Consider the following 406,242-nt stretch of genomic DNA (forward strand, 5'->3'; position numbering starts at 1 on the left):
AACAGCTTCTGAAAGACAAGACGTGCATCTCCCCTGACATCACCTGGCAGGAAATGACCAGAAATTAAGGGCTCAGCCTTGCAAATATTTTGTCACGTGAGTGTCAGTGGGATATGCATGTGTGCATCCTAGTTTGATCACTATCTAAAGCTGGCAACGCAGGTGTATTCCGTAAATAACTCAACCTAAACTGCATTTCTGCATTGTACAACACATATATCAGCCAACTCTACTGAAGATGTTTCAACTCATACTAGGTTGAGTTATTTTATCATGCTGTTTTTAATCATTTTCTTGCCTCAACTACTCATCTTCGTGTAGCAGTATGTTATGAACACTGAATTGGGCATGACACAGGGATTCTGGTGTAATTCAACCATTACAGAAAAAATAACATTCACATATGTTCATGTTTAGCCTCAATAAGAAGACAGTCAGTCACTTTATACCAGGTTACATCAGATATGATTTTAATTATTCTGCTTGTGAAAAATACTTTTCACATAATATTACTAACAAAATCACTGCAAAAATGAAATTATTTTTACATTATTTCTAAGAATTTGTAATCCTATGAAGGTAAAAATCTATGCTGTGAATGAATATTTAATTTGGGAAGAAATTAAATATTTCTTTCAAAAATCAAATAAAAATTAATAAACCCCCTTAGGAATCTTTCAAACCTTCATACAAAAATCACAGATCTCTCGTATCATAAGTGAACTGATTGCAATTCAGCATGATTCATGGTTGATTCATTCCAAGGAACTTAGAAGATTATTCTAAAGTGCTGTTTCCATATTTAAGGTGATGTTAGATCTGCTCTTTCAGTGGTGTTTATCTTTCATTGAAGTGATCCGCTTCATAATTTGGATTCCCCAGAATGCAGCACAGAGGGAAAACAAGACCTACAACAGAGAATTTACAATAAGAAACATTATATGAGTTTTTTGCAGTTTTTTTTAGTTCTATTGATCTGTAAATATAATGAATGGTTGAAAACAGAGAACTTCAGGAAAAAAACCCAAGAGTTCTAGGTATACTGATAGATTCACTTTAGAAAAACACGCTTTCTTTTTTGTACGACTCTTTATTGTGGACATTCCTGTTGAATTTTGACAAATGATATGAAGAATGCTGACACTAAGTTGCACGATAGGGTATGAATAACCTTAAACAGGATCTATAGCAAAAGAAGTGTTCTAGCTGCAATACAACATAAAAGTACTTATTCCCCAACCTCCTGTTTAGGATGAGATATAAGGTAGATAAAAAATTACTTAAAAGTGCAATACTCTTTATCATGTCCTTAGCTCTTTGCAATTTTACTTTTTTTATTTAGTGAGAGGTCTAATATTTTTTGAGAGGTCTAATAAATTTTTATTTATTGAGAGGTCTAAGAAATTTTTTTCAAAAGTTTATGTGCTGAACACTGCATTAGAATGAATATGAAAGATTTCAGAGAAAAATCTAAATTAGGTAAAAGTTCTATTTAGAACCCACAATAGAGCAAGATAAAATGGGTATGCACATGTGCACGTGTGATATTTTGTATATAAAATTTTCCGAAAGGAACCTTTGTCTTTCGCATAGAAAAATTTCTCTAACTTGAAAAACTGCAAAATTAAGGCAGCTGTTATTGGTTACTGAAGTGTTTTTTTTTTTTTGTGTAAAACAACACAATTTGTTCATACTGAAAGATATTTTAATAATGTCATTTTTTTGCTTGTTAAAAGAAACAGAAAATTTTGACATGAAATTTTTGAGTCAGATTGTAATAATCATTTTTACAGGTCAATCTGTTATCTAAAAGTGCTGACTAGGAGAGCTCTAATTTTAATATTAACATAATTTAATATTCACCATTTAATAATGCATGGCCCAAAGGTCTTCTTCTGTCTTTACCTACACAGTCACTCACTGAAGTACATGGGATCAGAATGTCCAACATAAATAATAAATTACCATAATACCCAAAAGGTACTAATTTTTCACTTAGTGAAGGCAGTGCCTGCTCTTATCCCTCTCAGAATCTTTTCAGGACAGGTACAGGCCTCATGCAATGTGCACGTTAGGTGTACATGCTTATGCATGCTTAGTAACAGAAGATGAAAATAGCACAACATAGCAGTAAGCAAAACTCAAATAAAATTAAAATCCCTCAATTTTCATTCAATTTTCATGAACTTCAATTATTTTCATTGAAAGTTTTAATTCTATGTGAGCAGGGGTAGGCTGTCTACTGTGTTTAAAACCTCTGATGATGCTGTTGGCACTGTACTTGTGGTCCTATTTGTAGGAAAGACTCAAAGTGCTCACCAAAAGATTTTTTTGGTAAGAGTTTCAGCCTTTAGGTATAAAAGATTTAACTTCTTTTTAATTCTTGCATTATCAACAAACACCTTGTAAAGCTGTATAGCTCTATTTTTATAACTATGGAAAGTCTTTTTAAGCAGTACTGCTTAAAACTGCAGTGACACACTGTATGTTTTGTGAGATTTTTCTATCCTGAGATGTTCTGCAGAAAAAGATCTAACTACAAATAACTATCTGTATTTCTGATCTGAATGTCAGGCAACTGAGATGAGTGTAAATCGTGATGTACATAAAATAATGACCTACATACAACATGTTCTTATTGTGGAAAAATTCTTTGCCGTATTATCTCCAGAACTTATCCACTTGTCATAATTAGTACTTCTTTGACACATTAATAAACTTCTTTCATTCCTCACCCCAGAAAGATCTCTCCTATTCCTGGAAGATGCATTAAATATAGAACTATTTCATTTTCAGAAGAAGTACATTTAAGCACATTTAATGACTGAGGTGCAGGGCATTCGTAGGGGATTAATGACTGTTGGGAGATGATGATGATCACCTGAAGAAGCACAGCCATGGGCCATTAAGCCCCAGGAAATGTCCTCAGCTAAAGATGGTTATTGCTATTATAGTCTGAAAATGAACAAAAATATCTCAGGTGAATTTATCTTTTTAAATGAAGTGATGCAGTTTCTTCTTTCTTAATTAAATTCTTTACTGTGAATTTCCTAAAGCATGCAATCAATGCTTGTGGGGGAGTATTTTGAATTGCAGTTATTATATCCAGAATGGAAAATCACATACTGCACACTGTGGATCTGCAAAACTAGTTTGGCTTCACAATTCTATAAAAGTATTGATTCACTGCCTATCAATGTCAGGACTGCCAGTACTTGAAGGAAATAACGCATTCAGGAAACAATAATGCTGCAAGGTTCTGGAAGGTGGAGGGGCTAAGAAAAACCCAAACATCAGGATAAAAAATTAAGGGGCCACATCCTTGCTTGCATGACAGCAATTCTGGCTGTCTGCACTGCTGTAATGCTGAGCTGCCCTGAACAGAGCCAGCTGTATGGGGCTACCAAGCAGAAACTTGCTGTGTAGGTTGGAGCTCAGTTTCTTTTGATTGCTGCTACATATTTTGGAGTTACAAGGCTCGACCCACTTGAATGAATCCTGCAATCAGGTGATGTCAGGAATGGAAAGCTCAGAGACAATACGTGCCAGAACTCTGAGCAGACAATAGTGTGGGCAGCAGGAAGCAGCAAAAGAGCATTCCACCAGGCAAGCTAAACTATACTTGACCAGTATTTTTCTAATGCCCTTGGGAAAATCTATTTCCTGAATCCTATGTGCAGATATTTTGTCTTTTCTACTCAACACTCTCACATGCCAATGGATTAGGTTTTTTCTTGGTTGTTTGGTTTTGGGTTATTTCACTTTCTAAATTATTTTCACAGAAATTGTAATTCCTTCTCATATTGTCCAAACCCACTAATATTTGTCCTCTGACAAAAATATTCACATATTGGATTCATAGTTCAGCTGGTTCTGAAAGAATGGGAAAATCTAGTATTATATCTTTTTCTTTTTTACACTGAACTAAGTTCCCCCACCAACAATATGACATAAGAACAATAGTTTCACTTGTCTTAAAATGAAAAATTACTGTGGACAGTAGTTATATATGGAAGAAATCTAAAAGCAGGATTTCTCACAACCCTGTATTTAGCCAAGTTAAATGCAAGCTTTTTACCACCTTAATATAAACACTTGTTACATTTACCTGTTCAAGTAACTACAGATTAATTATAGACTGTCCTTTAGACTGCTGGAAGGGTACAAATATTTACATTACCTCCTTTCCTACAGTCTATATCCATACAGCCCATATTCTCTCCCTGAGTTGCAGAAATGCAAATAACATTATTGACAAGAACAAAGATGGTTTAACTAATGGATTGATTGAGTCTGCTCTTCACAGGAAATTCCCATTGGAGCAATCGAAGTTTATTAGGCTGTAAAGTACTTTAAAATCATTAGCTAAATTCAGGCACCCACTTCTGCATGATTAGCTTTGTTGCTGAACACTAATGTTGTTTTCTGCCATTTTCTCTTTTGTAATGTCTTTGTATATCTGAGATGCCTAGACATGATGTCTTTCTTTCCTTCTGCAGATTTCATCTGGATAGAATTAGAAGGCTTTAGACATTGGTCTAAAAATGTAGACAAATGTCCTAAGATAGTTTTTCTTTAATGAGAGGGAAGAGTTTCGAACCATACCACCTCAGATTCTTTCCAAAAATCATTCAATGATTCTCTGACATTTCTCAGATTTTGCCCAGACGTGGTCCCTCCAAATTTTGCTGCAGAGACAATCTGCAACTGTTATTCATAACTTCTGGGGTTATGACAACATCATATGAATGGGCATATATTTAATTCTCTGAAGACCTCTGTGCTGGATAATGTATTCTTAGCTCTGGAGACCGCTCAGGAAGATCAGCACATCCATATACTTCATTAAGTTTACTGTTCACATAACATAGTGGGCCTGGTACTGGCAAATATGATAAAAATTAGGGCTCTCAAAGTGAGGCTAAGCATTGGCAATGTGATGTTTGTTTGTGACTACAAAACAAACATGATTAAGGCTCTTTTTATGTCCTTTAGATACAAATTTGGACATGGCTTCTTCACAAGTACTAGACAACTTCTTACCATCAATAGTAATCATAGTGTAATTTGTAGACTTTGTCTGATAAGGCTGTGTCTGGCTAATGTCACTGTCCTTTCCAACTAACGATGGAGATCATAAACTGATACAGAGGCCGAAAAATTGTTAATATTAATAACAAAATGATTGAATAAGCTACTCCAGATTTCACAAGTACCCAAATAATGCATTTTTCACCAATAACAAATTTTTTTCCCCATTTTCCAACAGATGACTGCTACAGTCTGAAATACACAGAGGAGGATTTGGATAAAAAATGCATGGATCTTCATTTTCAGTACAATGTTTGGAGACGAGCAGTCTGAAGCTAGTAAAGAAATGTCACAACATCAGCAGCAAATCCAGAAATCACTAATCTTGTACAGTGCACAGACCAAGAAGATTGCACTTTAAAAAAAGTTGCAACAATAATAGATGGAAAAAGAAGCTAGGAAACAGGAAGATTCCGCCTTTGTGCGATGAGTCCCTTATACTTGGAAATATATGCAGAAGAAAGTGGGAAGCAGATTTTTTTTTTATTTTTTCTTTTTCTTTTTTTTTTTTTTTTGTGAAGGAAATGTGGCTACAGGGGAACAGAGACAGCTACAATAATAGTGGCTTCAAAGCTTTTGTTCAATATTTCTGTAGAAGTAGCAGATGTTTGGAGATTCTCCATAAGGGCTCATGGCACACCTTCAGACTCCTTGTGCAGCAGGTCTCACAGATCCAGCATGCCCCTGACCTAGACCAAGGTGTGCATCTGATGTCCCTGCTCATTGCAGGGAAGGTGGAACCAGACTATCTGTAGAGGTCCCTTCCAAGCCTAACTATTCTATGACTGTGAATGAGACTCAGTCGGCACATACAGGATTTAGCCAAGTATCTTCAACATCCTCAAAGCATATTGATAGTTCACTCACAGTGGTTTCTTCTTTTATGACATACTCATTGGTTTTATATTTCACTATTAACAAATAGTGAGAAAACAATGGGGAAGAGATACACACACCTCCTTTTTATTCTGTTAAATGTTTTAAACATTCCTTCTTTTATTAAAATATGGTCAGAGACTCTAAGGCTAGATAATGCATGAAAACATAGGCTGCAAAAGCCCAAATACCTTAAAAGGCTTATATTACCTACCAAGGAAAGACAAAGAAAGATTTGGAGAAAGAATATCTATTTCTCAGTGCTTTCACAGCTGGACACATCCTCAGTATGAAATCAAGTGCACTACAGAGATGGCTGAGCTAGCAAGCACATAAGCTGCTAAATCTCAGCACAGCAGCACCAGCTTGACTCTGTCTTTCCTGGCATTGCACACAAGCTAATAACTCACATTCCTCAGTTAAATACGTGGGGATTTTTGCACAGGCAGTGCTATTGCAGTTATATTTAGACCTAAAATGGCTTATGTGCAAGCAGCATGTTATCTGGCTGGCATCATGACCTTCACTCAGGAGAAGCCAGTACATTGCCTCTCAAATCACTTGTGTAGATAAATGTATCCTATTGAACTGTTACCTATGAGATACCTTCTCTCTTGAGTCACAGGATAATTCACAACCTAAGCAGTAGGATTAGGAAGATTTTACCTCATTCCCCAAAAGACAAAAATAGTTACTGAAGTGGGAAGCTTTCCTGTCAGTCATATGACTAGGAATCCCAAAATATGCTAATAATTATTATATCTTCACCTTGTGATGAGCTAATGAAAGCTGGAGACAGTATCAACATAATACTCATTAACATGTATATAAACTCTTTATCTCTTCAGTATAAAATGTCTTATAGTATTTTATTGAAACATCTGAGAATACTTTATACAGTGTTACCTAATTTCATCTATAAATTTCTAGATCATCCTAAAATGTTTATCTCAAACCTAAAAATAACTTCTCAATCAAGTCTGTTTCATAGTTTTGCAATTAATTTCCAAAAAAAAAAAAAAAAGAAAATTAGTGTTTAGAATGTATCTATCATCATCTGAGCTTAAAAATTTAATAAAACCTGTGACCAAAATTTAAAATTGACAATTTACAATTCTAGAGCACAACAGTTTCTTTCATGCTGCTTTAGTTTTATTTCTGACACAACAGTTCTGAAAAACAAGTTAAAAGATCAACAGTTTCAGAAGGCCTTAATTCTGAATGTCATCTTTTGTATTTGAAATGTTCAGAAAAGTTAACAAAACTGATGGCAAAATGAAATTAAAAACTTAGACAAACAGTAAACACACCAGTTAAATCTTTTGCAGGCTAACAGGCCAAATGATATTGAGAGAGTTAAGAGTTGTTCATTGAAGAAATGCAGTATTTGAGAAAGTTGTGTCTCAGTTTGGCTAAATTTGCTGAGTTTATTATCTTAAACATTTAAACAGGTGATGTATCCATTGAGATGAAACATCTCATTTACTTTTACACCTGTCAGCAGCTGTAGCATAACTGCATGTACCCCACTGCATCACTTCTAGCTCAAACACAACTTGGAGGGTTAAACAGACATCTGCAAAGAAGCATTTCACTTCACAAGATATTATTTAATTTACATGTAAAGAACAGTTTAATCTTCCTTATTTTTTTAAAAAATTAAGCTTATTTTACTTTAACTGATAGATTACCGTACTGATCTCATATTTTATCAAATTTATATTGTTCTTAAGGCTTAAAGAATTGAATCCTTTTAAATTCAGTATTCTAAGTGAGAAAGACTGTACATGTATATAAGAATAAGGGTACACTTCTTCTATGGTCATGGCTGTAAGAAATGTTTAGGTACTATACTGCTTAATCCTGCTTTGAAGAAAGTGTTGCTTAAAAGATGAGACACATTCATTTAAAGGAGCAATGCAGATGGGAGCTCTCCTTTATGCCTTCATCCTTGCTTGAAAATACAGAAAAATTACAGCTACAGATGGAAAAAAAATATAAAACTAGTTTGTATATAGAAGAAAAATTGCTAAACATAACATTTCAGAATTTGGACAAGATAGTACCTGGCTGTGCAATATTTTCCAAAGAGGCATCTACAGACATACTTCAATCTCTTCAATCCTTTCATTTTTATTTCAGTTTAATAGAATACTATACTGAAGCAATTCAGTGTCCAACCTCTCCAATATTAGCAGACATAAAATAGTCTTTGTTTCTATAAGAATGCCTTCATTTCAGAGTGTAGCTGTAGTGCATAACCACCCTGGCAGGTGGTGAAGAGAACCAACAGTGCTTTGTCAGCCTGAAGAGTTCTGACAAAGGTGCTGCAAAGTGATCTCCATTCACTGGTATACTAAATATCCTCTTGAGAGAAGGCTGACTAGCTATGAGCTCCAAAATGGAAATTTTTCCATTGTATGTGGGGAAAAAATATTAAAAAAGTAATCCCAGCCTTTAAGTATAACCCACAGACATTAGATCACTGATGGGAAAAACTTTGCTGCAGATGTTGAAAAGACGTGATGGGGAAAAGCTGGCCACTGTGACTAATTGCAAACGTGACAAAAAGGATTAAGAATGTGCAGAGAGGGATAAAACAATTGAGTGACAAGCAGAAGGGATTTCCAGTACAGTGAAGAAACACCAGAAAATATTCAAGACAGACAGGGGAAGATCAAGGCTAAAGGTCACTCTAGATGAAGATTGTTCTTAAAGCCAACATGTCATAAGGAGAAATTAATCCTTTAATTGAAAAATGGAGAACACAGAAGGCTGTTCTCAGCATTAAAAAAATCAAACCAAGTCAACCGATTTCTGAATGAAGGAAATGGGTCAATATTCATTGATACCATAAAGGAAAAAGCTTGCCATGGAAGACATATGTCCATGTTAAAGATGGAACACAGCCATCCTGCTGGCCAGCCCTCTTTTGAAGCCAAAGGCAGTAAACTGTGACTGTTTTTAAGTTTTTAATTTCAAGGAGAGGAAAAATATGCTGAGGTCGATTCAGCCCTCTGTCCATTGCTTTACATGGAAAAGTAGATGTTTTGTCTGTTGATTTCTCTCTTCCCTGCTCTCAGGACTCTTCCTGTGGTATGTTTTGTTGCTTCTATTCTTGCCTGGGGAAACTCCCATTTATTTCAAAAACTCAATATCTTTCAATTATATAAAATAAATGTTTATTGACATTAACCACAGATGTATTCAAAACAGCTAAATAATTCATATTTCTACTTATTATATAAATTCAATATAGTTATATTGTTTAATTAGGTTACAAAAAAAAAAACCAAACTACATGGAAGTAATCTATGTAACTTTTTACTAGGTAAGCTAGGGGACTATAGTCCAAATGAAACTTCTGTATGGAAGGTGCAGAGCTGAGTTGGAGAAGACACACCCAGAAAGGAAGAATCAAAGATTATATCAAAAAATGAAACAGAAACCAGAATTTTAATGAAAAAGCAGGCACTAACATTTCTAAAATATATACATATATTAAAAAAAAAAACCAAAACCAAACAACAACAGAACTTTAAATATGTCTCTTTTCCTGGAAAATGTGAGATTCATAATACTTTTTAAAAATCTGGATATGCTGAGGAAAACATGTGATTGAGTAGAGATGGGAGATACTAAAGAGAAACCAAATACACAAATATCCCGTGAGGAATAATCATTAAGGAGTAATACATCAGAAGAAACCTGGAGTTAGAGTAGTTCACAAACAAAACATGCCTCGAACTAACAGTGCTAATACAAAAAGATGGCTATATCAATGGCTATATCAATATTAACAGACACATTTATATATAACTAGTAATGACATACATATGTTATTATTTTATATTATATTTTCATATTAATTACAGTAATTTCAAGAATACAAGCTGCACCAATTTGACTAAGATTTTGCTCCTAAACCGGAAATGCGGCTAATAATCAGGAGCGGCTAATATGTGAATAATTTTCTGACATTTACAACCTCAGAAGTGCCTGCCAGAGCGCCGAGCGAAGCTGCTGCAAAGTCGGCATTTTGTGATTGTTACAAATCGCTACTCTGTTGCACCGTGGGTGGAGCCTGGCTGCCAGCAGGCAGCACGGGGGGTGGGGAGAGAGGAGGGAGAGCTCCCTCCTTCCCTCCTCTGCCACGGCCCGGGGGAGAGACGGGGGGGGCCCCGTGCCACCATTGCCGTGGCTCGGGGAGGAGGGGGGGAACCCGGGCCGCCCCTGCCACGGCTCTGGGAGGCGGCGGGGGGCTCCGTCCCTGCCTGCCACCACGGGGCAGCGGCAGGCCGTGGTGACCGAGCCCAGTGGCAGCGGCGGCTGGCCCCCAGTGGCCCCGCCGAGCAGCAGCGCCGGGCTGGGCTACCTGGCCCCATCAGCAGCCCCGAGCGGGCTGAGCCTGCACAGCCTTAGCTGAGCCAGTAAACCCCGCCCTGCCGCTGTTCTGTTACTATTTGGCAACTTTGTTGCACGTGGGTCCTCGCTGCGAACGACAGAGCGGCTTATACTCAGGTGCGGCTTATTTATGGACAAAAAACAAAATATTTGCCAACACCCAGAGATGCGGCTTATACTCAGTGCGGCTTGTATTCGTGAATTTACTGTATATAAAGGAAGTATTTAATGTATTGATCCAACCTACTGAATGTTGGTGAAGTCTTTAAGGAAAACACAGATAAGCTGGATATAGCAATGTAGTAAGACTACAAGAATTATAGAAAGGTTTAGGAAAATGGACCTGTAGGAAAGCTTGAAGCAATTCTGCTGTGTATTCTTGAGAAAACAAACAAAAATAGTCAGCAGGAGAATAAGCTTTTTTACATGCAAAAACTAATATAAAAAGAAAAGATGATAAACTAGTGCTTAGGGTAATGGAAACAAGAACCAAACCTAACTAAAATTTTTGTTAGATAATGGATGGTTAAAGGATGGTATAGCATTGGAATCCACTGTGTATGGAAGTTGGTCTGTAAAAGGTTTGAAAGGCATGTGTCTATCAGGTAGCTGTACTTGATCTTTCTCCAGTGCAGGATTTCTGCCAGTCAGGTATTTCTGTTTATTCACAATGAATACAAAAGCACTCTCCACTTCTAAATAACTTTTTCTCAGTTAACTACTTTGCCTACAGTAGTTAATAAAGATATTTCTGCTTAGCATAGTGAGCCAACCATGACTTGGCAACTATTTTTTTGCAATAACCAACCTTGTGAAAGATTTCACCAATTTCAGTCTCAAATGTGGTTGTCACTTTAGTAAAAGTATGAAAATCAGAATCTGATGCTTCTTTCCCATCCACACCTCCACATCCCCCCAGTTTCTGAACCTGTTTCCCATCAGAGAAGTCACAGGACTATTACGTTCAGAGATCAGTTTGCCTTGCCTCTTCAGACAGGAGTTGCAAAGGCTGATGGCAGAAGCATGAGCTAATTCACTCTTATTTTACACTCAGAATACTCTACACTAAAGCCACAGGACTGCACAGTAAAAATAATTTGCCTTTAAGACTGAAAGTAATCAAGTAGCTATGGTAAAAGTTTGGAATGCTGGGCTATTCAGTCTGCTTACTTTGTCATTGATTACACAGCATAGAGCAAGACATTTAGTCTGTGTAGTTTCTTAGCTGCAAAAAAAAAAATATGGCGACTGTTCCCCCAAAAAAAGAGTTAATTTCCAATCTCTGTTTTATTAAAATCCAAGATAGTTTCATTTACTACAATATTTTCTGAGAAGACAAAGACATTTCAAAAAGACATGGATTTGGCCTTTTTTCTGACAACCCTCATATCAATAATTATGAATTCTTTTTTGCTGTTTTAATCTCAACAACAATGTACTTGGATAAATACAACAGATCCTTAAAAATCAGATAATTGCATGCATTTCTTATGTTGCTCCAGCTATTGTGCAATCTTAGTTCCATAAATCATGGTACTGACCACATGAAGAGCTAAAAATGGTGTGAGAATTTGTTTCCGTCTCATGATTATATTGGTTTTAAAAAGTCACAAATCACCGTAATATGAACAACGGCAGAATGTTGGAAAAAATGCCAATTCAGGCTTCAGTTTTATAGCAACACATCCTTTCTTATTCTAAGTTTTTAGGCTGGGTTTTTGTTTTGGCATTTCTCCGCCCTACATTGAACTCTGCATTAAAAGGAATGCTGTGCCCTGAATATGTTCATCTTGGAAAGGCTATTTGGTATTGTTGTATTTGTATGTCAAAGGGAGGACTGAAGTCTCAACAATTGTTAACCTCTCCCATGGTGAGCTAATAAAAGGTCACAGACCCACATGTGGCTTGCAGCCTGGGGAATTTCTCTCAGTGTTCTGCCAGGGATGGGACTGCCTGAATGATTTCTCCCATAAGTTTTCAGCCATAAACTGTATCCTACTTGGCTTGCTGTGCCAAAACTGGACCCAAGGGTATCCAGAGTCTTTGCTGATGGGAAAAAATGAGTGCTTCCTATGGAAGCCACAGATGTTTTCCTGAGAGAGAGAGAGAGAGAGAGAGAGAGCACAGATGCTCTAATATTTCTCTACTTTCCATTTCTGACTACCTGTTCTGGCAGCAGTTCCAAGAAAGGGGGAGGACAGAGGCAGGCATCCAGCTGCTTTCAATAAACCTTGGCAGCACAGGTAGTGAATACCAAAACACTAAAAGTGTCCAAAACAAATTTTTTTTTCTGGATTTCAAACTATGAAAAGGTGAAAGCATGTACTAGTGCTCCTCATCTTCCCATTTTGAGCAGAAATTTAGTGATCAGGATAATTACCCTAGATTCCAAAGCAGAGAATTTTTAACTCTTGAAAAGATATCACTCACAGAAGTGGATGTCTGTATGAATATAAATATATAGATACATAGACATTCAGAGGATATACAAAATACATATATCCTACGCATTTTCTAGAAAGATTTGTTTCTTCCATCAGGCAGTAGGCTGATGGTGACAATACAGATTTGATTTCGCATTGTGAGGCCATAGTTATCCCCAGTGTAACTCTGAAGTCAAAGAAAACACTTATGCAAAGTCATATTATAAATTGATTTGACCCAGAATTGTATTTACATCAGCTACCTCAGAAATTTCATTGAAGTTTAATTACATTAGGATGAGGCTTATGATGCTGTTTAGTAACTGTTTAGTAATTATTCATACTTGCCCTTTTTTGTCTATACATATTCATGTCCAAAGATCCTTTCATAGAAACACTTGATCAAAAGTCTATGTTTCTATTCTGGACAGGTTACCTAGCTGGTTTGAAACCTTTATACTATCACTGTTCAACACTTTTCTCCAGTTCTACCTTTTGAAGTATTATGTAAGTATTTCTTAAATGGGATAAATTAGTCCAGTTAAAACACATTAAATGAATGTAAGTGGAAATTGAATAGCCGATAGGTATAGCTGATAAGTAAACAGCAGAACAATATACGTATAAGACTGTAACCCTCCTGGATTTAATGGTTTTTCATTGCTGAATTAATCAGCAGAAGCACTCTTGATTAAGCTTACAGCTCAGTAGTTTATTTGCTCATTTTAAGGACAGCTCTGTCCATCTTGTTCATAGTTGCATCTGTTTGTTACCTGCCGACAGTGTCTGCCCCTCCTGTTACAGCCTTTTTTCCTATGAAATGGAAAAACATCTGTCTATCAACAAGGGAAGTAAGTAGATGAACACTGATGTCTGCAAAATCTTTGGGAAAGTGCATCGGGAAAGAGTAGCTCTATAAAAGTTCTAATTTTCCCAACAGACAATCAAAAGGACATTATCTGCACATGCACCTGAATGATGTTCACTTCAAACCACACCAGGCTTCTTGAACAGCCACTGACCACTTTCCCTCAGAGCAATCCCTCTCCACCCAATCGCTCATCAAGACCTTTCACTTACATTCAATCCCCCATTTTTTTGAGGTTTTATGTCTTGATTGCCACCTAGACACCAGCCACCTTTTTCTACAGCTCAGGAATCAAAATATATTGCAATGTTCTTGCTCTAAAAGACAAGCTGCTCTCCTAGCCAGTACAGCACAATAGTTTTGGCTTGACAGTTTCCACAAAGGTACTGTTGAGTGTCTGAGTACTCCTTCAAACTAGAGAAGCTCCAAAGCTGGTTAAGCCAAGTCCAGCAGGGAAGATAAAATATTTCTAAAACATAAGAAGTTAGATCTTCTCTAGGTGTTGATGTTCTAGCTTAGCCATGTAGGCTTCTGCCCCCCTCTTAGAGATAGAAACCACCAGCAAGATGAACCATGTATGAATCCTTTTACGAAAGAACAAGAGGAAGAAAGTGGTTTCACTTGACCAAGGCATGAGAAGTCAGCAAGTCTGAGCTTTTAAGAATGTCCCGAATTCAGAAAAAGAACTACTGCATCTAAGCCACACTGCTACTTGCCTAAAACTCTTCAAACAGGGAAAGGTCTTATGGAAATTTTGCTGCCTGTATTATACACTAGAGTTTGATTCTACTGTGTCTCACTTCTTTGCAACTCATGTATTGCACTTCCAAAAGCATCAGGGCCTGACATTTTTGCTTTCTTGTCCCATTATTTTTCAAAAAGAAACTAACACTCTAGATGCTAAAAAGTGAGCAACCCTTCCTTTTTTCTCCAAACTAATTTACAGGTCTTTAAATATGTAAGGTGTCTGTTTAAGATTAAGCGTCCCTTTGCAACCATAAGAATAAATCCCTAACTACCTATTTCAATGTAAGAGTGAAACCATTTTAAATTGTTCATTTCTTGATGATTAATTAATCTAGGTAATTGTATGTTTATCTCCAGTTTTAGTTTAATTATTTGAAATACTTTGCTGTGCTAGGACTTTTAACTTTTTTCTACTCTTAAACTCATTCATAACGAATCCTTTTATATTTACGGAAATTATTCCCATTTTTACATCCTTCAAGCTCTCTTAGAATAGAAGCTTTTCGCAGTTACATATCAGCCATATAATTCTTTCATAAGTATTATAAAAACACTCTGCTTTTTTGTGTAAGCCTGCATACTTAAATACTGAATCATATATAAATATGAAAATAAGTGTGTTATCATTTTAATTATTAGAGCAAGAGAATGAAAGGAAAGAGGATTACAGAAGCGTGGACACGGCTCTGACAAATTCATGTATATATACTTATGTGTGATATAAGAACTAATATTACAGCCCTTACAAAATAATCTTACAGAAGTCTATAGAGGACACTTACTAAAAATACAGCATTATGCGTGAAAACCTGAAAGATATCCATTGGTTTTTTCAGCAATGAGAACAAATATTACATCATAAAAAAATGATACCTAAATGAGTTAAATAGCTCAGCAACAAGATAACCTTATGGAATAATCATAGGCACATCTGTAGTCAGATAACAGAATCTGAGGAGAGGCTATTACAGATAATTTGGAATATGGCATTGAGTCTTATGATTGTTAAAGAAAATACTGTCAGATACCACAAGATTAGTCTACCTAAGGAATTTACTACTTATATCATAATGACACCATGAGAGAACAGTTCCTTTATTTTTGAATAAAGGAGAAGCTAACTGGTTAAAAAAGTTACTTAAAAGCACCTCCACCTGCTGCTAACCAGAAAAAAGAAATGAATGAGTTACCTATAGATTAAACAAGGCTTATTGCAGTCATGTAAATGCATTTAGGAACAGAGACAAAAGTGAAGAAGAACCAAACAAGTCTGAACACAGACATTGTATTTTTGAATAGACAATCATGAGTTTTTCATTAAGTAAACCCAGACAATTATCTAATTTAGATGCATAGGTTTGCTCTATCTGTGACTAGCAGCTTTCTGTGGGAGTCTCTCACAGGGCTGACTCTAATCCACAGATGAGGAACTGAATCAATTTGCTTTACTGTGCTCATCAGGCTATGAGCCATGCTAAAACACTGAGCAACCGGAGCATGAGGAGTGACTCCTAGACCACAGGGTGAGTTGGACCTAGTCTCTTCCAAAAGGTTGCAATAATGGTAAAGACCACTTTCTGAACGTATTTGGTTTCCAAAACAGGCCTCAAATGGACTTCTTGTTAAGTTGTTCTCCCACACAGATTCATAACAAGAACATGTAACAATTGCAAATTGAAAAATTTATTCTTTGTAGTTTTTTTAATTTTTCCAAGTGCTTTGTGGTTTTATGAATTCCATGTCTGTTGACTCCTATGTGAATTTATATTCAATACTGAAATATAATTGTCTGGTAAAAGTGAGATAGAAAGAAGTAGTATTTATTTACATTTTATACTCAGTACTGAAATATAATTGTCTGGCAAATGTGAAATAGAAAAAAGTAGCATTTATTTACATATCTTTAATATAGCTGACCAATTTTAGAGTAAAAAACATATGCAAAACCAATTAGACCTATATTAATGATTTTATCTCCATAGCCCCATATTCTCTTTATGAAGCACTGTACTGGAACATAATTTAAAAACCAAATCAAATAAGAGTTCCAATCTGATGGTGTAAAGCCATCAGAATTAACCATGGAATTGTGCAGAATGTGTGGTTCATTAAAAATGAAATAAAATTTATAGTACAACACATATATCTGGAATTAGGAAATAATGGTAAAGACATATATCTATCATTATTCTGTCAAAATGCACTGAGACTCACGTGGGATTGATACAACTGAAGCCTACTACTGAGATGAGGAGAGGAAGAATTTAGCAACCTAAAAGATCTAACTCTGGATTTGAGTACACTTTCTTGGGTGTTTTAGCATTTAAGAAAAAAACAGCTGAAAATTATTTTTATCTCCCTAAAACACTTTGATATGTTTACATAAGTTATGTTTAGATTTACAAGAATAATTCAATTCAATACATTTTATCCCTTCTGCTATACAAAAACCTTAGGCAATAGATTTATTCATCAAAATATTTGGCTATTTCTGTATGGATTTTTCTTTTCCTGCAGATCGTGTCCTATTACAAAACCTTGATGTACCTGCATCATACTATTAACTCAATTTTATCTTTGTTAAACACATATCTAACCCTACAGAAAGACATCTTATTGTATTCCAGACATCTACCCTGTAAAAATCTGATGACTTTACAACTTTTGGGAAGGCACTACCTGAGAAGCCTCCAAAAACAGCCTCTTCTCTCTTGAGTCCAGTTGAGCTCATCTTGTCCATCAAGTCTAATAGAATGCTTTTTATATACTGGCAACTAGGCAAAACCACACTCAGGTTTAACACTACCCAACCATTCTGATTCTTCAGCTGATATAATCAGATGGAAATTTACAGCTTTGTTGAGTGGGAACATTCTTTGGCATAAAATATTGAATTCTCTTAGAAAAACAGGCTGCTCCTCATGGCTTAGATAGACATAGTCTTTTCTTGGTAAAAACTGAACGACGGATTACAAAAAAAATGGTGGAGTATGGGGTTGTATTCAGTTGACAGACAGTCATCACAAGTGGTGTTCCTCAGGGCTCAGTCTTAGGGTCAGCTTTGTTCCATATCTTTATCTGGGTGAGGGGACCAAGCGTACCCTCTGTCACTTTGCAGATGATACCAAGATCAAAGGCAATGTTTGATCCGTTTGAAGGCAGGAAGGCTCTGCAGAAGGATCTGGACATGCTTGATTGATGGGATGACACCAAATGTATGAGACCAAGAAAGCAAAGTGCCAGATCCTGCACCTGTATCACAACAATTCCAGGAAGCACTACAGGCTGAGGGCAGAGTGCCTGGAAACCTGCCCAGTGGAAAAGAACCTGAGAGTGCTGCTCAACAGCTGGCTGAACATGAGCTGTCAGTATGCCCAGGTGGCCAAGAAGGCCAATAGCATCCTGGCCTGTATCAGCAACAATGTGGCCAGCAGGACCAGGGCAGTGATTGTCTCTCTGTACTCAGCACTAATGAGGCCACACCTTGAATCCTGTGTCGAATTTTGGGCTCCTGTCTACATGAAAACACTGAGGTGCTGGAGTGAGTCCAGACAAGGGCAACAGAGCTGCTGAAGGGTTTGGAGCCAAGTCCTAAGTGGAGCAGCTGAGGGAGATGGTGGTGGTCTTCTAGAGGAAGAAGCGGCTTAGGGGGAATCTCATTGTTCTCTACAACTGAAAGGAGACTGTAGTAAGGCATGGGATCAGTCTCTTCTCCCAAGAACAAACAGTAAAACAAGAGGAAATGGCCTCAAGTTGTTCCAGAGGCGGTTTAGATTGGATATGAGGAAAAATGTCTTCACCAAAAGGATTGTCAACCCCTGGAACAGCCTACCCAGGAAAGCGGTGGAGTCGCCATCCATGAAGGCATTTAAAAGACATGTGGATGTGATGCTTACAGCTGAGGTTTAGTGTTGGACTCAGCAGTGCTGCATTAACATTGGCCTCCATGACCCTGGACAGCTTTTCCAACTTAACTGATTCTATTATTTTATGGACTGAGACTAAATCTCTATTTCTTAAGAAACAGCAAGTAGGAAAACCACTTTACCAGGGCCCCATTAAACACAGCTTTGAATTCAGGGACTGTCAGGCTGCCATACAGAGGAAAGAGAAGACCTGCAATGTGCCATAGCCAGAGTCTACATATCATGGAAGAAGCAGCATTCAGAAAGAATCAACTCTTGTCTGACAGATGAAGAACAGTTCAAGGAAGCTAATTTACTCATATTGAGTCAGTAATACCTTAATGTTAAAGAGATAACAAAAAGCTAATAGGTCAACAACATCTGCATGTTGGTATGCAAAACTCCTGTTAAGCTTACAGAAGTTATAAAGATAGGCTCTTGGGACACATAACAAATAAACAAATAAAGCCCACTTGCCTCTTCCCCAGAACAGTAGAACTCCCATAACTTAATTTTTGCTGCTCTCCAAAGGAAAATGCTCTTCAAATACCGATGGTTATGACTCCCTTCATAGTGCTCTCTTTTTATTTTTTTCTGTTCATTGTTACATTTGACATCTTGCTCTTGCACCAAAAATTGCACCATCAACAAACAGCTTTAAAACAAATAATAACTCCCTGTTGGTTTTAGTTCTTCCCTCTTCAATCACTTTATCTTGTCACTCAGCCTCTGCTGGTACTTGTGTTCTAATGCCTGGCCTGCATTCCACCTGCTGTAGGAACTACATGCATGTACATATCCTGTATGAGACTCTTACCCCTCAAATACCCAGTTCCAATCTTGGATAGCTCACATTAGACCAGATCTATGAATATATGGATAGTGATAATACACCAGAATGAATTATGGGGCAAAAAAGGTCAGACAGAATTTTAGCCAATGAAAACAGTATTAAGTATTTCTATATGCATATCATTAAACTGCTTTATAAGTGATATGTTGTGTTTAAATAGGGAAAAAATGATACCTTTATATTGGTATGTCATTGAAAGCCTGGCAGAAAACTGTGACTAAAAACTTAGGTTGAGTCAAAAGACCAAAAACCAAATCAAAATAAAATCTTGGACAGACAGAGAATGAATTGCAAATGAGGAGCTTAAAGGTAGGGTGCAATTTTCTCTAAGTAGGGCATTAAAGGACAAACATGAGTATTACAGGTCCCCTGTATGTGAAGAAAACATGATGGATCAGTTTGGAACTTGGATTGTTATCCTTCTCAGTTATTGCAGTGATGAGAACCTTATATACACACTCTCACTCTAGAAATCCATTACCTGTATCAATTCCACAATAAGAAACAGAAATGTAGATAAGCTTCATGAGACAAGGGTATTAGAAACATGCCTGGAAGAACTTTTTGAAACAAGTTTGGTTCCTACAGTGATAAGAAAACACACAAATATTTTGTCCATAAAAGCCCACAGAATACAACAGAAGCTAAAATATTTCCTCAGGAGCTGTGCTAAACTTTAGTCTGTAATAAAATCACAAAATCTACACCACCTATATACAACAGAAAGATCAAAGAAACCATGGTGACGCTCACAGAAGCACACATACAATGGGATTATGGTTCCTAAAATTCATGGCTGTATAAACCAGATTTTCTCTATGTTCTTGCTACAATCTAATAAAATGCTGCTAAATAGAAACATATTTTCCATATCAGAGTTTCTGAAGTGACTAATGTAGCCTAGAGTGTGCCTTGGAATTTTCTAGAAGGAACATATTCTGAATTACACAGCATTATAGTTGACTTTAGTCTTTTTTTATTTGCATAAATTAATTACCCCTTGGATCATTTGTGTGGTTTCTGAAAATAACTGTGTGGCCTGGTAATCTATCTCAAAAAATTTAATAAAAAAGAAAAAATATTTAATAAAGATTTAAAAAGATTTAATAAATCAAAAGATTTATTGTGTATATTTGATAATGGAATGCTTAGCTGAAGCAGCATTTATATTAATGAATGCAGTAAAAAAACAAACAAAAATTATATGTCAATAACATTTCCTTTAAAGGTTTTCTGCACAGATAGAATAACAGTGTGGCATGGAACTACAAATAGAAGTGAAATACAAACAAATGAATTGATACAAACAAGTACAATATATCCAGAAAAATGAAATGCATTGTAGGAAATCTCAGCTCTAAATCCTAAATTTGGTAACTTAGCAGAAAAAAAAAAAAACCAGCATATCTCTAAATCAGAAAAGTGGTGTGGAGATTTATCAGTATCAACCATCTGAGTGGCCAATTCAAACTGGACCCTCCAGTATTTGTTCCTTTCCTCAGTAGTGCAGTTCAAACAGATAGTCAGTCAGGTTGAACATATATTCTTTAAGAAATCAGATATGTGTTCATAAAACTCCTGAATATGCTTTCTGAAAAAAGTTTGCAAGTAGCTTCAAATCAGTGCACCTGGCAAATAAATCTCATTGAGATTATAGAGCCCTTTTAAAGTTCTTTTCCCTGGCAAAGCAATCTTACCAGGTTGGTATGCTAAGGAATGGGCATAGAGACATCCTGCAAAAGTTAATCCCTTTTGCACATAAACACAAAAAACCAGTAATTTAAGTAATAGAAACTCCTGTAGGTTGGCACCAGGAGCTTTTTTTCATTTTTGTTTGCTGTTGCAACATCTCTGTAACAAGTATAGAGAAAAGTCTTTTTCAAAGTTTTCATGTTACTTAGGGTTGAACTTTTGTTTTCTTACTGACACTTTGGTTTTGGTTTTCTTGCAAATTAAAGATCATGACTTTCGATATGAAACATCACCAGTTAGAACTTTTTGATAAATAAATTATTTGCAATATATAAACACACACTGAACTTTGTTGTCTGAAAATCTCAAGTTTTAAGCACATTAGCCTGTCTTATATTTCCTGATGATTAATACTTTAAAATCACCTAGAAGTTCTATGTCCATTTGTTATAACTATAAACATATTTTTAACTTTGCATAATTGGTATAAATAACATGGAATCGTAAAGAGCATTTTGTATTCATTCCTCAAGGAATAAGTGGCTACCAATATGCATGACTCCAGAGAATGAAGCAACAATAGTAAAAATCAAAGTGACTCATTTTAGTGTCTTTAAATATTGTGTGTTAATTTTTTTTAACATCTCTATTTGAATCTTCTAATCTTAGTAACTAACAATGTTAATGGAATTACATAGACCAAATTTATCCCTTTTGTTTTGTGCTCAGCTGTTATTTAAGTGAATTTATCAGTCCTGTCCAAATGATGAATAACTTATATTAAGTACAAATAAAATGACACTTTGGGAATCTAAATTTCAGATCTTCTCAGTTCAGTATTTCCAAGCTGTCCCTCTGACCTGTTTGTCTGCATTGCCACCTGGAGGGCCTCTCAGCAAAGTCATATTGAATTCCTCAGGAGAGATTCTGTGTTAAGACTCCAGGAGTGAAAGCAGCCTCTGGTGCTGCAGGAGGAGATTCCACCGTGGCTTCCCACTGCCCCTCACAAGACGCAGCCCTGAAAAGTGCCAAGATAGCCTGGAAAATGTCTAGAAGACTAATGAGGTGTTTGGTAATTAATGCACATAGGAGATAGACTTCCCTAACTTCCCCTTCTCCCCACACCATCTTTTACACTAGTGTACATACTAATGATTAAATTAGTTGTCTTATTCGTGAAGGTCTGACACTGGCTCAGTTAGAAACCACATACGAGAAGCTGAGGAAATGAGACTGCAGCTCCTAGAAAGACAGAAGCAAAATGAAGAGTCTAAATTCTCCAGTTCAGTTGCACTCCCTAAAATTGTAGATATAAATAAATAGTAGATTGCAAATAATTAGAAAAAAAGTCAGTCAAGAACTTGGACCATTAAAAAAAAAGAGAAATAAAAAAACCCCTCACTGATTAAATATAGAGCAAATGGTACCCACAAGACTTCATATTTGGAAGGAAAATAAGATTATTCTACTTTGAATGACTGCAAAGATAAGTCCTTTATAACAACCAGAGACAGAAAACTGGTTTTAAAGTAATGCAAACACCATAACTTTGTAGAAACTGAGATCAATATGTGATAGCAAGGAAAAAACTGTTTTCTCCAAAATGGCATATTTGCAAGAAGCAAAACTTTTCAGAAAAAAATTTAAACCTTTTCCATATGCCCCCTGAAGAAACATAACATTCCAGGCTAATTTTGGTTGCAAGTCGAGCTGGTCAAGCAGTTACATGCTAGTCAGAGTAGATTAGAGTCTTCCCACAGATCCAAGTCATGGGGCATTCATGAAAGCAGCAAATGCTACCTGACGCACAGAGATGACTCTGCTGCATCAGGAAAGAGGCTGCTTCTGCAGAAGTGGGATCAGCATGAGCACAGAAGATAACTACAGCTAGTGGTTGGATTATTACCTCAAATGCAAGGAATTGTTATAAATTAGAGAGATCCAAAACTTACCCTACACACAATGGGTGAGTGAGAACTATATAAAATAAGGAGGAAAATCTTGAAAAATCAGAACAGTAGGTTTTGGCAGAAAATACCATCTGTTATGTGTATGAAAATAATACCCTAGGTACAGCTGTGTGTCCCACAAGAATAGTTTAAGGAGATAGAAATGGAAGTGGAAACAGAAAGGGGGGGGGGAAGTAATTTCACGATTATAAGCCGCACCATTTTGACTAAAATTTTGCTCCTAACCTGGAAGTGCGGCTTACACTCAGGAGCAGCCAATATATGAACAGATTTCAGAAATTTCCCATCCCAGAAGTCCGAGCCCGCAGCAGACCCGAGTCGAGCCAGAGCCCACTCGGCCCCAGGGGGCGCGGAGCGGCGGCGGCACTGCCCGGCCCTGGGGGGCATGACAGCATTCCCTGGCCCTGGGAAGCACGACAGCGGCGGCGCTGCCTGACCCTGGGAAGCGCGGTGGTGCTGCCCAGCCCCGGGAAGGACGGCGGCGGCAGTGGCTGGGCGCGCTGCACCCCCGCTTCCTGGCGGCAGCGGCGAGTGGGGCCGGGGCCGCTTCCTGGCGGCCACCCCGAGTGGGGCCGAGCCTGTAAACCCCATGATAATGCGATTCTGTTACTAACTGGCAACTTTGTGAAAGTTGCACGTGGATCCTCGTTGCGAATGAAAGTGCAGCTTATAATCCAGAGTGGCTTATATATGGACAAAGACCCACAGTAATTTCACGACCATAAGGCGCACCGGACTATAAGGCGCACCCCCCGGGAGCCAGCACATTTCGCAACTTTGTAGATCAGATAAGGCGTACTGGACTATAAAGCGCACTTTTTTTTTGCAGTGAGGCTCTGCCCCCAGCTCCCCCCGCGCGCTTGCTGGCCGAGGCCCCGCCTCAACCCGGCAGCCATTGGCCCCCAGGCCTGCCTGTACCCGGCAGGGCCGGGCTATGCCCGCCGCCGCTCCGTGCAGCATCCCCAGGGCCCCGCTGTTCCAGGAGTTCCCTGGCGCTCCGGGTGTCACGTGCTCCCCAGAGCACCGGGAACCCTGCACTGCCGGCGCACTCCGGGAGTCCCCTGGTGCTCCGGGTGACCCAATGCTGGTAGGCTTGCCCCGTGCCGCCGCTGCCCCGATTCTGGCTGCTTGCCCCCTCCCCGCACGGCAGCCGCTCTGATTCCGGTGGCTTTCCCCCTCCCCACGCGGCAGCCGATCTGATTCCGGCGGCTTTCCCACTCTCTGTGCGGCAGCCGTTCCGATTCCGGTGGCTTTCCCCCTCTCCGCGCGGCAGCTGCTCCGATTCCGGTGGCTTTCGCCCCCCCCACGCGGCAGCCACTCCGATTCCGGCGGCTTTCCCCCTCCCCGTGTGGGGGGGGCGCCCCGATTCTGTCGGCTTTCCCCCTCCCGGCGCGGCAGCCACTCCAATTCCGGTGGCTTTCGCCCCCCTCGCGCGGCGGCCACTGTGATTCCGGTGGCTTTCCCCATCCCCATGCGGGGGGCCGTCCCGATGCCGGTGGGGCTGCCCTGATGCCGGTAGGCCCGCCCCATGCAGGGGATGCCCCGATGCCAGCAGGCCTGCCCTGCGCGGGGGACGCCCCGATGCCGGCGGGCTTGCACTTCCGGGGTGGCAAATGTCGCAACTTTGTACATCAGATAAGGCGCACCGGACTATAAGGTGCACTTCCAGTTTCAGGGGAAAATTTTAGTCAAAAGGGTGCACCTTATAGTCGTGAAATTACTGTAAATGTTGCCAACACCCGGAGCTGCGGCTTATAATCAGGTGCAGCTTGTAATCATGAAATTACTGTAATTTTAATAAAAATAAAGCTGAACTTTCAGGAACCAGAGAAATCACATGGAATTACTGACAGAGCATCATTACAGAAGCTACTTCTGCAAGAGGGCAATGTTTAGGCTGCCTTTCACAGCACCTGGGCACAAAGAACAACATCTTCTGCTGCTCTTATTCAGAGTGGAAGACCTCAGCTCCTGATCTTACCTCTTTTCTTAAGCTACCCAGAGATGGATGCTATTACTGAGTTGCATCTTAGTGCCCGGATTGGAGATCTCTTGCAGTAACTGAATGAAAGCACTAGTTGGAAGCAATTGCTGCTAAGCTCCTTGTGTTTCCATTTTGTTTAAGGAAGAGAGAATTAGTCTGGATGTAAATATTTGTATCAAATAGAAATGCTAATGTAAGCATACCATTTCAATATCCCAAAGCCTCACATTCACGGATGTCAATGAAATCCTTATAAAATATTCTGTAGACTTAAAGGTCTATGACTAGAATATAAAACACAGCAAAGGATGAAAAATAAGAAAATCTCCACGCTCTGAATGAAAAATAGAAGATTCTGACATGGAGGTGGGCAGAGTAGACACAGCACAGAATAAAGCATATAGTCTCCAAAATAGTAAGAGTTTATTTTAGCTTGCTTTAGCATGCCAAAACTACTAATCTGGTTTAGTATTATGCTGGATACTGCTTGTATTTATTTCTTCTACAGATTTCTACACAGGAAATTAAAGTCTGTACTTACTGTATGGCTGTTACTTAACTGTAACTGTTAGGCTTCAGTTAAAGTCTCTTTCTTTAGCAAAAGCGTGCTAAAAAAATAACAAATCAATAAGCTGCTTGAAACATGTCGTGAAGGATTGATTTGGAAGCCAAAGATTGCTTCCTACTGATGGGAACAGTCTTTCTGTAAATTAAGTGTTTCTTTTAAATAAATGCCAAATCTGTGGAAAAAGGAAATTCTTTAAAGAAAAAAACACAGTAAAGAATATGCAATGTATATAATGGGACAGAGAAGTAGTGAAGGGACAATCCCTCAGAGCAATTTATGTACTAGTCACAAAAAGAAAACAATATGGGGGAGTGCAGAAAAAAAAAAAGAGTAGAGCCAGGAAACAGGAAAAGCAGAGAGTTAAGAAGAGAGACTACATCAAGCTTCATCAAAGAAGCTTCAGCAGGAGTTTGATGAACAACATATACAAACAAAAGAAAAGGAAAAAAAATAAGGGAAGAAAATAATCATTAATAATAGAAAAGAAAAATCAAAGATGGAAGTCAACAACTATGAAAAAAAATATTTGCAATTACTCATTCTAAAGGTGTACAACAAAATGGAAAGAAAACCCCTCCAGGTACTCCCTTTATATAGTGCATATGCCTTTCCTTTGTTACCTTTGCAGGCAAAAAGGCTTGCTGGTATTTCATGAAGCCCAGGTGTATGGAGTGGCTACACTGTCACCCAGTGGCAGACTGCCATCGTTAGTGCTGTTCTGCTGGAGAGGATAAAGGTTATCACAACACCATCTAACGTGGGTATTTCTGCAACAGCACCGAACTGTTAGGCTGCTATTTCATAAAGCAAAATTCATTTGACAGAAAAAGGGTTAAATTTAATACAGCTGGACATCTAGGCAGCTGCTTTCATGACTTAAATAAAAATAAGCTGAAATCCTTGCTGTCAGCTCAATGATATATGACTTGTAATGGGATGTTTCCAACCTTTTCTTCCATATGGTCGCCTACGTTAGGTAATACATACAGCCTGCAGTGCAACCAGCTTCTCAGAAAACATCTGGGTCCCATTCCTGCTCTGTTAGCTTCAGTGTTGCCTCCCACAAACACAGATGATTCATAGGAAAACATCCCTTTGGTTAAGGATCAAATTAGGACATTTCATTGATAATTTTATCATGCATCCCAACTGGAGTTATGGGAAAATGGAACTAATTCAAACAAGAATTTCTCCACACATATTTCCACCCTCCTATCTGCAGTTGAAAAAGTTAAGATTTCAGAAACAGATTTTAATGACTGCTTCAGAAAAAAAGAAAAGAAGAAAAAACTAGCCTATCTCCTGGAAGGAATGCATTTCCGCTTGATTTCATCTTTTCTGTCGCCTAGTTTTGGAATATTTCCCCCTTTAAAAATGTGTTTGCTGACAGGAAAATCATAACATTGTACTTATTTCTAGAAGCTGAAATCAAAGCCAATTATTTCTTCTATTGATAAAGAGATTAGGATCTGCTTCAAGTAAATTTTTTCATGTTTAAAAAATATAATGGAATAAAGATGAAATGGACAATCTGCCCTGGAGCTCATGTGGTGAGTGACACAGGCTGGCTGCTTGGGGTTCTGCTAAGGAAAGATGAAGTTAGCAAATATCAGCCAGTCATTTCTTTACCATAGGTCCCCCAAATATTAATTCAGTAGGCCTCTGTTGTTCCATTACTTCAGTTTTTGTGGTCATGCTTTTGAACAAGAAGGACTGACAATGCCAGAATTTATGCAGCAATTCGCTGATTTGCACAGTTGGTTGCCCATAGCAATTTGTGGTTTTGTGTGAATGTCTTTCAATCATCTTTTCCAACACACTTTAAAATGACCATAAGTTGCTTTGGTGTGATGCACTATCCCATTAGTATTAAAACAACAAATGATCTATAGCTCATTCTATCTACTCAGTTTTTCAAAATTCTATTTTCCCCTCCCTCACAATTTTAGTGAATGACAGAAAGTGGATTACGGACAGAATTTAATCAGTTAACCATTATTAAATAATAAGACAGTAGCTTGCAAATGCATCTCTAGTGTAATTTGATATTAAAGCTTAACTCCATTAATTCAGATAAGTCGAAACAATATAAGGATACGAAATGAATATCATGTTAAGAATCTGTCAGAATGACTGTGCTTTTCTCTTTAGCACATGTATACTTTGCTATGTGCAAATATCAAATTTAAAATGCTAAAAAAAAGGATCAGATTCTTGTCCACTCTACATCCCGAGTATAAAATAAGATACAGCATAAACCAGCAATAGTCTCCCAGGGACAGATGCATACAAATGCACTCCTAAACTATTTTTTCAAGAATCATGCAGGGTGGTGCTGGGCCACCACCATGTACATCAAGACGATCTGCTCACATCACAGACACACTGGGTCATGACCCTGCCCATAAGAAGACAGAGATAGGCTGCTCCAGGGCAGAATGAATCTGGCTTCCAAAACTTTCTAAATCATGCCAGGCTTGTCAGTGCAGGTCCCAGAACAGACCAGAGTCAGTGCTATCATAGACTTACAGCTGCCCTATTTCCAGCTGCCAGTTCTGTGATGTGCTCACATCACATACAGCACACATTCTCACCCAGTGTGTTACCAGGATTTACTAAAAGAAAAAAAAAAACCATGGATCACCTTTGTTTCAGAAATTCTGCTTACAATTTTGTGCAAAGATCTGCTGTGCTTTTGTTTTACTGACACTTAGAAATTAATGAAAAGCTAAAATTGTAACTAGCTCTGCTATAAAATCTGTCTGACAAAATAGCATGTTCTGGAATGATTGAAAAAATACATAAAAGGACACACACAAGGTTAGCTAGAAATATGTTGGGCATACTACTAACTTACTTAAGTTATTTTTCCCCCATTGAGTCATGGTTTTCCTGTCAATTGAAACAGCATTCTGTTGACTTGCTGGGAAACAAACTCAAATTTAACAGTTTACACTCAGCAGCTCAACAAACTGATATCAAAAGTCATTGACAGGCTGAGCTGGGGAAGAGAAGGCTCTGGGAAGACTTCCAGTACGTAAAAGGGAGCCTACAAGAAAGTTGGAGAGGCTACAAAGCTTTTACAAGGCAACGTAGAGATTGGACAAGGGGTAATAGCTTTAAAGTGAAAGAGAGTAGGTTTGAGTTGGATGTAAGGAACAAATTCTTTACTATGAGAGTGGTAAGACATTGAAACAGGTTTTCAGTTTAGGGTTTCACTAAGAAATGGTGGATGTCCCATCCCTGGCAGTGTTCAAGACCAGACTGGATGGGGCTCTGAGTAATCCAATCTAGTGGAAGGTATCCCTGCCCATGGCAAGGGGGTTGGAACTAGAGGATCTCGCGAGTCCTTTCCAATCCAAACATTTCTACAATTCCCTGACACATATTAGACCATTTAAGTCAAACAGGAATGCTAGGAATGCTTTTCAGAATTAAGCTGAAATGCATTAGGATTTTCCACATGATATAGGCTGCAATAAATAGCAGAATTCATGGAAATCTTTAATTTTTCAGCTTTGCAGAAAAGTATTTCATGTTTTCTCTAACAGGTCATTCACCACTGGAGACAAAATGCAATTTAAATTACTATTTCTCTATGTGATATTAATTATTAGTCATTTGGATGTATTTCTCTTCTTGAAAAAATGAAACACAGACTTTTTTTTTTTTTAATTATAAAGCTTAATTTGAGTGTTCATTATCAAATTTTAGCACTGATATAACATCAAAACATGCATCATCTACAGCAGAAGTGATTTATGTGGAATGCTATAATGCACAGAGGAATTCTGCTCAGTGAATGTTTCCTTCTGTGCACTAAATGATTAAATGTCTGTGCACTTTATCTGGAGATTGAAAGTGGTGGAAATATAGAGCAGAGTGCTCATACCACTAGTAGTAGTAGGAAACACCAAAAAAAGAAAACAATCAGCTACTAGTGCACACGAGAATATCCTTGGATAAGGCACATATGCTCATTCCTTTGCAACTGATGAATTGCAAATATTATAAAATTCCACAGAAAGAAGGTGGCTGAACTGAAGCAAAGAGGTTTTGGTTGAGAAGAAAAGAAGATCACAGAAATAGTGTATCTTCCTTGTTTTGTTTGGTGTTTTTTCTTTCTTTCTTACTCATAATTAGATTTGAGAGACTTTGAAAAGGTGTAGAGGACAAAGACAATACATGAAGACAATGTATGCAAAACACCAGCTACCTGCTGAATACTGGAGAAGCTACAATAAACCAAAATATATTCGTATCCAAATTCTCAGCTTCCTAATACCTGCCTCAATGACTGAAGGTCTTAATGGTTAGCCTCTTTCAATTTCATCTCTCTTGTGCTTTATGAATCTGAGTAAAATAATACAAACCTAATGTTTTAATAAGTTCTGAATTCAGAGCTTGATACTTACAGATATTGGTATGGAATTTTTGCTGCCAAAACTAAAACCATGAAAAGATTAGAGACTGCATTCAACTCTAAATAGGAAAGAATAATGCTATCATCAAATTTCACATAAGTCTCTATAACATGTTAAAATGAGGTGATATACTTAGGTTTTAGTTTTCCTTTCTCATGACTACTTTATTCCCTCATTTCATTTTGTCCTTCCCCATGCATCTTTTTGATGTTGCTATTCTTATGAATCAGCCATGACAGAAGCTCAGAAAACAAAACAAAATGTAGAATGATACAAGCATAAACAACGATAGCAAAATTAAGAATTGTGAACTATCTAAGCATGCTTTCCACTAGAAAGTCAAGCCAGTAGAATTGTGTAGAGACCACAAGAGCATGCATTCAGGGAACAGAATGTGTATGAAACAAAAAGTATATCAAGATGAGCTATCTTCCACATAGCAGGGAATCCAACACATCATGTATATGGAACTTTTCTTAAAATTTATAAGACTATTTAACTAAGAATTATCAATGCTACAACTATGACCTAGCTTGACTGAAAAAATATTTTCATGCAGCAGAAAACCTTTCCATGAAGAAAAATATGAATTTGAAGGATATTTGAAAGATCATTTAACTCAGAGGAATGATAGGCGTGCCTTTCTCAAAAATACACATACATCTGCAATTCTTTAGGATTCAGCTAAATGCACATAAGCACTCAGAAAACTGTAAGCAGATGACAGACTCAGAGTGTAGAAGAGTAACCAGAAGGACCAGTAAACCAGAGAAAATTCCATTTCTCGTGAAAAATAGCATGTTCCAATGGGTGAAATCCTGAGCTGACTCATGTCCACACTCCTATCCTCTCCATAATGAAACAGCTCAATGAGGTAACACAGGAAGCTGCAGCTTCTGAACAATATTCTCAATATCTTGTTATTGTGTACTGAGGTAACCAATTAAAGTGAAAAAAATGTAAAGAAGTTCTTGTGAAATGAGTTCCAGCAATTTTTCTTCATCTGCTTAACAGACACTCTGGTGCAAGAGATTTCAGCAGGAAGAGTTACCTAATGTAAAACATTCAATTCCTGCCTGAATTAATTATTAGGATATTCCCAGGTCATATCCCCTCATTTTTATTTCTTGAGATAAAAATCAATTTTTGTGAATATTTTTTTTAGGACAAAGAGTTACTTAGGGTGATTTTCCTTGTCCCTAACAAAGTTCTCTGACTGAATATAGGTATTTTTCACCACTTAAGAATTTCAGAAAGAAACATAACTCACTATTAATCCTTGGACTTCCCACCCAGCCCTGAAAAGTGATTCCTGAAATGTCCAGGGCCACAGCAATATCATTCTGCTATACACTGCTCTCACAGTTATATGTGCACTCAGTTAAAAAAACTTATACTTCAAGACATGCTGGTCATATTCCATTCTCTAAGGGAAAAGCTTAATTAACAGCGTGAAGGTTTTGAATATGGCCTTGAATCGTTTATCATTAGCCTATGATTCAAGAAAATGTTCACTTATGTTTGCTTTTGTTGGTGAAACACAAATGATTTGAAAGTCCTCTGAAATCAGGCTAAAGTTCAGTAATCTGTTCCATTAATTCCATCATGAAAGCCCAATTATAGAATAGGATGTTGAATTTCATCACCTTCCTTTTCTCTCTACATAGATATTTTCTTTCAGGACTCATTCAGCACACATTATCAGAAGCATGATCCAGAATATATGAATGATATTTTTTTTTCCTTACCAGGCTTAATAATAATCACGATAGATTCTTACTTCAAAGAAAATAATAACAACAAAAACTATCACGGAATATTATTCAATCATAGGAGTAAGCTATGTACCCAGAATTGAAGTTAATGATACATGGAAAGAGAATGTGCCCTGAAGCCCAGGAGTTCATAACATTGCTGGGTGGGGGACCAGGATCATTACAGGACGGAATGAAGCCTGAAATGTGGGAGATAATGCACATCCAGGGACCTGCAAGCTTTTTCAAGGGTGGATAAAGGCTTCAACAGGAAGGTCAGAAAGAAACTGTTGGCAAATAGGTGTGGAATAACATTATTGAAGAAGACTTATGTCAGAGATCTGGGTTTGAACTAAGGCTAGCTTGGGGAATTCTGTTAATCAAGTCAGAAGCACAGTACTGCCAAGAATATGATGCTTCAGTGATAAAAAGTGAACTGTAAGAATACATAAAGTCATGAGACTAAACACTCTTCTGGTGTCTGAGAGAAATTAAAACATTGTAAGCTCTGAGCGTAAACAAGCAAAGAAACTTGTAAATCTTATTTTGACTTTTCAGATAGTCAAGGTCTAACCTTTGCAGGTAAACACCTGAAGAAAAATACATCTTCAGGTGTATACACTCTGCCTGAGATGTGCAAGCTCCATAAAGAACACACAGAGTTTTAAAATTATCAAAAACCCCAGTTCACAAGTACAGGCAAATGGAGGAGAGATCCACCTAAGATACTTAATAGCAGGCTTAGGCCTGTTTCTCAAAGAGTGAAGGAAATTCTTTCCTACCATTATCACCTCTTCACTCTTTTTGAGTGCCTGGAAATGTTATTCATTTTAAAGTAAAAACTGGAGGAGAGTCTTGCACCTTCTGTATGTTCAGTGTGACCATTGAACCAGAGAAACCAGGAGTACAGCTTTGTGGCTTGATCACTCAATTTAGCCCTCACAACAGAGTTCAATTTCTGCATAGAATGTTGAAAATGTTGGTACAAAATCGAGAGTGTCAACCAAAAGTGCTAGAATGCAATCCCTAAAAGGTACCCTGGCTCTCTCCTTACCACTGGAGGTCTCAATTCTAAAAGCATGGCAAAATCAAACAGCAGAAAAGCATGGTGAACTTGAATCTTCCTTTTAAGTCCCAGATTTGAGAAGGGGATTGCAGTTGCTGCCTTTTTGCTATGTTCCATGGGTTAAACCAGTGACACCAGCAGTAGCTAGGCTCACTTCACTGATACACCCAAGAAATTGGCAGAATTGATGCTGACCAGATTAGGAGAGCTGTAAATCAATTTACTTATGACAATCCTTGATGCAGTATTTATATAACTGTGCTCTGAACTTTGGCAAATTAGTATATCCCAACAGAATAAGTGAGAAATAACATATCTGAGACTCTGGGTACAGCCTGACCAGCAGAGCTCTATCTGAACTTGTCTAGCCTGTACTTTGATGTTGACATACCAGTGGCTTAGGCTGTCTCCAGAGCCAGCTACCTCAGAGCTATAGGGACAAATTTTTCTGTAGCATGAAGTGTAGTGAACGGCAGAGGGAAAAAGGGAAACTTTTGGTATGATGAAGAACTTGTATGTAGTTGCATGAAAGGTAGTCAAGTAGGTATCTATCTCCATTGAACTTTGAAATGATTACTAGTGACAGTTTGCACATGAATGAATTTGAATACCCTTAGACATCTGATCAATGTATCTTGTGGAAAGAGTACATTAAGTGATCTTCTTTTAAGTGAAAAACAGTCATTTAGAAAGTAGTACTGCTCATAAGGATTACACCACCATCCAAAATTTACCATATATGCATGCTCCTCTGCATACAAGTTACACTGATTTATTTCACATACACTTAAGTGGAAATTGTCCAGGAAACAAACTCAGCAAAATGCATGATTAAAGATAAGAACATACTTAAGATAAATTTCAAGAAAATAATGAGTGAACATATAATGGAAAGAAAATATTTAAATCAACTTTGATTTTGCATAGGAATCAAAAGCTGTATGTTTTAACAAGTCTGACTGGATGAAGAGTAACTATTAAATTTTAAATGCTATTAATTGCCCTTGGGTAATTATGAGGTAGGTAATGTATCTTATTTTTAAATACAAAATGTATTGTAGAATGGTATAGTTTGCATTCAATATACTAATATTAAAAATAATAGAAACTGTATGACTGCAGCATGGTGGAATTTGGCTCAGAATTTAAAAGAGAAACTCTTTCCATAAGACACAGTAAAGAATATCATATTTAAATAAGTTTAAGATGTTTTTAGTCTATTCTGCTTTACTCAAGATGACGTTTTTCTTCTCTAAAACAACATAAAAAGAGTTATATTTAAACAAGTTTAAGATGTTATCCAGTCCATTCTTTTTTTCCTTAAAAATATAATTCATCTGTCAATGAAGACAATTAAATTGTTTCTCAAAGTTCCCTTCCACAAGTATAATGAAAATACCATTCCTATATAACCTATCAAAAGAATGGAAAAAACCCCACATTCTAACATGACAGACAAAATTGCCTTTAAAAATAAAATTAAAAGGAGGAGCAATATGATAGCTTCACAGGTTTTGCTGACCATCAATAAATGTCAAATGAAATACAGTTTTTAAATCATCCATTTTGAGATATATAGCAGAATGACTCAGTAGAGTAACACCTTTACTATTTAAAATCTACAAAGAACACCTGCCATCAGCACCCTCCTCCATTCTCTTGCCCACACAATATTTTTCTATAGCTTCTTTTTTAATATATAACCATGATTTGAGACAGTAGTGTATTCTATTACTCTCCCTAGAGTGAAAATGTAATTATTATTCCCTGTTTCATATCTCCTTGCAAAATTAAAAAAAAAAAAAACACACACACACATACACACCCAAAAAAGGAAGAAAAAACAGACAAAAATGTTTTTAAAACAAAATCTCAGGAACAAACACAAAACTGATTAGGTTAAATAAGACCAAGATGAAAATTTCTGACATACAGGATGTTTTTTCTGTTCTGTCAGTCATCTTAAGTGTGATCACTACAGTTCACTCACATACCTTAAGATAATATAATGATACATTTAGACTATAGCAATAAAATAGTCTTTTAGAGCACAGGGGTGCTTCTAAGGAGAGACAAAAAAATCAAGAAAAGGAGAAGATTTCTAAAGTTACCTCATTATGTCTGGTTCCACTGAAGGCAGAATATTTGAACCTGCAGAGAACCCAGTCATCCATCATAGCTGCTAGCCCCAGCCACATGGACTCAACAGGACACCAGCATCACTTCCACCTCATTCACTACCATTTATTTTCTTAAACACGTTGTATATCCACAATCATTTGTAATCATCTAATATGCACAATGATTTTGTCCTTTATTCTCCATTGGCTTGCAAAGTACATTTGCTATATGCAGCACTTTCACCTTCTGAGACAACCCAAATCTGCAAAAGTTCCCAAGATTTTTTTACATTTAGCATAAAGAGAATTTGTAGTATTTCTTTCTCCTCTAATCTCTGAACTGGAATAGAAGTTGTTCCCATAGAAAAAGATACTTTGGTACATCTTCTCTTAAACTTCAGAAAAGGAAAACAAAAATATTTCTCAAGAAGCAGAAAAAGTAGGAAATCTTGATGGAAATGCTCTTTTAAGTCAATTAAATCTAAATCCTACAAAACTGTTTGACAATATGCAAGCCTTGTGTGTACATGCCTTTTACTCATTCACTTGGGGGACTAGTGGGGGGACACACAAACCAACTGATTACTTCTATTTTTCACCTGGGAAACAGAGTCAAATTTGAAGTCTATGACGGTTGCATGCTGCTCTCCAGTGTTTGCAAGGGTTGGAGTTTTTTGCAATTCTATGCTAATAAAGTGATTTAGGTGTTCTATCAATGCTGTTTGACTTGACAGCACTGTAAGTCAGTGACTATGGACAATCCTGTTGATTCTGAATAAGTATTGATGCAGAATGAGCACATACAGATGCTCTTGAGACTTATACAGGAGACTAGGTTTGAATGCATTAAAATGCAGAATATGCCCCTAGAGAAGACATGAAAGGGGTTTCTGAGGGGAGTTAGAGTGTCTGCATCTTGCAATCTGAGAGAGAGTATGCTTGCCCCACCTTCAGATTAAGGGATGATTTACAGGCATCTCTGTAAACCTGAATGAACAAGGAAATCCAGAGGATTACATTAAAAACTCACTGTCCCAACAGAGGCATGGAACCTTCTGCTGCACTGCTAGAACTCGGGTCATTTGGAAATAGTTTGATAGACTGAATGATATATTAGAAAGAAACATGGATTTATTTCATGCTCCTGCAGTGCTGAAACAGCGAATGGTTTTGTTAAGTAGGTGATTTTTCTACTTTAAAAGCCCAGTTTCATACCAAAAAGGACCCATTTATGAACTCAGTTATACAGTCACAGACTCATTTCCTGTCTTTATATTTCCAGTTTTCTTTCAAAGTTATTCCCTTCTTCAATTTGCCTTTTAAAGGAATAAACTGCTATTGAAATTGTGGGGGCAGAAAAAAAAAATCACATTTCCTCCAATGCACTTGTGAATTTCATTATATGTAAAAAGCAGTTTTTAGTTGCAGAAGCCAATATTGCTCAGAGGAAGTTGAGTGGAGGGGCAGCTGGAGGTGAATGGCTGATCTATACTTTCTGTGACCTGTCAAGCTGAAGCACACCCATGTGTAGGTCACTGACAACAGAATGAACCTAAAAAAGTGGAAAATTCTTCTGGTGTCAAGGGAAAAGCCTTGGAGGATTAGCTGAAAACATTTGCAACAAATTGCCAGAGTCATTTGAGGTTCAGTTTAAGTCTTGTTGCGTTGCAAAGTGTGACAAAAGTTTCCTACACCTCACATCTTTAATTTCCTTTCTCTTCACACAAAAATGAGCATCAATAGCGATGTGAGGGAAGAGGAACAAAGTGAAAGGGACTGTGTTTTTCCCAAAGGTAGAAAAGTGTATTTAAATACTAAGGGAAAAACCTCCTGCACTCCAAACAAAAAACATCCTATTAGCAGAATGCTAAACCTCAAAAATACTAATATTCCCAAACATTCCACTGGTAAAAAAATTACATCTAAAGCATCTGATGTTAAATTAACCTATCAGAAAGCAAAGTGACAGCCTTCCACTTTTCCTGTAATTCAGCCATGTTTTTTTTTTTTACTTAATGAACAATGTGATACTTTATAGTTAGCAATACTTCCTTTTATGCCATTTAATTTAAAAGAGGAGAATTAGACTAGCATACATTTATGGTTTTTAATTCACCATGTTTTCCAATTACTTCCACAAGACCATTTGCCAACTTTTCCATTCTCTTCCCCTATTTTGCTTTTTTTTCCTATGTCACAAAAGGACCCCTAAAATACCTTGATAACCTCCAATTTGCAAAGGTTACATATTACCTTGATGTCCATGTTTATCCCAATTTAACCACTTGTTTTTTAGGAGTAACAAACAAGAGATAAACCCAGAGTAGTAAAGCTAGGCTTAAGGAACTGCTTCATAATGCCTTTAGTGATGTGCAAAAGATGCTAGGTGAAAATAGGATCTGATTCCAGCTTCAGAGAAAAAGAAAATATGAGCCCTATATACACAAGAAAATAAAAAAGACTGTATAAAAATCTTGAAAATAGGGGCAGAAATGTCAGGTAATGGAGCAGCAATGTGCTTTTGCAGATCTCTGAGTACCCGAGTTTTGGCTCAGCTCCCAGCTTCAGAAGTTGGATCAAGCTAATCTTCATTTTGCCAAAGCTGATGGAAGCTCTAAAAATGTAAATCTGAGCTACAGCATAAAAATTGAAAGAATATTTCTTGCCTTATACAGTTTTTCAAAGCACATAAATTTTAAAATTAAATACCGGAACTCTGCAAGGATTGGACAATGCGATAGCCAAAGTAAGTTACCAAAATTAATGGAAATAAGGCAGTAAGCTTTTTCAGTATTATAATGTGATGCAAGTGTTGGGCAGAGTGATGACAAGTCTTCTGCTCATAGAGATATGTGTATTTCATAATTTGTGCTCAATGGTTGCACTAAGTTAATCTATTTAAAGAAATCAAGAAATTCTTAGATTTTCACCAAACAAAATGATTTGTCAATCTACCCCAATATTAATCATTTAACAAACCTCTACAATAAATATTTATATGAAAAAAGTATTAAACATATTATGAACCATGATCTGTTCAAAACCAGAGAAAAATGATATGCATATACACCTTAAACCTTGTGATTTAAAAAGAAATTAGAAGATTTGGAGTTGAAATACAATATGATGGCTGACACAGATGTGGCATTCAGGTGCAACACCTGAAGCAAAATGGCGCTATTGGGGAAGTTTGATCCCTTTATAACTTTTTGGTTCAAGTTAGAGAAATGCTAAGCAACAAAGGAAGTAATACATAGGTATTTGTCCAGGAAGCACATATGTGAAGTAAGTATGTTCTATAGCACTGGTGTGAACATCATAGTTAATTCATACAGGGTTTATCTGCACTGTCTTATGAAGTAAAGGTCATATAAGAACAGCTGATAGTTTGCTTAAATGGTAATCTCCATTAACTGTGTCTAAATTGATAATCCCAATTCCAACAAGACAGCTGCTCTGCTACGGAACACCCCTGAAACACATGAAATTACTTTGTTTGAACAAAAAGAGTAACTTTCAGAATGTATCCATGCAAATACTGCAAATACTGCTTGCCTGGCACTATTTATTTCAACTATTCTAACGCCTAACCTGTTCCAACACCTTGCCAATGCATTGTAACATAACTACTGTGTAGTTTCTAAAACAAATTGATTGAATTCGATCTTTTTTTTGACCGTTTTTCCTTTTGTCTTACCTAGAAGTTTTGTCCTGACCCTGGGCTATGGAAAACAGACTCTTTCTAGCATGATGGAATAGTGAAACTTAAAAGAAACCTAGGAATTACATCAAGACAAACAGTAATAACATAAGGTGGTGCTCTTAAGTCAGTGAACTGACTTTATCTACAGTAATTTCACAAATACAAGCCGCACCAATTTGACTAAGATTTTGCTCCTAAACCGGAAATGCGGCTAATAATCAGGAGCGGCTAATACAACCTCAGAAGTGCCTGCCAGAGTGCTGAGCCGAGCAGCTGCAAAGTCGGCATTTTGCGATTGTTACAAATCGCTACTCTGTTGCACCGCGGGTGGAGTCTGGCTCCCTGTAGGCAGCACGGGGGGCGGGGAGAGAGGCGGGAGAGCTCTCTTTCCTCCTCTGCCACAGCCCAGGGGAGAGACGGGGGGGGGGGGGGGCGCCGCCATTGCCGCAGCCCGGGGAGGAGAGGGGGGACCCGGGCCGCCCCTACCGCGGCCTGGGGAGGAGAGGGGGGACCCGGGCCGCCCCTACCGCGGCCCGGGGAGGGGGGGATAAGCCGGCGCCGCCATTGCTGCGGCCCAGGGAGTGGGGGGGAAGCGCGCGCCGCCATTGCTGCGGCCCGGGGAGGGGGGGGAAGCGCCCGCCGCCATTGCTGCGGCTTGGGGAGCCGACAGGAGCCCCGCGCAAGCCATTGCTGCGGCCCGGGGAGCCGACGGGAGCCCCACGCAGCCATTGCCGCGGCTCGGGGAGGGGGGGGAAGCACGCGCAGCCATTGCTGCGGCTCGGGGAGCTGACAGGAGCCCCGCGCAAGCCATTGCTGTGGCCCGGGGGGGGGCATGAAGCGCGCGCCGCCATTGCTGTGGCCCGGGGAGCCGACGGGAGCCCCGCGCAGCCATTGCCGCGGCTCGGGGAGCCGACGGGGTGCTTCGTCCCCGCCCGCCGCCGCCGCGGCAGGAGCGGGGAAACTCCGTCCCTGCCCGCCGCCGGCGCCACGGGCGCGGGAAAGCTCCGTCCCTGCCCGCCGCCGCTGCCGTAGGAGCAGGGGAAGCTCCGTCCCTGCCTGCCACCGCGGGGCAGCGCCGACCCGGGGTGACCGAGCCCAGGGGCAGCGCCGGCCGGCCCCGAGCTGCAGCACCGTGCTGGCCCACCTGGCCCCGTCAGCGGCCCCTAGCGGGCCGAGCCTGCACAGCCTTAGCTCAGCCAGTAAACCCCGCCCTGCCGCGGTTCTGTTACTAATTGCACGCGGGTCCTCGCTGCGAACGACAGAGCGGCTTATATTCGTGTGCGGCTTATCTATGGACAAAAACCAAAATATTTGCCAACACCCAGAGATGCGGCTTATAGTCAGTGCGGCTTGTATTCGTGAATTTACTGTAATTATTATTATATGAGTCAGTAATTGTGCTTGGTTGTACTGTTGTTCTCAGTTTTTCTCCACAACGAACATCAGCCTCGTGTGATCCTTATCTTTCTCCTTTTTCACTTGCTTTCTCCGAGAATACCCAGTTAAAGGATTAAATCCTGGCTAACCCAAACTGTAAACCAAACCTCTCAACTTGTTTGTCATAGCCTTTAAAAGAGCATAAGAAACTGAGTTCCTCATTGCCTGATCACAAGAAGGGACAAACCAACCTGGAGACAAAACACATGAGAATATGAGGTGGATGTTGACAAGGGAAAAATAAATGAACTCTGTTCTCAGTATACATTCCAAATTTTGACTAGGATGATTCTAAAGGTGCAAGGATGTTTACCGCAGTGATTTATTTGAGATCATAATACAAAACTAAAACTCCTGATTTAGTCATCCCCACTTCCTGAGCTTTGGTTCACATTGCAGCTCTGAAGTGTTAGAATTGGATTCCCTTGGGGTGAATCACAACTAGAAGATGCCTTCTGGCAGCTCTCCTGATGCTCTGCAGCTGCTGCTGGGCATTCAGTCTGAAGAACAGGCCCAAGTAAAACATGCTCAGTGTAGACTGAGGTCCTTGGCACCAACCGTTTCTCTCTAGAGATCAGCTTCTGTTGTGTAACTTTTTGGTGGAGCCAGAGCTGTATCCCACAGGCACTCAGGAGAGAACCAGAAAGGCCCAGTAGTTGTACTGATGCCTCAAAACAGGTTAGAAATACTGCTTTCTGAAGCAAGGGTACACAAGAGCTAGGAACACCTATTGGTTTTGAAATGCAACAAAAAAAAACACTTTTTACAAAGTGGAAGAAAACATCTGAAATGATGAAACTTCTCAGAAAAGATTTGTTGTGGATTTGCTTGGCAGATTGGGGTTGTTTTAGTTTCTTAATACAACCTTTTATGAAAAAAAAAAGAAACCTGCAAGCATAGAGTAAAAAGAATAAAGAATGACATATGTTCTAGGAAATTCTTATGATGTAAAACTACCTGGAAGTGGGATGTTGCTGACACGTACTGGCAAAAAATTCAGTCATGAATGGGAAGATTACCAAGAGAATTTTTCTGTTACCTCATTCTTCCATGAAAGATAAATACTTGGTGGTGAAAGCATAATTAATGCACCATTTTCTTTTAGAGTCAATAAAACACAAGAATAATAATAAATACTGATAACACTGCATTTCTAAAGCTGAAAAAATAACAAAATAACTTTGTTAACCTAAGGAAAAATCATCACAAAAAACTGCAAACGTTTTAACCAGAATAATTTAATTTAAATGCCATGATCTTGCTCAAGAATTGAAAAAGAAAAATAAAAAGAGCATTTATAATATTAAATCAATTTACATTAAGAAATACGAAAAAATATGCAATAAAAAATGTTCATCTCTCCATGAAAATCCAGATATAACCACTTTGAGCATTTTATAAATATTTCCTGTAAGTACCAGAGGTATCTTAAAATGTAGCTTAAAAAATATGGAATTAACTTTTACACACATCACAAGTGTATTTAAATACAGTGTGCAGTTACTTTGTTGTTTGAATAACGAATATAACAAGTAGGATAAGCCATGGGTGATTCATGTCTTGTTGTTTTGGAAGTTTACATGAAAAATGATGGCAGACCATGCAGCAGAAATCCTGAACAAGGAGTGGTGAACATCTGTGGTTTTTCCTCTCTGAGAAAAAGAAAAGTTCACATCCCACCCAGGGAGAAGAAATGATCCTGATAAAGAATGTAAGTGATCTTGTTTGACCTGTGACACAACACTAGTGCTGACCTCTGTGCCTAACCACAATGCATGTTTTTTGTTATGAGTGGGAAAGTATGCATTGCTAAAAAAGAATGCAAGGAGTATGAATGATGCTGAAAGTCAGAATGAATTATTGATTGTGGAAGTGAAAGTGTGTTTGTTCAGGTAGGTATGAAAGGCTAAATGGAGGAGGAAGTGGAAGAAATGCAAGAAGAAAATTAAATAAACTTACTCATAACCAAGCCATTTCTATTCTAGAAACAAATCAAAGAATTTGCCATTTCCTTGATTCTCCACAGACCAATATTGTGCTTAAAAACATACTAGAACTTCTAGTTATAAACTTTAAAGCAATAAATAACTCTAGTATTGTCCCATATGATTTTAAAAGTACCAGAATGTTAATCCAACTCTATTTGGGAATGTTATCCATCAGTATTCTATATCATTTATATAAATCTTCAAATTAGAAATTTAGGACTCTTAACTCATCACATGATCAATAATTCTCATCCAGAAACCACCCACCCCATAATCTTTTTCTTTAAAAAAGCAAACACTCTTATTTTCCAATAGCTGGATGTGTAAATATTTCTAATATCAGTATAAATATAACACACTGTTCCTGAAAAATGAGCACATGAGAGATTTTAACTGTCAGACTTCCCATGTGGCAACACTAAAGTAAAATAAAATACAATTGGCTGTTTACTGACAATGTCTGTTATCTACAGTTCAGGAAACAGCCCACTTAACATTCAGTCCTCATAAACATATTGTCTCTGTAGGTCTTTTGTTACAAATGATCAATGCAACAGATGAAAAGCTGAAGTCAAAGTTAATCCATGCAACCTCAAAGCACAAATCAATGCATATCTTTTCACATTCAAGAAAAAGGATAATTTATTAAGGAAACACTGGAAGGAAAGGAATTTATTAAAGGAATTTACTCCGGCTAAAAATTTGGCTTTCAATTATAAAAGTGAATAATAGAAAAATTAGAACATGCAACAATAAATCTAATTCTATTGCAGCCCCTTTCCTGTCAAAAGACAGGAACTATAACATGGAATTTTACATCCCTATGTCTCAAGTTCAAACGGCAGGACCCACAGTACAATGCCTAAACTTTAGGCACCTGCTATAAAATTGTAATCCAGAGTCCACTCACTCTACACAGATGCTTAGATGCCTTAAAATGTACATGGAAAATAAACATTTTTAAAAATTATGTCCAAGAGGCTTAGGACACCAAGCAGAGAACCTCAGTCATAATTCACAGAAAAATACCTTACTCCACAGAGATTATGCACTCCAATTTATTGTGCAATCGAAGACTACTGGAGCTAACTGGTCATTTATAGTACAAGTCTATCTTCAGGGTCAGGTTTTCAAGCCCAAATTGACTCATCCAAATTAAAGGGTGCCTCAAAGACCTGAGCAAGACTCCCTATTTTTAAATGTAGGCAGAGACACAGATGCTGATACTTGCTCCAGCCTTTTACAACATTGCACCCCCTCCCAAAATTAATTTATTATGAAGTAATTCAATACAGTTTACACCCACATCCATTGGTTTGCATGCTTCAACTGCCATACTAAAAATCTATACTGAAAAAGGGAAAACATGGTTCCACTTCTGTTGAAATTATACCCAAGAATATAATAAAAGACTGAGAGAAATGTCAACAAAAAAAGGCAAGCATGATTCTACAGACCACTGACTTGAGAACTCGAAATTCTACTTCATGTTTTTATTGCTTTTTACGCAACTTCAGCATGAAACTTTGCATAAAAAGGACAGTCAGTAGATAAAATAATAGAATCTGGAATGGTTTGGAAGGGACCTTAGAGATCATATAGTTTCAACCCCATTGCCAGGGGACAGGAACACCTTCCACTAGGTTACGTTGCTCAAAGTGCCATCCAACCTTCCCACTTCCAAGGGATGGGAAAGTCTGCTGACTTAGGTACTGCTCAGGAAGATATAAAGTGTCATGGCACTTGCAGGTTCAAGTTCCCCTCAAGATTCAGAAGCTGTTTAGTTAAAGCTGTGAAAGGAAAGTAGCTGAATTCTGGACACTTTTATTGTAAGGAAGAAGTTTTTAATGACAAGCTTAAGTGCTTCAAATAGTCTCTCCTGAGGTTGTAAGTCCTTCAGCTACCAGATCAGTCTAGCTATAAATCAGTGTGTTTGGAGTTGTCGCCAGTTGTGAAACACTGGCAATGCATGACAGGAACATACTTGTATTTGCAAAAGATCTTCATCAGCCGGCATCTCTTCTTCCAAAACAGGGTCTAAGCAGTGAACAGTGGAATAAAGGAATACTTTCATCTGGTCAAAAATGAGACACACCAGCCAACCTAACAATTTCAGTATCATCATCCAGTAGGTAGTCCCACCATAATTATGCACGCATTAAAGGGAATGTTTGCAAATACTTGTATTTGATTAATTTTCTTACAACTTTGTTGATTAAATGAATTCTTTAACTACTATGCATTTATGCTGTATTAAAACAAAGAATTATAATATATTAATACCACCTGTTAGACATCAGAAATTCTAGTCAGTAGACTGGTTTCAGAAAAAAAAAATCAATTTAAGGAATATGCTTTAAGACCTTAGATTTTTGTAGATACCCATAATCGAGGGATTAATATTTCATCAGCAATTACAAATGAGTATTATTAAATTTAAATGGACGGCTTATTTGTGAGCACATTTGAACTCTCAGATGTCCAAGTGACATCAGCTCTCCCCTCACAACACGCATCCCACTTTCTTTTTCTATCCACAAATCACTAAGCAAGCACAAGAATACAGGACTACATTTTCAGAAGTTAGCATTTGGCAGTATTTTCCCCTTTTTGAAGTCACAGACATCATAGGTAGATTACAGATGAGATTGTTTTTCATAATCCTAAAGCAGGTCCTAATAAAGCATAATATAATTTTAATTGAATCTAAAATAAAGAAGAGGCTTCATAAGACCATGATATGCTACCTTTTCCAACAAATACTTATTTTCAATCTCATAGTAATAGCAGTGGCCTACTTCTTACAATTAACCAGTGTTCATACTTTGCTAAGGAGTGTATTACTAATAGCAGTGCTAGAGACCTGAAGGATTTCTTCTGATTTTATGAATTCCATCATCATTCAAACTTCACTATAAAGCAACGTCTTTTTACATCATATTTTATAAAGCATTAATTTTTCTGCCTGGGGACTTGCACAGAAAACTCAGGCTCATCTCCAACAACTGCAGTCAAAACTCTTGACATGTCCTGAGGTTGAATCCATTAAAGTGTAAAGGCTTTGACATTTTTGAGCATTCTCTTTATGTTACATTGACAAATGCAGGGGTTTTGTGTTTCATTGGTTAAGAAGGAGTCAGGTTTTAGTTATTTGAACCTAGGGTAGCTTCATTCATGGATCAAAAAAGACCTCTTGGGGCTTCCAAAGTCTTAATTATTTTAGAGCTACAAGGCATGATTTGGTAGAGATTTGGGTAATGGGAAACATATTCTTCTGGGATCACTTCACTTTGGGGAGCTTTCCAGCTGTGAAACAGGCTCTCGAACTTAAAAGCTCTCCAAAGCTCTACCTGGCCCCAGGCCCAAATTTCCCTGTAACAAAAGTTGACTCACAGAACTAGTGTAATATATGCAACCAAAAAACTGCAACATTAAAGAACTGGTAAGATTTATGATAACACTAAAAGTTGTTAAAGTGTTTTTAAAAGGTCAGCTTTTCACATTTAGAAGCAGAAGAATATTCATTTTTCTATAATCACCACATATCTAATTCCACAAGCAGAAGTGACAGCTATTTCATTATCCAAGGTATCTAAGGAGGTTTGCACATGACAGTATTAATTTATTAAAATAAAGTGAATGCTCTATTTGTTGTCATTCAGAATGATAAATATCATGTCTCTTTTTCACTTTAGAACTGTTTTTTTGGAAAACTCTTATGTGATGATATTGTCTCATTTATTAGTTAATGTAGGCATTAATAAATAATAAATCTGTTGAAATGTATGTGCGCCTGACATTACCCTGCACCGTTTAAACAAAATTTACCACTTTCAAAGCATATTTATAAACAAAATACATAAGGCAGGCTACTATTAGGCCCATTAATAGTAATTTTAGGTTGTATGTATGAGTAATGGTAGATAAGAACTGTCCTATATGGTTTAGAATCTGAATAAAGTGTGATTTTCAGTCACAATTATATATATCACAACATTTTCTACTGACATCAATATGAAAAATAGTAACTTGAATACTACAAAAGGAACTTGAAAACTAGAAACTTTCAACACTAAATTGAAAAATCTAAACCCTGGAATTTTATACACTCAAATCTATACAAAAGTATACAGAAAACCTTAGGTTCCAGAACAGACCTTCAGCATAAAGTTCAGTTTCTACTCCAGTGTGATGGTTTCTTACACAGGTCAAACTGAAAAGTCTTCTTAACACAAGGACACTTATAAAAAAGTGAAGGAATTATGTATGCCATTAAAGAAAACCATTAAGCCTGAGGAAATGACACATGCACAGAAATCACACACAGCAACCACTGCAATTCCCTACCATATCAAAACATCAGAAAAGCATGCCATAAGAAAAACTCTTCCTTTGTTGAAGTGTAAGGAAAAACTCTTTCATGTTTATGGGCTCCATTTGAAGTCTGGAACCACAAATCTCCTGTATTTGAGAAAAAAAGACAGTAGATCAAGTGTCTTTTGGTGTCCCTATGGTCTCTCCTCTAGTCCTGACCCAGAAAATCTTGTGCATCCTGTGATGTACTCCGCAATAACGATACTTCTTTTTAAAAGTTCTGAAGGGAAATTATTATTACAGCTTTCATTTTATACTATAAGGGACTTTGAATAATATGCCTTAGCACATATTATTGCTTCATTCTGTCCTGATCCCTCTGTTTATGTATTTATGTGTCTTCTTTACATTACAAATTCTTCACATCTCTGAGAGAGCATTCCAATTGTCTAACTGAAGAGTAATACAAACACCATCACCTTTCTAGTATATATGATAATGCTGGCCATCTGGAGTACCATCTGGAACAGAAAAATGTACAGGAGTAGAAGACAGAGGCAAGCTCAGACCAGGTGAAACTTGGTCTGTCCTCAGCCAGAAAATAAAAGAAAAAGAAAAATTCTCGTTGTTTGATCTGCTCGCTGCAGAGAGCATGGTACTTTGAGATTGTGTTTCACCAAAAACAGCATTTCAGGAAGAGACAGGTTTGTCAGCATAGGTACAAATTGAGATGTGAGCCATCCCTTTGTGAAACAATAGGGTAACAGTCCAACTAACAAGTGTTCCTGGATTAAGCAGCTTTATGGAATCGTACAGGCAGCCATGGGAACCCCAGCTCCAGTGGCTGGGGACACAGGCAAGGTGATCTCAGATGGTCATGTGTGATTCACTGTGCAACCCATGTCTCACTGGCTTCACTAGTTTATGCTCTTTTCTGAGCAAAAACTGGTAGCCTGCTCTTGGAAAAAAATATCTGTAGAAAAAAATATAATCATGTTTGCCAAATGCCAAGACTGGGCTAATAATACACGCTGCAGTCATCAATCTCAGCATCTCTGTATTTATCTAGGATGTGCATCTATAGCTTAGAAAAGTTGCCATGGATAACTCAAAGCAGACTGTCATAATAATCGGCAATAAAACAAAAATCTCAAAACAGTGATATCTGGCTGTCTAATAATGTTTTAAGTGGATGACTCTATTTATTAATTTTTGTTTTATTCAAGCATACCTTTAGACACTAGGAACTAAGGATTTTGGAATCTCTTTTCAGAAGGGAGATAAATTCAGAATAAATTTGAGAGTCTTTAAAAAGTATATGGAGCTTGGGAAAAAAAAGAAGAAAAAGCACTTCAAAGTGATTTTCTTCGGGGGGTTATCCTTACGTAGTAACACTGCCTGATGCATTTGTGCAGACTGAATGAAAGACCACACTGCACATGCAATGTATGCAAAATTATATAAAAATATTTGCATCCTTGGAATGAATTTACCTGAAAAAAACCAAAAACAACCAAAAAACCTAAACCATCTAGGTTTCTTTTTGTTTTTTCCATTTTTAAAGATTATTATGAAGGAAATACTTAGTAAAATTATAAAGGCTGTTTATCTCAGTATCCGCTTCATGACAATGCTAAAAGCAAATACCTAAGAAAAAATACTAGTACAGGGCAAGCATGCAGTGATATCCTTCCAGAACACCCTCCCAGTCTCCACTGACTTCCAATTCACAAAATTAAGGGAAAGATTTATCTGAGACAATGTGCAATGCCTAGAGGCAGCAGCTCTTACTCAATACATCAGCTAAATTATATTCATTCAGTAAAAACGACTATGTTAATAAAACTGTTATTTCAGTGGTTGTACTGCTTGAAGCCTAAAATGTCTGTGGTGCATACCCCAACCCACAGGGCATGTTTTATGTCTTCACTTACAGCCTCCTGAACGGCTCACTGCCTGCAGGGTGGGTGGGTCTGACAAGGAGCCTCAGAGCTGCCCACAGACAGCAGAGATGCAGCTCCTGCCAGGGCTCACAGTGACAATCAAGAGTGACCCTGAAGCTGCTTTTCACACAGGATGGACTTGCCAGTAACATGGAAAAAGGGCCTGTTAAAATGCACTCAAGCCTCACCAAAACATCCATATCTAAGTGCTAGAAGTGAGATTGTGCACATACATAGGTTTCTCGCAGCCTGCCACCAAGACAGCAGCAGAACTGGAAGGTCTAGCAGAGAGCATCTGCCCCTCTTGCTCTTCACCGCCACAGACACTTCTGAGTCCTTATTCCCTCCAATCTGTGGAGTTATCCTAAACATGGAACTGTTGGTAATGAGATTAACAAGCTCTTCAGACTCTATTTCCCAATGCCTTGAAAAGCTGTGGTTTTAAGTATTTCCAAGGTATTAAGCTAGAAATGCAATTCCACAAACTAACAGCCCTTGCCCTGAATGAGACATGGCAGAGCTGCTGGAAAGGTACTTTTCACATTGACCTGTCACAGCTGGTGCAAGGGAAGAGTACAGCCTGTGCTGATGGTGCTTCTGATCCTTCAGCAATTAACAGATGATCACTAAAAGAAGATCTCCAGGAAAGAGAAAATGGACAGACTGCCTTTTTTGGTGGACATAGTTAAACCCATAAACTTGTTTAGGCAATCAGTGTATTGACTCAATTACTCCTTTCTACTGAAGGAGTGCCTATGACTTAGCACTCAAATGTTCTCAAGCTGAAGAGGGCTAGGCAGATTGTGTCAGCGAGCCCATGAATAAATAGGTCACTACAATGTAATACAGTAATTGAGAGAATGTAAATAAAAAACAAAAAACAACAAACCAACGAACCTACCCACTCTTACAATTAAAAAAAATAAAATCAGAGAGCCAAAGGCTGCTTCTCATCTCTGAATAAGCTGCATTTGCAAAAGCTATGATGCCTTGATATCATGCTGTAAAGATACATATTTCAAACTCTATAAAAATCATACTATGATTTGAACCAGGCTTTGATCAGTGGCTGCAACTTCTTCATGCAAAAAAATTCTAAACCCTGATCTAATACTCAGAGTTACCACTAGTACCCAGATGAGGTTTAACCTTTGGCCATGCACATCAGCATCAAACCAGGACAAGACTACTGGCTTTATGTTCGCAGTCTGGCAGATGTTATCAGACAACAGTACTCCCTCACCCTGAAGGAGTAAAATTTCTCTCAAGTTTTGTTTCAGTATTTATAAGTAGGAGACACAAGATCAGGTTCCACCCTCTGGACTTCCTCCCATCACAGGCATCCCCAGTAGGAATCTTACAGACCTCCTGCTTCCTGATGATCTGATATGCTCTATGACTGCCCCTACTTGAAGGAGTAGCAATTAAATTATTTAATCTTATCCACAACACCCATTGGAACGTAATTCTGGGTAAGAAGTCTTGAACACCATAATTTAGGCATTTGAAATCAGTTTTTTACCAAGAACATTTGGACAGCAAATTACACTATTCTGACAAAAATATTTTGCTGTGCTACTCATCATTTGGTAGAGCTCAAGCCCTCAAAGAACACATATACAGACTCATACACCCACCTCCTCCCACATGCAAGAAAAATTTCATTTAAATCATGTTTATTGGTAGTTATCTTGGCCATATGAACACTTCCAGTGTATCCTTTTTATACTGAAAACTGCAAATCATCTTCTACTTAAGTAAGTCATCACTCATCAGTTAGATGTCATAGAACTCTGCTCTTTCTCAGGGTAATTATTTCAGAAGTATCTGCAACACAGAGCAGCTATGTATCTGAACAACCTGGCTCATGTTTGGTGGATCAGATTTGGTTTTCATTTAAAGAATTTCTTTTTTAGTCTGTAATGTTACATAAATAAACATTAAAAGCTTAAAAAAAACCAGAACAGTTGCAGTAAGTGATCAAAGTAGTAGTTATCCAGGTTCCCTTTTCTTACAGGACAGTTATAACCACATTAGCAATGGTTTTCATTCTTTTGTTTTCCCCCATTACAGTTGGATAGTACTCTCCAAGTCATTAGGGTGTGAATGACCTCTGCCCCAGCAGTCATGGCAGAACAGGTTAATTTTTGCCCATTTATCATCTCAACAACTTTCAGCCATTGTGATCTACTTACTAAGGTGATGCTGTGTATAGACTTTCCATTTTCTTTTTTGTCTTGCTGTTCCCACATGATTTCACATTTGTCACCTAGACCTAGGAACTGTAATCACCTTATTCTGACGATTTATGAGATAACTTTAGGTCTGCTAGCTGAAAGAATGATTAAATTTTGGGTTAGGAACTATGCAAGATTTTCAGTGTAATGGTTAGAGCATACCAGTGACAAGCAAGTCTAAATCATGGCCTCAAATGTGTAAGTGTGCTGAGATGAGACTGTCAAATGAATGAAAACATTGTGGCATTATGAAAACAAACGACGACAAGAACATTATAATAAACAAACAGCAATATGGTTGTTACAGATCCTTGAAATTGATTGCATTTTCATTCCTTCTGATAAGCAAGCTGAGACTTGCAGTCATAAACATGTTCAAGTAATAGTGACTTGAGTGAGACTTACAGAATCTAATCCACCAGGAATTACTCACATACATAATGTTAATAACGTATGTAAACTTCTGCAGCACCAGAACCTCAGTTTGTACATTATGCACATCACATCATAAATTGTGCTATGCAAGCACCATTTCCAGTATTTTCACATCTTATTTTCTGTCAGTCTGTTAACATACATTTTTGTTGGTATCTGATACAGACACAATTAAATGAAAAAAAGACAGACATTCACTTGCAATGAAGTGTAGGCAAAGGATCCTAGGACTCTTCTGGTCTGCAATTTCCTTGGTTCAGTATGGAAAATCTGGCTGGGTTAAAAAAATTTGATTTGGACCTCAGCCTGAGAAGGTTTGGCAAAATTCCTGGTTTATAGAATTTCTGCAGCCTGCTGCTTGTCTTCCAGGCAGTGCAATGCAGCAGATTCTTACAGACTTATGCTTTAGTAATTATTTTTACAGACTTCTTGAAAATGCCAATTAATTGATTCTCATGTGAAATAGTTCTTACTGGTTATAGCATGTCATTCATAATTAAGTTCAAAATCACATGTTAATAGAGCTGCTTTGAATAATATTTGATTGAGTCTACTCTATATATTTAACTTACAGATAATAGTAAAAAAAAAAAAAAGCTGCCTGTGTTTGGAACATATGAAAATCTACTGCCTCTTCTCAAGGAGACTAGAAAAATATTCACTGTGATACCAAATCTTCATAAAAGTCTGCATTTCCATTTTGAGTCAATTTTACTTGACAAGATGTGACAAGCCCAAGCTAGTATTATTGAAGATCATATCCAAAATCTTGGCTGTTTAATAATTTATTTTATTGAGTATGAGGTTTTCTGAGAGCAACTGGCAAAATCCATAATATTAATTGTGGTAATAATGCAAAAATTTAAAGGACATTTTTTTCTTTAAACTTTTTAACTACCATATGATTTCTTGAGACAGAAAGTCTCAAAGTCTCAGTGAGAAGGAATGACCCCCTGTATTTGGTTCTTACTTTCTGGAGTAAAGCAACAAAAATATCATAACATAATCTGATGGTCAGTGATCATGAAGTATTACCTTTAGATATTGGAAGGGTTAGGATAGGAAGAAAGACTAAGAAAGAAATAAAATCAATAAATTTCACTTCAGCAATGAAATTTTCAATGAACTTACATAATTGGTTGTGTGCTTTTAAGAAAAACTTATCTGAGGTGAAAAGAAATTAAGGAATGCACACAACACCTTAAAAAGAACCCCAATATAAAAGCAGTCAATTATAGAAAGCGCCCCATCACACCAATACAGCAAAACAGCAAAACCATCATTATGAGGAAAGAGTAGTAAGTTGCCCCAAATTTTGATTTCTCCTGATTTCAAAGAAAGATAGAATGCACAGTAAATACTTGAAACATGCTGTAACAAAAGGTCAAATAAACTATTTATAAACAGATGTATGCATGAAAATATCCTCACAAATACATGTGTAAAGCATAAAAACTAGCATGAAAAACAAACTGAGTAAAAATATATCCGCAACAGATAGGACAAGATATAGCAAGCATGATTCAGGCTTAGTAATTTTTTTAATTGCGAGAACAATTAAATACTGAAATATATTGCCTGGGGAATGATCACTGTTCAAAGTGTCTGTAATAGATTAGAAATCCATCTGCCAGAAGGGTTGTTAGGAAGTGGTATTGACCCAGACTGGGGAAGGGAGAAGGATTAGAGGCTTTTTATGTGTGATTCTTTCAGCCGTACAGTTCAGTGTCCATTGTTTCTAGCTCTATCAACTTTTTGTGGTATTCTGTGCCCTTCAGAGAACAAACCATGATCTCACTTATCCTGTTTCTATGAACCTGTGGCTCTCCATCACATTTGTTTCAGTATTATTTACATCAAGGGTGAAACTGGACCATCTCCTCAGTATCTGATAGCATTGTTGGTATGCTAGAGAAGGAACTGGGCAGAGGATGAGAGAAGGACACTGTGTACTAGTCAGGGTCTGGAGAGAATTTCAAGTGGGAGGGATAACAAGGAGGGAGTTGAGTTTCTGTGTTTTGTATAAGGTAAAGAAGACACAAATGCTTGGGAAACGTATTCATTAGTGTAATATCACTGCTCACAAAAGGACTGTGTATCATGCTCACTGAGCAGCAACCTCCTTTTCAAATATCTAACGAAAGGCTTTATTAAAAGTTGTATTTCCGTTGGAATAACTACGAAACATGTGAAGGGCTTTAAAATTACTATTGTCCTGAAGTAAATGCTTCTTGCAGTTTTTAAAAAGTTGTCACTAAATAGAGAGTTTGCCCACAAGGGCAAAGGCCATGAGCAGCCTGAGAAAACTCAAGCATATTACCTTAGGCACCAAAGCAACATAGCACTAACTATGCCACATTATCATAACATTCCACCAAGACAACAAGCCTTGCAACTTGTTGTGCCTTATGCACCTGAAGGTTTTTCTTAGTTTCTAAAACTTTTCAGGAAAAAAAAAAAGAAAAAATAAAGTTGATGGCCAGGCAAAAGAATTTTAAACAACAGCAATATTTAGCTGACGGTTTTTGGTCTGTAGGGGCTCTTACTAAAGGCAAGTAAATAATGAAGAGAAAAAATATCCCACTTATTTTTGTTCTGTTTCTTATTTTCTTATTTTGCTTACTGTATGCAGTGAAGTTCAGCTATCCTTGAATCTTTAGGAGTGCAGCTGGCTAAAATAGCAACCCACTTTTTGATTAATGCAGATAACAGTGCAAGGCTAGAGGGTAATCCCAAAGTTCCTTGTATTTTCCTTATCTTACCTTTCATCTCCTGTGCACAGTGGTGGCTCTAGTGCATTTTAGCCAAGGAAGAGAGCCAAGGCTGAAACTGCCAAGTCCCCCTGTGATAAAACTACTAAACAGCCTAAACCGTCTAGCCCTGGAGCAGCAGGGCCCAGGAAACCAGTAGAATTTCTTGTCTTGCCTCACCTTCCCTTACTCCGAGCTCTCTGAGGGTTATGGAAAATATCTCAAGACAATCAGCCACATAAAGATTTTGGAACGCAATCACGGAATCCTTACTGTCACTATTTCCTAAACCATTTGCAGCTTGACAACACTCCTACAGTATCTATAACTACACTTAATTATGTGCAAACTCACAAAAGTTTATTTTACGTGGCTGTCATTGTTGAATTCAGGAAAAGACCTTCATCATCTAAAAGAACCTTCCAATAACAATGCCACAGCTTCTTACTCCATAATGAAAGCTTTTCATATGTTACATATGCATTTGAAAGATAAAGTACTTAATATATCTATATTCACCTGTGTAACTACCATAAAATTTACTGTAAACATGCTAGTATGTGAAAATTCACATTTCTGCCTGAAAAGTAGGTTGTTTGGATACAAAAGGAAACACAATAGTAAGTTTTTACGTTTCTCTCAGTTTTTTACTATTTCTTGCTATTCTTTCAAAAGTCTTTCCAGTACAAATCTCATACCCAAAATCAATGATGCATTTTGTGCTAATGTACAATAGTTAAATCTGTCCATGCATGCAAGTTGGGCTCTATTACTATGACAATTAGACAATAATTTCCTAAAAAAAAAAGGTTTGCTTTTTTTTCTGAATCACTAAGTAATTTCCAGTTTCTTTTTAAGTGCGATCCCTGATCACTGATTGAAAACCAGCACTTTTCATATAATCACTGTACTACCAGCAGATACTACTAGGAATTAACCATGCTGTTCTTGACCACAAACTAATAAAATCAAAACAGCCAAGTTTCAGGAAAAGATGATACTTAGAGTTCAAATAAAAAGAGCAGTGCAGTTGTATAAATCCAGGCTGACAGAACTTTCTTAGTTTTGTGCTAGTATAAAAATAATTATCAGATATTACGCAGGAGAATTCAAATGAAATTCAACATCATATCTTAAAGTGTCAGAGTCATGATTTCTATAGAAAAACCTGCTTAGACATTTGGCAACTTTTTGGTTTTACAACATGATGCTCGTGAGAAGTTTTGTCATATTATTTTGTTTTGTTGTGCATGCCATATTAGCTTCAATTGATGGAAAGCAGTCTAGCATGTTTTTCTTTGTGTTCCCATGAAAACAGTGCACTAAAGATTGCATGAATTAAGCAGAGGTCCATTGTGAAACCCAGTAATGAAAACATGCACAAACTGCATAACTAGGTATTTCTCATTACTACATTGAGCTAACACATATTCCTCAGCTGTGGATTCCCTATAACTCAACACATTTGTAAAGAGACTTTATAAAATAACCAGTTTGCAAATTTGACTTAGGAGCAGCAGAGAGTAATTACAGTAATTTCACAATTATAAGCAGCACCTGATTATAAACTGCACTTCCAGGTGTCGGCAACCGTCTCGGGTCACAATACAGGATGTGATAAAAGGTATCTGTTCTATCACCATCTGTTGAGGGTGGGGGCAGTGATCCTTATCTCAATGGCAGATATTCTGCTAATGGGGCATCCATTGAAACCAGGCAGGGCATTGTTCTTTATCTTTTCACAACCCATCCTTCCTCCAGCCAGTCATTTTCTGCTAATGGCCCATTGAGTCCCACTGTGTGACTGATAAAATTACTGCATCCCATTGGAAGTTGCTCCAGCCAGGGGGAAGAGCCCAACCTTTCTTACCAAGATAAAAACAGAGATTGGGACACTAAGGTAACCCCTTTCTCCACTGGACCTCCAGAGGGAAGCTGCACCTTCTACAGGAGCACTGCTTCAACTGAATCACATCTGTCACTGCGGGAGGATGCAGCCACCATTTAATGGGACTGCTACCAACACCCTGCCTGACAGGATGTCAGGTTGTACTCTGACTTTGTCAGGATTTGAAGTTCGTTTCTTTGTAGTACTGTATTTCTATTTTAATTTCCTAGTAAAGAACTGTTATTCCTAATTCCCATATCTTTGCCGGAAAGTCCCTCAAAATTATAATAATTGGGAGAGAGTGGATTTACATTCTCCATTTCAAAGAGAACCTCCCGCCCTTCTCAGCAGACACCTGTCCTCCAAACTAAAACAGTAACTTTTTGTTCTTTGTCGGTATATAAGCCGCACCTGATTATAATCCGCACTTTGGGTTTGGACCAAAATTTTAGTCAAAATGGTGCGGCTTATAATGGTGAAATTTTAAAATACTATCAATTACAATGCATCAAGTATCACTTCAGGGCTTCCTCTTTTTTTCATTTTTTATTGGAATACTATTCAGATTTTGCATCAGTGAAGTCTAAAGGGCATTCCCCAGTAGAAAAGCATACTATTATGTGTTACCATTCCTGGCTGAACTATTCTCAGTTCTGTTAGTTTTTATGTCCCATCACTAAACCCAAGCACATGGTTCAGTCTATGCACCTGTCACCAGATTGGTTCAAAACAACTTAGGGTGTATTCAGAGACTCTCAGTATTTCAATACTCTTTTTACTAGGGTGCTTTTAAGAAGCCAGACAAATATATAAAGGTTGAACTTAATTCCTGTCTAAATTTATTCATTATCCTGTGTTTGCTGAGCATACTGCAGATGATAGCTACAGCACAGAGAAGTGCTGCAGGACTAACAGGTGAGTTTAGAATCTAGAAGTATAAATCTAAAAGGCCAATGAAATTTTGCTATTTAAGAACATTCCCTTCTGAGCAGCTCAGTACAAGAACAATATATCTGTAACAATAAAAATAATGGTGTTGGATGGTAGCATAAGCACTTGGTGGGTATTCATTAAGAAAGCAGTGACGTCTAGCAAATTAAAGGGTAGACAGGAGCACTAACAAGAAACACCCTAAACATGAGACAAAATTGAACAGCCAAATTTGCACATAAATTATTCAATATTAGTTTACCTGGAGGACAAAAATAGGACAGAACAGCTGGTGATTTCAGGCTCACTTTGAGCATTTTTTTTTCATTTTTTAATAAAAGGGATTGAGATGTTTTTTACAAAACTGAACAAATATTAAAGTCAAGTGACTATTTTTAAAGGACTTTGCTTTCTCAATCATATCAGTGAAAGAAAACACTTTAGTGCCAAACAATATATCAAAAAATATCAATGCATCTCTAAATGCTGGCAAATTGTGACCTCACCTCTGTTACTGTATTTTTGATAAGAAAAACCAAACTCAAAATATTTCCGAAGAAAGTCTAGAGGCAAGAAAAACAATGAATGATGATCTGGCTTATCATTATGAAGATAAATATTAATTCATTTTTAATGTGTTTCCTACCATATATTGCATACTATATTGCATCCCCTATTAATATATAGAACACTTGTGCATATGTATTACTCTATGTGTTCAATAAATACATGCATATTTTATTTTTGTTTATATATACATGAACACATATATATTAATCCCATTTCTAAATTAATGTCTGGGTCCTCTTGTTTTCTCCATTTATCTCTTTTAACAAATGGACAAAAGTAGAATTTCATGACAAATAACGTTCTTTCATATTCTTTTCAGTGGGGAGTAAATAGCCATGAATGACCTTCTTGCCTATACCTTTGATTTTTAAATTTTTCTTGGCACCTTAACAAATGGCTCACCACACTTTCACTGAAAGGGAAGAAAATGTCAGTGACTTGATGGATGCTTTTTACTATAATTGTGAGTAGAAATAATACATTTAGCACCATGCAGTCTCCTTATTTTTTAATACTACTCCTGAATATTGAATAGGTAGAATATTTTGTTAAGAATACAGATTTCAAACAGAAATAGTTAACAGTAAGGTTAAAAAGGTTCTGAAAAGACATATAGCATTCTCCTGAAATGTTGATTATAAAGTAAATCTGACAAGTTTCTGTTCTTAAATCTGTATTGGAATCTGCTCTTAGGCTTGGATACAAAAATGTGTCAGTTTCCTGATAATTTTAGGGAATACATGTTATGCTGCAACATTCAAATAACTTCACAGTGATGACAACATGAAACAGTCATTGACAGAAAGGGCTATCTATAAAGAAGTGTCATTAAGTTTGTATGCACTAAATCATATTTTTAAAAAATAGGTTTATAATAATGGCATAAGCTAATGGTTAAAAGACATATTTTGGGAGTGGGAAAGAAGGGGACTGATTTTTTAGCAGAAGGACCCTCCGGTAGTAGGAAGCATTTCCTTTATTTTAGATCCAAGTTTCATTTAATATTTAATCGGTTGTTTTTTCCCACATCCTTTTGCAACTAGCACATGCTAATGGGACATGACAGACACACATACATAAGTCACTTGGGGAAAGCTCCAAAATAAACTTTGATGCCCTAAATTAGATGCCACTACAACAAACATACTCAACAATCCCTCAGAGATGTCTATGTAATTTTTACCCTTTTTGACCTCAAGCCACATCCGCCGTTATGTCTTTTGGCATTGATGCATTTGAAATTTCTCATCTTTCTATAAGGTAGCTAATTATTTTTCACAAATCAAATAAATACAGGACTTCTCTCAATGCAGTATTTTACTAGAACAAAAGACTAAGTCCTCCAGTATTACTATGCAAAGAACACGAGGCCTGATAGAGTGAGCAAATTTACAAGTGAAAGGTGACTCATATTTCTTTACTACAGAAGAAGTGTTACATTCTCTGCTCCCTTCCCTGCTTTTCTTACCAAAAAGCCTTTGCACAAGTTCATTCTCCCATTTTGTCCCTTGTTTAGTCAGTTCTACCTGTGCAAGTCAAGCACAGGCAGATATGAGTGCTAGCAAACCACTATGGTGACCATTAGTGACACGCAGTTGACAAGGAGAGTATGAGGTACTATTACATGTAAGAAGTTCTATGAAAGTAACTCCTATGGTGCACTTTCATGTTTGAATTCTGTTCTCAGTTCACAGGACCCAACACAAGGCTTCAACACATTCCAAATGCACTCTTAAGCCATTCCAGTATAGAGACTGGCATTTTCAAAGAAGGCCCTATAGAGATAAAATACCCCACTTATCCACTTCTCCTACTACATTGCCAAAGTTAGGCAGGCACACAGCTACACCCATCACAGGGGTACATTCAGAAATACACCTTCTTTACCACCCTTTGCATTCTACCGCTTATGGAAAGTGAAAGGAACCCTGCAGTTCTGTCCACTTTCTCCTTTCAACTCTGCTCACAAGCACTGTGACTTTATTGCTAATTTCCTGTTGAACTATAAATATTATATTTTGGAACTTTTTGTCACTTTTTTCTTTTCTTGTTTCCTTTGCTGCCCTGCTCCACAGCTCCCCACCCTTTCATATTTGTCTCCTAATTGTGGCTAGCCTTAAAAACATTTTTGGAAGTAGCTCCTTTTATCCAGAAGTATGTGAGTTTTTTATTGTGAATGTACACTTTTCACCGACGTTCCCCTCTTTTCTCTCTTTACAGTTAGGTTTAAAAAAGTTTGGCTAACTCTTCTGTTGCATTCAGTGGATAAATTCTTTTCAAATCAGCACACTGCAGGACTACTACCACAGTAATTCTCAGATAAGAACATGCAAATTCTTTATTCTATCATTCTACCTTTTTCAGATTGACAATCTGTTTTGATTTTTCCAACATGGACACAAACAGCGTGCTTTCAGATTAGAGAAATATTTTGCAAATTCTCCCACACTAACACAGAAATTTTTACATTCAGTATGTAGGATGTCCTAACTGTAACAATGTTAAAACCTTTATAATTAATTTTTATTTGGAAAATTAGTTTACTAACCCAAAGTTTTGAATTTCCAATCTATAAAACAAATGGTGGCATAGGGATTGAGAGATAAAATAAGTGGGGAAAAATATATTTTCCACTTTGATCAGGAGAGAAAAAGACACCAGACCTTTGTCTCCATGGCCTCACTGTAACTTTAGTTCAATGGGATTCCAAGGAATATGGGAAGACTTATTAATCCCCCAAGGCCTGTAAACTGGCTATTTTTCCCTTTTTCAGCCTCTCTTGTAGGCAGGGTTCTTAACTTTCTACAATTCTCTCAAGAGCTGAGGCAGTGGAATTTTAGGCTTCAGTCTTAATAAAGGAATTCTTTCCCTTGGGTATGCAGCAGTGGGAAGAGGTATAAGAAAGTTCAAATTCAAAATGAATAGAATAATTTCACATCTTTTTTGATTGTTATCTGGTGCAGGTGACTGGAGAACACTGACAGTTAATTCCATGACATGGCATCAATACAAGGATAAGTGCATTTCTGATATTGAGGTGTATATACTATCTTGTTAATGAGATTTTAATTTAAAATGACAATTTACTTCCATACTGCCAAAGTGTATTGAAAAGATTTATTTATACATCAAATGAACCATAACATAGAGAAATATAAAGTAGTATATTACTCTATGGAGCTCCTATGAGTTCCACATCTCTGTCTAATTTTTACTCTACTGAAAGGTAATTAATTCTGGCCATTTACTTTGACAGCTTTCTGTCAAACTGCCAGGTGTAATCAGCAAAATACACAGAAAAACTACAACACTGAGATTCATGCCACTTTACATGGAAAACATTAAAGTAAATAACTGAAAATCTATTTGATTTATGACTGAAAATGCAAAAATAGAGGGTGTTTTTTCCCCCATGGACTTATGCCTAGATTAAACTGATTTGGACACATAAATGGCAGTGGTTTTATTAGGCAGATCCAAGAAAATGCAGTGATTCAAGACTCTCAAGTTCAGTGGCTATTGTTCTGTGCTAGAAGTTAGCTGTACATATAAAATGGCAGGAACATTTCTTTAACAAAATTAGAAAAATTCTTATTTGGCTAACTGGTTAATGCTTAGTCATTGGCTATCAATTACACAATTTTCAATATACAAGTTGCCTTTCTTAGTTTCAGCAGCTATAAATTATACCTCAAAGGAACTTGCAGAGTGTCCATATACTTCATCATGACATTTCACTTAAAAAAACCAACTCAGTAAGTGTATATGGCTGCACTATTTCCTCTTCAGAAAATCTGGTCTAATTTATATAATCATAATCCTACTCCTTGCTCAAATCTTCCATCAGATGGCTCCATCAGGAAGCTTGAATTCGTCTCAGTGGCGATGTAAAAATTTTTAGTCTGGAAACACTGATTTAACACCTCTGCTTGAGGCCATGATTCTGAGTATGAAAGGTCTGCACCCCTGGGCTGTTATCTACTCTTTTCTGTCCTCCCAACATAAATTCAGCCACATGCTTCTCTCTGAGCTTCTAGTGTCCATTTCTAGTCTTGTACAGAGATTCACAGGTTTCATTATAACAAAGCTCTCTAATACTATTTAACAGATTCCCTGATGATTTCCAGGACAAACTGTACCCTGTAATTGCTTTCAGGGTTTCTTCCTGTCAGCCAACACAACACATCTACTGCATGGCCCAGGACAGGGCCCTCAGAGAGGTCACATTAATAATGTATCTTTGGCTGAAAATCGCCTACTAACAGCATTAACAGTGCCTATTATCCTGCAATTCAGCAATTCATTTAGGGTAGCCTTGCAATTTTACTATTTCAACGAAGCCAACTTCTGCAGCTGAAATCAGGATCACAGTTTCAGTAGGTGAAGGGTTACAAGCAAGTCTTAATCTGCCTTTTTTTTTTATGAGCTTATAACACATAATGACAAATGAGAGCTCACAGATAAGAGAGACAATTGTGAGGGATGCTTGTACCATGTGCCACCTTCAGCCAGCAACCATCTAAAGGGTTGTTTTGGCCAACACTAACACACTGGTTCCGGTCTTTCATAAGTCCTCAAATAAGCAGATCCTGAGAGAGAATTTGAGGGAGACATTAGTAAACAACTTAAGAAACTTAAGAAAACAGCTTAACAAATCAGAAGAACAAGATAGACATTTAAACCAACAGGCACAGGCTCATGACTGACCTTCCCAATGAAATGGGAGGTGATAGGAAACAACTCCATGCAGCCAGGAACATGGAGGAGAGTGGGAATTTGCATGGAAGATCTGAAGATTAAGACAAAAAGTTTGAACTCATGAGCATGAGAGTTGGTGAAAGTTCAAGAAAAATGTGGGATGATCACAAGTTATCTGTCAGGCATTAGCATGTTCTTCCCTTTGAGGAAAAACAAAAAAAAAAAACTTGGAATATTTTTTTTTGGTCTGGATTGGGGACTTGGATTTGTAGGACCACAAGTATGAAGGGCTCACCAAGCTAATGACGAGCATTTTTTTTTCCTTCTCACATTCTCTCTTTCATCTTCTGAAAAATAAGCCTATCAACACAGAAAAAAATTAATACTAAATTGTATACACTTTACAGCTGAAAACATCTGCGTAATATGTGGAATTACAACCGTTTGTTGTACAATACATTATTTTTGTAGGGGTTATTTGATTATTACACTTCTCAGTCCAGATCCACTAAAGTTGGTTATACACGGTATACAGAAACATGGAGCTGATAAATATGCTTCATGAGGCAGTGAGGTTTCCTGATATTTAAGAATAAATGAGAAATGACCATGCACATTTATGAAATTCCTAATATAAAAAATTATCTCCCTGGATATTATACTCCATTCATCAGAAACAAGTGGGAGTTATCCAGAACTAGTCAGGGTCAGAACCTAGCTTCTACTGTGTTTAAGCACTGTGCAACCTTAAGTTAATGTAAATTTAGTTTTTGTCTCAGCTTGGAAATAATGGAGGCTAGGGGAATTTTACTTTCAGAGTTCTTGTCTGACTTGGCCCACTTAATCCCTTAATTGGATATTGAATTTTCTAAGTATAAAACCAGAAATTGTCCATGCTTCTTAAAGAAACACATGGAAAAAACTCTGTGTGTGTGTGTGTGCAGAATTGATTAAAATCAGGGGACTTAATGCTAGAAAATAATTCTGAAGTACAGAAAAGCATTCACAAAGAGTTTTACCAATTTTTTTAGTAGAAAACAGTATCCAGAAATAGTTACATTACTTTATGCTAACACAGATGACACAGCTGACAACATTTAATGAGCTTCCCAATATTTATTTCAAAGTAGTATTTTACAGCTTGAAATGAATACCAGGGCTGGGAGGTGTCAAGACTCAATAGCAATTTACTTTCAGAGTAGCGATGCAAATTACACACTTGAATTTTACAAAGAAAAGAACAGTAGCAAAATATCTAGTGACATTAGTATGAAGTTTGTAGGAAGTGTAACAGCTCAGCTTCCTAATATATATGGTTTACCCAAGAAAACAAAACTTTTGTGACTAGCACTGACTGCACAGTATATTTCAATTTAGCTCCAGGATTCAAAATTGTATTTGTTTAAAAGCTCACTGTGTTCCAGAGCCTAAATATTTTGCTCTAGTTCAACATTTCTCTACATTCTTTTTAGTAAACTGAACACTATTAATCTTCCAATCCCTGCACAGGTTGGCTCACTCCCAAAATGATACAACAGAAATCATTAAAATAGATAATTCCCTTAGTTATTTTTATATTAGTGTTGAGAGAAATTAAAGCCCTCATTTAAGAGTATAAACTAGCAGAAAAGTTCAAAGCCTGTATCATTATTAATAGTACTTTTAATAAAAAAGAATAATTTTTGGGTGGGTTTATTTGAAATGCAATTATATGCATATTGGCTATGAAGAAGTAGCAAATCTATACAATATATTTGAAATGTGCAAAAATGTACTACTAACCCTAAAAGAAAAAAAGAAACCACAGACATAGCAAGATTAAAATCCTAAGGCAACTAGGGATGATATAAAACTTAATTCAGACATATAAAATCTTCTTCACAGGCAGAGAGAATTTTTGGCATTTCAGACCAGTAAGGTGACTACCCTGCATAAAGGCTCAGATTAGTGGAAAGGGAAATACAGACTACAATCCAGTTAAGATTTAAAACACATGCTCAACTTCATGCACCTAAATAGTCTCATTAACGTGAAGTTAAGCATGTGTGCATGTTTTTGTAGGATCATTCTCCAGTGATATCCCTTTGATGAATGTTTCTTCCTGTGTTAGCAGGGAATGGTGTTTGATCAGATCAGCATGGGGTTAAGCGCCCTTTATCTTTCTGTTCTCCACTTAGAGGACCCCTATGTTGGTGAGTGTGAGGATGAGGATGAGAGGCAACATCCAGCCCTGAAGGCATACAAATTCTGGTTATTTTAAGAGGAACCTCTAATACAGCTGAAATTGGAGGTCTGATTGTAGGATTTGTGTCGTGCGAGTTCCTGAGCTGCTCCAGGTTGCAGAAAAATTCCTGACAAAATGCTCTAGATTTTTAAAATCAATTACATCTAGTGATTAATATGGAAGTAGCTCTGCTGATCTCCTAATTAATCTTGTTGTGCTAAGAACACACCAATCATTTTCATTTCTCAGTCACTTTTACTACAATAGGAGGACCATTTGTTTATATTCTCATACAATTTTTTTTTTGCAGTTTGGATTTTAATTTCAACAACAGTGATTGTGAAATAGCTGTATAAATATCACACTGAACAACTGTGAGCCTAAGCTGAGGTCTAATTACACGTCTGACTTGAGGCTTCTTTCCAGTACAGCCATCTGCACGACAAGAGGAGTGTGTCACAATAGGCAACAGAGTTTTGCGCAGAAAAAAACAAAACCAGGATTCGAAGAACCGGTTTCCTTTTACAGTGTAATTTCCAATTGCTTAAGGCACTTTGATAGGGGAATTCTAGAGCCTCTTTGCTACCAGAGTAATCATAACTAATAGATGGATTAGAATGTGGGCATTCTTGGATTCATTTTCCGCTCAGTTAAACCAACACAAAGAAAGTTCTGTCATTTGCCCAAACAGTCAGTACAGTAATTTCACGATTATAAGCCGCACTGAATATAAGCCGCACTTCTGGGTTTCAGCAACTTTTCATTTTTTGTCCATACATAAGCCGCACCTGATTATAAGCCGCATGTTACAATACAGAGTGTGATAAAAGGTATCTATTCTATCACCATCTGTTGAGGGTGGGGACAGTGATCCTTATCTCAATGACAGATAATCTGCTAATGGGCCATCCATTGAAACCAGGCAGGGCATTGTTCTTTATCTTTTCACAACCCATCCTTCCTCCAGGGAGTCATTGTCTGCTAATGGCCCATTGAGTCCCACTGTGTGACTGATAAAATTACTGCATCCCATTGGAAGTTGCTCCAGCCAGAGGGAAGAGCCCAACATTTCTTACCAAGATAAAACAGAGGTTTTGGGACACTAAGGGAGCCCCTTTCTCCACTGGACTCCAGAGAAAAACCGGATTTTTCCACAACACGACTGGACCTCCAGAGGGAAACTGCACCTTGTACAGGAGCACTGCTCCAACTGAACCACATCTGTCACTGCAGGAGGATGCAACCACCATTTAATGGGACTGCTACCAACACCCTGCCTGACGGGGTGTCAGGTTGTACTCTGACTTTGTCAGGGTTTGGAGTTTGTTTCTTTGTAGTACTGTATTTCTATTTTGATTTCCCTAGAAAAGAACTGTTATTCCTAATTTCCATATTTTTGCCTGAAAGCCCCTTGATTTCCAAATTATAATAATTTGGAGAGAGGGGGTTTACATTCTTCATTTCAAAGAGAAGTTCCTGCCTTTCTCAGCAGACACCTGTCCTCCAAACTAAAACAGCAACTTTTTGTTCTTTGTCCATATATAAGCCGCACCTGATTATAAGCCGCACTTTGGGTTCGGACCAAAATTTTAGTCAAAATGGTGCGGCTTATAATCGTGAAATTACTGTAATTTAGCAACAGGCAGGAACAGACCCTCCAAGTTCCAATTCTCATTTTGGAAGCAGTTAAGGAGGTTGCATTTTTCTCCATCATTTACTGAAAGCATAGTTTGCTACACTTCTTCCAAGCAGAAGTTTATAACTGCATATAACTACTGCATTATGGACTGCTAGAATGACACATAGCTTGACTGTATATGCCACAGAGGTAACCACTAATGCTTCCTAAAATGAAGAAGAATTCAAAACATATGAAGTATATCAGGACAGAAAATAAAAGAAAACATAACAAAAAGACAAAAGGAATTCACCCTAGATCTCTTGGTCAAGAAAACAAACTGAGGATTATTAATAGCTGTAAACAGTCAGTGGCTGAGTAAAAACCTTGGTAAAAGCTAAACTGATCCAGAAAACAAAGCTGAGAATTTGTCTGGAAAAAAGAAAATCTTTTCCATAAATACTGTTTTAATGTTCTATATATTGTTGCAACAAAAACTAGATATGGATATATTTAAGTAAGGAACTGCATTTAAACTAGGAACTGAACCACTGAACAACTGATCAGCATCCCTGAATGATGGTTTGGGAATGCTTTGCAAATTCCTAATTTTAGAGCTAACAACCCTTCCAGTTTTATTTTCACCTTGTTATTTCCATTTTTTCTTCATGATGTTATGGTGACTAAAAAATATGTGACTAGAAAATAGTAGCCTTTCATATTTCAATCCCCTAACTTCCCCTGGGGAAGTGGATTACTGCATCATAATACTGGTATCTTTTAGTTAATGCTGTGGGCTTCATTCAACTTCAAAGCAAAGATATTAAAGTCTCATTTTCCACTACAAGGCAGGTGTATTTTTATTAGCTCTTTCTTAAAATTGCTATGACTTCACTTGTGGATATCCCGCCAACAGCCATTATTGAAAGCTGGACTATAATTGCTATGGAACATGCAACGTCTGAAGCACTAAACCAGTGTTAGTGCAATCCTCCAACGACTGACTGAAACCAAGTGTTATATCATTAAAGCTGAATTACAACACACCCATGGCGTGTTTTCCATGTGTGCTATTTTAAACAATAGTAGAGAAAAACCTGGCTATAAATTCACAGATCCCAAATTTGCTCAAAATCCATGAACAATGAGGGCTGTCTGACAGGATCTGTTGGCTCTATTTTAGTCAGAAATGTCACGCATCGTAATTAAATGTCTGTTTGGTTTTTATTGGAGATGGAAATGCTAGCTTTAGTTATAAATTTAAACAACCTGTCACAAGGGGAGACTCCACATTTATATAGTTTAGGAAAGTTTAGCAATTGTAATTGCTCCAGGAAAGACAAATAAACTAATGGAAACTATTCTATTTTTTAATTGGCTTTGCATCAAAAAAAAAAAAAAACTGAAAAAAAATAAAGCTAATGGAATTATGTTACAGCTTTCATCTGGTTTGAACAGCGTTCTTCACTTTGGTAGGTAGTTGGTGCAATAGTACTTTTCAATGATTAATTTTCATGCAGAAATTAACTGAAGAGTACAGTGATCACACCTTCTAGGTTAGAAGAAGATGCCACTGAGAAGCAGCAACAAAATACAATCAGTATTCCAGAAATGTTTAGTTCAATTCTGCACTGTTCATCCTGATGTTGTCCAAGTGGAAATATTTTGCCGTCACCTTGGTATGCAGAGACTATTATAGTTTGAGCAAATCCTTCCATTTTTCTACTCAGCTTCAGAAATTTTACAGTGCCCAGATTCCAGTGGAAAATATTTGATCACTCATATGCTTGGATAGAAATTTGTCACCTGGAACAGAAATCAGGATAAACCTGCCAGCATCCTTATGCAGACAGGCTCTGCAAATATATACTAGGCAAGATCTCTGCCAAATAACTTGTGTCTGGCCAATACCGCCATTCAAATAGTCTGTGAATGCCAGTTGCCAATAAAGATTCATTATACCATGTATAGTTAAATATTATTTTAGCTTTTGCATCTACAGTTTAAAACTTACACAGTAGCAATTCATTTGCTCTCCACATACTACCTGTCTGAAAGTTTCTGTGCAGTAGCCAATCACAATATTCACACTTCTTACTAGCACCTAAACAATATATGTCTTTTACTTAAAATAGATCAGTCAGATGTAAACATTTCCAAGTTATGTTTTTCACTCACAAAGTACGTACTATAGCTATTTTAAATAGCAATATCAAATGCAAAACTTCACAGTAGATGTTTTATTTATCTAAGACTTTCCCCACTGCACTGCTTTTCAAGAAGCTAATAATTTCTTCTGTGTTCTAGAATCTATGTAAATGTACATCAAAGTGTAATGCCTTCTACTCCTGAAAATGCATACATATATTAAATCAAAAAAATTAGAGCAAATTAAAAATAGTAGCAATCATAGTGAAAAGAATCATACTGAAACTTTAGAGCCATTCTCTCAGGTGCAGTAAATCATCTTAAATCATGCAGAGTGTTAAAATTGTTAAAAATGAAAATATTTTCAAAGGCAATGGTTAGAACTTTCACCATAAATACTTGACTATATATCATCATTCTCTCTCTTTTAGGAAAAAAAACAACAATTCAGATTATTTCACTTCAGGATGCTATTTACTTCTTCAACATGGCATCAAAGTTGGTGCTATGAGACTTCTCAAGTATTTGTGTTGATTTGATTTTAACTTTCATTTTACCTGTTTTCACCTATTAGAACTATATAAGGACATTTCAGTGAATACATATTAATTTTTGATTCTTAGAAACAAGTGATAGCAATACCATTTATTATTACAATAATAATAAAAATCTTTTTTCCATAAAATTTTTTATTTACCTGAGAAACCATGTTGCTTTCTCTTTTCCTTCCTTTCATTGTATTAATCCTTTTACACTACTTCATCACTCTATTTTTCTTCACCCCTTCCCATCCTAGAGTCTTCCAGTGTCTTTATGTCTCACTAGCATTTGAGTTACTTGAAGTTCTCTCCTGAAATCTTTCTAGTTCTCTCCTGAAATCTTTCTTTATTGTTGTTATATATTACATCAGATTTTCTATGGAATTAATTACTTCCTTCTTTCTGGAAATGTTTCTAAATACTAAGGTTTATTTCAGAGGGTCCTTTTCCGTATGAAAAGAGCTAATAACATTTTGCACAGATTGAAGGGAAAAATCTATGTGTTTTTGCATGCACCAGACAGGATAGTTAATGGCAAATATTTAAATCCTATTTAGCACCCTCATCTTGAATTCTTCTGGCTATTGATATGTCATAAACATTATTTACTGATTTCTCCAAACTCCAATCCATTTCTGCTCTTGCAGAAGACATTGGTGGCTGAACAATCACTACGTCACAGATGAATTATCTCTGGTAATAGTAGTTTGTGGTGACAGAGCACTCTATTGCCAGGGAACATGTTTGGTGCCAGTTTCCAGAAAATTTAACTTTCATGTATTCAAAATAAACAAACAAAGTTTCACTGCCATGAATAAAAGGATATATCTATTCTTCTGTTGTGTATCTGAACAATTTTCTTTAATTAAATACATTTCTATAATTTTTGCTTTTATTCAAAAAGACCTATTTGTAGATATGTTAAAAAGTTTATTTTAAGCCATTATGAAGGGCTCAGTAACATCAAGTTTTTATGCCATCTTTTATAGCTCAGATACACCATTCTCGTGCAAGCTTTTTCCCTGTTCTGTGCTTCTCTAGATATTACTAGTCCCAGCACAAATGATACCATCTCTATGCAGATCCCACTCTTTTCTTCAAGTCTCATCCCCCTTATCCCACTATAGAAATTCCATCTGTTCCAATATTGTTGAGTCTTTGAATGTTAGCTTAAGTTAAATATACTTTAAATTATTTATCTCCTCTATTTTCAAATAAATCTTATCTCCTTTTCCCATAATTCTAGGTATCATCACTGTTTACATGTCATCTTCAAATCCCATCTGTCTTGAGACTCCCTGTATCCACATCCACAGATTCTTTTCTTACACACCAGACACAATTAGTCTTATTAATTCATGGATCTAGAATTCCCATCTAGGCCCTTGTCTTTTCATACCTCCAACATAGAAATATTGTCTGCCAAAACCTTTACACCTCACTGATGACCACGACAATGCTACTGAAATAAATGTGTCTTAGACTGTCCATTTGGGTAATTGATTACTTTCTATGTATATTAGTTCCCTTTACAAAACTAAGATAGTTTTCAACATTTGAAGGATCTTTTCAGTACGTCTTTCTTCTCTGAGCTACTTTTGGTATCCTTCATTACAAACATCCTTAATTTTTAGACAAAACCCTTTCTGATTGGTCCATAATAGTTGCCTATTGGTCTAAAATTTGTCTATTTTCATCAGCTGCCTTTCATCTCATGTTTATATTGTACATGCCTGGAAACAGGACTGTTGCTTCATTGTGGGACTTGACAGTAACTTATTCATCTTTTAGAAAGCCTGAATGCCAACTAGCTTGACTTCAGAGTTAATAAAGGAAATATTTATTCTTGAGTAGCACATTGCCAGAAGAGAATGTAGTGATGAAGTACTTGTACTCTCATTAGTACATTAAAATCCTGATTTCCTACTGTAGAGTCAATGGACAGCATGCTTCAGGACCTCCTTAATACAGCAAAGTTCAAAACCACACAAATATTTTAAATGAGATTCGTAAAACACTAAAACAATTGAAAAATATTTTCCTCTCTAAATATCATGAATCAGAAGCAGTAAAAAAAAATCATATTGGGAAAGCATTTTTTAAACCACATTGGTCAGAAGAACATCTTGGAGGTATTTCTCTTTGCATGTAATAAATAACACATGTAAAGTAAATATAATTGCTTTCCCTACTGGAAAGATTTGTTTACACTGATGACTCCACATTTTTTTTTTCAATTATCTTATCAGGAAGAGTAAATAAAACTATGAAAGCAAGTCACTAAACTACCAAATTTCATCTATTAACAAGGCAATCTATTCTTTTAGTCAGCAACATACTTCAAAGTGCATATACAACCAGAATTTTTCAATTTTTAGCTCTCATTAAAATAAAACAATGAGGTGTTTCACATGTTTCATGTGATGCTAAGTGTGCTTTTTAAATTAAGCAGTAAGAAAATGCTGCAGCTCCAGAGAGCTGGCATTACTTAAAAATTACTGTACATGAATAGTTACACATGTATAATTATATAATTGCACTTGATGGCAGCAATAGCACATGGAGAAGACTATTAATAGTATGTGAAATCAGCAGCAATCTCATGAGGACAAATATCCTCCAGAAGTATGAAAAGGTGGCTCTTGGTATAGAATATATTTTACTTTTACCTTTCAGTATGACAATTACCATGAAAGAAAGGATCAAAGGCAAATGGCACAGCTGGCAGCTTGAGAATAATTTAAGAGGTGTACTGGCAATAGCTTTTTGGTTTCAGTGAGATGGACTGCATTAGCTGTAATAGGGAAATGATGCTGGAGTCATACAGCATTCTTGCCTGGTATTAATACAACATTAGCTGAAGCTGCAATTTTGACATCTTCATAAAAATTTCAAGGAAGAAAACTTATGCTAATGAATATTAACAATAGCAATGTCTCCTCTATAATTCAGGACAGAAAATCTAACACCACATTTAGGCTTAAATCATGAATACTGAGAAAATAAGGTTAGTATTTGCCTGTGTATGTGACCATGATTCCATGACCTTGCCACCAAACTGCAGAGCGATAATCTGCCTGCAAGGACTTGTCTAAAGACTTTCGAAATCAGGGCATCTGGACTGGAAAGACGTAAAATAAGCTAATTAATAACTGCAGATAATGTCATACAAGCCCAAGGTTCTTATCTCATTTCCCACTCTCCTTGCAAAATATGATTTCTACAGGATTGTAGGGGTGAGTTCACATAAGCAACTTCTAATCATTCAGATCCTTAACGAATGAAGTAACAGAGTTTGGGAAAATGTTCAGATCCTCCCTGCTTTTCATCTTTACCTTCTCTCCCAGACCATTACAGGTATCCTTTGGATCAGGTATGCCTTGGATTGTCTGGGAAGGGTCTATGCCTGCCATCCCTCATGCCATTTCCTTTCCATTACAATTTTAATCTGTCCATTTGATAATATACTTGATAGGCAAAAAATTTCACATCCTTCTCCCAAAGGATCACATTTTGGACTAGATTTTTCCTTCAAACAGGCCGACATTCAGCAGAATTTTGAAGGTTATCAACCCTAGCTTGTTTCCTAGCAATCAAGCTAACAACATGGCTCCCTTTCAACAACAGTTTTCCAAAGATGATTTACATTCCAAAAACTCTGTCTACGCCAAGAGATAAACATCTGTCCACATATGTACAGTTCTGAAAAGCAGAATCTCTGCTGCCAAATCTATTATGGGCTCTCTGAAACTACTGGTATATATGTCCAATTATGCTTCTGTGTAACATTGATTAGTATGGATCACTGCATAAAGCAAAATAAATAATGAAGATCATGCAATTCAGTCTCCAAAAAGATTAAAATAAAATAGTAGAGGATTCAAAGGAGGTAGGCAGATTTTATTTGGACTGTCTAGGAAAAATGGATTTTGCCTGCACACTGCTTTCACAGCTATTATTTTTGTTACTTTTACAATCTGATGCTTTTGATTTTTATTTGATGCTAAGAAGTTGTGAAATCCAGAGAGCTTGCAAAGCCAGAAAAATAAACCACTAAAGAACCTGATTCCTCCTTCTTAACTCTCCACTAGTCAGTTCACTGGAATGAACAGATTTGATTCATTTAGTGGATTGAGATATTTTATAAGAACTCGGAAGAAATTAGCGATTATTTAGAAGATGATAAATAATCCAATAAGAGACCTGAAAACATCAAACTATGATTACACCAATTGACATAAAAATTTAGGCTATATAACAATATTGGTTCTATCACTATTCTTAATCAGAGTACTCTAGAATTCTTTATCAGTTTTAAGTGAACTACCCTTGAGTAATGTAACAAAAAGAAGCAGAGTGTGAAAAAGCTGACCCAAATCCAAGGCACTAATGTTCACCAATACTCAAAACTGTGTTAAAACTAGACAGTGTTTGCTTTTTCCAATATCCAGTTTCCCACTGTTAATGAAAAGCTTACTACTTTCAACAGTGAGATGCTCAGATAGCCACCTAGACAAAACATCACTTATCTCTCTCTGCTCTTAGAAGTAGAGATGGGACAACTAAAACAAAGAATTTTTTTTTCTGGAAATGTGTTATTTCAAGATTAATGAACTCAGAGCAAGCTGAAGATTCTTGACTCTATTTTAAACCAAGAAGTTTAAGTGAGATGCTTTTGTTTCAGGCAATAATTTGTTCTGCTATTTGACTGTTATTATTTTATAACAGTGGGGTGAAAAAAAAACTCCCCAAAAAAGTGAAATAAAAGTGTATCAACCGAGGTAGGATGAAACATTCTAACTCCCCACCTCAAATTTCCCATCTGTTTGTGTTCATCTTAACATTTTGCAAAATTTCCAATTTTCGTGGACGTCAAAAATATTTTATTATATTTTGATTTGGTTAGAGAACTAGAAAAAGGTTTCCCTAATCCAATCCATTTTCCTTTACTATCTTTTCCATTCTCACACACAGAAAGAAAGAAAAAAAAAATAAGGAAAGGGAGAAGAAGAAGAGAAGGAGTAAGGAGTTCTCTATCCTTTTATTTAGAAAAGTCAACTTTTTTCAGTGCTTCTTAAAACATATCAAAGCATATGCCATTTTTTTTAAATTGAAGTGTACATTTTAGAGTGCTATCAAGAAGGCAAGGCAAATTCTAGCAAGTTGCTTCTAGCAATAAGCTCTTCTCAGTTGTTGGTATCTTGGTAACACATTTTTAGGTCCAATTCACAAGTCTGACAGATGAATTCCTGCTTTTTACATGTTTTATGGTTTGAAGCTGCAGTTTAATAGGACTCAGACAACCCCAGGAGCTAATTACCAGCGATGGACATAGCATGGAACGGTTAATTTGGAATAGATTCACTTTAGGTCAACACTTTCATTAGAAGCAAAGACAGTCCAAAAACTTATTAGAATTATACTCCCGAACACTTCTTATCCTGTGCTAGAATGTTCTTAGCTGAAAATTACAAAGAAAAAAAAATACATCTACATAACATCCCTCCCCCCCCCCCCATGCCATCTTTTTTACATAAGGCAACTGTTTCACTAATAGGTTTCACTTCTAAGCCTGGGTAAAAAAAATTGACCAGGAATTCAGCCATGATGATGGCAACTCTATTCGGTGCTTACACAGCAACCAGAAGTGGCACAGGCCCTTTTATGTATGCACAATGACACATATCTTCCCTAAAATGTTATAAACTAACTAGGTTGGTCTCAAAAGGATGTGGAAAGAGCTATAAACTAGGTATAAAACAATGCAGTTAACGACCAGACTCTGCCTCTTAGCATCCTGCTCCACTACCACTTTTAGTGGTTTCCTACTATCTGACCATGAAGACAAAAATAGGAGAAATTAATAGATCTAGAGAGTCATAGTCATATGTAGATGTGCAACGAATTTAGGTAATAGCTAAGGATAAAATACAGCATCCCTTTCTCCATAAAACAAAATCTAAAATGTTTAAACTGAAACCAGGCATCTTCAACTGTATTAGCTTCCAATCAGCAAAATAAACAACCTATTCAAACATTTCATGGTTTCCACATGAAGATAAACCAAACAAATGCTGTCAGGACAGATGTGATCACTCCCAGACTCTATAGGGGGTTGCTGTATTATTTTGCCTTAGTTTCAAGTGATAACTAGAGCTTTACATTGACTTTTTTCTCATAACACCTATTTCCAACTTTTAAACGTACAAAGTGTTTTGTGTGTTCTGCATTTGGTAATCAGTTGTTAAACACAGCATTTGCTAATCTTCTTTCATCAGGCCATTTTTATTTGGCATTGGAAAGCGAAGGAAATTTTAAAACATTCTCTTCGTGCTGCGTAATAACCAAATATAAAATCAAATATAGCTTTGGTGCTTTCGCTATATTCCCTTACTCCCTGACTCTAAACATCATACAAAACAGAACTTGTACAGGGGAATGATATAACAAGGCAGTAATAAAGAAATAAATCACAGCACAGATAAAGGCTTGATTTTATCTTACTGATCTATTGCCCACTTCAGACAAAAGGCCCTGGCTGGTTAGAATTTAGCATGCAATCGCCCAGATGTCATGAACTAGTTTTTGGTCTCTGTAGTTATTTCAGGTGCTGCTAGTAGGAAAACAGAGGCTCAACTTTTACTGTACTTTTCTTTGTTGTTCACAAGAAACTTCTCAAAAAAAGAGACTGAGCAAAAGATAGCATCTAAGATTTTTTAAAAATTAATACAACATATTCTCGAACATTTTGAATTAATTTCTGCTTTCCTACACAAATGTATTTATTTATATTTCCAATGGCCTAAATTACAGTCCAAACCTGTGTGTCCTAGACAGATATTCTCCTGCAGAAATGTTTTCATAGCTGCCATGCTCTGCACACTGTTACAGATGTGGGAAGGGACATTTATGGGAAGAAGAGTCTTATACCGTTTCCCTTGAAAGATGGAAATATTGAGTAACCCTGGACTGTATGTATTTTTAATATTTTGGGTATCTCTATTTAAATTGTACGAGATAGAAATATCCAAAATATTTTAAATACTAAGTTGGTTCTTTGTGACCACCCCATACATGCCAAATCCAGATCTTTTCCGCATCAGAAACAGCTGATGTTTCATTACAGTTTCATTACAGCTTTTATCTCTTAAAAGTTAATTCAATACCTCTGCCTATCATGTTTAAAGACAAAATTCAAACTAAGTCATTTGTATTTGTGGTCTTGGGAACACAGATACAACTCTTGCCTCTTTAGGATAATTCCCACCTGCCTGTCAAAACAGCATTGGAGGCAAGCTATCTAGTTTTGGAAAGCAGTCTACTAATTTTGCATATAAGGCTGTGCTGACAAGCATATACAGTAATTTCACAATTACAAGTCGCACTGATTATAAGCCGCACTTCCGGGGTGGTGGCAATGTTTCGTTTTTCCTCCATAAATAAGCTGCACCGGATTGTAAGCCGCACTTTCATTCACAGCAAGGATCCACGTGCAACTTTCACAAAGTTGCCATTTAGTAACAGAATTGCGGGATCGTGGAGTTACTGGCTTGGCTCGGGGCCGTGCAGGCTTGGATGGGCCCCGCTTTTCCCCTGAAGGGGCTGTGTGAGCTCAGATTGGTCCCGCCTCCCCTCTCTGCCGGGGCCGTGCAGGCTTGGATGGGCCCCGCTTTTCCCCTGCAGGGGCGGGGCCAGCTCGGATGGGCCCCGCTTTTTCCCTTCCGGGGCCGCGAGGGCTCGGATTGGCTCAGGGCCATGTGGGCTTGTACTTCCAGGTTAGTAAATTTCTGAACCTCATCAACATATTACCCACACCTGATTATAAGCCGCTCTTCGGGTTCGGACCAAAATTTTAGTCAAAATGGTGTGGCTTGTAATTGTGAAATTACTGTACATGTGGGTGAGCTCAATGGGCTAAAGACAGCCCAGAGAACACACACACACTGGCCATGCACAGTGATGCTGGAAGGTTCCCCAGTCGGGGGTGTTCTTCATGGCTGGGATCTAACTTCCGCATTCCTCAGACAGCATTCTGCTTCTCTCCACATGACCTGTGTGCAAGGGAAATCTCTGCAAGTAAGCCAATGTCTTTCATTCAGGACACACAAATTTCCCACCTTACCCTGCCTCCGACTCTCAGACATTGCAATGTACTTTACATTACACCTTTAAATCAACTTCAAATGTAAAATTTATTAGAGTGTAAAGAGATCAATAAGCAATGGCTCTGTCAAGAGCAGGAAACACGAGTCTGCCACATCTGTGGAAAAATTCATTCATTTGTGCATTAATGAAAAAAACCCCAACCAAACAAAAAAAACCCACCAAAAAACTCTAGTATGACAACTAGAGTTACACAAACATCTACCCATGCGGAATATGTCAGTTGTCACTAGAGACTAATATCAGTGAAGCGACTCACTAGTATGGTAATCTTTACCATTATCCATGTGTTATTATGATGCAGAAAAGAATGCAGTTTGACAGGCTTTGTAGCATTACTGGCTTATAGACAAATTGTGCTTTGACTTACAAACCAAATCAGATCAGTAATAAGATGTGTGAAATAGTAGAGCTTTATTTTTGCAGACACCCTCAGATATACAATTGAACATTCAAAATCTCATTGGCATGGCTGTTACCTTTAAAATGCAAACACTGTATACAGCTACATGCCAGTCACTAACTGCTTTGGGATAAAAAATGTTAGAAAATTATATCTACGAGTGAAAGTGTTCACAGAAGAAAACACAAGTATATGTGTCAGTCAGTATGTGTGAACATGCATTTTCTATGCTCAGAGTACTACCTTTTCTTTATCTTTGAATAGAAGCTTTGTCATGCTTCTGATTTCTATTAAGTATGACTACCTCTTTGTCTTGTCAAACAATTAAAGTGACAAAAGTAATAGCAGATGCTTCTTTCATAGGTAAAACTACAGCAAGCAGACTATAGCTTGCATTTTATTACAGCTGTTCTATACAACCTAGTAATTGCAAGGTAATTGAAAAGATCCTGATAATAAACTGTCAGTTTATTTTTTTTTTCAGATAAAATAAATATATAACCCAATTCAGGCTTCATTGTAACAACACATTAGATGGTTTCCAACTTGTCTTGATTTTTTTTTATTTTATGATTGTAAATAAACCCTGGAAAATTCCTTCCCCGATTTTACCACCTGAAACTGCAGCTGTTGGCTGACACTATCAAAGCCTCGCAATTCCAAACTCACGTGCAAATCTCATCAAGTGCAGACACTTCTAATTGATTCCAGAAGTTTTTCTTTTGCTAAGATCAGCGGGCAGAAGAAGAATAATGAGCAGCTTTTAAGCAGAGGGGGAAGGGTGTTGAGCTCAAGGAGTGGAGATTTTAAAAGCTCCAGCTCAACTGCTCTGCCAGAAACGCAGAGCAATTTTACGGTCAATTGGCCGGAGCATCTGGAACTATACATCATAGTCCTTAGTTGATGGTGGTGAAGCCGACTCTCAAACTGGCTAAGTCTAAAATCAGTAATGACTCTGCTGTCACACCTAAGTGGAAACTAACTTAATCTACTGCCAGATTTTACTGTGACTTTTTCTAAGGGACATTATTCCCCTTAGGGCAGTTGTCAAGAATATTAAAAGTCCAGTCCCTGGGATACACTACATGGCATAGCCAACTTTTCTGAATGAAACTAACATAGAAAAAACCGATTACAACGTGTGTTTGTTTAATTCCATGTGTGTTGACAAGGCTTTTTATCATAGGCAACAGAGTTTCCTTCCATCCACAGTTTCATTTCTAAAATATATTTGAAATACACCAGCCAATCTAGTTAAGGCACAGGGACTGCATAAATGCTGCGGTCATAAATCATAGCACAGGGCATGGGGCTTTCACCTTAATGGAAACCAAATATGGGATACGCGGCTCTTTGAAATGTCGCACAGATGATCTTAACGAGGGACCAAGAAAAAATGCTACAGAGCAGAAAACTATCGTTGATGTGGAAATAAGTTCTTATGAGTAAATGTTTGTTTTATGTCTGTACTCATAAGTCAGTATTCCAACACTGGTAAATTATACTAAGAAACAAGTGAGGTAACAGCAACTCTTTGTATGATGAAAGGAGAAATAAGTAGCGCGATAATATATCACATTAAGAGGGACTTCTGTGGAACACAGGATACAGTGTAAATCAGTTCTTTAATAAAGAGATATTTTATATTTTAGCCAGACCAATTAGAACCTATGCCATAAGAAATACCAGAATTGCATCAAAGATCAGAGAAGCAGTCCATTTGCTACACAATACTGTCTCCAAAAGTTTTTGGAACAGCTGCATCTACCAAGTTTAGATACACTAGAGGAGTAAATAAACAATTTGACCACAATAAAGCTCATTTATATCTTCATTAGTTAATGGCTGAATTACACTTTGCAGTACAAGATTCTATATATATTCCAAAGCTGGTTATATTTCTAACGTACCATATGCCCACATAAAACAGAAAAGAAAACAAGTTATTAATTTAAAACATCACACATGTATAAAACCTCCGTTTTTCCCTATTTTCCATCATGAAAGTTGCCCTAGATTTTTTGTCCTTCCTACCTGTAAATTAACACCAGCCAACGCGGCATAGCCAGGCAGCTCATTATGTTGCAATGCATAAGTCAGGATGAAAAGATTTATTCTCAGACACAATACCTTAGCTACAACAAAGGTAAAAGATAAACACATCAAGACAGACATCTATTTCCTCCTCCTCACTGTTAGCATCTTAGTTTAAGAGTCTGAGTTGCAGCTACTACAAGAGTTGGTGAAAATATTTAAAACAAGAGTTCCAACAATACGTCAATGGCTCTCATTTCTACTTGCTCCTCATTAGTACTACTGTCAAATAACAGCCAGTGCTTGACCAAATTCAGCTCATGGAATATGCTGGCTGATGCCAAACCAGAGCAGTTGGATGGAAACACTTTAAAGAACTGGACCATCATCACAGATTTATTTTTACATATCAAGCCCGCTGAACAGTCACATAACTGAACACACAAGCAATGTTTTCTGCTACCTCCAGGTGGTTAGGAGGCTTCAGGCCCAGTCTGACAGAAATGATTTGGCTTTAGTAATACACACAATCATCACATTATGCAGGTATGAAGTAATCGGCCGAAAGAAAGCTAAGTAGTATAGGATGTGGCAGCAGAGATTCTCAAGACACACCAGCTCTTCAAAACAGTCAAATATATTCCTATCATTGAAGTTTTCACTGACCTCTACCCAAGAAATAATTTTCTTAAGATATAAAAATTTCCTTATATATCTCATCACTTTTTCTTAAATAAATAAACAAAACATAAAACTTCAAACAAAGAAACAACAACAAAATATTTCACTCCCTCCCTCTTCCACATTTACCTAATTGTCCATATAAAATACATACAGGACAAGGAATAGAAAATGCATGCTAAGGAATGCACACTGTTCGACCTCCTATGGTCACTTTTCTAGTGATGATAGCTTCAAATTATTTTCTTGGAGAAGAAAAAGACACTGGGAGAGGTCCCATAGAATGAATTCAAATACAATAGCAGGGAGGAGGACAATGTATTCAAATGATCAGAAAAATGACATAATTTTCATAAGGAACAAAATCTGGTAACACACAACTTCAAAGTATCCATGGAGCCAACACTGTTTTTACATGACTGCAGACACAGAAAACAACATACTAAGATTGCAGCTTTAGTGAAAGCAGAAGTCTTCCTTTCTTCCTTACACACCTATAACGTGATTTAGCTTCCTCTTTCCCTGAGCCTTAGCACTAAGAAACTTTCTTGCTCCACAGCATATTGTATCACTTACCTGAAAAATGTCTTTGTCGGTCTAGTCAGCTCAGTAGCAAAGCCAGTTAGCAGGGCAGCAAGGAGGGTGCCAAACGGCAGAACTGCTCCTTCTGCTCAAATTGCCATCTTCAGCTGCTTTTTTCATACCCACCTGAGCTAATCTAATAGCAAAATGGGAAAGGCTTGCTCCTTGTTTCCTCTTTTCTCTCACTGACCCTCTAGTTTTACCTCCTTCCTTCATTTCCCATTTAGTTTCCCCTCAGAAGGCATTCTTCCAATTCAATAATTCTGATAATTGTCAAGCCTTCTTATGAGCCAAACATAACCATTTAAAAAGTCAACACAAACTCTCTTACGTGGTGTTGTGCTTTCATTCTTGAACACTATGTTACTAAAGAAATGTTAATTTGGTAACACATGACAATAAAGATGTAAAGAGAACATTTTTGAGGATATTACAGGTTATGATTATGAGAAATATTAGATTAAAAAGATCAAAGTCAGCTAAATCTAGGTGTATGTTAAAGAGGGCATATTTAGATGAGGAAACTAAAATGATTAATAAATGTTTTAATTTACGTCTCTTAAAATCTGTAAGAGAATGTGAAAGTGAAACAGCAAAGGATGTTTAAAAGAAAGTAGACTATCAATATTACTATATTATGTAGGACAAACAACTTGGAATGAAAGAATGAAGAAAAGCATTTTTTAGGATAAATTTTAAACCTAACTTCTGTGGAAACTATCTTTTTATGTACTTCTTACGCTTTCTGGTATTGCTTTTTCAAAATGATCATGTCAATTTCTATGTAAAACATTAATGTTTGAAGGCTTACCAACATGAACCGACAAATCTCCAGAAATCTCTCAGATTTTTCAATCTCTCAGATTTGTTTTTTACATAAATTTCATTAGACCCATAAGAACATGCCTGCCATGCATTTAATACATTGGCAGCAAAAGTAGGTAATTTATTTTAAAAGTTGGTCATTAGTTTTGAAATGGGGAACACTTTGAAATTCATTACAAATATTCCAAGTACAAAAAGGAAAACATTTTTTATTGTGAAGATGGTGAAACACTGGAACAAATTGTCCAGTGAGGTGATAGTTGCCTCATCCCTGAAAATTTTCAAGATCAGGTTGATCTGGGTTCCTTTTATGGGAGAAATCTGAAAATTCTTGGAGGCTGGAAGACTTAAATATAAAATATTTTGCTCTGTATTAATCCTGTGCTTCAGAAGCAGACTTTTAGCCATTGACAAGGAGTGGATACAGGACTAAATAGACCTATGGTCTGATTATGCATGGTTACTTTTGTGTTCTTAGCATTTACTTTTATCCCGTTCATGCCTTTTGCTTTTCATTGTTTTCCTTTTCAGTAGAGTCGGTATTTCATATATCTTTTAATATTATCACAATAAAATAACAATAGTCACTGTTAATATTCCTATGTGAACAACATTACCAAGCTACCTGCTGTTGGTTACCAGAAAATAATGGTTATTCATAACCAACAACTTTATGAATGGGTGGCATGATTAGTAGAACCTCATCAGAAAGTTACTCTTTGGCTTAAAATCAGAAAATACAGTAATTTCACAAATACAAGCCACACTGTTTTGACCAAAATTTTGCTCTCATACTGTGAAAGCGGCTAATATTCAGGTGCGGCCAATATGTGAATAATTTTCTGACATTTTCAACCCTGGGAGTGCAAACCAAGTCAGTGCAAACTGCAAAGTCGAGCTCCTGCCAGTAAAATCCTGCATTTACGCAGTTGTTACAAATTGATACTCTGTTGCACGGCAGGTGGAGCTGCTCTGTGCAGGCAGCACGGGGGGTGGGGAAGGCGGGGCAGCTCTCTCCTGCTTGGCCCCGCGGCTCGGAGGAGGCAGGGGCAGCTCTTTTCTGCTGGCCCCGCGGCTCGGAGGAGGCAGGGACAGCTCTTTTCTGCTGGCCCCGCGGTTCGGGGGGGGCAGGAACAGCTCTCTAGGCTTGGCCCCGCGGCTCGGAGGAGGCAGAGACAGCTCTCTCCGCTTGGCCCCAAGGCTCGGGGAAAGCAGGGGCAGCTCTCTCTGCTTGGCCCCGCGGCTCGGGGGAAGACAGGGCAGCTCTCTCCGCTTGGCCCCGCGGCTCGGGGGGCTCCTGTCCCCTCGTGCCACCACCGCAGGAGCAGGCAGGCTCCATCCCTGCCTTCCATCGCCGCCACAGGTGCCGGTGGGCTCTGTGCCCCGCCTGCCGCCGTGGGGCAGCGCCGGACTGGGGTGACCGAGCCCAGTGGTGGCGGTGGCCGGCCCCGAGCGGGCCCGCCGAGCGGCAGCACCGAGCTGGTCCACCCAGCCCTGTCAGAAGCCCCAGGCCCTCATGGCCTGAGCCGAGCCAGTAAACCCCGCCCTGTCGCGGTTCTGTTACTAATTGGCAACTTTGTTGCACGCGGGTCCTCACTGTGAACACAGAGAGGCTTATACTAGGGTGCGGCTTATTTATGGACAAAAAACTAAATGTTTGCCAACACCCAGCCATGCGGCTTATACTCAGTGCGGCTTGTATTCGTGAATTTACTGTAAATCAAATAAAGCAGTAGGAACTGAGACTCAAACAAGTTCAGAATGTTTCCTTTGACTTCATACATATGCAAAATTTATAGCATCTTTCCTGCTTTTCTCAGGAAAAAGGAATTGGAAAAATAAATTTAAAAAGAAATCTACCGCTACTGTGTGTCTGGGAGGTTTTTCTGTTTACAGTAGTTTCACGAATACAAGCCGCACGGATTATAAGCCACACTTCCGGTGCCTCGACAATGTTGCTGTCTTTGTCAATAGATAAGCCGCACCCCGAATATTAGCCGCACTTTCGTTCGTCACGAGAATCCGTGCGCAGCTTTCACAAATTGGCCATTTAGTAACAGGATCGCGGCATAGCGGGCTTTACTGGCTCGGGGCGGGGCCAGGAAGGCTCGGCCCGCTCATGGTTGCCGACGGGGCCGGGTGGCCCAGCTCAGCGCCACGGCTCGGCGGGGCTGGCCGGGTGGTGCTGCCGCCGCCGCCAGGCTCACTGGCCCCCCCTCTCCCGTCAGCACCGCCCCGCTGCCGCGTTCGCTCGCCCGGCCGGCGGGCTGCCGCCGCCGCCGGGCTCGCCGCCCGCCCCGCGCCGCGTTCGCTCGCCCGGCCGGCGGGCTGCCGCCGCCGCCACCGGGCTCGCCGCCCGCCCCGCGCCGCGTTCGCTCGCCCGGCCGGCGGGCTGCCGCTGCCGCCGCCGGGCTCGCCGCCCGCCCCGCGCCGCGTTCGCTCGCCCGGCCGGCGGGCCGCCGCTGCCGCCGGGCTCGCCGGCCGCCCCCTCCCGTCTGCACCGCCGCCGCGTTTCCTCGCCCTGGCCGGCACTGCAGGCCCCCGCACCGCCGGGCTCCCCCACACTGCTGGCCCCGATTCTGCTGGGCTTCCCCACGCTGCCAGGCAGCCCCACCCGCTGGCCTTCCTGCTTCTGCCATGCTCCCCTGCACTGCTAGCCCCAGTTCTCCCGGGCTCCCCCGCCCTGCTGGCCCGGGCTCTGCCCCCCCCTGCCCCGCCCTGCTGGCTCAGGCTCTGCCGCCCGCCCCCCACACTGCTGGCCCCGCCTCTGCCAGGCTTTCCCACCTCTGCCGGGGCCGGCCGGGCTCCAGCTTGGCTTGGGGCTGCTGCGGGCTCTCACTTCCGTGTTGGTAGCTTTTAGAATTTTGTTAATGTATTAGCCGCCCCGGAATATTGGCCGCACTTCCGGGTTTCCACCAAAATTTTGGTCAAATTGGTGCGGTTTGTATTCGTGAAATTACTGTAGTTTTTTTTTTTTTTTTTTCTGCCTGGGTTGGAAAACAATAGCTAGTAGACAATGTTTAAAGCTAGATAAATGCCACTAATGGAGAATTGTTTGATTTCCCCCTTGCCCCCTTGTTACATTTTCAAAGCTTTGGTGTATAGATCAAATGAATCTTGAATTCCTCTGATAAGAGTCTGCAAGAATTCAGAAGGTATTTTAAGGGGTATACTTAAACACAATTTGGAAAATGTTTGTAAAATTAGTAGCCTAATACTGTAGAAAGGCTTGAAATTACAAATACTAAAATTTTGGAACTATCTATCTTGCCCTTGAGACAGAGCTTTCAGACTTGAATTATTTGGGTGTTCTAACACAACTCTGGGAGAATTGTGTTATAATATACACCCTTAATGTCTGCCCTCCTGAGTTCTTTATTCATATAAAAAGTGTCTCTACGAAATGAGTAGAATAAAGATTAGATTCTTATTCCTATTGTTTGTAGGCAATCCTTTTCTTTCATGAAGAAGAAAATAAAATGAAGAGGTTCTTGTTCTGTTCTTCACATGTTTCTGTCATTAAAAGAAATACTTTATTGTCATCTTGAGTTCTTTATCATACTTTCCTAAACTTTCTTCCTTTGGTTTATTCTTTTATCCTTCATATAACAGTTCTTTGTTGTTCTTTTTTTAGTCCTTTGTTTGGCACTGACTATGTAGTTCATCTTTAACAAGAGAAAGGACTACGTTGCTCATAATTTTTCCAATTTTTCAGTATTTGAAAACACTGAAAAAACAGGTGTCTTTCAAATAATGTGCTCTTGAGTAGACCAGAATAGATAATGTTTCTGAGTGATGTCAGTATTTCCACACTTGACATTTTATCACAAATCAACTATGATCATAGAATAATAGAATAGTTTGTGTAGGAGGTATAAAGATTCTCTAGTCCAATCCCTTGCAATTAGCAGAGACATCTTCAACAACGTCAGGTTGCTCTGAACCCCGATCATAAAAGGAGAATTACATAATTCAAATTCAGCAATGCATTACTATTACTTCAAAGTATGCAGCCACAAGTGAATTATTTTTGCAAGAAGTGGTAAATGCACTCTTTCATGATCTTTTTTTCAAGTAAAATTGGCATCTCAGTAGCAAACCTGAATAAGATGCTCACAAAATAATAAAAAAAAAGTGAATAATGAGACAATAAAAAAATAATACTCTATTCAAATAGCATAACGAAAAATAAGACAGCAAACTGTGAATGTTTAGTGTTTCTTTTTTACAAAAAGATAAAAATCTAGAATAATCAGCATAGACATAGAAATGTCTTACCTCATATGCATAGTCCAAGAAGGAAAACTGACTCCTAAAATAGCCAAGTTTGTAAGCACCTATGAAGACTAAATTGCGGATGATTTCCAAAATTCCTGCTTTGGACCTAGAAAAGGGAATAAATTCAGATTTAGCACACAATCTTTTTTTCTTTGCTAAATATAAAATTATATAAATAGAAAATAAAATTAGTTTATGATGTCCTGCACTTACATCAAGTCATCTTTCTTACATTTATAGTTAAGTTTTTACGGTATATACCTTACGTGGACTTGTAACCATGAATTTGCTAGTGGTGAGACTACTCATACTTGAAAAATATATTTCAACTAACACAAATGGAGCTGTATATTAAGTTACTGTCCTTTGATCTCAAAAATTACCACAACAAAATTCTGAACACTGCTACATAAGTATTTCAGAATCTTTTCAGTGGTCTACTTCCATAAATTTTTACTAATTCCTCTTTATTAACTCCCTAGGTTATTCACATGTCTGGCATGTTGACCTACCCTGAATTAAACTGTTCAGTCCATAGAAGTAAAAGTTATTCCTTTCTGAAAATATAATGAACAGCAGGTGCAAAGCAGTACTGGCACTTCAGTCTCAAGAAAACTTCTATGCCACATCTCTTCTCTGTCAAGGCAAATAACTTTGTAAGAAACTGTGGATGCTACTTACAGTAGTTTCACGAATACAAGCCGCACGGATTATAAGCCGCACCCCCGGTGCCTCGACAATGTTGCTGTCTTTGTCAATAGATAAGCCGCACCCCGAATATTAGCCGCACTTTCGTTCGTCGCGAGAATCCGTGCGCAGCTTTCACAAATTGGCCAATTAGTAACAGGATCGCGGCATAGCGGGCTTTACTGGCTCGGGGCGGGGCCAGGAAGGCTCGGCCCGCTCATGGTTGCCGACGGGGCCGGGTGGCCCAGCTCAGCGCCACGGCTCGGCGGGGCTGGCCGGGTGGTGCTGCCGCCGCCGGGCTCGCTGGCCCCCCTCTCCCGTCAGCACCGCCCCGCTGCCGCGTTCGCTCGCCCCGCAGCCGCTTTCGCAAGCGGCGGCGCTTTCACGAGCGGCGGCGCTTTCGCGAGCGGCGGCGGCTCGCGGCGGCGCTTTCGCGAGCGGCGGCGGCTCGCGGCGGCGGCTCGCGGCGGCGCTTTCGCGAGCGGCGGCTCGCGGCGGCGCTTTCGCGAGCGACGCTTTCGCTCGCCGAGCGGTGCTTTCGCGAGCGCCGCTTTCGCTCGCCCCGCCGGCAGGGCTGCCGCCGCCGCCACCAGGCTCGCCGGCCGCCCCCTCCCGTCTGCACCGCCGCCGCGTTTCCTCGCCCTGGCCGGCACTGCAGGCCCCCGCACCGCCGGGCTCCCCCACGCTGCTGGCCCCGATTCTGCTGGGCTTCCCCCGCTGCCAGGCAGCCCCACCCGCCGGCCTTCCTGCTTCTGCCATGCTCCCCTGCACTGCTAGCCCCAGTTCTCCCGGGCTCCCCCGCCATGCTGGCTCAGGCTCTGCCGCCCTCCCTGCCCCGCCCTGCTGGCTCAGGCTCTGCCGCCCGCCCCCCACACTGCTGGCCCCGCCTCTGCCAGGCTTTCCCACCTCTGCCGGGGCCGGCCAGGCTCCAGCTTGGCTTGGGGCTGCCGCGGGCTCTCACTTCCATGTTGGCAGCTTTTAGAATTTTGTTAATAGATTAGCCGCCCCGGAATATTAGCCGCACTTCCGGGTTTCCACCAAAATTTTGGTCAAATTGATGCGGCTTGTATTCGTGAAATTACTGTACTCTTCCTTAGGGCCCATATGGACTACTTCATAATGTATCTCACTGGCCTGGTGTATTCAAGATCCAATTTCATTTGAAGCCATACTGATTAAGTTTAGTCGCAAGTCTATACCATCTTTCACATGATTTTGAGCCTACTCTGAGTTACACTGTGCACTCTTCATAGACCATCACTATGTCTGGCACGTATGGTGAGCTACACAGGGACCCTGACACAGTCGGACCTTGAGCAGCCTCAGACAGCTGGCAGGTCCCACTCACGTGCCATTGTCCAGAGGAGTGGACCCAATAAATGCAAGCACAGAGGAAGACGTGACAAACCCATCCCAAAACTTTTCTGCAAGGGACAATACAGATGTAGTCATCACTTGCTATGAGAACAATCCTGGATTTAGGTGTTATTTTCTAGTCAACAGACAGACACATGTGGGTCTGGGTAATTATATTTCTTTATCAATATAATTTGTGAGATTTACATATTGCTATAAATAATCCATAATGAAAGAATAAAAAACCCCACATATTTTGTATCTTACTTGTTCTCCATAAGTAGTCCAAAAGACACCAGGGACAGAATGATAAAGCCAATTCTCAGGAGAACTGCTCCCTGTGATAGTATCTGTTAAAAGGCAGACAAAAAATTCATTTAGAGTAATTTTATGGAAAGAAATTGAGTTTTTAAGGAACAGTAGCTTCAACCTTCTCACTGAATGAAGCTAGTGTCCCCTTTTCAAGTACAGTAATTTCACGAATACAAGCCACACTGAGTATAAGCTGCATCGCCGGGTGTTGGCAAACATTTCGTTCTTTGTCCATAAATAAGCCGCACCTGAGTATAAGCCGCTCTGTCGTTTGCAGGGAGGATCCGCGTGCAACAAAGTTGCCAAATAGTAACAGAATCGCGGCAGGGCGGGGTTTACTGGCTCGGCTCGGGCCGTGCGGGCTCGGGGCTGCCAACAGGGCTGGGTGGCCCAGTTCGGCGCTGCCGCTCGGTGGCAGGGGGGGCACAGAGCCCGTTGGCACCTGCGGTGGGGGTGGGAGGCGGGGATGGAGCCACCACGCACCTGCGGTGGTGGCACGCAGGGACGGGAGCCCCCGAGCCGTGGGGCTAGCAGCACGGAGCCCCCTGCCTCCCCCTGAGCCGCGGGGCCAGCAGCAAGGAGCTCTCCACCCTCCCCCCGGGCTGCGGGGCCAGCAGGAGAGAGCCCCTGCCTCACCCCGAGCCGCGGGGCCAGCAGGAGGGGGCTGCCCCACCTTCCCCACCCCCTGTGCTGCCTGCACGGAGCAGCTCCACCCACCGTGCAACAGAGTAAACAATTTGTAACAACCACATAAATGCCGGGTTTTACTGGCAGGTGCTCGACTTTGCAGTTTGCACTGACTCGGTTTGCACCCCTGGGGTTGAAAATGTCAGAAAATTATTCACATATTGGCCGCTCCTGAGTATAAGCCGCATTTCCGGTGTGGGAGCAAAATTTTGGTCAAAACGGTGTGGCTTGTATTCATGAAATTACTGTAATTTGCTATTTCAAATTCTAGAAAAAAAAATCTGCTATGGCTAGTAATCATATCTGCAGTAAGCACCTTCACAGTTGTTTCCTGAATGCTATATTTCCAAAATAATGTTTAACGTTGGCACCTTCTGTCCTATGTGGGTTTTTTTTGTCAAAATTATTTGATTTCCTTTTGACTCTACTCAAGAGGGAAGAAACTTATTTCTAGACAAAAATCCCAGAAGCCCTGTTCTTTAAGTTTCATATTGTTACCATATAACAGTCATCTTTGTATCCAAATGGATACAAAAGTCAATACACTGGTGAGACTAACAACTCACATGAAATGATCATGTTTAAGAAGAAACTAAATTACATTAATTTCACGATTATAAGCCGCACCATTTTGACTAAAATTCTGATCCCACCCCGGAAATGTGGCTTACACTCAGGAGCGGCTAATATATGAAAAAATCTCTGGAATTTCCAAACCTGGAAGTGCATGTTGAGATGTCGAGCCAAGCACCTGCCAGTAAAACCTGGGATTGCGCGATTGTTACAAATTGGTTACTCTGTTGCACGGCAGGTGGAGGCGGGGTCTGTGCCGACCCAGGGGAGAGGCGGGGGGTTCCCTCCTGCCGGCCCCGTGGCCTGGAGGGGAGGCGGGGGACTCCGTGCTGCCAGCCCTACAGGAGCGGGAGCGGGCAGGGGGCTCTGTGCCCACCTGCGCTGTGGGAGTGGGAGGGCGGCTCCATCCCTGCCTGCCGCTGCCGCCGCGGGTGCCAGTGGGCTCCGGCCCCGCCTGCCGCCACGGGGCAGCGCCGGGCCAGGGTGAGCGAGCCCGGTGGCAGCGGCGGCTGGCCCCGACCAGCCCTGCTGAGCGGCAGCACCGAGCTGGGCCACCTGGCCTAGTCAGCAGCCCCAAGCAGGCTGAGCCCGCCCGGCACCAAACTGAGCCAGTAAACCTCGCGATTCTGTTACTAATTGGCAACTTTGTTGCACGCAGGTCCTCGCTGTGAACGACAGTTCACAGGTGCGGCTTATATATGGACAAAGACCTAAAGGTTGCCGATACCCAGAGGTGCGGCTTATAATCAGGTGCGGCTTGTAATCGTGAAATTACTGTATTGTTTTCCCTTCAGGACAACTCAACACTTGGTTCTCAAGCTAGCAAAACTTTTCAGCTCATATCATTAACTTCAATCAGACTTTAAACATTTTAAACTTCTAAATATAAACAAGTGCATGAGTACTTGGATGAACCGCACCATGAGGACTTCTGTCCTTAAAATTTACATCAAAATGACATAAATACAAAATTCAGAAAAACAGAAATTATTTTGATGGTAAAGTTTGAATTTTTAAATTTTATTAAATATTTATTTTGTATTCTACACAGCTGCCTTTGAAAATCAAATATTTAATCAGTTTTCTTTTTCCCTCCCTGATTTTGTTTCAAATATTATTTTTGAAAATCTTTTGGTTTTTTTATTAAAACAAAACAAAACAAAACAAAAGTAGTGGATCTGACTGAGTTATAGAAATCCTTTCTAGCTTCAGCAGCAAAGAGTTTATGAAGAGCATCTTGCGCTTCATTTGTAGGCTTTGGAAAAACAAAACTCCACAAAAGACTGCCCTGATTTCAATAAATCCCATGCAGTGACATGCCCAGCTTCCTTCAGTCATGGCCCCAACCCCTCAACAAGATCCAAGGTAAGTATCTGTGAGCATGGGAGGCCACAGGAGGATATTCTCAAGTTTTACAGCTGTGTGAACTTAGAGTGCCCATGTTTGCAAAACACATCAAACCACACAGTCAGTCTGGGGCAGGTTTCTGTTGTTTTACTGAAGCATCACAAGCACCTACTTAGATATTCTCAACAGTTATTGAACAAAGAACACTCAATCCCAGCAATGAGCAAGCTGAACAGCAGCCTCACCAGTTTACAAGCCAGAACACAATTCTCACAAATGACACCTGTCAAACCACTCTGTTGCACAGATTCGTACCAGGTGAGAATCAAACTTACTACTGCATTTCCACATTACCAATCTGTTCCATTCCTTTTTATGATAAATTTTTCATCATTAGTAATAGGAAAAATTTGTTTTGAAGTGACAAAATATTTGGACAGAACTTTTTTGTAAAACATCAGGCATGGACTGTATTTGAATTTAATTAAATGAGAACTACTTTAACTGTTCATCTAGCCCTACTGAGTTCAACTTCCACTTTAGCGTCCTGTACAACTGGGTCATAGAAAAATTCAAAAAGTGAGCAAAGAAAAATATGATTTGGCACAGGCATAAGGGAACTCATCGATAAATTTCTTAGAAGTGCTTTGACAGGCTTTTCAATGATTGTTACTTGCCTAATAAAGGAGTTTTCCTGGGAAAAAAAAACAAAATTCAAGACTTTTCTCCTTAAAGACTGTCACCACTTTTAGGTTGAAAAATTATACCTTTTTTAAAATCTACTCATGCTTGCAAGGTGGGTCTGATTTTTCTTTGTCTCAACTGTGATGCATCAGATTCTGCAGACTGCCTTAAAAATGCTTCCACAGTGGTAGACCACTATTCTGAGCAAGGTTTTGTATCTTAGTCAGGTAAGAGACCTAAACAGCAAATCCAAATTTCCATCAAGTCATGGAATTGCTGCATTACAATGTACAGCTAAATCACATTTTGTGAAAAATGAATGAAATCGCAATGGTTTTAACGTAAGTGCTAATACTTGTCTTCAGGAAGGATTCAACAGTACATGCTATGCATGAGCAAGTTTGTCCCTAGTTTCTAGTTTTAAAGAGCTGCATGATTTCAAACTCTTCGCCTTTGCAGTGTTCCCAAGCTGGCTAGCTTGTCCCTGGCGTCTGGGTTTCCTTGTGACTCCAGCTGCAGAAAACTGGTACCATCAGATAAAATAATGCAGATTCATTCCACCTGCCTTTAAGTACACTGAAGTGCCTTAAAACCTACTAACCTAAGCTTTTGCTGAAACTTGTGGAGAGAGCACACTGGGAATGTGGGAATAACCTAAGCATTTTGGGAATTCCATGTCTTGACACTAAAGAATACATTTGGTACTGCATTAAGAGTTGGATTTGACTGGATGATGGAAACACTTCCCAAAAGCAGACAATTTCAGGTCATATTTTAGTGGTGGTTTTACCCATAACTTCTATCAAGGACTTTTTTCTTAGCTTCATGATATATTTTAATTTACATTATTAGAATAGGAAAAAGAATTAAAATTATCCCCCACATTTACCTAAAACAGAAGAATAATGCACAGACTAAGAACTTGAAAGGAAATTAATAAATTTCAGATCAATTTAAAACATGAAGTTCCCGAAAAAAAAGGGGAATAGAAATATATTTTAATGTTTGTTCATAAATCAGAAGAACTGAAGAAACCTTGATTTTTATTAAAAAAATCAAACTCAAATGTAAACAAGCTCTTATATTTAAATGGTTAAAATGTTATATGCAGTTCTTTGGCATAATGTCTACCTGAGCCAGGTGTGATCATACTGTACAGACTTGTTTCTTCAGGCCAATTTCCATTTATCTTCAGACACACTCCTACTTAAACTATACTATTTTGAACAATAGCCATTTGTAAAACTCATTATGATCAATATGCTCTGCAGCCCAGAATGTGAAGTACTGAGCACAACCTGCAGAACCTGGTTAATTGGCACTATCAGCACATAAATGCAAAAGCATTGCACTGTAATGCCTGAGCAAAGTGTGGCAGCTTTCCATTACCCAAAACATCAGCTTTCGGAGTAGTGAAGGATGAGACAGAAAATCTTACTGGGAATCATGAAGGTAGAAGGTGCAAGTACCCTTCACTATAGGTATGCACCACATTCACATACAACAAAAAAATTCCCTCATTTGTACTTCTAGTCAAGGATTACCAAGAAATACAGTGAAATACACAATTATGCCATTGGGAATAATAGCTTTTAGAAAACCAGCCATATAGCATAATTTTTACCACTGTTAGTTTGCTTCTCTAACTTTCTCTTAAAGTTCCAGTGGTAAAGTAATATGCTGCCTTGATTCTTTTATTTGCTTTCAAACATGTATCACCCTATGAAGGGGATGCTGGCAGCTAAGGCATCCATTCTCTACCAAAATCAACAAAATAGTCAGTGGGTTATATCACTAAACTAACATCATATATTAAATCTATGCACTGCAAGCAGCAGTGCAAAAAGAATGTGCCTTTTACACCTTCGTTAGTGTTAGCATCCTTGTTCCACTTAAACATAGTATGCATGGATACATATATAAAATAAAAGAGTATTTATATACCGGAGTATTTGTATAAACAGAGAAGCATGTGGCACCACAGCAGGTTCCCCAGTTACAAGTCAGCCACAACTTTGCAATGTGGTTATTGGCTGCAATCAAACAGAAAAAAATATTTCTGTTGGATTTTCATTACTTTTAAAGCTTTAAAAATATCTTTGAGTTTAAAAAAATAAGGGGAATGCGGATTATACAATTTAGTAAGATGTTTACATGGCTTTTAATCAACAGAATGCCATAGCATATTATTTTCTGGTTTTTTAGTAATCAAAAAATAATTCATTTAAACAAAGGAAATGTTGCTCCAAATCTGTATTTAGACGAGCATTCAAATATTCAAAATTGACCTTTATATTGCAAAGAACCATTTTCTTTATTCCCTTGGAAGAATACCATGGATGTATTTTCTCATTCTGATTCATCCAGCGATTCAGAACTTCTAGGAATGATGTCAGCACACTTCATAAGTTAACAGTTGCCCTGCTCTCATACATCAGATGATCAGATACATTCAAATTAGGAATACCAATACAATGCTATGAATTTTCTATTTTTAGGTGTCTTTGGCTGTATTACTTTATTTTAAATTAGAATTCCTAGAAAATAATTATTTCTTCTTAGCAATATTACATACTCTGTATTTGGTGATGCCCTACTTAATGGATACCTTTATGGTGTTCCTAACTTTCAAGAGATCTATCTTAGTAATTTTCATCTGATTGAATATGCTCACATATTCACATAATTACAACCACAGTAAATGTTATAGTATCTTTTAACAGTAAAAAAGACACTGTAAAATGTGTTTAAGGTGCACTTCACTTTGATTTATATGATACCTGAAGTTCTGGAGCTGTGAGACTTTTGCTTTGAATATACTGCAGTTTTGCACTCCTAGCACTCTCTCTGGGACTGATCCAAATCCCATTTCTTCAAGGAGCTTTGGATCAGATCTAGATGTGCAGAGCTCAGAAAGCAATTTTTATTCACTGGATGTAGTACAGATCACTATATAGAAAACAAACACTGTATGCTCTCTCCTGTGGAAAATATATATTTGTTCTTTCCTGTTTTGCTCTTTTCATAAGTTAAATGTAGGTCATTCAGACAGAAGGTATATGGTTGCTCTTTATGGATAGAGAAATTTAACACTTCTACAGGGCGTGAGACCAAACACTGAGCAACTGTAATCACTTGAGAAATGTAATAGCTGTGTGCTGTGTCTTACGGCTGTTATGAAATGGAACTTATACCTAAAGATGAGGAAAACAGTTAGTTTTCTCCATTTATGGAGCTATGCCACAGTTATGACATAATTCATAGCCAGACAGAACGTTCCAGTTGTATCCATAGACATTTCATAACTCAGTGTAGTGGAAAACTGATATTAAAGAAAGATTTTTGCCAAGTAAAGTTATTCATACACAAGCTTCCTTCTCATGACAGTTTCCCCACTGCACTGTAGAGCAATGCTGGAACTCTGCCTTGGGACCAGCACTTTCTACACCCACGCTGAAGGTTTATGTCCTGAGATGAGGTGCTTTCAGTCCCCTGTGCTCTCCTTATCCTTACTACCTTATTACCCTGCAGTTTCGTGCAGAGAATTTTCTAGCTGCTTTTCTACAATAAGTTCATATATGGTGGATCTTCAGGATGTTTCCTCCATGACTGAAAGGATTTAGTGATTATCTGGGGTTTGGATGCATTTTTCAACTTTCTTTATTACTTATTCTTAAACAGCTGCAGTTACCAGCAGAAAAAATAATGCGGAACATCCAATTTTCCTCCCAGGACCAGAAAAAGGCCAAAAGAAAAAAGAATAAAATAGAAAAAAGATCAGACTCCTAAATTCTGGCTGCTAAAAGCAACAGAAACAGTAAAAAAAAAATTAAAAAAAAGAGAAAAAAAAATCCCAACAGCAGAATGAAACAAATAAAAAACTCTAAACACAGTTTGATTCCTATGCAATCGTATGAATCTAGAAGTATATCTAGAAAATTTTGCAGAGGTTTTTCTCAATATAGGAACATTGGCAATTGTGTATACTGTTTGACTTGTATATTTTGGAGGTATTTATTCATACCTTTGGCTTAATTTCCTGTACTTATAATAGACTAAGCCTCAGATGATTTAGTAATCTCCTCGTTCCCTGCAACTGCAGTGTGACCCTTTGCAGCAGTAAACACAGTAGACAGAACAACTCCGTGCTAATCCAAACAGTATGCCTGAGGTAGCTTTTATATTATACCAGGAATGCTATATACTGCATGTCCAATGAGGTGGGGACAGTGACCACTGTTGGCCAAGGATTAGAGATCGCCAGGTGAGCCTGCCAGCACAACTCTGGCAGAAGGCTGAAGGACCTGCGGGGCCCTTTGCATGCTTACAGCCTGCCTACGGCAACGTGAGTGACACAAACACATTAAGAACACTGCTGTTTTACTAGTGGGGTCTTAGAAAGGGTTGAAGAAGAAGAAGAAAGGGCATTTTATCAAACTAATAGATTTTTGTTGTGCTTTTGTAGGTCTTGAGAGGACTTTGACTTATTTGTGGGAATATTATATGTATTAAATTCTGCTTCATAACTTTGAAATTTTAGCTTCAGTACACGAGGGAGAGTTATAAAGGCAGGAAGTAAAAAAAGGAGCTTGGAAGGATGTGAAACCTTGGAAGTAGTTAATGTATTATTTCTTTTAGGTGGACATGGCCTTGTAGTTCACCTTCAGAGACTGCCAGCTATCTATAAAGGAAACAGTCATCACGGAGATCCCATCAGGCAAAGCTGTGGTTATACATACACGCCACTCCTTGCTGTGTTTCTATCAACGCTGTTGGATGTTGGAGATTGGAAGAAAGATTTGCCCTGACTTTGTGCTCCTCCAACTCTGAACTCAGGCTGGCACCAACCAACCCATCTGCAAGCACTGCAGCACTATTGCAATCTTCCTTTTAAAGCCTGGGCATCTAATGGTATGACCAATCTTAACATCTTAAAACTCCCTAGTTTCAAACTCCATGAGGCTCTAAAAGCTGAAGCAGACACTTACGTCTTCTAGGCAAATTATTTCTGTTAAGAAAATAACTTTACAGTTATTAAAAACTGTTTACTAAACGATATCAAATGTATATTTAACAGCATGGAATCATATATTTAGCCATTTATGCTAATTCTCTTTACAGAATCTAGTTATTATTTCAATAGTTCCAATAAGATACGAGTTGGCCGTAGAGCCACTGCCCAATCCTTTAATATTTAAACATGTTCTGTGTCATTGTTATATTATTTCATAAAGGAAGGAGTTACTTACAGTCAAAGAAGCAAGAAGTTCGGTGTACAAGTGCACTATTACAGCAAAATGTACAAGTGCATAGCAATTAAGATAAGCTGGTACTTGTGGATTGAAGGGAACTTCTTTTCCAGTGATCTGTATAAAGCAAAACAGTTACTTGCCTTCAAGAGTGACTTGTTCTCACATGTTGCTCCTTAATATTCTTTACGCTTACAAACACAAAAGGAGAGACAGACAACTGAAGAAAGATAATGTACTGTCAAACTTATGTACTAACTAGTTCAAGACAGAGTTTAATTTCGTGTGTTTGTGCATGTTCACAGCTGAAAAAAAAAAGAGAAATTACTGTACTCCATAGAAAAAATTTGAAAATCTCTTCAGGAAATGAATAATGAAAAAAACCACACTTTTTCCTTCAAATAAAAAGAAAAAAAACCCCAGAGCTAAAACATTCATTTCCTTCAGTTTCTTTGCCCAATTCATCTTCCCCCATACTTTATGACTGCTAATTTGCTAATTTAAAATAGCATGTGTAGAGTTTTTAACATTGATCCAGTAGCATTAAGAGGTCCAAGTAAATTATACACAACTGAAAGTCTGTGCATGTTCTATTTACCACTGGGATTTCCTCAGGAAGGCCAAGTCTAGGTTTGCCGGGTCCCCAGCCTGGCCCTTTGAATATGACAGAAAGCTTATTGCAGAATCCAGGTGTGGCCCAAAACGTGTTCCAAATATGAGCCAAGGGACGTAACTGGAAAAAAAAAGAGTAAGTAATTTTTCATTGTTGGCAAAATAAAGATTGATAAAACATTGCATTTTATTAATTTTACAAATGAATGATTTTTCAAACTCTGTAAAGAGAATAAATTAGGAATAGATGAAGACTTCAGAAAAATTGGCTGTAATAGGCAAAAGCAATATGAAGGCCATGGTTAATTTGGTGAGGATTAAAATAACTTCTGCTCAGAGGAAAATCTGTTTTTCCATCTGTGTCTCCTGTAATCACTCCTGAGTATTTAGTATTTGAGTACTGTATAGCTTTATTTATGCTGTATGATTTGGTTACTGGGAACTTGGAATGACATACTCTCAATAACTAAATTACTTAGTATCTGACTGAAATGGATATAATTGCACATCCTCACACTTTCCAGTCCTGACAGTAAAATTTCTCTTTGAGATTCCTCCTTGGATGAACAGTCATGAAAAGCAAATATGGACTCCACTGCTTCTCATGCTTTTTTGCAGAGAATTTTTACGTAGCCTAAGTGAAACTTGGACCAATAAATCTAAGAAGCATCACACTGATCAGTTTTTTTAAAATTATATTCTTTTGTCTGTGCTTCACTATGTATTGCACTGAAAAACACATCACATTCAGTCCAACAGCTTATACATCACTGTTCTAATTATTTGTTAATTTTACTGTTATATATTTTCATGATTACTACAAGCTCTGGATAACCTCAGTGCAGTGAGTAAAAATGGTTGTCTCATAATGAAATATTGAAGAAATTGAAGATAATGTAATTGACTGCAATGCAAGGATGTCATCAACTGTGCCTAAGACAGGCATTTCTTTTGAATATGACTGAAGGTTGAAGATACCAGATTCAGTGATACAAACTATAGCACCTGGAGCATGATGGGATCAAATGAATTTACTGGATGTGTTAAGCCATAAACCACTTTTGCATCTTCGGCCTCAAATGTTCCTAATGGAAGAAGAAAAAATAAAAGAATGACAACAATCAAATTCAAAAGTATAGACTTTTTTGCCACACTGACTAAATATGACAGAGAACACCTTCTGTTACTTACCAAATATCCTGTCCCAGATAATGAGTGTGCCACCATAATTTTTGTCAATGCAGTAAGGATTTCTACCTATAATAAAAATCAATTAAGAGACAAGTAATAGGATAAAGAATACTAGAAACTGAATTATGAAGGAAAATCAGCATTTGCACCACTTTATAATCTAAAACTAACTTTAAAATATAGCTAACCCACCACTCCTCATACCTCTATATATATTTATTTTTTTCCTTAATAGCCTTACGGCTATTAACCTTATTATTCTCTTTCTATTCAGATTCAAACATAAAAATAAAATGTGTCATGCCCAAAATTTCTGTAAAATTCAGAGAGTAAAACCAGGTCAAAATGTATTTATAAAAGGCAAACTAAAAAGCAAACAAAAATTATTCCACCAGTTTATACCTAAGGAAATATATACAAAAAACCATATATGTGTAGTCATCTCATTAATATCTGTCAAGTGTCTCTATGTCATATGGCTGATCTGCACTATTAACCTCAGTGTGAGGAAAACTGATCCTTCTATGTTTTCTAGGGAATGTATTTGTATACAAGCAGTCCTCTCAAAGTTATGAGTGAAGAAACATTGCTTACATATCCCTAAGTTTGTGGAGATAGTCTGGAGCAACTGCACAGCCCCTGATCCATAATGATTCAGTTTAACTCGAATCAGGATGAGAGCATGATTTCAGATTTACACCTGAGCAAATAAGAGCAGAGTGTCTCCCTGAGGATTACCAGCAGTTGTGCAAATTTGAAGGACTAGACACTTACAGCACCACCACTGTGGATACAGTGATTGCGAGGATACAATAAACATTAGTAACATCCTCTGTTCATGTAACTCCATCTGAGTCTGTTTCAAATTGTTCTTCCATTCCCCTATTTTTTTTAACTTACTATCCCTGCACACTGAATGAGCTAAGGAAATCTGTGAAATCCACTTCCAATTCTCAGATAAGTTCATGACATTTTCAAGCATGCAAGTTATTAATACAATTTACATATGCAGTACAGTCTTGAAAGTCTCTGAATACTAATAAATAAATAAATCATGGACTTCTGTGAAGTGAGAGTTACCAATAATTCAAACAGGTGAAATAAAATTCCACTGAAATATTTAAAAGCTCTTCTAAAGCCTAGCCATGTATTTCACGTATACAGTGCTTGAATTTGAGTGCAAAAGTGTCTTTGTTGATGATTCAGTAGTCAGGGAAGGATGAGATATTTTTCTATCACTTATCATACTTAAAAAAATTGAATTTTTTTTCTCAAAGTCTTACAATTATTTCATGTTATCCAGACTTAATTTCTGCACAATAATTAAAAGTAAAAATGTTTAAATTAAGCATAAGTTCTGAGTATTTTTTTTTAATGTGAAATTTCTAACTGAACAAGGACCACATCTGAAGTAGAGGTGGAAATTAAAATCTTTCTGTAAAACTGATTTTACAGTACAATTTTACTATATTGCTATTACTATACAAATAGTGACCCTGAAAAAAAAAAAAAAAAAGAGTAAGAGGTTCCACTTTTATCTTACCATGATGAACTCTGTGATGACTGGGAGTATTAAGTATCCATTCCAGAGGCCCAAGCTTGGTGATAACCTTAAAAATGTAATGTTTCAATTAATTTGAAATACTGTATAAGACCAAGAAGTAGGGAAATGAAAAGAAGGAAAAGCTAAAGAGAGGATGCTTATCTTCTGGAGAGCTGCATAAAAAGATAGAAGTACAATATTTTTTCTGAAACATTTCACTGTATTAAACTTAAGAAAATTTTTCATTTTAAAAACATTAAAATGCAAGTTATAAATCAAATTTCTTTTTAATCCAGAAGCTAATTTCTTTTGATGTAGAAGTGATTTTTTTCCTTATTGTTCTTATTATTATTCTTTGAGAGAATTCGCAATCATGAACTGATAATGATGGAATTACAGGGAAGTGATTTTCCCAACGGACGAAGCACTGGTGAGGCTGCACCTTGAGTATTGTGTTCAGTTTTCTGCCTCTCCCTTCAAGAAAGGACATTGAGGTGCTGGAGTAGGTCCAGAGAAGGGTAGTGGAGCTGGTGAAGGGTCTAGAAGATATGTCATGTGAGGAGTGACGAAGGGAATCAGGATTGTTTACAAATCTGGTGAAAAGGAGGCTTGGAAGGACTTCACTGCTCAATACCTCCCTGAAAAGAGGTCGAAGTGAGGTATGGGTCAGTTCTTCTGCCATGTCGCAAATGAAAGGACAAAAGGAAACGGCTTTAAGTCGTGGCAGAGGAGGTTCACATTGGATATTAGGGAAAAAAAAATCACTGGAAGGGTGTTTAGGCATTGGAATAAGTTGCCCAGGGAGGTGGTAGAGTCATTGTCTCTGGAAAAGTTCCAGAGGCATCTGGATGTGGCACTTGGGGGTTATGGTTCAGGGGTGATACTGGTGATGCTGGGCTGATGGTTGGACTCGCTGGTCTTGAAGGTTACTTACAACCTTGATGATTCTGTGATTCCATACAAATTGTTTCACTCATTTTTCTTATCCATATCTAGTGACACTGCTTGGGATTCGGTGCAACTCTGTGATCCCAGTTATGGAAACATTTTATGTCAGCAAATAGCTGGCACTGACTCAGAACTCCTTCTCCCTTTGGTACATTTGACTGTTTTTTTCTTCTACTAGTAATCTTCTTTTACCCTGGCACAAATGCATTAACACAACAAAACTGATAGGGGAACTGATTCAAATCAAAACTGCTTTTGTTTTGTTTTTCTAAGTTAGTTTAACTGGATCTGTTCCTGATTTTGGTCCAACATGTGGTCACGAATATGTTGTTATGAGCCAGAGGCATGAAAAGACAGTAGATCAGCATAAATTCATCATGGAGCTACAATCTAAGACAATGACTCAACAGTGCAGAAAGGTAGCCTTGATCATTTTAGTACCAAACCAAAAATTATAGAAAATATCCATTGCCAAAAGCCCACTCTTGTCAGAAAATGCTGACAAATTAAGTTTGTGCCAGCAGGATTTCTGCTAAATTAGGTACTCTCAGCTACTATGGATTTAGAGGAAAACCAGCACTGACTTTAAATTTGGTGCTTTGGTTAGCTAAACAGAAATGTGTGGATACCTGAACACAGTAGTCATTTAATCCCAAACACAAATCCATCTGTCACAAATTGATGCAACCACTGGAGGACCAAAAAGGACACCTATTCACAATATATTCTGAAATTATACCTATTCATCATGTCTGATTATGGCCATAATGTCTTGTAAATAAAAGGGAGCAGGGAGCATTAAAGCAGCTAAATAAAAATGCTTAGACCTTAAGAAACAAATCTAAGAATCTACATTTTTTTTCCCTCTTAGAGAATTTAATTAATAAATTAATACTCATACTGCCAAAAGAGATGACCTGTAATATAATAATAGATATAAAATAATAATGGCAAAAAAAGAGAAAATATAGAGGGGCAGTCAGTACTCATAAGAGTGGGTCATCTAGAAAGGATTTTCATTCCTTAAAGGTTCACAGAACAAATACAGCAATTAAACTCTCATTAATTTACAGTTCTGCAAGTGCAAGCAGATTTAGATTTAAAAGGCAGACTTAGGATATTTGTCAGATGTATTCGAATTGTTATGAATCAGGTAAATTGAATTAAAAGGAAAAAGTAACTTTTTTCTCATTTTTTCTCTTCAATAACAGCAAAAAGAACATCTACTTAATTGTTTAAGTAGAAAATTTCTGTAATTAAAGGAGTATAGAAATAAGAAAATTCTTCATGTACAGAGAACTGTCATATTTGGACCATCTTTCTCAAAATCCTGCTCACACTTGACTAGAAAAACAGAATCTTGAGATAAGTTTGTTTTGTTTCATTTAACTCAGAAGCCAAGGACAACATAACTAAGATCAGCTCTCCCTCAAAATAAGTTCAAGTCTGAAAAGACCACCTAAAGGTAAGAAACGATCCATCATTTGTGCTAGTTCCATTTTTTGCCTTTCTCAAGCAGAACATCCCACTGTTTTAAGATATGTGAGATGTGACCATTAAATTAATTTAATCTGAGACAAATGTTTTGAATTGAACTGCAGCCCAGCACCTGAGAGAGCACTGATTTATCTAATAGACCACAACTAACTTTGATCCAGTTGGTTTTAATACATTTTTAGCTCAGTATTTTAACAATTTTTGTAAAAATAAACCAAGTGTGCACTAGGGGAGCAGGGAATCAGTAAGTATTAGCAGTCTTCACCTTTATCCTACAGGTGGATTATAACAAAATGTCCTCAGAACGAATGCCTTCAGGTCTCAATATCCAGCTATTGAATTCAAATTCTAACACTAAAATTCATCCTTTTGAAAGTCCACATAGTGCACCCTTATGCTAAAGTAGAACTTTTTGTCTTGGGACTCTCTAAGGACCTCAGGGTAAAACTTTATACAAATTTATATGTAAAACTTCAAATAAATTTTTCTGACTAATAGTAGTTAAAGCATTTTCTTTGGATAATGAAACTGCTCTCATCCTTTAAAACAGTCTTTTTTTGCGTTATGACATTTAAAAATCTAATGAAATATGTTCTCCATGGCATAACTAGTGACTGGACCCAAGCCTACTTTGATTCGTTACTCCCTCAAGGTCACCTCCACTGCAAAGACATTTTAGCCTTACTCTGATGAAAATATCATCTGAGACAATTACAACCACATGACTTTAAAACCCAGAGGGGGTGCACAGCTCTCTACCTGAAGAAGCAAGAATCTTGTATGTTGACATTAGCAATCCATAAATCAATGCTTTGTCTAAAACACATCAAAAATATTTTTCCACCAGATAGTCAAAATAGAAGAAGGAGCTATTTCTAGAAACTTTCTTTGCCATCAGTAAGTTTACTTGTAGCTATTTAGCTCATTCCTAAAAAAAATTAAAAACTGTTGCCAGAGAAAAATTTTGGTGCAAAAAAATTTATAAATGCATAAATGCTATAAATAAAACCATATATCTTTCCAAGAAACAGAAATAAATCACCACTGAAAAGCTGAATTTTGAAAGCTCATGTAGCATAGCTCTTTTGTTAAATATGCTGAATTTTTCTATATTCTGCTATCTCATCTGGGGCAAAACTCCTACAAGCAGATTTTTAACCTAAGTAAATTAAATAGGATAGTAATACAATTTTTGCCAGACAAGATTCTGACATGATCATACCAAGCTGACAGGAACTTAGTGCAGTCATATTGAAAGAAATTAATTTTGCAAGAACTGACTCATAACAAAATTTAATACAGTGTTGCAACAGCCCTGATTCAAAAGAAAATCCAGAGAGAAGAAAGGCAGTGGCAGGTACTCCACCTACCCATCTACCTTTAACCTGTCAGTCTATCCTCATTTCTGTCTCTTTATTATGTCCAGACATTTTCCTTGGAGAATGGGAATTTCAAAGGAGCTCATAAGCACTCTTTGTGGCAGTAATCTGGCTTACAGAGCAGCTGCAACCAGTCACCAAAGCACATAGACCACTAAGTTTCATCCATTCAGACAGAAAAACATTTTCAGCTTACAATAAAATGGTGTCCAAATTGGTTTCTTAGAGTAAGAGCTTTCACGATGTTCAAAAAATTGAACTTACTAAAAAACATCAAATAAATGTGATAAGAAAATCAACTTAGTTTTTGATACTTGTAATTGGGATTTTAATTTTTAAAAATCTACTGATCTAATTTTTGTATCTGACATTTTTATTGGAAAGTATTCTAAACAGGATAACAAAAGTTGTAATGTCACTTTTCAATAACCCTATAATCAGTACTTCATACCTTATTTCATATTACTCAAAAGAAAAAAGTCTGCTTATGAACATAAAGTATTCTTATTCTATATATCATCATCTTAAAGTGATTTGGGGAATACCGAAAAATAGCTACCGATCCCCTAAAAGTTGAAATACCACAACTGTTGTTCAAGGATAACCTTATCTGTATTTTGACCAATATGACTGGTTTGGGGTTTTTTTTTGTGTTTGTTTTCCTGATACAGACACCTACTGTTCTAAATCAGCTCCTGTCTCAAATTTTTCCTTTCTCAATTAACACATCATGTGCACCTAAACTTCCACGCCAGTGACCCATAGATGAACTGCAACATTCCAACAAAACTCTTTTCCTGTTTCCGTTATTTTTTAACATCCCATTGCCACAAAAATAATTTTTCACTTGTCAAAATCCTTACAAATGGACTCAATAAACTACCTGCATATCAAATATGCAGGCATCTCATAGATACAGTTTATAAAATTTTTTTTCACAAAACATGCATTCTTCTTTCTTTCTTTTCTTTAAAAACCAACATTTTTCCTCTGCTATACTTGGGTATCACTAAACATTAAAGCAGAATTACTGATGATAATTGCAGCTACTCCAAAAGCAGTGTAATAAATAAGGCATGCTTAGAAATACTTTTCATACATTACTGAATAAAATATCCTGGAATTGAAATCTTCAAATATAATGAGAGCTAAATGTTTTTCTTCTATAATAGTTGTTCTTATATAAAGATGTTTCCTTTGTGACAGCAATCTCTTGCCTAAAGGGAAAGAACATTATGCAATATCTCTTGTGGCATGTAAGCACCTCCATTTGTGGTCTCAGAGTTTGTCAGCACCAAGGGAAATCTTTATTGCCTGGTACCTGCGCCACTTCAATGTAGTTCTTGTTTAAGTAATGAGAAAAAATCGTGACATGAAATCCAAGGGAAACTTTACATCTTGTGTAACAACTCCTCCTGTCACCACTACCACATGAATCTTTACTTAGCTCTGTTTCAACGTCAGTGTTAGGAAGGAACATGAACTTAAAGCAGGCAACCTCACAGTAAAACCATTCGCATATAAAAAGTGCTGGGTTGATTTTTTTTTCCTTTGAGTATAAGGAAAGCTGTTTGTAGCACAGCATTATTTTCAATATCATAGTGCTACTGATCTTCAGGACAGAAGAGGGTAAATTCATCCCTGGAGCATCACTAAGGAGAACTCTGAACTTAACTTTGGGCTTTCTGTTAGACTAGTTGGTAGTAAAACACATATTACAAGTCATACCCTCATCAAAATCAAGGTAAGATTCTTATTTCTGGTATATAAATCTGTATTTCAGACAGTCTGGTGGGGAAATTCTAAAATATGACCGTAATTACATTCCCCAGTAGAGCTGCCGTGTTAATTCAGGACAACATACCCATGTATTTATACAGATGGCTCTGATGACCAGATTTGCCATGTAAAATCTCTACAGGGAAGCTGAGGAAAGGCAGAACTCCTAGGATATGTGCTCGTCTGCCAGTTTCACACTTTGAAATCCTTGGCAAACTCTCATTTATTCACTGCCAACTGTTTTCCTATCTGATTAGGTAGTTTTCTACTCCAGTAAGCATGTAAAATGGATATAGCTGAATTTCCACACTGAGGAGTGAAAAAACAATATTTATAGTTTAGAAATAAAACAAGTGAGAGGAATCAGGTCTGTTGGGATCATAGAGTTTCATATAGGGTGAATTTCTGATAAATCTGGACTGTAGGAATGGGAGGTGAAAGCCTAGTTTTAATGGACAGTCTGGTTTAGGGCGTATTTATATAATAAACATGCAGACTTAAGAAATGTGTCTATAATAAATTGTCTTGAAGACAGGCTGTTGTCACTTTTCATTGTTTTACACCTCAACCGGAGGTAAGGTTTGAATCAAGTAGGCATCTTACCTGAGTATTTAAGTTAACTGCTTCAGTAAGTGGATGCAACCTTTTTGTTTTCTTTATAGGTCAAATTAAGCCTTGTGGGAAAGGTGAGCACATATAGGAAATTTCAATCAATTTTTCCACAAAAAAAAGAAAAACTTACAGTAACTGATTGGTTTAATTGCAGCATTACAAATAGCAGAGCATGGAGAAAGTCACACTTTCAGTCATATATCAAGTTAAACATTTCAAACAAACTCCAGGAGAAAAATTGCTTTACAATTTTAGTATTTTTCAGCAGCCTGACAAATACATTCTGGCAATTGCAGAAAAAAAAGTCAAAAGTCATAAATCAGTATGCCAGTCCTGAAATAAACTAAAATGTAGCCAAGTGAGGCTCTTCATCTTCCTTTTTAAACTGATCAAAAAATAGTCAGCAGCCCATACTTAGTGATTTTAACAAAGAAGGTTCTTTCAAATTTTCTGTTTGCTTTCAAGTTACAACTAATTTAAATAGATTCTCAATGAGTACAAGCTAACTTAAGAGCATTATGTGTAATATATTAAGTTGGAAAAAGAGGGAGTTTTATTAACAAAGAACAGTAACATTAATAATGTGGTATTCTTTCATTGTTACATTAAATTTATTTGGTAAATGAGTTATTTAGATTCCTTTCCCGGTATGCAAAATGTACTGAACTGTGTTACATCTTTAAGTATCTCACTTCACTTTTATCTTGATAATTCTCCAGGGACAAAATATATAAAAACGACACAAAATTCTTTAAGTACAATCTTTAGTTTTAGGGTTTCTGCAGGTAGATTAGCAATAGTCAGGCCCACTGTTGCTGAAGCGAACATTTCAGAGCTGTCGCTTGCAAAAAGTCTTTTGTGCAAGGCAGTAACCAACACCAAAACCCAAGAACTTAACTGTTAGGATCCAAATTGAAGTTACTTATAATGTTCTTGTCCCATAAACTTTTTATTTCTGGCCTCACTAGTGAACCAGCTTCAACAGGGATATGGAAGGATCCTTCTGTCTGGATTATTGCCCATCAAATGCAAACTACCAACATAACCCTATTATTGTGGGGCAGCCACTTTTGAGTGAAAAAGATCATGGCTCCTGTGCTACATGAATTCAGAGCTATTGGGTGCACAGCATAGTTAAAATAGGAGTTCACACACAGTTAAATTAAGAGGCTCATCCTGACACTACTAAAGTGTAGCACTGGCATTCTGAATCATCACTGAACTTTTAGATGCCAGGAAAGGAACTCCAAACTTCATCCTGCTATGTTTTTCCTGATTATACTCCATTCAAGTGCAGTCTACACTTAGCAGGACAGGAACAGTATGCTCCCTTATGAATGTTTTATTTTCTCTCTCTTTTGTTATTCTTTTTATTTAAAACAAAAAGCAGAGTTATATGCCTTATATATCTAGAAAGACAATACTTTTCTCCCCTCATGGGGCAAATGAAACATGGAAAACTGGAACATATTTTACAGTTATTGCAAGTATTTGTGTTTAATGATAGCGTTGTCAGCTTTGCTCTTTTCTGCATTCTGGCAAGTGCAGCGATGACAAGACTTTGATCCTACAGGTTGGTCAGAAAATCTAATAAGCCATTTTGGCAGACAGACTGAATTGAAGCAGTGAGATCTCTGTTTCTTGGAATCATGCTAAAGTTTTAATGTCTGTATTGCATATATAGCCTATCTGGACCTACAAAGTCACTGTCTGCATGAAAGAAAGTATGTTTATCTTCCTGATGTTTTTTGAATTTGATCTCTTTGTCTCCAGAGTAAGCATGTGATTCGAGAGTTTGCAGCAGACAAATAATGAATTTATGAATTATAAAAGCATTCATATCAGGAATGGGGCAAGAACTTTGTTTTGTAAACCAATGTTTGGTTCTTCATGCATAATTCTTTCCCTATTGTTTTTAAAATAATGTCTTGGATCTTTGTTACAGTGAGAAAGTATGCAATAGGCTGTTGGATTATGTCACCTATTTCTACAAATTCCAGTTAAATCATCATGTCATTGAATGTTCACTGACACAATCTTGAACATCAGAGTGGGAGAATGGCTGTAATCACCTCTAATTACCTTCATCCCTTTGATTACTTTTAGAAAAAGTCTTCTGAGTGGTACATTTCTGATTCCTTGTAACCTGACAGGGACGGATGTGTTGTGTTTCTAATTTGAAAGGAACCATCAGACAGAGCTGTGTCTATTTTTGGCTAACATGGCCAAATGAAAGGAAATTAATTCATTATTTCATTAAATGAAGCAATGTACTAGAATGAAAAAAAAAAAAAAAAGTTTTCTTGGCATTTGGTATTTGAATTCAAAGTGACGTTATAGAAATTCAAGAGATACTGCAGTTTCACAATTCTACTCAATATACAGGATTATTACCGATTTCACCTTTTACTGATTATACTTTTCAGACTAAGGAAAAAAATCAACCAAAAAACCCTCAACAAACAAAAAAACCTACTACAAGTACTTGAAATAGATGAAATAGACTTTGTAACATTATTTTTTTACTCCTGAAATCCCTTCTTGATTATTTAAATGAGACTACAGCACATAATGCAGAGAAAACATGTCCAGAAAACTGAAAAATAAAATTTGCAAGGAAAAAGACCGGTCTTAATTGTTAGGACCTGGAAATTAATAACGGGATATTTTATCTATTGTCTCACGCTCTTACTTATTTATCACAGTGTCCTAATTATGATTCTTTCATCCAATTCTTTCACCATCCAATAGATTTTCTGCTTAAAAAGACAAATATGTCCTCTAGAGTTTCAAGAACAGCTTTTGCTATTGATATGATGGTAATCACAGGTGTACTGCTACTTAGAACTTATGTATACTTTTATGTACTTTCCTTCATTTTACCTGGTTTCTCAATTTGCTTGTTTAATTTCCTTAATGAAAAATAAAGTCAAAACAAAACAGGTTTCTTTTTGTGAATCTGGCTTCTTCCTAGGTATGATCTGATTGATGTAAGAATTTAAGGACTGGGACACAAGAACTCACTGAACTCAGATGAACTGTGCAGGGCATGAAAGCATGAAGAATTCCCAGTTTCTCTCTTTCAAAGCTTTTCATTAAAGAAAACTGAGCAGAAGCCAAAGGTAAAAAAAAGACTCAGACCAATAACCAGTAGACAAAAACTTGGACAGTATACACTGTGCATGCACACGCAAAAAATATCCTTTTGACAAATACCATACACTTCCTCAGTAAGTTTCAGTTTTACTAATGAGTTTTTTCTGATAAAAACAATTCTATTTCTCCCTCTATCTGTAGCAATTTTATGCCTCTCTTTCCAGTCTGCATGAGGTGTTGCTAAAATTATTCCCATTCCCCACCTGTTTTCACCCATGTTACTCCTGGTTAATAGTTGTGACTCACCTTTTTCTGTTCCCAGAGCTGGATGAGTTAGAAAGGCTTACACAAGATGAAAAGAGATGCCTTAAAAAAACTGACTTCTGTGAGTATGGTAAAGGGCATATCATATTCTTTCCTTAAATTAGAAAATTAAACAGAAACCAATACATGTCAAAGATCAAATAGGCAAGGAATAATCTGCTGCTGCAATTACTACCATCAGGGATTGAATCAGTTCATATTTTCTAAATACAGTTTGACATCTCATAAAAATTACAGCTAAACCAACAGAAACTAATTTCTGTTTTTCACAGGTGTCTATCAGGTTATAAACACACCTAACTTATTGGTTGTAATAAATGTATAATGGAAGGATATAGTTTAATACAAGCCCTAGACCTTCTGAATCACCTGCAAAAATAAACTGAAATGGAGTATTTCTGTCTGTCTGTAACCATCCTGAAACATTTTGTGGCTTTTGAAAAATTAGTCTTTTACTGCCCTTTGACTGAAATATTTTACTTCCCTTATGATCTAGATGAGAATGGTCTGTCTGGTCATAGAAGCATTTCTCCCAGACTATTTAGGAGCAGATCTGAGTCATTCAATTGACCTGAACTGGATAGAAGTACTGGATAGAAGAAAAAATCCTTTTTTTCTTGATTTATTGAGATCACAGAATCATAGAATCATTTATATTGGAAAAGAACTTTAAGATCATCAAGTCCAATAGTTAACCCATCACTGTCAAATGTTTTCCTCAGGGGTTTTCTTGGGCTGTTCTTTTTTTTCATTTTTCATTTAAATAAATTATTAGGAGTTTATTTCAATGCTTTAGTGCTACTCAGAGATTTATTTTAAATCCTTGAAAAAATCCTGATATAATTTTAGATTGTCATGTACATAGTGCAATATTCATAGAATCATTAAAGTGTAAAAAAGACCTACAAGACCATCAACTCCCACCTTTGACTAAACACCACCATACCACTAAACAATAACACCAAGTGTCATGTTCAGTCATTTCTTGAACACTTACAGGGATGGTGACTCCATCACTTCCCTGGGAAGTCCATTCCAATGTTTAACCACACTTTCAATTAATACATTTTTCATGATGTTCAACCTGAACCTCCTCTAGCACAGCTTGAGTCCATTTACTCTAGTTCTGCCACTGGTTGCCCTGGAGAAGCAAACAGCCCCTACATGGCTGCAGTTTCCTTCCAGGCAGCTCTAGAGAATGAAAAGCACCCCCCAAGCCTCCTCCTCTCCAGGTTTTCCACCCCCAGTTCCCTCAGTCACTCTTGTAAGACTTGTGCTCCAGAGCCTTCACCAGCTTAATTGCTCTTCTCTGGACACACTCCAGTACCTCAATGTTTTGTAGTGAAGGGCCCAGAACTGGACACAGGATTTGAGGTGTGGCCTCAGAAGTGCCAAGCACAGGCGAACAATCCCTGCTCTGGTCTTGCTGGCCACACTATTGCTGATACAGGACAGGATGCCATTGGCTTTCTTGGCCACCTTTGCGCACACTGGCTCATGTTCAGCTGCTGTCAACCAGTATCCCCACAATCTTCTCTGTGTGGCTGCTTTCCATCCACTCTTCCCCCAGCCTGTAGCCCTCCTTAGGGTTGTTGTGATCAAAATACAAGACCTGGCACTCAGCCTTGAATCTTATATCTCTGGTCTTGGCCCACTGATCCAGGATGCAGTGAAAAAAAATAATTAGTTGAACACAAACGCATGACATAAGTCACTAAGTTGTATTTTCACTCTAGCATACACAACTTTATTAATCTCAGGCATGTCTCTCCTGTATCAATAGCCCATTCTAATAATAAACAATAGTAAAAGAATCCGGCACCACAATAATAGTGTAATTTTTATGTAAGATTTATAGTGCTTAAAACGCTGCACTATTCTATATAAAATGACAAAAACTAATGCATACCAAGCATGTAGGAAATACAGAAGTCTAAATGAGGTAGAACAAATGTGTACTTTTGATCTTTATGATACTGTAGTTACAAGAATATATGAGTCACTTGAGTTAAAATAAAATAGACCATGTCTGATCTGCTGGTAGTAAAGCTGGACAAAAACTGACATAACAAATAATGAGACAGGTGAAAGTTATAACACAGGAAACATCCCTTAATATTGTTTGAAACAACACTGGACACATCTAAAATTTAAGTATAGGAAAATATCAGAGATTGTATTTGGCTATAAACTTTTGCTCTAGGCTGAAACATGGCATAGAAAGTTTCAGCACAGCATGATCATTCTTTTGTAATACTGAATTCAATTTAAATTACTCTCAAAACAAAACATCCTCCCTCAGAAACTTTCATGTACTTAAATTCTTTCCTATGACTCAAATACACCTTTTTTTCTTCTATAAAACAATAAATTCTGCACGTGCTTTCCTTTTCAGTCCTATGCTTAAAAAAACCCCAAAAAACTCCCACTATCTATTAAAGAAAAGAGATTTTTTTTCCCCTGTATGTTGTTTTTTTAAAGAGAAAGACGTGCACTCAAAAGTCATGAAGTGGCAATTTCCAAACATTTTTGACTAGCCAATGTGGGGTCAGACTGTATCTCAGGAAATTGATACTGATGAAAGGCAATAGAAATCTGGGGGGAAGAAAATTACCAATTGCTCTTTCATTTTAGAAGCAAACTACTTCATTGCTAGAACATTACACTGGTAGAATGGAAATAATGAAGAGTATCTCCCCTAGAACTCTAATGATATGTAACAGCACCCTCCACGGGCTCCCAGAAGACACCAGAGCTGCTGGGGGATGATAAATATCTGCTGTTAGAGCAAGGGCTAGCAGCACTTACTGAGACAGGATGCTGTTTGCTGTGGAACCCCAGGCTACAGCCCTGAACAAACTTTTTATGTTAGGAAACTGACAGAAGTAGAAACTTGAAGAAAGAATTTTCATATTAATATAATCTATGTAAGAAAATTAGGATCATTAAAATTCAGAAAAGGACCGTTAGGAAAAAAAAGAGCAGCAATAACTTTAAACAGTTAAACTGTAATAGTTGTTGCAAAGAAAACCCAATATAATGGTGAAGCATCACATTAATTTGACCAAAAGTATAGGGTAACATAAACCTGCATGGCTGATACCCTTTCCCTTCCTTTTCTTATTTTTTTCTGTCAGTGTGTTGCCCCTGAGAGCAGGAAATCTGCTAATACATGGTGTAACCCTATTTCTATTTCGACATAATTTTTGACCTTCGAGCATGACTTCAACATATTTCAACCGATTTCAGCTGTGCTATAAAATCAACAATATCAACATTAAGAATAACTTCCCTTGTAAGCAAAGTGCTGTGAGTGGATCAACTGGATTAATAAAAAAATACAAAAGATCCATTGTTTTTCTACTGGCACAATAATTTAATAGTAAGGAGTGCTTATCTTTTCATTGAGACTGAAATTCATTCTTGTTTAGACTAGTGTCTAAACTTGGCACATTGCACATATGCTATGGAAATTCCTTTTAAGCCCTATGAAGGATTTAGCACTTTAGAGGGATGTAAGCAATTCATAAGCCTCTGAAATTCACTTTAGAAAGTTTAGACGGGCACTGTGGCACCAGTGTTACAATTCATTGAGTTACTGCTACACAGTAGAATGTTAGAAACCTCTCAGCCAAGGAAGGCATGGCTTCAAACACCAGAGAAGACACAGATGAGGCATATCATAATTTTTTTAGTGGCAAAGCACATAAAAAATAATTTGTAGAACCTAAATCATGGTCAAAGAAACTTTGCTACCATGAGTTCTAGTGTTCATTTAGTATGGTTTCAAAGAGTGCTTGAATTTTTCCAAAGTGTTTTAAAAACTTAAACGTGTATTGATTCAGTTTTTGCCACTTCTGGTGATGTGTGTGACATTTCATCTAAGCCTTCCCTATTCACGTGGTGTTTTAGATCATTAGACATATGTTAATGATTTTAGAAATGTGTCCAACAGAAACAAAATGTCAACAATCAAAGTTTGCTATTGGTCCACTATAACTGTCTTCTTTTATTTTTAATTTTTTATTCTTTTTTTAATGAAACACACAGAGAAGATAAAAATCTGCAATTTAAACATGATCACCTAAAATAGCAGATCAAGAAAATAAAATTCCTTTCCAAAGAACTGTCTTATATATTGCATCATGAAATTAGAGAGGAAAAGGCATCTGTCTGGGCAGAATAAACAAAGGAATAAGTGTCATAGAAATAACTAGATTACAGCCCACCTGGAGATACTGAGAAATATGCTACTTACTTATAAAATAAAGTACCTTTAAATCCCTTTGTTGTAATGCAAGGAATAAGGCAAAGGTCATTGAACTACCTGAGAAGTGTGGGAAACATCTTGCTAATTACAGTGTGTTATTAACTATATATGTATGTAAACTAGGTATGGTCCATGCACTTACAAAAGAGAAGTGGTGTAGTCATAAGCAAATAACCATCAGATAATCATAAAGCATTTTTCTTTTGAGAATTACTTGCATTAAGAAAGAAACAATATCTGACTCCAGTTGTAACTCTGAATGATCTTTAAGAAGCACCAGCTTTTAGGTATTTTTCCCTAAAATATTTATCTTAGAAATTAAATCAGTTTCAGTATCTGCCAAAAATGTTTAATAATCTGCAAGATAGGAAAATACAGTATTAAAATAGCAAAAAGTTTAGATTCCTTACAGTTACTTTTTTCCTCAATCTAATTGGGACCAACTGGCCTCATTGTTTCTTATAAACTTAGCAATATATATTCAGAAAAAGGAATAAAAATGAACAGATGTTTCTCCTTAAAGAAGTCAGACAAAGATTTTTCTTACACAATAAATCAGCTGCTAGTGGATTTCCAAGACACTGCTCCAGGCTAACTGTTTAGGTATGGCTTAAAAACCTGGTTTACCTCTGTATGTATCCAAAACTGGTAAAGTAGATTAAACTGTAAATGAACAGCAAACACCGAAGGGGGAATGAAAAAAGCCATGGGCAAGTTGAACATCTGAAATAATGAGAAGGAAAACATACATTAGATATATAATTCTAAACTCATGATGATATAATGAAGTACTATCAGGAGCTCAAAGCACTGCACAATATACTTACTTCTTCTAATACATCCATAATGCAGACATAACATAGCATTCATAGATAGTGATTATTATGTTACTACTAGATGTGCTACAGCAAATGAGACATAAATTGATTAAAAGTGATTTCCCACAAGCCAAACTGAGCAAGTAGAAAATTCAACATAAGAATTCATAAATTCTGGTATTAGATGCTTTTGCTGCGTAGTATATGGAACAAACAGCAACACAGCATTGACATTAAGGGTTCGTTTATGGGGAAGAATTATCACAGATTAAGCAAGGTGTGAATTTGTAACACTATACCTTTTCCATCCAAACTCCCTGCATAAGCACCATGAGGCTAAGGCAGCTTACATGGTTTTCCAAGCTAATTATAATTCTCACCTTAACTTTCTCATGGTATCTCCCATAAATTCCCAGTAATAGAGTACTGTTTTAGAGTACTAAAAACATGCTAGCATGAAAAAAGTATCAGAACACTGCTTACTTGGGAAATCCTAGTATCTTAGATACAAATGAAGTCCTCGGAATTTCACAATTAACTGCTTAACTGGTTGAGCAATAGAGTAAAACTTCTAAGACCTTCATGTGTTAAAAAGTCAGTCTGCTTTCTTCAAAAAAAGGCTTATCTATTTCTTTTCTCTTCTACCTCACACTGTGTTATATCACCTGCATGGAAAAGCTAATACATCTATTAGTCCTAAACCAAACAGTAAGAGAGGTATCTTCAAAATGTTAAATATCTTTAGGACTCAGAGAATATCTGTTTGGGCAACAAGAGCTCTCTGTGAAGCACAGGAAAATTAGAATAATCCATTTCCAAATTCCTATTGTCCTTTTCACAAAAATAAAATCTTTTAACATCCAAGAAGGCAGTCCAATAGCCATGGCAAGCCTCCTGGACCAGGAATTTCTTCAATGTAGGTCTGGACATAGCATGCAAAACCAGTATTCTCTCAGTTTTATCAAAAGGGCAGACCAAGAGATTAGAAGGCACACTGAGGCTGTGAAACAACTACACTTCCACCCCAGTGATGGGACTGATGCTCTCAAGAAAGACACCACAGACATATCTCACTGTGACAAACCAATGGAGGACTAGGACTTTGCAATATCAGCTTAGTCTGCTGGCTTCAATACCAGACAATGTCTAAAACACTAGGACAAAATCCTGAAGCCATTGCAATATCACCTGGCAGGGCTGGGACACCTGGGATTTCAAAATCTACATTTAAAGGCTTCATGGATCACAGCTGCCCCACAAATTACCTGTGGGGTGTTTCTGTTTCTGTCTCAGAAGCTGCTTTTCAAGAAGTAAAGGAATTAAAAGGCAGTAGAGGGGGACTAAGTTTCTGTCTAATGGCATGATAACAGCAGGATTTTTTAAAGAAAAGAAATGGAGAGGAAATTGATTAAAAAAAAAAAACCCAGAAAACCAAACCAGATGGTTTTCAGATTATTCATGGAAGCGGTTACAGGATTGAAAGCAGGGTTAAAAAATTATATGCTTTTTCCCTAAAAGTATCAGAAGCAATTTGGTGGTATTTACAGATGACTTCAAAGGGGAAAGAAGGATCATCTTCGTATTTATTTCCTAACTTACTTTTCACAAGAGTACTAGGATTTCCCTGCTAAGTGGTGGGATGAAGGAAATTTTATATAAATCTACAGGTAAATTTGAAACTGTTAAAGGAGAATTCTTTACTAACACTTTCTTGCAATGTAATCTTTATTTTGCACAGGAAGGATTTTAAAGATCATTTACAGAAGTGGAACTCATAGGGAGAAATGAAAACTTCTCCCATACCAAGATCTGACTTTTCCTATTTGTGGTTCCACCGAAACAAGAAGAGCAATCTCTGGGGGAAAAAAATAAATTATTAAATAGTTCTTTACTGGAAATGCCAATTTACCAAATAAAAAGATTTCATGGCAATGTACCAGCTTTAACAAATTTGTAGAGGAAAAGCTTTCCTGGCTCCAGAAGGGAATTTCTGGTCAAAACTGTAGGAAAAATTTTATCACAATGACAGATCTTTTCTCGTTTTTGTATTCAGCAGCAGAGAGAGAATGGGAAAGTGCTACAGTAGCTGATGGGAAAAGCACCCAGAGAGGGGGTGCAGAGATATTTGCATCTGGGGCTGCTGCACTGCAGCTGTTTGCCCTCTTGCTGAAGGCACTGTCCCTTTGGAAGGTCCTTTGACCATTCTCCAATGTGGGCATCTCCACCTTTCTCCCTCCCATTTGTAAGTAAAAGCTTATAACCACTTCCACTACAGAAAGGGAGTGCATGGAAACTCCTGAGGTTTAGCAGGAGCGCTGAATTTCCCCACTGGGTCTCTGGGGCCACCTGCCGATGCAGCTGCAGAGGGGCTGTGGGGCATGGGGGGCTGCAGGACAGTTGCTGACAGCAAGTTCATGTGGGCAGAAACTCGTGTGAGGACTCTGCAGGAGTTAAAGGCAAGATAAAATAAAAAAAAATTTTAAAGCCAACACATTTTTTACAGATCCCAGACCTGGCAACTCCTCAGTAGACAAGAAGTGACTGACTGTACTGAAAATTGTTACCTATTCCCTTTCCAGACTTGTATGTAGATGTTTCCACTGCTTTTATACCAAGGTATAGTTCAAGACTTTATCTAAATGTACCATCTAAAGTGATCACATTATTATGGATTTAATATTTGCAATTAAATCTCACCCTTAGAGGAAAGTTGAGAATGGTACTTCAAAGCATTAAATCATAACTTTTCAAAGTGTATGTGCAAATCTCTCACAACTGCACTTTGACTGTTTCATCACTTCTACATTCATTTATATAGCATTATCTTGCTTTAGCTTGCTGTTTTCTTCTTAAAAATTAGTATTTTTTATCATCTTTTTCCCCTCTAAATGGGCCTCAACAGTATCTCTCAGTCTTCATAGTAGATTTCCTTCTCTATGGCCTCTCCAATAGAGAAATAGAAACGCTGTGTATGCAAACAACATGAAGAACTATACATTTGGATCCAAAATCAGAAGTGTATCTCACACCACTGATTGTCAAGCATATTTTTCTATTCTCTTTCATTTCATATCTTTTCAATCATAGATTAAAATGTTGATTTATTTATCTCACAATGTTTAACTTAAAACACAACAAAGCTAGCAGCAGAACAGTCACATAATCCCACTCCATCCACCCTAAGTTTCTCACAGTCTCCACAAAATTGGATATCAAAGACATTGAACAGTTCAGTACACATTCAACAAGATCAGATCACTCTCAGAGATTAACTAAGGATTTCACTGAGTTTCAGCTTCAAGGCACATCCATCCATGGTTCTGGACAAAATTGTCAGTCCAAAAAAATAGCAGCTCTGTAAGAATTAGCAAGAATTGTGATCATGCACGGTAAGGCGTTGCAGAAAGAAAACTGGCATAGGTCTGAAAAGTTCAAGGAGAAGGCAAAACAGTATTTACATTAACCATATGTTTTGGCTAATATCAAATATTTGGTGAAAAAAAAACTGGCACACAAAAGTACCAGGTATTCCTAGATTCGTTTCCCTTTGCACAAAGCATATAAATTTTAAACACACATATATTATTTGCCAATTGATACCAGTGTGGTCCTGAGGATGGCCTTTGGAGTCCAAGGTGGCCAGACATCTTGGTCTTCCGAGTATCTTATGCTCTCTGAGGTATCATCCTCAAAATCATGCCAGCAGACAAAGTTCTCATATGCACACCCATATGTACACACAGGCATATTGTCTTTTTTGAATTATTGTTTTTGTTAAGCATTTGCATATATGGTCCCAACAGGTAAATGGGCAAAGGTTAAATCTTTAACATAGTAGTATTTACAGAGGAAGCAAAGTTGTCACAGACAGACATCCCTTCCATTATTGTTCATTACAGTAATTTAAATTCTAGGTAATCTTGCTAACATCAAATTATTATTTTCTTAATAAATAAACAAGAATTTATATAGAAGACACTAAGAAAAAGATCTAAGAAATAGTACTGCTTCATGACTTTCAGAAGAAAATTTTACTGGAATGTAGCACTTTAACGTCATGCATTAAAACAGCTATGAATTAGAGACTAAGTCCACGTTCAGTTATGTAAGCACAAATCCACTTTACCAAACTGAATGGAGTTAGACTGGATTTCCATGGGTGAGCATAGTCTCCTGGCTTTGAGTCATTTGCTCACAGGCTGGATAGAGAAATTGCCAAAGGACTGTGGTTTTCCTTCACCACCCATATTATATATCATTGGAGAATACACATATAATTATATATAAGTATTTATATATGTAAATACATTTAATATCCCTTTTGAACTCTAATTTTAGAAATCAAATTTTGAAGTTATTAATTTTGAATAACACACAACCAGACAAACCACAATCTGATTTTAAAAAAAGCAAGTCAGAAGAGAAAAGGAGAGCCCAACTTAGGAAATCAGCAGTTACCCTGGGTGCAGAACTAAACCCTAAATATTACGTTACATTTATCAATGTATTAGAAAATATACTTTTTAAAATCTGTATATAAATAATAAATAGGTACACGGCTCACCACTTCAAATTAATTTTATCTGAAATAACACTAGGTAACATACTGCTTTTACCTACAAGGGTACTGATATGACATGAATGAGCAGAGACAAATAAATCCATTTGCATGTCCAAAGCAAATTTTAATGATGATTTCTCTCCCTGCTCCTTTTAGCCAGACAGACATATTCTGAAATAGTTGAATTATACTCTGCTCTTTTTCTGTACTCATGCATGAATAAGTGAATGAAAATTCTCCATTCTACTCAAAAAGTTATGAAAATATAAATGCAGGGTTATATAATTAGTCTTTAACTTTTGTAGCTATTTTCATGTTTGCTGTACAACAGTGAATATATTTTAAAACTCATGATTATCAGATTCTTCAGTTTAATCTTCTGCACCTTCAGTGTCAAACATCTTTAAGAAAATTATGTTATTCTTTGAAGGGAAATGAAAAGTGTTTTCACTTTTACTGAACCTTCTTGATATAAACTTGTTTGTCAAATCTTGTGCAACTTACCCAGGAGGTGTATTTCTGCACTACAGACTGTCTCAAGGCTGTGAATAAGTTGTAATCTTCTGAACTATGGTGTACTTGGTGCGCAGCCCACAGTATATTAACCTCTGCAAAACACAAAATTTATAATGAGGTTTGTGCTGGAGAAGCAATATTTGTTTCCCATTTGTTTTTTCTTACACTAGAAGCAACTACTCCTCCAGTTAAAACTTTGCTATTTTGCATTAACATAAAATAATAAAAAATCTAATGTTCAAAGCTGAGTTTATATAGGCACGGTTACATGTCTGTCAGTGCACACAAGTCAGTGTAAATTTCATGCTGAAGTAAGGCAAGGTCGTAGCAGGATCTAAAATCATTGTTGGAAGAGCAGAAGGATGTGTGAGAGGAGAATTAAACAGCCCAAAACCCTCATCTTAGTTCTGGTAACATGAGTCAGTAGGAGTTTTGTACAGGATTTAGAAGACAAAGACTGAGGATGCTCTCATGCTTGCATCTAAAGACTAGAAGGGGACACAAAATATTTCAAAAATGTTACACATCAAATTTAACTGGTGTCAGCCTTTATGCCTACATTTTTCTGGAATGTGTGAATCTTCAACCCACTTGTGCCACAGACCACAAAACACAGCCATTGCCCACCCACTAGTGACAAATGGAAAAACAGACCAATGCTTGCTGGGAAACCTTGACCCAGCCAAAGGAGCGCTGTGGTTCTATTCTTACAGTTAAAAAAAAATAATAATTGCTGGAATAAGAGCAAAACCAGTGTCAGTCTTGTCCTCCGAAGGCATGATATCTCTATTGCACTGAAATGAAGAATACCTCAAAATCCTGATTATATTTCTCATCCAAGTGCAGATCTGGGTACCCTGTCTGAACTGTACCTGGCTAGCGTGAAGCGGGGTGTTGAAACAGAAATATGCATGGCCATCAGATATATAGCTGTAAGGATTACCTTAATTACAGGAAAAAAGAAAAAAGTATGTTGTCAATTTACCCCAAATAATGTTTATTTATCATAATCCTTAATTTAAGGTGTCAAGTATTTCAAGGGATGAAGTATACACAAAGCCTCAGCTGATTACAGAAATTAGAAGTTGACTGTTTGTCCGCCACCTGCACACTCCCATTGAGAGTGACCTTGCTTCACCAGAGCCATTTGAGAAGTGCCTTTAGCAGATATTAGAATCACATTCATAAAATGATTTTAAAATGGCAGCCTAGATTATTTAATATTTGCACCCAAGTTTACACTAAACAGTTTAGGTCTGGTGATTAACATGTAATTCCAAAGTAAGGCAAAAAAATCCTCTTAACGAATCTGAAGGCATCTTTACTATCTAGGGGATAAGACAGTCTTGTAAGAGGAGGTTACGGTCTTGCATGCTAGCAACTGAGATTTTTAAATCTAATTAATTTTGACAATTTGGTAATTAACATCACAAAATCATTTTTAAATTACCTCTAAGGCCTTAAAAATTGCTTGAAATTGCTGAAATAAATCTGAAATTTCATCTATCAAAAATCACTTAACACTGAGTCTAAGAATTCTTTCTTCTTTAAATGCATTTGTTCCTGAAGGAACAAGTGTTCACTGTATCAATAATTAGTGATGTCTCTCAAAAAAAACCCCAAAAAAACCCAACCAGCCAACCTCATCTCAATGTGTCTCTGCCTAATACACACACTAGGAAATGAATTATTTAGGTGAGCTTCAGTATTCAATAATAATAATTGTATTTGAAATGTTTCTCAAGACCTCAACAGAAGCTAAATGAGTGAAAAAAGCATCTGAAAAGGCGGAGGTTAAAGACCTGTCTCCTTAGTTGTTTTTAAAGCATTTACTTCCTATCACAAACTGTGTGTAACACAAGCCTCCTCTCAATGAAGTACAGCTGTGCAAACAGGGTACAGTAACTGGATCTTTCTTCTTTCCCTCAGTCATTTTTCAGCATTATGAAAAGTTCAAGGAAGTGAATCTATGATGATTTTTACAGTCTACTTTCATTGTAGTTAAGGTCAAATGGTTTTCAAAATGAATTACTAAAAAGTAATTTTATTAGGATTCATTTTTCAGTTAAACTGCCTCTTACACTAACAATTATATATAGAATAAGGTAACCAAATATTGGTAAAATGTTAGTTATTCAGTTGTACGAGCCAGCTTAAGTGATCTATCATTCAAAAATCCACCGCAGGAATATTGGGGAGATAAACAATTATTCCACAAGCAATTTAACTGCTACAGCTATTTCTAACTTCTGTTATAGGTAAGTAAATTAAATTCTGCTTATTAATCCTATTGTTGATGACACCAATGGCACAGACTACATTAAATTCCTTTGAGAAATAGGCAGACTCAATTGGAAAAAATTTTTTTTTATTAAACATGAATCTAAAGAAACTGATAATCAAAAACTTTTAAATTGAAACAAAAGAATAACATGAATGGGTCACCTCAAAACTCAGTCTTTAAGCATTAGTACATTAAAAATATTACAACCATAATGCCAAAAAGACATCTCTCAAATCTAAAAAGCAGATATTTTTATGGAATAAAGCTGACTGCTCACCAGCTGCCCGCAAGAGAAATGAAATTGTATGTGTCTACACAAGACTTGTGGTTTCACTTTTTCATTTCTAATGATGATAACTTGAAAGAAAATGAGAAAAATTATTTGAATGAGGATAAAATTATAAAAGACTCTCTCACATGGACTTTCTCATATGTATTATTACATAATGACCAATAAAGAAAGCAAGACTGAGCCAATTCCGACATAGATTTAAAAAAAAAATACACGCAGAAAACAGGAAGTATTACTGCATTTTATAAAATTATCAAATCCTACTGTGAAACCACAGGAAAAAAGCAGGCGATGGAATTGGAGTAGCCACTGAGACAATGCTTTAATGGAATTTTTGACATTTCATAATTCAAACATGATTTTTAAATACAATTTTTAAAATAGATAATTTCAATATGGTTATACACAAACCCCCTATTTTTGATTGAGGAGAGTGAACCTCTTGGAATCACAGGATAGTTCAGGTGGGAGAGAACCACCAAAGGTCACTAGTCCAACCTCCTGCTCACAGCAGGACCAGCTTTAACTTCCTGAGACCCAGATGAGTCTCAGAAAACCTCTGCATCTTCTGCTATTATGAAGAACTACCTTTACGTGAAGATGTAGCATCTCCTTTTCAAGTAGATGTGAGGAAAGTTATACAAGTTATAACCCAGCACAGCAAGGGCCTACTTTCCTGTTGTGGCTTTCCCCAGTTAATGGATGAAGATGTGATAAGCTATTCTCATCTGGGGAACAACAGGGTAACTGCATCTTGGTACTGGCGTTAATATTTGTTGAATTTATTACTGTTGTTGCTACTATTGCTATTACTATTACTATTGCTATTACTATTACTACTACCATCTATTGAATCAATTAAAATTTTCATCCATCACCCAATTTAAAGAACAAGCATGTAATCCCAACAGAGAATAAATGAGGCCATGTAGCTAGGTGATGAAGGAAAATTGGTGCTACACAGAAATTGCTGAATGAAGGACAAATTATGATTTGGCCCGCAGTTTTCATTCTAGTGCTTAAAGTCTCTGTGATGTCATCTCAATCAGATCTGCACTTGCTAAACTCAGGGGGGTTGAGCAGCTGAGAAGTTTGTATCCTACAATTTATTCCAAAAGAAAATTAAGATTTGTCATTTTAGCATTAGATCAACGTATAAACTCTGTTATTAGAAGAAAGAAAATGAGAAGCTGAGGGAACTGGCCTGGAGGAGCACAGGCTTTGAGGGAACTTACTAGTAGCCTTGTAACAGCAAAGAAGCACTGGCTAACAAGAAGCTGGAGCCAAGCTTTTGTCAGCAGTCCCATATATCTTCTTTTTTGGATTTTGCAAAATGAAGAAATATTATTGATTTTATCCTTCTTTTTTACTTCTCCATTTCTTCCTCCTCTTAATTAATTAATAAAATGCAATGTTTCACACACATTCAAAATCATATTGATAAGGTGACCAATTATTTTTACTTAGGTTTAATTTTTTTTTATTTAAAAATAATTTTTCATGACAAATCAAGTTCCTTTGTATGACTCCCTAAGACAGATCCAATGACTGGGCCATACTTCACTACTTCTGAAGTATTTCTTCTTGAGTAGTAGGAAATGTGCATTGTGCACATAAGATTTCTCTTGAAGAATACATAATACAGAGGTGTCAAAATGAGATTTTTTTCCTTGTTATTTTGGTAATTTTAAGTGACTTCCACAGTCCAACACATTTTGATTAAAAACAGGAGAAAACATGTATGCCAAAAAAAACCCTACAGTCATTCTAAGGACTGATTTCAATGAAAACAATAATTTTCTGAAATCCTCAGAATCAGTGAAATTGAAAAGATTTAATGAATCTTGAGTAAATAAAAAAAGAGATTAACTTTTAATTAAAATACGTATACAAGCTTTATGAGACCTGGATCTTAAGTAAAATGGAAAAAAAATACAGATGATGAGTCATGGAAAGTTTCCATTCTCTCAAAGTCATCACTGACTGTGGCTAGGAGAACAGGTGAAAGTTTCCCTTCAGCATCTACTTAAACAGAGCCTTCAGTTTTGCTATGCTAGCCATCTTTTAGGAGATGGCATGGTCCCAAATGACCCCAGTGTGGAATATGTTGGTTCCTAAAGCAGGTGTAACCCACAGGGCTTCAGAGGCAGGTACTCTGTGCTGCATTCAACTACAAGCAATCAAAAAGCGATCATCTCCTGGGTCCACTTCTCTCTAGTCAGAATTAGTAGAAATTGCAGGATGACTGAGGAAAGAAAAATGGCCTGGAAGGGAGAAATGTCAGTCACTCCTTTTCTATGCATTTCAACCCTACTTACAAAGAAAAGAGAGGAAAATACATAGCATTTAAATAATTTATCTGCTAAATTATTACCTTTTCTGATTCACAAAAAAAAAAAACCCAACTGTTTGATTACTTACTACCTTTCTGCCTTCTTCTAACTGGTCTGTTCATAGAATCATAGAACCATAGAATACGCTGAGTTGGAAGGGATGCATGAGGATTACCAAGTCCAACTCCTGGCCCTGTGTACCAGACTTGGTACACAGTACCAGACTTGGTACTGTGACCACTTTCCTGGGGAGGCTGTTCCAGTGCCCAGCCATCCTCTGGATGAAGAACCTTTTCCTGATATCCAACCTAAACCTTCCCTGATGCAACTTCATGACTGGTCACCAAAAAGAAATCGGGGTGTCTGCTTCTCCCTCATGAGGAAGTTGTTACTGCAATGAGATCTCCCGTCAGCCTCCTCTTCTCCAGGTTGAACAGACCAAGTGACCTCAGCTGCTCCTAATATCATTACTCCTCAAGGCCCTTCACCATCTTTGCTGCCATCCTTTGGACCCTCTCTAACAATTTAGTATCTTTTTTACATTGTGGCACCCCAAACTGCCCCCATCACTCGAGGTGAGGCCACCCCAGCTCAGAGCAGATCAGGACAATCCCCTCCCTTGCCCAGCTGTCAGTGCTGTGCCTGATGCCCCCCAGGACAGGGTTGGCACTCCTGGCTGCCAGGGCCCTGCTGATTCATGTTCAACCTAACAATTATCAGGACCCCCAGGTGCCTTTCCTGCTCTCCAACATCTCATTCCCCAGTCTGTAGATCCAGAGTTGTTCTGGCCCAGGTATAGAATCCAGTACTTTTCTTTGTTAAACTTCCTGTAGCTGGCGATTGCCCAGGCCTTTAATTTGACGAGGTCTCTCGGCAGAGCCTCTGCCTTCAAGGGAGACAATAGCTTCTCCCAATTCAGTGTACTATTGATGCTTTTTTTAGAATTTGAATAAATTCCTTCTCATGCAGAGCTTTTTCACAAAATCTCATTCCCTGTTTGACTCTACACTTGCATTGAATAAACAACCCCTGAGATATAGTAACACTTCAATTTTGTTACTGGAAAGGATAATTACCAGATTTTTAAAAAATAAAAGTCGGCTAAAACCTGTATTTTGGCACTTATTTGGGATCCACCTCACATAAAAGCAGAAATCCAACAGATCAGCTACCATCTCCACAACAGAAGTAGATATGAACGGTGTGCAACTCTCCTATTCAGTCTGTTATGGCGTAGCCCCTATTTTGTGACTCTTCTGAGTCAATTTTGCTTTATGTTTTTTGTTTTAGTGTTGTACGGGCAGAGTTGCAGGATAGGTGATTTGCCAAAAGGCTCTGCTTCCTGCTAGTAGAAATATAATTCTTACAGGAAAAATTCTTTCCTCGGTTACGTTAGTGTTAGCACAGAGCTGTGCAGATTTAATGAGAACAGGACTAGATCCAAGGAATTTATCTGGAAGGCTCTGTTATATACCACACACTAAGAAGAATGTATACAGGGAAATGTACACTTTTTTTGTTTGTTATGTTTGGGGGGTTTTTTAATAAGACGCATTTTTCTTAAATTGTTGCCTTGGCTACAGTGAGTTTCAGCAGTTTGTATTCTTAAGATAATCACATTTGTAAATTAGAAGACTGGCTGTAAGGAGATCTGAATTCAAGTGGTGAACTAGACTTGATTTACTAGACACCTTCAAATAATTTTCTTACCCTTTCTCTCCTTCTCATTTTTTTGAGAAGCACATATCTGTGCATGTACCTGACCCAGATCAGTTCTTAGCCTTTAGGAAGTAGGAGTTCCACCACTGTTTAAAATATTAGCCATTGCTCGTCAAGTTGGTGTGTCAGGAGAAGGGGGACAACTCAGAAGCATCTTTCCAGCTTCAGTATCTAGTCCTCCTCAGCCATTTTGCAATGAAATAGATATTGTGCTACCCAGGTAATGCCAGGACAGGCAATCACACAGCATGTCACAAGCCAGTATCAAAAGAAAATTATACTACCAAGAGACACCCTATGGTCTATATAATCACAGTCCAGCAGTTTAATTAGTAAATTTCACTTGGTTCAGCATCTGATCCTTCTGTGATGTGAGATGTCCTTTTTCTGAGCTTTAGTCAGGATTATCTCTGTTTTTCAGGCTTCTTCTTATGTTACTCTATGTGGTCAGCAAACTATTGAGTGAGTGGGCTAACTTGTACTCAAGTAATACGTGGTATAAACTCCCATGGTTTGTAAGCCAAAAATTGGAGTGACTTTCTACAAAACCTGCCTCCAGAATGTGTGCACAAGCCAAAACCTCCTGCTTGATCTGCTGCCATACCAGTTGAAAACACAAATCTGCTCCCACACAAAAAAATCCACAATAAGATCTGTAAAACTTAAGATGCAGAATGGTCTGGGGAAACGTGGGAAGAATCAAGATAAGCCAAAGTATTACACATGCTACCCAGAATAAACAACAGGCCAGATCCTATCCCCTTCTAGCAAGAATCCAGGCAACTGTGAATTATACTCAGATAATTTCTGAATCTGTAAAATATTTAAGAGATCATGTGGTTAGGAAAGCAGAGGTTGGCCAGGTCAAAAGTAATGGTCCCCTCAACCCATACGTGCCTTATGTTATTTTCTGGCATCCTCATAAGCACAGGACATCAATGGAAAGGCTAGAAAAAGCTACAGCATATCCAAAGATTCAGTCTCTTTTTAGTAGGAGCAGATCTCTTGGAAACTAAGCTTCATGAGTCAAACTTCATGCAGCATTGTTATGTCCACGTAAACCAGAGTGAGAATCTCAGTTATTACATTAGGACAGTATTAACCCACGGCCTGTGAGCTTTTCATACAGTTTCCAGGAACTGAACACTCTGTTTCCACACACACCATGGAAAGCCACAAAGGAACAAAGGTTATTAGGTAAGATTCAGAAACAAATAACAGTGACTCAATCTCTGACTTCATTCATAGTTCTAATAGAAAATGAACATGCATTTCTTCGTTCAAAAAGATACTGAGAAGATAAATGATCCAATGCAATTTTAGCATGGAATTGTTGGATTTGGACTTCCACAAAGACAAATAGCAAAAATTCAAAAAATGAAGAACAGTACAGAAGAGATGAAGTTTTAGTACTGTGTATGTAAGTTAACTCTGAAAATAGTGGAACATTTGCCAAGTCTTTCAGTCCACAGTAGGTCTCTCACAAATATTCTGCTACAACTGGCCTGACCAGCCTGTTCCTCACACCTTCCTGAAGCCAATTTTCAAGTGCTCCAGTTGTCTGGAGAAGCTCTGCAGCTGGTCAAAGCTTTGTTTGCCTGAGCTCTGGACATTTTCTGTAACAAAGACATGAGTCCCTAGACCATCAGGAATCATGATGGCAGCAACTGTTGCACTTTCACTTGTCTCTTTCACATGTGTGTTATGCTTGATTCAGGTATTCTGCTTTCCAGTTGTTACAGATTTCATAACAGATTCTTTATGTGTAAAAGTGTTAAAATAGCTCTGATTTGTTTAAAAAAAAATAAATAAATAAAATGGTGTCATGGCACTTTCAAGGATAACCAGACCATAGCATAAAATCCTCTTTGTGAACCCAGTCCCAAGTCCTGTCAAGTCTTTCCCACAAATATTGGCCTCAAGTTTTTTCAAATACCCTTTGTTTAGTGAGTGTTCCTCCTGGTTATAGCAAGGTTTATCCACGTTACAACTCACAGCCTCCTGACTGAGTGATACACTATATTTTAACTTCTGAAATTCATTGAAGTAGAAATTTTTTGCAGCACTTTGCTCTTTCTGCACCTTTTTTTACTACAAAGAGGAGAATATGGCTCATTAATTTCACAACTCTGTATCATCGTGTTGGTGAAGTCACGTTTATATATTAAAATGAAACCTGTAACAAATTTCTGTGAAAAGAAGATCCCCAGCAGCTGGTTCAAAATGACCTCTATAAGTCTATGCCACTTTATACAAGCTGCAGACTTGACTTACGCTTCTCCCAGTATGGTCAATTATAGCACTGGCAGTCTTTAGTTCTGAGCATTTGCCAACCTGTATATTATGACAGTGTTCCTGAATACTGAGGTCTAACTGTGGCATAGACATGTGAAATGCATTAACTGTGACAAAATTAGCACTGTATTCATTAGCTTGATGATAAAAAGAGAACTGAGACTAAATTAAATAAAATCTTAAAAGGAAAAAAAGGTATTAAAAAAAAACCAACCTAAAAACCAATTTTTATTTCAGTTCTTTCCATTTATTTTTTTTTCTTTCCCCAAAACAGTCTCAGCCACTGAAATGTCAGCTTATGCAATTTGAGAACATATTCATCTTGGAGGATCTCAGAAGGAAATTGCTGAAATGAAATGGGGAAAAAAAAGAGCAGATAATTCTCCTTTTGTGTTTTTTTTGTGTGGGGGAGTGGGGGTGAGAGTTCTCCTTCTCCTGTATTCTGGGCTGTCTTTACAAAAGATTGATGTCTGGTGTCACTGTTAGGAAGTGCAAACTGTTCAGCTTCATTGCAATCTATGTCCTCATCCTCTTGCTCTGCAGGATACCACATACTTTGGCAGGCAATATTCAGAAGGGAAGCACTTAAATGGCAAGAATTGATACCAGTGAAACCTTTTCCCACAATGTTCAAAACTCTATATGTGCATGCGTTAAAGCAACATAAAGCTGGAGGATATTAGGAAGAAAACAATAACTGATAGTAACCCAGACACATTAATCTTTCTTTTTTGCCCCTCAGAACAATACATCCAAAAAATTCCAGGGAAATACACACACAAGGGTGAAAAAAAGGAAGAAAAAAAAAAAAGAGAAGCATGAACTGGAATTATTTCAAGTCATCTAACCTGAAAGCATAAACATAAACAGACTTTTTCACAGGAAATATCCATGGTTCCTTCATGTACCTTTCACCTTTTAGGCTGAATTCCTGCATTCATTTATTTGGTTCGTCGTTTTTTTCAAATTAGATATAGTAAGAATTAATACTGATAAGTAAATTTATTCTGTTAGTAAAGAGGAATTGGCTTTCCAGTTTTCTATCCCAAAGTGTTTTAAATGACTTATTAAGCCAAGTTCCTGAATGACAGATCTGTGGAAATGCAAACTATATTTGCAGAAAATCTATAGAAATTTCCAGAGATGTTGGGAAAGACTTGTGCTTATTAAACAATGGCAGTTCCATTGTATTTAGTAGCCATCCAGTTAATTTGTAGTATGTGTGATGTGTGCTAAAAGAGACCTGCGCTTCCACAAACTACATTTGGACCGGTGTTGTCAGCACTTATTTTATGCTACCACTCATAAGAGCATATAGTTGACCATAGATCCTCTGTGTCCATCAAGTAATTACCTATGGCACTGCATCTGTTTTGGATGCTCTGGACACTATTAAGCATGCTAAAACTTTAATAGCCTTTTTCACTTCTCATTCTAACAAGGAGGACAAGGAAGCCATTTAGACAGATAAGATAAAGAGAGTACAACACAGTCAATTGTCAAAGCAGGCAGTCTCAATTTGATTGTGAAGGAAAGTACAAGCTTGCCTCCATACTCCACCCGGCTGGGATCTACCTGTAGAGCGCACGCCTAAGTGTGTCAGCTGGGATTATCTAGGGAATTGCTCTAACACCAGAATGTTATCTTCAGGGTTTTGTCTCAAATCACTCCCTGTCCTGTCTCTTCAGCATGGAATAGACATGAGCCTAAGACAGGACTACACAAATAGGTCTTAACATTGGAGCAATCCACAGGGAACAGGTACTGGCAGCATGCTTGCATTTAGCCAAAAGGCATGAAACAGTCTTTAAGAAAACCTTTTACGTGGGTGCTCCTTGCTACTAGTGCTAATTCTTGAAACTCCAAATATCAGAGGAGAAGTATCAGTATCAGTATCCATATATCAGTCAGAGGAATAAGTCTATACTACATTTCCTCTTTCCCCTAAATATTGATAAATGATTACTAGCTGAAGACAGGTGAAGCCACATGAAGTAGAGTTTCAGGTACGGAGTTCATTTCAACATATGCTGTACGTTTTGGTAATAAGTTTGGAGAGCTGAAGGTACTCCTGCATTACCAGCAAGCACTGAAACAGATTGAAGGTCTGGGAGTGCAAAACAATGGCTGGCAACACCAGCAGCTAACAGATGAAGCCGGACGTGCAGGGGAGCAGGAATACCAACAGACTCCTATGATGCTAATTCAGACTGATTTGTCAAAGAGCAGCTATAGCACTTGACCTGTAAAGGCACTCCTCCTACATGCTCACTGGGTTTGGCAGCCACATGTCTCCTGAATGATGTTTCATTTTCTGCCTTTAAAGGCCAATAGCTAGTGGCTGGATAATTAGTACCAGAGCTAACAGAAGGGAAAGGATTTCAGAGACAGAAAATAGCAAATATGGAAAAAAAAGAATTTTAGCTGATTAATTATGATATTTTTACACATCCCCCTATAAATTATTTCATTTTTTATCCTTTATCTGTTTGCTCTAAGCTACAGAACAAGCTAAGACTGAAAGCTCAATGCAGGATGCAACTGTTGTATTTTGTACTTTCCAATCACACAAAAGTCAGCATTAAAGCTATGAAGTGCAGGATACTAGACTGCAGGCTTACCTCAACCACTAAAGTTGTATATAGGAAACAGATCTGCCAAAGAAAAATAGGCTACTCTACTCTATATAGTGTGATTATTATCTGGCAAATGTAGTGTATTTCATTTTCAATATAAAAATAGAAGGGTTTTTTGCTGTTTTGAGATCTCTGGTTAAAATCCATTGCTAGACAAAAGAATTGACTCAAAATGAGTGTGCTGTGGGCTTTTTTAGATAGACTGAGCCAAGCTCAACTCTAGCCGACCAAAAAAGTGCTATTACTCCACAGCCAATCTCCACCCACTGCTAGCAGAGGAGGAGGAGAGCAAAGCAGAGAATCTTTATCTGAAAAGTGTTGATTTTTTAATGGAAAACATACTTGTAAGTACAAAGTTTTACAGTGTGTTAAGACATATTGTTCAATAAGCATTTATGTGTAATTTCATAGGATATTTTATATGCACTCCAGTACCTATTATCTCTATACCCAGCATGGGAGCTTTCAAACCTTGTAAATTAAAGGACTATCCCATATTAATCTCACCACTAAATTAGTCTTTGATAGAAGACCTCAGCAATGGATAATTTTTTTATTTTTTTTAAAGTTCCCAGCCAAGAGACACTCAGTGGCAGCAAAACAGTGGCCAGAGGGAAGCAGAGCACAGCTGTGCCAGTCCAGGCTAAGAACATTCTTTAGCCAAAACTCCAGAGGAATTGCTAGGAGCTTACACTGGGAATCAGGACCTAGATTATCATATCAGTGTAACTGGCAGGTTCAAATATCATAACATCTTAAGACAGTGGCTATAGCACAGGAACCTTCTCTTTTTCACCTCAAGGCAGAGAAAAGCAGGACAAAAGAAGAATTTAAAAAAAAAAATTTAAAAAGGCAGGGAGGAACATTGTAGAAACACAAACAAACCTAACTTATATAGTTGCTGAAATACATCACAACAGCAAATTCACATATATTTATAAAGAACTTAAAGGATATAAAGATAGACGTCTTTCAGAAACAGATAAAAATTTAAGTAATTGTTTAAATAATTTTAATCCCACTTCAATAACATTCCCAACTATTTAACCACTGCTATAGAAAACAAGCATGTCTGATAAAGCAAGTGGAATTGAAAGACATGGTCAGAAGAATAAACTTCTTTTTTCTTCAGTTTATAGAAAGAAAATCTTACTTCACAGACCTGTTCCTTCCTTCCTTCTGCTACTAGCCAAAAAAAGAACTGTAGTTTAAGAGTACTAAATACTCTAATTTCCCCACCAACATTGCAAGAAAGACAGTATTGTCTTGATATAATGATAAAAAAATTTTTAGCAGAATTTCAGAACAGATTATAAATGGTACAGGTGTCTATTTCCAAATCTAAAAGCAACAAAAACCATCTGCATTTTGCAAGGGCAATCATATCACCACATAGATGTTCATCTAACTCTATTACAATGGGCTCCTCATCATCCACATATTTCCTCTGAAACTAGATTACAAACTCTTAGATTAGGAGCACTTCTTTCTGTGCATTTATTGAGCATACAGTACCTAACAGTTCTGATCTCTTTTGAGACTTTGTGGATCTTCTGTGCCATAAGACCACATAAGGTCTGAATATTCAAAGTTATAAGGAAAGATTTATAAAGGTGTATAAGAGACAGATACATTTGTTTCTGGAATTAGATAGGGCTGGTGAAGTAGAGCTCAGTGGAAAAGCAGGTGGTTGAGATTATGATCAACCAGGCAAACAAACTCAGGCAAGCAAACTCAAGCAAGCTGGACCAGATGGCCTTTTTTCTGTTACTAATATTACTTATGTTCCTATTCAGCTGTAAGAAGTTACAAATAGTTTACCTGTTCAGATTTTTCTGACTCAAATTACATAAGATCAATGCTCTCACTTCATTGTCACATTAAAACTTATCATGACACTGTCTGTAATTCTATTTAATAATTTACAGTGCTGCCAACCCAGAGGAGAAACTGGTAGGTGTAACAGAAGCTTTGCCTTTAACAATACCAATGACATAGCAAACCATATAAAAAAGGAAAGAAAAAAAACCCAAGCGAATCCCCAAAAAGTTAATCTAGAGGATTAAGTGCTAATAGATACAAACAAAATCTAAAGTCAAACCATATTTCCTGCATTAAAAAATGAAATTTTGAAGGAAAATTAATGGGCATGACTAACTTGCAGTCACACAGACTGCATGACACATTAATTTACAACTGCACCAACCATGTCTAAATCTCTCCTTCATCTAAGATGTGACACAATTCAGAAGCAATAAATTTAAAACCAGAATGGTATTTCACAGGTGGAAGAAAAAAAGTAACATCTCTTAAGATTCCAATTTGCCTTTAATTATTTCAAAACTATACAAGCAATTTTTACATGCAGCCTACAGCTTATTTTGAAGTTTGGGCTAACATGAATGTGGTTTTTCTGTGACAACAGATCTAGATTACTGTTAGCAAAGGAAACTTTACCAGTTGTGGGGTATAATCTGATGTTGATCCTAATAATCTATTGAAAAAGTTAACTGAGTGAAGATTTACAGACTTCAGAGCAATCCACTCAACATCTATCTATACCTATTTTCCACAATAGCACTCTCCACTCTAATTTGGTACCACACACAATAATATTGAGACAAAGCAAACTGTGCCTATCATACACGTTATAAAACTTCAGATTTCATTCTGCATTTATATGTATTTACATTTTAAATATCATCTTGGTCAATTAAAGTCTAAGCTCTTCAAGCACTCCAGGTGCAGGCACATTGAGGTTGCATGAAGAGCTTCAAAATTCCAGTTCACATCAATCAGGAATCTTAGAAGGAACCACAAAAATGTATAAACTATCTATATTTATTCTTCATATGTTTTTATTAAAGCATGCATAGAACATGGTACACCCCACAGCTACTGATATTCATTGTTATTGATCACTGCTTCATTTCCTTGTAATTATTTCAGAGAAATGCAGGAGGAAGAATTTGAAACTCAAAATATACTGTGGCTGCCAGCATAGATCATATTTCAGGACTAGCTTTAACAACATCACAAATTTTCTTGATCCTGGCTCTGCAGACATGCAAATATTTTCATTTACACGTGTGTGGTGTTTTGGCTGGTTTGTTTATCATTTATAGTGACAACACACAGCACATTTTCTTCTAGACATACTAGGCTGGCCTGTCAGTGGAATGACAGGTGAAGTGAGCACAGATAAAATCAGTGGAAAGAAGGAGATTTTCCCAGTAGTACAGGAAAAAAAACCCTTGAGTGGTATTATTCAAATCAGGATGTGACTATAAGTTTCTCAGAGTTGTACCTTCCTTGAAATGACACAATAGGCAGGCACTACATGGTTTTTGACACATTTCAAAGTTTTTGGGTATCTGAATTCAAATAATTTTCTTGTTCTAGTTTATACATGTATCCACTGTTGTGGTAAAGCAAACCTTCAGAGACTGGAAGCCTTCAATATATTCCAGCATTCTCTCATTTCAAGGGAAGTCAGATGAATCAAGACAATATAAGGGTGTCATTACCTGGGGACTTCTTCACATAGAAATGTGATTATTTGTGTGTTCAAGTGTTTTGTTCAATCAGTATCACAGAAATTTAAAAGTTCTGTCTTTGTTCTGCACCATGTACAGTATTGAATGCCTTTGTATAAGGCTGAACAACTGAAACAACTCAGTATTTATACTATCTATTCCAGTACTTTATGACAGCCCCTCATTCATTCTGGACAATAAAATAAGTATTATTGCCAAAAAATTGAGCTGAAAGAACTTACTATGCAGCAAAATAGAGAGGTAGATAGTTGAGAGTTTCTCCTGAAGGTCACAGCCATAATCCCTGTGTGATCATCTGGCTAAATATTGTGTTAATGTACTGTATATACAGATGTTTAGTTATATAGATTTTATTCTGCCTTTGCATAATTTAATGAACATGTTTATTGTAGACCACTTACTTCCCTCCTGTTTCACTGCAGCAGAGAAGAATGTACATCAGTCTGAATATCAGCAGGATGCTTAAAAATTGAATCATAAAAACAAAGATAACAACATCATACTCTATGCCAGCCACCACAGTCTCTTCTATAAGTCTTCTATCATATTTTCAAGTGTATTAATATCCTAATTGACTCTTAGATCAAGAGATGAACATGAACAAAATTGGAAGCATAGAAAGAACATTTCTCAAGAATTCTCAAAACCATTAAATAAATAGCATGGTTACAACCTCCTCTCTCCTCTTCCAGTAGGGAAATCAAATGAAAAGATGAAATCAGACCTCTCATTTTCAGAAGCCTAACTAGGGGCAAAGATATGTTAAAAAAAATAAAACTGTGAGCGACTTTGCTGTGAGCATTGGCATTGGTATTTTTTTAAAGTTTAAATTTTTTTGAACAGTCTCTTTTCATTAAAATTACTTAGAAACTTTCATTTTAATCCAGTTTAATAATAAAAAGCAATTACTGTTTCTGTAATTATTTTTAATTTAAAAATACAAAATCAGAAAGTGATCTGATTTACTACTATATTAAATATTTCTGTATTTTCTGTATTTCTTATATTCAGTAGTTTGGAGACAGTCTAAGTACAGTAAATTCACGAATACAAGCCACACTGAGTATAAGCTGCACCGCCGGGTGTTGGCAAACATTTCGGTTTTTGTCCATAAATAAGCCGCACCCGAGTATAAGCCACTCTGTGTTCGCAGTGAGGACCCGCGTGCAACAAAGTTGCCAATTAGTAACGGAATCGCGGCAGGGCGGGGTTTACTGGCTCGGCTCGGGCCATGAGGGCTCGGGGCTGCCGACAGGGCTGGCTGGCCCAGCTCGGCGCTGCCGCTCGGCGGGCCCGCTCGGGGCCGGCCGCCACCACCGCTGGGCTCGGTCACCCTGGCCCGGCACTGCCCCGCGGCAGCAGGCAGGGCACAGAGCCTGCTGGCACCTGCAGCGGCCATGGGAGCCGGGGATGGAGCCTGCCTGCTCCTGCGGCGGCGGCACACGGGGACGGGAGCCCCCCGAGCCACGGGGCCAAGCGGAGAGAGCTGCCCCGTCTTCCCCCGAGTCGCGGGGCCAAGCAGAGAGAGCTGCCCGCCTTCCCCCGAGCCGCGGGGCCAGCAGGAGAGAGCCTCTGCCTCCTCTGAGCCGTGGGGCCAGCAGGAGAGAGCTGCCCCTGCTTCCTCCGAGCCGCAGGGCCAGCAGGAGAGAGCTGCCCCGCCTTCCCCATCCCCTGTGCTGCCTGCACAGAGCAGCTCCACCCGCCGCGCAACAGAGTAACCAATTTGTAACAACTGCGTAAATGCAGGGTTTTACTGGCAGGAGCTCGACTTTGCAGTTTGCACTGACTCGGTTTGCACTCCCAGGGTTGAAAATGTCAGAAAATTATTCACATATTGGCCGCACCTGAATATTAGCCGCATTCCCGGTATGGGTGCAAAATTTTGGTCAAAACAGTGCGGCTTGTATTCGTGAAATTACTGTACTCTCACCATAATTTGTTCTATCAAAATAGAGCAGACAAACAGCTTTTCAGAGAGGGCTTAATCCAGCAAGGTGCTGAGGCCTCAGCAATGTGTACATGCTGTATATAGGCTGTCTTCTCTTGAGCTGCAGTCCTAGACTTGAGCAACAAGAGATAATAAAATCTGTAAAACACAGAAAGTTTGCCTGGACTAAAACTCTATAAAAAATTCACACCATTGGTGTCCTACGGATATTAGGAGCTTTTGTATAAATTGACAGTTTCATGACCTGAGAAGCATGCAGTTTATGACCTCATGCACCTCTGTGCAGGTGCAGGGATTTTCTGGCATCTTGAAGAGTGAACCACAAATGACAAACATTTGCACATTAGCAGATAAATCAATATTATCACCAACCATAAATACCCAGAATATTGTTCCTTGTCACTTTCAGAGACATACTACATTAATTTTGCATTTCTGGATAAAAAAAATTTTCTGATGGTAGAGTACTAAAAAGGTGGTTTTCCTTAGAACTTTTTGTAATATGTCAAAATGTTGAAGGAAGTCTCATCAAGAGAAATTAACCTACTGACTAATCTATGTTTGTACTTGCAAAGATTAAAAAGAGTATTATTGAGGAATAGATCTGCTCTGTCCTGAAATGTATGGCTTTTATTTCTTCTAAAACCTTTATCCAAAATCTGTATAAGTTAATCCTTTCAGTATAATGTCTAATATTTTGATCTCTGGGCATCAACCATGTTTTTGGACTGGCCGAATTACAGTTCCAGGGCCTGTGGGAGGGCTCCAGTTTATAAATTGCTGCTGATTTTCCCAGACGTGGCTTTGCCCAACCTCAACAACATCCTCATGGGAAACTCTGGCTTAGAACTGACCCCGAGTGATGCTTATGGCAGTCAAAGCATGGTCAAAAACACCACCTTGTATTCATGACCATCTCTTACTGACTAATAAAGACCCTAGCAAAGAAAAAGAATACTCTTCTGTGCCATAAGTATTCACTCCATCACTTTGGATGTCAAGATGGATTTGATGCTTCTTCAGCCCAGAAGATCAGTACGCAATCACTTAAAATACAGAAGAGACTGTTGGCTATATACAACATAGAAGGAGATTGCAATTTTGAGCTCTTAACACAATGGCTTATTTGAAGGTAAATTCATACAGATGTTAATATCAAGAAATCTGAGCAACATGCACTTAGGATTTTGCATCCATAATCATCCCATACTTCTGCATAAGTTTGTAGCTATATATTACCTAATGACATCCCCCTGCACTAGTCACACACTGCTTACAGGCAGAGGTGGGAAAACAAATCCTACTCATAGCAAATTTTACTAGGCTAGTTTTCATCACAACTGAACACTAAAACTTAAAGGGTGCATGTAGGGATTTGCTGTGGCCACTACTTCGGATTAATGAATAAGCCCCAGAATACACTGCACATATGATGAGAACTCCAGTTGCAACCCAGAATAACGATTTATCATAGACAAGATCTGCTGGGTTCTATTAGGAAATGTTTAGAAATAAGGGAGTGAAGATGTCATAGGTCACAGCCAAGGGACAGCTGAGGAAGCCTGTTGTGATTAAGGCAGCCTTACATAACTGCCATGAAAAATTTTCAGCTCAAAATGCAACATCTGTGCAACCAAATCTACCACAGCAGTTGTGAAGACAATGGCCAACAACCAAGGAAAATGATACTATATTCTCTCATAAAAAGTACTTCCTACAAAGAGAATTTTATAGGACTTGACTGAGTGAAATGTTGAGGTCATGAGAGAGAAGTTTCAAGGGGCAAGCAGCAGGGATAGGGCAAATTCTTTATAAGCATCAGCTATGTATTTGCTATGTCTGTCCTTAGTACTGCTGAAGGAGCCATGAAGGAGAGATGTTAGGGGATGTAACTTAAGAACAAAGAAATTATTAACAGTAGAGAGCACTTATAAACTGATTAACCATATATACAGTAGTTTCACGAATACAAGCCGCACGGATTATAAGCCGCACCCCCGGTGCCTCGACAATGTTGCTGTCTTTGTCAATAGATAAGCCGCACCCCGAATATTAGCCGCACTTTCGTTCGTCGCGAGAATCCGTGCGTAGCTTTCACAAATTGGCCAATTAGTAACAGGATCGCGGCATAGCGGGCTTTACTGGCTCGGGGCGGGGCCAGGAAGGCTCGGCCCGCTCATGGTTGCCGACGGGGCCGGGTGGCCCAGCTCAGCGCCACGGCTCGGCGGGGCTGGCCGGGTGGTGCTGCCGCCGCCGCCGCCGGGCTCGCTGGCCCCCCTCTCCCGTCAGCACCGCCCCGCTGCCGCGTTCGCTCGCCCGGCTGGCAGGGCTGCCGCCGCCGGGCTCGCCGCCCGCCCCGCTGCCGCTTTCGCTCGCCCCGCTGCCGCTTTCGCTCGCCCTGCGCCGCGCCTCGCGAGCGCCGCGCCCGCCCCGCCCTGCGGCGCTTTCGCGAGCGGCGGCGCTTTCGCGAGCGGCGGCGGCTCACGGCGGCGGCTCGCGGCGGCGCTTTCGCGAGCGGCGGCGGCTCGCGGCGGCGGCTCGCGGCGGCGGCTCGCGGCGGCGCTGTCGCGAGCGGCGCTTTCGCTCGCCAAGCGCCGCTTTCGCGAGCGCCGCTTTCGCTCGCCCCGCCGGCAGGGCTGCCTCCGCCGGCACCAGGTTCGCCGGCCGCCCCCTCCCGTCTGCACCGCCGCCGCGTTTCCTCGCCCTGGCCGGCACTGCAGGCCCCCGCACCGCCGGGCTCCCCCACGCTGCTGGCCCCGATTCTGCTGGGCTTCCCCCGCTGCCAGGCAGCCCCACCCGCCGGCCTTCCTGCTTCTGCCATGCTCCCCTGCACTGCTAGCCCCAGTTCTCCCGGGCTCCCCCGCCATGCTGGCTCAGGCTCTGCCGCCCGCCCCCACACTGCTGGCCCCGCCTCTGCCAGGCTTTCCCACCTCTGCCGGGGCCGGCCGGGCTCCAGCTTGGCTTGGGGCTGCCGCGGGCTCTCACTTCCGTGTTGGCAGCTTTTAGAATTTTGTTAATAGATTAGCCGCCCCGGAATATTAGCCGCACTTCCGGGTTTCCACCAAAATTTTGGTCAAATTGGTGCGGCTTGTATTCGTGAAATTACTGTATATATATATATATATATATATATATATATATATATATATGTATATATATATATATACACACTAATAAGCTATACTGGTGACAAGCTGATCAACCACGTTTGCCCATGAACAGCAGGATTAAGTATATATTATCTTGCTAACATGAATCACTCCAATAAACAGTATTCTGCAAGATTATCCAGATTTACTGCAAGTACTAAAGTATACTTAAGGGCACAAAATTTTTAATATTATAAAAATAAATTATTACAGATTAAATGGTCACTCATCACTTTCAAAATGTATTAATGTTTCTTCAACAGAAATGAAATTTCACCATAGACATGTTGTGACTTTGCTCTAGTTAATTTTTAATTGAAATCCTCCTCTCTGCTAATTTCATATGAAAGATAATATAATGCAATGTATATCAAAATTAAAGTAAAAAATCTTCATTTATTTCCTACTAAACTCTTGAAGGTTAGCTAGATGAGATGATTCCAAGATCTTCATAAAAGTAGCTGTAACACCACCTGTAGATCAAGATTTCCCATATCTCTAGATCTTAGAAAAATTAAATATATCTTCAGGAAAATCCTAGGAAATATCCCTAGGAAAAATTAAAAGTATTTCTTTCCTTGACAGGATAGTGGCTTAATAAATTGGATCAGATCAAGGAAAGGGCTGATGCACACTGGAGAAGCAAGGCAGTCAGGGTGAGATGGCAGTTGGACTTGAAAGGGAAGAAACTGTCAGGGGGGAGGATGTGAATGGAGGAGAGCAATGGTGTGGCAGAGAGCTGTGAGTGGGGCTTTAAGTGGTTAGAAAAGTGAAGCAAGAACAAGAGACTGTTCAGACTGTTACAGAAACTGAACGCTGTCATCTGACTTCACACCAGGTCAATATTGATGGCATAGAATCATAGAAACATTTAGGTTGCAAAAGACATTTAAGACTGAAATGTCTACTTAAGCCAAGGCAGCACCAAAGTTAGCACAGGCAAGAAAAGGATCACAGTGGGTTCAGGACTATCGTTTAATTAGGCTAATGACAAAGACCACAGCACACAGAGCATTCTAATGGAATCTGATTCACTTTGCAGGCAGGTGTTCCTCACACAGAGGAAGAAGAGTTTCAATATTTATCCTTACATAATTGAATCTCCTCTAATGTGAATACAACTTTCTGTTAAGTCACATTCTGGCCTGTTCTTCAATCAGCCTTAACCTGATTAGAGACATCACTTTGCTACACTTACACAGGAGAATCAACAGCTGCTTTTATTGCTGCTTTGAAAGTGCCATTTCACAGCACTCTACCGAGCCCAGTTAGGATTTTAGAGATCAAACTGATGTCCAAATTCTACTGATGCATTTAAAGATGGATGGAAAAAAGAAATTGAGACTTTGTTTTCTGTTTTCCCCTTAGATTTCTTTCTCAGGGACTACGACAATAAATGAATCCTTACAAAGGTGCAATCTTTCTCCTAGCAACTGACAGCCAACTTTCAGTTTCCAAAAAACTGGCTGATTGCACCAGTTTCATTTTCAAAATTAATTCTGATACTTAAATTTGAAAAAAATACACCCAACCCCACTTAAAACATTGAGGGTTTGTGTAAAAATTCTTTAGATTGGAATGCATAAGAGGAAAATCTCTAAGGTTTAAAAGTCTTAAATTAGTCACTATATTAAATTTCTCTGTTGCTAGGACTAGAATACAATTTTTTATGATAAGAAAAATTGGAAGGAAACATATTCTTCTAAAATCAACATCAAAATATTCTTATTGTTTACAGTTAAAATTCTGAATACCGTTTTCCACAAGGCACAGGCATTGACTAAATTCATAGACAAAGGAAATAATAAGTATATATTTCCCCATTTCAAATTTTGCCTACATCCAATAAATCTGATTCTTTGTTAACCACAGAAACAATCATTATGAATCAATAACAGATTTGCACATAAAAAAGCACAATCTTACTACTGAATTTCATACTACTCTCACAAATCAGAAAATAAAGCATAGGTATCTTTAATTTTAATAAATTTTTAATACTCCAAAAATTAAAACAACTCATGGCATCAAAGTTCTACTGGCTTAATTAAGTTCAGTATTTACTAGAAGTTTGTAGAAACAAAATTTGCTATTAAAAAAAAAAACTTATGTCAAACATTTCCAGTGTCTTCATCACCACAGAAATTACCCTCAAAAGACTGAAGTGCTATTGTATATCCTGAACTCAAAATCAATATCAATCAAATGTGAGGAAACAGGGTCATTGCTAGAATAATCATTTTTAATAACAGGAAAGGATGGTGAACATATGGATATATTTCCAAAAAAAATCCAGTAGCAGGTGTTGGGCTGTGGTTTATGGGTGTTTTTGTAATTTTAAAATACAGCAAAGCTGCTGCTGCTGCTGCAGAAAAGATAAACAATTTTTTTTCTATGCACAGGGCTTTTTCCCAAAACTTCTTCAAAGGGATTATTCCTAAGTGATGCAAAATTCTCCTTTCAAATTTTACACATCTTTAAATCATGAAAATTAGTTGGCATTACTGTATCAGTAGAAACTTGCAAACTTGCACCACAGCAACAATAAAAGACTAAAAATCCCACTGAAATTAAATTAAAAAACATAATTAAAAATAAATAGATCAAATTTTTCCAGCTTTTGATTTTTTCATCCAGCATCACAAGATAGTTCTTAAGACATTTTAATCCATCCTTGGAAACTAGTCCCTAATTTCCCAGCTGATTTCTGCCAGCCAGGAAAATGCTGTCAAATACATAGAGAGTACCAAATATTTTATGATTTACATTCCTTTGGATTTTTTATTTCCTGTTTATTGGGGCACACTGCAAAAGCATAATGAAGTGGTGAAGCTGATGTTTCAGCCCCCACACCACATGCTCATACTGACCTGAGAAAGCCAAGCCCCTGTAGAATTCAAAAGTTTGACCCCTTTTCTGCAGTACAGTGGGAAGGTAAGCACAACCCATAATATTAATGGCTTTCAAACTCTTTGTCAGCACAAACCAGTCTCAGATTTCTAAAAGATAACTACCTGACTGAAAGTAGTGAAGAGGAAAGCTGATGAAAAGGGCAATGCCTTTATTTTACCATCTTGCTCATAGCTACCAGAGATACATTTAGTGTCAGACTCAGGACCTGGAATGCAAATTACTTGAAATTGGTACCATTCCCAGATTCCTGTTCACATTCAATCATTTTAGACACCCATGGGTGCAATGGCATCTATTTTGGCCAAGTTTATTGTATAGCCAATATTTTCCTTGTTAAATTGTTTAGTTGCCTTTGTGTGTTTTAACTAGGAAAAAAAAACCCATCACCGAAACCGTATCAAGTGCAACAATCAGTGAATTTGTATTAAATGATAAAAATCTGGAAATTGAGCTATTGAAAGGATGTGTCAGACAGGTTAATATAATACATTGCATTTCTTTAGAAGTCAGCTAGGCAATTCTACTTATTCTGAAAAAGATACTGTGTCTTCCCCAAATGGAGTCATTGGCTGTGAACATCTTTATACTGAACAACCAACAGTTTGAACTTTAGATGATACACAAATTTCAGTGTGCATTAGATATATTAATCAAATGCACACCCATATTTTAGTGTTCTCTTACAGACTGGCAATGTGAACACATAGGCAGAATGGCCCAATCAGTCTTCATATTGATCTGATCACTTTGGGAGAGGGAGGAGTTAAGCTCTCAGGATAGCATATTCCTGCCTGAGGGTTATTCCATGAATGATGCTTTCCCTGCACACACCTGAAAGACCTGTGCTGAGCACATGTTAGACATCAAGCTGCAGTAGCCAGGAATTTTTCCATTTTTAAACAAAACAACTAATGTAAATTCATCAGTAGCTAATAGAAAGATTATTTTGGACCTGTGGAGACCTCACCTGTAAAAATTTACTTATCTGTAAAAATTTATTCATCTTCAGAACTAGTAAGGTCATAAAGCTTTACCTATGTACCCCTCCGTGCTCACGGTGGCTTGATATTGATCCATGTCTTCTTTTTCTTGATTATATTTCTTTCTTATAATCAACATTATTATACTTACATAAGCAAACCTTTCAATTAATGCTTCCTCAGTTCCTATTATTTCAAAATGCAGTAGGTCTTTGTGGGTTGATTGACTCAGCCCTTCCTGAGAAATTTTTCTTAGGAACTCACAGTGAAAATTTCCTACTGTTCTACAGTTCTTCAGCAAACATTTTACTTGATCTGTCAGCCTGCAGTTCTTCCATTTCTTTGCTCCTGCAGGATGGAGTTTACCTTTGGCAAGAATCAAATATCTACTTGGCAGTATCAGCCTTGAAAAAATGAAACTTGGTGGCTATTAACTCATGGAATTTTTGTGTAATTTTTCCATCCATAATTTTGACCATGGTAAATGCTAATTGGATCAATTTGATTTTTTTTCCCCCCAAAGACTGTAAGATTGTTAAATCAGGCTCAGGTCATCCTGTATTAGATGTTTATAAACCCATACAGTTATCTATTAAAATAAGTTAGAAAATATAAAAAGTGAATGTTCAACTCTAGATTTACCTTTTGATACACTCTCACATAGCTGATGAGAACATGAACTCGCATTTACACACTTGTAATAAACTATGTTTTGTCAATTCACATAAACTCTATCAACAAGATTTCAGACATATTGGTTTGCAAATGTTTCCATAAGTACAATAACTCTCCACTGTCCAACTAGAAATTATGAAAGGAAAAAATCACCTATGAAATAGATTTAATGAATTTAGTTATGTCAATGATAGATTAAACCATTTACTTTTTATGCTTCTGATTTCAGCATACTTTTAAACATATAATAATTTTAGGTGAGTTACATTGTTTTGATTTTGGTCTTATTTCACTACTTCCACGTCTTAGGACAGAAATTCATAATTATGTTTAATGGAAGATAAAATCAAAATCTTCAATCTAATACCCCTTCACAACAGTGTTCACTACATATGAGCTATGAACTATAAACTGAAAAAATAATCATATCCCAGTTGCAACATACAGATTATTTTTTAAAGGAAAAAAAACTGGATATATGTGCAAGACAATATAGAGTACAGTCAGTCCTGATTACAAGCCAGCTGTGTGAGCTTGACTCTCCTTAACAGGGTTTAACTTCATGGGTTAGGCTAAAACTTAGTATGTCTTTTCTTTCTCCTCTCCTTTAAGAAAAAAGATGTGGCTTCATGGAAAGGAAAAAAAAGTCCTTATCAGGGTCAACTTAATGCCTGTCTTCATCAAACACTAACTTTTTAACTTGCTCAACCATAATTCTTTTTATGGGTGAGTTTGCTAGTTACACATTCCAGATGTGAGGCAATAGGAAAATTGCAGTGCGGGGGTTGGCTTTGGGATCTGTGTATCCGAAGCATTCCTTTCCCACTAGGAACTTTTCCCACATTTATAATAATGAAATTGTGAATAATGAAAAAAAAGTTTCAAAAAAAAAGAAGTTCCTAAACACAAGGGCCAACATTTTCAAATCATAGACAAGAATAAAGTCTGTCTTCTTATGATTCATCCATTAATTTTGGAAGCTGGTAACGGCAGGTCACACCATCTGTTTCAAAATTCAGAGGGAAACACTGGCTGATGACTTCTTTTATTAGAAATAATTTTAATCTTTGGAACTGCAGCCAGTAGGAATTTAGGATGCAATGAAGTTCAAAGTTTGTGTGGGTGTATGTTGTTGGGAAGTAAAGAATAGCAATCCAGGCTACTTTAACTTGCCAGATACAATTTCCTTTCTCAGCATTCTATGGGCTTGCTTAAAAAACTGGAAAAATTTACTTTCTATTTGCAAAATTTTCTCTAGCTGGAATCAATCAAGCAGTATTATCAAAATTTAAAGTTTTGTGTAGGAGAAAAACAGTGATATTATCCTGGTGTTGTCTTTATTACCCTGAATCAGATGCTTGCAGCTCACAAGAACTGTACATGTTATATGTACACAAGTAACATGAATGTGTGTATATAAATATTTAGAGACAGTGTGGACACATATACAAATTACATCTATGTAACCCAAGGTTAAGACCAAGATTTTCCAATGCAATCGGTCTCTAAATCCACACATTGGCAAATTAATACATCCTGTTCCTGCAAAATACTGTGCTCCTGGGGCTTCTCTAGAAAGTACTTGGTGTGGCTGGAAACACCCTGGAAACAAGGGCTGGGCAGGCACTGTCCTCCCCAAAGTCACAGATAATCCTCTGCACATGGAACAAAGCCTGAATCTCTTTTTTTTTTTAATTTCCCACTACAGCCCTTCCCCTAATCAGGAAACAGATAAACAGTTCATACCCCAGGTCAGTGGGAAGACAATTTGGAAGATGGGCTTTTCCAAACAACTACCTTAGGCAGCTGGAAAAGCACACTGAGCCCAATGCTGCCATTCCCAGGAGACCTTCACTGTCTTCATAGACTGTTCTTCCAGAATCTTTCCACCGTGGTGGGATTTTTGGCCAAGTCCTCCAACCCTGCTGTGAGGACACATGCAATCCCAAAGCCCCCCAGGAAAATGAAGGGAGCTGTACTTTTTAGCTTCCTTGCTCATCAGATTGTGTAGTACAAACTTCCTCTGTCAAAACACTAAAGGTAAAACCTTTACTAGCAGAAATATCCAGGATCTCAGTTGTGAAAGATTAAAACCAGTCTGGATTAACAATTGAACACTTGGTCATTTTGCTGGAAGTACAAACAGGACAAACTGAAACTTTGTGTTGCTTTGAAGAGAGGACACTTCCTTTGTCTTTCATCAGAATGGACACCTGTAGCATCTGAGATGCGCAGGCCAGCTCTGCTGATTAAGGAAACAGTGACAGCTTTCTTCTCAAATCTGAATGTCTCAAACAGCTTTTTTGCAAGATTTTGTGTAGACTGACCCTCACTATGTCTTCTAGGGCATCACAACATTCTGTCTGTCTCCAAAATTCACCAGTCAGCACCAAACAACCTTCATTATTTTTAGACTTTATCAGAGGAGATATAAAAGCAAGCAGAGGCTTGGAACAGAAGACCTTTCCATTCTTACAAATGTCTATACCAGAGATCCTATCTTCCTAATGTCTGCTTTTGGACTACTCCAAATACCTGGTTGTAAAGGAAAGGTTTTTATTATGTTTCATGTAAATAATATTTTATGATGTATTGTGGTTTGGAGGAGTTATTGAGTACAAAATTGAAAGATAAGTGCAAAAGAATCCGTGTGTCTTTCTAGGAAATCTGAATTTATTACAGACAGAAAAAGCTTCACTTTGCTTTTCAACTTTAAATTAGAAACAAAGAGATAAAATAAAAAAAAATTATTTCCCTTCTGAGTGTCTTTATATTATGATTTTTTTCAAACAGCTAGTAGATACACTGCTAACAAAAAACAGATATATTTTTTCTATCCTTCTGAACCACTAAAGGTACATTTTTTAAGTTTATGAATAGGTTTTTCTCAAATGTTGCAGAAATGAACATAGTAACAGCATATTCTACAAATCTAAAGTTTAAATGTTTTTTGTGCTGAAATGAATGAGTTTTTTCAATTCCAATTATTATTTGAGAGTTCTTTAATATGTCACTGATACATTTTAAATGTAAGATAATTATGGCTACTTACACATCTTCTGAGCCTTGAGTTTATTTTCTGCATTCCACTAATCTTGCATCAAACATTTCAAATAAAAACATCCACAAAACAAACGAAGTACTTCTACTCCATTGAAAGGTAAAGAAGAAAATGGTTTTAGAAAATGAAATGGTAACAGTGCATGAGGATACCAGCATCTGCTGATGCTTTCTGGAGCATGCCAGAGGTTGTTCCTTACACTCTTAAAAAATTCAAAACAAGACAACATTCTGAGTCCTACAGAATTAGTTACTTGTATGTGAGTTCTGTTGACCCTGGCTGAATTCCAGGTGCCCTTCAAAGCCACTGTCACTCCCATCCTTTGCTGGATACTGAAAATAAAAGGCTTCTGGGTTGAGACAAGGACAGAAAGATCACTCACTGGTTAGTTGTGGGGAAACCAGACTCAGCTTGGGCAAATTAGTTTGATCTTACTACTAATCAAAATGAGAGTAGGATAATGTGAAATAAAACAACTTCTCCCACACCTATTTTTTCTTAAATCTGTTACCCCAAAGGCACTACTGCTGTCACTGGCTGGCATGGCCTTGGCCAGCAGTGGGCTCATCGTGGAGCCGGCTGTCATTGGCTCTGTCAGACACAGGAGAAGCTTCTGGCAGCTTCCCACAGACAACACCCTTCAGTCACACCCCACATCCCTTCCTCAAGCTGTCTTCCCGTGGTATCATGCTCTTACTTTATTTCAGATTCACACAGACTCCTAAAAAGTGTTGAACCAGTCTAGTAGAAAGTGGTTTTAAGCTAAAAGTGACTTTAAGCCAGCATAGAAAACTAACTTAAACTCATTTTACGTAGCTGATGTATTAGAAACTAGCTTGTCCAAAAGTTTTAATGAATGTAAAAAGTCAAAACATCACTAAAACTGTTGACTCTGCAGCAGCACACTAAGTATAAGAGAAAATGGAAACAAACTGCCAGAGTTGTCGCTTATCAGTGGACCTTTTATTCTGAACTCCTCCTTCTTCCCCTCTGGTAGAATACCACAGAATTAAAGCACCAGTGGCACATTTTTAATGGAGTAACACAACAGTCACTGAAATATTTTTTTTGACAGAAAACAAACAACAGGGAAAAAACATACAAACCACCCAACTCACCCCTTACTTTCTCATGTAAAAAGGCCAAATAAGATTGAAAAATCCAGATGAAATTCTGGAAAATACCTAGCAACCACGGAAACTGTATCTTGGAAGAAACAGGAAACAGTAGAAAAACAGAAAAACATTTGTGTATCTGGAAAACTCTCACCTCTCCCACAGCTATTGCCAGTCCTTACTTTCATTCCCTCTTCCTACCAGCACTATTAGCAGCTGCTTCTCTTTAATCAGCAGCTGCTGATACAAACTTGTCCTTCTCAAAAATCCTGAAGCAGATTTCCTGCCCAGTTTGCCTCCTCCAAAGCCTTCAAAGGCAGTGGTGATGCTTCATCTCTGCCAGTGCTACCTGGGGTTAGTACTTGCCTGTTGCAGCAATGGAAAGCTAGGAGCTGTCTGCCTACCTGGTGATTCCCCTGACAGTGCTCAGTAGCGTGCATCCATCAAAAATAATGGAAATATGAGGATCTACAGAGGAACAATACAAATCTACCAATTCCAGCTCCATAGGGATTTCCCTTGTGCCACCCCCGTCACACTGGATTCTCCCCAAGTGGGAAGTCCTTCAGTTTGCATCTGGAGGCACAGAAAGGAAATTTTTCTGTGGGATGGGGAGCAGAGCTCCAGGGAAAAGTCAGACCACACGGCAAAGCCCATCTGGTCATTTGCTCTAACCAAAGTGATGATCACAAGTCCCTCTTTGGCTGCTCTTCCCTTCTGTCCTCCTATACACCCACACACACGCGCTTGCTCCATCTGGCACTCACAAAAACTCTCAGCAGGGCAATTCAGCTCACTGGGTTAGTTTCTGGCTGGGATTGTAAAACAAAAGAAGCGGACTGTCATCCTTGGCTCTGTGATATGTTTAGTTTTCCTTTTAACTCCTGCTTTTCCCAGCATGGATAGCATTTGGACCCAGTTATAAAAACACAGTCCTAAAAGCAGTGAGTATAGAAACACCTAAAAGTCAGGCATGAAGCTCAGAGAGTGTTTTTATCCTTCAGCACATCTCTAGGGAAAAGTGTGGGTGCCTAGAAGGCAGACAGCGTTCTGAACTTAAGACAACTAAAAGTAAAAGTCAAACAAGCAGTTTTGAAACTCTATTTTAAGCTTTATCATTTCCCTGCAGTCCCAAGATTTCTACCTTAGATGGGAAAGCAGGATTCCTCACATGAAAGGCTGCTACTTAAAGGACTTAAGCTATGCTGTTGGATACATATGACTGACCTGCTGTTCCCTGGTGTGATGGCAGGAGGTGTTGGTCATAGTGCAAACAGTAACAGTAGGTGCAGAGATCTCTGGATTGTAAATCTTATCCAGTCCTAGATAAGACTGTGAATCCAGACTGCCTCCAAAATGCTACTCAAGATTTTAATATTTTTTGTAGAAGAGCTAGTAATTTCAACCATTTTGCATACTTGAAGACCAACCAAAACATAATAGAACCATCTTGTGAAACTCATCACAGAACTGCAGCCAAAGATCTTGTACAAAGCAAGACAGATTGTTTGAGAATCACCAAAAAACAGTTTCAGAGATATGTATATATATTCACATTAAAGGTATCTTACTCTCTGGCATGCTTTGAATTTTTTTTCTTTAATTTCTGGTTTGTGGTCTTCTTTGAGTAACCATTCTCAGCTTATTTATCATCTGTTCAAAGCTTCAGACTTAAAAATCAACCTAGGCACCTATACTTCTTCCTTTGGGTATTGGTATGGGTTTACTCATAACCAAGTGTTCCTTATAAAGAAATCAAATATGACTAATAGTAATACAGGTGTTCCTACAAAATATTCATTGTTGAGTCAGTAGAAGAGGGGATAAAAAATCATATAATCATAAAATGGTTTGCCTTGGAAAGGACCTTAAAGATACTGAAGTTCCAACCCCCTTGGACTCCTTCCACTAGACCAGGTCACTCACAGTCCCACCCAACCTGGCCTTGGACACTTCTAGGGATGGGACATCCATAGCCTCTCTGGACAACCTGCTCCAGTCCTTCACAACCCTCACATTAAAGAATTTCTTACTAATATCTAATCTAAAGTCTCTGTTTGAAGCCATTCCCCACATTGTCCTATCACTACATGTCCTTGAAAACAGCTCCCCTCCAGATTTCAGGTAGGCTCCTTTTAGATACCGAAAGGTTGCAACAAGTCACCCCAGAGCCTCCTCTTCTCCAGGCTGGACAAGCCCAGTTCTTTCAGCTTTTCCTTGTAGGAGAGGTACAATAGCCCTCTGATGAACTTTGTGCCCCTCCTGCAGACTCACTCCAACAGGTCCATGTCTTTCCTGTACGAGGGCCCCAGAGCTGGATGCATTGCCTCAGGAGGGGTCTTGCCAGAGGGAAGAGAATTACCTCCCTCAACCTGCTGGCCAATGGATGATTTTACATGGATGTGGGTTTTTCTTGGTGGGGAAAAGATGACTGGGTGGAGCAGAATAACTCCCAGCATTCATTTGCTGCTTTCCACCATGGACATTAAAGATATTAAGAGAAAAGGCATCTTCCTTTCACTACCGATACACACGTGGCACCAAAACATGCAACACAAAAACAATGCCTGGGCCTTCCACAGTAAGAAACCACTTGACATTCTTCATCATTGCAGAATTAAATCCCTCATTTTAAGTGGCACTCATTAATTACTTACCGAAAAAGTCACTTTGATCTAAAAATTATATATGTGCCCTCTCTTGACAGTAGATTTTAACACATAAATTAAAATAAGAATCAGTATAAGAGAAAAAATACTATCCATTAAATAATATTTCAAAATGCTTCTCAGCTTCCTATAAGCACATTATTTGCTAATAAAGCCAGGATATATAATGGAATTGGTTTTGTCTGTTAGAAGCGCATCGTCTTTCAACAAATAGTGAAATGAAAGATGCATTTAAATATACACAATTTTATTTTTACATTGATGTTTGCAAAAGTACTGTGAAAAGGAAATGTCCCCTTGGGAGGAAATATTTTATATAATATGTGAAATAAGAGATATTCTAGTTTTAAGTGCTATACAAAAACATTACAGATGAATCACTGTACAGATCAAAACAGAATTTCGGTCGCTAATGGCTGAAAAACCAACTCTAGTTCTCTGTCTCTTTTTCACAGGTGCAGACATAGAAAATCCACACAACTGGAAATTTTTTTTCAACAAACATGGGTATTTGGGCAATTTTTTTCAAATACTGAGGAACAAAGAGTAGGCCACCTTTTGCAAGTAAAGAAGAAAAAGGAAATCTCTCATTTTACAGTGTAATATGAACAACTCACTGAGATGCTTTAGGGAGGAGATTTCACACTAGAATTGCAATCAAAAAAAAAAATATCCAAGATGAGCCGTTGCAAACTCATTAAAATCAATGCAGGTCAATAAAGAGTCATGTGCTTCTGCTTTTAAACACAGTTAAAATCACACAAAGTAGCACAAAATCACCTTTTATAGTTGTTTAAACTTGTTCTGGATCAGAAAATGCAATGCTTACTACAAAAAATAATGAAAGCAGCTAATAAACCTTACAGAAAACAGTACAGTCAAGCACATGCAAGCAATATGCTGAATAGCTGTTGATTTTCTGTCTACTGAGTGACTTCAGATCTTGTCACCAGTACAGTCAATGGGGTACAAAATCCTATGGAATTTGCTGTGTGAAACCGGCCAAGCAAAACAACCACTGGATCCTAGAACACTGGACATGTCACGTGCTGTCATCATAGATCACGCTGCTGTTCTCACTCCCATGCCAGCAGAAAAGCCTGCTTTTTATATTAAATGCAGATCTCACAAATCAGTTTTAATAAAAAATTACTTGTGTGCAACAGTATTTAAATCTCTAGCAATTACATTGATTAACTCAAGATGGTCTCTTTCTTCATTCAACTCTTAAGACTGGCTACCTAAAAGTTGGATAGAAAACATATCAAAAGCCATTTTATTTTGCATTTATTTTGGTTCCTCCTTCTAACATCACTAGTTTAGTCATAAACAATGACAACTCCAAGAAAAGTGTTGCAAAACTTGAAATACCTGGTATTTTCTGAATACTTACTAAATGAACATATACCTGAAAGCTGCTAATGGGCCATGCCCATTTTTCACAGATTTTAAAAAGTCAATGTATTTTGCAGAATCACACACAGTATATGCACTCATATGTGGCATCTATAGCCTACAACATAAACTGGAAGTAACTGTAAATAAAAATTATGTTCTCCTAAATAAGTCTATATATTTCAAACACCAGTGTCAAAGCATCTAGACTGTTATTGTCAAAAGCATCACTGACTTTTTAAAAGGATGAAGACAATCATTTGAGTGGTTTAGTCCTGAAGATTTCTTAAAAAGATTGTAGTTTATTCTGCACAACTTGAAATTCCATAGTAGGGTCAGAGACATTGAGGAAGTAAGAACACTAGGTAAATGGATTTTTCTGTTCAATGCCTTGCTTTGTTCCCCTTTGGCAGAAGCAGAAGGAAGTGATTTTTTTTTTTTGTCATTGCAATTACTGTGAATTGGAACACAATTCCTCCTAACCTGGCTTTAGGAACTGAACAGGTACAGTTCAGTATAATAAAACATGAGGACCTCCTACCCTTGTTGGGAACTGAAATACAGAAATATGATGTGATACATAGAACAGTTGTTACCAGCACACAAATCGATTACTCTCCCCATAACAGAAGAGATCTGAAGCTGGATAAAATAAAGATCTCCCAGTAGCAGCAACATACATGTCAATGTGTAGAACCTTGATTTTTTCCTAATTACTATAAGCTATTGTCTGTGCAAAGTTCATTAAGATCATAACACTTCACATATTTTAATTACGATTTTGAAAAACCTGCCAAAAATACAAAATAGCTTCATATAAAGTAAAAGTTGAAACTCTTGAAAGGTAAATTATTAGCTATACCAGTATTAAAATTATCCTAGTGAAATTACTGGGGCTATTTCCCACCTAAATTTTCCATAATTGAGTTCAAACACTAGAAAATGTTTTTTTTTTTTATTTGATACAGACTTAAAGGCACAGGGGTGTCAAGGAATCTACACTGAGATGTATAGGTCCATATTATTTTCAGGTCTCTGTAAATTTTGCTGAAACATAGGAGGCTCATGCCACAATAATAAAATACTAACAATGAGTAGCATAAAAAATTCCATCTTTACTTGTGAAACAATTAAGTTATTTTCCTGAAATACTCTCACTTTAAAAATCACATTTGTCCTGCGGGTTAGGCTGTAAAAGATAGCATAAAAGAATATGACTGGCTTCTCTTTAATGCAAAGAATTTTCCTGACAATTTTTTCCTATTTTTCCCACTTTTTTCCTTCCAGTTTGAACTTATTAGACTATTCTTCAATTTGTTGTCTGGTATGTAATCTCAGTGCACTCAGCACTCTCAGCAATATAGAACTTCCATTCCTGATAATGACAACTCAGTCCTACAGAGAAAGATACAGTCTATTTTGGTTAGTCCAATATGTTGCTAAAAATTTTCAACATGTACAATAAGAATTTTCTGAACTAATGAACAAAAGAGCACAGGTTGTAACATAAGGAGATAAGTCTGGGCAGCTTTACAGTGGAGGAACATTAAGTCCACCCACCATCGATTGCTAGAGTTGTCCTCATCCAGTCCCAGCTCACCTGCCAGGGTGATAGCATCTTTCTGCCAAGCAGATCAGGTTGGGTCTTCCCCTGGCTAGCACTGCATTAAGTTCACAACATGTAGTACCTTTTCTGTTTTCTGTGAGTACATTATGAACATATATTAATTACACTTCAACTGCCCATTATGCTCTATTTTTCACTCCATTCTCCTGGTCTTGACACAAACACAGAACATTAGCTGTTGCTGACAATTCTGGTTTTTCTAAGGGAATCCTGAGCAGCCTCTTTATGGAATTTTAATTTGGTTTTGATTAAGCCTGTGTGAATTTAAACTCTTAATCAAAGCTCTTGCCAACATTTTAAGTAAATTGCAAAGCCAATCAAGACTTCCTCATTTGCTTTCATTATGTTTCACGTCATGTAAAGTTTCCACTTGGGGGAATGCTGAAATGTTAAAATAGCAAATAAAGAAAGGAGAACTTGCCCTAGAAATACCAAAGCATACCAATTCTAACAACATACATTTTGCTCCTCTCCCAGTTCCAAGAACAAAAATGTAAGAGTCTCCCTCTTCAATTCAAATGTTTTTCAAGTTGGCCCTAAATACTTGTCTAATTGCTATATTTTCACTCCTCTGTCCTTCCTTTTCCCTTGCACAAGAAATATGAATTTTCTGTTTAGGCACAATAGGACAAAGGGATAAAAGAAAAGATTCAGGTACAGCCTAAAATTAAGGATTATGTCATCTCTAATACCTGCTGCAATGCAAACCCACCTAAATGATACTCCTAGTTCAGCTAGCTTAAATGACTGAAGTCTTGCGATTTTTGGACCTATGAGTATCTATTCCATTTTCAGGGTCACCAGTACACAGCTGGCAAACAGCAAGGTCTATGGCTTCAGTACTGACTGAGTAAGAGAGGATATGTACATTCCATAGACATATATTGTTTGAACAGGTGCAAGAATACACCACAAAGAAAGTTTCTCAGTTTCATTCAAGACTGCGAGATTGGCATGTCATCAGTATGCTCCAAGGAGGCTTCTTCAGTCAGCTTTGAGAAGGTTCTGTACTGCAAAGCACCTAACTCAAATGATTAACAGATGATAACAAGATTAAAACATCTCCTGTAGGTTGACAGGTAATACATTATATAAAGATCTTTTCATCACAGCACGGCAAATGTGTGGAAAGTCAAAGTGAATCAAATATATTTATATTGTAGCCACTCTATCTTTTGCATTTTCTATTCTAATCACCATATTTAATTGTTACTATATTAATAAAAGAGAAAGGAGACAATAAGCTAATTATTTCAATGCTATTTCATTCTTTTTCTTCTTGCTAAAGAATCTTTATGGTTTTAAGATTTTATGCAGAAGGCCATGAGGAATCTAAAATTAAAACTGTTATTAGAAGCAGTTGAAAGCAGGCAGTGAACTGAAGCTGTGCCTTGCAAACTTGGCTATTGTTGTATTATTGCAGAGTCCCATAGGCAGTGCTCACATGTACAGTACAGAGACTTCACATCCTGGCTCTTTTGATTCTTTTGTCTGCCCTCCAACCTGCGCAGCCAGGAACTTTCACTTGAGAAAGATTTATGAAGCCTCTCCTAACAGGGTCAGTCCTGTTATATCACCAGAGGGCTTCTTCTTAAAAATAATAACATCTATCCACAGCTCGGCAGGGCGGGCTCTCTTGGCACTCACTTTCCCTGTTTGTCTTAACAACCGGCGCACACAAAGCTCTCGGCTCTAGCGAGGACGGCCAGCAATTCCCTTAGGCACGGTAGCCTCGTTTCCTGCTGCCTGCCAGGACTGTGTCAGCTGAGATAACCCACACCTCCAAAACCCACTTCAGGTTTATGAAGTCTTGACTCCTGTAGCTGGCGGAGTTATACCTTTACATATTAGAAAAGTTTGCAAATCTGAAAAAAAACATAAAAAGTTTGCAAGGTGGACTAACAAAAGGATTTTAGAGGGTTTGATTCTACTCAATTACAATGCAAGACCATTTACTCTTATGTGCCAGTCACTAATATTTCATTAAGTAGAGCAGTCACCCTAACTGAAAAACTGTCATATCTAACAATTATGAGAGCTTTTTGCTGCCATGTTAAAAGCTACTTCCAAGGCTTTTATGCACTTTACAGTGCAAGTGGTTTGGCTATTCATTGCATATATCATTTGAAAGAGAGAAAAATGGTTGGTTTTTTTTCCACTGCAGCTATCAAATATTAAAAATAGGTAGGGAAAAATTATTTTTACAGTCATTTTCTCCAAAGAAGTTCATGCTTAGAAGCTTGGACAAATCCTCAGATAATCTGTTCTTCTCTATATATTTCTTAATAAAATAAAAAGTTGAATTTTTTCCCAATTCTCCCATCCTGCTTAAGAAAATGCTCTTAAATTTATTTCATTTATTAAGGTTACATAAAGTGTTTCTTTCACAGTAAGCATTCCTAACAAGTTTAGTCCCCTGTGCTGGGAGGAGAAAGACTCTTTTCATGAATACTCAGCCAAGGGTTCCTGAGAGTTAATACTCCCACTCTTCTTCTTTGAGTGTCAAGGGATTTTTAACATCCGCAAAACAGACAGGAACTTGGGTTTCTGCCTTAGGAAAAGAATGGATTTTTTTTTTTTTTTTTACCACATAATAATCTGCTGTGCAATTACCAATAAGAGAGGAATATCCTCTACTATAAACTGAACAATGTGCAAGTATTTATTGGTCATTTACTGCAAAAGGCATAAGGAATTCAAATTAAGTTTCGAAGTGAATATAGAAAGCAACAACATAAAGAAACCCTGAACACGATACAGAGGAAATTATTTAAATGATAAATAGAAGTCTGTAATATGACAGAATATTGAGACATCACAGACTAAACTGTTCACTTTTATAAAATACTGATGGCTAGTATACTGTATTCACTGTATCAAGCACCATAAGATCTAAGTATAACATGCTCACATAAAAGAAGCATTAGTTTCAAATCAGCTCTGTGTGGGAGCATTTCCTTTCACAAATCCAGCTGAAGGACAGGGCCTTTATTAAACTAAAGACTACTGCTTCTCAAGTTTAATAAGACAGAAGGAATGAAGATTCTGTCTCTGCCATGTCCATTTACTTTGTATAGAAACGGGAGTTAGCCTGCCTTAAATTAGAATGTCCTGCTTTTTTTGTTTGTTTTGTGTTTTGGCTAGTTGGGAGAGTAGATCAGTGAAGTAAATCTTTCACATGATGGACAATTTTAACAGTGAGGAAAGAAGTCAAATTAACATTGACCCCACACAAAAGCTGTTATTTTGCTCAGAGGACATATTGGTACTTTAATATTTCATAATAAACTCATACTGAACACTGAGTAGTTGGAAAAGTCATTCAGAAATATACACACATATTGCTATCAAGTAAGAACCTGGCAGTTGTAAATGAACTTTCACATCATACAAAACCATATTTTTCTCTCTTTTGACCCATTTTACACACACAAAAATGCTTTTATAAAACCACAAATTTCTGAATACTAGCAATTATGTATCTGCATTCACTAATTGAAACCACTTCCAAAAACTTACTCATGATTCTGTGCAACATAAATTTTGGAGGTTGCTTTAAGGTACATTCTCCTAATCCATAATCAAACTCTTCCATAGGCAGTGAAACAGTAGCCAGCACAGGATGCTTTCAGAGGGGGCATACATTCTTGCTTAATGCAATATAAGTCACCAAGTGTGAAGACCTTCCTAGGTGACCACAGGCTGTGTAGAATTACCCAAGCTAATTCACAATTAGCTCTCTTGCATACTGCAAAACAAGACAGCAAAATTTAACACAAACTAATCCTGTTTTGTCAGAGGCTTAGAGCTTGCAATAAGGCGTTTTTCCATGGCTATCAGAAACAAACCAGATAAGTAAAGGATGTCTTCATGAACAGCAGTTAGTTCCACAAGAGCAATTACAACAGAACGCAGTCATTCTGTAAGAGAGAGCATTCTACAGACCCTCAGGGAAAGAAGTATTCTTTAGGTTCTTCCCTGAGGACATGAAAAAGTACTACTGTTCTCCCTGAAATGCAAACTTTTATTAAAAACAGCAGATATTGATGCTCAGGTTAAATATGGGTGTATAAATATACTTTTAATCCTCACACTGACTCAGGATCACAGTTTGGGGTCAATCCAGTGAATCAGAAAATTTCATCATATCGGGGTTTATTTCAGAGTACTAATTTATCTCACCTTACAAGTTATACCACCAAAAAGCAGAGTCTAGTGATTCACAAGTCCGTATTTTCCAAGATAGGACCTGAATATGTGACTGATAATTCACGTTGAGTTGACAAACGGAGAGTTCTGGTTCTGGTTTAAGAGATATTCCTACTAAGGTTATCACCAACATAATAAAAAAAATAAATTATTGTTTCAAAATTACAGTAAATTCACGAATACAAGCCGCACGGAATATAAGCCGCACTGCTGGTGTGTTGGCAACATTGTTGCCTTTGTTAATAGATAAGCCGCACCCGGAATATTAGCCGCACTTTAGTTTGCAGCGAACTTTCACAAAGTCGTCATTTAGTAACACAATTGCGGGATCGCCGGGGCTTACTGGCTTACTGCCGACCTCGGAAACATTGTTTCCAAGTGAAAAAAGACACACCCTTTATTTACAAGCCGAAAAAGACAGGAACAATAGTGTGGTCATTTTGCGAGCATTCCCAATGGATCCGTGTTGCCTTTAAACAGCCACTTAGCCACGCAGGCAGGCAGCTGAGCTCCGAGCGGAGCCACATCTCCGTGCTGGCACAGGAGCGGCCGTTGTAGCCCTCGCAGCCCGCGGGGGGAGCGGCCGTTTTAGCCCTTGCAGCCCGCGGGGGGAGCGGCCGTTGTAGCCCTCGCAGCCCGCGAGGGGAAGCGGCCGTTGTAGCCCTCGCAGCCCGCGGGGGGAAGCGGCCGTTGTAGCCCTCGCAGCCGGGCGGGGGGAGTGGCCGTTGTAGCCCTCTCCCTGCGAGCCGAGTGGTCGTTCTACCCCTCTCCCTGAGGGGAGAGAGGCTCCCCCAGCCCTCTCCCTGCGAGCCCAGCCAGCCCCGTAGCCGCACAAGACTGAAAACACTTTAAAAAGTACAGAGAAATATCACACACTTTTATCGAACTGCCGAGGTAACTCACCCCGATAACAACCCCCGCCCCTCAGTAACGCCGTCATCCACAGGCAGGCAATAAGCTGTTCTCTGATTGGTTCATCGTCGGAACAACGGGAAACCATGGATTTCAGACTGTTTTGGCTCGGGACTGGACAAGCATGATACTAGGTAAGGGCAGATATCACATTTTTGTCCATAGATTAGCCGCACCGGAATATTGGCCGCATTTCCGGGTTTCCACCAAAATTTTAGTCTTCTTGCTGCGGCTTGTATTCGTGAAATTACTGTAAACACAATTTAAAAATATACTGAAAGTGCCATTAAAAAACTTTAGCATGAATACTACCTACAATAATCTTTAGGCATTTTCTATGGCTATATTTTCACATGTGCAACTCAACAGTTGTAACATTGAGTAGCAGCAGAAGCCAATATACACACAGAAAATCACAGGGATGCTCTAAAAGTTTCAGGACATTGACTATCAGAAGTTGTTTGCCATTCAACAGTTGTATGACTCAACTTTAAAGACTTTTTTTACCCTAGTGGCCTCACCCTTCACAGTGTCTAAAGGTTTTCATTTGTCTCAAGTAAACATTTTATAATAGAAATTATTCCATATATTTACAATGTCACAAGCATATAAAAATAGTCATCTATTAAATGTGCACAGGTTCAAAAACACTTTTTTCCTGCAAAGATGACTTTTCCATACTTCCTCTACCATGGTTGGATGTAAAGTACATTACAAGTCACAGGGCAGTGAGGCAAAGGCCCTCCCTCCCAAGCCAGCAGGGAAGTGCTAGAGCCTCAGTACACCCTAATAACATTTCCGTTGACCTTTTCCACATGTAAAGGAGGCTCCAACTCAAATGACACCCTCATCTCTCAAGCAACAGCCGCAACCCTCCTCAGTCCTTATTTTGCAACAGTTCAAAGTCCCTTGTCCAAAGATTTTAGGCAAACTAGAAACACCTTCCTAAAAAATACAGCCTTTCTTTGCCATCCTTTTATTTTCTCCACCACAAGGTAAGCTCTGTTTGCACTATTTCCTCAAGTCACCTAATTTTCAAGCTTCCAGAGTTCTTGGAACTTTGAAAAATGGAAGGGTTTTTCACTTGACCCATAGAACTAGTGGAGAGTTACTCCAATGTGGCACTAATGTAACCAGCTCTCAGACATTAATTGCAACCTTGCCAACACACTCACACACATACATATTCAGCTAACACAGGTATGGTTAAATATCAGCTTTGTATAGCACCTCCTCTCAAAATTATGCTATTTCCATAGATTTATATACCTTGATAATTAATTTTGTTTTCTTAAATTTTAAAATCTAGGATTTGATACTTGTTGTAGAATGATTACTTACTATTTTAAAATTAATATAATGATTAAACATTAAATATATTCTGTTAAACCAGTTTTGAATTCTACACGTTCTTTTAAAATGTCAGTGCCATCATCACATCCAAGACAGTGAAAAACAACCATTCACTGCAGTAATTACTCCCTGTGCTATGCTAAGGAATTATACGTCCAGCAACCAAATGATGAGTTACTTCTGAGATAATATTTTTATGCTTCTTATGTTACCTATATTCAACAAGGAAGTGTAAAGTGAATTGCCCAGTCCTTCATTACTTCAGCTTCTTAAAGATGAAAAGTAATCCTATTTTCTGCACCCTGTATGGAACTTACACCATTAGTAATCATGCTCCTACAAAAACTATCGCTTCAGTCAACTAGAAAATTAAAGATTCACTTTTTAAATGAAAACAATGAAAACCCTCTCATCTAAAACCCCTATATTCCTAAAAACAATTAATCTTATTTCATTAAAAAATATGTTTTCTATTGCCAGGATTGTCTTATCTAATTGGAAATCTGAAATTGTAAGAAAACTTTGGTTCTTTAATCCATCATATTTCCATAATGTAAATGAGGAACATACTTCCTTTAGAAGTCAGCTTTGCATTTTTACCAGATGCTCTGGAAAAAAATTAAATCACAAGAGTAAAAGAGGTATGGAGTATCTTTTCTCAGAACCTTAAAGCAAATATATTAATATGTAATAAAATAATAGCATTAAATTTTGTTCCAGGTTTCTATTCAAATCTTCTCAGCAACATAAATCCTTTTAATATTATCTAGAAGCATAAACTAATGTTTAGTTCTCTTTAATATCTAGTAAAAATATAAGCATTTAAACATAGACACCTTCCCTGAAAACAACAGATTTCACTTTTTAAGATTTAAGAAAATTTTCCCCATTTCCCTGTTAAATCAAATTCTAATCACAGTATCAGTCTTGCAACTTACAGTAGCAGTGAAGTCATAAGTCTTCTCCTACACATTACACTGGGAGACTTCCTGTAGCAACTCAGTTATTAAATTAATTATATATGATGACATTCTATTTTGAAAAAGGTTCTCCTCACTGATATCTCACCTTCCATTTTTAAATATCCTTTCTTCTTATAGGGCATTACAGAAGCGTTTTGCTTTATTTTGATGGTCATGCATTTGAGTCACAACACAGCAGGTGATATACTAATCTGAAGAAAGGTTTTTAAAAGAAACATAAGACTTTCCTTATTTTTTATACAATCTTACAGCTATGACATAATGTTTTAAGTTCTTAATCCAGATATAATTTCTATAGTCTTCTCTTAATATACAGTGTCACCATGTTCAATTGTCAATGATTTTATAATATTATACCTCACATACACACAAAATCAAGCATGGCTAGGTCAGCTGTAGTACTATCAACACAATCTGCTTTGAAAACATAGCCCTCGCATTACTATTGTTATGAAATTTTACTATCCATGTCACACCACTAGATTTATTTGGCACTTGCAGTCATGACTTGTTCTTCCGGAGGAATTCCTCTATAATTGAGCATTAGTTATTGTGCCATTAAAATGCAGCGTTTCCGTAAATTTTAAACAGATAACAGCACTTTCTAGCAAGTGTTTTTTTAGATACAAGTTTATTACCTAGTTACTGGGAGGGAAAAAAAATTGGCTAAAAAAGTTTTTCCTTTTCTAGTTAAAATAAAATAAATGAGGTTAACAGAAAACATCCTGCCATTGCTCCCAAAGGAATATTCCCCAACTATGAAATGAGTAAGGGCCATTTCTTTAAGTGTAAATATTTTAAAACCTAATGTAATAATAAACAGTTATAAACATACATTTTCTAATGTGGTCTTTTGTATATTTATACTATAAGCATTGATACTTTATAAGTATTTTTATCTATTCTTTCATTTGTGGGTTTGGGTTCAACCTTATTAACAATGGCAATGGTCCAATGACCTGGTAGAAATATGCAGTGGGCACAGATTGCTTCAGCTCTGGGCTTACTCATATTTCAGATGAGGAGTGGGCCTGTGCAGTTGAACTATTATTTTTCCACAAAAATGCCAAGAGACTGGGATGAATAGGCTCCTTTCATTATGCTCTGAAGGAAGAGGAAGACTAAAAGGTTCATGGTGAATTGTGCCCTTGCATAAATGTCAGAACAAAGTAAGGCTCCATGTAAAAACATTTTCTTTACAGTCTTGGCAAGCATTTCCCTAAGAGATTCTGAAGAATTAAGCTCATGATGTCAGACATACTTTAGCGTGTACAAAGGATTAACATTTTTTATCTCTCTGTTAGTCTGCTCACCAATATGGGAAACTTTTGGGCACTTTCTGCCCAAAAAGGCTGAAGTAGCCTTTTGGTTACTTTAACCTTTCCTTAAAGCAAGGTGCAGAATTGTCATAACTTAGACCCTGAGTTCAGGATGCTGATTTATCAGAAAGACTGGCCTTTAGGCAGGTATTGTAAACAATACTGCTTGCTGAAATGTTATTTCCATTCAAATATACATGCCAAAAGTGGAACCAATCCCTCAAGACCATTAAGAGAGCAAAGGATTTACTGGGATTTTACTCTGTAGACTAACTTAAGTCAATATGGTAAAATTAGGTGCAGAATTAACAATTTTAACTTGCATTACAAATAATATTCTTGTTTATATGAATATACATGTATATATTAAGTATCAGATTGCAGTATCATAAGTATTTTATACTAGACTGTAATCAGCATTACATCATGCCCTCTTTAACAAAATAACTTTTAATGGGCATCATGTTGTCGATGTACTGCATCATCCTTGTGGATTATAAAGAATTCATGGAGTTAATCTCAGGTATGGATAGAACAGTAATTTAGAAGAAAAAAATTAATTTTTACTTTAAAATAAATACCAGTCTCAAAATAGCTTACAACTGTAAACTCTTTCAAAGTTTAACATTGTAGTCTATGATTTAAATTTCAAATCCTTAGAAGCATTGCAAACAAAATTGTATAAATAATACATAAACAATATAATCAAAGGTGAATTGCCTTGAGAATATCATCAGGCCTACAATTAAAATTGCTGTGGATCAGGTATGGGAATGAATAGCTACACTCTGGACTCTACTCATTTGACCATGATAGTATTTAGCATTCAAGGCTGCTGCCAGTACAGCATTTACCTGAGTCAAACTTAGGGTCCACAACACTTTGGTTTCAATTAGCACTCCAAAGCTCTCTTTGGCACAAATCACACATACAGTGAATTTCTTCTTGAACTATGCATCATTCCCTGCATTTGTATTTTAGTTTTCTCGATACTCAGTAGTTAATCCTGTTCTCTGCTTCTTCTGGCACAGTTGATTTCTCACTTTACGTCTGTTGCACTACTTCTGAACCACATGGCAAACATTTTCAGCAATGATACAGGTTATATAAACATTTTCTACCAAAGTTAGCAGGGGTCTAGTAACCCTTTGAAAGTTAGAGATAACTGTGCGTTTCATTATTCAACCAACACCTGCCACACTGAACTTTCCTCTGTCAGTGTCTGACATAACAGACACAACATGCACTTTTGGGGTTTTTTTCTAAAATAAACCAGTTTTACTCAGTCATTTTCAATTTGACTTTACTTTGGATATACTGCAATCAAATTAATTCTGACGAAGTAATAGAGATTGGGCTGATGTTTGGATGTGATGTTAAGGAAATCTGTGCTACAAGAAGGAAATTTAACAGCTGCTTCTAGAGGAAGCATCTTTATCACTGAGTCAGAGAGGAACCAACTGCTTAGCATAATTTTAAAGGCAGTTCCTCTGTCACAGGCTTCATCACTCAGTTGATGTGTAAAAACCATTTATAAATATTAGCAATCATTTGGCATTTTTCAAAAGAACAGGAAAGTTAATCCTGTTTCCTGGCTGAGTTCTGTATTGCATAATTACATTCTGACTACCTTAGTTCCCCTGCAATTTCAGTTAATTACAGTATTATTCTTACTTCCTGTCCTAAAATTATTTGTGTAGTAACCATATCCTAGTAGAATGGAAGATGAAGTAAGCTCTATGAATTATTTTTATTAATATGTAAAATGTTGTGCTATCACCTCATACAAAACCCCACTACATACTGGTTATTATTCCTCACTAAAAAAAAGTGTGAAACTTTTCAGCAATTACATTAATGCCCAGTAGCCCACCTCTCGAGGGATGCTTGTGTTACTTGATTAATAGATATAAATCTGTACGTAACTAAAAAATATTAATTCAGCCTTTTATTGAACATAAGCAAATGAAAAAATCTTAGATCTCTCCAAAGAGGTAAAAAGTATACAAGAATAATATACATATAAAGTATACATATACATAGTATACATAAAAGTATAGTCTTTTATTACTTGCCATTATATTTTCCTTTATAACAGTGTAGAGGTAACAGTGTAGAGAGCAATTTTACCCAATTGATCCGCTAGAAACTACTATTGCTAGTTCTGAACATTGGAAAATCCTTATATTTTCTTAGCAAACATGAACTTTAGAAGCACAACTATTTGGGAAGCAACTACAGTATTTTCAGCAGACCAAACAGAGGTGCCCAACTTTACGGCAAAAGCATATTTTAGCTATTACAGGATTTCTTAGTGTCTAATATAAAAAGAGGACTTCCATTCATTTTTAGTGCAAACTCTAATTTTGTAATTAACAGCAAGCCATCTGAAAGCTTCTATAGCACAGGGCTTTATCCCTGAACCTCACCATGAAGTAGCTGTAAATCAGTCCATCATAAATTCTCTCAACTCATCCTGAGTCTGCATATATTCTTTTGTACTGCCTCAATCCCTACTGTTTTCTGTCACATCCTTCTGTTCCATCCAGTAATGCTTTCGTATTCCACTTGCACATACAGTATTTTACATCTGAAAGTACCCCACTTTGCCTGTCCCAGGCTTCTCCTAATTTTTGTGATATCCAAAATTTCTTAGTGCTTCCACTGTTGTTACAACTCACAAAAACATTTTTGTTAGTTTTGTGAGCTGTAAAAAAACAACTTACAACTACTACAAAAATTATTTCATTCCATAAAACAGAAAAAAAAACCCACAAAGAAATCCTATAGGCACAAAAATAAAAGCCAAGGGAAAATATTCTCATAATTATTTCAAAGTAAACACTACAACAAAAAAAAAAGTTTTTGAGAGAGGGGATGATATTGCAAGATCTTGCAGCTCATGAAGATAAACCATCATGACACACTTGAGAAACTACTAGTTTGAGTAGCAAATCTGAACAACAGACTGTCAGTCGGTTCTCCAATTCCCCCACCTGCAAAAGGAAGTCACAGCTGCAAGTGGTGGCAGAGTCCAGAGCCCCTGCCTCCCCTGGGAGTTGTGTTGCTATAGCTGCAGTGATGGGCTGGGGTAGCTTCCAAGTGCCACCTGGTTAACCAGCCTTTAGCTGAAGAGTTTTTTTTTCCCAGAGGCTAGCAATTTGGTCTCTCTTCATGGGGAGCAGCAGCTATGCAAGGAGCAGGGTTAACTCCTAGGAACAGAATTAAGTCACTTCTATAGTGACTTTCTCTTCATGGTCACTCTCCATCTCTTTTTCTCATTCTCTCTTCTGAAGAGTTCCCCTTCGCTGTTTGTACGCAAGAATTGCATCCAGTGATACTTTCATGCTCTCTCTGCACTTTTTAAGATCTTTCCTTGTCCTGAGCACATAACACTTTCCAGCAATGTTTTGATCATTACAAAGAAATTCAGAAAAGTTATTTCTACACCCTTGCAATTTCCAATCTTCAGAGCCTATTTGTTCTCATACGTGACTGAGAAGAAATTAATAAGTCATTAAAGAAATTTGGTGTTGTAAATCTTGTGTCTTCGAAACAAGTATTTTGGAAAGGTCTTCATGTTTTCTAAGGAGAAAAAGGCTGGGCTCCTGTAATTATATGGCTGTTATGTAATGTTTATAAAATGGCTGAATGAGAACACAAAAATAAATCGACATAAGTACATAAAGAAAAACCCTTTCAGGCGCTTGCGTTTAACATTCTAGGCAATGCCAATTAAAGGAATGTGGAATGTTAGAACATGCTGCAACATCTTGCAACACCGCCTGCCCAGGAGAAGAATAACCCTGTTTAAAAGTTGGGGTTTTTTGGGGGGTGTTTGTTTGTTTTGGGGAAAGTTTTTTTTGGTTTTTGGTTTGGTCTGGTCTGGGGTTTTTTGTTAACATTTTTGTTTTGTTTTGTTTTGGTTTTTTTAAGTTTTACTCTTGACATGCTTGTTTTGGAGCTCCCTAAGAGTAGGGACTTCACATAAATGAGTTAATTAACTCCCATGCACTGAAGCCGTCTCGAGCCCTCAGGAGATCTTTAGCCAAAGGAAGTGGAGAAATATCTGCAAAATTTTACATGCTGGAAGGGGCCCTCCTCTGCCTCACTGCTAGTACGATGGCAAGACCCTCTTATCCCTCAGCAGCAGAGGAAAATCCGTTCCACTTTAAGTACAATTATAGGTGAAAATTGGCTGCCAATTTTTGAAAATCTGTCACTTTAAGTTTCAAGGGAGGTAGTTTCCTTTTCAATTTTAAATATATCTCACCCATATGGGAATAATACACAATCAAATCCAATATTTTTCCTACTGCCTAGCAGCTAAGTTATTTACTTGACTTTAACAAGACGTTTCTTTCCTCTTCCCAAGTTTGAGAGCAAGCACAGGCTGAGATGAGCTGTGCTGCTGTATGAACAGGCAGCCACTTCCAAATATTTACTTGAAAAGAAGGGGATCTGTGTTGGGTGGGAAGGGAGAGACTTAGTGTAGGCGAGGGAAAGAGGGGAAAAAGTCAAGCTTTGAATTTTTTATTGTCATAAATAATAAGTTTGAAACATGGAAATAGAATATAGGAAACTTTCAGCGACTTGACACACCTCTATCCTACTGCTGGAAAATTAAGACAGATCCATAAGCTGCATCTCCCCTAAATTAAAAACAATGCACAAAGGGTGCTAAGCTAGCCATGCAGACATAATGGTTATTAAAAAAATCCCACTAGCATGCTGTGCAAATCTGCATGTTCAACCTATATTTGTTTTTACGACATTACATTGAAGGCAAAACAAAGTTTTACTTTGAACCCTGTTTTTCCTCCCAAATTGTAGAAATAAAAATATAACATGTTGACTATTTACAACTTCCTTCTCAGGAGACACAGGTAGAGAATTCATGCCTTCCAAAATGAAACCTTACACATCTGGCCAGCAAACATCTGGATATTTATCTTCACTCATCATTTCCTTCAGTAAGTCCAACAACTGTCAGTTGTTTCAGCTGAGATTCAGCCCAAGGGAATACAAAAAAAAGTTACATCCTTCTTTTGTCCAGGTTTTATAAACTGCTTTTTACCTTTTTCCCTGGGATATCAGTAAGTATAAAAATAAGCAGTCTGGATTCCTCTGACTGTGGTTTTTATTCTGTGACTATGTACTTTTGTAGTCACAGGGAGCATACATATGCAATTGAAGTAATAATATAGTCGTATCTGCAATGCTTGCAAAACATCCTATACCTTTAAACAGGCTTTTATATACATATATACATATATATATACACACACATACCCATATATATATATATATACTTCCAGTATATATTCAAATCACAAGTAAGAATAAAGACTGATTTGTGAATAAATTATATAGCAAAATTTACACAAATTAAACTTCAGATAGACAAAAACCAGGAAATGTCTGATTAACTAAAAAAAAAAAAAAGTCAGTTGCAGAATTACAGTAATTTAACGATTAAAAGCCGCAACATTTTGACTAAAATTTTGGTCTGAACCCAAAGTGTGGCTTATAATCAGGTGTGGCTTATATATGGACAAAGAACGAAAAGTTGCTGTTTTAGTTTGGAGGACAGGTGTCTGCTGAGAAAGGCAGGAGCTTCTCTTTGAAATGGAGAACGTAAACTGCCTCCCTCCAAATTATTATAATTTTGAAATCAAGCGGCTCTCAGGCAAAGATATGGGAATTAGGAATAACAGTTCTTTTCTAGGGAAATTAAAATAGAAATACAGTACTACAAAGAAACAAACCCCAAACCCTGACAAAGCCAGACTACAACCCGACACCCCGTCAGACAGGGTGTTGGTAGCAGTCCCATTAAATTGTGGTTGCAGTCCTCCTGCAGATGTGGTTCAGTTGGAGCAGTGCTCCTGCAGAAGGTGCAGTTTCCCTCTAAAGGTCCAGTGGTGATATGGAGAAATCCAGTTTTCCTCTGGAGTCCAGTGGAGAAAGGGGCTACCTTAGTTTCCCAAAGCCTCTGTTTTTATCTTGGCTCTTCCCCCTGGCTGGAGCAACTTCCAATGGGATGCAGTAATTTTATCAGTCACACAGTGGGACTCATTGGGCCATTAGCAGAAAATGACTCATGGAGGAAGGATGGGTTGTGAAAAGATAAAGAACAATGCCCCGCCTGGTTTCAATGGATGGCCCATTAGCAAAATACCTCCCGCGGAGATAAGGATCACTGCCCCCACCCTCAACAGATGGTGATAGAATAGATACCTTTTATCACACTCTGTAGTGTAACATGCGGCTTATAATCAGATGCGGCTTATAATCGTGAAATTACTGTAATGGAAGTACTGCCTTTGGTCTGAAGGCAGCAGCCTGAAGAACTCATCCCTGAGTTTGTCCATTGCTCTTATCATCTGCTTATGCTACTCTTCCCATTTTACAGAAGGGAACAATGAAACTCATCTCCATTGCAAAATATTTGCAGTTTGGCTACGAAAAAAAGCAGTCTAAGGGATTTAATTGTTGTCACCAAAGATAGATATTGAGCAAAGGAAAATGCGAATAATTTCTGAATCAAAGTTTGTTTATTCTGTTCAGTAATTTATAGACACAGCTGTATTTAAAGTTTCCATATTTCTGTCCTGATATCCAATCTGAAATTGCTTCACAAAAATTTTCAGACAAGAAATGAAAAATTCAAACCATGCAAAGAGCTTTTTTGAATTTTTTCATTTAGCTGAGGTTGCATGCACTTCTTCCCAATAATTTCTCTGAATCAGCTTCATGCTTTCCAACTTAACTCTGCTTGGTGAAGTGCTTTTACAAGAGGGGCAAATGTAATAATCATACCCATACTTAAAGACAAAAGAGAAAAAAATAATATTATGGCTTTTTAAAATTCTATCATTTAGTATGAATTTATTTTATATGTGTACTGTGAGCATTTTTCGTATTGTCATTTGTCCCATAGGAATGCTGCAAAGTGTTCATGACTCAGATTCATTTTAACCATATGGTCCAAGGGAATCTGCTAATGATGTAACAAGCTTACATACTTAATTCTGCATTTCTCCATAAAACTTTTAGATATATATTTCAACTTAAATAAACCAAAAAAACTCACCAAGTTTAAGTAGCAAAATAACATCTATAATAAAAAAAAAGTCATGTTAGCATGAGCGGATAAGAATCATCAGAAGAAAAGCAAAGCTGGAAATAGCAGGAAAGACTTGAGTGTTGGCTTTGACAGGTTCACTCATTCCTGCTTCACATCTATTCTAGCCAACAAACAACTCAGGAAGAGTTCCTTTTTTATATTGTTTGGGGATTTTTTTTTAGTCTCTTTATCTCCAGTCAGAAGTACATAAAATTAAGACAATTTGGGGTGAAAAACTCCTTTTATATTGCGTTCTATAACACAGTATAGGTTATCACATTTTTTTAAGTACAAGATTTGAATTTTATAACTACAAAATGTTAGGATCTCAGCATCAGTATGTGTTAATAGTGACTAAAATTTAAAATAAAAGAAAGCATAAAAGCATGTAAAATACATGATGAACATATAAAGCATAACTTTTCCTTACACCATTGTGCTGTAAAATCAATAAAATCCTACCTTTTAGTCTCAATTTAACAGGCCACTTTCCAGGTGATGGAAGCCATGAACATGACATCATCGATGTCTGAAATGATTTCTTGTGAAAACATGTCACATGTCATGGTGTTATTACATACAGGTTGAGAGTCTGCACTTCCTTTCCATACTTAGCAATAGCTTTGCCCCCCCGAACTTACAAAAATAAAATGGCAAGGTATGCTTGAAATGACAGTGATATTTACAATATCTGCTCATTAAATTGGAAAGAATTAAAAGAAAGGAATTCTTCTAACTTTATAGAAGTTAAAAGTAGCACAGCAAAATCTCTCCTGTGTTTTACAAGGTCACATGTCCAGGTTGCACTGCACTGTCTGAAATAAAGCCACCCCATTTTACTGTCAGGGCATGTAATGTCCTCATCAGAAAGGCTGAGAATGGCCACAGTTTTTTCAGAAGGAAAGTTTTCAAGGGTTTCTGGAAAATTAACAGCTAGATAGAAAAAAGAATTCTCCTTCTGGACCCCACAATATCTTGCAGTTCCTCATGCATACATACCAATACGATTTGATTAGTCACAATTTTTGTTTCCCTGCAGCAAGAAGAAATTTCCTGTTTCTATGCAGCCCTCAAAATAAGCAGCCCAGAGGCCATCCTCTACTGCTTAAACGGAAGTACTTTACAAAAACTAAGTATAAAGACCATAAAAGAGCTGAGTGACTCCTGTTTAGGATACCTGTCTTTCATACAGCTTTATACATGGGAACATTGTAGGTACCTTCTTGCAACAGGATGTTTACATTCTATTTAGATCTTTTCATTTAGAATACAAAAGTAATTTTACTTTTCAAATAGTTAGGGTTGATGAATTCATTCAGGTTTGACATTTACTGATCCTTGAGAAAAATTAATTAAGAAATAGTGTAGGTTATAAAAAAATAAGTTATACCAGAAAAGGATTTAGTTATAATTTTAGCTACTAATAAAAAAGGGAAAAAATTCTGGTTGGTAATTTTTATTAAGTTACATCTTCCACCAGCATGCTATCAATTTTGATAAAGTGTGATGCAGAAAATATTGCCCTTCCCATACTCAAAAAGCAGTTTTGCCAGTTTAAATACTTTATTAAGGCAATAAAGATGCATTGAAGGAAACACACATGCAAAGAGAATTGCCCAGATACAATAACGTTTTGCCTTCTCCAGACACACTTTAAAGGCTAATTGCCAATCTTGAAATGTAAAACAAAGTATTTAAAATAGTAATGGCCTCACTAGAACTTTTAGCAAGCAAGGAAAACCATTACAGACATTGAGCTTCTGGAAACCTGAGTAATATCCTGAAAGGAACAGCTTGCCTTTTGGGGCTTGGGATGGAATGCACTTCTATTCTGTGTTAAAAACACATTCTAAATTTCTTACTGTCCTTGGTCCTCACACTGTAGAAATAGGATATTTTAGCCATGTCCTGCTGGGGAACAGAAATGTGATTCCAACCCCTTCAGAGCAGCACATCTGCCCAAGAGGAGAGCAGGGTCTGTGTCCCCACTTCATATGTCCCAGCCACATATACACGTCACAGGAACCACCTTACCTTTACCCTCAGGTAGACTGTCAAGAGGCTCCAAAGCTAAATCCTGCAGTTTGAAAAGAAATTTCAAAAGAGTTCTTTGAAGTTGCGTCTTCATACTGTGTATTAGCTAAAGTGCTGCTTCAGAGTGGAAGTGCAGAGACAGCGTTCTGCCCATTTCTTTCTCCATGCTAAAACTATACAGACTGATAGACAGAGCAATAATGACCAGGTAATTTTTACTAGCACAGGAGGAGTAAAACACTTTGCAACAGAGAAAGCACAAGCATCGCAATGGGCAATCTGTTTTAACAATGCCTTTCATTCCTCTAGACCTCTGCTTCTGCTTTAAAACTGTGACAAAAAAAGTTACCACTGCTGGCTGTTTGATGAATTATATGGAGCGTGCTTTTACTTGAAATCTAATTCCTTACAATCACAGTTCCACATCACAGATTAAAAACAGTTGTTGTATTAGGTACCTTTTACTGATGATCTGCTGATTTCAACAGATTGGTAAAACATGAGGTGACATAGTCCTCTAGCAAGACAGTGTGAGGAGCTGCTGTATCATAAACTGAGATGGCATTTCCAAAATCACTGCAGTCGGTTTTGGTTTAAAATGAGCTTAGATGTGATTTTTTAGAAGTGATTTTTTTGCAACTTCTTCAGGAAATAGGTATTAACCTTTAGCTGAAGTAACATGACTTCAAACTAAGTCAAGGAAAACAGGAATATATATTCTCGGGTGGGTTTTCATTCACACATGAAATACAAGCTTCTAGCATAAGATATATATTCAAAGTTTAAGACAAAAAGAATAAGAAAAAGGAAGAAAATATAGACATAGCTGGACTTCTTTCCCTTAATGAGTAGTTGAACTACCAGACAAACAGTTCTCTCTCTTCAACTAATGAAGTCACCTGATTGAAGGTGGTTCTATAACATTTAGAAAGCCAAACAGTGTACAAGAGAACTATTTCAAACTGTTTTTCAGGTAAAACTTCAATAAGATCTTCAAACAATTTCAGAAGAACTAGCTTCTCCTCTTCCACACTCACTAACTACAAAAAGATTAACTTTAAAACTTGGATAATTCACATTTTACTTTATGTTCTATAACACCTTAAAAATACAAGTGTTATGCACCATTTCATTGGTTTTCGGCAGCACACTTGAAAAAGTATGTCAAATGTTTCCCTGCACAGTGAATTGGACACATTCATACTCACATCTCCACTCAGATGAAATGGATTATTTTTTTCTGTGTTTAAAATTTGAACACAGCCTAGAGGGCAGCAATAGCCAAGGATATGAATGCGTGAAGGCAGATGATTTTTCGAATGCCCAACAATGCTAATTTATAACAAACTTTCTTCTTCCACTTCACCACATTTTCTAATGTTTTTACTGAAAAAGCATGTTGCGAACTTGCTTTTGTATAAACAGATCCAGAACTTTTTCCTTACTCTGTGCACTCAGAAAAACCCCAGGTACTCCAGCACGAAAAAAAGATTAAATTCTACACTCTGGAAACCTATACATCTAACTAATGCATATCTACATAGAGAGCCTCTAGAATGCCAATGTATTATGTAAATTCTCAAACTACGAAAATATGTAACCCTTAAAAAGATTATTAACCTTGTGCTGGCCACTTTCTCAACCATAAAATGACAAACAAGGAACAAGGAGGAATAATTTCTTTTTTCATTTTGTACTGGGGAGCTTGAAATAAGATGAACAGTGTTGAGAGGAGATGGAATTACCACCCAAATTTTGGCAAAAAAATTGTGTCATAATATTGTCAACTCGCCCTTTCATTACCATGTATTTCATGATATTTAAAAGATATATTGTCACTGGAATAAAAAAAATAAAAAATATTGCTTTTGTACTCATATCAAGGTCTTATTCATAACAGTCAAGCCTCTCCCAGCATCCTGCAGAAAAATAAGCCAATTACCAGATATTTACAGAAAACCTACAAGAATTGTGGCAAGAGCAGTGTTGAACCCAGACCGCAGAGTTGAACTCCTCACCTGTAGCAACAAGCCATATCCTACCCTTCACTACATTGTATCCCACTCCAAATCACATCCTACAGCAGCTAGAAAGAGCCAAAAATCCACAGCCAATCACTTTGTCTGACAGTCAACTTATTGGCAGATTTGTTACTATTATTATTCTTAATTATGTCTGACATTTAAAGTACTTAGAAAGTCCATTCCCCATAAATGTCTCTAGGATATTCAGAAATTAAAATTAAGCAAAAACTCTGTAGGGGATTCCCTCTTATTTCCATCTTCTGAGCTCTTCAGGTTACAGAGAATTTTCAGAAAGTCATTTATTGTCTCACATTATGTAAAGTAAAATAGGAAGAGACGTTAGCTATCTGCATATGCCACAATAAAATTAACAGACTGAATGAGTCAACCTCACCTCATATCAGGACATTATTCTTGCCAGTATACAAGAAATCAGTCTTTCAAACAACAGGAACTTGTCATGAACAATAACAACCTGAAAACAATACAAGTAGGTTCCTATAATTTTATAGGACCCCAGACATTCCAGATCAGGAAGCCTCATTGAGGCTGATGTAGTTTTCAGGTGAACTTTCTCAACAAAATGTACGTTTTAATATGAAAAAGAATGGCAACATCTTGAGTTGCTAATATTGTCTTCTACAAATTCAGTGTCCACTCAAAAGAAATTAAAAGACACAGCAAAGGAGCACCTCTTCATAAGAGAATGGTAAAAGACAAGTTACAAAAACAAGCATATAGAAATAACAAATGATGTAGTTTATTTACAGCCAACAGAATGGCAACGAGTAAGTCATAATCACCTGAACTATGTACTTATTTTAAATTTAATTTTAAATGTTGTATTATCTGCAGGTATTAGACTAGAATCAATCAGAAGATGGAATATAAAATATGACAACCAGCTATTGCTTCTGCAATTTTTGTGAGCCTAGTAAGCACAGCATTTTAATATCCTGCTCTCACAAGCCTGTTTAAAAAATAAGAAAATACAACTGACAGAACAGCAAAAAAAGGTTTTCTGTGTAATTCACAAGAAGGGAATATTTTTCTCTTAATGATTGTGTATCAATTCCCCTTGCAATCAACACAAGCTGTGACAAGAAAAAGAGCAGAGCCTCATCCAGTCACTTGACAGTTCCCAATATTTTCTATCTTTCACTGGGGTGAAATTAATTTTTTTTTCATTTTGGATAATCAATATTATCAATATGGTACTGAATTTCTAGTCAGGTAAATAATTACATTTTCCCAGATGCAAAAATAAGCCTAAAAATACCACCACCACCCAACCCTCTCCCCCCTTGGCATGTAAAAGAGCATTGCAATTCACTATCATTTCTAGGGGAATACAGATTTTCCTGAAAACCAAGCCTTGTAAGAAAAGTCAGCCATCATGTTTTTATAATGAATTTTCCATAAATCCAAAACCGTTTAAAGAAAAAAATTACTTCAATATAGTATCAATTGTTAATATAAAATCTACATAACAACTCCATGCTAACATGCTGAGTTCAGACAAGTACATTATAAAATGCAGACAAAAGGGGAACTTCAAAGGCAGGAATGGGTCAGATAAAGATAGTACAATCATATGATTTCAACACACCCTCCAAAAATTAACAGCAAATATAGATGGTGAAGAGACTTTGAGCCTTTGAGCTCTGTTTTCCTCTAACAAGGTACTCATCTTCTCATGCAACAATCACAGTATTTCACTGGTGTCCAGTAACACATTAGGATTATTATTACTACACAACAGATATATATATAGTTATCACAAAGAACAAGATTGGGCTTTACTGTTGCACATTCCTGTTATTTTAATGGCATCAATCTTGAGATACTACCTCTGCCAATTTATCCACTCTGGTTCCTTATAAAACAATGAGTTACCTGCCTATGCACTTCTGACTCAGAAGATTGTCTGCTCTCTCTCAAGTCTCCACTTAATCCCATAGATTCTCAGCTAGTACATCTGGCTTATGTCCTGCTCCATGGCTAAGTTGACCCCTATGACTACCGAGCTGAACTGTTAAGAAAGAAATGCAACACAACCTTGTTTTTTAACATGGTTTATTTCAGTGATCTTATGCACACAGTCTCCATGCATGATGTTTTTTTCAGGACTGAGTGGGTTGTGAACTGCAGCATGCTGTAGGAAAGAACAGCCAGAAACTTCTGAAGTCAGTTCTGCTGCTGAAGGAACTGTAACAAAAGATGCTCACTGGGAGAAGAGGCAGAAGCAACGTAAGTCATGGCTAAGAGAAATACCCTTTTAAAAGAAGTTCTTTAAAACAGGAGTTGAAAAGTTCACAAAAGTTCCAACTGTTTGAAGTCTTAGAAGGAAAAGTTTCTCAGCATCCTCAGCTGAGACATTTTGCCACTGTCTGAGGCATGGTCTTTTGAAGGACAATGCTGACATTAGTTTTCAAGATTTCTTTGTTCTCTGACCCTTCAGAAGCTGACCTTGGTCAAAAGGTCAGTCTTGTGGAGTGGAAGAATCTGAGAAGCTTGGAGTCTATTGCTCTACAATACACCTGGTGTAGAAGGCTCATTTCTCATCCACTATAAATAAATTCAGAATTATTAAGAGACACACCATTAACTCCTAATTTTCTGTAGCAGCTGGGGAATCTGCTGAGGATACACTCATCAATTGAGGTCTATTTTATGACCTCAGATGTAACTCAAACCATCAGCTCATATTGGCTCGGCCTTTCGCTGACAGGGACCGTGTCACGTATCCCGCAGGGCGGCTGGAAGCCACCAGTGGACAATGGGGTGAGCGGCTGACACCGGTCACCGGGGCCCGGGCAGAACAATGCAGCTGCTGCGGAGGTTGGCCCTGCTGAAGGAAACTCACTTCTCCCAGGTTGTCTGAGGGGAGGGACACTGAAGCAATGGAAATTCCCCAGCAGTAAAGGAGAACAAAAGAAGAGGTGTTGGAAGCTGCTGTTTAGAAGAGACAGTTTCTTCCAGGGCCTGACAGAGAAGAGAAGATTCGCCCAGCTGACAGAAACACACTCTGTTCTGCAGGATGTGATCCCCCAGGAAGTGTAGATTAAAAAATACTCCCTTACAGAGCACCAGAGCCTTACGGGTCGCCACTCTCCCCCACAGGAGCACAGGGTTGAGTACACAGCTGTTGCCAAGGGACCTGCTCAGGCCAGGGGTGGCCGTGGGTCCGGCAGAGCCCCCCACACCAGACACCTACAGTTGCGACCTGGGCTCTGCACCCACACTGTGTTTTTGCATGGATCTGGAATTCTCTAGATCTTCCCCCGTGATTAAAAGGTGTGGCTGCTGAAGAAAGCAGTTTACAGAGCCTCCAAATTCCTTACTGCTGTTATTTGTCTGCAACAGGAATATCCGTGAGGCCAGGGCGCGGGGAGGGTGTGCTGGGGCTGAGCACTGCTCTGGGACCACGAAATCCCCCTTACTAGCAGGACTAACTCTACAAGGTCTCTGCACCTGGAGAGGAAACTTGAGGAGTAATCCATATATGCTAGATTAAAATACCTGGTAAAAATCCTTCAAACCCATACATATACTTCCCTACAAAAAAAAAACATTTAAAACAAAACTTGTGATTTTACAGCATACCTTTTTTTTTTGTACTACAGCCACAATGGGTGTTTTCACTGAAACAAAGGGAAAAGTTACATTGATTTATAAATTCATTAAAATGCCACAAGAAAGAGCAGTGTCTAAGTAGACCCGTTGACTGCCATCGCTTTTGGATCAGACCCAGAAGAATGTTGGAATAAGTGGTGAAACATTTTATTTTCTAACCTTTCAGTGACTACTGCAAACAATGGAAAATACAAGTACATACTTAGAATAACTCTATCCTTTGCAAAATGAGATCACACCTAAAAATACTTCCTTTTGTTGCTGTATAACTTCAGTTTAGGATAATAGCTATTACATGCATATAGTAAAGAGGAAAAAATATTTCCTCAAGTGCTGAGCAAAAATTTTATATTGCAAAGTAGGATTTCTCCTACAGAAGAAACTTTAAAATCTGTAGTGATTCAAGATAATTTATGAAATGTAGAATGAAAAATCTAGTGATTCATGGACAATATGAAACAAGGCAGTAAAAATCCCAGGAGATTGAATTACCAAATTATTGCTTGCAGTTGGCAAAAGCCACATGATGATGATAATTCTTAGTATCAAAATTATAACAAATTCTAAGAAACAACTGAAAAATGTATCTAAATTTTAGTTTTTCAGTTTGAAACAATTAGGACTAGCCCACACAGCTTGAACTTCCTGGGATATACACGTGCTATTAATTTTTAACTTTGCTGTAGGATCCAAGTGTGAATCACCAGGCCCTGTCACTTTCAAGTGCAAAGGTGTGTTTTGTCTGCTTGTACCAGCAACTTTTCCAGTGCCCTTTCTTCTCAATTTGCAAAGATATTTTTCCTTATTTTTTAAAACCATCTCCTTGAATTTCCTCAGCAACTTCCAACGCAGCTGACTTTTGCAGCTGTGTTGCCGTGCTACAGATCTCATCATTGTTTGACCAGAGAAGAGTGTTGGTTAAACTAAAATCTTCAGTTAGAATGACTATCTACAACATTTCATCAGTTCCCTACTAAGTAGCACAGATCAAACAGTGAACAATATTTCTGTAACCTGAAGAGTAAATTAACATTTATTGAATAGCTCAGCACTGACCTTCTTAAGAGAAGAGCAGCATTTTCTTAGTTTCTTCAACTCCATTATATATGGAATTGTTTGCATTTTATTTCTTAAACATCTATTGAAATTAATTCCAAAGTATTCCATCAAATACAAAAACAGAGAAGAGTAAATGCAAAGTTGCTGCAGAAACAGAAATACATCCATTACTTTAGAGAGTGCAGCGATGGCCCTGTTCCCTTCTCTGCCAGTGGGAATTTTACCACTGACTCCAGAGAAAGCACAGCCAAGCTAGTGATTTTCTAACACTTAAAGGCAATTATTTTTATTTTAAAACACAGGAATAGCCTCCTGCTCTGGTGTAGTTCTCAGCCTGAGGCTGTAGCTCTGCCAGCACTGTTAATGTCATTGTTTGTGAAGTGTATTCCCAGTCTCTGTACACCCACGCAGGGCTCCCAGCTCCCGGCCGTGATGTCCCCCTCGACACATTGTTCCAGCTCCCCCTGCTTCCTCACCTCCCGCCACGTCCCCCCACCATTGTTATCCCTTTACACCCACCCTGCATTGTTCTCACACCCGCCTGCCATCCCCACCTGGGAGGAACCCTTCCTCTCTTCCACTCCTCGCAGCAGTTCAGGCTCCTTTCTTACCTACTTCCATTTATTCCACTGACCTACAGGCAGCAGAGCATTTTCCTTTCCGAAAGCACATTACATCAAGTATCGTTACTACATCCCACAGCTTCTGTGGGCACTCAGCTTTGAGAAGCCACTCCAAAGCCTCTTAAAGAACAAAAAGATTTTTATTTCATTGCTACAGACTTTAGGTCAGGCTCAAAACTACGATTGATAGAAAGTGTTATTGCATTTTCAGATAGGGTATAAAAGGCTAGCGCTGATATTTGTTTTCACTAGAGAACAGAAATATGTACTGAGACAGACATGTATGTACAGAAATGGCTGACACGGATTTACACAGGCTCCATTATTTTGGCCACCTTGCTTTTTACTGCTCTCTAGTTTGTACATCCACCAGATTCTTTTTAAATAGTTACCTGTGCTTTGCTGTATTTTTCATACGTGTATATAGGGATACTGAACCTAAATTTTTATGTACTTACTATTTTTTTCCTTCCCTTTTTTCATGATATTTCACTTTCTCTGTTGAACTACTTTCAAAATGATACTCCTTTCACAAAATCATGTTTACTGTATAGAGTATGATGCATTAACTGTTTTCCATCCTTAAAGTCTATCTTTGCTAACCCTTGGGAAGAAGAGCAGCTATATATGCTTAGAGTAGATTAAGTATAGAAAAAAAATAATACCTTGCTTTATTAATAGGTAACTAATGTATTTTGTATGTTCAAACATGAAAAACTTGTTAAGTCTTACCGTGGCTCATGCGATGAAAGCAGTAGTATGCAAAGTCCACTCCCAGAAGCGTCAAATACCATGTCCATGGTGAATCCCAGGGAAGTTCAAAGAGTCTGTAGTTATTCCATACGTATATGTAACTAATTAACTCAATACTTCTGAATAAAACACTGAAATAAAGACCCAGAAATTGTTATCAGTAATTCTGTCAGGTTTCATTTCAGAACCTTTTATATATTTACAATTTACCAGCTGGAAGTCTTTTTACAATAAATAAAACCAGTCTCCAAATTCTTCAACTTCTGTCAAGTAACACTACTATTGACTTCAGTGGAACCTTTGCTTAGTGCCTACATGATTTCTAAAACCAACTCCCACCCACTCACCCCCCATGTAGCAGCATTAGGTATGCTCAAAGGCTGAAGCGCTCCTGTGTTCTGCAGGCGTTATGGTGTCCCTGATTCCCAGCTCTGGAAGAAACCCATACTCACTAACTAGTAAGTCAGTAGTGATTGAAGTGTAGTAGCCATTATGCTGAAACACTGATGTATTACATTGAAATACCTTGACTGTTTCCATTACAAGAAAGAACATGGAAGGGGACAGGACTTCTGGGAGCAGTGAAATGTTTGAACTGCTCAGCATATTGCTTCACTTTAAAAGAGAATAAATGCAGCAGGATGAGACAAAGACCAGTGCCTTTGAAAAGAAGGGGAAGAGCAATTGGTAGAGCGAAAGGGAAGGAAAAAATCATGAACCTGCAAAAGCAAGAAAAGCCACCGGACAGAAGCTCTTACTGCTGCTGAGTTCCCAGACTGCAGGGACAAAGTAGCTGCCCCTGGCTTACACAGTCTCAGCACTGAGACCAGGAGAAGGAGAAAGAAAGTAGCTCTGGAATGGGCAGGCAAAACCTAGTAGTAATTCTCCACAGCTACTCAGATTAATACAAATTTGGGTTACCATGGTCACACCCTCTTCTCAGCACCTTACCATCTCATGTCACCCAATTGGAACTACCTCCAAAGAAATAATTTTGGTTTTGCTGGGTGAGCTTTTGGACTAATCAGGAAACATTAAACCCAGGTAAGAATGGTGAGAGGCTGTAGGCACTGGAATGGCCCAGGTGACAACTGGCTAAGTAGCTGCAAAATGGTGCAGCATTTAAACTGGCAATTTCGTGGAAGAAACTAGTCCGCAGAGATTCCTCACACCTTCTCCTGCTACTCTCCTTTGTTGTGCTGTTGAAAATGTAGTTAAACAGTAGTGAACTGAATTGTATTAGCCTCTGAAAAGCAGCAAATAGAAAAAAAAGAGAAGCAGAAGAAAGATACTAATTCTAGAAAAGTCACAAATATCTTTTTTTGTATATATCAGTGGGTGAAATTCACCTCAGTTTAGGGCCTAAGAGTAAGAAATACGATAATCATACACACACACAAAATGTAGTTCTCAGATATTATGTTCCTGATATTTTGTGAGGAGGAGGTGGAAAAATTATCAGCAACACCTTTGCACAAAGTCTGGGATACAAATTCAGGGAGCATTGAAAGAACACTGCAGATAGCACACCTGTAGAGACTACTTAAACAGAAGTGGCAACAAACTGCACCCACGTGTTACAGTCATGCGAAATCTCAGCCAAAGGACAGACCAACATTTCTCTTTCACTTTAGTCTCATCTAGAACTTCACCTTACATTGAAAGCTGAAACATTCTCTGTGCATCTCTGTCCACATGTGCTCATTCTTGCCTCAGTACCACTCTCAAAGGTATTTCCTTCAATGCCCTTTTTTGCCTGATTTTTTTTTCAGCTAGATTATTTTCGATATAGTTGGCAACATGGCCACAAAAAAAAATACTAGAATCTGCAAAACTTAAAAAGGATATATACTCCTTCCCCTTTAAAGACTTCTTTCACACATCTGGAAAACATCCCTGAAAACAGTCTGGCCATGCCTAGTCCTTTTGGGCAGCTGCACTGAAACAGAAGGGAAACTCAGCAAACATGGTTGTTTCAGCTTGCAAGCCATCTCCCATGCTACAGCTGAACTCCATCTTTTTGCAAAGACATCCATTCAGAGCTTTTATACTCCTGGTATTACCACCTCTTCCCATAAGGGTTTTGAATAAAGCTAGAAGAAAACACCTTGAGTTTCTGTGGTGCTAGTTTCATTATTAATGAAGAAAAAAGTCATCTGAAAATCCCAACCTCCCAATAAGAGCCTGCAAGGATAATAGTATCACATCCACCCTTATCCTGAGAGCTGGAGGACTGCAAGTAGCTGCTGCTCAGGAAGAAAAGAACTAATATTTTTTCCACAGCCAAGTGCACATCTTACCTACAGCTCATTCCCACCTTTACTATAATCATGCAAATTTTTCTCTCGAATAAAACCAAGACCCAACAAACCCCATGAAATTTTATTTCATTTTAACAGTTTGACCATGAAGAATTTCTCTTGACTAGCAAGGACAGGTGTCTACCACTTCAAAAACAACTTGGCTATGCCCAGAAGGTGGACCATACACACCTGGAAGATGTTTAATTTTCATAAGAGCTGTGTTCTATAAATATTTTTAAAGAAGATTATATGTGTCCAAGCAGATTTTTGCAATTCACCTCATGAGGAATCTGTAAAGTTCAGTATAAATTCTCAATCCATTTCACAACAGGTCAGAAGAGAGCTGATATTATTCAAACAGAAAGAAATGGGCATTTCTTAACATGTTTTCAATGACCAGGAAATTTAAAACACCTCTTGCAACACAGAGTATCAGTTATTATTAGGTACTGTTTTCTTACTTTATTCTTCTGCTTTTATTAACATATAATGCCTTTGCAGTACATCCAAAGATATGTGACCTGGAACATTTCCTCCATTTTTGATCAGCTTTCAGTATTTCACCCTTGAGTCTTTTTTTTTTTTCTGCAGGTTGAGGCCAAGGTGTAAACCTTGAGCTAACCCTGCAACACATTTTTTGTATATGCAATTTGCTGTACATTCTTTCCTTCATGCTTGAATCACAACTCTACAGCACATAACGTTAGCTGATTACTGTAATTAATTTAGAGTAATCCATCATATTACTAGGCAGTGCTGGAGAAAGAAGAGTTGCTTAACTAAGTATTTTTCTAAATTTACAGTGTGATATGAAAGACCAGAGCTTGCATTAATTTACAATTCTTAAAGTTCACTTGGAGTTTTAAAGGTTTATATTCCCTCTTTTTTTTCCCTCAAGTTCCTTTTTCACTTCTAAGAGAATTCTAAGAGAACTTCAGAAAACTTTTCCTTCATTTAAATGTTGCAACCATAAATGTGACAGAAGTGGATAGGTAAGGTTTTTGTCATCTAGTCCAATCCTCTGCATAATAAATCCTAAATATTCCAATAGATTCTAAAAGAGATAGATTGTTAGAAAACTTTATTATATACATTCCATAGATTTCTCTTCCTGGATTTTGAACATTGCTGATGAAAATTTTCTTATTATGTGCAAAGTGCACTTAGGCAACTGTTATGACCTTGGGAGTTCTTGTCTCCTTGCTTCTAAAGATTGTACCTACTTTAATTAGTGGCAATAATATTTCTTTCAATAAACCATTTCCCCCTTCACCTTCCACTGGGTCAGATTATCACTTCCTCTAATTAAAAAAAGTCCAAGAAGGAAATTCTGGGAGATGAACTCTCCATGTGGAAATGAAGATCTACTTATTCTAGATCCCTATGGAATAATGAAGGAGGGAAAAGGTGGAAGAAATTCAACTGGAAGAAAAAGCAGCTGCCCATTTCAAAGATTACAAGGTCCTGTTTTGTTTCTTCCAGCCATAGAGCCTGAAACCACACCTTTAGGAAACTTCTTCCATGGTGCCCAGGACAGTCACCAAAAATGAAAAGGGTCAGAGACAGGAGCTGTTGTCTCTTTTCCAAGCTTAGAGGAAGATCTGTGTACCAAAAGTGAGTAGTCCAAGGAAAGTGCCTCAGCTCTCACCACTATTGCAGTCACCACCTCACATCACACTGGGAATTGACCTGGTGCCCCTGAGCTAAAAACACAACCCTACAGCTGGACCTACAAAAGCTCTGCTCTCAAGGGCTGTAACAGACTTGCATTCTTAGAGGTCAGGCACAGAGGGAAGCATGTTAAGACACCCTGGTCACAAGGTTATATTATCATTAAAAATAGTGAGATATTACTAATACAGTTTCCCTGGGTTAAATAAATTCTGTTTTCCTAGCCTGATTCAAACTATATAAATGTAAAGTTTCAAAATGCTGAACAAAGGCAGTTTCTCAATAACTTGAAATTATTCAGACCATTTATATAACAGCAGGATACATGCATAATTAAATGCTCTGTAAGGTTTTATTTCAGAATGGAAATAATTTCCATTTCCAAGGATACTCGTAGAGCTTTCTTTCCCAGATGAAAAACTGGCTCCAGCTACAATTGAAATAAACATTTTGATAACATGATTTTAGTAAAGAGAAGAAGGAGGATGGAGGTAGGAGCCTTGAGAAAAGATACATTTGTAAAACAAAGCAAATCTGCTGCAACTGAAATCCCCTTTTATTTCCTGTACAGGTGCCAGTTCTTGAACAGACACCCAATTTATTACCTTGTCAGCTGACTTATTAGGGTTGACACAAATCGAGCTGAAATATGCCTGACACACTGCAGTCAAGGCTTTTTTCACGCTTTAGCACAAAGCCAAACTTTCCACAAGGTGGAGGGAAAGGGAGAGGGAGTTGTGGGAGTTCTATTCCCTGTTTTCTATCAGCAAGATGAATATGATCTCCTCTCCCATTCTTAATATGCAAAACCAGTCATGAAATAACCCAAGGCTAAAAAATAATTCACCAAAATTATACAGCTGGGAAATTATTATCAGGCTCTGGAAAACCCTTGATTACAGGAAATAGCACCTACATTTTGAGAAAATGTTCCCACCAGACACAAAAGCTGAATCAAAGCCTCTCCTCTTCCTCAGTATGGCTTTCTTCTCCAGCATTTAAGCTTAAACAATACAAACCTCCAGTTTTCCTCAGGGCCAAAAGAAAATATCAAATTCAGAATGAAGTAAAAGGGACGTGACTCAGGTATTCCTACTAGTTGTATTGTACACAGTATTGCACAATATTTCATCTGACAGAGCTGCCCTGTTTTTCACCAAACCTATTCCTGTTGCACTTCACTTTCTATCCTCTAATTTATGACACTGATATTAATTTACAGTAGTGGGTGGAATAAAATGGGAAACAACAGGTGTTGGAAGAAAAATAGCAACAGTGTTGTTACACTTTTTTATTATTAAGTTCTAGTCTTGCTGCATAACTCAAGTCACTTGTTTATCTTTGCTCATAAATAAGTAAATTTTTAATTGCATCAATTAAAAATACATCAGAGATATTTTCATGAGAAATTCTACTGTCTTCAGTAATACAGTCCACAGCAGTAACTCATTATGCTCTGAGATTATATAAGGTCTTCAGATACTTTTAATTACACGGTATCTTTATAAGACTAAAAAGCCTAGTTTAAACCCTTCATTATGACTGGGCTTCTGGCATTGTGGTTTATTCCTCTTCTTTTATGAGAATGGAAGTTGTATTTTTTAATACCTATTTATACCTGCCCAGGACTGGGGGCAGTAATTCTATGCCAGTATCTTCAAGATACACCAGACTGGAATACTCTCCAATGTCATCTCCTACAAGGCAATGCTCCTGATTTTTCAATATTTATACAATTATCACCGCATAAGTTTAATAAAAATGCTGGACTACAACCTTTTTCCAATTGGGAGCCTGATTTTGATCTGTCCTATTTGGTTAGTCCACTGAAATGAGCAAATTTGCATTATAGTTTAAGTCAGGTTGGGAACAAGCCTATAATAGTCTCAAAGGTCACATATAAACAAGCAGTGAGAAAAGGGTATCCTATTCAACTCAGATTGTTCTAGACAGATTCAGAAACATCAAAGGACCTAGTAAGAGTTCCCATGATCCCATATAAAAATACAGTGAAACATTTTAACACATCAGATGATGAAATAAGGAAAAATATTTACATGAGAATTTATGTTGTACTCCTTTGGTCATATTTCTGAATGGTTTAAAAAGTAGTTTGTTTTTGTCCATGATACACAGTGGTGAAAGTCTATTTGTTTCAGATTTGTAACACTGGTTTACAGAACCATTAAGAGACATTTTCCCCCAATTTTCCTGACTTCTAATTGTTGACCCAAGAATCTAGATTGGCCAGCTCTAAAAATGCTACCCCTGTGCTCCATCTAGTGGAGTCCTGATTTAAGATTAATTCATTGTTTAGCAGAGATGTCCTTCAGTCAGAAGGGTACTCTATAGAGAAGCAATTTCTTAATTTCTTCAAAATGTGTGAAAAATTACAAAATTTAGATTAAAGAAAATACAAAAAACATGGAATAAAAAATCTGCACAACATTTAATGGATATGAGAAATCAGTGTATTTTGTGAGCTACGGAGACTACTGAACTTAATACCATATTTTCAGTAAGGATAAATTCAGTTACAGTATGTAATCTCACAGAAGAGCGCAAGTATATTTGAAAACGTACCCTGACAGCTTCTCTTTGCTTCTAAAGATATAGCAGGTATAAAGCTGGGCTCTGACATTAAGAATGGGCAATCACCAAGCCATTTACTGGCCCCACTGTACAGAAAAAGACCATGATACGATACTAAGGATGGAGAAAAATATGCATTCTGTGTAAGAGGTTACAACCTAAAAGAGCAATTGGATCCCTAACAGGTTTGTGTGAAATACAGCAATCTGTAAAACATTATGGTAGATAGGGACTACCAGTTGTTTCAGTCAACTAGTTTGAGAATATCTGAGCTCTCCCAAATCCTTCCTTGTAATGCAAGGTAGCCTATACGTCATTTCATTAGAAACTCTAGAGATTCAAATTCTGGTTCAGATCTTTCCTTAGTAATCATTAAAAAGTAGCACTGTCTCACTGGTATTCCTGTGCTGTGCCCACTTGTGCTCTCTAGCCTGCTTCAAACAAATGGAACCAGACAACCAAAATTCTAGAGTTTGAACCTCTGAAGATAAGGCTGTTGATATGCCTGGGAAGGGTTCAGGTGGTATAAAGGGATTAAGGAGGTAGTGATGAGCCTGAGAGAGCAGTCAAGAAGCAGTAGCATCTTTACTGGGCACAGATGGATTTATACTTACTGGAGGACATGGCACAATTTATACCAAAATTATAAAACTGTGTAAAAGTGATATATTAAGAACGTACGATAATTAATCCACACAGGAGTAACTAATTTACTAGCTTAATCCCAATTGGTCCATCAATGCAAACCAGATTAAAAAAAAAAAAAAAACAACAAACTAATTAGATTAAACAAAAGCTGTTCAGATAAGATAGCTACTACTATGAGTTTAATTGAACTGATTTTGAAAATCCACTTGCAGAGTCAGACTCTCCTGCTGAAAATCCTATCAGATCCTGCTGCACAGCACTACCCCCTTACTGAAATTGTTTATCTTACTCTGACTGCTTTACCTACAGAGGATTAGTGAGTTAATTCAAAACCTGTTCCTCTGACAGAGCTGTGAGGGCTATGACCTTTGGCAAAATGTGGGAACAATCAACAGTGTATATGGGAGAGTGAAGCCAGGAGGATGCTCTTGTGAATTATGTAACTACCTAGTGCTACTTGGAGAGCTGGATGAATATGTAGGTGAGTAGATTCTGTCTCTTCAGGGCTGGTACTTATTAAAAATTCTAATTTTTGGACACATCTATTGACAGTGCCTTAAACTGCCATAATTAGCTGCTGCAGGCATGATCATGACTGCAGGTTCTGTAGAGACTAAACCTAAAGCCTGACAGCTCTTGGCTGCCCCTCTTCCACTCCTAGACAACTTGCTTGTCTCTCTCCTAAAACAAATACCCTTTTGCTCAGAGTGAACTAAAATAACTCCACTTGGGATCAGCTGAACACCTGAACCAACACAAGAGAAAGAGAGGACTACATAAGTGAGTACAAGACAGAAGTGCAGTAGCCAGAAGTTCAGTTGGTTTAAGGGCATGGCATGGCACAGCAGCTCCACTTCCCATTTAACCAGGTTAAGTGACTACCTTTCCAGTTTGGCCCCATCTGCTCATCACTGCCCTAAGTGTGGTGCTTACCAGCCCTCAGACCTGCCACCATAATTGCATGCATAGCTGCTCCCTGACCTGGCTCTGTCAAAATGAATACAGCTGAGCTTAAACACCTCTTTTATAGTTCTTGGGGGGCTTTTGTTTCTGCTTTTAGCAAGATCACTTTGTCAGGACCAGGTTAGAGAGCAATTAAGTGTGCGGTTATGTTGGCAGATCTGAGGGGCAGCTGGACCAGAAGCAACACATCTGACCATGCTCTAAACAAACATCTGTCCAAGTCTTAGTCAAACAGATGTGGAAAATAAATGTACCTAATAACTCTTGAAGTGAAAAATATAATTTATGAGAAACTGCATGTATCAAATTTTCTTCCAAGAAATGCAATCAGTAATTTATGAGATTATAATTTTCTATAGTCACGTACAACATATCTAATAGACACTTAAGGAAGCCAGCACATACTTCAGACAGTTAAATCCATGCAGGCAATTTTTTTCTGTTCCCTCAAGACACTTCTAGCTGCAGAAGGTTGTGGATACCTCACACCAACTTGAAGTGAGTGTATCCTAATCACCTCTGCATTTTGTTACTCCTAAAAACTGAAAACATTGTTTCCTATTGCAATTTTATATATCTTATCAAGCAGACAACTCAGTAACACTACAAAAGCAAGAGCATTTCTTGTTCTAGCACAAGACTGAGTATAGACATAAGAAGAATTGTTGCAGGTTAATGTGATGGGGAGGTGCTGGACCTGCTTCCCAAGCCACTTCACCCCAGGGCAACTCAAACACTAGTGCTGGCCAAAGAGGGGTGAAGCTACAGAGTACAGAGGGAGGAATGAGCATCCAGAAGTATCAGCATCAATCAAAGGTGCTTCATTTGGGAGCATTGCTGGTCTAAAATGTACATGAAATTGACTCTTCAATTCAGCTTCTGAAAAAAGATTATTTAAAATCCAGGTGATGTACAAAACTGAATACAATAGTCTACAGAAGAAGCAGGATTTGTAATCCTTTGATTTAATTGTTGCTGATGGATAGATACCTTAAGATACTTAATAGCATGAATGAATCAAAAAACTCATCCCTTACTCATCCCTTTCTCATGTTTAACAACTCAGAAAACTCCAACTTCCTCTGATTCAAAAATCAAGGTAAATAATGTATACAGACTTCAATATTCTCTTTAGAAATGGAGACGTTCATTGCAGATCTGACTGACCAAACTGTATCAGGCATTATACACATATAAACTCATTCACTATACGACTGTGTTGCAGAGCAGAACACTAAAAACTGGCAATTGAGCGTGACCATAAAGAACAAATACTTTCCCAACTAGTTTGAAAACATACCCACCTCAGTTAGCCCCCAAACACTTTTTGACTTGATTTATGTTCTGCTGCTTTAAAAGAAGAAATCGGTCAATAAGAAATAATGCACATACTTGTAAAATGGATATTCATACCCAAAATAAACTTTCTCTTGGGAGAATATTTTTAAAGCAGCATTTAAAGTCTCTTGGCAATGGTTAGCTAGAAAAGCTATTTATTTATTTATTTAGAATAAAAGTTCTCAGAAATTTTTCAACAACATTTAGGATGCTGGGAGTAAACTTAGTAATAAAAGTTTCTCCCTTTCTCCCAAATTAATTTTCATTCCATACAAAATTTAGTATTTGTACATGCAGAGGAATGCATAGTATTCATTAATGCAGAGAAAATTATATTTAAGAAATGAATGGGCTACTTTACAAGAGATGATATGCATGCACAAACCATTCAACTTACTGCATACCGTTGAGTTTAATAAGCCTGAAAACAAAAACGCTGCCTTGTCTGATTAGACTTTACCTCTTGCACCTACATTTTTAACATTTGGCATATAACTATCAACAATTCATGATTTGCACTTTCTCAACAGAAAGTTGAAGTATGAAACACTAAATAAATACTGTTTGCCCTCAAGACACGCAATAGTTCTCTTACACAGACTGTGAAATGGAAAAAATACTTAGAGGCTAAATATGGTTAGTGACTTCTAATTTTTTCATTAAATGTAAAGACCTCTTTGCAATGACACATTTGAAGCTTCATTTTAACTAATAGACTGAAGCCACCATTTTAGACCCAACCACAGATTTTTTTAAGGAAGTGGCAAACCATTGCTGCTAGTTGAGAAAATGAAAATTAGTCCCTGGGAGAGGATACAATCAATGGTGTGTTAATCTAACCTTCAGCTGTTAATGATTTGCACTACTATTTCCCCTGATGCTGTGGGTTCTGCTGAAATATTGTTTTAGCAGTTTCTCTCAACTTTCCCTACCTTTTTTCCTCCTGAAAGGAAAAGACTGTAGTGAAAGTCTTAGCAACAGATTTTTGCCTGTGCTATTTTTTCCCCCCTTTTTGTCTGACCCAGTTCTTTCACACCACGGAATCACAAGACAGAAGGGTAAAGTGTTCTGGTTTTTCAGTTCAAGCCTTTTTAGCCAGTCTGTTATTCACAACTCCTCTTACTTATAAAAGAGGTGTTACACTAAGCAGTCACCATTAGAATTGCAACACTAACATGAGATTAAATAATTTAGGAAGTCTGTATTTTGCCTGCTTCTTTCACATTCAGCCAAAAAGCTAAAGGTTTTACAGGACTCTTCTTTGGAAAGAACTGCTGAGGAGGGTCCAGTACTTCCAGTCATGAGAGCTGTGCAAGCAACCTGGAAGAGACTGCTGGTGCAACAATAAATAGGTGTACTGATCTTGGAGACTTGCCTGACCCTGCAAACTTTTGAGTCCTTAAGGATCATTTGGTTCACTCGATTGAAACAACCTTGCAAAAGAAAACTGCATAGCCTGCAAGCCAAACTCTGCAGCAAAGGACTGAGTGCCAAAGTAATAAAAGTACTCGGCACCTTGCAAAGCTGCATTCCACACACACAACACTGGTTTTCTTAGCAAGCATTTCTTCCAGGAATGAGTATATCTCAAGTGTTTCAGTATTCTTAAAATAAAGCCAAAAGGACTTGCAAAACCATTCCAACTTATTTTACATGTATCTCAGGCCCTTTGTTCAGCTTTATCAGTTCTGAATATTTCAGATGAATGAAGGTAAATATTTAGCATGGTAAGCCTATGAAGTTTAAAAAATTTGGGTTAATTTGAAGAAGCAACATTTAATCTATTTCAATTTTAGCTTCATGCAGACTACAGTAACCAATTATCAGGGTTGTGTGTGCTGCACAAAATCAAATGTGTTGATAAATATTAATTCATAAAACATATTGAAAAGTTGAATGCTACTCCTTCAAGATCATGCTCACAAGTCATTAAAAATGCTTTGAATACAGGTACACTAGCTGTAAAAGTAACTTCACAAAATTCTGAAATAACTTAGACATAACTTTGTTTGAAGACAACTTTATGGTTGAATATTTCTCATATTGAAATGCCTCTCATTTTCAGATATTTGAAGAGTTTTGGAGTGTGCCTTTAAAAGGTTTCATCAGGGATATTTACTACTGATAATTAACATAATCAATCAGAAATTGTCTTTATACCTAATGGACCTTGTCAAAGATTGCATTGATTAGAAAGCTTAAAAAATCAACCAAATGTCAAATGATCAACAGATTACAAAGAGGGTGACATATACATTTCACAAAATGAGTTCTACTAGCCAGAATGGATATTTTTGTTGTTGTTGCTATGCTCTTTTAATGTATTTGATCAAGAATATGGATTGAAGAAAAAGATTTCTAGTAAAATTTGCAGTGACATAAACCAGGGACCTCTAGGTAACAAAGACAACTTTTCATGGATTTAGGCTACTTCAGGAGGACCAAATGTACAATCCATGTATTTCTATGTGGCCGAATGTAAGAACATATTGCCTATGAATGAGGAATGTAAGCCACAGAAGCCAAAAAAGTATTCAGGGATGAAAGACGGCTCAGAGGATCTGGGATATATAAAGGGAGGAACAACAAGTAGAAATAGAGAACAAATGACTTCATTATTTGGCACTGATGTAGTAATTTCTGAAATATGGAGTGCACTTGAGACATCAACACTAAGAAGGCTGAAAAACTGCAGAGGTTTCTGAAAAAGAACTGGGGAATAATTGAAAGACTTGCAAATATACCATGTAGTCAAACTCAAATAATAAAAACTTTTCTTCTTATAATGAAGAGAGTATATACAATTTGATGGTCACCTGCAAATTGATACATGGGGAATAGAAATGTAATTACATTTGAAGAGAAAAGATGGCATAAAATCTATCATCTGGAAACTCATATAATGAAAAGGCATATCTAAAACATTATATTACTTACAAGTAACTAAAGCTTCTGGAAAACACTTAGAGCAATTTACCTAAAGAATTTGCCGGATTTTTTAACTGAGAATCACAGTCAATTCACAGTGGCTATTTCTTTTAAATACAACTCTGCTCACCAATCTAATTCAGGTAAATCTTACATTGGAGAGTGAATCATATGATTATGTTTGCAACAATTCTCTCAGAAATTAAAATCCATTGATGTCAAACGTTATGACTGTGTTCAAAGCACTTTGGATCACATGCATATTGACAGCTCTACCAATCTAGTTTTATTTTTAAAGGCTAAGAAAAATAATATATTGGTTTGTTGTTTTTTATTTTGTTATCTTCTTTCTGTATTTTAATGAAAGAAAATTCAGATTCTAAAATCTAGTCAACATAAAATATAGTCAAAGTCATGTGAACTCCCAGAAACAGCAAAAGGTGACAGAAAGACCCAATACAGATTAATATAATTGATGATAAATTGGTAATGTGGAGCTGGACAACACCCTGTAAGAATCACATTCAGCCTTACAGATTAGAAAGGTTTTATACATGTCACTAATTTAATTGCATAAAGAAAGGTCCAGATGTCTTGTTCAATCATTTTGGATTAGCAGTAACAACTTCAATACATAATTCTATTTTTTCCCTTCTTAGTGATTAAAACCCAAACAACCTCAAGACTGTATTCGTATACTCACTCTGGTAGTCGGGACAGGATACCTAAGGAAAGAGAACTTATGCCATCATTGATCCGACCCGGCAGCTTACGCTTCTGAATCCAGCTGACAGCAAACTCCAGCCCAATAAAAGTAATGAAGAATGGAATACTCTGAAAATAGTTTGGGAGAAAAAAAAATTAGATATACTTTTCCTAACAGCATTTTATGCAGGGAGATGGTATTTTATAAGTGGCTGGCATTTTAATAGCTACCCTTGTGATAAAGCCCCACATGGACCTTACAAATCAGAACAAGGCTACCACTTAATCAATCCATCATATCCATGCAGTAACCTCTTCCCACAATGTTTTCTTTTGTATATTCTGCACATAAACTCAAACATTATCACAACAAAATGCAAAAGTCTTTCCAAACATGTATTTTTCATATTTAAGCAAATCAATGAGAGCACCAATATTTGTGGACTCCTCCAACCACAAAGTAGAACAAAATCTGGTTTGGATTTGATATTGTATGAAGGTTTTTTGAGTGTTTTCAGCCACTGAATTTGGCATCCAACATTATAATTTGAAAGATACAGTAAAGTGAGTTTCATTCTACTTGGTATTTCTATTGCCATGCTTTTCACTGCAGACAACGACAGCTCTTCTGTATGCGCTTTCATCAGTGAACCCAGTAACTATACAGCCCGTTCCAATTTGGGCCATACACCATGCTCTCTTCCCAGGCCATGTGACAATGATACAATGTTCCCCTTTTTCTTTGGGATTGTACTGACTTCAAAATAGCTGTCTGCCTTTCTGCAGGAAAGAATGAGCAAGACTGAAACATTTCTCAGTCACAACACTGCTTTAGTCCAGGATTCAATTCTCTTTGTCCATCTTCTATCCCAGATCAACTGGCAAGGTGAAAATGCACAGCAACAACACCCATTAGTGAAAGGTGTGGCTGTAACTGGTGGTAGGACAGCTAACATTTTAATGACAACATCATCTTTCATCATCAAAGACTGTGAGACCTGTTCTCAATTTTTTATCATCCCAGGAAACAAGAAAAAGGCTTGAGTAATACTAAATGGTAGAGCTGTTTTTCTGGTTTTTTATTTTTATTTTACTGACACTGGAATACTAACATTCCTTGCACTTCATGTGTGGAAATGGGAAGGAGTCATCAGATCTCTGTGCATGCAAATATCCTTCAACAGCTGTCCTTGCTCTGTAGAAAACTTTTAGGTGACCTTTGAGATATTTAGACAACTGCTTTTTGGTTATATTAAGGTATAAAATTCCATCATGTTTCGCAGAGCAAGTGAAATGCAAGACCAGTTCTGCACCACTCTGGGAGGCACCACACTGCCATACTTGCCCTGTAAGGTTTCTGCTGCTTCTGCTCCCTTCAAATGACCTGCAAACACCTACAGCTTCACTGGCTGGAGCCCTCCAAACTTCACTGCTGCGGAAGAGAGGCTGCTCCTGCCCATACAACATTTCAACAGAAGAATGTTGTCTCTGCAAATGCCATTGCATTTTGGAGGGAGGTCATTTTTGTTGCCAAGTGAGATATGATCTGGGAAATCCTACTAGGCCTGGACACTAAAGAGACTAAGATGGATATAGACCAGATTGCTCAGTCGAAGAAGAATTGGATGATTCAAACCATGCAAACAGCAAGAGATTTATAGCGTCTAGAAAATGTGAAAGTTCATAAACTTCAGCCGTACAGGGTTAGGTTACAATAACAGATGAACAGAGATTAATATCAACATGACACTTTTTAATTTAGGTGCCTAGCTTACTCTGTAACAGCATTTGAGGCATCTAAAAGCCTGTTTGCGATAGGCACCAACTGTTGATATAAAAAACTAGAAAGCAAGGGAAGACCTGTGCATAAAGCCTAAACAGGACCCAACAAAACCAATGTGGTAAATCTTTCAATATTTGGAATAAATAAAAAATAATATAATAAGAGCATATATTATAAAAGATAATAATAAATGAATAAGGAAACCCTAAAACCTTCCATTTGAAATCAACGAAGCATTCTTGGAAAATATAAATCCTCTGTTTTGCTCTCTATAGCTGCTTCATTTCTAAGTAGACAAGATTTTTAATGTACTTTTCCTATTTGATATAATCAAATAACACATTCCTAACTTAGCAAACAAAGTTGGTGATCACAGCTATACGCTCCAGCAGTGAAAAGAGAGGTTTAATAAGAAAAATGACAAAACACTTAATGACAATATTAAGAGGCAGTTCTAGCACAGACTACAAGCAGTTTTAAAGTATGGAAGAGCAGAAGCTGCAGAGCAAATTGAATGGGCTCAGAACAGAGAAAGTGAGGTACTTTATTAATGAAATAAAAACAGTTAATAGGAAATGTACAATATCTGTATTCCACGTGATGATTCATTTACCTAGCAACCTCAGAAACAGTTGAAATACTTGACTTTATAATAATGTACACTATTATAACTTCTGTCTTACTGACTTCATTAAATACTTCCCTCCCACTGTGAAGCCGTGAAACAGCCAAGCATTTGGCACCACTTTTTGACTCACAAATGGGGAGTGTCATAACAAGGAGGATAAAGAAACATTCAGACATCCTTAACCTCCTGCTCATCAAGGAGATTGTAAAACTAAAGATTTATGGCATACTCCTTACTGTGTAAGAAACTACTACATTTCTCTCACCCACCTACATTAAGCTTGATTCAAAGCAGGTCAACGGGATCAATTATCCCATAGATAAGGCTAGTACGTATTATTTATATGACTATGACAGCTATTGTCATGGAGAGTGAAAAGGCATTCCCTGACTCAAACAGCCCACAGCACGAGATGCAACAGAAAAAGAATGCAAATAATTTAGGGAAAAAGGAGACAGTAAGAGAGAAAATAGTCTCACCAGCCTAACCAGTACTTTTTTAATTTTCCTGGGGGTTTTTTTTTCTGTTTAAGTTAAAAGGACAATGAAGACATTTAAGGAACCCATTGAAGATGGCTATCTCTACAACTATTTTCAAGGGCTGTGCCTACAAACAAAATGGCACAAAGTTAAGAAATAACCACTTAGGCATCACAGGTCAGAGACATAAGACAGGTCCTTTTGGCATCTTCTGGTCCATAAATGTTTTATTCTTTCTCTGTTTCCAGGTTTTCTCTCTTCACCCAACAGCAGAAATACTCAATTGAGATTTGTATTAGCTTGTGTTCTACCTAAATAACTGATCTGCAACTTGAAAGTCTTACTCTGAGTACTGTGTAAGAGGATTCCATTCTAAGTAACCAACTCTACAGAATGCAAAGGACCATTTAAAATCAGTTTCCACTTTATACTGTTGCAAAGAATAACATTCTAGGTTGAAATTCTGCATATATTCATAGTTTTATTGTAATTCTTGAAACAGTTTTTATTTTCCTAAAGTCCCAGATCCTTATAACACAAGAATCCCAACTTTTAAGCAAAACTAAAGGTTCTATGCCTTCTTATTTTGAAGCAAACCCTAAAATGTTTATTGAGTTTAAATGTGAACTTATTCTTTAGCCTCTTGAGAGAGTAAATCAAAAAGGAAAACAGTGATTATTAAAGCATTCATTTTAGGGTTCTCAGCAGAAGGACTCTTCTGAAGTCTGATTCATGGAAGTCTTTACGGAGCACAGATGATAATTTCAGACCATAGTAAGGTACAAAGTGAATCTATGGTTCATGAAAACTATGTTTGGCAAACAAAAAGAATCATTCTACCTGCTCATCAGTAGATTGTGGGAGAATAAAAAAAGAAAAATAAAAGCAACCTAAAAATAACCATGCATGCAGAGCCTACACCATAGGAAAGAGGATGCTCTAAAAAGGAATGGGCAAGCATCAATATAGATTTTAAAAATCAGGATGTTCTGCCCTGGAGAAAGAAAATTTACATACTTCCCAGAAATAAGGAAAAATCAAGGGATTTTAATTCTACATGACAAAATGTCTTATAAAAATTAATTCTTTGATGATTATCCAAGATTCACACCCCTTTTCCCAGAATTTTGTAGATCTGTTGAATGGGTGACCTTCCCCTGGGCACTGATGCAGAGCTTTGCTACTTGTCACTGGCAGCAGCTGATCAGCTCATGTTTTAAACAGGACTTGAGGCCTTTACATACAGCTCTGCCAACATACAGAGCAACACTGCAGGGACCATTGCTTCTAAAAATGATGTAACCAATATAACCAGAGACAGAAAAAAAACACTGAACAAGTTAAGCTAAATACGCTGTTCTCAAAACCAGAGCTGCTTCACCTACTGCTGTCATTTCCTACCCAGATGTAACAGCACAGGTGACTTTAGTTCAAAAGTGCCACTTCTGAGAAGCTCAATTTTACAAATCACTAAACCCATGAATATTTGGGTGAATTTGTAGGTTCTGCCACCTGTCTAATGTTGGAAAGTGCATATCCCCACAGTTGTAGCCATGTCATCTAATGTCCTAGAAATACTTTCATCCATCTGATATCGAAAAAGATCACAGATCCAAGATGCAAATTACACTACAGTGTCTCAGAAAAAAAAAAAGATAAAAATCCCACACTTCTTAGGAGACACTAATGTAATTAGTAGTTTGTTTCACACACGCATCATCATTATTGTCTTTTAGAATTAATTATTTGAGCTCAGGCCTTCATTTGTTATCAGCTCTACACTACAATTTTTTTTTGTTCTCTGCTGAATTGAGATCAGATATCCACTTCTATATCTGTACTAACTAAAGGAGTTAGCATTCCAAGACCTCCTTGAAAGGCTCATCACGTCACTATTAAATCTATTGCTGATGAATCCAATGGATATACTGCTTGTGTAATTGTTCCCTAAACAGTCAAGAATAGCAGCTGGGGAGGGACTGCAGATAGCTGCTATCTGCCCATAAATATGGCCAGAGGAGGACAGATGAACTCTGCCTAAGCTCAGACCAAAGCCAAACAGTTAAAACAGTAATGCCACAAAAATACTTTTATATGTCCACCTAGGCAAGCATCAAAAGATCTGTTCCAGCAACAAATACACTGTCAGGGAAATCAAGCACAGCTAACCTAAGATAGGAATTCAAGCAAAGTATAATTGTAATGGCAAACACTTTTTAAGTGTTGGGTTTTTTGTGAGAAAATATTCCTTTACAAGCTTATCACAACACTGCTTTTCAACAACAGAAGCTTGAAGGCACTTTCATAATTCAAAGTATTAAGAATGCTTTCACAGACTTGCAGCTGTGGGCCTAGTGGAAAAAATTCCAGCTTTGGCTAATGTCTGACCTGAATATTGCACATGGGAGAAGAAAGACCAAGGATATTGACATATGCTGCAGACAAGAAAGTGAATAATATTCTGTTGGAAATGTGGGAATAGTAAAAGAGACTGAGACAGTAGAGAGAGCTGGAGGGAGAGATCAGCTGACTAGGCAAAACCACAGATCTTCCTTGACTATGATGCTATAGCTTAGTTGCAAAACACCTCTGAGGGCAGCAGTCCATTGACCAGACATTGCACACACAGGCTGGGCTTGCAGCAGCTTTCTGCTTACCTTATGCAAAAGGGCAACCTTTGCTGATAACATCCCTCAGTGAGGCACTGCTGCATACTACAATTGCCAGGAAGCTGCTGAGGGGGCTGCACTGCTCTGCAGAGCCCCTGACACCTCCACTGCAGTCCAAGGTATACCTGGCAGAGGACCTAGCCGGAACTATCAAGACCCATGTAAAAAGTGCAGCTCTTTACTGAAGCTGGGCTGAGTTTACTTTGACAAAGGCAAAAGGGTGTTTATGTGCTGTCTCTGTGAACAGCTGACATCGATCTGGGTTCAGAAGAAGCTGACAATCAAGATATGTGCAGTACATAGGACAGAAGGGAGCAAAGGTATCTTCTTGGAAGTGAATAAACTGGCAGGGCGGGAGGGGAGGGAAGGATATGCTGCTGCCTGCTGACAAGGGAGTTCTCACCCTTGACCTCTGTACTCTTGCCTTGGATATTTAGGACACAGCACTGTCCCAATTCAAATATTTGTTCTAAATTCTCTTAAACAATCTTTATTTTTTATTTTAATTAGAAACCTTTTATTTTTCTGTCTTTGACTGAGCTTGACTTAAGGGCACAGAGAGACCTGACTTTTTGCTTGCTTTAAGAACCGTAACAGCCAAACACAGCATCATATATCCCTGTCTCCTCAGTTCACTTTGCTGTCACGGCTCATCTTATCCGTGCTGCTGGATATAACGCTAGCACCAACCCTCAGAGATTTGGGGTGCTTCTCTGAAAACTCTTGGTGCCAGCAGAAATCATCATTTCAACACATGAAAACAGAGGGCACAGTAACACTGGTAGCTTATAGGCAGAAAGCTCGTGAGACAACGACAGTTTTATCTTAATTTAGGTGTCCTTTCGCGGACGCTGTTTCTGTCAGGCGCCCGTGCCTTTTGAAAACAGGCGCAGGTGGGCGAAGAGGAGGGATGCAGCCAGGGTGGGAAAGGAGGGGACTCTCACCTTCTCTACGTAGTCGGGCACCTCCTCCACCGTGCGGAAGGAGCTCTCTCCGGGCGGCAGCGCGTAGAAGAGGGCGCGGAGCTGCTGGCCCGGCGCGGTGTCCCGCGGGCCGCCCGCCTCAGCGCCCATGGCCCGGCCGCACTGCGCCCGCCGCGCCGCGCTCCCCGGGAGCGCGCGCCGCCCGCCCCGCGCACCGCCCCGCCGCGGCCTGGCCGCCTCACCCTCACCCAGCGCTCTGGGCCTCCCTGGAGAAACCTTCCCCTTTGTGCGTCCTGCTGGTTTGCAGGTCTGCTCGGGTTTGGGGTTCCTTTTTTGTGTGTGTCATCACTGCCTGGCCCGCTTCTGGAAGCTGGGAGCAAGTTCTCGCGCACCCCAGCTCTGTTCTCACCCTCAAAAATCTCAGAACCTCCAAATCCCCAGAGCTCAAATCACCCTTCCTCAATTTTAGATTTCCACACAGAAACAGAAATTATTACTCAGGTTTGGACTTCCATGAAAATAAAATGTTAGGGTTTTTGAGAAACTAGCCAAGGTGTGCTCGTTGACTCCTTTTCAGCTGGATGGGTTTATCGAGCATTCTTCCCATTAAAAGTTTTTATTTTTCAATAGGGCTTATCATCATTCCATTTTATACAGCTTCAATTAACGTCACTGCATTGAAGGTAGCCCCTGGAAGCCATCTATTATACTTTCAATTATGAAGGAATGAAAACTGGGGAAATAGAAATGGTGAAAAGAGATATATGCTAGATCCTTGTAGAAAATTACTTTTAGAAATGTGAGTAAGGACAGGCTTTGGGCATCAAGACCTTCAGTCTGAAGTTCAGGAGCATGTCAAATGTTTGTCAATCACACTCAATATTTGGTGTTGGTACAAATAATAAGATTTCTGCTGAAATAGATTAGCCAAAAAATAAAATAACACAATGTCTCAACAGTCCCTTCATCTCAAATGTGCAGTTCTACTAAGTCTTTGCAGAAGAAATGGACTGCAAATCTTGCTGTAAAAGATCCTACCACAATTTAAATTCTGTCACTTATTAAAAACATGTTACTTTGCATCAGCCTTAAGTCTTGGAAAGGAGCTATACTGGCTAATTTCAGCTGAAGTTTCTGTTTAGGAAAAGTACCATGCAAAGAAATTGACGTTAAAAAGAGGGATGAATTACACATTTGTGATGTTTGCATTAAATAAGTTGCCATTTAAGCAACTGCATGGAAGGTAGATTTAAACAATATTTTGCTGTTTGAATAATGTTGCAATACTGTAGAGAATGGTATCAGGAAATTACTGGAAATACCAATAAAATATTCTACTTTTAGCTGAAAAAAGAAGAAGTATTGCAAAAGGGCATTGATGATGCCCTTTTAGAGTTGGCCACTCTCTTAATATGTATAGTTTATACTAATATTATAAGTAAGAAATATATAAAATTTATTTAAACATTTTAAAATTTCATCCTAGTGTTCTCAGCATCATTTGTGGTTTATGATAATCTGAAATTCTTATAAAACTCTAGTTGTTAACTTCTAAAATCTGAGTTAATCAAAATTCTGAATTTACTCAAAATCACACAAATCAGTAGCATTATCTTCATGACAGGCAATGACATTTGCTTATTCATTTAGATTAGCCTCAGTGTTTCTATGATATTGTTCTCATGTTCAAGCTCCATTAAGTCACCCTCACCTCAGACATACCATCTTACCTGGAGCCCTTCCTTAGTCTTGTGCTGGTGTTCACCTTGCTCCATCATCAGCTTTCAGAGTTAAAATGGCCTACACTTAAGCCCACAAAAACTGTTATCACTGAACTGCGGACAATTCTGGGGTAAGAATGTTTAGCAGGGAAAGGGAGCCCATGGCCACACAAGGTGAGATATATTCTAAGTACCATGGAACCACTACATCATATCACACCATTCTAGGAAAGAAGAGAATCCATCAAGTTTTTAAGACTATTATTTTGGATGTCCATATCATTGTAAATTGTCACCCCAATGTGACTATACTGAAGCTCTTGCTTTCAAACCAGAAGAATGGAAATTGAACTTCATCATGCTTTACAGGGAAAATAATATATTGTATTTTCCAGCTTCTTTTTCCAAGAAGAAATAGGAGATAGCACTACAATACCTGCATTTCTGGTGAGGGGAACAGTTTGAAATCTGGAGCATTTGTGAGTGTTTCACAAGCTTCACAGGCCTGGCTCTGCCAATGTAGCTGCTGTTGCCTATTTGTGCCTTGAAACTTAACATGCAGTTTTCAGTGCTCCTTCTTTCTGTTGTAAAGAAAGTAATGAAAAATAAAGGAATGTTGCTTCATTGGAGGTACTAACCCTCTCCCACACAATGCTCCCTCCATTCGGCGACCTTGCAGAATTTTTTGTGAGAGTTGTGGTTTTTTTAATTACTTTATTTTCCGCAAAGTCTTAATCTACTTTTTTTGCTCTTTACAATAAAATTAACAAACAGAAAAGTTACTATTTCCTACACTGCCATCAAAAATGCAGGAGGATGTTCTGTATGGAGACTAGGATCCTGATGTTGACAAGTAGATAGTTCCAGTAACTAAGGCAACAAAGGCCTCTGTTCTACTTAGAGGAAATTGGGGAGCTGGCCTAACTTGATCCGTAGGTGGATCGTATTTTGTTTTCTCTAAAGAACTTTATCCCACCCACTTCTCGAACAGAGAATGCCTAGAGTCTTCCTGTTTAGGTGTCTCTAAGCAGTAAAACAGCACTAAATAATAAAGTCATAAAGGGAATTAGGGCAGGTTGAAATTGGGATGGGCCATATTGTCTGCCTTGGCAATGATTCACAGTACACTAAATCATATCCAGAACCTAGCTGGGCTTAGTATCCTCTGTTTATATGGTAGTCTCTTTGAATAAAAGAACTCTAAAGGAGTGCACTTTAAATGAGTACACAAGTAGATGTCAGAATTTTTTTATCACCACTCCAAGTATACAGCACCTACATTCATGCTTGGCAGTGGATGTCATCACAGGAACACTAAATGTATCTGTGTTATTATAAAACTGGTATTATAAAATATTTTCAGTGTTGTCTTTGCCATTGATAAACCCTACATCACATTAAAAAACCCTACCATAAAAAAAATCAAATGTTTATTTGTTTCTAAGTTAAATATATATCAATACACAAATCTTAATAAGAACTAATGACTCCAGAGACCTGAAGACAGGGATGTTCTTATTAACAAGAACATATTAATCAATGCATATTAATCAATGTCATGCCATGCACTTGGCAACTTATTGCTAACTTTCCATTTCTTCTATACAGAACTGATAGCCATAGAACAGGGAGCAGTCATCGGGATACTCAATAAGCCTGGAGAATAAGGCAGACACTATTTTGGGGTATTTTTGTAATATTTTCCATCTTTGTATGCACTTGAAATAATTTAACCTTTTGTTCTAACTGAGGAAAAATGTGTTTTGTTTTCTTGTGTGTGTGAGAGGGGATGGGATGGGATGGGAGTTACTGGAAAAATAAATTCCTTCTTCAAGGCAGACTTATCAAGTAAGAAACTTTAGAAAAACAGCCTGCCCACCTGTTGTGAACGTTTCCAAATTTTATCTGGCATGCTCTGCTGTACAATTTCTTGCACTTTTATTTGTTAAAACCTTATTATAGTTTAGTTTTTTAGGAAGACCAAGGTTCAGGCTGTTGTATGCTGCAAACTACATCTCAAGTCAGCATTATGTAGCTTACAACCTCAGCTTCAGGACAGGTATCTTATATGCCAAGATCATTTTATTAGATGTGTTATAACCTCTTAAATAATAACCAGTGATTGTCACTATTTGTTATCAGTGGAACAGTCTCTTTTTTTGAATTAGGATATTAGATGAATATCAGCACTAGGTAGATCCAAAATTATAAAATATCTCATTACATGAGAGGCACACATGAGATTATAACCTATGCTATCACTTTACTCCAAGTGCACAAGTAGGAATCATTTGAATAATTTCTGAAACAAAGCATAGAAAGTACAACTTTTAAAGGAAGGCTAACCAAAATGCTGAGGGATTTTTTTGTTTTGTTTTTATAAAGAACAGTCATAGAGAATTATAAAGAGTACGCCCATATACATGATCTTCAACAGAAAGACTATTGTCTGTTAACACTCAACGTTTTTTTAAAGATCTACTCTAGTATCAGCAGCAGATGTACTTTATCAAAGTCATTGGGTAATATTTTAAAGCTTGAGATCTTCAAGAGTCATTTGGCTTTAAATCAGTTTTTTAGTGTAAGAGAACAATTTTTCTTTCCTAGGAAAACCACATAGCTTCTACTTCTTTCTAGCCTGCAAATCCCTAATCCTTGAGAAAGAGATGGTTTTCTGTGGATGACTCCTTTAAATAAATTGCAGTGATTTATAAATGCTGAGTGCAATTAATGTGTTCAAATAAAATAAAAAGACTACAAAGCTTAGCTACCAAAGGCAGTAGAGCACTTTTGGAAGTGGAAAGGTGGAAATCCCCTTTACTTCCAAGGAATGATTTACCAAGGCCTCTGGCAGGCAACAAGCCAGTAGCCTGTATGGAGATGGACACTGCCAACTCCCCACCCCCTCATTGAGTCTACAGCCCCTGTCCCCTACCGCTCCAAAGCAAATGTTCACTTCTGGCCCAGCTGCCTCTGTGCTCCTGTTTAGCACGCTGTTCTCCTTCCTCACCTCTAAGTCAGTGCATCAATACCACAAATTCAGGTCTGAGGACAAACAAAGTGCCTTTCTCCTGCTGCCCAGAGATGTGAGCTGACAGCCTGCTCCACCCAGAAGGTCTTCATCCACTACTCATCCACAAGTAGCCTCTTGCTCCCCTTTGTTTGTTGCACGCTGCTTCAGGGGCGCTGTGAAAACTTTACCCATCACCATCCTGCCATCCTTGAAGCCACACAGTCACACACATTCTCCTACTACTCCTGGGACCCAGTGCCAAAGCCCACCTCCCACTGTGAGGCCACCCTAGGAAGAAGTAACAGGTGCTCACTGCAGCCTAAACCTGAGTAAGGACATGTTTCACTGCTCCAGCTCTTCTGATACTCCAGGTAATTTATGTGTTATATGTTGAGAACTAAACCTCGTAATATTGTACAATTGCGTCCTACATGGAGACACTCCCAACACACTCTCCAAAGCTTAACTGGCTCTTAAATTGCCCAAATAACTGCTAACTAAATATATGTTTTCTGCTAACTAAGTCCTGCTGACTTAAGTACATTCTTTCTTAATCAGCCATTAGATAAAGACAGAAGCTGGAGGCCTTTTTTAATCAACAGGATTCCTTTCAGAAAGTAACTAGCTGAATCTGTAGCTCCAGAAGATCCTGGAAGCTTACAGAAAGAACTAAATGCTGAAATGTGGACTGAAAAAGAATTAAAACAAGAGCAAAATCTAATTTATAAATGCACCAAAATCTGCAAACAACTGTTAGCGGAAAAAGAAGGAAGGGGAAAAAACGACTAAACTTAAAGGAAAACAAGCAAGTGAAAATTCATTAATACCCTGAAGTTTTTTGGCTCTTTGAAATCTAGATCAGTAATCTAGTTTGAGGTCCCAGTACAAAGTAGCGTATGATGACTTAATTAAGGACTACTGTAATATTAAGTGCTGGATATGGCTGTTACACTTAAATCTTTGAGTGAATTTCATTTTGCAATCCTGAAGTTCATTTCATGCTGCACACTTTAATATACAAAAAGCAAGAATAACCATAGAAGTTATTTATGAAAGCAAATGATTGAAATTAGTATGCGTAATCAAATTACAGGTAATATATGTGTCACATTTTACTATAGCAAAAGCTTTTTCCTTGTTTTTTTTTTGGTCCTCTTTTTTATATGATGACTGTAAGTGAAAAGCAATATGAAATGTCATTTATGGATGCACATCATTTTGACTATCCAATACAAAATTCACTCAGGGAATGCCTACTTTTTCCTCCTTCATTCTAGGCTCCCATATATTCATGAATGTTTCTAATCTCTTTTTATGTTCGGGGAATGAAATAGACTCCAAATTCATGTGTCATAAGTATGGAATGTATTCCCTGATATTTAATTGTGGGGAATCCTTCCTGTGCTGCAGAGTGACTTATACAGCAGCTGTGATCAAGATGTTTGTATGGTTTTCCTTGCTGTATGGTTTACCTGTTCTGAAACACTATTTTAACATTTGAGCCAAAGCCCAATCAGAATGGTAAGATTTGTGTGCATAGTATTTTGGAGAATGCTTAGGGGCTTGTGGGGTTTTTGTGGCAGTTTTTCAAGGTACTGGAAGGAAAAATAGTGGAAAATTAGAAAAAGATCTTTGAGAGTCCAGATGCAACTATCAAGGTCACTTCTGTCTACTGAGAGTAGGTTTGCAATGAATCAGCTCCAGAATTTTGACATGAATCAACTCTCTAGCTTTTAGGGGGTTCATGAGGTACCTGGGGAATGTGTCCGTAATTAGAAGACAACAAAATCTACTGTAATCTGAATAGTTGAACTGAATCAATCAATAAAATGTTTTAAGTATATTATATTTAAAATACATTTTTCAATTTTAAAAAATGTACATTGACTTCTCAGCTTCCTATGGTTACCTATAAATGTGTGAAAATTTTAGACCATGGTTCTCAGTCAGTAAAACTGCTGTTGACATATTGTAACCCTTTTTGTAACCTCCTTAGTAATTTTCTTTGGGCCATGGATAGGTGTGTCTTTGAATTTGGCATGTAGTGAGTGAAAGAAATGGGAAGCAGGAAACAAAATAAACATAGGCTTACCTCTATCAACTCTTCAGAATTCAAAGGAGAAAGTCAGTATTAACATCAGGTGCATTTTGAAAGATCCACTGAATATGGGCATTCCATTTGAGTCCAGGTCTTGTCACAAAGCTCAAGGAATTTGAAACACGTAAATCTGCATCTCCAATTTACTTCACAACACTTTTTTGCTCTTATAATTTTTCAGTATTTTTAACTGAGCAAAGCCTGGATTTTGCTCCAATGTAGGGAGTAAATAAAACTGCCAATGTAAAGGAATCCTTCTTAAAGGAATCTTTCTCTTTTTTCCATGTTTTTTTCCACAGACATCTCATTTTACTGACAGAATCATATTAATAATGTCTTTGACCTTGTTCCAACTGGCATTTCAGAAGCTGAGAATTTTCATTTTATTTTTTTCAAAACATAAGGGAAAAGATCTCTACAGTATTTTCTTGGCTATTTTGGGCAAATGAAATTCTCTGAATTGCTGCATTTTTCATGTAAGTACTTAATCTGATTTTGTTTTTCTAAATCACACCTATGCAGGATGCCTAAGCCACTGCAATAATGTGGAGACAGAGCAAAATTTTATCAATTTCCTAATTAGAACAAAAGTAAAATTCTAACAAAGTGCAGTTGCAGGCAGATATGTCATCATTCATGTTCACTTCTTCCATTGCCCTTCTCTGAATTGTTATACAGCTGTGAAGTTTCTCCTCAGAAAGAGCTGCACAACAGTGACAGGCAAAAGCACAGATAAGAGATGCCTGTGGTTTGTTTAAAGTTGCATATACCTTTCAACATGATTCCTTAGATGCCAATTTAAATATAATGATAATAATATAATGTTTTGCTGGCAAAATTTCTAAGAAATTTGTATCTGCTTTTGTTCTCAGGGTTTTGTCAGACTCATCAAAGTTGACTCCTTAAAGAGTGTTCAGTGAAGAAGCCTTTTTTTAAACCATTATGATTTTATGGTTTCTGTGAGGCAGAGGAATGCGTTTGCATATACATGCAAAAGTGTTAGGAGATTATAGTCTCATTCTAGATTGAAAATAAATCTTTGTATTGAACTGTCAAATACTCTATTCTCAAAATAATTTAAAACGCTGTTGTAGGATGGGTTGATCACAGATTTATGGTTCGTCCTCATTTAATCTATACTGTGAGCAGGTGTGGGGTGGGATTTAGTCATTAATGCAATACAACACAGAAACAATTTCAGTGCAGATTTCAGCTTTGTTTTCTTTTTTTTCTAATTGGATTGTGTTTATCCAAGCCTCTATTCTTCAATGAAGAATGCTAATGAAGAACCCACTCTACAACATAAGACTGGGATTATGATGGGTATTCAGCCTGGTCCAAAAAAGGGGTTTAGGGCTTTGTGGCTTTGTTGTGTAATCAAATTGCAATGGTATATTTCATAAATTTATTCATACAAAGTCTGCTTTTAATTTCATGAGAGCCTAACACCAGCTTCATCGGGCTTATCTTCGTGCCATTGCTGGATCTTTAATTCTTCTTTTGTTAGTCTCTTAAGAGTCCGTATAACTTTTAACAGGAATCTGGCTGAGCCAAAAAGGAAATCATCTCAATAATGCTGCATGCCAGTGCTTTGTGTACATCTCATTATCGCAATATGCTAAGGCCGTTAGAGACCAAGCCTGATATTGAAAACACGAGAGGAAGTCCTTATGGAAGCAAAACTGTTTTTCATAGTAGAAGACTAGTAGTTCAAAATCATCCAGATGTGTCAGGATTGATCAAAAATGTAACAGTACTACATTCTCAGTTACTTATGGGACTGCTCTTTATCTCGGTATCATATCAATCTATTGTAAATATTTTGTCAAGGGTCCGCTTAAGGCGGGAGAGAAAGTTGGATTACTTTCATCACTGATAAAGCAAACAGTGCAAAGTCTTCCTGTCAAAAAGAGTAAATGTGCCTGTGCTTTCCTCATCCTCATTTTTCAAACCACTAACAATGTCAGTCATTCTGAACACCAAGATTACAAATAGTAAAATGACTGTTTATTCAAAAAAAATTTTGTTAAAAAGGCATAGAAAATAGGAAGTCTTGCATTTATACTGGTAATCCCTCACCTCCTAAGAACACTCATCTGTTAGGGAGAGAGAAGTGTTGTAACATCTGGCTCAGTGTTGTGAGTTTTCATCTTCAGTTGGGAGGGCTGATGTCATGTAAGGAACAGAGCAGCACACTAACTGCTGCAAATGAGAGGCAGCAGCAGTGCTTATCCTGGGAGCTGGGGCTCATGGATCAGCTGAAGGACTGCCTGCAGCCCTCATGTGTTGATTCTGGCCCATTAACCATCCTATTAATCTTCAAAAAACTTTAAGGCATGAGTGGTTCGGAGAGTGAATGTAGGTGAGAATTTGCAGGTGTCATTCACACAAAACAGCCATCTTCCACACTCTTTTCATCAAACAGCTTTCCCAGTCTTTCAGAGCAGAGAAGGAAATTCTTTCCACCACCTTTTACCCTGTCTGAAATTTCTGAGAACATCAGGATTTTTTTTAACATTTTGCAACATGGCAATGCAAGCGTAAAAGAGCAGCAAGTCAGTTTGTAAGAAGCAGAAGGACATCTGTTTTGAAAAATTTATACACTTCATTCAACCCACATCCTTTAACTTTCAGTTTTTGAGTGTCACCACAATATATACTGCTGCATGAGTCATCTCAATGCTGTATCAACCAACATTTTTATTCTGTCTAATATTCCATTCTATTCTTTTGGGAAAGAACAGTATAGAAGAACAGAGCAATTTTAGTCAATTTAAAGTTTATACTATCCTTGACACCTGACTTCACTTTAGTAACACCTGCCTAAAGAATAATTAGCAGGCCACTTTTAAAGAAAGAACTTCCATACACCACAGATGGCATTTTTCATACCAGACAGGCAACGATGTATGTTGGAAGTGAGCCAAACTGTCTGCAAAAACTGTGAGAAATTCAAGACAGACATCTGAATGGAAGGAAAGTTTTACCTTCCTCACCACCTCTACCCCCCACACCATTTGGGGACATCTGTTCAAACCTACCGTTCTATATAATGCACTTTATTTTTCTTATCTTCTAATACCACAAATTGCAGAATGAAAGCAACATAGCAATATTCTTTTATATTACTTATGAAACCTACAATTTAATAACATAATGTGATGATTTGCCAGCTATACAAATCCTGCATTATGACTCCTGTTAGGACCAAGAACAGAATTTTCATAACCCCATAATATGGGGTTCTCAACTCACATTTCAATAAAGTGGTCCTAATTTTCACTGTGTAATCAAAACTTTGTTGAAATCAGGATACTGTGTGTCATAATGGAGGCACAAAGTCAACAGTCACTTTGGAAATTATTGGCTAATGTCTTAATCCAGGACTGTTCACTGATTTGTATGAACTTTTGTGTGTACTTTGGTCTTAGTCCAAATCCTTGTGAAATCAATCGTAATCTTTCCATTGCCATCTATAGGCTTTAGATGAGGTCCTTTGCTGCCTTAGAAGAACCTTTACTTCCTTCTTGCAATAATATTCCATATAAAAGGAATCCTGAGATCTCATCATAATATTGTCATCAGAATCAAATGTCTTACATAAATATGCTAAAATTAGAAAAGTGACAGCTCTATGTTGTACTTAGTATCACTTATGAAAAAAAGTTGTGTATTTTATTTCCACAGTTCTAGTGAATAGTGAATATTCCAGTGATATTCCAGTGAATATTTACATAAGAATTATGGAAATATGTATACAAAATTATTTACTCTGTGTTGTAATTCCAAATTTTGAGGCTTTTCTTTCCTCCCCTGGTATGTTTTACTCACTTAAATGCATTTCTGTGGTAATTTCATAAAATTTTTTTAAGCGTACTTTTCAAGATACATTTTTAATTTGGGCAAATGCCCATTTCAGTATTTTCTCAGCTGTGCATGTGACTTTCTTGGCAAATAATGTGGTAAGCATTCAGAATAGATACATTTCTAAAAGCCCTGAAGTCCATTAGCAAACACAAGTTACATATACAGTGTCTATACGTTCATGGTGACACTAGGGATGAGGATCTGTCCCTAAATATTAAACTATTCCTACAGATATCTGCCCCATTAATGGTTTCATGTTGTTTTGGAGCATGTTTTTACGATACAAATTCCATTATATTATCATGTGGTTAGAAGACAATAAAGTCCTACAGAAATCAATTATTGTGATATTTACTTAAAAGATGAGTGAATCTCTTTAATTTGTTGGTCACCAATGTAAATAACATTTCACATAACTTCTCTTTATGGATACTAAATTTTCAAAATTTGCCAAAAAATAATTCCAACATTAGTAGAAAAGTACTTGTGTCCAAATTCTTTCTTTCTTGAGAGATGTCACTCTGTGAACTAGTAATCTTATTCTGTTTGACAATTAAATATTTGAATTCAAGTATATAACCTTAATAGACATAATACACAAAGAGTTCTAAAGTTTTTAGTTCAAAATTACAAACAAGAATGAAAAATAATTTATAGAAAGAACAGGAATGTGGCAACACAATTTATTCCTTTGAACAGAACTAGTACAATTTTAATAGTTATTTACTATCCTGAATCACCTTATCTTAGCTGTATTGTTCAATTCTTCTTTGAAGAACTACATATTTGCTCTTTTTTGTGAATACTTTTAAGGAAAGGAGTGAGGGTTATAAGAGTTGGAATAGGTTGTCACAGAAGGTGTTCAAGGGACAAATAATATTTAAAAAGAAAGAACCACCACAGGACATTTACTAGAGCACTGAATCTAATCCCGTAAGGCTTACTTGGCCTGTCATACAAGGTGGTCAGTAAAAATTTATTGAGTGCCCTTTCTTTTAAAATCTTTGGAGTTTTCCTAACAAAAAGTTCCAGGGAGAAAAAAATTTTTTTAAAAATTTTTTAAAAAAGGAACTGTGGTTATTTCCTACTACAGCTGCTATTTAACAACTCTTCATTTACAATGCTTTGTGGGGTCTTCTTTGTTTACTGATCTCAACCAAGCCTACTGTTCAGGTGATAGTCCTGCATGCACAACTTGGACAGGGATAATAAATGACTGAGAAACTGCTAAGAAGTTCACAGTTTTTACAGATGAATGTGATAACCTCTTATTATGCCATATGGAGGCCCTGACTAACAGCCAGGAGCCTTAAATTACATTGAAACTGATTCCTACACTGCAGCTCTCAGCTGTAAATTATGCCAAAAGACCACGGGCTTAAAATTAAAATGGAAAGAAATATATAAGAGCAAATGAGCTCCAATGAGTCATTATTAATCTGAGGTTATAGCGTCCATCACTACTGAAGCTCTATGCCAGTTACTGCCAATTATCTGCTATGTTGCCTTTTTTAAATGAATATAGACATCAGTTTGTATACTGAATTCTCAATCCACACACATTACATAATGATATTAAATTACAGTTCATAGTTAGTTAAATGTTATTCTCTAAAATTTCTTGAATCTTATGGTCGATCTTAAATACTGCAGGTACTCTCTTAAATACAAGCTCACCCAAGAGACACCAACTGACTAAAGTCAGGAAATTCTAAATGAACTCTCAAGCTGACATTCTGTCCCTAACTCATTTATATGTCTCCTCATAGCTACTGAGAGTGCATGTCCTAATGGTGTTTCTTTCTTTATTTGTACAAATAATATTATTGCAGCAGTCAGAACCTCCGCTTAAGAAATTAGGAAACATAAACTACCTTGAAACTTGGCGTGTGGTGGAAAGATATAGGTATAGAATCTCTTCTTGTACTTCCTTTTTTCTGACTACTTTTGGATCCAATGAAAAGTCAAGAACGGATACTGCTTTCAGCGTGTCATTAAATAAATTTGCAATGGTATTACTTTAACAATATTTCTTGAACTGCTATTCTCAAAATAAATCTAAAATAATGAGGCAAAATTAAACAAAATCATGAAATAAAAAAACAACAGTCATAACGGAAGAGAAAGAAACCCTGCAATTAATATATAGCTTTGTACTTGATAAAAATAATTCTTATCATCCATCATGTTGAAAATTAAGCTGTTAAACATCACTGTCTTTTTACAGTCAATTGTATTTTCTGTATATATTTGCTGAGTACATTTTTGTATTTAGCTTAGAGACACACCAACAGAACATCAAAGTCAGTTTGACTCTGGAGAAATAGAATATCAAAATTATGGTAACTCAAAAACCTCATTATTCATCAGAAGTTGGATTCATTGACAACATGTAATGAAAAGTGATTATCCACTATTTAGTAACAGGAAATAATAAAGATAAACCAACCTGGTTTCATCACATTTACATTTCACTCTGTAACCAAGTGCTTGCACAACTTGCAAGTCAAAATCGTTGGGCTTGATTTTGTCCATGTGTTAAATGTTAAAGTCTTAGCTATACCACATGGCTGGACTGGTAGAAAACTTAGGAGTCTGCAGACAGGTATAAAACAACAAAGATAAACAAACCCTCAAGTTACAGTTCAAAAGCCTTTATTCATATCTGTTTTCAGCAACAAAACTGTGCTACAAATTCGATACAAAGTCATAGCATCTTACCGCATGTGGTTGATCGCAGGAGCTTTCATGAGAGAGTGATTGGGTGATTGGAGTATTGGGAAGAAGATGAGACACCATCTGCATTGATGAGTCCGGAGCAGACCCGCTAACCCTCAAAGAGGTGCTGAAGTGTGGGGCATTTGTTGCTGCTCTACGTGACTTGAATACGAGCTAGCTGAAATCTGGAAGGAGCATGTCTGTATTTCTGTGGGGCTGAGCATGCAAGGAAATTCCTTCAAGACCACAGTGGAAAGATCATGCCTAGGCTTCATTGGTTCAACTGCTGTCAGTGTGCACCACAGTGTGCACACCAATGGTGTAACAACAAACAATTGTTTAAAGCCACCAGAGGTCCTTCAATAATCTGAGAAATTAGACTTAGCACCTTACAGCAGTTTTCAAAGTCTGAGCTGCCTTTAAAGCTTAGGAAAAGATCAATTTTTTAGCTTTTTGTTCCATAATACAAAGTTACATCATTTGGTCCTTTGTTTCAAGGTTCATTCACTTACCTAAACAACAAAAAAATCTCCTAGCACTGTAAATCTATTTGTACCTTTCTCTCTCTTCAGCCTGTGCTCTAAATCTCAGCAGATTCAGTTAAAACTAGGAAAATGGAAAATTACTATCTTTCTTAATAGGAAAAGCTGTCTGTTTCCCCACAGCAACTAACCCAGTCCAATTCCTTTTGCACTATCAGAGTAACACACCTCACAAAATGTCTTGGGCTAGGAACACATTGGTGCATTTCAGGTAATGTAAATACAGCACTTCCATTTGTTTTGTAGTGTCAGCTCAAACTTGGTTGATCTTTTTTCAGATGCAGCTGTAATTTTTTCTTGAATGATAGCAATAAACAATTCTGCAAACCTTGAAAAACATTTTTGGCCAACAGAGTATTTGGAAGACATCTTCTCTCCCAAAGCAAGCAAAACAAGTCACATTATATTTGATTAAATCTCTGTGGATAAAAAGTGCTATTTGAAAAAAGTGCTTATTTTCAACTTTCCACTGTAATTTTTCATTTTGAAATGTAGTTATATTTAATTTAAGAGGAAGGAAAAAATAGCAAAGAGTAAAAAGCTTTAGCATGAAATACTGTTAAGTTTTTTCTGTTCTGATAATTCCTGCAAAACCCAAAAAGCCTTTCCCATCGAGACATAAAATCAAAAATATCAAGTGTTCACAACAGTTAGTTTACTTCTCTTATTCCATTCCTGTTCTCAGCACTTCTATATGACAAAGGCATTTAAAAAAGAACTGAGGGAAAAAATGCAAAGCCCCTTAACTGCTGGAATCAATAAAATGTTCTGAAGCCTTTTAAGAAATTAATTACCCATTGCTCGGATATTTTAAACCGAAATGGTTGTGACAACAATTAATACACAAGCAAGATCAAACTTAGAGTGGAAAGGATTTGGAAAATAGACACAGATTTCTTGAGTGTATTTGATTTTCATGATGCACTACTGCTCCACACAGCAGAGTTTCAGTGAATGCTCACAAGTATTTGCTAGGATATCACATTTCATGCTTCCTCTATTTTTCACTCATCCCCTTCTATCACACTACCCAGTCCAATTAATCTCTGAATTTTTTGGGAGATGTTTTGAGGTTTTTCTACTAAACAACTTTATTGAACAAAGACATGATTAATATAAGTATGCATCCCTTCCTTATATTTATTCCCTTTCAGTCAATTCAACAAGCTTCTGCAAAATAACCCTTTACATTTGCTCTAAATCTGGAAACATGGTTGAACAGACTCTTGTTGGTTTTGGCTAAAGACATCATTAGCTGCTAGTTAAATTTTTCCTGCTAAAAGAAAGTGTTTCCCAAATGGATCAAGGTAGAAGGTTTATCCAAGATTAAAAGCCTGAATTTGAAAATTTTGTGTTGTCCCCAGATGAAGTTCCAAAAGACATAAAAAGAGACAGAGCTGCTAAGGCAAAAATCACTTTTAGAGTTCTATGAAATCACTGTAGAGAAACCAGAGTTATTTAAAAATGATTATTTATTAAACATATTTCTTTACAAAGTACAATCAATAGTTTGCATTAAATTTTGGGGTTTGGTATTTGCCTGTATGTACACAAAAGCTTATAACAGAAAATGTGTCTTGATTTTACACATGGGACACAATATAGAGTTACCTTCATATTTTGATTCCTACCAACATAAGCAGTTGATAATAACTTTCAATTTATCTGCTGTTTTTTTGCAAACTGAACAAGAAGCAACAACATTTCTGCAGTGTCAGCATTTATCAATGTACTCAATTATGACAAAGTAGAAATTAATAATCTTTGGAAAGTTTCCACTGAGCATGAGTGGAACATGACATTTTTGGCAGGTTACTGGACTATCCTTATGATCATAAAAATCACTTTTTGCAGTTATAAGATAGGAAGAATTGAGGAGCTAGGTAAATTTAATAATACCCTATTAGCAGCAGTTGATAGTAAATGCAACATAAGGTTTGTTTTGTCTGTCATACAAGGATGTGTCCTAGCAGACACTATTGTATTGTTCTCTACTTGAACAAAAGTATCTGCATGTATTGTATGTCTTTGGAAAAACAAAACAAAGATATAGAGACAAAAAGCCATTTATTGTCATGAGTGACTATTGCCATCAGCTAATATGAATGCATTGCTAAAAATTAGTGAAGACAGGAAAATGCTGTAAGGTAAATATATACAGAGTTAAAATACATTTCTTATCCACTAGATAGTGATTTTGTGGCACTGTGGTTTTCGGAATATAACGTCTTTTGAGAGCAATGTAATTTTCAGTGCAAGCTTAAGCAAAAATACCTGCCCGCTGTCATAAAAACGACAAACAATCTGGAATGTTCAAAGTAAGTTTGTCTTCCACTTCTCCACTCTTGAGGCACCTTTAAGACATGGCACTTACTGTAAACCATCTAAGGATCGAGAAAAGCAGACAAAATAAGCCTGAATTTTCCGCAACAACTTTAAAGATCACTGCCAGAGTCACTTGCATAAGTAAACGATGCCTGTGTAAGGCTTGCCAGCAAAGCATCTTTCCTGAGAATGGAGCTGGGGCACTCTCTATGTATCATAAGTGTGCGTGCTCAGAGCTGTGGTCGCTGTCGTGGCTGTCATCGTTGGCTAGTGAGTCCCCCGTGTGCTGGAGCCCGGCTGCGCCAATGCCGGAGAGCTCGGAGGGGAGCAGCGTGCCCTTTTTCACATTCACCAGTTCCTTCTCCCGGGCTGCTGCCCCTTGCTGGCCCCCTTTTACACGCTTCCACTTCATCCGTCTGTTCTGGAACCAAACTTTTACCTTCCCAGAAGAAAGAAAAAACGAGAAAATAAAGACAGGGTCACTGAAGGCAAAAATGAAATTTCTACCTATAGTGCAGCACTTGGGGATTGTGTTTTTCTAATGTGTCTCTCTGTCTGGATGGTAAAGAGCTCTGCAAGCTTTCCTTGAAAATCAGACAATTCAGTTTTGGATGGGATGTGAACACTGGGGATAATGACTGCAAGGGTGGAAAAGGGGTTACTCTAAGAAGACAGCTTGGGCTATCTGCTACAGACAGTAGGAACATCTCTGATCCCTTTAGAAAACATTAAAAAGATCACATACTCTTGAAAAACACATTAATGCCATTTGTCGGGGAAACAAAGGCACAATGTTTCCCATCAAGGGACTGTGCAAAAGAACATACATTAAGAGTAACAGAGAACCCTTCATCAGAGAGTAGTTACCCTGCAAAGTGACTTGCCTGAAAAGTTGGCATTGCTTTCTGCTTTGTTTTTGTAAGCTGGTGATGAGTTTCAGGTGCTGCGCCTTAAATGTGCCTTTTTTTAACTTGCTGAAATATCTGAAAGACCATTTCTTGCTATAAGAGCTTAATACTTCCCTGTCTATTTAACAAATGTATTCAAATTATTCTAGTCAACTGATCCTTTATTCTACTACATTTAATCATAGACCTTGATCAAATTTTTTTGACAAATAAATACCCCCAAAGTCAGAAGGCAAGGCATTTATAAACTTGAGTCAAAATTAGCAAATAGTTTCAGATATGAATGAAAAAGAAATTCATAGCATGGAAGAAGTAAAAATGTATCTGTGTTTAAGTCACATTAGACCCCAAGATTTTATTCCAGCTGAAACTCATTTCCCCTCCTCCCCATCTCTGTATGGAAATACATGAGGGAAAAGTAAACCTAAATTATTTGCACTGCAAACCACAATATTTTTCAATAGCCAAAAGAAAAGTAAAGAAATAAAAAGATGTGCATAGCAGCTGTCAAATATATCAGACCAGATTAAAGGCTGATTTCAGATCAGCTTCAAGTACTATCACTGAGAACAGTATGAATAGAATATTGTTCTGTTTGTTTCATTTAGAGTTAATATTGCTGAAAAATCTCGTGTGTGTGTGTGTGTGTGTGTGTGTGTGTGTGTGCAGCTCTTCAGATGAAAGTTCCACAGAAAAATAAACAATGCCTGTAACATTTAACTTGGAAAAAAAACAAGAAAGCTTGCAATGCTGGTATATCCTATGCAGTGTTTAGCAGAATGTGTTTCAGAGTTTTAAAAGAATGAGCAAGCAAACAGGCACAGCAGGATATATTGTACAACATGAGTAATAGAGCCACAAAAATGCTGTTTTGCTGAATCTGTCTTACACATCCAGGAAACCTCACAGTTTTTAACCTTTACTATCGCTTTGAATTTTACATTAAAATTACACTACAATTGAACTGACAGATAGCGTCACTACCTTTGTATAGGTATACAGGAAGGAAGAGAGGTTATTTATTTTTTTTAATACTCTATACTCCTGTTAAAGCCAAAGTGAGTTGTTAAAGCAAATCACTTGAGAACAGAGCAAAATGATTCCAGGTTAGTTAAGAGCCTTAACATACAACACATCTTTTCCTCTAGTCAACTCATCGGAGCCAAAAAAATCTAGCTTGCAAAGTGAAGTAAGTGTAAAAGGAAAGTATTTATTACTGGACGCTGTGATGTTGGAAATTACAATACTCAGGGCTAGTATCAAAAGTGTCTGGAAACAGCGTCTTTGAAAGGGTACAGCATTGGCAGCTTTCTGGCAGAAGTGATAATGTTATTTTGTTTCCTTTTTTTTTTTTTTTTTTAAACAGTGTAGTCTCCATTGCAAAAGGCACTGCTCTACTTGTGCCAGATAGTGCAGTAGATATAACTGAAATTATCTAAGCCTCAACAATAACACACTTTGGATTGGACCCATTATCACAGGATATTATCACACTCCTTATGAAATAAGGACCAAGAGAATTTTCTTTGGTAAAAAGAAATTACAGGATTGGAATAATTGTTAAAAGGCCCAAGCAATTCTCTGGATATTTTTGTGTCCCTGAACATTCACAGAATAATTCACAGCACTCAGAGCCTAGAACAGAATAACAATGCATAGAAAACATGGTTTCGAGAAAAATGACAATGATGTATTTGAAGAAAAAGTTTCAGTGCACGGCCCGGATGCAACGATGCAACCTACTTTAACTTAGTGGAACAGGAGACATCCAGGCCTTCTGGATGTGGTCAGTTCCTTTGTGGATACTTGGGAAACTGAAGTTAATACTCCTATGACCAGTCAGACACTGTCCTGGATGGGACAGGAGTGAGCAAGATGATGACTGCCTGGCTTCTGTTACAGGTGCTCATTTCTGTTCTGTCAGGCAAAACTAATTCTCACATCTGCTGAGCTGACATTTTTTTTACTGTTCTCTGCTGTAATTTAATAAATAATTCTGGTTTTCATTTTTCATCACCATACACTTTGGTTCTGCTTGTTATAATTCAGGCCACTTCACAACAGCAGACTCGAGAGAGTTTGACTCCCTTAGCTTTAAACCCAAAAGATTGGCACCAGGTTCCAGGTAATGAATAACTGAATCCAGGCTGGGAAGTGCTTCTTCATTCAGATCACCTACCCTCAGATCATGCCTTAAAGTGCCTCCACCAGGGGTTAGTAGAGGTCAGCATCTGCATATTGTATCCATATAAATCAGTTAAGGGATGATGACTTCCCTTTTCAGGAATAAGCACAAGATATATTTGCATATTCCTCCAAGGGTCCAGCATGCAATGCTGTGTCTGCATGCGACCCATTGTATGGGAAACACGGCACTTGGGGAAAGCTGGGCTGAAATTACTCCAGCTATCTTTGCATGCACTCTCTTGAGTGTAGAAGGAAGAGAGCAACCCTGACAATCTTGTAGGAGGAAATATACTACTGACAGACATATAGCCTTCCCATAAAGATAATATGTAACAATGTTTAAAAGGAGGAAAAAGAGGATTTTTTGTTCATTACTTTAAATAAACTGCATCTGATTTACTTATAAAATAAGTAATTGCCTTTTTGGTATGTTAAAGATTAGCATCAAAAGACAGAAGTCATTTATAATAAAGTTTATAATTGAAAATATTGTGAGTTTATTTTGATGCCATTTGCTGTGTTAATGTACAGCAGGGTTCTTATATAAGGAAATATATTATATATATAAAAATATTTGTAATATATATTTCTTCATGCTCTCCATCATGAAGTATTGAAGTCCACTTTTGATTTGATCCAAAATACACTAATGTCTAAGTGAGGTTTTTTTATAAATCTCAATAGACTCTAAATGAAGACTTTAATGCTCATGTGCTAATAATATGAGACAGGTACTTCACTTGTTATTTCCTCTAGAAATCAAATTTAGATATTGGCATTCTGAACTTCCTTTGGAGCTGAAGGGTCAGTTTTAAAGGGTATAATTGTTACTGATATGTGATCCATCGGTATTTTAGTAATGGAAAGGAAGTGAAGCAAACTTTGTGTGATGTAATTCAGAGCCTCAGTTTATCTTGGTTCATGGAAAAACATGCTTTTCAAATGCACAACTCATTTAAATCTTTCAGGTCTTGCATAAAACATGAATCAAAACACCCTGAGAAACATAAGGGAGAGAGGACAAAGAAAGAAGATAGAAAATAAAAGAAACAGAATAGAATAGAATAGAATAGAATAGAATAGAATAGAATAGAATAGAATAGATCAGAATAGAATAGAATAGAATAGAATAGATCAAGAGTGACAGAGAGTGACTGAATGACTGAAAGAAAAATTAAAAAAAATTAAAATAGAAATAAAAGGAGAGAGAAAAAAATCCTTATTGAGATAAACTTGAAAAAAATTTGAAAATTCCCCCAGTGAAAGAACTAGTAGTGACATTTACAACTTTTGCAAAAATTTATATCCTTTAAAGAAGCTTAAAGATCTACTGTGAAAAACTTAATAAGATTTACAAAATTTTTAATGCTATTTTTCAAGACTTATTTAGCTCTAAAATGGTCTGAGAGTGCTCACCACCTCCCAGAATCAGGTCCTGATTGCCTACTGTTTACTGAAATGCACTCCCTCTTCTCCACCCTTTGACTAGCACAATTTGACTGTATAGAGCAAGCATATGTATGCACAGAAAACAAAGGAAGTGGCGGGAAATGAGCTATATTAAAGATGATGGTAGCATTAACAGCTGTTTCTGAATCACTGCTTATGAGCCAGTCTATTGAGCACATCTGCTTACTGGCACGAAAGCCCTGTTTCTTTTCCCTTAGTCAACAAGTTGTTTAGCATCTGCATCTCCACATCTGATGATTAGACTGTTACTTAAGATACGAGTAAACTATTTCTCATCGCATATCTCCTGATGTACAAGATAAATGCTTTTGCTGTGACCAATTTGGTTTAAAGTCTGCTCTGTAGGAATCATAGGAGGGGAGTCAAAACAAGGAGGTTGACATTGTTAGTGTCTACATTGCCAAAATAATTATTTCATACTTATGATGTATAGGTCCTTAGTAGTCTTAAGGGCCACACGATGTGCTATGCTGTGTATCTTTAATATAACTTCCTGATGTGGACCTCAATAAATCCTTTTGATTAAAAATGTAAATATCTCCTGAACTTCTGATTTAATGCTTCTTCGGCAGAGCCTTTCAGTCATGTTAACTTTAAGAATAATTGACTGAAAAAATTAATGACTGAATTCAAACTACCTTAGTTGCATTATCTGCTCCCTTTCTTCTTTTAATAAAAAATACTTTCTCTTTAAAAAAACTATTTTTCTGGAAATGAAAAATTCTTTCCAAAAATCAGGTTTTCTGTTCCATGATTTAGTGGCATGAGTCCCAAACAAGATTAAAATTTGAGGCCTGTTATCTAGAGAGCCTTAAAAATTAGAAACAATGTGCCATGCCAGTTGTAATTGGTCTTTTGTTTCAAGGGATCCATATATCTAAACAAGACTCTTTGCAGTCAGTGTCTAAATTCCGTTTTAATATGCCTAAATGATATGTCATGAAGACCAGAGCACCAACCCTTTAAAGCATTTTGCTTCGGTCAGCTACTGTCCGTTTTCTTTTGCTTTTTTTATTTTTAAATATTTCAATTTACTTTCCTTTAATACAGACAAACATATGAATAACAATAAATAGCCCCGAGTTTTTGAAACTACAAAAAAAAAGAGGTTTACTTTTAAACTTTCTTTGGCCTTGAAAACATTCCTGTTATTTTTAGATAGTATGTTTATGCTGCCAAGTTTTAAGGAAAGTCAAACTCCTGAAATTTACAGAAATCCCTGGTTACACAGCTGAAGCTTGACTTTTTTGCATGTATAGAGATAGTATTTTGATCATAGTTTATTCAGAAACCTATAGAAGTAAATAGAAATGTACAACCTATGAATAAATATAAGTGTTCATGGAATATGAATGGAAGGAATTCCATTTTCTAGTCCAAAGAAATTCTTATAAAAATCTCAAATATATTTTAGAGATTAAAACTAGTTTAAATAAATCTTAGTATTAAATATCTTCTTAGTTATTATAAAATATTTCCAAAATCCATCACTTGAGGAAAATTGACTTATCTTTGGAAATTAATGAGTGGTACCAGAACCTTGTGATTAAAATTACTTAAGTCACTTGCTCACTTATTTAAAATGATCTGCTCCGTGTTACATTACAGAACTTTGCACTGAATGTGTTCAAGTACTTTGCAGCAGCTGTTGAGAAAAAGGGGAGGTTTTGGCAGGTGCACAAAGGACAGCTGGAGCTTTTGGCACCCAGGAAGGTGTAGGAGTGAGTTCTGGTTTATCGTTACATAAAAGTCAGTTGAGATTTTGGTACTGCTTAGGTGATGCATTCTCCTTTCTACCTCCCACGTTTAAACAGGGATGGAATAGACATTATATTTCAGAGGACAGCAGTGATAGCACTATTTCATTCCAGTTTCAGAAGTCTTTGGGAGCACTCAGTTTATGTCCCTCTACTCCACCCAAAGAACAGTCACCTTCTCTACCAGTGGTCTTCAAAATTGATTTCAGGATCAAACAGCTAATCCTCCTGAATCAAAACCTCTCTGAAGTAGATTCTGCAGTTAACATATCTTAAGCAGAGAGATGTACACTATTTCAGGTACCTTCCTCCTACTTACTTGTTTTACATAATGAAAGGACATATTTTTTTGTATAATTAGTCTTTCCTTTTTTTGGTTAAAGGCAAAGGCAATTGTGGGGCTGCTCCTAAAACTCCTTCTACCTTATTCTCCTGTAATACATTTTTAAAAGCCTACTTTCCATTTCTTTACATGTGTATAGCACCTAAAGGGGGTTTACAAGGACAGAGAGAGACTTTTGGTAAGGTCATATAGTGATAGGACAAGGGGGAATGGTTTTAAGATAAAGGAGGGTAGGTTTAGATTAGATATTAGGAAAAAATTCTCTACTATGGGGGTGAAGTTGCCCAGAGAGGTTGTGAACTCTCCATCCCTGCAAGTGTTCAAGACTGGAATGGATGAGGACTGAGCAACTTGGTCTAGTGGGTCTAAGTGAAATGTTCCCTGCCTATGGCAGGGCAATTGGAATTAGATGATCTTTAAGATACTCTAAACCAAACAATTCTATCAATCTATGATTGTGTGATTCCAAATCTACAAAACAAACAAATGGTGGAAAACTTATTTGTGGGGAAGATGACCTTTAGCTAAACTTTCTCTTTGTGTAGGCATTTACCTCCATGAATTACTCACATACAGAGTATTTTACTCTGTGATAAAAAAATTGTGATGTGCATCACTTTGCACCCATTTTGCACAGATCAACATTTCTCAATGGCCTGCATTAAAAAATCTCCTTTATTCTACATGTTAGTTTTTAACTCTCCAAAATAATTTGTTCTCTGCTGATTTCTTCTATTTCTTAAAGTGACTACAAATGACTAATTTAAAAGCTCTTCTCTCCCTAAACAGGTGACAGAAGAAGCCACATCTTTCTCAACTTGAGTCTAAGAAAGAGCAGGGGTAGGTAATGGCAGTGCCTCCCACACTTTGTAAAAGCAGTTATATGAGCTGCTAATATTCCTGTCTATATCACACATGCTTCTTGGCACAGACAGAGATTTCGCCCCACCCAGAACCTCACAGGGTTTCTCTGCAGGTGTAGGGTCCATTCACAGCTTGAAGTTCTTGGATCTTTGCATACGAATTGCTTGTTTGAATTTCAATCAATACTGAAAATTAAATATGCTGATTGAATTTTTGCCCTGTGATTTTTAAAAAGAATTATTGTACAATTCAAAATTATGCAGTAATTATAACCTCAGTTTTCTAGCTTCATTCTTTGCTGAGAAATAACAGAGGTAGCACAGTAACTATTGCTGCTGGTATTTATATTGCTCAAGACAAATACCAAAGTTTTATTTTATTAAAAGTGTTACTTTAAATAAACAAAAAATCTAAAGGATTTCAAGCCACACAGACTCATTATTATAGTGTGGATAGAGTGTGCTTAACACATGGAAGTAAGGAATGAGCAGCTGTCTTTCAAAGATGTGACAGCATGACAGACAGATATGGTCAAGCCTGTCCTATCAATGCAGTTTGATTTTGTTTGATTTTTGTTTGAAAATATTCACCACCTAACCTCAGAAAATTAGCTTCCTAAAGTAGAAAACCAGTTGTGCCATGTAATCCATGAAGAGATATTTACACTTCCAGAGGCTGTGCAGAACAAACATGTGATGGAGGAATATTGAACTCCCTGTTTTCTTGCCTGGGTGACCAAGTGAAGCCACTCTTACCTTACCAGAAAAGTCTGAAATGCAGTGATTAATCTCCCTGGATCTTTGTAATGCTGACAAGTATTTTAATCAAGTCACTTTTGATGAAACGTTGAGGTAATCAGGTCTGGAGAAAAATTCTCTAATGGTAAAATAAACTTCATGTAGTATTTGCATGGTTTTAACAATACAGTGTTACATTGTGGGTTATGGTACTATACCAAAGTATAACTTAAATAATTGTGCTGCTTGTTTCTATTTCTAGCAGAAAAAGGCATCACAAAGCTTCTTTCTTTGTGACTCACTCCATGTTGATACCACATGCATGGAAGTCAAACACTTGATACAAAAGCATTCTTCACTTGGACAAAATGCTGTCCTTTGCTTATACAAAATCAATGGCTTTAGGCCTTTCATAAGTTATTAGTAGCTTCTAGGCAGATATTGGAAATTAAAGTTGGGAATAGATAAACCTCTCTTTGCCATCAGCAGAATTTAATCTGGCTAGGTGGGATTTTCCGTTTATGCTGGCAAACTGCAGCTTTACATATTTGGATTGTTTATTCCGGTAACCTTAGCTAGCCTGAAGAACTGCAACATTACTCTTTTGATTAGCTCCATGCTAAAAGATCTTGTGAGATGGAAAAATCTCCTACTCTTTCTATATTTGGCAGGATCAGCTCCATAAAAATGTCCATTTTGCCACTCCTCTGATACCCCACTGCAGCTGCTTCCTCCCCTCATCCCACAGTGAGATATTAAAAAGTCTGCATGGAACCTTCTCCAAGTTTATCTGGAGGTACAAAAAAGCCAAGAATGCGCTTGTCAACGTTACAAATATCTAGGGAACTCAGATAGTTCTTAGTCTAACTAGCTCTTCAAAATATAATAGAGGCCTGCCAGCTGAAAATTATTAACTGTTGCCTGATCTGGGATTGTGAGTGCACTCTATAGGAGAGGGAGCAAGAACTACATGTACCTATATTTTTGGAATTCTTACAATACCATAATAGAGTCATCCTACCACCAGATGTGCTTATAATACTCTCAAAGTGCACTCTTAATATTTAGGCAATTGAGGCACTTACTTAATTTCATCCTCCTGTCTTGTAACTCAGGTTTCCTTTTTAGGGAGTCATAGGATTACTTCCTTCTCCTGAGCCACATGTTGTTAGCGTTTTTTGGGGTTTTTTTCATTATTATTTTTTGTGAAATGGTCTTCCATGAGTCATTTATGTTTGAACTGATCTTGTAAGTTATTTCAAAAGTTGAATGAAGCCTTACTTTGATGACTGCAGAAAACTTTAATACCCTTATATAGCTTTTAAAATATGGTTAGACATATGTCTTTTTCTACAGCTTGTTTAAATGGCAGAAAGGTAATTATGAAGTGTTAGTTGGTCAGTGTCTCTTTTAATCTGTGGCGTATGGTAGAAATTATCACTACAGTCAAGAGGAAGATAGAGATTTTTTAAGATAATAGGCTCCATGATTTATCGCACATCTTGGGAAATGACTGAAAGTCGTAGCTTTAGGGTGACCCAACAATACTTTCCACAGATTATATTGTTGTTCTTCTGTCTTTGAATAATGCACTTGTCATTTTTCTAAAATCCTAGGGAAAAGATAATACTAAACAAATAATTCCATCAGGGGTTAGGTCTGCTCTCAAATCTATTTTCCAAGCAGATACATTAGTTCACCCAATAGCCACTGCTACTTTTTTGCCATTGTACTATCTCAAGAAAGTTTCAATTCTCTGCATGCAAATTCAGTGTTTCGTGAGAGATCAAGAAATCTCCCAACACCAAGAGGTCTACAGCATGTGAAATGATCAAGGCTATCACTTGTGTGTTTACTTCAAACAAAGGAACTTGTTTACTTACTTCAAACAAAGGAACTACTACTACTACTGCTGTCAAATGAAGGAACTATCAACTATTGCATTTTCTGCAATGCAACTTTGGGGAAAAACACTAAAGAAAAACAGTTTCACAAACAGCAGTTTTCCAAAAATGCTACCTCACAGGAAAGGGGGGGCATGATGGATAATTCCATCAACATATTTTAGATAATTTTTTTGCACCTGCTTAAGGCAGGTATTAAATATGATCTCTGCAGGGGCAGCTAGTTTACAAAAAGTAATAACATTAGTAAGAATGAAAATAAATGCTTTTATCTCACTCAAGAGTAATGATTAAATTTGGTAATTACAGAAAGACAGGTCTTGAAGGAGAGTTCCCTCTCTTAACTGGAGAGAAAAGAAATATTAATGTCACACCACGCTCACCCTGAAGTACATTTTGAAGTCACTGGAGGAATGCTGATGTAAAACAAGTATGCAAGAAGAGCCAAGTCTTTTGATTTATGTCATTCTGCTTCTGAAGTCTCCCATATACCATGGAAACCCATACCTAGATCCATGCTATTTACACCATTTTTCTATCAAAGCAATATATTTGGTTTAAAAGAGACATTTTTGCTTTACAATATTACTTGGCTTAGTATGATTCAGAAACTGAAAAATATGTCCAGAATTTCACCTCAGATTTCATTTTTTTATTAACAATACAGTTTTTTATGCTTTTTTTTGTTTCTTCTCCTTTTCTCAGACCATTTTACTGTGGGAAGATAGAGCACTGGATTCTATAAAAATAAAAATATTAATGCTTTCCTTTTCTGAGGTGGTGTTAAACAGGAAGGCAGGAAGGAAGGCATGAAGGAAGGAAGGGAGTTATCTCTAGGATTCAGTTGTCACTCTGTGATAATCTGGGGAAGCAGAGACAGATTAGATTACATAATTAAATAGACTAATGAAAATTCTATAGAAATTGTCACAATAATCAGCAGAATGCTTAAAACTGATGCTTTGTGACAGCTGGAGAACAGCAAGTACTGCCATGATTTAAATAAATTCTCTGTACTTATGTAAAAAAAGGGCTGCCTTTTCTCTGCCAGAAATAATATTTGATATTTATCTGTCCCTTTTAGTATGCTAAAGGTTTTTTAGATTTCCTTTAGGATAGTGGACTGTCTCTTAATTTAGTTGTCCTACTCAACATGGTCTCTAAAGAAAAGAATATAGAATTTACGACGGAGAACACATAAATTCTAGGCCAAAATCACCATTATTAAATATCGGGATATATCCAGCCGACTGATTCCTGTCAAATTGGCCAGCAGATATTTTTTAAAATTTATTTATCTTTGTTCAATTTCATGTTAACTCTACCTTTGTCAGCAAGACAAAAATTCATTCCTTCTCCCCTTAGCTGTCAAAGTCAGGTATGAATATGCAGTGAAAATAAAAAAAGGATAAATTTTATCCATTGTTTGCTACAAAATGGTTTGCTTCACAAACACAGCTACCATACTTAAGTACAGTAATTTCACGATTATAAGCCACACTAAGTATAAGACGCACTTCTGGGTTTCAGCAACTTTTTGTTCTTTGTCCATATATAAGCCGCACCTGATTATAAGCCGCAGGTTACAGCTTACAATACAGAGTGTGATAAAAAGCATCTGTTCTATCACCATCTGTTGAGGGTGGGGGCAGTGATCCTTATCTCAACGGCAGATACTCTGCTAATGGGACATCCATTGAAACCAGGCAGGGCATTGTTCTTTATCTTTTCACACCCCATCCTCCCTCCAGCGAGTCATTTTCTGCTAATGACCCATTGAGTCCCACTGTGTGACTGATAAAATTACTGCATCCCATTGGAAGTTGCTCCAGCCAAGGGGGAAGAGCCCAACATTTCTTACCAAGATAAAAACAGAGGTTTTGGGACACTAAGGGAGTCCCTTTCTCCACTGAACTCCAGAGGAAAACTGGATTTCTCCACATCACCACTGGACCTCCGGAGGGAAACTGCACCTTGTACAGGAGCACTGCTTCAACTGAACCACATCTGTCACTGCAGGAGGATGCAGCCACCATTTAATGGGACTGCTCCCAACACCCTGCCTGACAGGGTGTCAGGTTGTACCCTGACTTTGTCAGGGTTTGGAGTTTGTTTCTTTGTAGTACTGTATTTCTATTTTAATTTCCCTAGAAAAGAACTGTTATTCCTAATTTCCATATTTTTGCCTGAAAGCCCCTTGATTTCAAAATTATAATAATTTGGAGGGAGGGGGTTTACATTCTCCATTTCAAAGAGAAGCTCCTGCCTTTCTCAGCAGACACCTGTCCTCCAAACTAAAACAGCAGCTTTTTGTTCTTTGTCCATATATAAGCCGCACCTGATTATAAGCACACTTCGGGTTCAGACCAAAATTTTAGTCAAAATGGTGCGGCTTATAATCATGAAATTACTGTAACTGAAAATTACCCCAGTGAAACCTGCCGATGTGGTCAAATCCAACAAGAAATTGCTGTGTTTTTCTTGAAAAGTTCGAAGGTACAGCCATTCTCTAGAAGCTTTCAAAGCAAAAAGCTCTTCATTTGCTTTTGTTAGTAAACATGTGTCCTTTTTTTTAAAAAAAGGCTGGATTTTTGCAGGATTTGATATATATACCTATAGTAGGTGTTGATAAAACTCAAGAAGATTGCAAATCTTCTTATATGTAGACTTCACAAATAATTTTGCTATTTTGATGCCTACTTTTGACTACATCATCCCCATACTGATTGCATCTAAAGCAATCCCTCAGTCTCATATTGATTCCTGAAAAAGAATGACTGTCTGTCAGTGAACAAGATTTCCATTTTAACATCAAAACTGTATGAAATATTTGATCAGATTTTGTGTACTTGAGGCCAGTATTCTAAACTTCATTACTAAAACACATTTTCAAAATGTGTACATTGATGTAATTATTATTTGAAATCTGACTTCACTACCTATTTAGTATATAGAGATGAGATCCTGAAACACTTTAATGCATGTGTAACATGGATATTTCCATTAGAAATCAATGTGACAACATGCATGATGAAACTTAAGCACATGCAGAAGTGTTTCCTGGACCAGGGTTTGGTGAGCAGGAAACCAATAACAGTGATAAGAAATTCCATCATCTCCTCTGCTTTCACAGAGCAGGGTAAGACAAAGGGGTTTAAAATGCCTGTATCCCAGTTTTGCTGGCGTTCCCATTTTTGCTGCCATCTGGAAACAGGATGTTCAGAAACTCTGCATTAATGGCCGCTGCATATACTAAATAGACTGAACCAAGATGCTCATATTTGCTACACGTAGGCAAACCAACTACTAGCGCATACAATGTTTGGGACCTACCCCTTCTTCACTGACATCAGTGTGGACAGATTAGAGAAGATGTGCACCCATCTAACAGATCTATTACTCATGCCTTTATCTTCCATCTCTGCCTGACAGATGAAATTAATCTGTAAGTGGTACCTATAAAAGTATCAATTACTTTCGTAGAAGAGAGATAATAAATGTATATAATTTTGCTAGGAACATTCAATCTGATGTATCAACATAAATATTAGCATTATAAACAGGAGCTTTACTGTGAGGAGCTACTAATCACTGGTACATAATGGGCAGGTATTAAAGTCCATTATTTTTCATCAGTACCTGTCTTTCAGTGAGGTCAAGGTTTACTGCTATCTCATATCGTCTCAGCCTGGTCAAATAGTTATGATGAGCAAATTCTGCTTCTAGCTCTCTGATTTGCTCCTTGGTGAAAGCTGTCCTTTCCTTCCTGGGTTTACTGTTGACCTCTGTCTTGTAGTTTCCTTCTTGGGAATCTGAAAAAAAAAAAAAGCAAAACTGGTTGTAATGACAAGTGAACAGCTAAATAGAAAACAAGCCTCAGGACAATGACAAGCTAAAGTTGCATTCTTGAAACTTTCTTCTCTCTGAAACACACCCTTGCTTTAATTCCTATGGATCCTTCACTGTAAATCAGGAAAGCAGAAGTAATTCTGGCAGACTTCACCTGCTGTTTCCATTCACACACATCAAACTTTAGCTTAAAACCTTGCAGTGTTTCATTTTCTTACAATTCTCTGAAGAATTTCTGCTAAGCTTCAATTCCTTCTCACTGTTGGCAACTCTCAGTGCATCCAACCAGTACAGGATATGTATCATTTGATTACTCTATAATGAGTAATACTTCAAGAATCCCTCCTATCATTTCACTAATACCTTAAGCCAAAGTTGTTTTACAGCAGATACTTTAAGGTTTAGTCCAGTCACACTTTCAGGGAAAGCTAACAGAGAAAGTATAGGAAATTGAACACATGTCAAAAAGAAGTTGGTGAGCATGTCCCATGGGATCTTTTCCTACTCATGCTATGGTGCAGGTAGGAACTTTCTGGCACAGCTGGTGTCAGTATAGGACATTTGAAGCTCATTACCTAAGGAATACTTTGGCCGCAATCAAAGAAGCTTTGCTGAAAATTTCGTCTTTTTGTTCTCAGAAACAGGTATATTTGGTCCTGACCCAAACTACTGAACTCAGTAACTCAGTGACAGTCATTCTATTGGTGTCAGTGAAGTCAGTTTAAATACATGAATGTTCAAACAATAAGGAAAAAAAAAGAAAGAGAGCAGAAAGAAAAAAAGAAGGAAAGAAGAAGAAGAAGAAGATTTAGAAGAAGAAGAAGAAGAAGAAGAAGAAGAACAAGAAGAAGAAGAAGAACAAGAACAAGAACAAGAAGAAAGACCAGACGTGTAAGTCTGGGTATGATACAACACCTATAAATCCAAAATTAGCAGGACATCAGTATGAGCATCATTAGTCAAATTCTGGCCTCACTAACCGTCTTAAAAAATGTCACAGATTAATTCACACTTCAGCTGCTGATTTAAATAGAAACATGTATCAACATCCAAATGAACTGGCTCACAAAAAATCACTCCCTGGGACTCTGTGTCAGATGAATCATCCGCATGCCTGGGCCTGTCCAACTGGCCAGTGACTCTGGTTTCAAATCTACATTTTATAAAGGTATAAGAATGTTTTCACTTTTTATTAAGCACTCTTTTACTTGGAAGGGAACTTTGGGGTGTTTTTATAAGTACTGTTCATGCTTGACTCAATGCTATAGTCATTAATTTTAAATGTTTTAAAGTTAACGGCTGCATATCACCAAACCTCTACTTTTGCTGACATGACACACAGACCTTTGCTTCAAATGTGAAGTGCAGTGCTGGCTGAATCACTGAAAGTATCCACCAAAGCTGTTGAGTGGACTTGGGAGTTGTTCAGCCACAAGTGGAGTGGGGATTTCCTAGGGCAGGACCACATTAGATGGTAGGTCCATTGACAATAGTGTGGGGCCAGGGTCCATTTCCAAACTCAACACAGAAAACTTGATAATTCAAAACCACCTTACATCTAGAAATTCACATTTCTTCCTTTATACTAGTAGGTAAACTAGAGTTACTGTAACTTCTCTCCATGTTTTTCTGTTTCAGGAACATACAAGTTGTTTTTTTCCTTTGGCTTTCCTTGTCTGTCATCCCATTATAAGGTCCAAATATTAGTAGACCACCTTAATTTAATTACTTAAACCCATATATCCCCATTCCATTGAATCACTGAAGAAAGATACATCAATCATTATTCTTGCCATTTTGGCGTACTGTTTTTATGCCAGATGTGTTTCATATAGGTTTGAAAGTGGATGGGTGTGCATAGTCCTTATCAGCACCATGACAGAGAAATTAATTTAATGCAAGTAATTTCTAAAGTCCTCTTATAACTGTCCTGGTCATTCTGTGCCTGTATGAGGCTGTGAGCCAAGAAGTCGTCCCATGTCAGTACTTGCTGTAAGAAAGATCCATGGCTTGCTACTTTCCAGACTAGATATTGTGTCCTTAAATGAAAGTAATGTACCTACATATGACACTGATACCATATTGAAAATTAAATACCGGAAATGAAGACATAAGTCTGGAAACACAACAAAAAGATGAGTCAAATATATAAAATCTTGGTAGCTACTTCTATTGTGAATATTTGAAGGGAAAACCTTGAGGAGTACCCACCCAAATGTCTCCCAGGAAGACACTGATCTCTGTAAGTGGCTGAGACTTGTAACATGAACAATTTGTGCAAGCAGATAGTTCCATGAGGAAAATGGCTTTGCTGTACAGCAGCAAATGGTTTTTCATAACATTCAGAGCCAATGGTTCTTGGGATACTGAAAAGGGAAGGGGAGGAATACTGGGATAAGGAAAGGAAAATATAACTCCATAAATAGCATATGCCTATCACCTTTGACAACAGAGAGGATTCAGAACTGCTATCAACGTTAACTCACACAGATCCTGTGCAAATATAAGCATTTTTGGACAATTGGTTGTTTACACATTTCTTCCATCGCTCGATACTACCTTTAACTAAAGGCTAGATTCTAAATGTCTGACAGCCAGTTTTGCTCGCAGTCAGATTCCAACAGCAGACTGACAGTGGAAAAGTTGCAGGGTTTTATTTGATTTTGAGAATATCATTGGTTTGATTTGTAATAGTTGAAATACACAAAAAACCACATAGCATATTCAAACACTACTGAAAGCAGAAGCTGGAGAGGTACACAGAAACCTGGGACAGGTACAGAAGGCTGATTCCCTCTCAATGCTGAAGTTAATGCAACAGGGCAACTGGAGTCCCAGGAAATGTTTTTCAACAAAAATATGGCAAAACAATGGTATGTTGCTTAATGCATTTGAGATATTGAAAATATATCTATAAAAAGACTATACATACTAGTATACATACTAGTTAGGTGATCCTGAGCCTCTTGCTGTCATCTGACCTGCTCTCTGCAGTGATTCTCTGGTTCATATACAGGTTGCCTTTATGTCCTATTGATGTCATACCACTTGGAATTTAAGTTTTAAAATTTGAGGTTGTTTTAATTTCCAAAGAGAAAAAATCTAGGTTTACTAATCAGTTGTTTTTTTAACAGTCTCTAAAAAGCCAAGATTGGAAACTCCCATCTCTTTCTGACCTTCACGACTGTTCATATCACCTGACTAGCTTCTCTTTGGTGGAAAATGGGTGGGAGACTTGGAGGAGATTCTTGGCAGAGCTCACGTCAGCCTACATCTGTTTCGCAGCTGTTGCAACTAAGGCAAGAAAAAGGTCCCAAGAACCTTACTTTTCTTCTACTGGCTACATCTTATGCCAAGTGGTAGGTGTAGAGGCAGAGAACAAAGCCTAGGGGGAACTCAGTTAGACTACTTGCCTCTCAAAAGGCACACATAAAATACATACAGATGGTACAAACCACTTGATGAAAAATACAGTAATCTACATTGTCTGTCTTCCGCCTCCTGCCAGACAAATTCTGGCAAACTTTCAGAAGATGCAGCCTACATGCAGGTATTTGTACCTTATCAGTCTCTCTTTTGGAAACCTTTGTTCTTTGGATGTCAAGTAATGTAGGCAGTTAAACACTGCTTTGAGGGATGCAGGTCATGCCTTTTCTTAGAACTGTTTTTATCACTTTTCAAAAACTCCAGGCAGCCTCTTTAATATCTCTTGTTAGACAAAAATGCTTGTTGGTAACTGATGTAAGAAGGTACCATTTGGAAAGACATGCAGAGTTATAAATGTTTGTTCCACAAATCTTTGAAGACTTAGATTTTTGCCAAGTTTAATAACAGCTCAAGATTTATTTTTAAAAGATCGTTCCTAATCACACTATTCCCCACCCTCCAAAGCTACTTCTGCTTTACTTTAAGCAAGGGTCTGTTCTTAATCCCAACATTTGTATTATCCCACCAGAGTTCCTATTTCCTTCTCTCTACATTTACAGCTGAAGCATGCCAAACAAACACAGGATCAAACTCCTATGTAGAATATGAACAATGATAATTGTGATGTTTTTACTTCTGATACATGCTTAGGGGAAAAAAGAAAAAGACTGATCACAGAACATGGAAAGAGACTGGTGGAGATATCTATGCTACAAAGATCTGGTAACCAGGTAAGATCAGAATCAAGGGTAAAATGTGTAAGAAGCACCTACTTTTTTCTTGGATTAGTTCAACAGCTGACATAACTTCATTTCTCAGGCAGATGTGAACCTTGAGTTAATACCAGTAATGTAAATCCCCAGTCAAAATTTTTCAAAAAGAAATCAGATTGCTAGTGCTCTATTGGTAGTAACAGAAGGTTTTCAGATCCTGACATCCACATGGAGAGTGAGTAGAGGCAATAACCACTAACGATTTGTGACAAAAAGGCCGTAAGAATTTTACATTCATTGTTCAGTATTCAAGTTTTCAACTTTCACTAACAGTTTCCAACAATTACCCTTGAAAAGTCCCTAGTATTAGCAAACTATTTCTAAATTTATTTCACTATTAATTTATAGAGAAATTGGATAAATTAAATATTCCTAATTGCATATCTTCCTTTTAATGATGATCAAGTGCTCCATAAAACTACTGCACAGGTATCTGCTTTAAAATGAAGCAATCTATGCAAAGTAATAAAAGCAAAAATCTTGCTACTCTGAGTAGTTTAATGTACGAAAGAATATTTCTTCCAAACATAAATCTTTGACATTTGTTTAAATAACGAATATGTAACAAAAGCTTCCAGAAATCAATCGAACACAATAATGATATGTGATTCAATTCAAAATGCCTGCTTACTTTTCTTTTTTCTTTTGAGATATGAGCAACACGCAGTAAGAGAAAAGTAGCAAGGAGATGGCACAAAGGTCTCCATATGGCTTCTATTTTTTTTGCCAGAAACTACATGTGAGAGCAAGATTTATCCAGAAAATAGCTGCTTTCAGATATTTTTTACATTTAACATGGAATATTATGAAGTTTTTATATGACTTTTCTAAATTTTCAATTCAAAGTTGCTCAGAATTAATATGAAAACTTACGCTGTAAGCAAAGCACTGATCTATGCTTTGCAGGATCACAAGTTAAATCCTTACTCCTTACTTTTGTGTACAATCTTTGTACAAAAGAAAAAAACATGAGTCTACATATCTATGTTTACTTTGATGCACTTATTTGCACCAAATGTTGCAGACTTTCTTAATCTATTTTTGTTTTATATTTTTCCTTCTCCTCACAGTCATTTAAGTAATGTTCTTAAAAGATTTTTCCTAGTGAATGTTCTTAAAAGATTTTTCCTAGTGAAAAAGTATACTTCCAAATCACTGAGCACCTTCAGTCGAGTGCCTCTTTTGAGAATGTCATTAAAAATATTTCTGGAGGTGCAATTCACTAAATATTGGAACAAACAACATCATCATCTCCATAATTCACAGCTATGCATGTGCAAGTGGCAAAACTGCACAGTAGCACAAGTACAATATCAAAACTACATGAATCCTTCTTTTCATTCTAATGAAAGCAAACTTCTGTTTGCTTATTGAGTTAATGCTTTCTAACAGTCTGTGACAATTAACAATTTAAAACAGCCTCATATCCACACCCAAAAAAAACACTGACCTGGCACAGCAAAAGCTGTGGGTATTCTGAAACACACTATATACTGTCCTAAACCATTACCTACTAGCTGTTGCTGCCAACAATTTGTTATTATTGCCTTCTGAAAGTAAAAGTCTAGGAATTCTACTACAGTATCGGAAACATTGATTCATAGCACTGTAACAGCTAATGCTTCAGGTTCTTGAAGAGACCTCTGCTTAAAAAGATATTTTTTTTCCTTCTAGCTATATAGCATGTACAGGTTACTGATTCTTCAAAACTATGCAGATATGGAAAACAAGATATCTCTCTTGTATGAGTAATTACCCTAGTGAGTAGATCTTCATATGGAAGACACTACTCTCTGTCCAAAGTGTGTGTATAATCACAGCTTATTATAGGAAAGGAGATAGAGGGGTTTTTTGAAAATAACTTTACAGGCTGCATTTTAATATAGCATTTTATCTACAGGGATTGACAATTCCCATTTGCAGATACATTCTGCAGATCCATCTCTTACATGCAGCATCAAATAACACATGCTGGGTTTTTTTTCCTTTTTACCAAACACATTTTATAACTTGCTTTCGTGTAGAGGAGCTTCACTAAATGATGTTGAGACTTGCCAGGACCATCTCCCCAATGACTGGGAGTGAATCTTCCAGAGTAAAATGTAACCTATAAAATTAAACCAAAAGATTTTCCATACAGAAGCCTCTTAGAACAAAGATCAACAAGTTAAGAAAACACTAGTTGAGACAGAAGTTTATATAATTTCTCCTTTTTTTGAGTCTCACCTCCTAGACATCTCCCACAGAGACTCTTTCCAATAAGAGGAAGAGAATAAAAGGAAGAGTAACCAAACCCACTCCAAACACTGTGCCTACCTCAGTCATCATTGTTCTCATAATTCTGATGAAAGTTCTTCCCTGGAGAGAAGCTGTATCAGAACTCCAAGTAGGCACTAAAATATTTCTTTTGGTGCTACATTATTGCATTAAAATACTAAAGAAAATAGATCTTCTCTGCCAAGATGGTATTTGAAAGATCTAAAGCACTACAAACTGTAGGAAAATGATTGCTTGAGGAGAGAAAATAGTGTAAAGACACACAGAACTTACTTAGATAATTCCCTCTCAACAAGTCTTATCTCCTAAAATTATTTTAGTTTTGCAAATCAGAAACCCTTGTCCTGCCAAAAATACTAAACAGTGTCTTGGGACTCAGGTTTAACAAAAAGCCATATATAACTCATATCTGAAAAAAAAAACAAATAAAAAAATAAAACCTTCAGCGATAAAAAATGCACTATGGATCATTTAGTCCTTTGACCAGTAAGCTTTTTGAGTAAGTGCTTTCTCTCAAGTATATGTAGATTTGCCTCTTTAAGCAAAATATAGTTGTGGTTGCTCTGCTCCTCTTTATATGACATAAAATCCTACACATCTAGCTAAAGATATTGCCAGCAAAAATTGAGATGCGAGTAAAGAATTGAAAAAAATATTGCAATGACTTGCTCCTAAGAAAGTCACCAGTAATATGCCAAAATATACCAGTATGTTTCCTGAATGTGCTACCTAGAATTTAAACATAATAAAAATAGATTTTTTTTTTTTCTACTGGGTAAAGACAGACAGACACTGTTAGTGTATTAGAATCCAAATCACAGCAGGATGGGAACATACATCAAGCTATGCATTTTGCAAATCGTTTTTTATATATTAACTTCTTTATATAAATGACCATTAGTTTTATGTGCTTTCACACTGGCATTAAAAGTCTCTTATATTTAAGCAGCAGTACATGCCAATGGCAAAACTAGCCATGTTTGCTTCCCAAATGGCAGTCAGCACTTGACAATAATTCTGTTGCTTGGAAAGTGAAGACCTTGTGGATATTATTCTTTGAATCAGTGAGTAAAACATTTTTAATGTGGTTACTTAATTACTCAATGGAAATATGTCAATTATTTAATTTTCTGCTACCACCGTAATAAATCTGCATTGTGAAATTCCAAATATACTTCTAATAAACAAATGTGTTTTACCTGTAAGCAAATAGGCTTCCATTTTTTTTACACCTTATTCATATTATCCATAATTTGTAGAAACCAAGGTGTCATTTGATTACAGACTTCACCAAATTTACAGCCTAGAGCTCTTTTTTCCATAGGTGGTGTGCTAGAGATAGGCAGTGCCATTGCCTCCACTTCTGCCTCACACATAAGACCTTACATTAGAAAAAGATAAAAGCCAGAATCTCTAGTAATTCTTGCAGGACTTGCAAGTACATCATTGTGCCACGGTATGTACCTTCACTAGAGAAAGTGACCTAGAAAAGAGTGTGCCATCTGGGTCAGTCTCTGAGGATAGCCCAAGTTCTCCAAATTACAGTGAGCAAACTGGAGAAGCTCAAGATTTTCAGTGGAATCTCAACCACAAGGGTATCAGAGCTGATTTTGCTCTCAATTATAAGTACCATTTTACTTTGTGTAGGATCATGAAAAATCTTGAGTTGTATAAAGAAGAATATTTTCTTAGGTGCTTTCATATGTATTTTTTCAAAATATACAGGCAGAACTTACAGTCAAAAAAATGCTGACTTCTAAGTTTGCCTTTTAAAAAAAATTTATTGAAATGGCATAACCTCCTGTCTGACCAAAAAAAAAAATACTTTGTGCATAAGCCAAAGAATCAAGGATTTTAGTTTTCCATACTTAGCAATAAAAGTTGAAACACTTTACAGCAGTTTAATACAGTTTCTTGAGGGCTCCATATTGCCTAACTCACTCATCTTTTTAAAGCTTCAGGATACAGTTACACAAAGGAAAATAGAAATGGGTACCAACAATTCCACTTTAACTCTTTCTAAGAATTATTTTGCTGCTACAGGAAACAGGAAGCCATTTCACAGTGGTATTTTTAATGTAATTCTTCCACGTGTATTACACTGGCTAATTTTTTTTCCCATTCATCACGAAACAGATTTATTTGGGACCCCTTAGTGATGTAGTGAAAATTTTATGTATGTTGAACATATGACAGAAAAAAACAGTGTCTGGAGAAAATCTAACATCCAATATTTCTGGTTAATCCTATGTTAGTGTGCCCTTCCTCGATTTTTTTTTTAATTCAGTCTGCTGGAAATATTTTTACTCTTTCTAAAACCTGTCCTTTTTAAGCACCCATAACTGGCCTCTAAAGTGTATGTAGCAACTTGCAGAGCTGCAGGATCACAAATCACCTTCCATTTCACAGTCTTGATGAGTGTCACAGCCCCCACAAGCAATTCCATGTGGTCATTCTCTGCCTTAGTGGCTGTCCCTAGCGGACATGGCTCTGCTAGTGTGGCATTACAGCTTTCAGCATGAGGCACAAATGTAATCTCTCTCTGGATCTTTAAGAAATACAGATTTCTGTGCAAATGTATTTGCCTGCACGTGTTTTAGTGACATGTTTTGTAAATCTTATTATCCCTCAGAAAGCATTAAAATGAAGCAAACAAGCCCAGCTGTGCTCATAACTTACCTGAGCAGATATCCAGACTTTTTTCAAAACAGAAAAACACACACAACACACTCTCTCTCACACCCAACAGGATTGCTTTTCTGGGTGTCTTCTATTATTTCATTCACAGTTTACTTTACAACACTGTGCTGAAGTGTAACACTAACTATAAAACTGGAAAAACAGTGAAAAGTACTTTCCTACGTACAATTAAATGGAATTACCTGTCTTTCAGGGAAAGCCAAAATAAAAAAGGTTGTAAAATAAATTTTTTTTCGATTTTTTAGCTGTTTATACCATTGGTTTTCAGGCCAACCATGAAAGTTTCATTTTTCACTTAAAACTATTACTGTCTGTTAATATGATATAGAAACCCTCCTAATGACTGCTTTGGAAGTTCTGAATATCAGATGGTTTTGACTTACCCTAATAGTTCCCCGATTTAGCACGATGTCACATTTTCTTTTCTTTTAGTTTTCTCAAACAATTATCATAAATGGCAGAATTCATTAAAAGCACCCAAAGGATTTGTCATGTTTGATGCTAACAATTTCTTTTTCAACCTATAGTACAATTGTTAAGGATGGAAAAATGCTCACCTTATTAAACTGAAAACCCAAAATACTTCTCTAAAGAGTGTATTGGGTGAAGAAAATAAATCTGTAAAAGAAATAAAGTCCAGCTAATAATGCAGGTTTAAGGTTTTTTCTAGACATATTTTGCTATATATTTTACAGTCTGGGAGTGCTTTTTGATGACTATTTTTTCTTGATTGCTAACAATCAACTTATATCATTAAAGACTGTGATTCATAAATGAAAGTTTTGGCAGAGTAGAATTTAAAAACCCTTCAACTTTCATAATTTTTTTGAGGCCTTCCTATCTTATAAGATTAGTGTGCAAAAAAATACTATATGTCCAAAAGGAGAAGTTACTTCAAGTACAGCTTTTGGCAAACATTGATGCCATATTTGTACTGTTCCCTTTTTTATACTATAGTGAGACTAAAGCTACAGTAACTGAAAATTATAAACCTTCTTTTAAAAATTGACTGCTATTTCCAAAGGAGTTGATATTCCCTACAAAGTCCTAATCTCTTGTTCAGAAGATGTAGTAACAAGAGACTGGTTGTGCAAATATGTCAGTGTGTACATAAAGTTCTGGTCTCAAGCGAGCCCATTGAGAAGAAATATGCTAAAAAAAAGAGGAAAATAAACCCCCACAATCCAAAAGCACCCAATAATTAAACCTCGTGTCCACAGTATTTTATTGGAATGAAAAGGTAATTTTTTTCTCCAGCTTTATTTCACACCCCTTGTCAGTAATTCAAAGTATTTCTGTGATCACTAAACTCATACAAAAGTAAAAACTTCCAAAACTTTTGTTTTGTCCAATCAGGGAGACCATTTGGCAAACAAATGTTAAATAATAGGCCCTGACTCTTCCATCACTCACTTCTCACAGCTTGCTGCCTACAAGCTGGTGAATAAAGGCCTTCCTGGCAAAGTACTGTGCTAATGAAATATTCTGACATGTTAAAGCCATGTAAATCCTATATATTTTTTACAATCCTCTCTTTAAAAAAGCTCATTTTAAATACCTACCTCTACTGGGGTAAGAAAATTAAAAAGTATTCATGAGTATTGGAGATAAAGGTTGGATAGGTATAAGTTATTTTCCTCATCCTAGAAGCTGTAATACCAAAACCAAATTAAGAGGTTATTTAATTGTACAATTAAAACATTTCAAATCAGTACCCAAATTCTCTCATGTGATCAGTTGTTACGTCCAGTAATGATTGGCAGCTGGAGGTAACATATTGGCCTGCCTTTTGACTTTGATAAGTGTTGAACTACATCTCTCTAGGAAATTAAAATTCATGTTATACTTCTTTGCTCTTCTTCCCATCCATAATATAATATAGGGTTGGATCTCTGCAGTAAGAGTAGACACAATATTTGAGGTAATCAGATCCCAGAAACAGGGGAAAAAATGAAAATAAAATTATTAGCATACCTACTTGCAGGATGTAGGAGTACCATCTAACAATGAAATCCCAGTATGTATACTGGTAAACAGCAATTCCAGAGCTGGACTTCATGCAACAGTAATGCATGCTGCATTTGCCCATGCTAAAAGGGTGAGGAGGGGAGGTAGATAAATTTGCCTCAAGAGGAATAAAAGTCTGAACCCTTTACAAGAAAAAAAAGGAGTTATAGCAGTTAGGCACTAGCCCTGGGGCGTTACTCCCTTCAACAAAAAAATTCATTTCATCTACTTTTAAACTATTCCATCACTGAAATTTCACCCAACTGAATAAAATTATAAGATAGTACACTATTTTTATCAAAGGCATCTTATCTTAAAATTGTGTGTCTTTGAAAGACCATTTCCAATCTCTTGTTACACATTGATAACCACCCTGAAGCCTCTTGCTTTTGCTGCTCAGGATCTGGAGGTGAAGGGGACACCTACGAACAAGGGACTGTTTGCTTTTAATATCCACCCCTGCAAAATACCAGCTGATACTTTCTGTTGATGCAAAACAAAACCTGAACCATCTGATCTCAACTGTCTGTTGCATGACAAAGTGTCAAGAGGCAGCTCTAAAGTGTTGAACAACTTCATTCCCTCTCTTACCCACTGTTCTGCTTAGAGCTCCTTAGCAGCACAGCACGTTTAGGATTAATCTGCTTGCTGTCCAGCTATTTAAAGTGTTCAACTAGCATGACTTGCATCTTCCTTCCTTTCTGCGTTCCCTAGTGACTCCAGTCAGTAGAACAAATGTCACTAAGGCTTGGAGTTATCGTAGAGGCTGGACAGAGCATGCTCTGGTACAGCACACCCCTACAAAAATGGTTCTTGTTGAATAACCGCACTGGGTTGTTTCACATTGCTGTGATGTTTTCCAGGGGATTCATAGGCCTCCAGGGCACTGAAAACATGGAGCAATATCTACTTTCACAGATACAAACATAGTTTTGAGTAAATAGTTAATTTTTTCGGGTGTTAGAACATTTGGCAGATGTTCCTAGTCATAAACAAGAACTCTCAATCTTTCAAAACAGAAAGAAAAACTGAATATTGACTTTCTCTATTATACAAAAATCCAGCCTCCTCCTAAGCAAAATTGGATCCAGTTCTGTTCACAAATCCAAGTCAAAAATCAAAAGGAAAGGAAGTTAAAATGTTGGTCTGTTATGGTTATAACTGTGCTGAACTCATATGAAAAATCAAAGACCATAACATGCTGATACCTCTGATGTTTTTATGCAAGACTGCCTTGTTTCCATTAAACAGCAAAAAGACAGCTACTGTTTGATGAAAACTGATGGAAAATCCTCATTACTATATAAACAATGGTATAAGCATAAAATGTGTTTATCTTATGCATCTGTGCATTTAGCTGAACATTAAGCTTTTTCTAAACACAATTTGGTGCCTTCCTACTCTCATATATTTTCACTTTCTTTTTGAAAGGAGGAAATCTGTGTCTTCTCATGCCTTGAAATATAAACAAACAAAAAAACCCCTCAATTATTTTTGTATTATGTGTAATTTTGTATCATGGAAAAAGCATATACATTACTTCTAGAATTGCAGTTTTACTTTAAAGTCTAATTTTTTTTGTTTGTTTCTTTCTTTTTTGGTGGGATTTTTTGCTTGTTTTTGTTCTTGATTTGCTTTGCTTTTGTGCAGTTTTTTGTTGTTGTTGTTGTTGTTGGAGGCTTTTTTTGGGTTTTTTGGGGTTTTTTTGTTTTTATTTTTCCTTTACTTCCAAGGAAGGAAAAGGGTCTACTGTCACCCTAAAAGACCTCATTGGTTACATCATTTAGTTACTTTGCTTTGGGGTTTGGACTGCGTACTCATCTGGTATTATTCAAAAATGCACACATGAATGCATTTTTTAATGATGGCTTCCATTCCTGGTTTACTTCTTTAAAACTGATCTAGTCCTTATTAAAAATCTCAGTATCAACTTCTTTTCTTCTTCACTCATTTTTGTAATGTCAGCCCAGTGAGTCCTTAACATAACAAAACTTGTCTTGAGTAACTGCCATACAAGTTAATCTTCAGTTTCATAGACAAAAAGAGAAGACATCTATATAGACAAGGTTGAGATCACCAAAAAAACACCAGTCATTCCTTCTTGGATTGCATCAATAATGACTGGATAAGAAATTCAAATTAAATATCCTTCAACAGAACATTAATTCACCCATAACTTAACATGCAGACTAAATAGGATTATTTGTGTGGTTTGTGTCCTGTTTGTAAATAGAATCTGCCCCTCAAAAACTATCAAATAGATCCATGCTTTCTTTTGAGTATCTTAATATGTGGAAAGCACCTTTTAATCAGTTAAGAACTGATTCTGATTAGGTTTGATTTAGCTTACTTTAACTTGCACTGACAGGTAATGGGAGCTCATTTCAGACATTTTTTTGCTACTTGAAAATATTCATCATTAATTCTCAGAGAAGGGGCATTATCAGTTCACTTGTGCATGACCCTACTAAGACTTAAAGGGAAGTAAATTAATAAATACATTTTTATAGTATGAATTGGAAAAGAAAGCAAACTATGAATTGGAAAAGAGAGCAATTCAATCAAAGACTGAAACTTCAGGTAGGAGGACTTTTTTTGTTTCAAAAATTGTAGAAAGACCCCAGAAGATCTTTTTTCGAATAAAGACGTATGCCTAAAAAAAATGAGACAAAGGAAGTTCCAAATGCATTATTCTTTTGCATTAGTGCAGCAGTGGTGCTTAAAGGGCATCCTCATTATACAGGACACTGCATGCTATCAAAGGAAAGTCCATGCTCCATAGACCTGACAATACATTTATCATGCTGCACCCCACTTCTTCATGGTGGTAACAGTTGAAAATGTTCATCACTGCATCCTAGCTGTTATCCTCCTGAGCATTATACCAAAGCAGGTTTTAAGGAAAGACAGGGCAACTCTCACAACCTCCTTCAACTTGGTCTCACAATTCATCTACAATAGTTCCCATCTTGGGAAAGATTTTGATGCTTGTTCAAGTAAGGTGTGGCAAGAACTGACAAATTTTTTATAATTACAGACTGTTTTACATATAAGTAGTATTGGACAAAATTCACATTTTAACTAACAATTCAGGGGAAAAGAAAGGCAAAGAAGATTCAGATTGTGCACGATGTAGTCAAAGATGTACCAACAAGGAGTAAGATGATGTTCATGTCTCATCCCACCGAAGTACAACTACAGAAGCAACAGCAGAACAGTCTGTTTCTCCAAGTCAAAATGGTTTTCTTAAGTGGTCTGATTCTGAAATTTCATACAGAATGCTTACGATCAAAAAAAAGCATGTATTTTTTCTCAAAAGTTGAGGGAAATTAAGGAATCATAGAAAAAGGTCAAAATATGCAATGTCCTCAGAGTTAGGTTCAGCAAAACCTAAGGAAATAAAACATGCTAGGGTCTGAACCAAGAATAAAAGACGGCAAAAGTAAAATGAAAAGGCTTAGTAAGCCTTTTTAGGCATCTCTGAGAAGTTGTGCAAACCTTTTGTGAGAGTTGTGTCAATAGATATCCAGATCTGCTGGGCTACACAGAAATTTAACAGCTGAAAACACCAGTTTTTATAGGTATAATCAGAGTATCTTCTACATGACAAATTGCTAATATGCAATGTGGGTATGATCCCTTCCTTTCATGAACCCTAGGAATTTAAACAGATGAAGAGATCATTATAGATTGAAGTCTGACTTAAAATATGAGAAATACATTTAGGAAGCAGAAATAAAATAAGAATTATCCAAAAATGGTTCCAGGGTGGCAGCAATTTCTGAAATTGTACAGGTGTCATTGCAAATGCAAGATAACCACTTGTCAGTAAGATAACTAAAAAATCAGATTTTTATTTTTAGGTAATTAATATGTCAAATTGCCAAGGAGTAAGATCACTGATCAATTTTTAGTTTTTCATCTTCCTAAGTATATTGAGAAGACTGGTATTTTGGAATTCCCTTTGCACACGGAAGATGTTTAAGGGAATCAAAATAATTTTAAACTTGGCAAAAAACCACATGTAGGGTACAAAATTCATTAGCTCAAATCCAGTTCTGAAAACCTGTTTACAAGTCATAATCCCACAGAGCACACATACAGGATATGAACAATAAGTTGTTCCACAATTCCCAGTGTGTGAGAAAAGAACGTAGTTGAATGGGCTTAGAAAAGTACATTGCCTTTTGTACCCATTTTTCTAAAGAAATTACTTTTGATGAAACAAAATGCTGCTCCATTTTAGTAATGTCTCTACATCTTCTGCTGCTATTGATCATAAAATGTACCTATCCCATTTTTACAGGTTATTACAAACTTTTCTCTCAGATATAGAACCTTGTGAATCATTATGAGTACAATGTCCTGGGTTGTCTGTACCATTCCTTTCTCAAAGCATTCAATAGTTCTAAAAAAGAAGCAGTAAGGCAATAATATTGAAGTGCCAAAAATTATGTTCAGCTCCTCGTTTGCTCTAAATCGATATTAAGAAAAATGTAGGAAATGGAAACGTTGTATCCGGTGCAAGTCATCACTTGGACAAAGCATAGCTGACTCTAGACAGGACCAAAGTACTCGTCTGAAATGCATCCTTCTCTCTGAATGCCTTCCGCCTCACTCCCCCACCTCCTGATGTTAAGATGTGCAGGCAGATGCCCTTGTCACTGTCTAGCCCCTGTGTATTTGCTTGGATTGATGCTCACCGTACTTAACTCTCCAGATGATGAAGATTATGCCCTGTCCTACCCGAAACAAAGCAGGCACCAATGAGCAGAATTTGCTAACTGATGTAATGCATATGCAGGTATTAAGTCACGCATCCTCAAAAAAAATTCGAGTTGCTACATAAACACTCAAGTAGTCTGCTTAGTGTGAAGATTCACATGACCACTTTCCCTTCCTGCTCTGCACACCAGCTCCCCTTTGAAGTAAGGAGTCTGCCTCAAGGTCTCTCTCCAGCTGTTTAAAGACCCCAGCAGAAATAGAATAAGAACCTGGCAGCTTTTTCTCTCCAAGACTTTTCCAAGACAACTGTGTTCAACTGAAACAATTCTAAAACTTAGAAGTGTGAGAGGCTCATAAATGCAGAGCCAGGTCTTTTTTCCCACCAACACTGAATCTCCATTCCCATAAAAGTGAGGCTTCAGAATTCCTAGTTTATAGCAGCAGACCAAAAGCTCTCTTAACCCTGACTTAATAAGTTGTGCACATAAACACAAACCAAAGTCTATGTATTAAATACAGGAAGGAGCCAATTCTTTTCTACTGCATTAGTATATAGAATTCATGAACATGACATCTTTCAGTTCTCATAAAACATCTTAAAAACTGTTTATTATTTCAGTTCATCTCATTCTAAAAGTACTCAACCATGATAAATATAAACAGTTAACTAGCCTTGAAAAACCAACTGTAGTTTTTGTTCTGAGCACCTGAATATTTTTGATGTTTACATGGAGCTCGTCCAATCATTCCAAACTTATGTTCTGGGACTGGAGTAATTCTTAGAAAAGAATCACAGAATCACAGAATAATCTGATGTGGAAGGGACCCACAAGGATCACAGAGTCCAGCTTTTAAATGAATGTGGCTCTCTGACTGCATTTATGCTTTCTGCACAGTAGTTTTTTTCACGTCAATTTTTTTGGATGACAAAGTAAACAGGAAATTCACAAACATTTAACTGTTGCAAAACTAGCTATCAAAATAAAAACGGAAGTTTCAAAGTTTTGAGCTCAGTATTACTTAAAATGGCTTGAAGATCCCATTTTAGCACTATTTCATCCAACTATTTTTGATCTGGAAAAAAATCTGTTTCTTCACTCCATTCATTACAACTTCAGAGATATTAAATGAATCAATAGAAAAAGTGATCCCTTCATTGCTCAGTAAAATGCAGAGACATTCTTTACAGTTGTCATATAACTAACATTCTTTGAAGTGCCTTTAATGTGGAGCTAAATGTTTGTGGCCCTCAAATTTCCTTTCTTCCAGTAACAAGGTGCTTTAGCAATAAGACAAATAAATAATCCAAGGACATAATCAGAGAATCCTTATGCAATTTTATTCCCACCTCCTTTAGCTATACCTGAATTTATTTAATCTTATGGGTTTTTCCCCTCTTTTATAGTTCAGCTTGAAGTGACAAAACCAGGATTCCCATTCATGCAGAAGGCTACATGCAACTGACAAAGACACAGATATGCAGATGTTTCCTCGTGTGAGCAACCATCAGCCTTTATTGGTAATGAAACCTCTGGGGAAAAAAACAAACAAAAACTAGATTTAAAATACAGTATTTTTTCCAAGTTTAACTTCTAAAATATTTCCTGTTTTCTGTGATTATTCTCACTATTTCATTATTTGTTCATGTTGATCACACATTTTGTCTGTGATACATCAAGACCTGAACGGTTGTGTAGTTTCAACAAAAGGGTCTTTCCAGGACTTAAAGCTACCAAAATCGCTTTGGAAAAATCATCTCTAAGCACATTTTCAGTTTGCACATGGATTCATTTCAGAATATTTTGGCAATTGCAATTTGGAAAGAAGTTCTATTTTTAAAAATGAGTACTATATTTTGTAGGAATTGAACTGTCATACAAATGGCAGACATACACATGCCTTTTTTTCCTTGATTTTGTTTTGTTACTGACAAAAAGGTGTACATAGGATTAAACATGAGCTAGAAAATACATACGGCAAATCAAAGCCCCAATTTTTTTCCAAAATCAGATTTAGTATCTGCCACTATAGCAGATGTCTATACTCCTTTTGGTGTAGGTTTACACCATTTTGCTTTGGGTCTGGTTTATATCTCCCCATCATTAATGCAACCCATTGTAAATACAGACAAAAAGAAAGAAAAGAGGAAGGGAAGCCACATCCCACAATCACATGAGGTTTTGTGACGAGGTAAGATTCTGGGTCGGGACAGGGTGTGGTGCCACACATCTCTCACAGGTTCCACACAGCATTTTCTCTTCAATAGATTGATTTCTTTCAACACTTCAGTATATTGCCACTAAGGAAGATAGAGACACTTCAACACTGCACTGGGAGCATGCAAACACTTGGTCCATGGCAGGAAAGAGACAGATACCAGAATGTCTCCTCAAGTCACTTTTTTGTAACTTTTAAAAAGTCCATATTGACTTACAAAAATCACTATGTACTAAGGACATCAGAAGACAATCTGAATACAGGGGTTAGAATAAGCTTTGGACTGTGGTTACACTTGCAGTAATTACAAGAATGGTTTCTAATGTACCATGAGTTCAAAACGTGAAGTATTAAGTTTGCTAGCTATAAAAAATAGAGTGGAATGTCAGCACAAGTCTGAAAATAAATGGTTTAAAAGGATTTGTTCATATAAGAACAAATTTAATGTTTTATTTATGGGACTAATAGAAAAAAAATTACTGGCTGTGAATCCAAATCCAAGACAGAACTTTTACTGAGCATGTAATAACATCGCTTTCCAATTGTATTCCAAAAAAGAAAAAAATATCATTGGAAATACTGATGTCAAAATTCTTAACAAGATTTAAGTTATTTAGAAACAAGCATAAAAATAGAATGGATAAAGAAATGTGAAAGGTTTTTCAACTCTATTAATGAACTACATTGTAAAACTGTCCCATTTAAAGATTCTCAGCTTCTGCTATGCCAGAGGTCCACTCCTAACAAAGATTCATTAGATTTTCCTCAAAATGTTGGCTTTCTTCTATTAGTGATTTTTCCTTCCATGATTTCACCTTCAATTAGAAGCTTCTTGTAGTTTTTATAGTCACAGACATTTGTACAAGAGTCAGGGTTTTTTATTGGGAAGAAAGCTTAATGCTACTTTGCTGAAAGTAACTGCAAACTTCTAACAACAGCTTTTCCCTTCAATTTCATAAAGAAAAATTAGTTACAGAAGCAAAAATCAATACTTTTTTTCCCTTCAAAATTACCATATTGTAAGAAGCATAACTTCCATAGTCTTTTTCAGCAGAAGCAGACCATCAGTGAACAACCAGAACGAGTTAGACTTCTGAGACTAATTTTTCACATTGAAAAGAGGTAACGATAACACTTAAGTGGTAGGTTGTTGGGAACAGAGACTGCAATGAAATAATTTCCAGCTCAAGAGTAAAGAAAAAGCAGATGCAAACTTACACACGAGAACACTTGGCACTAAAGGCAGTCAAGGCTCAGAGGGGTGACCTGTGGAACGAAACACGGAGTGCAGCAAGCAGACGACCATCTAGTTGAAAAATGGAGCCCAAGAAGTGTGAAAGTAAGAAATACGGACCAGGAAAACAACGGCTAATGCAATGGATATCACAGACCTAGAAGAGTTTCCTGGACTCTTTCAAATTTCCTCTGTCCCTGTGAAACTGGCTTGCTTTAAGTAGTTTCCAAGGGCCTGCAATTCATTTCTTGGCTAGGCAAGCTTACTTTCACTGAATACAGTGATCTGAGGTTTGTTTGAATTCCTGCTCTGTGGAAATCTACTGTACTTTCTAGCAGGTGTGAGAACACTGAGGCTCCTTCAGTTGCAGCTCATTTCCACTTTCTAACTACTTTATCTCCATGAAGCAAAAGTGACTTTTGTGTTTCCTGGCAGTCTGCTGCTTCAAAGAACCTTATAGTGATTTGTTTATTTCAGAGGAAATGGAGACCAGTCAGTGATGACAGATTTATTGGTTAAATGGACATCACAAAAAAAATTTCATGAAGCACAGGCTGGCTCTAACCACACTGTGAGAACTCATAGTAAGGGGTGATGTGCGTTCCAGGAGTCCAGTCCTATTTAATCCACTTCACTCTAATCTGTACATTTATATAACACCTTTCACACAATTTCCGAGAGCTCTGTACAGAAATGTAATAACACTGTACTGAAACATATCCAGGTATGTTGATGGTCTACATTTAGGCTTGAAAATGCAGCAAAAGGAGCCAGACTATTGAATATCTCCTGGCAGCGAGTCAGACAGTGACAGTCAAGAAAAAAATGGGCGCCTGATCTCTTCCAATTAAATCTCAGGATAGAAGAGAATTTCTTATTTCTGGAGAGACAATTTACAATATGTAACTTGATATGAAAGTTATTGAGACAATATAAATTTTAAAATATAGTTGATCAAACACAGTACAAAAGGAAAAGGAGTTTCAGCAATGGGTAGGTTTGCAATGCATGAAGGTTTATTCTCAGGGTTGCATAATTTCAATGTGAAAAGAAAGAAATTAAAATATTGTAGAGAAAGATATTACCAGACTTATGTTGCTATAGTCCTCCAATGGTATCTGGTTGTGACAATTGCATCTGTCAAAGAAGGTAAAATGTACTTAGGAATAACATATAGGAGCCTGTTTTGAAAATCCCAGATGACCAGACAACTGCTGGTTCTCTATTAGGGTGAAGAACTCTGGTCAAAGACTTGAGATACAACCAGCAGGGCATTCTACTTGATCTGGGTTCAATTTCAGAAAAATAACTGGCTGGGGTCGTGCATCAGCCAAACAAACATACCATTTGGAAAGAAGCTTGAATATTTGTTGAGGCAGAGAAATATATCTGTACATCACCTCAAGACATATGGCTGGCTAAAGCACATCTGCCAATAATTGGCTCAAAAAATCATCAAAATGTTTAAAATGCCTCTGTTTAAGATGGTAAAATAAAGAGTGCTGTTTACTCTTTGGAGACACATACCTGCTTAAAAACACCTTGATAGGTAAATTACCCAGCTTTTAGTAACTGGAATTGTCATTGTATTTGGAGTCTTCCTGTTCCCCAGTCTAGTTTGACATCTTGAGTGTTTTATCTCTGTTTATAAATAAGGAACCATAGGCTGGTTTTTTCTTCTATATAGACTGAAGATCTGAAGTATGGAGTAACTACAGCACTGTGTCAAGCTTCTTGGAGGAAATGAAGCTAAAATATCTACACAGGGATTCCTGTAGGGAGCATAGTTATGGAGATTTGCCCAAAGTAATGTACTTGCTTCCTGCAGGGACAATTTGCCTGGCAAAACTGTAATGCTAAATTTTTGGAAAAAAAAGTTTTTCTCCTTGATTTCTTGACAATGTCTTAATTCAAAGCAACTTGTCTTCTCTACTTTTGGTTTGCAGGGAATCATGAGACTTTTAAATTAAAATTTATTCTTAATCTTTTAAGCCTACTAATATCTCACCCTTTTAGTAACTATATATAAATTTTTAAAATTTATAACCCAAGAATGAAGCCCAAAAGTGCTTTTGAATCATATACAACATCTTAAACACCATGCAGCATAGAAAAATTTCAAGTGGTATTTTTATTGTATTTGTGCCTCTGTGTGTGTCTGTGTGTGTGTGTGTGTGTGTGTGTGTGTGTGTCTGTGTGTGTGTATACAGAACTTAGGTGAAAATAAGAGCTAATCTTTACAGTAGTTTTGTTAACTATAAGAAGGCACAGTAGATGCTTTGTTTGATCTTGATTTAACCCAGTTCTCCTATTATGTATTTCATGATTATCTGTATATTATCAGCCCTAAAATATAAGCACATTGATATGCAACCATCGACACACTAGGCTCAGTTGAGAAGTTTTCTAGGACTGGAAGCTTACTTCGTGGAAGAAAGTGCACAGCCCCACTTCCTCTAAAATATTTTGTATTTTACAGGATAGCCAGCCTAAGGCAAACAAAAGCATGTGAATGTATAGCATTTAAAGAGTCCACACTCTGCTTGAGCTCCTAGCAAATGTGTTACTAAAGCATTAAATGGAAGAATTAATGTCTTCAGGATGAAAGCAATGTGAGGGACATGGGGTTTTTTTTAAATTCAGGATATGCTGAATATATAGCCTCACAATATTAACTATAGACCTCCTAACAATGTGCAAATGCTAGAAGGATGTAGATGAGGGACAATTCTGGAATAAAATGTTTACAGTGAAGTTCTATAACCAGGGAGAGATAGGCTAAAACCTAAAAGCTGCCCCAACACAAAAGGATCAGCTTTCAAGAAAGCTGCACACCCAACTGTTACCATTTAGGCACCTAAATGAAGAACAATGGGGGCTTCTGGGTTCTGAGCTCTTTCAAGCATCTGGTCCAAATTCTTTCCCTCCATATGAATCAAAACAAATGTTTTGGCTACCAACTTTCCACTGCCCTTTAAGTTTAATGCCAGCTTTTCCAACTTTTAAATTCCTTAGTATAGTTAAATGAATAAAACACTAACTTTGCAAAATACCCAGTTAGGGACTATTGGCCATGTTTACTTTTATTTGTGACAGGCATAAATTTTGTATAGAGTCATTGCAAAACTGTATCTTTCAAAAAAATATCTTTTGGAACAATTTTTTTTTGTTTAATACATTTTAAAAAATATTAATCCATCTTACATGGCTATCCAAAGGTGGTCAAAGATTAACTCATGATTTGAAGATGCAACCGACTGAAAATCAGCATAAGCAAAACACAGCAGCAGAAACAGTGAAAAAAACCCAAGTATATTATACAAAAAACCAAAAAGGAGATCACATCATGGTGTGGAAATAGACTATAAGTCAATGTGCACATCAGCCCACCCTTCTAAGGGAAGTTTTAAATGTACAAAATTCCTGCTACTGAGTACAACTACATCCAACCTACAGTGGCATGGATCCTGATAGAGGAGCTGCAATGTTCTGCAAGACTCCAGGATACATCATCGTGCCTGGATGCTGAGACATCCCAGGATGTTTAAGATCTGTACTAAATAATCATTAGACAATGTATTTAAAAGTTAGAGGGCAACTATTGAGACAGGCAGGAATTATGGTAGTACCACACCTCTGCAACTCAAACAGATCACACAGGAAATGCACAGCATTACCTGATACTAACCCTGGGAGAGTAATAGCGCATTTCCAGTCTTCTCCCCTCTGTGGGAAACCTGGTCTTCAGAAAAGTGTGAATTCAAACATATTAAGAAAATCTCTGATTAAAAAAACCAGAAATTTTGCAGGTTTTTTACAGACAATACTGAAATATTCAACACTTCCAACCAAGTTCATGACTGGACAAAAAGAAATAACATCTGAGTATCTCACTTTTTGTTTACAGCACACACAGAACCAAAGGACAGAGCAACTAGTGAACGCACAAAAGTATGAATGGAAATCTGGGTTTTCTTTTGACTTGAAGCAAGAATTTTTCTTCAAGAAGCAAATAAACAGAGTTAGCAGGAAGCATCTTTGCTAATTGACATGAGCTAATTTAATAAAATATGAGGAGTGGAAAGAAACATTTCTTTCTATAGAGAAGTTTCTACTGCTCTATAATTCTTACAAAAATTATGTCCTCTAAATGATTCTATGCTAAATGGCCATTATGCCAAAGTTAACTCTGAGCTTCAGTTGTAAAAAGAATTTTTATTCAGAAAAATAAACAAAAAATTTGGAATGAGTGACTTGAAGAGGAGAACAAGTACTCCTCCTCAAACTGGCTCACTCCTGTCTATAAGGATGCGTGAGAACTGCCTTTTAAATCTGGATAACAAAGAGAAGGGATAAGTTGCTGAGGACTGCAGTACAGTATGAGACAAGGCTCGGAAAAAGAAAATTCAGAATTTTATAAGATGAGTAGCAGGCCAAAATTCCTGCAGCTGAGATTTATTACACCATGGAGTCTGATTCCCAAGATGGCTAATGAAGGCAAGCTATTTTTTAAAATCCAAATGAGCATTTAATAAATGAGTACCACACTCAAAAACCATATATATAACCCATTTTGTCATACTGAATTGAAAGGAATCAACCCACACTCAAGCTTTTTAGTCATCACTATTTCACTCCATCTGTCATTCGTACAATAAAAGATATTAATATGGATTGCTGTTTGGCAGGGGGTACCTTTTCCCCTATACATAGGATTCCACTAGATAAATCAGCTATACAGAAATGTAATTAATTATCTTATAATTAATTCTCTCAGGGGCATTGTTCAACCACTGTCCACTGTATTATCTGACCATCATCTACACTCATTACTCTGGAAATAATGTCATCCCTAATGGACGCTGCAGAGTCTGTAATTCTTCTTTGGAACCAGAGTGAGCTTAGCCTAGCAGAGAGCAGCATGGAGAAAAGATGAAAAGAGAGGGGAAGAGACAGAAAGAAGGGTTTTTTCTCTTCTGTGTAGATTGAAAGTGAGGTGAGGTGAGGGGTGATGAGAGTCAGCATGATTATGACCACAATACTTTTCAGATATGGCAGTTTTGCAGCATTTCCTGAAGAGGAGCAGCCTCTTGATCCTTTTTAATATCCTTATTAGTCTCTAGTTCAAGAAGCGTGTGTGAGGACGTATTTAACTCTCATTGAAGTCAATGGCTCTTAAGCATATGCTCAATTTTTTTCACAAATCAGGACTTTAATCTGTTCCTTATGCACATTTAGGATTACAGAGTAGTCTTCTGTTTTTGAAGTTGTTGGAAACATCAGCTTGCTGATGAGAGGTGGGGGAAGGGAGAAGGACTCCATCACTGTCAGAAGTCTATAACTTTTCTAATTTTTTTTCTAAATTTTGATCAGAAGATCATCTGTCTATCTTGTTTTTTAAAAAAAATCTTCTCAAATAGTTAGATTCTTATGTGTGTTCCAGAGATGTGAGTTACTGACACAATACACTTACAGGTTTTTGTTAGCATCTCCTCCCTTCCTCCTCTATAACGTCGATAGAGCTCTTACCAAAAACCCAAAGAGATTTACTTCTAGGGAGAGAAGAGTTGAGACAAAAGCTGTAAAACTGTCTTTGTCCTACTCTGCAAATGCACCTCAATTCTGGCATCTACTGCTTTTCTCTATTTCAGTCCTGGAATAAAACCCTCTTCACTGAGCCTGAAGGTTGCGCCACTGTATGGGATTTTTTTGAAATGGAAAAAATCCCACTGGAGACTAGCCATAAAGCAGCCAATCTTGTGAGCTGATCCTCATGTGAATTTAGGTCTCCAGAGTTCAGATTTGATATTGTGTAATTTTACCATGCATTCTATTTGCTGATATTACACTGAAAAATTCTAGACATTGAAAATAACTGAAAAATCGCCAAGTCCAAGCATTCAAAAGGTATCATCAGAACTTTGCTTTTCTCTCCCTTCCTGAAGCTTCCTCATGCTTCCCAAACTGTTTTTAAAACATGTTTAGGAATAAAATAACACCAAATGCAGCTGCAGTCAAATCATATGGGCTATCCATGTCCCCATCTACTGTTTAGATTATATATATATATGTATATACATACCCCAAATATATGTTCATGTCTATTATATCAGTGAAAAAAATCACATAAAAATATTCTACTGTTTTCAGAATTTTTCTTGCAGAAAACTGGAATAAAACAACAATTTGCCAATGCTATTTAAAGAGTTTACAGGCCCTTTCAAAATGAGGCTTTACTGTCTTTGAACCACATTCCTTCTGCCACAAGTAATTACCTAAATTCTTGGAGTTAAAAGACCGCATTTTAAGAAAATTATTTTTTTTTATTTTTTTCACACATTTGGCTTAGTTTCAAGTACTTTATTTTTACACACAGGTCTGCTCAGCACTGGGTACATTACTGCTATTAGATACTAAATATCAGTATTGTCACATCTGGGTCATGTTTGATTTTTGCTGTAGCTATTTACACAATCTGCTCTGTGGTGCACACCCTTTTGGAGTTAAAACCTCGAGAGAAGAGAGGGCATATGAAGGACCATGTTTTTTCTTTCTTTCTTTCTTTTCTTTTCTTTCCCTGTTCACTTCCTGTCTTGCACACTTTTCTTTCAGACCGTAAGTGCAGAGAAGAGTCGTGACAGACATACAATTACCAAAAAGAAGTTCACAGTAAAAGAGATGATAGCTTGGTGACAATGAGTAATGACAGAATATTGGTTTTAGATGTTTCTTGCATGTGTGTGTGCCATACTGAAGACAAAGAAAAGTGTGAATGTAAAAAGGAAGAACACACTTAAGACAGTGCAGAGAAAATGTTGAGGTAGATAAGAAGCAGAATCCAATACATCAACTAAGGCACTGGGCAATGCCTTGCAGTAAAATTAGTTTAACTCTGAGAATACAAGGTGGAACCAGAAGAATGATCTAGGAAGGAAATTTCAGAAGGATATGATTGAAAGGTATGATCATTTCATCAGCTTTGGTTTTGGAAGGCTTAAAATAAGAGCCTAGAGGGGGTTAGGGCAGAAAAACAGTATTCAATTTCTGCTAAGTGGTGTAAAAGTCATTTGCAAGACAGTGTGAAAACATTTTGGAGAGAGAGAAGGCAAAAAAACAACTTGCAAAGTCTCACAGCAAAATAAGTTCTAAATTTTAGTTCTCAACCTGATCAGATGGCCTTGCACTGGAGAAACCAAGGACAAAGTTGTTTTATGCCTGTAAAAAATGTTTTGTGCTCACCCTAGGTCTCTTCTGTGAGCATTTTTTTTCATACATCTGTGCATTCTTACCCTGGAAGGAAAGGAAATGCTGTCTGCTTTTGTAAACAAACTGACCTTTACCACATGAAGTTTGGCTTTATGAAGAGCAGAGATATATGAGCCATTAAATGGCATGGCAGGGAAGGTGCAAAGGCAGACTAGTGAGACCTTCCTTTCTGTGCTTGTTGTGCACCAGGATACACATATTCCCTGGACTTGTTTCAGTTCCAAAACTCACAGAAATACTCTTCCAGAGGTCTCTAGAGAATGTGTAGCCTCCCCCCAAATATCTTCTGAACTAGAAAGGCTCCATGTAGGTTTGTATTAACACCTCAGATAGGAGCAGTACTTCTTGCATTTCCACCTCATTGTAGGTTTCAGGTCTGCTTTTTGTAATAAGATCCTGCTGTTAGGTTAACAAAGTCCTTTCCATTAACAGGCCAGCAATAAGATGTAGCCAGGCTCCACTGTATGGGTAACACCAAGCTTTCCAGTTATCCACATAAGAAACCCAACCAAATGTTCCCCAGTTAACATGGATGCGTCTTTCAGTTTGTGTGTGAATTAAGACTATCAATTAGTGGTGGAAACATGCTTGAAATACAAAAGCTAAGCCAGAGCCTCCATAAATAATATTTCACGGTATCTAGCCGTATGTGATGGAACTACTGACATTTCTTAGCTGCACAGCATCGAGCTGAAGGAATCAACCACAGGGTAGTAACTGGTATGCTTGTGCTTATCTTTGTCAACATTATACTGTTAATTCCAGAAGCATTATACGCAGTAACTTAAGTTGTGACAGAATTAGAGCAACAGACTGGCAAAGCTGTGACTATTGCAGGAGGGATGGAAATGGCTTTCCCAAGAACTTTGAAGGACTGGGTCATTCTCCAAGTTGTATTTCACCAAACATACTTTAGAATCGCTGGACACTTTTAGCCACGGTACTTGAAACACACAACCTCCATCCAAAAAAAAGTGGGGTTTTGGGTGTCATGTCTGGCAAAGCTTTCCCAATATGTTTGCAAATAGAAAAATCTGAAATTTCTCATGCCAGCAGACTGTAAACTCAATTGGCATCTTCCGTCTTTGTCTACATTTCAGTTTGGAACCAGTGAAGTAAAGATAGATTTATAGGGTTTGAATACAGTTAAATTTCTGTATATATCCTCATATTAAAGTAATAAAGATACTTGCCTCATAAATTTGTAGCAATGTATTAAAGTGTAAAAGCAAAGGAGTAAGAATAAGTGGAGTAAAAATTAAAATGCAAAACTAAGCCAAACTACAAGAGGTTCAGCAGAATATTTCTTCATAATAAGGAGCAGTCAAAATTGTTTGCAGTCTTGTATCCAGCTTTTACTCCTGTGCATATTCATACAATTTTTTTAATTTTAGAATTTAAGATGTTGCATTTACCACTTTTAATACCAATATGTTATTTCATAAAAACAAATAATACAGAGAGATTGGTTACTCTCTTTATTGACCTAATAAGTTATCAAAAATAATGTAAATTAAAGTGCTAGTAATAAAAAAAAGAGATAATTCTGCAGATTCAAGATGCCCCATAACTGTTTCATCTTGCATTGCCTAATAGAATAAATGCTACCTTACTTTACTTTGCAGATAACTGCAGTTCTTAAGTTGTTGTAGGTTACATCTAATGGAAACCTGATTAAGGTAAAACATCGTATTTTTCTTTTGAAATTAAGAGAGTGCTCATTTTGCATGGATGAATGGAAATTGAAAGGATATATAGTCACACACTCCTTCAGAAATAGACTTTGTAAAAAAAGAAACAGGGAGAGAGAGGGAGGGAGGGAGGCAGCCAGGAGACCATTAGTGTGTATTGTTCTAATGTCCTCAGAAACGCAAAGACTTAAGACACAGCTGCAGCTTGAGGTCATTGTGGTACTCCCAAAACAAGAATATAGAAACAGGAAAAAAAAAAAAGAGCTTAATATCACTATGTCAATTCTGAGTCAATCAAACCAAACTGCAAAGAACTTTTTGCGTTCTCTACTCTTCCTAAGCCCTACGTAAGGTGGGTATGAATTGCAGACTTTTACAAGGTTTTAATGTCTAGTTCTGAAAATATAACTTTGAAAGGCATGAATGTGCTTAAGCCCCTATTATACTGCTGCTTTCTCCTGGCAGAAAAAACTATTTGGCATTCTAAGCACAGTTTTACAAGAAATCTTTGAGTGGTCAACATCGCTGTAGCTGCCCAGGTTTCCCCTCACACCATTTTTAGCAATTCAGTGTACCAAAGCCTCACAAAATACGTTGTTGTTTGGTTTATCAATACATCTGACTTAAATTCTTTTTTCTTCCCTAAACCAAACCAGTATTTCCACAAATTTAGGACACATCTAGTTTACTGCTCCTACGATTCTTTTTACATTTTAATAACTAATTTTATTTGTCCACATATTCTATGAAGTCTGCAGTGTTCTAGTATTCTCCCCCAGATGAAAGAAAACGAAGGGCTTGAAAAGCTACTGAGACTAATGTGCCTGAGGAGCCTCACTCACCCTGTCAAAACACCACCTTCCAAAGAAGCCCTCATGCACACTCAGGTTATATTGCATGCACCTAGAATATGCCATTTTTTGCTTGGCAGGTAGAAACCCCACAGTTCATTCAACTCTCTTCAGAACTATATTGTCAGTCCACATATGTCCAACAGATTTTTTAGTATCTATTTTTAGAAGGACCAAAGTGGGAAACAGTTTTTTCCGCTTGGTATATTTAAGTGACTAATGCCCTCAATTCACAAAAATGTGTAAACATACACTTAACTTCAGTGCTGCTCATATCAAAGTACTATGACTACTTCAGCTGTGAAGTCCTGGCTCCACTCAATAGTTAGTTTTGACTTCAGCTTCCTGAAATTTCATTCATCTCCCAACTTACAAAATTAAATGCATGCTACAATCATCGTAAGATCACAGTCTAAAAATTAAAACTCACAATAGTGGCAGAGGATACTGAAGTGCATCTAACACGGTTTATGTAAGGCAGAATTTGTCCAGACTTACTTGCTAAAAATAAGTAATAGCTATTAGAAATCTGAGAGAATGCAGAAGGAAGAAGGACTTTTAAAAGCTTGCAGTAATCTGTTTCAGTTTTAGTTTTTCATATCCTATTTGTTATAAAATAATGTTCAGTCAACTAGTTTTTCTTTAGTCCAAGAAGACACAAAGGAGAGGAAACCAGAAAGACGAAAAGGGAGAGGAGAGGAGAGGAGAGGAGAGGAGAGGAGAGGAGAGGAGAGGAGAGGAGAGGAGAGGAGAGGAGAGGAGAGGAGAGGAGAGGAGAGGAGAGGAGAGGAGAGGAGAGGAGAGGAGAGGAGAGGAGAGGAGAGGAGAGGAGAGGAGAGGAGAGGAGAGGAGAGGAGAGGAGAGGAGAGGAGAGGAGAGGAGAGGAGAGGAGAGGAGAGGAGAGGAGAGGAGAGGAGAGGAGAGGAGAGGAGAGGAGAGGAGAGGAGAGGAAAAAAAGAAAAAAGAGAAAAATGAAGGAGAGAGAAAGAGATGAAGAGAGAGGAGAGAAAGAAAGAGAGAGAAAGAAAAAGGAAGAAAGAAAGAAAGAAAGAAAGAAAGAGAAAGAAAGAAAGAAAGAAAGAAAGAAAGAAAGAAAGAAAGAAAGAAAGAAAGAAAGAAAGAAAGAAAGAAAGAAAGAAAGAAAGAAAGAAAGAAAGAAAGAAAGAAAGAAAGAAAGAAAAAGAAAGAAATCACTTGGCTTCCAGTTAAAGTTCCATAATCCACTGGATTTTATTGCTTTAGTAAAACTATTCTCTCCTATCATAAATTAAAGATTTGACTCATTGCTTTGAGACTTGCTTCTTTGGTTTCGTCAATTATTTTGTTTCATTTATTGAAGAAAAACAAAAGAAAACATAGAATCAAGTACAATACAACTTTCTTTCACATGACCATTAACTTCTCGTGGATGTTTTCTTGTCAGGTTTGCTCAGCACAGGTAATTTTCAATACAAAGTTCAGACTGTTTTTTCCATTGTGTTGAGTAAGAAGCTCAAGGAATTTCAGAATGCACAGCATTCAATGACTACATCCATCATTAAACAATAAAATATTCAGCAACAAATTTCAAATTTTTATTCCAGACTTCTCTTTTGGCATATCACCATATGTCTATTTATTGATATGTACAAATTCCAGTAAAGTGACCTATCCCAAAACTATCTGTAAAGATTTACAATTCCCCATTTCAACTCACATTTTGAATAGCACATGCCTTCTGTAGGTCCAAGATCTCGAAAAAAATATTCCTTTCTAATCTACAGTGAACATTATATCTTTAATATCACTGATGTTGATAAGTATGATTTTGACAACACAAGTAGCCTACTTACAATTTTTAATAGAAGACTTCAGAAGAAAATGTTCATGTATTACAGTGCACTGTGTATTACTATATCCCATTACTTTAATGTGGGTTTTTTTCACTTTGCATCATTCATTGAATGTCAGATGCAGTGATGCAACTCTGCAATAGTGAAGTTGCAGATACATGTATAAAATTTGCAGAGTAAAATGAATAACATCATTGTGATTTACACTATTGTTTATTAAATATTATTCTAAATGGATATGGTTTAGGTAAACTTACCAGAGGACATAGATTTTGTAATATGTATTAATAAAAAACAAGGACAACACATGCTAGAAAGCCAAGACCAATGGTAGCAGTGTTTTTCTAAACAAGCATTCCTTTGCCGTATTTGCCGCTGAAGAACTCAAGACACCGTATAACAAAAAACCTTAAGCGCTACTATGGCTAACTGGTCTATGTCCTTCTCTCAAACTAAGCTGCCTTTATAGTAAGAACTCACAACTTAAAAATCTGGTCCTAACAAAACTCAGTAGGAGTTTTGTCATCAGTATCTTCCTGGTGAAATTTATCCTAGCATGTCTTTTTCTAACCATTTATTTCAATAACTTTCTTTTTACTCATTCAAGTACTTAAAACATAAGACTAGACTGCATGTATCCAGCACAATTACATCAGGCTATTTTTGAATTCAGGTTTTCATTAAACACAATAGAAAAGCATCTATATGCTCATGGAAGAATCCAGACACTCACCCCAGAAGTCAAATGACTTGTGGCTATGTATGCAGTCACACAGCTCATGCTGGTAAAGGTGATGCAATTGCCCTGCTGGGTAGCAGGAGGAAGGGTTTTTCTGCAGGGTGGCTGCGCACCATCTTGCTCATATTCTGCAACTAGCAGTACTAGAGAAATTGTGATGCAGATCTGTAAGTCTTTAAAGCCTACTAAAAATAAAAAGCATGTACGCACACACACGCACACAAAGCTTTTAGTTTCATAAAAGTTTACAGTACTTCTCAAATGGAAGGAAAGCACTGGTATGGTCATTATATAAGTTGGGCAAACAGTCATAAAAGGACAGGGCACAGGCTTGAGACAGATCATAGGACTGGGTTCAGTGCCCAGCTGTGCGCTGATGTAATGAAGTAGCCTCAAGCACTGTTTATCAAAATTCTCTAACACCACACTATTTCAGTTAGAAACCTTATTAGCGACATATGCAAGTATTTATATTTAAAAAATATGACTTTCCTTTCGTATCCTTTCAAGTTGCATTCTTAAGTATATTAGAACAAGGACACGGAGTAGCAAAGCAAAAATAAGGGTTGACTCCTACCCCAGCATAACTACGTTTTACTGATGGGTTTAAACTTTGTTCAGTCTAGCAGATGAAACCAGATTTATTTTGCTTCTTTTCCAAAGACTTACAAAACTGCTTGGTAGAGTACATTTTGCTACTGATGGAAACATGCTACAGCGACTATTTATACTGCCAAGTAACAGTGTCTTTGAAAGCAATAATCCAGTGAACAATATTAGGGCATAAGCAGACAGAAGCAAAAATAAGGTTACCTGCCCTTGAATATCAAACTCAATCCCACTCTTAAGGAATTGAGATAGAGTATATCAAGTCATTGCATAACTAAAGAATGATTATTTTCACACGGAAAATGATATGCAGATTAACAGGCTCAATTAAAAAAGCATTTATTAAACAATTGGCATGCCAAAAAATGGCAAAACGACAAAAAATACTCATAATCTGATTACTTTCATTAGAAAATACTACAGAAGTCAGAAGGATATTACAACCAATGTAGTTAAAATTCAATGTGTATATAAAATGCTTAATTGGCAATTTTCAAACAATCAGGCAATCCGAACATTTTACCAATAAATATCTACAATTGTAAAGCATTTTTCTTTCACTACCTTGTAAGAGAAGTTTAAAAATACTAAAATGTATCTACAACGATGATTTTTTAAAAATTTTTAATGAAATTTTATCCAGATATTGCCAGAATTTTTGAATCTTTAACGCCCACATAAAAGAATTAAGCTCTGATTGTTTAAAAACCATGAACACTTCAGTGGTGTCACTGGAATCAATGGACCTTCTCACAAAAATATTTGTGATCCCGTGAAGGTCTGGATCGGCCCTCCAAAGTATCTAAAAGGATGGGTTGACGAGGAGGGGAGAGGGAGAAGTATAAATCCTATTGAATCATTTATAAAAACAGGCAGAAATGCATAACTAGAAGCCATACATAGTTGTTTTTTGGTTGTTGGTTTTTTTTTTTCCCCACACAAAGCTCTTCTTTTGTGGGGGCAAAGAATCCTGAAAAAGTATCAGCAAAATAGTCTTTCAAAATTTTAGCCTTAGAAAATTTCCTGATTATATTTCCTGAGAACAAAAGCGGATTTATTGCAAGTTTTCATCTATTAAAACAATTCAGCGAGTAGCTCACTAGTAAGCCCATCATTTGATAAGAAATCAGTCTTGAAAGTTTTCTCCTAAAAGTGTGTGCATTATTCATTGGATTTTGAAATTCTTTCATTTAGAAAATCTACAGAGTTTTTGCTGTAGTCTTTCTTATGGGCAAGTGATGCTTTTATAAGAGATACCAAGCAAATTAACTCCTTCCAGAAAAACTATGCTTTATTATGTATTTTTTCTTGTTTCCGTTTACAATCACACTGAGAAGCACAGACATATTGATGAATCAGTTACACAGTGATTTTTGACTAGAAGCATGCAGCTCATTTTTCTTACTGACATGTTTCAGAAACCAATCAGAAGTCCTCAAAACTCATGATTTCACAGTATTTATAATCATTTATCAAAATGACCTGCTTTTTAGAAACCATTTCAAACAAGTACATATGATTTATGATATTTAGATGTGTTTAAAATAAATTCCCTGGAGATACAACCTTTTACTGCTTGCATGTTGAGATTAGGTAGGTTATAAAATATTAAAACTCAGTGAGAAAAAAGTACTTTTTTCATGTGATTTGTCAATGAACAAAACCCATCGGAGCAGGTATTAAAACGCTTGGCCCAACTGTTGAAACAGTGGAGTCTGAGATGCTTTTATAGAAGCATTTCTAAATGCTATTATAAATACAATCAAAAATACAAATAATTTTTATTACCTGCTAGCCTTTTCTTGGAAACCTGTGCCACACAGAAAGCAAAATGGCAAAATTTGGTTGTTTGGTTTTTTTTTAAATAAAGGCTTTTCAAGACTGAGGGGAAGTGTTTAATTGCATTAGATTTTAACAGGAGTGTATTTTCCTTATATAGTTATCTCTTGCAATTTAATGTTTGAGTAGCTGTATTGCTTAGAAGAACTCCTTCAACTGGTCTCAGCCTCTCCCATGTCTCTTCAGCATAGTACAGATGGTTTTTTTCCACCACAGTATTTTAGACTTCCTTAGGGCTACCAGATTCACTGTTTTTTCGTATTTCTCAGTAAATCTAGATAGTACTTCCTATACAGGCCTTAATATGCTTTTTTCCTGTCTGAAACCTTAAGAAAACTTGGACCTAAGTACTAAACTTAGGAAATCACAGAAGTAACTTTGCATCTGGTGCATTCTGCATCATCTGAGAATCAAAACCTACTCTATAATAAACAGAAATAAAATGGCCCAGAAACTTACAGGCAAGTAATGAGAAGGGGAGGCATTAGAAAAATCCAAAATATTCCATATAGAACAATTCATACCACAAAGCAACAAAGCACTCCAAGAACATGTTTTCTATACACTCAGCATGGTTTTCATCCGCACCTCATTAGCACACAGATAATTCTGACCATTAGGGCACTTTAAAATAAGAAATTTTACTTGTAACCGACCCACAAATTTAGTATCGCCTCGCTACTCCTACACCCTTGAAATGGGAAGAGCTGAGTTACAAAGGTGAGGATTCAGATACCATTATACACTGCAAAACGTTAACATATAAAGATTTGTATGCATCACTCAATCCACAGGCAACTTTACCAGCCGACTTCTGGGCCTACACAGGTTGAAAGAAATGTTCTGCAGATAGTGAGAGAGCAACTACAAAACCTGGAGACACTGACAGCTGTAGCAAACAGGGGTGTATGACCATGTAAGCAGTATTTACCAGTCCTTTACCATGAGAACAGCTGAAAATTTCACCCTGTTCTGTAGCAGTCTTTTCAATATCTTTAAAGGGAACTTCCCAAACTGCTCAAAACCTGGGTTAGGGCTCAAGAAAACTGTAAATCAGTTTATATAACTATCACGAGAGCACATTTCACCTTGTTTTCTCGATCCCAAATGAAACTGCAACAGATTCGAGGAGAATATTTCTATATGCTCCCATTCCATCATACTAAATTCTGCTTGCCCTCTGGATTTTTGTTTATCATTTTAAAACGCTGCACTCCTGTCGTCATAACAAATAAATAAAATGGGGTGTTCCTTCTGGGAAATTTTCAGAGTAGCTATATGGCTAAGAAACAGTTACTTGTTTGAAAGATAAATGATACAAGGAATGATCATGTTTTACATTCTTTAAACTATCTACAAACTCAGCTTTGTGATCTTAAACAAGCAGAAACAAAAGCGAAGTAGTGCAAGAAAGGGGTAGCCTAAGGTTAATTCATCTCTGAAATGCAGAACAGATTCAGTGCTCAAGAAAACGCTGAGCATTCTGTGGCTTTAAGTAATACGCCTAAGAAGAGGAAATATACGTGTAAATAAGCAAGAGCATTAATAATTGTCTCAGAATGCTGGCACTGAAACTTAAAGTAGTCCCTCTCTCTTCACCTCTTAGTTATTTACTATTAGGATTTTCTACAAATGTCTATTGAAGTAGTTCCAAGTATGATGAAGGCATGGAAGAAATTCTTTCAAGCACAGTCATTTGCTTAAAAAAAGATTAATGAGAAATAAAGGAGATGGTGTTTAATCAAATGAGGGGCAATTTTGAATGACAAATATAGAAACACAGCAAATTAAAATAATTCTTGCTGCCGTATATGAGAATGGCATTAAATATCTAGTACCAGATTTCAGGATTAATAAAGGGGTGGGGTTAAATATTCAGTCCAAAACGCAGGCTTTTCCTGAAGAAAAACCAAACATACAGCAGCTATGCAGTTGTTGTCAAAAGATGTCTATTTTCAGATTGAGAGATTCACAATTGTGTGAACGATCATATTTTTTTTGTAGCGGAAGGGAGGAGGAAATGATTACCTGCCTTGATCTCCAGAATGTCTTAGAAAGAGAGGATTGAAGTACATTGCAAGATAAACGTAACCATGGCTAAAGGCTCGAACTCTTGTTCGCTAATCCAATGGAAGACTCCAGTCACTTCAGGGGAAGGTTTAGGACATTCCTCACTGGTGTTTTTTTGGTTTGTATTGCAGAATGTAATAAACAGAAAGTGATTCAGATACTTCCCTGACAGTGAAAGGGACCGATTTCCTTATTTCCCTTAGCTTTAAATAGACCAACAAATACAATAAATCCTTACACCAGCAGGCATCCAGTTATTCTCTCAGTTGTAACAAGGACTGTTCATACACCTCACAAAATCAGATAATTCATTTTCTTATTGAAAGTAAAGACAACAAAACAAAAGATTTTACCGGTAGAGTTTGAACTAAATGCAGCTTTTAAACTTAAAAAGAGTTTTTAGCAACTATGCCAACTCCTTAAGATGAAGTTCAGATAAATACATTCTGAATTACTGCAACTCTAAACGTTGCTACTGTAATGGACAGTGAAAGAAGTCATGGCATTTTTGAGGGTTATTTTTTAAATCCTTTGTTGCTTACACTCTACCAAGCTTACGACATTTTGAGTGAAAGAGGTTATGAACTCGTATAAGTTGTGAACTTCAAACATATCTGGAAAAGCCTTTCACTTTCTCTTCTGTGATAACAAATAATTTGCTACGCCAGCTCTTGAGTTTTCAGCCTGTTGAGCCCTCTGTCTTTCAAGTTCCTCCTGCCTGTCTCACTATCTTTTCGGTGACCCCCTGGTTCATGTGTGCCCTAACGGAAGGCCCATCAGTTGTGCTGCCTGCACCAAGTGGCTTTTGTCAGAGCAGGACTTTGACAGGATTTGCTATTTTAGAAAGCAGAGATAATGTCAAATTTTTTTGCATATTCATTGATGTCAAATCATCGCACTGTAATGACTGTGGGTCTGCGTGTTTTTTATGCTGGCCTTTAAGTAAGAATTACCGCGATTTTAAGTCAGATTATTCCTTCCTTTCCTCTGTCACCGCCACCAGCAAACTGAAGTGAAGCAGTTTTCTGAAAATCCCATTCACCCGTTTGCTTCACAGAGTCCGAATTTTGCCCCTTCACGCTGAGGATTTGATGCAGGCTCACTCAGACCCTACAGGGTAGCAAGACATCAGCTCCTCTCCCGAATCCCCGCTTCCAAGGCAGAGCTTCCAAGCGTTGTGCAATAGCCTCGGAGCCGCAGTCAGCTCCTCGGCGAAGGGGCGGAGGAGAAGGAGCGCGCTGGATTCTGAATTTTGGAGCAGAGGTGTCGTATCGGGCAGGGGGGAGGGGGCCGCGGGACCAGATGCTGAAAACCGCACCAAAACTACAAACCTTTCTCTCCTTGCCTGTAGGAAACTCTCCCCCACCACCACCTTGATTTCATACGCTATCACGTGCTGAATTTTTTCTTTTCATTTCTTCCCCCGTAGCCTTAATAAAGCTTGTGTTAGTGATGGAGAACCCGAGAGCGCGTTGGAGGGAAGGAGCAAGCCGGCAGCCCGGTGTCGGCGGGCGGCGAGAGCACGGCAGCGGCCGCGGCCAGCCGAGCCGAGCCGAGCCGAGCCGAGCCGAGCCGAGCCGAGCCGAGCCGAGCCGAGCCGAAGGAGCCCAGCCGAGCCGAGCCGAGCCGAAGGAGCCCAGCCGAGCGGCGGCAGGTCCGCGGGGCCCGAGCGCGCCGCTTCCCCCGACACCCGCCGCCCGGGGATCCCGCCCCGCTGGGGAACGCGCGAGCCTTTACCTGAGCTGTCGCTTTTCCTTTTGCCGGACCTCTTCTCTGTTTCCACCGGGGACAGAGCCTGCCTGCCATAGTCCCCTGGCGCACACGCTGCCCCCGTGGGGGTATTAGTGCCCAGGCTGGAAGAGTTCGAACACAGGACAGGGGGGCTGCTGCCCAGCTCCGGGGGTCCTCCTGAGTCAGGCTGAAGGCAGAGGCTGTGCCTGGCCGCGGCGGGAGGAGACGACATCTGAGGAATGTGCCAGTTCGTCTGCAAAGCTTGGTGCTGCTGTTGCTGGTGGTGATGGTGGTGATGATGGTGATGGTGATGGTGCCCCCTATGATGTTGGCTGGCAAACATGCCCTCCTCATTGGGGTATCCCGCTATTATGCAAGAGGAAGAAGAAGAAGACAGATCAGGGTAGGACATGTGGTCAGATCTTCCATGCAGGGCAAGAGAAGACTGGGAGAAAGGGTGCAAGCTCTGCGCAGTGGCATGGGGGCTGCGCAGGCAGCCAAAGAGTGTGTGATCCATGGCATGCAAGTCTCAGGTTCCAGGCAGGAGAGTTTAGGAAAGATCCAACTTCACCACCCTTTGTCAACTTTCACTGTAAACAGATCGGGGCTGGAATTTTTTTTTCCAAAACGGCACCGACAGACTCTGCAGCAGGCAGCTGAGCTCAGATAATCCAGGTCTTTAGCCCTAGTGGCCAGTCTCCGCTGCATAAACACTCGGACCTAGATGAGCCGTTCTCAGAGCTGCTCAGATGTCAAGAAGTGGGAGAGGTTGAAGCCAATAGAAGGTGGTCCCAGAGAACTGCTTGAAGGGGGAAACAGCTTCGAGAGGTTATAAATACAGTAGTGTGTAATGTGAGCTGGGGGCTGGCTCAGCAGCACGGCACTGACCACATGCGAACTCCCTCCAAAACGCCAGCGCCGTCCCCGCTCCGAGCCGCTCCGTCAGCGGGCGGCAGCGCTGCGCGCCCGCGCCCCGGGCGCCCGCGGCCTGGCGGGGGGGCGGCTCCGCGGGGGCTCGGCCCGCCCGTCCTGCCCCCGGCCGGGCCGCGCCTCCCGCCGCGCTGCCCTGGAGCCCCCCCGCCCCGGGCGGGCCGAGCCCCCCGGCCGCACGGCCTCCGCAGCGCCATCACCGCCCCGTCGGGGCTGACGGACCGCTCGGGGTCCGGCCGCCCCGCGGGCGCAGCGGGCGGGGGAGCGCAGTAAAGACGTGAGGCGACATGCGGGGGGTGACTCTGGGCCGTGAGGGGTGGGGGCCACCGCAGCCGCGTTTCCCCGGGGGCTGAAGCGCTCTCGCCAGCGCCTCACCTGCGCGCCCAGGTGCGAGGGCGCAGGGGCTGCGTGGGCCGGGCCCGGGGCCGCGCTCCCCGTGCCGAGGGTCCCGGTGCGGGTGATCGCCCGCTCCGCCCGCTCCGCCCGCGCCCACCGCCCCGGCACTCGCCATGAGCCGGCGCTGCCCCGGCTGCCCTCAGGAGCCTCCTCTGTGCCCCAGCATCGGCGGCTGGTTCTGTAAGGAACCCTCCAGCGCCCACCTCGCCGGCAAATCGGGCTGCAGAGCGAGAAGTTTCCCCTCTTGCCCTCTGCCCCTTCAAAACAAGAAGTCGCATAATGTTTATTTCCTGTATCTTCATTTGCTTCGTTGCAAATGTCTTTAGTGGATTGGGGGTACAACCGAGACAGTCTGGGCCTGCCTTTTTTTTTTATTTTTATTTTTTTTCTTTTAAAAATTATTTCTTAACATGTGTGTAGTGGAATTACAGTAACCACGAAAGCGGCTCTTGAGCTGATATAAATCAGGATAACGCATTTAGTGACCAATGACCAAAGAGGTGCCCACTGTGCAAAGATTTTATTCTTCAGCTCTTCCTGCTCGATGTACCTTGCTCCTCCTCCCCCCAAATCAAAATTAATAATAATAATTTTTAAAAATAGAAAAGGAAAAAAATTTCTCTCAAGTCTAAATTCTTGTGTCCATGTGCTAAAGATAAAATGAATTTCAATTGCTAGTGGAAAAAATCAGCAATTGTATGACTTTTGCAAGAGCTAGTTTCTTAAACGGAAATTGAGTCCTATTTTGTGGGAAATTAGTTTTGCAGACTTTCTTTAAAAAAAATCTAAAACTTTTGTTCAGCAGCTGCTTCGCTTTTCACTGCAGTTTCAGACTGAGCTGGAACCTGCAGCAGTCTTTCGACGGTAAGATTTCCCCCCTTTTCTGACATCTTACTCTTTTTAATAACCGTCTTTAGATTTAACTCTGACAACGCGGTCTTTACAAAGAGAGCAGCGTCCAAAGCAGAAGTTGCTGCCTCTGTGCACCGTTCAAAACTTGATATTTCTTCAGAATAAAGGAAATATACAGTTACAACACTGATGAAATATTTTGTGCTTTTCATTGTGTTTATCGTTTCAATATGTGTTCTAATATTAGAAGAGAGGAATACAAAGAAATCTCGATGGCTGAACCCCTCTTGAGTTTGGGAGCACGCCGGGCTGCCAGCACAGGGGTGCTGCTGTCCCTCACGAACAGGCGAGACAGCGACAGGCGCGGAGCATCGCGCCCGCAGCGGCCCCGGCGGCGGCGGCCCGAGGGCGGCGGGGGCGGCCCCAGGTGGGAGCGGGGGAGCGGCGGGGCTGGCCCCGCACACGGCACGGCATGGCACGGCACGGCACGGCATGGCACGGCACGGCACGGCACCGCTCCGCTCCCTCCGCCGCTCTCCAACCTGCTGCTGTCCTCCCGCCCGCCCCGGCCACGGGGGCCGGTCGCCGTCGGGGGGGCAGGAATGCCAGCACCCTTCCTTCCAGGGCCGCCGCCGCTGGAGCCCTCGCACAGGCACAGCTGGGAAGGGGTCAGGGAAATCTCGCAACCAAGGCGGTGTAAAAATACCTTTTCTTAATTCTAGAGGATGGCCATGCAGGATTTCTCGCACATGACCACAAAAAAAAAATTATAAATTAAAATGTATAAGTGGAGCACAATGAAGAAAGTGAGAGAGTGTGATGGAGAGGGAGAAAGAGAGAAAGATAATGTTTCCAAGAGAAATAAGAGACATGCCAAATAGGACTTTTTAGGGAGAGGGAGGAGAGGTTCCTAAAGGTGAAGAAGAAGAACAAGAAAAAGAGGAATGCAATAGCAAAGCTCTAATGGCACAGCTCCGTGTTTGTCAATAGCTGCATACCCAAATCTGACTATTCAGGAATGTGCTTCCCTGGGCTTCTGAGTTCCCAAATAAATTCGCAAGTCCTACATCAAGTGTTCTTATTGCTTCTTTAAAAATCAGTTTTAAGCATGCATGAACTGGAAATGCAATTTGCTGAAGAGCTTTATGCTTTCATTTTAAACTATATAAGGAGAATGCAAATACAGGCAACTAATGTTAAGGCAAATAAGCAGCTTCAAACACTTTCTGAAATTATTCAGAAAGTTTCTGCACAGTTAGCAAATACCTATGGATATATGACAGCATCCTTTGAAAAAAAAATGTAAATTTTTAGTTATAGCTTCAGTGCAAAGCTTCTCAGTAATAACAGAATAATTACTGGAAAAATTGTAAGCAGTTGCTACTCTCAATATTAATGATTCAATTCATGTTTGAATTTTACCTTCTCAGAATGTGTGTTTAACCTACATGTGGTACAAAAGCATAACTTAAATCAATGCCAGCAAGTTTGCCCAAAGCTTATAAACATCAAGTGAAAAAAATAGAATGTTTTAAATATGTGAAAACAGTAAACTGTTTAACTCATAAAAACATCTGGAGCCAACACAGTTTGGAGCATCCTTTATATTTTCATGTATGGGCTACTATTTGCATTCACTTTTTGTTTCTTGGTTTTGCTGGTGGGTCGTTTTTGGTTTTTTGACTTACCATTTATGGGGAAGGAGATCATGTAAAATTGACCTGAACGAACCAGTGTACAGTTCCTCCTCTTCAGGACTTTTGTAGTCTTTCTGATTTTTTTACGTTGGAGACTGAAAGAACCACCTTCCTGAATATTTATCAGAATGTAAGTAGGATTCTTGTCAGTTCTTTCTGGTGTGTGGTTTGCATATTTGCAATATGCGTATTACAGTAAAATCAGATAGATAAGTCATACTTGGGGACCACCATTTGAATGAGATAAATTGTCATAACTTTACTGAAGTCAGCAAAAGGATGGCAATTTGCACCATATAAGAATATTTTCCTTACTGTCAAAGGGAAAGCTTACAAATATGAATTAAGTTTCTTTTAGCCAAAGTTTTTATTGTACTCAAGAGCCTACCAAAACAAGAGGACAAAGTTTTATTCTACTGTAATTATGATCAGTTCGTATTTTTCCATGGCAATTTGGTCAATGCAGGCATCATTTAACCTTAGAGTCAATCCAGATTCACAACAGATGTATATTTATTTTCAGCCTTTCCTTTTTTCCTTAATTTTTGCCAGTTTAACTCCCACTGAAGCAATATAATTCGTTTCTCTTGGTACCTGTGCTGCACTATAAACCCTCAGATATAAGCAGCAATAAAGCCTGGGGCTTATGCATCATTTCAGAGATGCTTGAATGCCTTAACTGAAAATCCTAGCACAGAAGATGAATAACTGTTCGCTTGCTAGCAAAAAATACTGAATCCCTGACTGATTAAAATTGACAATAATCACATTTACCATTCAATACCCATGGTATACCAGTATCTTTACAATACTTTGTCATAAAAACTTTTTTTTTTCCTGAGAAATTGCACTACCACATAATGTGTACCACATAATTTTAACATTGCATTTCTGTGGTGTACTTCCATTTCACTCTCTATAGCGCTTACACGCACCATGGTTTAACACTTATCAGACACAATTTTTACTTTATAGACAGCTACAGATCTGTAAAAACTTTTAAGCCTGAGCTCTTATTTTCAGCTACTTCTCTCACATGCATATGGCTTCTGTTCTTATTTTCATGATCTCCAAGCATTACAAATTTTAAAGTTATGCCAGCAATTTAGTATATTACAGAAAAGTTGTGCTGAGCCATGAGGCCCTCACTGAAAATGATTTACAAGTTTGCATTACATCATTAAAAGTTATTTGAATTGCCAGCCACTGTAACCAGTAAAATATCTTATGCTTACTATTTAATTTAAATAAACTGATGCAATATTAAAATTCTGAATGCACTTGAGGCTTCACACCTGAATATGATGTTTCAGGAATGCTTTTAGAATTTGGGAAACTATGCATTTCACATGCAGTGGGAAACTTGCATTTAACATTAGATACTCAAAAGTCCCAGAAGTCATATTCAAAACTTTGGGGTGCATTTGTTTTAAATAAATTATTTATTTGTAAATTGAACCCTCTTGCATAATATTATTTGTTTCCCAATCTGTGTGTTGCATTGCAATTAAACATTTTTTTATTTCTCCCAGTATTATCTCCGCTTAAGAATACTTGTACTAGAAAACAGCTATGACTACCTTTGTAGGGCAATTTACATATCTTTCATTTTTATTTAGAAATGTACTCAAAATGCATATGCAGCCAAGTCAATAATGCCTGAAAAATATGTTTTCCATTTTGTTGTCTCCAGATATTGACAATTACACGCTACACTCAGTCCATTTTCCTTATAAAATTACTAATCACAGAGGAAAAAATAGGCTTGCATTTTACACTTTAATAATTTTATTGTTTGAAACAATTCATATTGTGGATTTTGATCTGTATACATATTTAAAAGACATTTCACTGGAATCCCCATTAAAAATACAGACACTGTTGTGCATGGAAGAAAGGTGAAGGGCATTTTCATAATTTTGTATTTTTAACAATGCTTGCTTCTAACTGTGCTGCAAAATTAATATTGTGCTGACTATACTTCAAGTCTGAGTCACACAGAATAAAAAAATACAGATGATTGAAAACTTTGTGCATCAAAAGATTTACGCTATGACTTATATCCATTTACCGGGCAAATGCACAGTATGCTTACAGTAAAAAGACTGAAATAGAGACAAAAACATAGCGTTATGTGAAATATTTATTGTCTCCTGGCTGACATTTCCAAGCGCTTGCAGGACCTGCAGCAGGGGGCATATTTCATAATTTTGCCTCCATCACTGGCAGAGTGATAAGTCACTAATTTTTGCCATCTCTTTTACACATTAATGCGTATAATACTGTTGCAGTGTGTGTTTGTAGTAGTTCCTAATTTCCTTTGCTCTGGAGGGAGAAAAAGACACATAGGCATGTATCTATGCAGTAAGAATAAATAATTACAAAATCTCTGGGTTTTAATAGCTGCTGGGATTATGTTATTTACTTTGCAGGTGTGTTTGCTGTGATTTATAGTGTGATGAGCTCTAGGCTTGGAGCAGAAACCCCTAACTAGCTAGTATTCGGAACAGAAAGATATTCACTGCCCCGCAGAGCTCAGGGTCTATTCATTTTGCCAGTTTCACATGGGAGTAATCCTGTGTTTTTACAGAGTCCTATTTGTCTTCATGGTGATTTGCTCGACTAGGAACATTTTCAGGATTGCAACATTAATTAATAATAGGTGTAGGAAAAAAAGACCTAAAAAATGCAAATGCATAGCAACATCATGCACCCCAAAATCTAGTATCAGATATTGCTAATGATAGATACTTGATAGGAAAAATTAAATACAAAATAACATTTGTTGGGAATTATAATTTAAGACTAAACTGAGGATGTTTGAAGATGAAGACATTCTACTTGTGAAAGAATGAGAAAAATTAAAAAAAAAAAAAAGCAAGCTAGACTTCCCTAAAAAATATATGCCAAGAAAAACTTAACTTGCAGATAAAGTCTCAAATATTCAACTATTGTAAGACATCAGTGACACAAAAAAACCATTGGTAAATTCTTAAATGTCATGAAGAAGCATCTGAGTGATATCCCTGGAGAATGACACCTTACAAAGCCGTGTTTGTATAAACTAAATTTTACTTGATTTCCCCAAAACAGAATGCAGCTCTACTGATGAGCTGTGAATATATGATACTACTTGTTGGAATAAACCTTTCCTAGATATTTGTACTTGTCATGCTTTCTTAAGCATCCCACTCGCATGTACTTTGATACAATGCAATAGATCTCAGATTGGGTTCAAGAAAGTATTCCAGCAAGGGACTATCTGAGGAACTTTCACATCAACTAAGTTTACATATTGGACTCTGGTGCACTGAACCACTTTAAGTAGCCACCTTCCTCTCTTCTTTGATGCATTTCCATATATTTCATTTAAATTAGATGCCCATAACAAAAATGTGAGGTCCATTTATTTGTATCCTTTTTTATTTTTTTTTCCAATGAAGAATGTCTAGTACTGTGGGCTTAGGGAAGGTCAGCTGTAAAAAGAGGTGTATTATTTGGCATACTTTTCAGCTGACTGAGACACATACAATGTACAGCACGTGGGGACAGTCTGGATTTGTGTAATTCCCACATAGGTAATTTGTGCATTTTAAGCATTTGTTTAAGCATTTGTTTAAGCATTTGTACATTTGAGCTGTAGAATGTATCACTTAGGGATTTCGATTTTATTTAATAATCCAAGTATATTTCAATACAAGATGGTAAACTAAAAATATTTTCCATTTAACTGTTTCAAAAAAAACATGTGCAAAAGAACACAACAAAACGAAATTAACTCATAACATATGCAACTCTTACTTGTGCAAGAGCGGTATATGCCCCTAAATCCAGACTGCAGCATCTGGAGGCATAGCATGTCTCTAATGGAAGAGAAAGGCACGAGACATGTCAGCTTCTTGGCTGTGTTACGCTAAAAGTCGTGCCTTTCTCTTCTCGATACCCAATGCAACTCCAATTAAACCTAATAAAATAGACACTGTCCAGGTAAACTGCCTTTGAAGTATTTTGCTTTTTTTTGTCTCACTAATTGTAGGCAATAGGTTTAAGCTAAAATAGTCATTTATTATATAAAAGAAAAAACCTCTTACATAAACCTCTTTTACTTGAAACAATGAAGTTTGAATCAAAACTAATATCCCATGGTATGACTCATGTGTTCTTAGTGCATCCAAATCTACACATTCCCATTTGAAGAAACAAGTTTTTCTGTTACTAAGATGACTTGAAGTGCCTCGTTATTATTACTGCGTTTTACCCAGTAGTATTAATGTATTCCTCATATACTTTTACTACTGTGATCAGCTTGATAAACTCTGAGAACATTTTAAAGAAACAATTCGCCCTTTAACTCTTTTGCAACAAGAACTATCTCCATATTTGACTTTGAGGAAGCGCTGAGTCTTTTCTTTTCCCCAACGACCTCACAGGATCAACTTCATTGTTAGACTGCAATAGCAATTTTCAAAAGTGCAGGGAACTTAGATACTATTCCTTGGGGTTACAAAACATTATTTAAACAACCAACACTACTGAAAATTGTACTTTGAAACAAGCCTGGTGGACAAAATATTTTACTAACGCATTTTCAATTTTTTATTGCACTAAAACTGTTAAACGATCTGCTACAGAAGTTGAGATGTCTAATTTTAAAAGTTCTTTCCTTCTTATTTTTATCAGCTAATCTCCTCTGTTATATTCATAGCAAGCAAGGGGGAAGGCATGTCTGTCTATTGCAGTTACTCATGTTTGCAGAAAATACGAGCACAAACTACAAAACTGTGTTATTACAAAGATACTAAACTTGAAAATCCCATCATGAACAGCATGCTCGATGCATAAATACACATAGTGTATGCTGAAAGAGGGTGTTCAGCTGTGCAAAAGTGCAAGCTTACCTCCAGGCTCAAACCCTTAGGGTAGATTAAAACAAATTTAGGTTAGTCCCCACTGTCTTTTAATAGTAGGGAGAGTTCTTAGATATATTATATTGAAATAGAAGCCTCACATTACTTTAAATGAAGGAGCAGAAAAATCTCTTTGCACAGACTACCAGAGAAAGTTCTGACTTTGCTTCCTAGCAGAGAAAAATGTTTGGGAATATATCTAATATAACACACCTTATAAAACCGTGCAGTAGTACCTAGTACAACAGTGAGATACATGGCAGACAGAGTCACATCCCAGAGCAAAATTCTGAGATTCCTGTGATCCAAAACTGCCTGTTTAATTTATAAGTTGTGAAGCCATGTTTTGGTAAGTTGGTAGGTAGACTTCTCTTATACATGAACACTAATTTCATTACATATAGCCCCCTGTAGCTGTGGTAATGAAGCTTTTTTAAAAACATACCTTGACTTGATGGTGAGAATATTTGGATCTAAAAATAAGTCAAATATTTAACTTCTAATATGGAAGGCATGGTGTGTATCCAGAGGTCCTGGCAATAAGTTTATACTCTACAATTTGTAGTCAATCAGACTTTCCCAAATGAAGTTCCATAAATATGAACATATATTGCTTATTTGTTTTCTTTTCTACATTTTTTTTTAAAGTTTCCTTTATTGGTATCATAATAGTATGACCCAAATATAAGGAAAAAAAAAACCCATATAGTATTAAACACAGGAATATGCTTCCACAGTCGTTTATTGTGCATAGCTAGTAAACATTTCCTGGCAAACAATTTAGAGAGTCCATAAATTCCACCCTAACGCTACTTCCGTAGCTAGATGCAGTGCACCATACACGAGGGTATTAGCTCAGTCTCTCTCATCCGGAATGGGTGGATTGGAATTGAAAAATCCCCACCCCCCCATTATAGCACCATATGTCTCGAAAGTCTATCCTCTCTCAGGGCAAACGGCTCCTCTCAGATCCGCCTGATGGATCACGACTGAAACGCTGCTGTCCCTCGCTATTTAATCTAACAGCATTTCTGAAGTAGCTATCGGGAGAACACAACCAGCCAAGCATCCCTTTGGCATTAGTGGCAGTTCCCCACGCAGAGGATATCAAGGATATGAAATAGCAGAGGGAAAATCTACCACACCATGCCAATTTGTATGGAAAATTTGATCCTCAGGCTAGAGGCAGGGAAAAGAAGAAAGCCTCTCATTTCAGCAAATTGAGCAGTGCTTATGACTCCCGGGTTCCTTATGTAACTAGTTAACCAGTGTTAGCAGACCAGCTTTGCAGCATCTTCAGAGGAGCTGAGTCTATAAGAATTTCAAACAATTTTCTCTAAATGTCTTATTGAGATGTTTATAGATTGAGAGATTACTAGGGGAACAGTTTATCCATAAAGATTTTTGGTGAATCAGATTTCTGCTCAATATTTTTCAGATCTCTTTCTGTGTGCACATCAATTTATAACGGGAAAAAGTACCTTTAAATAATACCCAAACATTTGAAAGGATTTGTGTGAGGTGATCATGTTAAGACGAAGTTCATATTGTTATTTGAGAAGACGAAGCAGACATATTTCTACCAGTTTATGTACTTTTTACAGGTATACATTAATATCATTCATGTTACAGGTATTATTTCCAGATTATTTTGGATTGAAAACAAAGACTTAGCAAAAATCTGGACTCCTTCCAAGTTTCCAAAATCATCTCAAAAGCTCAAAGGAGTTCAGTCACTCTGTCAAAGTCCTGCTTTGTGATTTTTAATTTTACAGAATATAGTGTTTAAATCTCTCCCTTGTACACCTTGAATCAGAATCTGAGGAATGATAGTATTATAACAAAAAGCAGAAAGATTTCATTTCATTGGGCATGCAAATCTTTTTGGATTTTAGCTCCCTGGTTTTAAAGTCCTCTTTCATTGATTCCAATTGAATGGAACCACTATTAAACAAATGGTTCTCTTCTTGGTTAAAAGCTTCATTATATATCTTTGATAATCCATGCGAACCCCTTTGGGGTATTATTATGTGAACAAAGAAAAATTTTGGAATAAAATGTATGATGGATTTTTGCAGTTTTTGAAATGAATATTACCAGGACTTCAAGGCTCTAGAATTTTAGACTTTTTTGTGTGTTCTTCACCCAGTGCTCAACAGTAGACATTGCACAATCATCCCTCATTGTCTGACTACTCATCTTTACAACCTCCCTGTACTTCCTCCTTTTAGCTCTAAGGCACCAAGTTCAGCCACGAGTCCTTCAGAGGTACTCTGAAGAGAAGTAGTTTGTGGTCTGCAATTTGCTTAACTTATTGTCTGATGATAAAGCCCCTAATTCTTTTCCTGAACCAGGACCTCCGCCAGCTTCCTTTCATTGTGCATATGGGCAAACAGAGCTAGAAGAAAGATAACGCTGAGCTTGTTCAGCAGAACTCCAGCAATCATTTTCTCTTTTATGTTTTCAGTGAATCTGATTGTTGGCAAAAGTTGCCAGAAAAAGACAAGTCTGATCAGAAAGAGCATGAGCAGAGAAAGTCCAGTTTCCCAGATATGTAGCCTCAAGGACTATTCTGTAGTGGTGGTAGGGTGTATTAGCCCCCAGGCCTAGTCAGCCTTGGCCTCCCCCAAATCAGCGTGATCGTACGCTAATAGCCCTTTTGGTGTGAATTCTTGTCTGATTGGTACAATATGCTATTTTCTCATCTTTAACATTACACTCATGCATGGTTGTATGGATTTTTCTTGACTCTCCTCATGGTAAAGAATATCAAAACCAAATTAAATTCATGTGTTTTATGTACATTAAATAGTAGGAAATAAATCTGTGTAGAAAATTTAGCTAGTTCCTGTGTTTGCAGAACCTCTCTGGATTTATTGCATTGAAGCCAAATCTTTTGTTAATCCATTTAATACCGCTTTCATTCTCCAAATATGTTTGGTGTTTCCTTTCCGATCTGATGTATTGTGACTGAAAAAGTCAGTATTGTACATTCATTAGGTACTGGCAAAAAATTGCTGAGAAGAGGCAATATATTGTTTTCTTGCTGATAAAATATGTAAAACCTCCCCAAATAAGTTTAGATGGTGACTGGTTGAATTATCAGTAATATTTTAATAGCATTTCTGTAGAGATCTTTGCCCTTTTGTGTCAGGTGCTGTGCACTGGACAGGAGAGCTTTCCATCTAAATGGGCAAGATACGGGGCAAAAGAAATTAAATCAGATAATTATAAGGCAGCTATACTTAAAATTAGAAATATCTGCTGTAGACATTCACTTCAGGTCTGTCGTTAAGAATAATGTGCTTGTGACACAACGGGAAACGTGGTATTTCTTTTTAGAAAACTTTCTGTGGAATCACGTAGAAAGAGTTAGGAGATGCATTCCCTGAAAGCATTCTTGTTTAATACCATTTTTAATAAGTTTCACCCTCTTTAAGAATGGGATTAAGTCAGGGTGAGGTAATTGGGTGTTATGGTCCAGTTAACGATCTTTAGCATGAGGTTAGTAGCAAGTTAAATCATTATAATATGGAGCAGCATTTTATGAAGAAAACTACTGGAAGTCAAACAGTTTGAGTGCTACCGACTTCAAAGAGCTTGGAACCTCAGACCCGATTTCCAGAATTTTATAATTTGTTATAATTGTAGCTGCATTTTCAGTATGTTTTGTATTTCTTCCTAAAACATTGAAGTGAGCAATCTGCATATGTTACTGTAAATAAACAGAGGCTATGAGAGAACGCTGTGACTTCAAGTTAACACTTTACTCCTAGCAAAAAAACCCAAAAGGCTTCTGTGCGTTAAATCTTTCACACCTCTCAGTAACTGTGTCAAAATTTTTAAAACCATACTTTATTTTGAAGCAATGATCCAAATTGTAGCTGAATCAGGCTGACATTTTATATCTCACTTTACATGCCTCATGTTAAAGATTTTCGTTGCTCTCAAAATTAAATAAAAATTTTAAAAGTCTGGATTTCTTTCATACCAGTTATTTAACATCTTAACAAGGAAAAATGCTTATGAGGTATGGAATAGTATTAACATAAACTGGAAACCTCAGAGTGTCCATAACAAAATACTAGCTACATTAAACAATCAAAAATGACAGTTTCTCTGACTGCATCCAGAGGAATTGAGTAGTAGACCTCAATCGAGTGGCAGAGGAAACAGAGGATAAAAAAATAAATTGCTTATGTGCGCATAGCTAAAACCTGATTATATTTGTTATGAGAAAATTAATTAAAATCTAATATTTATAAATTGGTTTTCACAAATTTTACAGTGAGGGTGAAAGAGTTATTTGAAGAAAGTATTAAAGGAAATACTTGACTGACAATTTCAGTCTGCTAAACACAACGTAAGGTACATGTCATAGGGAGTCACAGTGTAGGATAAACCTTCTACTTTTTTGTTGAAAAAACTAAAATGAGATTTTATTTGAATGCAGCTACTAAAAAAAAAAAACAAAACAAAAGAGAGCTGCAGAGGAAATGTAGCAATTAATGTAAATTAGAAGCTGGGAATTATAAGGCATTTTAAGCAAAATATTACAGAAAAAAAAACCCAGAGACATTATGAAGAAATTTTGCAATTTTACTCTGAACAAAAAACCCTAAAAATTGGTTTGTTCCATTACTAAGTGGAAATGACTAGGACTTTTTGTAAGAACATTTTAAAAAATAAAAGCATTCTCAAATACTTCTGTACTTTGGGTAAAAGTCAAATGATGTATGCATATCAGATGCGTATGATGCTCAACTTTGGTAGTTGCGCAGGAGAACGTTAAATAGCAGCTAATAAAACTAGACATTTTTAAAATCAGTAGACCTGAATAATTTTCGTGGAGGTATTTTAATACATTTGGCAGAGAAGTCTGCATGGTTAGTGAGGATTTTTAGTATGTCTTGGAGAACTAGGGAGGTTCAAGAGAACTATGCAAAAATTTTTGTGAATAGTTAAATGCAATAAATGTGATGACCTAAATGTCTGTAAGCATTTTAACCATACATTGATCTCAAGCAAAATAAGGAACGGTCTCTAGGAATATTAGTTCATTTTAATCAAAGTAGTGAGAACAGAATTTTCTGGAAAATCATCTTGCCAAAGCTAACTTGATATCATTTAATAGGAGTATAAAGTTGGTGGTATAAAGGTAGTTTTAATACTATTAAATATGTAGAGGAGTATTGGAAAGTATTTTACTTTTTAATCATAATATTTTGATAAAAATATTAAAATCAACATTGTACTTATTAAATAGAATCAAATTTGTCTCAAGCATGTAGCAAGTAGGGAAAATTAATCAATGGTGGTTATTTTAACAATGATCCTCAGATACATGACGCTATCTTTTTTTTTTCTATTGGTGACTTTTCTACCAATTATTAAAAATATATATATTTAGAAAGTTTGCATAAAGAGTGCAAATAAAGAGTGAGCCAAGTCACTGTGAACTCTGATTGCTCAGGAAACTGGCCCCATTTAAGTAAATGTTAAATTTTGATGCAGAGAAACATAAGACACTGCTCTGTTAACAAAGACTGTGCCCCTGCTACAAGGTAAAGACCCTGCTCACAGGCTGAAGGCAGCCTGAAAAAGCCTGGAGAGCAGATAGCCAGTGCCAAGAGCTGTGAGTACAAGAGGGTAGAGACGAATCTGAAACAACCGAAGAGCACATCACCAAAGAAACGTACAATATGGTTGTGTTACCTCTGTCCTTGGCACAGATGCAACCTGTTCTGGAAACACTGTGTCCACAATTCAAGAGAGGTTGTTGAAAAATTGGAAAAGGTTCAGAGGAAAGCAACAAGAATGATGAAAGGAGTGGAAAACATTCCTTGTAATGAAAGACGCAAGGAGCTCAATCTATTTAGGTTATCAGAGGGACGTTTAAAAGGCTACTTGATCACAGCTTATAAATAACTCTGTGAGAAATAGAAATTTGATAACACTAGAGTTTTCAGTCTGGTGACAAAGGTGTAACAGAAGCCAGTGGTAAGAAGATGTAGCTGGAGACACACACTGGAAGGCTTAAATCAAGATGAATGATTTTTTTTTTTTTGATGTTGAAATCACACGCACACAAAAAAGAGTAATTCAGAAAAGTTCTGGTGCCCGTTTCACAGGGGGGCAGACTGAGTAGATGACCATAATAGCCTTTTAGTTTTATAGGCCATGAATCTACCGCTTCAATTGCAGGCTTCTCTGCTTCGTATTTTCTTACGCCATCACTGGGCAGATCCAACCAGTGCAAACTTAATCAGAACCAGGTGGAGCCTGCTTTTTGCAGCACAAGGGAGCTTCCCCCTGAAGCTACAATGGATAAGACCAGGATTTGGCTGGACCAAAGGAATTAACACAGTATGAAGAGCATGTGTCTATCATATTGGCGCCTATCCTTTCTAGGCACTATCAAAAAATATTGATATTTGACTGAATATAAAACACAGTCTTGGGAGGTGAATTATGGTAAATTTTATGACAAGTAATTTTAACACATACTCAGACCTTACCAACTCCAAAGAAATAAAAGGAAATAGAAGATTACACACAGTGTGTTTAGGCAAGGCAGAGTATGGGAAAGAGAGTAAACTCATTTTGCCTGGTATTTGTTCTTTTGAGAGCAGTGTAGGTCCCGAAACTTTCCTTCCACCACAGAAATTTTTGAATTAACTTTGTTGTTGGGAGAGACTGCATGAGGAGGTGGAGCAACAAAGGAAAGAGAAATGCTAACGGAAAAAACACATATAAACAACATACCATATGTAGGACACTCACCATATGCCAGCCTCACTTTTTTCCTCTGTTTCTAATGTGGTCTAATAATTCCAGTCATCTAGAGAGTTATTCACACTGTCTACTTCAGGCATCTGATTTAGGTCCTTTGAATTGCAGCAGTTCCCCCCTCACCTACAGCCCCCCGGCACCTCTGTCTCCCTGCCAGCTACTCAGGGCAGTACAAACACCTAGGTTAAGTTCTTAAAACTCTGCCTAAGTTAGATATCTAAGTTAGCCTAAAGCTGTTGTAAAAATATCCTATTAAATTTAAAAAGAAAAAAAGAAAAGGAAAAAATTATTGCTATGGAAAAAATTACTTGTTTAAAGTACAGGGATATAAAAGCACAGGAAAGTTTACAAATTCAAGGCCAGCTCCTAAGCTGGTACAACTCATACACCAGCATTCAAATAAACAGGCTGACTCCCATTCGCCCTGGCAAAAATGCAACCTTCAAGCTGGTTTTGCAAACCCAGACAGCCACCTGATTCTGTTGGGCAAAGAACATATATTTTCACAAAATACAGAAAAGAAAGTTTTACAGTGTAAGTCCATTAAAAAATCCAAAAACCCTCAAAGGGGAAAAAACTAAAAAGAAAGCCTTGTGTAGGAAAAGGCAGCTACTGCAGTCTGCAGAAAGCACTTTTCTTATAAAAAAAGAGAAAAAGTGGTGAGAGACCAGCATCAGACTCAATGATTGTAAATAATCATACTCTTCTGAAAAAATATCTTACTACCCTTCCAAGTGAAAATGGCATTTTATTTACAAGACCTCCAAAGATTTTAAATGCTTTGCTGCCCCATATTACCTTTACTATTATTTCATTTTTATTGTGTGGTACTGCTGCAAGCCGAAGTAAGCAAAGCATGTGGATCTCAACTCTGCACAAAGCTAGACAATTCACAACAGCAGAACGGCAACTTTGCATAAATGTTGTTGAAAGACAGTGAAGAGAGAAGAGGAAATTCTGCATCTTTAATGCAAAGTTTTTAATGTTTATATATATCAAACTGCTCTGTACACTCCTGGAACCTTTCTGTTAAAATGTCTCTAACTCTAGGGACACATTCTACGAGGCAGTTATGCACCATTTAAATGTGAAAAATGCACACTTTACTTGGAAAAAGATGTGAGATGTGAAGTGTTTTTAAGAATAATTGAATGATTTTGTGATTCATTAAATGCTTTTTCCTCAGCAAGCAAGTAATGGCTTTTCCACTAAGCACCCAAAAGGTGAAAAGTCAAACTGTTAGAAGGAATAAAGCATCCTTAGGAAGATGATAATTTGCAGTGCTTTTTGTTTTATTTCTTATCTCTTTTTGATTCCAAGAGGAACAGAATAAAGAATGAAGGGGAGAAACTGAATAACTATATGTGGGAAATTTAAAAGATTGAATGATGTGGGACAAAACTATAGGTGGCAGTTGTCTATACTTCAGTTTAAAAGAAAACAGAAAAATTGTGACACCTAAGGTTTATTAAATATGGCTTCACGTACATATTCTGCTGAGACCATGGGATCTGTTCTTTTATGGCAGCGAAAAAAAGAGCTGTTTTCATATATCCAGTATATCTTTAAGCCAAAGTGTAAATCTTCAGTTTCTTCCCCTTCCTATTTTTTTTTCCTTTAAAAAATAATAAAAATCTAGGGAAACAATACACACCTTGATTCCTGCAAAAAAGATCTCTGGCACAATCACAAGACGCCTGCTTAAGTAATACCCAAAAGGTAACTCCATGCATTCCACTGGCCAGAAATAATTCACAGCACGATGAATCCACAAGAAAGTCAATAGCATATTATAACACTCTTAGGGGAGCTATAGCTGTAAGAACAATGTGAGGCAATGCCTTAGCATGAACTATCACTTTTTATATGTGCTGTATACATGAGTATGAATTATATTATAACATTTGACATGCTATGGCTTTTGATCTACTGTGACTCGTGACCCCTGTCCTATTGTGACCTTTATTCCTACACCTGTAGGGAATAGTTCAAACAATAGAACATACATGATAGATAACCGTTTGATAGCATAAAAATGTATAATGATTATGAGCGCTCATGGTCAGGGCAATAGCTAGTCAAAAACTGCCAAAGATTAAGAAGATACTTCCCCTAGGAAATGATATTATGAATTCTCCTGTACCTTCCTCTGGGGCATCTGGAGCCAAGGATGCTAGCCTAGATGGACCACTGGTTTGATTAGGTATGGCAGTTCTAATATTTCTGTGAACATATGATAGTGTGGAAAAATACAGCTTTTATGGTTAATAGAAAATTCTGCATTAGACAGGAAGGAGGTTTTTACCTCCTTGTGAGCTTTCAGCTGAAAAGCTAGTTGAACTTTGTGTAGATTCTGTTTCCACCCAAATCAGCTGTGATTTCCTGCTGATTTCAGTAGGAACAAAAGAAAAGCTGCAAAGAAGCCCCACATACTATCTTGTATGGGGGAGTACTCAGGTGCCCCAAGTAACTATATTTTATTTTTAATTAAAAAAATGAAATCCCTGTAGATCTGGGGTCTCATGAGATTTTCCAGAAAGCAAAGGTTGCACTTACTTCCTTCTACAGGAGGGAGAATTTTAATCTTTTTACAGCTCATGTGTATCAGCCTCTGCTCTATTTTTTAACAGCTCCTATTCGTTTAGTCTGTTCCAGCAACTTCCAGCTGCAATCTTGGACTCCAAAGACTGGCTTCCTGATCTTCAGCTACCTGGCTCCACAGAGCAGTCCAGGGACCAGGCATTCAAATGCAATTAAATTGCTCTCCAAAAGAAAGCTGGAGAGCAAGAAATAGTGTTGGCATGCTGCAGAAAAGCAGGAAGACAAAGAATCATCTGACAGCCTATATAGCATGAGACTGGAGTCTTTGGCTAAAATGTGGAATTATACTACATCTTGGAAAAAAAAGCATGGTCAAAAAGAGCAGACATGGAATTAAGGTATCCTTAAGGCCTTGGCAAACAAAGTTTTCAGCACTTCTCAACATCTGGATATAGACATATGGATAAACTTTAACCATAAATTGTATTTTTAATATTATTGTCATAACCTTACGACATGAATTTACTTTATTTTTATAAAACACGGAAGTTATAGCTTGCCTTTATCAGGTGTAATTTATTTAATTAAACTCATTTTAAACCAAACAAACAGAAAACGTTTTTTTAAATAGATTTTGAGTTTTGCTAAGACCACGTTTATTTCGGTATAGCCCTCATTGATTAGTTTAAGCAAAACAGCTCACTGAAGCTGTATCCAGGCTCCACAGATCAGGATTTGTATTTGTTTGATAGAAACCTATATAAAAATCAAGGACATGCAGACTGGTAGGGCAAAGTCCTGTCACCCCAGCTGGACTGAGCCTGAGCCCTGAGGGAGCTCTGCTCCTGAATCACTGTGTCCAAAGGGCTGGAACAGTGATCACTGTTCAACAGGTGACATCTGCAGCTGCCACCTGTGTGTCTGCCTGCTTGCCTGGCTGTAAATGGGGAGGTGCTTCTGGAGCAGTACAAATAATTTACAGTGGCGAAGAAACATTGTGGGACAGAAAGATAATGTATTAAACAAGGCCTAGAGATTGGCCAACAAGCCCTTATGGCAGAAAATGCACACATGCACAAGCTATTAGTAGTATCTCCTTCATATAGAGAAATGTACGGCTCTGCGCAGCTCAGTCAGATGACACCTGTTACCCACACCTGCCCTTGTATGTGAATATTCCTGATGTGCCATTCTTGATATGCTGGGGGAGTGGTCTACAAGGGTGTTTGAATGTGAGACATTGCACCTGACAAGTTGGATGGACCAGTTTTGCTGTTGTCCTCTCCTGATAGCCACTGTTACAGGGGCTAATACAAAGCTTGCCAGCTTTCTCTGTCTTAAAACTAACTAAAACAATATTACAGAAGCTAGACAAACTGTAAATAAAATTTTAGTAATTTCAGCCTGAAATATTTCTGTTTCCAGAAGCAGAACTGGATATTGCTGTGCTGGCTAAGTAATTCAGCAGCATTAGTGGTAAAAACATTCAGCAGCATCTTGAACTGAGATTCACCTGTGTAACTTAAACCCTTTGTAGCCTAAAGACAAAATGAAAACTTATAGTTGGAAGAAGCTAGTACTTCCAAGCACAGCTCATCTGCCTTATTGCAGATGCCTGCTTTGCATAAGACTGAGCCATTTTCTAAGCTTCTGTGACTCAATCTCCAAACAGCTCTTGGTAGTTGAAGGAGAGGACAGCTAAGACACCAGTTCTCTCTGCTCCATTAGAGGAGTCACCAGAGTCCCCAGAAAGGAAAACACTTCTCACTGTTACACTACAATAAACCAAATCTATAAATATATAGATTGTCATTATGCCCTATTGATAATCTAGCTAAGGGACTAAAGTGTACTACTATCTATATATATATTTAAAAAACATATGGTTTGTAAAATAATAGGCTGTCAGCAGTACATGCCAATCTATTTAGCATGAATTGAGACAGAGATGCATTATAGAGAGAAAGCTGACACCTGCGGAGTTTCTATTTCCCCTATGACACTGTGCACGAACCTTGCCTCCAGACCCTTTGTCTTCACACTTCTCTGACACTGTTCCTTTCCCTGTGTTCCTTTTGTCTCTCTACTTGTCAAACTGTTGCTCCAACACCTGCATTTTTTTATATATTTCCTACCCAGCACTTTGGAACAGTGCATTTTTGATCTCACAGATGTATGAACTGAGGCATTGTATTGAGTTTACAGGAAAAAGAGTCAAATGCATATTCAGAAGAAAATAAAATATCATAAGCTGTTTCCTGAAAAGTATCTATTCTGTGCAAATAGAGATTTTATTTTTTTCAAGACAAAGTAGATAATTTCCCCCACACCTGAAAGCCACCATTTATTCTGTAAATCAAAATACTTTTTTTTAATATGCAAAACAATGTACATAGCATTAAAGCAAAATAGCATGTTTTCATGGATATGTAAAAGAAAGCTAAAGAAACAAGGGGTTTGATTCACAGAACTGAAGGTGGACCCACACTCTTATACAGAATCAGGGCTGCAATTCATGCAGGTGAGAAGTGTGTTTTCTTCATGTTAATAGGACATAAACCTGTATTAGCCCGGTTCAATGCCTCCTTTTAAAAATTCTTTTGTACTGATGGACAACCAAGCAGATAAACTGATACCAAATACCTAGAAATAAGAGACCTATGGATCTATGCAGATCAATACATTGGTTCTGCAGAATATGAGTGAAAGCTAAAATAGATAGCAACATTAGTGAATAAACAAACTGAAATGACAGAGGGGATTCCTTAATTATAAGGAAAAATACAAAGCTTCTTTCTTTACAAGATCTTTCACTAAACCTCTTAAAATCTTCTAAACAATTTATGATAAGAAATAAGGTCTTCAGATCTTAATTAGTTGAAGAGACAGGACAGTTAAATGGCTAATTCCAAAACTAAAAGGAAGTCCAGAACAAGGCAGTGTAATAAAAGGCTGTGGAATGATGGGTGGTGTGATAAGGTAAATAAGGAATGTCATTTTCTCTTCCAGTTTAGGAACTAGTGAGACTCAAATAAAGGGAGTAGGTACCAGCTTCCAAGTGACCTGAGAGTTGTAGCTCTTCATGCAAATGGAGCAACAGATACTGTTAGATGCTAGAAGTTTGCCAAGGTGACCAGCTAAACTCATGTCTATAATCAGTGACTATTTAACATGAGAGAACACTGAAAATGAAAGAGTCCCTGAGCCACACTGCTGGGAGTCTGAGCAATTATTTTTGAAACACCAAATGTGCTCATTTGGTCTTTTTTTCTTTCCTTGTTCTTGAACTTCTGTCTCTTGCTGTCCATTTGCAGTGGTGTGCTATCGACCTGCAGAATCTCTGCTGGGATCCAGTACTGTCTCTCTCAGGACAGAAATGGTACTGGATGTCTCTCAGAAAGAGTTAAGTAATTAGTCCAGGCACATCACAGGTGAATACTGATATGGTAGAGAAGGAATAAGCTCAATTTTTTATAGCATGGTGCTTATAAATCTAAGGTTGTAAATTCAATCCCTGTATGGTCTGTTCACTGAAGAGTTGGATTTGATGATCCTTGTGGGTCTCTTCTAAGTCAGAATATTCTGTGATCTGTATCACTTGTATGGCTGCTTTAAATCCAGAAGGAATGTGAGCTCATTTCCATAATGCTGCACCTCCAGAGCTAGTCTCGCCCAGCTTATATGGCTCAAAGGCATATCTCTTATTCTGGATGATACTCATAAATTATTAAAAGGAAGTGTATATGTACTGAGTCCAGCTGCCACTGCAGAAGAGAGACTGTACTGTAAGACTCAGAGCTGGTCAAGATGGGTTTGGGCAGTTTTCACCAGTATCCCATCAATATTGGGCATTACATGAGTCCCAATATTCATTTATGCATTTGTGAATAATCTTGAATATTTCAGCTCTTTAGATAAGAGATTATAGGAAGCTGGTGACTTAGATTTCTCACTTTTCTTGGTCCCATTATCAATGCTGATAATCCAAAAGTTGTTTCAATGCCTTAGAAGTAATTTTTTATGTGGGAGAAAGGGAAAAACTCTTTTCACATAGGTATTTCTAAGAGAGTTTAGACAGGATTTTACTTTAAATCTTTTTAAGAGCAGTTCTGCTTGACTGACCAGCATAGCTGATTCTAGGCTCATACATGGGGAAATAGCAGAGTGCCACAAGCACCACATTCAATGCTATGTAAATGCTCCCAAAATGGAGGAAGTGGAAGTGATTAATTAAGTGAGAAGCTTTTGTTATGATTCTTTTAGGTTTTAAGGGTGAAAAATTGAGAATGGATCTCCTTAGAGAGGAAGGAGAGAGAATGGCACATCTAAAGGATGCAATCTATCATCCTAAACATTGGTAAGTGACATTTCCTTAGGCAGCTGACAGCTAAATATGTCTAGGTTTTTCAGTTTATGCTAGTAGAAGAAAGGAGGAGTCTTATACCCTTATTTCTTAAAAGAATATCCACAATTCAGTGAGCATAATCTGATCCACAAGTTTCTGGTAAAGTTTTACTAGCATGGTTAGCTACATACCATTTTCCTGTGTGGACATTTTGAGAGGAAAGTGTTTTTTGCTTGTTTGTTTCATATATGTTTTTTAATAGCTTTTTTTTAGAAGTCTGTGATGTATTAGAAAGCATCATGTGCACAGAGGAACTGCAGCCCTTCCTGTAAATTCAACAAACTGGTATATGCTGAAAGCAACCCCTGAATGATTTACCCTTTTCACAAAGAGAGGTGAAGAGAAGGAGAGGGGTGGGAAAACAACAGGTTTTTTAAATTATATTAACACTCACTACCTGCAAAAGCATTTGTAGAGAGTTACCCAAATCTCCTGTGGGCATTTCAGCACAAGTCCAATACAGAAATATACCAGAAAGGAATAACTAGCTGATTGGGCTACAGGCCAATCTCAGCTACAACTGTATGGTATCATAAAACACCTTGGCCCCTTCCACAAGAAGAAATAATCAAGTCTCCATGATACTGTATTCCTGAGGAATGTGGTTTTTCCAGATAAATTTCATTTTCTGAGTCACTGTTAATTTTCTTCAGGCCTACATACAGTTCACATTCCTGTTAAGGCAACACCTTAAGAAAGTATTGAGACGGTCAGAAAGCAATAGGAAAAGAATGCTAACAGCAATTACTTCCTCTAAAAGACACCCACAGTTGCTTGGGTGTTTTAAAAATATGACAGGTTAGATTCAGCCAGGAGGCTCAGCGAGCCAACCAACACTCTCCTTGGTTTCCTCTCCAGAGCAGAGATCCCCAGACACAGCCCGCCAGCAGCTCACACCACTGCCTCACTGTCCTCTTCAAAACTCTGTCCAACTGGGAATGAATACAGAGTCTTATTACTGAAGTTATTGCTTTAAGACTCACCACTATTGACAAGTCAGTAAAAATCCCTTCCCATGACTTATTCTAAAAACAAAAATTTATAAATAACACCCCAAACAACTATATATTGCTGCATAAAGCTGTTGCCGAAATTATTTTAATTAAGTGATTAAGATTGGGCACAATACTATCTTCCATACCTTATTAGAATACACAGCAGTAGTTCAATGCTTACAAAGATTTACATTTGTGTTGGAATATTATTCATGAATAGGGAATTTAAAATACCACTCAAACGTGCCTTCACACAGTTGGCCAAATAAAGCAAAGTTGTTCAACAAGGGACTTCTGTGTTAGAGACCTTGAAAATAATGGCTTAACAGTATGCTAACTTGTTGAAAAGAATCTCATCAGAGGTCTGTCCAGCTATGACATGTTATGGATTTACTTTGGACTGAACCAATGGGCTGAGCTATGCCACCGAGATGAAGGAATATAACTTGAAAGATATATATGTCTGCTTTAAGTAGGAATGTTCATTCATTAGCTCACTGCTTCATTCACTATGTTGTGTGCAAACTGCTGCACTAATGAATGATTCAATACAGGTGCCCTTAAAGCACCATGCAGAGGAACAAGCAAGATACTTGCCATCATGACTTTCCTGGTGGGACAAGGAATTTTTTCTTGGTTGCACTGGGATCCTTAAAATGTACAGGCTATACTGCAGAAAGTAATCTTTAACCAAAAATAATGTACACATTAAAATGCTTACAATCCTCCCTCATATCTTCAATGTTTCAAGTTTATTTTGGGGGAGTAAGGGATAGAAGAGGTGAGTCTTTTTGAGGTGCAGGCTGAGCAAAACTGTCCAGAACAGCAGCTCCAGGGGCCATTGAAATAATATACAAGCTTTCACAGTGCAAAGTATGCTAAAGTGGGTCATACAGTTTATTTCCAGATGTTCTCACCCCCAGTATTTTCTAATGATTTAGATGAAATCCATAAAGACTCCCCGTATGAGGCTGAAATGGTGCAAAAATGAACAAAACCTGTGCAGAATAATTTATAGGGATATAAAAACAGAGCAAGTAAACAAATAAACAAAATCACATAGTCCCTGTATTTAGAACTGAAATTAGTAAATTTTCAGTATTAATAAAATAATTTATCAAAGCTCACAGAAAGCCTTTTTTTCCACCTGGAAAATTTCCAAGCTCAAAAAATATTCTAGCTAGAAGAGAAAGTTTAGTAAATACCAAAAACTGGCAGAAGAAGCATAAGAGGAAACAGAGAAAAGACCAAGCAATGTAAGTGGTAAAAGCTCTCAGGTAAAGCACTGTGAAATGAATGCCTACGTGAAGAAGCCTTCAGTTTGTTATTGTTGAAGTCATAAAGTGTCTGTAATGAAGATTGTCAAGCAGTCATTTTTGTAATCAGTCCAAGAAGCACATATGTGTTTTAATAAGTGGGCTTGAAATATAAACAGGGGCGTTTTCTCAAAATGAAGCAGAGCATAAAACCATAGTTTTGGTCACTGGAGAGAAGCCTGCCTGTTTCAGTAGAGATGAAGACAATGCATCAGATAACATTATATACAGATCTGAGCCAACGGAGTTGCTTTTTGGCCCATATATATGGAGCACAAAATATAATTCACATTTGAATCTATGGGCCCAAAGATTGGTAGATTACACTAGAGGATTTATGGTTCTTAAATGAATACATGTGCTATAAGGCGCTTTCACATCACAGACCTAAATGCTTTCTGTTCGGGAAACACCAAACCAAACCAAACCAAACCAAACCAAACCAAACCAAACCAACAAAACAATAACCCAAACCTAAAACCAACCAACCAACCAAAATAAGAAAAATAGACCTCAAAGTCTTAGTACCTGTAGTCTTTCCTCTCTCTCTTGTAGCTGTTATACCCATTTAGCAACGGAGTAGACTGTGGAGAATCCGTGTTAAGAAGGACAGAAGACCATAAACGCATATGTGATACATTTGTATAAGTTTTTTTTTCTGTCAGACTCATCTGCACTCCAGCTCTAGCTGAAGAAAAACTCTCTGTGCCTCCTTGGTGTATACAGCCATATATAAAATTCCATAATTTTTGCAGTGTTCTTTGTGTTTGATTTACTTGCTTTAAACTTAATTGAAACTCACTCATCAATACAAATTGCAAAGCAAATTAGACAGTACTGCACTTAGCAAAAATTACTTGAATTGTACAGAGTAAGGAAGTTGAAGGCAGGCTAATATCAGAAATATAGTCTTTTGATTGTTAGCAAAGCATTAAAACTAGTGATACTTTCTTCTGTTATTTAACGTAATTTTTCCATTCCATCATGCTCTTTATTGTGGTACTGGTATTTATAGTACATGAGTGTTTTCTTTTTCACCACCATGTATACCCAGGTTACTTTTTCCTTGCTGATTTATACCCATGAGATACTTTTCGGTCTTCTAACTTGATCTGCTGTACAAACTGTAGACCAAGACACAGCAATTTCTGCATCAGCTGTACTACCTGTTCTATGCTGGTTGTCTTTCTGGGAGATATGTCACAGTTCAATTAAAGAACTGCAACAGATGGAAAATTCAGCACATTGCTATGTAAGAATTTGTTCCAAAGATTACCTACTATCAACAGATATTTGTGTTCTGTTTCCAGCTCAGAATTGTCAAAATTAAATTTCCAGTAGTTCCATCTGTAACATTAACTGGATTATGATCAAATTACAACAATAATTAAAAAATACAAAAATAATTAAAAATACCTTATCAGACTTCATTTGTAACAAAACTGGTCAAGAGCAGATTATGATGAAGTCTCCTTCTAGCCCAGAGTAAACTGGGCTTCTTCAGTCTCAGGATGAAGCAGAACTCATATCTTTCTTGTAGTTTTCTTCTGAACCCCTTCTAGTTTGTAAAGGTCCTTGACAAAGCATAAATGCTAGAACTGGATGAAGTATTCCAGGAACATTCTCATTAATGAAATACACAAATGGAGTATCACCATCTCCATCTGTATGCCGCTGATTAGACAGAAAAGAATTGCATCTTATCTTTATTCTTGTAGCTCACCTTCTAATTAGTATTTAAGTCTTTTCTAGAGGACTCAGTTTCCCAATAATAATTGCTATGTAAATTCTTTTTCCTTTGGCCTGTTTTGACCACACAAAAATATTGTGTTTTAATGAATCTATTGCAATGAGCACTTCAGATTGACTCATTCTTCTTTCATCATTATTAATTTTTCATCAAATTACTTTGTTACTTGTAAGTTTTTCTATTGGTAATCTCACATTTTCCACACATTGCTAAAGATGCTGCATGGCACTGGAGAAAGAACAGATCTTCACAGGACCAAGCTAGAAATATTTCCCTTCTGTGACTATAACTCACCTGTACTTATTTCCTTACTACCTTCATTTCAGTCAGTCTTTTGTATGATTTTTAACAGATTTTTCATTTAAAATATTGGCATTAATTATTTTTTTCTGCAACTTCCCCAGAATTCAGTAATTAAAAAATATTAGTACACTGAAATAAACTACCTTAGCTTGCATCAAATCTACTATCTGATCCTGCCCATCAGAAAAAAAAAATGTTCAGCAATATTTCTAGCTACTGATGGGATATAAAATACTTTTCATTAGCTTTAAGGTAGAAATAGATCTTCCTGCCTTTTCTGACAAAACACATATGAATGAACAAATCTGCCTTTTGCATATTGTGATCCATGTTTTTACTATCCTTGCTGAGAACAGGATATAAACCATTACTAAGATCTCACTTTTTCTTTATGTACTTCATGTATTGTTTCTTATTTCCCTCCATCCTCTACAGAGTTTTTCAAAGATATTTTCAACTTCCTGTATCAATTGTCCATATTTCCCCAGAGTCAGTTTTAAATTCATTGTTATTACCTTGTTTTCAGTTGTGTGAATTTTTATTTCTGCCTTCATTTTGCCCTCGACCAACAGAGTATTTTTAGGTTAAAGATGTTTGTTAAGAATTGCTAAGTAGTATGTCTTTTCACACTGAATTTATCAAATCTGAATTGTATTTCATATTTTCATATTTAAATGTTTCCTGACACATAATTTTGCTCACATTTTTTCTTAGCCTTGGGAAAACAGTTTTCTAAAAGGCAAAATATATACATTACTAGTAAAGTACTGCCAAGGCAGATATTGGCAAAGTACACAGATGTTTCTGATGGGAAAAAAATAACAATCTTGTGCTTCCTTTTCACAAAATACACATGAAACTAAAGTTAATTCCAAGAATACTTTGGGTTGCTGGGGTTTCTTTTACCCACCACATTAAATTAATAATGTTTGGCTTGATTTTCAAATAAACATTTAGCAGTTTAATTCATTGTTGGCAATGATTTATCTGAAGGATAGTTTTAGAAGTTAACCATAAATTCTATATTTTTAGCCTGCTCTAAATCGTGTCCTCTAAGATTTGGGAAAAGTTCCTTAGTTTCTCTGTGCCTCAATTTCCCAACAAGAATACTGAAATAACAGTTTTCTAACACAGACAGATATTATGTACATATGCACAAAATTATGTCATGTCCAGGAAAGTATGCTGAGAAAGACATATAAGTATGTCTGATTAAAAAAGAAAACCATTTAATGTATCCATCATTAGACTAAGTGCAGAACCATCCTAAAACTGTACCTAGTGCTCCTTTGCTATTTACGTTTTGGAAAGTACAATTCGGAAAGGGAAATTGTGTCTCTGTTCCACTTCAGAAGTTATGAACGTCTTAATTTTGAAATTAATTATTGCACACGCTTACATAAAGCCACTAGTACTAAGCATTTTTGCATTTCCTTTTTTTTCCTATGAAAAATCTCAAGTTAGTCAAAAATTGATTGGTACTTTTTATGGGTTTTTTTTTAAGGTTGTATTAGTAGCAGAGTAATTCGTTTAGGCATCTTTAGACTTTTAGACTTTTCGACTTTTCAGTGAATGGCACAAAAAACAAGCTTAGTTTGTGTTGTCTGATTCCTTAGCTGAAGCCTGTGTCAAAAAGTTAGTGTATGTAGCAAGTGACAACCTTGCCAAATAGGCTGAAGAATAGAACTTTGTTCCTTCAAAAGCAATAGTGAACTGGACGTAGATTCACTCAGAAATTATCACTCAGTAATAATTTATGTGCTTAGACAAAAAAGACTAATCACTTGAGGCCGTACTGATACTGTCTCTTGGTGATTTACCAGTGGAACTGGTAAATAGAGGTCTTTACAGAATCATAGAAAAATAGTCAATGCAAATGTGGAACATGAAGGCTGCTACAAGCCTTCAATTTCTCTGTTTTGTAGCTGATCTGACAAGCAATTTGGTCTTTAACACATTTATTTCAAGAGCACACAGGACAATGATTAATTGTTTTGCTCAGGCCAGCAAAGATGTTTCCTCCACTGCTGCTTCAGAAGTGACTTGCTCACATTTAGGTCTTACATCATGATCTCTAAATATTTTTCCTTTACAAAGAGAGAACATTTATGGATACATCTGATATACAAACACTTCAGTTTTGAAAGGAAAGATTTTGTCTTATTTCCTACCAATTATCATTTATGTCAATTCAGAATATGTATAATATATATGTATTTCAATATCAGAATATGTATAATCTACTTCTAAAGTACACAAGTTCAAGCCCAAACATCTTAGACCTTAGCAGCTGATCCAGATTTTTAATGCTGAAGTGCTAGAATTTCCGTCCCAGCTTGAGGTTATGGGCAACAAAGTACTGAGAACTTCAGTTCACAGGCAGTTTTTGTCTATGTATGTGTGTGTACACCTAATTTTCACAGTTTAAATAAAAATTAACTTACAGAATCAGGAACTTGATTACAAATATCTACACTTTCATATTTTCCTGCTTGGTTGAAAACATCTTATTAATTTTAGCTCACTAAAACACAACCCAGCTGTAATTTGACCCATTTTGAGTAGCTATGCTTAAAACCGGTGTTATGCTTTCAGTACTAAAGACTGATAACTTGATAGCTCCCCAGGGTTTGTTGGTTACAGTTTAAGTACAGAGTTGACATTACATGCTATTTTTCTGAAAATCCCAGCAGTGATATTACAACTGAGATACTGGTAATTGAAGATATAGTCAAAGATTGTTAGAGTGTGAATGTCTTCAAACATACAGTATCATTCACTAACCTGCAATTTCATTCATTTTCAGGTGCCTTCAATCTTACAAAAATGGAACTGTAAAACCAAATGAAAACAGCAGTTCTGAAGTACTCCCTGGGCCAAGACAAAACCAGCCTGGATTCTCTCACCCTTACTCACAGTGAGCAGTAGGCTACTCTGTAAATAGTTCTCATTATTTCAATATGAATAAAGGTCACCCAATCCGGTGCTTGGGGATTGCATAATAATTCTTCATCTGTACTTCCTCAGTATTTTAGAAAATATGCACAACTCACTCATTCTTTTTTCACAGTTGAGAAGCTGGTGCAGAGCTAGATCAAATGAGTTATCCTATACTCTTCAACATGGCAAAGGAAGCCAAAAATAAAACCTCATTTATTTTTCTGAATGGATTTCAATAGAACAGGGTAGTATTCTATTAGACTTTCTGTTTCTGCACCATTTCCAGAAAGCTCTATTTCTAAGAAAAGATGACTACTATATTTGTTTTTTTTATTAGTCATTTCTTAGACCATCAGTGGATGCAAGTAATGATGCTGTCTCATCCCAACAAACTCTTATTCCAAATGCAGAAGAAAAAAATTACCACAGGTAGCAATCCTATGAATCTGAATGATTTAAGGCTTTCATGCAGATTAATGGAGTGTTTTATTCTATTTCCCAGAATTTATGTGCTTGTTTTCTCATAATAAAGGAAGTTTCTAGCTTCTGGCTGTGAAGATAGCCTTGACAATGTAAACCAACATACTTTCATCTTGTTGAGTCCTCATCCTCACCAGCTAAAACAATAGCATCAAGAAAGCTAACTTCCCCCATTCATCTTGTCAGGGTGTCAGCCTTGAAGCAAAACATACACGCTTGAGTACCAACACTGTTAACCAATTCACTGCTTATTATCAGATCAGAAATTACCAGTCAGCACAATTAGACAGCGGGTGGACACTTGTGATGTTCTTGACATGCAATCACTTGAAAATGTTGAATACACTATTGGTAGGAAAATAGAGAACAGTCTACTAATTTTAAAATGCACTTTTCTAAAATAAGTATCTGTGTAAAGCTGCACCCTTAAGTTTTTGAATGCTTTCTAAACATCTTCTTCTGCATATCTAAACCTCTCACAAACAGTGACTCTTGAGATTTCTTTACCTCTAAATTTGGTGCTCTATGACCAATTGCTGCCTGACTGCCAAATTCCTCTGCCATGACAGGGCCTCCAAGTTCTTTGAGAGAATATTAAGAAAGAAACATTCTAAATTGGCACAAAAGGACGTAGATGCACATTTATTAATTGATTGAAACAATCAAGCAGAAATTATTAAAAAAACTATACTAACATCATCCTTCTAGTATTGCAAGAATGAGAGGAGAAAATAGGACCACACAAAACCTGCCCTCTCTTCAAAACATCCCAGATAAAAGTAATTTCCAGTTACTACATTTTCTGTCTAGAAAGAAAAATACATTACCAATTGCTTCTGCGAAGCTTACTGTGCCCACTTAACAGAATAAGAAACATTAGGCTAAAAATGTGATTCAGCAGGAAAGCAGTGGCAGAGATGGGAAAGGATGCCAAGTCTCAATACAGCTCTCTCACTCTGCCTCTGCTCAGGTAGCATCTTAAGCAGGCATTGCAAACCCTGCTAACAGCTGTTTTGAAAAAGACTTATCTGCCCTCTGGCCCCCACACCTTGAATGACTGAACTGAAGCATGAACACAGAGCCACAGCATCAAACACACAGGCTGCATCCCAAGAACATTGCTTATATCCTTTGCTACAGAACAGGACCAGGAGCAAATTTATGCAATCAGTACACACAGCAAATACCTGATTCCTGGAAATTTCTCACTTGCCTTTTCTCCTTACCTGCATTCTTTTGCTGGACATAACTTTACTGGCAGCTTTTCTCAAAACTTTTTTTCTGCCAACATCTTCCCCTCTCCAGCTCTGTCTTGAGGCCTCCTTCAGCTCAATATTTTTTACACTGGAATTGCAGACAAATGCCTAATAACTTTTTGAAAAATCCATAGTATGAGTAGGGGATGTATTCTTTGCATAAAGGAAGTGAAAACACTCAGAGTTGAATTTTTCAGAATAAAAATGTATTTTCTGACACAGTTCTGAGAGAACAGTTATCATGTAGTGTTTACTGTCAGTCGTTTACTAGCCATTATGACAACACTTAATTAAAGTCCGTGTGGCTTTAAATTACAGGAAGCTTATAAAAACCTCTAAAATTTAAAAACTGTATTAATTTGCTTGGCAAACGTTTAGCTATTGCACAGGGATTCTTTTTAACTGTTCCATTTAGAAGGTGTTTTTCACTTTCAAAGCAGTTAACAAAGGTTCTGCTAATTGCCCGGTTATTTTGTGAATGCATTTACATTTCCACACCTAGGGGAGCGTGCAGAAGCTGCGGTCGGAACGAAGAGCTTTAACAAAGGCAGCAGAAGAAGATACCAGAGTGGCAGTGATCCCAAGCCGCTCATACACTGATGTTCAGGACACATGTGGGTGCCACATGAGCAGGTGAAGCTGTGATTCTAGCTGTGTGGAAAGGCAGATAATAATTTAGCAATCAGATGTGTTAAGTGCATCACGCTGGGACATCGCTCCGTTTCAGATGGGTTGAGAGGTCTGAAACCGAAGGCAGTAAGTGAGGAAGTAGCCAAGTTACAGCTGTAATCCTAAGGTTTTCCTCGTGGTCCCTGGAGCACCACTGTGCCAGTCTTGTCCTGACACACTCCGGGAGCGTGCCAAACGCTTTTCAGCCTAAGGAGCGCATTTGACATCTTTCAGCTGCTAAGACTGAAGGATTTGAGCTCTGGATATGTTCCAATGCTCCTCTCCTATAGGCATGTACTCGCTGCAGCCCTTCTAACAACCACCCCATGCGGGATTCCCAGCTGCCGCCTGCTCCCGGAGGTGTTGCGTCCCTTGCGGACCGGGACCGGGACCGGGACCGAGCTCTGCCGCCTCCCGCCCGCCTGGAGCAGCGCCCGGGCCGGCGCAGCCCTTGGCAGCGGCGGCACGGGGAGCCCGGGCACGGTGCCGCCTCGCTCACTCGAATTGCAGCTTAAAACATTGATAAGAAGTCTCATCATGGAGCACAAGGAGCTAAACCCTTGCAGGTTTTATGAGCCATGAGCCGCGCATCAGTACACGCTTCTGCATCCTGGCTTGTCCTTCCCTCACCATTTCTGCTGACAATCTTTTTCTGGAGTTTTCTTTTTAATAATGTGAAAGTTAAACAAGTATTACTATTATTAGCATTATTAGCATTGTTATTATTGTTTGCATTGCTGTTATTGTAATTTCTTTTGAGGTAGAGTCTATACGATCTGGAGAGCAGTGCACAGATTTAATCTTTGCACTGTAAGTGAACTATTAACCTGAACTGCATGGAAATGTTACACCAAACAGCCATAGATTTGTTCAGCTGGTTCTGGCCCTTTTTAAAGGCAAACCGAGGCAGTTTCTCAAGAAGAGCTGGAGCAGGGGGTCACAGAGGGCAGCGGCCCCTCTGCTCCAGCGCTGACCTGAGGAGCACCGTGGGGCCCTCTCGTTTCTCCGCCAGACACACGCACGGAGGGACCCGGCAGCGCGGGGCTCTGTGCTCCACACAGTCACTCCACGCGGGGAAGTCTGAAGGGAAAACAAGCCAAAGTACCCTCCTGTGGGCTGAAAGTCACAGCTGGCACCAAGGGACTCAGCCTCTGGGAACGCTCCTCCTTTCACTGCTGCCACTGGCAGTTTGTGGCTTGCATAAATTGCTTCTCTTAAACGTCTGCTTCTCTTTCCATCAGGTCTGAGACATCTGTATTTTAAGCTACAAGCTCTTCTGGGTGAGGATGATGTCTGTCTACACCCTTGCAGAGTGTTTAGCACAGCAACCCTGATGTCTTGCATCACTTCTAAGACCTACACCACTAGCAGTAAATGCACATCGGTGAATACATTTACACCACTGGCTGTAGCTGAACAAAAAGTAACTCAGAGCTTTGCCCCTCCTGATAGAAATCTTGCATAGCATGAACTCATGCTACTTCCCAAACCACCTGTCTTTTCTTAGCCATGTGTAGAACTGACTACTAGGAATCCAAATGTGTTTTATGTGTTATTAATAAAGTTGATATTTTTATGAAATACTGCTTTGGTCTGAGATTCTCACACAATCTTGAGCCAAATAATCAAGAAAAACACTTTCTGTAACATTATTAAAAGTCCAGTTGCAACAGTATAGAAGACTCTGGAAGCAAAATGCCATGTTGACATCTTTCCGGCATGGGAAATTTTTTCCGTAGGTTTTTTTTTTTTTTTCATTTCAACTCATTGCAAAACAGTTGCTTTCTGTAATATCACAGATTTATGCAGAGTTTACAATGCAATCATTGCTCCTTGCTATTGAAAAAGATTTATTTAACCAGTTTTGGCCTTCATTCCAAAAGGCTGAATGCCAAATCATTACAGTGTATCTGGTGTTTTGCTGTCAGAAAATATGATCTAGCATTAAGATACTATTCAGAGACTCTAAAAGCCAGAGAAAATAATTGTGGTAAATCAAAACCTCATAAATACTTTATAAAGTTGTTTTTAATCTCTGTCCTCATGTGTGACAAAAAAAGTACCAGTTTACATGCAGCCAGAATACATGAATTTTGAGGCTTCATTTCCTATACTGTCTAAGTTTTAAAACAACATTAAAATCTATTCCGTATAGATGCAAAAGTCAGGCAGTAGTTGTCACATTATATTTTCTAGTACTACTGCAGTTTAATAAGCCAAAAGACAGCAAACCACTTCTCTAGACTTAACTCCAAATGACGTATTTTCTTTTTTTTTTTTTTTTAAAGACACTGAGAGGCTAAGAAACATATATATGGCTCTGAAGCTGAAGCCACAACTGTGCAAGCAGATACAGACAGGCAACGCTCTATGTGGTTAAAGAAAAGCACATGCCAGAGACTCGGGAGCAGCTGGCCCCGAATTTTGGCCTCAACACACCATGTAAAATTGAACATATGCGTGGACTAGGTTTGACTCCCTTCAGATGCTTCTAAAACACAATAATATCTCACTGGGTAAGAAAGCTGCTCTGGCTTCCAAACTACCTATGCCAATAACTTTTTATTTCTCCACCAAAAATTGCAGAACAATTTTCCTGTGCAGCACATCAGTGTGACAGATAACAGCAACTGCCAGAAACTTGGAGATGGCAGTATATCTGGGATGGATATTAAACTGAGTCTATCTAGAGGCATGGGAAACTTGGGGGAGAAACAGACAGAATAATAAACTCAAGCAAAGATCATGTCCAGATCTTACTTTGTAAAAATTCCACTTATTTTTTCAGCACTAGAAGTTTATCAATAATTTACCTTTTAAGGTTGTAAATTGCATAACCTGTGGGCCAGAGAATCTGCTACCTTACATCATATTGCATACAAATTCAGAAGCACTTAACCAATGCAATATGGAGGGGTGCTTTTTGCAAAGAGGAAACCACAGAGACCAAAAGGGAGCACTGGTTTGAGAAAAGAGGATTAGCTTGGACGTAGCACTCAGCCTGATCTGACTCACTTGCCTCTGAGAAGTTTAAACCATGGCCATATTCCAAAGGAGGACAGAACTTATTAAATCACTGTTATGAATTGCTGGTAGAGGAAACTGAAGGTAGTGAAATCCTGCCAAGCTCTGATATTCATGGTAAGCTGTAGAAGCAATATTAGTTTTGCCCAGATTCGAGTTTTTTGCTAATGGGGAAGGAGACTGATGAATATATTCTGAGGTGCCCAATATTTTATAGGCCTAGCTCAAAGAAAACAGCTTTTCCAAAGATAGGTGTTGATCACTATCTGAATATTAGGGGATTTTAACAATGGTTCATGTTGAACACTCAGAAGTTGATGAAATTCACAGTCTCCAATCAATTTGGAACAGTCTTGCCAGCATATGGACCTGTCTCTAGTAAGAACAGAAAGGGCATCTCACCAAGAAGATGGCACCAAACAGAGCACCATGTAAAGTCTGTTTACTTACACCCTCCCCTCAGAGTGTTTAATCCATTCTAGCTCTCATTATGTCAATGTACTTTTTGAATAAGTCAGCCCCTCTGCTGATGACTTTGCCGATGACTGCTGACTGCAATGACAGTCTTGCTTTTTAAAACTTCCCAGAGCCTTAACAAAACTAGAATCAAATTCAAAGTTCTAAAACAGCTTTGTGTTGAGCTGGATGCTTCAGTTTAGCAGACTGAAGGTGTGATTATAAATGCATTACTCCTATTTTACCAGTATTATGGAATAAGAACTCCTCATTTGGACTCTGCCTTCAACAGTCTTTAAATGTCCTCACAGTTTCCTAACAAAGCTGAAATATAAAAGAAAACTCAGCACTGAAAATGGGAAAAGAGGCAACAAAGAAGAAACAAAGTATATTTCAGTTAGATTCAGCTTCTAAGAAATATAAATAAAGCTTGGTACCAACACAATTTCCGTTAATGCTTCATTCCTTCATCCTTCATCTTTGTCATACTGCTCTTTTCCTTCACCTGACTTGTCTTCCAAAAGTATGTCTGGCATCCTACCAAGTTACAGTGGAAGAGAGATAGTACCTTACTCCTGAGCGCAGTGGCTGGGGCAACTGTTCTGCCTGGTGGGCAGAAATACAATACTATCCCTGAAACCACCCCACTCTCTTGTCTCCACCAAAAGAAGACCTTGGGTTGAAGCTGGATCTGTATTCACACTGATATATTTTCAGAGGGAATATAGTGAAATCAGAGAGTTCAATTATTCAAATTCAGTGTTGTTAGTAGTACTAACACTAAGAATGTTCTTATCATTCCTGTTACAACAGTGAGTAAAATTGAAACCTTAGCAAAATAAGTGGGGTTTTCTATTTTTCTTTCCAGGAGCCCAACTTAGTTTTGACCGACATTAATTCTCTGAACTTCTGGATTATACCATCCTATAAGTTAACTTCCAAGCTGTAAAGTTTTCATAACATCTGCAAAAGGTCAAAATATATTTTCATAAACTCCATCTCTTTTAGAAATCATGAGCAAAATTCATTAATTTTCCTGTGTTTCCTCCTCTTTCATCTACTCCAGTCAGTGGGAAACCTTCAGATGTGTAGGGACTTTCACATTATCAGAGTCTACAATTATTCCTACTCGGTTGTGATTTCTTGCTGATATCTTCAGAATGTGCTTTCCTTGTGGCTTTTCCTTAAAATGTTACTTGATTTTAGAACTGTTTTGTTTTTATGAAGAATCAACACCAAGTTCAATGAATGCACTATTGACTATTTGTGACTGTGTGTGAAGTTTTGCTCCACTATACCCTCTCTGACATAGCTCATGGACAGCAACTGGGCTCCACAAGTAAAAGCAAATGTGCCTTTCACATCCTCTGTGAAAAAGGATCCCTTACTTACAGTTTACCCAATAGTCACTTTCAAAAATTTTCTCTTCTAATGCTGTGAAAGCTTCTAGGCTTTGAAAAATCTCTTTCCATGTTAAAACTCTAGGTGCTAAATTTAGAAAACAATTATAATCTTCTCAACCTGCATTCAAAGATCACAATATTATTCATACTTTAGCTGTGAGGAAGACTATATCTATATAGTCGTCCAGAGTTATTACAATTGATTTCTGCTATATCTGCTTCTCATCCACTTTGGGGTTTGATAAATGTCTGTATTTGGTGAATAATTTTATGCTTTATAAACCATATTAGGGGGAACATGGCAAAAATCTCTCTTAAATGAGATTTTTTTGTGGTGCATTGCAATGGTAACTCAGCACTTTGGGAGGCAGTAAGGAGAGTACACACACTACTGAGACACGGTAAAGGGTATTCCACTTGCCACTGTGCCCCTGGCCCAAGGTTTTCAGGCAGCACTGTTTATTACCTGCTCCTCTTCCTGCTCCACCAAAAATCTATGGTGTAATCAAGGATCCTAGACCAGAGAGAATAATTAATGGGCACATAGGATGTGATGATATCTGTTGATGAAATAATGCATAAAGAGGTTACATTTTAACATTTTATTTGTTCTATGCCACAAAAGGAAATAATAAGATAAAGACCAAATTACAAATTCCCAGCTGAGGAAACTCCCAGTTTCTTTTGCGGTTATGCATTTTTGAGTTTTGAATGTTTTACAAAAGCTTGCAGGAAATGCTCTTGAAGATAAAAATTGGTTTTAGTTTTTAGTTATCAGTGAATATTTTACAGAGGGGGTGGGTAGATGCTGAATGAAAAGAAACTGAAAAAAAGGGGGAAATATATTTTCAATTAACTCTAATATTTTTCTGATTTCTCAGGTGGCAATATTTGAACAATTTCTGTACTCATGCAACATGCTATAGAATTATTCTGATGATCTGAAATACTTAATTTTGGTCAGGTTCTTAATCTTTAACTTCAGAATAAATCCCAGCAACATCCTTCCAAACACAATGCTCTCAATCCAGAAGAAAAATGAGTACTAACACAGTAGGTGGTCTTCCCACTGAATTGCTATCAATGCCTGCACCATCTGGGTTTTCCTTGGAGGCCTTGTATCCAAGAGCTGACAAGACCCAACTTTTCTTAATTTATGAGACAAGATCATAGCCAGAGATGATGTGAGTGCAAGCATGTATAGTAACATATATCTGTTACTATACGCACTTGCAATTGTATAAGGATTGCAAAAAAAAGGTCGGTTGTATGAGGTTTAGAAATATTGTATGAAACAACTGGTGTATAAGTAGGATTTTAGGATCATTTCAACACCTTTATGGAGTTCTGTGTCCCTGAACTTTCGTAGCCTATTCAGTTTACATTCTATGTGACTGGGAAAAGTACCTAGTAAAGAAAGCAAGATTTCATTTTTTGCTGGAAATAATACAAAAGTTTTATTTACTACATATGGATTATTTTTTGAAGCTCTAGTACGTGCCTAATTTTTTTTTGCCTCCAGGACATCCAAAAGCAACAGTCAAGTTGCCTACCAAAAAGAAGATAAAGAACAAAACAGAGTTCATGCAGAATCAAACAATATTTTTTTGTGTCAAATACCTTACCTTTTTACTAAATTTAATTTTATTCTATTTAGAATTTAACAGATAAAAAATTATGTTTAAAGGACTCTAAACAAGAAAATTTTATTTTTTAAACTCTGAAACAATACATATAGAAGAATATAAATTGCAAACATATTTATAAAGAGCTATAAAAGATAACTGAGAGCAGCAAGCTTTTCAGATCTCTGAACAGTACATCTGAGTCATCAATATCACACATAACTCAGAAAGAAATTGAAATATTTCTTGATTAATAATTTCTTAACCAATAACCCAAACTAGAAAGGTTGTGGAAAATCTAGTTCAGAAGTTCATATGCAGGTTTAATACAAGCAGAACTGAATTACAAGTCGCTGTGGTCCTGACCTCCTACTCGCTCAAGGATTTTTCATATTACCAAAAGTTTTTGTTTCTACCCTTTATAGTTAGCAATTTGGCATCTTACTCAAAGAAACATTTTTCTACTCACCTAGATATTACTTAACAGGTTTTTTTTCCTTCTTTGTTGTTTTCTCATTTTTGTTATTTTGATTTCTTCTTCCCTCTTTCCTTTTAATAAAAAGATCCACTGTGCAGACTTTCACAGTTCGCTAGAATATCCAATAAAGAGACAAGATATAAAACTTTGCAGCCAATATCCAGCAACAATGGGCACATTTTCACTTAATTTCCTCTAAAAATCAGAAATACATCTGGCCTGTCTAGACGAAGACACAGGATTAAGATTTCAGACACCCAACTTAGGAGCAATATCCTCATAAAGAGAGGATAGAGGAAGGACAGATTCTGAACTATCTACAGTTTCATGGTGAGAAGACTTACCTATAACTGAACCAGTCTTCAGGCTGGGAGAAAGAGCTACAACACCTGCTAATTCAGTGGTGTTAGAGATAATGTTGATGGCAATGTTAGAACTGGGAATCTCCATGAGAAGCACTGCTGTCTGCGCTTGGCATACCTTCCAAGGGTTTAGGAAAGGCAGGTCCCACCTTATGAACCTGATCTCCTTCTGTGATATGACCTACCTAGTGGATGAGGTGGGTCTGTGCATGTGTCCACTTGAATTTTAATAAAGCCCTTCTCACCATCTCCCACAGCATTCTGGAGAAACTGCCTGCTCATGTTTTGGATGAGAACACTTTGCTGGGTAGAAAACTTATAGGATGGCTGGTCCCAGAGAGTGGTGGTGGGTGGAGTCACATCCAGCTGGCAGCTGATCTCTGGTGGTGTTCCCCAGGACCAGTGTTGGGGCCAGCACTATTTAATATCATTGTCAATGATCTGGATGAGGCTATTGAGTGCCTACTCAGTTGGTCCAAAGACAACACCCAGTGGGTAGGAATTTTGAGGGTGGGAAGTTTCTGCAGAGAGATCTGGGCATGTGTGATCAATGGGCTGAGGTCAATTGTATGAGGCTCTTCAAAGCCAGGGTCACTGCACTTGGGTCACCTCAACCCCAGGCAGTGCTAAGGCTGGGGGCAGAGGGGCTGGAAAGCTGCCCAGGGAAAAGGACCTGGGGTGCTGCTCAATCTGCACTCATTGAAAGTCATTGGGATTAAAAGCAAAGCTCTTCTTCTCTGAGGTATTTTATTTACCTAAGAATTAATAATCAAATGAAAATTGTTTAACCATTTTGAAGTCAAAATAAACCTATGGCTGAAGACCGTACAAATTTATTCATACATTTCAGGAAGAAATCTGAGCAGGAAAGCTATTCTACCATTCAGAGAAGGAAGCAATACATAAACATGGTGTTCACCTTTTCCCGTGCAGGTACACAACGGAGTAAGGAAAGAGCATTTTGAAAAATGCAGGGATATTTTAACAAGAAAGTCAAATGCAGTTCCCATTACTCAAAATACATCTGCATTATGGTTACCATATCTATGTTGCAGAGAGAGTTGCATTATGTAAATTCATATTCCTGCCTTTTGCTTCAGTCCCAGACTGATTCAGACATATGGTTTGCAGAATGCTTGCAACTGTCTCATTTTTGGCACTTCAAATACAGGAAGCAATATGTTATTTGTATATTCTGTTAGGGACTAATACAATACAAAGCCCACTGAAACAGCTCAACTTTGGATCATACCTTTCAATTCTCTCCTGACTAGTCTACACTGTTTCCTGAAAAGGCATCACAGAATTTTTTGCAAAGGTAGTTTGACAGCTGCTCTACTGGTTATTACTAGTCTTTTCCTGCATTGTTCTGCACTTACCCTGCAAATTTTTTCCATTGCCTCCGTGCTAGGCTCCAGACCTGATCTCAGTGTAGACAACAGTAATCTTTCCATTACTTCATTACAGACCAAGTCTGCTCTCCAGGGTGAGAAGCGAATTGCGTGACTTCCAACTAGAGAGACTACACTCTCCATCAGGACACTTGGCTATCCCACCACACCCTAGTTTCTGAGTACTTGTAGGAAAACTATGGATGTGCTGTGTCAGCATGTTAGGCAGCAGTACTTGTAAAGACAAGACATAAAATATGTTTCTGTGATTCAGTGTCAACAATGCTTATATGTCGTTTCCAGTTACACTTTGTTCTAATATGGCTTACATTAGTGTCATTTAATCAAAATTTTATTTTTGCTCTCCTTGCACATCAGTCCCAGTGAAGTTGCCTTTCTAAAAATCTGATTGATCACAGAGAATACAATGATACTGAATATTACACCTTAATCTTTTTAAGAAGTACACATGGTCATTAATTTACTCATTGTGAAAGGACACTTTTTCAGTTCTGTCTCTCAAGATCTACAGTAAAATCCTTTCTTCTAGGAAGAAAACAGGTTCATAAATAATCCAGAGTCTGAGGTTTATTGGCCTTTTTTGTCATTCACCTCCAGTGGGAATTATAGCAAGGAACAGTTGCCCTTGTTAACCTGCAAACATTTTTCACTCAGTTAGGTCACTGCCTCTGGCTCAAGGGTCCAATTTTCCTTTCATTCATTAAGCACATTGGGAAGCGGAGTTCCTAACCCTTTCCAGTCTAAATGTGGAACAATCACATCCCCTCACAATCAAGTGCCAATGTGCTGGGACCTTTACGTTTCACTGTGATCTCTCAGTGACGCAAGTTTTTAACAATTGAAGGATATTAAGTCAAAAAGTTGTTTTCTAATTGGAGGAGCTCAGGGGATTTCAAATAATGAACTCTTATAAACTGGAAGCTGGTACATGTGCCTTTCCAATTATTTTTGTTTCAAATCAGGCAAGAGGGCACTGCTAATCTCAGAAAGCAGATTTCAGAAGTTCTACCTAGAAATTAAGGCCATGAAGCATAACAGTTGAGCAGGCATAAACCATTAATGCTTCGGGGAGATGAAATTACACAGTCTCATATGTCATTTTACTGGATGGTGTAATAGCTAAGGGACAATGCAATTCCAGATTTTAAAGTGTGCTTGATATAGCTAATTCACTCCTATAAAGACAGGGTGAGAGGGCTGATGCTGTTCAGCCTGGAGAAGAGATGCCTCTGGGGAGACTTAGAGCAGCATTCCAGTACCTAAAGGAGGCCAACAGGAGAGCTGGAGAAGGACTTTTTACAAGAGACTCCACTGATAGAATGAGGGGTAATGGTTTCAAACTGAAAGAGAGTAGGTTTTGATATTAAAAAATATTCTTTACTGTGAGGATGGTGAGACACTGGCACAGGTTGCCCAGAGAAGCTGCAGATGTTCCATTCCTGGAAGAGTTCAAGGCCAGGTTGGATGGAACTTTGAGCAACCTGGTCTAGTGCAAGATGTCCCTGCCCATGGCAGGGGAGTGGAACTAGAGGATCTTTAATATCTCTTTTAACTCAAAGCATTCTATGATGATTTTATTGTTCCCTTTGGAGCATTTATGAAGAAAGAAGGGAGAATGAGTGTTTCCTATTGAAAAAAGACTTTGCTACAGAGAATCTTTGGATGGATGAATGGTGGTTGTTGCAGTCTTGTAATTAAGAGCCAAACACTTGAGTTCTTTATATACAGATGTTTCTATACATATCATTGGCTGTGCCAAAATATAAAAAAAAAATCTCTCTGCAATAAGTTAACAGTATTGTCCATACAGGGCCAACTCTAAAAGATAAGCAGAAAAATCACTAACCTTTTACAGTGGTATAATTGGAGATTTTGTGAAGTAGGATACTTTTAAACGGGAATAACAGGGAGCACTTGTACAACTGCTCAGAAGAGTCTTTGAGACATGACAAAGGAGAGTAGAAGAAATGTAGACTATTTTGAATTTTGTATCATCTAATTTCTCCTCCTTCTGAGTGGTCAGAAAAAAAAGTAGAGGAAGGATTTTTTGGGAGCTGTATGTAACAGTTTCAAGGCATAGTGGGGAGGAGTAAACTGGAAAGATGTAGTTAGGACATGAGATAAGCACTGTATGAACTATAATCCTGGCAGAGGACGACGGGAAAGGGATCCAGGCTGAACACTGAGCAGAGGGAAATAATACACAAGGGTCTGGATGTGTGGGATGTATGTAACAGCTCAGCTGCAGATGAAGGAAGAGAAAGGCTGACATTAACATTGGCATTAAACAGGAAAAGAAAAAAGAAAAGAGCTGATGGTTAGAGGCTGGCAAAAGAAAATCTGCTGTGGGTTTTCATCTTGAAAATATTGAGCTTATTGTGGTCTGTACAGAGATTCCCAGAAAAGTTAGCAGGCATGTCAGGGGAAGTAGAATATTGTTCAGTGGGGAGAGATGGAAAGGGAAATTTGGGAAATATGTCTTGGCCAATTGTTGAAGAAATTGGAACTATGTCAAATTTTCAGGGAGGTTCCCAAAGAGAGGGAGAAGAAAAACTGGTGCTTTTCAAAGTTCATTCAGCTTCCTTGTTACTTGTACAACTGATGTGTCAAATGTCAACATTTTGTTATTTCTAAAAAGGAGAGGAGAAATATGTTTTGTGTGAACCCTGTGACTGCCTACATGAAGACAGAATAAGTGAAGACTTCAGCTGGAAGGGTGTAGGGTAATTAGACACACACATTTTGGGGTCTTTCCTGAATAAATTACCCATTCAGGCAGGCTGTTTAGCACTTTTTACACTCTCAAAGGCTCAGAGCTGAATTAGGCCGGAAAATGGTCAGCAAAAAAGCTAGTCACAAAAATTCAGAAGCAATTTTTATTTCTATTGGAATTATTCAAAATTAAATTCTTAAAGTTTACATGCATAGGTACCTGTAAGTATATATGCAGAGAGGGAAATTGAGAGAAATTGCAGTATATTTAGAGATAAAATTCCCATCTGTCAATATTGTGCCAGATACCAGTAGAACAGGCTCCTATTCAGCAGTGATTGCATCAGTGCAGCAGAAGTTCCCCTGGGTGAATCAGGAGCCAGAAGGAATAGCTGGAGGATCCTCAATACCCCACTTCCCGTCCCATAGGGTCCAGGGCAGGCAGACTTCCCCATGAGCTGGAGCTTCCCAAGACTTTTAGACTACTACTGACTTCAGAAAAATTAATATTTTTTTCTGTTTTTTTTTAAAATGAAACATGAAAACCTTCCATCCTGGAATGAAAACAAAGCTGCTCAAATTTGTATGTGTGTGGCAGATTTATACTAGAGGAATCCAACTGTCTCTCAGATGGTGGTTGTTACAAATGCCTGGGACACCAGAAATTAAATTTCTTAAAAGAATAGTTCTTCTTCCATTCTACTAGAAAAAAATACTGAGTGGGGCCTACCTCTTTTATTTTACCTGGACCACAAATATTTTTCTCTTATTCTTTGCCTCCCAAAAGAAACCAAACAAACTTGATATATTGCTAAAAGTTTCCCTTTGGACAGAATACCATATTCTTTGGAAACTCCAGTGAAGTATAGTTTTGACTCCTGTACTCAAAAATTTTTTGAGAGCTTGAAGGATGCCATGAGGCCAATACAATTTTCCAAGGTTTTTCCTCTGATTATGGACTTCAAACAAAGCTGTCCAAAGACAGCTTTGTTTCAAAGGGAATGTCTGAATTTCATTCTGTGTGAAAGAAACTAAATTTAGAAATATCAAAATACCTTATGGAGTGGGATTGCCCAGTTCTGGTTGTACACACAGGTATTACTGGGAGCTCAAGGGTCTTGGCTAGAGGATGAGCTGAATGATAGAGAAAGAATAATGTTACTGTCAGGTCTCAACACAAAACCTGTAATGCTGTTGCTACAGGGCACACACTTTCAATGTCAGCAGTTTTACTGGAAGTCTATTGTTATGTGGTGGTGTTTCCAAAGGCCCAACTTCTAGAAATTTGCAAAGACACATGAATTTAAGTGCAATTTCCCTGTTTAAAATAGATTCAGGTTTGTATTGACCACAGAGAAAAGTTTAAAATCGTGAATCAAAATGCTCAGCAATCACAGAGCAGGCCAAAAGAGCCTTCTCTTCCCTATATTCCTTTTAAGCCCATTAATTTTAAGAAGATTTCTGAATTTCTGGAGCCAAATTCATAATGTTTGAGTGCTCAAGTTTGGCATAATTGATTTTTTCTGCCTCCCACACAAGCTGATGCAAGCAAGTCATTAAAAAGGGCTGAATATGTCTTGTTATAGTGCTCTGCCAAACCTCTGTTTGCTGACAAAAGAAGCATTTTTGAAAGTCACAAGAAACACTGAAAATCTTTTTGTCAGCTTTAAAAAAAAAGTTGCACCTCTGTATTGCAGGCCACACAGACTGAAATAATTTCTGGAATGGAGATCGCACAGGAAATAATGTTCTTATATACATTTGTTAAAACATTCAAATCCAAATGCAGTGTTGATTCTTTACATTATACATCAATGTTACAAGACAAACTTTAATTTTGTGGGTGCATCTGATAATAACAGATTGTAATAGCCTGTTCAGGAAGAAACACTTGTAGGTTAACTTCTTGATCACATTGAGAAATTATTTAAGAAACACTGCAAAAGCTGTTTACACTTTCCATGTATTATACATAAATATTTGTTTATGGAGCAACTGTGTGGTGCTTTGCCTTTGTCAGCAACTGGAAATTGTTACTAATAACAACATTTAGGGTTATAAATTCCATAACCCCTATCTGACTCCATGCTGTACTTTCCAAGAAATTGCAAAGTGAGAACTCTGGCCGGGGCTTCAAGAAAGAGTTATGCTGAGATGCACAAAAATGTTCTGTGAGAAACTTCAGAGCTTTCTGCACTCCACATTTCCCCCATCCCCACAGCCATGCAGAGGACACCGAAGCCACACACAAAGGTGTGTCTACAATATCAGCGAACCAGAAGTCTGAGACTGTTTTTAAAACCTAATATCTACCGTGCATTACATGCTCACTGAATCACAGAATCATTTACATTGGAAAAGACCTTCATGACCATCAAGTCCAACCTTTGACTATTCACCATCCTTTCAACTAGACCATGACGCTAAGTGCCACATCCTGTCGATTTTTGAATGCCACCAAAGATGGTGATTCCATCACCTCCCTGAGAATACATTTCCAGTATTTAAAATCCTTTCCATGGAATAGCTCCTCCTCATGTCTAAGATTGTTCCTGATGCCCTCGTGATATCTCCTAATTTTTCTCTGACATCTGGTTCAAACGTCTCCCTCACTAAGGACCCAAGCCCATGAGCTAACAAGCTCTGTGGGCACTATTGTCATAAATACTCTTACTAGACAAAAACTTTATCTTCCACTCATATTTCAATGTTTGACTATCACTTCACTGTGTTGGAAAGTTTAATTTCAATTAACATGTCCCACAGCAAAGAACATAAATTCTGAAGTAAGTATTTGAGACAGTTAACAGTCAGTTTAAAGAATTCGGGGTGAGCCAAAACTGAGTGAGCATAATCAGCAAAATTCCTTCCTTGGATTCCAGATAACAATATCAGATATTGGCCAGATACTTGGGTACTAAGAGAAGAGCTTAGAAAATCAGTATTTTTGTAATCTTGTAAGATATCTGGTCTTACGATGTTACCTTGCCAGGTGAAAGGCCAATGATATCTTATACTATAGGATTGACAAACGAGCTCAAGAAAGTATTCTGGGTGTTCTCCTCTATGGCAAGGTTCTCTGCTTCAATATCCAGAAATCCCAAATCCAAAAGTTATCCCAGAGAAATTAGTACAGTATTCGGCCCATTGTTAGCATACTATGCTTAGCAATCTAAAACACAGAACAATACCCAGTGGATTTGGAGAGTTCAGCTTTCTTCAAAACTATTTCTTTCCTTCACACAAAAAAGGACAAAAAAAGAAGAAAACACAGAAGCATGGGAAAGTAAGCTAGGCAGGAAACAAGTCTGTATTCACATTTGTTACCCAGAAGAAAAGTAGATTTAAAAAAAAATAGATACATATTTTAAAAGTTGAACATTTTAGCTTAATTTTAATTAGTATTTATTCAGAGTCCTGTGGGAAAAGAATGAATGCCATATAACATATCTGATGCTGGAAATCTCTGAATATTCTCAAATCCATGTTGATTAAAGTAGGAAACATGGGAACAGAAGGTCCTATTTTATATTTTTTATTTACAATCTAAGCCACAGTTTGATAATAGTTAAGTAAAACATTAGGGATTTTTTTTTATCATGTAAGAAGTCCTTAGAGAAGGATCTTGTGAAGATTTATGTTTAAGGTTCTTTAAGAGATGAACCTCATCTGCTTTAACTGATTGTGTGTGTGGTCAGTATGCCTAAAGTCATCCCTTTTATAACAATTTTGTTGTGAGGATTTCCTTGTTCACATCTACAGAACCAATAAATGCAAATGCAGGGACTGTAGCAAATGTGCCTCAGTTAATCTTACCTGTAATTGAAAAAGCAGTTTCAGTGTAGTTCTATCTTCAACAATATCACTTTAAAAATCAAGAAAAAAATTTCATTGAGTTATAGTGCAAAGTAACTCAACACATTCATGTTCATTTTGTGCTTGTTACACTTCATGGGAACAGAGAGCAGCCTGAGTTCTCATAAATCAATAAAAAACAAATGGTATGTGGGCTGACTATATATGATAATAAAAGTAAAAAATCACTATTGCTAGACTCATCCATATTTCTTACTACTTTCCTATTAGTAAGTACATCAAGTCCTAGAACTTAATCAGCAACCAGGACCTAGGACTTAAAGGAATACTAAGTTTACTGACAGCACTAAACATGGAGGAGCTGTCAACTCCCTCAAGAGCAGGGCCAGTCTCCCCAGGGAAATGGTAACAGTGTTAAACCTGTCTGCGTTCAAGAAGTGTTTGGATAACACACCCAGGCACACGGTGTGATTCTTGCAGTGTCCTGCACAGCACCAGACGTTGGACTTTATGAACCTGGAGGTTCCTTTCCAGCTTAGCATTTTCTATGATTCTGTGGTCTCTATTGGCAAAATCCTCCAAATATTAAAGTCTTACTTGTAGCACCACATGTCACATTTCTCTTAAGAATGATTGCTGCCATTCCTCAATTTTTTTCTTTACCTTGTACCACATGGGAGGGTGTTGCTCAATGGTGGCTGTGTTTTGGAGAATCACTACCAGACACTGAAGCTCTGGTTTGAACTTCCAGGATTCAGTGTGGTCTATAAAGTCTGATGCTGATAATGTGCAAACCAAATCTCTATTCTTTTTGCGCAATCCAAAGTGTGGAAAGAGATTAAATACTATGACTTAATCTAATACAGTGGAGGAAGGGTGCTATGCACACACACTTCAAACACATTGTTGTATTTTTTAACATTCTGCTCAGAAAATTTTGTCTGGGAGAGGTTACAGCACAGATCCTACTGCACTGTTCATGAAAAGACTGCAAGTAAATAACATTTTCTGTATCAGTATATATCTGAAAACAAAGGAAGAACAGTTCCAATGAAACTTGCTTTATGAAATCATGGCAGAGTTAACAAGGCATTAGTAAAAGAGGCGTTTGGGATGTCTTTAACTAGAGGGTTTCTAGTTAAATCTAAGCTAGAGGGATTCTATGAGAACAGACAATTGTTGATGCTTAGTTGGAAACATTCTAATTTTCTAGGATGGGTTCGTCAGTTGGAGGGTGGAGCCATAAAGCTCAAAATATTTCTGGAAACACTTAAAAAATCTTAAAAATTCACTGTCAGTAAAAAGGAAACTGTTTGATAAATATTTTCATTAAAACATATTTTGGCTTAGAAAACAACGTAATTACCAGCCTACAGATCCATTCCCCCAGCCTTTATAAGAGTTGCAGGGTAGAGATTGTGAGTTTTTGTGGGGTTTTTTGTTGCTCAAAATTAAGTTCTCCACCTAATTCTGGACAAGTGAGAGAAGATTTTTTCGAATTTTTTCAAACAGGGAAAAAAAACAATTAGCAAACCTCTTTTTACATATGACCCACCAATTCTATATTTTGGCTCTCAGATACGTTCTCGGTTTCAAAGAGGAGATGTGTTCTTCATTTAAATCTGCCCAAGTCACTTGTAGTGAGCCTGCTGTGAAACAAAATCAGCTTTACTCTGTCCTGGACAGGATGCTTAATTGACTCTGAGTTCCAAAAATTTGCTGAACTCACCTAGAATTCACTCAGAAGACAAGCCCCCAAATGCCTATCTGTATTACATTGAAAGTTAATTAGGTTTTAAATTAACGCAAACTGTACACTCACCAGGTTTTTCAAGATCAGCTGCTTCAGGATTTTTCTCATGACATCTTTTTTATTGCAGTGATTCATATCATTCCAAAGGTCTGCATGTTTCCTTATCCTATTTCCCTTTCAAGCAGCTGTTAGCTACCTTTGATCTGAGAACATAATTTGATAGACTAGGGTGCTGTGTTCTGGCTCCTCTCTCCCTGTACTGGAGGGGTCAGCCATCCACATGTGCTTACTTTTTATATACCCAGAGGTAAATAGCCACATTCAGTCTCTCTCTCTATGTTATCTTTCAACTTTCCCACCCTTGGTACAGCATTTAGGTATTTTTAAAATCAGGGAACATTTTCCCATTGATGTCCAGAACATCCAGAATTTTCTAAATTGCTGTCACTGTCTTTACTTCACACTAGGCATCCAGATCTCCTTGAACATGGGAGAGAGAAATGCAAAGATGCGGGAAAAGAGTATAAGTGTCAAATTTCATTGTGACAATTCATTGGGAATCAGTCAATCAATCAATCAATCAATCAATCAATCAATCCCAGCTGTAAAACACCAGAAGGACAGGTGCTTCGTTTCTGGGTTTTGGAGCCCTTTCTATTCTGATCACGTCTTCCCTTTTCCTTTTCATTCTTTGTTAGGCTAAAACTGAAGTTACTGTTTCTCATTCCTATCCAGTTGCCTTTTGTACAATATATTTATTTCTTGTCTTTCGTGTTTGTATAAGAATCTTGTAGCGCTCAAGTACACACACTGAAAAATAAAGATTAATCGCATAAACTGAAAACTCGGAAGAAAAGAATAAACTGAGCAGAAAATGTTTAAAGTCCTGCAAGGGTTTAAAAGGTTACAAACTGAAAGGACAAAGGTTTTTGGAAGCAGACTTACGAGTAAACAACCTCACTGTGACCTCATGCTCATATAAGGAGTGAAGAGGAGGAGATGGACCCGTTAGGCAGGAAGTTATAAGAAATCTGCTGAGCTAAAAAACAGCAGAGAAAATAATATATGAAGGTCTACAGTTGAATCTGAAGAAGGGGAATCTCCAAGGACTAACTGGAGAGAAGAAACTACATTACAACATTTTCCTGGCCTATAAGCCTAAGTTAGGAAGTAAGCAAAGTCCAGACCCAGTGCCAGATCGCTGGGATTCACTGAAGCTTACTGTGTGCCAGAACATTCTCCAAATTGAACAAGAGGGAACAGAGACAACAATGACCCTGTTTTTTATAATCTTTTTTTAACTAGGAGTTGTAAAGCAACAAAACCTAGGGACTGATCTGGAGATGATCCACATGAATCTGCTTAGCTGTCCACAGGAAGAAAACTCCCAGAACAATGCACAAGAGGGCTGAGACAAAAGAGAGTTGGATGACTATCAAAATGTAGAGAAAGAAGTTCATCTCTACTACCAGACAGGATGCTCAAGTAATGTTTTAAATGAATTTCTGCAAACCAACCTTATAATTTTTCTGGTGTGAGAAAACAGGCCAAGTTACCTATCAAGTGAATAGACAATACCAGTTCAAAGAGCATCTCACCTTATTGTAGTATGACACCAGAAGCAATGACTATAAAAAGAAATTACTGGAATGGCAATCTGTACTTATTTATATTCAGCTTAACTGGAAAGAGGGCCAACAAAATGCTGAGGAAATGTGGTTAACTGACAAAGCACTCTGCTGCAGTCAAAAGGAAGTATGAAAGCCAGGTTAGGAAAGAATAGGAGCTGGAAGCAAGTAAAAAACCTACATGGAAAAAAAATGTTGTTGCAAGAACCCAAAAGGTGTTTATTTTAGAGAAAAAGCAAGGAGCCAGGATCTGGAGATCCAGTAACAACTCCAGTTACTATTTTAGGATATAAAGAGTCTGAAGATGTATGAATTTGTAAATAATGAATGTAATTAAATAAATTTTGCGTCCTCCTTAGCGTAACAGATTGTTTTCATGTGGTAATCCAGACATGTAAAGGGCATTGCACCAGGTTCTTCCTGGAGTAATGCATGGATTTAGGTATCCATTCCTTCACATTTATGGACAACTGTACAGCAGGAATTATACCAGAGAGGGCTCATCTAAAATACATTCAGTGTCACATATGTTGGTTATTTCCAAGCTGAAAAAAAACCCCCAGAACTCTTTGCTCCATCTTCATATAATTTAATTTGCTGGTAAAGAAGGAAAAGGACCACAGAAGCATTTCACACCACCTACTGACTTAGGATCCTCTCTGCCGCCCTGGTATTTCTACAGTGAGTAGAGAGGGACAGGCAGTTTTTGTCAGGCAGTTTTTGAGAAATGGTCCCAAGATGTTTCTGTATCCTCCATTGAGTACTTGTAAGGAGTTCAGAAAGGTTTATCTTCCAGGTTGGGTGCTTCTGTTGAGTGTCCAAAGTCAGACTGTGGCTAACCCCAAACTATCCCTTATCCCAGTACCTCAGAGATTAAGGTAAAATAAGATTTCAGGGGTCAACTCTTTATATAAATGAATTCCTTAACTCTAGTCTGTACTTTGTAATATTGCTTTCGGAAGATTTCTATACATAGAGACTGCATAAGGCCAGCATTTATGTCCTGCAAATGAGTCCCTTAAAATTCTCCTGTGCTCTTGAATTGGTTTATAGAAATATTTGTTCCACATGAACATTTGCCTCACCACACTTGTCCCAGCTTGTTATATATTTCTTTGTTCAAAGACTTGGCTTCTCATTCCACAGAAATCATGAATATAAAATTTAAAGGATACAGGGTTCATGATGTGTAATTGTTTCCCATTCTTAAACTGCCAGGTTTCTCCCCCAGCTCTACTCCCCACATAGTCATGGCACTCCCAATAAAGAGAGAAATCATCTTCTAGGAACACTGTAAATGTCACTGAAGCAAGTCAAGCAAGCCAGAAGGACCAGGATGAGATAAGAGTGGAAACAATAATCTCCCAGAGGTGAAGCATGTAGTAGCTAAACAATGGACTTCCATAGGAGCAAGTTCAGTGAAGCTTTTTGGGCTGTGAGTGGATTAGGAGGTAGGTACAGCAAATAAAGGCAGTAATGTGTGTGTGTACACATACACATGTGTTTGTTTATTGTAGATGAAGGAACAGAGTGAATTCAAAACTCTATAACTCAAAATAAAATGGGCTGAATTCATAACACGTATTTGTGTGGCAGCCTTTACTGCACATGTCACATCTGGAATAATCTGGGGTCCAGATGGCTGGGTAATGAGAGCTCACTGGCCTGTCCTGGAGAAGGTTCCCAAGTCTCTTCCCACACATGTTGACTCAGGGAGCTGCAGCTGCTGTGCCAGTAGGCACACCACAGTGCAGGCTAGATCCATGTACGTTTGAAACAAGTGTGACCTCTGTAACATAATTCATCTAGGGTGGGTAAGCCTGGAATAACTCAGACTGGAGTAATCTTTGTGACAGTGGCATTATGAGGAGGGACACTTGTAAAGGAAGTATTTCACTGTTAGACTACAGCAATTCATGAGAAGCCTACAATCTGAATTGCAATTGTTTTTTCTCTGTGAATTACCAATAGCTGACTGCTCAGCAGTCAAAACTACGGGGAACAGTCATCAAAACAACATATCACTACTTGGGTCCTTTAACCCCATTCATTCTTTTTTTAAAGTGCTGTCAGGTTGTTGGCTCTGCTACAGAAATAGTATGAGCTAAGGAAAGACATGTGAACTCAAGCCTAAAGCAGCATTTAAAGGGAAACAGGCTATACAAAGTATTAAGGCCTGTGGTGATGAAGGAGACACATACACACAAATGCTGGGTCTATTGGCTGGTCACAGAGACGGGATTTTCTGCAGGCGAATAAACCCCAGCCCTGTTATTAATGTTATTAATGTTTTCTGGATCATCCTTTTTGCCAGCTCCACCTATCATTCACACTTCATGGATAGTTCAATTAAAAACACTAACAACTGCCAGCTTTATAATGTTAAAAGAAAACAGTTGTTATTAAAATAAAAAATAGCAGCAACCCATATCATCAGACCACCATAACATTGCACAGCTTGGCACAAGTCTTGAAGTCTCTGCACTACTGAGGCCCTGTCCAGACCACACACAGAGCCCAAAATAGAATATAAATCATTAAAAAAAAAAAAAAGATGAAAATAAGATGTTATGTCTTAATCGGAATTTGCAATATAATCATCTGCTTTGCCTAATCTGCAAGTGGCATAGATAATACAACTTTCCACCCTAGGAGAAAGTCTGATATTCTGATACTTATTTTTATAGTTAACTGAGACAAAAGTTTAAAAATTAGTCTTTTTCTTTTTTAGATTTTCAGCTGAATTATTTTAATATCCTTGAATCAATGTATTTTATCTGATCTGTCAAATCCATACTGAAATAAAAGGATCTATTCTCTCTGCTAGCATGCATCCCCAGGGACTAGCTGCCATGCAGTATGGAAAACATAGTCCATATGCACAGCATCTTTTCTACAAGGAGGAAAAGCATGAAAGATCCAAAGCAACAAATTTTGTATGTCATTTCTAAGCTTATGTTGAAATTAAACACTGGCAGGCCTGAAATATTTCCATCTCCTGTGAAATCTTCAGAAATGGGGAAGAGAAAAAAAAAAGGATACTTTCTTATTAAAACTTCTCTTTTGAGAAAGTCATATTTACTGACACCAAAAATCCTGTTTAAGTTTAATCATCTCACATGTTAAAATTATTGTCAACTCTATATAAATGTAAAGAACAGCCACTTCCAAATGTGTATACATGTAAGTTACAAAAAAAATTTCAGAAAGCTACTAGAAAGTACCTATTCTGGTATTTTTGACATTTCACATGCAGCCATTAAGAAATCCTCAAATCAAAAGTGTTTGTTCAACTGTACTAGAGTTCTCTTGTGCTTGTACATTATTATACAGTCTTTAATTGCACAAAATGCACATTAGTTTTCCCACAGACTCCCCCCACCTCTTGCCCCCCCTCTCCCCTCCATTTCATCCGCTGTGCAGAGTGAAAGGTGATGCAGAAATGAATCAGTGTTCTGCACTGAATGAGCCCATTGTCCTTCAGTCCCTCGCCTCGCCTGGCTCTCTGCACGACTTAGAAGGTGTCCGGTAAATGAGGCAAAGGGCTGCAGGAAGAGGATTCTTCATCCTGTGCTCACTGTGCCTCCCCAAAGTGCTGTCTGCAATCTTGTCATTAAACAAAATACTGCTTGCAGTTCTCCTGCGTGGGGAGACCCAAGCTGATGTTATCTATAAAAGCATAGTGATAATTTTCTGTGTTTTTGAGTAGGAACATTTGCATAGTTCTTTTATGGACAGATCTGTAGGACTTCCGCACTTGATATTAGTCTTCAGCTGGCCCAAATTTTCTGCAGCAAAAGAGAGCATTCACTAACAGATTTAATTCACTGACACTTTAATACACATAAGCAAACATACACAAAAATAGAGGGAAGATTTAAAATAACTCCTGTAATACATGAACAGATGTTATTCACCCATTAAAGAAAGAAAAATCCAATTTATACCACTGCTACTGAAGAGTGGCCATTTATTTCAGTATCAGAAAGCTTGTTATGTTGTGTCAAGCTGATGCTGCTGAAGACTACTGAAGTGCTGATATGTGAACCTAATTTGGAGGATTTGCAAGCTGTGGAACTAGTAAGATCACAGATAACAAGGGGATGGATCTATTACACACTTTCTCTGGTTTCACCATGACATAATGCTCCAAAAATCAGAAAGTAAAATACAGAGCTGGCCCCAGTCCACGCATCTCAATATGTTAACTACACAGTTTGATTTGTGCATGCAGCACAATTAATTTTTTTAAAATTTAATTTAAAAAAAAATAGCATGGCAGTAGTGAAGGCTAGAAGTCTTTGTCAAACACACAAAGCAGTCTTCTTCCTAGGGCTTGACTGCAGTGGAAACTCAGGAGGGATATAGTGCTGTCTCATTCCTTTTCCCCTCCAGTGAGCATCACTTAGCACACCGTGAACCCTGGGTCACACACAGTCATATGGTTTGCAGAGCTCTACTCCCTCCTTCCTCTCTCCCCATCACAACTTAGCTTAGCCTCTGCCTTCTGTTGCAACATACTTCTTGCCCTGAAGAGAACAGGCAAGCTCAACAATCAAACAGAATATTCTGGCTCGAACTCCATTCTGTCTTTGGCTGCTTTAGTAAAACTGTCAAAAACTAATGGAAACGTGTTGCATTTACTGTAATGGTTTTTGTGTTGTAAACACCTGGTCTTGATGGTTCAGATATTTTGTATAGGCTGTGGAATGATGATTTAGATCACTGCTGGCTTTGAACTTTGAACATGTTACTACCAGACTACTCAAGCATCTGTATTAGAAGCTGCGTGAGAAAGGACAGTTTCATAGCAAAAATAAAAACAAAAACAAAAACAACAAAACAAACAGAACCCAACCTGAAGGTTTTTCCATGTGGTGTTCGAATGAAAAAGACATCTCTTACAGTTTTGAGAGAAGACAGCAAGACAGTGTCACCAGAATAACCAATGTTCCCAGATGATGAAAAAGAACCAGACCTAAATAACCATCCAGAATCGATGCTACAAAGTACTTTCCAATAAAAATAATCATACAAATGTAAGACTTACATTGTAATTTCTATCTCATTTATTATCTTGGCACCTGAATTACAAAGAAACTTACAGTAATTTCACGATTATAGGCTGCACCTGATTATAAGCCGCACGTCTGGCTGTTGGTAACTGTCTTGGGTTACAATACAGAGTGTGATAAAAGGTATCTATTCTATCACCATCTGTTGGGGGTGGGGGCAGTGATCCTTATCTCAACGGCAGATATTCTGCTAATGGGCCATCCATTGAAACCAGGCGGGGCATTGTTCTTTATCTTTTCACAACTCATCCTTCCTCCAGCGAGTCATTGTCTGCTAATGGCCCATTGAGTCCCACTGTGGGACTGATAAAATTACTGCATCCCATTGGAAGTTGCTCCAGCCAGGGGGAAGAGCCCAGCATTTCTTACCAAGATAGAACAGAAGTTTTGGGACACTAAGGTAGCCCCTTTCTCCACTGGATTCCAGAGGAAAACCGGATTTCTGCACATCACCACTGGACCTCTGGAGGGAAACTGCACCTTCTGCAGGAGCACTGCTTCAACTGAATCACATCTGTCACTGCAAGAGGACTGCAGCCACCATTTAATGGGACTGCTACCAACACCCTGCCTGACAGGGTGTCAGGTTGTACTCTGACTTTGTCAGGGTTTGGAGTTTGTTTCTTTGTAGTACTGTATTTCTATTTTAATTTCCCTAGTAAAGAACTGTTATTCCTAATTTCCATATCTTTGCCTGAAAGCTCCTTGATTTCAAAATTATAATAATTTGGAGGGAGGAGGTTTACATTCTCCATTTCAAAGAGAAGTTCCTGCCTTTCTCAGCAGACACCTGTCCTCCAAACTAAAACAGCAACTTTTTGTTCTTTGTCCATATATAAGCCGTACCTGATTATAAGCCGCACTTTGGGTTCGGACCAAAATTTTAGTCAAAATTGTGCGGCTTATAATCGTGAAATTACTGACTTCTGAGCCTAAGGATCTCTGAACAATATTACCTGTTTCCTAAGAAGCCAAGTTCCTGAGTTTTGCCTGATTTTTAGTCTTGAATCTGATGTCTTGGACCAAAGATTTGAGAAATAAGATATTTGGCTTCTGTTTCCACTTCTGCCGGAGTCTCTGTTGCAACTCGGATAAGTCACTTAATATCTCTGTCCCACAGTTTCTTGATCTACTAAGTAGACACAGCAGTATGCAATCTGAGTGTGCTACAAAGCTAAATTAAAGGCCTTAAACAAAAGTTTCTAAGTGTCATTTCCCTTTTTTTTTTTTTTTTTGCTAGCTATAAGATCAAAGAGCAAGAGGGGGAGTGTATTGTGTTTATAAGCAGTGAACATATGATAAGTTTTATAGTCTATGCCAATATTCCTGTAATGCCCTTTTAAACCTACTGTCTCCTACTAGAAAAAAATAGGAATAAAAATATTATTTAAACAAATGGTAGTGCAAAAGACATGCCAAGGTGCAAAGGACAGTTATGCATATTCATATCCCATTAATTTCCATGTAACTTCACAGCAGGCCTTCCCCAAAGTTTTCTGATGATTAACACCACACAAGTTTTCAGTGTTTGATGTAGACCCCCCTGTTATAGATTAAATTCACTTTGCTGTACTCCATTTTTATGATTCTTAGATTCATTAATCCCTCCCAAAACTTAAGTCAGAATGGCAATCTTAAGTTCCAAATGTAATCACTTGTGCCATCCTATGTAGATGCTGCAGTTGTGTATCTTGTAGTTTTATACACAGATGGATAACAAGGAACACTATTACAAAATCTGCATGGAGTTACAGAGCTGATAATTGTTCCCATACATACACTTCCATCCCTGATTTAAATGTTTGCCTTATGTCTTTAAAGTGCATGTCAACAGAATATGGGATCATATGCTTATTCACATTGTCATCAGACCACTATCATGTCAGAAATATTCATACCTCCAGTGAAATTACTGTACAAAATAACCTTAAATTTATTACTTGGCACGTAATTTCTATTTTATAGAGCACTGCTACCTGCTCTAAAAGCTTACAGTTCATTTAGTTTTGTAGGTACAGTGTATTGAACAATCCAATAAATCTTTAGCTGGAGAAGCCTTCTAAAGTTTAGTTTCCTGTTGATTTTCTATTCCCCTTGCAAATTACTTGCAATACAGATGGTTAATCCACATATGGCGTTTCCAAATTTTTCATGCAACCTGTGTTTTTTACCTAACCCTGTTGATCAATTTGGTCCTAGCTAACGTGGATAATAATTGCATGATTATCCACAGGTTCTGGGCTAATTACTGTGAGATTACAATCTGTTCAACACTTTCACTGGTGCTATTTTTCTGAAGTTTATCTGATTTATTTAAAATGCAACCTTCCTAATTTTTTTGACACAAATGTCAATATTTCTGTATTTATACATAAGGACCTCAAATCTATCTTCAACCCAATATGAATTTGCTTTGACAACCAGGAAGCTTCTTCCATTATGCCCCTGTATTTCCATTTCTTGCAAAAACACAGGCTTGACCTTAACCCATTCATTGGACCAACACAATGTATAATACCAAATAGGCCTTGACTTTTTTATGATGTCAAATAATAAAGATGGATATTCTTCCAGCTGAACTCATGATCACATCACAGTCTTTTCCCTGCATTACAGTTCAAAATACCAAGAGGTGTCAATAAATGTAAAATGATAAATAAGAATCCAGGCTCCAAAACTTTATCTCCTGTCCTACTCAGGAAAAAAGAAATGCTGAAGTCACTGCTGACTCATGAAATACTTGTTACCAGAAAACAACCTATTTCTTCAGCAATGAGATTTTTCACTATACTCTGTATCACTGATGTTTGGAAACATGTTAAGAATCTAAATAGACTAGACTAAAAATATGGAATATATATGATTGGAACAGGTTCAGAAGGAAGACAAAAATTCCTTCATTTTCTCAAACATCAAAACAGTGTCTCAAAGATGATACTGTTCAGTCTAAATCTAAACATGCAGTACAAATCCTGCCTTGGTTGGAGCATCAGCTTAAGGCAAATTTCAGGCATGGAATCACAATAGAGAAACTTGTTATCACAAATCATTACATCAATCTCAGACTTGCTGTTCCAATGTCCATGTCTCAGGGCATTTATAAAACTGCTTCAAGTCTGGAGTGAAGACTATTTAAAAGCTGTTTGGAACAGCTCAGCACTCTACAGTAACAAAAGTGTTTATCTAGGCAAAATACATGATTTTCTCAAAGACCTTTCAAAACTGTGAAATGGGCCTACTCACCAAGTAATAAACTTCAGAAATCCCACCACCTTTTGCTCCAAGGTCAAAGAACATTTCTTTTAGATGGACTTGTAAAACCATAGCTGTATCTATAAACACAAAAGAACAAACCAAAAGAACCTCTACTAAAACAAATCAAAACATAGTTTTCCCTATGGGAATGAGATCTGAAAAAAACACAAACCTCATGCTATTGTTCATAGTTTGATTGAGGGTGCTCAGATACTGAATTAAGGAATATGATAAAAGAACTACATCTGAAAGGATACACATACAGAGGTACTCCTACAAGAAAAGCATCTCAAGGTGAAATATCCCCAGACCAGAAATGGCCACCATTTAACCATATTTATTGTTTGACCTCTCACCCCTAGGTCAAAGTTCTGAACAGACACAGATTTAAAACAATTCAATATTATGTGTAGAAATGCCTTTTCAAATACTCTTAGATACTTCTGTAGAAATGTACTTTCAATCATTTTAGTGAGCAAATTATATGCCCTAGATTTCAGCTATGACCCATTCTTCCTTCAGAGCTTTTTTCTATGTAAAGAAGCATTGCATGCCTTTTTTTACTGCACCTGAAATTTTCAGGGACCAGATATATCTTTTATTATTAAAACCCTACATATAAAATAGAAGACATCTAGTAAGTAAAATTATAATGTCATTTTAATCTGAAGATTCATATCAGTTCTCACTAATACCCTAAGTCCATCTACTTCATTTAAATTTATGCCTTTGATTTGCTCTGATGGTGTTTAAATCCCCTGTCATTTTTTTGTTTTCTGCCACATGTCTACCACATGCATTGTATAAAAATAAAGGTTATTTTTCTACCACCTACCTATAAAGATTATCCTGCTACCAAAATGTGCTGAAAATTCTTCTTGGGAATTTACTCTAAATATAATATAATGGACCTGTGAAAAGCTAGTCTACAATACACAGTGAGAATCCTAAAATTCCAAACGGAAGATAACCACTTGACCAAACAAGCACATTATTTATTACCTACCCTGGAATGAGAATCAGGTCTCCAGAGATGAAGGGCCAGGACACTAAGCCTTAATTCTAGGACTGGAAAAACTATTTGCCTCTCCACATTGTCTGCTGAATTTAATCCATTCTCTGTTTCTTGTTTTCCAAAATTCAACACACAATTTGGCTATACCAAAGGTCTAAAATCTTTTGTTTTCAGCTGGAACAATTCTATTTTATGCCACACTTGTGGGCATTGTCATGACTTGAGACAGTGGATATCCTCATTCTACAGTGTTGCTACAGCAACCCAAGTTTGGATGACACAAAATCAACACTACCCCGATGTCTGATTTCCTCTTCATTCCTTCCCTGAAAAATTCATACAAATATGGAATTCAATACTCTGTGTAAATACAAATACGAGTACAAATTTTGAGCTTTTTTTTCCTTAAAGGTGTTTATTGCTTATCGTAAATGCATTCAGAACATGCTACTAAAATGCATTATTTCTGTAAATAAGCCACTAAAAAAACTTTCCCTGCAGTGTAAGCTCAAAAGTGTGCAAAATTACAAACAGAGTAAATTCTTTAAATAACAAATGTGTGCATTTTTTGTTTATATGTAGCTCTTCATGTAAAAAAATAATATTTTTGCTTTTGCAAGATAAATCTGATGACACAGTCTTGAAATATATTTTTGTTCTATGCCACTTTTATCTCCTTTGTAACATTCTCTAATGTGACTGCCAGAATACTGTTCTAATCTGGGGGATAATTTTCTATATGAGAACTGACAGAATGAAAATAAATTCAAAGTTCCAGGAAATAATGAGTTCCCGATTATGTGTCTGATTACTGTCAGCTCAAGGAATGTACAGACTTCAGAAATGGAAGAGACCACTTTTCCTTTCACCAAACTGGGAGTCCTGTGTTGATTGCACAGGGAGAAGGCTTTCAAGTATTTTTAAATACTCCCTAGTTCTACATGAGAGTTATTTTGAGGTCATGTTCACGTTTCCAGAGCGAATACGATTCTCTGGTAGAGACATCTGAGTTTTATCTGCCTATTTCTGGCCCTGTTTGAGAATGTTTATATTATTCAATGTGGGAGACTTGAACTCATGACAAGGAACATGATAAATTTTCTTAATCAAACTGGGTATCAAGAGGTGGTCTGTCATCATTTCCCTTTTGTTGCACTGTGAAAGAAAGCAAATAAGGAGCATCCAGTGTGATCCCCACTTCTGTTTCAAGTCTCCCCACCAAGTCATTAAACATTCTCTGGCCTTTGTCAACAGCCTGGTAAACATCCAGAGAAAGAATCAGAATAAAATAGTTTATTTAACATTCCTCTCCTCCAACTGCTGATTAGGATAAATAGTTTGGATAAAAAGCCTATCTGTTCCAAAAATCACAAAAAGAAAGGATTCAGCTATCAGCAAAGTTTAGATTTGGTTTCAAATATTTTTAAACAGCAAAAGAGTTTTTTGTGCTCTTTGATATTTTCTCCATCCTCAGCACATCATGTTAGCACCGTGTCAAAGCAAAACATCAACATCAAATGATCACTGGGTAAACTCCAGTGAACTGGAGTGAAAGGCTGGAGGCTGAAATTCCAGGCACAATATAAAATTTGGAGAAATGCCAGAACAGAGTTCTTTTTAAACTGCCTAGAAGGCTAAGGAATTGATATCCAGCAAATCCCTTCATTGACCTAATAGTTTGGAAATTGCTAATTCTGGTCAGACTGATGAGTCCTTTGAGCCAGGATCATTTCCTCTGACAGGGAAAAGTGTCAAATGTTTCAAAGAAAAACAGACTCTTCCTCTGACCACCATTGTGCTCATCCATAATGAAAACAAAGCGACACTATGCCTAGCAAAAAGCATGTACCTAACATGCAGAAACTTGTGGTCAGCTCAGGAAGTGAAACAGAAGAATTCAGGACTGATTTTGGTTTTATCCTGGACAAGGCAATTTTATAATCCTAACCTACTTGCCTTAAAATACTGGGGACGGGGGAGGGCAGGGGAGAATACTCTCAACTAATTAATTATGTGCTCTGAAAATTTTTTTTGGTATTTTTATTTATAGTAATCTTGTTGCCATTTAAGTTTGCCAACTGTCCCATTGCCCTTGTGCTATACTAGAGTAAACAGAAACAGCCAAATAAATGATCTTAGAACTTCATGTCAGATGCTGAGCCAGCACAGATTAGAATAGCTCTATTGCGTTCAACCATCATTTAAAATATTGAATGAATACAAAAATCTCAAATGCCCGTTCTGTATGTTTGCATTCTGTAAGAAACGGTCAATCAACAATTATTTTTTATTGTATGTCTGATATGTTTAATATCCTTTAAACATTGGGTCAGATCATCAGTTAACATAAATCAGCAAAGCTGAATTTACTGGATCAGTTTACACAACTAAGAATTTTGCCTGTGGCTTTCCCACAGTAATAAAGTTAGACCACATACCCACTTTGGCTGAAATATCTGAAAACATCCAAAGGATCTGCATGCTTAGCTCCCTTAAACAGGAATTGGGAATAATCTTATCCATCTATCTATGTGTAATTTCTGTTCCCCGTGGTGCACACATACACCCCAGAATGATAGAAAGTAAGAAAATTCCACAAATGGACTCCACAAAGGAATGCTTTATATTTATATTATTTTATCAAGAAACTGTAACCACAGAATATGTTTACACTCCTCAAGTGAAAACTGCTGCTAGAACAAAATGGTGAGCTCACTTCTAATTCTAAAAAATATACGCCATTAAATTTCTCCTGAGAAAAATGACACAATATCGGCGCGTTAAATAATACATGGCTTTAGAGTTCATGGTTAATATACAAGTAACACAGGAATAATAGAATAACTTATTAGTTAAGAAGCCATTGAAAATAGGTCAATTTTCATTTTACTATTGTCTATGAAAAGAAAATTAACTTTTTCAAAACTACTTCTAGGAGATGGCTACATACTTTTACCACAGAAGAAAGGAGTTTATCCCCAAATTCACCACTGAAAAGAATGTTCCCACAGTAACACTGAATGTGGATTGCAAATTATTGAATATCCCACAGCGTAGATGTTGAGGCACTTAAAAATCTTATTTTTTCAATAATGTCCAAAATATTCACGATTTTCCATGAAGATACAATTGGTTTCTCTCATTCTTACAGTTTAGGAGTGCTGGTTGAGAAGGTGATCAGATCAAATGGAACAAATGCTGGAACCAGAATGGGAAACAGAGATACCCTCTAACAATATTGTTAGGAAGACAGCCATCCTCACAGCATCAGGGAGTGTCAAACAGTATTCCACCAGCACCTGTTGGCTTCTTCATGCGTGTAATTCAAAGTGGGGCTTGTGAAATACATGTGTAATGACAGTGTATTACCTCACAGTGAAAGTAAGTAGAAAAGTCACATTCCATTATTTTGACATGATTTCTGAAACAGATTTAAAACAGAAACATTATTCAAGAAATATGAAGTTTGTAACTGACTCATTTCAGAGTCACCCTCCCATACTTCAGCTTTTCAGCATAAACTACTGCAAGACTGATCCAAGACAACTCAACCACAAGAGCCCAACATATCACAGGAGGATGGTCTGGGCTGACAAAAGGAAAGTGAGGGAACTGCAGTTCATCATTATAGCTTGTCCTCGCAAGCTGGAGAAATAAAAACAAAATAGATAAGAAAAATCCATCAAACAAGTCCAATTAATAAAGAAAAAAAAAATCAAATTAGTTATCCTCTTCTTACAAAAAGAGAAAGCATAATTTTGATTCAAGTTCAACAGTAACATTTTGGTATTGACTCCTCATATGCACTTTCTTACAATTCAGAATAAATTTTCTGTTGAAATGAAAATAGGACACAAAACTCCTGTGATAATATAATTTGTATATTTTCAGCTAGTACCTTTCACAATAGTGGATCTCAGCAGAAAGAGAAGTAGCAGCTGTATGTTGCCACTGAAGGTGAGGAATACAATACTAGAGCAGCAGCAGGCAGATAGCAGAAAAAAGAGGAAGCCGGACATCATTTCTTATCTGCAGAAGTGAGCCTGGAGCTGAATCTCCCAGACAGCATGATAAAAACCCACCTTTGTTTTTCTTTTTTTCTTTTACTTTTTCCTCAAAACATTCAATATGATTTGAATACAGGAAGATCACTGGAACAATGATACAAAAAATAATATTTAAATTAGTTTGGAATGGATAGCTTGGAAAGAGTTTGTTTCAAATTGTTATATGCCATTTGTAAAATGATTACATATGCATAAAAAGACCTTGGGGAAAAAGGAAAAAGAGAGAAGAATTGACCAGTGGAATCCCTTGTGAAAGTATGTTTAAAAATACTGAGGTTTAACACAAACCAAAAGAAAAGCCAGGAAATTCTAACTTAAACCTAACAACTCCATCCTGAACCCATGCTGCTGAGAAAAATAAAAGGAACAATGCTGAGACTTCAGAACAGATCTGCAACTTTAACTGAGCTTCCTGATTCCTCTCCTTTTGTTAAACACGTCTAATGTTAATATTTAAATAAATAGTTAACTGCATTTATCACTGATCTTTATAAATAATAAGTTTTTCAGCCTGAACATAGGGTAGGTCCGTTTGCTGCAGCCAAAGTGCTGGGTTTAAGAACTTTTCATGATGTTTCTTGTGTAAACAAACATCAGTGAAGCCTTGTGAAGGTTCAGTTTTATGGCAACTTCTTAATATGGTTCCATACTAGAGAAAATGAAGATTTTTTCAGGTCCTTCCCTTGGGATGATTTTTCATTTTGTAAAAATGTATACAATTACTGAATAATCTTACATGTATGCCAAAATTAGAATTACTTCTACTGTGAAAGTGATCTATTTTTATTATTTGTTGCCATTAGAAATTATTGAATGTTGGAATTTTCAGTTGTTAGTGATTTGCTTCTTGACCTTGGATATGCTACAGGCACATTTATTATGCTTCTGCAATGTGCTTATTTGGGATATATATGTTATATTTATAATAATACTGTTTTGTGCAATGTTTGTTTTTCCTTTCTAATTTTATTGCCATTCAGCACTCATAGAAAAAAAAAAAGTTTAAAGCTTGCTAGTCAGATGAAATGTGTATTGTAAAAGTGTTTTGCAAAAGGGTTTTGTAGAAGTGAGACTGTTCATGTTTATATTCTATTTTGGCAACAACTCCCACACAGGCAGAAGATATAAGTCCATGCTACTCTTCTGCCACTTAACAAGAAGCAAGACTATTTTGCAATATGAGTTTCTAAACTCCAACAGCACACTGCAGTTTGTGTTTTATTTTATCAATGTAGTACTTTTACATACATTTACCAAAGTTCACATCATTCCCATCAGTAAACTGAAAGCAGGAAACAACTAAATAATATTCATCTGAATTTCTCCCTTAGTATTTTTTTTTTACCAAATTTTCCCCTCAGCATCACCAGTGTCTCTTCCCACAAGACATGGACTGTTTTGATGGCTCTCCCCTTAAGCACATATCCATATATGCTAGTTTTTAACTACTCTTTGATCAACATTTAAGATCCTGAATATTTATTTGCTTCACTCACTGATTTTTTTTAAACTTGTTTTTCTTCTAATTTGACCACCTGTTTGCTATTATGCTGAGTTCAGCGTAGGTCTCAGTGAAAACATTTCTACTGTTGGCTGACCAAATGGACACTGGTTGTATAACAGCTGAAGTTTGATAGGTGTGCAAGATGAGCCTGTGGAAAATGTGGCAATGTGTTTTGCAGACTTAAAAAGGAAAAAAAAAAAAAAGACAAAACAGTGCTTTGTTCAAAAGCAGGCACTCTGTCAGGGTTAGTATTATTATTTTTATGTTATTTATTTCTGATAGGCAATGTATGAATATTAAGCATAACAGGCCCTTTACTGTAATCAAAGCAGAAGAAAGAGCCCAGAATGCAGCACTGGGGGAACACAGCATTTCAGGTTTGGGAAGAATTGAGTAGTTAAGAATGAAGCTAAGTAGGGACATAGAACTGAGCATAGAAAACAAAGCAAATAAAAGATAAGGGCATATGTGAAAAGACTGTCAGAGGATGGGAGGAAACAGGAGAAATTTGAAGCTAACAGTCTATTTGCTTAGTGAGAAAATCTAGTCAAAACCATGAAAGATTCAGCCAAAATCATCATTGATTTTGTTTTATTAGGTTTTCTTCGTCAGTAAGTATGTATGAGCAAATTTGCTAAACTTCTGTACTGAAGAACAATATTTTCAGATACAGAAGTCTCATACATATGTGTTATACCTCCAAGTGTGGGATAAATATGATCCAAGGGTGGAGCAAAGTTCCACAAAGAAAGAGGAGAAATTATACATTCCAGAAGTCTTTTAAAATATTGTAGTGGCATCTAGTGAGCAAAGCATCAGTTTCAATTGGGAAAAAAATCAAATGTGGTCTTGAGCACTGAATTAGCTAGAAAAACAACTCAGATAAGTTAAAAACACCTCCAGCAATTAAAGGATGATTCAGAGTTCTGATCAGAAACTACATCACATGAAAGATTAATGTGTAGGTTTCACCATAATAAAGAATGTAAGAAATGGAAACATTCCTGAACCACATTACTTCTGCTCTGCCAGCAAATTAAGCTAAAGAAAAAAAAAAAAAGAATAAAACAAACTCCATCTCCTCCAATTTCCAGTGGCTTATTTTAGTAACTTCTCTCTGCCTACATAGAGAAAGAGGACTGTATTTTCACAGATGGAAATATGTGACTCTCTTGTGCCAGGATTTGGCAACTGCTGCCCCATGTTGGAAGATTTGGGAACTCTAACTGCAGCATATCGTGCAAAATGTATATTATATACAACACAGTTTGTCTTGTAAAGCAGTAAAGTGTTCAAGTGAAGGAAATCATTCGCATAACAGTTTGGAGAAAATTCTACAACAGTGGCAAGTATTGATTCAGGCCTCTTTCTCAAAAGACCAATATGTCATTTACTTGATCTCAAAGCTAAACATGAATATTGATCCCTGGACTTTTGGAGTTCTGAAGCTGCAGACCCACCCAGTTCTACATGAATATATAGAATTATTCCTTACTTATGTATTACAACACACTGACTAAAAATGCACTTTTCAGTCCCGCCATACCATACTACACACATGGGTGAATTAAAAAAAATGGCAAAGCAAAGGCAAAACAGGTGCTGTAAGACAACCAGGCTACAAAGAAGTACAAAACTGCCGGTGGGTCTTAGGGCTTGCTTGAGGTTCACCTTGCAATTATATTCCTTTTGGCAATAAATTGGAAGGATATTTTGAAAATAAAGAAATAGTGTTATGCTGTAGCAAAATAGTGTAAAGAAAATTTTGATGTGTGTTTTGTCAGCGATTCTTCTGGTATTTAACAAACTATTTATCAACTGCCACTCACACACAGAGAATCTAAGACATACATCAGCTATTTCCTCAGGCTCATAACACAGACTTTTGGCAAAGGTGGAATCAAATCCCTTTTCTGCTTTCTCCCTTTGTGCTTAAGCATGACAGTGGTTGACCTGGCAGCTCATCCTAACTACCCCTATTGAGTTGTGATATTGATTATTTTTCTAGCTCTTAGTTTTATGTTTTTCTTGCATCTACTGGGTTTCATCTCCCTTTTCTTGGAGTGGAAGAAAAGAAAACAAAAGATTAATACAGGAAAAAAAAGAAAAAGGCGAGGAAACTCCAAACATATCAAGTTACGTTTCTGGTTTACATCACCAGATGTGTTATCATTTTGCCAAAGCCCTGCATGTGAAGGACCCCTTTTTCTTCCAACCCTGGGGCAAAGAGTGAAATATAGAGTACTTCTATGAGTAGAGTGCACCTTTGGATGATTTGGGATAGGTATTCTGGAACTTCTCATTTCAATCCATTTTGAAGAGATTTCAAAATATAGTTAATGAGATTGTCTGTTCAAAGTAACAGAAGCTCCAACATACCCCAGGTGAACATGGGACTGTAAACCTGGAGAATTGCAGGGTTGATAACATATAAATACTAAGGATAAATTCTGTGCCTTAATGAGATCATTAGGAATTTTTTTTACCACAAGAGATATTCTGAAAAGCTTAATGTCAATGCTATGCAATGACAAAAAAAACCCTCCAACTTTCTTTGGTTGTGTAAACCTGAGACTACTAAGCAATGAGAAGGGAGTAATCCAACTGCTGTTATTCTCAACACTCATAAGGCAAGTACTTGGCCATACTTGTGTCTGTACTTTGGAGAGGATATCAAATCCTGCAGTTCAAAAGAGGGTCACAGAAATGATACAGGACCTGGAAAACAAGTCTTCACAATCAAGGTTTAAGGAGAGCTGCTTATCAGATAAGCTCAAGCACAGATTACAGGCACAAGCAGGGAGAAATTCTGGAAAATAAGAAGAAACATTTCAGCATATTTGGCAAGGACTTTGCAGGACCCATTTTTTCAACACTAACAGTAAAATTCAATTTTTAAACATAGCAATTAGTGAAGATGATTAAACATAGAGAAAGTCAAAGAATACAGTATTGAGTTTCCAAGGTTGAAAGTAATTATTTCTAACAAAATTTTTGTTCTCATTGAGCTTTAAGGAAAATTTCTTTGGCATATTATTCCACAGGCAAGTATGTTGATATAACGAAGAGGTAGCAAGAGGAAATTAGCCAAATGGAACTGCAGTCCTTTTAGCTGTCCAAACAGATGGACCTGTATTTCCTACATCCCCTTACCTTGGGTACAGCTGTAGATGTAGCACCCCCATTCTTGGAGGTTTCAATCCTCACATTAAAGCCAGGAATATTTATCTAATTTCTGCTTTATATATATATATATTTTTTTTACCTTGTTAATTTGTCCAAATCGTGAATACTCTCCTACACAGCAAGGACAGACTATATCTGGGGGCCAAGACAGCAGGGATGGGCAGAGTGGGGGAGCTCTGGGGGAGGCTGATCAGGGACAGTAAACCTGGTGCTGTCCCAACACAGGTAGTGTCCTGTGGCACTCCAACATGGACCCTTATGTGGCATGTGCCTGTTCAATCCAATCCATCCAGCTGTTTCAATCCAATCTATTCTATATAATTTCAGGGCACTCAGCAGCCTTACTGCACCTAGCAAGAGGGCTGGAGAGGGATCTGTTACATGAACACATAATGACAGGGCAATGGATAATGGCTTCATACTGAAAGAAGGTTAGGTTTGGATTACTTATTAAGAAGTAATCCTTTACTGTGAGGGTGGTGAGGTACTGGAATAGGTTGACCAGAGGAGTGCCCCAGCCCTGGAAGTGCTCAAGATCAGGCTGGATGGGACTCTGAGCAATCTGCAGAAGATGTTCCAGCCCACAGCAGGGCTTTGACCTAGATGATCTTCAAGGTCTCTTCCAATCCAAACTGTTCTATGATTCTGTGATTTGCTGTTTGTGCAGCTCCTCTTTCACGCAGATTTTCTCCTGAGAATCAAAATATGTTGTGCCACTGTTGTCAGGAGCAGGTGAGATTGATGACAGTCAGCACTGACAGGGCAACATCAAAGAATTCCTTACCCTGCTCTACTCCCTCTCTTTACACACGTCTTTTATGTCCCACATAATGCAAGATACATTTTGAGCAATGACATAATTGAGCTAAACCAAGAAATTTTCACTCTGGATTAGTCAGAATACATCCACATAAATGGGTGAAGTGTAGTAGGACTGCTAGCAATTCCTCTGTGGGTGTTTTTATCATGGGTTGAATCCAAGGTAATTCTGCCATTTTATAAAACTGAGTGTATGTATGTAGCTGTTGCAGGGTGACAATGATTATTGACTGACTTGCTTGATTGCAGAAGTCATCAGGCAAACTTTGCAATGCAATTGTATTCAGACCAAGTAAAGAAACAAGAAATTTAGTGAGTGAAAACATAGGCATCCCTGCCAGATATTTATGGAGAGCCAAGTAAAGAAACAGGATACTAAGCCCCTCCTATGCTAGTCTAAAGAAGAGATCCTGGCCATGAAAAGCAGTCGCTTTCTTTCCTCCATTTTTTGGATGATGCAACCTGCTTGCTCTAAAACTCACTCTGCCAGAGTCCTTGTACAATTAACCAAAAAGCTTCTGAGCACACATCTCCACTCTCAGCTCTGAAGTCATGCTGGTTTCCTTTAAACCACAGAAACTGGACATAGCAAAGCTCAATTGACTCAGTCAGTCTGTGCTTGTGAAGAAGAGGCAATAATTCAACAAGGATGTTGAAGCAGTAAGGGGTAAATTGATTGTGAAACCAGTGATGGTCTGTCAGTTTTTAGGCCAGCTTGCAGTGCTCAGACAGGTCTAAAGCATGCCTGCTGATTGGTGACCACAGTAGCCCATTTTGCTGTTTAAATTTAAAAGAAATTATTTAAATTATTTAAATAAATTAAAAAAAAAAAATCTACCACTCTCTGAAATCTCAGCTTTAGCCTTGGCCTCAGGGAGTTGAAGATGCCAACAGAAATCCCAAACAGGTCCCATTCCACTGAGGAAAATTTCCAAACCCCTTACACAACTGCAGTTTTCCAGGACATGTTTTGATTCTTCAAAGAGTACCTGAAGTCTCAGTAGTGTTCCTCCCTTTCCAGCCCAAGGATAAACACCAATGAGCCTGGCAGCACTCTGACAGAACAATACTTATGCTTCCTTAGCTATCTTTGTTAAAGAGATTTGTTAAAATAAAACATACTTGAGAAAGTAACAAGTAATAAAATAAACAGATTTAAATACTTTTCTGTTCATTGAAAACTTTTTCCAGACTACTGTTAGGCATCACTGAAGTTCATAGTCTATGTGCAAAGTCAAATACTGTACCATATAAAGTGAATTACAGTAATTTCACGATTCCAAGTCACACCTGATTATAAGCCGCAACTCCAGGTGTCGGCAACATTTTGTTCTTTGTCCATAAATAAGCCGCACCAGATTATTAGCCGCACTTTCATTTGCAGCGAGGATCTGTGTGCAACTTTCACAAAGTTGCCAATTAGTAACAGAGTCGCGGGATCGCGGGGTTTACTGGCTCGGGACCAGGTAGACCCGGCTTGCAGCCTCCCCTCCGGGGCCGGGGCCTGTTGCCGCCCAGCGCCGCCCTTCTGGGGCAGCGGGCTCGTATTTCCAGGTTGGCAAATTTCTGAACTTTGTTCATATATTGGCCCCATCTGATTATAAGCCACAGTTCTGGGTTGGGACCAAAATTTTAGTCAAAATGGTGCGGCTTATATTTGTGAAATTACTGTACTTGGCAAAATATGACAGATTTCACAGTTATTTTGAATGAAGTTCTTTTAATTTGGTTTTGTTTTTTTTTTTCCATCTAATGTTTTTTGTAGCTTTAATAGTCTGAGAAGATAAAGCAAAAAAAAAAGGTCACAGCTGAAGTGTGAGAGGGACACATAACTGATACCTTTTTGAAAGTAATCACAGGAAGATCGGAAGTGCTGATACCTTAAAGATACATTACATTACAGGAGATATCTACTTAGGCCTCTACCCACCTTTCAACTTCTTTTATTAATTACTGCATAGTATTCTCACTTGTTAAAGCACTTCCCTCACTCTTACAAGCATCCTCAGCATAGTTCCAGAAAAAGTCAGCTGAAAGCCAGCAAGGATATCACAAGACATGTAAATTCCCCACTCTGTTCAAAAGCATAGGACAACACTTTCATTAATAAACATTGTCACTATTAAATAGTTTAATGATCCTACTTTCATCTCAATCTTTCAAGTTTTCCTCCCTCTTTCCTTCTATTGCTTTTGCACCCCCTTTTCTTCCTGGAGCACAGGGAAAATTTTAGAGAATACCACTCAAACCCAAATTGTTGCTTTACAAAATAAATTTTGTAGACTCAAAAGGGAAGATTTGAAAAGCAAAAGGTACAAAACTCAGTATTTTATAGAAATTAAAGTTGTGCATTTCACATGTATTTAATAGGAAAATCTTAATTTATTTTTTCCATATGCAAGATTTCAACATTGTGCTACTTCATAAGGAAAATAATGGAGGAAAATGAACATGAGCAGAAAATTTCAAATAGTTTTGTGCCTAAGTTCAAACATAGAGAAGTTTCACAGGGACAGACAAGATCACTGACCCAAGATATTATTTATCACAGTTCTGTACATTACAGTAGTTTTGTTATTGTTAAGAACAAATACTTTGAGAAATAAGGGAGTGTTTTTATCCTAAGGACAGAACCACAGAGCCTCCCAGTGTTAGCCTTTTCCAAAAAAAGTGGATAGAATCAAAATTAGACTGCAGGACCAAACATAAAATGATAGCTTGAATTATTCCCAGAGTTTAAATGTGTGGAGATGACAGTCTCTTCATAAACGGCTGATTTAGATGGTGCTACCAAGACTCAGGGCAGAAAAAGAAAAAAATTAAAGAACGGTTTAATCAATGGCACTAATATTCATGTTCTTTGATATCATGACAGTCACCTACAGATATTCAAATTCTAGGATTGTGTAAGACCTTCCATGGATTATCCTTGTAGTTTCCAGCAACAACCACATTCACAGGAGTTTCGAACAATGCTCCTGCTGGAGACCTGTGGTGGGTAGAACCCATTCACTACTACCAAGTCACTTTCTAGTTTTAGTTTCTGAAACATGTATTTCACTTTTCAGCAGATTGTTGGGTAGATAGGCACCAACAGAGCTGATTGGAAATTTTTGGAGGATATATAATTCCACAAGTAAAAAACAAGACAAAAACAAGAGGGCGATTTAAGATCATAGAAAAGGGCATTTCAGCAGACACTTAAAACTAGGAAAGAGAAGTTACTACAGCATTACACTGGGATTCGTGGGATTCCCAGTTTAATTCTAGACACTTATCTGCCAAACAACTATTTTGATTGTCTAGGCTTCCTGATCTGAAAACTAGATCAGAGAATACAGTATTTCTTTAAAGTGTTTTGAGATTTAAAAGTGAATATTCAGCATAAAGACTTACTCCTGTTATAGACAAAGCCATTAGATGAGGCATTTAGTCTATGCATAAATCAGTCACGCTTTGACCAACTTTCAAATTTATGTATTTGAAATTTATTGTCTATGGAACAATGCTGTATTCGTAAGGTGGTTGGAAAAGAACTTTTTCTGTGGTGTGCAATTTCTATTGTTCACTCCTATTTATTGTAAAGGAAATAGATCATGTTGTACCAGGACCAAAGGTAGTACTAGCTGGTAGGTGCCTTTGCTATTGAAGTAATAAATTATCAAGTTTTTACATCAGCTTCACTAAACAGGCAACTCTATATTCATAAGCTGAACAAATGAAACATTGTTTCAGAGGAGAGATTCTGATTCAGCAAGGATTCCAATTTTCATTGCACGGAACTGATAAAAGAAACACTTCCCCTTTTACTACATGGTAATATCCAATTACACAAAGAAAAAACACACAGACGTAGATATTTCCACTAGATTGTTGACCAGAAATAGTTGGAAAACAGCTGGAACATCTATATCATATTGTCACCATCCCTCTACATTTCATCCTAAAATACATGTTCCTATTTGTATCTTATTTACACCTCTTAGCAAGGCAGTGGATGCAAAATGAAAGTCCTGAATTAAGTCTGCTACAGTTTACACACTGACTATGATTCCTTTTTACTCTCATTCTTTGGCTAATGTCATTTTATTTCCATGCAAAGAATTTGGCCCTTTGGCACTTTAGAGAGAATCCAAAGGACTAACCTTTTAGTGCTAGGAAACAGCTAACATTTCTGCCAGTGAGCTAAAGCTGGAGTATCCCTTTGTCATGGCCAAATTTATGACATGGATCAAAAACTATAAAAAGCTTTGTTGCATCCTGCCATTAAGGAGAATTAATATTTTCAGTGGTATGTTAACCAAAGTTTTTCCAGTGTCTCTCGTTAAAAGCAGATTGTTGACTTTTCATCCTGGTGTGCCAAACATTTTCACTGAAACCCTTACACGACTTTCATCTTATAACCATTATTTCTTAATGGACTTGGATAGGGGCAATGTACAGGAATGGATTTCCTTTTCAGCTCAGCGCAATGGCCCATCATTAGTGTGCTGGGTCTTGGAGAACCATTACACATGCAAACATTTAAAGTATTTCCAGGGTAACTACTTTTCTTTCCTGAAATGCAATTCATGTTTTATCTATTATATTTAAGGAGCATTTGGTCACATTTCACCTTTCAAGTATCTCTACTATGATCACTTCTCATTCTGCTGTATAGTAAAAGTCATAATGAATGAGGTCATGCACAAAAACATTTTTTATGGAGTGGATTTCCTAGAACTTTCCCCTCATCTTGGGCAATAAATCTGTCCCTGAAAACCATGAAGCCCAAATGCTGACCATTTGACAAGAATACAGTATGACGACACCACTCACCACTGATTTCTTATTATTGGGTAGATAATAGCATTCATATTTGGCAAATAAAAAAATAATCTCCTGTTTGCCCTTTCAGTGCTTCTATTTTTAATGATGTTTCTATTCATTACTGTTTTCCTACTGGCATTGCCCTAATATATGTCACCAAACAGAACTCACTAGCTTTGCAGGAATGTTGGTTTTGTTTTTTCCAAGCTGACACATGCAGTATCAACTGCTTTCAAAAGTTGTCCATTCCTCCTGCTAAGCCCTCTCATTCCTAATATGTACTTCTAAATATTCCTTAACAATTACATACGCAGATGCAGTTTTGGAAACTTTCAGCCTTTGACGGTGTTTTGAATTGCGGCCCTATTGGCAGCAAATGAACTCAAAAGTAACAACCCTGGAGTGTGATACCATCAGTTCTAGGAAGCTGTGTAATATTTATATGTCTTCATTCAGACTTTATATCAAATGTAACAGGCTTTGCAACCTTCATTAAGATAAGCTGGCATCCAGAGGTTACCATATGTTCCTCTTTTTAGACTAGTATTTAAGTGCAGATGTATATTTATTTTTCCACTCTACAGTCCTCCCTGAACTTTTCTTACTGCAAAGCTAATGAAACCATTGCTTTAATCCCTGCTGGCCTTCAGGGTACATCATATGGTCCTTGCTATTTAAGAATTCTTTTTTTGTATGCTTTTTTATTTCCTTACTTCTGCAGTATTTATAACATCCCAGTTTAAGAGATTTTGCTTTTTTCTATGGGCATGGGGAAGCTAAAACATTCAGTAACACACTGAAGGCGGAACTGAAGCCAAACTGCCTAAGTCAGATGCCGAACAGTTCTTCCTCCACCCTTCCCCATTTGCCCTGCATCTTCTAAATTAGTGGAGCTGTACAGGATGGCCTTCATTAACAGGCTTGTCGGACCTTTTTAAGCTTGCCATTCAAATCCAAAATCCTTCTTGTATTCCAGTGATTGTTTATTTAAACAACATAGTTACTATAAGCTTCCAAATACTGAATTCAAGGTTATTAAGGCTCTGCAAGAGACACTAGCAACCTTCTTTATAGCACATTAATTTGTGTGACTTTCCTATTATTTCTCATTCTACATTGTAATTTTTCCACATTTTCTTCAGGCATGAGCCAACCATTTGAATTAGTGAAAGCATCACATATATGATGAATGATTTTTATTTAATTTTTTTGTATAAGAAACGTACCTAAAATCCTTTGAACTATGGACCCTTTTCAACTGCCTTGAGTCACTCATGCAACCTTTAGGCAAAAGAGCAAGCATAGACCATGCTAGAGGCATTATGATCTCCAAAATACAAAAGCTACAGATTTGGCCCCATTTATTTCATTCCCTTTCTTTAGTGGATGAATTCCTCATTGCTTGATACTAGTCTATAAGATTAGACTTTTATACTATATTTTATACTTCAGCAAATCCCACTGAACTCATTCTGGTTTATGCTTCTTCTTAGAGGAGACTATTATATGTAAGCTGAATCTCTTAACTATATCAAATCCAATATAAACACCCTCTTTATAAGACACACCTCACTCTAATGCTCAGCGTGGAACTCCTAACAAAAATTATAAATGGAGTGCTTTGTTCAGGCATTTAACTCTTCCATTTCTAATATCAAATCACAATGGTTAGGCTGTTTTTATTTTTCGCTTGAATATAAATATTAAGGAAAGTTGTAACTTAACCCATATGATGTCTTTGAGGAAATCTGGGAGAAGATTTTAACAAGAGAAGAAAATTTATGATGTGACTTCGCCAAAATTTTGAGTTTTTTAATCTCACTTTTTGAGGGGTGTCTGGGAAGGAGTGGGGGGAGGGGGAATGTGCTAAAACTTTGCTAATTGTTGGAGAATTCAAACCTGTTTTCATTTATTTGAAATTATTACATAATGGAAGTGGGACGCTATAATTCAACCCAAATGGACGACTTCAATAAGCGGGTGGAAATGATTCAGTACATTAAAGAGAAGCTGTTTCAATAACAAATCTTTATTATAATCAGGAGTGAAGTGGTTAATTTAAGTTTTTACTGAAAAACAGGCTGGCAAAAATGTTTCCAGGGATGTGGGGATTTTTTTCCTTTTACTCAGTAGGGGTTTGGAGAGGAGGTTTGGAAGGGAAGGAGGTCTTTGGTTCCAGGATCCCCGCATTCCCACGAGTTCCATTAAGGAAGGGGGAAGGGCTTCCTGCTGAGGCAGCCATCTGCAGCTTTCTGTGAACAGCAGGAACCAAAGGCCTGGTAAAAGGAGAGTAAACCCAGGGTGACAATTTTGTCTGCAAAGTCAGAATGTGGCTGATTTTTTTTTTTTAATTATTAGTCATGTTGTTACTACTATTATTATTAAGGAGAAGGGAGGGTTTCTCTGGCAGAATTAGAAGATCTATAATGGAATATTAATAAGCAAACAATAGGGTTACAGGCAGAAAAGTGTCTAGCACAAACACACCCTGTCAGCCTCTCCTGGAATGCACCATCGACAGCAAGCTGGGATTGTCATCATCCAAGCTACTGTCACTCTGCCACAAACTATCTGAAGTCCATGGATGCATGTCTGAGGTCCCTTAAGTTATTGCTTTCTAGGCTAGAGTAAATTAGACCTGGATTTTTGTAAAGTGCTGTCACTTAATACCTATTTTATTAAGGTTATTTTTATGCCCATAATTTGAGGGTAACACATCTGTTATTTCCTCTACTGCCTGGCTTTGGTGAACATTGCCTATGGAAAGTAACAAAGAGTGACACTGGAAAAAATAACAAGGGTGTTTTAACTTCCAACATCTGGAGAAAACAATATTAAGGAAACAGGAACAAATAGGTACGGTAGCCTACAAAGCAAAAGTGCACTTTTTAACAACAGTGCATAGTTTACACAGTACAGTAGATTTTTATGATTTTAGTCTGGGCAAGCTAATACAAAAAATAAGGTTGAAAAATCTCATTAAAGAAGCAGCAGCTCCAGCTCTTGTTTAGGTCATCCTAATGCCAAAACCCCAGGTACAAAGGGAGAAAAAAAAAAGCTACTAATATCCCTTCCAGAAAAGACTTTCAAAATTCCGTCTCAAAAGCTTCCTGTTATGTAGTTTTCTATAAAGTTTTATCACTGCTACATATATGTCCCTGGCTGCTACCTACACAGATGCAGAAAATTCTACTGTGTCATATTGAACTTGAAAACTGAAATAAGCATTCCTGGTGAAGTGGTAAATATCAAGATTAAGAGACCAGTGGTAGTTTTTTGATTAAAAAATTATAAAACCTCTTAACATTTGCATTCATAAAATTGAATATAACAAAATAAATCAGAAAATTTATAAAATAATCCTTCAGAAAAAAAGAGCTGAATTTATCATACAAATATCTTCCTGGAAATACCACATTTCCATACTAACTTTTTGTTTTTAAATTGGATAGATTTATTTTACAATGAACATTCCTAAACCCTCCCATTTGTTGTCTGAATTCCTGTTTGTGACCTTGGAATTCCAAATTTATTATGTCATCCTCTGCCTTTTTTTCCAAAGGCATTGTATTAGAAAATGAAAACAGTATGAAAATACTTCCCTGTCCCCGCAGACCCTCTCCTTTTCTCCTGTTAACAAGTATTGCCCTGGAAAATTTTGTTTTTTAAATGAAAAGGTAGTTTATACTTATAATAATTTGCAAAATACAACGTCTAGCATTGTTTCACGAAAATTAAGGGACAGGTGTAGCAGAAACTGCTCATTTCTAGCTGCTGTTTTGGAGTATAGAAATTTCTGCCTTTATTTAATTTATTTTTCTTAAGGGAATGACAGATAAGACTGTTGAAAGAGTTCCTGCCTTTCTTCTTTTGACTCTCCAAATGTAGGCTTCTGCATTCAGTGGCACGTGATTATTTTAGCAGTTTTCCTCATGTAAAAACTACTTGTAAGCAAAGACTGTTTCTTCTACCGGTAATGAGAAGTAGATAGGTGAACAGATGCCTGTAATAGCAGAACTACTGCTTGTGACAGCAAAAGCCAGAGGAAATCACTACACACCACGCAGAAGATGTGTTTTTTGGTTCTCAATATACATGCCCTGTGTGAGTGAAGGACTCCTGTATTGGAATAGTTTTGGTTTCCATGCAAAGCTAAAGGCACTTTTCTGAGCAGGTTTTCTGTCTGGATGCATGAAAGTGACTCCAGGCACAGGTGAAATTGCTCCAGCTCCTGGCTGAATATCCCAATCAGGCTGTAATATGACAGGTTGCAATGCAAGAGAAATTCAGCCATGAAAAATTCCACTTACAAATGATGTATGATTAAAACCTCAGTGCAATGTGAATGCTGATATAATGAATGGCAGCCTAACCCTGAAAATACTTCTTATTTTAATAGGTACTACAAATACTCAACACCTTACAGGATTAAGTTCAAGGGCAACTTTAAACACAGCTTTTCCTTTGCAAGTACTAATCTTTCTAAAGAAATTTTGGGATCCAAACACACAAAAATCAACTTTAAAAAATATTTGTGTGCTTTTAACACTATCAACTTAGACCACAAGGTATGTACATTCCCAAGAAGAATGCAAGAATGTGTTTTTATCTTTAAGTCATAAAACATTGTTTTCCTCAGATGAGGCTGTAGATGTAAACCAGTTTCCCAAAGCAGAAACAAAGCCATTAAAGAAACATCAGTGTTATATAATTTTACAATAAAAGCTCAAAACCCCTCAAATAACCCCAAACAGCTGCATGCAACTTTGCCTTAATAACTTTGCTTTTTGAAAGTTCTCACAGCCAATGTGGTTATTTTGAAGGAGGATGATTTTCCTAATTTTTGTTCCTGAAGCTGCTAATCCATATTTGGAGAAGTTTTCCTTCTGGAAATACACCTGACACTCTCACAGAATTCAACATATTTAATGTCAAAATGTTGATTTTTTTTCTTGCATCTGTTTATAAAAGTTTCATCTGGGATTGTTCTACACCATCTGCTGCAGGAAACACCTTAAGTTTCAGTGGATTGAAAACACAGTAGGCATTATTGATGAAAGGTACAACATCTGTTTAAATGGCATCCCAGGTTTTTCTGTTGGTTAATAGTTTAATAGCTTTAGCTATCAGAGAAATGCAGTACCTATGGGTAGCACCTCAGAAAAACATGCAGGCATAGTATATGCATTCATAAATGAGTAAAATTTATCACTGAATATATGGGTCTCAGGAGACCTCTTTATCACTTAAGTCCTCAAAGTAAGGCTCCAGTGGGATTTGAAAAATGTGTGGGCTTTTTTCCAGCCCTGTGAGGTGAATTATACCTAGTGAAACTACAGATATGCCTGTGCAAACAGGTGCAAGCTGTTGCCTCAATTCCTCTGTGTCTCTGGTCCCAGTCGGCTGCAGCCCAGCTCCAACCCAAAAGCTACATAAGCACGTTCTCTGAGAGGTACAGTTGTTGGCTTGGGCCAACAAACATGCTGGCTAAGAATCTACCAAATAGTTTCTGAAGTGAGCTTTTAGTTAAAGATGTTAAGTATGCAGAACACTCAGAAACAAAATTGAAGAAAGTGAAGATATCTTTCCTGATTCCTTCAAATGTAAAAAATAAACATACAAACAGGTATAGCAATAAAAATGGCATTAAAAATAGATTTCAAAATCATAGATAATCCACAAGGGCATTGAAGTCCAACTCCTGGCCCTGCACAGGACACCCCAAGAACCACACCACGTGCTTGAGAGCATTGTCTAAATCCTTCTTCAGCTCTGCCAGACTCTGCGCTGTGACCAGCTCCTGTGGAGCCTGTTCCAGTGCCAACCACCGTCTGGGTGATAAACGTTTTCCTCTTATCTAGTGCAAACCTTCCCTGACACAGTTTCATGCCACTCTCTTGGGTCCTGTCCCTGGTCACTGGGGAGGAAAGATCAAAACTGCTCATTAAGAATGCTCAATTTATTATGATACAATTTTTTTAAAATATGGACTGAATTTTTAAAAGAAATGAAATCAAATGACCAGTATTTTTTTGTTTAATTCTGATATCCTTCCTCATTTGCAATATGTGTATTAAAATGTAGTGGAAGAAGCAAATGAAGCAGAGAATACTTAACAGCTTTACTGACAGTTTTTGTACTACCAAAAGATACTGTCCTGCATTTTAAAAAGATATACTGAGAATTTACCAGTTCAAATAGTACCTAACGACCCTAGTTCAGTAAAGTACCTAAATATGCATTTAAGCATTTTCTGAATGTGTTACATAAAGCAAAAGCTTAAATTAAAGCATATACTTAAGTCCTGTGCTAAACGGGAACATTACTGTTCACATAAATTGCAGTGGCAAGGCATGCAACTGTTCTAAAAATTATTCTGAAATTATACTAAAAGCTATCACAGAAATCTGAGTAATTTATAATATTAGAAAGTCAACAGGAAGACCAATGTCTGTCAACTGGTGTTTAGAGCAAGCTATTGATTCCCAAGTGGAGCAAGGTTAAAATGTTATAGCAACATGATCTGGCATGATTTTTCAAAAACTTACAAGCAAGGGAAATGCACCAGGGAATGCACCCAGGGAGCATTAGGCCATGCTTCTGAGATGGCTGGATTTAAGGGTAGAACTCTGAGGAAATCACAAAGAAAAAAGTCATATGTCTTTCAGTCCCCAAGGACCTGCTTATAAATTTATAGCCAAGGACGTGAACCTCTAGGTTACTTGTGCTTCAGAGCTGTAAGAAACTTCTCCTTTTTAACTCTTCCACACCACAGATAACACTTCTCTTCATAAACTACCAAATATATTTCTATCAAATGTATAGAAAATAAAATAATGATTTCAAAAAAGAGAGGGAAAATCAGTCTTTATTAATCATGAGGAAGAAGGAAAAGAGTCAAAACAACTACATTCCCCTTTGTTTTCCAATCTGATTTTGAAAGAAAATGAGATAAGCTGAGGGAAAACACTGAAAGATTTCCGAGCTGAATCTTATTGGCTCAGCACTTATCAAGGAGAATTTTCAAGACCTGTGACAGATGTGACAAGACTGTGCAGTGCAAAAGAAATGGAAAATATTTACTAACTCAAAGACTGTTGTCCACTAGTGCTCTCAACCAAGACACAATGTCTCCCCTCTCATGTTTCAGTGTGATAAAAACTCATTTATGGAATAAACCACAAGAAAGGTAGGGGTCATTACTTCTCTGTTTGTATTAGACCTGCCTTCTTAATTTTAACATATGAGCCCTGAAACAAATATCCATTTCCTTTGTACCATGGGAAGAGGAGGCCTTTTCAAGCACAAAATGTAATTGAAAAAAGATATTTTCTGGTTTTAATAAGAACTAAGCCAACATGATATAAAAATCCTCTATGTTTTGTAACACCTGTCACAACTTCAAAGAATGTGAGAAGTGGCTATTGCAAAAAATAACAGGTGTCGGCCTAGAGATGTGAAGTCCAATATGTGGCTGAAGCACAGCAATTCAGGCAATTGCTGTTAATAGAACACACAACCCAAACTTCCCTCAAAAAAGTAAAACAAAAAAAGCCCCTTATGACCCACAAGTCAGAGGGGATATTTTTAAAACTCTACATGTTCATATTATCTCATAAGTAATATATCATTGAAATATGCAAAGGGATTCAAAAATAGGTTGGAACAAAACTGAGGTTAAGAAACCAAGCATTCAGGGCCAGGAAAGAGAGAAAAAATACTAGTGTTTTAAAATACAGCCTTGGAAATGTTGATAATGGATGAAAACAATGCAAAATGGATCATCAGCTAAACACTAATAGAGATTGCATGATCAAGGAATGATTTGCTCTCAAAATATTAATTTTCCTGATCATAAGGTCTGTAAGATATGCAGAAGTCTTTAAACTGATAGATCTCTAATAAAACCTAAAACCCTGAAAACTGGATAGAGTTCTCCAGTTAGTTCAAACAAGAACATAGCAAGTGACAGAAACATCGGAGGCATTACAGAACTGATACCAAAAACAAATTACAAGTTAAATGCAATTCTCATACAAGGTCCTGTCTTTCAACACACTGCAGATAAAAGGACCATAGCTGAAATCCCAGGATGACTCCCAGGATTATTATAATTTGTTAATGATTTCATAGTTTTTAGTGTACTGTCACTAAAGCTCTGTTAAAATCAGACATTAAAATTTTTGAGGGGTTAACAATATAAAATTTTCTTTTCTTTCTTTCTTTCCAGCTACCCAAGAGGGACAGAGAGAGTAACATCTGATTAGTAAGCTCACTTCCTCTGTGATGCTAACTGTGAAATATGTAGCTGGCCCAGCATATTAACAAGGAGTATGTGCACGAAGCATAGAAACACACTGGATTGTTTGAAACATAGCAACGGACTGGGTTAAAGGGTCCTCCCTCACTGCTACCTAATTTAGCTTATTGAGGGTTATTCATGGTCTGGGCCCCTTGAGAAGCTGTCATGGTGACTCATGACAGCCCTATATCCGGTGTGTTTGCCATCATGCTATTGTATATGGGAATAGAACATATCTTGCTTTAGAGAGAGGCAGATGTGCATTGGATGTGAGGTTTACAGAAGGCATTAAGTGATTTGGATATTTTCTAATTTGTTATTGACATACCTGGGGAGCCTATCTAACAATAAAGCAAAATCACTGAGATTGCTTTGGCAATCCTGGGCCTGAATTTAAAAAAAATAATTGTTCTTAATTATAAGATTGAAGAGTGTGACTCTGTTCAGCACATGAACAGTGGTTTGTTTCCCATTATTAAGAAAGCAACTGAAACAATGTTCGGGACTAGTTAAAACCACATCTAGAATTAAGGTAGTTTCTTCTTATTTTTGATGAGACAACTTTTTTTCCTTCAGTGTTATTCCAGCATCTCCTTTTAATTATCGCCTTATTTGAGAGAAAATGCTAATGATCCTGGTTTGTTTTGAATGTATCTCCTCAGAATGTTGGAATCTTATTTTTGGAAAAAATGAATGGGGGCATTCATTGTATTTTTCTGTCTTACAGGTGGCACAGCGTTGATTGCCAGTTGGATGAATGCAAGTAGAAAGTCTTCCTAAGGTATCCCAATCCTGCCAGAGGATTTGCTTTTTTTGTTCCATGAAGCTTAGAGCAATAACATTCCAGGCAATGCTTTTTTACTGAATAGACAGTGCAGGACGCTCTCCTAGAAATTAGGGCTGTGCTCAAATTACCCAATTAATTTTATTCTCAGATGCTTAGAACTTAAGGTTGTACCAAATTAGTCAAATTAATTTTGTTCCAAACGTTTAACTGACAACAAAAGAAGCCCACCTCTGAAATCCATATGTGAGTCAAGGTAGAGAGAATTTTATCAATATTCTGCAGCATGCATTTCAATTCCAAAAGTATTTTTTTATCTAGGTCATATTTAAAATAATTTAGAAATCCATATGTTCTTTAAGAGCAAAAAGAATACAGACAATGGTTTATTTGTTAAGCAACAATGGTCAAAATCACCCTGGTTCCTTCAAAACACCCAGTCAATGTTTTTCTTTGAAGTTATGTTACATGATTCAAGCTCTTGAGAATTTAAGTTCTTTTCTTCTTTGCTGGCTTAGCCAGCTCAGTCAGGTCTTTGTCAGCAGCTGGGAAGGATTGCAAGTACATAGCTACCAGTTCATTTAGGACCAAACTCTGGTACACTTACATGATGGGGACAAATTTACCCTCCCTGCATTAGTTTTAATAGGAATTCATTGGGAGAAAATGCTGCAGAAGGCCAGTGCTTAGCTGACAAATTGATACATTTACCAAATACCAAACAGGATTGGAGTCTGTAAAATGTAACTCCAAAACAAAAGTTTCGGGTTTCATTGCAGTAGCCAAGAAGGTAACATTTCCTGATCTCTTGAGAGGAATTCTTGGCATCATTTTCAACTTTAGCTTTTTACCTAATAGTACCCTAGAAACTGTAAAATATTCAAATTTTAATGAACAGGAAAAAATTAGAGTTATGACAAGGGGATAACTAAACACTAGCTCTCCTCTCATCAGAGAAATACCTCTTGTTATTCTATTTTCCATCATTAAAAACTTCCTAACAATATTTTCTTTCTCTTTCTCTCATGTGTATAAAGAGGAAGATAGACATAAAGAGAAACATTTTACAGAAGAATCATTTGACCCAGGCTCCTCTACAGACCTTGGTGAACCTCCCTGGCAATGAAACACAGAGAGGAAACAGGTGTGGGAATGAGCCACGCACACACTTCCCTCAACAGTGGCCACGAAATTCAGACACAACAGCTAAATATGCTCCTGCAGAAGCAATGTGTGTGACATAAAGTCCATTAGTTTTGTGATAGAATGGCAAAAGTGTGAGGAACCATTTAGAAAAATAGGAGTAGTGGAAGGTGAAGCAACATTTCTCTAAGAGATCTAGGGAAAGAAAATAAGTAAAAGCCTTTAGAATCAATGAATATTGCCCAATATTCTCAAACTACTCAAAAAAGTAGTATCGCATTGTGGTATCTTCTGCAGAACACCTGTGATGTTGTATGTTTTCACATGTATGTCTTCACCGAGGTGCTAAATTCTTAGTTGTGTTCATCTGTAAGTTACAGAATGCTGTAAGGATCTTTGATTTTTGTGCCTACAAATAATGACAAGAGCCAATCTATAATATTCCCTGTGGTCACCGATTCCTAGTTTTCCATTAGTGCACCACAAATGGAAGGGTTTCACTTCCACATAATTCACAGTGATTGTAAGTTATTTTTCAAAAATATTTACCTACAGCTTTCTCTTCTCATGCAGACTGAAACAATGTGCAATATGCTTGCTTTCTCATGATTATAATTCTCATGATTCTGTAAAGTTTTTTTGCTTTAGGCACCACGTGATTTGTGGTGATCACAAACTATCATGTGATTTTTGTCTTGTTCAGTGTTCTTCTTTAAATGGTATACCGATGCATAATATTCACCTTTCACTGAAAGTCATTCCCATCATCTATGTAGCATAACTCCTACAAAACGTGTGTTCTTTTTGCTTTGCTGAGACTTACCCAGGCACACACTGCAATTTTCAAAGTTGAAAAGGAGATGGACCTTCCATACAGATGGTGGTTTTCAAGCCATAAGAATTAATAGATCAAACTGTGCAATATTCTCTGCATTGCAGAGTTCATTCCCTACACGATGATATTCATCACCCATCCTCTTCCTTCCTCCACAGACTCTCAGAAGATTCACACTGTATCCATTTCCAACACTCCTCTCAGATTCCCCAGGCAAATGCCAATCAAAGCTTCCTTTGTTGGTGATATGTACATTCCTTCATGAGCTATAAAGGGTAAGTATGTCCCAACTTTCTTCAAGCTATCATAGGCACGTGCAGTATTATTGTCCCATAGTTTATCTTACCATACCCTAGAGAAATCTCATCATCCTGTTTTCTTTATATGGGCTACAGATGTCTTAGCCAAGCTTCCTCATCACTGAGTCACCGACCAGGATTGTTTACGTCTTCATAATGAGTCACCTTCACAATTTGGCTCATTGTCAATACTTGTGCTGACAGCTTCAGCCAGTCTCTGCTTTGTCTCATTCTCCTTCATCTTGTCAGTGTAGTTAGCTCTACCTGTTGGCAGTAAGAACACAAAATGGCTCCCTCCTACCTTTCCTTTTCCTTTATGTATGCCACTTCAGGTTCACAGATGTCACTTTCTATCTCTAGATTGACTGCTGTTCCAAAACTTTTACTTTCATGCTGTTCCAAGTTCCTGTGCCACAGGAAATCCAATTCAAAATTCCTTTTTTGCATCCAGGAGTATCAGTTGATGTGCAAAATCTTTATGTGCCATATCTTCGGTCAAATGTCAAACAGCGTTCAATATGAATCTTTCACCCTCTTCATTTATAAATAGGGATATTGTGAATATTGCAAATATCTATGATGATTCAGAAGTCATGTTGCCTTTTTCCATATGATATCTTTTCACTTACTGAATTGAGTAAATGACAAACAATTCTGATGGCCCAAGAACTTTCCTTTTGCACCATCCATCACCTTAGAGGTTCATTTTATGAATGTTCTGTATTTATTAAAACTTTCCTTTTCTAATCACTATGTTTAGTATGTCTACTCAGCACCTAACTCCCCCTTAGATCTTAACTCCCTGCAATCAGTGGTTGGCAGAGCTCCCAGAGTCAGTCTCATTTTCTGTTTCACCTTCAGGATTTCATGTGCTACTTCAGAGCTATTATCGATATATTTCCAGAACCGCACAGGAATGTTAATGTGTTCACTGTATCTTTACTTTCCAAATTACACTGCAAATATACTTTTATACGCATTCATTTCTTATAAATAAATAAATAAATAAATAAATAAATAAATAAATAAAGTACTTGTTAAGTTCTCTTTTAGCAATCTTTCACAATTCCAGTTCACAATTCACAAGTTGCATCCACATAAAAAACCTTAAAGCAACTGAATTGGGGTGAGAGGTAAAATACTGCCATGAATTAGAACACACCACAAAATCAAAAACAAAGAGTCAGAATTAATAATCAGTTTTCAGGGAAAAGGTTAACAGGAAGGTGATCAGAACTAAAACTAGTTTGCCAGGCTGGGGGTGGTAAAGTTGGGGTGGGTCATGGTGTAGAATGCAAAGATGTGAATAAAACCATTATTGTGTTTAATTATTATTAACAATATAAATAAATAATATCTAAGCTTTTTGCAACTTAATCCATGGAAATGTCACTTCAAAAAGTCCTTTAAGGATTTGGCTAGTAATTTCCAACATCAATCCTATTTTCGTTCAAAATCATAACTTCTGTGGATAGAAACATGTCCTTATCTTGTTTTTAAATACCAAAGTGGTTGTGTGAAGGGCAGAATATCTTTGGATATTCTGTGTATCCAAGACACAGATATTCTGAAAGCTAAATGAATTCTTTAATTCTTAGACTTTATTTATAAATCTTACCTACAGTTTCTTTGACATGCTAACTTTAACCAGACACACTTATCCACCCAGAAAAAGAGGTTTGTGTCCTTTAGTACCAACTCAGATTAACGGCCAGCGCTATTATCCTGTTTATTTTTAAATCAATCTGGATAAACAAATCCTTCCATTTGTCATTATTGTTTCTCTTTCTGTAATTAATCCTCTGAGAAGTTTCAAATTAAACAGCACTTACTCAGTCAAAATGGAAACTTGGTATAGTAGTTTCTTTCATAAAGCACAAATCAAATATAAATTCACATTTTTTGAATATGGAAATACTTCTAGTGATGAAAGTTATACTTAGCACATGTGGAATGTGTGCTTCGTTTTTTTAAATAACAGTGATGCCAGTGAACTTCAAGATGATGAAGTTTAATGGGCCCTGGAACCTGCTCAGATCCAGCTGCCTCAATCCAAATGCTAATGTTGAACTGTAAGCAGGAAAACTCAGAGTCTGAAAGACTCATTGCCCTAGTGGGAAATGCTGTTTGTGCCAGCGAGAGGAGCTGCTGGCTGCTTTATGTGATTGAAAGATTAAGAACAACGGCCCACATGAGGTGCATCTTTCTTGCAGGCAGGATTCCACTATGAAGCTCCCCCTGATATTATGACCATTTCTAGATGAGGCCAAGAATAGTGCTGTTTGTATTGCTTGGGATGCCTGAAGTATTAATAAAAAGAGCAATAGACACTGTGCTGGATTCCAGAGGTGAAGAATGATGTAATAAGAATTTTTTGTTTTCAGATGCTAGACCTAATTTTGGTGCTTTTCCATGTGTGGTTCTGGGTAAGAGACCTAAAGCTGTAGCCAACTAGCTGTTTGTACACTCTGACAGACACAACCATAAAGCAAAGCAGACTCATTACGGGTGTGACAGAGCCAATATCCCAAATTCTGGAGGTTTTCTATTAAACTGTCATTCAGTGATGCACTCCTGCCTTAAAAGAACTCTCAACAACCAGCCAACAGCAACAGAAAATTGTATTCAGATTAAGGAAAACCCAGTTTGCCCTGGACTTGGCTACTCTGACAGTATAGGACAAGATAGTCTCAGTTTTGCAGTTTAGTCAAGTGCTATCCATCAAAATCCGGGATAATACGTGAACGAAATATGGAACATCTGTATATTGTTGAGAACCTCAGCATAATTTTTAATTAGAAGATGTGTTTTGAATGTTTTCTCACAGCTAAATAAACCAGACATTTTAAAAACAGAAACCCCAAATTATTTATGGGCAAACCAATGAAATCCCCATTCCAAAACCACAACTACCCCAGCCATGAATGCTGACCTCATCTCTGCTGCTACAACTAATAGGAAAACTGATGCACTACTTAAGCTAGGCATAATTAAGAACATAAGAAGTATGTTAGTGGATTTTTCAATTATTTTGCTAGATATCGGCCAGGGAGAAAGATGCTGACCCTGATTTTGTCTTTGGGTCTAGTAAACTGCGCAATGTATTAACAAAGCATATGGTAGCCCAATGAAGCTCAATTAATAAAAATGGAGATAACATAAAAATGGAGAAATTAGTGTGCAAAACTGAAACAAAGGGCCAGGAGGGAATTGGCATTATGAACAATTTCACAAGGGATTGATTTTGTTTACTAGTTTGATTTATGTGCTCGGTCTAGAACATGGGAGTGCACTGATGGCAATCCAAAGAGGCATATATAAACATACAAGAAGATGAGAAAACGCACTGCAAGAACTGAATATTTGTGAATAGAAATGAGATGACACAGACTAATGAAGTACCAAAACTTGTGTTGAAGGCTAAGAACTAAAACTTTCGTTTGGAAAAGATTCAGTAAAAAGTAACCGCAGGACTCTACAAAAGCAGTTTTTTAAGATGACACTAGAGGGAAAATAGCAAATTCTTAGTTTACAATTGTGCAAGGTTTGGAAGGCCTCATCTGCAATAATACATAAAGATTTTCTTCAAAGGAAAATTAATTTATCACTAGCACAGGTATGAAAGAACTTACTAGAATAGCCAGAGGAACTAATGACTTATCATCGGAGCAACTTTATGAAATTAATTCGAGGTTGTCAAGTAAACATGTGGAAAGAAGAACAGTTGTATAAGCCAACAAACAGGACTGGCACAATAATAAGACAGCAGGCTGGTCAGAAATTAACTGAGGCTGGAAACTGAAAGATGGTGTCTAGCCATTATCTCAGTACCTTCTGAAGGACAAACTACTCCAGAGTAAAGAGAAAAAATTCATAAAAACACTTTACAACCTATGAAAATACAGAATAGTTTATTAAAACTTGAACAGTCCACTCAAGACTTTGTTTGCATTCCTTTGAATTCATCTAGAAGGATAAATGCCCAGCTGGACACAGCTCTTGGTTCTAGAGGCCCACCAATTTTGCTGAGAAGAGCTACATCACACAACGAGTTTTTTCATTATGACAGAGAAGTAATCTGTAAATTAGAGGCAGGAATAAAAGAATATATAGACTGACCATTTTCCATGGGATATGTATGCAGACTTACACAGAAAAGGATGCCACTTCACCATGTAACCTAGCTAAAATTCCATTACCTGACAGTTCAAATCCGAGGACCGAAATTGCCCTCAAGCTGTTTGAAATAGTGCTTGACATGTCAGAAATCAAGGTGATCTCAGTAATCATAGAAATGCTGAGCTGGGAGGGACCCATCAGGATCATTGAGTCCAACTCCTGTCTCTGCACAGGAGACCCCAAGAATCACTCCATGTTTCCTTGAGTCCTGTTGCTGGTCACAAGAAAGATCAGTGCCTGCCCCTCCTCTTCCCCTCATGAGGATGTTGAAGACCACAATGAGAATCCAATACAGAGTCATACTGAAAAAGTGTTTAATGAAGGGCTCAACTTTTTGTTTTATACACTCTTAGTCTCCTTAAAAGATTCTAAGGGCTCCTTGTAAGCTAACATTAGTTTTCTACTTACACTGACAAATACATTTCACAGGTAATCTAACGCCATATGAATGAATTTGGCTTTAGTTAAACAGACTTACAGGAAAGTGTTCTAGAGGCATTTTCTTCCAAGCTTACTTGATTCTGCATGGTGGGATATACACAAGAAACCTCTTTGAAGAAAACAGACCGTTAACAGCCATCGTCTCTACTAAAGAATATTGTTTAATACAAAAAGATGCAGGAAAAAATCAACCAGGATACAATGATGTTTAAAACAGATTGCACTGATGATACAAACCATAACACAAGTCCATTTTCTTAACATCGTTAAAGCAGGGAAGAAACTCTTTCTCATTCCTTACATTTTAACATTTTTCTGTGTCTAATTAATTCATTAAATTTAAGCAATAGGTTCTGGCTGAAAGTTCCATATTTTCATTTGAACTCCTGAAGAAATTCATCACAGAAGACTCCTTAGATCTTACTTCACTAAATTCAAGCGAAGCCAGGATTCCTTCAAAACCCACAATTCCTTCATATGCAGTGAATCAAAAATGTAAACATTGGCTTATTTCTGGTCTTCTGATCTAAGTTTTGTCCAACATGCTCAGATCATTCATTCAAAAAATAAATATGCTTAGTAACTGTTCAAAAAGCGGATTAAATCCTTTAACACATTATTACTGAACTGCCTCAATAAGGCCTTAGTTTACCAAAAAGGATATTTACTGTAAATATGGTACTAGAACCAGCTGTATCACATTTATGCAAAAAGAAAACATACTGAATTGTTTAGAAAAAGAGGCATAATATAGTGGCGATTGCTTTCCCCTATACTTCTGAATAAAGAGTTTGAAATACTATGCTTGAAGTCCCATAAAGATTGGTATGTCTTGGGAGCAGCACTCCTTGCTTAATTTGGGCCAGGCTCCTTTTTCCACTTTGAAGGAACAAAACGAGACTTTAATAGTTCCAGGAGCCTCTAGGTAGTTGCAAACAGAGGGTTCTAAAGTACTCACATGGGCAGAGCTCAGCCCATGGTACAAAACATATTTTAGGGAGACTGCCTTGTAAACCAAGATTGGACTATCTCTCCTCCTACTCATGCAGAAATAAAACTAAATCATTTTATTCTCCTCTCTCACTGCCTCCTATTAATTTTTAAAATATTTTATATGTATTTATATGTAATTATGAGACCCTTCTTGATTTAATAGCCTGCAAGTGAATTGCAGTTGTGATCCTTCAGAGATATCCATGACTCAAAACAAGTCAAAACAGGTAAGTCTTTGGAAAACACAGTATAAGACAAGAGTGCAAAGAGTAAGTTTCATCATAAACATTTCAGAACTGTGTACTATTTAGGTTCAAGAGGGGCTTTGGTACAAAAGAAATAAAAAAACAGCCCTCTGCCTCACTCACCCCAAAAAGTAAGAGGATTTCAAACCCCAGTAATCTCAGACATCCGTGCCATGCAGAACTATTGTAGTTCAGATATTTTAGCCAGGAAATTCTGCAAATGTGTTCTCAGATTAAAAGGTGCATGCAACCCAATCATGCTACAGTTTTATTTTGAATGCTTGCACTTGGCAATGTCTCTGGATGAAGATGTCCTGTATTTTTTGGCTTCTAGATAGTTTGTACTAGAAAAGCATTTTGGCACAATTGGCATCTACTCTTTAACCTCCTAAAAGAGCATGGAAATAAAATCCCTTTAATTTGTCTTAGGTATGCACGTCTTGAAAGGTTTAAGACTAATTTTTGTAACACGAACTAAATATATAGCCTGAACTAACTTCCTATCCAGCCAGGATGTTCTTTCTAGATCAAAGATGAGGATTCAGAAAGAATGCAATGAAATTGCACCAGAAAAAAATAGCTTACTGTTTGGCATTGCTATGCAGAGGTTAAAGACATGCCTACAGAAGTAGCCAAGAAGTATGATTTAAAGCTTGTTTGAGGATGTGTGCACAAGCTGCAACTAGCTGGTCCAGTGATGATAAACATATAGCTTTGAAAGAGCAAAGTGTGGATTGAAAACTTCATCTGAAATTTTGGGCAAATATTTAGGTGGTTAAGCTGCACTGAACTCCAAGCTGCTACAAGTGACACTTTATTTGTAGGATTTAAATTTCTATCTAGCCATAATGACAAAAAAAATCTGACACGACTTTGTTCTAAGTATTTAATGAATTCAAACAGTGGGAGTGAAATGAGGAGTGGGAAATGAGAGTACTACTGGACCCATTCATCAGAAATTCCATCTCATGAATAAAACTATACTGCTTAATTTCTGGGATACTTATGCTTCCAGCAAAATCTCTACCTTTTATGATTTCTTGTTGCAGTCACTGAGAGTTATGTGGAAAGTGCTTCTGAACTAGGGTTTCCATAAGAAATTTCAGAAAAGAATTCAGACGTGCTCTTCCTTAATTGACTGAATCCATAGCCTGAAAAACAACCTTGAAAACCTGGAATAATAGTGCCTGCTTGTTTCAACAGACCCACCCATGATTGTGTGCTTTAATTTTTCAACAAGATGTAGAGGTAGGGCCTGAGGAAACCCATAAAAATGTTTGGTTTGGCTTTCTGGCAGATTTCCCCAACTCAAGCGCATGAAAAGCACTGAGGATGCAGGATCCTGCTAAGTTTCCATAGAGCGCCTGACTTGAACACCACAGAACATTCTGTACATCCCGAAGTGCAGGATCATATTGCTGCGCTCACTCAGGGGACAGCAACAAGCAACAGGCAACAGCAGGTCATCAACTGGAAACTGGAAGCATGCCATCTTCTAATTAGCTGCTCCATCCTTCATAATAATCCTATTTAAAATCCTATAAAATGCAAGGTCACAAGCTCAGATAATGTCAAGCCAAATTTTTAATCATGTCATTAGCCAGAAACACCTTTTTAGATGGTATAAATATCACTTCGTCATTAAAATTAGGGAGTATAATACATGGCCAGGTTCTGTTCTTTCCTATTCTTAATCATTGTCCAGATGAACAAAAATTTTTTATAACCAATTTGTTTCAGCTAAAGTCAGCAGATTTTAACAACAGTTGAATAACTTAAATTGGTTTTGGTCTCAAATTTCTGTCTTTAAGACAGAAGAACCAAAATCTCATTCTTCTTACACCCAATCCAAAGGTATTTTAAATCACTCTAGTTTTTAGTGATTCCAACTAAACTCCTGCATAAGCAATCACAGGATGCATTTTAAAAGCAAATAATGCCACCTCATACAAAATGTACACAAGACCTTAAAGTAGAGAATATCAAAAGACTCAGTCTTACCACCGTTTCACAGATAGTTGCAAGACACAGCAAATGTGTGACTTAGTGGAACAGTAAAATCAATTCCTGAATCTGGAGGACAACACTGGTCTTCTGACTCCTAATCCAACGGCATGGAGGAAAATGACCTCATATGGATCTAAAATGAAGTTTTGTCATAGCTGGTCCCTTCACACCATGTCACTACTTGTTCAGGATGCTGGATTGAAATGTCCTCCTTGCTCTGCCATTATAAAAAACCAAAACAAATAAAACAAACCACCACCTACAACAAAAATAAAAGAAAAAAAAAGGAAAAAGAAAAAAAAGTAAACTACTGTGGGTGAGTTCACATTAATGCAAATTAATAAGCTTCTTCTGTAGATATTCTGCAGTATATTGTGTAATATAATATAATCCGAGTAATCTGAGCCCTTGCTACAGCTACTAAATCATTGCCAAAAGAGTGGGGAAAAACTGCCAACTTTATGTGCAAATTATGAAGTGTGCAGATTCACAAGATTCTGTCTTATTGACAGAGGTAAACTCCTTTTGAAAGACTGGTTTAGATAGCCGATTTCTTTAAATGCATTTATTTTACCTTGCAGGCGTCATCCATTTGGGCAGGAAATTAAATTTTCAGCCAGTGATCTTTTTCACAACACCTCTTAATTATATTTTTGTATGGAATGCAAGAAAACCTCTGTATGAATGCACCCCAAGAAAAAGTTTACAATGCCTGACAATACCCCAAATATTTCAGTAGGTGTAGAGCATACAGGTCCTTGGCATTGAGTCAAATCTCCAAGTCCCAACTCACAAAACAGCACAGAGCTGTATGCAAAATTTGACAGGTCTGGGGCTTAAACCTCAGGCAGACAGGCAAGCAGCCAACCTTTCAAGAACTACCTCAAGCTGCCGTAGATTTCCCAGCTCTCAGTCTGGACCTTTCGTCACCCAGTGGACCATCCCTCTTCCCCAGTGGTTTCTGTTCTAAAGCAATGTCTTGGGCAATTCCTCTCAACACTCTTCTCACTCTTTTAGGCTCACTCCTTAGTTCCACTCCTCTCCAGGCGCTAAAGCTCTCCCTCATTCCTTGACTCAGAGAAAAGGGGATGAGTCTGAGACTTCCAAGCCACACAACAGATTTCTTTCTCAAACTCACAACATTCAGACCTCTTTATCTAACCTACTAGAGTTTAACAATCATGACATGTAGCCTCAGCATTGCCAGGGGTGAACAGGATTACTAAATAGGGAGGAAAGGGAGCTTGTTACTTTTTCCTAATGTGTTCACAGACAGGGGCAAAATAGAAGCAGTTCTACATCTGGAAATGATCCCATACCAAGCTGCTCTCCTACCTCATCATCATCTCAACTCTGCACTCAGTTTAAAGGATATTTCTCACCGTACAGGCTGTGACTGTGACAGGATCTTCTGAATTTTCTAATGGAAGCATTCTCTGGAAAAACTTGACTATTATTTTTCCAATAAAAAGTGACCAAATGGAATAGACTAATGGAAAGTCATTCTAGTGAAGTGCTCTCCCCACCCCTTTTGCCATAAAACAGAACAGTTTTGGTAAAGGCTGTTAGTTGTTTATTAAAAAAAAAAAAAACAAAGAAAAAAACCCAAAAAATCTCCATAAGACATTTGTTAACCCAAGATATGGTTCAATTTTGTGGGAAGTTTTTGGTATCTATTTTCACATTTCTCATAACACTTTTTATACTTGCATGTGTTCTTGCTTTTATTTCTTATTATCAAATAAAAGCAATGACATAAGAAATTGTTAAAGATTCAGCTCATAACAGCTTAAACGCTTTTAAACCTAAAGAAAGGGAAAAGGAATAAAAACATTAACAAAGTGAGAAAGCAGTGATAGCACGCTTTATAAGTTAATTCTGACAGAGTTTTCACTTGTTCCACTGAGAAAAATACATCTACCCACCATCTTTTCTTAGTTTGAATACATTCGCCAAGAGGATTCATATCATACTAGAAATCCACCTTCATTTTTCTTTTATAGTGTACTGTAAGAACACCTATATTTAATATCCTGGATTAGTCTGTGTGACCAGCTAGGAGTACTAGTCTCTTGAGAAGTTTGTTTGATTGGGGTTTTTTAGCAGATTCCTAAAATTTGTCTTACTAACAAACATATATGACATCTGAACTGAAACTGCTTATGTCACGTGTGACCAGAAGTTGTCAGATAAATATAACAAGTACAGTAATTAAAGCATACCAGAACAATCCTGATAGCTGTAAAAAACTGGTATATCCTGGACTGTGACCATACTGTTTTATTTTCTCACCCTCAAGCACAGGGATGCACATCTAATTTGGAAATGACCACTGTGCCCAGAATTTGTCTGGCAGTGCTAAGGGATCCAGGCCAAAAACCAAACCATGCTGGGGCAGATGTAGCAATTTAACAGTAAAGCTGATCAATTCCCATCACCCAGGAGCATTGCCTTGACTTAGGAGTACAGAGGTAGACAACAAAGCCATGCTGTGAATTCATAATTAATGCATGACATCACACTCCTGTTTCTACAGAAAATACTAGCAATGTTTCAGATACACCCCATTGCGTTACCAGAGCTCTATTTTCTCTTTATTTATTATATTCAGGGAGAAGGGCGAGTCAATGGAAAACTGTCTGAGTTGATGGAATTGTTGGAAAGGAAACAATAAAAAAAAGGGAAGCAGGATTGAAAGGCAAGTTAAAGATGTTACTTTTCAGTTTTCTCCAGGATTGGCCTGGAAAAGTTTATCTTTAGGATCTTCTTTGTAGTCCTGTAGCACTTCAATATCTTTGCTGCCTTTACAGCTATATATTAAACATAAAAGTACAAATAAAATATACAGATTTCTCAGGCATTCCTTTGCAATCAAGGTCATGAGTTTTCTCTAAAACTTTTTTGATTTGAGATTATTATAGGACTTGGGTAGAAATACTGTTTTTTCCTTTTAAACAAGGTAGATATAACAAAAGGTACTTTTCTGGTTAGCAAGAAAAAAGTAAGGAAGAATTTAAACTTATGGTTACATCATTACGAATCTATATTTCAGGGCTGTGACCTTACAGCTGCAAAATATAGAACTAGTTTTATATCATGAGTATTTGTCCAAACATTTTCTTTCATTTTGATCCAAATACTTTCACACCCACTGAGTTAGACTTTGACTTTCTGGTTCGAACAAACTGAAAATTTCAATCAGGTCCTCAGCTACAGTAAATTGGTGTAGCTCAACGATGGGGCAAATCACTGACTTCAATGGAGCTACACCGATTAACACCGGGTGAGGATTGAATCCTGATCAAATTGAAACTCAATTGAAATTGCTGTGCTTCACCTGGTGTTTATTCACACCTCACATCAAAACCATGCAAAGCTATGAATTTTGCATGATTCTTATCCAAAGCCACACACCATATATGCTTAAAATTGAGTTCAGGTCACTCAGGAGTTGCACAACGCTAAGCAAATCTTTTGATAAATATGGTTTATGTTACTAGTTTGTAACGAAACTCCACACCAGGTGACTTTTGTGTGGTCTGGTGTTTCATTGTGAACATTTTGCACTGCTCTAATGAAACATGATTTCCAAGACAGCTAGGGGATAAAAAAAGTTTCTATTCAATGTTTTATCCATGAGTTCTGCAATATGCACACAAACCATGACCACAACATTAAACTCCTGATGACTAAAATTTGAAACCTAATTCCCCATTAAAGCATTTAAATAATGTTGGTGTGGTCTTCTAGAATGAACTGCAGCTCTCATCATTGGAAGAACTGCAAGTCAAATCACTCTGCCTTAGGTCTTTATGTAGTCTGGGGTTTCATCAGAGTTTGTCAAGGTATTGCGACTAGTTTTTCAGAGTTTATTTATCAAAAATACCTGAAAATGCAGGTGACCATCTAGGGCTAGAACAGTGGACCCTTTGAAAGGAATAGAAAAGATCCAGTACGTAGAGCTCACCCAGGACTGGACTAGAAGCAACAAGCTGACAGAAGCCCTTTATCTTTCTCTGGAGATTTGGTGGCATTCACTTCTCCAGGCATGTGAGATCATGAGCCTGGAACATATTCTAGACAAATGTATTTGTATGTGCTCATACATTCATCACGCATTCCCAAGGTTGCTTCCTTGTCTTTTACATGCAAGAAATGTGTATGTCACATGCAGAGAGGACAGATGCCTCCAAGAATCTTTGAACTTACTGTATTTGCCCTGCACACATGATTTGTGCATGTGGGGTAGATTTGATATGCACAAGCAAAATGCACATCTGGGATTTCTGGATTGCTCTGCACAGTATTTTCAGGTAGAAAAAGAAGTTATAATGAAGAAAACTGTGACAAATTACAGCCTTATGCTAATGAGGTTTACAACATTGCTTACAACTGCTTTCACTGTGCTCAAAAAAACAAAAAAAGACAAGAAAAAGGTGACTATTTCCATCCAGATGACTCCATAATGTGGCAGGGAGCAATAAATCCCTTCAGGTGAGGTGAATATAGAATGTGGATGCTGCCTCATGGTGTTATTCTCTAAGATATAGGTTCCTACATGCTTGCCTACCTCGCTGAGCATTTTGGAAGAGATCACAGAATCACAGAATATGCTGAGTTGGAAGTGACCCAGAAGGATCATTAAGTCAAACTCTTACCCATGCACACAATATCTCCAAGGCTCACACCATGTGCCTGATAGCATTTTCCAGATACTTCTTGAACTCTATTAAGTTCAAATATTGTTTGATACTTCTGATGAAGCTTTGGAGGAAGATGAGTGACCACCTCCTCAGAGATAGGCAGATGCAGCAATATAGGCAACAAAAATAATGGCCAGAGAAAAATTAAAGTCGGCAGTGAGAGGGCGCCTGAACTTAAGCAGTTCAAAGGTTAGATGGCACTAACAATTTCTAGGTTTCACATGGCTCAGTTCCATGTAAGAAATTTCCTATCTTTTGTTGAATGTGGCCTATAATAATGGAGTAGGATTTCAGAAGAGTTAAGATACCAATAACTTCGACATGGAAGATCCTTAGACTTCTGAAGTTTTGCTGATGTAAAACTCCACAATGGTTGAGCCATGCACAATCTCTTTGTATTTGCCGCTCACTAAGACACTTCAACTCATCATTACTTTCTAAAACACATAAACTGGCACAAGATTGAACTCCTCATAAGGCACAGCACCAAGGCCATCTTTTTAAAAACCCTTATTGTGAGAGGAAACATTATATTTCATTTATAGTACAATGTTTATAGCACTTCCAAAGTACAGGAAGCCTAAGGGAATCCCTTTCCTAATCTGTAAAATGTTGAATTTATAGATTACATCTTTTAGCAAAGTGACAAGCTGTGAAAATTCTGCACATTCTTATCTCTTAATTTAAAGATGTATCAACATGAGGTTCATCAGATGAGAGCAGAAGGCCAAACAACTGCATTACTCCTTAGTTACCAATAAAGATAAAATGCTGGGAAAGGGCAAACCAAGGGAATGAGTCCATGGACTTCTACTCTCCAATGCCTCTCAAATAAGCCAGTGTGTCTCTTTCACTGGTATTTTCAGGTATTCTCTTTTGTATCTTTGAGATTCCAGTCACATCCTTCCATTCACTAAGTTTAAGTGTAAGCATTCACATCCTGGCCAATCTACTGATTGGTTCCATGTTATTACAATGCTATGAAAATCTCCAGTAGTGATCTGACCATGAAACCAAGCTGTAAATTAGACAGATTGGATTAACATTTTCCTCTAGGGAAGTAGCATGCTTCTTTATTCAGTATAAGGACTTCATGCTGGCATGTTTCTTTAGGCATAAAGACAAGAATGTATTAAAATCAACAATGGCACAGATGCTTGAACAAAGCATTATATATATCACTCATTTCTTCTGGAAGTATCTTGTGCTCTTTGGATTGTAGCCGTGCTGGTGTTTGACTCTTATTTGTTTCACAGAAGAAAGTGATGCAGGAACTAGAAAACAACATGATAAAAATAGCTAAGCTTTCCCCATTGGAATTTCAAAATGTGAGAGAGTGGAGAGAACACTTCCCCCATCCCTTGGGAAAATTAGTCCTATTATCGCCAGAACAAAACCCAACATCTTGTCTAGCATTAAATATTTCTCTGGGTCAAAATTACTTGAAGAAAGTATTTCATTTTCCAGAGGGTTTCCATTTTGGGTTTTCAGTGTGGCCATTTTATTTTGTTTGTCACAGTACAGTGTTTAATTTTACTTAGGCTACCACCCCTTCCCAGTCTCATAAAAAGGTTTACATACAATAGATCACAGAGACCATAAACTAAAGACAAAGACCTACACAATACTGTTGAGATAATCCTTTGTGCTCTGCACATACCGGTGCTGTATAATATTCGAGGAAAAGCACAATAAACTATTTCAGACATCTGTTTTTAAGGTTGCAGAACACTACAATGTAAAAAGCAGATGCTACACAGCATTCACATTTCCACCAACTTTAAGTGGTATTCAGGGGAGACAACCAAACTGACTAAGTGCTCTCCCAACTGACAACAGTAGCACAATGTTAAATGAGACAGATTCTCATGCTGCCAGTATGTTTTACTGTCATGATTTCTTTGCTCCACATATGATGAAAAAGGTGGTAAGTGGAGTTTAACAACCATGCTTTTTGCCTTATATTTGCTGTTAATTCTAATATTACTATATGAGACTTCAAGTCCTCTTTCAAAAAGCACAGCATCTGCTTAGTAGGATTTACACTGCTATCTCTACTCATCAGAGAGTGTAAATTATAAATAAAACTGCTTAATATAGATACAGCTTGGTGTTTTCTTCGAATATATTATATACTTTATCAAAAAACAATTCAGGGATCACAGCATAATGAAGCTGAGACAAAGCAGCTTTCAGGTAGCTGCTTAGCATTGCTCCTTCTGCCTTTTTTTTTCTTTTCCTTAAATGAAAGGAAACAAAGGTTCCTGTTTGTTCTCTAAACCTCCTGCCCACCACACAGCATCCTCCATGGCAAGCCAGAGGCTCAACAGCCATCAGCAACATAGGTGGTCTTTGGTGAAAGCAAATGCTTCACTAAAGTACATTGTTTCTTTCAGACAAGTAAAACATGCAAGTAAAACATGCATTAGAATCATTAGATCACCTGCACAACTTGTGATAGTCAAATAATTCTTTATCATCAAAATCCACATCTACAGATTCTGAAGATCTCATTGAGGTGAGGATAATTTGTGTATTTTTAATCTGAAGTGTAACTAAGAATTTTCCTTTAATGAGAAGGAGACCTGTAAAGCCTTTCAGGTCCAAGACACTTGTACACAGTTTAAAAACACTCATCTGCAACCACTTTCTACCATTTTTCCTGTACACTGGAGTTCATGTTTATTTGTTATGACAAAGTCTGTTGCAAAGTACTCCAGGACTTTGTGAAGCCACTCTACCATCTACAAAGCAAAGATATTCTTCAACTCCTTTGCAGTACGTGACTCAACAGCGGGCTTCCAGCCAGAACTCTCCATAGTGATCTTGCTGCACTTCAAATTCTAGCATGAAAACATTTAGGGGAGATGTTGTTAGCTTTTTTATTTGTTAGGGTTTTTTTCTTCTTTTCCTAAAGGAAAATGATATTCTTTAAAGAAGCTCTGTCTTATGTTTACTTACTGCAAAATGAAGTAGTAATCTCCCTACACCTAATAGATGAAAAACATACTGGCCTTTTTTTCTTTTAGTTTTTATTCTTTTTTAGTCAAAGACAATCTGTCACTGTTTCTGCTTGTCCTGTAAGTTGTCAGTCAATAGCTGTCAGCAAGCTAAATCTTGGGGAGCTAAGGCTCTGCCCTACAGAGTGTTCTCCTGAAACTGAGTATAATAACTAAAGCCTAGGTAATAAGCCTAAAATCTTGACTCAATTCACCCTTACTCTGGAGCAGGTAAGTAAGAAACTTACATCTGAATGAGCTCACCACAGGGCAATACCCTGGGTAGTTTGGTAGTGAATAAGAGTGTGCTTAAAGAGCCTGTTCTCAGGGCCCATATTCTCAACATTTAAATGACTTGGAACTTTATAAAATATTTCAGTAGGAATTTTTCTCTGAGAACATGCTTAATTAATCCTCATTATGGTAACAGTGCACAAGTACCGGGACAGGTCTGACTACAGCCTCAACCATCACCCCTCTTCCCATGCACATACTCCTGGTGAATAACAGCTTGGAGGCAATATAAAAGTATTCTGAATGAACTTACCACTGGTTAGACCTGTTTTGATGAAAAAAAATACAAAAAAGTCCAGATCTCATCTTGACACAGAACTAACTCAAAAAGGATATAATGCCTTTATGACCAATTATGGTCAAAGAAGCTTTTGTTTTGATAAAAGCAGGTTTGACGATAGTTGTCTCCAGAAGGAGGATGTAATGTTTCCTATATGACATACCTTCTGTATTGTGTCTCGTTTTCCTGTGTTCTTTCTTTTCCAGGTTCTATTTGCCTCTCAAATATTTTCTTGGGTGATATCCCATTTTTGTTTTATTGCTTTTTGTCCTTAAAATAGCAGAACATTTATACTATATGTTGGAAAACTGTTGCTTTATGGATATTCTGTCTCCTGTGCTAAGGAGCAGAAAAATTAATTTACCAACCTGACAAGACTGAGACTAAATGTAAAGGACTCTCTTAAATATCCAATTTACAAGAAAAAAAAATCTGTCAAATAAATCTTAGATATTTGGCATTAAGGTTTTTCTTGCTTGATATAAGTACTTCTAGGGCTAATGGTGCATGATTCATCATGAATATTCATACATGTAAAACAAGGATTAAGAATACATGTTTTCTTTGTTTTACATCCTAGATATTTAATATTCATATAGTTTATATCTATGCAGAGTTAGGACAGGTGAGAGGGGCACTCACCTACATATTTTGGATGGGGAAAGTCAAATACACCCAAGTATTCCCAGTATGCCAGGTGAAGTTACTTCTGCTGCACTCAGAGGAGGTGCTGCAGGTCCCTTGTGGCTCCTGAACAATCGCTTCCAGATGGAAGGCAATAGGTAGCAAGAGTGGCATGAGAGAAGAGCAAAGCCTCTGCCCAGCAGACAGAATGTGTCTAGCTATCAAAGCATCTCATCACAGTTCTGTCTCTGCAGGGTGTATTCCAGGTACACAAACACTTCACAAGGCACAAGAAACGGAAGAAAATCCCCGTGCTGCAGGATGCCTTTCAAAGTTCATGTGTATCCTTTTGTCAGAAAAGAGCTTGTTTTTTCTCTGCATGACAAGCGCCTCAGAACTCCTTACAACTGCACAAGTATCAGAGTAGATAAAACTTTTATCTGGGCAGGGAAAAGAAAAGGGATGCACAGCCCCATGGATTCAACCACACCATGAGACAATTGTCTCATCCATGCTGCCAGAGCTTTTGGATGGATCTTTAAAACACCTCTACCCATGTTACTAGATGTCTGATTGCACTGAGTACAGTGTAGTCTGTGCTGATTGTGAATCCTCATCTCCACACAGCTGAAATTACAGATGCTGATGTTTTGGAGGCAAATATGGATATCTAAGTAAAGAGAATGGTTTGTAAATCAGTGAAGGTGAGCATATACATCTGACAGAAATCATTCTGCATGAAGCTGACTCACATGGATGGCAGTTTATAGTAGTTCATTTTCACCTGAGAACCTAAATTAGCCAAAGAAAGCTGCAATAAGGCTTTTCAGAGCTCAGGCATCATTTCTTACATTGGCCTCAGTACCCTGCTTTGACTTTTTCACATGGCCACCCTTGCCCTAGCATGCTTGCTCTTTTGAATGACTGGCAACTTCCATATGTTCCTACTACAGCTGTCACAGTCCAGAAACCTGGGCATGTTTGTACCCATATAACATCCTTTTTTATTGCTTTATTGAACACATCTATTGAAAGAACATATTTGTAGGAATCAAGTTTCATTTCTGAATAATTGCATATATTAAAATAAACTGAGTATGTGAATTCCAATGAATAATTCAAGCAGCTGTAATATTTGAATATATAATCTGCCAGAGTGTTGCATGATCTTATTTCCACTTGATTCCTGAGAGGAAGTGCCTTACAAGCACTGGTACATAAAGTTGTCTCTAAACACAGACACCATCTATCATAAATGTTTAATGTCCAATCATGAATTACAGCACCTGTTTTAAGTGATCAGCTACTAAAGGATATATAATAAAAAAATTAAAAAAAAAAAAGAGGACGGAAATAGGAGTTTGTTTCAAAGATTATTTCCTGCTGTTGAATTTCTACATCTCAATAAAGTGCCAATTTCAGTCTTTGTTCTTGCAGCATCTACTGTATACATAGCTGAAAACTGAAACAAAGATCTTAGCACAGAATTTCAGTTACAGTACCAAGTATTTCAACCTCATTTTGCATGCACTGTGATTTAAAGTGTTAACTATCTGTTTACATGTGATAGAGTACAAAACAGGTCCCAAAAATGTTTCCTTCCCTTCTCAATGTTTTTTCATCAATCTTGTCTACGATTACAATTGTTTTTAGTGTTCCTGATAATTTGTAAAATGTCATATTTATTGCACAACCCATATTCACATGCAAAAATTACATTCCATGGATTCCCTATAAAAATTCTGTGTAAGAAGAAGAATACCTTAAGAGTTAAGTGACAGATAATGAATCAGGAAGAGTCAGCAATAACAGGTAAAAGTCAGTGCCTTCCTCAAAATAAATAAAATGCAGAAATGCAGAAGAAAGTAAAAATAATAGGATATAGCAGAGAAGTGGGGAGGGGGGAAGAGGGACAGCTTTGGAATCATTCACATGAAGAAAAATGGGAAAAAATTTACAGTGGATCTGTTTCTCAGGGAGTTTGGCCCAAGTCTCACCGGCAAAAGTGAAGAGGCAGACTTCAGAAATATGAAGCAAGGAGAAAGACATAAAAAAAATGGAGTGAGGGGAAGGACTTCATGCCACTTTTTCCTTTTGGCCTTTATACTCTACACACATTTTCCTTACTCTTACTCATATGCATTCGTCTGGGGGAAATGTTGGGATTGGGAAGTGATCCATGAGAATGAAGCAGCTTGAAAAGCATTATATTAGTCTGTGGAATAAGTAATACTTCAACCAAGTGAAGTAATGGAAACCACTTCACCCAAGTCATTTAAAATTGGACTGAATAAGGCACTGGAGATTATGTTGAAGGGAACAATTCTGTATTGGCAGGAGTATGGACAAGATGACTTAATAGATCCAGTGTCCATGTGCCAAATCCCGAGATCCGGATCCAGTTTTTATTACTCTATCTTGACTCAACTTGAAGTTCCATTCACGTTATTGGGAGCTCATTCTGACACAAGAACAAAAATAACCAAGAGTCTCAGGATTTATGTGTAAAACTGTGAATAAAACTTAACTTGTTGCATAATAATTATGAAGTGTGAGGGCAAAACTAATGGATCTATACAGAGCACTCCTTGAATTATTCCTAATAGTCTGACCAGAAAAATTACAGTTTATCTGGTTAAATTGATTGATACACACAAGAATCAGTGAAAACCCTGCTGCTCACTTGAAATATGTCTCTGTGTGTATGTTCTGCTGCTCCTGAAATAGGTGAAAATATCTGTTAATACAGCATTGTGATGAAAATTAAATTATGTTTTGTTATTTAAGCATGGGAAGAATATTAGAAGTTTACATTAAAAAAAACACATAATGCAAACACATAAGCAACTTAATTTTTTTCCTTTTCTTCATTAAATACACTGTGGTGTTTCAATGCAAATAGTAGAAGGTTTGGGGTAAATGGAGTCTATTTTCCTTGGTCGAGAAGTGTGTGTAAAGGAATCAAGGTTCTTCAGAGATTCTGCTTAACTCTGTTTTGTTTTACTTTTACAGAAAAATAGCACTAATTAAACCAAAATTAGTCTATAAATGCTATTAACACATCTAAAATGAGAGATTTGAGTGTTCACTGGGGACAGAGACAGGTATTATGTACAAAAGAGTTGGTTTAGATGCAATTAAATAGTTCCAATTTTCACTTCATTCCCATTCACACCTGTCGCCTGCTTAGATTATTCCTGGCAAGGAAATGGTGAATGAGTTCTCCCTGGCACACTATGAAATGATCACAGGCAGAAAAATCAAAGGTTATATTGAGGGTATTGGAGGAGGGGAGAAAAAGTCAGAAAGATAGATGAGGCAGGAAATTTTACATTTTGTAATATACAGAGATATACATTATTTATATAAAACTTTCCAATATGGAGGAGAAGATTGGGAACTGTAGGGCAGTGGAATTTCTTCCTTCCCAATAAAAAAGTCATGTTAATAGCTGCTTGGGGTCTTATTAAAATTTTTTACACCATACTGAAAATTTTAAAATAAGCTTTCTAATACTCATGGTTATAAGAATTCTTGTTTATGCCTTACTGAGCACTAGTCTTTATGAAGGGATGAGATTTTTCTTATATCTTTCTGGACTAAGGTTATTGCCCAACACTATAAGGCTGCAAAAAGTCATGTGTGTTCTCAAAATGGGAAGAACAGAAATTTTATCTAACTGTTTCTTTCTTTTCTGTTTTTCTTTGGTTTGTTGTTGTTGTTGTTGTTTGGGGAGTTTTTTTGGTTTTTTGTTGTTGTTTATGGTTTTAGGGGTTTTGGGGGTTTTTTGTGGGGTTTTTGTTGTTTTTTTGTTGGTGGTGGTTGTTTTTGTTTTTGTTTTTGTTTGCTTTGGGGGTCCTTTCATAGATCTACATAGAAGCTGTAGGAAACCTGGCACATTACCTCTAAAAATACCACAAAATCAAAGTGAAACTCATTAGTGAGCACATGCTCTCTTAGAAAGAGCTGTGGTTGGCCATGGGCATGGGGAACCAGGAGGAAAGACATACAGACATTGTTATTTTTTTATATTGTTTGATAGCATTAAAACTTCACAAAGACCAAAGCATGTATCAGGTCTCCTGCTAGGGTCTTCAAGCACAACACAAAAAAAGTAATTTCTGACTACAAAGCTTATGGTCTATACAATGACCAGAACTGCTGCAGTCCTCCCCAGCTTCAGCTATACCCTGTAGATGCACCTGATTTCTTGGATCATCATTACTTTTAAACCAAATAAAATGTCTCTCTGATTCTTTAGTATGGAAGGCATTGCTTTCATACTATGCTTCATCTGGAACTGTATTTAAGTAAACTCAAGAGAACTCTATATAGGCAATGCAAAATCATGTGTGATTTTTTGTTGTTGTTTCAATAGACAGGGTTTGAGTAATGTCAGGGTTTATGGCTTTTATTTTATTTGGAGGGACTACTTTTTAAGGGAAACAGGAAGCAGTCTTTGGACACAGTAAGTCACAATGCATAAATAGCTCTACTGAGAGTATAACAAAGACTCTTTTGTGCTCTTTTACCAGCACAGCCAATCACATATGCAACTTAGTAACATAAAAATACCTCATCCTTACTTGTGACACCTATATCTTACCAAAAAATTATTAAGATATCCATTTAGAATTTTTATCAAAAGCACATTATTTTTGTGCATTTCTTATGAGAAGTCATACAGAAGCTGAAATTATTTTCTTTAATAATTGTAGAGAAATACAAGAAATTTGCTTTTGTTTGATTACACATTAGAACATACAGTTAATTCATCTTAAATTGGAATACATTTGTGGAAATATGCTTCTCCATATGGTTTCATATTTATTTTTGCAAGGTGAATACAGTGACAGCATTTTTTTCAAATTAGATTCCACGATATTTTTATTAAATCAAAACCAGCGGAGTTTCTTCTTAGCAAGCATTTGGGACCTCATTTTAAGCCTTTTTAAGGGGGTCTGAAGTTTATTGGATTTTAAATATATCCTTCTCTCCATCAAGAGTCTTTTAAAGGATAGTTTAATCTGTCTAATTTACATTCAGGAATTTCATTTTACATGCCAGGCTCTGGGACTGTCAAATCCTTTGGCTTTTCATTCTTATCAAACATAATAAAGCAATCATATATAACCAGTAGGATGTATTTTTTTGATTTTTATCCAAATATCATTTTCAAATCCAATTTAGGTCATATAGAGTGCCAGTTTTGTGCAGTTGAGGAGTTAGATGGATTTTCCAAAGGAAGATTATCAGTAGTAAGTATAAACATATGTCAGTTCATTAACTCTTTAAATAAAATATCCAGGACATCAAACTTCATTCCCTCCTACACTTTCAAACAGTACAACAGGTCCTACTTGAGGCTCTGTAAAGTCCTGATACAAAAACTCTCCAAGCCAGCAGAAATCATTGGCTTTCCTAGACGGGTTTGTACTTGGGCAAACTCTAATACATCCAAATATTTTACTGAGTGGGTTTGATGACATTTTGAGATTTGGGACAGATAAAGATCCCATGTAGCTTATTCCAGCCACTGCTTGGAATGGCTTCCATTCTCTATCTGCTCTGTAACTTAAAGTCCTACTTACAACCAAGAACAGAAAGTAAATTTGCCTACTGTCAGTCAGTCATTCTTCTTCACCTTCTCACCTGCAAATATAACACTGCATTGTTATCTAAGAATCTTTGCCCCATTTGGTCAAAATCAACATAGATTCTACACAAAGTGTTTATTTGTATTTCTTAACCATGAGAATTCCCCCCCCACACACTGTTATGATACAGTTCAGAGAATATTTTTTCCTTCTGCACTTTGAGAATGAAAGATTCTTTTATTTCCATCTTTAGAAGTAACCAAATCTAAATCCATGCTAATCCCAAAAGTCGAGTAAACTCTAATGACTCCTTAGAAGTAGTACAAACATTACCAATTACTTTCTTCCTCTGCTTAGTGTCATACAAACTGATACTAACCAATAGAAGTGTGCATGATTGCAAATTGTATAAGCATTTTATTCCTTGTACACAGAGAATATTTTAAGATTAATAATGTATTCACATATTTCTTAGGTTTAGTGAAAAAATAAGTTTCTTTAGAGGAGTTTTGTACTCTACTGGCATTAAAAGGGGATTTTAACAAACCCAGTACACAATTTTCATTAACATAAGCCAGGTGAAGTCCCCTGTTACCTAGAAGTAAGTAAAAGTTGTATTGTAGAATTTCTAATCTCATGTACACACATCTATTTGAACATACACAAAGAGGAAAATCCCTCCTTTTCTCATCTTCAAACAAAAGGAAAGAGAAGACTGACATTGCTCATTCTTCAAGAAATTGCTACATCATTAAATCAAGCTTTGCTAATTTTTCAACCCCTCTTTTCTGCAGCCAGCCAGCCACATAGTACCCATTTACCCTTGTGCCCAGTTTAGCCCATGTCTTATATTGATGATAAAAATAATTCAGAAGCCTACATCACTTATTTAAAATGCAAGGACAGCATGATCTGTTAAACAGACAACAGTACTTCTTAGCACTTTTCCACAAGAATGGAGCCCAATATTCAGTCTTAAATACATTCACATTCAAATATTCAAAATCTTTTAAGCAACATCTGTGGAATTAAAGGAAAACGTGAATAATAACTCAGAGTGATAAACCTGCCACACTAGCATGGCCCTAAGTCAGAGGGACCTCAGAGTAGCCTTTTCCCAAGGGCAAACAAGAAAATGGAGCAGGATTCACATCATCTTCCTACATCAATCCATAAGCAACTAATCTGCTCTGCCTTGAACAGTCCACATACTAACCTTTATGTCAGCTTATTTGTAGAGGTTGGATGTTATGGTTCTCCACTAAAACCTTTGCTCACCTCCTGTTGCTATAAGCCAATTCCTACCTCCAGTGACAGAGAGAAAAGCAAAGCAAGCATCCAGGTCATGCCCACATGCTATTGTCTGGGCTTGCATAGTTGGGGGGAAAACCTTGATATTTGTCTATCTCTAGGCCTCTCCTAGTGTAAAAGTGGTTAGGACAGTATAGTTTCAAACTCCCTTCAGAACCTTTGGGCCAATATTCAATCAAAGTCAAAGATATCACAGTAAGTAAGTAAAAGTATGATCTGGACTCACATTGATTGTTAAGAAGTCATCAACAAACATAAAGGGTGGGAGAGATAGCTCTTCCCAAACATATAACCTGAGATTTCCACATTGTATCTCCTGGGCATAACAGTGTTTGACAAGATTCACAGAACTGAATCCATCAGAAAAAGAGAACACACAGGTTTAATAGCAACCGGTCATGACTCAGGTCAGAGAGACTTGACTGTGATTTCAGGATAGGCCATGTCCACCGTTCCTGATTGCACTTTCATCAGCTATAATTTAGAAAGGCTTTATCACCTCCACCAGAACAGAAAATAAATATTTAATATCTAAACATTCACTTCAGTATCTCAGAATATCCAAACTTCAACAATCAAGTAAATCAGATTCATTTTACATTCACACTTGAATTATTGTTATATAGCCAACAAAACAAAATATGAAGGCTTACTGAAGAATAGATTTCATTTGATAACGTTTCTGAAGTACCTGGGGACATCTGCTGTCTTTGAATGCTGCATAAATTCTGCCATTGTTTTCCACAGTACTGCAAAAGGAGAACTTCCAAGTGTTGTTCACAGCAGGAAATGCCTTCAGTCTATTTCCACCCACAACTAATAATTCTTAAGTTAATATCTGGTGGGCCCCTCCAAGCATTTCAAAATCGTATACTTTCTGCAGTGGTCTGGTAAGGACTGTATGACCTAAAAAATTGGTAGCGTGAGTTGCGACATCTCATAATGATATGTTCTCAGGTCAGTTTTGTTTACTATATCAGTGCTGCAAGTTGTGATTAAAAAAACTAGTGTATAACAATTAAAAGAGATGTTTTTCTTTTTATTACTTCTTTTTCTTTCTTTGCAATAAAAAAGAAAGCAAACGTATTCTGATCACTGCTATCCTATTCCTCCTTCATCTTTTCTCAAATCCCTCAGTCATAAAATGTTGATGGCATTCATCAGGATTAAGAATACAAGAATTTTCTATTTCATTTATCCCTACATTAAACTAGCCTCCCTTTCAAAAGAAAGTTTCATACCACCTACCATATTATTATACAAGACCGGTCTTAAAATATCCCTGTATTTACAAACCCTTAATATGGCATAATTCTAAAACAGTTGCATGTGCAACATCCAACTGTAAGTCCCGTCATTATGTTAGCAGTAAATAAGTTATTAAAGGATATTTATAAAGAAATATGAAAAAAAAAGGAAGAGTAGCACATTTATATTTTCAAATGGATATATTAATCTAGACAGAAGTTTATTAAACCTGTGCTAATCATCTCATTTTCATCTTGTCCACCAAGTTTTTTCACCTTTCAAGCAGTCTACTTCTGCTGCTCATAAGCAGAACTTGATGTGCTGAAGTGGATGACTGTGACCATTTATGCTAGCTGAGGTATTGTTTCTAAATTTCTAGCCACACTTCATTTAAGACCTAATAATACGCCTACTACCAAATAAACCTATTTGATATTATGAAAAGTGTATTGGGAAGCTAAACTAGATATTTTTAAAAGAATTTGGGTTTATTTTTTAAGGAAATGTGCAGCTGGACAATACAGTAATTTCACCATTATAAGCCGCACCATTTTGACTAAAATTTTGGTCCAAACCCGAAGTGCCGCTTATAATCAGGTGTGGTTTATATATGGACAAAGAATGAAAAGTTGCTGTTTTAGTTTGCAGGACAGGTGTCTGCTGAGAAAGGCAAGAGCTTCTCTCTGTAATGGAGAATGTAAACACCCTCCCTCCAAATTATTATAACTTTGAAATCAAGGGGCTTTCAGGCAAAGATATGGGAATTAGGAATAACAGTTCTTTAGTAGGGAAATTAAAACAGAAATACAGTACTACAAAGAAACAAACTCCAAACCCTGACAAAGTCAGAGTACAATTTCCAGTGGGATGAAGTAATTTTATTAGTCACACAGTGGGACTCAATGGGCCATTAGCAGAAAATGACTCGCTGGAGGAATGATGGGTTGTGAAAAGATAAAGAACAATGCCCTGCCTGGTTTCAATGGATGGACCATCAGCAGAATATCTCCCATGGAGATAAGGATCACTGCCCCCACCCTAAACAGATGGTGATATAACAGACACCTTTTATCACATCCTGTATTGCGACCCAAGACAGTTGCTGACACCCAGATGTGCGGCTTATAATCAGGTGCGGCTTATATATGGACAAATAATGAAAAGTTGCCGACATCCGGAAGTGCATCTTATAATCGTGAAATTACTGTACTTTTATTTACTAAAGTGTATTTTTTTCTATGAACTTTTTAAAGTTCAAAGGAATAGGAACCCAAAAACCACAGAGTAAAAGATGAAACATTAAATTCTCATTGTGGTGTACACTAGAATCATTTGGATGATTAGCAAAGAATGAATTTTCAAGCTATTATCCTGTTCTTTACATTTTAGCATTAGCCTTTGGATAATGCATTTCAGAAGCAGGCAATACCCACTCAGTTAAAAGAGATTACCTTAAGTCTTCTTTATGAAAAAACAGGGAGAAGTAGGAACCTTAAGCTCACAGCTATGTCTGTTTTAACTGTGCTGACCTCAGTTGTGTTTCATTGCACTGGTGCTGAGGGCTTTGCTCTGATTTGAAAGGTCAAAGATTGGACGAGCTAATCCTTACAGACTGTGCTCTTATTTCTGGGTATTTGGTCATTGTACTCTAAATGTTCACCAAATATACCTGGGTTTATATTTTTCAGATTCCATTCTTTAGAAAAGACAGTCATCTTCTTTCAATTCATAAGGCTAAAAACGCCAAATCAAAGTACAAAAGCACAATTTCTCAATGTGTCTACTCTATCCTTATTTGTTCCATTTCTGAGTGACTGAGCATTTGATTCATCTCAGGCAGTCACCACTCCCAGTTCCTGAGCCTCAGCCAGGTCTCTCAGGCCCATTCACAATTCCAGCACTAACTTTCCATAATTATTTTATTTCCTTAATCTTCCCAATGACTGATTCAGCCCCAGGTGGGCCTCATTCCTCTCCAAGTTCAATAAGACAATCTCTTACTCCCTCTGCTCTCCTGTCTCCTCTAATTTTGAGTTTTGCTGGCAGCCTTACAGTATCTCCTCTCCTCTCTCTCTCTTACACACATACAAGCACATATATGCATGCACACACAAGATGGGAAATACCATTTGGAGAAAAACAATTACAAGTTGCAATTTTCCACAGCTAGAAAAGAACCAAAAGCAGGGGGGAAAAAAAGGTCTATGAAGGAGAAAGGAGGACCACAAAACTGTAAATAAAGGGGAGGAACAAAAGAAGAGTTTGAATATATCAGTAGAAAAACAGTGAAAAAAATGTTACTCATATATGTAAGGGTGAGGGGGGAAAAAGGTAAGTTATAGCGGTGATGAGGAGAAAATAGGAGAAGATATAAAAATGGAAAAAAATTAAGCCCCAAATAACCTAAAGTTCAGTGTAGCTTAGCAATTTCTATCTCCCTGCCCAAAATTCCTATCTCTAGAAGTGTTGAAAAAGGTGCAAAAAACTCCAACCAGTTTTATCTTACTGTCTCAGTCTTAGGTTACTATACAATATTCCCAAAGCTGAAAATATTAAATGCTTGAGCCTTCTCTCAGCTTTTTTCACATATTAACCTGGAGCGTAGTACGTCATTATGCAAGTGTAATGCTGCATGCTACACCCAGATGTAGCGTCTAATTGCAGTCTTCAGAGACTGTCGACTGCAGATTAATAAACTATTTAAATATATGGCTGATTTAAAGCAATGGCTGAGTCTAACCTGCAGAAGCTGGTTGTGCATCCCAGCCATGTGCATGCGTCTGTGTGTGTGTCTATGTGCCTGTGTGTGTCAGTGTGTACGTCTGTGTGTGCTCCAGCTGCACCCCGGCTTCTAGCTCACTCCCTTCAAGTCATCTCCCCCACACTTGTTTCCGGCCCAGCCAGGTCCCCCCAGATGATCAAGGACTTGGTTATGGAGCACACTCCACTGCTTAGACAGAGCCTCTGGGAGTCATCGAGTGTTATGTTTGCAGCAGTCTGAAGCAGAGCTTTGACTCAGGGTAATTATCTTTGAGCTGAGCCTTGTATGAATATTGTCCACTAATAGTTTTGCTGTGAAAGAGCATATCTTTTCTCACTCTCAAAAGTAGAACTAAGTTCAGTTCATTTTTAAAAGAAATTACTTTAACAGCTTGTGCCGTATTTAGGAAAAGGAATATAAGCACAAACTGGGGCCCGTCTGGTAACAAAGGACACACATTGGTTTGGTAAAAGCAACCAGAGCATTCACATGGCCACGTCGCCATGCACTGCACTGAAAGTGTGCTCATAGGTGTCAGTAGTTCATGTTTGGCCATCTGTATTTTGTCAACAATAGCAATTCACTTTTTAATGAATGTTTAAAGTCTCAATTCCCACAGGAGTAACAGCTACAGAGAGCATCAGCTATTGCTGAAAGAACAGGGATTCTAGGAATAAACAGAATATTGTGGAATAGCAAATGGGAACCAGTGACCTCATTATTCTGGAAAATGTCTCTTTTTGAACCACAAGGAACTCTGACAATTGTAAAGGTTTAGTCATGAACAGTGGAGTTTTGCAGAGATAGAGTGAAAGCAAAATTGAGCCCCCTGTGTACTTATGGCAGTTCTTTATTATGTGCCATATATTATCATGTTGTGTTGTGTTTTGCTTTATCGTTGTTGCATCTTTATTAGAGGTGGGCCAGAAATAAAACCCAGATGTAAACATACCTGCACTTTCAAGGCACTTGGCTTAAGTTAAGAGCACAGCAGCTGAAAGCTATCCTCAGTATGTATTCTTCTAGAACATTTATATTCTTCTTCTCTTAAAGTAAAAAACAAGGAAAACATTTAAAATACCAAATAAAATCTTGCTGTTGTAAAATAATTATGTAGAATGTTGTTTGCTACATTGTAAAAGAATCTGGCCATACAGGTATGGGTAATGATTCTGACTTTAAAGAGGAGAGCAATTTTGCTCTCTAGTCTGCAGAATACGAAGAATGCAGGACACATTCTTGTCCTTAAGTCTACGGATTTCCTTTGTTTAGGCTTATTAGGTGAATTACAGACTGGTGTCTTGCAGTCATACAGTGAGGTCTGCACTGGATTATTGAGTTGTAGGACACAAAACCATATAAAGAAAGAGATGTCATTATTCCAACGGCAATGAAGGAGAAAAATATCCACTGCTGACAGGCCCACTTATTCAAAAGTCCATTGGTGTCAACATACATAGTAGTAGAGACAGAATAGGTTAGGAAAGAGTTTGGTACATCTGGTTAAAAGGGAAGTGTGAGAGCTAAAGGGGAGCAAAATACTATATGTCAATATTTGCCCTACTGAGGAACAGCAGACACGTATTGGAACTGAAGGATACCGTATATAAAGAAGTAAGTTACCACATGTAGTATTTCAGTCCTGTGCCCCAGCTGTAAAGCATTATTTGAAGTTATAATAGTTGCACAGCTGTGGGAAGGTGAGGGTCATCCATTTTACATACATATTCAAATTAAGAATGCAGGGCTGCTGGCACAGAGCATCAGCAATGATATGGCCTCAAAGGTAGGAATGCGCAGAAAGACAGACAGAAATCTCTTTTTGTTTTCTCTTTTGGAGGTGGATGTGAACTTTTTCACTCTTCTCTTGCTTGTGCATGGTTAAGCCTGAAGGTGAAAAATTATTAATATCCTGAGCAACAAAAGTACAGATACACAAAAAATTCAAGAATTAAAATTGTTTAAAAAAACAAAACCAAAAAACATACAAAAAGGTCTGATTTACACCTAAATCAGGGGGTGTCTAAATGCCTTAACTTTCAATATTCAATTATGTTTCTTGAATCCCACATCTGGTCATGGATGCCCTGACTAGACTTTCCTTATGTTCCATCTGGATCAAGAACCTAAATGTTTTCCACATATGAATACACAGGTCATATGTACCTCAACCAGCTCTTAATGAAAAAGTCTGGGCACCAGAAGCTCGTAATTTATTTCTCCTCACTATTTATCCCCTTTTGATTTGTCTTCTCAACCTTCCACTATGTCAAAGAAAGACAGAATTGCTGAGGTTGGAAGGGGCCTCAGAAGATCATCTACTATGAAGCCCTGCTCAAAGCAAGCTCAGCTAGAGGAGGTTGGTCAGGATCATGTTCAGCTGCAATTTCAAATTTCTCCAGGTACAGAAACGCCACAAATATTCCAAGTATCCTGTCCTAGTGTTTGACTACCCTGACCACAGTGAAAGGGTTTTTTCTTATGTTTAAATGTAATTTTTTCTATTTGAGTGCAGTGATTGTCTCCTGTGCTGCTGCTGCTGCTCAAGCTCAGGGTCTGCTTTAGGTAAAGCTCCCAGCTCTGGCTCTGCCTGCCCTTCTCTTCATACAACTGGAGGTCAGGGTCTTGTTGCTACAAGGTCTTTGACAAGATCTCATCAAACTCCTTTCCTTGTCTCTGATGCAATGCTGTCTGTAGCCCTCTTGCAGCTCTTTTACTTGATGACACAGATGCTCTACTAGTGCATACTTCCTGCAGCTAAGGACACCATCTCCTCCAGCCCCAGCGTCATGTCATGCCAGGCAGGCAGCTAAACACCACACAGCTGCTCACTCACCCACCCCTACAGCAGGATGGGCAGGGAATTCAGGGAAAAAGTAGAAATCATGGGTTGAGATAAAGACAGTGATGGAAGGGAGGAAGGGAGGAAGGGAGGGAGGGAGGGAGGAAGGGAGGGAGGGAGGAAGGAAGGAAGGAAGGAAGGAAGGAAGGAAGGAAGGAAGGAAGGAAGGAAGGAAGGAAGGAAGGAAGGAAGGAAGGAAGGAAGGAAGGAAGGAAGGAAGGAAGGAAGGAAGGAAGGAAGGAAGGAAGGAAGGAAGGAAGGAAGGAAGGAAGGAAGGAAGGAAAGAAATTAGAAATCAATTATAGTGATAAGAATAATTAGAATAATAATTAGAATACATAAACAAGTGATGCACTTGCTTACCCATGCACCTGCCAACCCATGCCCAGACAGTTCCTGAGCAGCAGTCCCTAGCCTGCTTTCTCCATAGTTTATGTGCTGTGCATGACACCACATGGGATAGAATATCCCTTTGGTTAGCTGGGTTTACCTGATTCACCCACAGTTTACTGTGCCTCCCAGCCTGCTTGCTGGTGGGGTTGGATGGGGTGAACAGCTGAAAAGTCCTTACTTGTTGTAAACACTACTTAGAAACAACTGAAATTTCAGTGTGCCATGAACATTATTCTCATACTAAATCCAAAACACATCCCTGTACCAGTTAGGAAGAAAACTAGGAAGAAAATTAGCTTTAAGCCAGATGAACCCAGGATACCTCAGTGAGGCATCCCTGCACCTATGAACCTGCAAAGCCCCAAAGAATTCAGGTCAAGTTAAGGACAGAGGAAGATGCTTTAGTTTTGGCCCCATGCAGGTTGCTTAGGTCCTCGTTTCCTGTAACACACACAGGTGTCCAGACTGGTAACCTGTTCTGCCTCTTGCAGGACACCGTGGCCACAGCACAAGAAGTACAAGTTGGAACACAGGAAATTTTGACTACAGTAATTTCACGAATACAGGCCGCAGCAATTTGACAAAAATTTTGGTGGAAACCCAGAAGTGCGGCTAATAGTCGGGGGTGGCTAATATGTGAATAATTTTCTGACATTTACAACCCCAGACGTGCCAGCCAGGGTGCCGAGCCAAGCACCTGCCAGTAAAAGCCGGCATTCTGCGATTGTTACAGTGTTACTGTGTTGCCCTGGCTCCCTGCAGGCAGCACGGGGGGGGCGGGGAGAGAGGCAGGAGAGCTCTCTTTCCTCCTCTGCCACAGCCCAGGGGAGGACGGTGGGGGGCCGCGCCGCCATTGCCGTGGCTCCGGGAGCCGACGGGAGCCCCACGCAGCCATTGCCGCGGCTCGGGGAGGAGGCGGGGTGCTTTGTCCGCGCCCGCCGCCGGCGCCACAGGCGCGGAAAAGCTCCATCCCTGCCCTCCGCCGGTGCCACGGGCACGGGAAAGCTCCGTCCCCGCCCGCCGCCGCTGCCGTAGGAGCGGGGGAAGCTCCGTTCCTGCCTGCCACTGCGGGGCAGCGCCGACCCGGGGTGACCGAGCCCAGTGGCAGCAGCGGCCGGCCCCGAGCGGCAGCACCGGGCTGGGCCACCTGGCCCCGTCAGCAGCCCCTAACGGGCCGAGCCTGCACAGCCTTAGCTCAGCCAGTAAACCCCGCCCTCCCGCGGTTCTGTTACTAATTGCACGTGGGTCCTCGCTGCGAACAACAGAGCGGCTTATATTCGGGTGTGGCTTATTTATGGACAAAAACCGAAATATTTGCCAACACCCAGAGATGCAGCTTATACTCAGTGCGGCTTGTATTCGTGAATTTACTGTACATGTAGAAAAAACAAAACCCAAAAATGTTAGAGTGGTTGGCCAGAGAGTCAATAGATACACCAAGGGTGATTGTACAAAGCTCTGAGCAGCCTGCTTTAATTGGAAGGAGATTGGACTACACAATCTCCAGAGATTCCTTCCAACCCACATGATGTTATTGCTGCTTATGTGGAGTCTAATGAGCAGAAAAGGAAGAGCTGGTGAGAGAACTAAATCTGGTCCAATTAAGCCACAAAATAAAAGTGAATCTTGAAATGGTTTCATATGTCATTGGTAGATAACACATATTAAAGAATATCTATATTTCACTGGATTGCTTAGTCTTTTTATTTTGTTCTGCTGCATGCGTTTGACTGTCCGGTAACCTCTATTTTTAGTACGAATTTCTTAGTAAATCTTAAAAGATGGGAGGTTTTCAAGGCTGCCACCAAAAACCTATCACCAATGTATATGAAGTTTCTGGATTCAACAAGTTAAGTGAAAGATATATTTATGTATATACATACCTGGAAACAGCAGAAAACCATACCCAAGGACACAGGGAGGTGTAAACCTAGTCACAATCAAATGGGCCTAGAATCCCTGACAAAATAGTCACAAGAGTGTAGATTTGCAAAGAAATTGGAAACATCAACCTGAGTGCTGAAAGCAAGTAAGTTAAAATCACTATGTGTTGTTTCTACTGTTTATTTAAGGAATGGAATTTTGTGCACATCCTTTACAAATGAGCAGAACTGCACCCAAATGGAGATTGTACCTGAATTGTATTACACCTGTGAATTAAAGCAAATATGCAGGGCACAGAGTGAAAACCAGAATGAAAGAATCCAAATTGCCAAACACATATGTTTTGTGCTTTTTCTAAACCCTAAAGATATCTAGTCAGCTCTCTAGTTGTCACTCCAGAAAGACACAGCTTCTCCCTATGTGTGAAGAAACAATCTGGTGTCCCAGGTAGCCTGTTTTGTCTCAAATGGTACCCACCATCCACGTTTAGGCAAGTGAGTGAAGTTTTTCAGACTGAATATAAAATTTGTGTAATTGTATCCTACTTGTCACTGCAGAGGTTAGAGTTGGCTGTTTTGCTGTCCCTTGTTATATTTCTCCCCTTATCTTCTTCACCCTCATGCTATGGTGGGATGAAGAAAGGCCTTTTCCAAGAGCAAAGCAAAACAAAGCCTTGTTTCAGACTGAAAGAAATAACCTGCTAATTCAGGCAGCTCAGATGGTCCAAATATTTTTATTTCCAAGCCAAATGCTTTTGGCTCTAGAGGTGATCTCAGACCCTGCTATCTTTCTTTGGGTATTAAGTAATAGTATTCTTTGTTTTTAAAAAAAATATCTATTGAAGCACTGAAAGGAAGGGACCAGCCATGTCTTCTGTAACTGAACCATTCAACTTTTTTAAAACCACCGGGAAAATCTTGCTTCAGATAACATTTAAGTCTTTATTTACCAAAAAATTCCCTTAGTAGCCTGAGGCTAGACCATGCACATTTGATATGATACAGACGGTAGACTGTACTGGAATATTGTTTCAGATAAATTTCATTGAAGGAGAAAGGTGTGAAATAGTTTCTGTATGAAGAAGGTTGAACGGATCAGGACTGTTCTGGTTGAAGAAGTAGTAATATAGGCCTAATAAAACACTGAATGGCAAGAAGAAGGTGAATAGAAATAACAGTTTGTGGATTCTTCCCATATAAGAACGAGAGATTATCAAATAAAATAGCAATTGGTAAGCCCAAAGTAGAGATCATTCAAGACACTGACACGCAAGCACTGTGAATCATTTTTACAGGATGTTGCACAATTTTATATTGTGTGTAAAGTGGCTAGAAATATTCATGGGGGAAAAAATCAAGGACTATTAATTACAGACATGTCACATGACTGACTCCAATTTGCACAGGCACAGAAAATTTCAGCATATATGTGGCAGACACACACCACTGATTATTGTGACACAATAGTCACAGGGCTGAAGAGGGATTTGGGCTGTCTGATGTGGCCATCTCTATAATCTCAAATCCCTTATCTGAATGAAGCAGAGCAGTGTTTTGCAATGAGGCTACTTCCAGAGAATCCAAGGCTAACCTATAGCTCTGTGATTTTGAGCAGAAACACCATGCTGCAGCTCCAAAACTCCTTCTGAAACGTGCTCATCTATTCCCAGCATTATCTGATGAAAAGAACAATAAGAAAAGAACACTTCATTTAAAAAGTCCCAGCTAGCTCCTCCATCCAAACCAAAACTCCACACTTTTCTGAGGTTTCCCTTCCAGAACCACAGAAGACATTGGCGCGTTCTATAGACTCAGGCACAAGTAAAATCCAATACGTATCTAAAGAAGACTGATTGCCTGTCCTTACTGCAACAATTCTAAGGCCCAGTGCTCCACAGGGGAGAGATATAAGACAGCCAGGAAAGACATCGTGAAAACAGACAGTGAGCATATAAATCATCAGTGCAGCTCAGACATGGAAGCTGGAAAGATGACTCCTATTTGGAAGATAAACTACACTGTACATGCTACGGGCAGAGTAAGCAAATCTTTCAATATAGGTAAAATGCAGAATACTGTGGGGACAGGAAAGGAATCAACCTTCTGCCCCCAGTGAAAACATTGGCTTTATTGAGCCAGAAACTGGAAAGGGTTATTTTTTTCCTTGTGCTGAAATACCTCCAGACCATAGCTGGGAGGAGGATTGGGGCACTTGCCTACAATGATTCAATCTAATATGGAAAAAATATATGTTATTACGATGATTTTCTAACACCAAAGTATTTGTCTGCTTTAATAAGCCCAAAGAACCCAGGTGTCTGGTGATTTCTTGTCATAAATCAGGAGCTCATTAAAAGAAAAAAGTATTAAAAGAAGGCAAAGTTTCTGGCAGGAGTCTTGAGAAAACAATTGAAAAATATTTTTGAAGTTTCAGTCATTTTGGTGCAATACTGCAAAGGCCACAGCTCTGAGCAGTAGTAGTTCCAAAGTCAACTTAGTCTGTCAACTAAGTATCTTAAAGCTCCCAAATTTACTGAATTTTAGACCACCGGTTCCGCTTTCTGCCTGTGACTGGATATTGCCTGCTTAGAATGACGTGCAAAGCTGTGGTTGTGGGAGGGAGCTAAAGAAAGTCATGCTACCTGACCAACAGGAAATTCAAAGTGCATCAATTCTAAGAGTCCAAAGAGCTGTTGAAAAGTAAGATAAGGTTCAGAAGGGGATTACTGTGTCCTAAATGTGATATTTTTATTGAGAGGGCAATGCTTAAATTACATTTTTATGAGCCAGAGTGGCATACCATCACTTTTTCATTTTACTGGGAAGCTTGCTGGGACTTCTCTGGTTCACAGCTGCAGAATGGATTAATTTCATCCTCTCCTGAATGAGACCTTCAGTCCCAGTGTAACTTCTAACTTAGAAGCAGCAAGGAAGGATACTACAAGAGCAAAGTTATTATACCATGAGACAGAGTAAAAGAGAAACAGGCACAAAAATTAATAAAACACTAAGACTTGATTCAACAGAACATTTATGTGCAGGTTAGCCTTAAGCATCCCTGGTTAGTAAAGCACTAAAACAGGTTCTTGGGCTTAATCAATGTTAATGGGATTTACACAGGTCCTGAAGGTAATCGTATGTTTCACTACTTCATTAAATCAGAATACAAATATGAAAAGGCAAGGGTTATCCTCAGGGAATTCCACTGAAATACAGGGTGATACAAAACTATATATCATGTTAAGGTGTTTGCTATTAAAATTCAAACACAAAAATATGTTAAAGAAAGTGCAGTTTGCATAAGAGCTGAGCCTCAGAATCACACTTTGTTTAACAAGATATCTGAGACATAGGACCTGTTTCAGCGTAAAATCAGAAGTAACTACAGTAAAACCAAGATTGACGCAGCTGAGATCAATATTAAACCCCAGAGAAGGGGTATTTTCTAAAAGTTTAGGGGGAGGGGAAGAAAAATGGTGAACAGGTCCCCAGAGAATGTGATAAATGGTGATGGGTTAGGCAATATAGTTCTGCTTCCAAAAGCCAGGCTTAATCCTCACTCAGGAGTAGACATTGTGCCACATATTTAATCTATCCCTTAGAGAGAGTCAAAAGGATCAAAAGCATCACACAGATACTTAAAGGGAAAGGTCATATTCCCATTGAGGACTAATGACTATATCCGTTCCTGCAAGCATGGGGATTTCTGGTGAGGGAACTAAAACTGCAGTGTTTCCAGCGTTAACTCTGGCTGTAGGGTGTCTGCTGCCACAACAGCTTTTTGAACCCTTCTCCTTTACTCCAAACCTCATGCTGTGAACTTGCAGCTCCCTGTGTTTCTCCTACAGCTTTTCCATATCTTTCGGCAAAGGGATTTCTTTAACAAAACTAAGCTCTGTGATCAGATCACCCGAAGCCACTCCAACGTCTCAAGACTACCAAAGCCTTTGTGGTTACAGAAGAATTGTAGAGAGCTGCTATAATTTAAGAGCAGGGATTTTTTTTTTCCACTGTAGTGGTTCAATGTGTGTTGTGTGCACACATGTGCTTCAGCACAGATGGAGATTCAAATGAATATCAGACCCTTTGGTGTGAGTTCAAATTTCCTGAAGGTGTTGGAATGTCTGTAAAACATCAGATGCCCTTTTGGTTGTTTTTTTTTTATAAATACATTTCAATTCTCTGCTGATTTGACATTTCACTTTATTTAGGAAAATCAGGAAAAAAATTACAACATATTGAAAAAAAGTTATTATGGAAAAAAAGAACAGGGAAAGGGAAGGAGGCTTGGATGTTCCTGGCAGCTACCTGCCTTTCTTATACAAAGCCACCTATGATTCTCCTACAACCACAAACAAGCCCAGTTTTCTTTGTGCTCTATCCAGAAAGGAAGTTCAAAATATGTACATCTACTCCAAAGCTATTAATCTTTTTTTAAGATTATTGGGGAGAGTAGAGAGCCATTGTCACATTTCTTAAAATTAATTTTCCCTAAAGCTTCAGGAATCTTTTAAGTAAGGTTTAATATATTATTTATTTATTTGTCTCTTAACACATTTACCTCCTAAACAATAGGATTGCTTTACATTTTTACTGCTTATATCCATTTCTATGTTTCTTCAGGAAAGGAAAAAATAAAAAAAAGAAGGCAAAAGCACCCCAAGAAAAACCCCAAACCCCAAAACTTTAGACCTCTGCATTGCTGGCTTTAGTTTGAGCTTGCTACTATCAAGCCAGACCCATATGGCTGGAGAGGCTGTTTTTCCACAAAGGCTGAAGGACATAGTGCATTAAAGAGTTTCTAAATGGTCAGTAAGACCAAGAAAACAGCAATCTCTGAACCTTTCAATTTTTGAAAATGGTTTCAATTGCATATTGAAAGTAACATAAGGCAAAACAGGAACAAAAATCAGAGTCAGGCCCCTAAACAAATGTCATCACTGCTTAGACTTCAGTGAGGGTGTTAATTATTATCACAAAGTGAGGAAACCACAGAATTGTTGGATGAAACACACGTTTCATGTGGAGAAAGTAGTACAAACAAACCAAAAACATACATCGTTTTTCATGGAGTACAGAGAAGATGCATCTATTTATTCAACAAGCCTTAGGGATCCTCCTCCTGTACAAACTATCTAACCTAGTACAGTACAACTTGCATCCTAAGGCTGTTACAGTCTTCCATATGCTTGTAATTTATTAACTACCTCAGCTATGAGATTACAACTGGAATAATTCTGAGTGTCTTTAAGAGGGAACTTCTTGTATCAAATCTACATATTCTGTACTATGATGACAAGTCAGATAACCAACCTTTTCCCATACATCCACATTTGCAGCTCTTTAAGATGAGATTTAAACTAAACTTAAGAAATGCAATTATTCTATCTGTGTCTAGGACTATGGAATAAATAAAAGGCGTGCACTCTTCACTCAATATATGGATAAGCCATGTACATGGTGAAAAAATGCACTTCTCACTGCAATACAGCATAGGGAGCAGTGATGCATGTAGTTCAAAAGTTATCCCAGAGAATGACAAACAGCAGATATTTCACAGTAAGGTGGCAGAAAGGCCAGAGCAAGTAGTTTTTGGATATTCTGTCTAGAAGGTATCCTTTTCCCCCCTTTATTATCAAGACGACTTGTTATATAGAGCAGAATAAAAAGTAACATATGTTCATGTACATGTTTGCATATAATACAGGACCATCACCTAGCCATGCCACAAAGACTTTGTTATTTATGAACCAATCTAGGAATAAAATTAGTTAGAATATTGAGAAAAAAATAGAGACTAGGCAGTTCACAGACCTGTACTGTCAGAATTAAGGACAGATCCTTTCCTGGTATGCACTCATCATGATGAGCAACTTTTAGAGCATCTCCTTGTTATAGACAGATGCCATATATGACAGATAAGCTAAGAGGACACACTCATGTTATGTCTCTACTGCCACATTTACCTGACTCATAGCCACATCGACAGACCTTATTTTTAGGCTGATAATCATCAGCTTGGTATAGGTTTTCACAATGGTTGAACACTGGATTCAGCAGGAGAAATCTAGGTTGAGAGAAGGTGGGAGAAAATCTCTGTGTGCCGTATAAAGGTGAGAGAACAAATTTCACCGATGGAAACTTCAAGTCAACCTTACTGAACCCCTGGAAATTCCTGAAAACAGAATCCTAGAACTAGAGTACTAAATACAGTTAAATTGCTTTAGATTAAGTAACTTTTAACTTTCACCATCAGCAATTTGAGTTAACTTACCTAGCTTGACTTAAACTGGGTTTAACATGGTCTTACTTTTTCAACTGACCCATAACAATTCTATTCCTATATTTTCTCAGTGATGTAAGAATTATTTTTTTTAAATATCTCTTACTTAGAAATCTGCAAGCAAAGCCAGTTCTGCACAAACCACACCTTTACTTGAATTTACTGCCATCATTTTAGAAGTTTATTTAAAAGTATATAACCCAAATATGTGCTTTTCTATGAAACACACCTTTCAAGTTCATTTTGCCAGAGAAAATACTAATTTTCCAGAATGGTATATTTCATTTGCTACCAAAGAGGACTGGCTGTAACATAAAGCGGGTGGTTCTTTTAGAAGAAAGAGAAACAATTTGACATGGTAGGTCTGATATCCTTCTGCAATATCAAATGAAGCCCTACGTTTTCAAAATGATGCATGGGAACTTAACCACGTGGTGCCCATTAAAGTCCATGCCAGCTCTCATGGTTTATGAGGTCACCAGAAGTCCTTGATGGAATTACACCCCCCTCCTGCATGGCGGATTCTTTTGTATCACAGATTCTGAATCAAAGCCTGTAAGGTTAACAAAAATGTCTGCAGTCAGTTTGCTCAGGTTTGGATCACATAGTTCCACTAGAAAAAGAGAAACAAGAGAGAAATAAATTACTTAACCATTGTTAGTGTAACAGCATGGCATGGATCTTATGTTGACACATATTCCTGTATGGTAGGGGGGAAATAATGTCTTCCTGTGGTCATGTGCAAGGTATCTGAATGAAAAGAGAAACACTGGGGAATACTCCTCTGAAAAACAAAAGGACATCCTGTGACAGTGCAATTATAAAGTAATTCTTTGAGCATTCTTAACAGCTATCAGACAACACAAAAAACACAGTATACTTGAAGAATAAATATTCTGAGCTCTTTGTGCATCATGTGCATTTTTAGAATTTGCTGTTCTGGTGCAGATATGTCAGTTTTGTATTTACAGGACTGAATCTTTTTAAATCTATCAAAATAGTAATATTCAATGTCCAAAAGTGAAACCTGGCACTCAATTTGCACAAAGACTTTGCACATTGTTGTGTTTTAAAACACTCAGTAGTTAATAAAAGACTGTGGTCTATTGGTATATTGGTTTTCATATTCTCTCCACTGGAATACGATCTTGCTTTAGCAATAAACTGATATGTTGATTGAATACTTTCCAATTCTCTAGGTTTCTAGGAGCGTTCCTGGGGTTGTATCATGTAGCAGCACAGTGACTGTGTTAGAAGAATCCTTCTTGGAAAATGAAAAGCTGTAGTAGCACTGGGGTCTCCTGAATCTGTCTATTCAAAAAGTACAAGTCACATGATGACATTCATTAGCAGAACATGGACCAGGAATTTGAACGCTCATCAGAGTCTGGATTCCATCAGATTACAAAGTGTCCTAAGGCAGTTAACAACTTAGAGTAATTTATGCATTAATACAAGCATACCTTGCAAACAAAAGTCTAGAAAGAAGAAGACATGCTTATTGAAGGAGATTGGCACACAGCAAAGAAATAATGTCTTTGAGACAAGCGGTAAATTAGGAAGCATAACAGCAATGGGATAAGGATTATCACCAGGTGTTTCCAAGGGTGCATGGTGTCTGTGGTTTACTTAGGCTTCTGTTACCCAGGGCTGTGAATGGGCTACCCTGGCCAGCCAAAAACTTCAAAAGTGCAGCACTTATTTTACAGCAACCAACAAGATCAGATCAGACAGGGAGAGAAAAAAAGCTGACACTTCATACGGCATCTCTCTGAACTAGGGAATACAGATGATACAAATATAATTCTTGCTGCTTCTGGATTCAGGTGACTTCACACTTACTGCCCTGTCTGTCTGCGAGCTGCAAAGGTCACCCACTGGATAAGTGTGAATTAACCATAAAGGGAACACAGTGCTGTATCAAATGAACTTCTGCAGCAGCTGTGGAGGCTGTGGCAAAATTTCAGAGGTTTTCAAGGGCCAATCCCAGTGGTACAATGGCTTTTGATTTTCCAAGAATGGCCGATCCCAGTGGTACCATGGCTTTTCATTTTCCAAGAAAGATTCTTTTAACACACTCTGGAGTATATTTTCTTCTGTCTTTTGTTTTAGTTTCTGTTGTTACTATTCTTTGAAAAGAAAGAAAAGTCAGGCGAGTTCAGAGAGGGGCAACTTTTTCATTACAGAGGATTGAATCAGCCAGTAAAGGACAAAGTTTACAGCAGGAATCCTGTGAAAGAAGCATTGTGTATGTATGTTCACATGCAAACCTTGTGATATAGCCTGTAATATTTTATCTTTTGCAGCCAGGCTGCCTTTCCTGCCTTTGCTTAAATGAGCAGTTAGTATACACACAGCTGGCCCTGGGCTACTACCCCCTCCCATCATATCTTCACCCCTCTGAACATCAAGCACCAGCCAAATTTTACTGAAAAAGCCAACACTAAGCAGAAGGAAAAATATGCACTCATCATGCTGTACAGCTGAGCAGGGTTTAATGGCTAATAAAAAGTCACAGGCAACAACTTTAAAAGGAAAGGGCTGGTGCTGTGTGTGGAACTGGAAAGGGAAGGAGGATAAAGTGGTGGGCTGCACAGGGGAACATGGCAGTCCTCGAGCTGTAGCCATTGCCAGTCCCTCTACACAGTTTGAACAGCATCACCCCAAAAGTGCATTATTTCTGAAAAATTTATACTTCCATCTGAGGGCATTTTGGGTGAGCTGACATCAAAGGCATTTGAATTTGTTTTATATACAACTTAACTCAGAGAGGTTATTTGACATGGATAAATACTTTGCCAGCAGCAAAGAAATACTAATTAACAATTTTCAATTTTCAGCCTTACACCTATAGTTCAATGTTTCTGAAGAAGCACTCATAACCCTGATACAAAGGCTGCAGAATTACAAAGCCTAGGCTTTGAAATAGCTTTTGGGAATTAATATATTAAAATATGTATTATAGAATTGCCTGGGTTGGAAGGGACCTTAAAGATCATCTAGTCCCAAGCCTCCTGCAACGGGCAGGGACACATTCCATTAAACTGGGTATCTCGGAGCTCCATCCAACCTGACTTTGAACACCTTCAGGGATGGGACATCTCCAACTTCACCAACCCATTCCAGTGCCTCACCACCCTCGCATCTATCCTAGTATCTGACATGAACTTACTCCCTTTCAGTTTAAGCGTTTCCTGCCTTTCTCTGTCCCCACATGCTCTTGGAGAAAGTCCCTCTCCATCTTTCTTACAGGCTCTCTGCAGGTACTAGAAGGCTGCAATTAGATCATCGCCAAAGCCTCCTCTTCTCCAGGCTGAGCAACCCCAGTTCTCTTGGCCTTTCTTCACAGGAGAGACACCTCTAATCAACCTGGCAGCTTTGCTTTGGAGGTTGACACATACTCCTGGCGGCCTTGCTAGAACAGCTCAATGTCCATCAGACATCCAGAGCTGGATTCAGTATTTCAGAGGGGACCCCACGTTGTGTATAGGTGTTGAGAGGTTGCAAATTCCTAATTAGCAATTCTCTGCGGCTGGAGCTGTCACTGAAACTAAAGCTGCGAGCTCCTTTGCCCTTTCCCTCCACAGGGGGCCGGGGGCTCTGACCACGGCGCGCTCTCCGGCACCAAGCTCCTCTTTTCCTTCTTGTCACCCACGCCAGGCCGGGCGCTACAGCCTCCTGCAGCCGGTCGGCAGCCCGGAGCCGGGAAGCAGCGCTCCGTTCGTTCCCGATGCAGCCGGGCCCGTTCGTTCCGAGCCGCCGGAACCGGGCCGGGCCGGGCCGGGCGGGCCCCACACCGCACTGCGCGTGACGCCTCCCGGCGCAGCCGGCAGGGGGCGCCCGAGCGCGGGCCGCGCCGGGATGGCGGCAGGGGCGATGCGGGACGCGCTGGGGAATGCCAGCGTGGGGAGCGCGTTTGGGAATGCCAGCGTGGGGAGCGCGTTTGGGAATGTCAGCGTGGGGAGCGCGTTGGGGAATGCCAGCGTGGGGAGCGCGTTGGTGGCCATCGACCTGGGGGCGAGCCGGACGTGGGTGAAGCCCGGAGCTCGGCCGGCACGTTTGCGGCTAGGCATAAACTCAGGGAAAGCCTGGCATGCTGATTAGAACAGCCCCTTCTCTGCAAAGCCCTTAGGTCCAAAGCACAGCTAGGAATTCTAGAACAAAAATGGCTTTGTAGTTCGCAAGTAAAGGAAAAGTAGCAGATAAAAAGCTTTCCTTTTTCTTGCTGACATCCTGAATCCATGTTTCTTTCCAAAATGTTAGATACCCTTTCCTTATTTGGTGCGTTGAATTGAATTACTTTTTCCTCCTTCAGATGATTGCAACATAATGATGCGTGAAAACAGATTGATGTAAACTTTGAGATTAGAACTATAAAATGGGAAAACCTGAATTAATCGTTCAGATAAAAAGAAGAGGAAGAAGAGGAAGAAGAGGAAGAAGAAGAAGAACAAGAACAAGAAGAACAAGAACAAGAAAAGAAGAAGAAGAAGAAGAAGAAGAAGAAGAAGAAGAAGAAGATGAAGAATAAGAAGAATAATAAGATGAAGAAGAAGAAGATGAAGAAGAAGAAGAAGAAGATGAAGAAGAAGAAGAAAGGAGAAGAAGAAGAAAGAAAGACAGAGAAAGGAAGAAAGAAAGAAAGAAAGAAAGAAAAGAAAGAAAGAAAGAAAGAAAGAAAGAAAGAAAGAAAGAAAGAAAGAAAGAAAGAAAGAAAGAAAGAAAGAAAGAAAAAGAAAGAAAGAAAGAAAGAAAGAAAGAACATAATTCGGAAAGGCATTAATTAATTGGAGGAAAAGTAACTTTCCTGTTAAGTTCTAATATAAATGGTAACATTTTGAACTCTTGGCCTAAAATAGTTCTATTGGGCTTTGATCCATGGGACGTTAACAGACGGGAAGCAGAGGAGTGAATTGGGGTGAATTTAATAGTATCCAGAGATAGAATAATTAATTCTTATGGTGCCCAGCAGCAGTTAGGGTATGAAGGTAAAGGCTACAAAGCCTATAAAAATAAAACCAGAAAAGGAAAAGGGCCATTTTTGTATATTTGAGAGAATAATATGACATCCTTCCCTAGTATGAATCATAAAATGAAGGTCAAGTTTGTCTTCTTTATCATCAACCAAAGAGGGCCACCATTTGCAAATAGGATTACACAGTGTAGACCAGCAGTTACTGTCATGGCTTGTTTCTTGGTTTTTTATTCTCTTCTTATATTAGCAAACTTCTCACAATCCATGTATGAGTACATGGATTAATGGCCCTTCACATGAGTCATAAGAGCTACAGATGCTCTCCTTTCTTTTCATCCTTGGTTATCAGCTAAATATCAAATCTTATTTGGCTTACACAGAGACTGGATCTGTGTAAGTTGGCTCAGCACAGGATGTAGTACTATTATGCTCCCTGATTTAGTTCGAGGTGTCCACATCAGTTCATCTGTATCATCAATATGCATCAGTTCCCAATAGATCATGTTTTCATGTTGTAAAAACCTGAGCTCGGTCTATCTATAAATTCAAGCTGTTCAGTGGTATTAAGACTCCTCTAGGAAGCACTCTAAAAGTAGATTATAGATGGGGCTTGGAAAAGGGTGTGCTGACCACAGCACAGATTGGCTCAAGTGCTGATTCAGACCTGTGCTTAGACACAGGGTAGGGTGTCTGTTCTCATGTGTACCTTCCTATTTAATTGTCATGTTAATCCCTGTTCCCACAAAATACATTGAAGTGTCTGTAAAAAACGTGCAGGACATATTCCATAGCTAACAGCCTATAAACTGAGAGGTAAAATAAAATGATTCCATAAATACTACAGAGATGCTCTTTACATCAAAAGAAACAGCACTTCATTTTTCAAAGGCTAAAACATCAGCACAGGTGACAATGTCTTTCAAAGTGTAGAGCAGATATTAACCCACTTCACTAGAACGATGCAAAACCTCAGAAAGATGTACTTCACATGATTATGTATTATATACCAAAGGGAAAGGAAGGAAGGAAGAAAGAAATCTCCCCAGCCTTTCTCCAAATGCATACAATAGAACTCATTGAAAACCTCTCAGTATATTGCAGTACTGAACAGTAAATCAATGTAATCTGAATTTCTGCAGTAGCAGGAAACTTTCCAAATGATCGCTATAAATGGAGCACATGTTTTACGTATAGGTTACTATTTTTGGCAGTCCATCAAACCCCTTTGATGTGTAGACAGTGGGGTTTCATCCAGCTAGCAGGACAAGAATAAAAGGTCCATATTCTTCCTTGTGCCAAGATCCACTCAGAGCAGGAGATGAGGAGCTGGTTATGGTCACATAGCTCTACAGCTGCTCCTGTGTCAGCCTGAGCTGAACTTAGATAAGCTCGTGTTTTAGTCCCTGAGATGGACCCATTAAGAATCAAGAGCACTCTTTTCCACTTCTGTGAGTCTCTCAGTCACTGTGTGTGCCAGCACAGGGAGAAGAATTGGCACAGGAGCTATTTATACCACCTTGCACTGGCTGCATGGCTCCTTACATAGGGAACAACCCCCGGGGGCCAGTTAAGGCAGTGCTCTGGAACACCTGCACAATACAAAGTGACGGAAACCAGCACAGAGGGTCTGGCCCGTGAGTCCTCAAAATGGAAAAAGGCAAATGAAAAAAAAAACACACCAAGGCAAGGGAAACCAGGCATCGCATGAGGATTAGAAAGAAAAGACCAGAATGAAAATTTGTAAAATGGAGTAAATCACTTCCTGACTGTAACAGAGCTGAACTTCAAAAAAGATCCACTAAGCCCACAGCACTGCTGCTCAGGACAGACAATGTCTGAGTGTCCTTCCTCTCCTCGGGTTTCTCATCAAAGATGATGTCAAGATTTATGGATCCCTTTCTGAACAGTTCTGTGAGTTTAAACTAGCCTCAGTCCATTACAGCCTCCACATAAAGCAGTGAGCAGTAAAGTGTTTTGCCGCGTGTGGATAATGCACTCTGGGACACGAGTGTCCAATAGCCATGATTTTGTGGCTCTCCAAGTTGATTCCAATTACAGGGAGAAGCCAGTGTTGACAAAGAGTATTAAAATGTCTATTTTGCCCACTATATTCTTTTTTTTCTTTTTTTTTTAAACTCATTACACTCATGGCATATACATATATATTTAGTACATTTTCATTAGCCCGTCATCAAAGCGCACAAATGCTAAAACCCCTCTGCTGTTCTGAGTGACATATTTCAGGAATAACTACTCAGAAATAACTGCTGTAGATGTGTCTGGCTGCTGAACATGAAAGTATGGGTGCTGCTGACTGCCTGGCAGCTGGCCCAGCATTTAACCCTGCTGTTTTAAAATGTCGTAAAATAAGCACAATTTAATCTTTTGAAACCTTTTGGTCAGTGACTGTGATTTCCGCAAAAAATGACTTCAAAGGAAAGACAGGCACCTTTGTTGATGCCTTTTTAAGCAGTCATGAGTTCCAAATTATTTTAAAAAAGAGAAGCAGAAACCTCAAAGTGTGTAACACCTCCTCAGAATTAGATGCTGAAGCGATATGTAAACTGGGCTGTAAAAATCGATCCTCCACTAGTGATGTGGCTCAGAATGATACAATTAAAAGATAATGTCAATGGAAAAAAAATATCATCATAGACTAATGGGCTCCTCCTGACACATAAATACCACAGCAAAACCTCTATTTTAATGAAAAAATACCATTTAGAAGCCAAGTTATTTGATTTTCAAAGCAGGATGTGTTGAAAATGTTCTATTTCTGTGGCTATATTTCTGTTTTGCCAAATATCTGACACAGAATTAACGCCTCGACCTTGCACTCTTCATGTAATACACAAGATTCTTCCATGCCTCAAAAGCAGAATGCTTTACCTGTGCAAAAAGCAGCTGACTTCTGCCAATCGTGTTCCGTTTTGTTAGTGAGTTGCAGTTTAATGCAGACTGAAGATTTTATTTCCAAACATAGATGTGAAATAATTATCCATATGTAATCATTTGACATTTATTCCGTTCACCTTGGTTTAAGGAATGTGGGCATTGCTAGGCATGAGACTGTTTAGATGGTTGTTTTTCACTGCAGTAAAAGTGGAGTTAAAATTTAACCACCTTTAAAGACACAGAAGAGAGACAAAAAAAGGATATTAAGATAATTGAATAATTAAAGATATTTCCAGTCTACATCATATTACCCTTTTTATCTTCACAAAAAGACAAAAAAATGTACTCTTCTCTTCTTCTCAGGTTTGGGTGGGAAGAAATGCCTTTTGACATTCCAGTATTAAAGCAGAATGATATGAAGAGCATTTGATCTATCACTGTATGCCAGGATGCTTTGAAAATGCCTACCAGATGTGGCCCTCAAAAGTCTTAGGCATCTTCTGCTTAGTTCCTGGCTTTAGACCAGTCCGAGGAAAGAACTGGCTGACGAGCTGCTCAGACCAGGCTGATCTGGACAGGATCTGGATGACTATTGTCACCTACAAAACTTTAAAATCAAAAAGGGAAGTGCCTTGCAAGACTAGGCGCCTCCAGGATTAGGCAGCAGCCAAGCACGGGTTTCTGGAGAGTGCTTTTGGATGCTGTTCCACCTACATCCTGCCTTAGGTGCCTAAGTCCTTTACTAGAGCTAGCCAGAAAGGCTAGATTCCCATTGAAGTCTGGAGAAGGATTTACATTAACTGAAGTGGATTGGTTCAGGCCTTAAAATGAGAACCATGTGTACATCCTTACGAAGAATCTGGTCCTTTCTGTTTATTCGTTGTGACTTCTTGCAGTATTGAACCATTCATATGCACTAATCCACAAATAATATGTCAGAAGATGTTCTGGAGGATGAGAGTTGTGATTTTCCTGCCCATGGTCTGTGCTGCTCTCAGTGGTTCTGGCCGAACGGCAGCCGCCCTGGCTAATGGGCCACTCAAGCCACATACACCATTCAGGTCATATATAAGCTCTAATTGTATTTCTCGTTTGGCTCGTCAATACTTTTCCATGGAGCTGAAGGAAAGGAGAGCATATGGAATAGAGAAGCAGGAAAATTAATGAATGAAAGAATATAACTTTCAGGGTTCTGGCAATGTTTTCACATCCATATTTTGCTCCACTCCCCTGAGGTCACAAAAAGCAAATGGCATGTTCATTTCCTTCCATCTGTGCTATTCTGAACAGCAAATGGGAACTTATATCTAAACTTTCTTAATAAGCAGGGTGGCAGGAGAGCGGGGTAATAATTAGCTACTGGCTAGAAATGTCGTGTAGATAATTTGACTTTCAGGATGATGTTTGTAGTAGACACATTTTTATTCTTTCTTTTCCTATTTCGCAATGCCATGACACTTTAAATTAAAAATTAAAAAAACCCCAAATTCTTCCCAAATCCTACCCATCACACAGGAAGCAGCAGGAGCAGACCCATGCAGAGCCAGGCCAGAGCTGTCCCATTTTCCTTTAAAATGCATGCAATTCCTTGTAAACAGTGGGACGAGGTGGCTGGCCAGGAAGCCCTGGTGGTGTTGGATGTGTGGCGATGGCCCCCCTTTCCCCGGAGAGCGGCTCAGCTCCAGCTGCAGCTGCTCCCCCCGCCGCTGGCTCCGCAGGAGGGGGCAGCTGGCAGGGCCAGATCGCTCCCCCCGCCCTGGGCCGCAGAAACCAGAATTTAGTGACCTGGCGATGCAACAAATAAATAAATGAATGGATGGAGCTGGAGAGCTTTCTGGAGAGGCCGTGCTTCCCAGAGCGAAGGAGAGGAAAAGCGCTTCTGTAGGCGTCTGGCTGGCTGGGTTCCTGTCAGAATAATGATTTCAATGTTACTGTGATTTCACCAAGTGGCACACTGGGGCACCTAGGGTCTTGTTAGGCAATTTTTTTTACAGTTGTGAATGTAAATAAGGCGTTTATTTAAATTAACCCTCTGTTACACAGAGAAAACATAAACCTGGAGGAAGTGCTGCCACTTCAGTAACTGATGGCAGTGCATTTATAAAGCAGGGAGGAGGACAGGTCTTGCACATCACCTGGGAAGCATTGGCCAAGATTTGCCTTTAAAAATGGGGTTCAAGGACAATAGTTTTGCCACCAATCTGGTTAGCCAGGCAGCTCAACACCTCGGCTTCCAGTCTGTAAAAGGATCATGCCCTTATATAAGCCCCAGAAAAGACACTTGAGGGATATGAAATCACTGAACACACACCAGGAAGCAACCAGATTTCTGCTCCATAACAATATTCACATTTCTGAGGGGGAAAAAAGACCATGGAAAAAACCCAACTTAAAATCATGAGATATTTCTTCAACTTAAAGTCTTCCCCCCAAGAGGCATTGTACTTAATTACATCCTAAAAGATTTCTTGTGTGAGACTATTTACATGTTTTATGTTTCAACTACTTTGGTTTCCAAAAGGGCAAAGTAATTTCAAGCCAGAAAAGCAGGACAATTTTACAAAGATAATAAAAATAGACAGTTTTGATCAATGAAAAATTCTTCCAGATTTTAAATGTCCAAAAATGTATCCAAACGTTTCTCTGTGGGAAAGTTTCATTTTCAACCAACTCACATTTTTATAAAGATTCATTTCATTAAAAGTTTTCCACCTAACCTGGTCCAGTAAGACGGCTTTGTACCTGGGTGTTGCCAAACCTCTGCTGGGCTCCTATTGGGCATGATGAGCTTCTGCCAGTTCCTTGATGCCTAGAAAACAGAACTTTACTGCTGTGGCAAAGCCTGAGTTTAAAATAAGGGCTGTTTCTTTCCTGCCTTTGGTTAAACCCTTCTCTTTTTTTTCTTTTTTCTTTTTTTTTTCTTTTTTTTTTTTCTTTTTTTCTTTTTTTTTAATTTTAAAAACATTTCCCTCTTATTTTCATGGTAAAAGGTATTTTCAATATTTTACAAGAAAATACTGAATGTCCTTATTAGCTTTAGGTCATAAATGCCACAAAACAGATTTAAAAACTGGAATAAACCCAACATAAATGCTTACTATTGGTGACTATAAGGGCATACAAAACAGGGCAGTAAAGTCTCTATACAATATCAGTAAAACCATTAAAAAAATCTGGAAAAGCATCAAGATGGCTGGCCTCTTTGTAGTTTCAGCACAGAAAAAAAAAAATTGAACCTTATTTTAAATATTTTCCCTAGTGGGAAATAACAGCTTGAAAATAATCCCAGATGTATTCATTTGTGCAACATTTTTCTGCTTGCAACATATAGGCATGGAAAAATTATTGAAGGTTTCAATTCTGGACTTGTATTTTAAAAATGTCAAGCTTTTGAAAAACAGCATAATTTTTTCTAAAAGCTATTCATTTACCTGGAATGTTGGCCAGCAGGCATACATTATGGACTTGGTTTAGCTAAGATTGAAAAATTGCCCAAAGGCAAAAGAGAAGTAGGCAATTTTTTGTGGCTCAGATTATATACCAACACAAAATACAGCTGAGTTGATTTTTGAACTGGCATATAAAAGAATTTTGCAAGTATCTGATCTTGAAAGTGATCAAAAGCTATCTGAGGTTTTTAAAAAGCTCAACGATAGGTTATTTTCATGTTATCTTTTTTACAATCACAATCTGTATCCTGAGGTGCAAGTAATCAGAAAGCTCTTATTAAATATCTACTGAAAACAATTTAGAAAAAAGCAATCCAAATCTAAAAGTAATAATTTCCAAAGATGAGCAGAATAAGATAAATTTCTGTTTACTCTAAAAAAACAAGTTGTTTGATAAAAAATTCCCATTTTTGGGTAGATATTGAAAAAAACACACTCAAAACCTCAGGTTATCTTGCTAGAGGAATTCTGTTCAATCTAGACTGTCATCTTGAAAAGTTATTTGTCTGGATAGTATTTACAGCCCAGAATTTCCTGTGACTAATTTCTGTGACATACAGTAACTGATGTTACCATGTATAGGTGGCTACAAATAATTTTAATAGGTTAGACCTATTGGGAGGAGTGTGGGGGAGCTGTTCCACTCAATGTGTATAAAATTGCTTTTTTTTATGGAAGGGAGACTCTTTAATAAAAATAAAGAAAAGTCAATGCAAATTCAGGAAATAAAATTATTCCTCAAGAGCCTAAGGTACAGATATGGGAAAAGGTAGAGTGGTCAAATCAGTGCACGCAGACCCTTTAGGGCTGAGCCAGTGCCTGTGTTCTGGGCAGGAGGAGCCAAGCTGCTGTTGAAGCAGCCAACTCCAAGAGCAGACAGACAGATTGATGCTGTGTCAGCTCAACACTTGGTGTAAGCTGACCAAGTGAGCAAGGCTGGTCAGTGTGCACACAGTGTTCTTGTGACCAGAGCTCCACTTGCTTGGACAGAATATCAGTGCACAGTGCTGATTTCCTGCAGAACTCTGCCAGTCTGCCTGGAGCCTGCCAGAGTGGGTCCAGGGCAGCACATGTACAGCCATAAAGGAGCACAGTGATCCAAGGGCCATGCAGTCTATTCTGTTCCCACAGGAATCATTGCTCTATTGCTTCTATTTTTATTGTTTTTCTATTTGGGAAGAGCCGAGTCTTTAGAGGGAACCACAGAGGTTACCCTTCAGGAAACTTATGGCCACCAGGTTAATTAGAGGGATGGAGCACCTCTCCTGTGAGGAAAAGCTGGGAAAAATAGATTTTGTTCAACCAGGAAAGGAGACAGTTTTGAGGTGACCTAATTGTCTTCCAAAACCTGAAGGGAGCCTGTAGGAAAGCTGGAGCGAGACAAGAGCGTGTAGTGACAGGAGAAGAGGGAATGGCTTCAAACTGAAAGAGAGTAGGTTTCGATTAGAAACTTAGAAGAAATTACTTAGTTTGAGGGTGGTGAGGCGCACGAGCGGGTTTCCCAGAGAAGTTATGGATGCCCCAAACACTGGAAGTGTTCAAGGTCAGGTTGGATGGGGCTCTGAGACACCTCATCCAGTGGAAGGTGTCCCTGCCCGTGGCAGGGAGATTGGAACTAGATCATCTTTACGGTCCCTTCCAACCCAAACTATGGCTCCATGATTCTTTAATTCTGTGAAATGGGGTTGCTGCATGATTGGCAATATCCAGCTGAATGGTTATTCCATGAGAGGTAATCCTTTTCCTTTTGGAGTGCAGACTGCTGCTACCCATGCAGTCTCCCGCAAATGCAGAACATCAGAAGAAGCTTCAACCACAAGTTAGAATCACTCAGAGTGCTCCTGGGCTTTTCGTACAACACATCAGCTGTGCCCTGCTGGAGGCAATGTCCACACTCAGGTCACGGATGATAGTGGAACATGGTCCATGTGCTGGGGAAATGATGAGCATTGGTGTCACAAATGGTGTGTTCTCACTTCTTCACTGGATCCAACACCTCCTCAATGACAGCAACATTTATTTCTTGAATACTTCACATTATTCTCTGTATCCTACTAACAACAAACAGTGGCT

At 37.7% G+C, this 406,242-nt stretch overlaps 2 protein-coding genes across 3 annotated transcripts; both read right to left on the bottom strand.

Moving 5' to 3' along the window:
- Nucleotides 1-262: 262 nt before the first annotated feature.
- Nucleotides 263-199,684, bottom strand: AGMO (alkylglycerol monooxygenase). Of its 2 annotated transcripts, XM_033076975.1 has the most exons (13): nt 199,508-199,684; nt 193,003-193,133; nt 179,836-179,987; nt 119,163-119,266; nt 113,907-114,002; nt 99,375-99,441; nt 97,832-97,897; nt 97,646-97,725; nt 96,627-96,761; nt 96,029-96,145; nt 87,444-87,526; nt 85,134-85,239; nt 263-908 (listed from the first exon to the last, which is right to left on the bottom strand). In XM_033076975.1, exons 1-13 carry the CDS (start codon nt 199,634-199,636, stop codon nt 828-830), a joined length of 1,347 nt encoding a protein of 448 aa, XP_032932866.1. In that variant the 5' UTR covers nt 199,637-199,684; the 3' UTR covers nt 263-827. The 2 variants fall into 2 exon arrangements, with proteins under 2 accessions (XP_032932866.1, XP_032932874.1); XM_033076983.1 differs by lacking the exon at nt 113,907-114,002.
- Nucleotides 199,685-214,899: 15,215 nt separating this feature from the next.
- On the bottom strand, nt 214,900-268,663 carry MEOX2 (mesenchyme homeobox 2). The gene is made up of 3 exons (XM_033081450.1): nt 267,783-268,663; nt 229,580-229,752; nt 214,900-216,209 (listed from the first exon to the last, which is right to left on the bottom strand). The coding sequence occupies exons 1-3, from the start codon at nt 268,291-268,293 to the stop codon at nt 215,985-215,987; spliced, it is 909 nt and encodes a 302-aa protein (XP_032937341.1). The 5' UTR covers nt 268,294-268,663; the 3' UTR covers nt 214,900-215,984.
- Nucleotides 268,664-406,242: the final 137,579 nt, after the last annotated feature.

This window comes from Catharus ustulatus, chromosome 1, assembly GCF_009819885.2.
Source record: "Catharus ustulatus isolate bCatUst1 chromosome 1, bCatUst1.pri.v2, whole genome shotgun sequence".
Lineage (NCBI taxonomy): Eukaryota > Metazoa > Chordata > Aves > Passeriformes > Turdidae > Catharus > Catharus ustulatus.

Coding starts and splice junctions, on each gene's coding strand:
- AGMO (XM_033076975.1), bottom strand. CDS start 199,636: ATGGGCGCTGAGGCGGGCGGCCCGCGGGACACCGCGCCGGGCCAGCAG. Junction 193,134..199,507: donor TGCCCGACTACGTAGAGAAG/GTGAGAGTCCCC, acceptor AACTATTTTCAG/AGTATTCCATTCTTCATTAC. Junction 179,988..193,002: donor ATCCTGTCCCGACTACCAGA/GTGAGTATACGA, acceptor TCTTTATTTCAG/TGTTTTATTCAGAAGTATTG.
- MEOX2 (XM_033081450.1), bottom strand. CDS start 268,293: ATGGATCACACACTCTTTGGCTGCCTGCGCAGCCCCCATGCCACTGCG. Junction 229,753..267,782: donor AAGGAAAAGCGACAGCTCAG/GTAAAGGCTCGC, acceptor TTTTTTTTTCAG/ATTCCCAAGAAGGAAACTAC. Junction 216,210..229,579: donor TTGACCTCACTGAAAGACAG/GTACTGATGAAA, acceptor TCTTCTGGGAAG/GTAAAAGTTTGGTTCCAGAA.